At 43.8% G+C, this 547439-nt stretch overlaps 12 protein-coding genes across 24 annotated transcripts in view; 8 read left to right on the top strand and 4 right to left on the bottom strand.

The window, feature by feature from the left end:
* The window catches only part of cog5 (component of oligomeric golgi complex 5), a 128470-nt gene extending 128206 nt beyond the window's left edge, over positions 1 to 264 (top strand). Inside the window, exon 22 of the mRNA XM_064342813.1 lies at positions 1 to 264. This exon is cut by the window's left edge and continues 287 nt beyond it. The gene's annotated coding sequence lies outside the window, so the exon portion shown is untranslated.
* Positions 265 to 687: 423 nt separating this feature from the next.
* Positions 688 to 10427, bottom strand: hbp1 (HMG-box transcription factor 1). Of its 2 annotated transcripts, none has more exons than XM_064342817.1 (11): positions 10297 to 10427; positions 8543 to 8735; positions 8080 to 8290; positions 7483 to 7606; positions 7287 to 7398; positions 5308 to 5423; positions 4078 to 4234; positions 3712 to 3856; positions 2943 to 3242; positions 1963 to 2104; positions 688 to 1762 (listed from the first exon to the last, which is right to left on the bottom strand). In XM_064342817.1, exons 1-11 carry the CDS (start codon positions 10309 to 10311, stop codon positions 1745 to 1747), a joined length of 1533 nt encoding a protein of 510 aa, XP_064198887.1. In that variant the 5' UTR covers positions 10312 to 10427; the 3' UTR covers positions 688 to 1744. The 2 variants fall into 2 exon arrangements, with proteins under 2 accessions (XP_064198887.1, XP_064198888.1); XM_064342818.1 differs by having other exon boundaries at positions 8564 to 8735.
* A 676-nt stretch (positions 10428 to 11103) lies between these two features.
* On the bottom strand, positions 11104 to 26823 carry LOC135259012 (cAMP-dependent protein kinase type II-beta regulatory subunit). Its single transcript, XM_064342819.1, has 11 exons — positions 26341 to 26823; positions 23145 to 23180; positions 18611 to 18663; positions 18056 to 18139; positions 16363 to 16469; positions 15256 to 15409; positions 14862 to 14963; positions 14694 to 14768; positions 14339 to 14407; positions 14000 to 14135; positions 11104 to 13658 (listed from the first exon to the last, which is right to left on the bottom strand). Exons 1-11 carry the CDS (start codon positions 26603 to 26605, stop codon positions 13525 to 13527), a joined length of 1215 nt encoding a protein of 404 aa, XP_064198889.1. The 5' UTR covers positions 26606 to 26823; the 3' UTR covers positions 11104 to 13524.
* Positions 26824 to 29953: 3130 nt separating this feature from the next.
* Positions 29954 to 39436, bottom strand: pik3cg (phosphatidylinositol-4,5-bisphosphate 3-kinase, catalytic subunit gamma). The gene is made up of 11 exons (XM_064342811.1): positions 39221 to 39436; positions 35302 to 37313; positions 34682 to 34747; positions 34058 to 34283; positions 33534 to 33637; positions 33055 to 33201; positions 32766 to 32856; positions 32309 to 32439; positions 31580 to 31691; positions 31309 to 31469; positions 29954 to 31042 (listed from the first exon to the last, which is right to left on the bottom strand). Exons 2-11 carry the CDS (start codon positions 37300 to 37302, stop codon positions 30761 to 30763), a joined length of 3321 nt encoding a protein of 1106 aa, XP_064198881.1. The 5' UTR covers positions 37303 to 37313; positions 39221 to 39436; the 3' UTR covers positions 29954 to 30760.
* A 2868-nt stretch (positions 39437 to 42304) lies between these two features.
* On the top strand, positions 42305 to 59488 carry nampt1 (nicotinamide phosphoribosyltransferase 1). Its single transcript, XM_064342810.1, has 11 exons — positions 42305 to 42462; positions 49238 to 49394; positions 50705 to 50808; positions 52108 to 52236; positions 54214 to 54372; positions 55032 to 55168; positions 55839 to 56064; positions 56394 to 56513; positions 56616 to 56756; positions 57448 to 57582; positions 57837 to 59488. The coding sequence occupies exons 1-11, from the start codon at positions 42409 to 42411 to the stop codon at positions 57948 to 57950; spliced, it is 1476 nt and encodes a 491-aa protein (XP_064198880.1). The 5' UTR covers positions 42305 to 42408; the 3' UTR covers positions 57951 to 59488.
* Positions 59489 to 59947: 459 nt separating this feature from the next.
* Positions 59948 to 64847, top strand: sypl1 (synaptophysin-like 1). The gene is made up of 5 exons (XM_064342809.1): positions 59948 to 60627; positions 62382 to 62500; positions 63174 to 63378; positions 63578 to 63769; positions 64036 to 64847. Exons 1-5 carry the CDS (start codon positions 60556 to 60558, stop codon positions 64165 to 64167), a joined length of 720 nt encoding a protein of 239 aa, XP_064198879.1. The 5' UTR covers positions 59948 to 60555; the 3' UTR covers positions 64168 to 64847.
* A 1146-nt stretch (positions 64848 to 65993) lies between these two features.
* Positions 65994 to 77288, bottom strand: LOC135259003 (cadherin-related family member 3-like). 2 transcript variants are annotated; one of them, XM_064342807.1, is made up of 19 exons: positions 76999 to 77288; positions 76322 to 76524; positions 75755 to 75911; positions 75337 to 75422; positions 74958 to 75052; positions 74157 to 74258; positions 73928 to 74073; positions 72960 to 73152; positions 72107 to 72266; positions 71301 to 71403; positions 71102 to 71200; positions 70189 to 70427; positions 69918 to 70086; positions 69195 to 69454; positions 68693 to 68886; positions 68209 to 68231; positions 68060 to 68085; positions 67897 to 67945; positions 65994 to 67780 (listed from the first exon to the last, which is right to left on the bottom strand). In XM_064342807.1, exons 1-19 carry the CDS (start codon positions 77099 to 77101, stop codon positions 67425 to 67427), a joined length of 2763 nt encoding a protein of 920 aa, XP_064198877.1. In that variant the 5' UTR covers positions 77102 to 77288; the 3' UTR covers positions 65994 to 67424. The 2 variants fall into 2 exon arrangements, with proteins under 2 accessions (XP_064198877.1, XP_064198878.1); XM_064342808.1 differs by having other exon boundaries at positions 68060 to 68082.
* Positions 77289 to 84018: 6730 nt separating this feature from the next.
* Positions 84019 to 100990, top strand: atxn7l1 (ataxin 7-like 1). 3 transcript variants are annotated; one of them, XM_064342806.1, is made up of 10 exons: positions 84019 to 84238; positions 86959 to 87032; positions 89983 to 90157; positions 90770 to 91140; positions 92826 to 92908; positions 93244 to 93497; positions 93766 to 93952; positions 94099 to 94220; positions 94967 to 95711; positions 96222 to 100990. In XM_064342806.1, the coding sequence occupies exons 2-10, from the start codon at positions 87017 to 87019 to the stop codon at positions 96237 to 96239; spliced, it is 1971 nt and encodes a 656-aa protein (XP_064198876.1). In that variant the 5' UTR covers positions 84019 to 84238; positions 86959 to 87016; the 3' UTR covers positions 96240 to 100990. The 3 variants fall into 3 exon arrangements, with proteins under 3 accessions (XP_064198876.1, XP_064198875.1, XP_064198874.1); XM_064342805.1 differs by adding an exon at positions 86378 to 86435 and having other exon boundaries at positions 84023 to 84238; positions 94967 to 100990; XM_064342804.1 differs by having other exon boundaries at positions 84024 to 84238; positions 94967 to 100990.
* Positions 100991 to 110913: 9923 nt separating this feature from the next.
* Positions 110914 to 147278, top strand: LOC135259001 (zinc finger protein 800-like). 3 transcript variants are annotated; one of them, XM_064342800.1, is made up of 7 exons: positions 110914 to 111424; positions 125781 to 125862; positions 126887 to 127061; positions 137152 to 137247; positions 137359 to 137502; positions 138527 to 140198; positions 144995 to 147278. In XM_064342800.1, coding segments are annotated over exons 2-7 (2136 nt in total). In that variant the 5' UTR covers positions 110914 to 111424; positions 125781 to 125814; the 3' UTR covers positions 144996 to 147278. The 3 variants fall into 3 exon arrangements, with proteins under 3 accessions (XP_064198870.1, XP_064198873.1, XP_064198872.1); XM_064342803.1 differs by lacking the exon at positions 110914 to 111424 and adding an exon at positions 112166 to 112625; XM_064342802.1 differs by lacking the exon at positions 110914 to 111424 and adding an exon at positions 112654 to 113373.
* A 3838-nt stretch (positions 147279 to 151116) lies between these two features.
* LOC135259000 (metabotropic glutamate receptor 8) lies at positions 151117 to 312254 on the top strand. The gene is made up of 11 exons (XM_064342799.1): positions 151117 to 151377; positions 155013 to 155851; positions 212614 to 212830; positions 255706 to 255841; positions 257038 to 257192; positions 258684 to 258821; positions 272509 to 272709; positions 288245 to 288384; positions 292059 to 292994; positions 310253 to 310499; positions 311615 to 312254. Exons 2-11 carry the CDS (start codon positions 155339 to 155341, stop codon positions 311662 to 311664), a joined length of 2733 nt encoding a protein of 910 aa, XP_064198869.1. The 5' UTR covers positions 151117 to 151377; positions 155013 to 155338; the 3' UTR covers positions 311665 to 312254.
* Positions 312255 to 439702: 127448 nt separating this feature from the next.
* pot1 (protection of telomeres 1 homolog) lies at positions 439703 to 507442 on the top strand. Of its 6 annotated transcripts, none has more exons than XM_064342796.1 (20): positions 439703 to 439733; positions 462670 to 462785; positions 463635 to 463704; positions 465866 to 465966; positions 470883 to 470990; positions 471549 to 471614; positions 472069 to 472183; positions 481475 to 481605; positions 483265 to 483558; positions 484385 to 484540; positions 500098 to 500330; positions 500889 to 500962; positions 501204 to 501230; positions 501887 to 502043; positions 503186 to 503370; positions 503731 to 503866; positions 504748 to 504827; positions 505811 to 505905; positions 506332 to 506437; positions 507074 to 507442. In XM_064342796.1, exons 1-20 carry the CDS (start codon positions 439718 to 439720, stop codon positions 507181 to 507183), a joined length of 2376 nt encoding a protein of 791 aa, XP_064198866.1. In that variant the 5' UTR covers positions 439703 to 439717; the 3' UTR covers positions 507184 to 507442. The 6 variants fall into 6 exon arrangements, with proteins under 6 accessions (XP_064198866.1, XP_064198865.1, XP_064198864.1 ...); XM_064342795.1 differs by having other exon boundaries at positions 507071 to 507442; XM_064342794.1 differs by having other exon boundaries at positions 505811 to 505917.
* Positions 507443 to 515719: 8277 nt separating this feature from the next.
* Positions 515720 to 526115, top strand: gpr37b (G protein-coupled receptor 37b). Of its 2 annotated transcripts, none has more exons than XM_064342791.1 (3): positions 515720 to 516092; positions 516325 to 517475; positions 524478 to 526115. In XM_064342791.1, exons 2-3 carry the CDS (start codon positions 516405 to 516407, stop codon positions 525321 to 525323), a joined length of 1917 nt encoding a protein of 638 aa, XP_064198861.1. In that variant the 5' UTR covers positions 515720 to 516092; positions 516325 to 516404; the 3' UTR covers positions 525324 to 526115. The 2 variants fall into 2 exon arrangements, with proteins under 2 accessions (XP_064198861.1, XP_064198860.1); XM_064342790.1 differs by having other exon boundaries at positions 515720 to 516096.
* Positions 526116 to 547439: the final 21324 nt, after the last annotated feature.

Raw genomic sequence — 547439 nt, 5'->3', positions numbered from 1 at the left:
AAAAATATCTCAATTAATCTGTACATTGCTATCCACATTGTGAAATGATTTGTTACAAGTGGTTATTGGTTTTTTTTTTTTTTCAATTTTAGAAGGTTGGGTAAAAGTATTCTTTGAAACTCTTCAAAGAATTATCCTTTATTTGATTATTTTGAGTACATCTATATGCTATTGTATATTTACTGTAGATTACACTGCAGATCCTGTAAAAGTGCAATATGGGATGGGCCTTGTGGTTTTAAGATTAAAGGGCAAATATGTAAACTGGTTTCTTCCATGTCCTTTTATTCCATTTTTATTTTTTGCATTTCTTTCCGTTTGTTTTTTTTTCGGGGCGGGGGGGGGGTGGGGTGGATGGTGCAATCATGCCGATGTAATGAAAGACCTTCAAAGCGGCGTCTTCCTTTATTGCCAGTGTCTTTTATTATCCTGGGACAGAAGAGCCTGGACACAGGCTTCCAAGGCCTGGTCACATTTGTGTAGCTGCTACCTCAATCTGCGTTGTCATAGCAACCCATGCCCCAGAGGAAGACGCCACAGGTTAATACATGGAAATGAGGTGCGTGCGTACGGTAACAGAGCCAAAATGAAAGTCTTTCATCAGAAGGTTGTTTAAGAAAAACTCCACCGTCACAAGACCCAAAAAAGGAAGCCAAACACACAGTAACCACAACCAGGCAGAGAGGATCGATTACAAGTTTAAACTTTTAATATTTATAATATCATACAAGGACGTTCTGTGCAAGAGTTTGATGGAGCCGAGCACCTGTACATTATGGACATCAGAGATTATAAGAATTCAATGGAGAACCAGGAGAGCAGACAGGAGCTGTACAGTTTGGCCACGATCGTGTCAAAAATTAATCAAATTCTCTGCTCGTGAACATGGGTTGCTTGTACAAGATTATATACGTGAATAATATATTTATATATTTATATATATATGTATACATGTATATAAAGTGCAAAAACACTTAGGGTGTAGTCATAGCCCTAGAAGTGCTGTGTTTGTGTGTGTGTGTGGGTGTGTGTGTGTTCCACTCCAGCTATATGTCGTCATGTGATTTCTCTGTGTCAGACGCACGGGATGTGTGTGACAGAAGGTCCTCACAAGCGGGTGTCACACTACGCTTTAACCCCCCCCCCCTTCCCCACACTCCCCCCTTCCCCACACTCCCCCCCCCCAGCCCTTACGGAAATACAAAGTTAAATGGATTACCATGTCTGTGCAATATATTGAGTTATACAAATATAATTGTATGAACAAGCTGAAGTAAAGCATTTTAAATTTCCCCTTTTTCTTTTTTCTTTTTTTTTTTCTCTTTACATTTAAAAATAGACATTTGTTTGCAGCTCCTCCTCCTCCCCTGCACTGTAGCACCACAGGATCTCACCTTTCAAGCCAAGAATATGAAAATTACCTGAAAAATAGAACTGAGCGGTTTCTGAGTTTTGTTTTTTTTAAACTTTGGAAGAATAAGGCAATTTCGGTCAATAGAAACATAAGAAAATATCTTAAGCACTGTTAGTTACTAGATTATACGCTTTTTTTTATATATATAATTTGTCTTTCATTTGCTCTTTTTTTTTGTATAATGTCTCTATTAAGTTAAAAAAAAGCAAGTATATTGGTAATCACAGTAAAGTCTTATCCATCTGGCAGAATACGGGAAGCCGTGCTCATTCCACCTCCGGTTCTCTGACTCCAGTTCACGTTTCCTCGGCAACCTCCTGCGTCTGCCAGTTAATTCTGCTGTGAACCCTGTGAGAGAGAGACTGGAGGTTAATCACACAGTGCTAAAGTCTGGCACTCGGACTGAACTTTAGCCTATGGTGTAAGTCACTCTGGATAAGAGTGTTTGCTGGATTAACGCAGTGTTATATAATGTACCCAAGTACAGACAGCGGGCCGTTGATGTCAGCATCAGTGCCCTGACTGGGATTTGAACCCGCAACCCTCACCGAGTTGGTTCTCTTGCGTTTCCAGCAGTCGGGGTTGAGGCGCTTCTGCTCCTCGGCCAGGGCCTTGGCCTCCATGGTGTACATCCTCCTCTCCTCGTTCTTCATCTTCTTCCACTTGTCTCCCAGGATCACGCTGATGGCTCTGCGGAGATAGCGCGTGCGTTAGCACTCGTTCGCTCCCATAGAAACTCAGTGTACGACGCGTGGCTGCGGAGAATCGACTCAGTGTGTTATATGTGGCTGTACAGAATGTTATCTTAAAAGCTGGAACTACGACTGTGGAAGATGCGTAAAGCTTGTGGCTCCTCCCCCTCTGGCGGTCCTGCAGGGCAGCAGGCTGTTGCTGGTGTGTCAGTTCTGGAAGATTCTTTCCCCTCCCTTCTGTCCATTGCTGATGTCAGGGTGCTATATTCCCCCCGTGACCATGTATGATGTAACACACCCTGTAGCACTGAGACCCCCATGACCCCATGTCAGCTGACCCTGTTAAAGGAGTTGAACTGGGACTGGAGGTGAGGGTCTGCCAGGGGATCCTGGGATAGTCTGGGGGGGTTCTGTTCCTTCTGTTCCTACAGCTACAAGTGCAGTACAGCCAACTGACGCTGTGGGGCTACCACTCAAGCCTGACTACAGCTGAGGGTAATTATGCAATCTTCTGTGCAACCCACAGCTTTCCAGGAGGTCCCTCTGTTTGGTCTTTTAACCCTTTAATGTGTAAGATCACAAATATGCGATTAGAATGTTCTTAACTGAACATTCTAATGCTGATGTCGCAATCACATCTGGTAACTGAATGCATGGATCTCTAGAACACTGACTTGGAACTTTGGGGGGAAAAAAACTCATCAAAGGGTTATGGGGTCGGGGTACTTTTTTCAGTTTTTCAACACACCCTCACCCTTTTTTAAGAAAATGTGCACTGTAAAACACTGCGACAATGTGATTGTAAATGGTAATGTAGAAATTAGTCTCCAACACACCTGTTGTCCTTCCCAGGGTACATCTGTGTGTACTCCACCCGGTACTTCTTGGCAAAGAGCATGAAGGCGTTCATTGGCCGCTTGCACTTGGTGGGCGTGGCACTGCTGGCTGTCCCTGAGGTGTGGCTCCTGCTGGCCTTGCCGTGGGGGGACTGGGAGGGGCCGGGGGGCTCGGCGTCCCGGCCCAGCTTCTCGCAGTCGGGGCTGACGGCGCCCCCGCTGGACTGGGAGGCCCGGCGCTGTCGGGCCATGCTGCTCAGAACGTACACGGCCGAGGAGTCCAGAGGGGTGAAGTCATAGCTGCGAGAGAGCGGCGTTAGAGTCACGCCTAGTATACGTAGCCGAACCGCTCATGCAGACACTAGACTACAGCATACATCTACATTATACACAGCCAGGCCCCTCATGAAGGCACTACACTACAGCATACACCTACATTATACACAGCCAGGCTGACACTACAGCGTACACCCACATTATACACAGCCAGGCTGACACTACAGCACACATCTACATTATACACAGCCAGGCTGACACTATAGCGTACATCTACATTATACACAGCCAGGCTGACACTACAGCATACACCCACATTATACACAGCCAGGCTGACACTACAGCACACATCTACATTATACACAGCCAGGCCACTCCGTGCACATACACACAGGCCTCTGTTACACAGTCAGACAGCCAAGGTCGAGGACCCCAAACACAGGCGCACACAAGCCTAACGTCCTGTGTCGAAGGCCCGGGTCGAGGGCCGTACCTCCTGAAGGTGTCGAACACCACCGAATCGTCACAGTTGATGGCGTCCCTGTGCCCTGGGGGCAGGAACACGTCTCCCAGCTGAACCTCGTAGCAGGGGATCCCGTGCTGGACCACCGTCAGGCTCGGGTAGAAGGAGGCCCAGCCTGTGGGAGGAAGAGGAGCGGGGAGAAGAAGAAGAGATGACTGAGCGACCACAGCCACAGCGCAGCCTGTCCTCTGGGGCTCTCCGGAACATTCTGTGCGCCCGGGTTGTCTGGGTTACAGGTACCGTACACAAGACTCTGGCTGGTGCACTACGTGGTGTCTTTCATGGTGTTGTTTGTTTGTTTGTTTGCTTCCGTGCATCATACGATTTTTTTATTACCTTTATTTTTCACAAAAAAGGGATGATCCAATCTGCATTCTGCTGTTAAGAGGCCATCTTCTGGCGAACCAGGGTCAAAGGTCAATTTGAGAACTGACTGGCCGAAAGACACGGTCTCCTCATGGGCCACTAACTTTAGCCCTTCAGAACCATAGCTCTGCAACAACACCCAGAGAGAGAGGCGTTACAGACGCAGTCCAGGTCTGAGCGGCACGCACCAGCACACAAAGCATATGCACACGCGCCAGCACACAAAGCATATGCACGCACACACAAACACACGCATGCACACACACATACACACGTGTATGTGCGCGCACACACAAGAGGAACACTGTTGCCCACAGGACCAGAGAACAGTTCTATATCTTCTATATAGAACAATGGTTGAGAAGCTGGAAGCCCCCTGTCCCACTATGGTTTTTAGTTTTAAACTGTTACAGACCTCAAAACCTTATTTAAACACTTAACACTGTCAAATGTCCTCGTTTTCGTATCCACAGTAGCTCCTGAGACCAGATTAATGGGCCGTAGTACAATTTAGTGTCATCGTTCAGAGTCTTCTGAATGGCTGATTGGCTGCTGCAGTGTTCTAAATGGGCGGAGCTACAGCTGCCTGCCTGACAGTCCTGTGTCCTCTTACTCAACCATGACGCCACACAAACTGCAAACATTTCAACTCACCTGTGACCTCCCGGCTGCTTAGAAAAGCAAGCATTGCTCAAAAAGATCTTTCAAAGGCTTCTAACTAAACAAATGGATTCAAACACTTCAGATCAATGAGCAAAACTATGAAATCCAAAACCGCACCCTATTATTTCCTGAAAAATAACATTTGCAAACCAAGACACCTTTGAAAATGCATTTAAGAATAAAATGATCAATAAAAAGTCCTGATGTGCCTTTCTATTACCGGTCTGTCCAACTAGCCATGGATCAAAATTTAATTAATAATTTGTTTTCCAGGAGAGTGCAAGTTTTGTTTTCATTAAATGGGGAGGAAAAAGCACTTAGGGATATGGGTGTAACCGAGGGTTTGTGTGTGTGTGTGCGCACATATTTGTGTGTGCATGTGTGTTCGTGCATGCACATGTCTGTGTGTGTGCGTGCATGCATGCACATGTCTGTGTGTCTGCGCGTGCGTGCACATATGTGCATTAAGTGTGTGTGTGTGTGTGTGTGTGCGCGCGTGTGTGTGTGCACATACGCGTACTGAGCGGTTCACATTACCTTCAGGGAGGGGGAAAGTGCCTCTCTCTCGTCGTCAGACTCATCGTCAGAGTCGCCCAGCTCCTCCACGTCCTGCCACTCCACGTTGGGGCCCCTGTGGAAGCGCAGGCGTGTGCCTGTGGGGCGGGGCCACATATTCATTCAGGTTACGGGGCCCTGCACTCGCTCCGTACCTGCTACCCTCACCCGGAACACCCTTCTGGCAAATCTACCTGCTAGCTTAATGCCCTTTGTTATCAACTTAAACAGCAAACACATGTAAGCAAGCATTATATTTTCAACCTTTGCACAAAATGTCTCCTGGTCATTGAAATGAATGAAAAATTGGGTACAGGATGTAACTCTAGCTTAAAGCATTTTCTCAAAGTCGAGAAAGTATAGCTAATGTATAGGCCTTTTCCAGACCCTATACCCTCTTCCTGTATGTATTTAAGCAGTATCTGGTTGAGAAAGCTGATTAAAAAATACGTCATACTGTTTGACATACTGCTTTCACAATGTTAGTGCTATAACCTTTGCAACTTTAGACTGCCAATCTCAAAACAACCTAAACCCTTCAATGGAATGTAATTCTGAATGGAAGATCTTTCAGAATGGAGGATCAAGATCTGTAATAGCCAGGTGTGTCCAGCAGAGGGAGCACAATCTGCTTTACATACACTCTTTCATAAAATGGCTGAATAACAGCGAGAGACCCTACCAAGCAAAAGCTTTAAAGGATATGCATAACCCCATTTACAACATAGATATCATTATTTTTATTTTTATTTTTTTAAAGTAAAACCATTTTAACAATTCATCAACCTAATGTGAATTACACAGCCCATAAATCACAAAGTCGCCAATCGAGAATTCATTCATAACAGTTGCAAATGCCACGCAGTGCCTCCATGCTAGAATTATGCGGGTCAGTAATCTGTGGGTGGACCTGCTGACTTACGAACCGCCGCGGAGCAAAACAGAAACCAGCCTGAGCCGGGTGACTGCATGGCAAGGGATTACCTGCCAACGGCTGGGTGAGTGCAGAACGCAGCGCGTTCTTTAAACCCTGTGACACGGGCCCGCTGCTGTGGAAGGCAAGCGAACCACAGTGCGGTCATGTGACCGGTCGCCACGGCGCTCACGTCAGCCCGTAATTCAGAGAGGCAATTAGGCAAAGCCGACGAGGTGGTTCACCTTGTGGAGTGTCAGAACCGGTTACATCACACCGGCTAAATCTCCCGGTCTCCCGGTCGCCTCTCTGACTAATGAGGAGCTGTGCTGCTTACACAGCAGCCAGAGTCGCTCGAGTGCGTCAGGGCCAGCTCTGAGCCATGATGGAGTCAAATCTGTACCGCCAGTGCTCCCCTCCCAAGAGAGTTCAGTCAGTGTGAAGGCCAGGAAGGCTAAGCCTGCTGCTACATTTCTGCTCGCTGTTTCACTTTCTTTTTCTCTTTTGGTACTTTCCACATTCAGTCATTGTGTGCATTACGTGTCCAACTTACAGGGACAAGGTGCAAACTTCCTAGAAACTGCTGAAAAAACATTTAATCTATATCAGAACGCTGTGTTCTTAAATATCTTGCAACACTGACGCATACATATGATTGTAAAGTTTATTTTCAGGCTCAGTGTATTTGATGATACCAGTATTTATGATACAAAAAGCTGGTGAATAAAAATGTGTCTTAACACCTGCTGTGTGACACAATCTGATATGCAATGAAAAAGTTATACTATAAAGCTGATCTGATATGAAATTATGAACCAAAATAATCTTGAACTTACATAATAGTTCATCTGGTATGACATAACAGACAGACAGCTACACTTTCTTTAGAACAACCTTTTTCCCCCTTTTGGTTTCTCTTCACGCCTAGTTTGGAAGGCAAATCGCATTCCATTGTGATGTCATCACAGATGCAAGTCTGTCCATTGGCTGCACTAAAGTTCCAGCTGGTGAGCCCCTGAGCGTGTGCTTAACCCTGCGCTGCGCGTACCTTTCAGAAAGCAGTGCCAGGCCGTGGAGGGCCACGAATGGGACCAGCCCATGTCATCGTCGTCCGAGAGCGAGGAGGTGCAGAAGACGCCCGACTCCGATTCGCTGCTGGCCTGGGAAACGGGCAGGGAAACGCAGTCAGTGCACTGCAGCTGTGCGGTGCGGTGCGGTGTGAGGTCAGAGGGGGCGGGGCGTACCCTGACCCGTCTGCGCTCTCTCAGGTGACCGTGGGCAGGACTGGGCGCGCTGCTGGAGGCTAGCGGGGGGCGGGCGTAGGAATGTAAACTGTTGCTGTTGGCAAAGATGTGGACAGGAGAGGACCTGAGGGGGCAGACAGAGGGGAAGCAGCCTTCATTAATGCTCATAAGGATGGGTACAGGTTTGCATGACAATGATCTGCTTTAGGAATAGTTTAGGGGTATTAGTGTGTGTGCACTTAATTACCAGCTGTAGTGTGAACAGGGGTGTGTATGCGTGTGATGCCGTGCTGTAAGATGAACGTGAGTGTGTGTGTGTGTTGGTGTGCTTGTGTGTGTGTGTGTGTGTGTGTGTTGGTGTGCTGGTGTGTGTGTGTGTGTGTGTGTATGCGTGTGTATACGTGTGATGCCATGCTGTAAGATGAACAGGAGTGTGTGTGAGTGTGTGTGTGTTGGTGTGCTGGTGTGCTGGTGTGTGTGTGTGTGTGTGTGTGTGTGTGTGTGTGTGTGTGTGTGTGTGTGTGTTGGTGTGTTGGTGTGTGTGTGTGTGTGTGTGTGCGCGCGTAATGACATGCAGCAGGATGTGCAGGCACTGACCTGTTGCAGGGGGAGCTCTGTAAGAGAGGACTCTGAGGGCTCGTGGCAATGTTGGCCAGCTCTGTCAGCCAGCTGGTGTTGGGGGAGCCGCTGTCGGGGGCGGGGCTCCAGCTCTCCCAGGGTCGCTCCTGATGGGACACTCCCGCTGCCACCTGGAACGCCGCTGGCGACGCCCGGCTCTCCTGCACCTCCTGCAGCTCAGGGAGGTCATCTGGAGGAGAGGAGGAGAAGGGAGGAGGCCAACCAGGAGTAATGAGCCAACCAGGAACTCGGCACTACCGGGACAAGTGCAGCAAAATGTACTCTGTCTGTCAGGGTGAGTGCACGTGAATGTGCTTCTGTATGCTAATCCATGTGAACCATTCAATGAATGCATCTCCTGGTGTCCATGTATGTGCATCTTTCGGTGTCTGCATGCAGCATGGCTGCATTCGTGCTTGTGTGTCTGTGTGAATAAGATTACCATACTCCATGCGACTCTCACTGGTAGGGCATCCTGGAGAGGACGGCAGATCCTCGTTGCACTTTAGCATGTCGAAAGCTTCATCCATTCCTGAGACGCTCTGCAGCTCCACCTGCTGGCCTTTCTCTATACTGCGTGGCACCACTTTAGTCTTCACTTCCCACACCATATTATGCCATGTCAGCTCCCCGGACTGCAGACACACATAGCAATGAAAGAGATTCTTCGCATACCCAATAAAGAAACGGCACAAACCCGGTCTCTACCGCCCGTGTAAATGCAGACAATATAGAAAGGCAGGACGCTATCTGGGGGTAAATGCTGTTTCAAAACATTGGCTAATTTACATAGATTAGGATTATGCAATTACAACGCAAAGTTCACATATATGCTTGAATGTGCAATTAGGCATCTCGAGTCTGATAATACCTAGCTGTCTAGTTTGCTACATATTAGGAAAATATTATTATTGCAATATTATCGATACTTTTAAGGGAGCATTCAGAGAAACACAGCTTTTTAAACACGTTTAACAAGATAAGTAATGATCGTTTAACCCCACTCCTTTAAAAGATAGTGTTATTAATCAGTATAAGCACACACATGTCGTTAAATATAAATTATATATATATGCATAAATATTTCGTCAACGTCATCACATTATTTTCATTCGCCTACGTGAGCGTCTAAGGATTGTGAGCGTCACACGGAACAATAGAGCTGGCTCAAAATTATCCTTTGTACTGTATTCATATTCAAGCTAATGAATAAACGAATATATAACCTCAAGGTAGACTAAAATGTTCAAAAAGGACGACTGAATGAATTAAGCTCTTTGTCCTGAAACTTTCTGTCCGTTTTGTTAAATGCTATCATGTGACCCTTTGCATGCAAGCCTTGTTTATAAACTTTATGGACTGGGCGCATGCGCAACAGAGCTCATTCATTCAGAACTGCGTAACAAAAAGTGATCAATAACACAACAGGACAAGAATGCATTGATTAGTTAATAATTGTTTGATCGTATGCAAATGCGTGTGACAACGTAGCATTTTCATGAATCCACTTTTGGATGTAATAAAAAATCTTAGCAAACTATTAAATGTATGAGTTAGCTACCCCGATGAAGAAATCCACACTCCAGCTAGCCAGCGTGAAAATAAAACACCATAAAACCTTATGCCGTCCTTTGGCAAAACAATACCGTGTTTAAAACCCCAACAGCTTCCTCCGGAAGACAATACATTTTATGGACATAAATGGTTTTAGCTGACGAGCAACCGACATGGTCTGATGAAAAGTTAATTTGACAGCTGGCTGTTGCTTGCAATATGTGGACGGAACTCTTTTGTTTGCTAGTTCATGTCAAAATAAAGGAAGCCATGGTATTTTAGCCAGCTAGATGAAGAAAAAGAATGTCAACAAGTTCAGACATTGTGCTCTGTTGACATGTCATTCAAGATGGTGAAAATGAATGAAGCGAAAACGTCACGGAAGGACAGCGACCCGAAGTAAAACAAAACAAACTAGCTAGCCCGCTAGCTTGCTAGCTATCGTGAGTGCCAAAACAACAAGCGTCACAATGAAAAAAAATCACTCTAACAAGAGATGTCACTCGAAGTCAACGCAATTATTGACAATCTGTCATTTCATTGAATTCACAGAAAATGTTAAATGAAAAGTTATTTCCTTATTCCGCTGTATGTATTCAATCTTTTGTTTCTGAGCTATCTGTAGCTAACTTTCTTACTTACCAAACCCGTCGCCATTACCAAGTATCTCTGGCGTTCTCTAGGGGGGAGGGAATGATTACTTTTAGATACGAAAGTCTATTGGTTGCTTCCAATGTCAATATGTGACAATCCTCTTCATAATTGGCTGAATTTTATGATATACGAGAATGTTTGAAGCCTTTGTTATTGCTACATTTATTGGCTATGCTTTACGCCCGTTACTTGTGTCTTGCTGTTAATTGGACAAACTGGCTTACCCCTCCTCCATAGTTTTTTAATCGCTGTATTCAAATGCAACAAGGTTCATTTAACTACAGTTCCCACACTACACTCGGAACAACAATAATTGTCAACAATTTGTCATACTATCCACCAGGCGTACGTTTTGTAATTCCTTTAAACCCAATTACCCGATGATAATAATCAAACATATAACATGTTAGTATCAATGTGAGACAGCCCAGTTTGCATATCATGCAACATTAATACTGCAGTTTTCTCTATGCATAATTCGATCTACCTGATGATTACAAGTAATGATAATGACAAGTGATGACGAGAACATAACTGAAGGTATTGTGTACTTTGCAGGGTGAAGTTGTACAACAAATACATTGCATGCATTTTACAGTGTTGAAGGGCTGTCAATTCCTTTTCAAATGGAAACTACACTTATCAGTCTCAGATGTGGCGGTTTATTCAAACTCAATTTCAGTTTACATAAATTATTTAAAGTATCTTCAATGAGATATGTTGATACAAGATGTAATTAAGAAAGAGCATATCAGACAAGCATTTAAATGGATGAAATCATCAATTGCACACTCATTTTTTAATAAAACTGTACTTTATTGTAATGAAAATTCAAATATAACCAACAATATAATACTGAAAATACTCTGGCATTGAGATTCTGTCGACCTTTGAACTGCATTACAAGAAATGGACAGCACAGCCAACACTAAGCTAGTGCCAGAGGGTTATAACAGGATTTAATACAGACCAGTTGATGTACCTTTTGTTGTTTTGTTTACTTTCTGTTAAACATATAAAGCCAAGTTAAACTCTATGACAGATTCAGACACAGAACTGATGGGGGGGGGAGTATGCCATCATGTAAATACTATGAAAACTACTGTTGCTTGTTGCTTAAAGAGGAAGGAAGGCGTGGTCTTCCTGAAGGAACACGTAACCATGCCGGTATTGTTGTGCAGAGGTAGACGATAATTTACCCAAAACCAATAAGCTGTCATTGGAAGTAATGGCTGACCTCAAAAGTTTAATTAAATGCTGCTACGCTTCTTTTTAGAGGTTTACTGAGACTAGGAAAGCTCAATTACATCAATAACCCGATGAAAGGTAGAAGCTCAAACAAATTGAAAGAGCAAGCACAGAAGGCAAACAACAACAAACAAAAAAAATACGATGGACTGGTGCTTTGTGATTCAAAAGCAAGAAAAACATTTGCCATCTATACTGTTGACAAAATAACTTGTCTTCAAATACTGGCCAAATTCCAGTTTTTCATAGAATAAATAAGTGTCCCGGTTTGCGAGTGCCAGAATATAATTACCTGTCACTCTGAACCCCTCTTGCAGTATTCAATTATTATTATTATTTTTTTTTTTGCCAACACATTATTCCAAAACCAAAAGACAATCCCCATTTCAAACAAAACCACAGTGAAATATTAATCATTAGTCATGAGACAAAATTAGAAAATGTGACCGATTCCAACATCAGTGACACAGATCCATACTGATCCGTATTTTGAGTGGTTAAAAAATTTAATCAGTCCAAAAAAGAAAAAAAAAGGAATAAAATAGACTCACACAATCTGCTGCTGTAGCAATTAAATCGGCATCATAATTTCTGGTAGCAAGTAACTTCCAGCTGCTTAATTTCAGAGGTGCTGTATTTTTAATTTCAGAAAGCAAATCATTTTGTTCTTCTATCTTCTCTGTTTGATTTCTAGGGTATAAAAGTCAACACGTTGTAAGCTACATATGTACAACCTTAACAGATAATCTAGTCAAGATCAGCACTTTAGATAAAACAAAATTCAAGTATACATAAGACATACATTTGTGCATTGGGCCAAACATCTTACACAAAAACAAGAAGCAGCCACTATAAGCTATAAAGTGTTACAATAAAACAATAAATGTACACTTCCCATTTGAAATAACAATTTTGAAAGATTGTGTTTCTCGCAACATTAACCTACAATTGGCAAGTCTTTAAAATAACAAAGTCAGTAACACTGTCATAGAGTCAATGAGAACGAGCATCTTTTGGTAAGTCTGACTTGGCACAAGTCTTAAATTGTATGCATGTGTGCCACCAACAAGAGGGGGGTTGTTTTTTGTCTTTTTTATTGTCCGAGAATAAAATTTTGAAGTGCAGAAAAACACCCCATTCTTTCTACCCCATTGCTGTGCACACAAAATTGGATATAATATGCAGGCCATGGAACTAAGGTCAAGATTCAACCTGCCTGCAATGCACATTTGTGCCTTCAACTTTTCACTGTACAATTTCAGAATCTGTTCTGATTTTTCCAATCCGACACAGTTTTTGTCCATTTTAGCAACTACCAAGACAAATGCGCAAGTATCCCAAACATGAAACGGAATAAAAAAATGTAGAACTGAAAAAAAAATGTTTCACATCCTGCAATTCTGTACTCAGTGCTTAAGATACAGTGCACTGTGGGTAGACTGGACCGAAAGCACAAAAAGTCAAGGAGCGGTTTTGACAAAGTGAGATATAAAGGGAAATTGGGAGGAGATATCAACTGAAGCCATCTTAAATAATGCCATAATATTAAGTATGTGTGCAGTACGTGTGATTATTGACTTTGCTGAAAGATTATGGACTGGGTGCATAAAAAAGCTGTTAAAATGAATAAGAAATAAGTAGACATAAACATTTACCAAATAGATTAACACCTTGCCTAGCTTCATAGAATATACTAAGCAAAGGTACACACAAGATGTAATCTATGCCCCAGAAAACTCATTAAGCATTCCATGAAATCTGGAAGTATACCAACATATTTTGTCTAAAATATCTAAACTGCTATCGTTAATGTGGAGCTACACATTTCAGAAAGCAGAATAAATAAATACGTGTAAAAAAATACAAGTGGTCATGGCAACACTTGGCATCTAGAAGTTGACGGCTTCCCCCAAAACACCTTCCTTTTCTTTCCTTACGTGCTGCAAGTCAGTTTTTGCTGTTGGGCTCTCATGCACTTTGATCCTCAATGTCAGTGTTACTTCCAAACAGGGCGACTAGCTGCTCTTCGTAGTTTTCAATGTTTCTCTTCATGATGTCCATGCAGGGGCCCAACAATCTCTCAAAGGCCTGGATGTCCATTTCTGTGAGGTTAGAGAGAACTCAAATGAATGCAAGGCAGAACAACAAAAGGACACAAGGTGTTTGACGCCTATAACAAAATTATATGGCCCAATTTTTAAAAGGAATTTATATGTTCAAATGAACAAAGCTGTTTAAATCATGTACTTCAATATATAACTAAAGAGACATTACCATATTAAATGACTCAATTTTTAAACTATCCCAGCAATAACACATATGCATATCTTTTTTAAATCCCTAAAGTACAAAGTTATATATTTAGTTTACAGAGTTAATTTCAGTGTCACACTACAGCAATATCCCAGTATGATCCAGGACAGGAAATGGAAGAGGGCGGTACCTAAACATTTGACTTCTCCCACGGCGTACGCTGAAGCAGCTCTAGGCTTGTTAGTGACCAGAGCGAGTTCTCCAAAATACTGCCCTCTGGTGCACAAGGCAATATCCACCTCCCCATTCTCCACATCTTTCTTTGACTGCAGGGGAGAACACACAATATGCGGTATCACTGCATTCGCCCCGCCTAGCAGGAAATAAAAATCCATTCCCTGGAATTCAGGTTTGAATTGGATATTGCTAACACCTGTGGCCAATTAGACAGTGAACTGCATTACAACTGTCAGCTGCACCCAAACCCTATACTTTGACCTCAAGTCCAGTGCTGGCAGCAGAGACTTACTTTGCTCCTCTTCATCGTGATTCTAACTTGTCCAGATTCCACAATGTAGAAACAATCAGCCAAATCTCCCTGAAACACATATCACGATACATTATGGACAACAATCAAGTTGAGTTGATGCACCATATTCCATACCAGAGGTGTAAGATCCTAGAATATTCTACATTTTTGTTACAGTTATGGACCATCGGAATCCACAGATGAAAACACTTTGATAATGGACACATTATAGTGTGGAAGAGCAAAGAACAGCAGATCTGGGCCTGCAGCATCTAATAGAGCACTTTGCTCCAGAGCAAATGTAAAAAAGAGAACCCAATAGAAAAACAGAATCAGTAAAAAGTGAAGAGGTCACCTGAGCAATGATCTGTTCCCCGTCGTTGTAAACTCTTGAGGATAACACGTCCACCACCTTCATTCTCTCAGAGAGCTGCAGTGGAAAGAGTCAAGGTACCAGGCTTTGTTAAATCTCTCTCAATCCCTCTCAACCGTTTAAAAATGTAAGAAAGAAGACGAGACTAACTTCGAGCGATGTGAGCAACGGAAGGGTCTCAATGAAGGCCTCGTACATCCTCCGCTTCTTGGCATTATTCTTCACAATGATTCTTCTGAAAGTCAGTCGGTCCTACAACGCACAGCACAGCGAGTTTTCCTCAGGTTGGAAATGCTTACACTGAGGGATTGCTACATGCTAATTTCAGTATAATGAGCACTAAGTCCTTCAAAAAGAGAAAAGTATATTTGTAACTCATCAGATGATTTTCAACTTATGTCAAGCGGAGGGAGCTATACTCTGGTCATGTCGATAATAGAAGTTAGCGCAGATTCAACACCGTCCCCTCATGTACTCCAGCAAAAAACCTTAGTTTAGGACTTTTAAACATCGCAGATTATTGAAGGGTTGTGCGAGAGCTCACCAGGCACCAAAGAGCACCAGGTGAGGTAGCAATGATGGTGGCCGCCCTTGGAGTGTTGTACATCAAAGCCAGCTCCCCAAAACTCCCACGGTTGTCATACGAGCCCACGGAGCGCTCTGTGCTGTCAACCTTCACGAAGATGTCAAAAGTACCTCTATAACACGGACAGGGATTGGAGGAAGACAATACATTTAGAAGAGGAAAGCTGCAAACAGAAACTTCTTTCATCTGTCCCACTGTCTGACTCAGTCAAAGACTTTCATAATTTCCTAGAAAGACAACTCCGGGCCATGAATTAGGAAATCAGCCACAACTATGACTCATTAAAACGCATTACTAACAGCAAAGAACAATGGTAATCTGTCAAGAAAAGTTCCATACATGGAGGAAAAAAGATTTAACTGAGACAATTTTACTTTACAAATACGTGCAATTATTCAAACCTGATCGGCTTAATGCAGTGTCATGCACACTAATGTTCTTCTAATTTTTCCTATTATTAATATTACAGTGTGAATGTGGAATGTGGTAAATGTCGCCAGAATTACAGATGGGATTTCATGGCAAGTGTTGATGATACACACACAGTAATGAGATCTGAGAGGCCGTAGTAATGCTCCCACTGAACACCTGATATGTTTGCCTTTTCACTTTCTAAAAGTGCTATAAAAGCAGCTAAAATCCTGTCTGTGCCCTCTTTATCCTATAATGTGACCTACGTGCTGATGGGGACAAGGCTCTGGCAGTGCCTGCGCAAGATGCTGAACTACTGAAAAAGATGCATGCATTCTACAGCTCAGTCCTGAATGTACCACCTCTAAATATCAGAAATGAAGAATCGCTTGCCACCTGCCAACAGGGACCGTTTCAAATTTCACCTGCCACTAGAATTTGGACCTAGCATCCATCCAGTGAATTCTATTCAGTACAGTTCCCAAGGCTGGGTGGGAACTTTTCAGAATGTGCATATAAGTCTGGTGGAAGTGAACCTGAACCTGTAGCATTCAGCGCTAATGCAGTTACTCCTGTACGTGGTCATGGCCAGTGACAGCAGTGGTGACATCACATCAAGACCAATGAGAATGAAACTAAAAGGGGCGGTCCAACCTTTCGATGACGTAGAAGTTGTCGCCATCGTCATCTTGGTCAATGATGTGCTCGCTGGCCTCCACCAGCTTCTCAAACATGGCGTCCAGCACCTGAGACATCTGCTCCTGTGAAGGTGGGAGGACGAGAATGGTTGACAGGTGACAAACAAAAATTCAGAGGCCACTGGGAACTCAAATACGGGCGAACTGATAACCAAGAGTCAGAGTAGAGTCTCAATACAGTGACAATGTAAAGGCATTGAAGTTAATTCAATTTCAAGGCAGGGATAACAGAAAATGATGTGTTTTTAATGCCACCCACTTTTCAGACATATTGCACTCCGCAGTCCTCCAGGCACAGCGCACACAAAATAAAATGAGTTATCTGTTTATTTCTATTTTTGTCTTTGGAGAGCTGGCTGCTGCTGCAGTATTCACAGAGGCAAGATAAGGGGTGTAAGCAGAAGTTGAAATTCACTTTAACCCTAACTGCCCACTAAGACGCAGGACTGGACTGATTGTGTTGACTCGGTACATTTACTTCACCGAGCTCTCTGAGTTAAATGCAAGCTACAGCCATTTCCATTTGGCACACTGCACTGGTATTTTGCATTGCTAGTCAGATGTTCTGCAGTCTAGGGAGGTAATCAAAGCAAAGCAACAAGCTCAATGATTACAGACATAGTTTATATTTATCTGTCTGGAGTTTCAAGGATTGACAGACTGAGCGTCGACCTTTCATGTGCCTTTTTGAAAATAATATAATTTAGCGCATGCCTCTATCGGACAGAACTGTAGTCCAGTAGGTGGCAACAGACACCCGACAGGAAAAATCTGTGCTGCGTGAAGCAATGTTCTCCATTTTATGTTTACGCCACTGAAACTGCAGTTGAACTCATATGACCTCTCACATCCATTTTTATGAATGTTCTTACTCCACGTCATTCGTGAAGCATTTAACCTAAACGCAGCCATAACTCATGAACTATAGTTTCAAAATAAGTCACAAACAGTCAGGGGTATCACCAGGGATTTCAGGCCCCATAAAGAGATTGGGCACCACCCCAGAATATCCTGTGTTCTGTGTTCTGATGTTTTTTGAGAACCCCTCAGTCAGAAGCCTTGGAATTACCCCCCCCCCCCCCACCCCTGCAAATGGCATTACCTCTCACCGAACAGAACCCTGAAAATGTTTACATTGCATTTGCCGTTTTGCAAGATGGACACACTTTAATCTGAATTTGTGCAGTAAACATCCAGTGGTTTGAACAGGTAGTATTTAAAGTATAAGCTATACATGTCTAGCCCTCAGATAATCTGTTGAGCAATTAATTAGTGTAATGAATTGGAACTGCACTTTACTAATGACAAGCAAAAACGGAACCTGGACAGAGACTACAGCAATGCGCACTATCATACAGAAACAGCACATTAGCCTGTACTGTAACCCGATTCACCAGCACACCGTGCCTCTCCTCCAGTCAATGAAGTGACCTTTTGTCCTCCTTTGCAATTCATATCAAATTTGCCTGGCTGCACTTTAGAATCACAGCGCTTTCCCTTTCTTACAATTAGAAAAACAAAGGAGGAAGAACAAAAAATGAATAAATCAGTAAATAATAATCCCAAAAACACAGTTTTTGTAGACAAGGAACCACTGGCCAACAGCAGAGAACAGAAGAAACCTGCCAGCACACATCAGTCACTCTTACCGCGTCTAAGTTTTTGAACAGAAGGATGTCTTTGCAGGCCTCCTGCAATCTCTGCCGCTGCTCATCTGTTTTGGGATGTGTAATCTAAAAAGAAAAGTGAAACGTTATGAGGGCAACCGCACTGGCCTTTGTATTACTGGCATCTGGGCTCGTAACAGCCGTTAAATTCACATTCAGCTGCTGTGGAACTGGCTTCAGCTCTGAAGAACATTGCAGGCATGCTTTTCCCTGCCGCTAAGCCTTAATTGCAACACAGCACGCATGCAGATACTAACATACATGCACCCCAAAAAACCCCAAAAAGTGAACGCCAAATATGATCACTGGGGATAAAAACGGAAGCCCTGCTGTATCATTTATCAGCGTGCATTATGAGTACATTATGCGATACAGTACGTGCGCTGCCACTTTTCAGCACAGTACAGCAGCAGTACAGTTGGTACACCGCTAATCCCATTACGACATCCGCGGTTACACAGGGGCGCTGTGCTAGCATAGCGTCAGTGCGGTAGCACTGCAGCAGAAGCAGCAGCAGCAGCAGCAGCAGCAGCTTACCCTGGGCTCCTTGTCTTCCTCGTCGTCATCTGGGTTGAACGCTTCAGCGCACACTGCAAAAGCAGACACAAAGTAAAGCACCCCATTTTCACAGCCAGGTACACAGTCATCCAACACAGCTCACTGGACATGAATTTGGCACGGGAACTTTCAGGGGGCCGGTCTTGAGAATGTTAGCGTACTAAGCAGATACAGAAACAGAACAGGAGATACGGACCTAGCTGAGTAAACAGACAGCATTCTGTAAACATGTTCCAGTACAGTGAATGAAGATTACTATGATATGCAAGCTAATCTTACTGTGCTATTGGTTCACATTGGTTAACAAATAGTATAGTAAGCTAGGCAGAATCGTACTCCACAGGGAGGTTGGACACACTATCCTCTTTGTATCCACTTCTGTACTGTTGGAGTTTTTTTTAAATATATATATACAACACAAAGGGCAGGGCTGTGTACATACACCTTCAATTCCACAACAACTCTATCACTATAGGGTTATTTCATTTCCGATTAAATTTCAGATAATTCAGAATCTCAATTCTGGATATCTGTTACTTGCACTCACTTATTTATTAAGTTATTTGTTTATTTATTTAGGCAAAATGGCTATCTAGATTAGCATCTATTTTACATAGTCAAGACAGCAGCAAGACAAAAAAATAACAATTCAAAACTTAGCACTGTATGAAGTAACATCCACAGTATTCAAAGCTTACAGACTGTAGTACATCAATGCAAAAGAAGTGCTTGCATGAGATTTTCATCAATAATATTCAACAAGAAATTCAAGATTTTGGCTTGGCCCAAAGGGACAATAAAAAACCACCACGGGTGGTGAAGCTATAAAATGGACACTCACATACTTAGGCGTATCCCTTGATACGGCCACTAAATGGATTTCAGCGCCTTCCTGTTTCACTGAACAAAGCTAGATGCTAGGTGACATCACCAAGAGCTTTTTCAAACATATTAATCTGAATATTTAATGAAATCGTAGTGTACACTGACATCAAAAAGAAAAGTTTTTCTGTTCCGTTTGTTGACGACACTCCAAGAGGTTCTTGGAGCAAGCCTGCATTTGTGACGGTATAATAATAGTAATAAATAGTGTATTTAAAAAACTAGCAAAACTATTAATCATAGTAAAATAGTCCTAACTAATGTCAGGAAGGACTTTAGAAATGTATTTATTTTTATTCTCTATTCTGATGTATAAGGAAATTCAGTTTAGCAACAGCCTATGTTATGTTATGCGTCTTGCACAATGATATACTTCCATTAGAGGCACTTTCATCATCATGAACCGAAATATTCTCGAAAAAAGAAAATGCACCAAAAACCCGAAACATTTTAAAGAAGGAAATGGGAGTGCAGTTGACAGAAAGCAGACATAATAGAGAAGACATGGGCCATTCCAAACATCGTCAGGATGATGAAGAGAAATTCCAAACGCGAGCGGTCCGTCTAGACTGAAGCACCCCCTTCCGTTTTAGGGAAGCCCCTCCCCCGTTTTAACGTTTTAAAAAGTATTTTATCCATTTTCTCAGCAACTGCTCGTAAACAGGATCTCTTTTTACTGGATATCCACTGAGGCTGTTCACGTTGTAGTAAGTGTTCAAGCATACAAGAGCAGATCCTCACCTGGAATTTCAAATTTTATAATCAAAATTTGGCCAATCACTACACCACACTGCCATGCATTTACTGCCATTAGACCAGCCATAATACAATGCTTAGTCACATGTCTAGCCAATCACCATGACCAAAAGTGCTGGCTATTTTAGCGTACTGGTCTGCTGTGGGACTTGAAACCTGGATACAGATAAAACTCAGAGCTCTCTTTTCCTCTGACTAATGACTGGGTCTTAATGAATCTCTAGCTTAATGAATGAAAGCTTAATGAATTGTGTTCACAGAAAACCCATTCTGCTTTCCCATTGATCCTAGGCCTCTCCACCTCAGTTATAACATTAGCTGTCTAACACCCATTGGTTAGCAGCTATACTTTCATGTTCCTCATAGTGCTTTTCTATTGGTATGCCACACACACCAGGTGATCCAATGTCACACATCTCAGAAGCAGTTTCCTCAATTTTCCTGCACACCCCCGAATGCTTTCGGTCTCCTCTCCTGTCCTGGATACTGGAAGGCCTGCTCGTTTTACAGCAGGTATGTGAGGTTATATGAGTATTCCAATGTGAGTGCGGATGTGTCAGTATTCTACAGTAGTTGAGAGGGATGGTGTCCGTATTCTACAGTAGGTGAGCAGGGAATTGTCAGTAGCCTGCATCGAGTTGAGTAGCACCAGTATTTTGCAGTATGTACATGCTACAGCAGGTGAATCAGATAGTGTCAGTGTTCTACAGTAAGGCAGTGTCACAGGTGGAAAGTCTAGGGGTCAGAAAGTAAAGGTCCTGCCATGTGTTTCTTCCACCCATGAACTCAGCCAGCTGATTTGACTAATTAGTTCTACCTCCTGGCTGAATAATTAGCAGGTCAAGGCAATTGGAACAAGATACTGTGGAGGACTTCTACTTTCTGAACCTGTATTGTCAGCCTTCTAGCGAGTTGGGTAATGTCAGTATTCTGCAGTGGGTGAATGTGCTTGTGACCTATCACACAGCCCCAGTTTGTGACTGGAGCTGTGTAAGTATTATATACAGATATCAACTTTATTCCAGTTATTAATATCCAGCCATGTGACAACCACAGTGGTAGCTTCACTGACTGGATCAATACCTCCTCCCACAATCTCCACATTTCCCGTAATAGGACACTTCCTTTGATGTCACTTCACATCACCTGGTATAAATTCACTTTCTGGCTTTTGCAAAAACTAAGCAGTTTTGTGGAGTTTATATATATATATATATATATTTAAATATATATAAAGGGATCAAAATGATGGCTATTATTTTATCATCACAGGGGAAATGGAATGGGGAACAGTAAAAGAAGTGAGGAGGTTTCTATAAAAGCCACAGAATGAAAAAAGACACGTAGCTCTTTGTGGGCCTATATTTTATTGCGACATGTTACTGGAAGAAAGACCAGCCAAAAGAAACAAGAAGTGATATTTTATGTCCGCAGACGGGAAAATATATGCACAACACCACATTCATACGTGAGAAGAGGATATACTCATTTTGTGCGAAGAGACTGTGAAAAGCTCCCCGTTACTGATCCGGTGCCCCTGAAAGAACAGCACGTTCCCGGTGACTGCTGTTCCATTATTAATGTGGGGCAAGTTTGGGCGCTGGGAGTCGTTTGAGTGTGACTGCCTGTCCCTGAGAATGGACACCTATCAAGTGCGAAGCTGACAACTGTGGCCCTTAAGACACAGACACGTGCGCGCACGCATACACACACATACACGCACGCATGCACGTGCACAACACGACGCACACATATCACACGCACGCATGCACGTGCACATACATGCACACAATCACACGCACGCCCACATACACGTGCACAAAAACACATGCACCCATGCACACGCATACACACACACACATACACACACACACACACAAGCGCACGCACCTAAACAAACACACACAAGCCCCTTCCTCCATCCGAGCAAACCATAAATTTTCATCTCCCCCTGAGGACCACTTTCACAGTCCATTTTCACCATCATCATTTCCTACAACTCTAGGTGCATTTACACTATATTTTCCTCTCTGCTCTAGAATTCCCAGCCTCAATGCACTACACCTCCCATACTGCTCTATACTAAACAATAAAACATACATGCTTGTATAGCCAAGTATGCACTAAAACAGGGGAAGGCAACCCTGGTCCTGATGTGTCAGAAATGTTTTTTTCTCCATTCAAGCATATAACTACATAATTGTATTAAAGACTAGTCATAATGTATGCAGGTGACTGTAGGTATTCAGCATTTCATCTTTCAGACTGTTAATAATCCATCAAACTCTTGCAATCAAGCTTAAATGGAACAAAAACCAGGAACATCACTGCCCCTCCAGGAGCCAGGGTTACATACCCCCGGTCTAATGCAACTGAATTTATGCATGATAAAACAATAACAAAATTACAAGATGTATGAGTGTGTCAGTGTCTGTGCGTGTGTGTGAGAGAGAGAGAGAGCGAGAATGCCTGCATGTGCTACCCATGTTTCTTATCTTATGAAACTGAAAGCGTCGTGGTAAATTTGTTATGCAAAAACTTTTGTTGTTCTTACTGTTTGAAAGAGGAAGTGAAAAGTAACTATGCATTTCTGGTCCTGTAGCTGGAGAGAAATTGGTTTTCCCCCAGTGAAACACCAAGCTTGTGTATTCCCTTGTAAAATGTCATAAAGTGTCACTTTAATTTCACAGGCTAAATTCATTCAATTGGTTTATTAGACTGAGAAATTTACCAACATACAACAAAAACAAATTGAATCATAGACAAACTAAGTTATGCAGCATTGCTAGCACAGTAACAGACACGGCTGCATTTCAAAAAACCCAAACCTGACAAAGAGTCACAACATATCAGCATGTAAAACTGACTGACTTACCTGAAGCTCTTCTTACAAATCTGTTGATCACTGGAGCTGGAAAAACAAAAGTAACCCTTATCATCACATCTTAAAATAACACACCGGATTAGAGCCAAAACTCCAAATACAGATGAAGTGTAAGTCCAGTTTAATAGCTCTAGAAACCTAAAAAATCCAGTTTTATAATATATCTTTGCTTTCTGGAGTTAAAGTTTCTCTCTAATTTAATGGTTTAGCTTTGCTTTCCAGATTTTACATCTAAACCAGCAGCAACCACCCCAGTTCCTTACGACACATGATCCTAATTATTTTTAGAGATGTGTTTAAAAAATGTAGAGGAGAAGAGCCTTGCATGGGGTAAACTACATTATTATAGCTGTTAGCTTCCTGAGGCTGTTCCTGCTGACATCAAGACATGTTGCACCATTCGATTTAAGTTAACAGTTCCATTTTAAGTTGGCCATCCTGTATTAGCATCACTCTGTCGGAGATCGTTTGCCAAAAACACAGGACGGTTCACTTGGTCACAGGCGAGTGCCGTGCTTTTTTTTTTATTTACGATGTTGCCTGCTGAAAAAAAAAAAAACGATCTGCTTGAACACAAGTGGCTGGACTGCTCAGGTATTTCAGCCCAAGCTGTGTAATTGGTTTTCCACCACAGGAGAGGATTCTGGTCTACCGGCAGTGGCGCTTGTTTTCTATACATAACCATCACTCGCTGCAGAATATTAATATAGTAATTTTTTAAAATTCAAAACCTGATTGGCTATGCATCAGTGGCAAAAGGGTCACTCAGAAGCCAGAGATGGCCTTTTTCAAACATGGGACATGTTAGAATTTTTGTGCGCACATATGAATAAAAAAACAGGCTACATGTTGAAACAATTTTAGCAATTCAATTAGTCTTCTATTCAAGGAATATTTGAACATTGAATCTAAATCTGACAGCCCCATCTCACACTGGCAAAACAAATACATAATAATAATAATAATAATAATAATAATAATAATAATAATAATAATAAATAAAAACAATTAATAACATGGCCACTTCCATAAGAATTAATTTTTCCCATTAATATCAATGTTGTTATACAGGGTAAAGTGAAGACTCCATGTCACCTCAACAAACTGTTATTGTCCGTGCTGCAGCGTGTTCATTGGACTAAACTGTGCTGTATCTAAACATGTGGTACATGCTCTTTAATCCTTTGAAGCTCGTGATTCTTTTCTGAATAAAATCTGAAACAAAAAATGAAAAGCGTCCGGCAATAAAAGCACTTAGCACTGAAACAAAAGCTCCTGATGAAAGATACATGAGCATGGGGGCCATTTCAAAACACCAGGCCAGTCAGCCACCACAGCTGCTAAAAGCTTCCTTGTTATCTGTCCTCTGTTGAATTGGCTCTACATGAAACATACTACAATGAAGATTAAATCATATGATATCCGATATATAGGCTATATCAGTCATACTGCTACTATTAGCCTACAACTGTCTAATTACAAGGTCAGTTGTTGGACTGCAACAGAACACATCAGTCCAGCTTTTCATACCACCTGATTTAAAAACACAATATAGACAGCCAGACTGAAGTGCATTGTGGGAACACTGACTTTCAGCCCGAGTCTTAAAAACAAAACCTGTGCACTGAGCATCTGCAGCACTTTTAACGCTCCCCACATGGCATTAATTTAATCAATACCATCACTGCAAAAACATTTCCCTTTCGCTTTCATCATCTTTTTTTTCCTCTTTTAAAAAAAAAACTCTTTTCATTGCACAGCGGATTGGAATGGGAAAATTTATGTAAGAGCTCTTATTTTAATTGAGACCTACAGATGCCCTCAACAAGCTTTTTGTCTCATATGGACCCCTTTTTCATCTATGGTGAGACAGCAAATTTTATTTCCCCTTCTGCTTCTCCCCTTTCACATTGTACTCAAAGATCCTCAAAGACGCTACTCAAATAACTAAAAAGTATTCACCAACTCTTTTGTTTGGGGGGGGGGGGTTATTATGAGCCATGAAATAAAATATGGAGCCATTCAGTGGTTTAGCAGGTGAAAAGCTGACCTTGATCTAAAGGTTGCAGGTTCACATCCTAAATCTTGTATCAGTGAATGCAATATTACCTCAGCAAACAGTGTGCTAAAAATGTAAGTGTGCTGGGTACAATAAGAATTATTATTATTATTATTATTATTATTATTATTATTATAAGAATAGTAACAATAATAATGCTTTGTTGTTGATGTTGTAGTAGATTATTATTATTGTTGTTGTTGTTGTTGTAACAGATTAGAATATTGAGTTTTTCTTTTTGAGTCCAGCAGAATAAACACAACCTTCACCACAAGGACTGATTGAGGAAGGCCCTACCACTCTGTTCTGCAGATACACGTTCTTCACCCATTGCAGGGTAAGTGCCATTCGGTTTTTTCTTTTAAACACCATGTGTGGAGGACAGTTTTGGACCTTGACTGGATAAGCCAAGGAAGAAAGCCAAAGCCAAACATTAAATTTCACTTGTTTCCCCAAGCCGGACTAAAGAAGCACGCCCAAAGCACTTGCTTGACAGACATTTCTACACACGGCTACCTAAGATGAGTCAGTTTCAAACGAACCGTAATCTACAATTCTCAAATACGAAATTACCTGGTTGTGGGCCTATTATAAAATTATACAAGGTCTTTTTGAATTGCGTTTTAAGTATTGTCGTATTTACAATGCTGGCATTCTTCTCAGAGGATCCACTTGGCCTTTCTAGCAGAAGATCACTGACTGTTGGGTTCTGTCTGTTTTGCAAACACAGCACTGAGGCCGCCTTGGCAGTAGCTAACAAGCTGGCTGGCCCATTCCAGCAATTATTGTACGATGCGTTAATCTGAGATAAATTCATGTACAATTGGGTGACCGTTCCTATTATAGGAGGATGTTGACAGTATTCATTCAGATTTATTTACCAATAAAACGTAATAGCATGTAGCCTATTCGGCTATCTTAGTGAGAGCATTTCCCATTGTCATTCACAAAAAAAAAAAAAAAAAATGCGAAATCATGGCAGAGGTAAACGTTATTAGCACTGCAAGACACGTTTAGACTGAACGCTCCCAGGCGTTTTGTGTTGTCACTCTAATGCAACAACTAACGGTAGCGAATACGGTTCTATATGCCACTACTGATTGATGAATATTAATGTTAATCTGTTACCTACGAATTCCTCGTCCTCCTCCTCTTCATCCTCCCCATTTTCCGAGTCGATCTGCATGGCTTCCTCGATAAAGTTGACTGCCTTCCCAGGTCTAATAGCCGAATTTTGGTCATTGCCAAAAGCGACCCCTTGGCTCTGACTTTCCTTCAATTGAGTGAAGTACTGCAGGGCAAACTCCAGCAGATCTCGGGGCTGATTCCTCAACACTTCCACGGTAAAGCTCTGCAATAGCTCCGTCAGTCCTTCGGGAATTTCTATACTCATTCCTATTGACAATCTCTGGAGGAATCAGAACAAAATTACTAGTTTCCTTTTTTTAAATCAGCGTAAAAAATCGCGTAAAAGCTATAATTTCGGGTCGTGCGTATTTTAACAGAAAACGTTGCATAAAGCTATGTTCCCATTCCCGTGCACCCCGAAATGAACGAAGCTTCCTGCTATCAAGCCTCTGAATGAATGAAAATGGCAGTAACAACTGTAGCTAGCTAGCATCTTTAGCTGCTGGCTACAGGAAACCCACGCATGTGACCCAAGAAACCATGGTAACCACCCATCCAGGCATTGCGTATGCGAACCGCTGCAAAACTGCAGTGGCAAAACCTACCTATGTATGGTCTGGCAAAATGTGTTATGTCTTGTTTGATGCAACATTTATCTCTTGTAGTTAGTGCTTCTTTGGTAGTACGAAGTCTGAAATGACCACGATTCCCACTGCGTAGCAGGTCTTTTTAATCGGAAACAATTGTAACATTGCTTATTGTCATTATCTTTTTGTTCTTTTTTGACAGTGCATGTTTTGCGCATGAATTTGGATTGTTGAATTACAGATTGAATTATGTACATACATAATGTATAATGGCAGCAAATAATATAGGTTCATAGATTGAATTTAAATGACTTAAAAATATAATTTGTAGTTCTATGAAACAAATACTAAATTATATTGGCTAAATTAGTCTTAGCATTATAGGAACTAAATGAAGTCCTCCGCCTCACCTCGAAAATCTGTTTTAATTGATATCTAAATACAGTCTTTGACGTCATTGAACTAATTTAAAACGAAATCTGGGTTAAAACACACTGGTTTAAAGTAATATAACTGAAGGGTGTTATATCCTATGTGGGTAGTAGGCAGCAAGCGTGTGTAGCTATATACGTCTTCAATTTTGCTAATTATTAATGTAGGCTATACAATTGACATTTTCCATTAGTTAAGTTCATTTTAATAAATAGCCTATGGTACGCAACGCATTTTAGAGGAAGGGTATTTTCTGTTTCTGTTTAATTCTAATAAATGCGGGGAGAATTCCGTTTTTATGTGGTTGCTGCAGTTGATTCTAAATCAGACTAAAAACTTGGTACTTGCTACAAACAGAACACTTTTAGTGACACCGTCACAGCCTGTTGTAAGTGAACTGCGCCTGATTTAGTACAGGACCGAAACAAAGACTGGGCTCATCTCCAGGGCGACTTATTGGCACTTTCCCACATCACTAGAGGCACGGGGATCTGGTGAATACTTATACATATTTCTGGTTTTATTTCTGGTAGAACATTGTCTTTCACAACCTTGGGCACATACTCTTCCATGAAAATGACTGAGCATATTTAAGGGTAAGGGTAATTTTGTACTATTCATTTGCTTAACTGACAATTTTAACAAGATTTACTTGCAGAGCTCACATTTAACATATCATTCAACATACCATCTATACAGCCTGGTATTTACTGAAGGGAATCTATGAAGAATATTGCATAAGGCTACAGCAGTGGTATTTTACCAATTTAAGTTTCTACTAATATGATAATGCAATGTTGTGCTCAGGTAAAAGCTATATCTGAACACATGATACCTGCTCATTGGACACCTAATTACCCTAGAGTCTACAGTGTAGCTTATAACTTGTCCCACATTCTACAGAATGGAAGCTAAAAGGCAGGAGTGGAAGTGAATGGCAGGTATCACAGCCGGGCTAGCAGGTGGCCCGTACAGGTGAGCAGGAACAGGTAGAGGTGGGGCTTACTGCCGGCCCCAGCCGAACAGTGCAGCTGCGTATGGCGCCTCCACATCAGCACTGAGGCGGCCACATCCTGTTCTTCTCCGCGGCGCTGCCTCCCCCACGCTGACCCACATCTGTCACTGTTCATCTTCTGGATGCGCGTATCGAGCATCCTGCCCGAGCAAGAAGCAGAAGGAAGTGTGTGTGAGTGTGTGTGTGTAACAGTCCAGCCTTTAATGCAGAAACCCTCATTCCCACAGGTCCTGTGCCGGAGGTGGAAGCGTGTCCAGTAAAACACGGTAGTGTCTAATTTAACATCCGCTGTCGGGACGGTTAGAAGGACTCGCTGTCTCTTCAGTTTGGTACTGGGCACTGCATTCAGTCAGGACCTTGGGAATCCAGACTGGAATCCCGGTGGGAGAGATCTAGTCCCCACTGCGCTTCACCCTGGGAAAACCGACCAACATGCAGTTGCTTCGCGTTCCTGTATTTCATTCACAGCAGAGAAGGTGTAAATAATTTGCCCTGTCCGTGGCTGTGGTTCCGTGGAGCCGGGTGAGAGACAGGACTCAGGCCAGCTCAGTGGGCATGAATCAGCTCTGACCCATCCACCATTTTCACTGGAGCCGACTTCCTCAGCACACTGAATCATTCTCTCTCATTCGTTCAGCTGACGTCCTTAAAGCGGAGATTTTTACCAAAAGTGGATTTAGCTAAAATGTCTGCCAGCCAGTAAAAACAGAGATGGGTAGAGGACAAATATTTCAGCTGCTGAATTCAAAATAGTTCTGCACTCGAACTGTTTTTTCCCAGTAAAGATGTGCCTAAGCTCACAGGCTAAAATAAACTGATTACGTTAAAAATGTCAAATGTTAAAAAATTATTTTATTTTTTTTTAAGTATGGTTTTTCAGAATTTCCTTAGTAACTCACCAATAACCTTGTAGAAACTCTTAATTGTTACTCCCTCAGAGAATAACATAATTTGTATAAAGTGCAGTATTCCAAAAGTCATGCTTTTGCTGATAGTGGGACTTTAATGAATTTTTTAGTAGCATAGTGAAACAAACATAAGCATCTTTTCCTTATTTTATTCAAAATAGTTCAAAGCAACATATAAAAAAGTCAATTTTAAAAGGTCAATTTTCATTAAGACATGGTTCATAAAAAAAGCTGAAGGAGAGGAAGCATACATCCAAACTTCCTGTTCCTCCAGTCCCAGACAGCAGTACAGTATTTTGCATTACAGTAGCATCTTCAACCATGCCAGCAATTAACAGTGGACGCCAAGAAGCACCACATCTCCAAGTCTACAACCAGGACCACAGCCTCACTTTCCAGCCCACAGTCAGGTCTGATAACACATCTGGGCACAAATCTGAATTAAACTGAGATAACTGACAATAAAACCATGGGGTCTGTCACCCATTCAACCGGCAGGAAGTTGGTTTTTCTCAATTCCCAGAGGGAAAGTGAGGAGAGGAGGCCATTCACCTCCATGCCATTAGGTGGCGTGTGTGCATATTTATCTCAGTTCACAGCAGCTTTCACACCAGATGTATAAGGTAGGCCAGGCAAATGGTGGGTAAGCAAGGCTAACTGACCCCAGCTTAAATTCCCTGAGAAGTCTTCAAACTACCCAACCATCAACCATGTCAATCATTAGCATATAAAAGATCATGACACTACTATACAGTATCACCAATAATGAAAACACAAATGTTGATTTATACATATAAAATTGATATTGAACACCTACACCATTTATCAAGTGCAAAAAATGTATCAAATTGTAATATTACTTTAAAAATCTAGGCAGCATTCAAATTTGCTGATAAGCACATGTACAACAGGTTTCTTGATTCAGAATTTGTTATTTTATATATGGAACATCTGTTTGAATATATCAGTGCAAACAGAAGACAGTGCCAGCCAGACCAGCCACAGTTAGCACCAATGTTTCTAATGTTTTTTGTCTGTGAACTGATGGACTGACTTGCTGAGATATAATCTGTCCAGCAGAGGGTACTGTTTCATTTTTGTACATATAATTTGTTTCTCAAATAATATGGCCTATTCATTAAAATGTCGCACTTTCAGTTCATGCATCAGTTAACAACGCATACTTGGGGCACATTTTATCGACAGTTAAACTTTCTAAAGCCAGGAGGGCAAACAGACAGAGATCCAGTATTACTGTTAGAAAACAAGTGAATCTAGTAAAGTTTAGGTGAAAGGAATTTAAGTTTACTGTTGTGCAAGATATACCTTAAAAACGGGTTAAAGACTGGGAATTTTTTAAGTTTAACTGACGACCACGTCTTTCAGTTAGATTGCTTTCAGGTCAGACGTGGTCTACAATGTGGGCGAGCAGACCCTTAAAAACCCGCTGTCCGTACAAGCACAGGGAAAAGGTGGCCCTAGGCCGAGCGCTTCTCCACCCCCTGTTTTATTCCCAGCACCAGGTGTAGGAACCAGTTGAACTGCACCGTCCAGCCCTTGTCCCTGCAGATCTCGATCTGGTCCAGGAAGTGGCGCTGGGCCTCCTCCTCCACGCGGCCCACGGTCAGCGCCTCGCGGATGTACTCGATGTCCTCCTTGCTGGTCAGCTGGGGCATGCCGGTCATCAGCATCATGGAGAAGAGGATGATCAGCAGGTTGGTGTGGTGTCGCAGAGCCAGGTACGCCTTCACGCACACGTCCTGCCAGGGAGGAACATGTACACACACGTAAACACACCATCTGTCAAGGAATGAGATGACACATATATGTGTGTACACACACCCACACAAACAGTATATCCAAATACACATGAATTAATTGTTAATTCATAATAATTAGTATAATCCAGTATACATGTATTAATTCATATCACATGTTTTTCTCATGATACACCATGTTATAAAAGAAAGACAGAAAGAAAGAAGGAAAGAGGAGAGGACAGGACTGCAAAGGGATATTTCTGCACCTGGAACTTCTGAAAATGAGGGCTGCTGCTTTTCTTCCCAGTTGTTGCCATAACATACAGGAAGTCTGGCGTCAACACGAACGGGACCCGCTCCTTGCTGATCCCCAGGAAGCTCTTGTAGTTTCCCAGTATGTGTCCAAAATCAATGTGGAACAGGTTACCTAAAAGCAGGGACATTGTTTTAATGTTACCATTAAACCAACCATTCCTGTCCCTGCCCACTGCCCACAAAGTGCGTATCCCCAAATGAGCGCAGAGACACACTGAGTACCTGATTCTGTGATCATGATGTTGTCGTTGTGGCGGTCTCCGATCCCCAGAACGTAGGTGGCCACACAGTAACCCGCGCAGGAGTACACAAACCGCTCCACAGCCTGCTGGAACTAGAAGACAGGCACAGAGTACCCATCAACTGCCTTTCAAAGGGTGAGTACTTCATCAAAGTCCTGCAACCTCTGAGCATCCTCTTTACATGCACCTTGCCTTTATAGACAATGGTTTATAGGCCTCAAACTGCTGACAGGGTTCCCCAGTCCACAAAATGGGAAAGGTTGCCTGACTATGTTGATACATGAAACTCAAAAGTCTTTAATTACTAAATAACTGCATGTACTGTATACTGTAATGAATATACTGAAAGTAACAGGAACACTGTTTAGTTTGACTGATGTGCATCTCATCTGAAATTGTATTATATACACCAACTCTTTTTTTTTCTCACATATTACCCTTATTCGACTCCTATCGCAAACCAGCAGTGTGTCAGCTTGGGAACCAGGGTCATTAATTACTCATGTGGCTCATCTCAAGTACCACTGCATCCAGATAATTTGCAAGGTTTAGAGATCACAGTAGATCACAGCACAGTGCCTTCTGAACAAGCACACCGAATATGGAGCCTTCAGGAAGTGTTCTGGTGGGGTGCTTCCTTCCTCTCTCACGCACAGCGACACACTCCAGGCTCAGAAACAAAAGCGTTACGAGGGCGGAAATGGCCGACCTTGTCTTCAGTCAGACACTTGTCTCGCAGCCACTGGTTGAGGATTTCGTCTTTGAAGGCGCCCGTGTTTCCCACAGTGCTTTGCTGGATGTTGGCGATGGTGGTGGCATCCTTCACTATCTCAATCATTCCTGTGTAAGGAGGAGGGGGCGTCATTCACTCTGCTATGTACAGCGTTCAAACTTGTACACAATGTTTTGAGATTTTCTTTTTTTCCAATTTGGAATCTCCAGTTCTGCCCCTTCAGCTGCTGCCATGCCACTGGTTCTCCTCTAAAGAATTATGGCAACTGAAATACATTCACTCTACCGATGTCTCTGACTTCATGTCTGTGAGTATTTTCCACAAAAATGTCACCCAGCCAATATTTATATAACACTGCACCATAATCATATTCATATTCACTTGTTTTAGCAAGGGTTTTATTAACGTACACTTATGGAAAAGGAAAACCTACCTATTTTATTTCCAGTCGAAATACAACCATATGGCAACAGGGACAAATCAAGTGACTCGGCTTCCCATATAGATTCCATTATCAGCAGAATCTAGAAGACAGAACAACACAGTCAGGTCAGCTGTAAAATCAGCAATTCCCCACAGAATTTCATTGACAGATCACACTCTTTATTCTTTCTTTGAAAATATTAAAAAGTTTCCACAGTAAGAAGGAAGTGAAAAGCTTGTTCAAAGACACAAAGCTGTATTGGTCTGTGCTGTGCTGCACACCAGATGACTGTGCCCACCTGTAAGATGAGCATGTCCTGGCGAAGGTCATCGCCATCCTTGAAGATGATCCCAATGGTGTCGCTGCAGCGTGTGGTTGGGTCAGCTCTCTTGAACTGGAGCCAGAGTGGCTTCTTCTTAGACGCCATCACTTTGCACTGCTCAATCTGCAAACAGACAGCAAGCTGTAGTGCCTCTCAAATCACGTCTGCATTTAACAAAGGATGTCAGGACACGGATAAAGGACCTTAAATTTTCAAGGATTATCTTTTGTTGAAGAAGTCAAATACAAATAAAAAACTGGGGCTACTTTGAGAAAGGAATTTCATGGTGGGAGTGAGATTACACTAAAATAAATTTGGGGAAGTTTCAGTAAAATAAATTTTAGATTTGTTTGGTGGTAACACACTTGTAGCGGGTTCTGGCACTGAATACAGTTCACTCACTGTGGCTTATGAACAATAAACAAAATAATTTATAAACACTAAACAAATCTCACCACCAGAGCTCCAGCTCGCAGGCCTGGATCATAGGGAACCCTGAAGCTCTCCGGCAGGCCTGATGTTTGTAAATTCTCCAGTTTCTGCCGCAGTTGAAAAACAACTGAAATTTACAGGAAACCAGGAGTTAGAGACAACATTTCTCAGGTATAAATATGACATATAATTTAACTATCAAATCAAAGAGATTGTGCCTGTCAACTACCAACAGCATTCATATCCCTGATTGGATGCCACGTTAATTTTGGTAAACCCTTGAGCTCAGTCTTGTGCTATTAATTTATGCTAGTTGGTCAAATGATACTGCCTACAAACTTGATCAAATCAGGTGGGGCCACGTTTTGCACAAATTTTTGCATGCAACAATTAATTTATGATACAGAAATAGCATCATTGCATTGTGTTTCACTTTTTTTGTCTAACACAACTGACAGCATTAAGAAGCAACTGGACAGAAATCAAACCAAGCCAAACCCAAGGTGACTTGCAGTAATGAAATTTGGCTGAGATTTCCTGGGGTTACCTTGCATGGACACGTCATACTTGTCAGCGGACATGGCCTTGACCTCCCGCGTCACCTTCTGCAGGGCCTCGATCATCTCCACCTGTTTGTGAAAGTCCTGCAGCATGGCGTCGCCACAGCCGCGCAGGTACGCCTCCAGGATGACGGCGTATCGCTGCTGGTAGTGCATCGATTGGGCGATTTCACTTCGCAGGAACCAGAACAAGAAGTGGCCAATTCGCTTGCTCTGTTAAGAGAGACATGCCACAGGATGACAGTGGGACAATCAGATGCAGAACAGATTGGACAGAGTTCCGGCATGTTCTGTCATATGTGTGTAAAAACAGATATACACTGATGAGCCTACACTGACGTGTGGTGGTTAAGTTAACCCTGTTTGGAACAGTATTGTTGATAGCATAGCATTGTAATTCATGAGAGGGACAGTAAAACTGTCGGGTAAGCAAATACTATATAAATGCTGAAACTTACGATGACCTCTATATATACTTTTTCATTGCATCACTGGTACGCACTGCTAAACGTGGAAATGATGAAATGAAAAAGTACCCACCATATCTAATCTTAGAATCAGTCTGAGGTAGGGTGTTTCAGTGGTGAAGACAGAGGGTAGGCAGGACTTACCCTCAGAGCCCGTTTCAGTAAGAATCTGGCTAATGCACTGTCATGGTATGGTTCAAACTTCACAGCCTACACAGAACAGAACAGACAGCAAGTTTTAATTGTTGATAAGAAATTTGCAAAAGGCTTAATTGATAGTTAAGTTAAAAGTTGGTAATGTTAGAGCACTGCCAAAAATATCAAACTGCAATGCAAAACAAATCTATGTTCTAGTGTGTAAGTCCTTCAGCTTGCAAATTACTTCATACACTATTTTCCACCTAGAATTCAAAGAGTCTCCAATGATAGAGTGAGATGAGAGCTGATTTGAATGGTAGACTATGGGAGCATTGTTTTCAGGAGTGCAGAAGGCTTATTCAAATTTCTAGTAGTGTGCCACTGTCTCATGTGTATAGCATCTAGATACTGGGTTAGTGCACTGCTTGTAAAACTGTAGATCGATACTTGGATGTTGGGTCTCACAAGTAAACTGCACTTAGATACTGAGGTAGTGCCTTCCTGGTATACAGTAAAGTAATCCAAATTGTCATGTATATCCCCCCTCTTATATGTCTGTATGTGCATCCTTCCAAAACTAAACATTCTAATAAATAAATCTGCACGATTCTTAGCTTGAGCCTCACCTGTACGAGCTGCAGCAGGTACCTCAGGACATCGTCGTCAGCCAGTGTCTCCAGCTTACGAACTGCCATGGTGCGCACGTTAGCGTCCGAAAAGTGGCAGTCCAGCAGCTGCATGGCAAGGCCCACATCCAGCGGGCTGCGGTCCCAGGTGTCGCTCTTCTCCAGGAGTTGGTGCGTGGCTGCCACTGCCTCCTGCTTGCCCCACTTCACTGAACCTAAGAATTTGGGGTAGGCCTTAGGGAGCCTCATACACCCCTGTTTGAAATGCCAGAGCAGCTCCTTATCCTCCGGGCTGAGTGGGTACAGCGGGTCAGTGTCAACGATCTGGTCAAACTGCTTCCGCAAATGGTTGGGCATCTCCCTCTGCCCCCTCTCGTTCTCGGCCTCAGAAACGTCGCGGCTCTTGGGCAAGGCAATGGGGTAGCAGTACTTGTCCAGCATGATGGCGATGGCCATGGAGTTGGTCTTGTCCGGGTTGGTGGCGGAGGTGAGCTTGTCGGCGTTGACGCTGCCATGGTCCTCGCTCTTCTCTGGCATCTTCCACATGTGCAGGATGTACTCGCCCTGTCTGAGCAAACAGCGGTGGTCCACCACCAGCAGGTTGACATAGTACAGCAAGCGAGTCTTAGCCTTTCCCTCTTGGCTACTGCTATCTGGGTAGGCCCCCTTGGAGGTCTGTGTCTGGGCCTTGCCACAGTTCACCTGCAGGTTCAGTCGGGCCCCCTTGGGCAGGTCTTTCATTTTGATGCCAAACTCTAGCCAGGTGTTCCAAAGCACCTCTTCAGTGAAGGGCTTGGAGGATGTCCGTTCCTGGGCCAGCAGTTGCTGCCCATGGAAGATGCTGGCCTCCACAAAAACTATCAGTTCTGAGTTGCGCGGCAAGGTAGGGATGTCGATCCCCAGGACCTTGACACGGAACTTTCGATTGCAGTCCCAGAGGGAGATGGTGAAGACCTTCTCATGGTCTTTCTCATCGATAGTCAGCTGCTCATGGGATCCGGCCACACCCGTGCAGTCATCCACCAGTGACCAGTCCTCTTTGTGGACCACATCCAGCTCTGGGTCCGGTGGGGACTCCAGCACCAGGTGGATCTCCTCACTGTTCTTCAGAGACTGCCTGACCCAGTGGAAGTCTTTCATGGCATGGTTTCCAAAAATGTAGTCCTCCCTGCCGCAAACCCGCAGGATGAAATCGGCCTCACCAACCTCCTCGGGAATACCTAGCAGCGTCTTCTTCTTTGCAATCTTACTGAAGAAGCATTGAAGAACCTGCACAGGGGTATCGTCAATGGACACCTTGATAGTCTGGCTGGAGGTGCTAGTGTGTATCACCAGGAGAATGTGGTTGTTGGTAATCTTGCTGATGAGGTACTCTGGGAGTGGCTTTGTGCTTACAAAAGGATCCATAGAGTAAAGCTTTGCATCTCTGTCCGTGAGCTCAAATTTCCGGGGGGTCAGCAGCTTCCTCCGAGTGAACTCCAGCTCATCGTCGTGTACGTTGCTCACGTCAGTGACATCATACCCAATTAGGTAGTTCAGGTACTTCTGATATTGAATCGATTCCTCCGTGGGCTGTGGCCTGGTGGCCAGGTGAATCCTACCCAGGTCTCTTTTCAGCGCCTTCCAGTAGCGAATGCAGTCCAGAGTCTGAAACACCTGGTGCTTATCATAAATCTCACACCAGTTTCCCTTCTTCTGGTAAAGCAAGATGCAGTGGTCAGGCGTGTACTTCTGGTAGAATTCGGGGCACAGGTTGGCGGCAACGGCTTTCAGCCACACTTGGGCCTTGACCTGCTCGACCGTGCAGTTACCAGTCACGTCTAGCTGCAGCGTGTCTGGGCTCTTCCGAGGCTTGCTGGTGGTGGGGAGGACAAACTCAATGGCTATCTGATCCATCTCTTTTGTGGAGCTGGAGGTGAAAGCTTTCATCTTCCTTCTCCTCCTCTTGTTTTCGTCTCTAAAAACTACAGGTTGCTCATCATCGCTTACGTGCTGTTCCATACTCAGAGTGTCTGGAAACAATATAGAAACAGGACAATTTAAAAGACCTAACTGATTAGCCTGAGACAGTCCTGTTCTAAGAAAATAGTACATGGCGGTGCTAGAGCACTCAACTTTGTCAAGTGCCTTAAAAGACAACTGAACAAGACATTCTATAATATATTCTTATATCAGGTAGACCACTGAATTTAAATGGTAGAAATAATAGAGGTAATTAATATTGGTAATGCAGCTTGAACACTTGGAATAAATGCAATATATCCCTTTAGTCTGTAATAAATCATAAAAAGATAAAGTTCTTGAATGCTATGAATAATACAAACAACATAGCGTTTTCTTTGGTGTTTTATTACTACTTTTAAATAAATATTACTTTTATTTGGTATTTTATTTACTAATAAAAGGTAACAGTTAAATAATGGACAGGAAACTAAATCAAAAGAGAAGGCTGCGTTTTCATTAACTAAATAAAGAATTTAACGCAGAGAAGATCTTAGTTATATGCCTAGCTTTAACCCCAGGGATCTCTAATTCTCACCCTGCGATCTCAGGACACAGGCCTTTGTTTGGAAGGCAGTTAGAGTGCTAGATATGTTTTATAGCAACAGAAATATATGGACATATGGGCATTATATTATTATTCGATTATTTCTGCTCTACCTTACCCATCTGATAAAAACAATAAAAAGGGCCGTAACAAAAATGAAGGGAATCGTTCAAATTTATATGTAAATCTGTGCCTGCCCAATTCCCCAGTTCCCTTATATAACTATGGAAAGTACAACATAACAGATTATACCAAAACTTCTGCAGAAACCTGCATGTTTCAGCAAAAGAGAAATCAACACGTGCATAAAGATAATAGAAAACCTATGCAAAGTTAGTTGTGTTTGGTGTGCAAAGGGTGCTCTTGTTGCCAATGGCCATGCAATAAACCCGTTCTTTAAACAATGCATTTCGTGTTGGGTTTGTCATTGGTACGACACGTTCTTTAACTGTCTAAAGATAATCATTGTTCTCTCCAAGAAAGCAGCCCAGAGATTAAAAATTTCCACTGCAATTAACTGAGATAATCCCGCCAAGATCAGGTAACAGTCTAAGATTTTCAAATAAAAAGCACAATGCGTGAAAGACATGTCGCCTTTGCATCCAATAGTGGTGATGTCTGGTAAATATATAACTCCGTTAACAGATCTCGAGCTACCGTTTACATTCCGAAACGGAACAGGTGTTATTTCGCGTTATGTTGTAAACAAACCGACAGACAATACACGCACTGTTCTCATTGAACAGCAACGAATAAGACTAGCCTGTCTGCAAGTTTGGCTACTTCTTCTTTCGTGTCGTCTATGTAAAGGAAGTCTTGCAAGCCAGGAAGCACGCAAAGAACGATGAAGTCAGTTTTAAAAATAGTCTTAAGGGGTCTAAGGACTGAAGTCGTATGCTAAAATACGCAAATAATTACGAAAGAAAAGAAAATTAAAACAGACGTGATTTTAAAACAAGATATAAAAGAACTCTATCCGCTAAAGTCTTAAATAGTACCCTATATGCTTCATGTTGACAAGCCTATAGCCTAATTATAAATTTGGCCTGCAAAATTTTTATTTACGATAAATAGCAACATTTATACCGTGGACATTACGGCTCGCTTATAACCCTAAACTACAGGTAGCACTGACAAAAGACAGTCCCACATGAGTAAAACTAACAGGCGTACAACACTCAAGGCTACACTATAGAAGAATAAAGTATGTACTTGAAACAACCTGACAGTAATTACATTCAAACGTAGCACGCCTATTCGAGGTTCAGACAGAAGCCTCTAGAAAATAGTCTATAAGGCGCCGCAAAGTAACGGTATTGGCAGCAATAATCAGTGAGGCAGGTTCAGTCTTGTGGAAAAAGGAAAACTTACCACTCAGCAGCACATACAAGACGTATGCCACCAGAAGTGTTCGGATGGCTTTTCGGCATTTAGGCAGTTAAGTAAAACCTGACCCGCGGGAAAATTTTCTAAATTGTCTTGCTTGTGTTGCTAACTGTGTAAATCAGCCGCAGAAAGTATGGTGTACGTGTATTGCTTCTACTCAGCCTATTCCTGTTTCACCGACAGCTAGAACATGTTATACTCCTATTGGCTGCTTAGTATCCGCTTTTAAATGGCTACTATTGTAGTTCTTATGAATGTACGATGTAGCTAGACGAAAACTTATGTTGCATAAAAATATTGTTCCTGTTCGTCTTGGAAAATACTTGTATCCCACTCACTGTTACAGCCTTGGGTTCCCTGGGAAGTCTTTAAATGAGTAGACGTAGATATACTGTAATAGTAAACAAATCCGTAAGTATACATGAAATATAAAACTTATGCCAAGTTTTCTTTACCCGACTCTCAGTTCAGTTTTACCCGCCGACTCAGTCACTGAAGTTAACTGCAAATGTTATGTAAACGCATCAAGCTAAGATTTAATTAATTGAATTGCCTTGGTGAGCACGAGGCGGCACAGTTTTTTCCCCTGCGCTAGCTGAAAATATACGAGATCTCTTGATTTTTTAACTTAATTGTTAACTTTCATTTCAGTTTTAGTTCCAGTTTCAACTTTAATGTAAAATTGACTTTTATAATGGGCTGTTTCATGCAGTTATAATCTCACTTATTTTAGCCTGCCGCTGTTTTATGTATATATTTAATAATTTCATGTATGAATTCAATTTCACAGAATAGGCTACTTTAGTTACCAAATAGATTTCATAAGGGGAATACTGCCACCTTCTGATAAGGATTGACATTGCCTATCTGGGGAAAAATAACTCCGCTATTGGTAGTTCACTGATAAAATGCGGCCAAATCGTAGTCACACATAGGAGTCGATTGTTTAAAATTTTATTGAATTATTCTATTCTGATAGTAATATTTTTTTTTTATTTAAAAAAACCCACAATGACTCTCTCTACCACTAACGGGAATTATGTGTATCCCAATATTACAAGCTTAAATCATAATCGGTTATAAAGATGTTATCATAATGCGATTATATAATGATTTGTGATTGCTGGAACTGATTTAGATTTGTTGGTAATAATAATCACAACAATAATAATAATCATCAGCATCATCATGGGAATCGAGTGGCAGCAATACGCACTACAATGAGCTGATACATGTAAGAGGGATGGTAGCACGGTGGTGAAGTGGGTAGCACTGTCCTCTCACATTACATTACAATACGTTACAGGCATTTGGCAGACGCTCTTATCCAGAGCGACGTACAACAAAGTGTGTAACCAAAACCAGGAACAAGTGTGCTGAAAACCCTAGAGGGAAGTACAGTTCTAAGTGCAGGGAACGACCGCATAGTTTAACTTGGACCCTGTTGGTTAATCTGATTAATACAACAGCAAGAAGGGTTTCCTCTGGGTAATCCGGTTTCCTCCCACAGTCCAAAGACATGCAGGTGGGCTAATTGGAGATTCTAAATTGCCCATAGTTATGAGTGTGTGAGTGAATGGTGAATTAATGGTGTGTGTGCCCTGCGATAGATTGGCAACCTGTCCAGGGTGCATTCCTGCCTCTTGCTCAATGCTCACTGGGATAGGCTCCAGCATCCCGCATTACCTTGACCAGGATAAGCGGGTATAGATAATGGATGGATGTCATAGGGAGGGGCAAATATCCTAAGGGCCTAAGAAACCTTGTCTATGACACTGGATTGAAGGTTTTTGACTTTACTCTGAAAACAGTGGAAAGTAAGGTAGAGTGATCAATCATCTCAGAAACCTTTCACACTTGAAATAATTCCAGCTGTGCTCATTTACATATTTTTTTCTTATTATTACAGTTACTACTGTTGTGTTTCTCTGAAAACCAAATGGACTGTGAATCCATATTGTAGCAAATATTTTATGGTTCAAAAAGGGGTTTGGTCTAAGAGTTAGGTGTGGTTTTGATAGATTAGGAAATAGAAGTTAATGCAGACAAAGTAGTTTACACAAATAATACTAAAATTATGTTTTTTTCATCATAACCTGTATTATTACCATTCAAACAAACCAAGTATGCAAATACTTTCCTACTTCATACATCACAAAAGCCATGATACCTTCTAATCAAGTAGGCCTTGGAGGCCTGTTCCCAGCTCAGTATCTGCCAAGATGTGGGATTCACAGAAACCAATGGCTTCTCTTTAAAGCATTACCATGTTAAGCTTTCATCTTAGATATTTTAACCATAGGACCTTTTATAAGTCATTTGAAACTTTGAAAACCAGAAATTTATAACAGGCAAATAATGCAAATAAATAATTTACAATTTTCCAAGCAACTTGACCCTGCTGTGAATTGTAAACACGAGGCTTTATGTTTGCTAGAATCATTCTACTGAAATCATAGGCTATTTACTGTCACTGATACGTTTGGTAATGTCCTGAATTATTATTATTATTTTGCAATTACTAAACACAACGGGTTAATTTCAAAATAACGAATTATTGCTGCAACTGTGCTCAGCAGATTGCCATCATTCTGTATTATCACGTTGCTCAAGGCGTAACAGCTGGATAGCGATTGTCCTCTGATCTTTCATCAAGCGAACGGATCCTTCCTATGTGGTAGGCTATTGTTGAGAAAGTAATTACAACACCGTTCCACACGATCTGCGCAGACGCGAAACATATTTAACATTAATATTGGTTACGCCACCAGAATTCGTAAGCTTGCCAGTAAGATTTCCAGTTAATATTATGCAATGGCTTAACAATCTCTGCTTTCTGAATTCTTGCACAGCCCAGTGCTCACGAATACCAGCACCCGACAGTGACATCAAGACCATAACATTAGGTAGGCTACAATACCAACCCAGCTCGTGGTCGCGCCTTCGACAAGAACGGTTTCAGCACATGGAGGCGTGTGGGGCGGGCCGTGCTTACTCACCTCCAATGACTCGTCGCCAAACGCCCCCCGCCCGCTTTTACTGGGAACATGAGCTTTAGGCCCGCCTCCTTTTGGTTGGTACATCATCCCTGGTCAGCGACGGCGCTTGGTTGAGTCCCCGGCACAGAGCACTGAATAACAATACTGACAGACGCGACGCAAGACAAGGGGAAGATGGAGAAGAAAGACACAGACTTCAGTATTTTGTTAGCGACTGATTCCTACAAGGTGAGGACGTTTATGCCAGGTGTGGTGCTGGTATCGTGTGATCGTCTGGTGCGTTTCGGACTTAGCTGAGTGAAAGTGAAGGGAAAGCAAGGTGGCTTTATCCTCCCAAGGCCATCACGCTTGTCTAGGTCGCCAGTTCTCTAGGCCAAATGGGAGGCAGGATCGCAGGTAGCTAGCTTGCTAGCCAGTATGCACCGAATTCAGTGTACCTTGTCTTAATCGCGATGACTATCTCCTGTACTATATTGGTTCGTGTGGTGATGAAGTTATGCGGTCTGCAAGGATTTATTTTAGTTCAGCATGCAGGTGATGTGCTTTTATGGTGATCTTTCTAGCAAGCGAAATAGGCTGTGCGGGGGGATTGTAGATTGTAATAGCGAGTCAAAAGATGACCCTTTCATCATCCCACCCCCCGATTGTCATTACGAAATCATCTCTTCCTCGTGTAAACATTGGCTAGCAATTCATCTGCCTGGTGTGCTTGATCGCGTTAACAGAATGAATCGGCCAAAACCACCTTCATAACTGGAACAAAACTGAAAGTAACTGAGGCGCTCCAGTAAAAAACGAAACCGATGTATTCCAAGGCGACGCGCTTGGAAGCTATATGTGACTAGCTAGCTATATGTGACCTCTAGGAGTCAGCGTATGCTATGCATTGATAGGGCACTGTAGCCAGCCAAATTGATCTTAAAGTGTAACGGTAGCTACCTGCATAGTTCAACTGGACATTCGACAATTATATGTTTGTCTGTAGCCTAATTCATGCAGTGATATGTTGTCAAAAGTAAATGTGATGTTTTTTCTTAGACATTTTATCGAAATTACATCGCAGCGAAAGCAAAGGGCTGTTTCAATAAAAAATGTATTTAAAATAATTCAAACTGTGTTCAGACATGTAGAGGCTGCAACTGTGCAAGCAGCCCTGCCATACACTGGCTTGATAAGAGCGCGAGCCAAGATTTCGCTTCTACTCCAGATTTAAATTATGTGAAAACTGTTGCACAACGAAATCCGTTTGCCAGGACCCCAGATTTGATTCGATTTTGTCTCATTTTTGCAGGTGTCGGACGTAAATTCCACTACCTGCGAAAATGTCACTCCCTTCACTCACTGAGCACGCGCGCTCAGCCGTAAGGGATTTCCGACAAATCAATATGTCAGTTATTTTATGGGATGTATTCACATTTCTGTGTCATTGCCAAAAAGGTATGAACTCATAAAGTAGCTTACTCTGCGAGAACAATTATAGGTTATTTCTGTTCTGCTTTTTCACAATCGAAATTAGTAACGAAAGAAACAAAAAATAAATGTGGGGAAAGTATAACGTTATGAAAATACATAAAACTGGCAATTGGACAGCTGTAAGCACTCTGAACACAAATCATGATGGACTCCAGAGTATCACTATTCAAAATCGCCTATGTCTATGTCTTCTGAGATTGACCTAGTCTTTCATTTTGCACTGATCTAAGTGAATTTATGTGTAGGCAAATGCATGCAAAGGTATCGTATGCTCAGGATGACTAAAAACATAATTAAACCTATGATTAAGTATAAAACAAAGTTATCAATGAACATGATCAGAATCGCGGTGTGTGTAAAGGTTAGGTTTTGGTGCACTGAAGAAATTAGTGTTTATTATTCTCAGGTTCTGTTTTATTTTCTGATGCTGCAAACTAAGGTAATGACATCATGTAGATATGCTGAAAGGAAAAGCACGCAGGCAGATGTCTTTGTGGATAGTGAGTTCCACAGAAGACACATAAATTGGACCAAATGACAGCACGTTCGCTGAAGCAAAACCAAGAATACCCCTCTCTCTGACATGTGGACAAGATACCCAATTTCACTGTTTAGAATTGGATTCAAGAGAGTGAGTGTGCTTTTGTGTGCTTGTTTGCATGTATACAGTAGCCTAGAGGTGTGTGTGTGGGCCTGTGAGTTTTTACAAATACCTAATCTCATGATGATTGTGAGTATGTATTCCAGCATAACCTAGGGTATTCTTTACATTATTTAGAAATGGGGTGCTCAATTGTTGGGAAAACTGCATTAAGAAGTTTCTTCCAATAGATAAGGCTAAGTGATCAGATAGCATCGCCCGTGTCACTGCTGTTGTGCTAAAAATGGCAGATGCCCTTTAGCGTCTTCTTCATGATTACCTAATACATTTAGTGATTTGTCTTTTCCTCTTAGTCTCTAGAATTAAATACATTTTGAATTTTAAAAAAAAATCATTGTTGTTGAATGATGAATTGTTTTTGTTTCCTGTTATTGAGAGAAAAGGTATTGTCTTCAGTTGCATTGTGATGCTATCAAGAAGACCATACATTCTTCAGATTAGTCTATTTGGAAATAAAAAACAGAAAGAGAGAAAGGCAGATATTTGTATTGTGCATTCACCAGTGAGAGAAATGTGTGGATATTCAGAGCTCCATTGCAGATAAATATTTTGACATGTAAAGAGACATGTTTTGTCTTGTGCAGGAAGAAAGATTTTTAGATATCGAGAGATCTGTCTAAGAGATATTAGAATTTGAGAGCTGTATAACCGTGAGAGAGGAATTTAGATGTTGAGAGAGATTTGGATATTGAGTGTTTTATGAGTGAGGGAGAGAGTAATGGGATGATGAGAAGTCCAACTGGGATCCATGTCAGCATTTACTTTTGGATGAGCTAAATCTTCACAATTATTAATGAGGATGGAGTGGAGTGGAGAATATTCTAAAATGCCTTAACGTGTTGAACATTGCGCATCTTTAATACGTAATGACATTGAGATTCTGTTGCCCAGCTCACGTGTCTAATAAAGACATTTTTTTTCTTTTAAAGATCACATGCCCTGAAAGAAAAGCTCGTCTGTTCTCTAATTATGACTAAACTGAACAGGGCACGTGCTGCATTTACAGTAAGGCGGCTGCTCATGTGTGAAACGGTTTTTCCTGCAGTGCGCTGAAGAAACAGTCAGTGTTCTCCGAGACCTTCCTGTGAAGATGATGCCGCACGCTAGATTCAGCTTGCTACTTCGACAGATTTCCCCTACCTGGCTGCCTGGCTGTATGTGCAGTAATGTACGACAGCGCGACCACGGCGAGGTGGAACGCTCCCGTCTGAAATGTGATGTTGAGGGATTGATGAATAGAACTTTTTATTTTTTTATTTTTTTTTTTAAGGCTTTTCATGTGCTGCACATTTGTATGGAGGATCAGAGCGGTGTGGGAACGCCACCGTACCGCACCGACTTTGTGTTTGATCTTCCCACTAAAAGCGTAATGGCTTCCCCGTGCTCTGCGTTAGGGCTGTGGTTGGCTCTGTGGAGCAGTCGGTTAGACAGGCCTGCCTCAGAGGAGCTGCCTCAGAGGAGCTCAGGGGGTACCCCGGGTCAGGGAGGCGAGGGTTCGAAAACCGTTGGGAGATAATTCCCAGCGTGCTGCAGTCTTTTCCCCCCCATCCTTCTGTCTCCCAGAGTGATGGCGAGGGTTCGAGGCACAGCTCCCTTGTTTTGCATTTTTACAGTGAGCGCTGGACGAATGTAAATATTTGTTCAGTTTTTCCAGCCATTAAAGGGCAGTCTCGATTTTCTTGTTTTGTTAGTTCACTGAAAAGGGCTTAGAATCCACGTCACCAGGAGTATGGCATTGAGGAGGAAGAGATTTTCATTACAAACCTCTGAACCGTTCATTAAGTGCAATACTATCATTGGGAGGTCTCAACTGGAATTGACTACGTTGGAATCGGTTGTGTCTGTGCATTTGTGTGTGCACACGTATGTGTGTGCATGTCTGAGTGTGTGTGGTGAAGATTGCCTCGGCTCTTAATTTTGTACAAATTTGCTTGTGCAAGCTTGAGCATCCTTTGAGGTGTTTGAGCTGTAGTGCTTAATCATGGAGGAAAAAAGTTACATAAGTTTCTTTCCAGTGAATGGAGAAGTGACCGGATAGCTTCGCTCAAGTTCATCATAGCAAATGTCACCGCAGTGAGTACGGGTGATGAGTTTGGGTGTGATTGACCTCCTCTTTCATTTCACCAGAAAGAGGTCCACAGAGCCAGTGTCTGGTAGTGCTCTTCAGACTTCCTCCATCTCAACATTGTGTAACAGTTTCAGCTTGGGCATTGGTGCCCCTTATGGCTATGATGTGGTCCTGGTAGGGCTCAGGGAAGTTTTTTTATTAAATATATGACTATAAAGTGCATCTTTAAGCAAGAATTGTGTGTATTGCATTTACACAGAGTAGTGGAATAGTGCACTGGAAACTTTTTATACATGCAGTATGCTTTCCAAATCAAGGCTGCCTCTTAATTTGCCCATCCTGAAGTTTTCAGGCCTAATCCTGGATCTGCTCTTTCACTTACCTGATGAAAAAACAGGACTTCAGGGCAGATTCAAACTATTCAGCTTCTGCAAGTCTTGAAGTTTAAACCTGTATCTGCTGTGAATGTGGATGTGTGTCGCTTGTATACATGTATTTGTGTGTGTCTGTTCTGTGAGATTTACTCGGTGATAATTATGAATGCTACTTTGGCCGATATGTGCCTGAGTAATCAAGACAGTTACAGTGCTTAATCGTTGGAGATTGTCAGAGTAATTGTAAATGTAAATAAATTAATTTACAATAAATTCTGGTATTTGCATACCTGCGGATATCAACTGGGTTCCTCCCTTAGGGCATTGTTCTACCAGGTAGTGGAGGAGTAGAAAGGTTTCTTGGAACCACAGAACATAATGACATTTAAAATTTGCACTCCTAAATGGCAGTAGAGGGTGAGAGTCGGAGATGGTAAGCAATAAAATGTAGGCCAGAGAAGGGTGTGGAGTAGAGCGTGATGATCCACCGCACTTGTGCAAGCCACATGCTTTGGATGATCAGGTGTACAGATCCACCTTGTTTGTCCTGTTTCATGTGTTAGCGCGCACACGCCCACACACACACACACACACACACAAAGGGTAATTCTCTCTTGACATCAACACGCATTCTTGCGTTTCCTTGGTGAAGCTTTGCATGTGCACTGAAGGGTGCTGTGTAAGTATCGGTGTAATATAATTATCGCAGCTGTCCTGTCTCCTCGCGTTCCCTGTGTTTCCTGTGTGCAATTACATGATACACCTGTGACATGTATAAAGAGCAACTCGCTGTGGCGTGATTCCCACTGTGAAACCACCTCTGTGCAGCGCCCTCGATGTAGTGGCCCCTCAGTAGAGCGGTCCTCTCAGTGGACTGGTTTTGTCAATAGATTGGTTTTCTCAGAGGAGCGGTTCTGTGGTAGTGGTACCCAACCCAGCACCCCAGCTCTGAGAAAGACACAGGGTGATGAAGCAGTAAGAAACCCCTCAGATACACCAAATGGCGCATCGAGGTCACCAGCAGTAAGAAACCAAAACTTATCACGTCAAGGTCACCGACTGTAAGAAACCCCTCCGCAAACCAATCAGCGGAAGTATCTGAATGGCAAAGGAACGTGTGTAGTCCTACCCAGTGCTAGTACAACAGGATTCATTTAATGTTACCTTGATTATCTGACTCCAAAATAGTGTTTTAACCTTTCCTCTGTGCTAACAGTTAAAAATAGACATGAGACTGTTGTCCACTAGCAGAGTTTGTCTACATGGATCGCTATCTAACTCGGTAGATGCAGACGTGTCTTTGGCTTGTGTCGCCTGCATAAATACAATTGTGTATCCTGCTACACCACTAGTGTATAGTTGAGTGACTGCGGGGTGCCGATATCCTGAGTTCTGTGTATGTTAGGACCTTAAAACTGCTAGGAGTGCAGTGGTAAGATTCAAAGAGGAATGCCAGGTTAAAAGGAATGCAGTTCATTGTTCAGTGTGTTTATTAATAATGACAATATACAATGGTGCAAAGTGTGAGTGGTGAAATGGCTATGCGCATGTGATGTATAGGAGACCGTGTTGACGAGTCTCCCCGAACCATTGCACGCTTCCCTTTGTATACAAAAAGATCAAAGCAAAACACCATAGTCATGACAAAACAGTATAGATCAACGGTCGATCTCTGTAAGCATATCACACCAGGTTAGCCTTTGTAGCTGACACACCAACTTGTTCCCCTTGACGTCGGCTTTCCAACAATACAAAACATGATTACACTGTATTATGGAGAACCTGAGTTTTACATAATGCTGATGCAATCGGATGTTTTGTAACTAAGCACTGTTTCTCTGTCGCACTTGCTGACTCCCTGTCACACTTCTGTAAACCGCTTTACAAAGTGACACAGATGGGTATGGGGGTCCGACAGCAAGCACACAGCTGGTATTGAGATGGTTCTGCTCAAAGTTCCTGTGTTTCATCCATGTGTAAAAGTTGCTTTAGCACAATGGTGTCAGTGGGGTCATCATGGTGGGGCTCAGGATAGGTTTTTATAAAATACACTACATGGTCAAAAGTATATGGACACCTGACATCCAACATCTCATCCAAAAGTTGGTCCACCCTTTGCTGCTGTAACAACCTCTACTCTTCTGGGAAGGCTTTATACTAGATGTTGGAGCATTGCTGCAGCGATTTGCTTCCATTCAGCCAGAAGAGCATTAGTGTGGTCAGGCACTGATTGGGCGATTAGGCCTGGCTCACAGTTGGCTTTCCAATTGATCCCAAATGTGTTGGATGGGGTTGAGGTCAGGGCTCTGTGCAGGCCAGTCAAGTTCTTCCACACCGATCTTGACAAAACCATTTCTATTTGGACCTCGCTGTGTGGCTGGGGGCCATTGTCATTGTTCTTTAATTTTCTCTGTTTATCATTCACAGGTCACACATTACAAGCAGTACCCACCAAACACTAGTAAAGTGTACTCCTACTTTGAGTGTCGGGAGAAGAAGACTGACCCCACCAAGAACAGGAAGGTCAAATATGATAAAACGGTCTTTTATGGATTGCAGTATATTCTCAACAAATACTTAAAAGGTATGTGTGTTTAAAAATGAATAGTTACAATTTGTCTTTTTTTCCCGGTAAACTCTGTTTTACTGTCAGCTGAATAGTTACAATTCAAACGGGAATGCATATTAGGTCGACCCCTGTAAGAGAAAATTTTACATGGTCTGACTTGTGGATAAAAAAAATGTTTGTACCCAGACTGTACCCAACATAGGCTAGTTTTTTTGGCCTTGTGTTAGATCATTGAAGCCTTGAGAGGAGTTTTGTTTGTGATAATGTCGGTGTCGAGATGACTGTCATGTGACGAAGGCCTGTGTTAAGCAGTGATTAACCCTGAGGTGAAGCGACATGTGCGGATCAGTGGAGGGAGGAAACACTGCCGCTGTTATCGCCGTCCTGTGTACCGTTGGGAAGAGCAAACTGAAGACCTCATGTTAAGGTTTTTCGCCAGGGCCTCAGACCGCTGCCAGCCACATGAGAGTCAGTTATTCTTCTTTTTAAGCGCGAAACAGAAGTGGATTTCATGGTAGGAGTCGGGTGTATTAAGGTCTGCTGTGGGACACCGGCGGGCACAAAGGAACATCTGCTCATTTGTCCCGAGTGACGCGTAGAGCTGCTGCATCGCGCTTACAGTGCATGGCAACATCCAGTCAGGTCTTTTTTTTCACATTATAAGTACCTGTTTAGTCATTCTTTGGGGTGGTGAAATATTTAAAGGGAGCGTAACAGTGGGCTAGCTTTTGGGACGGTGACGTTAAGCAGATTTGTACAGTGGGCTTGTTTTTTTTTGGGTATGTTGTGCCTTTAATGAGGTGAGAACTGAGGGGGTTTATTTTGGGAAGTAGTTTAAAACTAGCACTGGGCTAGTTCCTAGAGCACTGACCTTAAGCAGGCTAAGAGTGGGCTAGATTTTTGATGTCTGTGGATAGCGGTGGACTGGTGTTTGGTACGGTGTGGCTTTAAGGGAGGCCAACAGTGGTGGACTTTGGGACCCCGTGGCTTTAAGAAGGAGCGCTTTAGTAGAGTGTAAGTACTTTGTCCTGGAGGGACAAAGGCTTTCCTGTCAGTTTGAGTGAAGCTACTAATGCAATAACAGAGGGATGGAGAGGAATGAGAGATTCCAGCAGAGTTTTCTCTCTCCCTCACACCCCCCCCCCCCCCACTTTTTTTTAGGTTAGTCTCTCACAAACTTGTTCTCTTTCTCACCCTGCTCTCTTTATCTCTCGCCCATAATTTTGCTCCCACCTGTCTCGCCCCGTCTCATATTGTCCCTCATTTACTCGCTTCTCTTTTTTTTTTTTGTCTCTCACCTCTTCCTGTCGCTTTTATTTTTCCAGGAAAGGTGGCCACTCGGGAGAAGATCCAGGAAGCAAAGGAGGTGTATCGCGAACACTTTCAGGACGACGTCTTTAATGAGAAAGGCTGGAACTACATTCTGGAGGTATGCAGGAACTGCCGACAGGGGTTGTGAGTGTACTGTTGCCAAATACACTCTCCTCTATCTTATATATTGTATGAATAAAATAATAGGATTGATCCTAAATTTGATAAAAGCAGGGAGCAGCTAATTATTTTGGCACGTCAAACTTTGCTGATGTTGTTTTAATTAATTTTAAGATCGATGTCACAGGACAATGTAAATTAAATGAAGACTATCCTGGAATTTTGATTTGTAAGAATGTTCAAAATAAGCTTACCACCATGAACCACAAACATGGTGCACCACATAAAGCAGGAGACAATATGTTACGATATATGATCAGGACAGTTTCTATGTGATAGTTCCATGCTAAATTAGTCTCTGTACTGAACTGCGCTTTGATGAAGTGAAATGGTCTGCATTGTGTTTGAGCTTAGAAGCTCCCTCAGGAGGGTCCTGTTACATGCACTCACCCTGGGAAACCGCATCTCAGATTCCAATTCAAACATTTTTGCTTATCTTTAACATTTATTCAGAACTGTAATTTGACTCTTTTATTAATAATGGGTGAAGGCTTGGTAAAAATATTCTTTGAGATGTCCATGTCTGCCAAGATGTCTGTTCCTGTTTGTTTGTTCATGTTTGTTTTTGTTTGAATAAGAGGCGCTTCTTCCATGGGTACTTGCGCCAATGGTTATTTTGCACATTGTCCATTTGCACAGTTGGCCTGTACAGCTGCTAAATTTTAGTACATTGCTCAAGGGTACAGCGCCTGTACCTCGGCCCGGAATTCGAACCTGCAACCTCGTGGTTACACAAGTCCACCTCCGTAACCGCCGTGGCATGTTGCCAACAGCTTAAGTGACCTGCTCAGACTGCTTAAATAGCGGTTTAATTCAGCGGCAGTGCCGTTATCTGATTGGGCACCAGTGATCCCTCTGGTTGCTGGCGCGCCTGCAGTCTGCCTGTGCCAACGGCGCCCCGGAGAGTGCTGCTCCAGTGCCAGGACTGTGCAGCTCAGCTGGTGGACTGCGGAGTGACAAGCAGCAGTTGGCAGCATGCGCTTCGGTGGAGGGCATGCGCTTGTCTGCGTGTGTCCAAATTGATATTGAATTGAGGATGTAGCAGCAATTAGATGGGCCTGTGAATTCAAGTAGGCATACCATATTTGGAGGGAAAAAGGTGATTAAAAATTGTGAGAAAGAAATAAAATCAATAGTGGATTGGTTAAAAAAAAAGTGTGTTAATCACTGATTTTTAATGAACTGCGGCTTCTGAAAGGTGATGGGTAACACCCTCTTTTTTTCCCCCCGGGTACAGAAGTACGATGGGCACCTGCCCATCGAGATCAAGGCGGTGCCGGAGGGCAGCGTGATCCCCCGCGGGAACGTCCTCTTCACCGTGGAGAGCACAGACCCGGAATGCTACTGGCTCACCAACTGGGTGGAGGTCAGTGAGACAGACAGCGGGCAGTTCCCCCTCCCTGATTGCTCCCACCAATGCCCCCCCAACCCCCCCCCCCCACTGCTCCAAAGCAAATCTGACTGTCCAGTTTGCTTAAAATCAGTTTTTTCAGGCCCTGATCACACGGGCTGGCTTTTTTTCCCCCAAACGATCTTTCGGTTAAGTCAGTTAACGTTTGGCTCTTAACTGAACGTCAGCCTGGGGATGCCATCACTTGACACCCGGCATCAGTCATTAGTCCTAAGTGGAGAAAACGTGTGGTTGGGTTGGGAATGTTGTGATGATGACACATGGTTCAAGCATTTCTTCATCTGGTTTTGGTTTGTTTGTGCTCCTTGGACAAATTATGAATACAAATAAGACTCAATTCAAGATTTGGAGCCTGCCTAACTGCTAAATGTAAAACCATTTTGAGATTGATTGACATAGTGGTCTCAAACTATTTTGATTGTGCAATACAGTATGAGTAAACAATGTAATGAATAAACCCCTGTGCTTACATCTTTTTATGCTGTCTTTCATGCAGGGATTGCAAGTTAAAAGTGAAGGGATTATAAGTACAGAGCAGTGCTCAGTTAGCGGCTAAATCGAACCTAATTCATTTATAGCGGCTGAAAGGAAGACCAGGGTACACAGTAGACCCACCGTACCAGAGATGCAAGAAACTGCCCCAAATGACAACTGTGACAGTCCATGCTTCTGTGTCCTCCAAACCTTTTCATCCTCTAAACTCTTATCTGGGCTCATTGGTCCCTGTGCTAGATTAATTATTCATAGTTTAGTTTATGTCCCCTTACAATATAGTCCTTATGCACTATGTCTTTGAATGACTTATCACTTTCTAAATTTATGATTAGATACATGTAAACTACGATTTGATAAATTTAGACTGTCTGCTTGACTGGGTTAGAAATTGAAACAAAGATAGCTGAATAATGTAAATTGTATATACGGTATATGTATTTTCTTCTTGTGAAGAGTGAAGATTCCAATAAATTGACAGTGTAATTTAGCAAATTATATATAATTACCTATCATTTATTTAATGTTATATTTATTTTCTGTGCATAAGCCCTATTCTGTGGTGACTCTCACAGCATGTAGTTCATCGTTTACGCTGAACAGATGGATATTTACTGAAGTTTCTTGCTCTCATCTGCCATGTGAACCTGAAACATTCTGGTTATGATAATGGATAATAACACTAATAATAATAATGGACTTTATGATCGTAGCGTTCCCGTGAAGGGGTAAGCTGACCTCAGCCGCCACCAATGATGCGAAATAACTATTACAACCCTGGTAGTGTTCTAATGTGTAAACGTAAAGCAAACATGAGCAGTGCTGGATGATTTCTGGCTGCGGGTGTCATGCGCCTGTCGGTTTTCAGGGGTCTTGGAATGGGGGACAGACAGGGCGTGAAAGCGTTCGCTGGTTGACCAAAAACAAAAGAAAGGTTTATCATTCCACCATGCGGGCATTGTGTTTCCATCGACCTGACCTCCGAGGGGTCCTGGAAATGGCCAGGCCGTCCCTTTGTGTTGACTTTACTTGCACTGACAGTTTTCCCAGGAATGTGTACGTGCATCGACCGTCGCCGCAGCTGGCGACACCATCGGGGGCTGGAGCCGCGTTGTTGTTGGGTTTAGTTACATTCCGGCTGGCTGCGCCCAGTCTGCTGAGGTCTTTATGGTGATGGCGCATATTTTCATTTGGGTAAACATGTTGTTGGAGGTGATGTCACGCTATCGCTAAGATGTAAGCACAGGCGTTCATTTGTGGTATTTTTATGAGCATCTCCCGGTTACAGCAATGGTGTGTGCTGCCCTAAATATTTAGTTCTCCAGTGTAGCAGATACAGTGGACCAAAATGGAGACACAGAAAAGGGTATGGTCACTTACCAGGCAGCTGTCTGCTGAAATGATGTTACAACTCCCATCCCCCTCTGGCTCACCCTGCAGACGATCCTGGTCCAGGTCTGGTACCCCATCACCGTGGCAACCAACTCCAGGGAACAGAAGAAGATCTTGGCGAAGTACCTGATGGAGACATCAGGAAACCTGGAGGGCCTGGAATATAAGCTGCACGACTTTGGCTACAGAGGGGTCTCATCACAGGAGGTAATGGGCTCTGTGCCCCTGCCGCCTCATTTCAAACCCTCATTTCAAAAGCATAGACCTTGGTGTCAATCCAGGCAACTGCCAGTCCACTGTCTTATCTGTTTATTTACTTCTTACATCGACAACTCAGCGACTTTTAATAAGATTTGAAAGTGCCTGCGCCCCTGTTGTTAATTGACAGCAATGCTTTAATTAGATCTTAGCCAGTGTTAACGAGATGTAGTTTACTCAGTCGTGCTATGAAGAGGACACTTACAAGGTTTCAGGAGGAACTGGGCTGAATATCTGTATTTTGAGCAATTGTGGTGATATGTAATTGTACAGAGGATGTTCACTTTTTTTGTTGTTGATAATAATAGTAATTATTATAATAATAATTAATATTATAAAGGCTTTGTTCAAAAAGCCAACTCTGATTGTGTTGAAAGCCATTAGTTTCCAAGCTTGATCCTAAAAGTGTTTAATAGTGCAGAGTTTGAAATCCAGTTGTAACTTCTGTTTTGAAAGACTTGTTGTAACCGTATTGGCCGAAGTTGTAAAACTTCGTCCTTATGGGTTTGCACTAAGTGACTCTGCATTATCTGAAAGACAGTGGGATTCACACAGACCCAGACACCACATCCCATTATAAACTGTAGAATGTGTGCCATTGGTTTCAGACTGCAGGAATCGGGGCATCTGCACATTTAGTGAACTTCAAGGGCACAGACACCGTGGCTGGAATTGGCGTCATCAAGAAATACTACGGCACCAAGGACCCTGTGCCCGGATTCTCTTTGCCTGCAGCAGAGCACAGGTAACCCATAAACACAGGCAGCTCAGGCGGAACAGGTTGTGCTGCACCCTCTGTCCCCCAGTGTATATTCACGTTATTCAGAATTATAAAGATTATTCACCTTGATATTTTCCCTCCTCATGCAGTAGAACTGAAGCAGTTTTGTGTTCAGATATATGTTTTGTAATTCCGGTATGTACATACCAGTTTGGCTTTCATTTTAAATCAGGGCCATGCTTCGGGTTGAAGTGCTGTGGTAAACTTTAAACACAAGGCTTGCTCACTGCAGCAAGGCCATTTACTGCTGCCTGACTTCACCTTTCAGCTGTCCCAGTGCATTCTGGGAAAGCTGGCAACTGTGGCTATGATTCCCTGTTATGTAATGTTCCATTACTCAGATTTTTACTTTCCCAAGGGTCAGTGAATACCTCTTACATACACAGCACAAAGATCTGTACCCGTTATTCAGTTCGGTTTTTAGAAATCACCACATCATTTCTATTATAACTGGCTTGTCTCCCTGTCCTTAATCCTCTCACAGTGATTTAGGTGCCCTCTGTTGGTCTCAATGTCTTACTGCATTTCTGAGTTCATAAGCAGTGTGTTTGAGATCCATTAAATCATTAATTTTTTTTAGTGAGATTTAGTGTCACTGTTGTCCCTTGCTCATCATTCCTTATTCTTCTTACAGCACGATCACTGCCTGGGGGAAGGACCATGAAAAAGACGCCTTTGAGCACATTGTGAAGCAGTTCCCCTCCGTTCCTGTCTCCATCGTCAGCGACAGCTACGACATCTACAACGCCTGCGAGAAGATCTGGGGCGAAGACCTGAGGAGTCTCATCGAGTCTCGGAGTGCCGAGGCCCCCCTCGTGGTTCGACCGGATTCAGGAAATCCCCTGGACACAGTACTGAAGGCAGGCCTCTGTTTCTGCTTTGAGTCCGGTTTCAGTGTAGAAATTTGGGCCCACCCTTAGGCCAAGATTCAGTCAACATTTGACACTAACGTATTATTCAAAATAAACAATGGTCTTTTTGCAGTTTCTTTCACCATGACAATCGCTTTGGTTGGCACAAAAAATGTACTCGCCAAATCTGTGCCTTAGTCTAATAAAGCCTTTCTGAACAGTCAATATATCACACTAAAGTAGCCATACTCAAGCACTGACATTGTGGAAATGTCTATGTGTTTGACACTTTCGAAAACATGACACATATCCAGGACCTCGTTGCGCTCCTGTTTTAGGTCCTGGATATTTTGGGGAGGAAGTTCCCCCCTACAGAGAACAGCAAGGGTTACAAAGTGCTGCCCCCCTACATCCGAGTGATCCAGGGGGACGGAGTAGACATCAACACCCTTCAGGAGGTGAGTGCACATTATCTGGGCATTTTGCATGTCCCGTAGGAAGCCAGTATGTGTCCGTATGAGCGGGTGCTGAACTTCTGCTCCTGTCCCTTTGCTGCGCAGATTGTGGAGGGCATGAAGCAGCACAGGTGGAGCATCGAGAACATTGCCTTTGGATCGGGCGGGGCACTACTGCAAAAGCTGACCAGGGATCTCCTCAACTGCTCCTTCAAGTGCAGCTACGTGGTGACCAATGGCCTGGGGGTGAGTACGGACTAGGCATGCAACAGTGCCAGATTTTGATGGTACGATTATAGCCTGAGGAAAATTACGGTTCCAAGGTTTTAAGATTATTACGGGGTAGTTTATTATGCGACAGTATGGAGGGAAGAAATAAAACACTTAAGAATTTCATAAATGTTTTATTGCTTTACTCCACTGAATAAATTTTAAACAATGTTTTGGTTTATAAATGTTTTATTGTATTTTTCCTCACCATTCTTTTGGACCTGCGAATAAACCATGTAAGCTTACTTTATACTGAAAACGTACACAGGTGAAAAGTAGGTGCATTTTAGCGATGCCGCATCCCTGCAAAATCAGCTTGAGGGAAAACGAAAGTAAACTTGCATAGAGGACTACTCTGCCGTGAACTGCCCCAGCCCTAAACTTAGCGAACATTAGCTAGTTAAAATTATTATTATTTTTCTACCTTGCTTGGGCATGCTGGGAGGGATGGTGATCTCTAAGATGCAATTCTGAAATTAAAAAGTACCAGTGCATGGATATAGCTGTCACTAGCTGTCCTAACCCTGATTTATGAATGCTGCCGTGTGCCCTACTCATGTGGCCTTGTTCTGATGGTGTGTTTCCCTCAAATACCCTGGACATCCTGCAGTGCATTGAAAACGGTCCAAGGTGCTGTGATGAATGGATTCCATTTTGTTTGTCGCAGGTAAATGTGTTTAAAGACCCTGTGGCAGACCCCAATAAAAGGTCAAAGAAAGGTCGCCTCTCCTTGCACAAAACGCCAAGTGGAGAATTTGTTACCCTGGAAGAAGGGAAAGGGGATTTGGAAGAGTATGGTGCGGTATGTATTTATAGATTTGTTTGTTTGTTTGGCTTCTTCTGTTCTTACTCTTCATTTTGTCCTGTCATATTTTGATCCAACAGCCAGTCATTTCACATCTTTTTACCTGGAAGGGCCTGCTTTTATTCAGCTGCAAGAAACTAAGATCTGAGCGACAAATTAACAATGCAAAAGAATCACATATAATCTGTACCAGATAATCTTATAGCATGGCTCTCTCTCTTTCTCTTTCTCTCTCTCTTTCACACGCACAGGACCTCCTGCACACGGTGTTTCTGAACGGAAAGATTGTGAAGACGTACACCTTTGATGATGTCAGAGACAATGCTAAGCTGAAGGATGGTGAACTGGTCGAGCTGCTCCAGTAAACCTCAGCAGCTCCACCACACCCTGGGTACCCTCCCCTTCCCACTCCACACCTGGGTATCCCCACTTCCCAAAATACTGGTTCTCTAAAGGACTGAAGATGTTAACCCCACTGCACGTCACAACCTGGGCACATTTGCCCAAAGACTTTGTAAAAGTACATATACACTTACCTGTGCAGTGTACAGAGTGGTTTATGTTTGAAATTCCAGAATCTACTCGGCTTTGTTGTACTGTTAGTGATGGGAACATGTTAAATCATGAGATATTACCACAGTTAGATGATTTGTATTCTTGTACATAAGAACAAGCTCTCTGCTGACCACACACCTTTGAACAAAATTAAATAAATGTGTACATTTACAAATGTTTCTAAAAAATGAAATAAGCTGTTCAGCTCTAGATCGTAAAAAAAAATTGTTAAATGTTGCTGAATATGATCTCTGTGTATGCTGACAGTTGTTACTTGTTAATGAGGATTATTGTATTTCTTTATGCAAATTATGTTGTTGATTGGGGGAAAAGCACTTTTAATTTTGCAAACAGTTTGCCTTTTATTTCGGAACTAGACCTTTTCCCTGTCACAGATGCCAAATACTAATCTTAATATGGCCAATTCTGTAGAAATCTAACCTGTGATGTAGCAGTAAGACTGTCTTAAGTTAATAGCAAATCCACAGCATTAGTATAGAAATGACAGAGTCAGTTGATTTTTGTACAAGTACAAATATACTGTATTTGTTTATACATCTATGTTTTTTATCATTTTAAAAACAAATACTTAAGAGCATGCCACAGTTTTATTAAATTATTATGAACATGAATCATTTTACTTGTTTGATTTTACAATTTTGATACTTAGCATTGTTTCAGACTTCAGAGAATTTCTTTTTTTTAATGAAAGGTAAATATTACTTGGAACTTATCGGTCAGATTCTTTTTACATTGAGGTGGCCAAACTTCTCTCTTGTACAATGGTTTATTACTAGAGGGAGCTAGCTGAGTGTGGAAAAACAGATTATTATTATTATGATTATTATGATTATTAATTATTAATTACATAATGATAATATTAAAACATTTTATACCAAAAGAAAATCATCTAAAGCACTCAGTTGTGGTGTGATTGACATGCTTTTAGCTCCCGTATGTGTAGTAAACTGTATGAATGCCATATTGACTGACTATATGATGAAGATGGGTTTTTATGTACTTGTGTTGTTTTTCCAGTATGTCCTTCCTTCCTATTCTGGTGAAATTTTGAATAACATTACTGTGGCATTCTTGTCAAAATATTAAATTGACCACCCTATTTGCTGAAATATATTTTCTTTTATATTGTAAACTGGAAAGAAATGCAAATGCATTCCCTTTTCTAGCTGCTGTAAGATAATAAAAAAAGAACTCTGAGATGTATTTCACCAGTCTTAATGCACTAGCTTTTAATCAGATAGTGAAAAAATATCACATTTTGCAGAAAAAAGAATCTGTGCTAGAAACATGTGTGAAGGTTGAAATAAAAAAAGCAATATCAGGTTGATTCTGTCTGCCTGTGTTTTCTTTTCTCTGGCCATTTAGTTTTTCCAAATTCATGAAATGACAGCAATTTGTGACTTGTTAACTTCACAGTGCTTTTGGGCGTATGCATTGGGCCTAATATGTTTTGGTGATCCCTTGGTAGATTTTTATAGTTTAGAATAAATGGCTAACATTGACTTGCAACTTTAATGCATCTCACTATTTTGGCTACTTGAATAAGTTTTGAAGAACAAGACAGAGCAATTACATTAAATCGCGTTAAATAGAGTTTAGGATTGTCGGGTTCTGTAAGACGTTTTTGCAAATAATAAAACATAGGCCTAATAAAGAGTTGGTTGTGGAAGGTTTCAGGACTGCGAGTTCAAATCCGGATCATTAACATCCAAAGGAATTTCCAGAACTGCTTCAGTAAATAAGCTCATACTATAGATTGCCAACGTTAAAATGTAACGGTAGCTTAGTTTTGCATTCACCCTACGTCGGTTAAAGAAACGTAGGCTAATAGCGCAATAACCTACCCTTGGTCTGCACAGACGGGGAAAATTCGGCAGCTGTAGTTGTTGCATCGCACTTCGCAGCATTTTGAGTATTCGTAGCTTTTCTGAGTTGGAAGTCAGATGACTTGCTTTGAATACGGGACCCTAGGGGAATTTCTGAATGCTTGAACAACGGAGGAGCAGTGGAGGAAAAAGAATCAAGAACGCATAGGCTACTTGCTCTGCTGGCACAAGGAATGCTGCTCCATCCCGAACAGCAAACCAGCTACCGAGGAAGTTTGCTCTGGACCATTTGCTGCTAATTCTAAGTTCTTGAAGAGCCCTTATTTGCAGAAGAGATGAAAAAAGTGGAGCAGTAAAACTGAGCATTTAACGTTGCATTAACCGTGAGATAACTAGCTAGCTAACAAGAAACTAGTTATCGCACTGCAGCTTGAATCTCAAGATTTTGTCAACTTTGGTTGGCTGACGTTACTTCTCGGGTTTCTTCTCCTTCCATTTTTTGTAACTTTTGAAAATCAGTGCATATTTGTTATAGCTATCGACAAGTTAACGTTAGTTCATTTACCAAATGATGACAGCACTGCGCTTAAACTTGTCTCCTTTGAGGGAACCGCTTGGTTTTATCAAAGTTTTGGAGTGGGTAAGTGCCCATCAGCATTCCTTAGCTTTGGCACAATTTGGCTGTTGTAAAATATAGCTTGGTTAGCTAACAGTTTAGCTGGCTTAAGAAGTTTTATCCGACGTCATCAGGCCTCTCTGGGAACAGCTATATTTACGATTTTAAGTGAAGTTAATAACTTTTCCCTGATTTTCAGCAAAGCTTACTACCTTGATAACTGTAGTAGTTTATAATTTAGATTAGCTAAATTAGCTCATTTACATGTAGCTACCAGCCAGCTAACGTTCGTTAGCGTAATCGACGACAGAATCGCAACCTGTTGGCTAACCTGGACTAATCTAAGTAGAATGGCACATATTTCAGGGACCGACTAGTTAAATATGTCAGTATTTAGTTAGCATGCTCTACTAGCTAGCTAACAGTTAAAAATGACCTGCTCATTTACGGACCTTTGACAGATTATTGTGTTAGCTATACATTCATGATTTTCTGTAATAAGTCAACAGTTAACTTAATACTTTGCTTGACACATAACCATTCCTGAACTGGTTACACATTTGATTCGCACTTGTTTATGGTAACTTGACATTGGCTACCTGAACTAAATCCACTGCGCCAATCTAACTGGCAGTTTTTTTTTTTTTTTTTAATTCATTCATTTTAATTCTGTATTGTTAGCTACGTTAACTGTTATTCAGTTCTAAAGGGGTGTCAATGCTGGCATAGCTGCTAGCTGACAATACTGTTATCAGTTTTAAAGCTGATTTACAACAGTATTTGGCAAGAAAGTGATGACGCGGTGTAGGGAATTTGATCAGCTCAGATTTTTTTTTGTTTGTTTGCAAAACAACATGTTGCACATAGATCTGACTAGTAGGGGTGCGACCCGTCAATCGCAATTTTTTGACAGTTCATTTTGTTTGTTCAACACGGTAGCTAATTATGTTTTGACACGCTTGTCACAATTTCTGATAAAGCTTCTAGGCTTCTCCTTTGACAAATCTGGGACAGTAATTTGTCCACAGAAGTTAAGGCTGAGTTTTAAAAAGTAACTTTAACGTTATTATTAGGATCTTCACTGTTACATGCTCACATGTATTGCTTGCAGTCCAGTTTCATTCTCCTCGAGGAGCAGCCATTAATGTAATATCCAGCTCTACGCTTGTGCAAAGAATTTGTTCACGGTGGCCCAGGCAGCTGTTGCTTAAGGCGTGTCATTGCGTGTTCTTTGTGTATGCTTTGTGTTTTCTGGTTTGCTATATAACTGGGTATGCGTTTTACAAATCGGCCTGTGTGAGAAGCCAGTTTTTATTTAAATGCAGCGTTTGGTTTAAGTACTATCAGTGTACTTTTCACTATGGTAATGATTTAATTTCCCTGTCACAAGACTGAAAGTACCGGGAATTCCAGTCTAAACTAAAATTTCAATAAGTGATCAAAAGTGGAACCTCTTAAATCTATAAATCATGGTGGTGTAAATCACACAAATTAAGTGTTTCACGTAATAACGGAATGTGTTGGCTACCCTGCAGCTGGTTAGGCTACTGCGTACTCGCAGCTTAGATTTAGCATTTCTCAAATTCCCAGATCACCTCTTGTAAACCACGGCCCAATGAATAAGTGTGCTTCAGTGTTGCATACACAGATTAGAACAGCATGGACAAACTTAAGAAAACAAACCTAGCATAACCAATAAAATATTAGTTAAACATTTGTAGATTTAGCTGATGGCTCAATGCTTATTCATTTTTATTTTAAATGTTATTTTCTTGTAGCTTGCAGCCATTTTCGCATTTGGAAGCTGTGGAGCATACGTTGGGAGGACTGTTGTGTCTGTGCTCTGCAGTGAAGGCAAGAATGAAACATTGAGTGCCACTTTCTCCTACCCCTTTAGGTGAGTGATGCATAGACTAAGATACAGTTAGTAATACCAAATAATATTACTGATCAAGGTGTCAGTAAGTAACTGAGATGTCCACTGAGGGGTCCCCAAACTTTACATCAGACGGCCGATAAAACCCTTAATTAAAATGATTAATATTTTGACTATTTAGCCGACACACTACAGGCTATGGTCCTGTTGGAAATATTGTAAAGGGTTAATAACATGGATCATAAGTTAGGAAGCCACTGTCCATGGGGTTGTCCAAGTCAGTGTCTGTGAGTGTCACAGTGTCTTTGACCTTGAAGTGTGCTTATCCTAACTATCCTACCTAGGAGTGGTATCATTTCAGCAGGTTTCCCTTGTCTTAGAGCTGTCAGTGCAGTGGGAAAAGTTCTCACCAAAGATTCAGTACAGTTTCCAGATGATCAACTCCTGTACTATTTCAATTTTTTCTATTTCCTAACAGCAGGAGTTTCCAGTGTAACACACTCATTACCACACTAGTAATAACCGTATCATTGTATTTGGACATGATACATAATCATAAGACACGTTGTAACATGTTGGCTTAAAACAGTAGGCAGCCAGAACCTTCAGTATTAATGGAGTAGAGTATCTAGTGAGTATAGAGTACCTGTGATGTCACTCCCAGAAGCCCTCAGCATACGTGTAATGCCCACAGGTTAAGCCAGGTGCCGCTGGTGAGCAGCAACACCACGCTGTGTAACCGCACTGTGGCAGAGACTCATCTCGTGGGAGACTCGTCGTCCTCGGTGGAGTTCTTCGTGGCCATCGGCGTCCTGGCCTTTCTCTACTGCATGGCCGCGCTGCTGATATACCTGGGGTACATGCATGTCTACAGGGACTCGGACTTTGGGCCCATCCTGGTGAGAACAGGGCTGGCGTTCCACAGTGGACTATTAGCATTATTATCAGCAATAGAATTGTCATTATTTATTTGTATTATTCTTATTATTATGATATTATTATAATGAATCATTAGAACGATGTCGTATAGAGGTCTTCTTGCACACAGAGAGATGAGAGGGAGCGTTTGGTCCCGATGCGTTTGCGTTCTCCCCGCAGGACTTCCTGATGACGATTGTGTTCGCCTTTTTCTGGCTGGTGTGCTCGTCGGCGTGGGCGAGGGGGCTGCAGAGCGTGAAGGACGCCACGGGCACGGAGGGCATCCGGAGCACCCTGGCGCTGTGCCAGGAGGAGGGCGTGGTCTGCGAGGTCACGGAGTTCGCCCCCACGCGCAGCCTCAACGTGTCGGTGGTGAGCGCTGCACCATTAACACCTCTCAGGGGTGGGAGCCGCCACTGTGGGGGCTCCTGAGTCTCACAGATGCGCATGCAGAGGAAGCATACAGAAATCTAGGGTACAGCATTCATGGATGATTCCAAGAATGTATTATACAAGTAGCCTTTAGAAAATGCTGCTGTTCGTCCATGCTGGTTCATGTGAGTTTTATTCTGATACACCAGACTGTGTGTGCCTTAACCGCTAGCAGACTGATCTCTGCCTCTCTGTCACTTGTCCAGGTATTTGGCTATCTAAACGTGATTATATGGGCCGGCAATGCCTGGTTTGCTTACAAGGAGACTCGCTGGCACGCTCAGAAGAATTCCGCCCAGCATGGGGCGGGGCGTGGGCCGGTCCCCGCCCCCATCTGACCTCCAGGTAGCTTCCATCGTCCTGACAGTTGACCCCCAAAGGCAGCCAGTGTCTCCGGGCGTCGCCCCAGTAGCGCGGAGCGCTCGCTGAAGCTGTGGTACCCCAGCTGCCTGCACCCGCCTTGTGAGCCCGATTCCTTATATCAATCATCGTCTCCCTTCTAGGTTAACCGCTGTTCTTGTGAAGAAAATGGCCTCTTAATTTCAGCTTTCGTCTTTTTTTACAAATTATTTTTACTCCTGTAGAAGTATATTACTCCATTTTGTGATTACACCACTGCTATCGTTTGATTTTTCACTACTTTCTTTTTTTTACGATTTGCATGCTTTTATTTGCACAAATAATCTTTTTACGATTCCAAAAATGTATCCATTTATCACTGTTGAACTGTAACTTGAGGTTTGCATTAATAACTGGTCTAGTATAAGCATAAGACAACCATCCAAAGTGCCAAAGCATGACATGTGTTGTGCTGCATCTCCTATGTGTCATTCTCCTGATGGTGTGCGGCCCACCCTGAGGACTGTAGCCTCTCCAGCCTCCTCCATGCAGTACACCTAGCTTTAATTTGTTGCGGTCCTACTGGGTTGGAAATCACCTGTCAGTCTGTATTCACCAAAAGCTGCGTGCATACCAAATAAGGGTTTTTTTCCCCAAATAAAAGCCCTATAAAATGCAATCGGTGTCTTCACAAATGTTTTTTTATATAGCTGATCCAGGAAGTTGTTGGGGACTATTTCCGAATTCTCTTCCTTTTTAGCTTTTACTCTGAACACTTTAGCCCTTCCACTGCATAATCAGGAAGAAGGTTGTGTACACTGTACATTCCACAAGGACATTTGTGTATGAAACTTTATCATTCCACTCCCGGGTTCTCTTTAAACATATACTAAGCCCAATACTACTGAAAATGAATCGGTGACTTTACTATGTACAGTAGGTCTAGCATTGTCATTTTGCTCTGGGATATTTGTCCGAATCCAACAGCAAAAATTCAACCCAAGTTATGTCAACCCACTGTGAAATCCCCGTCTGACTGTGTGCCCTCCTGACCACACCAAATAAAAGCCAGTTTTGGCTCCTGCGCCTGGAATTTGCTCCAGCTATAATACTGCTCTTGTTTGCTGGTCTATCTTGTGACTTCTGATTGCCGTTTGTCTTCGCTATTGGTGTCCGGAAAACAAACACAACATTATTTGAGCGGTGGGAATACCGCAGTGTGGCCAAGGCCCACAGTAGAAGGAACCGGTTTGCTGCTAGAGGCATTGCCTCATCTACTGATGCTGTCTTTTGGCTTGGGCTTGACGTGTTTCACCAGTTCCCCAACTGGGAAAAGGACCCTCTAAGCCTTCATTTCATTTCCAAAATATTAAGTCCAATATTCATGATTCTTGGATCAGCTCCTTACAGCGACCTGGAAACCCCGTTAAATTGACATTGATGTGCAACGTATGTTAATTATACCGCACATCCATATTGCAAGCAGGTGACAAGTTGAACGCTTTCTCAAAAGGCGCAGACTTCACTTGTTTAATTTTAAAACCAAAAGTAGAATAATTCTACTTTGCTTCAAGTCTTTAACCAGTTATCCAACTCCCAGTTAAAGTCATTATCTCAGTCACTGTGAAAATATTACTGTACTTAAAGGGATTGGCTGAAACTGTCCTGTATGCTCAATATGCTGAGCTCATTTGACAGAACTAATGCTCTATTGTAAGCATGACAAACATTGTAAGGATAGAGAGCAGTAGGCTAATGAGTAAGCATCTGCCTGCTCATCAGAAAACACTAACATTTTCCAGCCACAAGGGGGCACTGATGTTGCAAAAGTGCGTATTCCATAATGGAACACAACTCTGCTCTGTCAAACTCTCCCTGCCACTTAAAACACCATGTCATACCCTGAGACAAGAATAATAGCTGGGATAACACCTCCAGACAGTATCAGCAGTGTGCAAGAAACAATCCCTGGTGTACAGATATTCAGTTGAACTGTGATGATTGATTTATACACACTTGCCTGTTAATGAAGTGAAAAATTGAAAGTTTACAGTTAACAAGAGCAGTTTCCAGCTGAAAGGGAGGGAAAATGATGTCTCAAGTGCTGTTTTCATTTGCAGGAATTTATGCCACTTTAGAACTTGACTAACTTTTCTTGCAACTTGCCCAATAGAAAAAGAATGATGTACAAAAATGTATAAAATGTAAAACTAAAATGTATTTGCTTTTACAAAATAGTTCAGAAAGCAACGAATCAACTCCATAAATTCATGTTAAATCAAAGGGAAAAGGGTTCCAACTCAGACAGAACGTATGCTGCACCATGACAATGATAAGGCAGTCAGCCATTCTCAGGTGTGAATTAATTAATGAACCCAGTACCGAATGCATAATTAGACTTAGTCCCAGATCTGTTTTCTCAATCAGTTTGTTGTGGCCTAGTCTGATCTGTGACTGTTGAAATGCATGACAGGACTTTTCCTGGCAAAGCATTATGTAAAATTGTGTAGCAAATTTCCTTGCAACATTGTAGTGGAAATGTACGTATATATTGATACCTTTATTAGCCGGTGGACCCGGTTTCTGTGGGCAGCTGCTTGGCATGGTGGGGTTACATCAGTGTTTTTACGTAGTGTGAAATTATGTTATCTGGCGCACGATTTCCTCATACTGGAAGGGCACGGATGGTTAAAGCAATCTCTCACTTGTGACGAGACTCTCAGTTTGCGAAGTCAACAGTGCATAGCTCCCGGCAACACTTCAAACAAGAGCCATGGGGTGTGAAGGCTGTTGATGCGTCGGTTTGCTATCTCAGCATGGGATGGTACTACCAAAGTACACTGAGGTGTGGCTCACAAGAAAAGCAATGTATCACAGTCTGCCGCTGCTGGATTTCCATACAACCACTGGCTTTTGATTTTTACTTATTTAATTTACTAAACCCACAGATCTGAAAGAATATGATTGAATATCAGTAACTAGCTGTTCAAATCAAATTATACTAATTACATTAATGACATTAATACATTAGATAAAGTCTAACATTTATATGCTAGAAAAATATGCTTGTTATCGAGCTAGAATTCCACTGGTAGTTATCACTGATCAGCCTTCTCAAATATAAAACTTTTTCTAGCCTCTATTTTACTTAAAACTACTTTGCTCTATTGGCATGTTTTTCAAGGCACATATGAAAGGTTGGTTAAATTAATCCTCTATTTATCTTACTATGAATATGATGGTGGGTGATACAGCCCTAAACTTCTGATAGGTCTACTGCTTCCAGTGTTGCCATGGGGATATCCCTTGACCTGGGTCTTGTTGTTGATTGTGAAGACTGCTGTCTACTTTGGGATCTTGGATTGGGCTGTGGTGAGCCATGGTTGGACTGATTCGTGTCGCTCCTCTGCTGTGACTGGCCAGTGCCTGACCTCACTGTCCCACGTGTGGTCTGTAATTGGGCGGTATCTGATGTTGAGTCTGGATTGGCTCTCTCCTCGGGGCTGACCACCGTGCTGCTCTTCAGCTGTATCTCTGGCTTGGACTCGGTGGTGTCGTCCTTCCACCTCCTGGCTCCAGACTTAGTGTTGTACTCGTAGATCCTCCCTGTTACTGCAATTAACCAATCAAGTGACAGTAATGCAATTCTAGATAGTCCTGCATTAAGGCTTTATGTCTCACTGTACTTGTATTTCTGCTGCCTTTGACTGAATTGAAAGCAAATTTACCTGGATCTGCTGCTTCCCCATCAAACACAGTGCAGATCTTTGTAATCTCCTATCAATAAAAAAGAAGGGTAATTGGAAAAATTATGGAAAAATATACATTTCAGAGCCCGTACTGGGTCGCAAAGCATTGTGGCTCACACTCAAAGTGTACTGAACACCTTACCGTTATGATTTCTCTCTGGATTGCTGCTGGGAATAGAAGCATAGACATCATTTAAAAAAAAACAGTTTTCAAAAACATTAATGAACATGTATATGTACAAGAGATCCATTTTTATGTAATTTTAATGTATAGTGAATATAGTTAAGTACCTTTCTCTGGGACACTTGGGACACTGCAAATAAAAAGAAAACAAAATTTAGAACTGCAATATTGCAACAAAAACGCTAATTATTTTTTTCTCTGTCTGAACTCATGCAGTATTCATTCTTTGGGGGAAAAGATGCGTAGGGCCATCTCAGATCCATGTTAATAACTGAGATATATGCATACATATGCAGATGACTTGTACACTATGGTCAGACATTTTGCATGCAAAACAACAGAGTTGAAGTTTTCAAGATGATTCCTAATCTTTCAATTTTTTTCTAATGAACTTTTCTCCCGATTTGGAATTCCAAATCATATTTATATCATATTATATCATTGCTGCAATCTCCACTATGATTCAGGGGAGCGCAGACAAGCCTGTGTAGACATAGTATATCAGTGCAGACAAGGTGCAGTGTGAGAGAGCTAGGTAACATGCTGAAGGTGTGAGAGAGATGTTGAAGGCAGAGAAGAAGAAACACTCACAGGGTCTCCTTATCCTCCACGGGCTGGGGCTCACAGCAGCTGCAGTCTACGGTGGAGAGATACTTCCAGCACAGGTAGAGCAGGTATCCCAGAATGCCCAGCAGCAGCAAGGCAGCCAGGACGCAGATGAAGGTCACGTACCAGTCATCCACGTCAAACGTGTTCTCCCTTACGGCGATGTACGTGATCCGAGGCTGGAGGACATGTTTCAGTTCAGGTAATTCTCTGATCACCGTAATCCTGCCTACTCCTGGCTTGCTGATCTTGAACAGTTTTAATGTGAAACAATGAAAAAGTATCTAACATGAACCCTGTGAATACTCTGGGTTGATATAAGACACTGTGTCAGGGTGCTTGTTTAATGGACGTGACTGGTATTAGCCATTTCTGGCCGGTTACACAGGGTTAAAACCAGGTTCTTGATAAATTCTGTGACATTTCTTCCAAAATTCTGTGTTACACACGAAGGGTGCGGAGAAGTCTGGCGGACGTGCGTGCTCACAGTTGTCGTGGTGGTGATGGTGGTGGTGAGGTCAGGGTCGAACACCTGGACGTTGATGACGACCGTGCCGGTTTGGGGCTGGTCCCTGGGCGGGGGCTCCCCGGCCATCAGGTTTGCGTCCGAGACGAGGACAATCAGCCGGTACTTCCACACCGTGTCCCGGCCACCACTGAAGTCAAAGGGCTCCTTCAGGATGAGCCGGGTCACGTTGGTTCCCGCCGCAGGGGAGAACACAAAGTGGCCGTTGAGATTGCTGGCTCCTGCGGAGCCAAACACAAGAGACAAGAAGCAGATAGCGATGCTGTTGAGTGTTCTGACCTGTGCCGAGGAGACTGAACTATAGCATTTGTGTCCACAGTGGGGAAAAAAGTAGCAAGACCTTGTTAAAGATTGTCTATCTGCATGTGTATGAATTTTGGAAGCTGTGCTTTTTACAAATGTACCAGCTGGAAGAGGAGTGTGGCATAGCCAAGTGAGTTTAAAACAGACATCCTTAACTAGGGCAGTATACATAATTTACAGTTTAAGATGCAATATTACATAATCCGTTAATGCACAGATTTTCACGGGAAATTTGGCTTACTAAAGGGTTGCTAAAGGGTACCACAGCTGTGTCCTGCCTAGGACCTAAAGCTAGTACCCTCGGAGTTAAAATCAAGTGCCTTAGCCAGTGCCAAGCTACACTGAGCTACAGTGGTGATGAAGATGAGAAAGAGGATGCACCTGAGATGGTGTAGATGAAGGAGGTTGGAGGGGAATCCTTGTCCGTACAGGTGAGGATGAAGCTCTGCACATTGGACCCTGGGCGGAGGTCCACAGGGACTATGAGGTTGGTGTTATTGGGTCCACATACAGGAGGCTCGTCATTGGCCTCAGTGATGTTGACAATGACCTGAAGATGGAAAAAAAATGCTTCAGGATACGGGGGAAAACTGAGGTGGTGAGCTCAAGTGCTTGTGATATGTGATGGGTTAGGTTGGGTGTACGTGGTCACCGTGGCTGTTGCTGAGAGGGGCTTAACGGGATCTCCGTCCACCACTCGGATGACAAGCTGGTAGGTCTGGGTGGCCTCGTAGTCCGGTCGCGTGAGCAGGCTGATGGTCCCATGCTCGGGGTCCAGGTGGAAAATGTTGCTCAGGTCGCTGGTGCCCCCGCCAGAGATGAAGGAGTAAGTTATGCCCGTAGCGGGGAAGTCCCTGTCGGTAGCGTTCACCTGACCAATCACTGCACCTCCTGGAGCAAGGACAGGAGCCATGAAAATGAACAGTGTGCAATGGGCTGGGGAGAGACCAGGCACATCAATAGGACATTACAACCAAACCAAGACAGAGACTACCAATGCTTAAGCAAATATACTATCAGCCACCTCAGCAGGAACAGAACAGTGCTGTATGGGAGTTAAGGGACCTGTAACCAGGAAGTTGCAGGTTTGAAATTTAGACGTGACACTGCTATTTGTCCATCCATCCATTTTCTGAACTGCTTACTCCTGGTAAGGGTCATGGGCGGACTGGAGCCTATCCCAGCATACACTGGGTGAAATGTATGCTGGGATAGGCTCCAGCCAGCCCCAATGCATCCCAGGGCCTACACATCTTTCACTCTTACATTCATACCCCAATGATAAGTTAGACTCTCCTGTTAACCTAACCGATATGTTTTGGATTGTGTAAGGAAACCCAGGCTGACACGGGGAGAACATGCAAACCGCACAGTAAGGCCCTCAGCTGAGAATAAAACTCGGTACCTTCTTGCAGTGGGGTGGCAGCACAACTCCCTGCACCACCGTGCTGTACCACTGCTTTTGTACTTAGCTGAAATAACTTCAGGTTCACTCCCTTGAGTTTTTTTAAAAAGGGTGTTTAGATATTCTGGTTCATTGTGTTGAAAAAAAAACACTGACTTACTTCCCAGAAGCTCTGAGATCTTGTAGAAGTAGGATGAAGGAGTGAACACAGGGGGGTATTCATTCACTGGGGTCACCGTCACATCAATGTAGGCATTACCTGCACAGGTACGGGCATGTGTGGATTATAGCTCAGTTCATTCAGGCAAAACATGTTCTCAAAACCAGATTTACCTTTTAAGGCATGTGGCATCACGTACCTGTCAGGAAAGTGTCATTCACGTCAGCAGCCTCCACTAAAAGGCTGTATTGATTTCCAGCGTAAAGATTATTAGGATCCTCAAAGTCCAGGCTCCCATTCAACTGTGGAAGATTTCAAGTTTTTTTCAGTTACACTTGTAGCCGTTAATTAGGAGCTCAGGCCAGCTGGAACAAGTTCAATCACAGAGGAGCTTGATGATTATAGATCTTTCGCTTGCTCAAGGTAACAGTTTGTTTACAGTAGATCATGGCATTCTCTACATGAGTCATCAGGCAGCACTTATAGATCATGCAGGCAGAGTCTGATTTTGCTGTTACATTTAGCAAGCTTTACAAGCGTTACTGTACATGTTGGCTGAGGCAGTAGAGGAGTGAATGGATGTGTAACTTCAGTAAGGTCATGGAGATTGTACTCTCTTGGTGCTTCCAGTAGCTAAACACTACTTACTGCCAGGTAAATAGCATTAAGAGCATCACATACATATTGCCATGTAAATAGTATCAAATTCTAGCGCGCTTTATGGTTTTTGGTAATGGTTTTACAGCGCACATATAATTTGTCCACACAACACAGTAATAATTTATAAACCTATGTATTATAGGATATTCACTGGCAATGAATATGGGGCTATAAATTCACTATTTGGTGTAAAACAGACCTAGCCAAGGCATTGACTATCAAAAGGAAGTGGATGCCCTCTAAATAAAAGAACACTGCTGGAAGCACAGGTCGGTGTGTGGTGATTCAGTCTCATAGGAAGAGCTGAAGTGATCCCTCTGCGTTGGAGTCAATCAGTCCACTCACCGTGATGGACCCCGCGGGGCTCAGGGTGAAGAGCTGGTTGCATCCGAGGCAGGAAAGCCTAGTGAAACTGTACTTCCTGAACACGGGGTCCACATCGTTATCCTGGCATGTCACCATGGTGATTAGGGCCCCCAAGGCCTCCGTCTCTGTCACTGCCCGCCTAAAAACATTTGACACAGAGAACATCTCAAGGAGGAGGCCAGGTTGGCTTCAAGGATCACCACAAAAAAGAATACATGATATTGATTGGAACCTTGTGGAATTTGTTTGCCTGACAAACTTAACCTTTCTTGAAATATATGAAAAAAAATTTGGCTTAAAAATGTAGCTTTAAGGGAGTTTAATGCAGTTATTAGTGCTTTACGGAAGATTAGTGTCAAATAACAATTTATCTGTTATTCGAAAAACAAATTCATGGAGAGACAAGCACAACACAATACCCAGGGGGAATACCCACAATAGAAGGCAAACATGCCCCAGGGGGAGAGACGCAAGACACTGGGAAGTCTAGGCAGAAAGGATACACCTACAACATCAGTCTCAGGCCTAAAACGCAGATCCTGATCAATGGACGCAGAGACGTATCAATGCAGTATTTACTATTTATATCGGACTTATCATTTGGATTTGGAGAGAGCCTGCAATCTGATTAAGAAGTTCAAAGTTGTACTATGTACTGTTTACTGTGTATCTAGGTTCCCACAGGGCAATTAAAAGGTTAGTAAAGTGCTAAAATTATTGCAAAAACAAGTCTAAACATGACACCAATGCCGTTTATGATAGTCTTCATGTGTTCGTGATTGAACTGATGTTATGGTACTGGGGTGGGGGGGGGGGGATTGTTTAGGCATACCTCTGGACGTCAGGAGAACAGATGGGAGGGTTGTCATTGATGTCTGTGACGGTGACGGTGAGCTCGATGGAGTGGGAAAGGGGGGGTCCGGGGGGGCTGTACGTGGCCGTCACAGTCACAGTTACGGTGGGATCGTCCCGCAGGGAATTGCTGTCACGGTCCATTCTGTTGGCGATGGTGACAACACCTGAGTCTGAAAGACAGGGGGGAAAAAAACGCTCACAGCTCACAAACACTCCTGACAGCCTTCATGGAAATACGATTGAATAGACTTCCTTTGGGGGCAGTGGAAGTGGTGGAGTATTTGTTCAGAGAGCTTTGTTATAATGTATTATATGTTTTCCAGTGGTGTCTCGTAACTTACAGCTACAGGCCATATCATCAACCAGGGAAGTAGGTTTAGCTGGCACGTTATACACCTCGTAGCACAATAAGGTCTGATTTGGTACCTGAACTGGAAACTCAAAAACTTCACAGGTCAGCAGATTGATTGCAGAGTGAAAAGACTACGCACAGGTATGAACCGTGCAAGAGCTGAGCAACCCATGCTAGGTGAAACAGGTATGCCGTCTGTTCATCATTAGGCTCCACAAGACATGACAAACAAATGTGCAATTAACGCCTTGTGCAGGTGGTCAGTGATCACTGAACAATGGCTGTAACTACTTGCACTTCTGATATACAGCAACACATTCTACACGCAGAGCTTGCTATGTGGGTGTGGGTGAAATATTGGTGAGAGAATAATTTAATAATAATTTCCAGTTCTAAGAGGAAGGGAAAGGAAGTGAGAACAGCTATCAAAATGGGAAAATCTTGTTTTACACAATATTCACAATGACCACTATTGATACAAAAGTCAAAAAACGAGTAACATCTCATCATTTTAAACAAAGGTTGAAATCAGCTGACAATATTAATCAATCTTGATGCAGCGCCCATAAGGCGAAGGTGACTTACGGACTCACATGTATGGATGACGAGGTAACTGTTGGTGCTGATCGTGTAGAGGATATACCCAATGTAAAACGTGTCACTGGGGACCACTGCAGTAATGTTGGTGAGGATGTGCCCCGGATTCAGCTCCTCTGGAATGGTAAACGCTGTGATTTTGCTGTAAAGGAATCCCACGACACACACTTCAGTAAAATAAATATTTTCCATCGTTTAAATTCCAGATGAAGATAAGGAACTCACTTTAAGAACTGTGGCTTGTCATCGTTTGCATTGATGATAAGGACTGTCAGTGTTCTGACTGCAGTATGTGTTCCATCGCTCACAGTAAGGTTGAAGCTATAACTGCAGAAGCAAACAGATCATGTGATTACAGACACTTTAATTCAAGTGAAAATCATCCCTTCCTAACCTGGAATGACCAAGTGCTTGTCCCATCATTACAATGTCCTCCATAAAACTGGGAGGGCACACACTCTGTAACATGCAGCTTGATTATTAGGACACCCTGTTGTAAGTCCCCCAACCTGGGTGACGCTACACCTAACCATGCCCAAAAGAGGAGACTACGGCCTGAGTTTTTTAAATGTTAATTGCTCATATAGTTTATATTAGGGAAGGAGGGAGATGCCACTATTTGTATTTGTATCTGTATTTCTTCAACCACTGCTTGTTAGCAGTGCCAGCAAATACATTTTCACAGACACCAAGTCCTTTCACTGATACACAGGTATCAGCAAATTGTATATATATATATATATATAAATAAATATATATATATATATATACACATATATATATAATTCCCACAAGATTAGGATGTAATTCTATGAAATTGATAAGTAGGCCACACAAAATATTATTCCATTATTCCAAATTCTCAATTGTTTGAGATATTAAATTGTCCCTTTGGGATTTCGTATCAGTATTTCCCTTGAGATAAACAATTTCCTCCTTAATTTTCTCTTTGAGGCTATAGTACCTGCACTACTTTTACCATTTTATTTGTAGAACCCCTGAAAGTGAAGGGGGCTCCAGTCTTACCTCCTGGGGTCAGTTTCATAATCTATGGGCTTTGTAATGAGGGATCCTTTGTCTCTGTCAACACTGAATGCTGGATTTGAAGGAGTCAGAGCATACTGGATAAATAGATAAAACACATTCAGACAGTGCCAACCCCCTCATACAGATTCCCATTGCAACACAGACAGAGAGAGATACAGACAGAGAGAGAAATAGGCTCCCTTCCACTATGAGTAATATTTGAAACAAAGAGATTAAAAATTAAATCAATTTGAATTATCCTCCCCCAAATCCCTGAAAAAAAAAAGACAAGACTAAAACAAATTGTCAGTACTACTGGAGGGGGAGGGCATAGCACTATTGGCTGATTGGAGAGACAGAGATTACACAAAAGCTTTACGGTAAGGGGTTTGTTCTCAGGGTCAGACACGCTTGGCTGATATATCACTCCTGGTGGAGACTTCTCCAGCGTATAGATGACTGAGTCTGGGAACATAAAACATATTACATTCAGGTGAATTGGCAGCATGAGACCAGATGGAAGATGACATTTAGCTTATGATGTTCTCTAAAAGTTCTTAGTTTAATTCTTTTCAGATTTCAGGTGACATAACGTATTGAGTGAAATAAAGCACGTCTGTGCTTGTACACACATGCATGGCCATTCTGCTCTCTCGTTAAAACTAGGCTTTAACGTTGGCCCAAGGATGTGATGTGATCTGTTTTTTTCCCCTTAACCCCCCTTAAATTTTTGTAAGCACTTAATGTTTTTCCAAAAATATTCTCAAACAACCTTTTCTCCATCCATCCACTCTCACCTTCATCTAGAAAGACGGGGGCTTCATCCACGTCTATGAGGAGGACAGTCAGTGTCCCAAGGACAGCGTCTCCTGCACTGTCCACCACGAGGATCTGTAAAACAAAGCTGTTGGGGGCCATCTCGAAATCCAGCCTCGGGGTTCCTGTGACAGTTACCTGTGGAAAACAAAAAATTCCTTGCATGATGGATAAATATTGGGTCAATGAGAATTGGAGTAAACAGCACCAGGATCCATTCAAATGCTCAATGTGAGGTCTAAAATGTGGTTTAAATATGATGGTGAGGGGTTTAATCGGGGAGATATTTATGGTGGATGTAATATCTATATAATTTGTGTGGATGCATCTGTCTTTCAAGTTTGTACCTGAAACTGTGCTGCTTTTTAAATTAAATTGACACGTTTTTCTCCCAGATAATATATTTGCTCAGTGGCGTCAACATATCACTTCAAAGTGCCTTGTTGTTCCAGGCAGATGACATTCCTCTCCCTTGGGTTAAGGAAATAACAGCAATTACGATCGTAATCTCTGGTCAAACAATGTGAAGCGTACCAACCAGGTCTCACCTGAGCTGTGCTTGCGCTGACCATGGACACAATGAAAGCCCTGGTGAGGGGGTTTGTGTTCAGGATTTGGGGGTACCCAGATGCCACTGAGGCTCCGGGTGAGAAGGACACTTCGAAGGTGAAGACTTTCGTGCTGGCGGGACTGTTCTCTTCCAGCTCAACTGTTCCAGGCAGGCCAGTGAGACTAACGACAGCAGCTGTATCTGAGTAATCAAAATCAAAAACTCTAAATGACTTTATTTTACATTGTATGTGCAGTTATTGTGTACTAGTAACAGGAACTTAAATTCAGATCAAATACAGAAAGCATATAACAAGTCTAGTACAGGTATTAATGTACCAGCACAGCACAGCTCAGCCAGTCAAAACCTGACAAAAATACACAGTATATTATAAAGAAATAATGTTGTTGTAAACAAAAGTAGGTTGGTAGAACAGAACTGCTACTGGTCTGCTGGCTATAAAAAAAAACACAGTATTCATATGCATATCATTCAACTTCACAGAATGAAATGAGAGGAGCAGCACAGCCCATATCTTGGTCCCATATCTCATTCAGATGTCCCCATGGGAAGGATATGTTCTCTCACGAGGAATTTTAAATAAGGGGAGAGTGATAGAACCAAAGATACCCCCACCCACATATTCACATGCACATACAATGACTAAAATCTTACCTTGTAGCAATCCCATACCCAAAACAAGGGACATAACCCATTTGAGTTTCTTGCAGTCCATTTTTTTTTTAGGTGTACATCGCACGTCCTGTCTCAAAGCCATACAAGTTCTTTGTCTTCCTTGTCCTGTAGGACGTACCAATAACGTGGCCAGAGCACGGCCTTGGAACGGCCGTTAAAATGACGTTGCTAGGAGGCCTGTTGGTGGTTACAGAGCGTCGTGGCTATGATTTCCCACTGACACTTTACTCTGTTCTAATATTTGAGCCATATCTAGCTTGTCGGGCATGTAGTTCTGTAGTTCGGTTTGTGGGCCTCAGCACATCCTGAAAAAACCAATGCACAGGTTTGATGAGCTTGATGAGCAGGCATCAGTAATGCTCACTGTTTCTTCATTCCTGCCATTCCGACATAATCAGAAAAAGCCCATTTCGGACAGCTGTTTTCTTAAACTGTAGGCACCATAAGAAAAAGTTACACCCATGTCTGTCTGTTATCAAATTATGTTATTTCTGTTGATTTGTTCATTTTTCACTCGTACTTTTATTTCCTCTTATTGTGTTACACATATGGAGGTTGCACATATTTTTAAATTGCAGCCATAATTAATATCACATATATACTATTAGGAAAGACATTTTCGTTAAAATACAAATGTGCAGGTATGCAAGGAGATACAGGTAAATGATGACTTAACAACTGGAAAAATTATGTTCGAGCGCCACCTAATGATTACTCCTGGAAGAACATGTAGGATTCTAAGAAAAGCAGCTTGGGGAGTTTTCCAGCAGACGTTTATTGTACCAGGTAAAGGTACAATTAATAATAATAATAATAATAATAATAATAATAATAATAATAATAATAATACTTTCTCAGGTCTTCAGGCAATGTCCTTGAAAGAAATGTAAATAACAGCAATACACTATCTCACTAGAGCAATCAATTAAATAAAGCGAGCCATTCGATTGTACAAAATTTAGCAAGTATTAGCATAACTGGAAAGTATTTTAGGTGTGTATTTTAGACGTTGAAATAATTAATTTGAATTAATTTCAGTGTGTATGGTTTTCCATGTGTATTTTACCAACAACACGGTGCTTCCCAGATGGAAAAGCTTGACTTCTTGAACTCTACACTGCCTGAGCACCCTCGTAGGAACTCCCACTCGTCAGACGCCGGAACGAAAACGGAATTTGCCGAAAATGATGTCAGACGCTTTGCAAGTGTGTGTCACTTAGCTGGTTGTTTTTCTCTCCGAGGTAAAGTTATAATCTTCTATAATTGGTTGCACGTGCTACATGTGATACATCTGCATCGTTGACGAATTATAATTCGATGTGTGCGAAGAGAAAAGCAACGCGTGCTGGCTGCGAAGGAAAGGAAAAAATCAACAAGAAGGAAGAGCAATGGCGACATTGGATCGTAAAATACCCAGTGCGGATACGTTCCAGTGCAAACCGTGGTCTGCTTACACCGATACAGCTGTATCACACTGTTCTGACAGTAAGGATACGACATGCTAAATATCGTTTTTCATTTCGATTTTTCACTAACTGGTACTAGAGTTGTTAAACTGAGATTGACTAGCTAGGTAGCACTTGCTAACTTGCTCGCCTGTGTCCTCCATGCATCTCTGTGCTTAACTAGCTTGGTAATACCACTTTTCGGAAACTACCTAGCCAGCCACGCACAGCAGCTTGGCATCTAGCTTATTAATTAGACAGGCAGCTGGCTGCATTAACTGAAAATGCATCAACTGTCTATCATGATATCATATTGCCTAAAGTTATGTATTAATAAACACGCTCCGCAAGTTACTGTATCGTAGCTTGATATCTGAGTCTCAGCGTGTTTGCGTATAGCACTCGCTTGAATCAATGTGTATCAACTGTCAGTGTGAGAGTTCGTAAATTAACTTAGCTCGGAGCCACTTCAACAGGGAGTTGAACTGATTTCTGGCAAATCACTACTAGGACTACCATGCACAGCTGAATATATGGTTCGCTTTATAATTTAGCCATGGTACCGGATCAGACGAAGCACCTGACGTTTATTTTTTTTAAATCTGACTCAGTCCCAATATTAGAACATACGGAAAGATTTCGATAAGTAGTGAAGCAATTAAAGTAGGAAAGAGGGTAAGTGGTAGTTCACCGCCTTTAAATAAATGCTCTTAATGAAATACCTGTATTTTATAAGTTGCTAATGTTAGCTATGCTGATCGATACTCAAACAGCTACACGCATGACATGCATCCACTTTCCCAGAAGTGAACCGTGCGCTGTCACTTGGGACATAGCAGGTTGCACGCTTTAGTGCCTGTCAGAGTTGGCAATGCGAGTCTATTTCTACGATAATTAATGGCGTTGTACTTTTTTGCTTATCTTCATAGATTAAGAAACGCGCCACAGATACGGTTTTGTAACATTGCTTGCTACGTCACGTTTTCCTGATGAACACATTTTATTTCTTATCGTCCCATACTGTATAAATATGAGATGCAAGAGACAATTTGTTTGCAAGTTCAGTTTATAGAACTGAATAAAGGACCTCTGAGCATCCCAAACTCATCTTGTGTTTTTTACGAGAAACCCGAGAATGTGTTTCTATGAAATGGTGTACTTAGAGCTTAAGTGTGTGATCTCAGCGTCCCTGCCCCCTATTGTGCTTACACATCGGGGGTGCATTTGTAGGGTATAGTGTTGAGTCCCGTAATACACTTCTTGCATGTTTGTCACTTTCTGCTTTTCTTTACATGGCGCTCGAAGAATTAGTGGGGGGGTTGCCCGCGGAGTGCACGTGCTTGGCGATTGAAAACACCGTTTGTTCGGGCGCTCGGTATTCGCTGGATAGCTGTCGCACGTCACGTTTAATGCGCAAGGGTGTGTCCGCGCGCTGATAGATTTATATTGGGAAACGTTGCGCTATTAGTTCTGATGTGCCTGTACAATATCAGTGGCCGATCGTTCTCGACTGCATGGACTTCTGACTCCTTTGGTAATTTGCATGGCTTCATGCTGATAATTTAGATCTGCCATCATTGTGGGCGTACTGAGTGGGAGGAGCACACCAAATCGTTTTAAATAAGAGCGTAACTCTGGTTAAAACCTGAGCCGCATGATGAACCAAAACACTAACTTAGTTTCACAGCAGTATCCCGGCCCAACAGCCCCACAGAATCCGAGGCACAGGTGGCCAAGTCAGGAGCTCTTCTGTGGTTTGTCTCATCAAAGGTCATTTATAATGTGTGTAAGCAGCACATCTCTTTATTCCTGTCAGTGCTGGCCATTTAAAATCTCTGGAGGGCCGCTCTTCCCCAAAAGTGCAGAGACGGTGGGACAGTGGTGCAGATGGTCGGAGTCGGCTCAGTGCAATGAGGTCATTCCCTATACAAAGACTGAAATGTCCGTGGTCTTTGCAGGAACCTGACACAGCTCGTGGTTTCTCCGGTGTCCTTAACCACACTTGTGTAATCATGTCAGATTTCATTAAGGGTCCCGTTCCACTCACTCACACAAGCGACATGAAAGTCTGTGTGAAATGTGAGTTGATATTGCAGTTGGCGCCTAGGTTGGATTTATGTCAGAGGATTTACAATTTTATCAAGTTACACTGTATGACCAAAAGTATCTGGACAACCCTTGGTCTAGTGCTGTTTTTCACGATTTGGGCTTGGCCCCTTCGTTCCAGTGAAGGCAAATCCTAATGCTAAGACATGCAACCACAGTCTAGATGAATCTGTGCTTTCCTGGTTCAGCATGACAATGTCCCCAGGCACACAGCGAGGCCCATATAGAAATGGTTTTATCGAGAATGGTGTGGAAGAACTTGACTCAGAGCCCTGTCCTCAATCCTATCTGACACCTTTGGGATCAATTGGAAAGCCAACTGCAAGCCGACCTCACTAATGCTCTTCTGACTGAATGGAAGCAAATCTCTGCAGCAGTGTTCCAGCATCTTGTATGAAGCCTTCCAGAAGAGAGGAGGTTGTTATATAACAGCAAAAGGTGGACCTACTCCATGTTAATGCCCATAATTTTGGATGAGATGTTGGATGTCAGGTGTCCACATACGTTTGGCCATTTAGTGTACCTTCAGGAAACATAATTTGCTGGAGTGAAAGTAGTTATGTCATATTTCTCTTCGGTTGTTTAAATGTCAGCTGAGCTGTGTTTTGGCCCAGCGTTTCGGAAATACTTACCCTGAAAGTGAATGTGCATTTCCGTTAACACTGTGGAGACACCACTCCTTCATCCATCCAGCTTCACCAGCATGGTCAATATTGCAATATTGTTTAATGCTGTCAGGGCCAAGAAACAGGGGAAAACTAAAAACATGGTGAAAATTCTCTTGCCATCAGTGCTCACTATGACAAGTGGCCCAGGTGTTCACACTGGGAATCTTCCCATTATATAGCGATTATTACATTGGCTGTGGCATAGCATTTCAGCATATGACACTCAATGCTGGTAAAAATGGAAATGCTAAGACTAAACACCATATTCATTAAGCATAATCATTTAATTAGTTCAGTAAAAAATGTCAACTTCTCTCAGTCTTCCTCTCTAAAAATAGAAATTTTGCGCTCTGATTCGTTGTATTCGGTAAAATGCTTTTTATCTGGATTCATAAATGCAATAAAGGATTTTTTTAAAAATATGGCACTGCAAGTAGAGACAACTCTGGTTGACATCTGGCTTTTTTACAACATGGTTTGAGATCAGGCACTTCTTTTACGATGCCGGTGGAGATCTGGCACATTTGCCACTACACAGTGAGAGCAACCTTGGTTATCAGCACAGAGATCAGATCCTAATTCTCACACAGTCTTCAAGGGGCAGTCAGGAGGCACGTTGCTTTCAGATCTGAATGCCAAGTCTGCTGCTCTGTTTGGTGCGAGAGCAGCTTCAGCCCCAGGAGGTTTCAGTGCTGCCTGTATCCGTATCACTATTGTCACGGTAACATATACTTTGCCGTGACGACAGTGATGTGCCAGTAGATGCCTACAGAGCTGTTATTTTGCCACCAGCCAGTAAGGCAGGAAATGGCAAATGGTTGCATGTCGATAAGGGGAATTCCTATGATTTTTAAAATATTAGTAAGAGTTCAACTTAGTTAATGTGGTGGAAAGAAAGTAGCAGTATAAATTAAATTTAAATTAAACATTAAATTGTGACGCCTATTAAAAGTGACCTGTAAAACCGTAAATGCTATTGGGTGCCACTATTTTCTCCTGCTAATTTGTGAGCATAATTGTCAACATTTTTTTTTTGATTATGACTGGCTGTGTTCAAAACCCAATTGGTATGAGTTCACAAGAAGGGGTTGTTATAGTTGTTTAACGTTGGCAGAATCCTTGTTTGGCAAACAGTTGCAGCAGAAAACTACACACGCCGCTTATTTTCTTTGGCAGACACCTAGGAAATGGCATTCATGCTTTTATACGTTCAGTGCTCTGTGCTTTTATGTGTTTTTGCAGATTATACATTACTATTTGAGTGTAATTCAAGTGAAACCGCGTTCTCTTGAACTAGCCTGAACTGGTTCTCTCTTTTTAATTTTATTGGATGATTTCTGCTGCAAATTGTTACCTGATCGGGCCTGTATCTTAGGTCGGATGTTACAGGCCTGTGAGCCAAAATGGAGTACGACTGTAAGTCAGCTGGGTTCTGCATGTGTTTGGAATTAACGCAAACGCAAAGGGTGATCCACACTTCCTCAATAATCTCACAAGTCGGCAGCTCGCAGCCAAACCAAAAACAAACACCGCTACACTTTCTCGCAGATCCATTTAGCTTATGTATTTAAAATAAGGAATCCCTTGCAGTTACTTTACAAGATTGTGTTAGCTGAAACTTTGTCCTGCGGGTGTGGATATCTGAATGTCTGAATGTGATGCTTCGATTGGCTGCAGGAAATGCATGACCCGATCGAAGTGAGAGTTGTTGCTGATCTGTTTCCCTTTGCTGCTGCACATGAATCTTGTTTGTTTTTGTGTTATTTGTGGTGCCTGCTCACCATATGCTGTTCTTGCAACTGTCTTGCAGATATGCACTTGTTTGGACAGTATACGGCACATGATGATTCCTGTCTTGTTTCATGCAATCAAGTTGTCAAACCCCATGGCTTCCAGACACATTGTGGTAAGTGTTATGGCTTAATTTTTTAAAAATGCAAGTGCATATTATTAGGGAGTGACTGACATATTGTGAGAATAGGTATAGATTGCTAATCTAGATTACCAAACCGCAGCCTGGCCCATTTATGTTTAGAACATTACTCTTTCACGTTTTTCAGTCAGTTTTTGGAATGTCATTTTTTGTACCTAGAAAAGATGGTGAAAAGGCTGCTGGGACGATAAGAGTGCATGAACATTCCTGCTCATTATTAGTTACATTTGTTATAAAAGTAGAATAATTGACAGACTTTCTAGGAACACCTTCTCTGATGCGCCTTTTAACAATGAGTCATTGATATTTTGTACAGTAGTGTATCAGGATCCAGCAGGGATTCTGTTCTCTGCACTCTGAGGGGCGTTAGGGGAGCTTGCCATTGGAGAGTTATGGGACAGGTCAGCATGCACAACTGTTGTGGTGAGAAATGTTTGTGGCAGGGTACAGTATCCTGAATCAGCTGATCCACAGCTGAGCATGCTGTCACATCCAGCGCAGATTAACGGTATCGCTTGGTGTTAGCGCTTTAAAAGATGTGTTCATTTTGTAGGAAACTAACCAGCCCCGCGTTTCTTTCACCGTTCAGGATGTGCGTTCGGGCCTAGTATCGTTGTCTACTGGTTTCGAGGCTGCGCTCTGTCCTTAGCTGGGTGCGAAGCACACTTTGTCGAATCACGTTGCATGTGAGGGAACTCGCTCGACTGGCTCGCTGTGCAGTCGCTGAGCCGAGCGCGGCGGTGCAGAGATCTGTTTACTTTCGCTTCTCGCTCGGCTGAGCTCCGAGCGGCTCGCGGCTCTCTGTGCGATGGCTGGTCGGGCGGGCGGGCACGCGGGCAGGCAGGCGGGCAGGCGGGCACGTGCCCGTGCGCGTGAGGGACCGAGGTGTCCGCGCAGCCCCGAGACCTGGCAGCCTCCGCCGTGCCGCTCCTGGCCGCGGGCCAGCGCCCCAGCAGGAAAGACCCGCCCCGCTGCGAAGGCGTCCGTTAGCGCCGAGCCCCTTTCTGCGCGGCTGAGCTGTCCCGCGCCGCGCAGGAGCTGACGGGAGCACGACGCTCGAGGCCCAGGTAACCAGCGCGGGGTTTGGAATAACATCACAGGCTTGGGTTCGGCTCCAGGGCCAGAGGCTCAGGGACGCGCGATTCCGTCTCTGTGCCACCGAATGTGCGAAGCTTTTTTTTTTCTTTCTCCTGCGTTGTGTAGTTTGCATTGAAGTGTGAGCGAGCGAGCGAGGCAGGGGGCGGGACTGCGTGTGCCTCTCAGCAGGGTGTTTTGATCCCTTGTTTTCGAGGGCTCCGGGGTCCCCTTGCCCTGTGTTTCCTCTCCGTGTTCGTCCCCGTGCGGCCGCGCTACTTGTGGCTGCAGCCGACGGCAGCGACGCGCACCTGCTCTGTTTCGCCTCCCGCCGCTGTCCGGATGTAAACAAAAGACAGTTGACATTTTTAGTGCCGCGTCGCGCGACTCTTTCCTGTGACAAAAGTGAAACTAGCTGTCAGGACCGTGCCTCTTATCAACAGGACGCTGCACTAATCTGAGTGACGAAGTTCAGGTCATTCAAGCTTTTACGTGTGTGTTACTGTAAAGATAGATGGCTACGCATTTTATTTGTGCATTTGCATTTAGTCATTTGAAACACCTGTTTCCAAAGTGAATACTTTGGTGTGCATGAACAGTTTTACATTCTTTCTTATTGTGGTGCAGTTTCTATGACCTGTTTTTTTTTTATCTAGAGGGGTGCCTACAAATATATTCAGAGCATTGGACAGTTCTCATATTTTGCTGGATTAAAAATGGCACGTTCACATTTTTATCCATTCAATATTTTTAGTTCAAAACTCTCTTGCTTAACCTGAATATTTTAACGGCAGAATTAATTTTATGGCAGCACCCCTCAAGACCCCTCAAATTAATATTTGGTTGATATATTCTGGTGGTAATATTTGGCACCTTTTTCCACAATAAGTATTTTTTTTTTTTGTGAAAGTCTCTACCAGCTTTGCACACTTTGCACGCTTTGCACAGGATGAATTCTTTTTTGGTAGATTTGCCCCAGCCCTCTTGTTTTAAAATTGTGCCCTAGATTTTTATTTACAGGATTGAGGTCAGGATTTTGAGTGGGCCGCTCAAGGACATTCACATTTTTTATTCTGGGGAACTCCACCAGTGTGGAATCGCCCCTGTGTTTTGTATCAATGTTCTGTTGAAACGTGACTCCTCCATCTTCAGGCCTTCAGTGGCCTGAAATCAGTTTTGTGCTGGTATTTGCCTGTACTTTGCCGTGTTCATTTTTCCTTCGATTCTGACAAGTTTCCCAGTCACTGCTAAAGAGGAGACTCTCCATAGCATGATACCGCCACCACCACCATGCTTCACTGTAGGGACAGTGTTAGCTTGCATTTGCAGCGATACATTTGTTCCAGGCCTGATGCTGTGCACTTTGTACCAAAATGTACGGTTTTTAGTCTGCACCGTAAAGCCTTTTCACACATTTTAGCTGGATCACCCCTGTGCTTTCTTGCAATCTCCTGTCAGGCTTTGAGTTATTTATTTTTTTTTGGGGGTTGTTTGTGCCACCCTGTGCTCATGAAATTGTTGAAGATGTGCATCCATAAACATTTGCAGCCATTGAAGTCCGTAGTCCTTTTAAAATATTCATTCCCTTCCCTCTCCAGTGTTCTTCTTTTTAGTCACTGCAGTGGAGGGATGACTTTTCCAGGACGGGGTCTGAGTAGTGTAAGGCACTTTCTGCTCCCTGCTTATTGAGCCAACAGTGCTCACTGGGAGATCCAAACTTATTTGGTTTATTTTTTTAAATCATTCGTCAATCTGTTTTTTGATGACTTGAGTAATCTGCATTATTCATTATTCTGCCGTGGTGTAATCTTCAGGATGTGGTATTTGTACAGGTTGCAGGCTTATACCAGGACAGGGATAAATTGTGGTTTTGTTGTTTAGGATGTAGGATAATATTTTTCACCAGTGGTTTTTCTGTGGTTAAAAAATTAAATATTCCTTTGTTATTGACATAGTTGCCAAAGCTGACATGGGTGAATGTGGTGGATGGCTTGGTTACAGGCGATAGGCTGTAGTAGTTGCCGGCTTGCTGACCGCCCCTCTCTGAGCTGAGTGGACTTTGCCCTTAGAGTACTACAGCCGCTGGTGCGCTGCCCACCAGACCCTGTTTACTCACCTGTCTCCCTCCTCAGGCTGATTAGTCGGAAGCCCGCATTACCAAGGGTTCCGGTTTGGATCTGCTGTTCAAAGGTGACGTTTGGTTGTTGTGATTTTTGCAATGATGCGTGTTGGGGTTAATTTTTTAATTTTTTAAAAAGGTGTTCTCGGTCTTTGTGTTTCTTCTCCCTTCCGCCCTCTCTTATTAGTATGCGCATGTTCCGCACGGTGGTTTCCACACAAAAATAAAGACAAATAAAGCTGAATGGCTTTTGGATGTATTGTAAACCAAACGGGAGAATTGGCAGGAAAACTGCTGGACCGAGCAGAGCAACGATCAAGCCGTCGCTCCTTTGGCCGCCTGCGAGTGGATCTAAATATTTATCGAAAGGGCTGACAGGACAACCTGCATCAGCTGGCAGTCGTATTACCTCATAACGCCCGTCGATGCTGTGGAAAATAATTCTAAGGTGCTCCAGTGGCAGGTCCCTCCCAGTGCCTTTTTATAGTGCGGCTGCTCCCAGTTTGTTTGCCTGATGCTTGTGTTTGCGTGCGTGCGTTCGCGTGCGTTCGCGTGCGTGTGTGTGATATTATGATTTCCCTGTTGGATCCACAGGCTGGGGAGTACTTGCGCACTGAGTAGAGAGGACAGCTCCATCTCTGCCCCCAGAGCCATGCACAGCAAGAACCGTAAGTGGAGGAGCCATTTTACTCTACTGATGAACTTTTATCTGAACTTTTATTATGCTGATGAATAATGTTAATAAATGTTAAACATTTACTAGTTGGAAATTAATAGAAATGCAGTTGGTTTTACTAACAGAGCAGCACTGCTGTATTAGGAGTACAGTAATGTTGCTCTACGCACACAACATCTTTATCACTGCTGAAATAAAATGAAAAAGATCACCTATTTATCTCTGTTTGGTAAGACTCCTGAACCTGCCTTTTTTTTCCTTTGGTTTATGGTTGTACTTGCCCAACTATTGTGTGTTGTACTCAGCATCAGGGAATGGATGTGCTTTATCACTTTGCTAGATTGTGAAAGCAGATTTTGATCTCAGTCTCCTAGTAGAGATTTGCACTTGCTCAAAGCACCGTTGGTGCTGCAAGGAAGAAGTCGGGCTTGTCTCCCTGGTATTACCTTGACTCCGCCCCCTCCGCCCCCTGTGCTTCAGGGGAATTTCTCAATGTAAACTGTCATTCTTATTATTGTGGTCATCACCATTGGATGCATTGCATCACCATCTCGGTGCTGACTTCGACAGTTCAGTCTCACTGGGATGGTCACGTTGCCATGGGAACAGCCTGGGTGTTCCCAGCTGACCCGCAGCTCTGATGTCACTCTCTCGTGGAGGAGCAGGGCTGTCGTGGGAGGCTTCATTATTTTTTTATTTTTTTTCTAGGCCAACTGTTCACCATCAGAATGACAGATGAGCCTGTACCTCATAGACAAGATGGCTGTATCATACAGCCTGTATTTCAGCACAGAAGAGACATCCAATTCAAACTTTATACTGCGTATTTTTGTGCTAGTCAAAGAGTGGTTATTGTTTTTATGTTCTTTTGCTGAAACAAAATCCCTTTTGTTCATTTGAGTGCACTATAAAATGATGACCTTAAGAGGTGAAAGGAATTATGGGCCATTGGTGCTACAGCTATTCACTCAGGAGCTCTGGAAGTGGGTCTACCCTCCCACACTGGCTCATGTTTGTGAACAGCTGCTCTATGCCCTATGAGAGGTAAAGGCAGGCCCGGGATGTCATCTGGGTACTGAGGCACCAGCGCTGTGTGTGCTGACTTTCATTCCAACTGATCCACTTTGTTTAATTAACCTTTATTGAGTTGCTAATAACAGTACTGCTTTTTGGCATCAGTGTTGGCCACCGGTCTTTTCTGAGAGAACGTGTTCCCGGTGGTGTGATTGTACTGGTACAGAGTTAAAGATGCAGGATAAAGCCATCTCTTAGGCTACGTTTTCTACACTGGTCTTGATGCCCGGTTCCAATTTTCTGCCTATATCCTATTTTTTTTTGACCACCTGTTTATATCTACTTTTAAAAGTGACCCATATCCGATACCTGTGTTAACACAGCTTACACTTGAAATCAAACCGCATGTGTACATGAGGGTTTGGTTACCAATCCACATCTAAGGTCCCCAACGAACATTTCGCTCTTTTGGATTATATTGATTCTTCGCCCCACTGCCTTAAAAGGCACGTAACCTCAGTATTCATCCACTGGCCTGAGCCTTTGTCATCCATTTAATTTCTTTTAATATTTAACGTTACCAGCGGAGAGTGGGCGTGCATGTAATTACTTTTCACAAATGCGGGGGGGGAAAAAGCAGATTTTGAATGGCGAGAGAATCGGAATTACCCAGAAATTATGGTCTGTGTGTTTAAACGACATTGGGTTCATTGGGAGATATCGGAATCCTGTCAGATTTATTTCCACATATGAATGTGGCCCAAAACTGATCTGAAAATCTCAGAGTCCGTGGGCTTTTTCCTGTTTGCACGTTCATACGTTTCTGATCTGTGCCTCATGTGAGCAAAAAATCGGATATTGGGTCACTGTTACCAGGCAGTGTAAACGTAGCCTTATACTTGTTTTTACTGGGATCATCCTAGAGGAGTAATTAAGTTTAATTCCAAGTAACATGTGGGAAATAAAAGCACTGTAAAGTCAAGTCATGAGATAAAATCTTAACCTTTATCTAATTCACACAAAATCAGCATTTCTGCCACAATACATGCACATCAGGCAGCTTGTATTTCAGTTCCTGATCTGTATCGAGCGGCTGCTGAATAAGAGGCAGCCAATGAGGAGGTCAGCTGAATGAATGCTGGGTTTGGATTGGTTGGGAAGCACTGCTTTAAGTGCATTGTGATATTGAAGGGGGTGGACTTTGCTGCCTGTTCTGTAATCAATGATGCTACTTACGAGGCTCCAAACTCCACTATCGATCGGTAAATCGGGTTTAGAAACAGAGAGACGTCTGGTTGAGAAACAGGCTCCTTGTGCCAGATTAGATTAGTCTCAGGACTGATAGGGCAGGTGAGTGGACTGGTCTACAGTCGACCCCCCAACAGGACCCCCCCCTCCCCCCACCTTCATTCTGTTCAGCCTTTCAGCCGCTGTGAATGAAAGAAATGCAGTGACCGCTGTTTCCACTTTTCTAGCAGTTGAGTTTTATTCTGTTACAGCCTTTTTTTGCTCCTTTCTTGTTGTTTATGTACATGGGTTTTAATCAGACAAGCTCCTGCTGATTTTATGACCATGTTAATTTTATGACTGTGTTAATTATAGAAAGAGTTTAGTCATCTTATTTTAAGAGGTTTCTAATCACTGCTCTGTTTTTGTCGTTGATTAAGCACTCATGATAGACTGGGTACTTCATCCAGTTCAGTCAAAATAAAATGCATGCGCGGATATTGCCAAGCTCTGTTAAAATTCTCTAACGGCATCCACATTAACAACAGAATGCATGCCAGTTCAGCACACGCTCGCTCAGAGTCTTGGAATTGACTTGCAGTACATTAAGTTGTTTGTGTGTGTGTGCGTGCATTTTTGTGTGTGTGTGTGTGTGTGTGTGTGTGTGTGTGTGTGCGTGTGTGTGTGTGTGTGCACTCCAGAGAGGAGGCATGGGTCCCCCGTGGTCCCGATGAGGGACAGAGCCCCGCTGGCTCACGGGTCCGGCAGCCCGTCCCAGCCGAAGCCCTTCAGAGCGCCCAGAGACGGCGCCCACAGCCCCTTCGGCAGGGCGCCGCACGCGGTCTACCCACCGAAAGGGGCCCGAGGCCGGCCGTGGTGAGCGCACTCCCCCCCCCCCCCCCCAATCGCTCTCCACAGGGCTGCTCCACATCAGTCCTGTTTAAACTGAAGAGATTTTCATTAAGCCTGGGCATTAAACCGTAAGGGTCATCATTGATTATTTTTAAGCACAAGAAGTATCCGCTTTCTTTCCCTCTCTTTTTGTGTAATCATACCTGATGTTCCAAACTTCAGAGGCCACCTGAAATGCTTCTGCGGAAAAAGGCATCAGTTCTCGTATCTGTTGGGTGCTGATAAGGCTTTTATCTCTACGGAAGCTTGTCACATGGTCTCTGAGGTTTGGGGCTTCGCTGCCACATCACATGGCAGCAGTGATTGCTATTGTCCTCAAAAAGTGTTCTGTAATTATCCGCACAGTTTAGTGCCCGGCCCTGATAACCGGGTTTGTCCTCATGTAATGACTCACACTTCCTCCACACTTCCCATCTGTCTTTCTGCTCTTCCTTCATTTTCATTCTCTTGCCCTTGCTTACCCCCTCCCACTTTTGTACTCATTCTCTCAATGACTCTCTCCCTTTATTTCATTCTCTCTCTTCTTTCTCTCTCACTCACTCACTCACACGTGCTCTGTCTCTCTCTGGCTCTTAGTGTGTCTGTTCCTGTGGTCAGTCTGGAGAAGATGCCCTGTCTGGGGAGGAACGACGGGGCCCACGTCCGACTCAACTGCACGTCCACCACGTCATCTTCCTCATCCTCGTCCTCATCCTCTTCTGCCGCCGTGCTCAAGCCCTCCCGCAAGCCCCCGGACCGGGTTCCTAACGGCAGAATACCCAGCGGGCCCCCCTCCGCCCCCGACAGACGACCCAGCGCCTCTCCTTCCGCGCTGGACCGGCGGCCGGCCTCCTCCCCTGGCCCCTCCCCCTCCTCTCTAGACAGACGGCCCAGTGCCCCGCCCACTCCACTGGACAAGAAGCACCAAAATGGCACCAAGGGCAGCAAGCCGTGTAAGAGGACGTCAGGTGAGCACTGGCCCCGCCTCCTTACCGTCATCACAGCTGTGCCTGAACGGCTGCTTTTGTGCTTTTTTTTATCGAACATTCTCCCTTATGGTCGCCCCGTTATATTTCAGTATATATATTTCAGTTATTGATTGGGACAAAATAACTGTTGAAAGCAGCAGTGGCAAAAACTTGTTCTAGTTCTTCAGTGTCTGTATTGGCTGATTCTTGGCTGAGTTTTGACCCACTTTTTCTTCCACTTCCTGCAGAGGACTTGTGGTGGTCTGTATGCCGACGTGGTAGAGATGCGTATGTAATTGTACAGACTGTTCTCACTCTGACGCATTTCCCATTTCTTGCATCAGACCGCAGATCACTAAAGATATTGGCCACCAGAAGTTGCTTATGGTGTAGATGTACTAGTTATTGCAATAAAGCCCATGAATACTCCCAGGCTAACTCCTCCTACAGCCATAAAACCCAGATGAATGAGTTTTATATCTTTATTCAAGCATGAACAATACATGGATAAACCCAATGCGAGTTGTATATCTTCAGCTCTTTATTCCAGCGTGCATGAGCTGCATTGTGTATTGTGTGAAGGCCTAAGGCATTCCCTGGAAAGCTATGTCGCAAAGCTGTGGAGATGAAAGGGGAGGGGTTACCTGTGTGACTGGCAGTACCTGTGTATTTCCCTTTTTCCCTTCGGAGGCACGCGCTGACTCCGCCCTTTCAGTGCGTCTGTGGAAGTGCTCCAGTGCGCCAGCGGTGGTTCCCTGCTTTTGAAGTTTGGGCCGATAAGCGTTAAGCCTATTTGTTGCTGCGCAGGTGGTGGTGTTGAGCGAAGTCGGTCAGCGCTGAAGACGGCCTCTCATGTTTCCGGATCATTCTGAAGGGGGGTGGGGGTGGGGGGGTGGGGGGGGTATTCCTCCACACGAGCGGCCTGTTGGTAGCCGGCGGCCAATGCGCAGGGTGGATTTCCACTGCTTCAGCCGCCAAATCTTCCTCTCGTTTTTTTTCTTTTCATTTCTTCCGTCTACAGCGGTCCTTTGCTGTAATGCAGCTCCGGGAGCATGTTGTTGTAGGTTGTCTGGAGTGGAGAACAGTGTGGAAATGACTGTCATGGTGATAAGTGGAATGGGGGCGGGGGGTGGGGGGGTAACAGGATCCCCCCCCCAGGACCCCCAGTGGGGGTCCTCTGAACTGGCCCTCAGGGTAGAAAGTGGTTTTGGTTTTTTGGGCGGGTCCGTCCCGCTGGCAGTGGGACTGCTGAATGGAGTTCAGCTGGTAATGGTATGCACACAGTGTGGGTTGTGGGATACTGAGCAGCGCACTGGTGCGTGCTCGCAGCCACGCTCTGTCTCACTGACTGACGTGTGACCGTCATACCCCCCCCCACACCCCCCAAACAACAACATCCAATCCCAGCGCTGTCCTGCCCGTGTTGACATTGGAATCAGAACGCCGGTAGCCAAGGTAACGGGATTCCGAAGCCATTGAGCGAGAACAGCGGAGACATTCAAATGATCGTTTGAGCCGGCGTGGTCACCACAACAAACATAGCAGCGGAGGCTAAAAGCACCTGCCTGCTACTCCCAATACTGGGAGTTCAGGCAAGGGGCATATTGGTGTGGCATGCATATCTGTGCCTGAAGTGACCTGCCTGAAATGTCTTGATGTATGTCTTATTTTTATTTTTTTTTAAGCCAGGGTATTCGATCCCAACAAGCACTGCGGAGTCCTGGACCCTGAGAGCAAGAGGCCCTGCACGCGCTCTCTGACCTGCAAGGTGGGCACCGTCCTGTGCTCTCATTGGCTCGGAAGACTCTTTGGTCTGTGTCTCATTGGGTGTTTGTCTACAACAAGTGTGAAACTTTGCATATGGTAATAGATTGTTTGTCACGTATAGATTTTATTTCCCCCTTACGCGCCGCTTTTAAAAGGCCAGCCCTTTTACTGGTGTGCCGTATGAAAGTTGTGAAATTATTTTTATGGAACGCTATAAATCTTTAGATAGTAAATCATACTGTCATACGGTCTGTCATTCACCTGGTCTGTCTTTTGTCAGGGGCTGCATATGTTTCTGATTTTAATCCCGTGTGTGCGTGTGCGTTTCATCCTCAGACTCACTCTCTCACCCATCGGCGGGCGGTGCCAGGGCGGAAGAAGCTGTTTGATTCGCTGCTGGCGGAGCACAAGGGGCGAGTAAAGGAGAAGGAGAAGGAGAAGGAGGCGCAGTCCGCCCGCGAGCAGCAGCGGGGCCGAGATCCCGGTCACGGCCTCCCTGCCCAGTCACATGACCCCCCGAGCGGCCCACCCACAAACGGCAAGACTCCGTCTCCATCGAAGGCCAGGCCTGTCTGCGCATACGTGCCCAGGTGAGTCTGCGGCCCTGCTGTGCACATTCTCAGCTGACACACTGAAAACAACACCAAAATGGGTTCCCAATTTATATCACTTACATTTTTCATTTACTGAAACCAAAACAGGAAACCAAAACTTCACAAGTTCAGTTTTTATCTACAAGGGGGGGGGGGATCTGTGCTGGTTGAGATTTTGATTGCTGGTTCTGACATGTAGGATGTTTTTTCAGTGCTGGACACTCCTTGGCACAAATGTGAGTGTGTGTGTGTGGTCTGTGTTCAGGACTCCTGGCAGCAGGGGCGGGGTCAGTCAGAACTGCTGCCCCGGCCCGGCCCCCGACGCGGGGCCCCTCTGCCTCGGAGCGGAGGGGGGCGGCCGGCCGTCCAGCGAGGAGGACGAGGGCGCGGTCCCGGACGAATCGGAGAGGCCGGACTGCCACTGCTCGCCGCGCCACCCTCGGCCCGTGGGGGTGCGTTCCGAAATCTCACAGAGCCCGCGACGTGATGCTCATACCGCTCTGTTTCAGTAGCGCTTCCTTTGACATGGATAACATCTCGCTCTCTCTGTCTCTCTCTCTCTGTTTGTCTGTCTCGCTCGCTCTCTCTCTCGTGACAGTGCTGCTCTTTTGGCAGTCGGCTGATGGGGCGGGGCCACTACGTCTTCGACAGGCGGTGGGACCGAACGCGTCTAGCGCTGCACCGCATGGTGGAGAGGCACGTCAACTCTCTGATGTGGCGGTGAGCGCACCCCTCCCACACCCCGCCGCCACCGCCGCAGAAACCGCCGCAAAACCTGGCTCTCCGCCAGGTCCCGGAGATCCTCTCCATTTGTCGGATATGATCAGAATTCATGTTCGCTGCTGAGGGACAAGACAGGCCACTCGCTTGTATCTGAAATCTCATATCTCAGAGTGATGCTGTTTACTAATGGACTGTTTAATGCAGCAGTTATCAAATTCAGTGCCTGCGGGGTCCAGTGGATTCTGGTTCCTGGTCGCTGAACTGGCCCAGATATTTTATTTTTATTGAGCAGCTTCGGCGCATCTCTGCACAAGCGTGTAATTGTGCGTTCGTGCAGCGGTGATCCCTGTGGCGTGGATTGAGTCCATACTACGCTGTTCCACTATACGGCCAGGACCCCTGCAAGAAGGCTCTCATTGGCCAGAGCATCACCCAAGGAGGGAGGCTTTGGGTCAGAAGAGTGTGACCTGCTAATGTTGTGCCATATTGTTGCTTGGGACATGGGCAGCGTGTTGTTGCAGCTGGGAGCGCAGCCGTTTGAATCTTCAGAAAGCCGATGCCTGTGTGGAATCTGAGCCTCTGGGAAGTCCCTGACACTCCTGGTTTAAATGGCATTCAGAAATGGAGGATTTGAGGATGACACGGGCAGATTTGCTGGGTTAGAGGTCCTCTTTGCCCCGGTGCACCTGATTCTTGCTTCAAACGGCCCTAAATGTGTTGATGTCACTTCCTTTGTGTTGCAGGAAGATCCCGCAGGCCAATGAAAGCCCCACCCCCTCTCCGGGGGCGATTCCAGCTGCGCAGGCCTTCCTGAGCCCCTCCTCCAGCGGCCCCTACGGCATTGGCCTGCCCCTGCTGTCCCCGCCTGCGGCCTTCGTCAACCAATCAGAGGGCGTCTCCATGGTGTCCTACTCTGCCACGTTCCCCCCCGGTGGCGGGGGTGTGTTCAGCATCGTGGACTCCTCCTCCATCGTGGCTCCGTTCCCCGCCCTCTCTGCCATGTCGTCCCGGGGCGCCAGGCCCCGTGCCAAACCCAGCAGGCCCCCGAAGGCGCCCCCGCCCACCTCCGGGGCGCTGGGCGTGGCGGGAGGCGGGGCAGCGGGCGGGGCAGAAGGCGGAGCTGTCGGGGGGAAGAAGAAGAAGCCCCCGCTCTCCTACGTGGCCCCCCACAGGAGGAACAGTGTGGGCGCCGTGCCCCCCCTCAGCCCCCACCCCGCCCGCCCCGCCTTCTGCAGCAACGGGGTGCCCCCCCTCAGTGCCAAAACCGAGCCTTCCCCGCACGACACAGACTTCACCGTGCCACGCCCCCTCTCCGGGGACCACGCCCTGTCGGTCCACAGCCCCCTCCCCTTCTCCGCGGCCTACGGGAGGAAGCGGAAGAGCTGCGGTCCCGGCGCCAGCATCGGCAAGACCGCCAAAACATCAGGGCTGAGCAGCATCTTCAGGAAGGGCTTGTTGGAGCCCCCCCACGCCTCCCTCCCCCGGCAGGTAAACCCTAATCTCGCCTGGAGCTCCTGAGTCCCGGGGTCCCGTACTAGTCACCTTATCAGTACCCAGCGATCGCAGCACGGCCTGGCTCAGGGCTACGGCAGCGCTAGTGGATTTGCGCGGAGAGGGCGGCATAATAAACGCACACATTCGCCCACCAAGTATTTGCGCTTGCATCGGCATCTGGATGAATCTCCTTGGTAGCCCGTTGTAGTGAATCCGAACGTTCATCAGCTGTCATATTTCTCTCCGCGTAGTTGTAGTAGCTGATCTTTCCCCTGCTGGTCTCAGTTTGAAGTGGCTCGGCGAGTGCGAGCTGCAGCTTTTTGTGTTGTTTCGCTACACATGTTTTGGAGGAGGAAAAAAGGGATTCAGTTTGATCCAGCATTGTCTCTGGAGTTCAAAGCTGATTTGTTCCGGCGGGACATGAAAGGGGCTCATTGTTTCGGGGCCCCTGCATGTTTCTCTGGGTGGGCGGCGGCCCGCATCCACGGCTCTTTGTTGTTCCAGCCCGCGGTCCATCGCTGACGGCGCCTCGCGAGAGACGCGGAATGCCTGAGCGGCGCGGCGAGGGCGGGCCACGGGGCGTCACCGCGGCGACCGACGTCCCCGCCGCTTGCGGTGGGATCCAGCGCAGCCCAGCAATGACGTCGCTTCCGGGGGGCGGGCGGGGGGGGGGTCATCGCACTGTACTTATCCCGAGGCCTGGGTCTTTCGGCTGGGGCGGGCTGAATGCTCCTTTGGGGAGGTGGTCAGTGTCGCTCATTGGATCAAACCGCACCGGCCGCGCTCACAGCACCACTACTCACTCTGCTCCACTTCCCCTCCAGCTCACCGGTATAATCCAGCAGGGCGGAGCTGTCATGGGAACCGGCTCCCTCCGGAACGACACTAACATCCGCCCCCAGCCGAGCAGCTATACACAACTACAGCAAGCACTTAGCGTTATGCAAAAAAAACCCTGTGCTGAAGGGGAAAGAGTCCGCCGATCTTTAACTTCTACAGTGCAAAGTGCATTTCATTCACACTTGAGATGTAACCGGATTCCCTTGTGAAAATGAGTACTGGACTTATATGGAAGCTTGTTAAGCAGAGGGACGTGGCGGGTGTTTCTGTGGGGGGGGTTTGAACATGGGCCACCTGTGCACCCTCTGCTTCAGGCTTACGGATCAGACACGGCGAGGCTCCTGTAGGAGAGAGCGGCTCCTGCTGGTCAGTGTTAAAAGTGCACTTACTTCCAGGTCTCTTCACACCTGGACTGCAACTGGTTGCAGAACGCAACCGGGAAATTTGAAATTTGTACCAAGGGAATTTGTACTACTTGTCCTGTTCTGCAAGTAATGTCAGGTATTCAAGGAGACTTGGTTTTTACATTTCGCACAGCATGGAGTCAAGACCTGGCACCCCAAATTGTAATATTTTATAGCATTGGTTTTGTATAATATTTATGGTTCCTTTCGATACCTTTCTAACTGACCAGAATAGCGCTACAGATGTTGAGCAGAATTATATTTGTATTTTCTTTTTAAATATGAAAGTATTATAAGCGTTCCTATCATTGGAAAGAAATGTGTACATATCATTAGTATTTTTGTATTTATTATTTTCTCAGCGCTAAAGAGCATTTAGGAATTTTGTCCTGTTTGCCCCCCCCCCCCCCCCCCCCCCGCCACAGTCGCATGAAATGTGGGTTAGTGAGGGGCGTGGCATCACCTCGCTTGTGCTTTTCCTGCTTTTATCTCGCTCTTCCCAGAACGGCCTGGTGTTGGAAGGGCGTTTGCCTTGGCAGGGGGTCCGACCGGCTGAGCCTTTTTGTTTTTCTTGAGCTCTTTGCCGCGATGCTAAACCGTGAGCCCCACGCCCCGTTCTGAGGCACTTCCCCTTGCCCCAACGGGTCCGTGCCGACACCCGGCCCGGAGGTCCTCTTCTAGGCCCAAAATTAACATCTGCGTTTTCCGGCGTGCCTTGACTGAAGGAAAGTGACACCACAGCAGTAGTGTGGTGAGGTTGACCGCCTGTGTCCCTCAGGCCTGTTGCTCAGGAGCTGGTCTGAGCTAATTTAAGATATTGAAGTAAATGGGAAACAGAGCACTCAATTTGGGGACCGTCTTTAATTTACATGGCTCGGCACGCTCGGGCCTTGTCTTCCCTGTGCAAATGCAATACCCGAGTATTCGCCAGATTTCCAAGAAGGCTTCAGCAAAGCGGCTCCCCCGCCGCCTAATGAGACCTTGACAGATGCACTGGATGTCCGTGCAGTGATAGATGATGTCATTAATATCCACTTTCAAGAAAAAAAAAAAAAACAGAGGCTGCAGTGCGACACTGTCGGAGCCGTGAACAGTGGTCTTCATTATTGCCCCGATGCCAAGCGGCGAGCGCAAACCCGAGTTTTAGCGGCGGGCGCCGTCGCGCTGAACGACCCAGTCAGATTACTCGCTCGTATGCACTTTCTCCAACATCAGGAACTTTGTCTGCACTTAATTATGTATATTAGCTTTAAAATATGTAGGCCATTAAAAAAAGATTGCCTGCTGATGGTAATACCAGCTTTTCCCCCATAAATCTTGGAGCTGCACTTATGTTTCAGTGGCTGGGGATACGCAGTAGCACTCGCCCACATTGTTGCTACAGTGTGTCTTGCTGGTGACCATTTATTTTTGTTTGATTCCTTCCTTTACCATCATTGCTTCCTGCCCCTGTACTGGACACAGTTCTTCCTCAGTTCTTATCCCACCCACCCCCACCCCCACCCACCCCTCAGCATTGTGGAGCTCAGGTCATTGGGGATGTGTTCAGAGGGGTGTGGATTGCTGTTGTCTGGAGAGCTGAGCACTTCCACATCCTCTGTAATCCAAGCAGAGGTTGATTCAGGGTTTTTTCATATGGACTGCCTGGGAGGGTTCAGCTGTAGCCATGGAAGAGTAAAGCTTCATGAGCCCATTATGTGTAAATCGCTTGTCTGTACTCCGCAGAGTAATCCCATAGGAGCTGGCGGGAGACTTGTAGAAAGCCTTTTGATTGGTTCTTACTACAAAACCCTGTAATTGGTTCAAATCAGTGAGTCACCGAGAGCACATTGCAGCACTGGAATAATGTATCATTGATATCAGAGTCACTACATGTTGCCTTAGGGTGAGGATTCTGTCTGCAGTGCTCTTAAGGTGACGTCTGCCTTTTTACACTGTCGTGGAAGAGTCTTCATGACTCCTCAAAATGGATTACGGTTTCCACGTGCCGTCACTTGCTGAAATTAATTTGTTAATAAAGAGGGAAATTTGTCTTGCTGCCCCTCACAATCCAAATTGTTGGTTAACAAAATATGACAATAAATGCATGTATGAGCACACTGGTGATTAAGAGGTATTTGCAAATGGCTATCCCACTGGAATCAATTGTTCAAATTGGCTAAATGATGACTGCAAGGTTAAACATTATTAGAATGAATTATACTATTTACTTGTATTATTAGTTATTGATGATAGTTTCTGCAGTTGAGCAACAGACCTTTTTTTAAAACTGTGTCTCCTACTCTTGAGTAATGCGAACATCATCCTGGAGGAAGTTTAACATATCCTCTGCTGTGTGGCTTTCATCTAGCAGAGCGGTGTAAGGGCACCTAGTCTTGGAGGGCTTGCTTGCTTTGCAAGTTTCAGCGGCAGAAGTGATTCATTTCAGTCACTGGCTGATTGGCTAGAGTCTACACACCTTGTTTCCACAGTCTAAATTGGCTGCTGATTGAAAGGAAACTGAGGAAACCTGCAGAGACTGCAGACCTCCTGGACGTGAGTTTGACGCCCCTGATCAAGTTGTCTGCTTTGGGTTTTCTGAAGGCCATCTGTTTCTGTAGATCTGTCAAACGTCTGAGTGTCTGAGAATCTTTCTACCTGGCATTTGCAGTTTTACTAAGGTTTTTTGTATTTGCCTCAAATGTCCAAACTAGCAAATAATTCTAACCGTTGTATATGCTCTTCTAAAAATGTTTTAGTTTAAATGTTTCAACATTTAATTTTTATTGGTTTCCTTCACAAATGAGGAACACGCTGCCTTTTCCTATAGGATATTTCAGAGTTTTTTTCTGAGCAAACCTTGCTGTCCATAACTGCACCCCAGTGTTTGACCTGCTGCACAGAAGCTAATTTGTATTCATTGACATACTTTACTCTTCAGTAATATGAGTTGGACAGATCTCCAAGTTACTGCCCAAGTACAGTATCTCCATGCAGTTTGAGTTTTGTGAAGCATCACAAGTCTTCATTCTCCCATCTCTGGTTTTAGGAGATAAGCATTTCTGATTTGACCATGGGATGGCTTCTTATTTCCTGATTCAGTTGATTTGGAATAAATGTGTAAAGTTATTGCCGAACTGCTTGCAATAACCGCTGATGTCCTTGGAAACGGATGTCTGTGTGACTGCGATTTTGGGATTCCCATGCCAGATACCTGTGATATAGTGCCTCTGTCTCCCAAATTTCCCATATTGGTGAACCCTGAACTGTGGTTTTAGCCCCTGTGTTCGGCTCCATTGCTCTGCCTTGCTTCTCCACTTTTCTTTAGGATGGAGTGGAGGCAGCATTCAGACTTGGTTCCACCTGCACACTGAAAATGTAGCAGGTGAAATGCATTATTTTTGTATCTAAAGTCCCAGACTGAAATTGGAGCACGTCAGGTGTGGCAAGGAAAAAGTTCTACATTTCTGTTCTAAAGAATTCTGCATTACGAAAAAATGATACTTATTAAAATTATTGGTACTAATGTAAAATTAGTTTTTTCAAGTTTTTGAAAGGTTTTTTTAAACCACAAAGCTGTTACTCTGCTTTATTTTTTATTTTATTTTATTTTTTACTTGCAACTCTTTGACATGCCATTTTCTGCTTGGAGATATTGCCTCGTTGCAGTAATCTTTGCTTAAAATAAGGTTGTGTGTAGGAATACCAGAGGAAAAGCTGTCTCTCCCATGTACATTGACTTGTAGTCTACCAACCCACCCCCTTCACCTTGGAAGATGGTTAAAGGACCATTGGCTGGGGAGGAGGTTGTTCTGTAAGCTGTGAGGAGTCAATAATTTGGGGGGGGGGGGGGGCGTTGAGAAAACAAGGGAGGTAAGGAAGCGGGTAATGGATGGATATGCTATCACTTACCACCTACTCAAATGTCCCTGTGTTCTGAATGCATTTTATTGTTGACCTTTTTGTTGGGGGGGGGGGGGGTATTTTTGTAGTTGTTTGTTTTGTATCTGGCTTTGTAAATAAAAATTAATTTATATGTTTGTAAGAAAATCAGTGTCTAGCCTCTTCAATCAAAGTGTGTGGCGTTTGCTCCATTGAGCAAAAGCGGTGGTCAGCTGCAGTGGGTAGAGACTGAATCATGTGTGCAGTGACGGGCAGTGGGCGGTAGATGTTATTCTCTCCGGACAAAAGAGGAGGCTTTGCAAAAGCTGTGGGGTGTTTTTTTTTTTTTCTTAAGTTGGGCTTGCAGCAGCACAGTTACAACATCTTCTCCCAAGGTCCTGAACCATGGTACCTGCTGCTGTATCCTCGCCTGGTCGATTACCCGGACATAATGAGACGTTAAGAGGATTATCTTCAACTGCACATCAACCTAGCCTTGCGTCCAATGCGGGTAGAATCCAGCTCAAAATCCCAAAATGAAACATCCACTGAAATACCAGTGTTTGAACACTTCACACTCATGCGCTTTAAGTATGTAAACCCCCTGGCGGTGGCCGGTCCAGAACAACAGAGAATATGTGTTTCTGAATGCGAGGCTCTTCGATCTGGTATCAGTGTTCTGACCGTGGCTGTGTGCTGTTTATACACAAGATTGCTGGGGATAGAAAGTGCTTGCCACAATTTCTCCGTAGAGAAACTGCTCACCTATGGTAAATACCCACCCACATGCAATCTCGGGCTTGACCACTGGAGGCACTGCAATGTGAGTGGCGTCATACATTCATTTTTGTCCACCTTGTGTTAAAATAACCGAGCTTAAAATAACTGAGCTTTCAGTTCACCGATGAACTGAAAGAACTTGGCAGCTCAGCTTTATTCAGATTCCTCATGGCTGAATAGAGGTGAACTGTGGAGCTTTAATCCACCTTAAGTGAGGGCAAATTGCCAGCAATGATATAATAATAAAATGGCTCAATTGTCACACAGCACATCTTGTACACATCCTGCTCAGCCATTTGTAACTGCTGCATTTCGGGGGATAAATGGAGGTGGAATCATTCTTCAGATCATTTGGACAAACATCACTTTTCCCTTGAAATCCAAAACAAAGTGATGAGTTTCAGCTCTGGGGATGATGACATAAAAGTAAATGTCATGGAATAAAGCCGTCCGTAATTATCAAAATTATGTGAAGTGGGTCAGTTGTTCTGATTCAACCAAAGCATGAGCATTTTGTCATTCAGGAATTGTAGCATGCATTCACCTGCATTGTGTTTTTAATTGATGTCAGTAGTACTACTTGGTCGTGACACATTGTATTGCAATATTTTTCAAGACTTAGTATTATTTTTAGTTCCAGCCTTAGATCTAACTAACATCCTTTTACTTGACTGAGAATCAGAACAAAGCAAGTTACACTTTCTCTGTGGTCTTAAGAATTAACAAAAAGACTATGCCTGTTTGTTCACCTGACTTTGGACAAGAATACACTGTGGTGAGATGAAACATGAAATTTCCTGTTGTTAATCATGTGCAATCTCCTCTCGGCTATATTTTTGTGTAGGTGAAGTTTATTGTGAGCTTTGAGCTGTTCAGTGTGTTCAATTTTTATTGAGTCCCAAAAGGTATACCTAACCTTGGACCAGCTCTCACAAGGTCACAGGTGAATGGTCCATTATGCTGGCTATGGCATGTGTGTGACCAATGACCATTTTGGGCTACATTTTGAATCGTATTGTGGAGTGAGCTGAGAGTGGCCAGGCTTGACCTGTGCTGAAGTACATCTGGAGCATATTTAAATGCAACAGAAATCACTGCATGAAAATTTGAGTTTCTGGAAGATATTCAACCTGTTAAAATCAGTCATGAGCAGTAGTTGCCCTGAATCAACACATGTATTTCCAGAAACTTCTGCACACTTCTGGGCCCTGTCTGTGATCAGGGATCTCTGGACTCTGGATATTCCCAATTAATTCATGGACTCTGCACTGAAATTTCACTGCGTGTCCTGAGACATGGACAGCCATGTCTGGTAATGTATGCCGAGTGTCTGGACAACATTTCTGTGAACAAAATTATGCCTGTTTTTCCGACAAAAGTGGTTTTCGACATTCGCACTTGCCGGATATGGCAGAAATTTCTGTCCGTTTTCAGATTTGTGTCTGCCCCGCAAATGCCCCTTTTCATGCAGTGAATGGTGAGCTGTAAGTGAATCTATGTCCAAATTAAGACTAGTCTAAGGCTTAGTCTAAGCACCTCCCTACATTTGGTTTAGAACTGTTTGAGTAGCATCTCAATATCACTATAGAAGCTCTACTGGTCATTAAAGGTTCCTCAGATTTTCTTGGCACGTTAAAATAGAAGCCATGTTTGCCTGGGGCCATCGGCACGACTTACAAATGTATTGTAGAAACTGCAGATAATGTTCAACAATTCTTTGTTCAGACCAAGGATAACAGTGACATTGGTAACAGATGCTCTGATACACATTCACAGTCCATAAATTACATGGCATAGGACACCAAACCAACATCCCGGTTGTTAGCTGTGCTAATTAGCCAATGGGCAGGGAATCATGAGTGAATGGGACAATACAGAGCCAGTCTAGCAAAGATTCAACATGTAGGATCCGGGAGACTCATTAGGATCTGCTGAACGAATCACAGATGAAAGACATGTAGGATGGGAGTGAGGAGAACATTTCAGCACATAAAGAACACACACAACTGTTTCAGCAAGCCCTTAAGTTTGACTGTTTGTTTTGTGATAAAAAAGAGAAACATTTGGACCATTGATAAAAAAGTAGTTGGTGAACCTGATTACGGAGAAGCCTGTGTTCTACAACAAAACCCAAGTAGGTTATTCCAACATGATAGCAAAATCCAGTGCTTGGAGAAAGACTGAAGAACGGAATTAGTGGTAGATGATTACATTTGTGGGTTTCTGTGTGTGTGTGTGTGTGTGTGTGTGTGTGTGTGTGTACACCGCATGACCAAAAGTATCCCAACACCTGCCTGTCCAACATCTCACTCCAAAATTTTTCACTAGATGTTGGAATGTTGATTTGCTTCCATTCAGCCACAACAGAATTAGTGATGTTGGGTGTTTAGGCTTGGCCTGTAGTCAGCATTCCAATTCACCCCAGTGGTGTTCAATGTGGTTGAGTTCATATTTTTTTGTTGTGGTGGTGGGGGGTTGGGTAAACAAAAAGTACACTTTTCGCTAAATAATTTATGGTCACGAAGAGTCATGTTTGTCAGATTCAAACACACAGTCTTGGCTAAAATTAAATACATATGGACATAGGGTCATATCCAAGACTAGTCTTTGATATTCACAAGGTAACTTCAAGAATAGACATCCAAAAGGTTTTACATTTACATAAGTGCATGAATGTCCAACTTTTTTGTGTTTTTACAATTAGGTGACTAATGTGAGCTAACTCAGTGGAGCTGATTGTGTTAAATAAAATTTATGGATAAGTGTAAATCTTTAGCTTAATTAATGTTTAACGGGTAGTGCACTCTCAGACAAAAGGTCACTAATGCCAGTATACAAGTCCTTCTCTGAAAGAGTCTCAAAAATTAATAATCTAAACCAGTGTTTCCCAGCCTTCTTGCTGCGACAGCACACTTTTTATAATCAAAAAATGTCACGGCACACCACTATCCCATTAACCCAAAATGTCACACATGTTGTGGTGGTGTCTGAACATTTTCCACGGCACACCTGGTAAGCTCTGACGGCATACCAGTCGAAAAATGCTGATCTTAACTATACCACAGGAAAGTTTTTTTCCAGGTCATACAGTTAAAATCTGAATGACTTTTTATTGATAGAGGAACAAACAACAAAGGGATTTAACGTGTTGCATTTGTAGGACCTTGAAAAAGTCTGTCATAGGTATAATATATTTTATGCATATTTCAAGAACTGTTTTCTGAATTTTTGTTTCCTTATGAAAAGATCTCAAAATAGTCACAAGACTAATTTTAAGGTATATGCTAGACAAGCATTGGTAAATCCTGGTTAAGGACATGATTTTAGAGGTTTTTTTTAAACAGTGCTTCCATGCTAATATCTAGACAATCCAAAGAACAGACTGACAGGAAGACGGAATTGAGGGGAGGGGCCCCCTAGGGAATATGCCTTTCCTCTGCCCCCCATGACAGAAATGCCTGGGTTCAGACAGACTGACCTCATAAGCCAAAGTATCCTGATCTACTGCAGATCTGTCTTCCATCTGTTCTTGTGACAAAATTGACACATCTGCATCACTGCAGAAACTTGATGTACTGGGTTTTATTTTGCAGCAAGATGGTGTTGTATATTTGACATCTTTGATGCTGGTCTATCCATCTATCCATGTGCTGAATTAAAGGTCATCAACTGCCTTTTAGACAGACTTGACAAGTATCTTCGAGTACCAGAGAAACATTAAGTGACAAAGTCAATTTGCTTCAGGCTGTTTGGTGAAGAGCTTGGCTGAGGTGCTTTTATCAAAAGAGGAAGACAACAGATTTTAAGTGGCTTTGTCAAGGGAAAGTTTAATCTAGGAAGAATGAAGGCACTTAAGTTTGGGTCGATCATGCTTCCGAAAGCATGTGGGATGTTGCACTTTGACCAGAAAGAGAAATCGTTCCCTTCTGTGTGTGCAGCAGCAACTTCAACATGTCAGTGAAAGTGGAGGTATTCATTTCAAAAGCAGTTCCCTCTTCTTATGATAATGGTTTAATGCTGACCCTTTAGTTAATTGTCTGAGCAGCAGAAGTGGCTACCTTTTGTTGTGTTTTCTTAGGGGGGAAGGGCAGGAGGAGAGAGATTATAAATTCCCCCAGCGGAAAATTCCACAAACACTACTAAAGCCCCTACTTTGGAAAGGGTTGGTTTGTAATTCATATGTGAGACCATAGCACAAAAGAGAGGGTCTTGCTAGTGTTACCCTGCCCCCACTCCTTATTCCTAAATAATATAATCATCCAAGTAATAAACAATCAAAATTCATAAAATTATTTTATAACAGTAAATTCATATAGCATTACTATAACATGAAAAAATATTGTATTATTCTTTAGATGTTCATATAATTGTAATAAATTACATGTATTATTACATTGTTTAACCTACAGCTAAAACGCATGTTTTTCATTATTGCAATATTTAATAACCTCAGGTTAGTGTAGCGCAATCGAGTTACGTAATTTTCATATGTCCTCAGAAGGTGTAAAAATCCAGAATTCCACAGCATTTAGAAAGTAGTGAATATCGTTATTTCAATTAGAGTTGGAGTAAGCCGCAATTGTGGCCACTCATTTTAAAAAGTGACAGTATCTTCCAGGAACATCTATCTTTCTTTGCACATATCGGTTTTTCTAGTTATTTTTTGCGAAGTGCAAATTGCTCCTACAAAAATACTTTCCCAAGAGCGTAAGTTGTGGTATCATAGCAACCAAATTAAACAGTACCTGCCAGGAAACAACATGGCGATTCCACGTGAACAGGAGTTAGTGGTCTGCGCAGTTGGCAGGTTATTTTGCTCCTTAGGTTAACCAGTATTCTTATTCATATTTCATAGTCCGTTTGAGACACTTCTCACCCTTTTGCTTAAATAACTGCAGTAGCCCAAGCCAGTTTACTTAAATGAGTCTGAAACCCAGCCACCTGCAAGTAAGTTAACGTTAGCTAGACTAGCCAAATTTGTGTTCTTCTAAAAAACAATGATGCAAAGTTTAGACTAAAACATTAAGTAGCTAGTCTAGATAGCAATGCTAAACGCGCAGTGATGCAATGCTGACGAAGTCTGGACTATTATTAACATAGATCAACCGTTACGCATGTGAAATTGCAAAAATAAATAATACTCGCCGGATAACTAATCTCAGTTAACTAGTCTAACTTAATTAGGCTAGCTACATAAGGCCGCTAACTAGCTCTGTACATTGTGTAAGTTAATGCGTTACCTAGCTAGCTCGATATTTATTTGTTTTGTCTCTTAGTCTACAAGCATATCGATTCTTTGGACTTTATGGATGCTTACGGATGAAGTTCACCAGTCACTTTATAGTAAGGTTAGCTCGACGACTTAAACTTGCCTTATCGTGCAATTTCTCAAACCAAGGTGGGTTAGTTTATCGATGTCCTGCCTACTGTGTAGCATTGGATAGTTAGTTAACTGTTTGATTTAGGTCGGTGATCCGCAGGCAAGTAAATAGCAGGGCTGTGTATTCTTAGCTAGCTAGTTAACTTATCCTAGGCTTATTAAAGACTAGGTGAGAAATGTCGTCACCGTGGTATACAACTTGCTTTGAAGTAGCACCCCAATCTAAGCATGTTTTACATGACTCGCGTGGCCATATACGAGCGTAAAAACCAAATCAAAGAAAGGAGGTCACTAGAGGTATGTCCTTCCTTGGACGGTTGGGATTCTCGGAAAACTGAGGACAAGCAATCTGAGTGCCCCGAAACTGTCGACGATGATACAGGAAGATGTTTGAGCGAACTTCAGATGAGGGCTTGGAACAGATTCCGGTTTGTTTTGCTGGACACTGACCCAGAAAATAAGCTAGTGCAGCACTTTCAGTCGAACCTTATGGTTTAATTTTTTTTTTTTTTAAGATAAATGTCAAGTGATACATCTCACATTTTCAGCACTAGAGTGTAAGTAGGTGACATCAATGGATCTTTTACGTCAAATTGTCTATTTATACGCATGTTTACATTGTTAAATTTATCTTCATATTTGGCTTAACTAATTTGCAGCAGTCATTGCTGAATTTTTCTAAAATTAATTTAAAACTGTATATGCATCTTAAGTACTGAACCACATGTGTACAGAATTGTGCATTGGTGGTATCCTCACAATATGGTGAGCAGCATGGCACAGTGGGTAAAATAAACAGTTGCAATATTCTGTGTAAAATAATCTCTATGGCCTGCTAAAATGTCATGTTTACCATTCTGTACAGACAAGAATAGATCAGTTCGGTTGCCAACTACTGTTGTCACAAATTGGGTCTGTTAGAAAGCACAATGGCAAAAGCTAATTCAGACTATTAAACCATACTGTAGCTACCTGCCTCTAGTCAGCTTTTCACCACTTGATGAAACAGTTTGCACTGCTACATGGAGGACTGGACAACTGAGGCTAGTGTGATCTTGAATATTTATTGTATTTTATGTTTACTAATGTTGTCATAAATACTTAAAATGTAATTAAAATAAAGTACATTTGGAGTATTTAGAGTACAGGCCTGATGCACCCTAAAATTAGTAATTTGTGATTATTATTATTTTTGTTCGTAATGATTAATTACTATTGATTTGATTAGTACAACCACCTGCAACTTAAATTTCTGATGACCATTACGTTACATTACGTTCTGATGATCATTTATGTGTGATGGCCTTATTTAATTGTAGGGAAGAGTGATGACTCATCATCTTGCCTGGAGTTTTGTTGTTAAAAGTGGAGTCACTGCAATCATTATCATTTCACTTACTGGCGTTGCCATGATAATGCTGATGGATTGCAGTTTGCTGAGTTCTTTCCCTGGAAAGCAGACAAATGAGATCATGCCATTCCTTTTTTAGAAAAGAAGTAGTACTGTAAAAACTATTAATGATGACAATAACTGATTTATAAATAAAGAATAAGTTCTCAAGCAACATTAGAAGTAGAGGTCCTCATAATTTTGTTTTTGTCGTTGTTAGATGGCAAAACAGCAGTTACATAAACAAACAAAAAACATTTATCAAAATAAAAATCAAGAACAACCATGGTAATATTCCTGTGCTCTGTATTTTAATATTTAATGTGATTATGTTACTTTATTAGATTTTACGTTTGTTTAATTGACCTGTTATGTAAAAACACTTTTATTCAATCTATTTAAAAACTAAATAAATCTTTTAAAAATTCTGTGTGGGTCGTGATGTAATTTACCACAATGTGAAGCGAGTCCCTGTATACACAGAGTACAGATTTCCTAAATTTGAATGTGTAAAAAGAGTATATAACAGTTTTTTTCTATCTATTAAATAAGGCAGTGGAGCTAGATCACAGCAGGCAGCTAGCACACTGCTTCTGACACTGATACAGCCTGTTCTGTTTAGCTTTCACAGTCATCTCAAGGCTATGATATCTCTGTACCCGGAGAGGTCATTAATAGCAAAGGGGCTTTGTCCAGATAGGTTTAAATATACGTTTACCCAAAGTATTGCCATCAACCCTGGGCTCAGTTAATTTAATACCGTCCACATACTTCCACAGATGGTGCAGGGCCTGAGTTGGAGGAGCAGACTCATTCTGTGAGGGCTGGCGAGACTTAGTGGGAGGGACGGGAGCAAAATATAGCCAGTGGAAATGGTAGGCACACTCAATTGGGAGCACCTGAAGACAGTCAACCTGTAGCAGTGGGAATGGAGAGGAATAGTAATGTTTTAGTAAACTGAGGATGAAAAGCTGTGTGTGTGTGTACGCCCCCGTATGGGGGAATGGGGGTTTTGTGGTGTATGTCATTATTAGTCTGCAGTAGAGGAGATAATCAACTGAAGTGCAAACAGGTCCAGCCAGTGGGATGGAGGAGTGGAAGAAACGATAAATACGGTCATACAGTCACAGTACATAGTCATAGTATAATGACTAATAGCGATGAACATCAAATGACATGTGTATGTGCACACAATCTTACGGTGAACCTTAACTTAATAAAATAATTGTACTTCCCCGTTCTCTGTCACACATCCAGTTTAGGAGATTTGTCTGCCTCCACACATATTCCAGTGCTTGCCACATTTTTCCATAAACTAACTTTCTTTAAAAAAAAAATATATATATATATATATATATATATATATAATAATTTTTCTCAGAATAAGGTGTTTTAAATCAGGATATTGCAGTATTTTACATCACGTCTGTAACTAAACGGTACATATCAAGGGTAATGGAATTTGATGATAATGATAGCAGCATATCAGAAAATAAAATCAGTTTATTTTTAACAGAATCATTTTAAACAAACAGCCACATTGTTTACTACATGATTCACTAAACCCCCATCCGTATTTGCATATGATGTACGCTTTTTTAGAAGTTATAAGGAATTAAAAAATAATCCAGCCGAATTGTAAGTATTTCAAGTACGAGAGTTTAGTTTTATTTTTTTGTTTTATTTAATTTGATACATTCCATTGGCACATATAGTGATTGATTTTAAAGGCCACGTTTTTCAATGGATTATCTGATTCGGAAGAATAAAACCGAAGGAGGAGAGACGAATTGAGCAACTTGCTCGAGAATGATTGATAATGCTATAACTGGACAACACCCAGAATGCAATTATGTCGGGAACTCAACTGAGGATCAGGTCTATATTTGTAAGACTGTTCAGCCTTTGAAAGTAGTTTTACATCATGTAACCTACAGATTTTACTTACATTTTAATTTAGGTAATTAGGTTATGCCTTTGAGATAGGCTACGCACCGACGTTAAAGAGGAGCTTGAATCTTCGTAAATTAACATTTGGCTGTAGGCTGAGTTTGTATTTCAAACTTTAGTTAGGGTACTTGTAAAATCCGCATACATATAATAAGAGCACAAACTAACTTATCGTACGTTTTAAACAAATGTTTTTTATACACGACACTATTCATTGTTAGCTACGTAATTATGATACTGTTTGACGATGGATGAAGAACGGGTGGTGTAAATTCGTTAAACAGCAGATTGCCTACATCAGCCTACAGACAGCGGTACGTTATTTTTTATGCTTACATTAATAAGTAGTGCCGGTCCGATAGGGCATTTGTAGGCCTAAACAGTATGTTGTTGTTGCCCCCCAAGTTCTCCAACATAAATCACACAGAGCACTTAAACCTGAATTGTGTGGCCCGGGGATGATTGTGGCCCCAAATGACAGCGAGTGTTAATGACGGGCGGTCGGCCCTCTTAATAGGCTACACTACATTTAACACAATTAACGCTACCGATCATTGTTTGATTCGATATGCTCTTTCACTCCAAACTAATCCAGCAGCCAAGTAAATTAACACTAACCGATCATTACTTGAACGGTCATCTAGTCTACCTTAACAAGAACAGGGACAAAACATTTTTGTTTTTTACTTTAACTCCCGTTTCACGTCGGAGTTCATTTATTTGGAAGGAATGTGCGTGCGCTCCGTTAAAGTAGAAAAGAGAATGCTTTAAAGCTGGCAGCAGCTGCCCATATTCGCGGGGGGTCAGCTGCCCCTTGCCCAACCCTCCACAGTGGCAACGCCATTGGTATTCACATTGCTGTAGACTCGAACAAGTACTGCACCTTTGCGCAGCAGCCGCTCTTCAGCTGAGAGGTCTCCTTCTCAGTGCACAAAGGCAGCTGCCGAGGAAACTGTTTCAGTGCGAGAGCGAGCGCGAGCCGGTGCTGAGAGGCGTAATAAACAATCTCCAGCTCCAGACACCACTCGGGGAAGCCACTCGGTCGTAACCCGTGGTTTCACGCTGTTTAACTGGATTTCACTCCATTTTGAACCACACACAGGTAAGAACTTAACTAAACACATTCAGAACATATTTGGAAGTGAAAAACTGGGCCTAGAGTCGAGTTAAAAGCGATCCGATGCCTTGCTTCTGCTTCCCAAACGTGGTTGTTTTTTTGTGCAGAAAATGGCGTCATTGCTCTCTTGTTCTGGCTGTGCGAGGAGGGGAAACGCATTAGTTTCTAAAGCTCAAAGTGACCTCTGATGTTGTCTTTAAAGGCTGTCAGTTCGGACGAAGTTGTCGATCGACGCTGCCGTACACCTTTTAACGTTTTCGTGCAATTTCGGGGTAAAATCTAGACATTGGGAAGACGCGCAAAGCCGGAAGGGTCACCGGTCCTGTGCGCCAAGCTGCTTCTTGGAAAAGGTGGCACAGAGCCGCAAAGCGCAGCATTTTACAGTTCGAATAACGGTAGTTTCTGAGTGGGTTTATGTCGCCACATTGATTTTTGTCATTTATATATTTCGTTATGTTATAGTAGACAATACATATGCGCTCAGCAGTGTGTTTTTATGGAAATATATGACATGTTCTTTGTATATCTTTTCTTTGGTTGAGCCCGCTTTTACGCCGCACTCCCTGCCATGCTGCAATCTGTAAAAGGGGCCTCTCTTTTACGGTTTGAAAGGTGCGTTTTGTACTTGGCTTTTCCTTTGATCAAGTTAATCTGGTCTTTTGTGGTTCAAAATAGGGGCGTTTTGGGGCTGACAATATAACCGTGTAAAGGAGATTTCAGGGGATAATGGGGCGATGCAAATTGTGCCATGAGAACGATAAACTGCTATGCGCTCTGGATTGCAGATTGCCACCGAAGAAAGACTCCAAATAAATTTTTATTGGGGCAACCGGGATGGACACAAAACCGAGATATGTAGTCTGCGCAACGGTTGGTACTGCTTTGCGCATATCGGCAGCTGCTCAATTAACTATACTTAGCATCTGTATTTTTCCGTTGGTTAACCTACTTAAGTAGTTGGATACGCTTTGGAGAAAGGAGCATAATAGTATTCATTGGGTCCTTTATCCTGGTGTCTGTTGTTTTGGAATTCAGTTCGAAGTTTCAGGCGCCTTGGCTGCTGCATCTTTTCCCGTCATCAGCTATTACGTGCCTCTGTCCCAACGAAATGTAGCCAAGTATTTTCAGCGACCGTATCCGTGCGAGCGAGGTCACTAGTTCCGCACTGCCATTCAGTGGACAAAAAGTAGGCTTCTCTGGAAATGTCTTTTTGAAGTAGTCTGTGATTATCAGTTTACCCAATTCAGAAACTTTCAGAGCTAGCTAGCTAACCGTGCACACAGGAAGCCTTGGTCGTAACGTGTGCACAATTGAGTTTTGGAAATGGTGTTATGTTGGTGATCCTCACGAGAGATCAGATATCTAGCCCCTAGCTGTTGTATTTAAAAATATTTGTCCGGGTAATAACTAGCTAGCTAAGTAGAACTAGTGAAATATTTTGCTATTTAAAATTTGTTTGTGATGTTTGCGTCACTCGGTGTGGTTCCTGCACATCCATTGAAGAGAGTGGGCAAGTGGAAATGTGGTTTTTGCAACATTCCGAGCGCAGTTAAGCAGAAACTACAGACCGACATGTGGATCGCGCAAACGCCAGTGCCATTAATGTAAAGATGGACAACCTCTTGAAAACTAAAATCTTTACATATTAGCCAACTGGCTAGCTAGCTGCATAGCTAACAAGGATAGTTTTATCGCACGTTTGATGGAGTAATCGCAGCAGCGCTAGACGTGACCTGAGGAGACGGTTGATTTATTGCATGACGATTAATTTTACATTTGAAGGCGTCTCATTCACGCGCTCTGAATGTGGCACGGATCGGCACGCACACACTTTATTGAAAGCGAACGTGGTCATCATATCCTTTGTATGCAAAAGTACACGGACATAGTTCGACCACGTGCACCGCAGTCTGCGAATGCAGTTTAGCAAAATGGTAAGATTTACTTAGGAACTTTGTTTTTGTTTAATTATTGTGCCAGCAGCGTTACCTCTGTATTGCAACCAGTATAATTTTTGTTTTGATTTAATGAGACATCATTGTCTTTTGCAAATGTATAGGTATTAGAAACGGTTGTCGCCGAGATTCGCAATGCTGTGCATTGAGACCATAAGCGAAGTGATCAACGCCTGCTTGTATTGTGTAGCTAGCTCAATTTTTAACAGATAAATGTGTGGTCCTACTGAGACGACTGTTTAAAATCGTCGTATTAAAATATCGTAGATAAAATAACTTGGCAAAAAGTATGTACGCAGTTGTGGCCATCCGGGAGCCCTAGCTAGTTGAGATGTTTATTGATATTCACCAGGTGTTGGAGGAGAATATTGGCTGCGCAGTACTACTCTCCACTAAATGCAGAATAATAGTAGGCTACATCTAGCTAAAACTGAGTTATTATTGTATAATCTTGTTTCTCGGTTGCTGTTTTTCTGTGGCTTCGTATTTATTCTGTTTTACAATTCCAGAGTAAACTTTGCCTACAGTCTGTGGCTTGTTACATTGTGAAACTGTCATTTAAATGGTTGAATATTTGAGAGAATGCCTCCAGACTTATATCAGGCACTAGCTGCCACCTGTTTCTAAACCTGGATCTCATTATTGCACTTGCGCAAAATTGGGTAAAGTGCTTTCCGCAAATGTACTGGGAATTGAACTAATGACCTTCTGGTTGAGGTGTAAAGTATTTTAGACTAACCCCTCCTCCAGTTCTTATGGATATCTGCCAGTAGGGAGGAGGGTCACATGCTGTCCCACACGCTCTGTTGTGTACAGAAGAGACACACCCACCTTGGCCTGGATGAGCTGGTCTGGGGCTGTGTAGTGCAGGAAAGGCGTCACATGAGACGAACATGACCTGTGACCCCCTAGTGGAGACGGTGTGCACAGGGGGTCCTGGAGCGCTACATCACTGAAAGCAGCATGTGAGATAAGAGTGCCCTGGAGGACAATGTTTAACACCAGGAAACATTGCCTTGTCTGTTTGGAGAAGGGGTAGGCGAGTAAACAAGCAATGTACTGCTCCGGTTTTGCTTGGGTGCCGGTGGCTTTTGCCCACTGAGACTTAGCCCATGAATCCATCCGGAATTGTTTTTCTAAAAAAAGACAGGGGGGGTATGGTTGAGGGTGGTTCGGGGTTCGTTGCAAACATCCTGTGTGCATGACCAGAGTTCAGCACCCGCAACCCGTTTTCAGCCTGACAACCCTAATGGCATGTCAAGTTTCCAATGCATTGTATTATAATTTGTTTGTTTAGTTAACAGCCCTAAAGTACAAAGCATCGGTTTAGATACTTTTCATTTGCACAGCTGGATACTAACTGAATAATGTTGGGATAACTTGCATAACAAGTGTGGAACAGCCCTGTCCTATTTGAGAATTGATCCTACAACCTATGGGTAATGCTGCCAGCTCCTAAACAAATGAACAGTTTATTTTTGATTCATGAGTCACTTTGAACAGTATGACTTTTATTAGTATGACTTTTAAATATTTTTCTCTCCATGCATACATTAGCAGCCAGCCTTGTAAAGATGAAAAGTTTTCATTCTAGACTTACCATCGTAGCATTTCAAGATATTGCCCCCTCCCCTGAGTAAAAAAGAAAGAAGCTAACCAGAGTTCACAAATCTTGTTGTAACTGTAATCTTGTTGTCATTTACCTATGAGTGATATGTTGCATTGCCATCAATGTTATTTTCATATTGATTGAGGTTTGTTTTATTGCCACTGCACAATAAAAGGTATCCTGTAGTTGGCTACTTTAGGAGTGTAAATATACTGCCTTTCACTGATTATAAATGTAGCCATAGAAATATTGAATGTCAGCTATATTGAATAGCAAAACAAAGCGGTGTCTGCAGCTTGCATGTTCTTCGTCTTTCATTAGTCGTCCTCAGTATCAGCTGTAAACTTGGTCGAAAATGGAGTTTTTAAGTACCATGTAATAGTTCCATAACCCCCCCCTCCCCAAAATTTTTGTTGTAGTTGAAAAAACAGCAGTGAAGTGAATGGTGTCTGTTTCTCTTTGATGTCGGGCAAGTTGGGGGAGCATGTGCATTTTGAATCGTGATAGTTTTTTTCCTCACATCTATCTGTTTCCAGTAGGCTACTACATGGAATGTTCTGTGTGGGTTAGTTTCTGTCTGTGTGCATATTTTATTGGGAAGTTGTTACTGTTAGTTTGCTGTTGTCAGCTGAAGTGGCTTTTTGGGGTGTTCATTGCAGTGTGTCAGTGCTAAAAATTTTGCTTTCACATTGCTGTTGCCTGCCGACAGTTACTGTATTACGTGTATGTCCATTAAATGTAAAAGGTTATATTGTCCTGCGCATGAAATAAAAACAGGTAGAGAAATGCACAAGTAACAGCACAAAGTTGCAGTTTTGACATCCCAACTATGTCTTTGTTTTTTGATTATATCTATAATATTTATTTAGGTAAAGACAGACTTGCCATAAGTTTTTTTTTTGGTTGACATTTTTAGACTTTTATTATTTTCCCGTTCTTTGCAGAATTAGTTTTTTGAAAGGTGGAATCATCTCAGGTGGAAGTGGGTGTGCAGCCCGCGGTGGCTGTAGGACTCACCTGTTCATTAAGGCAGTGAAGTAGCTCAGTGATGAGCATGTGCATCTCAATTAGGGGAGATTTGTGTACTTCAACTAAATGAGCTACTGGGAGACTTCTGGAATGAAGGTCTCTTTATTTCTGAAGTCCCCCCCCCCCAACAAGTTCAGCACTTTGCATGGGACTAGTTCTACCTGAGGATATCTTGGTTTGTTGAGAACCAGTAGAGCAAAAACTATTGCCAACCGTGGCAAAAAAACACCAGCATGGCCGATTCACTTAGGTAGTGTTCAGTCAGTCTTGTTTAGGTAGGCTACTACTCGCATGAAAATTCACATTTTTGTTTTATCAGATCTGTTTCAGGAAATTGCTTAGTATTCATTAACATATTTTAATACGTTTGTATTTTATTTGTCATAGTATTGCTTCTGTGATTTTCAATTTACAAAATGTGGCAAAGATATATCTGTGTAGTAAGTCACTTGTTATTTTTTGCATTTACAAAGTATAGATGGAACGAGTGGATGGGTGCAAGAACTTAAGTGAGGTATTTTATGCTACCCACACACTAACCGCCATGAATATCATCATGTTTGTTGGAAAAACTGGTCAAATTTCATACACTGAGATTTTGCGCTCCTTTAAAGCGGTTGCTCTTGGGAGTGCTCATTATACAACTGTTACTGCCATGGATGAATGCTGGGAGTCCTCAACATTTATCAGAGTTACAAGCAGAACACACAAGTGTCCATTTTGTTTAGTGCCAACAACTGTCATGTAGTAACGGTGCAGATCTGCATATTTTACCATAATCAGTGCCGAAGCTGCCGAGACGGAACTGACTGAAATCTGTGGGCTAAGCACGAGAATGGTGCAAAATAGAATAGAGTGAATCTCTGTCATCAACTGTAACTTGCTAACTGGAATATGTACACCCATCATACAACTGACTGTGGCTTATCTTTTTTAAATCTGGGGAGAAAACAAGAGAACCTGTGAATGAAGCAATCCCTTGTCTTTTGTAGCTTGATGGTACGCTGGTACTGGTCTGATGGTTGCTTAATTATGAAAGATTTAGTGCTGTGTAATTAATATTATACAGACAGTGGCTTTTATTGGGCTATACCTTTTAATCTACCTAATGTTGGCTAACTAATGAAAATGCCTTACTCAAGGTCCTGTGATTGATTTTTTTGCTGGATTTATCTTCTTTACAAGTCGTAGCCTATTTTATAATTTTCCATTTAAAAAATATATTTGAGGCGTCAGCATACTTTGTTTACATTTAGGCTAAGCTATTTGTTCTTCTAGGGTTGTGTAATTTAGTTTTTATATGTACTATCTACAATTCTTTCTGTGTTCTTCTCATTCCTATAATTATTGGGCCTTACCGCTAATATGATAATTATATAATTATATTGACTTTTGGATATATAGAGGCCTCAGTTCTAATATGGAAAGGCCCCAGTGTGCTGTGCTATGGCAGCATATCTAAAAGATGTGAAGAAACAAGTCAGGGGGGTTTACACAACCATGAGAGTGATCCTGAACAGGCAGTACCCCCCAACAAGGCACTGGGCAGCTAACCTGAGCATGCACATGCAGTGGCAGGGTAGCAGCAGAGTCAGCTCAGCTCACAACAGCTCTGTGGTCTTGATTTACCCCTCCCAGACATCTTTAACAAAAGGATTATCTGAAGAGGTAAGTTTTGAGCTTACTCAGACAGTGTGTCTGAAGTCCGAACATGCAGAGAGGGATTAGTCCCTAAGACAGGAGCACTGTAAGAGAAGGCTGTGCCTCCCATTGTGATTTTAGATACACTTAGAATCAGCATCTTGTGAGTGAAGCAATCTTGGAGGATTTCTTTCTTGGTGGTTCTTTGGTTGAGTAACTTGTGGTAGCATCACTTTGCTCTGGTATAGTATATACTTTATCTTGAACATTATACATCATGAAAATCGGCGAGTTTCACAGGACAACATTTGTGAGTGGGACATTCTGTTTTAATGCAGAGGCCATGGAAAGATAATAATCATATTAATCATAACAATAATGCCTGTAGGGAGCAAACGTGGTATTCATTATATCAACAAATTGGATACCATACCAAAGGTCATGTTACTTTGAGGTAACTGGGTCATAATCTAGCATACATTGAAAAGTGCATCATAAAGGTCTGTATATATTTAAGAAATATTTTATGGTTACCAAGGCCTGTTGTTTCACTGCTCTGACAGCCTCTTGTGCTTTTAATACGATTCTGTGTAAATTCAGCATGGGGCCTTGATAACAGAGAATTAATTTGTTTTCCATTGTAAGTGGGCTCCACTTCTGTCCACTACGACCGACTAACCACATCCACCACATTCATGACATCATTTCACTGCACAGCTCTGTGGGCTTGGCTCCTTATTTTGAGTGCTCAGAATGCACCAGCGAGAGTGAGGCAGCAGTTTGGCTCCCAGGTTCCGAAAGGACTACTTGCAGGTTCACAGACAGTCAGTGTGCTGTGCTGCCTTCTACAGATGCTGCTCCCACACTGGGTGTCAACAGTCCTTCATGTTCATGGTCACATCTGTTCTTCTTTAAAAAACTTTCCAGCAACCAAACATTGAATGACGGTGGGATTTTGAACAGGGAAATTAAAGTGAAAATGGGATTTAGCTACGGTCCGTTTGCTTGTGGAAACAAACTTGTGAATCTAGCCCAAAGTTCAGTTCCCTACTTGAAGCGGTCTGGTGCCCTTTTACTTACTGACTCACTGTTCCTCTCTCTTTCCTTATAAGTCATCCAATCCTTCACTTCTCTTCCACCCACCCTCCTCCTCCCTCTCTCATTACGTCCAGCTCTGATTTCCACTGCAGCACTGATCCTCGACCAGCCATGTATGTACAGAAGGAAGCAGAGTGCGTTCTTTTGGCTGATCTCAGATCAGCGGCACTTCCGGTCCATTCCGTAGCCTTTCTGTGGCCCCCTCCCTCCTTCATCGCCCCTGCTTCTCTTCCTCTCATTTTTCTCCTCTGGCTGACTCCCTTCATTTAACTGGTGCTGCCAGTAGGGGGCAGTGCAGGACAGCGTTGTGCCGTTCTGTGGGACGGTGCTGTGGGAGGAGAGGCCCAGGCATGTGGTAACAGCAGCAGTGCAGGTGCTCAGCTGTCTCAACACCTGCAGCACTCTCACATTACACCGCGTGATTTATTGGCCTAGCGCACACTGGCGGCCCAAGCGATCTGGGCAGGTTACATTCTTTTAAAACGCATTGCCCCTTCTTATACTACTGGGTATGCACCGAAACTGTGGAATTATTCACTCGCTTGGGGGTACAACTGCTTTGCCTCAACTGGATTTGAACCTGAAATTTCAGTGCTGCAAACCGATGTGAACCTTACTGCTGTGTGATGGTGGAACAATTCTGAATAAAGGGGGGTGGTGGTGGAGTTTAGAATACTTAGATTACCTAGATTACTTTGAAGAGTGAGAAACTGGAGAGAATGGACCAAAGTGAGCTCTCTCTTGATCAGATTCGGTCTAGCTGCTGATACAGGCTGTGGTGCTTGTGGAGGGTGGAGGATGGAGGATGGGGGGTGGGGAGTTGTCACACCGCTGGATCGGACTGCTCGGCTCCGGCCCAGAACCAGACACAGCAGCTCATCTTCAGATGTGGGAGCATCACAGGAGCACACGAAAGCGTGTCTCCTGTGGCAGCCAAAGGTGCTTTGGCTCCCGCCGCTGTATACCTTTGCATCAGCCAAGAAGGAAACTGTGGTCTGAGCCATTTAGTACCACAGGGTGGCGGTGTACTGCTGTGGTCAGCCAGCAGTGTTTATGAACTGGCTCTGCTTTTTCAACACTTCTATGGTTGAATTCTTTGTCTTGTTTCTTGGATAAAATTCTGGTTACTCAAGGACACTGGTTTTAAACTTCAGAAATGTCACAACTGAGACAAATAATGGTAAATGATGTTAAACCTACACTCAGTGGCCACTTAATTAGGTACACCTGCTTGATAAAACAAATAGCTTGCTCCTATAAACAGTAAATCATGTGGCTGCAACTCAGTATATAATGCATGCAGACATGGTGAAGTTCAGTTGTTCAACCAAACATGTTGCAAGACCTTTGACCGTGGTTTGATTTTTGGTGCCAGATATTTTGGTTCCAGCATCTCAGAAACAGCTACCCTCCTGGAATTGTCATGCACTATGCTTTCTAATGTTTACAGAGAATGGTACGATAAGCAAGAAACACGCAGCAAGTGGCAGTTATGTGTCTGAAAACATCTTGTTAATAAGAGAGATCAGAGGAGAATGGGCAGACTTGCTCAAGCTAACAGAAAGGCCACAAATGTTCAAATAACACTTGTTTATAACAGTGTGCAGAACTGAACCCACAAACCTTGAAGCAGGTGGCCAACAGTAGCAATTAAAGATTGGAAAAACGTCGCCTGGTCTGACAAATCTCAAATTCTGCTGTGGCATGCAAATGGTTGAGTCAGAATTTGGTGTAAACAGCCTAAATCCATGGATCCCTTCTGCCTTGTGACCGTGCCTGTGGTTAGTGGTGTAATGGTGTGGGGATTGTTTTCTTTGCACCCATCAGGCCCCTCAATACCAACTGAGCATGATTTGAACTCCACGGCATGCCTAAGCATTGTTGCTGATGATGTACATCCCTTTATGACCAGTCAACCCTTTTTTGAACGTATACTTTATATCCAGCATTTCAAGCTGGTTCCATGAACATGATGATAATCCAGTGGAGCACCTTTGAGATGAGGTGGAATGGGGGAGTTCACTGCATGCAAGTGTTGGCCGAAAAATCTGTACGAACTGAATGGTGCTTTCGAGTCAGGATGGACCAAATTCACTAGGCAATGTTTCCAGCACGTGTTGAATCCATGCCGCAAAGAATTCAGGTTGTTCTGGAAGCAAAAGAGGGCCCTGCCCAATTCTAGATAGGTGTGCCTAATAGTGACCCATTCATGTACACTTATTAACCTTAATCCTTATCTGCAAATTGTTAGTAGTTTTGTTTATTTAAATGCCTGGAATAAATAGTAATTTAAAATACTTTTTTTAAAATTCAGGCAATAAGTGTACATTAAAATCAAATTAGTAAATAAGAGTGCATTTTAATCTGTGTTAATAAACTACAGCCCTCTTTGAAGTGGCTAATTGTTCGCAGAAGCACCTCTTGAGGGCAAATCCGCCAATTCTATCTTGCTGTAATGCTGCCTGAGGTCTGTTCTTTTGTATTTGGGTTTTTGAAACCGAATGGGTGAATAGAGTTGAAATCTTTATTGTCCATTCAGCGTACACTTGAAAATATACTTCCTTCAGTCCTGTGCAGCCATCCAGGTGTCCATTTGCCTTTGGTGTGAACTTAGTAAGTGCTTTTGTCTTTCTGTGTGGGTAGCAGCTGAAGTTATAATCTAATTGGTCATGGCAAAAGTGGGTAGGTGCCATCAGCCAATAATGTTCATGTACTCACATTAAAAGTTATCTGCCTAATTTCGTGTGACAGTTTGGTGTGTTGATTTTTTAAAATTTGAACTATACTGTAGTAAAAGATTTTTTAGTGAGGTTGAAGTGCCATTACCCTTGTCAAACCTCATTTGCCTCGACTAATTGTGGAGACGAGCTGTAACAATCTGACACTGGCTTGGGAGACAAGTAGGCTAATGCAAGAAAATGCACTTTTATCCATAATTTTTTTAACTTTCCTCCCAGTTTGGAATACCAAATAGCATTGGTATTTAACACATTCTTTGACAGGGGCACAGCATGTGTCCATCAAAGAGCATGCAGACACGCCTTCTTTTCAGGCTTCAGTCCACCAGCAGAACTCTGCAGTCAGCACGCTGGGGGATGTAGTTCTTCTGCAGCTGGTTCTGAACTAACAGACTTCAGATTCCCAATAGACCAGAGGAGTGAGTCACTACTAAACAGTTGACTCGAACCTTCACTACCCGTATGGTGCTGAATTTGAATATCCTTTAATCCAGATGACTACTGACCAACAGTGGCACTGGTTTGGTCAGGATGTAATTCTGAACCATGAGCTGTTCTGTCTTGATAATTTTCAGTCTGAATGAAAAGTATCCAGTCCTAAAAAAAAAAAAAAAAAATAGGTTTAGATCTGTCAAGGTCCCAGATTTCAAAATATAGGACTAAAATCCATATTCAAAACTTTCAAAATCATTGTAATCTAGTTTAAAAGTTTGACAAAGCTGAGCTCAGAAGGCTGTGGATTTGATTCTCTGACAGTCATACCATTAGATCTGCTTGCTAATGGAATTACTCAGCTGTGTAAATGGATCACGTACTGTATAAAATTAATCTGTCTGACAAGCATGTGTAAATGACAATTGCAAGAATTCATGCTCAACCAGAGGTTAGGATTTGCTGTGAGATTTGAAGTCAACAGTTGCACACTCAACTTTTTTAGCTTGAAAACTTTCAAGGAAGTGGCAGTCGGCAGAAAGAAGTAGCAGAGCTGGGCAGTGCGTCACCACTTCCTGAGCAGAATGCACGATGCGTATGTAAATGGAGAGGAAATCTGTTCAGATTCGAACTTTCCGTTGTTCTCAATATGTTGTGATATGACAACAATGGGACCGATCTGTGGATGTGGAGTGTTTCACTCAGTATAGCCTTGTAAGTGCAGCCATACGTCTGGAAGATTTGGCTCAAAATGTGCGGCTTTGGTTTTTCCTTGTGTACTTCATGTTCCCACTGACCCTTAAAAGTAAGCAGAGGCAGTAGGGTAAAATGGCTGGCCTGAAACTGCTTGTTAGGCTAAATAATTAGCCTCAGACCCTGTTAGGGGTGGGGATGTAAAAATGGGCATGGGCCTTGTGACCCAGGGAGAGCTGGTGTTCTCCTGCTATCAAGAGATGGGTCCATGGACTTGGAGTGGGGTAGATATTCATATGCAGTAAACCAGTTCAAGTTTACATGCAGTATTGTTTTTAGGATATTTATTGCTATTATTATTGTCATTGACTCTTATTTGTGATATTATTTACATATATATATGTATGTATTTATATATATTTATATATATTTTTCATCTCAGACCCATTTTGCTTTATTGTTTTTATTTAAACGCGCTTTGAATCCTTTTTCTCCTACCTGCATTAACTGGTTCCTCTTATTGCCCACTGGTTGCATCAATTTCTTGTGGGCATGTATGCACCAGTGTACACTGTACCATCAGAGAAAGTTTTACTTGGATAATAACATGACAAAAGAACATGGCAGCCGTTCGACTTGTAATTAAGCATCTGGGTACACAATTATGGATGCAAACATGGGCTGAAATCACCCTTTTGATATGGCTGTCCTTGTGAATCATTTAAATCATAAGCGTTTTAGTTTAGCATCCCTTATTTTCAATTTTGAAAGTTGGGGGACAAGTCTATATATGCTCAAACCTAATGTTCAGTTATGTACAATGCTGCCAGCCAGTGCCAGTCATATTCTATATGCAGTTGTCTTTGGTCAGGTGCTTCTAACATCTTTGGTAAGATGTATTTCCATTCTGTGTGCTGATGTGATGCTGGACAGCACTGTACTGCATCTCAGGAGCTGAGACACAGCTAATTGGAAGGCAATCACTGGCTGGATATTTAGCTGTGCTCATTGTTTTAGGCCCATCTTTAGCCCACGTGTCTCAAAGAAATCCAACTCCCAGTGTGCAACAGGTGCGGGAAGTGCTGGCGGGATTCTGAAGCACAGCTTTGCACAGCCTCCTTCAGTTCAGTCCTTTCGTCTGCTGAATGTGGCCTGTCCCTGCATTTACAGTTGTTCTGTTCCCACTTGAAGTGGGTATATATAGCCGCGTTTCCACCGCAGGAACTATACCCCGGAACTAGGAACCTTTTGAGGAACTCAGTGCGTTTCCACCGCAGGAACTAGGGTCTAAATTTAGTTCTGGGGGCTTTGTTTTACCCCCCAAAACGTTCCTGCTCGGGGGGTAGTACTTTCCGAAAGTACAGGAACCTTTTGGGTGGAGCTTGCAGCGCTGAACATTTCTGATTGGTCGAGTACTCGTAGCGTTTGTGTTGTATTTATTTTCCGCCATTACCCGCCATGTTTGAAAATATGCAGCGGCAAACCAATTTATTTTCATAATAACTTCAAATCAAACTTGTATGTTATGCGGCGCAGTAGCCTACTTTTGTTTATAGCCTATCAACGTCTTGGAATTATAACGTGTGCTCTTCTGTTCTTTTCTTGCTTTAGTATTCGTTTTATAAAATGCTAAGCATTCGTGCTGGGACAGCATATTACGTAGGCTACCAAAACATTCAAACGGATTCATTCGGTTGCTGAATATTTTCTTCCGGATTTTCTTTGTTAGCCCGTCGTAATTGACTCAAAACGTTTGATACAGTTATGTGAGGTATGCGGTAGTTCTGCATAATTAACATTGGTGATACAGTACAAGCAAACTGGAAATCATCTTCCGCACTTTTTATCCGGGTAAAATAACAGGTTAATTCTAGTAATCTTCCCTTTAGCTTTTTCAGACTGCCGTAATTTTACTCAATTTTACTGCCATTTTCAATTCCACGAAAAGACCAGGAAGACTATGGACTCATTTATGGTGCATGGTTCGCATCTGGAGGGCACACTTCGCTGCTCGGCTAGCAGTAACTTCGAAGGAAAGCAAACGGTGGCTGTACCACTACTAATTTACATTTTCACGCAAGTCCGAGTTTTCGTTCTATTCTTGTCATTTTGCGATTAGCCTATATGGAATTGACGACGAGAAAGTAATAAAACAGCTAATTGTTTACAACGTGTGCATGTTTTCTGCTGTTAATGAATGTGTTTGAGAGGATATATGAAAATTAATAAATACAAAAGTAACCATATATAGTCATTGTTGGTAACCCGTTGTATATAAGTGGAATAAACCCATCCGGGCTGTCCCGGTTATTAGAAAATAATGTAGGCTACTTCGGTGGTAGTATGGGGTTACAGAAGAAATCATATGACAGATGGACCGACGACAACGTCAGTGGGCTAATTTGCCTAATCTTCGCGGTACTTTAGACCCCGGTGGAAACGCAGACAACCATTGGCTGAAGGAACCTTTTAGTTCCTGGTAAAGTAGTTCCTGGGACTGAAAGTTCCGGGTAATTTCGGTGGAAACGCGGCTTATGCTGCCATTAAATGTCATTAATGCTATTCTTGCAAGAAAGGTAGGTGATGTTGATGCTTGTTACACTTTTGATGATATACTTTGATGCCCAGTTTGTCTCGCTTTTTGTTATGGAAGACGAGCACGGATATACGAAATATACGAAACATTTTGACGCTTAATTATTATTGTTCTAAGGGTCTAGGAACGCCATGATATCTTTACATTGATGATAGACATTGCACTCATCTTTATTACTCAGATTTGGAACTGCTGAAATCGGAAGTTTGTCTCCCTCTAGTGTTCAGTGCATGGAAAACAGAATTTGTGAGTTTCATACGTAGACTTTGTCACTTGATTTATCCCCCGGAGTACAGGGATGAAACGGTCAAATTGTCTGGCAGGGGGAGTGTGTAGGAATTCTGGGAAGATTGGTTCCCGTGGGGATATCTCGAAACGGTAGCAGAACTGTGTTTTTTGGCACGGTTCACTTGCAGTAAAGTCTCTCTCTTCACCGTGGGGATACTTGAGTGTGAAAATGGAACTCTCTTATCTGAGTTTTAAAAAAGTCTGATGTTTGTCTCACACACATGGCTTCTTTTAAAAAATTTTTTTTTTTTTTTTACTACAGGTGAGCTGATACTGGGAGCCCAGGAGAGAGCAGAATGGAGAAGCCACACTCCGGTCTGAGGAGTCGCTTGGTGCGCAAGCAGGTACGCAAACGGCCCCTCCTCCTTCTCGGCTACGTCACCAGCGCGTTAGGGCCCGAGAGTTAGTCTGAGTGTCATGCCAGCGCTCTCTCTCCCACAAGATGATGTCACCGAAGGCAGCTGGGCATTAGCCTTAGCAGTGTGTTTGGGTTGGGTGTGTTTGTATGTGTGTTTGCGGTGTGTTTGGGTTGGGTGTGTTTGTGTGTGTGTTTGCGGTGTGTTTGGGTTGGGTGTGTTTGTGTGTGTGTTTGCGGTGTGTTTGGGTTGGGTGTGTTTGTGTGTGTGTTTGCGGTGTGTTTGGGTTGGGTGTGTTTGTGTGTGTGTTTGCGGTGTGTTTGGGTTGGGTGTGTTTGTGTGGTGTTGAGGTGTTTGGTGGTGTGTTTGTTGTTTTGCGCGTGTGTTTGTTTTTTCACTCCTATGAGGTGGTGAAGGCAGGCAGTTATGCATGGAACGGGGTGGGGGTGGGGGTGGGGGGGCAGGAGAGAGCACTCTTAAGTCAGTGATGAGTGCCTTATCTCTGGGAAGGGTTAGCGTGTCACCGCACAGCCATGCCCAGTGCGTACAGGGCTGAATGAAGCAGGGGAGGAGAGAGGCTGCGCTGTTTCTGATAAGAGCAACAGCTGCTCCTCCGTTAAGGGTCCTCCTGCACAGAGGCCAAAGTGACACTCCTCCACAAAGCTTGTGGGGGGGGGGGCGGTGTCTGAGTGGTGGAGGTAATGGGTGTGCTGTACTGTCCTGTCTTATCCCCCAGGGCCTGCACTTCCTAAATTCACTACATTTTAAGCTACATGCATAAATTCATGACCAGTGTTGCTCTGAGTGCAAGTACCATCTTCTGTTTGAATATCTGTGGCACCAATTTCTAAAGACTCAAGGTCCAAACACCTTTTACTCCCATCGGTCGCGTTCCCCATCCCCCCCCTCTCGGCGTCCCTCCTCCTCTCCCTCACCAGATGTTTTTGAGCTGCACTGCAAGTTCCTGTTTTCAGACGGTGCGCTAACTCCCAGTTCACTGTCCCTGATTCAGTGCCCCAGTAAAGACACCGAGGAGGCGGACGAACCCAAAGCCAAAGTGCAGAAGACCGCCACCAAGGACAAGTCCTGCCAGACCGAGCAGCAGCACCACAGCTGCTGTGAGCCTGGCGCTGGCGTGAGCGTGGGCGTGGGCACCAGCAGCCTGGGCACGGACACCAAAACTGCAGGTGTGCCCCTTCCCCAGCGCACTGTTCCCTCTGCACTACAGTCTCAATACACTGCACCCCGCTCCCCCACCTGCACACTACGTACCCGGGCCCTTTGGTATTACTTGATTGCTAATTGCTAATCTTAAGGTACCTCAGTGCATAATATTGCTCAGGAAATTGACTTTATTTTAGTGTGTGATCAATGTGGTTTCTTTGAGGAAAATTTGTATTTCAAAACATTTTAATTTTAACTTTTGCTGCAAATATGTGAAAAGGCATTGAGCGTGCGTAACTGTGGATTCTGAAATTCTTTTGATCTTCCCATCTCTTCTTTGGCTTGCAGGCTATTTCTGTTAAAGGGTGCTGGCTATTTCTGTTAATTATTGACAATTTTTACCATCAGGAGCTAGCCTTATTAAAAGGGAATCATTAATTTGAAACTCTTGATGTACATTTTAACACTGGTCATATTATTTTTATAAATGTATAACAGAACGGTTGCCAACCCGACACTATTTCACTGATGAAGGTAGTATGCTAAAACATTTTGCTCTATTCGTTAAGGAGATGAGTGTCAGTCTTTTACTGGAATCCTTGAAGGTGTGGGCAGCTTACATTATTAACAATCTGAAATGTGTTCTAGTTTGATGCAAGAAACTTGTCTGGCTATGGATAGCGCTACTCCCTGTACTCATTTGTGTCGTTTGCATGACCTCATTGAGCACTTTTGAAAGCAGCCCACCAAAGTGACCCCAAAGGTCAGAGTTCAAAGGGGATTACAGGACATTCTGCTGCCAAGTCTGATTATCATGCATGTGGTGGGGAGGAGTGGATTCAGACCCCAGGTCACCACCGCCACCCCCCCACCACGTGCACACACATTCTCGCACTTAATGGACGAGCGGGAACCACCCTCTCTGTCCCCATTAACCTGACCTCTGTCCGGCATCAACACCCCTGTCATGTGACCTGTTGTCAGATTTGAACCGGGGGAATGCAACGGGCTGTGGTGTCACGCTCTCTTGTGTTCTAACTGGCCTGGCCTCTTGACTCGGCTTGAGGAAGAACATTCTAGTCACGATCGCTCCCCTGAATTCGCGAGCACAGATATAGGGTCTTTGTGACTTCTGCGTGGTGTTTGTACACAGGCTTTGGCCGCATGAAAGACAGAGCTTCCGCAAATGGGTTTCTCAACGTTCACTGGCTCTTTGTTTGTTGGGCCAAATAGTTCAGCGGGAAAAGGGCTCTAAAGTGCCTCTGACTGAAGACAGAATCCTCACTATACTGGGGACAGGATTCCCATAACCTCCCCGCTAAAAACAGGTATATGGTAATCAAATAAGAGCCATATTTTACCTTGCTGTCTGTATTTTACAGTCTTTTTTTATTATTTATTATTGGGAACTTTTTATTTGGCTTTATATAATTACACACATGCCGGGAATAACGATTCATAAATATCTGTGCTCTTGCATAAGATTACATTCAGCCTAAGTCTTTTCTGGATTGTGAAAACTATTCCGTTTTGCGCAAGTGCTCTGAATTTAGGGCCTTTTCACTTGGAGTGGAGATTTGGCTGTTATTTCTTTATGCTAGGTTTAATGCGTGGCTATTTCTTCTGTGATATCCGTGCGTTAGAGGTCATGGAGTATTGAATTGACTTCCATTTGGGTTAAATGAACTGGTGAAGTACAGTATAGGGGACTAGGATCACTGTATTTTTGCAGACAGGCAAAATGCAGCATTAAGCAGTCTGTTGGTCTTGGCTCGACTCACAAGGGGGAGGTTGATTAATTGAGCCTAATGTTGCTGTAGTGGATTCCCATCTATATTTAATTTAGTTTTGGTGTGTGTGTGTGTGTGTGTGTATTTGTGTAATGGGTGAGAAATAATGCTTTGTACGTGTGTGTCCATGCGTATCAGTTAAGCAGCACGCTGTATGTATATGTAATTGGTGTTAAGTATGACCTGTCTGATATTGCATGTCTGTGATCCTCGGGCCTGCAGTCATTTATAGAACCGATCCAAACCTTTGTGGATTATTCATGCGCTAGATCTCACAGCTTTCAACAGGGGACCTCCCTTTGATGCTTTGATGCTTTAGCTTCTTAAGCCTTGGGAAAAATGTTGTAAGCTTTTAAAACATATGAAAACGTGAAATTGGGGGAAAAAATGTGTTGTGCTTGCATTTTTGACATGTCCGGGGCAGGGGCAAAAGTAATGTTATGGTTTGAGGCAGGAAAGGGTTAAACTCCAAGTAGACTGACTGTGGCGGCTCCATTGATTGGTTGCACTCTGCCCTCTGGCCAGAAGGGGACCTGCTGAGACCTGCCCCCTCTCATTAGACACATCCTACTCTGAGGGGTGGGGGAGGGGCTGGGGGGCAGGGGGCAGGACTTCAGGGAGGCCTGAGCTGAACCTGCTGGTTCCTCAGGCTTCTCAGACTTGCGCGGAGATCTCTGAGAGATCTCTGTACTGCCACATAGGTTACACATATCCACTTTAGATGGACTGAGACGCAGTGACACACAAACTCTGAACACGAATGCAGGCCATCCCTATTATTACCACACGGGGCAGTATAAAACACAGGACATTTGGCCATTGGAGCTTTGCTGTATTCATTGATAAAAAAAAAGAGCCAATGTTTCGTTCAGTCATTTTGAATTTACAATGGTCACAGTTGTTGGTCACATTTTTCTTGGGGGAATTCAAAGTTGTAATTATGTTCGTTTATTCCGCAGCCCAAGAACACAAAGCGTTCATTGCAGTTCATTGCTGGTTGTGACCTGACTTCATTAGCACTGCCTGGCTTAGATTTCAACTTGAAAGTTGAAGAATTTTTTATCTAATTGTAAACTCACACACATGCGCGCACACACAGTTTTAACTCTTAACTATACAACATTTTGTCTTTTATTATTTCATTTTCATCTTGGATTTTTAGGTGCCTGAGTCCATTTGGTAATTTTGTCATTTGGCTATACGCCGAAGTGTGAGGGGGGGGGAGGGGGGCGGGGAGTATATTTTAATTTTAATTGGCCGTCCTCATACTGCAATGTGGTCCTGATGGTTCTGTATTTTGTTCTTTTTTTAAAACATTTTTTAATTATGTGACTAGTTCAAATGAATGTGTGAACCATGATGCACTAAGAACAACATTAGTGCAAATATCTTGTTCTTCATAAAAAAGCTTACTGATTGGCTCGTTACACAAACACATGTATTATGCCTAATATAAAGGAGGCTGTGATTAGGTGATTTGTGCATGATGCCCCTGAGAAGGGCCTATTTGCAGAGGGGAAGATTGTTACAAATTTAACATATTTGACAAAACACTCATGAGAAGGATTAGCCTGTTTGTTTGGTAAGACAGAAAAAAAAAAGTCTATTTGGATGACGTTTCTTTATTTCAATTTGTAGGAATAATGAAGCATCTAATTGGCCGTCGCATGCACAGAAGGTGTAAGGCAGAGATTTTTTTTTTCTACACTGGGTAACGGTTCTCATTGGACTACAGCAATATGCATTAACTGCGCTATCTCTACTTGATTAAATGTATAATCATCTGCTCTTGGCGGTTGGCTTGAGGTGCCATAGTTTCTTCCACGGCGACTGCTCCTCTTGCACAAGAACATCAGTTTCCTCTTGGGAGAAGCCTCTTCTGACGAGTATATCCTCATCTTCCATTTGCAGTGGTAGATCACGGAATTTGGCTCTATGCTGGGGCGCAAGGCGCTCGGCTCTCAAAGGGAATGAGAAGGGGTCACTTGATTGTCTATAATTGAATCCAGCTGCAACACATCCACTGATAATATAATCAGCCTAATCTAGCCCATTTTCCACCTGCGCCATGCACTTTGAGCTGTTCTCTTCTCACCTCTGGTCATGAAAGTGACAACATTCAGTGACAACATTCAGTAGCCACTCCCACGCACCCACGCGTTGCATCTGTGACTGCACCCATGTGCTGTACGCCATTGTTTCCCGGAAAATAGAGCCCCAAACTTTTAACATTTCTGACCCTTTTTCTCCTTTATGTCACCGAGCTAATGGAAAGTATTCATTTTCCCCCCTAATGTAGTTTGGTGCTGTTCTACCAGATTTTTAAAACTCACCATGAAACATTGTTTAGCACATTCGATGTACTCGACACATGTTCACCAGGGTGTTAGATACTTGCTCCAGGTGACTTCACCTGAGTCTGATGTGGTAGAGCCTGCAAAAAAAACGGCACATCAGGGTGCAAAAAGTCATTTCTCGCTTCGCGTGAAGGAAAACTCATCCTGCTTGTGTGTGACAAGCCCATCAGCGCGCATTCAGATCAGCCAGAAGGGGGACTGTTTTGGGTCGATAAACTGCACCTTTCGCCGCCTTTGAGGGGCGTTCCACTTGATCTTTAATTGCGCCTTTTAGCCGTGACTGTCACGGGCACCGGTCTGCGGTTTCGCTGGCGTGTTCTTTTAGGATTTGAGCGCGCTCTGTCAGAGTGGCTGACTTGGGCCTTTTCTGAACGCTGACTGAATGTTGGCGGGATTTGATGAGCGTGTCGCGGGCGAGGGAGAGGGAGAGGGTGAGGGTGAGGGTGAGGGAGAGGGAGAGGGAGAGCTGCCTGCGCGTCTTGTGCTGCATTCGAAAATGAACTCGCTGTGAGCCCCATTGTGCTACTGCAGCCTGTCAGGCTGTATTTGACTTTCATTTAACTCTTTCAGGGTTTTATGGGTTTAGTGGCATGCTCTCTCTCCCTCCCCCTCTCTCACTTACACACATGCACGCGCACACAATTATTGACTTTAGCAGTAAAGAATTCACCAAAACTGGAAAATATTTGTAAATACCAGGTTGAACGTGTCCTATATTTTTCATTTTTGATGGAAAGGCTGTTTTTGATACCAAACTGAAAAGCTGAAAAGTTTACCTGAACAAGTGACTGGCTTTGACTAAATTTAGTGGGAGTGTGGGGGGAAAAAGTCTGAAGAATCACTGGATTAGTCACTGCCAGTCATTCATTGTTACTTGTCCATCAATCACAGAGTCACATCTCCGTCGCACCTCACCGTTCCCGGCACTACCTAGACAGCAGTATTACTCAGACCATTGTAAAGTAAATCAAGTTATGTGCCAGTCAAAAGCACAGTATCGTTTCCCCTTTGGGCTTCAGGAAGTGTTTTATTGACGGTGCCAGGCTAGCTCAAACGCTCAGTGTTTTATGGGCGGTGCCAGGCTAGCTCAAACGCTCAGTGTTTTATGGATTGTTTGCTTTGGTTACGCACTGCACACAAACAGCTCAGTGTTAACCCAGTGACCTCCTGCCTGCGTGAAGTGACAGTAGGCTGTGCTGATGATGTAAGTGTGAAAGCATTATCATTGCTCCGGCGGAGCTGTCACACTCTGCATCATGTCCCACCGAACCTATTCTTAAGCTGAGGTGGTGGAGCTCAACACCTGCCCTGGGGGGTTTTCTGTAAGTCCTGGAGGCACTCTGGGGGGGGGGGGGGTGTGATGCAAGCCCTCCGGACTTACCACCTCAGGAAATCTCCCCAAGGCACAGGCAAGCTTCGCTGCCCCAGACCAGCTCTGAACGTACAGGTGCCGGCTGAGCCGGTCGGGTAGTGAGTGAAGCCTGCCTCCACGTGTTAGCCATTGTGCAGGTGTAGTGTAGTTCTCTGTAATCTGTGAAGTTTCCCTGCCTGACACACACCCCTGCCCTGGATCAAGGGTTTTAAGGAGATTAGGCAGTCTTAAAGGATGGAGTCACCACACCCTTTCTCTTTGTTCTGGGGAGCGGCGAAGGTGGTGAGAGGCTGGCCTTTCTGCGATTACTCGCTGGATTTCCCTCCTGTTGGCTCTCGTTTAGATTTTGTTTCAGTGGTGTTTTTTTAAAAAGCCGCGAGCTCCTGTGGAGAAAGTTAAAATGGATGCAATCGCTCGCCGGGTTTTCAAGATGCAGAATTACGATGCTCGGCTGGTGCAGAAAGAACCAGCCGCGGCGGCTGCGATATCCGCGGACCGGGCCGAATCCGGCGCACTACGCTCCAGTGTGCCGCCCAGCACGCTCCCAGCACCTGCACCGAGGGCGTTATCACGCCCACATCAACAGAAAGGCCTCGCCTCTCTGAACCTGAAACCCTCTTTATTCCCCAGTCACTGCCGGGGAGCTACGGTTGGCTGTTTAAGGAAAGCCCTTCGGCTATGAATTGGGGTCACTCGTCCAGAGACCGGGACCTAGAGAGTGGGGGGGTTTCTAGAAGGTTCCGCTGCGCTTTTGCATCGCGCGCTGAACGCTCGCACGCTGGCACACACGGGGTCGAGCTCCCTGGCCCGCAGAGCGCCGGGACAGCCGTCGCCCGCAGAGACTGAGGGATTGGGGTCACCGGCTGATTTCCCAGCATGCCCCACCGCACTCCAGGAAGCGGGCGGACGGATCTGTCGGATTATGGTAACTGACGGCGACGCGCCCGTCTTCGCGCACGGCCGCGCATTGCTCATAATGCACAGCGAGAGCCGCTACATCAAACGCGGTCGCGTCGCAAACGCGGGCTGACGCGTCCCTTCTCTGCCCCCTCTGACTTGTGGTTTCCTTCAGCTCTCCTCAGCGCTGTTATTAGTCATCACTAGTGTGACAGTTCAGTTTCACCCCCCCCCCCCCCAAGAAACCAAAATATTTTTGCGCGCTCGTGTGAGAGAAACTCACCGTGGTCACACAGTCAGCGCCTGCGCGTTTTAAATTATGGCTCTGATAATTATTAAAGTGCTGCCAGCGCACCCCTCTTAATAAAATATGAAATGTATGGCTGGCTGTATTTCTCAGAGCGTCACGCTCAGGTTTATCTGTCGGTGAGTGATTTTTATTATCTCTGTTTGTGGCTGCGGGACCCCTGGCAGCTTTATTGCGAGTCGCGGGAGATTTTCTGCGTCACAGACTTCCTTCTTGAAGTGCTCTTAGCGCCGCCCGTACAAGCTTCATGAGATTATTCATCATAGTTATGCTAATCTTGCTCTGCTCCCTGCGCACTGCAACCACAGCTCTCTCAGAGGTAGCAGCTGCTACTGTATGCAGGAGCTTTCATTAGAACACGCACGCACGCGCACGCACGCACACACCCACACACATGCACAGACACGCACATATACGAATACACGCGCACACGCCCACCCACACACACCCACATCCGCACGCACAAGCACGTATATAAATACACACGCACACACACAGACACGCACATATACGAATACACACGCACATGCACACACCCACCCACACACACCCACATGTGCACACACACACACGTGTTCACACACATGCACATATAAAAATACGCACGCACACACACACACACACACACACACAAATCGCATGAAAATTGTAGAGCAGACTTCTCATTTCTTCTGGCTTCAACCTTTACACACAGCCAAACATAGATTCTACATATGAAGGCTTCAAAGAGTTCATTAGTTCACCTTCACTGCAGGGAAATGTAAGCAACCGCAAAACTGACAGAACATAATGTTTCGGTAGTTCTTTATCCGCTCCTCTCTATATATACAGAAATATCTACCCAAACAGAATAAATTCTTCATTTTCAAATTTATTTATTTGGTGCAAAAGCCTGTTAAATAAATATTAAAACTCACCGAAATCTGCATTTTGTATATTTAAATAAATGTGAAAGGGAGGCAGGCTGTCCGTGGATGAATGTGCGAAATCATGAGGATTCGGCGTTCGGGATGAGAAGGGAGTAAAGCAGCAGCTCAAAGCTCTCTCCTCTTTTCCCTCCCGCTTCATTAGTGTGGATAAAATCAGAGGGAATCTTACAGAAAAAGAGACTGAGAAAGGGAAAGAGGGAGAGAGTGATGGATAAAGAAAGAGAGTGTAAATCCCCCTCAGATCTCTGAGCCTGGGCGGATGCCATCGCAAGCCCCCCCCCCTTCACGGGGAACGTGTGAAAAACAGCCTGAGCAAAGCACCTCGCCCCCCCTCCCCATCCCTCCCCGTCCCGTCCTCACGTGCCCCCGTCTCTTTGACGCAGCAGGCGGGTCCAGATGAATCCAGATGCACCTCGCCCTCCGCAGGGAGAGGGGGAGAGTCAGCGAAACGCACCTCAGGCGGAGCGTGGCCGTTTCCATGCAAATGTACAGCAGCTGATCTGAGATCAGCTTACTCCCCCCCTCGTCTCCCTGGGTAACTGCGTGGCGGCACGATCAGCTCCTGGCCTTAAAGCGCAGACACCATCGTGATCTGATCTAATCCAGGCTCTGTGATCTGATCTGATCCAGGCTCTGTGACCAGACAGGAGTACATGCTCATGAGAGGCAAATTGTAGCTGATATTGGCCAGCTTGGTTTTTCATGAACAGTTGACTAGTTTAGTAAATCATATTTTTCGGCGACTAATAATTTTCTGATTGATGTAGAAGTGTCATAACATGTTGGCTAGTTAGCTGGCTTGTTCAGGGCTTTTCCTGCATTGACATGTCATGGACTGGCCGCATAACTTTTTTTCCAGTGGCCTAGAAATCGTGCAGAAAAAATAAAAAACCTCTAAAACGATTAGAAATGACCTGTGAATTTATTGGTACAATTTCGTTGTGAACGATAAGGCATTTCAAGTTTATAGTTTTGTCTGCTTTCAAGTTTATGCGCAGCCCTCCACACTAAACGAATTGCAGTAGAATCCGTTAAATAGCGCAAAAGAATGAAACCGCGTGCTGACGACCGCGAGCGCCACTTAGGCGTCCGCTGTGGTCGTGATTTCCAACAGAAACTGCCTACCATAGTACATTTTTAGCGGTTGTGTGTCTGTATAGGGCGATTGTTGGTTTATTTGTGTCACATCTGCCAACTTTCAACCTTATATTTATAGATCGTTATGCGATGTAATTGGACATAATTCCCTGAAAATATCCGTAATGTGCGCTAATGGTTTATGCAAACGAGCAATCTCTGTACAACGGAATGAATGGGAAGAGGTTCGGGATTTGACAGTTCTATGCAAATATCCGAATTATGCGATAATCCGTTATGCAATTAAGTGGATTCTGCTGCATTAACATACACTTGTTTTTGCCTATCTGTGCAGATTGAAATTAAATAAAATTCTGAAAAGCCTTTTAAATATTGTACCATAATGTTTGAGTGACAAAAATGAAACTCATTTGAAGACATATGAAAATTCCAAATACCACTATTCCTGTTAAATGACCCCCATTACAATCCTTCGCTGTATTTCCCCCCAATTCTGGCTCTAACAATATGTAAACCTTTAATAAATATTTAAATAGTTTACATTTTTTATTTATTTTGGTCACACATTTCATTTTTTTGTAGCACACATCTCAATGCATTGTGGATGTCTCTTGAAGACCAGAACTTTCCATTTTAAATGTAGCCAAATATGGGGAGATGGCACGTCGAGTTGAGTGTGGCAGTAAAGCTGGATCGACTGTAGTCGCTGTCACACAAAGTCACCACCTGAGCCCTGTTTTGAGCCAGAAGAAATCCTCTTGTTCGTCCACTGCTAGCTGTTTTGTGGATGTCCATACTGCCCAGAAACTAGTGTCTACATTTAAGATGTAGTGCATTCTATCTGGGTATGCTTTGGACAGATTATGCTTATGGAATTTTCAGCAATGTACTGAATCATATCGTTCAGCCGGTTTACAAGTCCATTTCTGTCTGTTAGGCCTACCAGATTGTATGCAACATGTCACAGGTGATAATTTCTGATAATTCAGATTCAATTGGGATGAAATTCACAGCATTTGGTGAGACAGGTATGCTGTCTTCAGCTGTGCTTGCTTACCATTGTGAGCAAATTGCAAGTGTCATCTTGTGGATCTGGCTTCCTTCTTTCCGTGCTTGTTATGAACAAGTGTCTGGAGGCTGGAAACTGTGCTTTTCTGGACTGTTAAAAATGGGCCATATGGAAACCCTCAGTAAAGTGGGTAGAAAGAGCATATGTATATTTTCATCACACAGCAAGCAAATATTTGTTCCACAGGGAGTCCACGTGATGTGTAATTATGATTGTTCTTTTTTGGCTTGAAGCATAATTCATTTGCGTAGACTTGCAGATTTTAACAGTGGTGTGTGTGTGTGTGTGTTTCAGTGTTATTCGTGGAGCCAGGGGATCCCCCCCTGCTGCAGCAGCAGCTTCAGACCTCCAAATCGGGCATCCAGCAGATCATCGAGTGTTTCCGCTCAGGTAGGAGAGTCACGTCTTCGCCTTCGCTGCCACCTCCGCTTCTTTGGCTCGGGACGCTAACGTGCTCCACCCCCCTCCTCCACCCCTCCCCTCACCCGTTTGGTTCCGCAGGCACCACCCAGCTGAAGCACCTCCTGCTGAAGGAGGTGGACACCATCTTTGAGTGCAAGCTGTGCCGCAGCCTGTTCCGCGGCCTGCCCAACCTCATCACGCACAAGGAGTTCTACTGCTTCCGCCGCGAGCCCGACGCCGCCGGTCAGTGGCCGTGCCGTTTCTCCCTCCCTCACCTCCCTCCATTTACCGTTTCTCCCTCCCTCACCTCCCTCCGTTTACCGTTTCTCCCTCCCTCACCTCCCTCCATTTACCGTTACTCCCTCCCTCACTTCCCTCCATTTACCGTTTCTCCCTCCCTCACCTCCCTCCATTTACCGTTTCTCCCTCCCTCACTTCCCTCCATTTACCGTTACTCCCTCCCTCACTTCCCTCCGTATACCGGTACTCCCTCCTCATTCCCTCCATATACCGCTTTTCCCCTTACCGTCACTTCCTCCATTTCCTACTTCCTCCCTCACTTCCCTCCATTTACCGTTACTCCCTCCCTCACTTCCCTCCATTACCGTTACTCCCTCCCTCACCTCCCTCCATTTACCGTTACTCCCTCCCTCACTTCCCTCCATTTACCGTTACTCCCTCCCTCACTTCCCTCCATTTACCGTTACTCCCTCCCTCACTTCCCTCCATTTACCGTTTCTCCCTCCCTCACTTCCCTCCATTTACCGTTACTCCCTCCCTCACTTCCCTCCATTTACCGTTACTCCCTCCCTCACTTCCCTCCGTATACCGTTACTCCCTCCCTCACTTCCCTCCATTTACCGTTACTCCCTCCCTCACTTCCCTCCGTATACCGTTTCTCCCTCCCTCACTTCCCTCCATTTACCGTTTCTCCCTCCTCACTTCCCTCCATTACCGTTTCTCCCTCCCTCCATTTACCGTTACTCCCTCCCTCACTTCCCTCCATTTACCGTTTCTCCCTCCCTCTCTTCCCTCCATGTCAGTGTTCTTCTCCCGGTTCTCTGCCTCTGTCTCTCTTGTTCTTTTTGTGTGGCTGTTTGTTCCTCTGTTTCCATGTTCCCTTCCGGAGACCTTTGAGTTCAAAATGGAGTCCCCTGTGAGCGCTGACAGACGAGAAGGGGATGGGGGGGGGGGCGGGCAGGTCTCAGACTCGCATGCGAGCTGATGGCTTTTCGCTGTTGTTCTTTTCCCCCCCGTGTCTCCACAGACCCGCCTGCGGAGGACCGGCAGAGCCAGGCCATCAGGGACCTGCTGGAGGCCATCTACCCGCGGAAGGACAGGCCGGAGTACGTGGTGAAGCTGGACCCCATCGAGACCAACCAGAACGCCGTGTTCCAGCGGATAGCCGCGGAGGACGCCGCCTCCCTCCACGGGGAGCAGAGCCCCGCCCGTCCGCCGTCCCCGGAGGACCCGGACCCCGACGAGCAGCCGGCCGACGCCCCCGACGAAGAGGAGGAGAGCAAGCCGGCGGGGGAGGAGGCGCCCGAGGCGGCCTCCCAGCAGGAGGCGGACCCGGAGGCGGAGGAAGAGGAGGCGAAGGGGCTGACGGCGCCCGTGGAGGACGAGGCCGAGGCCAACGAGGAGGAGGACTACAAGGTCTCCTGCTGCCTCTGCGGGAAGGACTTCAACTCCCACCGCAGCGTGCGCCGGCACTGCCGCAAGATGCACAAGACCAAGATGGACGAGCTGTGCAAGTTCACCGAGACGCACACGGTGCCCATCAGCCTGTTCTCCACGGTGCGGGGCCGCCCCTCCCGCCCGCCCGCCTCCGCCGGCCGCGACTGCCCCATGTGCTGCAAGTCCTTCGCCACCAAGGCCAACGTGCGCCGGCACTTCGACGAGGTGCACCGCGGCCTGCGCCGCGACACCATCACCCCCGACATCGCCACCAAGCCGGGCCAGCCGCTGTCCCTGGAGCCCCCGCGCTCCCCCCGCAAGCAGAAGCCCCTCCCCCAGACCCAGTACAACCTGGTGGCCTGCAAGTGCCTGATGTGCCGGAGGCAGTACAGCTCCAAGGTCATGCTGGGGAGGCACCTGCGCATCGTCCACAAGATCAACATCCTGGAGAACGGCTCCGCCCCCGGCTCCGCCTCCACCCCCGCCAAAGACGAGAACTTGTCCGAAGCCGCCTCCTCCGGCGTCAGCCCCGCCTCTCAGAGCGAGCAGGACAGGAAGGGGGCGTCGGCGACCCCCAAGAGCAAGGTGAAGCAGGAGAACGAGGCGCCCCGGTCCCACAAGGTGGGGAAGCTGTCCGTGGGCTTCGACTTCAAGATGCTCTACTGCAAGCTGTGCAAGCGGCAGTTCTCCTCCAAGCAGAACCTGACCAAGCACATCGACATGCACACGGACGGCAACGACATCTACATCAAGTTCTACCGCTGCCCCATCTGCAACTACGACTCACGGCGCAAGCGCGACGTCATCCGCCACATCACCGTGGTGCACAAGAAGTCCTCGCGCTACCTGGCCAAGATCATCCCCAACCTGGAGAGCCGGGCCATCAAGAAGCCGGCGGAGATCGTCCTCAACCCGGCGGTCAAGAGGGGGCTGTCGAGGGAGGACGTCAACGGCCGGCACGAGCCGCCCGCGGGGTCCCCCGCCACACGCAAGCAGGAGCCCCCCGCGGGGTCCCCCGCCACCCGCAAGCAGGAGCCCAACACCGGCAGCCCCCTCACCCGCCGGCAGGAGGCCCTGGAGGCCAGCGCCGAGGTGAAGGTCACCAAAAACTTCTCCCTCCACGCTTGCGAGGTCTGCGGCAGAGCCTTCGCCAAGCAGTTCTTCCTGGAGAAGCACAGGAGGACCCACAAGAGGGCCGCCTTGGGCTCCGCGGACGGCGGCAGGACCAAAGGCCGGAGCACGCGGTCCAAGGCCTTCATATGGTATGTTTGTTCCTTAGCAACCGCGACCGGGTTCTGCTCAGTGGAGGTTCGTACTGCCTGCCAGATGCATTCTGATTAATGAGCCTGAGAGTCGTTCAGAGCCCTCACCCCAGTGAAAACCCGCAAATGTGTTTGTTGATCAGTGTTTTGTATACTCCGTTAAACTTTCTGAGTGGTGTGCGGCATTTAGTTTTTCAGATTTTTTAAATGCGGCACAGGTATACAGCGAGGGGTGAGTCTGATCCAGATGTCGCGCACATCGTCCACGGCGCTCGGTTGCCCTGACAAATGTTCACCCACAAAACCTTTGCTGATGTGCTCTGTCACACAGCATTCCTGGGAGGGAGATGCGGCACTTGTGGGTTTCCACTGCAGTTACCGAATTACCAAAGAGAGAGAGAGAGCGAGAGAGAGAGCGCTTCCCACCCACAAAAAAAACAAATAACAAAAAATCTTCCCCCTTCCCCCTAGCAGGTTCCAGGCTTAAATAATGAACTAAAACAACAGAGAAAACAGCAAACAGAGAAAGGTTCTGTGTTCACTCAAGCTCCTCAGCTCTTCAGCTCTGTTCCTTTCGCTTTGCTTCTTTCACAAACAGACTCGTGCTCTCTCCTAACGTCCGAGCTCCTGGTCTCAGCCCCGTACCGTGGAGAGGAGTACTCCTTTAAGCACCTGGGCTGGTTCGCTAACACAGCCCAGGTGCGTGTGCTCACTCCACCGGTAGGCATTGCGGAGACTACTCTGAGCTTTTTAAATTTGTGTGCGTGTTCTATTTAAACTGCTCTCATATGCTGCGTTTCTTGGTTTGACCGTTAACTGCATGAAGGAACCTTTTACTTAGTAACTGAATAACCATTTTTGTGTGTTCAGATTCAATGATTCAACAGTTGTGTGTGTGAATTTACGGAGCTTGAAGACCAAACTGGCTGCAGAATTCAGCACAATTGCCTGGTGGCCTGGTAAACCAGCCAGCGAGACATTGCAGTGGTACAAAAAATGAGATTCCAAGGGCTTCTACAAGGTGAATTGAATTGGGTGATGTCCCCGAAGAGGAGCCGTGGCGGAATGCAAGCTGGAACATCGCAACCGGAAAGTAACCCAGGAAAGAACTGCACCGAGCCTGACACGAGAGATATATTATTTATGTGCCACTGTCCATGCATTGGAGCAGTCTCTTAACAGGATGAGCCACATAGAAGCCCTACAGTGTCTGTAGCACATAGAAGCCCTACTGTGTCTGTAGCACATAGAAGCCCTACAGTGTCTGTAGCACATAGAAGCCCTACTGTGTCTGTTTGCAATGTCCCTGATGTGCAGATCTTTTTTATGGTAGTGTTCAGAAGTGCCAGATTTACTTCCTGCAAATTCCATCTATTTTCTCAATGACAGGGGCTTTTGGGCCCTAAGCATGCCATGCGTGGTAAGGTCATGATAAGCAGGAGAGGTCATGCTGCTATCTGATGTCTGCCACAGGATCTCCTCTGTTGTCTTTATGGGTGAGATCAAGAATTGGATTATTTGTGTGTTTATGAGATCGCAGTTACTCTGACCAGTGTTTCAGAATTTAAATTATTTAAGGCCTAGAATGTATAAAATCACAACTGTGTGATTAGACAACATTCTAATGCTGATGTCACCATGACTACTGCTGACTGAAAGCAGTGGAGTTCTAGAACACTCAACTTGGAATTTTGAAAAGAACATTCCAAAAACCCTACTCTTCAAAGGGTTCACGTAAGGAAAAGGGGAACTTAATCATTGTTCTTTTCGCGACAGTGTTCCCAGAGGAGAGCGCAGTGCCGCTGAAGTGCTTCCCTCCTCGCTCCCCGCGGGCGTGCCTGTGTGTGTGGGGCGCACCTTTCGGAAATGACACTCCGTTCAGCCGAAGTTACACGAGAAATGCCTTTTATTGGCAGGCTTAACTTCATCTAAAAAAATCAATCTTGGAGCGCTGGCAACACAGCCTTTCATTTAAAACCCGTTTGTTTATCTTATTTCACCGAGTTACCCCTATATTAGTTCCTCCCAGTGACATGCCAGACACCCACCAGTTGCCAGCAGTGAGAGATATGCTTCTTCTTAAATCGGTTTTAGCATCCTCCTGCTGTATTGTTTTGTGTAAAATAGCCACTGATGGGTAGGTGTGGGGACTCAAATCAAATCAGATTTTATTTATACGTTGCATTACACAAAGAATCTGTCTCATTGCCCTGCACAGTGTACTCTGGCGTAGCTTCCTTAGAGCAAGCCAGAGGCGACAGAGGCAAGGGAAGAACTGACTGAACGCCACACGGGAAGAACCAGGCTCCATAGTAGGAGCCCATCCTCTGCTGGCCGGCTCAGGGTGCGAGCTCATAGAAACAAGGTGCGGTCAGGTCAATTATCCGTCCATGTGATCGGTCCAGGACAGGTTGTGTGGAAGCATACGGAGGTGGGGTGGAGGGCTGGAGTGGGACAGGTGCCCCATAGGTGGGAGAGGGAACGAGCACAGGGAATTGGGGAGGAGCTATGGGCAACAGGCTGAGACACAGAGTGGAAGATGGCAACGTATGACCCTGCGAAGTGTTTCCCATGGAAACCTAACTACGAGGGCAGAGGCAGAACCCTTTGTTCTAGCTAAGCCTGGGTGCATAATGTAACTTGAAAGGCGCCATTTCCAATTCCATGTTCTGGTCGAAAATTACCATTTAAAAAAAAATGTGGAAGTAATGTATGATTCATTGAAACATTGAAGTTTTCTATCCCGGGAAGCTTTGTCATGTCGATCTCCAAGCAGCAGTTTATACAAAGGAGGGCAGTTCTGCACAGCTCCTGGGATTGGAAGAAGCAGGGCTTTGGTTTTGTTGAGTAATGGATTGTGGGAGCTGTAGAATATTCAAATGAATTAGTGAAGTATAAACGGAGGTGTCCCTTGTTTCACTGTCTCGCATGAATGTCCTGGGTGTGACCGAGTTACAATGTGTCTTTTTTCGGAAGACTGGTTTAATGATGGAGAGTATCTGGCTCGATGTGACTGAGTTTTACTGCTGCTGCTGTTTCTACAGCCAGGCAGTTATTGGGCTCGCTAATAAATATTCATTTGTCATTTGCAGAGTTCTTTAAAAATGCTCATGTTTCAAAGCATTTATAAAATCTCTGAGCTGCTAGGTCTTGGTATTATTTGTACTGCTTTGACGTTTTAAAGCGAAAAATCATCATTTTTAGGTCAAAAAGTTTTGAAATGTTTATTATTTTAACAAACTTTGCAATCCCCATTTGAGACAGCCTTAGTGTCTATTAAAACGCTGCATATCACGCCTGTGGCCCAAAAAGCATGAATATTTGTACGTTTTTTGTTGTCTCGTATGAAAGCTGCTCCTTGGTGTGACAGTCGGAGTGGAATTTGCAGCGGCTGTATAATAGATTGGCCTGACAGAGAAATCAGACACATCTTTACTCTTTTGTTTGCTTTCCCAGCGGCAGTTTCCCTGGAGTGACTGGAGCTGACGGCATGAAGCAAAGCGAATCAAAACGAGGGCCAAACAATGCGATTACGTGCGCCTTCCACGAGCCGACCGACGATTTCCCCCCGCTGTGACATCTCGGCCGGGGGTCGTCCGACGTATCGCGTCCGTTCGCCCGGCTCTCGCGCGTTCGCCCGGCTCCTCTCTCCCATCGCCCGCTCGACTAACCCAGACCATCGAGGGGGGGGGGGGAATAAAATCAATCTTTCACATGCCAAGAAACACGAAGACCTGTAACACGATCTGTCACTGCGCAGGAGGCTTGCGCTTGCGTTGCAGACGTGCACTTTTACGTGCGCGGGAAGAAGCGGAGGTTTGTACAGGACCGCTCCACGCCACGCAGACTTCGAGGTGAAGAGATGAGGCGTAGGAGGCACGGCGGCTGAGTGACATCATTAACGAAAGCAGCCGACGCCCCGCCGGACCGGTGTGTCGGGCGAAGATGCCGCGTCTCTCCGGTGGAGCTGAAACGCACGTGTTTGCCGCCCAGGAAAGGGGCCCGGTGCAGAGGGCGCCGGCGACACCGGGAGCTGAGGCCAGAGGCCGGATTTAATGAGAATCCTGGAGCCCCCCCCGGGCCTCCGTGTGGAGGATCTCTCCAGGCTGCCCCCCCGCCCCCCCTCTCTGTGTCTTAATGAAATATGGATCCTGTCCTGAGCCCTGGAAATGAGCCGCTGTCGCGCTAACCTCTGGCTTTAAATGACTCCCTCTAGGGGAAGCCCGACCCGCGCACGCTCTGTGGCCGGGGGGGGGGGGAGGCGGGTCTGCGGGGGCGGGGAGGTTTGCAAACAGGATATCTACTTCTAATAACAAGTAAATAACTCAGCCGTGTTCACGAGCTCCATCTATGTCAGGCGGGGGCCTCCCAGTCACTCTAATGACTAATGAGCCGATGGGGGGGATTGTGGGAAATTTGCCTTAATTCCAGATAAGGCTAAAACTAAAAGGCCTTGTTGACCTCTCTCTCTCTCTTTCTGTGGATGCATTGTATCACTCCGCTTCTCCCCTCCCTCCCTCCGCTCCTCGGAACACCGCAGTGGGTTTCCGCCACTCCTCCTACCCCCCGGGGACAGGGGCTCGTGCATTTCTGCAGCAAACGGAAACAGCTGGTCGCTCTTGCAGTGCGTTGGGGAGGGACCGGGTCCCCTGGGTCTTCGGCAGAACAAATGAGGATATGGTGCATTGAAAACCAGCCTTTAATCACTGTATTAATAGCCTCTCTCTCCGTCTCTCCCTCTGTCTGTCTGTCTCTCTCTCTCTCTCTCTCTCTCTGTCTGTCTCTCTCTTTCTCAGATCTCGGCTGGAGTGTGGAACACTTGCACTGGATTCTTAGTCGAGACCAGAAAACGTCACGGATGAGAAAACCACTAACGATGAGAAAGGAGAGCTGGGACGAGAACTTTCTGAGGGGGGAGGGGGGCAGGGGGGGCGGGGGGGGGCGAGGCGAGTGAGTGAATGTGGGAGTGAGAGAGAGGAGCTAGCCATGAACAGACTCAACATGTGCTTTCCGAATCCATCCTTGGAATCTGGTGTAGGATAAGGATATATATATATATATACTTATGTACTTATATGTGTGTATATATATATATATATATATATATATATATATACTTATATACATACATATATACACATGGCGTAGATCAGCGCGCAGATGTTCACAACCTCTCAGCCGCTTGTGTGGACTTGAGGCGGGTGCTTCGGCACTGCTGTCCGTAGGTTAGGAGCCATTTTGTTTCCCCACGTGTAGGCCCATGTACCAGCGCTCAGATCACAGTCACGACTTTTTCCCTCACAAATCGTTTTCAGGAAGGGGAGCTGGAGCACCGGAATCCCGCGGCTCTTGGTGTCAGTATTTGACGGGCTACGGGGCCGTCCAAAACCAATAAGCCACCCCCCCCGCCCCCACCGCTCTGGCATCTCTCAGTTCATCTCATTGCCCCCTTGTTTAGCTCCTCTGCGGCGCTCCTGAATGAAATGGCACTGAAGGTGTTCAAGCTCCTAGCCTTAGTTGAGTGCTGACCCTGCTCTACCAGCACCACAGTAGAAAGTCTGTATCCCTGGTCTTAAGTTTTTGGGAAACTGTTTTGAGGGAATTGCAATTTTTTTCATGTTAGGCTGTGAACAGTACTGACTTGGCTACTATTTTTCAGCAATTTCCCCCTGAGGGTCATTGGAATATAGTGCAGATGCATAAAACTGTTTGTAAAAATTCAATTTATGTTAATGGTGGTGTGAATTATAGAAGTTCAAAAACAGTTTAAAGGGATAGTTTCCACCCCATATTCACACACAAACAAGATGTGGAGAGTGAACACTGAGCAAAGAAGGATGTGTGTGTGGTCTCTGTCCGCACACACACACACAGCAACACAAGGAGAGAAAAGCTATTTAAAGAGTTTAAAGTGAAAGGATTATTTTTGTAACTGAGAAGAGTTATTTTGGAAGAGGTTTTATTTTGCGTGTCGTTCATTTGGTACAGTACCTTTTTCGGTGAAAGGAAGCGATGTTTCAGACAACTATTTTTTACCTTTTCATATTTTCTATTTGCGCTGGCTTGTAAATATGTTCGGAGTCACTGGAGAAAAGCAGCGTCTTTGTGAAGTGAAGCCAGTGCTTAAGTTTAAAACGTCCGACGTGTGCTCACATTTCTAGAAGTTTTATAGTGGGTCCAAGTTCCAACCCAAAGCTTTGAAGGGCCAAATGTTAGAATGAAGTTCAGAGCTGTTTGCTTGATTGGTTTCTGTTTCCTTTGATGTGGGAAATGTGTCTTGGAGCTCATCCTTCAGGAAAATATAGGGATTGGATTAATTTTTAGCTAATAGGATGTTCCATGACGGCTGTTGTTTTTTCATTGTTGGTTCAAATAACCATAAGTTATTTTTCACTTATGCTCAAGGCAGTTCTAGCCAGTCTACTCTGAATAAATAGTTTGCTTTATTTTTTATTTTTTTTCTCAAACTAACCAGAGAAAGCAACCTATTCAGCCCTACAAAATGTGACGGCACTGTGATCGCTTTGCAATGTTAATGGTAATCAGTGGTGATTGAGGTTAGGTCTCACCAGAAATATATACTTTTCTTTTCATTCACGAATTCCTCTTCTGAAACCTATTAGGTATTATAATATGTAAGTCCAATCTGTTAAAATAAATATATGCATTAGCAAGCACTGTATCTATAAGGCAGCCCAGCATACGCTCTTAAGAGTGTTTAGCTAAGAGTTCTGCACACATACTAACTATAGTACACTTGAATTACAGTGTACAGTGGTAATCTCTTGAACTCTAAGTCATGTGTTCAGTCATGTGACTGGACTCTTACCATCCCACTCAAAGGGGTGTACTTAAATGAATACTGTCCTCACATCCTTAGCATCAGCCCCTCCATCAACTAAAGCAACGTTAGATTGTCTACTTAATCCAGAAGTAAGTGTAGTCTTCCCAGTCCATTGCACTAAACCAATGAAACTAATAGGAAAAAAAAGAAAGTAGTAAGATAACTGTTGCTTGTTAATGTTCACTGAATGTATTTGATGCTGGATGAATGCATTGTATTTCAGTAATAAACCAAGAGAAAGGATCTATGTGCGTGTTTTTGTGTGTGTGCTGTGTGCATGTGCGATACGCGTGTACATGTTTGTGTGCGTATGTGAGTACCTATGCATGTGTGTTCGTATGTGTGTCACATGGGATCTGAAAATCGTAGGCATGGATCCTGCTTTGGGAAGGTAATTATTAGAGATTTGTACGAGTTGTTCATTGCTTATCAGTTTTTTTAAATTTATTTTTAATCCAGTGCAATTTGCATAGAATACAGCTTATTTATTACGATATATGCCTTACTAAGTGACTAAACATTTTACCTTATATTTTCTACTTGCATGGGAGAAAACTGACACTGTGAAGTCTCTCCGGGGTAAATTTAGCATGTCACCGTAAAGTCCTCCCAAAAGCTTTAAGCTGGGTTTTCGCTGCAGTATTTCAGCTTAATTGTTCAAGGGTGCGACAGCAGGAATCAGAGCCTGGTGATCAAGCCCCGGTTATATGCTCAGACTCCATTACCGCTAAAGCACACAATCGCGCTACGCGTCATTAACTTCTGCCGAATCACAAAACTGTCAGCGCAATGGCACAGACGCTGCCTGTCATTGGTCTGACAGTCAGAAAGGCTCACACAAGGGAAGTCTGCTCGCGCAAGGGAAGTCTTCCCGAGACTTCAGATCAAACTGAATACAAAAAATCGTATTCCCCGAGAGCTGGCACAGGAATGCAGGTTTTCAGTAGACGTTGCCATGACTGCTTTATTGATCATTTTGGCTTCCCAACCGCTCTGCTAATACTGTTTTAGTCATACAAGGGCATACACCATAAAAATCTGTTTTTGACTTTCTGTTGATCCATGTTGTCATGACCATTTATTTCAAATCAGTGTCTTGCTAGTGTCTTGAGTGCGCTTGTTACGGGGTTTCCGCAGATTTTGCCTTGTGGATCCAGTATACTGTTTCCATCCAATTTACAGTTAATTATGTGAAATAGGTGCAATGTACCAACAATGCAATGGAAGGTGTTGAATCAGTACAATCACACTGAGAACACGCAGGCAGTCTTTCTTGCATCTCTAACACTATATCATGTAAAAAGGTAAGTGAGTAAAAATGATAAAGCTTGTAAACAAATTGAAATATTGCTGTATGCAGTTTATGGGTTCAAGACATTGTACAAGTAATATTGGCTCATTTTGATCTGGTTGTGTCATACAATCTGAGCGACTCATCGGAAAAGGAATGACTTGGTCTTTTTCTTGGTAATCGTGTGTGTGTGTATGTGTGTCTGCATGCATGTATGTTTAGCTCAATTACACTTTATGCACTTTATGTAACCAACTGCCTAATAATGCAACTTGATAATGATATTTAGATATTCCAATTCATTTCAATTCAATTCACAAAGGTAGCAATGAAATTACTGGCTAAATTTGGCAAAGTAATGTGGATATGTTTTATTGAAGTATGGGTCCACAAGTGTATCTTATTTAAAGAAAGTTTTTAACAGCAAACTCCACATTAAAAACATGAATACAGGTAAGTATTGCAATATACAGTAAATTATATTCGGCCCCATCTTTCCATATATGTAGCTGTGCTGTCTATCATCTTTTATAATTAATCTATAAGCAATAAATGAGCTGTTACAAAATGCAGGTCTTTGGTTCCGATGACATGTGTACATGTAGGGCCTGCCCAAAGAAGAACAGATCATACCTACTGTACATGGCATTGCATTCCCAATGCAGTTAGGTCTGTGACTAGAATGGCTGAGTAATGTTAATTCAAATGTACCTTTTTATTTGAATTTTTTAATGTCTTTGTCATTGTAATATGACATTAATAACGCATCGAACGGTTTTGTATTACTGGCTGAGTAATGTTAATTGATTTGAAATATTTTAAGTCTTACATTGTAACACACCCAGTAATTACTCCTGCATTAATGTCCTCACAGGAACCCGTCACATTTAAATTCTGCTACACCCCCCTCAACCCGCCATGCTGTCCACCATCCGCCACTACTGAACTGAACAAATAGAGTCAAATGTATTACATGGAACCCCCTTACACAGCCAGCAAAAAAAGAAGACAAAGCGTGACTCGGAAACCCACACACCAGACTTCAGCCCAAAATAAATAGTCTAGGGAATACCATGACCTGTTAATAAGATGTTATATGTGTGAGACATATGTGGCTTAACTTTGACCGAAAGAAGCACTGCCTCCCACAGAATTCCAGTTTGGAGAAAGCCCCGTTCATGTGGTTCTCTGTTCACAAAAGGCTTGTCCAAGTTGGCTGTTAGGCTTAGAAAGGACAGGCTGATGAATTTGGCAGTTGGCTCATGAGTTGAGGAAAAGTGCTTTTATTCGAACAGGCTGTTAGTCTACTGTTAAAGCCCCCCCCATTCACCACTGCTGTTTTATTTTATAGCCCTTGGTTTTCTATAACATTGTATTTGCCTGTGCCTTTTAATCAAACTGCTGACAACAGGCCGCTACTTTTTAAATATATTTGTAGGTCATTTAAGTTGCTGCTTATTGTTCATTGTTATGTAATTTAAATTGCCCATTGTAGAAGAGCTGTCCAACATTAAACTCACCTGACAGAGGTGTTCTTATTTGAACTTTATGATCATTTAATGAAAAAAGGTTAATAATTCACAGTCCAAGCATACTGGCGCATGCCCTGTCTGACATCGCCATATAGTTATTTTTCTGAGAATCAAATCAGTGGACTGGAATCAGCCCGTTGGTGCTTTCTTCTAGCGTGCCATTATAAATCTCACAATTAGACAGACTGTGCCGGTGGAAACTTTTTAACCGATTCTATGGAGGACTGACCCTGTAAAATTTTAAAAGCATCATATAACAGAAGAAAATCAATACGCTGAAAAATAAAATCACCTGAGGCAGACCTGCTCACCTGTAGCTCAGTGCCAACACAGATGGAAATAAGACTCATGAATATTTGGGACCCTGTAAATACACAAGGATTCAATCTATTGAGGCTTCCTAATTTCAGTACACAGTTTAACTAAAGAATTATACGTCCTCGGAGAGTGGACCTATTGGCTTCCTGTGAACCTGCACGGTTGAAAAGCAAAGGAAAGTGCAAAACGCAGTTAAGGCACGAGGGTGAGATGCATTTGTGCGGACACTAGATGGCGCAAGTCTTCTGTCTTTTAAAGCTGCCATGGTCCGAGCACTGAAATGGCCTTTGAATGCCTCTCAGGAATCAAACACGGACACAAATGGACTACAACAGCCTTTCATTTTCCAAATACGAATTTTGAAACAGCGCCCGAAACAAATTGCTTGAATAGAAAATATCGATTTTCAACAGACATGGAAATATGCAAAACATCGAATTCAATACGCATCCTTGAAAACAAATTCCAAATTGTTTATTATATTTTATGTTGACCGATGCTGACAATAATGATGCATCTTCAATTGTACAATTCAGTTTCAAGCTGCAAAATCGATCGATGCTACGGCAAATCTTAATACTAGCCTATATTATAATTTCAAGTCACCATAAAGTAGGCCTGTGCACAATTTGTGTCTTTCAGTATTGGAAGAAATACGTAGATGTTGTCTCTAAAATGGTAACCAGGTACATTTTTGCCATATTGTCGTTTATGTTAGTTACGGATAATTGGTGCCTAAACGTAGTGTTCTCGTTGTTGTATGTTTTGCATTGTCCTGGCTGTAATGAGTAATTGCACTGGCCGGGTTTAAATGACTTCTCTGACGATAATCTGTTAACCCCCCCCCCCATGCCCCCCCACTAGCCCCAACCCCCCCACCCCACCCCACCCAATGTATTAATGTAGTCTGAAACGTCAGCTACGCGCTAAACAACCTGTATAATGTAAAGTAGCCAGATGAAGGAACCTTTCCTTCCCGCAGACCGATTGAGCGCCTGATAAGCTGCGGAGGTGCATTAGACAGAGTTGGGAGACCAATCACGGCCGGTGGGAGTATTTTGTGATTCACTTGGAGACGCGCTCGCGCTCTCTCGAAGCGCTGTCCCTTTCAGCACCGAGAACAGAGACGCGTGAAGCTTCCAGCGGGTTGTGAATGCATAGCTACGGAACCATACCCAAGCCTCCAAGCAGCAGGTAGATTCATAAGCAAGTGTTGCTATTACTTATGCTAATGGTTTTTTAAATGTGAGGTAAACTCAGCATTAGATTTCAGGTTTTTCCCCCATTGTGAGTCATCTGCGCGCACCGTTTCTTGATGTTCTACGGGTTCTTCTAGACCAAATTTCTGGTGGTTTCCGTTATTTAATTGAACCAATAACTAAATATAATATGTCTGCAAGCGAAGCATTTGTAAATATAAAATATTCAAGTGCTCGGATATTACCCCTAGGTTTGTATGCCGTTTTAAATTGTTTTTGTACCGTTCGGAAAAGTGCTGAGCTCTGCAAGGAAGTTCCATTACAGAAAAGCCAAGGAATGCGCTTTCATAACGCAATGTGATGTCTCTTTGCTTTTTCTTACACCACTGGATAAGCCCATTATAATTGTGCAAATTATATTCTATTTATGGGGAATGCTTCCCTCTACTTAAGGGAATTCGTCGGAAATGTGCATTTTAAGCTTTCGGTTGTTGTAAATATTCTCTCGCTATTCTTCGGGAAGGCTGATGTGAAGATGTGCCCTTTTGAGCGCTGATGAGGTTCATGCATTCTTCCCAAAGCCTTTTATGTAGATAGAAACTGACGATGCTCTTAACAGTATGCAATATCCTAAAACAATCATTTTGTGGGTCGGAATTATACGGAGATTTGAGATCACATGAATATTCAGCGCCAAATGCTAAACATATACAACAATACTGCAGCTGTGCTTCTTTTAATTAGGTAGTAGTATGTGTATGCTCAGACGGCTGATATACTAGCTTTGATTTGTCTGTACTAAGAATAACATGCATATTGCATTATAACGTCTGTTTGTATTAAACGAGATGTTAATATGAATTAATATGGATATTATTTTTAACAGCTCAATAATTCGACGGACGATTTAATATTCGATATATGTCGGTTGTCTGCGCTGTGTTTGTCTTTGTTTTGCAACATGTAATTGATTGTCAGATAACACTTGCAGTAGCTATGAAAGAGACAGAGACAGAGGGAGAGAGGGAAAATCGCGCCTTTTCCCTCAGTAACAGGATGAGAGAAAAAAGCTATCAGTTTCTGAAAAGAGCACAGAGATCCCCTGAGAGTTGTTAGGTTGAAGAAAATATAATAGAATCGCCAGAAGATGGTATAGCTTGACACATACCGATTCGTGTAAATTAAAAAGAGAAATGGGACTTACCTCGCCTGCCAGGGTAATAGACCGTTCTGCTTTCTGCCAGTGATAAAGATCGAAGTGTTGGAATTCCATCATTCTTCATTAAATCATTCTTATTAGCAAGTTGAACGTCAGCCTTTCCACGGAATTCGGAAAATATTTTAATTTAATTATGCAATTAAGTTTTGTGTTTAGATTCATTTTTACAAAGGAATCTTTATCATGGCTTCATACATTACATTCCCCATGGGGAAAAAATATGATTGATACTTTTGCATGCGCAGAAATCGCCCAGTAGCGCAGGATCATTACGGGCATGATACCATAATCTGTGGCAGCTCTGTTATAGTTTCAATTGTGAATGGCGCTATACAACAATGCATTTAATTGACCGAGTGACTCAGAATCCAACAATTGCACATTTTCTATGTAAAACAGGACTCTGAGATCAATCACGGTTGGTGAAATTGAAATGGAAATGGAAATGGAAATTCTGAACAAATTTGCATTCGACAATCACAAATAATAATGTACTATGCAAAATGTTATTTGTATGCACAGAAGCGTTAGATCTGCCCCTTTTTAACCAGGAAACGAGTTGGAAAGGTGGGTACTCGTATTGAAATTGCTAACGTATTTTGCAGGCAAAACGCACCCAAATTTCAGTTGCGCACTACACTAACTGTGCCTCGCGTTTGTTCGTGGTGGCACTGTTGCGCAGCAGAGGCATTTTGGAGCGCGAGGCATGGTTCGTTAGGGTATGCGGCGTGCGGCGAACTTCCGATTTAATGAGGCTGGTGATCGCCATTGCTCTGCAGGATTGGTTGTCAAATTTCATAGAATAAGTTCCCCAGCAGTTCTTTTTATTCTCCCTCTACCATACTTCAGGTAATTCTACACATTATTTAGTTCCCGTTTAACAGATTTTCTACACAGTGGTCTAAAATGTGCCTTATTTAAACATTAATGAGCTATTTTTGTGGTTTCATTGTAAATTGGAAAAAATTCTGAAATTATTTAGTCTTTAAAACAGGTCTTTTCAAACAGACTTCTAAACACAAAGTCAGTACATCCATCTATGGTAGCCATCCCCATCAAATATTTATTCTTTTTGAGATCATACCAGACATATAATGTATTATGGGATCTAAAATAACCCTTAATACCTACACAGTAATATGTCCAGTGTTAATTCATCTCTAGCAGTGTTAATTCAACTCTTACCAGATACCACTCTGGAATATGGGACCAAATGCTGTTTGTTAAGAGTTGAATGAACACTATTAGAGTTAAATCAACACTAGACATTTTACTGTGCAGTGGGCTGTTTTCTTTTCCATGCTGGATATACACCATTTAATTAAGGAGAAAGACAATTTCATTATTATCTCAAAATTGCAGGAGGTGTTCAGTGTATCTCAGTAAAGTATTAATTAGCACAATTTGTTTTAAGAAATGAGGTTGCCCGCAGGAATAATCCTAGCCTTCTGTTCAAACACAAGAGGAGTGTTTGTGCCTCAAGATGGAGGGCACTGTGGAAGAGTTAACTTGACAAGTCATGTCATTTCAAATGGAGAATGGCAGCAGAATTTGGGACATTTATATGAAGAAAAGTAGATGCAAGTGGTCAGGCCCAACTGTCAGGGACTGGTGAAACAAAAAGAAGGAAATGGCTTATAAAATGGGGGTGGGTCTATAGCTTGTGACACTGATATATGTTTTGAGAGGCCAGATTTATGGTGAATATAAAATTCTGTATATATTGTTTTCCTGCGAACGCACACACACACACACACACACACACACACAGTGTAATGGCAGCCCTGTCGGAATGGCCACAGAAGGATGTTTAATGTCATTAATAACAATGTTTAATGGATGCTAATGAATGACCTCACCACTCGATTCTGAATGCCAGACAGTAATTCTGCTGAATGCGTTTTAGAGGTGGTGTTACTTGGCCCAAGTGGGAATAGCCAAGCCACATCCATGTTATGAAATGCAATTTGTCACCCTGCTAATGAGAGATGTAGCTGGTAGTAATAAGGTCATATCATGGCCTTTATTGCTTTCACTCTGCACTGCTTGCAGTGTTTGTTGCTTGTGAATGTGTGCTTGTGTGTGCCTGCATCCATGTGTCCGTCTACCTGTATAAGTGCATGCGTGTGCGTATCTGTTTGCGTATGTGTGGGTACATGTTTGTGTGTGTTCATCTGCGGCTGTTTGTGTAAGTGTACATGTATGCCTGCTTGTTTGTGTGTGTGTTTGTGTACGTGTATGTGTGTGTGTGTGTGTGTGTGTGTATGCGTATGTGTGCATGCGTGTGTGCGTGTGTATGTGTGTGTGTGCATCTGTGTGTGTGTGTGTGTGTGTGTGTGTGCAAGGGTGTGTGTGAGCCTCAGTGTTGAGGGAGATGATGAGATGGCTGCTCTTCTCTAATTCTCCTGCAGGAACATGTGAGAGCACAGCAGCCTGATTCTGAGGCTCACCTCTCCGGTCTCCTCCACCTCCACCTGCTCCAGCACTCTCTCCATCTTCCCCCCTTTATTGCCATGCAAGCCCCACGCGGCCGGGATGTTATACAGATGGAAGGGTACCCCACCGCGGGCCCGGGACACCTGACTCAGCGCTGCTAGGAAGAGGAGGGGGGAGGGGGGGCACCGATGGTCCCGCCTGCGTCCTGCGCCCACCGCCACTCCGTCGTCCGCCGCTTCGATCTCCCGCCGCTCGCCCGCCCCGCTCCCCGACCGCCGCGCGCCCCTCGCCCCGCGTCGCCATGGCGAGGGACTCCAAACGCCGCTCCGTCTCCTGCCAGTGCTTCTTCCTGCTGACGGCCAACTGCTGCTGGCTGCTCACCTCCATGCAGAGGACCGAGGCGCAGGAGCACGCCCACTCCATCCGCCTGGAGGGCGACGTCATCCTGGGGGGGCTGTTCCCCGTGCACGCCCGCGGCGACCGGGGCGTGCCCTGCGGGGAGCTGAAGAAGGAGAAGGGCATCCACCGCCTGGAGGCCATGCTCTTCGCCATCGACCAGATCAACAAGGACCCCGAGCTGCTGCCCAACGTCACGCTGGGGGCGCGCGTCCTGGACACCTGCTCGCGGGACACCTACGCACTGGAGCAGTCGCTCACCTTCGTGCAGGCGCTCATCGAGAAGGACGCCTCCGACGTCCGCTGCGCCAACGGCGACCCGCCCATCTTCGCCAAGCCCGACAAGATCGTCGGCGTGATCGGCGCCGCCGCCAGCTCGGTGTCCATCATGGTGGCCAACATCCTGCGGCTCTTTAAGGTATGGACTCCTTCTCTGGCCGACTGAGGTTTCGGCTCTGAGGACTGGGGGGCCCGGGGTGGGGGGGGGGAGACAGTATGCCTCAGAGAGGGGGGGGGGGGGTTGTCTGTGCTGTGCCTTGCCCACTGAGAAAGATCCCTATTCGCATCCGTGGATCTTTCCGGAACCCAGCTCTGCTGTTTTGCTGTGCTTGTCACTGGGTGTTAAGTGGGTCCGGCAGCCGAGGCTCTGACACTTCGTTTACGGTATTAAAACATTTAAGCTGCCCGCCGCTTGCTATTGGAGCTGATAAAGTTCAATTATGACAACCAATTAAAGCGCTCCCAGTCCTGTTTCACCTCATCTAAGCCCTGCAAACTCAGTGATGTTGTGCTCTTCTGGGAATTGGCTACAGGCTCTGTATGGTAATTAGGCTGGGTTTGGACTGCCTGCTCAGACTTAGTGATGACCGAGCGTTAGACAAGGTGACGCAAAAGGTCGAGCGGCAAACAGCGCCTGCTGGCGATGAGAGCTGTCGGGTTCGGGCTGTGTTTACTGGGCACACTGCGCAACGTTTTGCGCCTGATGCTCGGAGCGAAGGAAGGACGCAATGCCTTCTCAATAACGCGCGAGTAACTGTAGCTGTGTCTGTTTTTCTCCTGTGTTCCATTTCAGCATGCAAACATACAGTACTGTTTACATTCCGAAGCTTTGAAGGACCGCGCGAAACATGATTTGCAAAGATTGCTGTTTAAAAAGAGAGTTGTGCAAATTTTAAAGATGGCTGGTTTTTCTTGGTGCACATGTCGATTTCTCCTCTTATTACAACCAAAGTCACAATGTAAATTTGCCCAATAGGTTTTAAAGAATGTGAGTGATTTTTCTGTGTCATATTGCGTTTGTATCACATTACAGTTGATGGTTTAGCTTCTGTTTCATGTCTCATGAAAAATTCAACATCTGTCAAGGGTTAAAAATAGCTAAATTTATCAGATTTTGAAATTTGATAGACATACTGGTGCAGTGATAATCTAATACCGCTTCTCAGTGATTTGCAAATGAGGATTGACAGTTAATTGAAAAGTGAATCATCGGAGAATTTAGGAAGAACCTAAAAAAGCACCTGACAACACTGCAGCAGGTGACACCCCTCAGTGTCGGGACGAGCGTACGATTATCTGCCTTTGCAAGGGAAATGGATCTTTGGCTCCGCAAGCCAATCATATCTCTTGCTGTGCCTTTCAGGAAGCAAAGGCTCCAGTTTGGCCTTCGGTAGACCTTTCTCCATTACAGCAGTGCATCATTATTGGAAAAAAGCCTTAGGAACGAATAGAAAGGCAGGAAGGCCGGCAATATCGTCTGCATTCTTCTCAAGCTGTGAATGTGGTGTGAAGGGTACTTGGTGGCACTGTGGTTTTTTTAGATACCCTTGCTGAATCACACTGTAAAATAATATGGTGTCTTGGCATCTTGACCATGGGCACTCACTTCCCCTTCTCTATTGAAGTAATATATACAGACCGTAATTTTCCTAATAAGGGGTTCCCTTCCATCATAGTTTTCTGCATAATGTTTGCCCTTCTCTTTGCCTCTCAGAATAAAAAATAAACATACAAGTTCTGTAATATATCTATGTTTTCATGTATGGACAACAGCCTGAATTCAATCAACATTTTCCTTTGATTTAAAAGCAAAAGTTTGCATGTTTTTCTTCATAAATACCATTGGATTGTTATTGTGATTTATTATGGTGATTATTGAACTTGCCAAATTAAAGTCTGAAGAAAAAAAGTCAAAATTAAGAGAATGTTAATTGAGTCCAGGCTATGGTTTTTTTAAAATTAGTTTTTTTGAAAAAAAAAATCTTTTTCTGGGCTTTTTGAAATCTTCAGCCGTTATGTAAGACATGCTAATAATGTTAAACTGAGGAGATATAGCTCCAGTAAGTTAAGACATGAAAGGAATGGATGAAATTAAAGCTAAGCAGCCTAGTGCAAATCGCTAATGAGCATCTCAATAGCTCTGTGGGTGGTGTCTGAGGAGAGTGTACATGTCAGATAAGGCATATGGACAGGCACTGTTAATGTCAAGGACTCTTCCAATGTCAGATGTCAGCAGGCTGCGGCTAAATTGTGTGTTTAAACCGTGTCTACTGTACTGTCTCATGGTGTCCTGAGGTAGAGCATGCAGTTTCCTCGGGTGAAGCTTACTGTGCTGCTATTGTTTAGGGTGTCAGAGCCTGTTGTTTCATGGGTTAAAAGTGAAATAGCATTTAAAGCACTCCTGAGTGTCCAGTGCTTCGAGCTAATGTTCTTTTGTTCTGCTGTTCTCCAGGTTCTGCACTCTGGTGTAGTGGTTGTGTTAGCCCTGTCAGAAACGTAATGATATAAGAAGTAGGCATATAAGAAGATGGAGTCAGCTGACTTCTCAAACCTTGTATATCTGACCACATATCCTCACCATTTATAGATAATGGTCAAGTGATGGGAGAGGTCAACAATGTTTTTTAGGAATTCTGATCTGGTGAAAAGAATGGAAGCAGGGATATTTGCTCAATATTGACACTTTCTTTTTGGGAGTTTTGAGTAAAAAAAAAAGTATTGGGGTAATGTCTATTATGCTTCTTTGTATTTCTCTGCGTGTTACAGTGAAACTCGCTGTTTCACATGGAGATGTTCGCTATGCTACTCTATATTGCTCTGGTTGTTTCTCCAGCTAGAACACTGCAGGGGAATTTCTGAGGGAACTCTTTAAGTAACACACAACAGTTGCTGGTCACTGTTTATTCAGAGTGGGTGAGGTGGTTTGTTCACCACAGAGGTACAACAGATCTGTTGTGTGCAGCACAATATTGATTATGAGGCTATTTACTCGGATGAAATCAGCGTCCCCCCTTGAACTGTGTCCCCTGGGGTAGACTGGCTACTTTTCGTTGGTTCCACAGGATATTGGAATTATGCTATTGAGATATTATTTGCTGATATTTGCTTTCAAAGGCAGCTCTAAGTTTTCATAGTATTCTAAGTGTTCAAATTTTCTAAGTTTCTAAGTATTCATCAAATTACACACAACAGAAAGATTGTTGAAATAAGATTATTTAAAATATAGCACCCCAACTACTTGGTATTCACTGCTGAGGTAGCCCTTTCCAAGAATCTCTTGTGATTTGAAACATTGTATGTGTACAGTACCGCTTTAATGTAACAGAAATAGGCGCAGATGTCAATGAATAGGTGTGAGGACATGCTTGAATGTGCTTTTGTTTAAACTTGAAAGTCCAACACAAACAGTACAATAAATATGTTTGTTCTAGTGTGGAGACACTTCCTGATTAAAGCCGATTACACGCTTCATTACACAAGGAAGACAACAATTAGATTAAAACATAATTACCAAACAGATGCACATTAATTCGTACAGAAAAGGAGGAACTGCCGGAGACGATTAAACCTCACCCTGCCCATTCGCTGAACAGCTTAAAGGTCACATTCAACGGTGTGACGAAAACAAAATCAGAACAGCTTCATATTGTTACCATAAATATATGATAACTACGTAGCACGTAGCGTGTGCATGCTCTGGTGTACTGCACACTGTAGTATGTCCTGTAGGGTGTTCTGAACCAAAGTGTACCGTGTTTGTGCTTTGCTGTGACTCACACCAAGCAAGAATGTGGAGGAGTGGGAAGGAAACCTTCTGAATCTTAATGATTCTGGTTCCTTTTTTCCCCCCCCTCTCCACGTAGGAATTAATTTAATAATAATGAACCGGAGGCAGATTAAAACAACAAACAGGAGTTCTCATTAGGAGGAAATACGCCACGCCATTAACATCTCCCGCCTGACGCTGGCAAGCCTTCTCTAGTGTTTGAGAAAACAAAAAATGTGACCTTTATGACAACAAGTGGAAATTTAATTGACTTCCTGAAATAATTTCATAACAAGACATGAAAATAATGAACCAGATGTAGTTTATCAGCACTGATTGAAACAGCATACACATGTACACACACACACACGCACACACCCACACACACGTGCACGCACGCAGACACGCACACGCACACACACACGCACACACACACATACATTCACAGGCACGCACGCAAACATGCACACACACACACACACACATACACACACACACCCTGAATTATATTAAGCTGTAAGCAGGATATGTGATATTCCTCTTTCATCCGTCAATCTCTGAGTCTAACATCCAACGTGAGGAGATGAGGAAGGGGGTCACCAAAGCAGATATTTTTAATTACCGTTCCTATAAACAGCGGGGAGTGTGGTGTCGGTTGACGCTCAGGCTGAACGCTCTCGCTCGCCCACTGACGCGCCGTTAGAGCTCATCCGCGCGGGTGCGAATTCTAGCGCCAGGCTGAGAATGACTAGCTATGTGAACACTTCGGCACGCTGATATAAATAAAGGAGCATTGAGGGACAGAGGAGTGGATGGATTCCTTCCTTGGGCGAGTTTGCTTTGGCCCTGTTTGTCTCTGCGCGTGTCCGAAAATCACACTCTTCGAGAGGGGGGTTCTCCCTGGGGGTGGGGGCATTGGGGAGGTGTGTGGGGATGTGGGGGGGGGGGGGAGGGGATGGGGTTGAGGTGGCCAGCGGTGGGCAGCCGTTGCCAGGAGGCACAGGTGACAGGATCAGGACCCTTCCGGTCCACGTGTTTATTAATTGTGATCACCCCTCACTGAGCCGAGGGTTCCACAGCTGCGATGGAGGGACGGGCTCGCGGTACACAGCCTGCTGGAACAGCTGCCGCATCATCACAGCCCTTTACCATCTTTCAGCATCACTTGGTGTGCTCCTATCCAGCCTGGGCAGACAGTGCCATCCGCAGGCAATGATAAGACTAGTTGTCATTTTTTAAAATTTGGTGAGCCCTGTGAATCTGTGCCAGGTGGGAGTCAGTTATGGATAATAGGAGCTCAGTATGCCTCTTTTGCTGCCCCCTCCCAACTGGGAATCTGTTGTTTATGAGTATTGTTTTATTGAATAATTAATTGGGGAGGTTTGATGGAAAATATATGAGAATAAACAGGGCGATGACACATTCCTGAAAAATACGGGCTTTCTCAGGTGTCTGGGAGAATTCGATTTGCTCCTCAAGGCGTCCTCTGTGGTTCCTCTCGCTCTGCACAAATCTTCGGTCTAATGAAAGAATGTGCGAATGACAGGAACAGGGGGTGAAAATGCATCTGAGCAATGTACGTGGAGTTAGTATCAATCACAGCCAGTGATATCTTAAACAGAATTTGCAAATGTACCGAATTTCCTCTTGCGCCTTTTCCTCTTGCCTAGTGAGACCGAAATTACGGTCTCACTAGGCATTGCGTTTAAAACTAGGTTTTGGACAGGATTCATTCAGTATGTAGATCTAGGGTGTAGATGCAGGAAGAAGGGGCATGAAGACTGTGAATGCGGGTACAGTAGCGAAAGTATAGGGGCAGAGTATCAGGCAGAATTATAGGGGGTGCTTTAGTACAGGACAGTAAGGCATATGTGCAGAATGAATGTGTTCAGCTATAGTATAGAGCAGAAAGTAATTGGCACAAAGTGAAAAGGTGAATGGAGTAAGATATCGGTATCCAGCCGAAGGGGTAGAGGTACAGAGTGAAAGGGTGTAGAGATACAGGGTGAAACGGTGTTGGTGTCAGGCCATGCGGGTGTAGGTACAATACCAGGTGAAAGAGTGCAAGCGCACAGTGAAAAGACGAGGGGTTATGAGGCTGAAGGGGTCTAGAGTCTGGTATATGGCGAAATTGTTTCCGGAACAGTCTGAGCGCAGGAAGAGCGTAAAAGGACATAAGGATGAAAGGATGATATCTTCCGATTTTCTGCTTTGTGCTTTGCAGGGACCTGACCTCATTTTCTACTGCTAGCGTTTAAAAAAAAAAATGGTAATGAGCTCTTTCCTCCAGAGGAATGCTGTGTCTCAGATGGTATTTACTTTTGCTGAATACATTTCTCTTCTGCTTTTGGGGGGTGGGGGGGCGGGTGGGTTGGGGTGGGGGGAATCCCAGAACGGGCATATTTCCAGATCTGGGGGGGCAGTGCTCTGCCAGCACCTGCATCATCACACTGCAGGTAATAAGCGAACGATAAGAATATTTTAAACTGTGTGGAGGCATCCCCCATGTATTTTTAATGGCTCATCCCTTTGAATAATCCTCCTGAATAATTCATGGCGAGCGGGAGTAGGCGGAGAAGATGATGACGACGGGGAGAAATTGCGGCGTAGAGTGGCGCGGTCGTGAGTTTGCCGTGAGGTCAGCACGACGGCAGGAGGCCCCCGGGGCAGGGCCGCTCCCACCACCCCTCCATTAGTCCTCCTCCTCTTCCTCGAGGCTGACGAGGGGGCCGTTGCCGGGGGCAATGAGGGGCTGCAGCCAGGCTCGGCTCGGTAATGGAGTCCATGGTAGCTTGGCGGGAAGAAGGCAGGGTCCGCTGGAAGTGCTTTGTCTTGTACTGGCTCACCCCACCCCTCTCCTCCCTCCGCGGGTTGCCATGATGGTGAGCTGCGTTGTGCTGATCAATGCACACCTGCTGCGATCCCTCCGTAGGGGGGGAGGGCATGGATTCCCTGTTTGCTCTGGTAAATTGATCCTGGGATGGCCAGCCCCTCGGCCCCCTGAAGGAGAGGCTGTTAATTTCGATTTAATCACAGGGGTCTTCCCAAAGGGGTGTGGATTACATGAAGAAATGGAAGGACTCTCATATATGCAGCTACACTCTCCCTCCACCTCTATCTCCCTCTGTTGCTGGGCTCCTTACTGGAGGACAGAGTATCATTGGTTGTGACTGGACACTCAGGGATTGACATCATTGACCTTTCTCTGCGTGTGCATGTGCTACGAGGCGTGGCACATTTAAGGACAGGGCTGAGGCTAGTGATTGGCGACAGAAGCTATACATTCCCATTCAGATTGAAACAACTGCAGGCTCTGCTTCACTGACTTGTGACCAATCTCAACCAATCAAATGCTGTTTATCTTTGTGGCAAAAAGCCCATTTTGGAGGTCTATGCAAAAGTAACCATACCATACCATATGGGCCAAAATCCCTAAAGGAATGTTTCCAGTGTCTTGTTGAATTTGTGCTGTGAAGAATTTGAGCTGATTTGAAGGCAAAAGGGGGTGTCCTACCTGGCCCTAGGTAGGTGTACCTAATAAAGTAGCCACTAAGTGTAGTTTACTGAAAACTTTACTGCAAAAACATTGAATGTGCATCCTACAAATAAATGAATGATAACCAGTGGGAACAGATGCTCAAAAGCACAATGCAAACATATGCACTACTCGTTTGGTAATCGATGTGACAGTATCTCGGTTTACCAAAAATGGCCGATTTTGGCCGAGTAGACGAACCCAAGCTACCGGCTGCCCGGTGAGACTTGAGGTAGCCAACTGCTTTCTGAATTTCCAGATTTTCACATAATTTCTGTTTTCTACCTCCGTCTCCACCTCAGTTCATTTGTCTCTCTCTCCTGTTGTTCTGTCTGTCGGGGGGTGAAAACGTGATACAAAACCCAGATAACGCTGTCACATCATTTCCTGCTTTTGGGATTATTTGTGTAGTCTGCTTCCTTTGTTTTGCCAACAAACAGCGTTAACACCATCTCCTGAACTCAACTAATAACAGAAACACTGCAAAAAAATAAAATAAATAGAAGCAACTTTACCGACAGGGTGAGATATGGAGTCTCGTCCTTAGAAATGTGAGTAGATTTATGATTGGAGAAAAGCACAGAATAAGCAGAGCCCTCACACAAGGCTGTTATGGACTAAATCTTAAGCGTAATTAGTCCACGGACATTTTGTTGGTTTGACAGCCATCATGGAAACCTCCTTCTCCATTTCCATTTATTTTATTTATTTATTTGTTTGTTTGTTTGTTTGTTTGTCTATAGAAACAGGTTAAATTCAATATGCCGAAAGACCACTCTCCACTGGCACCCGTGTTCTACACGGCATTCAAACACAGATAACAAGAGGCGACGGCTGCCACACAAAGTTAGCTCCTGAATAGATGGTCACTGATATAAGTGCACATCTCCTGTTAAATTTCTTGTCAGCGCTGGGAAGCTGCTGCAAGGTGTAGGTCAACAGAGCCTTCCCTCCCCCCTCACCAGAAAAAAAGCAAAGCAAAACAAAACAAAACAAAAAAAACCAACAGCCCTTGGGGATAGCTGCTGGTGTAGCCCTGGTCATCATGTCACAAAACATAGGCCGCTCTAAAACAGATTAAATTTAGTTAGCTGATGACTTGTTTGGGTAATAGAAGGTGGAAAGTTTTACTGAAGGGTTTTGACATACATAGTATATGATATATTTTCATTGCTCTTTGGAGTCAGGAGAACCACCCTTCCTTTCTCCGCCCCAACTCCCCACAGAGAAAATGATCAGCATCACAATCACCTCTGGGTCCATTCCACGATTGAAGGGCTGATGAGAAATTGAACCGGAATAACATGGAACCTAAAGACCACTTAGCTCTTCCTACGAGCTGTTAATTAAATTAGTTACCTGTCTCATCTTATTTGCGGCAAACACGCTGTCAGGGTGAAACAGGGGAGGGCACCCTCGTCCCACAAGCTCTCATTTACATTTTGCTGCCCGTACCTGCCGGTGTCCTGCCCTCTGGAATCAGCCATCTCGAAAGCAGCGGTTTCCACATTACATATATCTCATCTACTGCCAAAGACAAGTGCCACTTTATGCCTGTATTATTTTTAATAAGCGATTTTAGTGTTATACCGGCTGTAAGTGGAATTAATGTTTCAGCCCTTGTGATTAATTTAATTTCTGAGCGAGGGCCAGTCGTAAGCAGGACTAACTGCCGTTTACACCGTACAGTAAATGTATACAGCCCACACATTTCTGTAAGCCATTAATCAAATTCAGTCTTTCTCAATACGCAAAACAAATATGGTCTGATGAACCCAGCTGATTGCCAGGTATATTATTCTAATAAGAGCCGGGATCTACATTTCATTCCAAGTCAAGATGGTGCCAAGGCTCAAACGTTTCCACTGTTGAATGTGTTTGCAAAGTGTTCACAGCAAAAGTTTTTGTTACTAATACTGACTCACAAATTCAGAATTCTAAGACTCATAAGCGCACAGATATGTCAAAACATGTGCATTTAAATGCTTAAAGGATAACTATAATATTTCTAATTAGTTATGAACATATAAACCTTGTGCAAACATCATTAGCAGCGCTCCTGTGGTATTGTGACTAGTGACTGCTAAATAATCCCTGTTCCTGAGAAAATAATGTTGCACATAAAGAGAAAGAAATTATGTAGTCTGACAAATTTTTGCAGTCACTCACACACAACAATATCAAGCCTTGATCAATTTTCAAAAACCTTTTTAAAAATGCAAATATAAACAGCAACACATGACCCTGCCCCAGTGCAAAAAAAATGTACCTGTAAAATGTAACAAAAACATTGGAACATTAATAATGAAAAGCCCCCCCCCCCCCAAACTTTATTTAAAAATTGTAAATCTTAAAGTTATAACTATGCAATGCACTGAATACCGTATCTCAATCTGGTCTGCTGGTTGAAAATAGGATAATTTAGATAGAGATCCAAGACAGAACCAAAATCAGTTGCTCTATGAGGATAATGAAATTAATCATCCCTATTTACACTGAGAATTTTGAGAATCTTGCTCTTTGAAAGTTTGTGCAATTATTATTGTAACTGGCTTGCTATTTGCTGCGGTGTGTATATTGTATGTGCACTGTGGCTATTCGACCTTTGAGCTGGGTTAGATTAGATCTACTTGTGATTACCTAGACTAATGCTAGTGGCAGTCAAACATGCCTTAAAATGCATCAAAAATGCATAGATATGTTCAAATAATTTACTCTTGTGAGTTTGATTGTATTAGCTTGCATGGTCTGGTTTTCTAATTATTTGTACAGGTCTGGTTTGTGGTCCCGACTGGACAATGTAATGTCTAATGTCCCCCCAGGACCCATGTTGGTTCTGAGGGGAATCCCTCCCAATCTGACCCCAGGTTCCATCTTGCTTCCAGCTGTGCATGTTGTCTGGTTCTGATAAATTGCAAATCTGGCAACCCCACAGACAAAATATAATAATTGAACCTCTTTGTTGATTCAGTACACTGTATGTCTGCTGAAACTCTCGTGATTGTCTCTCATCAGTCATATTTCTGCCGATGACTCCACTGCCTTGTTCCAGTATTAGTATTTGCTCTGTGTGAAGGTTACATGGAAGAGGCTTGCCAAATGAAATTAAATTTCCCCCCATACTCTATTTCTCAGTGAAAACAATATCAAGCTGCTTCACTTCCAGTGGTTAGGACCTGTTGGTTAGCAGAGACGTACAGTGGCAAAGACTAAATATTTGTTAATGATTGGGCTTTTTGTGAATATATGTAGAGAGAGAAACGAATGGACGCAGGACTCCTAACGTATCAGTTTGACTCCCCTAGCATAACTTGTGTGATATGTACTGTAACAAACTGTTTCAGCCGCTAGGCTTTTCTGCGTACACACAGTCCTCGCGCTGATCGACTTGCACATCATTTTTAGTGCATTGCAATTACCTTAAGCACACTGTAATTGTATACACGCGGTGATCTTGGTGTGTGAATACGCTGTGACTAATGATAAGACTCGGAGGCAGAGTCTTTGCCTATTCCTGGGTGTTATACACTGCCGCCCTGCAATACTGTAAATCTCATTTCCATTTCTGTAATGACAACCCCTGCTGTGGAAATGTCCAGCTGCTGAAGGATCTGTTCACTTGCGACTGTAATATCCATTTTACCCCCAGACTGTGGACCAACAGCAGCCTAAATGTGCTAACATAGAAAATGTTTTTACAGTCTTTTACAGTAGTCACTGATGTAACATATTGTAGCTGGGCTAAAAATGCCCTTCTTCCTTTCTTCTGCTCTCCAGTTTGCATCCAGGTGTTTGTTTATGCGTTCGGCTGACGCGGTCCTGACTGCGTGACGCACTGTGTGACGTACCGCGGAGTCTGCTCGCTGCACGACTGGCGATGCTTCCCTGTCTCATCCTTAGTCTCACTCCCCCCTTCCTTTCTCAGCTAGATTCAATAAAAAACATGCTTTATTGGCACGACGTGTTTGAACATATTGGCAACGCTTTACAGAAACAAACATTCTCGGGTAATCTCTATCTCAGTTCAGCCGGCCTTAATAACAAGGTCAGTATTGAAAACCGTGGTGATAAAGATCTGAAAAACATTCCATCAGTTTGCTCAGGGATGTGGGACTGGAGGCTGGTTATCAGCAGAATTTGTTCACACATTGCTCCTCAGGCTATGGCAAGCTGTTGTGTATTGGATAGCCAGCGGTGTTGTCTGTTTATCCCCCCCCCCCAGTGACACTTATACATTTTTGTCCTGGGAGTTAACTCAAATGTTTTTACTTATTTTTTTTTTTTCTTCAAACGTTCAGTCAACAGAGGCATTTCCAAAAATATTAAAGAAGTACAGACAGTATAAGGTTTGACAATTCAGTCTGTACAGCTGCTGGTATTTACAGGATGTGGTTTAGACTAGCCTACTGACAATGTTTACAGTGTCTGGAATGTAGACTGCTGGTGTGTACAGTAGGAGTACTGCCTGCACTGGGTCCGCATGCAGACTCCTGACAGTAGATGGGCTCTGCAGACTGTCTGCAGCCCATCTGCTGTGGACTCCCTGTCGCTCAGCTCACTCCAGTGCTCCGGTATGGAGCCTGCGCCGCACAATTAGACACTTTTGGGAGCTGACAGGAGTCCAGGAGTGTAACGACTGGATAAGCATGCAAAATTAATTACCCCCCCAGACGAGCTATAACACACTCACCACCCACCCGCACCCCCCCTCCCCCGCCCCACGCACACACACACACACACACGCACGCATACACACACACACACACGCACGCATACACACAGGTACGCTAACAAGATTGGCTCGCTCCCGCCTTTAATCGATCAGGTGCGCTGAAACTTATTACCATGGATGAGAAACACTCTGACGATACGGAGCAGATAGCGAACGCGCTCCGTTTCTCTCCGCCGCGTCGATCAGTCAGAGGTATGAATATATGAGTGGGGTTCGTGTTCCCATCAGAACGCGGACGAGGCGCCGTCTCAGGCGCAGGAGAGAGCTGCCGTGGCCCGATAAGCCCGCGCCGGCGCCGTTAATATTCCCGCCGTTCTCCGGGCCCGTGGATGGAAATGACAGCGCGCGTGAAAAAACAAAATCAAAGATTACGCGTCTGCTCTTAGCTGTACTTCCACTCGTCCCCGCCAATCTCAACACGCAGGCGAATGTTGACAAATGACGAGACTGCCCCAGTCCCACTCCCCCCACCTCCCCTCCCCTACCCCCATCCCCTCCCCTTCCCCTACCCCCATCCCGCCCCCCCCCTCCCCACCACAGCAGGGACACGCCTGCTGGAAATTGAATTTGCAGGAGCGGGGCGTATCGGAATGTTCGCCTCCATATGGCGCCGGGCGTTTTATAATTTGCGGGGAGGCGGACCGTGCGCTGTCGGCGTGCGCGGTGTCGCCCAGGCGTCGGGAGCTGAGCGTCGGCGCTAAATAACTCGTCGCGCGCCGCGGCTCCTCTCCGAATGGGCGGGAGAGGACGTTTTTTTTTAACCCGGCCGGGACGTCAGATGTAAGAGCGGTGGAGGTGTGCGCGCGCGGAAAGGCACGCGCGCGACCGTACGCCCGAATTAAACGAAAAGGTAAAATGCGGCCTTCGCTGCGCTGCGTTCGGTCGGGCCGGCGGCAGACTGTCCGCGTCTCTGGGTTCCGTTTGTCTTTTTCGCTGAGCTGGGCTGGGCTGGGCTCCGTCAGGGGGAACGCGCACAGAAACGCAGGCCAGGAATCTAGCTCATCTAGCACAGCACAGCACAGCCCAAACAGAGTGACAAGTCTGCAAACAGGCATCGCGGCAACATATTTCCAATTAACACCGCGCACCGAGCACCGTGGGAGGCACTTCGCAGTATGGCACAGTTCTCACCTCCTCGCAAACAGTGCCTTTCTTCACATACATTACAGGCCTACCGTGCCTACCCCTCATTATGTGAAATGCATAGCGTTTTATGTATTTCCCCCCAGAGAAATCTGTGCTGTGCAAAAAAATACATACATATTTGAGGGTTAAGAATTATGCAGGTTAAAACAAGGAATGACTTCAGTGCTGTTTTCTCTACGTGGAGAGACCTAGTTATAATGAGACATTAATTGGCTGAGTGTGTTCTGGCATGGGGGAGGGGTGTTAGAGGCAGAGTGTTAAAGTATATCACTAAATCATTTCCTCTCTGCAGCAAATGTCTAAAAATAAGGAAAGTGTACAGGGTGAGCTAATTTACCCCTATATTGCATGCTTTTTGAGCATACATTATAGCTCATTACCCTTATTATTTATCATATACAGTCTTTTATCACGGGCGGCAATCATTTTGTAGGTCATTGTGAGTATCAAAATAAAAACTACCTCTGCCCAAATATGCCAAAGGAAGCCATTTTACAGCATTTACAGAGGGCCCGGGGCATGAGCCAGTGCTGAAAATGGTGTGATTGCTGGATTAAAAAAACAAAAAAAAAACTTGCTATCTGCTCTTTAAAAGGAGAGGCCAAGATAGCATCAAATATTTATTGATATAATAAGGCAAACGTGAAAACGATGCTCCCAGCGTTTTATCAACTTAAAAATGAATAACTTATCCCGATTCCCCTGAATAGCTTATCCCGATTCCCCTGAATAGCTTATCCCGATTCCCCTGAATAGCTTATCCCGATTCCCATACCCCGCACTCCACGCACTACCCTACCTGGGCTCACTTGTGCAGGAATAGGTCACTGTACTGGTAAGGAACCTGTTTTGGGCAAGTGGGAAATGGGACAGGACTAGGGCTGTGATTGGTCATTCCAAATTGTGATGAAGAATTAACAAGATTAAAAAAATTATTCAAATGGACTACAAAATACTTATACTGAAATTTTTAATGAAGAAATTCCAAACCCAGAATGTTAATTTCAAGGTAGTAACGTCCACAATGTCCTCTCTGCTACTCCACTGTTAAATTGAATAAAATTAATATTAAAAACTTCAGCTCACTTAAATTAGGACCTCATCATTCCAGGGCACAAGGCTCCAGAGACAATCAGAGTTAACAGGGCATTGATTTTTTTTTTTTAACCAACGTCTTACTCGGGGCACCACAGATTACTTAAAGCTTAACCCAAAGTCTCATTTTTAAAAATTCTTTATCTTTTTGTGACAACAAAGCAAGAAATTGATCTTTTCAAGGTCCAAAGGAGACCAGAAAAGAAGAGACTCAAAACTTAGTGCCCTTTTGGAGAAAAAAAAGGCAGTACAGGTGAAAATGTCAGCTGGTTGGTGAATGGTCAAACGATGATATCAAAACCGCTGGAGTGTGAGACTATTTTCTGGGCTGCCCCCCACCCCCTCCCCCCTCCTCCCTCCTCCCGCCTTCATTTAAAAGCAATGCACACTGGTATCTTAGAGGATCACAGACAAACGCTCAAATGTATTTCCTTGAAAAGATTTGATGCCTGCGCACACACATGCCTGCACACGAACATTGTTTTTTAACAGTTAGTTACAAAAATTATGTTCTCTGCACAAGAGCATCTGATAAATTAATGTAATGTAAGGCCATGTAATTATAGTCAATGGGAAAAGCGTAGTCATTCTCATTTTGCAGGCCCGCTGTGATTTTCAAGTTTATTGAGGTTTAGTTTATGAAGCGAAATAAATGCGATTTGAAAAGGAGAGAGATTAGTATGCAGGGAAAAGACTGTGAGTGTGTGTGTTTGTGTGTGTGTGTGTGTGTGTGTGTGTGTGTGTGTGGGGGGGTGTCAGTTGGTCAAAATGAGGGATCTTTAGGTGTTGAGAAGATGTCTCTCACTAAACACAGAGAAGCATGAAGGCCTTCCAATCACGGGGGGAGACGGGGGAAGGGGGGCATTCTCAAAGAAATGGTGACTTTAATACATCTCTCCTTCTGGACGGAATTGTTTAAGTGTTTGCAGAGGGGCAACAGGGTGTGAAAGGGGAATTCAGGAATCACAAATGAACCTTGAAATTCGTTTTTCGGAGAACACGGAAAGTTTTTTTTTTTCCCCCCTCCTTCTTCCTAAATGACACTTTTGTTCCCGCAACCATAACATTTTGTGATAGCGGCAATTTTTGCTTGAGCTCCCCGTTTTATACAGCCAATAAATCACCCCCCTCCGGAATGGGCAAAGGGGAGGAATTTCACCCGTGCCGAATGTATTTCTGAACTGTTGTTGTCAGCCGGTGTTAGCCCGGTGACCCGTCATGCGGAATTACAGCAGGTACGCACGGGCTCTCCGCTTCCAGGTGTGTCACCTGATGAATTGTCACATCGGAGCTCAGGTGGCGCGCCGCTGGAGCTCTCTGCTCCGCCGAGCTTTGTTTTGTTACCTCTTTTTTTTTTTTTAGCCGTACAGAACAAAAAAAGCAAATTTAGACCCGACCTCGCGCTCTTGTCAGGCACAGCCGAAGAGATAAGGAGAAATTGAAATGTGTCTCACTCTGTTGTAAGGGGCAGCAGTGCACAACTCTTGGGGAAAAGGAAAAAAAAAAACCATGCAGGAAAAAATATATGAATAACCTTAGCTGAATTGTAACTTTTCAATTGCTGAGGTCGATGATTATGCACTTGTTTATCCTAGCTCTGGTACGGAGTCAGGGATGTGACAGGGCGATGTTCTGAATACCTTGTGATTGTGCGGGAAAATCTGTCCCTCCCAATCAATCAAATGATAGCAGAGAAAGAGCAGAGAATGGGGAATGGGGGACGAGGCGTTTTTCCGGAAAAATGATTTCTGACAATGTTTCAGGGCATCATTAAAAGTGTATAATTGAGAGGGTGTGGCATGAAATTTGATTTGATGATGAACTTGCTCAGCAGATGCCAGCACCTTGATGTGGGATTGAAATTATGTCTATTATAAAGATGTGGGCAGAGAATTTGTTTTTTTTTCCCCCTCATCAGCAGAGAAGGAACCATTGGTGGTCATTTGGTCATGGGCCTGTTGAGTAGATCCTGTGAAATGAACTGAAGTGACCTGACTCCAGATCTGCTGACAGATGCCTTCCCTCCTGGACCATTCTTACAAACCCACTGTGGCCTTTGCTTCGGATGTGTGGGAGTGTGCACCTGTGTACATACATACGCGTGTGTGTGTGTGTGTGCGGATATATGGTGGTGTAGATGTGTGTGTGTGTGTGTTTGTATGGATACATGGTGGTGTAGATGTGTGTGTGGATACATGGTGGTGTAGATGTGTGCGTGGGTGGGGTGGGTTTGGAGGTTGTGGGTGATATCATCTTGAGTGCAGCCAAGGGTCTGAAATACTGCTGGCTGGATCTACTTGCCATTGATGCAGAGTTCATCTCATCCCAGAGCAGCTCCACTCACCTCTCAGGGCGGGGTCTTGGAAGAGCTTCAGAGATATTTCCAGCACTTAGGACTGAGTCTCTCAGCTGACCTTGGAGGGGGAACGTCTGCTGATTCTACAGATTTTAAAACCGTATTATCTAACACAGGCCAGGGTTGATGTTGCCTCTGGCCATTATCCATAACAGCTATGTCAATTTAAATATTTGGAATTAATCAGTAGCCCAGTATGATATGTGAGGAGTGGTTCCCGCAAGGGAAGTTTGGTATGCCGGCACAAACAGTCTATATGCGCTAGGTTAGGGCCACGTTCATCCGTGGGCCACACGTTTCAGGTTGACATTTTAATTGTGCAGTATTCCCAGGGTGGGAATGCTATTGTTTTTGTGCCGGCTCCCCGGTTTGCGATCGCTGCCGACGCCCCCCTCCAGTTCATTCTCATTTCAGGGCCACCAAAATTCTAGAGCCAGCTCTGGAGCGAGGGGGAGTCACAGGAATTTCAGGGGTGTCCAGCCCGGTCCATCTCTCATAAACTCCGGCTAGTGGCACCGCGGTTAGCCACCGCAGCGATAGATAGGGCTTCTTAACCAGGTGCTTGCGTGTTCAAAGCCAAGGCGTGGGCAGCGCCGCAGCGTAGCCGCGGTTGCTCCAGTAAACACCCGGCGGCTTTAGGGGGATAATGTGTAAAAATGAAAGCCGTGTAAGTCCCCCCCCCCCCCGGATAAGGTCTCTGTCAAGGCAAATAAATTACGGGCCGGTTGCCACGGTTCCCCGCGGCTGTCTGGCCTCCCCGCCGTCGCACCTCTTCATTTGCCGCGCGCTCTTATTTTGGGTCGGGGGGGAGACCTGTCCCCGGAGCGGCGCGGTGAAGCGCCGGCGTGACGGATGCCTGTGTCGTGGCTGCTGCGGAGTCCCTGGGCGCGCGGCGCTCTCCGTTATTAAAAGACAGCCGGCAGCGTGAAACGTACGGGGGGACAGGCCGAGGCTGCCTGAAGTAGAGGAGGGTGACGCTCAGATGGAAAAAGGTCACTGCCAACACCGGATGATAGCAGACTGTTGAGATGGTGCATAAAATTTCGGTGTATAAATAACACACGCTCGAGACACTGCTACAAACAGTAGCATAAATAAAACAAACGAGTCGGAAATAGTGATGCTAACGCTGTGGAATGTGGCCAGTTTGCTATCTTTCGTCTGGAAGGAGGTCTCGTTGTTGTGTGCAGCCGTGTGCCTGATTATGCGTATATTACCAATGTTTATGTGATGGTATTCATTACTGGAGCCTTAGTGTGTTTATGTGTGTGTGTGTAAGTGGTGATTGGCAGCTGATTTGTATGTTTGTATGTCTGTGTGAATGTGAGGGGGTTGATTTCTGTGACATGTCTGTGCGTCTCTTGGCTTGTGCATGTTTGTGTGCGCGTGTAAGTGAGAGACCCTGCTGCAAATTGTGTTGTTGACTGTTGGACGGATGCATGCCCCTGTAACTCTGTGATGTTTCTCTACAGCAGTCCCTAATTACGGATAATCACACAGGGACCCATTGGCACCGGTTTGTTTTTCATGAACAATTATGGCCGAAAAGGTTGAGAACATTTAAGGACACGTGTGCAATTAAACAGACCCGGTTACAGTAACGTGACATTTTTACCGTTTTTGCTGTGGCAATGCCGCCCTCTACGGCGGCTCGAGCGATCGGGTCTGCCGCATTGCTTTTTGCTCATTAAAGATTAAACCCTGTCACCAGCCTGTCTCTCTCCCTGCCAGGGTACGCTCTCTGGCCCTGGAATTTCAAACAGGGCCAGACTGAGCCCGATCCTTTATTAAAAACACGGCACACATGGCGAGCGCATTGGGAGAGCCGCAACTGAGTCATCCCTCACAGGGGCCTGGTCGAATGGGGAGCTTCGTAAAACATGGACTGGAATGTGCACAGGACGGTCAGGACTAACGTAAGAAGAAGGAAGGACTCCTATTGGGCGGGACATTGTGGCGGTGGTTAGCACCGTCACTTCACAGCTAGGTTCGAACACCTCACACTGGGCTCGAATCCGGCCTGGGCCTTTCTGTGTGGAGTTTGCATGTCCTCCCAGTGTCCGCGTGGCATGCAGGTAGGCTAATTGGAGACTCACAGCTGTGTTCAAACACCTCACACTGGGCTTGAATCCGGCCTGGGCCTCTCTGTGTGGAGTTTGAATGTCCTCCCAGTGTCTGTGTGGGATGCAGGTAGGCTAATTGGAGACCCTAAATTGCCCATAAATGTGAGTGAATGGTGAATTAATGGTGTGTGCGCCCTGCGATAGATTGGAGTCCTGTCCTCAGTGTATTACTGCCTCTCGCCCAATGCATGCTGGGATAGGCTGCAGCACCCCCCCACATGACCCTGTCCAAGATAAGCGAGTATTGATAATGGATAGATGGATGAACTCATATCACTGTTGTATGAAGCTAGGGAAGAAGGAAGCTGATTTGGCTGTGTTCCTTCAGTAAAAAAACCCTGCTCTGTACAACGCTGTAAAATGTTCTGGAAGATATAATAGCTAAACACCAGAGACTTGACCTTTTAAGAGGCGTCTACTAAGCAAACAAGTAACAACACAGCACATTTAAAGAGAACAGGATACATTGTATTGAACAGTTCACATTTTCAATATGACACATATACACTAGAGGGTGTATGTGCAGTTTTTTATATTTTTATTTTTTAAAACAAAGCACTTTTCCTTGTGATTCATTCCTGAGAAAAAGCAAAGTGTTCTACCTTATTGTCATGAGTCATTCCATTCCAGGAGGTCATACAGTTTGACCTTTCCAGCTAATCATCTTCTCTGAAAGCAACAGAAGGTGCAGAAGACTGTCAGTGAAGGGGAGGGGGAATGGAAGAAAATGGAAAACGAAGGAGGGAAATAGGTATGGGAGGTATGAGAGGAATAGAAAGAGTGAGATGAGAGTCAGGGAAAGCGAAAGAGATGAAAGAGTAAAGCCAGACAAAACCAAGAACGCTAGATGGGATCAGATGGGGGAGGAAATAGGGGAGGGATATATGAGAGAAAGGAAAGGGAACAAAGAGTGAGGTAAACAGGAGAAAGATGAGAGGTGACAGCAGAGAGAGAAAATGAAGAGAGGGAAAGAGACGGAGGTAAAAAAAGAAGGAAAAGGAGAGAGGTTAGCAGGATAATAGAGAGAGGAAGAGGTGACGGAGAGGGAAAGGAGAGGGCTAAAGATTCAGATTGGAACCGTATCAAAACAGTGTCCACTCCACCATCCCAGAGGGAGGTCACGGACACAGGATCCTGCCAGATTTGGCACACTAACGGGGCCCCTGGAGAAGCTAAAGGGTGTAATATTTATGTGTGTGCTGGAGAATAAAAATGGCTACTCTGATATTCATGGAACTGGCAGAATATGTGTGACAGTTTGCGCATGAGGGTGCCACAGCGAGGTCTGCTGGGTTTAGGTCCTCCACTGCTAGAGACTGTTCTTTTCTCTCTCTCTCTCTCATGTCCCTCTTTCCCTCTCATACCACCCTCTCTCTCTCTCTCTCCCGCTTTCTCTCACTTCTGTTCTTGCTTAGTTATCAGTAGGGCTATAGATTCTTCTATTAAGGCTGTCCAGCTGGTAAAAGCAGTTTACTGTGGGATGAGTGGAAGCTGTACCATTAAAATGACTTGAAGCAAAGACCCTGAGAAACACTGAGCGTTTGCAAAGGTCAGAGAGTGTTTGTGTGTCATGTTATATTCATAAGCATGGATTTTTTTTTTCCGCTTGACCTCAGCAGTTTTTAAGAAATTTTAATACCTCAGATCATACAGTATAACAATGCTGAATGCTGGTGCAGTTTTGATTGCTTGCTGTTCACCGTGTGTGTGTGTGTGCATGTGTGCATGTCAATATGTGTACTGTATGTGTGTGCGTGTATTTGCACGTGTATTTGTGCTTGCTTGTATTAGCCTCACCAGGCTCTTTTTCCCTGACATTTCTTTTTGGGACTGAAAATATGTGTTGCTTGTTCCATAAACAAACGAAAAGCCTCGTATTATGTTCATACTGCCAGCCCACCCCTGAAATATGTGGTCACCCTGGCTTGCATGTGTGCGTGAGCCTGCGCGCGCGTCAGCGTCCGGGAGCCTGTTTCAAACGGAGGCGTACTCTCTGAGTGTAATCTCCGCAGCCCTCCGCGGTTCAGATTAAGATGATTATGGCAATTCCGCCGGACAGGCCGGTAATAACCGCTTTCACTGCTCTTTAAGGGCCATCGCAACCCAGCGGCTCTGAGTGAGGGCCAGGGTGGCGGTTTACTGCCGCTTAAAGGTCGACATTATCGCCGAGCAGCCCGGTTGACATCGAGCTCTCTCTCTCCCCCCCCCCCCTTCCCCGCTCCTCTCTCTTATCTCGAACCTGCGCCCGCTCGATTTTTAGAACTCCTTTTTAGGCCGGTTTGTTACGGGCGCGTCACGCTGGGAACCGTTTCTCTCGCTCGCTCACATCTGGGGACTGGTTCAATGAGCGCACGCGCTGTTCTCTTCCTTTTCATCCGATCGCTGCGTCAGCGTTCAGTCTGCAGGCGAGCGTCTGTGATCGAAGGCGAGGCTTTTGAAGTAAAAGTAACGCGTGGGCTTTGATAGGTGCAGTCTTTACCGCACTTTAATTGCTGTCTCATGCAGGACTCTAGGTGACTGTGATGTTCCAAAATCGTGCCATATTTTCTCAAACGCTGAATTTCATCAGCAGGTGAGAAATAATTTTGGTTATTTGGAGACTTCTTTGCTGGACCTAATTATTTAGTCTTTTTAAACATAATTTGAATGGTACCATTTTGTCTGTACAGGTAATTATGGTCATGAGCAATACTTTTAAATAGTAGTCTACAGTATTTTATATCATTAGATATATTATCACACAAAGGTCTTGTACAGGTATTGCTTTATTAATGCCTTTTCATCACACTGCTGGTATTTATATTTTTACTCTTCTGTTCACTTTTGGGAAGCCGGTTAGGGAAACAGTCGACACCTACAGTGTGTTAATGGGACTGCTTATCCCAACCTAGTAGGCCCACACAAGGTGCCCTGATTATATGCCCCATGTATCCCTGGCCCTGTCCCACCCTGCCCCTCTCCACCCCTGCTCCTAATTGCCCCTGCCCCTCCTTTGGCACAGCCGGCTGTAATTCAGGACGTCCCCTCTGGCCTGAAGAGATGGAGTCAGCACAAGGGGCGGGCGCTTTAGATGTGAGCTTCGTCTGCATTCCCTCCCCTCCTCCATGCCAGCTTCCGTGCTCTGTGGAAACTGAGCAGCCGCTGCCCGGACAGATGCCCGCCTGCCTGGCACCCCGCCATCGGGATGCCGCCGTCCCGCCGAGAATCTTGAAGGCATTATCCTAGAAGGGGAGGGGGCGCCTCTCGCCTATCCCAAAATCCTGGCCTCAGCACTCTCCTGCATGTAGTCCCCTTCGGGCTCTGCAGTCCGGGGTGGGACGGGGTTCTGCTCGTCCTCTGGCTGGAGACGGGAACGTCCTGCAGATGTGACTTCCCGTGACCTCTAGATGGCCAGAATAGCCTGCGTGTGCCGTGGCAAAGAGAGTCTACTATGGTCTGGAACTCTTCCACGAGGAAGCCGATCATCTTGTGCTTAATTGATGGAAGTGCAGTGGAGACGGTCTCAGGCGTTATTCCAGAATGTCCCATAACTGCTCAGTTTTGCGCAGATCTGGTGACTGAGAGGGGCATGACACACGGGCAACATCGGTGTCGTGCTCCTCGAACCACTTTCTGGAAACTCCTGTTCTGTGGATGAGGGCGCTATCATCTTGAAAGACACCCCACGCTGCAGGAAAGAAAATGATCTCTAAGTGCCATTAAGCGCTGACATCGCCCTGGCCTCCTGAAGGTAAGAGTGCACCCTAACCGTGCCAGGAAAATGCACACGGATTATGGACCCACAAGAAGCCTTCACTGCTGGAACACAGCCTTTCCCTTTTTTATTCCCTACCCGTTACTGCCCTTGATTGACGAGAAAGTAATGTAATCATAACCTTGTATATCTAGTGCTTTTCTTGCACGAAGTGCCTTACAGACAAGTCAAACAATAAGCTAAAGTGTTAATACATTCTGGAGAAGGTGCAAATGTAGAAAAACAGTGATAACAAGATGATTCAGTTAGGCTGCGCCCAGGTACATTTGCATTTTCCCCCATCCTGAGTAGATTACTGGAGGCTCTGTGCTGTACGTGTGCTCCCCAGAGTCCCAGCATCCTGTGCCTCAATGGAAAGCTTCCAAAATACACCACAATTATCGCTGCTTCTTTTTGTTCCCATTCGGCTGTTCCACGTCCCTTCTCCCCACTTCCTTCAGGGCTTCAGACCCCTGCTAACCGGGTTCCTTCAGAACCCTTCCGGCCCAGGAGTCGCACTTTCATTGAAGTTTATGAGGGGGGGGGGGGGGAGGGGTCGGGGTGAGATCTGGGTCTGTTGTCTTCCGGGTGGGACGAAATGAAAAGTCTGTGGGGAGCTTTCTTTCATTAAAGGAAACTTCCAGAATAAACTTCGTCCAGCTGTCGGTCAATATCGGGCATTCCCTGCTGCCCTTTGTTTGGAATCTCTCACGGAGCTCGGCTCTGACGAAGGAGATTTTTTTTGTGTAGTCGTCGTCGTCTTCTTTTTATTTATTTATCGTTTTTTTTGGGTTTTTTTTCCCCCCGTCACCGCAGGAACTGCCTTCGTTTCCTGCTGTGGAATTTTTAATAGCTGTTACAACAGACCCGGTCCCCAGTGTGATATTTACTTGATGTTGCGGGGCACAAACACATGAGTGAGACAGAGGAAGAAAGAAAGAAAGAAAAAAATAAAGAAAGGTAGGGAAGGATAAAGCAAAGGAACAGTCAGGTAGGCTTTTAAAGTAAAAACATTTTTTAAAAACGTTTTTGTCTGTGTGCTCAAGCAATTAAAGAAAAGCATTGATCTCCTTTTGCGTGCCTCCGACGTTCTTTTTGTTCTATTAACAAAAAGGGAAAGATCTTACGGCTGTGTAATTCGACAACAAAAGGAAACCTTGAAAAAAAAAGCATTGTTCCACACGAAGAGACAAACGATTTTGCTGCTTGGTGAGCTTCGGGGTGTCTGCGTCAAAATAATTTTCTGCCGCCGAGGTCACTGATAGCGATACGGCTCTCCCCGGCTCGTTTAATTGGCCCGGTGATGGTCAATGGCATGAGTCTGTCTGCTCGGCTCCCCGCGGCCAGGCAGCGTATGGATTTTTGCAGCTCTGTCTCAGATAACCGGCCAATCAATGCACCCGCTTCAATTAACGCTGATAGCGTACAGAGGGCCTCATCAGGGATTGGCATCTTAATTCCCCATTACACCGCACGCTCTCTTTTCAGTGACAAACCTTCGGCGCCAGAAAACCGTCGTGGCGATCCATAAAACAGTACCACCCGGGCGTGCCCCGCATTCACAGAAGTGTTCGAAATGAAACATTACACATTATGCCTGCACTTCCTTTGTTATGTCTCCGAAGGTAGGCTAATTTATTCTGTTTTTCATGTTGGTTTTTTTTTTTTTGTCACCGCTTAAAGTTAAGGTGTGGGAGGATTGTATCAGGAAAAAAATAGTGCTCTTACCAGAGCCAAGCCAATGAAATGTCTTTTCATAACTGGTTTCCCATTCACCCAATTACAGTGCTGTATTGTGCTGTATTCCCTCTAGGGTTTTCAACACACTTGTTCCTGGTTATGGTTATACACTTCGTTGTACGTCGCCCTGGATAAGAGTGTCTGCCAAATGCCTGTAATGTAATTTAATGTAATGTATTGGTTTGTCCCAAAGGTCTTGTTTGGTAGAAGTGGTCAATTCCTGTTTTATAGATTTCAATATGTAGGGCATCCTTGATCTTCCTATACTAATTAATGAAGTAATTTAAATAATTGTCAGTTCCTGACATGAAAAAGGAACAAATTAATGCAGTGAACTGCCCACAGCATTGATTTGAGTTCTAATGAGCTCTAAATATGTTAATGGAAATATATTTACAGTCCGCATATATATATATATATACTCAGTGCAGTCCATAAGTATTAGGACAGTGATACAATTTTTTGGTATTTTGGCTCTGTATAAAAAGGGCAGTAATTCTTACATGGATTACTGGATATAGATGTAAATACCCTCTAAAGCTGCATTTTAAAGTTACGGACGACACTGTACACACACACACACACACACACACCTCAGATAGTGACATAGCCCTCACACATAGCACATAGCAAGAAGGCAGCAGTCCTCCACATACATCTTTTCAGCTACAGATATTACAGACGGCTGATGATGACACAGTTAATTTTGACTTGCAAATGAAACACTTCTATACTGCCTGAAGACCAAAAGAGCTGTGAGTATATGTGGGGGTGTTAGTGAATGTGTGTGTGTGTGTGTGTGTGTGGCAGTACAGAAAGACCCTGATCTCATCATCTAGATTATGGAATAAGCCATACAAACTGGACATATTCTAGCCAGGAGAGCTTGTCGGCATGGGATGCCAAAATCAGAAGATGAAACACATCCAACAGGAGTAAGCTGTGAATCATTCACATCCCTGCAATCTCCTGAGACCTTCCAGGAGTCAGGAAAACAAACAAATAACCCCCCTTCCCTACCACCACCACCACCAGCCCACACAAATTCCTTCCAGAAAGTTCTTCAGAATGGAAGTGGTGTTTTCTCTCCTCCCAGCCTTTATTTTGTCCTGATGTATTGAAGCGAATTGGCCAAACAGATAAAAAACAACACACAGAAACAACAAATAAAGCAAGGCTAAACAAGCACTTTGTGCACAGTCAATGCAAATTTTATTCCAACTGCCAAAGGTAGCTGTCTACAAAGGGAGTGGAATTCAATCGCGAGGGAACCTGTGGAGATTGCAGAGTGTCGAATCCTATGTGCTTCACTGACAGGCCAGTGGGACAAAGAAATCTTCAAGATGTACTGACGTCAGCATTTGACAAATTTACGAACACATAAGAGCCTGCACTCTTCTCCTTGGCTTTTCTGTTGTGCTGTCTGGACGGATGGTGAGGAAGCGGGCCCTTCTCACACACCTGTGTGCGACATCTGTATCAGGAGCTCACTCATCACCACCCAGACAGCCTGGCATCGGTATCCCTACGCTCTCCCATCACCGCATTAATAAGCATGAAATATAGTGCCGTCGTGGCATCATTCACAAGCAGCCTTGAAGTAGATCACCCTTCACTTAATATAAATGGGAGAATGGAGGCTGCAGCATCCATTACCAGCCATATGACGAATAGCCGAAATTATAAGCCAAACAAAGTACCTGCTTATCAACCTTAGCTGAGAGTCCTTGCAGGAAAGATTGCCCCAGGGGACGGATGTCATGGCTGCTGGTGGGTGCTGCACTGTTTGCAGGAACATGGCAGGAACGCTGGCGTGTGCGATGAGGTCAGCGGTGGCGTGGCTTCCTTGTGACGGGGATAGGGAGAGGCTTTGCGTTAGCGCTGTGACCAGCTATCTGCGGGGCGATGAGTGCGACTCGCCTCCAGGGGGCGCCACCAAACCTGGGACCGCCTGGGTTTTTTTTTAATGAGCGCTTTGCGGCCCGGAATGTTCCGCCGAGCTCCCCGTCGACCGCACCAACGGCTCACTGCTCCCTCCCATCCCTACCGAATACCGCGCATGGGCGACTCCATAGCAACGGCAATGAAAGATGACCCTTGCGTGTGCCAGAAAGGGAACCCAAATATTGTGGTTTCAGTGAAATAAGCCCCAAACATTCTCAAAAAACACAGGTATGAGGTACACTACATGCTCCACTGCATGTTGTTTGTAAATTGATTCTCAGGAATGTGATATGAAACCAAAGGTCTCTCTAAGAAGCTATTTTAACTGAGCCTTGTGCAAACAGGGTATTTACTTACCTGCAAGTCTACACTGCAATGTCTGATGAAATGCAGGGACCGGCGGGGCAAGCCAGTGGCACAGTTTTGTGTATTTGGTACCCTAAAAGGTGTTTTACATTTCCTGGGAATACTTTGTTCGTCATCTTTTCTTCCCACATATTTGTGAGCTGCTTTTTTCAGTTTTTTTTTCTACATACTGGCTGAAGTAATGGCTTCTGACAGCATTCCCTTAGTACCGAATCTACATTTTAGCACTACTGCAGTCTCCCTGCTGCTCGGCGCTGAGCCTTGCGTTTCGAGGCTCTTTTCCACAGCGTAGACAGAGCCCTCACTGGGTCCACGGGCACCTCTCTCTCTTTGCATTTTGTGTTCAATGAAAGTATGGTTCAAGACAGAAAATGAACCCACAGTGCAGTTTGAAGCAACCATGGTTACTGTTAATATAGGGAAGGCTTTGCTGACTATGACCGTGGTTTGCTGCAATGCATTATGGTTGTTGTGACTAAAGACTTGGTTGACGTCTTTGATCTTGGATCTTGTTAAGTCTGTACCTCGGCACCATTGCAAACGAGTGTTCCCTCCCTCAACGTGCCACCGGAAATGTTTTTATTTGAAAACGTCAGACTGGCCCTCTTAATCGAGAATCCTCATAAACCCCACTCACCCCCACCCCTTCTGCCACCCCCTCCTCCACCCTGGGTGCTCGCGGCTGGCTACGCGCTGATCGGTGATGGCATTTTTCATCTTGTTCCGTTCCTCCGCCAATGCCCTTTGAGTGATGCTCATGCTTTCTGACACCTCTGCTGGGGGACGTGGACATGGCTGCAGACCCTGCAGCCTGCCCTAAACCAGGGGAAGAGGTCAGGACCCACCATTCTGCCCAGTCATCGGCACCGCCTACAGAGCCCCACCCAATCACTGAACACACCACATATCTTACTGCAGATAGAGATGTACACACACTACGCATTTAAACCTAAACAGAGGCATCAGCAAAGCAAACACACAAGCAGATGTGTGGTGAGCATTCTGCTGCTAATACCTGCCATCCACCACCTGGGGGAGTGCTGCATACGGGTAATGGTTGAGGCAAGCTCCCCCCTACCATTGCAAAGAGCTTTAAAATCTTAAGATGGAGGCTGCTGGATGGCTCATCTTGTTGAGCCACTGCACTAGTGCAAGGAATCTCAACTGGCAATTGTGGCTCGCAGGTTGATGCCTGATTGCTGGTACCGTCACCCAGGTTTAGGGCGGGTTCAGTCAGTCGGAATCTGATAATGGTGGTAAATCCAGGTTTAGAAAATAAAAGTCCTTTCCGGTGGTTTTTTTCCAATCTCCTGGATTTGCTAATTAGCACAGTTTCTTCAGCCAGAACCAATTAGTGAAATCAGTTGGCTGAGTTAATTGGTGGAAGAAACACATGGCAGGACTTTCACTTTCTGGCTCCTGGACTTTTCACCTCTGGAATCCAACAGAGCATTTCAATTTGGGGAGAAAAAAAGGGGGAGGCGTTAAAAAAAGAAATCGCTAGATGAAAAGCCACTATATAAATGCAATCCATAATAAATCACAAGTGATGACAGGTGAATCCATAACTTCAGCTTTCTTAGAATGATTTTTCAAGACAAGCCCCTTCTGGGTTTTTTTTTTTGGGGGGGGGGATATTCCTGCACATTGGTCACTTTTAACAGTGTTTTGAACCTGCCTTTTTCCCTCAAGTGTAAAATAAATAAATGTGACCCGTCCAATCCAATTACTACACTTGACAGGCGCAATCTGGCATGGTGCAGTGCTGGACTGGCTCCTGATCCCGCGGTTTGGGCCGTCTCGGACATTGCCTGTTTCGGATCGGGCCGACACGCTCTCCTGTTGAGTCCCAGCTGTCACACGGAGACACGCGAGCTCGATGGGCCTGCGTGTCATCGGCGGGGGTGAGCTGCCGCCCCACGGGGACCACCGCACGCGCTCAGAAATGCTCCGCTGATAAGTCACACACCCACCGATGTACCCTGGGCCAGTTCCACAGCCGCCCCCAAAGCCATCGTGCCCCTAATCTCGGTCCAGGGAGCCCACTGCGTATGCTCCGGTCTTCATTTCATCTGAGGCCTTGATCAATTCTGTTTGATCGAGCTGCTGACTTAACACTGATATAGACGCTCCGCCGACTGAATACTGATATGGATTTGCGGCCGACTGAATACAGATTCAGATTGGACGTCTTGATAGTTGCATACTGTGACCCAATTATAACTGACAACAAGCATTTTCAGTTGCGCTACCATATGGTTCATACGCCGGGTCACAACAGACAGCAAGCCCACACACCGGCATGCGATTGGCCATAGCGTGGCGCAGAAAGGGGGGGGGGGGTTGTCCCGGTCTCATCACAAAATGGCAGCACTGAGAACCTGCGGTATGCCTGCGTCGCCTGCACGTGAAGAAATGTCTTCCAGTGCCACGAGCTCAGCTGGTGGTCTGACTGCGGAGAGAAGCAAACTGAGGCTTGCGTCACGTAGCCCGGAGGAACACGCGTGCTCGTCTCAGCTCTCCCAAATTGGCACAACAGCAACGGGTGGGCTAATAAATAAGACCGGGCATTCCAAATGGGGAGAAACAAAAAAACAATCAGGATTTTAAAAAGTAATTTAAGCAAAAGCAAAAACAATTTGGTTGAAAGGTGGCTCAGAGCCCGTCCTTAAATAGGACAGGAGAGAAAGTGACTTGGGGGGTTGGGGGGCATCCTTGTAGTGAAACCCCTGGAGCCAATCAGATGGGATCCGTCTACCATGTGGTTAATTGATCTGTCAGCATGCTGTCATCAGAACCGCTGGACGTCTGGTGAACATTTTGTGTCGTCGCACCTTTCTGCAGTGTGAGGTGACTGTAATGGCGAAGGCTCATAATGAACGGTCAAAGAGCACTTCAATCGCTTGTCCAGCTCCATAACCGCTTCCCTCTCATGGGCACTTTTGAAATAGTTTCTCGGTGACATCACAGTGAAACAAAAGACTTAGTCACTGATGGCTGAAGGGAGAATTTTGGAGTGCAGGATGTACCTTTACAGATTATACCCAGGCCTAATCCTCAACCACGGGCCTATCTGTGCACTAGAACAGTAACTTGACAGGATAAGCCGTCCTGTAGCCCTACCTCATGATTTTAAAGCACTTTACAATGGTAGGGGGAACTTGTCGCAACCATCACCCGTATGCAGCACTCCCCCAGGTGGTGGATGGCAGGTATTAGCAGCAGAATGCTCACCACACGCTTGTGTGTTTGCTTTGCTGGTGCCTCTGTTTAGGTTTAAATGCGTGGCGTGTGTACATCTCTATATGCAGTAAGATGTTTGGGGTGTTCAGAGATTGGGTTGGGCTCTGTAGGCGGTGGCGATGACTGAGCAGAATGGCGGGTCCCGAACTCTTCCCCTGGTTTAGGGCAGGCTGCAGGGTCCGCAGCCGTGCCAGCAGAGGTGTCAGGAAGCGTGAGCATCACTCAGAGGGCAAACAGTCTGCCAAGTTGTCAGAGGGATGGAACAAGTTGACTAAGCATGGTCAATGCCGATAGAGTGTATTAGACATTGGACTCGTATAAACTCCATTAGAGTTGAATTAGTACTGAACATGTTCCATTTTTGCAACTTCACAAATGCTGACGGGCCTGGCGCCAGGATAGACGCAGTGGGTGGTGTAAGAATCGAACCTGCAACCCTCTAGTGAGAAGCCCATTTCCATCGCCCTTTCTTGCACAGTAGCCTGTGTTTTGTTGATTACGGCCGAGCAGGCCAGCAGGGCAGCTGCGGTAAAGCCCCACTCTGTCCCATTGGCTCTGCTGTCCCTGTGTCGTCAGTGCAAGGCTTGCCGAGGGGACTCCCCTGGCCGTGTCCCAACCCCCAGTAAAGCCCTGTCCTTCTTCACGCCGGCGTCGATTCAAGTACGTACTTTGCGTGATGTTTTACTGCCAGGGCTGAGGCTATTACTTGCTTAGGTGAGGGAGTAAAAGTGGCTTGAAGCACAACAGAAGACCGTGGGCTGTTTACAGAATTTGTGGAAATATGCCTGTAACGGTGGTTAGCATGTTGCCTGTGTTTTATGCCATGCACATGACAAATCTCAATGTAAAGCATTGTAATTTCATAAATACCAGTCTGTATTTGATATGAATGCATGATCCAGATGCTGATCTATTCTGCACACTCTTGTATGCATCCTTATGCTGTGAAGTAAAGCCCTTTGGAAAAATCCATTTAGCCATTAGCTGGTATGTAACATTTCGCTATAAACACTTATTACTGGGTAGTCAGCCCATAGCCCTCATAATTTAATGACCTTTCCAAACTCCAAACATTTCGATTTCTTTTTTTAGCTAAGTTTTATTTATTGGCCACATACATTGGGAGCTCTCATAATGACCTTTGTAAGTTGTGAGATATTTCTGGAGTTGGAACAGATTTTAAGACTTAATTAGCTAGAAGCTATTTATGTTGTATAAAGAAGCTGTAATACCCAACTGTTTGCCAGAGAAAACATTTGATGTATGCTTATCAAATAAGTTTTTGTATGTTCTGGACATATGTATGGACATATGTATATTTATATTTAGTCATTGATAGGAATAAAAACTCATAAAAAGGAATATGCATTAGAAACCCAAGCAATGAATGCCAATTTGTGCTATACAGAAATAATTGCATTTTTCCTTGAGGCAAGAAAGTAGTTAAAAGGATATGGAAATGACTGATCCAACCAGCAAAAAGTGTTTAATGATACATGTGCCCGTACTCCTCATTTAGCATGGGTACAAACCAGGATACATTAACAGCGTTTCAAACCGAGCGTTTTGCACAATGTAAAACTGTCACTGTAAAAGAAAAGTGTGCATTCATATAGCCTATTATAATTTGTTGCATAAGCTACCGATACCAATCTGTAATGGCTCACATGCTTTTCGGCTGGGTTTGATTCCCAGGGACTTGTGGGATATGAGAATCACGTGAGCCCCCTTCCTCTGCAGTGTGCTGACGTTCAATCCGGATTTGAGGGAAGAACAGAGAGGGCTGATGAAGCGCCGCTTCCCCCTCACGTTACAGTTGGGGGAAGGAAGGATTTGAATTTAAAAAGCTGGTCAGCTGCTTCCCGTGTTTCTACATTATTCCCGAAACAGAAACACGCAGAATGCTTTCTCTGTCAGACGCCTGTTCTCCTGTTCCTCTGTTCTCCGTGATGTTCATCGCAGATGAGAACGTTTCTCTGGTTTTTTGCGGAGTACGCTGTCGTGGTTCCGTGCCGTTCTGTCTTCGGGCCTTTACCCGTCTGGTTGACAGTAGGTAACAAGGCAGTTGGCTCGGGTTGCCAGGTGCACCACGCGAGTCAGCTGGGGGTAGATGCGGCCTGCAACCTCTGTCCGGTTCTACATGTACAGCCTTGTCCATTTGGCTCTTGTCAAAGACTCTTTCACTATCAGGCAGAGAGCAGGTGGCTGCTGCTTAAAACACATTATCGCTGTAGAAGAAAAGACGTGTAGCGCAGTAGTCATTATACGAAGGAATCAAATCGCCTTCAAATTGACATAAGCAGATGGCTTGGCTTGTTTAAAAAAAAAAAAAAAGATGTATTGTTAAACTATTTTCATCTGAGTGCCAAAAAGCACTAGTATCACTTTGACTTCTGTTGTGCCAACTGCATCTGCTGTCAGTAGAGAAAATGAAATAGCTTCGGTACGTCTGAATGACTTTCTAATGTGTAAACTTTGTTCTCCCTGCGTAGACTCAGAGCAGATCCAGGAAATGGCCGCTGGTCTGCGGGCAGTGCCATGGCTCCTTCTGTGCTGTAAGGAACAGTAATCACTTTCCCAGGAGCACCCATCCTTGCTCATCTGGGGTCACGGGCTCAGTGCGTAGAGTGCTTTTACACTCTAGTGTGGCCCGAGAGCACCTGGATGCTGGATTTTCCATTTGCCATTTTCCAGTGCTTGGTGTCAGGATGATTGCAGGCTTGAGGTCTGCAGTGGTTCAGTTATGATAAGTTCCCGTGTGCAAGTTTATCTTTCCTAGCAGTCTGCAAAGTGGACAAAGAGAAGGAGCCTGCTGGACTATACTGTCAGCACTGCAGCCTCTCTGCGGCCAACTCTTCTCAGAGTACATTCCCCCTCCTTTTTGCTCTCTCTTTTGCTCACACATGGACTCTTTGATTTTACTCCTGCTTCCTCCTCATCCTCCTGGTAGAGACCGTTCTCTCTCTCTCTCTCTCTCTCTCTATCTCTCTCTCTCTCTCCTGTAGGGTCTTGTGACTACTGCTTCCATTTACCTGCACTCATCTGTCACTCAGACATAAAACTCATTGTGTTCTCATTGTGTTCTGTGCAGTGTGCTTGCTCATTTGACACACAAAGATTTGCTCTTGTCGTTCTGTGACTACATCATTTCCCCTGGTTTATTTTAGTGTCACATTTGACACACTTTTATTGGGGTCAGCTGTATCACATCATGAAGTCTGAGACCGTCAAAACATTGCGTTTCTAGTTCTATAAAAGACAGAATTCCTCTTTCAGATCAAGCATTGTGTTGTCTCTGATTCTCTATGATGATACTTTTATCTGTTGTGTCAGCACAAACTTATGTTTGTTTCTCCTTTATATAACTCTGATCCAGAAAAGTCTGTTGTGGACCATTTGTAATTTAAACTGCAGTCCCAGACCACACCAGACCAGACTTGACCATAAAACCGTTCAATAAAACATATCAGCAAGGACATATAGCTAAGCCTCTGACATTATCAGCGAGCAACAGAGGGAGCCTTTGTGATTATGTGGTTAGTTTAAGTATCATCATCAGTTCAAATGATTCCTTTGTGATTCTTGTCACCACTCGATTGCTTCTGAGGCTTTTGCAAACAGTGGAGTGCGAACTGGGTTCTGCTCCTAAGTGTGCCAAATCAACGCCACCGTGCACGTGACTATTCGCTCCACACCACCGTGCACGTGAAAATTCGCTCCACACCACTGTGTGCGTGGCTATTCGCTCCACTTATCACACTGTATTTCCTGTGGACTGAATAGTCGCACAGTTGGTGGCCGTAGAAGGAATAGTCATGCACTTGGTGCTGTGGAGAGAATAGTCATGCACTTGGTGCTGTGGAGAGAATAGTCATGCACTTGGTGCTGTGGAGAGAATAGTCATGTACTTGGTGCTGTGGAGAGAATAGTCATGCACTTGGTGCTGTGGAGAGAATAGTCATGTACTTGGTGGCGTGGAGAGAATAGTCATGTACTTGGTGGCGTGGAGAGAATAGTCATGTACTTGGTGCTGTGGAGAGAATAGTCATGTACTTGGTGCTGTGGAGAGAATAGTCATGCACTTGGTGGCGTGGATTTGAGTGAGTCTGGGGCTGTCTCCCTCTTCAGAACACACTGCACAATTAGGAGCCCCAGACGCTCCACGCCACCAAGTGCATGACTATTTTCTCCACAGGAAGTACGGTGTGATAAGTGGCATCCAAATTCCACCGATATCAGTTCAAATATACCAGGCATACTGTTTGCTTGATTTACAGTGATTATGTGAGAGAGTCTCCTAGATTTCTCTCGCAGGACCTTTGGTATTTTCATTTGAGCAAAATTCTCATCTGTGTTGAGGAAGAAGCACCCGTGCCTGTGTATACGGGCTGACTGTAGGGCTGCGGTGCCTGTTGTTTGCACTGGAGCATCCGCCTCATCTGTGGGAAGAGGGACATTAGTTGTGGCTGCAATGCGGTCGAATGCAGAATGAAGCTATCTGAATGTGTGCGCAAATATTCCAGCCGTACTTCACTCAGATGTAGATCTCATGCATTTATTCAGCATTGTACGCGCAGACGGACAGCCGGCCTTTGAGAAAATGAAAGCGCTGATTCTCGTGGTGGGAAAAGGTGAATCCGTTTGACCGAGCGCCACCTTCGACCCTGCGCCCTCTGTTCCCTCTCTTCGCTCTGCAAACTCTCTTTTTGCGTCCGCTGTCTGTCTCAGGGGGTGCCGGATAGCCGTGTCACCGGCCGCGAGTGTCACGCCAATTATTGCACCCGCACGCACGCCGGTCGCCCCGGAGACGCGGGAGTCAGCGGGCAGGGTCAGAGGTCAGGGTCAGCCCTCCTCATCGACGGCCTGTGCCCGCTCACTGCCAGCCCGGATCGGTCCACGGCCCCTCCCACCTAGTAATGTCATGCCCCTTTATCTACATATGAGCACTTTCACATCCTCCTGCCGCCATGATGGAATACATCACAGGCCTTTCAGTAGGTCATGTATTACCCTTGGCTCCCATTTGGCGCCATATAGCTTTGTATGTATGCCTGCCTGCGTTCATATCCATCTCCCCTGTCAGTCCTGAAGAAAAGTTGCAGTAATGAAATTTTAACGCTAGAGGTCGAGTTCATGTCAAATGGTCCGTAGACTCTGGCTGCATTGGTTTGGCAAATGTCTGTCCCTCTCGTCTTTATTCCATCGCTGTTACCATGACTCCACATGCAATTGTAATTGAGGTGGAGGGGTGAGGGGCAAGGTTTTTACAAGCTGGGTGGCTGGATTCAAGAACCCTCATCTCCTCAGGAGCTGCTCCCTCAATCTGCCTAGCAACAGCAGCATTGGAAGGACAGTCTCTTTTCTCATTGGCCGCAGCATCGTGCTTGGGAACGCCGGCACGTGACCTGTTGGTTGCCGTGCGCCGCCGCCGCTCTGATAATTAGAAAGTGATTGAGGGAGGGGAGGGATCATATTTTCCCCTCTTGTGCCGTGGTGTAAATCTCCCCCCTGTAAAGGAAGCCAGGGTGAATGGGGAACCGTTGAGTCTGGGAAAAATATTAGTGCAGGGCGAGGACCTGCACATAAATTCACTTCCATTAGGAGATCCGAAGGTAGCACCGGTAGCTTTAGATCACTACACGCACAGTGCAGGAGAGGCGTGGAATTTCCCCTTTAATCCTTGTAACATCACTGTGGTAACCCATCTTATCCGCTGTGGGCCAGAGTGAAGTACCGTGAAAGCAGAGCCAACAGGACTGGGGGCTGTGGAGCGTACAAATTAAGACCGTGAGCTGCAGTGTGGAGCAATAGTTTGAAACCGTTCAAATCCCTGTCTGGTCAATGCCTTGAGAGAGATGTACAATGAATCCTTACCGATGGCTGTCATCTTGGAGAAGATGGCCTGCGAATGTGTTGGCCAATCAGCTGCCGTCTGGCGCTGCACAAGGCTATAGAGGAGGACTCAAATGAACCTGATTGGTGGGTGTGCCAAACACGCCTGCCACAGGCCACCGAAGTGGCTTTCCTTGGGGCCCTCCAGCACAGAGACACAGGGAGATGATGTTAAAACAGTCCACATTTATTCCACGAGGGTTTGGCAAGATGGTAACGCCAAATGAGCAGATGTAAAAACCCTGTCATGACAGAGAGCTCCCTGGTGTGGGTGGGGATGGCAGATTTAACCTGTGCGCAGTGATTACCTCACTACGCACAGGTGCAGCCACTCCTGTTCCTGGGTCCAATTAGCCTGGCCAATTATCTAATTCTTCACCAATTATCCAATTGGCCAGGTCTAATTAGCTTGACCCAGGGCAGGTGTGGCTGCTTAAACCAGCCATCCCCACACCACAGTGGGTTAGCTGGGTGAGGGGGTTGGAACACTGACAGTGGGGCCTGTGACATTCACGGCTCAATTAAAGTAGCCAGGCGTCTCCTGGCCCTGCTTTGCCGATCAGCTCTTTTAGCGCCGTAATGAGACACACTGTTGGTCAGTCATCGAAAAGGGCTTTGTTTCTCGACACAGCGGCTGTACAGCTGCAGTTCCAGTTCCTCGTCATTAAGAGGATATTTAGTAATTAGCAGAGTGAGTGATTGCTTAAGCTCTCAGAAGAGGCAGGGCGTTTCTTTGGAGACTGGTTATCTGCAACTCAAGGAACTGGAAGGGAGCGGGCCGGTTGCTTTTTAAGCACCCTCATGTCAAGAGCCGACACATGGCCACTCAGTGCTGTCCAAAACGACATGGACCGACTCCAAAGACGAGAGGGAGAGGGAGAGGGGGAGGGAGAGCGAAGTAAGAGGAGGGAGCAGAAGTAAGACTGAAGGTGTGAGCAAGAGAGAGAGAGCAAAATAGACCGGTGAACTCTGCGCAGAATGGCCTTCACTAAAAATGAGTGGGAAACATATGGAAAATATGGAAGTAAAATCCCTCCCGCAATGAGACAAAAATGCACAAACAGATTGTGTTACTGGGAGGGAGGGACAGATAGCACCACTGACTGCCTGAGAGGAAAAAATAGCCTTGAGCCTACCAGTAGATCCTTCTCCTCTCTCTTTTCGCGATCATGGCATGTTTTATTTCTCAGTGATGTCCAGCCGTACAGTGTGACTGCGTTCCTCCTCACTGGGCACGCCCACCACCCGCCGGCATCCCGCCGTTAACGATGACGGACGGGCGAGGAGGCGGTTTCCCTCGTCCGTGAACAATGTGGGCGGGGCCCGGAGGAACTCGCTCCTACCCCGGGGTCACGACGGGACAGGAAGCTGACAGTGACGCGCCCGGCTTTTCGAGAGGCGTGCCCCGCTGCTACGGAACAGATGGCAAGCCTGGGACAGCCGGAGAAACGTGGTTTTTTTTTTTGAAGCGCGCCGACGGTTTGAGGAGTTTCTGTTTGCGCGCAGATAAAGAGAGAGAGAGCGAGAGAGAGAGGGGGGAATCACAGAAAGCCGTACGTGCGGAGAGGGAGAACAGAGCGGTGCTGTAACGCGGCCTGCGGGCGCGCTGAGGGAAGGCGCTGGCGTGTTCTCTGCTGCTATCACATCGCATTATCGTGCCATTATAACAGGACAGCGAAAAGAAAAAAGAAAAAAAAAACCCACACACCATGTCACCATATTGAGGTGGGGGGGGGGGGGGGGGGAGGGTTTACGGTAGTAATGGTTTTAGAGTGATAGCTTCTTGAAACCCCCAGCGTAGGAGGAGCCATCACGTTTTTCGGCGATGTAGCCAAATGGTAATGTGAGGCAATCATAGTGTTTTTGTAACAGACAGGAATGTCTTTCGATTGGCTCATTCGCGTCGGGGGGACAAGCAGTATACAAGACGGCTCCAACTTTTTTTTTTTTTTGGAGTTCGTGAAGAATCCCTCTCATCCCAATAGACTGGAGGCAGCCACTGGCAAAGACATAGAAGGTTAAGGGCATACGAGGCGTGGAGGAAATGCAATCTGAAAACATGCGCAGACCCGAGACAGCACGAGGAACGGTATGCTGGCATACGCAGAGAGGGAGTCAGGCTAAGCCATGTCATTTGCAGCAGCTTAGGTTGACAAGTACAGAAATACACAGAGCTTAAAGGTGTGGGGACGTGATACACAAAGATGAGTCACATAGTGTTCTCACCTTCCCTTTAGAAAACACATAAGCTTACAAAATGGAAGCAAGGACATGTGAGGCTTGTTCTAGCGAGTTTTATCACTGCAGAAAAGTCTGTCTTAACAAGTGTTTTAGTCTTATAATGAGACTCAAGTACAAAATATTTGTTTGAAGTTACTGTTTGCGTGACAAGTAATTTTTTCTTACCTAATTGGCAAATCTGAGTCAAGCTGTCTCATTGGCAGTATCTTTTGTCTTATTAAGTAAATAAATATTAGAAATAAGATTTAAGTCCAAATATAAGACTAAAATACTTGAGCTTGACTTGAGATTATTTTTTTGGTTTTTGTAGCAATCAAACTTCATGGTGCAGAATGGCTTGCTGGAACTTTACTCATTCTACTGGAGTACATCATACGCATCATATTCATATCATTAATGACTAGCATTTATTCCACAGGCATGAAATCATTATCAGTCTTCTCATATGAATCTGAGTAAGATAGCTAAAAAGCTAATTAACCGAAAATTTGGAATATTCCATTAAACCGTGCTGTAGTTGTTGACTTTGGGAAGAATCTTCAGACTCCAATCCCTGCTCCTCCGGCTCAAACCTGAATAGCTGTATTGCGGTATCAGGATCAGCACTTATGCCTTCTACAGACTCATCAATCAGTGTCATCTGAGTCACTGACAATTTCCTTTGATTCAGAATCAAATATTTCAATGCACTCCATTTCTGTCATTTTTTCAACAAAATGCTGTTCATTTTTGTCCTCTTTTCAACCGAAAGGTATGATAGCAGAACTGTTTTTGTTCCACCTGTGACGTCATGCATCACAGAAGTAATTTTCTGGCGTGACTTTGGGTGTTTCTGTCAGCAGTTATCAAATTGTCAAATTTGAAGCCATACAAACAAAAAATTCAACTTAATTAAATGAAAAACCTCTAAAATAAAACTAATTGGTCAAATATCTTTGGGGGATTCTGTTATGTGCTGCTTACCCTTTAATAAAGTAGGCACTTCAAAATACAATTTTGCTTAAAATACGTATAATCATTTTTTTTAAAAATCTCCCTTAACACGACTGACTAACAGTCAAAAATCAGACGCACGCAGAAGAAAAGCCAGTCTCTCTATTGTGATCAAAGCCCAGAGTCTGACCCTCTCTCTCCAGGCAAATTCAGTTGCAAAGCCAGCTTTGAGGTCCTGTGTGACTTTGCCTAATGACTCACTCTTGTGATGAAGCCCTCGCAGGCTCCTCTTCCTCTTCCTCTTCCCATGCGCCACACCAAGGCTTCCTGTTCAACAGCATTTTATCCCCTATTTCCACCCCCCCCCCCCCGTTTCCCTCTTTGGAGTGACGTCATGTCCCATTATTTCTGTGCTGCGGGACTGCGAATTGTAATGTGACTCCCAGCCACTGTTGGCACTGGCGTGGGTGCCAGGGCTGAACTATGGGCGTCAGTGCAGCAGGTGTTTTAGATGTATGCGCCACCTGAGAGCCCCCTGGCGGTCTTCCTAAAAGAACGGAAAACCTCCTGGCACCCGTGAACTTGGCAGCAAATTCATAAGTTCAGAGTACCTGGCTGCTTTTGCCTGGCAGGAGTTCAAGGGAACGGTTGTGTTTTTTTTTGTACTCGTAGATCCAGTTGCAAAATGGCTGTCATAGCTGGTATCAAATTGCCACTATTTATAGATAATGCGGTGCATCCCTGAAATATCATGGAGCAAACTGGAGCTGCTGACTTTAGTGGGTTGATTGGCGGTCTCATAGGTATGGTGCGTTGAGACAGTCAGGTGGAGTGTGTGTGTGTTGGGGGGGGTGGCGGAGTGGGTTGGGGGGAGGTTGAGGTCAGCATGTCTCGGTCCACGCCCAAACGCGTTAGCTGTAGCGTGTGCTCAGAGAGCTCTCATTTCGTAATAATATATTTTATTTCTAGAGCACCATTCATTGCATAGCAATCTCCAGGTCCTTTTCAGGGGGGAAAGGCCTTTTTTTTATAGACATCTAATTTAAATCTTTCACCAGTCATTGTCCAGAAATGGTTTTTCTGGACCGTGTCTGCTCCATTAATACATCTGCTCGAAAACACGCTCCTTTTCTCCCTCTCAATCTCCATCACCCCTCCCTCTTTCTCTCCCTCTCTGTGAATTTCAAAAGAAAGAATTGCTTTCTTTGTGCTTTTTTTGTCCCCCTGGCCTTTTTCATCAGGCTGTGAATCAAGCATTTGACTAAACATCCCTGGATGGGATGATTATTTAGACCACAAATGCGTTTTAACACAGATGAGGCCCAGGAGCGGAGCTGAGCCTTGGCATGAGGGGAGGGGAAGGAGGGGGGGGGGCGCCGGTCGGAGCGAAGGGGGGGTTAAGCAGGGTTGGAACGGATGGGGTTGCAGGAGCCCCACCGCCCATCCCATCCCATCCCGGGGCCCGTGGCGTCTCCAGATGCTGTAAATTGCTTTGCCGCATCGATCGGAGCGGGGATCCATTGATTAAGTCTGGATCCGCGATGGCAGATGGGACTGGCTTACAAATGGGCCCTCGGATTAAGAGCGCACCTCCGGTGGCTGAGCGGCTTTCCGGATCGTATTTACACCTCCCTCCGAAGCGGTGTCACAGTGCTTAATGGGAACCCGCGCGGCGGGAGAGACGGGCCCAGCGCGGGCCGCGATGCGCCGTGCATTCAAAGAGAGGCCGCTGCCTTTCGCCACAGCCGTCTTAAAGGGATTACGCTTATTTTAAAGGGATTACATCAGGGAGGGAAAGAGAGGTAAATTAAACCTCTGTGAGAACACTTTTGGATACCTGTGCAAATTATGCTATGAATTCTTTTTTTCTTGCAGGAACTTCCTTTGAAATTATAATCCTATTCAAATCACACCCGTTAGCTAATCTCTTTTCAGATGGCACGTTGCTGTGCATCTCTCTCTCTCAGGAGCGCATTATCTCTGGACCCGGAGGGGGTATAAGTCATATACTGCCTAATCACAGAAACCCGCACATTTCCTGTCTCTGCGCACATGTTAAATAAAGTTTGACAACATCAGCAAAGCAGACAGCTCCCAACAGACCCACAGGGCGTCTTATGATAATCGCGTCTCTGAATTGTTAGCCGGGCCGTTGCTGGAGCACGTCCTGGTGGCTCCTCCTTTGGGGTGACCGGACGGAAGGACAGCCAAAACGTGTATACGTCTATATATATACCCCCCACCGGCAGTCTTACACCGGCCCAAGGTTTCACTGAAAGGGCACGCGATTCAGTCTCGTAGGTTTATTTCATTTGTTTGCAAGAATTAAAATGATTAAATGTTAATGAATTTATGGGCCTCCTGAGTGGCTCAGTCAGCCAGCGTGCAGGGCGGGGGGCCGATTACCATAGAGGTTATCCTCAGCTGCGTAATTAGCAGACTGTGGCCAGGAGTCTGCAGCGGCCTCGAATATTCAGCCTTGTGTGGCTAACTATTAGCTATCCCCAGGTTACTGCTGATTTAGTTCCTCTCAATTACATGCCAGTTGCCTGCGGGCTACCAGTTGCTCTCAGTGAGAAATAGCTCTCCAGTATTACTGTATGGCCTGTAAAGTGAAGAAAAACCACTGGCTCACAGCTGAGTGACTGGAAAAGTGTTCACATCCTTTAGCTACAGTGGTGCTTGGGACACCGTTTATCTGAGAGATACAGATCCGATGATTATCTGATGATTCAAATTGGGGAGAGAGATGTGTGTGTCTGTGTGTATTCAGTCTTATTTTCTGGCCTCCCTGAACCCAACGTGGCTGTGCAGTTCAGTACGTTCAGCGGGGCATGTAAATGATCCTGTCTGGTATCTCGCTCTCTCATCTTCCCACCAGAAAAAAAAATCATTTGGGATTTTCCAGCACTATTTCTGTGCTAAAGCTTGGGAATATTATGGATGAGGCGGAAGCAGTGAAGTCAGCCCTGAGACATCAAAGTGCACTGCCGCTTTGTTCAAAAGAAAAAATTTGTTTAATGCGATACAAAAAAAAAAAATCACGTGCGCTCAAGGAGCAAAATCATAAGGTTTGTCATCGTTTGCATACGTGAACTTATAAAGCCAACGGTTTAAATATCGAAGCCAATTTGTCTGCGACCCTGCAGTGCCGAACGTGTGCGGGGCGCTGTGCGGTAGATTCTTTCGCGTTACGCTTTCCTTAGCGCGAGCACAGGGAGCTACGGCCGCTCGGCCATTGGAGGTCTGCGGCAGTCGGGCAGAAGGGCGGGGGGGGGGGGCCGAGAGGTGGAAGACGTATGGAGGCGGGCGGGAGTTTTATCGCGTCCCGTCATCGCTCACGCCGCGTGATGGATCGCTGTTTGTCTTCGGTTTTTTTTTTGCGGAGTCCCTCTGCAGGCGCTCAGCGCGCTTTCATAACGTCGCGCAAAGTGGCCTCCCCAGATACTTCGCATTAGATACATCCAATTCTCCCGAGTATTAGTTTTTACGTCGTCTTGTTTTCCGATACAAATCCGATTCCGGCTTAAGAGGACCTCGGCGAGAATGTTGCAGAGTTACTGGAGAATTCAATCATCCCGGGGCCTGCTGGGAAAAAAGCCAGGGGAAGAGCTCATATGAGGAATATTACCCTTCGCACATTAACTGGGAAAATACAGGCCACAGACCACGATCAATTCAGGGCACGGGCTTCATTTGGAACGCGCAAAGATTATTTTCCTTTGAATGCGGCTCGTTCGGACGAGCCCTCGCATGATCGATGTCTCTCGCGTGCGTGCGTTTACGCGACGACGGGCGCGACGGCCTCGGAAACGCGCGTCCGTGTACGGTAACCTGATACCGCCGCCGTTGAGTCGTCTTTTTTTTAAAAACGCTGGCGATCGCCACGGCGGCAGGGTCTATAGGGGGCGCCGGGGTGCTTCGCAAAAAAAAAAAAACCTGGTGGCGAGGCGTCCGCGGACCGTTTGCATTCAGTCGAGCCTCTCGGGCCCGGTGCAGCGGCCGGTGTATCGACGAGAGGCCGTCATTTCGGAGTCCATAAAGCCGCCGAGTTTCCGCTCGTCGCGCGTTAAGTCCCCTTTCCCCGCGACTCCGCGGCCGACGCAGGCCGCCTCTCAGGCGCACGAATCGACATTAACGAATCGAGGAGGTGTGCCTTCTCCTCCTGACTTGAATTAAAGGGAGCGGAGGCAGCTGGGGGGGGGGGGGGGAATGGCAGTCCCGCTCTGGGGGGGGAGATGTGACATTTACCTGCCTGCGCAGGGAGGAGGAGGGGGGAGGGGGGCGTGAGGGCTGCCGCCCATCTCCCAGCCCCGGTGGGGGTTTCGCGTGGCTGGGAGGCCCGGGCAGTAAAGAGACTGAGAAGTGAGCAATAAAATCTCTGTAAATAGAAAGGCCGTGATGGGCACTGGGGCGAGGGCATTCAGGGCGGGCGTGACGATGGCGGAGGCGGGTGGGGGGGTTGTGTGGTGGGGGGTAATGTTGGCCCCCAGCAGCAGAAGGGGAAGCTGGCAATGATTGGGTTATGGTGCCACACGGATTATTGCTCTCGCCAAAGCCTTGGCTTTCCCTGCTGGACACACGCCATGATGGAGGGAGTGAATCTTGGCAGGGAGAGGTGGAGAAGGGGTGAAGGAGGAAGATGAGTGTGAACAGAACATAACCCAATAGGGGGAGGGCAGGGGGTTTAAAAGTCAGGGGCGGGGGGGGGGAGAGATTGGCAGGAGAGAGAGAGTGAGGTGGGAGAATCAGAATAGACAAAGAAAACAGTGAAAAGCATTGAAAGAGAGAGAAAATGGTGGTATGCCGTCTCTACCATCTGAAGTATATTGTAGCTCACTGAACCAGTGTTTGTAGTTGTCCATGACCATGAAATGCACTTTTGTACGTCACTTTGGATAAAAGCGTCTGCCAAATAAATGTAATGTAATGTAAGTGCTGCTCTCCATTTCAGTGGCAGTTTCCAAAGGGGGGGGGGGAGGGGGTGATGGTGGTGGTGGTGGGTTAGAGGAAGGGGGGGGGGTGGTCTTGGGTTAGAGGAAGGGGCTGTCTTTAGCTTTGTGCAGTTTGTTGCATAGACATGATGCCAGTTGTGACAGATTTGAATTGACAGAAGAAAGAATGGTACAGCAGTTCACCAAGAAAAAGATCACTGAGACTGATAGAAGTAGAAGAAACAAGCTGTGATCAAACTATGTTTGATCTAAGACAAGGGCTGTCCTGATAGGGTGTCTGGCATTAAGGCAAAGTAAGATGTCTTGTAAGCCATTTGGTGTTGAGAAGATGAAAAAAGATCCATTAGTGGTGAATAAAGTGGGAAAATTCGCCTCAGCAAAGATAAAGCAAAGATAAGCTTTAGAGCTATTTGTCTATTTTTATCGATAACAAAATTAAGGTTGAAATGAAACAGCTGCAGCTGGTGCACAGTCTGTTGAGAAGAAGAAGGCCTCTGTGCTGGTCAGTGGTTGAATAAAACATATTTTTTATTCAAGTAAACAGGGGATTTTGACATTCATGTTGTTCAGCGAGACATATTTCACTGGAGAGCCTGGATTAACAGCTCCGGTCCTGTGGTTGCACAGAATATGTACCTAAGTGCCTAATTTTGTTGATTGTCTGAATTCAAACCATATAATATTTTCTATTCAATTCTGAAATTGCTCTCAAGCGAAACTTTGCTTGTTGAAATGTAGAAATGCAGTAGCTGTGATTGCTATATTGGGTGTTCACAGTGTTCCAGTCTTTCCCGAAGGGTACATTTTTAGTTTTTAGACCCCTCCTCCCCCACCCAAGACATTGTGAGAACCAGACTCTTCCTGCTGCCTTCCGGACTGTTCTAGAATACTTGAGAATTTCCTCTCTGCAATGTTCTAGAATCCATTAAGAACTATGCCGTGTGTCACAGAGGAGGGTTATGACAGGGTTATATAATCTTTAACCACAGCTATTCTCTAGGAGCCACGTGTCACTGAACTGCCCAGTCTTGCTTTCTCCAGGGAGCCAGAGTGAGGGCATGGAGATAGGCTTAAAGCCATGACACGTCCCCGGAGAGCACTTTGATAGATGACAGGTAGTGACTAACGGCATATTTCATTGTGAATGGGATCATAAACCTGTGCTATGAAGTGCCAATTAAATTATTTACTACTCTTCTTTTTTTTCGGGGAGGAGGGGGGGAGTTGCTCAGGAAAGGATTTCTTTTACTACCGCTGCTGCGCATATAGTTTGTTGTCTTATTAATCTAAAGTTAAGTTGAATTAAGTTTCCCCCTCCCTCTTGTTTATACAAATATAATTTGGAGCTAATGGAACGGGGTACGTGAGTCAAGCTAATCAAGGCTTTGTGCTCCTGCAGTTTAAACAAGTAGCCCTCTTAGGGGAGTGGTTTGATTGAGGGAATATATTTGAGGGAATATAAATGCTCCTATTGCTGCATTTAAAAGGGGGGAGAAAGGGACTCCCCAGAGGAGAGCTCCAATTAGTCACTGCTGGCTGCCTGCTAATTACTGCAACTAACAACTTTTGTGGCTCCGCCCCCGTACTGAGCCGCGTGAAAAATGACCTGCTATTGTAGCGGGGTGCTCTCTGTTCTTTTTAAAAGCAGCGGAGGGAAGAGCAGGTGCAGCACATCCAGCCAACCAGGGAAAAAAAAGAAATAAACATCCCTGTTCGGCGCTGACCTCACCAACCTCCCAGCGTAGACGTCTGACATTATATATATATATATTTCTTTGGGTTAGTGGACATTCCTCACCCTGGCCAGGTTGCACACATCACATTTGGACACATTTATATGGCTGGATATTTTGCAAGCAGGTCAGGTTTAACTGCCTCGTTTAAAGATCACAGTGGCAGGGCCCCAGCGCGTAGACTACCTGCTACTTCCTGATTACGAGCCAGCTTCCTGGTCGCAGGCCAACTTCCTGAACGGCTCTGCCACTGGACTGCTAATCCTGCCTTCCTACATTAAAGCAAAAAAGGCATGTTTATCATTTCTATACTTGTATCGCAATGACAATTATACAAAAAACCATGGGAGTCATGGTGATGACATCACACTGTCCTCTCAAGGGGAGGGGGTGGGTTGGGGGGGTGTAATTGCATGGGTGCAGCTGTGGCAGAAATACGCTGGGCACTAATGCCTGGATTTGACCCGTGGATCAAACAATGGTGTTTTGTGATGGGGCAATGACGACTGCGGGCTTGCCACAGACCAAAGGCTGGGAGTGGCGGTTTTGTAAACGTGCCGTACGAGCACTGTAATCTGGCACGACCGAGCCAGCGGGGCTCGCATCTCAGGGCTTGGCTCTGAGCCGCCATTTTGTCTGTCAGGCTTACTCACTGATGACACTGTCCTTCTGTGCAGAGATGAATGTGGGTCTGCCCATGCCTCCGCAGCCCTCTTTGTGTCACGTGCCATTGGCCCGCATTGTTCCACAAGCACTGGAGGCGGTTCAGATTGGGCGTGGAGCTCTATGTTGTGCCGACACCAGAGTGGGTCACATGGGCATAGTCCACCGCAGGGCCAGCGGGCCGTTTGCCCTGGGCTGGATTTCAGCAGGGCTTGCCCATTGTGTTTTCATTTCATCCCCTACGAAAAAAAAAAATCAAGTGTGAAATTTGTCTTTTACACATGTTAAAATCGCTGTTTCACATGTGGATTTAAGAAAAAAGAATGTAAAAGAATGTGAACTGGACACACTGCATATCAGCTGTGATTAGTGTTTTTCACATGAAAATTTCCATTTGCGAAAACAAAACGTGACATGACATCACGTGAAATTCCCCTTTTTCGCATGTGATTGACTTTTTTCAAATGTGAACTACAATTTTCACATTAAAACTAAACATGTCACTTGAAATGCTAGCCTAGGTTATCTTTCCCGCTCTCTTTCCAATCTTATAATTGGAATAATTTTTATAGTTCACTTGCCTACTATACACTTGTGTACTCTTCAAATGTTGGATGTTCACATGTGGTTTTTGAACACATGATTTTTTTCACACCGGATCTGGATCAGCAGTTGAGCACTGGCTGGCCCCCGAACCCACACATACAGAGGAAGTGAGTCACGTTGCAGCGCAATCACATCCTGCAGTTCCCATGAGCTTAAATGCTCATCCCGGGTGACTTGTTTTAACCATGAGCAAATTACACCTGTACCGGAGTGATAACTGACGAGGAAAAAAAAAACTCATTACGATTTTTTTTTTTGCTGAAAAACCATGGAGCCCTGTGCTGCCAGGATTTTGCATAATTTTTGGAAATTCACTCTGGATGGATGCTGGCTGGTGTCCCATGACAGGGTATGAAGTGTTCCAATGATAAGTTTTCCGCTGATTTCTGGCCCCGTCTGTTGATGTCACCACAATTTATCCAAACCATTTGACAATACAAAATGTTCTGAACACAAATTGCATTTCAGTTATATGAAGACAACACACAGACACCCACACAAACAAACAAACACACACACACACACACGCACACAGACAGACAGACAGTCACAGACAGACATAGACAGACACAAACAAACACACACACACACACGCACACAAATAGCAGAATTCCATCCAGAAGTCATGCAAAAATCTTTAAAAATTCTGAAAATTGTTAAGTAATGGGAATCTGAATAAAAGGTGTCAGGGCAGTAAAATGCTTCAATACAATGTATCATAATGCACTGGAATAATCCAGCAGCTATTCGCTGTCTGAAGCCCTGAACTTCAGCCTAGGTGCCGTGGCAGTCTCCTGTGTACGCATCATGCTACGCCCACCACTCCCATCATGTTCATTTTACCTCATTGATATGAAAGCCCTCGGCCCCTACTCGAAAATGGAAAATGACTCAGTCGTCCGCAAGGCGTTTTGCCGGACCTGGCATGTCTGTTGTCGATGGCATTTGTCATCTATTTCAGTCCCCCGCGGGAGAACGGCTGCCCTGGAACGCGGTCTAAACGCTCGCGACGTGCCCGACAGACTCACTCTCCTTCTGTGCCGCTTGCTTTGTTCAGACAGGTAGACGGCAACAAGAGAGGGTAACGGGTGGAGAAGGAGCCGTGGCAGGGATCGAACCCTTACCTGTGCGGAGGCACACGAGTATGGCAGACCTGCGGACATGCCCTGTCACAATTCACCTGATTTCAATTTTTTTTTTTTCAAATTGCAGGAAGCGTCTTTTCAAGTATTTATGTATGTGCATGCCTACATACATGCCCACATGTTTGCGTGCGTGTATATATGGGATTTGATGGGATATTTGTCTGGGCTTTGTCTTGGCTGTTCTACAATGCCAACCTTGTTGTTTTTAAACCATTACTTTGCAGTTTTTGCTCTATGCTTGGGGGGTCATTGTTGTGTTGAAACATAAATCTTAACCCTAAATGCCAATCTCTTGTGAAACTGGAACTGAAATGGATTCTCCTCAAGGAATCGCCTGTATTTGGCTCCATCCATCTTACCCTTGATTGAAACAAGCCTCCCACTGCCTCCTGTTGAAAGAAAACCCCACAGCATGATGCTGCCTCCACCATGCTGACCTGGATGATGGTTGGTGGAAAAACATAGCGCTTTGTTTTCAGGCTACAGAGGTCAACTTTAATTTCATCAGACCACAAAATAACCTTCCAGATGAAGGTCACATTGTTTCTGGCAAACACACACACAAGCATACAGTGCCGTGAAAAGGTATTTGCCCCCTGATTTTTTCTATTTATTGCATTTTTGTCACACTGAATGGTTTCAGATTTTTTGACAAAATATAATATTTGACAACAGGAACCTGAGTAAATACAAAACAGTGATACATTTAAAATTAGTATTTCATTTATTTACTATGAAGAAACAACCCCAAACACCTGTCCAACAGATCATATCATTCTTCAGGAGGCAGGTATGGATGTGTCAGTGGCTGCTATCGGCAGAAGACTTCATGAACAGAACTACAGAGGCTACACTGCAAGATACAAGCCGTTAGTTAGCTGCAAAACAGGTTACACTTTGCTAAAGGTACCTGAAAGAGCCCGTCGAGTTCTAGAAACAGGTCTTGTGGACAGAGGAGACCGAGAATCATCACTTGCATCACTTGAGTGATGGCAAGAGCAAAGTGTGGAGGCCAAAAGGAACTGCTGCCCAAAGCACCCCGCTTCCTCATTTATGAAACATGGTGTTCTGGATTGAGCGTGCGCGGCTGCCACAGGTACTGGCTCACTAGTCTTCACTGATGATGTAACTGCTGATAGCCACACAGCAGAATGAATTCTGAAGTGTAGAGAAGCATCTTTATCTGCTGAACCAAATGCCTCCAAACTCATTGGACAGTGCTTCATCCAAGGCAATGATCCCAAACATACTGCTGTGTCTGTGGAGTACAGAGCCAAATCATAAAAAAATATGTCTTTGTCCCAAACATTATCGAGCTCACTGTATACATATATTATTATTCTAGACCAGCAGCAGTAGGCAGTTCAAATTATTCTGGCACCTTAAGCTTTGCTTGTGCGAAATTCATAATATCCTTATTGCGCAGCTGTGTGTGACCACAGTTATATTTTCTGGTTTTGGCTATGACACATCGGGGAGCTTTTAGCTTTAGCAATTCATACAGGTAAATTTAATCTGACAACACTCCATATTACTTTAAGACAAGGCCTTGGGCCAAAGAGGCAAACAAGCTCCCCTCCTTAGAGCCTTTGTCCTTTTTTGACAAACCAAAACCAAAACAAACTAAGTCACTCCTCTGCAGGACTTTATTCATATTTAATATGAACTCAGCTCTTTATGGGGATAGATGTACTGAAGAAGGTGTTCTTTTTCAAACTTGTGATATTAAACCTTTGGCAGTTCAATCCGAACATCATAGAAAGGGGCACATGGGGAACAGCAGTGGGGTGCGTCTGAGGCTCAGCCCCCTTTTGAAAGGACCTCAGGAGGGAGGGACAGTGATGGGAGTCACAGTAGATCAGAAAGGGCCTGGTGTTGCGGGATCATCACTATGGGTACGAAGCCGTAATCGCTGCTCTCTTCCCCGCTGTACTTACTTCCTTACTTAATCCTCTTCGTTCCCCGTGGAACATAAGGCTGCGACTATCTGCTTCCATCTGGTCCTATCCTGTGCAGCATGTTGTGCCTCGCCCCAAGTCCCCGCTGTAAGTGTCACCTTTTTGGCATGAGCATCAGACTTCATTTAATCTTTCTTGTCAATTGACATTAGCTCATTTCCAAAAATGGCCACTTTCACATTAACCGAAATAAACACACATCCCACAAAGGACCAGGCACAAGAGCAGTGGTCCAACGAATACCCGCCATGCTGTATGCTCAATGTTGTATTGACGTCCTGTTTGTTGACCTATGTATAATTGTTCTCATTATGGAAACCTTAGAACTCGAGGAAATGTTCCATGATATGTTTAATGGACAATAACGATCTATTCCAGTATATTCTAAATATGTTGTATTTTGCGTGTCATTGTGGTTAGGGACCTGGATTACTTGCCACAAGTTTTGAATTTCGCAGCTTTAAATTTCAGCCTGGGCACTGCTGTTTCTCTGGGTATTGTAGTTTGTCTGAAATGCTTCAGTAAATATTTTCTTTATTGATACTGAGCAAGTGCACTTTTCCAGGGCAACACAAGTGCAAAGCTCAGGGACTTATTGCCAGAAATGTATCTCCAGAAAAAAACATTGAACTATTGTATGTTTTACAAACAAGAACAACCCTAATGAGCATTGAACTACAAATAACCATAGTCTTTGAAAACAAAAACGTCATACCTAATCAAGTGTTAGGGTTAGTATTAGGTTAAATTGTTAGAGGGTGTCGGGGTGGAGGGGCATTGGTGCAGTTATCTGCTGTTCTGACAGCCATGGAAAGCTCATTCCACCACCAAGGGGCCAGCAATTGTATCCATTTTGATGGATAGATCATTTTTACTTTAAATATCACATAATTAATATCATATGACGATCATTACCAAGTCTGGGAGGCACCTTTTACATACATGATGATGTGCATGCTTTGCAATCAGTGGTGTCAAAGTTGATGGAAACTGGAGTTGATTGATTTGAAGTTAGCCCTGTTTCTGGCTCTACTGAGACCCGAAAAGTCATGTAATATGCATGGGAAAGATGATAAATTATGTAATATGATGAATGTTTATGTAATTTGAATTCTAAAAACTTATTAAAATTAATACAAAAAGATAAACAGGATTCTAATAAGAAGAAAGCAGTTCTTCCTCCTTTAATGATGCCCTTGTGCCCCCCCTAATGGTTAATTCCGGTGTTTTTGTTCTCAGAGTCATTGTATTATTCATTTACTGTCTTAGTGTTAATGACACGACTAGATGAAGACTGCTGATTGATCCAGTGCCCGATAGAGTGTGAAAGGCTAATCAGAGGTTACCTTACTCGCTAGTAGGTGTTAGCTGAGGTGGCTACTAGGTATTAGCTGAGGTGGAACCCATCCAAGTTTGATTAAACTAATATGAAAGCATTAGTTTTTGGCTCTCGTTTCAAGAGCTTCAAAGCAGGTTTTCCCTGGGTGGTTGAAAAGGTATTTGCTAGGAAAACGAAAGTGTTTTTCAGAGTCTGCAGATGATCTACAAAGAGATGAGAAAAGAGTTAACAATCAGAGGTACTTATTACATCCTCTGTGAGGCAGTTTAAAGACAAGCAGATAGTTTCTTCTGCCAAGTAGGATCTGCTGCACTCATCAAACTTCCCATGTCTCCATGCAAATGTTGGCACAGAACCCACTGGCCTTTGCCTCTGAACCATGCCAAGTGGACACATCATGGACACGTGGACTCTGACAGAAGCAATCATCAGTAGATTGCAGCTTCAAATCCACGTGGTATGGACACAGGCAGATACATGACCTCTCCTGGTCCTCCACATGTGGCAGTTGAGGCATACTCTATTCTGGGCACAACGTATACATAACAGATATCTCCTTTGAGGTGGGTATTCTCCATATGTGTATTGGCCATTTTTAGCCATTTATCCCCAGCCTGTGGGAGACGCTTTTTTCATCATACTGGTAACATCTCCACGCTCAGAGAGAAAAAAGAAAATCTCCCAGAACAAGATGCGGGCCAAGCTTAACAGGATGAATTTGCACAGCGCAGTCCTGACCCGTGCAAATATTCACCAAACAAAAAAAAAAAGAACAAGGGAAAAAATGCTGGTGGCAAATTGTTCTCCTCACACGGGGCTCTTGAGCTTTACTTCTTTACTTAGCACACAGTGTGCAGACAATGCAACCGTCCATTTATGACTGTGGGAGCTGTGGGAGACCATACTGCGTACAGTACATGGTTTCTTTAGGAATACAATGGCTGCAGACAGCCATCTGATGTCAGTTGCTATGTGCTGTGTCTGAGGGAGGCTGAGTGAATATTATTCATACATGAATTGGGCATGAGTGACAGCACGGTCAGGCTGAGTGTTCTTCTGTGGTGTCTGCAAGCCAGGGAAGATGGATGCACTGAATGGAGCACTCACACGGTCACACAAAGTGAAAAAAAAAAAACACAGACACACATGAAGAAAGACGTCACTATGGAGAATGGAGATGGCGTGATCAAAGAGAGCTTTTTAGAGAGGGGGGTGGGGAAGGAGACAGAGAGAGAGAAGGGATGAAATATATCCAGAAACTGTCCAGTGTGATTGAAACAAACCGTCAAAACTGGCTTATGATCTTTTCTAAACTGTCCTAATCTCTTGTCTGATAATCATCATCACTGACCGTGGGAACATGCATGGTTTAATTTGACACGGGCGATGTGCGCACGGGCCCCCGCCCCTTTGCACGGGGTCAGTGTTTTTGCGCCATTTACTGCGACGCCCATGTCCTCCCCTTTCCTGTCAAAAGTGTTTCACAACCAGGGCCTGCTACGGGGTTAATTAGCATCGTCAGCCTGCCATCAATCACCGTAACGCGGCATCTCGGCGGCCGACAGCTCCATTAGCACGCAGCCCCCGTCGCGGGATCCACTCTCGTGAGGTACGCGGGGAAAGGTACGGACAGGGAATTATTCATTTGCGGGGGTGACACTGATCGAGAGATTTAAATAAACTCCTGCGCTAAGGCTTTCCTCCGGGCTCCCGGGTTTGCGTGAAGAGTCGCTCTCCTGCGGCGTGCTAAATACTTTATGATTCCCGGCGGTTACTGGAGGGCGGGGCGGCGCGGCGCGCGTGCATCTGGCGCGTTCGAATGGCGTCGAAAGTCACATTTCAAACCTGCCCCAAAGTCCCGCCCCTCCCCTCTCCTTCTCTCCCCCTCTCCCTCGTCTCCTCTCCACCTCTCCGCCTCTCCCTCACCGCACTCCATCTCCCCATCTCTTGTTTTTCCAAAGTGGAGACATCTGGAACTTCACAGTAGCAGCAGCAGATTTAGTGCATGATTTATCACTTGAGGTCTAAAATAAATAAATTGTACTGCAGTTACACACTGTATCATACATGTATGTACACATTTACATATTATGTGTACAATATAATCCATGCATGGATATTGAGTGTACACACAAAAAAATGATTCATTCACAATCTGAGAGGAGTTTGTGATAGGAAGCTGTAAATACATTTACAAAACGACTATAAGACATGGTCTGGCCTAGATGAACCTAGGCTGCGCTGTCACAGTGATGTTTGGACACATTTAATTGGAACAACATTGTACTTATGGATGGCCAATATTTGACAAAGTGTTTTGGCTAGACATATATAATATGATGTGGTTACCCAGTAGTTATGAGATTATGAGATAATGTCTTTCTTGTGAAAAACTTATCACTTAATGAAATGATCATGTAATGACATAATTTTGCATAACTTAAAACATAGTCATTTAATAATGTGTAACTCTGCTATCATGTAGTAATATAACTTGTTTTTGTATGGGGCAGCCTACGTCATGAAGTTAATTCATGAAAGACCATTTTCAGTTTACGTCAAATCAGTCCTGCACTTAAATCATTTTGTCCCAAATGCAACCTGCCAATTATGTCCATAAAATAAAAATATTAAAAAGTGTTTGAGAATACAGTAATTATTCTTGTTTCAAGTTTAGAAAGATTAATATGTAAAATATGCATATGCAAAAGAGTGAGAGAATAATTGTGTGTATGATTAATTATGTGCTGTAGTTTAATGTGCAAGAACCTAGACTAGGCCACAAAAATGTAGAATATCTGTGATGAAGAAAACAGTAAGGAAACATGCAGTGGGAACATCTGGATGTGTGGGTGTGTATGTCTTGGGAATTGCTTACTGCATCATGAGATTAGGCTAGGCTAGTGTTCACTGGTCATCTTAATGGATGCCATAGAACCCCTCTCTCCTTTTCTACATTGATCCTCATGGTATTAAATGGGTCGTTATCCACCACAGGGAGGACATAAAACTACACCTTGGAACACAATTCCTCTTATTTCCATTAATTCTTATGGGAGAGAATTCCCCTCCATGCGTTGTTTCGTGCAACATCGTCGTTTTCTTGGAAAGTAACTGTGATGTATGGTGAGGATCCCCGTATACTTCAGCTGTATCTGCTGTTCACAGGAAATGACCAGTAAAAAAAAATAGGGTGGAATCAAATACATGCTGGGCCCTGGTTTGATTCTCGTGACATATTAATCAAGACCTGTGTAATTTTGAGTGTTCTTGGACTTTTGTAATTCCGCCAGGGAGGAATTGAAGAAATGTGTTTGAATGTAGAAATGAATCTGAAACAGGGGGTGATTAGATACATATGGATAGGAATGTAGTATACATAGTTCCATGGTGTTTGACAAAGCCCAGAGGCTTGCATTTGTTTCTTGTACTCATTAAGAGCTTTCTTTGTGAAAGCCCTCCACATATCCTGTTGTTGTAGAAGTAATTTATTATGGTTGATTTCGATACTTGGTGAACTCAAGATTCAAATAACTGCAGTTCTCGAACTGTGATTCTTTGATTCTTCTTTGCCTCCCTCGTGGTCTTCCCCAAGACAGTTCCTTGAGACTGAGATGAATGTAAATAACTTGAAACAAATCACTTTGCAAACATAGAAAACACAGGTAAACCTTCACCAGTAAACTCTGTATGATAAAAGAAAGATCCTCATGGAATCAATGTGGAATCAAAGCTACAGTCTGTTCATTCTTCTTCTTTCTTTAATATATTCCTTATACTTGCATTCTCTATTGTTTCATTCAGGCAGATGAATCTGGTATTCAATATTACAAAAGTGTGAAAAATTAATCTTTTAAACAGTTCCTGCTGTCCTGTTTATTAGTTCATCAAGCTTAGGGCTTATAGCTCTTCCATGCTTGGGAAGGATGGCAAAAAATTCACAGAGCTTATTCTCCATGCTCAAAAGTGATATTTTACAATCAGAATTTATTTGATAGTCTGCTGCAAAGATGTGGAAGTTCTCCCTGTTATTATTTATCCTGACCTGCGTCTATTTTTGGTTTCCCTACCTTGCACTTTCAGCCGGCTTCATCCCTCTTTTCAAGGAAGGAAACTTTATGAAAGTTTCCCTCGGCGTTATGGTAATACCTTTTCAGGAGGATGCGATTCCACGTTCCCGCAGAAGGCACGTTCGAAAATTGTACGTCTGAGAATGAAATAATGCAGTCCATCCCGCCGCTCGAAGCGGAATGTAATTTGGCTGTCGTATGCCGAGTGTCTGCGGCAGTTAACGTGCCCTACCTTCGTGTGACCCTCGCAAAAAAAAAACAAAAAACAGTTACAGTTCAGAGAGGTTCCCTCTGGAACCCCCCCCATGCCCCCCTCCCCCCCTCGTTTCACATACTGAGGAGAATTGAGTGCATAGTTATTTTCCTCTTCAGCAGATCTGTCGTGGTTTTAGCAGCGTTGGAAGGAAACAAACACGCAAAAAGAAAGGAAAAGAGCAACAAACGATTGTGTTGTGTTCCAGCCCGCAGGAGCATTTGTGTTTACAGGTGTGTAATTTATGGGCGGCCTCAGCCTCGCTGTGATCAGCCACGGTCGCCAGACCCACGAGTGACATTTGTATCCCTGGCAGGTCTCGTGTGCGTCTGGGTCAGAATACCAATACGGCGGCGGGGTTACCTCAGTGGAAATGCAGGCCCCTTGCTCCAATGAAATCAATCTGTCAGTCAGTTGTTCCCCCTCCCCCATTCCATCCTATCCTATCTGCCCCCCCCCCCGCCCCCTGCCAGCTGAATTTGTCCAGCTGCCATCCAGGCTCTCTTCATCCCTGTCTGCCAGTCCTATTTGTAACACTCCAAGAGCCCTAGCAGTGCTGTAAATAAGTTCTTACATCCAGCTGACTGGTCCCCAATGCGTCAGGACTTACGTCCTACGACAGTCAAAAGAGAATAGGAAACAATAGGCCCTGTAGAGATTGTACACCCAGCATGCAATCCCCAGAAATCCCCAGGCAATTAAAGATATACGTGGGGTATCAATGATGTTGTACCTCAAAAGCAGTACCCCTCAAAGACCTAAAAGCTGGATTTTTGGTACTGTTCCCACTTCTGTGCAGGACTGTGCGGTAGATTGAAGCGGAACACCCACCCACACTGCAGTACTGCAGACTGCCAGTCCATGAACCAAGTAAATATAATAGTAAACATGCGAACAGATGATAAAGAAGCATATTTTGTGGACCTGATTAAGGTGAACCCCTGTATGACCAAGCAAAATGCAAAGAATATTCAAACAGAACCACAAGTCTTACTGTTTGAGACTGATTTGGTAAGAGAATGACTTTAAATGATCAATAATCATATTTGTTTATTTCTACTATTCATAAATGAAGGGAAGCAACCATGAAACTTCAAAGAAATCAATCCTAATGTTCTGCAGTGTTTATTCAGTTAATTTCTCAGTGGGATGACCGGTCAGTTGTGTGGGAAGACATAAAATGGCGATCCTGAATGTTATTCAAATGCTAATTTCTCCTGACTGGAAACTGGAAATGTACCACGTATTCATTAGCCAGGATGTTGCGATGGAGCCTCAAAGCCTTAATATGACCCCTTTTTTCTGTTTCCTGTCTTGTTCCATTGTCTCCATAGATACCTCAGATTAGCTATGCCTCCACAGCGCCGGAACTGAGTGACAACACCCGCTACGACTTCTTCTCCCGCGTGGTGCCGCCGGACTCCTACCAGGCCCAGGCCATGCTGGACATCGTCACGGCGATGGGCTGGAACTACGTCTCCACACTGGCCTCGGAGGGGAACTACGGCGAGAGCGGCGTGGAGGCCTTCGTCCAGATCTCCCGGGAGATCGGTACGTACTGCATGCTGCAGTCCTACTGTCTCAGTGCTTTCCTTGGATGTTATAATTCTGTGTACCACTGCATTGTCCAGAGAGTAACAGGCTCACTGTGGACAGACAAGTGAAGCTGTTTTGGTAAATCCAGCAAGCCAATGAGGTCTTAATCAAGGGCAAAAGAAAACAGCACTCAAATCCCTTGAATCGTTTTGAAATGTCTTTTCGATACGCGTGCTGACACCGCTCTTTTAGGGAAAGGAGGACAGTTGTGTTTCGTCTTTTTTGACAGCTCAGTGTCAGCTGTCCGGTCAGTAGAGGTAGCGCAGTAAATGCCGTGATGTTATGTCTTGGCATGTCTCAAACCATGATGTCCGCGACGGTCTTTACACAGACAGGGCTCACAGCCTGTGGTCTGAGACAATAAGACAGGAGTCAAGAGTCAACAAACTCCCGCTCTTTTGTTGTATGTCTCCGGTCAGGATTATTTCCCCTGCTGAAATTTTCTGCCCTTAGTGTTGCTTTAGCACGTGTTAATGGTCATTAACATTTCATCAAAGGCATTCTTGAAGTTATATATCATTACTTGAATCAAACCAGAGATTTTATCTCCTAACTGTTAATCTTTAAAGTGTTGTTGGAATCATAGGTGGATGAGAAGGGGGAGGGGGTCTGTTGGGGGGGGGGGGGGGATTTGCAGAATGCAAAATGAAGACCATGATCAAATCACAGGATATCATAAGAGTGATCTGTCTCTTCTTCGCCACAAGTGCGGCTGCTTTTTCAAAGGGAGTCTCCAGATCAATCCCAGCACTAAATTGATTGAATCTTCATTGGGGCCTGTGGCACATTCACCGTGCTAATATGGAGCTACCGATTCAATTACGCTTTATAATTACAGAATTAAAATTCATAAGCTGTAACGTGTATACGCGGTGGAGATTAGCGCTGCTCCTGCCGCTGCCCCCGGGGGGCGATACATGCCGGATCATGTTAGACACCTCAACCCCCCCTCCCTCGTGTGTGTGGTCACATGATGCGGAGAGGGGATGAGGTATCTGTCTGTCTCTATCAGAATGGCGGCTGTTCTTGATGGACACGGTTTCGCTTTGCATAAATGAGAGAGTGAGGAAAACAGAGATAGAGACAGTGAGTATCAGAAAGTGTCAGTCAGAGTGAGACAGTAACACAGAAAGATGATCCGCGGTAAAAGGTAGAGACGGAGAAGCATTGTGCGTAATCTTGGGTGACCATATATTGCATTTCTTATATTGCAAGTGGACAGGGGTGGGCGGGCGTTATAAGCATAGTACTAGGCTTTTTGTTTGTGCAAGTATGTCTACGGGACAAGCAAATACTAATCAGACATTTTTAGAAAATAAAAATCCCACCTAGATGAATATTTTTGATCGCAAAAAGAAGAAATGTCTGGGAAAACGAGACACTGCACTGAACTTCATCAATGACACACTCTTCCCAAAATTCAATAAGTTCCATACACTACAAAACAGGAGACCTAGCGACGACTGGAAACGTTCATCTCTTCCTGATGAAAACCAGTGACTGGTTCCTTGTAGGTAGCAATGGGGTCTTTATGTGGTTGCAAACTGAGGAATTATGGTTGGACTATGGCCATTAGGTTATCATTATAGCCACTATGATAGTCAGCTAAGATGTATTCAGCCTCACTGTAATTATCTTAAAAGCCAAGATGATTAGAGTGTTTAGTCTGTGTGTACCGTATGATAATTGCTTTAAATGAAATACTTTAATGTTTTTATAATGCATTGCATGTCAACAAAGAAAGGGGGACAGAGAGAGTGAGGGCAATAGAGAGAGCAAATGGTAGGGAGAGAGAGAGAGAATCAGTGGGAACGAGAGAGAAATAGGCTGTTTGAAACCAGGGAGGCAGGAGGGGGGAAAAAAACTACAGATCTAGCTGGTCTGTGACCATCCCCTTGTCATCACAGAAACTGATTGGAGAGATTTTTCTCTGTTGAGCGTCCCTCTAGAGAAGGCTGACAGCTTGCATCTTGCAGCCCGTGGCGTAAGGAGGGGGGGGCAGGGGGGGGATAAAACGATGGTAACAAAGGATTTAAAAGACGTCCAATTAGTGACTAAACTAACACCGTATAACATGTAAATGAAAAAGTCAATAAGCGTGCAACAATGAGGCCTTTGTTTTGCTCTCTTCTAAATTGAAGCAACAATAACAATCTCATTTCACTCTTCGCTTCCCCCTGGAAGTAATTGATCAGCTTTCGCATGCAAATTGACCTTTGACTGACGGGCTGTAAACTGTAAAGCATTTAATTAATTTGATATCTATTTAACTTTTATCTCGGGTGCCGAAAAACAAAAGAGCTTTCGAACAATAAATAGCAGAAAGTTAATTATAAGCCTGAATAAACAAGGAGCAGGAGAGGTCCTCTAAGAAAATCCTTACAGCGCTGCGCGTGATTGGTGAGCGGGAATGCGTGGCGAGTTGTCGAGAGGTGACCCTCTCCGTGCCTCCGTCACAGCAACGCAGTGCTCACACGATGACCTCGTTCGAACGCCACAACCTGTAATTGCCACGCAAATGGGATCAGTGAGAGTAATTATGAAAAACATCCGCTGATGAGCGGCGACGAGAAGCGTGAGCGGGGGCCGCGGCTTCTCCGCCAACGCTGCGCGTTACCGCCACGGAGGAACGGGTGCTGCGTCTCGCGACGGACGGCCGCACCGTTTTTATTAAAATGGAGTCCCGAGTCTCTCCTCTCCCTAGCCCTGCGTTTCGTTAGCGAAGCCGATGGCGCGTCTTCGTTTCCCCGGCGGACGAAGCGGACGGACCCTGCTCTCTGATTTGTGGGTGGGGTCATTCCAGCCTCCATTCCTGCCGGTGAAACTTTTGAGCCGGTTGGTTTCTTTTGGTGGCGGAATAAAGGAAGATCAAGCTTGTTCCTTCAGAGATAGCCGACACCGCCGAGGGCCTCCCTCCCTTCTGTGTAACAGCGAGGAGGAGAAGAAGCAGAAAAAAAAATAGCAAGAATAAAGAGCTCCAGCTCTTTTCATCCGCACACAGAGCTGGCTGTGCGGGGGGAAAAGGCTGATGTTTTCTTAGCAGCGGGGCCTCCACAATGCTGTACACTGTGTTCCCCGGTCATGGAGAAGCCAATAGCTGGTGTTACAACCCCCAGCTGGAAGACCGGCAGAATTGTCACCTTAAAGAATTACCGTGACAACCTGCTGTCGAAAAAAAGGTGGCGGGGCAGGACACAGGGGCCATCATCATTGCAGAGACCTGCCGCGTGCTCTTTCTTCAGCATCCATCCTGCCTTGTGGTTATAATTGTGATGTTTCCGTTGTTTATTTTCAGGTCAGGTGACATTTGCAGTGAGTTATATTTATCATCCAGTTTTGCATTTAATCTGTTCGCATGCCGCTGGGTTTGTAGTAAAGCATTCAGGGAAGTACCTTGCTTTTGTGGCACAACAGCATGGCCACGTGGGCCTTGGAACAGAACCTGCAACCATCTGGTCACAGTCCAGCAACACAATGACTGTGATTGATGAATTTGAAATTCCCCTTTTAAATTTTTCCTTTTTGTGAAAAAAAAAAAAGTCTAGTTGTGATTGTAGGCATGTCCCAATAGTACAGCATCGGTTTTGAATGCGTGGGCGGACAGTGTTGTGTGCATTGCCAACCGCAGGAGCAGCTATTGGTAAATGGGGTGGGGAACACTCTCCTGATTGGTACCCTGCCTGGGTGATGAGGCAGCCAAATTCACATCACCCTGAGAGTAGAAGTACTGCCGCATGGTCAGGAATAAATTCTGGATTCAGAGCCACATCGCAATACTGAGAACTAGTGCCTGAGCTGGGCGCGCCAGTCTGAAGCCTGGAAGAGACTGTCATGGAACCTGGAGACCAATGCAGCCTGGCAGGGTCTGTTGCCATCATATGCTCTAATGGGGGTGGACTTAATAGCTGTAATTACTGTATGAAGTGGGGTGTGGTTAATGAGATGGTGGGTGGTGGGCGGGGGATGATGGGTGGCTTGGGCCCACAGTGGCTCTGACTTGCCTCAATTACTGCCGTGCAGTGCACTGAATCCCAGAGTCTCACAGCCTCTTGGCTTAGACTTTTGGCTCCAGGGCTGTGGTGGGGTCCCCCTCTTGGTACTGCGCCCCTCTCTTTCCTTCCCTCGGACCCACCCTTGCATTCTGTCAGTGCCTTTTTTGCCTCCCTCTTTCTTTCTGTCCACCTCCCTTCTTGTCTCACTCCATCCCTCTCTCTCTCTCTGACTCTCTCTGGGTGTCTCTCCTCTCTCCCTCGCTCCCTTTTTCCTTGGTGGCCGTACGCCTCTCTCCGCCTCAGCTGCACTGGTGCAGAGGTGTCGGGGCGCCACGGCCCTCCCCTGTTACTCCCATCACCCCCCTGTGGGTGCCGCTCCGCGCTCTGTTTCCCATTTAAAGCCGCGGGATCGGGCGGCCATGCTCGTCTGGGCTGGAAATATAACCACGGCACTCAATCAGTTATATACACCGGGGTTACATACACCTGCTGCTACTGGAGCCCATTGCTATTCAGCCCAGACCGAGCACCAAAAAGCCCCTGCTGTTTCCTCCTGTACTAAAGCACATGTGAATCACCCAAGTGGGAAATGCAGTTCAGATTAAATAAGTATTATTTTTTTTTATTGTTAATACTGTTATTATTTGAGTAAATGGTGTGTGCAAGGCCATTACCAACTTTTAAAGACAGGGAGTCATCGAGGATGAGCGGTCACAGACTTTAGAGTACATTTCCAGAAAATCCATTCTATACCGGTGTGGAATTTAGATACTGGCTCACAGCTATCTGCCTGAACTTCTTTTCACTTTTAACTGCAGCATACCTTATACCGATAAAAAATATATAAAAATGATTTAATGGTTTTTATAATTAAATATATTTGAAATGTATCTTCAAATAATCTTTAAATAGTCATTCAAGAAAGGCACAGTAATCCTATTAAGTTTCAGATGAAGTATTTCATACCTTTTTCCTTTTTTACTTATTTTCACTTTTGAAGTTTGGGATTTTTAATTGCCCCCTCAGCTGTTCCCTGCTCCACCTGGAGTTGGCCAGGAATCGGCAGCGTCTGCAGGAATCCTTTTAATCTCCGTGGCGACTGATCAGGTTAGCCACACGGCGCGCACTGTGCCGCCGCGGCCGACCCCCCCGGCGGTGCTGCAGAGCCGCCGTGGAGCCTGAGAGAGCAAACGAGAGCCAGGCAGCAGGAGCTGTGAGAAGCACTCTCACAGGTGCACAGAGAGGTCACTGACGGTCAGGACAGGACAGGTGTGTGTGTGTATGTGAGTGCCTGTGTGCATGTGTGTGTGTGTGTGTGTATGTGTGTGTTTATGTGTGTGTATGTGCGTGTGCGCATGTACATAGGTGTCTATGTATGTGTGTGTGTGTGCGTGTGTCTGGTTTAAATCCCTGGTAGGGTTCTGCTATTGTGCCCTTTAGCAAAATTACTTCAGCCCAGATAACTTCAGTCTCATATCAAGCTGTTTAATTGGATCATATCCAGCATTCTGCTATATTTCCCTGGATAAGGCCATCCATTATGCAGATAAGCATTGTGATGTATTGTAATTGTAGCCTGTGAACATATCCTGCATAAGGATCAGGCTTTTTTGTTTCCTGTGAAGAAGGCTCCAGAATTCTTCCCTGAGGATTTTAGTGGCAGCATTCAGCCCCCCCTCACCCCTCACTGCACCTGTGCACCTGATAGTGCCCACAATCCCCCCATCCACCCCCCACTACATCACTGCAACATCGATAAATTATTTCTGTCCAAAACTGTGCTGCAGTCTGTTACTGCTGTCAACACGTCTGCCTGCCAGCTTCAGTTGAGGTGGCATTGGCAAGGATTTCAGACTTGTGGTAAATGGCGATCCATGGGGAACAGATTGCACACTTTATCCCTTCGGTGTCCGAGGGATCTACTTCACTATCAGTTCTACCCTGCGAAGTGGGGGATTCATTCTTTGGAACAGAGGTTATTGTTATTCTTCATTCTCTTACAAAAGGCAAGAATGGTCAGACGCTGTCTGCTTTTGTCGCTGATTAACAGGAAGCTTTTTTTTGTCTCAAGGTGAAACTGGTTTTTGTTTTATCCTTTTGTAGTGAGGAGGAAGATTTTCTGTCAGGTCAGTGTCGGGGGGTAATATTTACACGTTGTGTATCATACATCTCCCACTTCCCCTCTATTTATAGCTATAATACATCTTTCATAATGCCTATCTATAGCAGTCTGTCTGTTCTCTCCAGAAGCACTGCATGTGTGAAAATGGCAGTTGTGGGAAAAATTCTGCGTATCCTATTTTAGTGGCTGGAATTGAAGAATTGTGTTTCAAGTGCTTGGTTCCACTTTGCATCAATTGGCCTTGTTGCCTGTTTTCAGCAAGATAGTACAGAATTGGATCAGATGAACCTGCAAACCAGTAACAGAGTCAACATTATTGCACAGTGAAAGCACAAATTGACAAGCAAATCTCTGCAAATATGCACAGTTTAAGAACAAGGAAGAGTATAAACAGATGCCCCCCATATGGTAGCCTCTCAGAGCTAGCTTTGCTCGACAGAATATGTGCTGGCTCTGTCTCAACAGACTTCATATTCTCAGCACCCTCCTCATCCCCAGTGTGGTGTGCTCCCTCCACCAAGATTACACATAATCATAGAACACAACAATGAATTTCATTTTATAGTGCCTTTCATCCATTCCAAGCATCTCAAAATGCTTTACAGCTCAGGGTTGAGGAGGGGGGGATGGGGGAAGGGAGTCCTCCTTACTACCACCACCATCCAATGCCGACCCCACCAGGAAGATGCATGGCTGCAATTTTGCACAGGGAACAATTACCATACATCAGTTGAGGTAGATAGGGAGGGATCTCTATGGGAAATTAATCTGGGGAATAAACTAGATGGCCAGACTGAGCCAGAGCCAGATTGGGAACTTGGCTTGGACATCGTGGACTCGTGTGTGCTCTGTGTGACAAAGGCCATTAGATCTTTTACGGCCGCTGTAATTCACTTGATCTTAGCTCTCTTTAATGCACCGGGTCCATCGGCTGGTTCTGTCCACACTGTAGCACAACAGGGCCCAGAACTGCTAAGATCAAAGAGCATTTCTTAGCGCCGAACGACTGCTCAAACAAAAAGGACGACTGAACCGAATAGCAGTGTGGTGTAAATTGGTCTGCATAACCTAAGAACACTTCACTGGCTGCATGGTTCTGCCTCAATGGCTTTAATTTCATTCTGAGCTTCTGGAGAGCATCTTCAAAGGAGGGGGTCAAAAGTGGCAGGGTTAAAGTAAATCACAAAACCAATCCTGATATTATCGTGTGATGACGAATGCCAAAGTTATGTAAGGAGCATGTATTTGGAAGATTTTTTTCCTCACAAATCTGCCTTTTGACTTGTTTTTCTTTAAGTTTCCCTTGAGAGCTGTAACCTTGTATTGTTAGATTAAGGGACTTTAACTCATCAAATATCTCCCACCGCCCCCAGTGAAGGGGCGCAAGTCTGAAGAAAGTCTTCCACCAATTGTTCTATTATATTTTCAAAAACCGGAAATTAAATTTGTGCTCAGGAAATATGTTGAACCCACAATACCAGCAATAGTTTTCATTTATTTGCAGTCCAATGAAAGGTGGTATGATAATCTCAGCCATTTTTTTTCTGACCAAATAATTATACAATTCCGTGAAATAAGACTGGTATCTGTAATAATTTTCAAGGCTTTTTTGAGCACTGCCCTTAACTTACAGTGTTTATTCCAGTGGCATCGTTGGAGCCTATCCCAGCATGCAGTGGGCGAGAGGCAGGAATACACCCTGGACAGGTCGCCAATCCATCACAGGGCCCACACACCATCCACTTGCACATTCATACCTACAGGCACTTTAGAGTCTCCGATTAGTCTACTACCTATCTTTGGACTGTGGGAGGAAGTACCAGACAGAAACCCACGCAGTCACTGTTAGAACATGCAGACTCCACACAGAAAGGTCCTTGGTCGGGCTTCGAGCTCGGTTCTTGATACTTGGTGTGAGGTGACAGTGCTGGTCATTGCACCACTGTGCCACCCTCCTTTACATTTCGTTGGACAGATTTATTTTACCTTTTTATTTTTCATTATTGTTTTCCATGGTTCATGCAATGAATAGCATTTTTCAGTGTGCTGTTTCAGAAAGGCCAGTCATGGGATATAATTATGTTTTCGCTGTTATATTATAAAATTAAAGTTTATAGGTGCATTGGTAATGCAGCAATCTAATAAATGTGTTGTACATCATATTCTCACATGGTTGTCGCTAAGTTTTCTTGAGTGAAGGCAATATAAATGAATTCATATTCAAAATGTAATTATGCATAATGACATGAGTGGGATGAATTATGCTAACTGCTCCTAGAAGAGGTAATTTAATGAACACATAAGTAATTACATTTATTTTCTGCAATGGATAAGTCTGTGACTAGGCCTCAAAATGTAGCATTGCTTACAATCAAACAACATTTTCCAATTGAGTGGAAAGATTTGTAAAACTTTCTTGCTCAATGTCATAACAAGCAATGCAGTGGAATAATGTGAATGCACATAGCTAAAGCTTTCAAAGTCAGGCTTCACTCCGCATACAAATGGCACTCTAACCATGAAGACATCTGGGCCCTGACTGTATGAAAACATGGATCCATGTTATAGTTATGGTTGCAGTACCTCAGTGTCACCCTAGCATGCTGTAGTTCTGGCTGTGTACTGGACTACACGAAGATTTCCTCCCATCCGCTAATAGGCGGGAAACAGCACCACTACGGCACAATATGCTACCCACAATTCCCGAATCCCCAATTTCTGCATGCTCAGCATAAAAAGGTTTTTGGGGGATCAAACCCATAATGCCCATTGTTCAGGCTGGTCATTTTTGATTGCTGTGAATTCAGATTAGCCGGGGATTAGCTGAACACAATCAATTATTGGTAATAATCTTCCCATGCAATGAAAGGTTGGATTGTGTTCAGAGAACATTTATGGCTTCATCAGTTCCTTCCCTTCCCCTCCTCAGCACTTTCATTGTCACAGATCTCTGTTCCTCTGACAAACGTGGGTGAGGTAAGTGTTTCCAGAAGCCAAGGCAGTGGAGTTTCCCCCCGCGTGCTGGGACAGCGAGCCGATTTCTGTACAAAAAATCCGTTAAAACGGGGAGGAGGCTCTGGGAGCGTCCGTCTTGTCTGTAATGATGAATGGGGGGCCTAGGCTGGAGCGATTAGCCGAGTCTGATTTCCTGAGAATTACAGCTCTGTCGGCATGGCGATTGCATTGTGTCCGCGCAACAACGGCCGCTCTCTGACTTCATCCCTGTCAAGATGGGGGACGTGATTTAACTCAGTTTGTTCCTCCCCCCCTTTTTTCTCTCGCACTGTTAAATGAAGACAAAGGGAGCAGCCCTGGTTGTATTGCATTGTTTGAAGCCAGCAGAACTAGAGCACGTTGCTGTAAGGTTCTTAAAGCGGAGCTTGTTAATGCTAATTTTACACGGTTTCCTTCTGATTTTTGAGTTTGGCAAATTCTCTGCCCTCGCTTTTTAAATGAGTGAAAACCCACAGATCCACGGTGCATTAATATACAAGATGCAGAGCGCAGCGGGCTGAGGAGACTGTGTCCTGATTACACCCACGAATCCCTATAAATCCAAAGCCTAAAAAATCGCAGCGAGTCATCCGTGCTTGTAATACCATTACGTTCCCGAAAGAAAACCGGCCTCGCCATGGATGTGCTGCGAAATCATCAAAGGGAGATTGACACCTAATTGAAAGCTATTTTCAATATTTTCACAGGAGATTTGAGGGCTCTGCAAGAGTTTCTGTAGCAGCGTTCTAATGACCAAGGCAGAGACCCATTAAATCCACGGGCCTCATAACTGTGTGTTACAGTGCGCATGGCTGGCTGATAGGGGAAATCAGTTCTGTTTCCCTTTAATGAGAGACACGTTCTCTTTCTTGATGTCCCCAGTAATGCTCAGAATTGGCTGTTGGGCTTTGGTGTTTAATGAACTCATGAGTGTTAGGGCCTTATGTTTTAGTAATCTTGACGGTATTTGTCTTGCTCCAGGCAAGGGGAATGCATTAAGATCGGAAAGGGTGGAGGGGCAGGTTTGGGGGAGGCGGACTCTTGAAGGAAAATATCCTCTAGAAAATCTTAAGTGTGCCTCCAGGCACTGATGTCCAGTTTGGGTCTGGACGGGAGTCCCAAGTCCCGCAGCTGGCCATATGGGTGTGGACTGTATACGAGATGATGAACATCTGCATGCCTGTTGCTGAAGCTCTGTTTTTTGCCCCTGTTCCAAGGGATTCTTCCTTGTTTTTCGATTCAAAGAATGATTTTACATTTTTGAATTTTTTCAGTTGTGGATTTTGTATGTTTTTCCTTGGCTTATGTCTGGACTTGGTCCAGGGCTTTGCGACGGTGCAGCGTATATTTGAACTTGAGTGGCGGATTGATGAGTTGAGAAAGAGCAGCGTGGATGGAAACACTGTGGCTCAATGATCAATATGTCAAGTGATCAATACCTGATCTTGACCCAAGATGCATTTTGAGTCTAGGGAGCCATCCATGGAAATGAATTGCAATGAAAAGAACAAATAGAAGGAATTACCCGCTCCCACCCCCCATTTAAACATGTAGATGAATGTGAACCTCCCATTTGTGTGTTACACCACCGGCAAAAGGAATTATGCTACAGTGGAATTAGTATTGAAGGGTCCAAAGACCGAATAAATAGTAATAAGCATATATGCGACCAGAGCAAATTTTTCAAACAGTACAGACCCCACTGGCACAGTTTTCTGCAGTGTTAAAAACTGGTGACTGGACAATGTCACACATTAGACAAAAATAATTAATACAGTCAATTTGTGCCCAGTGCTAAACTGAACGTAATACACAGTGCCAAATGACCATGCCTATGCATCAGTCTTTTCCAGGATTTTTTGGGAGGAATGAACTGTTGGATCTAGAGGGGCTTCGATTACTGGAATCAATCTCTAGTGGCAGTAGGCAAGCCTACCCCTTGAGCTTTAATGAAGGCTATAATTTTTACCAATTCATACAATAATGGAATTACAACCTTTAAATCTGCTTTACAGTGAGTGGCCATGGGTGGTAAAAGACTCGCCGCTGGGAGCACTTACAAGAAAGGTACATTGCTGTGGCTATAGGGACGTTTTTCAACCTGCCTCAAAATCAGATACTTGTTCGCAGAGTCCACAACAACCAAAACCAATCATGTAATTCTGTCTGTGGTGCCGGTTAACAAAAGAAAGATCATTGTGTTTGTCCTTCGCACATTTGGTGCATAATCTCTGAGGATTATCAGACAAACAGTGGGCAAAGTCCTCATGGAGATCACCACCAAATTACAATCATTCTCCTTTCCCTCCCTTTTTGATTTTTTAAAAAAGTCGAGCCATTTCCCTTCAGTCAGAGCCTGACATATAATTTATTTGCACGCTGAGAAAGTAGACAAAAACCACAAATTGAAAAGTTTCATTTCCCCGAGCCTTTTCACATTACCTCCGGCCCCCCTCTCTCCAGAAATGTGTATTATTCAAAAAAAGGCGTCTGAAGTTATGCATGACTTAAATATGGCCTCTCCTCTGAACACTTCTCCCCCCCCCCCCCCACTCCTTTTGTAAGAGCTTCTGTTCTGAAGCACTGAAATAAATGCCGCGGTTTTTTTATTCATGCCAAAAGTGCACAGTAGGGAGGATTGATTTACGACACGCGAAGAAGCGGATCTCTCCGTTCGGCCTGTGCCTCGCAAGGCAAAATGTGATTAATAAAAGAGGGAGCGAGAATTTATCAAGCCGTGGCAACATATTAAGGCTTTTACCGCTGCATTACGGGAACATTTGATATGAAACATAATGATTAGACGGAGATATTACTGAATTAGATTACTGTAGATCCTCTTTCTGGGTCAGTTTGTTCTTGGTTTAGATATTTTGCACGCCCTCATTAGCCCTGGCGTGAAATTAATGACACAATTCGGCCCGTCCCCCAGCTCACAAAGTGTGATTTATTCCGGCATTACTGCTAATCAGAGTGCGGTGTGCGGCGCCCCCGCGGAGTGCTGCGTGTGTGCGGAACTAGCGGAGTGCTGCGTGTGTGCGGAACTCGCGTTCCGGATTCAGCGCTGACAATGGAGCGGTGAACACTGGATGCGAGAAGGTTCTGCTGACATGTCTCGCCTTCTGTGGTCGGCAGGAGCGCTAACAGAAAATCCTCCGCGCCTCGGAGACTAAAACGGGCCCCGCAGCTGTGAGAGCAGGGGTCTCACGTCAGCGACGATCGCGCAGGGGGGGGGGGCGTGCGTGTCTTTGCAGTGCAACGTGAGAACTTTCCTTCTGATATCCCCGTGTGTGTGATATTATTTCTCCTTTTTTTAAATGTTTTGAGAACATTTATGAATTCACATGTAAATATTTTCTACATCGTGCGTGCCATTTGAAAAAAAAAAATAAAAAATGCAACCACCAGGGGCAAGCGGAGTGCGTGAGTTGAAGGAGGAATACAAAGTAACGGTATCTGCTTTTCATTTCCCCCTCTTTTCTCTTCGAGCTTTAATATTTAATCGAGTCTGAATGGTAGCATTCCCTGTTGATTCTGGAATGTGGAATGAGCTCTCTTTGGGGCAGAGGAGCAGAGCTTGGATGTACGATAAGCGTGTGAGGTGTTTAGGCCTGGCGTAGGCACATGTGGACAGATCAATTGAAAATGCAGTCAGGATTAAAAGACATATTAGCAGATATGAGAAGGCCTGCTATGAGAAGGCCTTCATACGCTTCTGTGTATTGCTGCTGAGTGAATTGAATCATATCTTCAACAATGAGATGCACCTGCTTGTTTGAAGAAAATGCACTGGCTATCATTAATTCAACAAAACAAATATTGAATTGCATTGATATGAATTTTCACCAGGGTAACGAATGTCCTGGTAAGCCTTGGTGAAAAATACATAATTGTGGTCAGGCAGTGAAGCTGTTTTAACCCGCAAATCAGAATGGAGACGGCCTGCATTAAGTATTAAAACATCAGAGGTGGCAGAGGGAGGAGAATGGATGGGAATGAATATTGCATGGACAGGGAAAGGCTTTTTCTCCTACCCCCCTGAATGTCAAAGTCTATTTATGCATTTAATTGTTCACTCTTTGACCCCAGAAAGGATGGAGTGCTTTGTAAATAAAACAAATGAACAAGGTGACACATGTGTAAATCCCCCGATGAACTGCTGACATCAAATCATTTCATCATTTAAACCTGATAAATTACGTCTTTGGGTCCAAGGGTAAGATGAGCATGCAATACATATGGTGAACTCCAAAAATCAACCCAGGCAGATCCAGTGTACTGCTTGCTTTGGCTTTTTGTTGATGATTTTATTTAAAAAAAATGTTGAGTCTATTGTTTAATGGTGTCTTTAGGATTGTGGATGATGGTTAAATCTGTGTACAACCCCCTCCCTTGTGTGACTGGAGGTTGGATTCCTGGTCACACTGTACTGTGATCCAATCTCTATCTGTTACCTTCTCTGCTTTCTCCATCAGAATAAACAGCCCAATCCTTAAAAAAAAAAAAAAAAAAAAAAAGATATATTGTGGATAATTCCATCCTTCCCAGAGGCCCCTTGTGATTGGCTGTTGACACGGGTGTTGACACTGGAATCACAGCCCTCAAACTGCACACCTCGTGCTCCTTCTTCATTTATTTAAGGCATTATAGATAATTTGCACTGGAGCAATCCTTTGATACTGTACACATCCACAAAAACATAACTGGATGCTGTTCATGCAAAATGAAGCAATCTTAAAAGCAAATTAACCAATTTCTGAACGCATTTGAGTGTAAGGAGTCCAGTATGTTTTGGCTGCATCTTGTGCTAGCTAGCCTGCTGAGGAAACATGGATGTTACATGACCTACTTTACATCAGGAACGAGACAAAGGTGAGTGGGCTCAGAAGATGCCTTCCTGTGGTTGCAGGTGAAGGCCATTTGCCTTTGCCATGGTAATGGAATCGGAGCTCTCCTACCGCAGTTTTAGAATCTGTTGTTTCCACCTCTCCATGGTAATAATTTCAGTCAATATCCGGTGCGTTTCGGATGACAGAGTGCTAGTCGGTCTCTCAAGTCAACAGTCGCATATGTGTTGCAATCTGTGCAGATTTTCTGGATGCTCTCCCACTCACAGTTTGGCATGAGAATGTGTCCTTTTTTCTTTCAGTGCCGTGGCTGTTTCCCTCCAAGGGAGAAATTAACATCTGACTCTGTGGTATTATTTTGGTGTTGGCACCAGATTAGATCTTGGAGGCGTTGATTGCTATATGCTTGGTGCTGCCGTGAACAGGCTAGGGAGCCAAGAGATGCAGTCGGGCCTAGAAAAGCTTTATGGGAGGAAGTGCTGTTTGCCCAGAGTTGTGGAAACAGCTTATCCTTTCCTGGTTAAAATCATTTTTGGGGCCCAGGCACTTGCAGAGGCATCTTATTTTATTTGTTTCTTCCCATTTCCATCTGTGAGTGCCCTAGACTCATCTGGAAGATAGGGGTCTGGACAAAACACCCAAACCCTCAATATCAACTTGGTGGTGCTATAGCTGTTGATTGAAGATCCAAATGTATTTCTTTTTCATTATAAAGTTATTGATAGGTGCATATGATTTTTTAAGCAAAAACAAAATTGATTCTGGTAATGCTATTTTCGAGTACCCTGCCAAAACCATTGGAAACTTAACTAGATAATCATTGGGCTATCATTAGACACAACTGAACTTTACTTAACATTTCATATACTGGGGAACTGCCAACATCTGCTTTAAAGATGGCCTTCTAAAGTTCTGTCACATACCGTATATTATTTTGGATTCACTGTAGCCTACTGCCTCTGTTACTGCAGGTACCATACAATGTAGTTTCAGATGTTTTTTTTTTTTTTTCATTTCCAGTATTAATTGCATTTCCATAGTAACACGCATCTTATCCCTGTTTTTACAGCTGCAGTCGAAATATTGCTTATTTTACTCAGCTGAAAGTAAGCAAACATTTATCTAATCAAATTAACTGCATAAATATTTAAAAGATACATTCATAAGCCATTATTAATCATCATGTATGCAGACCTGTCTGAGCATTCAGACAGTGAGAGAGAGAGATAAAGAGAGAGGAAAGGCCAATGACCGAACATGGTTTTAAGATATCACAAAATTTAATGTGTTTTCCCTCAGTAAATAATTTTTATTTGTTGTTTCTCTGTACAACGTGCTTATTAATGATGTTTGTATTTCGATTTATTTTTAATCTGACAAGTGTGTTTTCTTTTCCCAGGGCCTTGTCAGAGAGAGAGAGAGAGAGAGAGACAGAAAGAGAGAGAGAGAGAGTAGATGGAAGAGAGAGAGAAAGGAGTGAATAGAATGGAGGAAAAAGAGGGACACGGAGAGAAGGATAAAAACAGCGAGAGAGAGAGAACAAGCCAATTCAAATGCAGATCCATTGAAAATGGGTTCCTGATGATATAAAACAAGCGAGATGTTACTCAGAGTTAATAATGCATTCATACCGAACAAAATTGTCTCACTCTGCCCTGCCTGCCCACGCCACCGTTCTGCATGACAGATTTACTTACATTGATAAGAAAAAGGCTGCAGGATCTCAACCGGCTCCTCTGGAGGGTGAGATTTCTGAATACCGCGGAACAGAATATCACTAATGCTTTTAGGACGGGAACACATCTAGCTCAAAGAAAATCATGCCGCGGTGGGGCTGTGTGGGAAATGGCAAAAGAAAAACCCCATTTACCCAAATTCAGAGTTCTGGTCACAGAGCGGCACATCAAGCGAGCACACACTAACATGAGCACAAAACACACACATACACACAAACACAGACGTACATGTGTGTGTACACACACACACACACACACACACACACACACACACTCATTAGCAGCAGCTCCAACTGTGAGACACATTCTGTTCAATTATTCCTTCGCCATTTTCATCCTTATTCAGCTCAGTGCTCTGGAGAGTCTCGTAATGCAAGAAGACAGGTGTGCACCAGGGATCCGGGAGCCAGTGTTCCATAGTGGTTAAGATAGCGGAGGGTTTGAGTCGTATTCCCAGATGTGGAACTGATGGAAACATAGTGCTGTAAGAATCCAAACAGCAGGAGTATCTGAGTGGCAAAGGCGTGCGTGTAGTCTTACCTGGTGCTACTGGAATGGGATTTATTTAATGTTATCTGTTATCTTACTCCAAAATAATGTTTTAACCTTTACCCTGTGCTAGCAGTTATACATCAAAGGAAATTGTAAATGAGCGGCTAAAGCCTCTTTCCGCCTGTAGTGTGGCTATATAAGGATCGCTATCTATCTTGGTAGACACGGACATGCCTCTGGCTTGCATAGTCTGCCAAGATACAGTTGTGAATTTTGCAATGGCACTAGTGCCCAGGAGGTCTGTCCATGGTACACCATCCTCCTCAAGAATTTTAAGGAAAAAAAAATTGATGAAAATATTCTATACAAATAACAATGCCAAATATTCACTTTTATATCAATTTCTAAGCATCTAGGATATATAAAACCCCTATTGCCCAGGCTAAAATCTCAACAGTGGTCTCTAGTGCAGTGGAAAAAAATGTTTTAAATTGCTGCTTGCGTTATTTCTGTAAGCCTATCAAACCAGGTTAACCTTTGTGGCACAGCTGATTGCTGACTCATAGGTAACTTGCATCGCCTACTGTTCACTTTTGAATGGTGTACCAAGGTCTTTATTCAGCGTCCACGCAGCCACGCCATCTCGTAGACACCAGCTTGTTCCCCAGTGCATCGGCTTTCCAACAACACCAGACAATGATTACGCTTTATCTGGAAAACCAGAGGTGTACGTAAGGCTGAGCCAGCAGAATGGCTGCAACTGTGCAGTGCTGGGGCAACAGCACTGTCCCTTTATCAAACCTTGCTAACTCCCTGTCAGCACCACAGACACTGTGTGAGGGTCTCCTTTGAGGCTCTGATAAGGAGCACACTCCTGGACACCACCCTGCTGTGCTTAACCTGATTTTCTTCCAGAAATACTCAGCTGTACGAATGGATAATTCTTAAAATTTAATGTTCGTTTGGGATTAAAATGAGAGACAAGATTACGATCGTGATTATGACTATTATTACTACCACCAGCACCACTACTTCTGCTGCTACTATGTTAATAATAATCATAATTATAATAATATATATATATATTATTCTGTAGACATACTAATCTATCCTCTGTACCCTGACCTTCCCTTTGCTGATGCCTGTAATGTGCTCTCAGAAGCCTCCCACGCCTTCTGCCGGTATTGAGGAACGGCACGAGCCCTTCTGAGGCAGTGAAATTACACCTGCGGCACAAGCCTCGTAACCCTGCCAGAGGAGCGCATCCTCTGCACCCCTCCTGCGGTACGTCTGAATAAGCCGCCGCGTCTGAACTCGGGCCTCTTCTGCTACCGCTTTCCTCCAGCGACCGCGCGGCGCTCGACTGTGCGCCCGTCGCCACGCTGCTGCTGTTAAATATAATCTTGCTTCTGAGGCACGCTGGGACTCCTGCCTTCTGTAGAGAAAAAAAAAAACACAGACACGTTCGACTCTTTAATATTCCCTCATGTGGAAAAAGGAAAAAGTGAAAGTTGAGAGATCTGTCTGTGGAAGTCTCATTATAGGTGGAGACTACATCCATAATAATTAGACTGGCCTTTATTACCCTTCGCTTTCCCCCGTAGGATGAGTCCCCACTGACTCTCCTGGAGGTCTGCCGAAGACAGTTTGTCATGCGTTGAAACGGTCAAGCCTAGTCACCTGCACATTTTATTCTGTTTCATTTACAGGCTCAGTTCAATGGATATTTCCATCACAGAGCAGTGTGTTAACCCTTTAAAGAGTAGGTTATTTTGAATGTTTAAAAAAAAAAAAAAAAAAATTCTAAGTCAGTGTTCTTTAACTCCATTGCTTTAAGAACATTCTAATCACATGTTTGTGATCTTGCACCACAAAGGATTAATTATTTGTGTCTAGTCCAGGGGAGTGTGGTGTTTGTCACTGTTATAAAGAAGGCGATGGGTGGAGCCTCAGCAGATGGCAGGGATTGATTGGCAGAGTGGCTCGTGGCGAACCCAGTTCCCACAATGCAAAAGATGTACAGTGAACAAAAAATACTATAAAATAAAAACTGTACCTAACAAAATGTAAAAATAAAAGAATAAAAATAAATGCCGCAATCTGCGAAATTTGGCTATGCTACCCAAAATCTACTACGCAGATTGTATCATGACTGACTGGAAGAACTCTGAACTCATCAGTTTATACTAAGTAGCTCCTCCCTTGACATAAACCACCCTAAATTAAATCAATTAATTTAATAACAGCCAAACTACAATAAATGAACAATACAGGAAGCATGGTATCAATTGTAGAAATAATCTATAACATAAGGAAAAAAAATAAAGGCGCTCGAAATTAATTACATGCAAATTATAAATACATTAAAAATTCCCCCCTGTCAACCGAGACTACAGTGGTAGCTGCCATGTACCCCCGTCTACATTAACTTTGTTTGTCCCTCGCACTGTTTGGCAGTGCATGGAGCGGAGACGCGGAAGTGAGTAGGATTGAAGTTGTGTTTGCAAACAGTCAATGAAAAATAGCTGTGATATTTGTATTCTACTAAAAAATAATTTAATCAGAAACATTTACACGCTAAACATTTGACACATATAAACAGTAAAAATAACACATACAAACGCAACATTACAAACTTGCACCGGCAGCCCTTATCCGATACTGTAAAAAGAAATAATACTAATAACATCACATCACCAGACAGAGCAGACATTGCCACACGATTCTTTACCAGCATTTGGGAAAAACTGAGAGTTTGCGTGGTCTTTAATAAAATAACGAGAATTACGTAGCTTACAGGCTCGTCACGGAATCAGCCCGTGACAATCTGCAAGCCTCGTTTTACTGAATTTTGCCCATAAAGGATAGAAACTATGGGCCACCTTGTATGGCTGGAGGGCCACAGTTGAGGTGTGTGAATGTCATTGTGCCGATAGCCATTCCACATTGTGATGTTCCCTTCCCGGTGGCTCCATCAGATGGGGCTTATTGTGATGCTGTTGAAGATGCAGCCCCGTCTAGACAGAAAGCAGATCAGCGCATTCCTACTGTCTGTTATGTGCGGTGCATCTTCTTGTTTCTTCAATATGAAACCCATCACTGGAATCCAAGCACCGTGGCTATTCAGGCCCTTGAGATTAGAAAATAAAAAATAGAAGACCCTTAGCTGATTAGCCATGTTGCTCTCTATTTCTGTCTCTATGACTTGCTTTCATACTCAATATTTAAAATGGAAATTACAGGGTAGTAAGTCTGGAGCCTATTGTTCTCTGTTCTTATTCTATTTGCATTTTCATAAATAATCTTTCTTGAGAGTAGCTTTGTACAACTCATATGAGGAGCATGGCTTAAATAAATATATTGTGATTCAGGCATCACATGGCCTTCGGAAATGGTTTTGCTACACGCATAAATGGCAATGGACTTCAATACAGATCCAGCATATAAGTATGCCCTGTATTCGTTTGAATGGTTTGTTAAACACTTACCTGCATCCAGTACTGGAGCAGCCGCACCAGAAAAGGAAACATGCTGTGTTAAAAGCCAGCTAGCATTCAGTGATTCATGCTCTCAAAGCTATTTTATAACACTGTTGTCAACATTGCAGATGCCGATAGTTGCAAATGGAATCACTTGTATAAACCCCAGGGTATGTAGATGGTATTAGTTGTATTTGTCATAAGGAATTTGTGTGTAACATAAAGAAATCTCATCGTCTGGAGGATAGAGAAGGGAAGTGACTTATAGACTGAAATGGTGACATCTTTTTATGCAGGGAGAAGTGTCCCTGAGCAAGACACCTAACCCCTAATTGCTCTGGTGAATGCAAGGCATCAATTGTAAAGTGCTTTGGATAAAAGCGCTATATAAATGCAGTCCATTTTATGTTGCTACCAGTCTGGTTGATGATCTGTGCCTTGTAATTGCTTTAATTTTTATTCTTTGAGTAGTCTAAATAATGGAAAGTAAATGTATCTGCCCATTTGGATCTTGGTCCTTCTAAGAGTCTCATGAAAAGGTTGCCATATTGCTCTCTCTCTATTTCTGTCTGTATAACTTGCTCTCATACTCAGTATTTCAAATGGAAATGACTCTGTAGTATGACTGGAGCTTATTGTTCTCTGCTCTTTTAGTCTTTTTTTGCATTTTCATAAATAATCTTTCTTGAAATTAGCTTTGTACAATGTATGAGGAGCACGGTATAAATAAATATATTGTGAGATGGCTTTGTGTGATTCAGACAACACAAGACCTTTGGAAATAGTCTCGCTACACACACAGAGTCACAAATAAATGTCAGTGGACTTCAGTACACATCCAGCGTATAAGTATGGCCAGTATTTGTCTGAACGGTTTGTTCTCTGTTGCTATTCTGTTTGTGTGTTTTTAAAAAAAAAAAATCTTTCTTGGAAGTAGCTTTGTTTCAACATGAAGCATGGTATAAATAAATGTATATTGTGAGATGGCTTTGAGAGATAAATGATAAACCCAGATAAATGCATAAATAAATAAATGTGTAAAATTATTTAAAATATAATTAACATGGGTAACATTGCCATGGTGGTAACTCTATAACTCAATCCCTGCAGCCCAACAAAGGGGATGGCACTTGATCTATTTAGTTCTTTGGGAATATTTCTAGTTTTCCAATGGTGTGAAAATGGAAGATAGTGAAATAAATGGCTGCTAATGGCGATGAGTTTTATTTGAAATATTTTGTTGCAAAAGACTCGCGAGTAATGGGAAATTATCAGAGCAATGAAATTCTGTGCAAATTAATCTGTATCCTACGTCCACACGCAGTCTGTTTGAGAGTTTTAGCAGGGAAGATAAATTAACGTAACACAAAGACTAAACGTTGCTAAATTCTGGCCTCCTCACAAAGCTCATTGCGAGTCTTGACCGGGTTTTTCTTGTGACTTCAATGGCGTCGCACCGCGGTATTGTTCCTCTGCCTCTGTGCTGCTAAGGTGCTTGCATCATTGTCCTAGCTGGATGTAGATGCTCCCCTTCTTGAAGCCAAGAAAATGACCAAAGATGCCATTTTCTTTTTAGCCTCTGCAGGAATGTAGGAGAAGGAGCACTGTTGCCAGATAAAAATGTATTAAATCAAAGTGGTTATCGGGACACTGATTCATTTGACCATTAAGATGTCTTCATTGATTTGGTAGCCAGCAAGCTGATACAAGATACACAAAGTAGAGCTGGAGTTCTATTAAATTTGTGCTGTGAAATGAGTGCATAAAATTGACAACATGACTAAAAATGTGTTTGTCGCCATAAATATAGGTTTTGTCTGAAATCTTTACAAACGATTCACTTCCAAACAATTTTTTTCATTTTTAAACAGAAATATTATTTTCCTGGCTTCAAAATATGGCATAATATTATGATTAAGATGTGCAAGTGCCTGTAACCCAGGATGCCCAGTGTGCAGTTGATCTGAATTGTGTTCCTTAAGGCATTGAACATTATTCAACTTCACTATCAAAGCAAAAATGTATGTAGGCCTAAAGCCTTCAATTATGGAAAGACCTAAAACAAATTAGTGAGAATCATCGCAGTGTAAATGTTAAAAAGGATGAATGAGATAAACACATTTGGCTTTGATCCAAGGGAGGCATTGTTATGAAAATGTCACATCAATCATTTGGCTGGCTACAACTATATTTTTTAATGACATCCTCTCTATGGTTATACACACCAGATAACTCTGTACTCGTTTGATATTAAATAGTCGTATTAGGAGTACTCATTTACAAGTCTTTGTGATGTATTTTGTTGACCTTTCAAGCTTAAGCGGCTTTGTAATTTCTAAACATAAACTGCCTTTGTGGCAAAAGAATACAACATTCGCATGGTAACAAGGGCTCATAGGGTGGCAATGCCGTGATCGAGTGATTATTTGGTCTTAGCACCTGGGACATGGAGATTACTTATGTAAAACAACATAAAGTTAATCACATTTTATAATGGTGTTGTGGCAGGTTTGCTGTGGTTGTTTCAATGTACCTGAAATTTGTAAAAATACTTTAGATAGTAATGGATAGTAGTTGCTTTGTAGAAATAATGGTTTTAGCTGCTTTTACATTTAGCAAATTTGACACAAAGGGCTCAAAGATTTCCAAAAGGTAATGTTTTATATTTGACAAACAGAAATATGGAACACATAGGGCATATTTTACAGAACAAATTAGCATATCGTTAGCATACTGAATGCCAGAGTGTGACGGAACACCTTATATAAGGAGGTCCTGTGGTAGAAAGAAAGAGTTAATATGAATGATGAAAAAAAAGGCTCCATTAGTGAGCACTTTAGAATGAGGAATATTATTATTAAAATCACACAGAAAATGGCAGTAAGTTACTGAATGTGACTCTGTATTCAAGGAGCTTTTAGACGTCTCCCATGTTCTCGGCCTTCCCTGTCTGCTTTGCCCTTTGTGTCAGACAATCGAAGGAACTGCCTGGCATCGCCGGCACGGTCAGTGTGAGGCAGAATCCGGTGTTCCCGGACCTTCGTTTGGTTTAAAGTGTGGAAACCCCTTGCCTGGAGTGTAGGGAGTCTGAGGGGCGGTGGCTGGAGGTGGGGAGGGGCAGTAGTGGAGGAGGAGCACAGGGGTTAAGGGCAGCTATAGTACAAGTTGTACTGAGATATGCTTTGTGACAGCAGGATTCAAACAGGTGTTGTGCCACCAGTTGCCAGTGGAGGGAGCGCTGCGAGTCAGAGTGGAGCAGTCTGCTCAGGCAACTGTGACTAGTGAGTTGCAGTTGAATATCTTTGGCAGGGGGGCCAGCCGGGGGGCGGGGGGGGAGTTGGACAGTCCAGGTAAGATGGCCGCCATGTGGAATGTGTGGTGGCAGGTGGGCAGCGGGAGAGAGCGGCAAGGAGATCAAAGCTCCTGCAGCTCACCCAAGTGAAACCCTGCAGATGACTAATTCAGCTTCCAGGGCCAGCAGGCTGAATTGACTCGTACAATCAAAGTGTGCTTTGCGTATTGATTCTGGCTCCTTAATTTTCCCATTCTAATTTCTGTGCCTATTATCAGAGCCGATCTCAGTCACCCACACAGCGATGCTTTCGCCCTGTAGACTTTGGATGCAGCGCCTTGTTACTTCTCTTAATTAATTCAGAAGGTTTTTTTTTTTTTTCCCCCAAACAGCCGCTGAAAATGCATGGATGAGCCACCAGTATGAGATATTGCTTTGGCTTAAATGATCAGTCGTGCTTAGCCCCGGCGACTCAACAGACAAAAAAAAAAGTACAATGATCAGTGACTGCACTGCAGAATGCAGACACACTGACTAATGAGAAGATATATGTTCTGCTTCCAGCCAAGGTTCTGTAACAACAGCACAGAGGACCGGGAGACACATTCAGACGGCCCTGCTGTTTTTTGATTGTTGAGAGCTCTTGTAACCTTTTAGATTACATCTACAATGCGCTTTCATTTACCTTTTAATAAGGTACATTTTTATGTACCTTTTAATGAGGTAAATGGAAAAACATTCACTGTTTCCACGACGGACGCAAATGTTATCTTCAGGATTTCTTTTAAAATTTTGGGAATAGTGAAACTTTTATTTACTGCATTGTTGTCCATGTTGCCTTAAATGTTTTTCCACAAAACAAAAGGAGCCAGTCGTAGTGGATTTCAGTCAGTCTCTTGACAGTGGCACATAAAAAAGACTGACTGTGTTTGTAAAAAGCATGAAAGTGCATTTTAAAAACTGTAAAATGGCCATTTAATGTGAAACAACAGAAACCATTGTGGATGAATTATGCAGCGTCTCATTTCCTCACACTGGTGATTAATTATAGCTGTCCATTACTTAGATTTGAAGTCGTTATAATGACATATTTTTCCCCCTGTATATTTAGTAGCTTTAATCATGATAATAGTTCTGTTTTCTTGGTTTCTGTGAGATTTTTTGTAATGATTTCAGGTGTTAGTGCCAGTTAAAAACCTTACCGCTCATCAGGCAGCGATATTGAATTGCAGGCGGCCCATTGAAACATGAATATTTAAATGCGGAGGAGTGGGTTGAAGGCTCTTTCGCTGTGGAGGCTGCTGCTGTTGTGAGCCGAGGGGTGCATAGCGGCTTGTTTGTGAGGGATCTGGAGCTGCATCTGACCTCCGACACTTCACCAACCACAGCGCACGGGCTCGGGACTGACGCCGGCCTCTCTGACTATCAGAGGGCTGGGATGGGCTCTGCAGGATGGGTGCCGGGTTCTGGTGGAACACATGAACCATCAATGCTTTGGGGCTGCATGTAGCTCATGTTTTTATGTATTTTTTTTTTTTTTTTTTAGCAGGCAGACTTTCCTAATTCCCCCTGGAAACAATAATGCCAGGGAATCCACATTTACTTTGATCCGTATGATCTGATTGTAAGTTTCATCAAACAAGGTAAATGTTGATCGATTGATTGATTGATTCTTGAATGAGTCTAAAAGTTGGACTTTATATGGGGAAAGAATAACAGCACTGAACTTGAACATACGTAAGTCTGGTCCAGTATGTCACTTCATAAAACACGTCAATAAATGACTTTTTAAGATGTATTGTAACGGACCCTCAAAGAGAAGATAATAACCGATTTCTCTGGTACTACTGATTATTATTGACTGAATTTCGCTGGTATTATTGTTGATGCTTATTTTCTTGGCTGATGCTTTTGTCTAGGATAGATTACAAGGCTGTGGCAAGATAGTGGACCATTGATTCACCTGCCCTTTAAACTATACAGTATATCTTGACATCTGGATAACATAATTGCAGCATGAATTGGTATCGCAGAAAAAAAGTTGGACAAGTTATGAACAACATGTTTCATTTTATACTTATTCTTTTTTTTAACTATTATTGTGGTTTTAAAAAAGCTAGAATGTATTTTTCTAGCTGGAATGTATTTTTCAAATAATTTATTTTGAATTTATTCAGTGTCATGGGTCAAGTGAAGTTCCTGAACATTGGCATTTTGATTAAATTAAAAAATATTTCACAAATGAATGAAGCTCTCATGTGCCTTCCATCCAAAATTGAAGTGTTTTAAATTAGAATGCATTTTATTCATTAGACATTAGATGTTAATGTAAGTCAAAGGAACACATTGGCCCATGTACTGATTATTACCTGGCTTGGACTAAAAAAAATCGTCAACGTCCTAAAAAAAGGCAACATTCCCCAGTGAGAATGTCGAACTTGTCACAAGGAGAACATGCTGCACCTCACTGAGTAAATGCTTCGTATTTCAGTATGCGTCTGCCTAACTCTTGACATTTGAAATGATATTGAATGTGTCAGACCTTGTCTGGTGGATCAGGAGCCTGTTATTGTGGAAGTCCCGAGTGAATCAGACATTGTAGGTTGAGGGATCTATTGAATTTTATTTTGTACAAATAAAGTTTTTTTTTTTTTTTTTTGATACTTTTGTTTGTTTGTTGCCCTTTGGACTTTGTGGGACTAGATTGAGGCTGTGAGTTGAGTGCTCTGTAAGAAATGACAAACCGAAAAACTTCAGATGGAAGGCTCAGAACTGCAGCTACAATTCAGATTCAGGGTTCAAGGCAAAAGCCCTTCCAAAAAAGGAAAAGATCCCCTGCCAATACAAGCGCACAGTAAATTGCTAATTTTTATTCATAGAAAACTTGTCCACATTTTACAGTTTTTTTTCCCCCCACAATAAAGTCCCCCCACTCATGTTTTTTATGACTCCAGCTGCAGTGTGTATGCATTGTGATTTCCTCTGTGTGCCTTGATGTTGAAACGCTGGATGTCTGGCAGGCTGCGTGTCCAAGTAGCTCAGTGGATTTCAGAACGAGAGTTGGGTGCCCACTGTGAGATATTTGGGGTTTTTTTTTTGTGTGCTGGGAACTAATTGCGTCCCTCCTCGAGAGTTGTAAAGCAGGCTAATTCAATCAGAGCTCGGGCTACGCTTATGGGCCCGGGTGCTATTAAATTATATAGAATACATAAAACCGCAGGGCAGGAAGGGTCTAACGGCCTCACCTGTGAACATGTGCCTGTGAGGGATAGGCGGATGAGCTGAAGGATTTGTGAATCCATTAGCGAGTTGGGTGCAATTCGCCACTGGAGAAAGCGCAGAAACTTATTAAGATAAGAAGAAATTACGGGGAAATGGAACCCATTGGGAGAACGCTGATAAACTTGCGGTTGGGCGGTATTTCCTGCCGCCTGCCGCCGTGTCAGCGCTGGAGAGGGGGAGCGCAGAAAAGGAAGAGCTGGTGTCAGGTTTGGAGCTCAGCATCCATGTAAGTGATGGAGAACCGTGACAGTGCGGTTGTGGTAGTGCTATTCATAGCGCAACAGTGCTCGGGCTTTAGTGAAGGCTGCGCTTTTGATACAGCGATGGGGCTGCCATGTTAGTGATGCAGTGATAACACTGCTGACAGAGCTGCAGTATTACAGATGGAGAGACAGTACTGCTGTGTTAGTGAAGCAGTGGCTATACTTCCATTTTAGTGGTGCGGTAGGCCAGTGATGCGGTGACAATACTTCCATTCTAGTGGTGGAGTGAGCGAGTGATGCAGTGGCAATACTTCCATTTTAGTGGTGGAGTGAGCGAGTGATGCAGTGTCAATACTTCCATTTTAGTGGTGCAGTGAGCGAGTGATACAGTGACAATACTTCCTTTTTAGAGCTGCAGTGACCTTGTGATGTCATGACAATACAGCTAAGCTAGTGAAACATTGACAATAATGCCATGTTAGTGATGCAGTTGCAGTACAACTATATTAGTAATGGCTACACAACGTACGTACAGAGGGTAGACTTTATGGGGAAACGGCGTGAAGATGGCCTCTGAACACTGACCTTTTACAAGTGGATGATTAAATTCCCTTAGTCTACCCAACGGATTTATGGAACCGTGATCATGGGAGCAACGTCATGAAAGATGTTCCTGCAATTTGGGGCAGAGTAATGTATGGGCCTGTTGTGATGGTGGGTTCTGTACGTGCGTGTGCGTGCTTGTGGTGGATTGGGGGGGGGTTGATGCAGGTTCAGCAGGGGACTGCTGTCTCTAGTTAAAAGGAGTCGGAGGGGAATGTGCAGTGATAGACGTGCCTGCTGCTCCTTTTATGGCCCTCTGTGGAGGCTGCTGTGGGTTTGGAGAATACCTAATGAAGCAGAGCATTTTACTGTCCCGCTGAGAAGATAACAAGGCCGGCCTTGGCTGTGTAAACGTGCGGTGATTGAAGCCGTTTCTGTTTTATACCGCAGGACACGGCAGAGCACGGTTTTTCACGAGCGTTTCCACTGATAGCCTGGCCAAAATGGCTGACCCAGAGCCCATTCTGGAGCTGCTACTTGATTAATGCGTGCTGTTTATTATATAAGCCCCACTGGGATTTGGGTTAAACCAATAAAACCTGACAAGCACTCCCAGACAGAAAATAAAATTTAATCGGGTTAGACCGGAAAAGCCCAATTTCTGCCTCTCAGTCTAGGTTAGCTTCCATGGTAATGAGAAAAAGCCCATTTCAATAGGGATACACATTTTTATTTTCTTATCAATGATCAAGTGGCCTGGTATAATTTCTCAAGCCAATTAATGTGTCATGACAAAAAAAGTTCAATGTCAATTTCATGGTCCAGGAATCCGGTTTCATTTTACTTTAACCTTAAGTTCTGTGCTTATGTAATTTACTATATTCACTGGGGCTTTGACGGGTCTTAATCTGACTAGAATGCATTTGTTTGAATAAAAGGTAAAAGCTTATCAATGGTCTGTTTAACCACACATTTCCATGTACATTTAAAGAAACTTGTTGAAAATTATCCAGTGTTGACTGCTTCATTGTCCACGAATACGATAAGACTTTGTTCTGTTGTTTTTACTGTTGGAGATCTTTGTATATTTCTCCCTCAATGCAGAAATATCTTTCGTGAGGTAAAAGTGGCCTTTTTTGATGTACTTTACTACATCTGTATAGAAAACGTTGGAAGGGTAGCACCTACAGGCATAAACTGCGGTCATAAAATAGGGGAAAATAACTGCGCAAAACTCTTGCCTCCTTTCTAAAACTTAGCAATAACAATTTATGCATGTTTTTCTTTGTTTCACTGTAATGCGATGTCAGAAATCATAATCATGACCGTCTTAGCACCTGCTCTGTGGTAAAATCCGGGTGAAGACCCATGACTTGTGCTCCACTGTTTAAGAAGTCCACGATGATTTGTGTCTCTTTATCAGATCATTCAGTGCGCAGTCGAAGCTAATTACATTTATAACCATAGTGACTATGGAGGCACAGAGCAGATTTCAGCTGCACTGTAAAGCTGGTTGTCAAAAACAGAGCACCCACCGCGCTTGCGCGTTAGTGTTTTACTCAAGTAGCGTGTTACTTTAGCGCTGCCTAGGAGTTCCCCTGTCAATCGCTACTGTGGCATGGGTCACTGCAAAATGACCTCTGGCAGCCCAGACTCTCTTCCCTTCACAGGCACCAGAAAATAAATTGCTCATTGATTATTTAACCAGAGAAAATACTGCTTTTACCCCCTCATGCTGCCAAAAAATGTGCTGTTAAATCTCGATGTCAGTTACTGTTTTTTTTTTTTGTGACGGTCCTCAATATTTCAAACTGAGCTGGAGTACAGCCACTTCTAATCAAATCCAGGGCACATTTGTTAAATGAATACTGTTCGTGTCAGGCTAACAGAAGGTGTAATATACATAGCAGACATAGTAGCCATTACTGACAGAAGCCAAAAATGTGTTCTTGATTGATCTACTTTGGGTAAATGCTTGGATTTTATGTTAGGGAACTGGGTAGGCTACATGATTGTACGCTGCGATATTAGATGTTCTGCCATTGCCTTTGTACCCTGTGCAAAATACTTCATTTGAATGGCTTTAGTACATTTGCCCCTGTGTACATTGATTTCTAAAATGATTTGACATGCTCTAACCCTATAAAATGAAAGATTCCTGAAGAATAAGAGCAGCCAATTTTCAAGGAACGTCTCTTTTTTTTAAACAATATTAATGACAAAATTATTGCATGTGATATTATTGTACATTTGGATATTCTCAGGGATCTGCACGCGCATTTGAAAAATTTACCATCATCCAAACAGTTTAAATATTTCAAGTAGGCCTACTCAAATCACCAAGGTCTGATTGAAATACAAGATGCAACTGTAATAAGCAAAGCCATTAAATCACACCATAAATTTTTTTCCATTCTCAATGAGATGTACGGTCATTGGGAATAATTATGAAAAGTAGAGCCGGCGCTGTAGGATTGCGAGATTGCCTTTATGGTATACGGGCTGTGCGCAAACAAGGTGACAGCCCCAGTAAAGATGATGAGAGGTGCTGCTTTCTTCATTTGTCCGGCTGCCTTCCTAGCTTCCGCTGTGTGCAGTCGCTCTCTAAATCTTCCCGTGCAAATAAAACGTTATTGTGAGCAGCTCGCGGGCTTCGGAACAGAAGCAGCTATGCAGCTATCTCCGCTCTGCCCCCCCCCCCCCCCCCAAAACGATTCGGCGAGATGGAAAGGTATGAGGATATCCGTATCGTGCATTAATGGGTGGGAGTCGGGGAAGATATTGCGATGCAGAAATGGGGAATTGAGTGGCGGAAATGAGGCGTTGCCACCGCCACGCGTTCCTTGTTCCCTCGGTGAAAATGGGGCATGCACGCCGTTGCCACTGTGCCAATAAAGTTTCATTTGAAAGTTCATTTGGCAGATAACTTACCCCCAACCTCCTCCATAATGGTGAGGCTCAGGTAAGCCATACAGTACAGTTATGATATTTTGTCCTAATAATTGAAAAACAGACAGGAAACGAGAAGTTTTAACATGTCTTAATGGCATCTAGTTTGTACTAAGTACATGAAATTGTAGACAAAACAATTGATGTTATAAATGATTCTAGCCGCACAGAAACAGAAAGTTTTTTACCCATATTTTAGAACCGAATTAAAAATGCCAGATTCAGTGCTGCTATTTTGTGATATCAATAATCTATGTGTATTGTTCGAACACTAACCAGTGTCTTGCCCGCTATGATAGTTTGTATGTTTCTTAAGGTGTTTCTGCAGCACTGATAATCTGGCAGCCTTCACACTGTCACAAACTAAATCAGCTCCAAGTCCTGAGATTTAGGTCCAGGCCTTGCAGAATTAAATTAGTCCAGGTTAATCATATTTCCCTGGAACATTGCAGTGGTGGCCGTAGAGTCCCAATTACTCTCAAGCAGCTCTGATAATGTAATGTAGAGCCACCCCTCCCCCCCCCACCCCCCAAACCAAAACTCCCAGTAGTGTGGGCTTTTCTTTCCCAACAGTTTTAATCAGATTGACAAGGCTGTGTGAGATTTCATTAGTATCTGACTGCACTGGTCTCTGGAAAGGGTGTGTGCCAGGGCACTGGAGGTGGGGATACTTAATGCACTAGTACTGTACAGTAACACGTCACTTCATGGCGGAGAAAAAAAGACTCATTTAATGGAGAAATGCACGATTATGTATATTGGAGTTCTTGGTCATTCTTTGTCTCCACAAATAAGCATGCCTACCATGTTAAGTGCATGTAAGGTGCATAATAACTGTCAGAAATAAAATTATGGTTGCTAGGATTTCATCAGAATGAACTGAGTTTACTGGGCTGGGTGAAGCTACAGTGATGGTTGGAAACTGGATGATTTGCTCACAGCTATACTATTGTATTGAGATTTTCCCCCTCCTGATATATATCTTTCTATTAAGATGAAAATGCAAGTCAAATAATAATGTGCTTTCAGCCTAAATCCATTAAAATTAGTTGAATAGCTGCTTGACATTGACTGGAATTGTATGAGACAAATCCTATTTGTCTGTGTTTGCAATTGTCAGTTTAGCTGAACATTGCAGACTTGACATAGAAAAATGAAGATCCAAAACAATACTTGCATTCGCTCCATATAGTGGTCAGAAGAAACACGGCTCACTAATTTGTTGCAATAGTAAAAATCCAGTGAAAATGCACTTGCCATTCTAAATCCTTTATTTACATCACCAATATGCTCACAAGTCGACAAAACACCATCATGCCTGAAATGGTTAAATAGGACCTGTGTGTTCTGTATTTCAGCTTAAAAGCAGGACATTAAAGGTCCTCTGAAGAAAGTGATTTATTGTGATTGATGTTCAGGGCTGCAGGGACTCTAAGCCTATGACAGCCCTTGACATTTTATCTTATTTAACTGAAGCAACTGTCAATAGCAGACCTGTAGGTCACCTTTTGGTATATGGGGTACTTTCTCATTGCCTTTTTTTCCCCAGTTGGAACCTGGAAGGTACTCCCAGCTACAGAATGCTGGAGCTGGACTGGACGTCTGTGTTTCTTGGCAAGTGTCCATCGCTGGGAGAAGCAGTCTCTGTTTCAGGTTTAGAAATAGGAACGAGAGAGCAATGAATGAGCCTCCGCCATCAGGTTTGGGCTTGGGTGGCAGCCAGCTGCTGGGAAATTGATATTGGTGGTTAGGTTGGTGGGAGGAGGGGGGGGGGGGGTGGTGGTGTTTGGTGTAGGTATTGGTTGGGGAGTTTGCAGATGGGAATAGAATATCTAGACCTCGCATTTCTTCAGACAAAGTGGGGCAAGGACATACAGTGAGAAAAATAATGAATGGAAGAAAAAAGAAATTGGCTGACGCTGCATCTGTGGGAAATAATGCCGTAACAATATTTTCATACACAACACAGCTAGTTCTGATTCCACAGAAACTGCAGAAATGCATGTATGAATGCAGAAGCAGCTGTACCTCCTTTAAGGAAGCCCACAGACATGTGATGATCTTTAGATTTACTTTACGCATTTATCACACAGATGAAGTTTCAATCTCAACTAGCCAAGGAGCTAAGATTAGTGATTATTTATAGCTAAATTGATCACGGTGCTAATGTTTCTTTGAATAAATGGCTGTTTTTCAGCAGCACCACATATAGCTATGTAACTGGCTAATTAAAAAGGTTCAATAGCAGTGATTTCACGACAGGATTTGGGAAGGATTTCTTCCTCAAGGTTTTCTTTCCTGGGCTCTCTCCTGTTAGATCGATGTAGCTGTGAACAGTAGCCATATTGATGTAGCTATAAACAGGAGCCATATGTCTGACATGAATGTTTGAGAGCATGATGCAAAGGAATGTGGAAGCACACATGTTAATAAGAGTGGAAGGCTGGCATCTGGGCGATGGAAACACCAGGGGAAAATGCTACTGGACAGTAGCACCTTGGCATGCAGTGGAAAACACTATAGAATTATTTCCATGAGCGGAGATGGCCCCTTTTTTTATTTACTCCTCCAGAGGGTACCATGGCCGTATTTATTACAAGGCTTGGCACAATAGTGTACAGGTACTTATTTACTTGTTTATCTATAAACGCTGTTTTTCTCCCCTGTTTGGAATGCCCAATCTTATTTATCAGCCCTTATTACTGGAACCCCCGCTATCGATTCGGGAGAATGTGGACGAGCGTATGCTCGCCTGTAAAGCGCATGGTGCCAGGTGCTTCGTGCACAGAGATTAGCCAGAGGAAGACACGTCAACAGCTTAATCAGTTGCGTCGCAGACGCCTGAAAGACCAGTAGGGGTTGCTACACGGCCCTGAGCCTTTATAAAAAAGGACATTAAGGTCAAAACGCAGGGCATCCCATGTCAATGGGCTTATGGGTGCCATGTAATTTGTGCCCTGTTCATGTGTTCTGGAGTACACTGAAATGACTGGGGCTTATCTGTGTCCATAGACATAAAAATGCATCTCTGATTGGATCTATGGTCACACCTGTGGAGATCCGATGCTATCGGGCCCATTTAAATGCACAAAGGATCATGGTCCGATTGAGCGGACGAGGATGCATCACAGCCATGTGACAGCCAAGTGTAAATGCACAGAGCAGCAGAATCCGATCACCGCGAGCTGCATCATTAGAAGGAATGGTCAGCCTCCTTTGCCGAAAAAGCGAAAAACAAGACAATTAACTTCTTGACCGAAACTGCTTCATTGACATTATACTGTCCAGCTGTTATTGCTAAAGGATGAAGAATTTCCTGTGGAGCCCATTTGCATCGTGCCCAGGAATGTGAAATCTGATCACGTCCAGACGGCAGAGGCACATCTGGGACGCATATAATATCAGGTGTAAACGGCATGTGATTGGATTTCTGTCAGATCACATGTGGATCTCTTTTTTAATGCAAGATGTAAATGGAGTTCTAGACTACTCTCAAGGTCAGCATGGACTCCCCTGGGGTTGAATCCTAAACACAACCCCATCTCCACACCCCCCCTCCCCCACACACACACACACACATACACACATATTACATTTCCCCTGGGCTTGAGTCCCTAACAGCCCCCCCCCCCTATCCCCTCCACCCCTTGGCTCGTTCATTTTTATTTGACTGCACCCGCATTTTTTAATCACAGTGTGCTGCTGGATATGTTTTCAAATAAAATCTCAGGCTATTGCCTGATTCAGTGATCTAAATAAGTGGTCCAGAGTTTGTTGTGCTATGTGGAAAATTTGTGGGGAATTGCTGATATTTCAATCAGTGTGGTCGCTGGCTCTTGACCTTGTCATGGCGGAGGATTGCTTCTCAATGCCCACTGTGTTCCCTCACAGTAAAACAAAAGTGTCTCTCCTCAGATAAGTGCTTTGCAATTGGAGTTTCAAACCGAAAATATTTCAGCATTGTGACACAACACGTTGCCCCCTCCCTGTGCACAATAAACACACACACACACAAGCACGCACACAGCTACCATGATGCAGACATCAACCAAAGTATAGCAGTGATCTAATTTATGTGCAAATGGGAAAATGAAAAAAAGAAAAAGATCAGAATGCTGGAACTGTTTACAGTGCCCATCTAGCCAGTGGCAGAAATAACAATTAAATTGTAAAATTTAAAGGCATAAAATCACAAAGGAAGCACAGAGGAGAAACTACCACAGTCTTAAGCGTCAGCTTTAGAATTAACCTCAACCCTCAGCCTCAACAACAAACCTCAGCCCTCTGCCTCTGTGTGAACTCAACCCTAAAGCCTCAACCTCAGCCTAACTCTCAGCCTCAAACCCTCAGCCACACCCACCCCCCAAGCTCAGCTCTTAGCCCTTACGCCTCAACCCTCAATGTCACCTTCCAGGATCAGCCGCCAGGCACGTAGTCTCACCCTCAGTCAGGCATTTATGGACGAGCAAATGGTTTATGAACATTTGCAGCCGTTTACTGCATCTCAAGTGCATGATTGCATGACACAAAGGAATTTCCATCCCGCTCTCCATGCCACGCACGCAGCATCTTCATGAGAAAGCCTCTTTGAACACGTTCCCATATTGTCTTTTGGGATATTTAATGGAGGTAAATTATGTTTCATGGCTGGCGGGTTTCGCGGGAAAGGGCTTGATTACGGCATGATTGTGTTACCCCGAGCGCCGCGGTGCATTTTTTTTCGGGGGGCTCGTCTCCTGTGAAGGAGATGCTGCCTGAGTGGGCGGAGCTTGGTCTCCCTCACAGACCCCGTTTCGCCGGGGCGGGGGAACGTTTGCGTCGAGCGGTGGGCCGCTGCCGTCGAGGTGCGGGCGGCATCGGTGGCTGAGCGGCGTCTCGTCGCAGGCTCCTCCGAACGTTAGTCTGGGATGTCTGCGGTGAGACTGCGTGCAGCGCTTCAGTTAATAATGCTGAAGCAGGACAAATGGACAAAAAATGTTGGGAAAGAAACTTAAAACTGGCTTTGGATGCTTAACATACTCAAGGTTACAGTGAGACTCATGCACTACGTGTATCGTAGTTTGTTTGAAATTTAGCCCAAAATCTCCCTTTTGCACATACATGCACATCTTGGTGATTAATAGCAGCTGGTGATATCGAGCTTATTAATAAGTAATGAAGATGTTCACACATCTTGACATTCGCATGGAATTAAACCAGTGGATTTCTACCGTAGCAGTGGCTACTGCACACCGCAGTAGTGTCCACGCATCCAAGCCTGCGGTCAGTGTGGGATAACATTAATCCAGACTGATTCTACCTTCAGCCACTTTCTATGGTGTGGAGCGGACATGCGACATTGCAGCAGTATTGCCATTGCAACGTAGTCATTTCTGCTGCAAGGCTGTGAGAGGTGGAGCTTTCAGGTCAAACGCTCACTGCTGACCCCTGGGGCTTCATTTGCATGCACAAGATATATTTGCCTGTGAGTGATATTAAGACACATGGGCGTGCGTAATTCTCTGGGAGGGGAGGAAAATTCATGGAAGCTTGACTCTCCTTTACAGGACGATCCATCACTTAGGCAAAGGTCAGCAACAATGGGAAATGAGTGAAAACCGTTCTCTCTCTGTCTCTCTTTCCTTCTCACTTCCCCCAAAACTAGCAGCTCACCTTCAGCGTTGCTGGCATGTCCTGGCTTCTCTATATCGGCCCTAATCCGATACCCTTATTTAGTTTCCCTAAGAGTGACGGCAGTCAAAAGGGATTGATCACAAACTATTGATGTCCCTAGATCGAACAGATGTCAGACCCTCCCCTCCCCCCCCTCCCGGACACAATGTCTCTGTTTGGAAAACCATCCCAAAAATCTGTCCCATTGCGATTCGTCAACCACTTCTAAAGCAGCGGTGGACACAAAAAAAAAAAAAAAAAACTTCTGACATCAGTTTGAATTCCTGGGTACACTTTTAACGGAAAGGTAAAGTCTATGTTTATTCTGCAGCGCAACCGAGGCCAGGTTCAAAAAGATGTTTTGTAATGGGAGGTCCCAGCTGTCCGGGGGCTGGCTGCGCTTTTCGTTTATTTTACTGTTTTGCAAAGCACTGATTAAGCGGGCCGGAGCACGCGAGCACGAGCGCGCCCTTTTCTTTCAGGCACGGACTCAGCGCCGCACGCCTCTTTAAAAGAACCACGAGCGGCTCGGCCCGGGCATAGTGTCGGTCGCATTGCGCGCATAACCTTGTTTTTTAAAATTAGTTCAGGTATTCTTCAGCACCTGGAAAATGGTGCTTGGCTAGAAGGTGAGAGCGGTGTTCTTCTGCTGAACTGTTCGTGAGACTCTTCAAACCACTATCGCCCGTTGCATAATGTGTCTGGTGCACTGTCCCAGACCGCACGCTTCTGACTGCAGTCGGCATACAGTGTTGGACAGACAGACCGTGAGGAGATCAGCTCCAGACACACACACACACACACACGCATGTGTGGACACATACACACACACCCACAGACATACAGTACATTTTTATGGCACCACAGCACGTGTGTGGGTTGACTAGCAATGTGTATGTAGACATTACATTTGTAGTATTTCATGCTTCATTTTTCATGTGCTGGCAGATGTGTTTTGTGTTGGTGTTTGCATGGTGGATATGCAGTGAGGTTCTCTGTTGGTGGGTGTGAGCTTTTGTGTTGGACATAAGCTGGTGCATTGGCATTTACATAAAGGTACGCATGCATCTGTGTCAGTGGATGTGATGGAGCTCGGTGAAAACAATGGCACGAAGAGGTGTGTAGCTAATTAAAGTGAAGACAGTAACATTTCCAGCACAATTCATGAACAGCAAGAGTAAAATGGAATGGAGAAACTGGAGATGATGTGAATTTGTATGCCAAGCCTTTCATTGTTGCCAGGTTTTTTTATACAGCCTTATGTTATTGTCTGCAGAAGTCATAATAACTGTCACACCAAACACTAGTTTTGTCACTCATTGTTTATTCATTTTGATACCAAGTATTTCTGAGCTTGCTGGAACTCCCACCACCTCAGAAAAAAAAACATATTTAAAGCACACCATATAATCATATTTAAGTGTGAAAATATAATTTAAGTGATGGGGAGGTTTGTTACTGTTTTTTAGTCATCATAGACTTGAAGTGATGGGTGAAGGTTAAAAGCCCTGGGAAGGAATTTTGGTTAATTCTGATCTGTTTTTTTCAGCGATGCCTTGAACTTTGATATTATTTTCGCCAATATGTTGGCTTGGCCGTATGATGTAATGTCCACAACTAGAAAAGTCAGATTGTGTAAATGTATGCATGATTGTTTTTCCTATTTTTGCCTGTCCAGCTTTTGCATTTCCTGCCTCATCAAGCAGTGTTGCATCTGGGTCTCCTTGGTCCACCATGCTCTCTGCATCTTGCACAGCTAGCCTAGATCTCAGAGGAAAACACAGTTGACCACCAACATGATTGCTAGGAAAACAAATATCCTATGGGAAAATGTTAGCCTCTCTAAAATGCTCTTTTAAGCACAGAGAAGTGGGAGAAGGCAATTCTTCTAGACTTAAAGAGGATAGGCAAGTGGCCTTCTAGTAAGTGGCCTCTAGTTACCTTTCTACTGTTGGCAGTTAGAGAGGCATCTCTGACTCTATGCTGGTGCACATATGCTTTTGGCTTGTGTGCTGGATGTATAATGATATTTTGCCTTTGTATACATATTGTATATGTATGTTATTAGAGGTGTTTAAGAAGGAGGAACACCGTGTCTGTTAGGTGTTAGGAGTGCCGCACGGATACTACTCCCTTTGAGTGTGGAGATGTCTCAGGTTCAGGGAAACAAAATGTTCTAAAGTGTGAGGACTCTGTGAAACGCAATGTCAGCCCCCCTACCCTCTCACAATGATGTTTGTCTCGCTCTTAGCAGATTAGCTCTCCCCGGGTTTTAAGTACTGTAAAAATAATGCATCAGGTGCTTGAGCTTGGGCTGGCTGACGTGCTTCTCTGCAGGTGAGAGGAGATGTGAAGTGCCGACGAAGCTTAGCACTCCCACGCACCTCTGCTCACGCCCAGATAAGAAATACTTTCTCACAAGTGCTTCAAGTGGAAGATAATGAGTGGTTCCTTATGCATCGTCACATGACTGATGGAGACAGAACAACACAGGGAACAGTGGGCACTCACTACAAATGGTTAAATATAAATGATTGTGCGTCGCTTATTTTGTGTATTGTTTTAAATCATTTCTTTTTTAATTGAAATTAAAGTTTGCAAATTAAAAATGTGTAATTACCAAGTGAGTACAATGCACAACCATGCAAGGAGTACGTCATATTGTTTTTAAAATGTTTTTGAATTTGTGGAAAAAGTGTCTTCACATGTTTTTTGTTCTGTAAAGCGTTCAATTATATTGTAATGATTTTGTAATGATTGTTATTATGGTCAAACTTAAAAGAGCCCATTTATACTGAGAAAATATTTTAAAGACATCAGTATTTCAGTTGAATTGCATATTTAAATTAAATGTGAATTTAAAAAAGGGAAAACAGATAGAAAGCAGGCAGTAAACATGTAATGAACTGTGAAATTAGTAGCTTGGAATAATTTTAAAATTCCTGGTTTAAAAATCTACCACTCATTTTTCAGATTTGTTCATGGAAAAAAGTCTCACATGTGAATAACCTATGTAATGGGTTAGATAACCCAAATTGCTTCAGTAAATATTCAGCGATGTAAAAAGGTTGAATGTAAACAATCTAAACTGTGTAAACCCCTCTGGATTATAATGTCTCCTAAATGTAAATATAGAATATTATACATGATAATTAGCTGATATTATAATCATATTTAGCTGATAACCAATGCAGCTGAAAACAGTGAATCTGGCATGGTAGAGACAAATCTTTCTAAGTCAATTGCTGGGTTTGATAAAAGTTGAAAACGTCAACAACAGCAACAGAACTGTATCAGCTTTATAGCTGCAAACGGCAACAAGCACGGAATGTTTTTTTTTCTTCAAAAGGTTAAACATGGCTTTAGATATAATTGCATCCACATTTTAGAAACATGGAATTTAATCTGAAATTATCTGACAGAATGGAAAGACTGTGGGCTCCAGTGTCCCCACATTTTTACCTCAGATGTCATAACCCTGAGGTTAATACTCCAAGTGGAGTGTCTCTGCTTGCTCTCTCTAACTCGCATTAATATTTCAACCGTGGAAAGTGAAATGGAATGGAAAAAACTTAATTAGATGATGACAGGAGCCTGAAGCAGAGTAGATTTACTCTATATAGTTAAATGCAAAAGTATTGGGACAGTGACACCATTTCGGTTGTTATAACTCTCTACTCCAGCACATTGGATTTGGATTTAAATGGAACAATGAATATAAGGTTGCAGTGCAGTATGTAATATATATAAATATATACATATATATAAATGTAAATATATATTTCTGCACTCCCACTGTCTCCTTATGCTTTTTCTCAATGGGCTCAGCAGTTCACTTCAGATAAATCATGTTTATTAAAATACGGATCATTAAATAATAAAGAATTTAACGGACTAATCAAGGTAAGAGCACTCCAGTCGACACTGCTGAGTTAGACTGTATCATTTAATTACAGTGTATGAGAAAATTTGGAATCTGTGACTTAATAACATTTAATTCAACTTGTAATTAAATTGGCTTGTCAAACTGCTATGCGCATACCACATTTGTCGACTGTACCGTGCAGGAAAGAGACAGAGACTGTGAAGTCTTTGGTGAACCCAATCCAATAGCCTGTAGGCAAGAGGACATCCAATTGATCTGGAATGTTTGCCGATACTAGAAAGGAATGCTACAGAATTTAGCAGACAACACTTATCTATCCAATGCAGTTAGTTTAGTTCATATTTCCTTAAATCATATTACGAAAAAATATATAATATAAAATCAAGACAACATTTGAGAAATTGTAGCATACCTCCTGATTTAGCTGGTGCTTGTGTCCTGTCTCTGCCTGTGTATTTCCCCCATTTTTCCTGGACTACAGTACCGTGACTGAGTCCCAAAGGTGGCTCAGAGGTGTGCGGTTTTCCCAATAATTCTCCATCAGTTGGCCCAGTCCTCGCAAAATGTGTCACTTCCTGCAAGGCAGAGTGTTCCGACCGCAGGCTCAGGGAGTCTCCTTGCGTGGCAGCTGTTCCAGCTGAGCTCTCGATTAACTCAGTAATTCAGTGGATTTGACAGCACTTCTGTCACAAGAGTCATTGTTCGGTTCATTGTCACATCAATGCGCTATTGTACGCCTGCCTCTTTTTACTGGACGGATACAATTACATAGTTTTGTGCCATTTGTTGGTATTCATTTGAAGCACTTTAACAAGTCAGTAATTCCGGCAGGTATTCAACTTTATTGATTAAGGGCAATTAGTTGTTCAATGGGGCCTGGAATGGGTAATTGAACAACTAATTGAGGTGGCGGCCCCCTACTTCTTCAAGGGGCAGATGCTAACAAAAAGTTTTTGAATAAACAGCTTTACTTTACCTTTGACAGCTACAGAAACACACCTCCACCAGCACATCTATTCAAAGCCGAATAGATTTATAGATAACAAATAAAGATCCTTATGAAATGTAACTAAGCTCAGGTGGCCTGGTTTCCTAGCACTAGGGTTGGGGGAAAAAAAAACCCTCATGTTATGGAGACCCGTTTAAAAATGGGAACTGTAGTTTATATCCATACAGCGAGCTTTCTGGGTCACACTGTTTCTGGTGACCTTTTCCGTGACCCATTTAAAAGGTTACTCAACCATGCCTTCTGCCATTTCGCTAATCTCAGTGTCCCCTTCCCCCAGTCTCCTGCCATCCCTGATCCCACCTCCAGGGGGAGCATTGCTCTTCGTTCTGTGCTGCTGCTTGGCAGATGGGCAGCTCAGGCAAACTCTGCTGCCTGAGATTCCTGAAGGCAAGATCCATGCCAGTCGTGTTCCTTGCAACCACGCCTGCCTTGCTAATCCAATAAAATTGTTCATTTTTGCAGAAATCTGTCCGGTTGAATTATGCTTAAAAAATGTTAATAAGTGTGTTCTTATTAAACCAAAAATAGCTATAAAGAGCCTTCGTAATGAAAATGAATACATGCATATTCATTTACATTTGCTTTGATTTATTTTTGTCTCATTTCTTAGAATATTAACATTTGTTTCATCATTAAAAATTTGGAGCAGGATGGTGAATTAGTACTTGTATCTTGAGATAAGCAGTGCTACGTAGCTGCTGATAATACCGCAGAATTATTATGAAAATAAATCTGAAGGTGTATTCGTTAAAGAATTAGAGTTAAAAGTACACATTCAACTACAATATGTAGGAAACCGGGTTAATCTCATTATACTCATTGTTTTACTTGTCTTCTTCAGGACATGAAAGCAATGTTGGCCAATTGAGTTCATATCAAAATAAGCAGGCTATATACTCCAATATAAATCTGTAGCAAATACTATTTGTTTGGATCACATTTTATTTATTTTTTCTGGTTTTAGATCATATACCCAAAAAATAACCTGGAAATTCAGGGTTACAATTTAATCCAATGTACAGCTGTAAAGTTACTCTGGATTTAGTTTGCCACTCATGAACAAGTAATATTTCAGCCTCAACAATGACATTAAGCTTTTCCATGGGGATGAGTTTGTATTTATTTTGGAGCATTCATTGCTGATACCAGCTGCATCATGGTTATTGATGCTGGTGCTTCAAGAAAGCCCAAATCACAATGTAAGGTGTAATATTATTTCAACAATGACAAATGTGACAATAATGAAGAAGTACAGCTTGAATAAAAGTGTGGAGCAGCTGATAAGAATGGCGATTATCCTTGAAAGGATATTAATTTGGGATAATTACTAGTTGGCTTTGGGACAGTGGTGTTTAAAGATTGCTTGGCTGATAAAATGCAGTAACAGATAGAGAGAGAGCTGAGGAAAGTGCAGATGTTCATTAAATGGTCTGTAACAAAGAGAGATTGGATTCAAGAGGAAGATCATAATTTATGTCAGAACGCGGTCTTAATAATCTAATGCAGAGCTTTGAAAATGATGGAGCTATTATGTCTGGTATTAAATATGTAAGATCACTCTGTTTGCCCAGCATGGCTTATGCAATCATGTTTATTTTAATTCGCCTTGTAATGCCGTTCTTCTACAACAAGGATACAGGAGGCGGAGCATACTTACTCACAAATCATATATTGCACACTATCCCATGGGTAATTGTGGCTGAGCAGTGAAGTCGTTTTTAAGGAATTAGACTTTAGAGGAAAGTCCTTGTTTCAAATCCCACGAGACTAATGTCTGATGTACCTTTAGTCAAGATACTTAGTATGTATTGTTTTATAAATAACCTCTGATGACATCTAAATTGCCCTACATTTGGGGCATCTGCTGAGCATAATAATGATGCTAAAAAGATGAATTATGCAGTAGTGATGAATTAAAGCAAATAAGCTAATACACGTGCTGGAGGTCACAACGTGGCCCCACACACCTTTGGTAGAGCAATGCTGTGCTATCAGATGTAATTTAAATCCAAATCCTTTCAGGAGACGGCAGGCTCTGTCTGAGCCATTTCTTGGCTCTTCATCTCTATTCCCCGAGTGTGATGATGAAAGAAGCAGTCAGATTGTAACTCACTTTCTCTCTCTGTCTCTCTCTCTCTCTGTCTCTCTCTCCCTCTCTCTTTCTCTCTCCCTCCCTCCCCGTCTACCTCTCTCCCTTACTCTCTCTGTTTCCCTCCCTCTCTCTCTCTCTCTCTCTCTCTCTCTCCCTCCCTCTCTCCTCCTCTCTCTCTCCCTCTCTCTCTCTCCCTCCCTCCTCCCTCTCTCTCTCATCCCTCCCTCCTCCCTCCCCCCCTCACTCTCTCTCTGCTGCAGGTGGGGTGTGTATTGCACAGTCCCTGAAAATCCCCCGGGAGCCGAAACCAGGAGAGTTTGACAAGATAATCCTGCGGCTGCTGGAGACCTCCAACGCCCGCGCCGTGATCATGTTTGCAAATGAAGACGACATCAGGTGTGTGTCTGCGTGGGTGTCTCAGTCAGAGCTGTGTGTGTGTGTGTGTGTGCGTGTGCGTGCGAGCAAAGAAGTCTCTGCTTCATTGCTTCCTCGTGCTATTAAATCAAGAGCAGATTTTTAATTCCCTATCAGTTAATCAACAACCGCTCACAGTGGATACAGATAACGCTCACATTGACTCTGGGGTGATTTGGTGAGCGTCTTATGTTATGCCATTCTTTCACTGCATATTATTTAGTTATTTATTATTGCTTTACTTAGAGGTACTTGCCAACATCCAATTAACACAATTCCCAAATCTCAGATGAAACATGTTGCGAGCAGAATTTGTGTAAAGAATAATATCTTAGAGTTGAAAGAGAGCAAAAAAATACATGAGCGTTGGGGAAAAAAATGAATACTGTAGCTGTAGCTGAGGTTAAATTTCTTGAGCTGACGGACCACTAAAATTTCTGTTAAATGTACAATGTAATTTAGATACAAATGGAGACATGTAGCTCACCTTGTAAAAAAACGCTTTTCCACTCCAGAACTGGAACCAATCTAGTTTGAACTGGAGACAAAGCAAGCCTCCAATGTTGGACAATTACATTTTCTTGGTACCATCCAATCAGAACTGTTGCGGAGGACTTCTCATTGAATTCAGACCAATCTGCTTAGATAGGCATTTTTTCTTGGACTTTCCCTGCAGTCTGAGGCAAAGGGTTTCTTGCAGAACAAAAATTGATTCCACCTAATCTCCTCTTTTCAAGCGTTGATTGTTTGCCGTGATCAGCAGTGGCAGAGCTCTGCTTTCTCTCCTCAGTGTTAATGTCCTCCTCTTTTTGTGGAGATACTGAGAGATACAGTGTGGTGTAATCATGCAGAACTTGCTCACCTGCAAAATCACCAACCTCGGTAGTGATGTTGGGCTGGAAGGAAATACCTTGGAAAATGAGCATGGAACCAGACTTAAGACAGCCAGGCTTTACAGTTGGAAAGGTGTATAAGAAAATGTGATTGTGCACTGTCTCTTCGTGCTGTGAATGCTAGGGTGGTTATGTATCTTTATTTCTGTAGGATGGCAATTCTCTTTCTCTCTCCCTGCCTTCCTCCCTGTGTGTGTGTGTATGTGTGTGTGTGTGTGGGTGGACTGGTGGTTGAATGCTTCTCTCCTAAACTAACCAGTAAAATGTTGTGTCTCTCCACTGCAGGCGAATCCTTGACGCTGCCAAGCGAAACAATCAGACGGGTCACTTCCTGTGGGTGGCCTCAGACAGCTGGGGTTCCAAGATCTCCCCAGTGATCCAGCAGGAGAGGGTGGCAGAGGGTGCAGTCACTATCCTGCCCAAACGGGCCTCTGTGGACGGTATGAGACTTGAGGATCAGGGTTTAATGGTTCCGATATTGAGCACTGGCACTTATTTGGCTGTGGGTCGGTCATTAAGATTGTAGGGCTTTACACTAGCCTGGTTTTCACCAGTCTCTTAGATAGAAAGCTAAGGCTGGAATCCGTCCTTTTCAGGAGTGGCCAGAATACATCACTCACAAAGAAGCTGTATTTTACGTTGATTGGAATCCTCCCTTTTCATATTCGACAAATCATGTTTTTAACAAGAGCCATCCAATATTTTTTTTTGTTCTGATTTACTTACCCTAGTTGCTAACTAACTAATAAATACTACTAGAACAAGTTATCTAGGTAAAGGAACAAGTCAGTGAAGTAAAGCTATTTATCTGCGTTTAATAAGCTACATTGTTATTTCATTGTGATCCACAATGAAATAACTTCAAAGGTGGTCTTTAAACCATTAACTTGCTAGCTTGGAAACTTTAGCTAAATGAGCTTCATTAATGACGGCTAATTAGTCTGTGCTATGTGTACAAACATCTTGGTGTCTTAGTTGTATTCAGTAAGATTGGCTGTTTAACATTAAGAAACTAAGTGGCTTGCTGCCAATATTCAGCAAGCTCAGCTGGCCACAGCATGCTTAATGTTAACGAGAGAGCTACAGGATTTAGGTCTCTCTCAGCATATTTCCAATAAACGTGGAGGTAATGTCTCAAGCTCGCTAAATGAAGTCCTATTTCTGAGACTGTGGAGGCGGAACCAGTTTGTTTGTGAATCCTCCCTTATCGCAATTTTCCTCCCTTATTTTTCTGCTAGCTAGGAAGTATATGGAGGGTCAAAGGCCTCATCACATGGTATGTTTAAATTATGTGTTAGCCAATCAGCACATTCATTCAAATTCTTAGTGAATGTTTCCGGTGACAGTGGGTTATAATGAGAAAATAAATAAAAGACCAGCCTCCCCAGCCAATGTAACATACCTCTCAAGATGTGGCATGTACCACATGGACTGGTAAGCCAGTCCATCTTTACCCAGGCTAGCAGAACAACTAGGAAACCCATCCCTTGGCCTAAGATCAAGGCTTCAGCTTTAAAGGGGACTGGTCATAAATCCATGTCTTGATGTACTCTGAAGAGCCTCCAGCGCTGAGTTTAGAAAGGTGGTTCTGCTGTGGACAGAGCAGTGTGAGTCAGCGCTATGTTCCACGATCCCTTCCTCCCCTCCTACGCCATTGGTTCCAAACATAAGAATGTAGGCAAACAAGCAAGATCTTACTTTGGCAAGACCTGCAAGGGATCAGGCTCTTATGATAACTGTGTGATTAAAGTAGGAATAGATCAATGTTTTTTGTGGGAGGTGGGGGGTTGATTTTGAGTTAAAACATTTGTTCTTGCTGTAAATGCGTCAGTTCTGGTGGCAGCGTGAGAGTTTAGCCAATGTGTGTCTGCTTCGTCAGCAAACACCGCCTCCTCCCCAACACCCCCGTCTTCTTTTTGCCTCCCCCCCAGCCTTCGACAGATACTTCCGGAGCCGGTCCCTTTCCAACAACAGGAGAAATGTTTGGTTCGCCGAGTTTTGGGAGGAGAATTTCGTCTGCAAGCTGGGCTCTCACGGAAAACGCCCAGGAAGCCCCAAGAAATGCACAGGTAACGTAGCGGGGATGTCACAAGGGGCCTTAGAGAAAGAGAGAGAGAGAGAGACGCGTTACGTACTCTTATGTGGCGTATCCAGAGCTGAAGAACAATTTCAGTTCCGTCAATGTAAAAAAAAAAAAAAAAATGCCTTTACACTGGGAGTGCCTGCCACATTTGGAACCTTTCCAGTGTCTGAATTCATTGCACCTCGTTACTTCATCTCTGTAAAAGTAAAACAAAACAAGCAGAGGGGAATGATATTGTCACAAGGGGACTTTGAATTATGTGAAATGAGAACACACTGTGGAATTTTTGGCTTCGTCTCTCCCCGCAAGCTGAAGGAAAGATCCACGCTAGTCTGTCTTTTTACAGTCAGCTGTGAGGGCATATGCCCCCTGGGGACTCCCAAACACAGGCTGGCACGAGTAACTGAGCCAGTTTGGGATTCATGTGGTTTGTAAATAAAGTCCAACAGATGCATTGGCGTGAAGGAGGGGAAGATTTTTATCTTTGTTTGCAGCAGGATTTAATCAGATTGGAAGTGGTCGGAAAGGAGGTATCTGTGTCATGCCAGCTGAGAGAGAGAAAGAGACAGACAGAGAGAGACAGAGCTTCAGGATTATTACTAATTAGCAAAGGCTTTTTTTTTAGCTGGCTTACAGTCTGTTTTTTATTATTATGGGAAAGCCGGGACATATGTCAGGCAAACAGTATTTTCGGTGATCACCAGTTGTTAGGTACATTGCTGCTTGGTACATAGTGAGCTTTTTCTGGATTTGGCTCTGTATTCCACAATTTTAGATTTGTAATCAAACAATTAATGTGTGGTTACAGTGCGGATTCTCAGCTTTTATTAAAGGGTATTTTTTAAAATGCATTTTGGTTTCACCATTTGGAAATGACAGCACTTTGTACACAGTCCCCGCATTTCAGTGTACAGAAGCATCTTCTCAAAATACATGCATTTTATATGCTGAAGAGAAAACCTAAGACAACTTACCCCAGAGCTGAAGATGGCTGCAGTTCAGGCCTGGCAGAGCATCAGCAGTGAAGATACTGACCACACTGTGATGTCTATGGGTCACAGACTTCATGCAGTGAATGCATTGCAAAGATATGTGACAAAGTACCGAACATGACTACTTTCATTTACATAACATTAATATGTCCCAAACATTATGGCATCCTGAATGAACATGGTGTAGCCAAGGCGTTTAAACCTTAAATAAAACTTGCGAATGTACACTTGAACCACCTGTGAATTGCCCGATTACAAATATAAAATTGTGGAGCACAGCGCCTAATCAATGAAAATTATTTTTCTTTGTCTAAAAAATGATAGCTCTCACTATATATATATATGTGTGTGTGTGTGTGTGTGCGCGCATGCCTGTGTGTGTGTGTGCGTGCGCGTGTGTGTGTACGCAAGAGGGATAAAAAGACACTTCTCAGCATCTTTATAGATAGGTGGGCGTGTGTCTCAGCGTGCTTCCGGGCAATAAGGAGAGCATGGATGCTGCGGTGGGATTGTCCCTTGCTTTTATCCAAAGTGACTGTTATTGTTCCGATATGGAAACTTGACGTAATGATAATAATTATGGCTCCATCGTTTCACAGCGCCGTGCCCCCCCCCCCCCCCCCCCCCAGCACTTTATCTGCCCCCCCAAACGCACGGGCGCAACGCTCCGCTGCCGATGGACGCCTCTGTCAGCAGCCTCGGCGCTGCGAGACGTCGTACGGTGATTTTTTCCTGAGGAAAGCGTCAAATTGTGACAGCGTGACACCGAAGCGGCGCTTTCCTGTCACAAACAAAAAAAAGGAAGCGCCGTGATCCGGCAAGAGGGGAACTTTGTGTTCCCCCCCCCGCCCCCCCCGCCACCCCCCCTAGGAACGGAGAAAGTAAATCATCACACTTATGACTCTTAATGCTGAGAGCCGACCTCGTCCTGGGGGCCCTCCAATGAGTTCCGCGTCATTTAGCTTAGCGCATCCAATACTTCTCTAATGAGGGTTCCTTCCGCCCGTTATAAGGGCCCGCCGTTGGCGTAAGTGCAGCCCTCGAAAGCTTTCGGGGACTTTAATTGGGGAAAAAACGTAGACAATTCTTCACAATGGGGAGATAAAACAAGATTTATTGTTCCTCTGAGAAAGGCCCGGAAGCTATGGGGGTATAAATCGGTGTGGCTCTTCAGAAATGGCACGCGTCACCCTCCTCCCATTACGAACCTCCCACTGCGAGACACGCGCTCTGAAAGCGGCAAGCACCCGTGGTCATCCCAGGTGCTTGCTGCCTATGGTTCTCTACAGGAGCGGTGCCAGGTGACCACGTGAATGGATTTTATTATGAGCCTGAGGCTGAGCCTCAGAGTTTTAGTAGTGGCACAACAACAAAGGAGAGGAGCTGGATGAGCATTTTTTCTGGCCCGGTTGATGCTTGCAGAATCATCATGCAACGAAGGCAATCAGCAGAACCTCTGTCCATCTTGCACGTGTGTGTTCTGAGTGCGTGTGCGCGCACGTGTGTGTACAGTGTGTGCCCGCGAGCATTGATTCCGCGCCGAGGGTCACGTTCTCCAAAAACAAGCATTAAGCTGACAGGCAGCGCTCAGCGGGTAAATCGACTAAATCTGCACTGTAGACATATGGGGAGTGCTCATGTAAGGGGAGCTCTGGTGCCTGGTCAGAGGATTAATGGTGTTTGACTCTGCATAGATTTTTGCATAGCATTACATTTTGGTCACCTCTCCCATCACTGCAGGTGGGGCAGACTGAGGGCTAGTCAAGATGCTGATGCACACACATGAACCACAATGTTGGGAAATGATTTGTGTTTTTTTTTTCACCCCCCCCCCCCACTTTTAAAAATTATTCCCCAGGGTATTCATAATGGCGGTTCTGTCTCAGATGGGTTTTTGGGTCAAGAAGGGCAGCCCTCCACATAGCCTCAGGCTCTGAAACTCCTTGCAGCCCCCCCCCCCCCCCGTTCTGTGACACATGCGGTTTCTGGAATAAACTCACTAAATTCACTGAATAAACAGCCTGAGGCATTGTTTAAAGGGGCGGGACAAGAAGTTGGGGGTCTGTGCCTTATAACCCCCCGAGGAGTCTGTGCTCCGTGAAGCTTGATGCTTTCCTGACTCTTCACTGAACGTCAGTTTTCAGCGCTGCCCAGGGGCTTGCCTCCCTGCCCTGATTGGCTGACTGGCGCCTGGCGGTTTCTGTAGCGCACGTGATATTTGATGCGGCGACATATGTCTCCCGCTGGCCAAGTCTGGCTGTGCAGTGGTGCTAACCGCGCATCGCTAATATCTGCCCGGGGGCCACGCTGTCACAAACGCCACAGGAGAGCCTCGAATATCGCTGCCCTGGCTGCTGTGGGCTGGTCTGTGAATCCGTGGAGACGGACGGATCCGGACATACGGTGCACACGTAGTGGCTCCATTTTGTGTACATATGTGTGAGGGATTTTGTGTACATTTGTGAGGAATTTTGTTCTGGGAACTTGCCTAGTAACCACAAGGTGGAAGGTTTGATTTCTAGGTGGGGTGCTGCAATTAGTGCCCTTTAGCCAGGTATTGACCTTTGTTTCAGTGAAATAAGTATTTTCACTGAAATAGACATTTACACAATAGAAAAGGTTAAAATGCAAATTGTATATTGTGTAGTTGCCCATGATAAAGCCCTCTGCCAAGCAGATAAATTATGCAGTTTTAGCTTTGTATGCTATGAAGAATTCATAATGTGAGCTTTACTCATGGGCTGTAAAAGGTTTGGGTGCTAAAACTGTGCACGCGTATGGCAACCCTGTTATGTACATCAAGTGCAAGTAGCTGTTACACATGAAAGACTGCAAGTTACCACATCATGTAAAGTGTTAAGCAGTGTTTATTTGCGTTGCATATCCAGGTACTCTGCTCTGATTATTTTTCATGATGAAATTAAACAGAGGACAGATGAGTGTACTGGTTTCAAAAACGAATCAACAGAAAATGATCTGGGGCAACCGGGTGGCTCATCTGGATAAAAATATAGTTGGCTTTCTGCGGTTTAAAAAAAAAATTATTTCGGTTTTATTGTATGTCTTCGCTTGAACCTAGACAGCTTTTGTGCGCGATGAAGGGTATTTTAGATACTTGCAGAAGCTTCTGAAGACTTCCCAGCTTTATAATACTGCTATAGGGGCTTTGTTGTTTTTGTAAGACATTAAGTTTAATCTTATTCTCACTTGAAACTATTTCATATGGCACATGCAACCTGAGAACACTGTGCTTAAGGACAGAAGAAACAGCAGGAGATAAAGACAGATGTTTATGTTTATAATTGCAAAAACACTATAAAGTAATATATTCATAAATACAGGTGCTGGAAACGTAATGCCGCTGGACAAGCCTCTATGGAGTTACATGAATTTTATTTTTTTTGCTTTAAACCACAAATCTGTGAAAGCCCCTTTGCCAGCCATTATAAAGCTGGCAGGTTGTCAGACACATCCAAAATAAAGCTTATAAACATTCCACACAAAAACATTCTGGCCCCCAAAAATACATTAAAACAGAAATAATATTAAAAGCTCCTGAAATGGTACCATCCCTTCAAGGAACTGTTTTGGTGCATGGATGAGCCCCAGGGTATCTGGTATCGATTGTGGACCATACCAGTGGTAGGCAGCCCTGTAGGGAAAGGGTTTCAGTTGGCTGGGGTTACAGTGTCTTACTGCTAATTAGTGGCCCCTGTTGGTCGATAGGATGCCTGCAAGGCCGTCTGTTGAGCTGCCCATGAAATGTCTTTGTCTGGCTCTGGGGCCCGTCTAGGGACCCGAACCGCTAACTGTGGAGTCATAAGATGCAGTGCTGACGTCATGCGCTTCCAAGAAAATCCCATGCCGGTCTGCACTCGATGGCAGAGGTTGCAGAAATTTCAAAAACTGAATCCATTTGAATTCTATTGGGTGGAGAGTCCATGGTCGAGGTTGGGAGAGAGAATTGCACCTTGTTGACTAGAAATGTATGGCAAATATGTGAATTTATGCAGATGTGAAGAAACGTACAATTTCTGTATATACGAATACACCTTTCAGGTCAACAATAGACTCTACGCCCAAGTTCAAGTGGATTAAGTTTTTGAAATTACTCCAATGTACAGTAACTCTCAACAAAACTCATTCAATTGAGTTATATTGAAAACATTTAGCAGTCACACAGAACATTATTGTTTGCATAGTATCCATTCAGCTGGATTTATACTGAAGCAATTCAGGTTAAGTACCTTGCTCAAGGGTACAATGGCGGTCCTAAGCTGGGAATCAAACCTGCAGCCTTTACTGTGTGTTACAAGCCCAGTTCCCTATCCATTATACTGCCCACCAGAGTTTCACTGAAGTTATAATATGATTTCCATTAAATCCCAGGGGAATCCACAGTACTGTGGCCTCACTCGCTCTATCGCTCGGAGGGTAGAAACAAAACAAAATAGAACAGGGGCTTCGGGTCTATCAATTTCCTTCCTCTTCACCAAGCAAGGAAGAATCAGCCTTCAATCATCAATAGCAATTAATTCCGATAATTACATTTCTAAAAGAGAGAAAGAAGGAGTGGGTGAGGAGAACCACTGTCTCTTTCATCATGCCAATCGCAGCATGGCTGTAATGAGGGCGCTTCGCTGAAAGTGTTTGTGGTCTGTCCTCTCTCGGTGCGGCCATTTTAAGAGCGGCCTGGGAGTTTGATTACACCCCCCTGCTTCAGCAATGGGACCCAAATGAGGAAATCGATGGAAAGGCTGCAGTTAGTTTGTCCTCCTTGATACTGACAATGTCATAATCTGCCCCACTCAGTATTAATTGATTTCAACAGGATGAAGCACAAATGAGCACTTAGCACGTATAAACAATTGCTGTGTCTGGCTTGCACCAGGTTGTATAGACCCATTTTCAGTTGATGACCTACTCATACAGCAAAAAGTAAAAAACCCACGGAAAGCAGATTTGGCACTCCTTATGCATATTCTTTGGCTCTGATGAACAAGGTATGTAGACGATGGCCTAGCACAGGGAAACAACTTTTGTCTGGGAGAATGAGACTGTAAATATTTAATGACATTTGCCTATTGTCTGCATCAATATCATGCAAATGCTAATTTGACCCCCCCCGTAGTCCAAAGGTGTGAGTCGGTGCGAAACTAGCTCTGCACCCCAACACTATCAAGCCCAGCAGTGCCCAAATGCCAAAAACAATCAGAGCATGTCTGCAAAGGGAACTGGACAAACATTAGAGACATTATTTGGCAGTGGAGAAAATTGTGTCCATTTAATAGATTTCATCTCCACTCTTATTGGTTTATTCAGAACATTTCCATATCAGAAAGAATCTAAGAAGAACCAATTTATTTTACCTGTTTTTTTAAGCTTTCCTTGACATCAAGGCTAATCTCATTTGCTGCTGTACTTATGTCACAGAAACAGCCATACATGCAGTATTTCCCACAAAGAAATAAACATTAAATCGTTAGATCCCAAGGTAGACTGTACTCAGCCACAGAAGAACGCGATCAAACAAAGGAACACTGGCAACATAAAGAGAGCCCATCTAATTTAAAATAAATCAACATGTATATAACATGTAAGGATAACATTTTATGCCACAGGAGTGAGAATCCTCAGCTGTCTGTATTGAATAATTGTTGGGAATAGTACATTTACTACATTTAATACAAGGCAAATACAGACATTCATGAAGTATTGGCACTGGGAACCATATATGCAAGACTACCAAAACAATTACATGTCTGTAATTAAGTACTGAATATATCAGGGGGCCCACTTAACATGATAGATTGAGGCTGTTGAGCCAAAACGTTGCCCCCTGTTTGCCCTCGTTGCCCTGGGGCTGTGAAGGTTTAATGATCCCCCATGAAGGAGGACTCCATTTGTAGATGTGCGCAGGCTGGACTGAGTGAAGCAAACTAAGATAAGCGTGTATAAAATCTAACCAGGATCCAAACAGTGTAAATTCCCCGAATAATAATTACAAACTGATTCCGGTTCTCCTTACAAATGCAAGTTAGCATTGTAAAAAAAAAAAAAAAAAAAAATGCTCAGCAAAAAAAAAAAGGAAAGAAAGAAAGTTTTAGCTGCCCTGTTAGCTGCCAGAAGCTTAACCGCAGGTCTTGATTACGAATGTGCAAGGAATGATGATGCCCTGACTTTAGGTGTGAAGGACTCACAGCGTTTAAAGGCTTTGCTCTTCCCTTCGGCAGATCGTGGCACAGAGGAGGAATTGTGGTTATGTGGAGGAGAAGTGTGAAAGCACAGACAGATAATGCAGGCGCTAAACGCTTTGCTCTGAGTGATATAGGGCTGTAAAGCTGCGGAATGGGCTTGATAATGGAGCCGCGCCGATGTTTCTAGTCTCTGATTGTAGATCACGGGAAGGGCGGGGCCCTGTGCCCCAACCCCCACCCGCCCCCCCCTCCCAAACCGCGAGGTCCCTGGCTGCTCGTGGCTGCGGTCCGCCTCGAAAGAGTCGGATGGATGGAGACGTCAGTGAACCCGCCCAAAAGATTCCGTCAGTTTGTCATTGCCTCGTTCTCACTTGGAACTATTTATAAGCACGTGTTAACGATACGGTAACGGGGATGCTGACTTCTGAGTGGTATGTCTTTTCTGGCGTGAAAAGGGAGGGAGTGCTTCAAAAATATATAATAACGTGATTATAAGGGAGAAGCAGTGCTGTACAGTATGCAGGGAGATGATGGCTGAAAATATGGAAAAGTTAAAGCCAGTCATGTGATTTGTTGACGTATCCTTCCGACCGGCTGCATTTATGTGGTGCATATGGTGACTGGGTCATATCTCCAGTGAGTTTTATGGGCAGGCACAAGGTTATTAATGTGTTCCCCCTATGCCTTATAGCCATTATTCCCCTCCAAGAAACAGGTGATATTACTGTCTCATGCAAATGCACATCCTGATTTGCATTTCTCTTTAACTGGAAAAAGAAGAATTGCATATGCAGAGAAAACATAGACGCATTGCATGCACTTACATCCACAAGCACGCACGCATGCACGCACGCACACACACGGGCACGAACGCACGCACACGTGCACACACACACACTCTTCCATGCTCATCTGTAAAGAGATACAGCAGAGTGTAATTATGCGTTAATTTGTTTAAAGGCTGCCTAAATATTGAATTACTTAATGAGTGAAAACAGAAAGTCATCAGCAGAATGTGCTGCTTAAAAATGGTCCATCAGTGCTTCCCCCTGTCGCTCAGCTCTACCATCTGCCTCATATCTAATCAGGACCAGACCTAGCGCTACCAGTCAGGATTACAGAAATGTAGCATTATCCAATCCAGTCAAGTACAGGCTGTTTCTCTACCTCATTCCAGTACTGTAAATGGACAACAGTACATGCCTGGCAGTACTGTAAATGAACACCGGTATATCATGTACAGCACTGTAAATGGACAACTGCATATAACTGTATATAACAGATTCTATGTGGATAGAATTTAGTGATTGATTGTTGAACCAATGAAGATAAACATGTTTGTTTTCAAAGTAAATGGGCCTTCATACATTAGGATACCTGCTGAAATGGAGACTAATAGGATTTTCTTGGCTGGCATAATTTGGTTGTCTTGCCCGGGTCACCTGTTCCCTGGTTCATGTTTAGGGGTTGTCTGAGGGACTGTAAAAGACTTAGCTATCCCAGCCCCAGCTGCATGGGCCGGCCATGGATGATCGGGGACAAATAAAAGAGGCGGAGAACAGCTGCTTTTGAGCTGGAAACTGTTCTCAGCTCACCTTGATATCATTGGAAAGATGCTCACAGAGGTAATGCAGCAGGTCACACGCAGGTCTCCCACGGGCAGCTCGCAGGCTGCCATCACAATCGCATGTCTGCTGCATTCCGAAGCCCTTTCACGGGAAAGCAGCGGTTTCTCTTTCATTAAAATCATTTACACTCATCTGTTTCTGTATCAAGCCCACGGCGAAATGACCCAGGCATAATTGCGCATTTTGATAAACGCGGGGCGGGTTTATCTGCGGATCCCGTCAGGAGCGCGGTCTGAACTTGCTGTTAGGCTGAGCAGTGAGGCTTTGCCCCAGAGCGCCTGCCATTTTGCAGTCTGTTCAGGACGCAGACTCTTAATTAACAGCCCTGTTCTTCGCCACAATGAGAGCCAGAACCGCCACAGAAGGCCTTCACCTGTGAGTGTTCAACGAGGCGGCGCCTACAAAATAAAGCGTTTAAAAATAAGCCTTTTTAAAAAGTCAGTTAATCTGCGCACAGCTGTTCTGTGTGTTCGGTGCCTTTTCCCTGACTAGTTGCCAGCTGTGCACATTTGTGCAGTGCACCTCCACCGGTTGGATCGATGACACAGGTGTTACAGTCCATGGAGGTGTCATGCTATGATGGCCTGCTTTCACAGGTAGGGGTGGGGCTTGCTGTATTGTTGATGTAACTTCACACTTGAGGGCTGTTCAAATTCTCACAAACCCTTGTGGGCGGTAATGAAGCTATAAAGAGAATGTTTTCAATAAAATTGAATCACATACTTTTTAAAATCCAAGTGCTATTTGTTGTGCTATAGTGTATTGGAGGTGTTGCTCATCACATCCCCTTGCCCCCACCCTAGTCTACCCACTATCTATCTCCTTCAATTATGTTTCTAATATCCTCATTTTCTCAATTATTTATCCAGTGTCACTTGTCAGGGCCAGCACAGGGCCGACTTGTCATTGCAGTGTCAACCGTAATGACGGGGTCAAAAAAGTGCGATAAAAATCTGGATTGATAATATGTTGTCATTGGTGTAAATATTATTGAGGACTGTCTGAATAGGCTGTCTTCTTTGGTGAGCTTTTCCTTAAATTTTTTATCACAAAATACTATCTCCTATAATTATTCCGTAATTTATCTAATTTACATTTCGAAATGGAATGGTGCCCCTTTGCTCCACTGAAAGAAAAATATGAAGCAGTTCTGGCTGGCAATGGGGGAATTAAATTTGCGTCTGTAAGTGAGGTTTAATTGAGATGCTTGTTCCCGTGATTAAGCTGTCGATCATCCTTGTCACCATCCATCACTCAAGGTGATGAAATATGTATTTTCTTCATAGCTTAGCTGAAACAGCCAGCCACTGTTAGCTCAGGGCATGCAAATATTTTCCTATTAATGTGGTCTTTATTTTGTCAAGCAATCATTTACACTGAGACAGGTTTCACATCTTCTTCTGGGGTTGAGGGCACTAAATTGTAGACAATCACTGTTTCTCCTTGGTGGTGCCTGGTTAATAAGGCCTGGATTTAAAAAAATTCAGCTTGCAAATATATCCAAATGTTCATTTCTTTTCTCCACAAACAGTTTGGTGGGTACAATTTGACGATTTCTAATCTTACCAGCCATGTTTGGGACAAAAAAAAATAAACACATAAAACATGACTCCACTTGTTTTATGAGGTTCAATCACAAAATAAACCAATTATGAAAAAGACGATCATCCTGTTTGATGCTGTTCTGGTGCATGAATGGGACTCACGGTCTGGTATTGAATCCGGAATTTTCCAGTGCATACCGTGGCCCGCACTCCCATAAGACAACACATAATTGGCCCTAGCATCACCCAGGGAGGGAGGATTTCAGACATCTGGGATGACAATGTCTCATCACGCACCATTGACCCCTGCTGGTGGATTGGTTGCTCCCGCTTCGCCTGTTGAGCTGTAGAGACAACTCGTGTCTGTGTGAGCTCAGCTTGTCAACTGTAGTGCGAAAAGACGCAGCAGTGACATCATGTGCTTTAGAGGAGAGCACAGACTTGTCTTTACTTCGCCTGCACCAACGATGGAGGTTGCATTCAAAACTCAGAGACAAAGGGGGAAAACCATTAAAAAAAAAATCTCATTTAAGATATTGTCATTTAGCTTACAGACCACAACACTATCTTGGCCTGTTATTTTCTGGCTTGCTTGAGTAATTTATGCAACATAAAACAAACAAACAAACAATCAAAAAAAATACTGTGACTGGAGATTGAACAATGCAGATGCATACTCCCAGAGCTTATTCAACATTCCAAATGGACTCGGCTGCAGATTTAATATAGAAGTCTATTAGCTTGTAGCATCTATTTGGAAGATTGATGGGGGACTGTCAACATACAAAAAAAATATTGTCACAACCTTACCAGTCAATAAGGAATCTTATTTAAATGTGTTAAGTCCGAGAGCGTCTTCTATGAGAGAAACCGAGATGGAGAAGGGTGAAAATATGAGCATGACAGACTGAGTTTGAACAAGATATTGGCCAAATGAAATGTATCGTATGATGCAATTGGGGGGAAACATTTTTTTTTTTATTGCTAGTTCTTCCCTTGAGATAATTATTGTCAAGCCAATATCCAATTTCACTGGTGAGACTCATCAAAAGTTATGCTTCACCTTATCTCTTTTTCAAGCAGCATTGCTTTTCAAAATTGAATGGATTTGAAAAGATGACTCTGTCCAGTCTGTTTGATTTCTTACCACCCGGGCAAAACATTAAAAGGGCCCGGTTTTAAACATGAATGCAATTCAGCATGGAAAGGATTTTAAAAAATGGCACCCAATATGAACATGCAGCAGTGTACTTTATATGTAAAAAATTATGTTTTTTTAGTCTAGTAAAATAAATATATTTTATTTTTTCTTCCCAGCCATTTTACCACATTGTAAGTAGTCGGCAGTTTATTTTATGTAGAATCAAATTATTATGGTTTTCATCAATTCAACTTTTCAGTTTCGTATCATTTACCATTACAAAAGGATAGTTCACTTTAGTGCTTTATTTCAGTTTTAGTGTTTACTTTCGATTGCCCCAGACAATTTCTCCCAAGATAGATATTTCAGATGTTTACAAAAAGTTTCTGGCAATCTACCAGCTTTACTACGACAGTTATAGTGGCATTAAGGGGTTTGTGGTCCAAAACAAGTAAAGACACTTCAAGTAGGCATAACATTAAAGCAGCTTATTCAGTAACGTTACTGTATGCCTGCAGAGGCTGTACCTGTGTATATTACCAGATTATTCTTAAAAATATTGTATTTCATCTTATTTCACAAGTCAGGTCTGCTGTATAAATGTATCTATGAATTATAAATTAAATCTATAAATCTATATGTTATAACATTCTTTATTTATTTTGCTTTAATGCATAATTCAAATAGAGAATTTGTACAGCATTGTGTAGTTGATTGTTCAGCCTGTAACCTACCTGTGGTGTATTGGATATAATATATGTCTGTCTGCTTATAACCAATTCAGCAACTGTTTTAGTGCAAGTCAAGTTTCTGCTAAAAGATGACAGTAGGGGAAAGAGAAATGAGTTTGACATGACAGTCTGTACAGATGTACTGCCGTGATTTTATCAGAAAGCAATACCTGTCCTGCCTTCTCCCAAACTCCGTCTCTGAGGCCGGGCTGTTTTCTGCACAGCTGAGCCTGATATTATTAGCGCACCAACAGAACAAGTCGTGTCCCTTGGATAGGAGCATTTTTTTTTCCTCCTCTTGGTCAGGCACGATTGTTGTTTCCTTCCTATCAAACTCCAGCTCTCGGGTTATTTCCCCTCTCAGCCACCCCATCTCTCGGGGTGTCAGGCTGCGGTTCGACGATGAGGGAATCCACAAATAAGGTTGCCCCGCCATTTCCCGCTCTGCTATTTTGTAACTGACATGAATTCTCTGTTGCTGTACAAGCCTAATTCATTATGGAGCTATAGCCAAGTAATCAGTCTTGTTTCTTTTCTTTTTTTTTTCCCCCTCTTTGGAGGAGCTCTCCGACAAGTCCCCCGGACCTGCAGCTGCTATAAAATTAAATTGAATTTTGTTTACAAGATTCTATTAATTCCTCTCTGACACATTCATTGATTGAAGGCTTGCAGGACTTGTTCATTCACCTTGCTGCACCTTGTTTTTATTTTCCCTTTCTGTTGCCTGAAGCGAACACAGTATGGCGGCGGAGCTGAGAAAATCGCATAAAAATATTTTTCATGAGTCATAAAATCGTGCGGATAAGCATGCTGCTAACTGTCAAAATAATGATCACTGAGGCGTGACCAAAAATGAACCATTGTAAATAAATCACTTGACTGTGAAAAGGTATTTGATATTAATGCAAGCTATACAACCTCAGTTGAAAGGTATATGAATTATTTAACCTTTGTGTTTACATTTGAGTCTGCACAATAGCTGTAAATTATTTATTGTTTCTTAAACATGCCATTGTTTTATAAACAATAAAACAATCAAATATGCCATTCTGGTCTCCTCCAATACTTCCATCATAATAGTTTTTAACAAACATATAGCTCATAACGAACATGTAACAAAAATATATTTAATTAATATTTAAGGTAATCCTGTGGACTATTTTATAGCTTCTATAACTTATATCTCATTATTGAATCTATGAGCATATGGGTACGCTTGTGTGTTTGTTCATGTGTGCGTGTGTGTGTGTAGGTGTTCAGTCTCCACAAAGCCTGCTATTTGCCAGAGATGACAGAAAATGTTTTAGATGATTTTTTTAAATGATCAATTTATGTATTTAAAAGTAAATCGTACTCAGGCGTTTAAAGGGATGGGGATTTTTGCGTGTAATAAAGTTGAAACGGTGATGGAGCGCAGATATTACCTCCTGTTCCGCGCAGGCCTGGAGAAGGTGGGCAGGGACTCCAGCTACGAGCAGGAGGGGAAGGTGCAGTTCGTGATGGACGCGGTGTACGCCATGGCTCACGCCCTGCACCGCATGCACCGGGAGCTGTGCTTCGGCGTGCCGGGCCTGTGCTCCCGCATGAGCAACATCGACGGCAAGGAGCTGCTCACCCACATCCGGGCCGTCAACTTCAACGGTGAGTCCTCGCCCCGCCCCTTCTGAAGGCACCTCACTGTTTTTGGGTCAGTGATTCCCCTGCTGCTGCTTGGGCTTCTTTTTCCTTTCATCCTCTCTTTCTGCCTGTCTTTATCAGTTCATATTTTTGTCTTTATTCCGTCTTTGCCGTCTTTGTGATCTTTGCCCTTTTTTCATGCTCTGTGATCCTCCTCCTCCTTTTTTGTTTTGATGCTTTCACTCCAGGTAAGCATGTGCTCTCCTGCAAAAAAAACATGATGTCAGCTGCTGCTTCTCATGACTTAGCAGTTTGCAATTTGGGCTTGAGTTGGAGACACTCCATGTGCAGCTTACTTGTGGGCTTGCAGGCACCGGATTGGCCATCCTACCATCCCCGAGCGATACTAGAGCCAATTGTATGTCACCCTCTGTCATTATATGTCTCCACTGGCACTGTTTGGATTTGATACCACACTCTGGGGCTTGCATTACAATACCTTAACAGGATGAGTGACCTAGAAGTCCAATTCCCCACATCCTGTTTATCACAGCTCCACTTCCTGTTTCGCATACCCTCTCTTCCTATATATTACATCTTCCCTGCATTGCCTGATGTGAACTTCCTTTTAATAATGCCCTATTTTTGAAGCTCTGCTTCTTTGCTTCTTCTTTGCATTTCTTCCTCTATCATACCTTCATTTCATTTTTACCAACACAACTCTCTATATCTCTTTAATTAAACTTTTCCTTTTTTAATCATAGCTCAAATTCCTGTTTATCACTTCCCTTTTATGACTTCTACTCTCCACTCCTGGATCATACTCGCTGTATAACCAGCCTCCCTGTCAACACTTTATTGGGATGTACTCTTCATTGCAAGAGTCACGCACTTGCTGAATAAAATTTCCTGCTCATAAATCATCTTTTGATTTGAATACAGCTTTGAATTTGTTTTATGCTCACTTTGCTCTTTCTTTTAAATCTCATAGGACCTTAAGTAAGCAAAAAAATTGTAATTTTCTTCAAAATGTTGCCCAACAATGTGTTTATATGGTTATTTGTGTATAGTTATTTAATGTAAACACCATGTTAATTTTTTATACAGCTTTTGGTTATGTTTTTACCTGATTTTGCATATTTACTGAAAATGATACATCCCCTTGTTGGTTTATATTGTTTGGTCAAGAGTCAAGACAGTGCTTACTCTGGAAAAAGCTTTCCCCATTAATTATTTTCCAGATGCTTTCCCCATTAATTCTTGTGTAAGGTGGCCATTGTATAAATGTCATGGCAGGGCTACATACAAGATTTTCCAATTGCCACACCTTTTTCAATCATTCTACTGATTTAGTTTTTTTTATCATATGAAAGTATGTCTTGTTATGCAAAACTGAAGTTCACCCCAATCACCTCAACATTCAGTTCTTTGAAATGGATGCTGCAGAGATAGGATTTATAAAATGGTGATGTGGCCACTAAATTCAAGCAGTAATCAGAGGACCTTCACTGTCACTGTCTCTCTCTATCTCAGGTGCATTTGCAATGTGCAGGTTGCATAACTGTCTCCCCATTCAAGGACATTAAAAGCTGGACCTTGAAAGTGATTTAACACTTAATTTCAGAAAACCACTGCTTTTGTGTCAGATAGACAGGATGATGCGCATAACAGGATATGATCTGTATACTCTTTAACTTCTTGTTGCCATCCTGACATTTTTTATTGTACCTCGCTTTGTCTGCCAAATAAATGCAATGTTATGTAATCCTCTAAAGGCATACAGCACTGACCAGGGTTTGCGTTGTTGCCCTGCTCTCCAATATTACACAAGTTAATGGCCAATTTACAAGGCTTGAATGTGGTCATCTCTAAAATAACCCATGTAGTTTTTGTATCTTTTTGCCCACAGTGAAATTGCTTGCTTTGCTTATTTTCATTCATTCTAAGTCACTGACTGTAATGGTTAATGGTCCTTATCCAAGCTACCATAATATTCCAAATAAGCTATTTACATGCACTATTAATTACAATAGCCACTAACATTCCTGTACACATGGTACATGGTATTAGAAATATACACTCGAAAATGACACGGCTGAACTTCCAAACTATCTTCATTGCTTGGGAGAGATGCTAACATTTTCTCACATTTACAGAATTGGCAATTGCAAACTCTTGTTCCTGTCATGCTTTAGAATCTCATTAGAGACAAAAGTGTGCTTCTCAGTTGCTTGAAACATGCAAGCTTATTTGGGCTGGAGGGTGAATTATATCCCAAAATCCAGTGGAAAAATTGATTCATATCTGGGTAGGTGGCATATTCCAAATAAGGTTGTTACTTGACTTAATATATCATGTGTTCAATAGTATGCCATTACTTTATGGTTATGCTTTATGATTTGGTATTCAACTTGTCAGCAGTGGTCAGGATAGCTTTAGATGGGTTTTCTGAATGTCCTCAACATCACAGAAGGGGTGCCAAGAATCAATCAAGAACAACTTAACGACGTTTCTGAAAGCCAATAGCCCTGGTCTTGCCGCTCACTGATAGCCTTACAAAATCGATGTAAAGTCTCATTGTCTAGAACGAGGAAGGTTTCTCCCATTGGATCAGCACGAGATGCCTGGGACAGGCAAAGATTGGGTCACCTCTGTGGGGCCCTCACTGATGCTGGCACCTCTCCCAACAGCTTTGGGGGGTTACAGAAATAGGGCCACCAATCTCTGGCAATCGACTAAATTTTCATTTGAACTTAACAAAAGAATCAACACAAAATGTACAGTACTCTTAAGAGAGTACTGTACATTCCATATGCAGATTGTGATTAATAATGCATGCAGTAACCAAAAGAAATGAGAGCTGTCCTAAGGGTAGCATTAAAGTTTCAGTTTCATCCAGCATAGGGAAATAGCACGGGGAAAAGTGAGGAGAATTCCTCACTTGGATGGGACGGGGTCAGACTTCACACGAACTTTCACCGTATATATATTCCTAGACAAGACATGGAAGTACAGATGATGTAGTCTTCCATGTGTAATGAGAACGGCTTAAACAAATGCTGTCAAAAACTGCAGTAGATCAGGAATTAACCCAGAGAGAAGCAGACGCGAGCTAAGTTATGGCAAATCTCTTAGAATCCTATTCGCTTGGAGTTTTTGTGCCCTTTTCTGTTACAACATTGGCCATGAGATCTCAGTCATGACGACAATTGACATTGCATTGAGAAGTTTCTCAAGAACAAAGCTGGCTTTCTTCCTTGCTCAATATTTCCTCCTTGGTTTTTCCTGGAGTGGTGGCTCATAAGGAAAGTGGTCTCGAGAGCCCAAAATGTCTTAATTACTCTGGGGAAAAATTCAGAATGCTTACAGTATCTGACAACGGGGAAAAAAAAGTATGAGATCACTGTCAGGAAGACTTATCAGTGAATTGATGTTGGTCTGGGAATAGCATTAGCTATCGATCTTATAGCCATTATGAATAGCTTTCATTCAGCGATAGCCAGTTAGAGCCAATATTTCCTGGCTTACATCAGAATAATCATTCAGAATCCTCCATGTCAGTTATGTGCTGTCTGCCGCTGTCTTGATAGAACGTGCACACATTTGCAGTTTTATTTGCGTTTGAAAACTTGGACTCGGGAATGCTACGTCAGGCACGCGGGAATGGAGCTAGAATGGTTGACATGCCAGCTTCATCACATGAAAGCACCTGAATAAAAGATACACTATAGTTTCTTATTAGGTCAGGCGCATATTGAATAGCAGCTGTCCCGATTCCTGGAGCAATGGTGTGGCACTATTGTTTAATGGTATGTAAAACTCTGATGCATATATCATTTTTTACAAAGGTGTAACTCATACTGTATTTAATGCATTTTGACAATGTAATGCACAGCCCATATAATCAATATGCTGGAAGACCTCATTAGGTTCAGCCATAGGAGTGTGAATCTATACCGGTGAAAGCCTGTCATCGCTGCAGTGTATGACCGCCTTCACATTAGCAGTGTAGGACATACAGAGCGCATGCTGTGATGTGCCCTTTTTCTCTTTTCATTTTAATGCCACCTGTCCTCATTCATATCCATTTGCTGTTAAGTGATGAGATTACCATTGACTCAGATTGCATGATAAAACAGCTCTTCAGCATTCTTAGAGTGCGTCCATTTTAAACAAAATCAAAGCCTAAAAATCATCTTTGATAGTGAATGATAAAATGTTCTATAATTTTTCTTTGTTTTTTAAATGTGTGGATCAGCCAGCAGTTTCCTTCCAAAAATGCTGCTGACGGGACGGATTTCACATCAGAGAAAGCAGTCCCCATGTTGTCCAGCACTGTAGACAGGATCTCACACAGAGAAACTGATGTGCTGGAAGGAATTTCTTTACTTCTCTCCTTCCTTTCGAACTGTAATTGATTGGAAATAGCTTCACAGGGCCTTTAGAAATTCATAAATTAAATTTGTGCAGACATTTGTGCAGACATTTAATTAATTCCCTTTCAGGTAAAACAGACAGTTAAACAACAAGAATGGGATTTTGCACATTTTCTTTAAAGTGTTGATTTATTTATTTATTTATTTATCTATATTTCAGGGTAATTAGGCAGTACCCTTTCTTCCCCCCCCCCCCCCCAGATATTTGTTTGGGGAAATGGTAGGTTGGTCTCTTTCAAACTGGCAAAGTTTATTTAAATATCAAGATGGGAGTCATGCAGTGCATGAGTGAAAGATCTGAGTGAATTTGATTTTCTTTTTCCATGGCTGCTCAAAGCTCTAGAGCAACAATTGGCCACTCAAAAATACACATTTCACATGTTTGTTCAGGAATGCAGAACTTCAAGGCTCTTACTGTTTATTCCATGAAACTAGCATTCTTTCATTCAAGCCAAAGCTTTCATCTTTGTTTCTGCTCTTTCCTGTATCTTTCCAAATACTCCACATGAATATATTCATCTAATACAAATTGTCTGTGTCTTGTTGCACAGACGTAATCATGCCTCTGGTTCTTCAAAACTTAATGTAAATTGGAGAAAAGAGAAGAGTTTGTACAGCTAAACGTAATTATGTACTTAAAAATTTGGGGAAAAAATGGTTAAACTATTATAAACTTATTAATAGCACATGGAATACTGTAGTGTACGAACGTCGTGTTCCATCCAGTCATCCACTTAATACTGTTTTTGTTCATGCTGGGCAAGGCCTAGCCTTTTTACTCATTTGTGCAGTCTGGTCTGTAATATTTTAAGAACGCATGCTCCTGCCAGTAAAATGGGACGTCACCATGAGGGCCAGTGATGGAGGTGAGCTCCATTCTCTTGCTTCGTTCACATTCACTGTGAATGTGACCACCTGACTGTCCACGTACAGTAGGCTCAGGAGGCTCAGGCCTATGCCATGTTCTCTGCGCAGGTCCCTCGTTCATCAGCTCTGCTGCCTGACTTCAGTCTGCTGACTGATTATTTTATTTTTATTATTTTATCTGGACAGGGAACGTGCCACATGCGCATGTGATCACGTGTTCTTCCTTCACATTTTCCCCACACCTGGTGGTAGAGCTAATTTAAGAAAACGTTTTCCCAGCCTCCTGTCTGGGTGCAGTGAGCAAGCTGTGAAGGAGCTGTGGAACTCACTGTATTAGCGCTAGCAAAACTGCTGTGATAGCGTCTTTGCGGTGACATCACGGAGAAGTGGAAAGAACTGAAAACATTCACTTCTAGAGCTGTTATATCTCAGATTTTTGTGAACCCTGAGCACTGCCTTTGCTGTTACTGTATGCATCCTTTTCATAGAGAGCTTTGCCGATCACTTTGTATTAAACATTTCTTACTAAATGAAGTAAGCACTCGAACAGATATAACAAACGAGCGATTGTCTATTCGTTTTTGCAGAGACAGCAGCCTTGCTGAGATCCCGTATGGTATTGACCCAGAAAGGAAGCGGATCTGCCTGCGCGCATCGTAACTGCTCCTCACAGAGGGGGATGCGTGCGTAATTAGCTGCTAGCTTAGGATTCCAGGAAAGCGAGTTATGTCATTAGCGTTGACCTGGCCCTCCTCACCATCGCTGTGCTTCCTTAAAGCGCTGCCGCGGTAACTGACATCCCAGGTGCCTTCATTAGGAGTCCCTCACCTGTCTTGAGACGGCCGCGGCGCTCGCAGTGTTAAAAGTCCTCTCGCTGCCCCAGCTGGAGAGGAGACATGGCTGTGCGCAGGGGAAGCGCTCATTACTGCTAATCAGACCTGAATCATATCTGCTGCAGCACAAAACTCTAAATTAGAAATAACCACCCACCTGCAAACCCACACGCACACACACACACACACACACATGCGCAGAGACACACACACACTCACGCACTCGCACTCACACACACACATGCGCAGAGAGACACACACACAAACACACACACACCCGCCCACCCACACACACATGCGCAGAGACACACACACACACACACACACTCTCACACACACACACACACACACACACACATACACACACTTAGTGACTGCACAAAGTAACTTAGTGTAACAATTGAACAGACAATATAAGTTGAAGACAAAGGAATGAAATAATAACTGCTTAAAGCCTTCCATCATTCTGGATCGTGTGAATGTGTGCGTTTGTATGTCTCTGCGCTGGCGTGTGAGGTGAGGCACTGTGGGGCATGTACAGTTTTCCAGTGGGCATGCGTGTGCCTATGCCTACGCTTATTTGTTTATTCGCTGCCATGTCTTGTGTATACATGTGTGCGTGTGACCCCATGCCTCATGTGTGTGTGTTTGTGTGCGCGTGAACGCGTGTCTTATGCTTGCGTGTGTACAGTATGTGTGGCGTTCTGCTCAGAGGGGATCATAAGGCTCCCGTGTGATTGGACGTGGAAATGCTGGAAATGCCGCCCTCGCCCATCTGACGTCCCGGGCTGAGCAGCAGCCCCCGTGGCCGGGGGGCAATCGCCAACTCGACCGCAGCGGACCCGGCGATTGCGCCCCGCTTCAGCGGATCCGTGCGCACAGCGCACCGCACCGCTCCAATTTCAGAGCGCCATCAAGGGGCCAAAGAGGAAAGGAATACGGTTTCTTGCTAAAGAAGTGGTGATTTCATTTTACAACATTTCTGCTGCTTCTGTAGCACAATTAGAACATTTTATAGAAATGGCCTGCCGCGGGTTTTTTAAAAGACTCGTCGATAAAAAGTAACTGTTAACTTACTTTTATTTTATTTTTATTGGCCACTTAGTGAATCAAAATGGTTCAATAGTAAATAGTTTGTTAAGAGCGGTGAGTGATTTGAGCGCTGGAATCCAGAGTTGTCGGTCACTACATCTGCCTTCAGTTATCATGAATGCATGTCAGTGTGAGTCTGAGCACTCAGTAGAAGACCAGCTGATTCTGAATGAAGCAGCATTCCAAATCCATTTTTCACACACAAAAAAAAAAAGCCACCAGCATCACTTGACGCGACGTACAGCAATCTGCGACCATTGTTCAGAAAAACAACAAACTTGACGTACAGTCGCAAAGAAAAGAAGAAAGGCTGAAACAGGCGGTGTTCAATACCATGATGAATGAACGGCTGGGTGTAAATCTGCGAGGGGAGTTTGCCTTCCCCGGTAATGGAGCGTCATGTTGATGCAAATGAGGGCCTGAGGACCTGGCACGGCCTCTTCAGCCGGCAGCTTTATCGCTCTCTCAAGACCGCCCGCTCCGCGTGCCAGGCACCTGCCAGACCTTTCCGTTTGTGTGATCGCGGCCCCTTGATTGGCCCCCAGGAAACGCACGGGGCGACGGTCAGACCCTGCAATTTTCCCAAAGCAACAAAACTGATGGGCCAGTTCTGTGATTAGGTGATCTGCGGCAACCTGAAATCACACTGTAGTGGACGGGAGAATTGCTCTACACAATCAATGTGTGTGTGTGTGGGGGGGGAACGGGGGGCGGGGGGGGGGGGGGGGTGTCCTGTCTGTAATGTCTTGATTGTCAGTTTTAAGGCAGAGTACTTCAACTCTGATGATTTACAAATGAAAATCTCAGTCTGCCGTTGCTCGGATCAACTGATTATTCATATTTTTCCTCTTCCGCCCTTGCGAATGCGTGGCTTGGGAATAGGTAGGTGGCTGGAAGTCAGCGCTAGATTGTGGCTGCGTCGCAGTCTGATTACCAATCAACTGTCATCAGCCCGCCGCCATGCCACTCTTTTCCCTGGTTCTCTTGCCAGGCCAGAGAAGCCGAACAGGCCCGAGCCTGACGTGATGCTTGGATAGGAGACCAGCAGCTGCAGGAGACAGTGCTGGTGTGCCAGTAGGTGCCAATCTACCCTCAGGACAAATTAGAAGAGTCAGTTTTGTGTCCTGCGCTGTAGGACATGCAGGTCTTTCGAAGATGTTAAGGTCTGGTCTGGATTCACTGTGGCCATTAAAGATGTCTTGGCACTTATTGCAGAAAATATGGGTGTTCCTGGAAAAATGCCCAGAATGGATGTCAGCTTGGCCCATGAAACGTCCCCCAGCCTAATTGGCAAAAAAAAAAAAAATCCTTCTCGTTTCTTGGCTGATGTGCAGTTCAATCCCGGGGGTAAATGGATTCTGTGTTTCATTCTGGTTGGTGGTGACACAGTGTGGTTGTGATTGAGGTGAGGCATCCCCCATCTCTTTCAAACTAAATCATTCGGAGATGTTTCGAATAGATTAAATGAAAGCCCTTTTCTTTCCTTCATCGTGCAGGTCGATCATTTCCTCCTCCATCTTGGTGAGTCACAGACTGCTAAACCAGGCCTTCATTTATCAAACTGTACACAGACCTACTTTTAAGTTTGTCCTTTTGCATACGATATTGAATTTATCAATCTTGTGTGTGACACACATGCTTGGATTTGGTATCATCTTTGGAAGGTCATTTTCTGCTGCCCTGTGCATATGAAGGAGGTTTGACATTTAGCGTAAGTAAAAAAGCCTTTTTCACTTAAATGTATAAGGAAAATATCACGAAAGGCTTCAAGCCTGTGCCGACTCAGAAGAGAATGAGCAATCAGGGAAGAAAAAAAAGACGATGAGAGAGATAAGCCTCGCATGATTAATAAAAAATTTGATTTTGCAGCCTCAACCTGTGCTCAACAGCTGCTGTGTAAAACATAAACAGCATGGTTTATACACTTCAGAATCTCAAACCCTCGAGAATGATAGTTATATTTTTAATTATTTACAGTGTGCCTAATCACATTTTATAAGCCGTTGAGCACACATGCCTATAATAACTTTAAACATAGTGCAACATCCGTTATAGAAACTGCACTATGGAATGAAAAACATGCTGATGCAGCACAGGGAGAGAGTAATACACTAAACCTGCACGCACCACAGTTCTGAGGGGTGAGACAGAGGAAAGGAGACAGAGGAAGAACAGAAGCTAAAATGAGGGAACTGTGCAGAAAAGACCTTGTTCTGCATGCCAGCACCTCTTTTCGCTTGGCAGCCCACCAGATGAGTTGTGTGGTCATAACGTCAGGGAACAGCGCTTGGGCAGCAGATACGGGTCGATTGTAGGTGCCAGAACAACCAGAGGAGGTTGCTATAGCAGCAATAGGACGGCAGGGTAGTATGATGGTTGGGGACCTGGAGTTTCAGGTTCGTTTGCCAGGTAGGACACTGCCATTGTACCGTTGAGCAAGGTGCTTAATATAAATTGCTTCAGTAAATATCCAGATGTGCATGTGTACTGCATAAATATGCAAAAGACTATGTGAGTCGCTCTGAATAACAGTGCCTGTTAAATATCTGTAATGTAATGTAATGTCTATTACATGATAAGTTGCAGACTATCCTGCTGACTGTAAGACTCACATCCTGGGGAATAATACAGCCAATAATTTACCATCCTGTGGGGCTGCTGGCCACAGCCAACACTTGGGTGGTCTTGAGCCACAAAGAAGGCCAAGATTTGTTTTACAGAATACATAATACCCATAAACATAATACATATGCTCAAGGTAGGATGGAATCTGGGTGTCGTCAAGATGATAAAAAGGTCTTCTGGGTAACCTTCCTCTTCCTGCATAACCACACAAATAAGAACTCTTTTAATTGAAATGTGTAATTTCAAGATCTGAATCTTTTAACAGTCTGCCTATTTGTGTTTCAGAGAAATCAAATACAGTATTTTCACACGCCTGTGCAGCAAAACGTACAGTGTTAATTCAACCCTAACAGAGTATATATGAGTTCAGTTGGGGCCATAATGTACTCTGTGAGAGTTGCTTTGACGCTGAACATTTCACTCTGTACAATGAGCAGTCAGCAGCACACACAAAGCAGAGTGACAATCGAAAGGGCAGAGCACTGGGCTCAGTGAAAAGGCTTAAACGAACATTCAGGAAGGCTCCTGCTATCCAGCAGCTCATTAGCGGCAATGCATTCTCACTCTCTATTTGTGTACTTTGAACAGTCCCCTCACAGAGCGCTGCTGGATCATAGTCTCAGTAATTTTACCCACAAATTCCTCCCAGCTCTGCTCCTCTCTGCACGTTGCCCATGAGTCTACACTGGCCCACTTACAGTAAAAGGTTATTCATTTCAAATCTGCTGCAAAGCCTTTCTTAGACACAGACGAGTACAAAAATACATCGCGGTAAATGCGCCTCTTATTTCTTTGTCTGACATTACCACTGTCATTAAGATGCAAAGTCTGCAGGAGTGAAAGGCTGGATGGGCTGTAATGGAAAAATTTGTGAATAAAAGATGCGCCTAAAAGATAATGTCTCTCTTTTTTTAAAAATGCGACTTGTTTCAAATATCTCCTCTCTCCTAATGCCACTACCCATTGTGAAGGAAAAGGGCAATCGATACATTGAGTTGTAGTCAATAAGCCGGAAATTTCTGACTGCAGTTTCCCTTGCTTAATGCGTGCTGCCTGTCTGTGTCTAAGTGAATGTTGCTTCAACCCCCGGAGCTGTTAAATTGTTATTGGCGAATTAATAGAACATTAAGCTCCTCAGCTGTGATTGTACATAGCTCATCTGCTTTCAGTAATGCTCACATTAGTAACTTGAACCGTGAAGCGTATGAACCGGGGAGGAACCTACCATGATTGCTGTCTGGGACTGAAAGTCACATCTGAGCATACAAATTCGCCCATGTTTATGCTCCTTAGACAAGACGATTACACGTGCGTGTGTGACCCCTTGCTGTGTTGTTCATCGACACAAATAGTTGCTCCATTTTAACAGTTATTATATAGTTATGTTATTATTATTCAGAATAATAACATTTATTATAATCATTAGAGTGTATACAATAATTAAAATCACTGCCACCTTTATCATTTTAGTCATCGCCTTCTTCATCATCATCATCATCATTGTCGTCATAATTAATTGGATTTATATAGCGCCTTCCATGGATCTTATAACACTTCATAGTGAGGCACTGTATTGAAGGAGGAATATATGGTATATATAGGAGGAGTACATTGTATATATTGAGGGATGGCAAGATGAGTGAATGACCTGGTTGGCATTGGAGCACCACAGTCTCTGCTCTGTTTATTTCCCTACACTTTCCCCAGCTGATTTGCTCCGGCTACCTCGTGGCCTATGCCCTCAGCCGCTGCTAGGCACGTATCCCAGTCAGACGTGCGTTCTGATTGGCAGGGCCCTCCAAAGGGCAGACTCGACATCCCAGTGCCGTGTAACGACCAGTATTATCCAGGTCTTCCTCCCCCGAAACGGTGTTTGTGTTTTGCCTGACATGACACTTCCCTAATTAACAGGAGAAAAGGCGAAAGGAGAGAGGAGTATGACTATGCACATGAAAGGCAGGGAGGCTTACCCCCTCCAGGTTACATGCTGTAACCCTCTGCAGCTCATTACGCACACTGACAGCACAGCTTTGGGGGCCCCTCTGCTCCTAAACTCAGTTTTTCACATAATCAAAGGGAAGAAGATGGGGAAAATGCCGACAGGGACCAGGCCTGATTTCTGGGTCCTGCGTGAGACAGAATTTTATTTTCCAAAAAAAAAAAAAAAGCCTTGACGCATTTGTAAGTTTCACTTGCTCCCCTCTCTCCAGACAGGGCCTCGTGAAAACTGTGAGCCCGCTCGCCCGGCTGGGGTTGGCCTCGTGCGGGCGAAAGAGCACCACTAATGAGCGGCTAGGGGGTTTGGAAAAAACCCAAATGAAGAAAGTATTCCAATCAAAAGTTAAGCCCACCCTGGAATCACGTAGACTTAAACTCTGTTTATTGTTTATTGGTTATTTTGGATCCCCATTAGCTGTCGCCGGAACGAATGCTGGTCTTCCTGGGGTCCACATAAAATGGACTCTGTGTGCCCGTGAGAGAGCTGTTGCCCCCAAAACATGCTCTTCATCTTGATTTTTATGTTGAACCCTCCTTTTACAAAAGAAAATCTGTAATGTATGCACTATATATTAGATATAATGACACATGGTACATAGATACTGTAGAAAACAATCATTCTTATAGTCTTCATAAAGCAAAATAATATCATTATAAATATGGTTATTGCCATGTATATTATGGCTAACATAAAATAATATTTTTATGACAATTTATTTATTTATTTGCCACTGTTAACCACCATGATGCACTACCATTGTTCATGAATGCTTTTTAAGACCTTATACCATGCTAAAGATGGAGCTATGTAGCCTTATGAATGTGTATTTGCATCTGACAGCTATAGTATGAATGTACCTTTGCACCTGACAGCTATATGTGTAAAGAATGGAAAATAGTAAATTCATGACAAAAACTGAGAGGAATCTGATGGTTATGGCTGCACATCTCAGTGCACACACACACACACAAGACAAAAGGCTAAGGCTACAGAAGTGCTGTATCACTTGGACTTCTGGATGTATTTGTGTTTCGCTTTTCTGCACCATCAACCGATCTAGAAACACAGAGACAAATTTGAACTATTTAACTCCGGTTTGGTAGAATGGGAACATTTCCCACGGCTAGAGTCTGATTCATTTTCATTCCAATGAGATGAGTCCTGATTTGCAATTCATGTTTTCATATTTTGTAAGTTTCAAATTAATTCTAAACTTGTGCCCACTCACTAATCATAAATTAATGATGGTTGCTTCTTTTTAAATGTTTTTTTTTTTGTTGTTGTCTGAGGACTGTGCCTTATTACCCTGACAGGTGGAATAATCACATCTCTGCTCCTCCCCTAGTCTGGTAAACACTGGGCGTTTTTTTCAGGGAAGCCACAACAATGGACGAGGCAGACAGAGAGGGAAGACATTCAAACGTTCAGAGCAGCGGACTGGTGGTTAGGACAGGCAGAGGCACACCAAAGCTAATGTGTTGCTAGCAGCACGGTCCATCCATCTGTCCATCAATCCATCCATCCATCCATCCATTTTCTTATTCCTTAAACTGCTTATTCATGGGGGGGGGGGGGGGACACCCTGGACAGGTCACCAATCCATCGCAGAGCCCACGCATCATTCACTCACACATTCGAACCTACGCGAAATGTAGTTTCTCCAGTTAGTCCGCTGCATGTTTTGGGACGGTGGGCGGTAACCGGAATCCCTGCTGGAGACCGACATGGACCGAGGGGGGAGAACATGCAAACGTCTCATTGAGACATGAGAGAGAGAGACCTGGCAAGACAGCAGCAGGTGCTTCACTGCCATCATCAATCATCACGGGAATTATTCACAGCATTTACAGTTACAGATTTAGAAGCAATAGCATTTAACCCAAGACTTGTATCATTTTCTTATAAAGTCTGTTCTGCTCTTAAAATAGGGCAAAACACCTGGATGATGTTCACTCCCGTATACTGCATTTTTAACCTTGAACACTTAACAATATCTCTTTATGCCATATGCATTGTTTAACATGCATGTGCAAATGTTTTGTTTATAATAAAACTAAAAGGCTTTCTTGTATTGACTTATAATTCTTGTATTGTCTTATAATATATATGTGTGTTTCTGCATTTACAGTTCTGTTCAGAGGTTCCAGATGTTATAGAAATAATGGCAACAGGACTTTTTTTTCTGTGCCTAATTAACAGCAGTGCGGCGGTACGGAGATGGAGGTGTATGCAAAACAAAAAAAAAAAATCTTTGAATTCTTCTTTTTAATTCACAGCTCATTGTTTTTCTGCAGCTGGGTGGTATGTAGATTAAAGGGGATGTGTATAATGGGTTTGCCCAGAGTCCCACATGAATGCATTAATGTGTTGCTGACAATAGCGAAGAAAGCTCTCCTGATGACAAGTCTTTCGGGTTCCGTGAGGGCGAGGGGTGGGGTGGGGTGGGGTGGGGTGGGGTGGGGTGGGGTGGGGTGTGAGGGGTGGGTTTATGAGAACGGCCCTGACACTTTTGTCAGGCGCCTCAAACCCAGCTCCCCGGTGAAAAACGTGTTTCTGCAGGAATTTTAATAATGCATAGCTTCTTTAAGATGTATATTTGTAATTATATTCCATGGCTTTGATGTGCCAGATTCCCTCTGTGCCTCCTGAAATATATTTGATTCGGAAGATTTAAATCGGTGAGAAATAACGGGGAAAGCCGCGGTACGTTTTTTGCATAATCGGGACGAGGGAGGGAGTCAGAGAGCTGGCGGAAGGAAAGTGCGCGTCGCCGCGGAGGGACGAGCTGCGGAGATTGCGCCGCGGCGTCGCGCCGATGCTTCCAGAACGCGCGCGACACGCTGTTTATATCCGTGACACCTGCGCTGACTGACACCCGGGCCGACAGACCCAGGAGCGGGGAGTCGAGAGTGAACGCGTCAGTTTCCCCGAACCTGAACCGGCTCTCTCTCCCTCTCTCTCTGAGGGCACGAGGGCCTGGTTTACTCTATGTGACAAATGGCCGTGTTGTTTCTTTTACGCTTATTCTTTAAAATCGTCTTTTTGTCTGAGCTGAAATGTCATCTGCCGCTGAACTAAAGCTCTTTGCGCCTGCGAGAGAATGTTATGAAACCATTGAGGAGCATTTAGGATGGATTATCATTGCAGTCAGTGTTCTCACAGCCACTGTCAGACTCACAGCACATCGGTGGAAAGGCTGTTGTGTTGTCAGCTAAAGTTTTAGTGTTGGGAAAGAGGGGGTGGGGGGCTTTTTTGAAGCCTGCATTTAAGTAGGCTTAAAAATGCTTTGGCACAAACAGAAGCCAAAACTGTGAGTGTGGTTATGGAGCCCAAGAGAGTAGAGGTTTGAGGTTTGACACAGTTGTTATACCCTTGAGGACTGTTTGTTTCAACTGCTTTCCTAAAATAAAGCTCAATCTCAAATATGCAAGGCAAGTCAGTAAGTGCGGCAGTGTAGTAGTTTAGTGGTTATGGAACTGGGCTTGTAATCAAAAAATGGTTGCACGTTTGATTCCATTGTACCCTTGAGCAAGGTACTGCTTCAGTATATATCAAGCTGTGTAAATTAATTCTATGTATGAAATGCTAACATTGTGTAAGTCGTGTCGGCTAATATGCCGGTGATGTCGGTTAAAATGCCAGTAATATCAAAATTATTTTGCTAATAACTATGGCAGCAAACACTCACTCTATTTCCTGTTTTACAGGAAGTGCCGGGACTCCAGTGGTATTCAATGAAAATGGCGATGCCCCTGGACGCTATGATATTTTCCAGTACCAAATCACCAACAGGTCGACAGCTGAGTACAAGGTCATCGGTCACTGGACCAATCAGCTGCACTTAAACGTGAGTCAACCGTCAACCACTACTATCGCATGACTATAGCTCAGGTTGTTTTTTGTTGGTAACTCTGAACTTTTTTTTGCCATTTCCCTGTGGTGAAGATAACTGCTGAATGTCCACAGGTACTATTAAAAACATGCTATCAGAAGGAATCAACTCTCAGTTTATACAGACATCCACAGCGGACCTCATTAGCCAATGGGATAAGAATGTTTCCAATAATAGTAGCTAATGTCTTGTGACAAAACGAAAAACACTGCTAATGGTTGAATTAAATGAGCAGTCTTTTCATCACAAGCCAAAACATTCATGAACAAAGAACACAGTATTTCTGTATAGTGTTTCTCAGAAGCAAACAAATGACTGTTTGTCAGTTTACCCAGAAATTAAGTTCCAAGTACGTATTGTCATGCACCTCCTGACCCAGTCTTAGACTTAGTCTTCTCACCCACAGAACCTCAACAGAGACATGCCAATAATACATGCCAATAACAAGAAAAAATATTTCAAATTCTAATTTTAGTTTCTTGATCGGTTAATTAAAAATGTTCAGACACACTGATGATGCATAGCCAAGTTTGTGCTCTCAGAACTGGTTTGGATTCTGGCCAGGCTTCGTCTTACTCATAAGCTTATAATGCTTTCTGGAATAAGTCTAATTAAAATGCAATTAATTTGCAATATTTCTTATTTCAATGGATATAGCAAAAGGAAAGAAGATAAACTGTCTGCAGTTTCACACCACCTCCTGAGACCCAGCAGAAAAAAAGTTTAAAAAATAAATTATTGATTTATTTTTTAATTTGGCACCCAAAGTGGGGCTGTGTATATCCAATTCCCTCATTAATTTATAATATCGAATTATTAACTGCATTCTTGCGGGAGCCCCAATGCTGATTCAGGAGAGTGTAGATATCTGTGGCTTTTCGCTGAAACACATGGGATTGCCAGTCTGCTTCTTATCACTCCGGAAACCACAGCCAAGTTTGCGTAGAGTGGAGTCAGTGGAAGACCTCTCATATGCAGCCTTGGCGTACATTCCACTGGCGCCCGACTGACCAGCAGGGGACGCTAGTTAGCAATAAACACGGACCCCTCTGTTACCCTAGGCAACACAATGATCAATTGCACGTCACGAGCCACAGTCGCACTTGAATGGTCCAGATTTGATCCAAGGCCGTGAAGCTCAACCACGCACCACAGCCTGGTGCCTTAATCAAATGAGCCATCCAGCAGCCATTTCAATTTTTTGGACATAACGCAAGTCTCTTAGATGACAAAAGCAGTGAAAAGTGGTGCTGAAGTGAAACAGTGTTGAAGTGAAAATATTTTAAAAAATATTATTTAATATTTATTGAATGTCCCTTGTAATGTAAGTTTCAGCATGGTAGAATAAATCGTTCTTCAGATTAAGACCAGAGAGACGTATGTCCTCTACAGGAGACAAAAACAAATTGCTGGGTCTTTGGAGGATAATTGAAGGTTTAATTCCTGTGCACCCAAAAAGAAAACACAAAAGAGATTTAAAAAAAAAAAAAAAAAAATTGCGTGGTCTAATGGAAGGACATGTTTCTATTTCTGAGTTAAGTGTTGCACGCTCCGATTGCTTCCCCTTGTTTAATGTGGTCCGTGGAGTGTTTTCCTCTTGATATTACAATTGCTAGCTGTTACTGCAGATCTTACATAAAGTAGCTTGCAGAAGTTAAGAAGGACAAGCAGAGAGGCACAAAAAGAATGGTCAGTGATCTCTTCAACCCTCTCCCCAACAAGAACCCAAGCTTTCCGAGCACTGACAGCCTTGGGAGGAATCTCAAAAGTAATTTGTGGTGCATGATTTGATCTGACCAGAATTAGCACTGAAGCAGAGCGCAAGACTACTGTGTAATGGGAGAATTAGTGTACAGTACAAGTTCAGTTAAAACAACCAACAAGATGCAGTGGTTTAGAAGACTGCTGTGAGAGAGAAAGAGTACACAGTGAGCACATTGTTGTTGTAACAGTCATACTGGGGGGAGGGACCCCATTCTGCACAGACAAAACCTGAGACTCAACCTGCAGCCATCCTCCGAAATTCTGCATGCGGCAGGCAGCTGGATGGCTTTGCCGCAGTGAGAAGGAAACACAGGCCTACTCGGGTTGTGTTCCAGCGATTCTTATTCGCCAGGGCTTCGCGTGTCAGCGTTCTGACCTCGGCGATGCCTCCATCGACTGAATCGCTTGATTGTGCAGCGAGTGCTTTGCATCTGAATGTCTTCCCCAGGTTCATCACAGTGCGATGTCGCTCTGTGAATTAGTTCTTCAATAGCCTCACAAATACCCTTATTTGAAAAATGGTCCAATTTCATATTTTGGGATTGGTTATTGTATCAATCGTGTCTCATATGGTTTCTTCTGTGAGTTCAGGGGAGTCACGTGTCAGGTTGACAGGTTAGAGGATCTGGGCTGATGAGGTTTAAGGTGGTTCACTAATAAATAGCAGACATTGTCAATTCAAGCAGTGAAAGCAGTTCCACTTTAAAAAACGCAAGACTCCTCCTAGTTGTGTCTTTGGCAACTTGCCTTGCCATCATCATTTGAAAATTCCATTTCTTTTCTATGAACGAGAATGTTTTCATTGATATTGGCCTTGTATTCCGTCCCTGGACACATTACCATCTATTATTATGTGTTGTTTTTCTGTGTGCTGTAGTATCGTTTAAGTATTGGTATCATGTTCCCTTCGCTGGTGTTGGTGAAGTCAAAATTTTGATATTGTCACCCCTACTCCAGTATACGCTGCGACTTGGAGTTTCTGTCCCCTGCAACATATTCATAAACTCTTCTACTGACTCCTGTGTTAAAGTAAGACAAGTGAGAGAAACACATTTTTTTCTCAGTAAAGTTTTAACCAGACACAATAGAAAATGTCAGCTGATGTTGAGCCACTGAGCACAGGAAGTACGCTTCCTGCCCATGCTGAGAAGCGGCTCCGTGCTCAGTGGGAAAGTGCAGTTGTTCCTGCTCTCTCAGGCGGACTCCTTTGTCTTTCCCCGCTTATCAATTCAGCCCAGTCCACTTCACACAGATTCAGTGGCCCAGCAGACACGAGCTCTGCATTGAAAAATACACCTTGAACGTTGTGTACTCATGCAAGAATGGTTATTAAGGATGAATCATGCAAGGTGCAATAAGGCCCTGATTCACCTGATCATCCCAACGGTAGCTCTGTGTTGCGTTTGAGTTTGAGCCAATGTCTTACTAGTGCTATCCTGATTCTTCTGCTGCGGGAACTTATTTTCCCTCATGTATTGCCTTGAATTGGTGATATAAAACCTTATATACAGGTGGTATAGGTTATAAAATTTGGCTGTTCCCCCATCATGCACCCCATATTTCTGAGCAGTTGTTTGAATTACAAGTCTAAAGACTCTGAGAAGATTTATGTTTGCATCTTAGTGCAGGTTTATGTTATTTTGAGTAGAAAAACACCTTGCCTGAATATGTGTGGAGGGGTGTGCATGGTCCATAAAGGTAGGGCAGGGTGGTACAGGGTGGGGCAGGGTGAAGAAGGGTTGGGCAGAGTGGTACAGGGTGGGACAGGGTGGGGCAGGGTGAAAAAGGGTGGAGCAGGGTGGTGAAGGGTAAGGTACTGGGGTCAATAACAGCTTGTTTCTCTTCTTCTCGGTCCGGACGGGCAGATGGAGTCCATGCGCTGGGCGAGCGGCGACCCCACGGTGCCCTCCTCCGTCTGCAGCATGCCCTGCAAGGCGGGCGAGCGGAAGAAGGTGGTGAAGGGCGTGCCCTGCTGCTGGCACTGCGAGCGCTGCGAGGGCTACCACTTCCAGGCGGGCGAGTTCACCTGCGAGCTGTGCCCGTACGAGCAGCGGCCCGACCAGAACCGCACGGGCTGCCAGCCCATCCCCATCATCAAGCTGGAGTGGCACTCGCCCTGGGCCGTGGTGCCCGTCTTCATCTCCATGCTGGGCATCGTGGCCACCACCTTCGTCATCGTCACCTTTGTGCGCTACAACGACACGCCCATCGTGCGGGCCTCCGGGCGGGAGATGAGCTACGTGCTGCTGACGGGCATCTTCCTCTGCTACGCCATCACCTTCCTGATGATCGCCACGCCCGACGTCTGCGTCTGCTCCTTCCGCCGCATCTTCCTGGGCCTGGGCATGTGCTTCAGCTACGCCGCCCTGCTCACCAAGACCAACCGCATCCACCGCATCTTCGAGCAGGGCAAGAAGTCGGTGACCGCGCCCCGCTTCATCAGCCCCACCTCCCAGCTGGCCATCACCTTCAGCCTGATCTCCGTGCAGCTGCTGGGCGTGTTCGTCTGGTTCGCCGTCGACCCGCCCCACACCCTGGTGGACTTCGGCGAGCAGCGCACGCAGGACCCCGAGAACGCCCGGGGGGTCCTCAAGTGCGACATTTCTGACCTGTCCCTCATCTGTTCCCTTGGATACAGTATTCTCCTGATGGTCACATGCACTGTTTACGCCATCAAGACCCGGGGGGTCCCCGAGACCTTCAACGAGGCCAAACCCATTGGATTTACTATGTACACAACCTGCATCATTTGGTTAGCTTTTATACCGATCTTCTTCGGGACCGCGCAGTCAGCAGAGAGGGTGAGTGTCTATTAAAGTCATGTTCAGCTCATTAAAGCATAATGTAGTGGTGTACAATGTTTATCTTTGCACTTGCAAGATAAAATGGGATTACCTCCAGACAGCACACCGGCTGCTTAGCAGCACATATAGAGATGTCAGAAATGGGTGCAGGTGTAGCTTTGGTCCTGTAAATAGAATGGTGGGCTCTTTTTCCGAGAAAGGCATTTCCTGTCTGGAGCAGGGGATGAGTTTCAGTCGAGGCCGGGGATCAGGGTAGTCATGCGTGAGGTGAGCGTCGTCCTGGGACTGTCGTCCAGGTAATCTCACCTGCGGGCTGGCGCCTGAGGGACCGCGCATAATGCCGACAGGCCCCGGCAAAGCAATCTCGCTTTCATCCCACTGTGAGATTACTCCGAGCGCCGGACGCTCGCTCTCTTCACACTCTGATGGGCAGGTATCTGCAGTGATGTGGAGGTGCGATGTGGGAAACATCCCCAAGGTCCTCGGGTTGAATGAAGGAGACTGCTCAAGTTAGTCGGAAAGGCCCTCACTTTTCGTCCAAACCAGGGAGACACGGACAAACGTATGAGAGCGCAGCTTCAAACAGCCTGTTTTTTAAGAATGATAGAATTAGAGGGCCATCCTTATCCCTCAGTATCTGAGTATGGAAACTCTTTGTTTGATTGTCCTGTAGTTGATGCTACTGTATATGATGACAGATAATTATCGGCGGAATTATGGCTCAGGAACCGATCAGGTGGCTGGTAAAGTTAGACAAGTGAAGGAAACACCGGTCATTTTTCCCAGTGAAGTGCTAACCAGGCACAATAGGAAATGTCAGCTGATGTTGAGCCACTGAGCACAGGAAGTACGCTTCTTGCCCATTGGCTGTGTGACGCTGAGAAGCGGCTCTGTGCTCAGTGGGAAGGTACGGTTGCTCCCGGAACTGATCAGGTGGCTGGGCTGCAGGTTCAATTCTTCTGCTTTTGTTCCCTTGAATACTTTTTTTTTTTTTTTGCTTTGAGAAACTAAAATGAAAAATTTACCATATAGCCTAAGTGGTCCAAGTGCTCAGTTCAAGTCGCATAAAATGGCCTGGAACAAGACGTCGAGTTGACTGAGCAGCTCTATTCGCAGCCATCCCCTATCCTCCACCTTGGATAGGGTGTCTGCATGATAAGTGACTTCGTTGTTGCTTGGAGACATATTGCCAATAAAAACCAATGCGAGCCGGGTCAACTCCAAAAAACAATCCCATCAGGCCACTGGGAAAGAGTGCATTACTCTGTATTCGATTAGCTTGTGCGGCACAAAGTTTTAGACAGAGCCCCAGGAGGAGGAGGAGAGAGACACACGCAAGTAAACCGCAGAATGCCTTCAGCTGGGTCTGTAGTGTAGATGAGGAGAGAAGAGAGCCTCTTTAAAGAGACACTTTATTTCTGACCACACCTCATTAGCCCAGTCTTCCCGAGGCTTCAGTCACATCATTACCACTCCCCAAACTTCTGCCCTCTGTCATTGTGGCAACTGGCTCAGCACCCATATTTATTTATCGTATTTAAGAACAATGACGAATGTCAATTTATTTTATTTTGTTGAACTGTTTCATTTTTTGCTTGTTATCTCAAAAATTTGTTTACAAAAAAACATTGCTTCATTAGCTCTCCCATTACCGAGTATTGCGGTCACACATAACTGTAAAATCATGACACAAATTTCTCTGCTAAACCAAGAATTATTTGCTCTGTGATTGAACGTGTGATGCAATTTCAACAACTATATGTACGCCTAACTCAAACTCGTGACAGCGTGACAGATGAAATGATGTTGGACCTCTGGTTTACAATTATTATAGAATCACTGACTAAATTGTGAAATATATTAATGTCAGATGTCAAAATTGAGGCAATTTTAAATTGGAACCAAGTTGTCTACAAAGCCATCTAAATTAATGAGTGGCAATTGGACCTATATTTGAAATACTGTCATAATATTGCATTCACTGTCCCATCAATTCCCAAACTGTTTACATTATAATGAGGGGGGGGGGGGGTTAAATATTAATATTGAAAGCAGATTTTGTGACTGCCATGTCCTGTGCAGTCTGTGCTTGGTACATGTTGCCTCCACGATGCTCAGTGGCCATGGGTCACACTGCTGTTTTGTGGAAATTAAATGCAAACACTTAGCCTATCTTCTGATTGGCTGATTTATAACAGAGAGGAAGAGGGCAGGCAGAAAAGACACATAAAACCTCTGTTAAGTTTACATTCACTGAAAGTTCATTATGAAATAATTAACTACTGTTCAATATTATTATAATAATAATACAATACAATAATATTATACAGAAATTCATTGTAATAATAGTGACATTTTAACGAAATTGTAGAATGTGCAATAACTTTTTTTAGGTTTGGAACATTTGTTTCGTTACCTTGTAGCTGCAGTATTTGACTTATAAGGGCACAGTTGAGGCGGTAGTGATGGCAAAGTGAGATTCTGTGAACTCAAAATGGGCAGAAGTATATAGGCCCTATGTACTGTTAATGACTCACTCTTTTGAACTTCTGCGAATCACCGTTCTGTTAAATTTTTTACTGTGGTGAATCACACATTTATATATTTTTTTTGTTGATTAATGTGACTGACAGCTAATTTTAGCCCCTCTCATTTCGGGGTTCAGGAAAACACATTCTCCCACCGCTAAACGGGAGAGTTAAAAGCCGTTGCCTCTTGAACTAACAAATTAAATGACAGGAAATGGACTTTCAATCAAAAATAGTTGTGTACCCACAGATGTACAGTGGCTGACAGCCACGGAGAGCTGAGATAAAGCCATCAGACAGAAAGCATGACTCAAAAAACAGTCACCGTTGGGTCCCCACTCTCGCCTATGCCTGTTGTCCTGAAAGCCGAGTATTTTCTCATACCTGGGTAGGATAGAGCCCAGAATCTACCCACTCCCACACATATGACTTTATTCACCCAAACTGGGGTTATTTCATTTTAAACTAGGAGAGTGCGCACATACAGTTCACATTCAGAATTACAAAACAAATTCAAGTGTCGATACAGCAGTCACATTTCATATAGGGCCTACTATTAAATTGTGTGTATTAAATAAGTATACTGTAGGTACAGGTAGAGAAGGCCAGTCTGCCATTGAAAGTCACAGAGGACAAAAACAAACAAACAAAAAAAAAAAATACAATATTGCAGCAGTGTCCCTCTGTACCCAGGGAAGGGACAGAGAATAAATATATAAATAAATATATTAAGTTTACTTAATGCAAATAAAAAGTATGTCAGCAAGAACTAAAAGGATGCTTTTTGTTTTTTTTTTCAGTTTAGTGTTGTTGAGTGTATTAGTGATGAAGTAGTGATAATAATTACTGACAAAACAATTGCACTTGCAACTGGCTAGCTTTATTGAAATCTTAATGAAGTGCTCATAAATTGTTGACATTCAGGTACCTTACAAATAATTTTAATGTAAAAAGGTACAACGAATTTCTGAGAATTCATGCATGCCTAGATTTTGTATCTGGTTCTGAAAATAGCAATTTCCAAGAATCTTGAACCAGGCAAACATTTGCTGGTAAAGACGCACATCAAATCACATGGTTGCTTTTTTTTAAAACTTTGAAATACTGATTAATAGTGATTTCTTCTGACTCACCTCCTTGGAAATTTACAGACTTACAGATTTGCTGCATTTTAAAGTTTTTGTTAAGGCTTAAAAACCTGCTGGGGATATTAATGCTTCACAAAAACTTTAGTTATAATTTCATATAACTGAAGATTTTGCCTTATATGAATTCTGCACAGGTTAAAAAGGGTTACTGCGTATTACTTATCAATGTAAAATGCCAGGGCTTTTTATTTTATATGTTTTTATCATGAAATATGATCTGTCAAATATGAAGTGTTTTTTCACGTGTAGAACAAAGGCAAGGCCACAGTCCACAGGAAATGTAGTTTATGGTATGTACTGTGGGTTCTTTGGCGTCCTGCGCACTTTCTGCATGATGGGATCACATGAAATATCAATTTAATATGCACTGCAGTATAATCCAGAAAATGCTAATGAATGTCTTGACACATACATGTTCCCACTTTACATGACTGGGAAATGTCACTTGAAAGGACAGGCTCCTGACTGCAGGCAAAGGTGAATAAGAGAGTGAATTTACTAGGACAAAATTCTTCTGAAAGGAAGGTATGAAGGAGTTGGGTGTGTGTAGGAAGGTGCGTGAAGTTGTGAGGTTATCATTCTGTCCCTCTGGTACAGTTACTAAATACTGTAGGTTTAAAAATAACACGTGTAAATTGCTCAGTTTCTGGTGATCACACTGAAGATTGAAAATGACACGTTATGAATATTTTCTTCGTTTTGTGTTTCACTGATGAAAAACGCAGTCGACCTGCTCAGAGAGATTTTAATGATGACAGAGGGTGGCTAAACGAAAGGGACTGATTGACAAGTTTGTTGAAAGAATGAGAATAGGTTTTGTCCAGCGGGAAGGCTAGCACGCAGTAGATTGTAATCTCCTGGGTCTGAAGTTATCCTCCTCAGCGTGATTTGTGCTCTTATCCTGGCCAGCCCTGGCACCCCGCCTGACTCCGACTCTCCGCTCCGTCTTGTGCCTTCCAAAACCGTTAAACCAAGATGGCACGTCTGATAATATCAATTCGCTCGGTCTTTGACTTCTAGTGTAGACGGCTATTGCATAGGTTGTAGAGTGGCTCATTCGGGAAAGGTGCTTGCCACAAAGGCAGGTGTTTAAGTGGGCCTGGTACCCTTAGGTTACCGCTGTATTGGCTCGATCCCAATGACAGGGCCGGTGCCCAAAGGCTGCCAGATGCCTGAGAAGACTAGGATGAGGGCCGTTTTGTATTATGAATGCCACAGAGTCATCATGACGGCAATCTGGATCTGCTGTAATGTTAGTTGTGCAACGACAAAATTCATCTAAGCAATTATTGATACCTTTTTGTGAAATCATTGGTATCTTTTCCCAGCGTGACTACTAAGCAGGTGGTCGATTATTATTTTTATGATTTGTAGATATCATTCCTGTATGACTGGGCCTTAATCTTAGCAGAGATCAAGTTGACACTTAGCGTCACCCAACGCCTCAGCGAACCCACTCTTCCTAGTACCCTTCATCTACTCACATAATGACTGTTGCCAAGCACTGCTTTCCATTGCTCAGGAATAAAATGGTTCCATGACTACGCTGCTCAGCTGGGGTTAAAGGTTTTGCATTTGCACATACATTATAGAAACCATTCTCAAATGCACATATATTGGTTTTGTATGATTGACATCTAATATTATTAGGTTTTCATCATGGGTGAGTGCCAAATCACAGTCAAAGCGCAATTTTTTACTTGTAGAGTGTTACTGGGATAGCTTGATGAGAAAATGCCAGACTGCATTCACATGAAAAGATGTGTTATGGATTGAACCTAGGCAACTACAAATGGAGCAATAATGTTCAGTAGGGTCCTTATGCCTGATAGTTCCTTCCTTATTTAAACTAGTTTCTTCATCTTTCACCCAGTTTCATCAAAATCCTTAGCTGTTACCTGTTCAGTATAGACGGACGAACAGACGGACACAAAACAGCAATCAAATGACCTTTGCTTCACCTGCTGGTGGCAAAGGTAATCACATGAGTTTGTGTGGTCATGCTTTATACTTTTTGTAGATTTCAGTGAATGATTGTATTCCCGTTATTGGTTGCTGTTGGGAATGGTTGGTGCAGATCTTCTTATGGGTAAGGAATGAGTCCTTTTCATGCCAAAATGCCAGACTGCATTCACATGAAAAGATGTGTTATGGATTGAACCTAGGCAACTACAAATGGAGCAATAATGTTCAGTAGGGTCCTTATGCCTGATAGTTCCTTCCTTATTTAAACTAGTTTCTTCATCTTTCACCCAGTTTCATAAAAATCCTTAGCTGTTACCTGTTCAGTATAGACGCACGAACAGACGGACACAAAACAGCAATCAAATGACCTTTGCTTCACCTGCTGGTGGCAAAGGTAATCACATGAGTTTGTGTGGTCATGCTTTATACTTTTTGTAGATTTCAGTGAATGATTGTATTCCCGTTATTGGTTGCTGTTGGGAATGGTTGGTGCAGATCTTCTTATGGGTAAGGAATGAGTCCTTTTCATGCCAAGCCTTATGGAAATGGGATGTACTGCAGCATATTATACATTTTTAAATACCAATTTCTGTTTGATAAGGTGTATGCTGGGTTTGTCTCAGTTGGCTCAGCTATTCATTAGTCTTCAAGAAAAGGTCACTGAAACACTGCATACTGGGTTCCGTCACAGCCAGTGACTCCAGACTCTGTTTCTGAAATACTGAGGTCCTCCGCTGACTGGGAGATGCAATGCTGCAGTACCCTCAGATCCTGCAGATTACTGAGTTGACCTTGAAGGTCATAGGTTCTAATCGTGGATGAGACTTTACTTTGAGAGTGGGTCCATGAATGAAGACAATATCGATGAAGGCCATTTTTGATTGCTTTTATTATTTTTCTTGATTATTTTTTTCTCATGAGAGTGGGGATTTATTCAGATATTGGCTGGTGTACAGCAAATACCTAACGACTGAATAAAACTATGATGGCACATAGATCAATTTATTGTGGGATGAATTAAAATCAGGCTGTGCTAACCTAAGTCAAGCTGGTCTATGCTAAACTATTATAATCAACTGCCAGCTCTATTGGATTTAGCACTTTTGCTCATCTTTAATCTATCCCCCATCATCGAGAATTACTTTTAATTCTCCTTCCATTGTCGACTGAGTGTTGAAACCTCCATTCCAGATGTCAAAATTCCTCCAAGAACGTGGTAACAGAGCTCCAAAAACAGTTCCTCATAGACGTATTCAACACTCACAAAGATCGGCCACGTATTTCTGCTGAAATTGCTTTGTCAGGAAAAAAAAATAAAGATCAGAGTGAGCCGCACACCTGGCTCTTAACAATGAGCTGAATTAATCATTCGTCCGAGGGAACGGTGGATTTTTAATGCAGTCAAGGGGCCAGGCAAATTTTGTGTGAATTTCAACTACGGTATTTCCATTTGCAGGTTATATTAGAATTTCCTTGAACAGTCAACACAGTCAAAGCTCAAAGATTCAACCAAGAACTTTTTTATTTTTTTTTATTTTTTATGTACATAATGTCCGCTTCCATTTAGGCACATCACGCAAAATTGCAAATTGAGCTTGCTGAAATCACAGACTCCTGCTAATGGAAAAAATAGCACCGAGAGTGCTGTTGGTGTTCTCTCTCCTTTAGACAGCCGATGATTCTGCCTGCGTGGGAAACGATCGCCTGGGTCTTTACGCAGAATTGCACGAGCTTCTGCTTTTCATCTGGGCAGAACGGCTGGCAGGGGACACTTGCTCCAAAAAAACCGTCTCGCTGCCGTGAATGTGCGAGAGAGCACCCACAATTCAAATCCTTTCCCGAGATAAAGTGGGGACACTATCCTGATATCTCTAAAGACAGACTCGGATTTATTCACACATCAGAGAGACCCATAAATGGCTACAGGCAACACTATCATGTTGAATCTGACAAGTTTTGTGCACTGTGTTTGTGTAAAATATTGTTGTGGCATCCACAGCAGTAATTTTTTTTTGTTGCATAGTCACCTTTGAAGTCGCTTTGGAAAGTGCTTGTGAAATCATTCTTTTGAACACTGTATGTTTTTTGATGGTACAGTACAGTATATGAAGCTCTTCATAATTGTGCATGCACACACATGCACACAGGCACACACACACACACACACACACACACACACAACGTGTATGTGCATATTCTTTTCATTAAAAAAAAAAACAAAATGGCAGTTTCACATGAATGGGATACAGTGGAATTCACCTTAATAGGAAATCCTGCTTCATTATTCCGCTGTTCTGCTATTTTTGCTATTCGTAATCAAACAATTCCCATGCGGTTAAAGCACAGTTTTTTTTCTCAGTCAGGGACATAGGCTAAACCTTAGGCTTACACGATCAAATATTTGGAACATCTTTAAGAAGAAAGAGAACACTGGTGAGCTCAGTAAGGGCCTGTTAGACCTAGGATGACCTCTGCTGTTGATGGCCGTAGAATTCTCATCATAATGTATAAAAACTGCCAAACACCTGTTCGACAGATCATGAACCTTCTTCAGGAGGCAGGCGTGGAAAGGTCAGTAACTACTGTCCACAGAAGACTGCGCAAACAGAACTACAGAGACTACACTGCGAGATGCAAACCACTAGTTAGAAACTGTTTGATCATTACTCACAAGTAGTGATTCCTACAGAACTCTTGCATACTCTGTTTTAGAAGCAGCTTTGTTCTCACCATTCAGCAGATCTGGTGGTCAGTCCCACTGTATGCGATCCTCTTTTAAAGCCGCACATGCATTTTTGATAATCACTATTTATCCTGTCTGTAAGGTTTGAATTGAAGCAGTGCACTTGGAAATATATGATTTTCTGTCCATTGTAGGGGCACTTTCCTTGGATTGTAACTGCTGGGAGAAAAAAAATTCTGATAGTGTCTTTGCACTATGTGATAATATGTAGGGTATGTTGGTTCATTCTCTGTGGGGGAAGGTTTGCCTTTTGAGAAGCTGCTGGCTACAACTTAATGGAAGCAGAAAAATGAGCCTTTGCGTAGGGCTGCATTTTGCCATTTGCAGTTCCCGTCACTGGTAGAAAAGAAATAACAAAATTGAAAAGCTTTTTGCTGGGCTGGAAGTTGTTGTTATTCTTTCATCTTTCTTTGACTGGTGATCTTACACCCAAGGTGGCTGCCATGTCCCTGTTCCAGAAGCTCTTTGTCCTCTGGGGGGGGTTTTAGCGAATTGACGTTGACGGCAGTGGCCGATCGTATCCAGTGGACCTGACCTTGACACTTTTGCCCAACCTGTGCAGACAGACAGACATTCACTCTAAATGATCTCTCTCTCTCTCTCTCTCTCTCTCTCTCTCTCTCTCTCTCTCTCTTTCTCCCTCTCTCGCTCTCTCTCTCTGTCTCTTCCTCTCTCTTTCACACACACACTCACACACACAGACATGCATACACACTGTGCTCCCATTCCTAGTTGCTTTGTCATTTGTCAAGCCATCTTAGCTTCTTTCATCGGTTTCTCGTATTGAAATCTCACTTACCTGACATATTTACCGTAGACCAGATGAGTGGCGTTGGTCATGTACTCCAACCAGAAAAGTGCACATATTGTACCTAGAGAGACATATTTACTCATTCCTTATTAGTTTGGCAGGGGATGCGTAGTAACACTGAACTTCTCCTCCCACTTTTGGGAGTATGCAAGGCCCACAATATCATAATCAGGAGTCTGGTTCTGCACGGGCCTGAAACAGGTTGTTCACTCACAGCCATCACTCCACAGGTGTGTGCCTCTCCATCATGATCAAACTCAAAGTCGCTTTGCTGCCGTGTACATGCACAAACCGAGTAAACTGGAGAACAGATGGCCATCATCTTCATTTTCAACAGCCTGATAATGTGCTAGCAATCATTCAAGCTTTTAATCATTTTCACATGGTATGAAAAGAGCTTTGTCTTTTCACGAGAGCCCGCAACCATACCAAAGAGAGGAAACCAACCAAATGTCATCCAGAACAAAAGCAAAGAAACCCAAAAAAAACCGTCGCAAGGCTAGGAGAACATGGAGACCATAGAAAGAAAGATGCACTAGACCGGAACTGAACCACCACAGAGCACGACTGCATTTGTGCACTTCTGGGCCACTCTGAGAGATGTGTCAGCTGTCAGACCTAATCTGCAAACACACCCCTCACCACGAACAGCCCCTTTATTCCCCGTGATATTGCAACACATGTGTAACGCCAAGTACGAAAATTCAATTACACGCCACTTTACTCAAACACAATATTGCATGACATGGGCATCGGGCGATATCAAATAAAGAGACCGTAGAGTTCACTGATTATTTCCTAGAGAGCCGTCATTGTGGCGCATGGCACATTACTTTTACACGAATGGCCAAAATAAAGAGATCCATTCCGCATGAGGAATTCATTTTAATGCATTATGTGTCATAGTGGTTTACCCTGCAAGGTGCTTCTGAACTGCCGTAATAAAGAATATTTGTGCACACCGAACGAAGTCTGATATTGCAGTAATTGCTTAGAATGTGAACCGCATGATAATGCATCAGCTCGGCCAAAAAAAAAAAGAGCGCGATGGGTTCTAAGAACACAATCTTCTCGTCATCCCTTCTGCCTTTATTAATAAGTGATGTCATGAGCAAATGTCATACTCGCAGATGCACCCCTATGTCCTCTTCAGTTCCTGTTTATCCGAATCAAACATTGCTAATCGAAGCCTCTGGGCAATGACTCCCAAAGAATATATAAAATAAAATAAGAATAAATGCCTCAGTGGATACCAACACTGCATTCAAAACAACGCATTTTAAGATTCAAACTTAAAGATCAATTCAAAATCGTAAAAGTACAAAATGCTCCACGTAGCGTTACAAATCAAATTATACTTAATTCCACATCATTTCACATTTCCCTTAAATAAAGATGATTTAATTATGAGAGGCTATTTTTGCACAGTTGCCTATTGACTAAATGTGGACTGCAGGGGATTGGACTGATTCATGGCTGGCTCAAATGTCAGAGAACCTTCGCCGTGCTGTGGCAAAAAAAATTATAACTGAAAGTACATAACATTCTTCAGTGACATATTCCCTGTGAGTTCAGAAACTTTTCAAAAATCCATATTGCGTGCTCTGTGTTAATCAACTCAAAATCATGTTATATGAGTTGCCTGCCTTTTAAAGCTTTTGGGAGTATATTTAGGCTACCTGTTAGTCTTGACAAAATGGGCCCAGCTGTTGCTAGCTCGTCAGTGGCGCTGAGCGTAGCTCACAGCTGCGCACATGCAAAAATCTAAAGATACCTTTTCCATTCTCACCCCAGAGGGAGGTAGAAAATGATCACAGATAATAGCGGCTGGCAGAGCCGTCCCTTAGACAGTGGAGCAATAATCTCTGCAATAACTTGGGCCCGGGCGATATTTGAGTAATGCTTTTTTCGCGGAGCCGAAAGAAGGCCATGAATCAGATTTGCTCCCCGAGTCCGTTCTCTCAGTCAGCGAGCGACTCCAAGGCTCTGATTCATACAGCTTTTTATTACAGGCCTTTTTTAGGGCAGCTTTTCAAAAGAAAGGAAAAGAGCTCAGGGGAGCCTCTCCAGACGCCAGATTCAACTGACAGGGTGCAAAATTACGAGTTAGGGAAGCATCATGGCGGAGGAGCCGAGAGGGTTTTTTTGGCTCCCGTGGTTTTCGAGCGGAGTGAATTGGTTATGAGATGTGGGGGAGACGCGAGGCTTTTTCGTACCTGTCCCCTGTCAAGGAGACTCGGCCCTTTTTAAATTCCCAATCACGTTCGACGCATCAGACGCTGCGATGTAGCGGTGCAATATTTCGGGTGGGAGATGAGGATTAAATTAAAGGCTTGTCACGGGCCCCTCTTCTCCTTCTGCCCGTGGTTACCGGATATGGGCTGCTGTTTCGCCATGGATCGAGCGCATGCATAATTCAGTGAGTGTGTAAGCAGTGTTGAGTTCCCCTGCCATATCAGCCGGGAGTGCAGTGAAGTCTGCTCTCTTGTTTACCCACAGAAAGAGGGCTGTCCTAATGTTTCTGTGCATGCAGGCCTTCATGGTTTTAGCGGGTGCTGTTCATTTGTGTTTTTAAATGCTGTTTTTTGCTTGAACCCTTCAGGTGCGACAGCACTGATAAACTTGGTCATATTGGCCATATGGTGTCTTGCTTTCATAATTTATAGTGGGAAAAATAGGTTATGGGTTGCAAGCCCAGATGGACTACTACTGCTGTAACATTGAGTGCAGTGCCAATCTGAGTTTCAGTAATATAACGGAGACCTGCAAAGTAATAGATATTGATGCAGCTACTCTCTTAAACCTGTAGCGCCTCCATTGATAAAAATGACTCTTTCAAACCATATCTAATTGGAAAGGTAACAGTTGACCTGTAAATCAAAACTGCAATCAGTAACACATTATCTAATATTTACAAACTTCCAAGTGGGTCACTGAAGTTTTTATAAAATAATAAGAAATAGATCAAATAGAAGAAACGAACGGCACGCACTGAATGCGCCAAGCACGTTCTGTCAGGAAACTCAAAATTGCAGCCGACCAATTGGTCAGCCCCAGTAACCACTTACTCGCGCGTATCCATAATCAACCAATTGCGTACACACAGCACTTTTCGTTTCTCTTACCCATCCAATCACAGGCACACGTCACCAGTGGACTGCCTTTTCAAGCCAACAATCAGACCTATCAGTGCTGGTGCTCGCCTGTGCTGCTTTGCATGCTTCACTGCTACTGCTCAGAACTGCGCTCACCCTCCACCACCCCAGCACCACCTGCTGTTTGGATCTGCTTCTAGATGCTGGGGGGTTTTCTGGTATTCCTCCTGTGTATAGTATAGGGGAGATGTATAGTACTCCCTGTTAGATAGGGTAGTGCACGCTGGTACGTGCACTAATACCTGACGCAGATCCATTCAGCGTCAGACCAAAAAAATGTATTTACAAATTCATGCATACTGTATATTTTAATACGTGAGTTGTTCTGGCTGAAATAGGGTAAAATACACCGTAAAATGTTCAGTGTTAATACAACTCAAGCAAAGTACACATGAGTCAAACAGGGACAATATATACTCTTTAAGACCTGATTTCATCTGTAGAAGAAAATATGTACCATTATAGTAGCATGAAAATAACATTAGATTGATTGAATCTTGAATTGATTGACCTGGTTAACAAAGATTCTCTCTCTTTGCCTCTCTGTCTCTGTCTCTCTCTCATGTGGCTGAAGCCTGATGCGCAGTCCTCCACTGCAGATCATTTGATCTTTTATCAATAGGGACCCTGTGCAAGACCCGACAGCTGCCTTTCATAAAAAGTCTGGTCCTAAAAATTCTTTCCACTTAGAATGTTTAATGCCCAGGAGAGGGTGAAGTTTTAGCACCTTCACACGGATGTTGTAAAGGGCCTTTATTTAAATGCCACTGAACATGCCCAGCTAAAATATTCTGAAGGAGAGATTCATCCCCCCTCCCCTTCCTGCCACTCCCTAAGCTCAGCTGCCTCTACCACTTCAGGGAAGGCACACCTGCATCCAGCAGTGCTGGAGTGGTGTTCATTTTGTGGGGTATCAGAAACAGAGTTTCACATTTTTGTTGAGTGTCTGTGGCTGGCGGGAGTCTTGCGTTTAGTAAGGCACTGGTGTATGGAGTCGGATGGTGGGCATTGTCATGCACTATTTATTTATGGCCAAAGCGCAGCATCTCAAAAAAGAGACAAGTGGTGTTACTAAATGTCTCGCTGGGAAAGGCAGAAAGCCATTTGGCTGGCTTGGAACAGAATGGCTGATATGGGTTCATTGGAGCCTGTGCTTGTTTTAAGAAGGCTTAATCCACAAGCGATTGCTCACCGAGTTGATGTTTTTTACACTGGTAAACAATGATCATGGCTTCTGGGGGATTTGGATAGTGGTGGAATGTCTGCTGTATGTATGCTGAATGAGAATGTTTTTTTTGTTTTGTTTTTTTTTTTAGCTCTGTGCAATAAAGGAGATCAAAAAAGTACAAAAAACTCTCTCTCTCTCTTTCTCTCTCTCTCTCTGTCTCTATCCCTCTCTCTCCCACTCCCTCTCCCTCCCCCTCCCTCCCTCTCTCCCTCCCTCCTAAAACAATACTGGAATGGGGTGACCCCTAATCGTGGACAATATTAAACTGGGACCTAAAAATGATCATAATTTATTGCGTTAATATCCTGTGTTCTGCACGTACATTTTTAAAAAGACATACCGTACTGCATCAGAATGTTGTGCAGTGGCACCGAGCTATTCAGCTATTTTCTGTGACTGCAGGAGAATGTACTGGAAAGAGGTTCTAACAAAAATAACTGCGTATTTGCCACATCACATGACACCAGTACAAGAGAGCACTGAATTCCCAAACATCTGTTGTTCTGTGACAGGCAGAGCAACCTGGGACTTGGTTCTATTATTCAAACAGGGCCGCCATGATATGTGCTGTAGAGCTTATTCTCTCTGGTGCTTTAGTTTTATTTCATTTTTTATAGTCCTTCCAACACCTATTTATGATCTGTGGCTTCTCATTGGGGGGTGCCTTATTCAGTGAAAGTTAGAAAACCTGTCACTGGATCAAAGATGTGTGTAAAAGCTTATTTAATGCCATTTGGAAATCCTCTTTTGCAAAAAAAAAAATGGTTAGAATCTAGAAATCCATGCAAGAAAAGCAACACATGCTACAAACTTGAAAGACGGACCCTGTACCATACACACTGTACATTATGCAATGGCAATAAAAGCATACAATTTATGTGTTTTTGCTATTTTAATACAACCTCATGAACACAAAACTAGCCCTCTTTTCCCGCTGTCTCTCACCCCTCAGTCTTCCTGTGTGCGGTACCACGTCCTGACAAAATGCTTTCTGATAGCCATTGTTACATGTTTAGCCTGCCATTCGCTGCTAATGCCATTGTGGTCTCAAAGCAACCTGTGCCAGTGGCAGGAAGATCATCTGTACATTTTTGTCAGAAGAGCACATTTAGCATATGTCAGGATATGTAAGATATGGACATCTAGTATATGTAACGTATGCGATCATAAGTTGATATAGATGAAGGTGCTGTAGACTACAACATGAAAATACGAGAGGACATTTGAGATAACGAAATTGAACTTTTATCTGAAGAGACAGATCCAAGTTCAAGTTTCGCTGTTATCATCTCCCTCAAAGGCAGTTTATGCGAAAGTGTGGATAAAATCAGTTGAGCAATGATTAGACTTATTTCATTATTTATTTACACAGGCACTCTTATCTAGAAACTCAAAAAGGCCATTGTGGTAAGACTTGCTATGCGCATATCAGAGCAGCGACATCACTGAACAAGGCAAGGCTGGTTACAAAACGGCCTAAGAGAATAAAATAATTAAACAATAAATGAACAGCAAACTGAAAAACAAACGTATTCCAAAAAACACACTTTCAAAAAATAATGCTACCTAAGAGTGATCTACCAACAATAACAGCTCAGGTTTCATTTGCGGTTTGAAGGGATCAGGTACTGTGTGCCTGGTGCAGATGGCATCCATAATGTTGACTGTGGCACTGTGGCAGGGAGGATGCCCAAAAGACTGGCATTTATTTGAGGCACATATCAAATGGCTTCACCCACTGCCAGGGCGATGTCAGACTGAAAACCCCAGAGATGGAATCTGCTCATCGAATGAATAGGCAATGCGCAAGATGGCGGATTGTAGTTTGAAGTCTGGAGCCATGCAGTATGAGCCACTGCGGTTGTCAGGAAGCGGCTACTTGGAGCAGGAAGATGGCCGCTCCTCCCCTCGCGGTGCCGAGACATAAACGCTCCACCAGGGACACTCTACCTGCACCTGGATCCGTGCCGGGTTTTTTTTTCTCGTTTCTCTCTCAACATTTTTTTAAGATTTTTTTTTAATGGTTTCCTTCCTTGGCTGTGTCTTCAGTTAGAGTTATCGGCTTGGCTTCTATTTTTTGCTGTCAGAGATGCACTCTAACTCCAGCTGCAAATGCCACCGTGCTGCATTGGCCCAGTTTTCACATTGACATAAGAGAGAGAGTGGCCGCACCCCCAAATTAGCCGCAAAAGAATTGTTCCTGGGCCCATTACTCATAGTATATAGGTGTGATATAGTGCAGAGGGAACTGAGCTTGTAATAAGAAAAGCATAGTTTTGAGTCCTAAGAGCAGAAGAAATGTACCATGTATCATTTAACCCATGAGAGAGGCTCTTAATCTGTCTAAAGTAATCACACAGTCCTAAAAATTAATATGTAGGTCGTCCTACTGATATGCCAAAAAAGCCGAAATGATGTACTGCAGGCAAAAAATGTTACATCGTCATCACACGTTTTTATGTTAAGCTTTCTACTTCAAACACAAATTAGTCAAACGACCTTGTTATGGTGATTCACCAATCATTCCCCGATCCTGATGGTGTGCACTTCCATGCTTTACTCCTGCGAAGGCTCTCCGCTGGCGCGCGTTCTCGGCTGTTCACTGACTGCGGCGTGTTTTGACTGGAGCGTGACTAACCATCTGTTGCGCAGTTACTCTCCTCGCTTTGCTGTGTTTCGGAGACACGGGCGCAGATGAGTGGCTCCCCTCTGTGGTTTCCTGCTGTCAGTGTGCAGTTTAAATCGGGGGGAGGCTGGAAGAGGCACCCATCTTTCTGTGGCTGCCATTTTGATGTCTGAAGGGAGCCCTTGTTCTGTGGTGTTCTGAGCATTCTGTACTTTTTGTGACAGTTTTATGACAGTGTTGCTGAAGAGATCCCTCCCCCCCTTTTAATCAAGTCAGCAGGTTAGATGAAGGCTTGTTATTATTCACGCCTGATTGGGTTGATTCCCTTGAGGGAGTGACTTTCTATTGGGTGGTGTAAGGATGGGCGGGTCAGTCTTACTCAAGGCTGAGGATTGGTAAACACACTGGATTTTAATGCTGCAGAGACCAGGGAATAGGATGCATCTTAGCAATTCTTCAGCTTTTTAAAATGAGATGGAAAGTAATTCGAATGCTTCACCCCCTGGGTCATAAGCTGCCTGCTTGTTTTTGACAGTCATGTCAGTTATATTTAGTTTCTGTAAATGTTAGCAATGTTTTATTTAGCAACCCAAATGAGGAAACATGAACATTTCACTCATTTCCTTTTTAGCGGCGAATGCATATCTTCCATTCAGTAAATATATTATGTGCTTTGCGTGTTTGGAATACCATGCCATGATTGCTGAGAATTTAACATAAACAACAAAGCAAGTTTAAATGAGAAAAAAAATTGTGAATAATAATACATGATCTCCAGCATCTCAGTGGCAGGTAATCAGTGAAGAGTGGTAATGAAAGCCAAAAAAACACATGCTTACTCAGAGTTTATTTATTAAAATCAGTATGAAATGTGTGTCTTTCATTTACACCCCGCAATTGAGACTTGCCACTTCACTATATGTTTCTGTCAATATATTTAACACGTTTAAACTTGTGGATGAAGCAAATTACAGGCCTTTGACTGACTTTCTTTGCCTCTCTCTCTCTCTCCCTCTCTCTCTCTCATCCTCCCTCCCTCCCTCCCTTGCAGATGTACATCCAGACCACCACCCTGACGATCTCTCTGAGCCTCAGCGCGTCCGTGTCCCTGGGGATGCTCTACATGCCGAAGGTGTACATCATCATCTTCCACCCGGAGCAGAACGTGCCCAAGCGCAAGCGCAGCTTCAAGGCCATCGTCACCGCCGCCACCATGTCCAGCAAGCTGACGCAGAAGGGCACCGACCGCCCCAACGGGGAGGTGAAGACCGAGCTCTGCGAGAGCATGGAGACCAACAGTGAGTGCAGTGCGCTCGATCGCTCGGTCCCACCCGCTCTCCGGACCCCGCCCCCCAGAACCCCGCTCCTGTAGTGGCTAACAGTACGGCCATTTTGAAAGTGGTCTGTGATCAATCACAATTTGCTGGGGTCACCGAGGGAGCTGCCTGAAAAAGCTAAAATCAAGCTGTGTGTATTTTTTTTGCCAATAGGTTCACTCCCATTACTTATTTTTGATGGTTTTTTAATGGAAATTCATTGTTTATCTGAAAATGGTTGGCGCGCTTGTACCGACCCTCATAAATGTGTGATTCTTTCTAACGCTCTTATCTCTTTGATGACTTGATTGTATTGTCTCCAGGCTGGCTTCTCCCCTCTACTCCCCCCCACCCCAACTACATCAGAAGATAAAAGTCACAAGATCAAATTTTGTCACTTTAATTGCACATCTGAAGGAATCATTCATTTCAGTCGTGTAATAACTCGATAATTCCAAACTGATTTAGTAGTACCTATTATAGTCTCTATTTTTTTTTTTTTTTTTTTTAATGCCCTCTCCTTGACTCTCGAGAGCTCGTTTCAGTGTGTGTACTGGAAACCTGGCTATGTATTAAACAGCAGGCAAAGGGCCACAGGGAATAGGAAATGTGCTCAGAATTAGCATCTTATTAATGAATAAAGCAACAAGAGCATTGCAAGGAACAGGTGACTCACAGGTGTGGGAAATGTTGTAAAAACTTTTTTACATCACGCAATGATAACTGAGACCATACAGATGTGGCCAATGTTAATACACAATAAGTATTTCATTATAGAATACACTAGGAAGGATAAATGAAAAAGAAATTAAGAGGTGAAAAGATAATCTTATGATGATTTTATTCTATTTATAGGGAAATGAACACAATCTCAAAATTTGATAGATCACATACTGTGTGTGAAGATATAGAATTTTCCATTTAAAATAATAACAGATAAGACAAAGGACCAATGCTGATGGACATGCATGAGGAACAGGATAACATTGTATGCAATAAACAAAACGGCCTTTGAGCGGAACTAAACGCAGACAGATTGTCGTGAACTTCATGAAAACAAAAAAAAACCATGCAACCTTATGCTTTTCTCTTTGCAGCTTCATCAACTAAGACGACGTATGTCAGCTATAGCAATCATGCAAACTGAAGAGACGCGCTGGAAAAGACTGCTGAGGTGCTCCTGTCCACGGACGCTAATCCGTCACATTCAGAGAACCATGGGGACCTCCCGCGGGCGCCCAAGCATGAGACATTTGTATCGTTCCGCTTCGAGCCGGCCACGGGGAACCAGCAGAGGGGAAACTTGATTCGACGAGTGCACCTGCATTTTTTTTGCATTCTGAGCAAACCCCCTCGCTGCAAGTAAACACAAATACAAAACGAGAACTGCCGGTGGAGAGATGCAAATGGGGGAGGGAGGGGGGGGGGGGATGGGGGGATGGGGGGGAGAGAGAAAAAGATCTATGAAGAAAAAAAATAATTTATGGAAGAAAAGAGAAAAAAAATAAAAAACAGTCAACCATGTTTGTTGTTATTCTACTTGTAAGTATTTTTGTGGTTGTGAAGATTTTTCATTCTTGTCCAACTTTGTCCGACCTGCATACCGAGATGAGTTTGTCTCTTGTATCGGCTAACTGGATTGTAGCCTTGGGTTGTGAATCTGTAAATGCAATGGTTGAAGCATGCCAATTTTATACAAATAATTTATTTATAATAAAGGAATGTTTTGCAAATGTTTAGCATTGTTGGCTGTGCATTTAAAAACAAATAAAGAGCAGGATTACCAAAAGAGAATGAACTGAGGTCTTATACAAAAAGTTCCGTTTTATAATAATTTTATGTCTTCATTTATTTCATAAAAATTGAGGGTCTTGTTTGGCCAGTTATTGGCCATACAGTAAATGACCTTTTTCTTTTCTTTCATTTTTTTCTTCCAGGTTTACATGATGGATTTTTTCATTAAACATACTAAAGAGATCCATGTGCAAAACTCTTGAATCGTAACAATGGGGAAAAACTTTGTACAGTGTTTCATTAACCCCATGAAGCCACAAAATTTGAGCATGACATTGGTCCCTCATTTGGGTCTTATTCAAAAGCATTCCTTGTGCAGAAGACCTATCGGGAAGATGGAAATATAAATTTCCCTTTAAAGGCTGCTGACTTGTTTCAAGTTTTTATTAAATAATTGTTCTCTTGATTTGTCCAATGTGTCCCAATTAAGCAGGCAAAATATGAAATCAGTAAAACATGACATTTAACCGGAAGTGCTCCCAGAAAAAATCACTGGACGAACCAAGCAAGTTAGATTTGGCTTCATATTTTATGTAGTTCTTGATTTCAATCAAAGCAACCAATCATCTTTGATTTACTATTTGCATAAACACTCACAGCAGGTGCACCCATTGAGATTCACAGATGAATTGATAAGTCACATAATCATAACAAAAGCATGTTTGATTTAGAGAGCTTGGACATAAGCCCTCAATGCATTTTACAGCTCTCTAGCTAAGCAGCCAAGTATACTATAGGTCAGTGTTTCTCAACCCTGGTTCTGGGGATCCACTGTGTATGCTGGTTTTTGTTCCAAATATAGTACCAGCCTCTATATTGTAATGAGCTGCTAATTGTTCTTAATTAGACGCCAGTTGTTCTTAATTAGGCTTTTTATGTCTACTGAAGGATGCTTTACCCTCATAAAGCCACTTTATGCCAGAAATAGCTATGAATGCCCTATGAAATAAATGTCCCGTATTCACACCCCAGCAGTTTAGAATGGTCATAGCAACATATGTTTTCATTTACTGAGCTGCACTGTTTGTATTAATGGAAATAATTCCAACTGAAAGCGGTTCCGATTTTAATAGGATTCAATTACAAACTGACAGGTGAAACCCGGTGGGTTCCATTTGCTGAGAGTGTGGAAAACTGAAACCATCTGTGTAAAATGAAATTAGTTTACGGACAGCAAATGGCAACAGGCCAAACCTGCACTGTGTTAAAATAAGTTAAACCACACAATTATGGTAAAACATTGTGTGAGCAGGAGATGGGAGCTGCTGTCATTTCTGGTCAAATAGCCAATAAATGCAGAGCATGTGTAAAATAATAATAATAATAATAATAATGGCCAGTGAGAGATATTGGATATTTGTATTTTAAAAAATCTTATCAACACGTTGAAAGACCTTGTGGAATAATGTACAATTTCTGAAAGCAGAATGATTGAGGTCCTTTAGCAAGTCACACATCACCCGACCAAAATTATACAAAAATATAAATAGATGCTTACAATTTGAAAAGCAGTGAACTGGCCATTGTGAATAGAAAGGGCCTGATCGATAGAGCTGCAAGTGGAAGTCTGTCAACCATGTAATGAACATGGAAATAAAAAATGTGTACATGCAACGGAAGCATTTGAGCGATGTGCATTCTGAGCAGTTAACACATACTTACTGCCCTCCCACTAAAAAAAATAAAGAACTACAAATTGCAATGGCACAAAAGCTGGAGAGTATTGCAGCTGACATGTTTCAAAATATAATAAATCACTCAGTTTACGTAATATAGTGCCATTAGAAATGAGTGCATTTCACAGAGGCAGAGGAATTTTGAATTGCTATAGCATGAAATGAAATGGAAGACCAACGGCAATGGTTCAGGGCAGCTAACAACCTGCAGAATGATAGGTTTAAATTTAGTGACATTTTTCAGCTATGCTGCTTTGCATTGCATCTGCCATTCTCATATGTACAAAAAAATAAAAACACTTTTTTGATTATGTACCATAAGGACTAGTGCCTGCAGTGATAAATGAATTTGGTTGCCTGTTGAGATGTTTTTCAATTAAGTTTTCCATTTCTGTTGAAAAGTTACCACAGAGGCCTTGTAGGATCCATCACTTTCTCTTCACACAAATCTCACATAATATTTCATTTGAATAACAATACAATGCACTGGGCAGACAGCTTGAGGTGTTTGCATGTGATAATCACTGACAGCCAGGGCTGATTTAGACATCAGAAAATGCCTTTCCTTCTCTCTTGATGGAACATTGCGTGTGCACAACCTAAACTTCCTGTGTATTGAATTGAATTGAATTGAATAGATTTTATTTTGAACATGTAACAAATAATAAGTAAGAAAACAAACACACACAAAAAAAAAGAATGACCAAAAAACAAATGAACAGTAAACATGTAAAGCAAATTATCCATAAATATTAAATGTAATTATTACATGCCCTAAAAGGAGCAGGAAGAAGTATACACTTCTATGGTCCTACCCCTTTTCTATAACTTAAATGGTGAACTTCATGTTTATCACATATACACATAAATAATTACATTACATTATATTTAATTACCTTCAGGTTCAACATATACAACTTAAATATTTACCTTAGTTTTATCAAATATAACTTAAATAATTACCTTAATGTTTATCAAATTTACACATGCATAATCACCGTGCAGGCGGGTTGCGAATTGGCAGGTTGCGAAAGGAGAAGTGTCATGCTAATCCCTGTTCAGGCTAATTAAATCATTCAAAAGCTGTCAGAGTGAGAGCGTCTATTTTGATGTTAAGGACATCGCTATTGAAATTTAAAATACAAGTGTGTCAGAACACAAGTGGTGAGCAGGTGGCCCTTATTTGCGGACTGGCTTTGAAGGATGCAGTTGCCATGACAGCTGGTCAGATGTTATAACCACTGGACCTTGGCGTATAAACATTGTTCTAATGGATATTATGGCCGCCATGCCACTAATGAAACGCAATACCACTCAAACCACTTACTCCCATTAAATAAAACAGTTGTCTTGTATCTGTGGCCATATGTCCAGAATAGTCATTTTTACACAATATTCTTTTTTCCTGTAATATTTTGTTCGCCAATTGTTGAGGAAACTATGATAGAAGATAATTTTTTAAAATGAATTTAGTATTATTTAAATGAGCACTTGGTTGGAACCTTGATTAAATATGGTATCGTTCACTGTGAGCTCTTGCCTGTTAAAGTTAATTTAGTCCACTGAACACATCTATTTTAGGGATTAGCTGAGAATTGAATGACTTATGCGAAATCAGGCTTTACCTCGATTCCTTAAAAGAATCACAAAGAATAATGAATACTTAAAACAACAGGGATATGTGGTGTGTGAAACATATGGGATATTGTGTTAAGGAACATATTGGAGGATGATCCTTAACACTTGTTTACTGAGCAAACAGTTCAATTCCACATTTTGCACAATTGTACATATTTGTATAACCATTCAATGAACCCTCAACGGAATGTGTATAAAATTTCCTTTATGTAATGGACAATTATATAGTACACAACAATACTAACTTAAGTTTAGTATTTTTTGCAAAGAGTACATCAAGAAAGTCTCACTCATGTTTTGAACATCCAACCTTCTGTCTATTAGTCCAACTACACAGCCACCTTACAGTCAAACCTTACACTCCACAGGTGAAATAATATGTCTAGTCTAGGTGTGTGATGAAAATGAGAAAAAGGAGGAGTCGTTTCTTCAAGGTAATGTGATTCTGTGAGAAATTTTATAAGCCCACACCAATCTTTGCTTCATTCATATTTAATGAGCTACAGAAAATGAGTGTCATTCATTTTTTTTTTTTGATAGTCCGTATTAAATCACCAACATAGAACTCATTCCAACCTGGTTATTGATGCTAAGCAGGGCTAGGTTTGGGCAGTGCAGTACATGGATGGGACAACTTCCTACAAAAGTGTTTTTCTGGAATGGTGGGCCATCATGCGTCATCTTTGACCAACCAGAGTTTCTCAATGTGGCTACCTAATCAGGCCCCTGTTTAACTGCCTTCATAATCCATTTTCTTTACCTCAGTTGATGTGTGGTGAGTGTCTGGGTATAAAATGGCTGCTGTGCATCGCCCAGGTGGGCAATAACGCCATACAGGTGGTGGTTGAGATAGTGGTGGTGGGTGGTTGAGGTTCCATTGATTGTTAAGTGCACTATAATCATGTGAAAGGAGGAAAATAAAATTTGCTTTAAAATTTATTTTAGTTAAAATATTCTTCTTTTTCTAATTATTATTATTATTATTATTATTATTATTATTATTATTATTATTAGTAGTAGTATATTTTTTGTTGTAGTACTAAAATAAAAGCATTGGTAGTGTTCCATTGCTCAAAGAAGCCCTGAAATTCTAAAGACTTACCATTCATGAAGTACCCCAAGCATAGCAAAGTACAGTATAGAGGATATTTTAAAACTCAAGTTTGTTTCATTGTACATTTTTCACGGATAGGCCATTGTGCCCGCCATTTTTCAGTATCTGATGGTTTTGAGATAGTCACACTAAAGCCCAGAGAGAGATTCGTTTTGATTTGTTTTGTTTGGTATCTTTAACCAAGACTGAAAATGTGAAAAATTGTAGAGAGCATCTCTGTGGTCTCAGCAGTGAATTGTATTGTTGTTTTGACCATCATAGAGGATAGCACTCCCCAGTGGATCTGGGGGTGGGGAGCTGGGGGCATTGTCTTTAGGACTGGGATTATAAAACATAAAAATGAAACTACACTACCACAAATGCTTTTCACTCCACTGCCTCACAGTGGAATGAACACAAAACATAAACTTGAATAATTAAAATCTCTTAAGTACACATACATATTATAATACTGCATTCAGTTATGCTATTTTGATTATGCATATTCATTCATTATATATACATGATGTTCCATCACAAATGCTTCACTTTTAAAGCCATACTTTCATCTACTTTTAATGAAGCAGCAAATAATATATCTGGTCTCCAAAGCACAACATAACACATGGGATATGCGTGCTGTCAAAGATGTCACACTTGTCATTCTTTTCTCCTCGGTGCACCTCTCTAGCAGTAGAGGAACACCTGTAGTTTTTATTTTATAATGATCGGCTTTCCTCATGGGACCGCCATCATGGTTATACTGCGGAACTGGCTTATTGCTTAGACACACAATCCTCTGGGTCTGTTTCTGTTTCAATTTGTTTTTCTAACAGAAGAGGGAATGCAGAAATTTCGGCAGATTCCCTCACATTGTTTCTGAGTGATTTATTCATGTCCAGCAACCTGCAAAAGGCACATAATTGTTCACCCCATTGTTACACGTCCTGCCCCGTTAAACCCCGCTGTACTTGATCTGACTAAAAGTAAAATCCTTCTGTCCATGAAGTCTCAGTACAGACTCATTTTGCTTAAGTAAAACTATGAGAGTAAAAATGTAGGCAAAGATCAATAAAGGACATTTACTGAGCCTAAGGGACAAATTGAAAAGTTTTGGAAACACACATACCACTATCTTTACCAATTAAATTAATATGAATTTGTTTGATTACACTATATTACACTATATAATTAAATCAAGGGAACGTTTAACAATGAATTCAATTAACAAATATGGTATTAATAAAAAAGAATATTTAAAACATTTAATAAAGACTAAATAAAGAATAGACATCTGGGGCTATATTCACAAAACATTTTATCTTACCACTAAGAGTTCTTATAAGTAGCACTAAAAGTTCCTAGCTACATTCTTTTTCTCCTTAAAACCTATTCACAAAGCTGTTGAGTTTAACATTTACTAAGTAATGGGGAGAACTCTTAAGCTAAGAGAAAGGGTGGGGTTGACCTTGCTAAGGAGGACATGTTTCACGAACAAGCTTGCTTATATAGTAAATTGTGCAGTGTTAATTCAACTCTAACAGAGTTAATTCAGTGTTGAATGAACACAGTTAGCGCTTAATTGACAGTGGACATTTTACTGTGTACTGTGCTCAATGTGAGTGGTTGATAGGTTTCTGTCATAGAAATACTGTAGCGAGAGGCAGAAATCATGCTGCCATATTCAAACAAGGAAATAGTGAACATGTTTCCTTCCACCAATTATGCAGTGTCCTCTACACCGATTTCATCAGGTGGGGGACAGTTACTTGACGCCTAACCATGGTGATGTGAATTCAGTTACGTAACATTGTGGTGAGTGAAGTAAGAACCATGACTCATGAATTAAATATTGCATATCCTGTCTATCTCTAATTGTAGATTTCTGTTTCTTTTATTTCTTAATATGGTACCAGCTGAGCTTAGAACCTTTTACAGTAATACTGTAGTATGTTTTAATGCACTGAGATGAAAATAAGATAAAATACAAATACAAACATCTAATACTGGCTATAAAGAGCATTCTGTTTTTTCTATCTAGCCTGAAAAACCCTTGGAAAAACCTTGAGGGGGATCTCATATTTCTGTATCTGTATTGTTTACAACTTTAGGCTACTGTTAGGAAAATGGCACAAAACAGAGCAACGATAGACAAAATGTTGACATTTTCAACGGTGTTTAAATGTCAAATGGCAGTAACAGTGGGGACATAGATACACCCCCAATCTTGTGCCTGGTGGGGAAAATCTATTGAAATTTACATGCTGTCATGGGTGGCTGGCTGGCTGTAATACTAAGCCTTACCAACAGTCTGTGCCGGGCTGCCTGTCCAACAGGGGGAACGTGCAGACTGGTGCAGTCTAGCATGACTGGCCCTCGCTGGTGCCGTGCGTCGACGAATGCTCTGGTGTAAACAAGCTTTCAGAAAAACACTGAACCGCTGCATTGGCTCCGGATTGTCCGCCTTTGTCAGAGACCAAAAAACAATGTGCAGGGGAGATAAACGGCCAAGGTAACCGGGTCACTTTTGTCATCGTCTTTTGGTTGTGCCTTTCGGAAACCGGATCAGTGTAAAGCACATGGTAGTTTCTGCCACGTGGGTGTCCTTGCTCATAGATCGGTCGTTTTTAGGATGAGGGTTTTGAGTTTGAATGATCTTACCCATGGAACTTCTGCTGGGTTATCATTAGATTTGGTTGAAGGCTTGCTGTACGGTGGTCATACAAGGGTTTGGCCCCATAGTTTGGCCAGTTCAGCTGTCATCAACCAACTGTGAATATGGAAAAAAAAAAAAAAAAACAGGTACCTTTATTTCATGCCCTCATGGCCACTGTCTCCATCCACCTCACTTCTTAAGTCAGAAATTTAGAAAAAGGCAATAGGTCTGTACAATTTCCAAAACCGGAAATCTCTTGGTTTCTAGATTCCTCATACTTTACTTTGTGTCTAAAGGAGCTACTTTTTAGCTTTTAAATCCTCACTGCCACTGACATGCACTTAGGGTGAGCATGATAAGTGAGGCTAGATAAAGCACTGTACCTCTTGGGATGAATGTTTTGTTCATAATTTCACAGAACCTGAACCAAAAGTACTTTTCTCCCCACAGAAAATGACTTTTGATTGGTTCTAAAAAGGCAGTCCCTCTATTGAAGCTATTGGGTGAAAGCTCTGCTTAGCGTTCTGCAGGCAGCCATATTTTAAAGTTTTTTTTAATCTTTTTTTTTACCGGTTCTCAAAATGGTGGGAGGACTCCAGGGGCCAAGTGCAACATTTTAGCAGGAGTTTTAAGTCTCCAGCGAGGGCCTCTACACTTTACAAGATGAGGAAGAGATATTCCAGTTCTAATGGGAGTTCTGTGGTCCAGTGGCCTAAATTTGGATAAATCCCCTGCTACGTTCCCCTCAGAGGGTACTGCACGGTCTGCAGACATGGTAATGCTGCTACTAAGCAGCTCTCGAACGGCAAATCCGCCAATTACCCACCTGGGGCTGGTCTCACTAATGAGAATCCTTTTAACTTTTTTCCACTCAGGCAGTTAAAGATAATAAATAGAAAGTGGAAAAAATATACCAGACTGAAGGCCTTGCACACCAAAGCTGTTTTTTTGTTTGTTTGTTTGTTTGTTTTATTGGAGGTTATGGTAATATTTCAAATTTGTCTGTTCTCTATTTGTGTATCCTCTCTGACTATTGGCACACAAATGTAAAATTTTGTGCTGCAATAATTTGTCCTTGTTCTATTCAGACCTGGGTTGTTTTTTTTTTTTTTGCGATATGCGTATGTTCTTGAACAACGATGGCTTGGCTTTTGTGTCTCAGCACAAGGAGCTTTATGACGAGCGAAATAATTATAAAGACATTACGTTGTATTACATTACGTTTAGGCATTTAGCAGATGCTCTTACCCAGAGTGACTTACACAAGTGCACACATACAGTTTTAGGCAACAAACAGTGCTGACACAAGTCATCAGGGTAAAGGCAAGGAGCGGAGTTAAAACATCTGGCAGGGAATTACTCTGCAGCTGAGGTACGAGGATGGTGCGCAAATGGCTTGCTCTAGTTTTACTAAAGTACAGTGTATAATGTCTCACCATTCTATGCACTGGTGATACGGCTCTGAAAATGGATTTGACGTGTTTAATGCTATTTTCGTGTATGTATATATCCCCAAGGCGTATACACTTATAATGTGTATGCAGTGCAAAATAAACATAGAAAATACATCAATGTAAATTGTTTCAATACATCAATGTAAAGATGATAGCAGTGCATGAGATCAGTTCAATTAATACTTAATGAATAGTTATTGTAAATGAATAATGAGGAAGCCTAATACATGTTGTAGCTGAGTCAATGGCATGACATTTTATGGCATCTATTTCCAAAAGATGATTTTAAGTGATAATGTCATTGGCATTTTCTCTTCTTATCATTCAAGTAAATGGTAAAAATTGTGAATACTGTGAATCAATAGTTTGTATATTTCTTAAGTCACAATCACAAAATCTAAAATATAATTGAAGGGCTGGACTGAGTGGTAGCCTCTGCCATTTTTATGAATCCAGTCTCAACAAGGTGAACTCTCAGGACATCTTTGTTTTGGATGGGTTCTATTCAATTGTTCCTAAGTTGACGACTAACATATTAAGTAATTGTTTTTGGCTGGAGTTCCCCTTTAGCAGGATGTGGCTGCTGGGAGCTTGCCAATATATATTATCTCTTAGTGTGATGCAGTTCCAGTCTAGATTTATCAATGACACCCACAGGTGCCCAGATGTGTGATTGCCTGTATGTGTACAGTCAGAACAATGGTCCAGATGGATCGAAGCAGCAATGATTTGCATAACTATGATGAATTTAATTTACCTTGGAGTACAAAAGTTGAATTGCCTCGTATGCACAGGATCCAAGACAGGCCTTCCTAAAATTCTCTGTCAGGGAAATGTGCAACACATAATTTCAACCAGCTTTCTATTTGATTACCTGAATGAATCAATTGTATGAAAGCACTGTGGATTTTTTGGACACGTTTTATAAGAATTGCAGAGATTTAAATTTGCCTGATTCAAATTTTCACCATTTTAAAATAATTTTCTTGACACCGTAGACTGAACAATACTGTCATCTGGCAGATCTCCTGCAAAGATCGGTGAGAAGAAAAAAACTCAACCTAAAACAATAGCCTATTATGAACATGTTTTTGAAGGCTTTGTGTGATTAAAATGTACAATTACAAGGGGACAGACATCCAGAAGATTCAGATTTCCAATTTCTTTTAACTGATTGCATCTAATGTGGTTGTATGACCTTTATAGTTCGTTCTGTTAAATCATTCAAATTACAGCTAACAGGACTGGATTATATTGCTGATATATAATTTTGACTCAAGGAAAGCGGCGGGAGAACGAGCTTCGATTTAATCCAGTGCCTTTTGTTACAATCTGAATTTACTTTCATTTGCATTAAGGTTTCAATGATAATTGGCACACATTAGATGCAATTATTTAAACATGAATCAGCTGCTGATGGGTGACTATTTAAACCTGCATAATTCTTAATCTAATTTGAGAGAGAGAGACAGAGAGAGAGAGAGAGAGAGAGGGAGGGGCGTGGGTTGTTACAGCTGAGAGTGGGTAGGATTTGAATAAAGAAATGGGTAACTACTTAAGGAAGAATGAGGTAAGATTAGATGGGCGGGTAAAGAGGGGAGACAAAAGAAACATTCTCAAAAAATCCCTTTGTGCACTTAAAGACAAGTGTGAAAGACGCTCAAAAATCAGAACACAAATCCTGAGATCCAGGTCAACCGTATAATTCAACGGGAAATTCAGAATTGGTAGGCACGGATTAAAATCAGCGATGTGATGTATTTGTTTCATTGTCCCCCCACTTCCCTGTCTTTCCAACATGGTCAGTGATGTCATCTAGATGGAAACTAGAACATGCACACCTTCCTCAGGACACAATGGATGTGATTATACGCTTAGTATATACATAGCATATATCATCACATTATTGCTTCTCATTTTTCCTATTCATATTTTTAATAGCGCTACTCCAGTTACCACTCTCTCCATCACTGCCTGAACAAGAAACCCGGAGGCAACTGGCAAGCTGTGGGTGCATTTTCATCCCGCAGACAATCTTGTCAAGATTGACTCACACAGTTTACATTCTTTACATGCAAACCATTTATACAGCTGGATATTTTACTGAAGCAATTCAGGTTAAGTACCTTGCCCAAGGGTACAACGGCAGTGCCCCTTCTAGGAATCAAACGTACAACCTTGGCATTACAAGCCCAGTTTCCTAACATTTATGCTACAGGCAAGTGCCTCATTGCTGAGGGGAAGCAATAACACAGCACCCAAAGGACTTCCAGCCAACTTATGCCTACCCTATCCCTGGGGAAAGGAGACTGTTTATAAATGATGAAAAATACAGTGTTTATGGGGGTGCATGGTAAGAGAAAATATGAAGTTCAAGGCCCAATGGGATACATTGTTGCTAAGACACGCATGGGGAAAAAAAGGTAAATTCAGATCAAACCTGCTTAAGAGGAGTTTCCCTTATAAATATGTCAGATCAGTGAACAGCATTTTTTCGATGAGGGTTAGTCTTGAATGTATACTGCACAGTTAAATGTTTACCGTTAAATCAATGGATGGATGACAAGGATAGAATACCTTTGATCCTATTTCGACTTATATAATCATTATTAACATTTAATTAGCAGCAAAAATGTGCTGCGTGCCCAATCGCTCTGTGAAATTATTTGAAAGTTTAATATTTTTGAACATGGCTGTGTGCTGACAGAAAAGCTAGTTAACAATCCCTGTGGCAGTTGCTAAGAGCTAAACTCTTGTTCCGCAAGTTCTTTAATTAAAAACTTCCTCCCGTCATCAGTATTCAAGGAGAGGCTCTCAGCACTTGCTTTAATTTCCAGTGACAATGGCGTATAACTACCCCATTAGCCAGTTTTTCAGATGAAAAATTACACATCAAGTCTGACTATGGTAGCCTGTTGACAGCAAGGTTTAGTGTTGCTTCGTATTCAGGGACAGGGTGGCTCAGACTACAGGTGTCAATAGGTTTTAAACCAGAAAATGTTTTTTTTTGCAAAATGTGGAGGGTTGCGGAAAACAAGCGGTTAATATTTGAACTGCCAAAAGTAACTGTGAGATTTATTCAGCTGGGAAAAGGGTTTGGCTGGGTTTTCATTATCTGTAGGCAGTCAATTTAATTCCTCCTGAACTTAGAGTGTAAACTTAGTTAGATATCAAGTCTCCACATGCCAAGTCCCTCCACAGCATGATAATCAATACTGCTTTCCTCTCAAATGACTAAGCTTATAGTTTTTTCAGTGTCTTCCGTTTTCATTTCAGTTCAAATTAAATTATTTAATGGTATGTTCCAACTATGACTGCAATGAATATCAATGATCCCCTGCCCTGTTCTCACGCAGTGGCGCACTGGTTTTTGAACAAAGGATCAACTGAAGTTGCTGAAAAATTGCATTTTGTACTTCAGATTTGTTGAAAAGAAAAAAAAACCTGGACTGACTTTCTGATGGGAAGCCAATTATGAGCTGTGGAACATATGGAGGAAGCTATTATGTGGATGCCTTGAGATCAGGGGAGCTGTGATAAAGCTGATACTCGGCACTCTTCGCTGAGACCATGGCTGCTGCAAACAGGACTGTGGGATTGAGACATCTGCTTATGGAATCAAACGCTTCCGCCTGGACGCTGGCTGTGAGTTCATGAGTTCAGAGCACGGATAAACCGAAACTTTCCGGCTTTTACACTTTGCACTGAATCAACAAAAAATTCACTCATTAGCAAGTCATTGACAGGAAACTCCCTGAGGACTGACATTCGTTTGAGGAGGTAGAAATGTAAGGGAGCCAAACCTCCTGGAGATATTTTCCTTGATTTGTAGAACGGTAAACGAGAGAAGCCCTGGAGAATTAGAGCTACAAGCCCCCCTTGGGTTCACATTTGCTTCCTTTCACGCAAGTCTATTGAAGAATTGGTGTCTTTTTACTTTCCCCCGTGAGCTTATGTGTGTGCGTGCGTATGTGTGTGTGTGTGTTTGAGTGAGTGTGTGTGTATGTGTGTGTGTCTGTTTTGGAAGCTGAAGCCCTAGACTGGATAATTGGTTCACTGAACACAGCTGTGTGATTATTTGTAAAGGCAGATAAATCATTGCATCATGACAGCGTTCAATCACTGGCGTGTACTTACACAGACTTGGGGTTGTAACAAAAGAGTCTACAATTTGCGACATTAACATTTCAGCTGTGTTTGGGTTTAGCGGGTTTAAGCTCCATTCTCTGAAGCCACTTGACAGTGTGTCAAATTGAATTAAGCAATGCAATTAAATGGAGAAAAGTGTCAGCCCAGCACAATCGTTGTTAATTTCACATCGCGTGTGTCTTTTTATCGCCAAACATTCCCCAACACACTCACCTGTCTTATCAATGGGATCAGACTTCTGGTTACTGTCGCTACAAGCTGCCTGGTTTTTCCCACTTGTCAGGCCAGATTGATTTTTAGCACAACCCAAGTTTATTTTTTGACCTTCTGGCGATATTCAGAGCTATTGATCCCGCACAGGCTCTCACTGTCATCCTGAGGAAAGCCATCCTTTCAAGCCTGAAAAAAAAGAGCGAGAATGGGATTGTGGGTAATGGGTGGGGAGCTGCCGCACGCAGCCCCACCGCTCAAAGCGGCGATGGATCAATCAATGGGCCGACCAGCAGGCAAATATATCATAATGTTTCAGCTGCCCTTTCTGCTGCAGCAGCCCAAAGACTGGGGCTGTTTGTTGAAAAGGTTGCTCATTTCATATTTAATACTTCAAAAAAACCCCCCCAAAAAAACAAGAGCCTCGAACTCACCTGTTCACACACACACACATGCTGCACAGGCTGCACTTTCAGATGCCATGTGTAGTCATGGTTTACAGTTCTTGAATCTCAAACCTCACAGCAGCCTGTTCATGTTTATGGTGTGGTGGTCTGTTTCTTAGCTGGCCGACATTGAGATGGATGGATGGATGATTCCTAAAAGTGTGTCTCTGTGCATGTCCATAGCTGTGTGGTGTGGGACACATTGGAACTTTTAGGTGTGGAGGTTGAAGTCCGTTATGGGAAGAATTTCAGAAAATGAATGGTTAATGTTTCAAAGCCCAGTCTCCATTACTTTAAGGACTTCTGATACAGAAAAATGAAAGCCCTACTGAATCATGTGGTGCAATTTTACACACATAAAAACCTCCCTGCAGTGGCAGGATATTTCATCTAATGGCAGGAATAGGAGAGAGTGCAGATTTTCGCAACCATTTACAAGAAGACCGTAATGCATTTCACTTGGCATTAACTGGTGGCCATGTCATGTTCAACCTTGTAGCACAGTTTGTGTCACATCAAGGACTGAGCAACAGCCTCGCGCTTTCAAAGAAGTTTTAATGAAGAAATCGCTTGGAGGCACTGAATCTGTGTAGCTGCGAGTGGAGATTCGCCCCCAGACAAATCAAACGATGCTGTGAAACGTGAATCGGGACCATTTGCTTGTCACCTGTTTGTTCTGTTAATTTAGTCTTTTTCCCCCATCTGTCCATCTCTGTGATTGTATTCCACTTCATCCCTTGGCGTTTCGGTTGGATGGAGAGGTGCATTGTGGGGGATTAGAGAGAGAAGAACCAGGACAGCTGAGGGATATTGGCCTGTGGGCGGTGTTTTATTTACAATGGTAAAAATAAAAAAGTATGCTTAACAGTGCAATCAGAGGACCTGACCTCTGTTATTAAAGCAGAGAAGGGGTTCTTGCTGCCACCTTTGGCCCTGACACTGTTTCTGTCCTCCAGCTGTTCACTGATGTGATGTGATTAAAATGTGGCCATCGTCATGACGCTGTGGTCATGGTGACTGGAAGCTGAGAGAAAGACAGTGAGATGCTCAGACACTATGCTGGATATGATTTCTTAACAAAGGGGTGGATTTAAAGCTCAGTGTTTAAACCGAATCCTTATTAAAGGATTTATAAATATATTACTCCAGGTTTTCTTTCCTTCCCCAAAGTAGAATCTAAAATGACATCAGTAAGTCCAGCCCAGCTCAATAAGAATATCCTCATCTCACAGGTCAGTTCAGGAGGGTGTAGAGTAAGAAAAGCTTCCTCAGAAGTCCGTGAAGCCATTATCTGCTCAAGCATTTCTCCTGTTCTCCCCAATACAACTGCACACTTTTCACTGTCGGCACAGGCCGTTCATAGCTGCCTGATAGATCAGAGTAGGAGGGAACACCCTGCTGCCCGAAAACCTCCATCCCTGCCTGAAAGCCTCCATCTCTGGGCTGACATCTGGCCAATTAGCACTGCCCTGTGAGCTTCCTGGATGTAGCTCAAACTCTGGAATCTGTTCTACAATATCTATTATTTCGTACAATTCCTGTCATGTGTACGGTATGTCCATGTTGATTGTAGAAAGAGGTACTAGTAAAAGCCACTTGCAGGTATAACAATTTCAGGTTGAGAAATCTGAGGCCATTTTGTTGTCTTCTTCATCTCCTCATGCTACCTGGCTAACGTCTGGGCTAATAGTCAGCTGTCATTCCTCATAAGGTAAAACTCTGTAATCACCACTTGGATGCCTGAAGGAGGCAAACTATCTTTTTGGGTTTTTTTCTGTGCACATTGCGGACCTCCTGAAGTATTCCTTTATACCTTTTCTATCACATTGGTTGGCATGGAGTCTGCTTGTTTCACATGTTGTTTATGCATCCTTCAAACAGACCATGACATCCAAATGCATTTTTGGTTTTCGTTAAAATATTACAAGCATGTCTTTGATACGTACATCCCCTTTTGTTAATTTTGTTAAATTGTTAATTTTACCCATTAGACACGAACTCCATTTTAGGAAAATAAATGTTTACAATGATTGATGGCATTTCAAATGGTCTAAGAGGACAGACCACGTTAAGGTCTCAGTTTGGAAAAAAAGAAAAGGAAAAAAAATATAGTCCAGATTAAACGATGACCCTAAAGTGCACCATAATCTTAAAATTGAGTGTATACTGGAAAAGATTTAGTGGAGTAGTGTGTGCACGAGAAGCCGAGATGCGTCTGTCGTTGCCCTGAACGTAACCGCAGCTGCCTTGACAAGGGGTGGGGATCCCATTAGCAAGGCGCACGCTGAGCACACACAAGCAGCACTGGAATAGCACTGGGGCATTCTGGGACAGAAAAAAAAACAAACAAAAAACCCTTTTCAAATGCTGCACAGATAGCAAAAATATATTTGTCCATTCCAACCAACTTTGTCCATGCAGAAAGATTAATCTTTGTCATGTGGACGAGTTTACACCAGGCATCGACAGGGGATACTATTAAAAAATTTACCCCAATTAAATTCAGTCGAACAGTTTAACCCATACACTTTCACTTAATTTCAGTTAATCTCTTTTAATCAACAGTATTCCATTTATTAGCCTACTGCTACTGCAAACCATTTCGTTATTACGAATAGCCTTTGATTTGTCATCCCTTATGCAGGTGATATAACTGCACTTTTATGCGTGCGGAGTACTTCCCACCGATTAAAAAACAGCGATGTAGCACAACACTGTGAAAATATACTATTGCCGCATCAGTGGTTCTAATAACCACACTGAATGCAGCAAGTGACAGAACAGGGACATCGGTGTCAGTCAACCTTAACTGCCAACTGACTTATCAATCTGTCCTAATGTACTGCCGATGACTGATGAGGCAAAATGTGATAATTGTCTAGCATGTGAATCAAAGATGGCTCTACTGGCCTCTTGTTGAGGAATGACTGAAATGCAAGCCATAAAAATGGCTTTGGAAAATGGTGAATCTAGTGATGAGATATATACAGCATCTCATTTTCGTGAGTAAGTGTTGTGATCTCTCCAGCTGATAAACACTTCCCGGCTTTTATTTTTTTATTTCTTTGAAACCTGAAGTCACAGCTCCTGAAGCATCACATTAACACCCATTAAAAAAAGGCTTTTTTTATATGCAGAGAGGATTTGTTTTCTGCAACTAAAATTAACACTTCCACATAATGTATAAATTTTCCATCACATCTTTGAGATTTGGTGTCTTTCAGGACAAGAAGGAGACACCATGTAATAACTTAAAACGGTAAAAATGTAATTGCTCAAGCACAAATTTTTACCTAGTTTTTGTGCTGAGCCACTTAAATGCTGCATTATAAACAGTTCAGATTAAAACTTTTTTCCATTTGCAGTTTCCTTGCAAGTACAGGAAAGGCGTTATATAAGGGAAAAAATACAGAAACATTTGACACCTTAGTGCATGCGTGACCTGATGATATAGCCTGAAAGGCAGCTACGAGGAACCTATAATTAGGTTAATGTTAATATCCCCATTGCCAATACAATTACTTGACAAGTATAAATGCTCCTTCAATGCATCCCCTTCTTTTTTGTGTCCCCCCTTGTCCCCTCCGGGTTTGTATGTTTGTGATTGTGAGATGTAAGAATGCGTGAGGCAGAAACGTGTTTGGGAGATCACTGCTATGAAGCTTTGAAAAATGCTGTTTAAAGGTGTGCTTTAAACTCGTATGCAAAGCCACAATGTATCTGCATCACTGACGACAGCCCTGATCTCACAACCAACAATAACCAATCAGTGCATTGGCCTGCACATTTCAAGACAAGCATCTCATTGTTATGTGTTTTTAGCACACGCTGGACATTGTTGTAGAAGGAACTAAATGCGCTGCAAACAATTTAATAAAGACGATAGTACCACAGTGGATATGCTATTCATGTGGTATTGCTGACAGATTGAATATTAAGCCGCTTTCACAAGACAAGGAGGAAACTCTGCGTTCAATGTCAAGTAAAGCGGTGACTGCACATGGGAAGAATTGAGTGCTGCCAGCTGTTGAAACTTGACATAATCCTTCCTGTAAAACCGTTGGTTTGGAAAACTGCAAAAAGTGGTGATAGGAAGGTGTCGCCATAAGGCTAACTTGAACTCGCTGAACTGAATCCTGGTTTATCCAGGAGAGATGACCTCACTGTGGACATGCACTGCATTCAGGAACTTAGGAGTACATGTGTTTTTAGCACCTGTGTGTGATTGGGATTCAGCTGGAACACAAAGTTGAGTTCTTCTAATCCAAATCCTTTTGGTGTCCTTTTCACAATGGAAACAGTCAAGAGAAATCAAAAGAGTGAAGCTCTTTTGTTTTTTTTTTTATAAGATAATAGATATGCAAATGAAAAAAAAAAACTTCATTAAAATGTCTCAAATGAGAAAGATGTAGACTATTTTTCATTATAGCGAGAGATTCCTAAGTTGCTTAATGTCATCCAGCGGGAGGGAGACAAAAGACAAGAACAATGGTCACAATTTGTCAGATCACTCAACGGCAGCTTCGTAAACCGCCTCATCCATATTACATCGGCGGCAGGTAATTACTTCTGACAAATGGCACGTCTCCAATGTTGATATGTTTTTATGAAGAATACTTCCCAGCGTAAAGTGAGAGAAGACAATTAGACAAGCTTTCAAGGGCACATTGGAAAGCAATTGAGGATGGAGTGAAAAATCGTCCCACTTTCGAGCAGCAAATTCCTGCATTGTTTACACATGTAATGGCGCCTAAGATTGATCGCTGCGTATCAATATTATTTTTTCCTTCAGTGACACCGGTCTATTGGAGTCTTAATGTGTCGCCTCAGCATTCGAGCAGATGTTCTCCATAAGGATAAGAGATCCTCTCTCTGTGGCATCTGCTGCTGTACCACAGTTTGGGCAAGCCAACAGTGAAATGGATGAAGCTGAGAGTGAAAATTCGGTCTCGTCACTGAAAAAAACATAAGGCCTAAAACAAAGCGAATGGGGCTGCAGGGTGTACTTGTCACTAGTTTGCTTCTTTGGAGCAGTTTTTTTTTTGTGATGGGAGAGTGAAGTTAATCAAGCTTTGTTAATCACCTGCTAGCGCATGAAAACAAAGAGAGGTTGAAGATTGCTTCCACAGAAAAATCACTGTGATTACTTCAAAACAGTGAGCTATTAATTAACGAGCACATGCTGGCTCCATCCAATTACAGGTCTTCAAGTCTTGACCACCTCTAGTTTCATACCAGTTTGACTTCATATTCAGCATGTTTTTTTCCAGCATATTTTTTCAAATATATTTTTGCAGGAATATCTGAAGTACAATATGGACTTTTATCTTTACATCTCTCTCTCTATGTCTGTCTGACCACCACCAGTTTTACTATAATGTGTTCATGCAGGGCTAACATTCTGTATGGAAGTTGGTGATTGATTAAAAATGCATACTATGTTTTTTGTAGCTTTGTGTTACACATTTAAGTGTGGTTTTTTGGTATTTAGACATCATATGCAATTCAATCAAGCTGGGATAGGCTCCAGCACCCCCTGTGACCCTGCCCAGGATAAGTGGGTATAGTGGGTATAATGGAAGGATGGATGGATATACAATGGATGGATATACAATTCAGCAATAATCAAAATGAATACAATTGTGCAAGAATAAAAAAGGGTCAAAGCAGCTACCTTGATTCTGGGTTCATGTAAGTTCTCTCCTCGAAAATTGCAATTCTCACAAACCTACAAATCTACAAACCTACAAAAAGGTGCTGTCTATGCTAGAGACAACCTACAGAAAACTAAGCTGATGGGTTTTTTATGTGTACAAATGGACTGACTCTCCAGTTATATTAAATATGTAATATATAAAAAAACCCATTGAATGTTGCCTACTAAATTCCTTGGTCATGGAATTCTGCAGTCTACGGAAAAGGTGAGATGATAGGATGAAAACTTTCCGTAGAAAAACAATTGGTTTAAGTACAGGGGCCATTTATAAAATGTTCTTACAATCAAACTGTATCTTAAATAGTGACTAAAACCACAACTAAATAGTTATTTATAAAATGTATATGATTGTATCTACACATAACGTTTCTGCTAGACATGAGGCAACCCCTTATGTATCACCCCCTTTTTAACACAAGCCTAAAAATGACATATCAAAGATACAATGATTACTATTCTTGAACCCTTTTGACTACAAGAATAATCCTGGTCAGAGTAATTCCAGAGTCAGAATTACTCTGAATATAATTGAAACAGAAGTAACAGAAGTTATAATACAGTGCAAGTTAATATTTCTTTCTAAACTAAACTATTTTTTTGAGTGGATAAACATGCTTGAGGCTGTGCCTGGTGAGCTTAGAAACACAATGCAGACACAGCCACAATGCTGGACAAATCCTGGTTCAAATTTGATGACAGTACCACCAAAATGAACATGCTCTGTTGTTTCTGTCTTAGCTATGCCTAGGCATGTTTCCAAAAAAGCCATTTGGAGACTCCAGAAGGACGCTTGGTAACCAAATGACTTTATTAGAGGTGTAAAATTCCATATACTTTATGCTATATGCTCATGGAAGTAGCGGCTTGCTTTCCCGCCTTCCCTTGCATTCGTGAACCAAAACACTTTTTTTTGGAAGTATAAATAGATTTGACCATTGAATCACGCGGCTTACTCATTATGGCTGGGAGGTGAGCAAAATGAACATGCGTATCCTACAGGGAAAGGCAGGCCTGATGAAGAATGTCAAGTTCCAGGAGTCATCTCTGAGTTGGACAGACTCTAATTTGTTTGGCATAGCCTGTCTCTATGGTTTCCCCCTCTAGCTGTTTAAGTGACAGATAAATCTGGCTGGAATTTAAGTGATGGAATGATGGCACTTTACACCGCTCAGGAAATATTGCACGGACAAACAATCCTATGGATTTTCTGGCAGGAAGAAATCACAACAAAACACAGAGGCCCCCATCTAATTAACTACGTCGGGTGATTTTAATGCAAAGAGAAATGTCGCTGCCTTGTTTCTGCCTGGATTCGACCGTGTACCTGTCATCGCTGTTTTTCTCGGAGCAATTCAGTACCAGAACCGTTTTAATTAACATCTAAGAGAGACGGAACCTGGCCACAGGTCATATACGGGGAGACAGCCACCCGAGGGGGGAGACACCAACGCTCCTTCTTCACTGGCCAGCATAAATCAAGTAGGGAGGGTGGCCATAGCCTGCCGAGGGAATTCACACCTGAGTCAGAGGTCACCGTGTGTGACAGGATGTGGAGTTGGACAGGTGCTGTGGCGTATTTGCGTCCGCTCCGACTGCGGCAGTGCCCTGCGGAGCGACGCTGGCTCTTTAACAAAGCAAATGGTGAGCTTTTTTTTTTTTTTTTTTCGTTTTGTTTGAAGACTCTCCAGAGCTGTCACTTTTTGTTGTGCGAATTGTGAAATCAGCAGTTAATGGGAAAAAACACATTGCTGGAGGGCTGAACAGACACTGACTGGAATACTAATCAGGGGGAAGGTTCCTTTATTTTTAGGCTATGCGGTTGACAATTACAGCACAATGAGTAAATGTTATTTCAAAGGGCTAACAGAAAAAGTCTTTCCAACTTCAATCCGCCAAGTTTAGCACATTAATCTATTAAATATTTGCATTCAAGATGCTACCTGCCTTCTCGAATAACAGAAGATGTTAGTCATGTTCTTGGGTAATAATCTTGCGTACTTAAACTATGTGGCTAGACGGAAAATGGCTTATGGGAGATAAAAGCATGATGAAATGCACTTGAACCCAATAAATCACATAAATTACCGCAATCAAGATTTTTGATATATAATCTGGTATTTAGTAAAAACCAATACGCTGTAAATTTTTACGTTTAAATTCTATTTTCATGCACATATTGCATAATATTTAGAATCCCAGATTTAATAGAATGTACAACTAAAAAAGAGCATATGACATGAAAGATAGCTAACTATATATTATAACTTCACACGATAATACCGTTTTAAAAGTGGTTATAAACCCATGACATTAATTTTGTCCAAGACTTAATACATTTGACCACTGCATAAAAGTTCCCCAACCCAAAATGTGTGGACTGGGGATATGTTAACTTCCATCAGCCCAGCCATGGAAGATCTTTGAATTTTTAAATTATATGAACTAGTCCCTTCAAAGTAAAGGACAGTCATCTGATACTGATGTCCGCAGGTCCATACATGAGCAGTCATGTTCATCAAAGCCATCACATTTGCTTTGATAATAACTGTGATTAACAGCTGTCGGCATTGGCCTCTTCTTATGATCCCTGCTCCCCTTCAAAAGTGAGGAAAATTTGAAGTGATCTTTTTCAGGTGGTAGAGATGAGTAGTTCTCAGCTCTACAAAGGCTCGATTCCTTTGTGAGTCAAAGAAAAGGCTGGCTGTATGGTCAATATGAAAATTGATTTCTCAGGCCAGATCAGAAGAGTATTAATAAGAGCCACTTACCAAATATTACAAAGACTTGTTTCAAATTACAACGATATTGTTTCAAAGAACGCACGCAGAACACTGTGGCACAGACATTAAGCAAAATGCCCAAACAAAATTCCTGTTACCTCCTCCCCATAATATATTCATAGGGCAGTTCTGTGTTCTCGTTTTTTTTTTTTTTTTTTTGGAGAAACTACATTCTGTCCCTGTTATACTGCCATTACGTGTGATAAGGGTGCCTCTGCTGTTTCCATGGCCACCAGCAGAAATCCCTCTGCGCACGACATCGGCAGGCAGGCAGGCAGGCAGGCAAGCAGACTCTCCTGCACACGCCCGCGTGGTTGAGGGGGTCCGCTCGACATATTGCCGCCCATTTTGGGGGCCGCGTGGCCAGCCGAGCCGCGGGCCGCGCGCCTCGCCATCCGTGCTAAAGCAGTCTGCCGCTCCGGAGCGGGCTAGCGGGACGCGCTGCGCGCCGCGTATGGCGCGTCCCGCTCGCCCCAAAGTGCCGAGGGCCCGCCTCGCTCTCCGCGACGATAATTGTCTGACAAGCTTGACTGGCTTGGCGCTCCTCTCTTGGCTGTAAGTGCCCGTTTTCAGACCAGGGAGATGGAGTGAAATGGACACAATGAGAACTGAGCACTCCCGTTGTGCCTCTCGATTGAAATCTGATGATTCACGGGGGACTTGCTTTTTTCTTTAAAACCCTTTTTTCGCTTCATTTCAGTTCTGCGACCAAATTCAAGGAGATTCATTCATCTGGCCATTGCAGTAGCTGAAGACCTGACGTGTATGCCACGGTGATGACCCAAAGCCTGCTTAAAATTTGTGTTGGCCCTGCAGATAGTTGTCATGGTACCTCACACCTGTCACTAAAAAGAAAGCCATGTTCCGTGATCTTTTGCTTTATACCACCCTTCTACTCCTCCACGGTCATCCCCTTTCTTCTCGAAGCTGAGCACCTTTCCACATTTTCTCCCTAGTCTCCCTCCCCCCCCACTCTGCCGAATCCCCCACGTTTTGCCACCTCGTTTGAGCCTAACTGCAGTGCACCTTCTTCTGCTCTCCCTCCCTCCTCCTCCGCAGACTCCCCACATCTCTCCGTTCCTCCTGGGCTGTGCTCCTTTCCACCTTCTCACAGCCCCCTGGAGCTTGATGAGACGCGCTGCGACAGAACGGGTTCGACCTCCAGCTCGTCAGTGCTATAATTAGCCCCGAATACCCCCGGAGGATTCCCGGCTGGATGGCCAGCTATTGAATTAATGATCCGCAGCATGTTGTCATGCATTCATATTTATTTTTATCGTGCCTGCTATCTGTTCTGCTGCGCCATTAAAAAAGAAAACTTTTTTTTTTTTTGTGTGTAGCGGGACATTGAAGTTCTGGCCTCCTGGGAACAGCAGCAGCGTAGCACGCTATTTATTTGCTTGGCATATTACCCTTATCCAGGCAGACTTATGTGGCTTACATTTGTACACATGATTTATTTCTACGGTGGGTGTAGATATTTATTGAAGCAATCCAGGTTAAGCACCTTGCCCAAAGGTGCACAGGTATTGTCCCCGCCTGGGAATCAATCCTGCAACCACTGGGTTTACAATCACAGCTCTTTTGCCACCACAACCTTTCTGTGCTACTGCGTTCAAAGAACATACTACCTGTGTTTACCTCAGTTTAAAAAAGCTGCTTCTTCTCCTTTACATAACAACTGAAAGTAAGACAAAAGCCGAGGCCTTGATCGACCGTCACAGAGCTGCGGAACGGTTGAGCGTAATGGGAGGGATTTTGCTCATTTCTCCCGGGACTTTATTCGCTGCATAAGTTTACAAATTCTGGACACTTGTGCGCTTCGCTTGTACGCACACATAAACAGATGCATGTAAATCAATGACACATTTAATAAGCCACCATAAAGGACAATACCCTCTTCTTAATTTCTTTCTAAACAGACAATCATCCATGAATAATTTAAGAGTTGTTTTTTTTTTTTTTTCTTGGTGCAACTCATTAGCATGTTGAAGACAGAATTTGAAAGGCACAAAAGCCTAAAAGCTGAAATTCAGAATATCCAGCTTAGCACAGACATTAAATTAAAGCATCTACCTTACCATAAACTGCATCTGGGGCCAGGGAAGTCGCTGAGTGTTCCAGTGGTAGATTACTTATCTGTGGAGCCTGCAATGAAGACGCAATATTAAAACTACATATTGCTGATTCTTGTAGTTTCATATATTGGACATTGCCTAACTTCACCTGAAATAAATAAATAAGAACTTTAATGTACATGCCTATCTTTCTTGAAATAAAAATTAACTGCTCCATTTAAACTGAGTAGTAACTCAGATGGATTCTGCAGTCAACCCTTTATAGAGTATGTTTACTTTGCCCAACCTCTTCTTAGACGGTCTTTATTAGGTTATACAGTTTGTAGCTATGCCGACTGAATGATGAAATATTGAAAATGAATGTGATTTGAATGCCATTTCATTCCTGTACTCTAGGACAGAACAAATTCACAGGCAGTCTTCAGAGATGCAGAAAATATTCAGCTGTTCAGTTTAATTGTCTGAATCTATCAGATCTTTGGTTTCAGCAAATACAATAACAGTCAATACAGTCTGTGCAGTTGTATTGAGAACTGCAGTAGGACATGAAAAAGAAGATTAGCACATATGCATATATTATACACAAAATATACTCATGTTTTCACTGCAGGTAATTTGGAATATAGGAAGTCTGAATACTTCATTTTGGGCTACGTTCAATAATGACTCATAACTTGCTTAACTTAACTTGTTTATCCATCAGGTTACCTTGCTGTACATTGGCAGACAGGGTCTATAATGTTTGATTGACTTATAAGTATATTCATGAAATACTTGTTGTTGTAGCTGCCCTGCATTACCTGTCTTGGAGTAACTTGGATAACTTGGAGTACAATAAAATGAAATAAATAAAAAAAATTTGAAAAAAATTGGTAGCAAAGTGCCCATGTAGGTGAGTGTTTCCAAATAGCATTTAGAAAAGGAAGGCTTGATATTAGCAAGGTACATGGAAGTTGCAAGGTGTCTTTTAATAATTGACACACTAAAGTAGAATTCACAATGATGGAAATCATACCATAGCTAGTCTATATTATGCTTTATGACACTGACTTGCATAAATCCATGACTACTCTGTCTGTGTGTGTGCGAGAGAGAGAGAGAGAGAGAGAGAGAGTAGTGCTGGAAGGTAAAGACATGTGACACAGCAAATTGCTTCAGAAATAACGTGTACTCCTGAACATGGGCATTATAACATGTAGCTGCCATCTTGAACTCTGTGTTCTCTCTCTGACCTCATTACCTCGACACTGATTATCTGACAGTGCCTCCTAGAGGCATCATGCAGGTAATGCATTGTAAAGGATAGGACACAAGAGAGAGAGAATGGGGCTATTGTGCGTGAACTCGTAAACACCATCTGCATCGGCACCATCCGAAAATCGCTCAGCCGTGTTCTTATCTTATTTACTGGGTATTGCTCTACCGAAATATGCTTTATTGTGTTCATCTTTCGAAGACTATACTAGGAGATTGCAATATTCAAAACATCATTCAAAGGAAGAAATAGCTCCTCTTAGAGAGCGCAAGCAAATTGCTTTTTTCACAAAGATACTATACAGCATTCAACTCTTTACCTGTTACTATGCTTTTTTAGACTGTCTTCGTATCTGCATGTTACGACCAAAACCTTAACCAAACAGTATGAAAAGGTACCAGCTGCAATTGGGATCAGAGTCTGTTGCCAGTTAAACAAATTGTGTCCAGTAAGACAAAAAAGACAAGGCAAAGTGAACACACAGGTCATACAAAACAGACAAGAAATGGAGAAAAGGTGCCAGCCGACCAGAGCAGCACCAGCTCCCAACCTGCCACTATGAACTAGATCTGCCCTGACTTGTTTACACATCAGGTGAGTCTTCCAGGGAATTAGCTCTCCTTCTCTTGCATGGGCTCATTTTTAAAAAGCACTGAAAATGATGAAGCGCTGCCAAAAAAACATAATTGCATTAGAAAATCAAAACAAAACCCAAAACAAAACTGGCATGAGAGCGTGGCTGGTAGCATGCAGGAATTAGAGATTAGAAAAAAAAGACCCAGCAACCAGAGGCTTGTTGATCCTGGTCTTTTAAAGGGCCCGCCACAGGTGTACAAAGTCAGAAATTAACCAGCAAGATGGACTGCAGGGAGAGAGAGAGAGAGTGACACACACAAAGTCATGTAATGTAATGTAACAGTAAAGAAACCATGTCTGCACATAACACTGGGCATGCATGTTTCTCCTTTCTGTTACTGTGTGTGTGTGTGTGTGTGTGTGTGTGTGTGTGTGTGCCTGTGTGCATATATTTGTGCAGTTCTGGTTGCTGGTTGAAGCGTTGAGGCCAGTTTAATTTCTCCCTCCCATCCCTCCGCCCACTTCTCAAACTCAGAGTGCTGAGTCACTGTGCCTTGTGGACCCAAATGTAAAACAGAGCCATTTTTTTACCCCCATCATCCTCCCCAGGCCTGTATCCCTGACCCGAGTCAGTCCCCCACCCATGCACACACCCTGCAGTGGTCCCCACTCTGCCCCAGGACCCCCTTCGCCCCCTCCTCCTAAGGGCTGATCACATTGCCTAGCCACCAGGGCACTGAGCCCCCTGTTCACAGGACGTTAAAACAAGAAGCCTCTGTAAAAAGGTGCACAGTATAATGTCCAGTGTAAATTTAACTCTAACAGCATTAATTCAACTCTTAACAGATAACATTTGGTCCCACTGTCTGTTGAATTAACACTGTTAAGAGTTGAATTTACACTGGACATTTTACTGTGTGCCAGTGCCCAATGCGTGGGCCACAGTGCTTTACGATGTCAGCCTCAGCTACCAACGTCCCCAGTTTCTCATTTCAAATGTCCGAGTAGGAGCATTTAGCTTGCACAACATCAAGCGTCAGTTCCTCTGCACAACATGGCGCAAAGATAACTGGGGTCTACCAGACTGTGTGGTGCTTATTTTGACCATGTAAAACACAAACAACAATATGTGCGCTCGATGGACAAACATATTAAATCCAGTTCCTCCTCTTACTTTACACTTTTTTTACACTTTTGTGACAAGTAAGGTTATATACCATTCACACAGTAATCAAAATAACCTCAACAGTGAGCCTGTTTTCCTGCATTTCTATTATTTTCTACCTGAACTGCAAGTCACTTGGGATATTTAAAAAAAAAAGAAAACATTGCTTTGTTTGTTTTAGAATATTTCTCTGCTGTTCTAATGAACCCAGTTCAAGGGAATTTGTGATTTATTGGAGCTTCCAAGAATCGTTATTTCGCTTCCAAGAACTGCATGCAGTCACATAGCTTAAATAAAAAAATAAAAAAACTCTTTAATTTTATTTAATCATGAATTCATAAATACATCATTGTCCAAAAATATCCACATTGATCTATTCTTTGGAGTATCTGTGTTTCCTGTGTAGAAAGATTACATGTGGGTAGGTATGTCTGTGGGGAGGGAGGGAGAGAGAGAGAAAGTGAGACAGAGAGAGAGAGAGGAGAGGAGAAGAGTTGCTCATTCAGAAAGACCTGGGCAAGGGGCAAGTAGTGTGGGTGTTCAGCTTCCTGTACCCCCCTTGCCCTCGGACAAAGCAACGATTGAACAGGGTTTTCACCTGGGCACAGGAAATGCAGGAGCGCGCAGGAGTGTTTTGTCACTTGCCCTGGGATAGTATCAAATTTAATTTCTCTGAGAGGGAGGGCTGACCTTCAGCCATGCAAGACCAGGGTGGACGTAGCCTCGGGGGAGAGCTGGTAATGTATACAGGAGGGAAATGAATTAGCCTTCCCCCATTTGGATGACAGTCGGGGTCGACAAAGAATAAATCAGCGTCTGGCCAAATCTGAAAGCCACATAAGCCATTTATTTTGGATTCTAAAAACAGAACACGAAAGTCGTGTGAAAATGAACCAGACCCGCCGGCATGCTAACCTTGCATCTTGCATTAGGTAAGATACTTAAAAAAAACCTCTACAAGTGCTAAAGACCACCTAGGCCAGTGTAGCTAAGAAATAGACACTTACAGTAGGCTGGGTCTGAATGGAATTCTGGAATGCCTGAGCAGGTTAGGGGAACTGCATTTCATGCTCTGCACTCATCAGAGAATGCTGAATGGTTGTTCTGTCAGGAACTTCCGTCTGCCAATGTTATCAAGGAGAACCAACTGAAGATCACCCTACTCGATTAATCACTTTTCTTTCTTAAGCATCATGTATTCATCCATGAGAAAGCCAGAATATGGTCCATCCCGACAATGGGTTTGTCGAGAAAAAAAATGTTGAGCTATCATGTGCAATATGAGAAAATATACCATATCAAATACAGTATTATGAAACACTCAATTTAAATAGTAATCTGCAATTAACACTAGAGGAAGAGTCAAGTGCTGTTGAGTAAAAAGCCTGCAATTAGTCAAAAGCACTACAAATATGAAGATACTACAAGAAAGACAATGAAAATTAACTTTAGGCTAATACAAATGTATATGATTGCAGAATTGAAGAACTGAAGACATATATGAATATATACCATCAAATAACATATCTTTCAGAAACAATCAACAAGGAGTAACTTAATCAGGATTCAGTTTTGGATGGAGCTAAATATCAAAGTTTTGTGGAGGGGTCTGGCTTCTAAAAGCTTTGTTTTTAGCCAGTAAAAATCCCAGCGGTCTCTGCTCTGGTACTGCAGGCTAATATATTGCAGGGTCCAGGCAGTGATGGTCATTTTCAGTGTGTGTAAAAAGCTATAAATGCTGAAATTGCACATTGCTAAAAAGGAGCCACAAAACAAACTGAAACAATGGACAAATTCCGCTATATACCCTAGCCCTGTGATTTAAAAGGTTGTTGTGATACTGTTTAAATACTGAACCCAATGCTATCTCAGCACAGTCTCACAGATCATATCTCTCTCTCTTTTTTTTTTTTTGGCCCTTCGAGATTGCAGGCTGTACAGAAATTGATAGGTCAGTGCAGGAATTCTGGGTTCAGCGGCATCACGTCAGAAACGCGCTTCGGGGATTCTGCTTCCTGAGCGCTCGGCGAGTCCGACGGGAAAAGGCCGACTGAGGAGCGAGGCGGGACGGCTGTTTGATTGGAGACAGGAGGTCTGTTTGAGGAGCGGGGGGGGGGGGATTGAGCTGAGTCAGGCGCCGTGGCGACCGAAGGCCGGGCTGCTCTCTGAGCCGAGACGCCCACGTGACTCCGTCTCAACGCCTTAAAGACGGATTCCCGCGCGGCACGGAGTTTGTCTTCACAAGGAAAAAAAAAAATCTTCCCAAGAAAGCCCAGATTTGTTGAGGTACGACAAACAATGTTCCTCTTTTCGACTTTGTATACGGCGGGAGCGATGTCCATGGATTTACCCTCCTGGAACAAGACCCTTTAATCCAACAGTGAATGGTACTGTTTTTAAAAAAAAAAAAATTTTAATCAAGCATATATATTTTTTCCCCCTCAGCTGTTTTCATTAAACTGTCAATAAGGTTTGTGTTGACTCAGCTTTCTTGATTTATTGGTACTTCTGCCCTGCCCCAGACCAGACTAGGCACTCTGTAGGTGTTTTCAGAGAAAAAAAGGTTGTTTGTATTGCACTTTTAATGCAGTGATGCGCAGACCGAAGGCATATTTTTTTTGCAGTCCTTTGTGTTTACTTTGCTCTCATCCCTCAAAATACAGCTGCTGCATTTTCAGTGTTGGGACCACTTCATTATAAAATCTTAGACTGAACATCTGTCTAGCAACAGCACACTGCTAAACAGATAAATGTCATTATTCTTCTGATTTGTAACATTATAAAGAATGAACCAGTGTCATTGGAGTACATATCCTTGATTTGCTCCCTCTGTGCTGTGTATCATTCTTGACTCACTCAAAGGCAACTTCAGTGATATGCCAGTTAGCTGATCATCTTACCGTCTCTTAGTCCTGTCATCAAGTGAAGGAACAGTCCTTTTTTGCACATAATCAAATAAAACAGATTTTTTTTTCTTCTGTATAACGTTCTGTATCACATCAACCTTATTAGAAGATTAGTACCCCGGCAGGGGTTACCTTGTCATCTACCCAGGGGAGCAAGGGAGTGGCAGCAGGTAAATAGCTAAATGTAGTCATCACGTAGGCAAGATGTACCTTAGATTCACACCTCTTTTGGACCTGTACCCAGGACACATGACCAGCACCCCTACAGGCATGGTGATCTGCCAATAAAACGAATGGGAGATTTACAAATCTGAAGAGGCCAGGCACAGTCCCTGTAAAACACCAACCGTGACTTTCAGCAACACCAGGCTTGCAGTTGCAGCTCATGGATTAATCAAAATATCATTGCAACCCGTAGAGGACCCTTTCATCACCCTCAGTCTGGCTGTTAGCCTCCTTGCTTCGTTTTGATTTTTTTTTTCCGTTTTGATACAGCTTGAGTTCCAGACTGTGTGCATTTGCAGGCATCCGTGCTGTGCTCGGGGACGACGCGTCGAACACCGCGTTCTTCTGGAGCCGTACTTGAAAGAGGAATCTCAGTCAATTTAATCACCAGAATCACAAAAAAATGGTCATATGTCTTTGCTGTTGGTTCCTAGGCTGAACAGATGCCGGCTCTTTCCGACATGATTCATCATGTGATGGTCGCTCAGCTGGCTGGAGGGTATGATAACTTAGCCAAATGTTTGCCTTCTTTTAGAATTTAATTGGATTGTCATCCAGGTGTGTATTCAGAGGTATGCAAACTGCAGGGTTTTTTAATGTCTGGTGCAGAGGGTTACAATGTAATTGGTTTTCAGCACCTTGAGAGATAATGCGTGAACAGAGTACTCTATTTATTTATTTATCTTTTTTTTTTGAATGGAAGATATCTATATATTTTTTCTGAGCTCTCTGATAAAATGGTATGATACCTATCTATGTTTCGTTTGTGTCGGTCTGTGGTAGACCCCAACATGACTGGGATACAAGAAATTGTGTACGGTGAAATAGGATATACACTGTTGGTTTGCACTGTTGTGGCAGTTTTGTATTTGTGTAGTAACATGGGAGGTTTTGCGGGCTAGTGCCTCAGCAGATAATAGATGATATTCATAATGCACTGGATAGTTTGTAATCCCATGGGACGTTACATAAACAACATTTTGTTACCCTGCTTGTCAGACAGCCTTTACTATCCATGCAAGTAACAACTGCTGGAATACAGACGCACGTAAACTCTCCAGTCAGCTTCCGACCTAGGATAAGTACAGTCAAGAAACACAACAAGTTCCTGTTGAGACAACTGCCACACTCAGGAAACATAGAGATTCCCATCTTTGGCCCTGGAAACCCGAGGATCTGCTATTTGCCATTGTTACTCATGTTGCTAATCACATAAACTTTGCACATGTACTTCAGGCTCAATCTTATGCTCGTTTTCACACCAACGCGGTTGTCATTTTCCTGTCCAGCACCCACACTATTTAAAGAGCAGATGACCTTCCACCCATGTGGGTGAGTTGGTCTTAAAATACAGTGCGGTCATGGCAATGGTTGGCATATTGCTATTTTGATGCAGCTGAAAGCGCTTGCATTTTAACCAACAAAAACCTGGTCTTTCACAGTTTCCCTGTTGTTTATAGGGCACAATATTATAAACAATATTAGAAATATGAACCTGCACAGGCAGGTGTGCAAGGCCTGAACAGTTTCAGGCTGTTACACACACAGGCACTGAGAATTTTAGATTTTATTTGATTTTATTAAAATTTTAGAACTTTTTTGTCAGAGGTAAATCTGTCTTTTAAAAGTCATGCTACAGTGTAAATCCGTCTTTATTTTAGCCATCTGCCAAGGTGCAAATGCAAGCAGCTTTAATGGCAATGGAAAATGACACTCTGATTGGTTAATCACGTAACACATCTATTAATTATTTAAGCCATTTAAATAATATTCAGCCATTTTGAACCTAGTGCCTTACTTTGCATTCATACTGTCCACTGTTAAACTAGCAGCAGTGGATCTGGTCACGCCCAATATGCACTTGCACATTGTGTCTCAGACCATGCGCTAAGATCATTAAAAGAGAGCTTCATTATGAAAAGCCATGTACTTAAAAGCCATTAGGGTTTCAAAGAGCAGATAAACAGATATTACAATTTATTTGTTATAGTCAGGCCTCTCCCCAGACAACCCTTCCCCTCTCCCCACTAACTCAATATCCCTAACTTCTCTCTCTGCCTTCCCTCATCTGTCTCTCTCTCTGTCTCTCTCACACACACACACGCACACGCACACACGCACACAAACAGTGCCGCCCAACAGTATGGGAAAGGTTATTTTTTTATACTTCAGGCATTTGGATTGTAGAAACAATCAGCTTTATTTCATGTTATTTCCATTCGTATATGTTTTGGGACTACAGTGCAATGTGACCACAAACAAAAGTGGAGGGGACTCTGAGGAATTAATACATAAAATGATTCATTTTTCACATTGATTGGTACATCAAAAAGTCTAAAGGCCTTCAAGGCATTATCTTGCACAATGAATTCCTTCCTCTGACTAGGCCTCTTAACAGCTCTTCAGAGGGGAACTAAAGCCTGGGCATACACTAAACCAATCAGGCAAGGATTAATCTCAGACAGCGTAATTGTTCGGATGAGGAAAATAAGAAAAGTGAAACACCTGTTCGGCATCAAAGGTTATCGCACAGATGCATTTATATGGGGCGAACATTACAAACTTTAAAGTACATAGGAATAAGTCCCTGATTCACGGTAAACTCCTGAGAGGACGTACATAAAAATGAGAGCACTCGTATAAACAGAGGAGTACCTCAGGGGCCTCCGCTTGGTTCCTGTATTATGTTTGGGTGGATTTAATATACTGGGTAGAAATTACACCTATACGAGTCCAGTACAAGGGTAGGATGGAGCTGTGTGCATTTTGTAGGTACGGTAACTGCTGAAAAGAGAAAGTAAATTGTACGGATGCTCATTCTTCTCTTCTCTTTTGGCTGTTGTATTGGAAAACAAATGGAGCTGCACTGCATTGGAGCTGTTCCAATAAATATCACCAGGCAGCAAGATCCTAGGGAAATGTGACCCCAAGCCACCTTAAGCTTTCTTCTCTGTTGTACTGAAAAACAAGCTGTTGGTCACTGCTTTCGACAACTCAGCGTGTGCTTCACAGCCTGCCTGGTCAATTCTAGGGCTTGTTTTATACCCCACTAGATAGAAGTGGAGCACAAAACTCTGCACCCTTACTGAAGAACAGCCATCCATAGGAACACTTAATTTAACTTAAGTGCCTTTTATATTATATTATATTATATTATCCATCCATCCATCGATTATCTATACCCACTTATTCTGGTTAGGGTCGCGGGGGGTGCTGGAGCCTATCCCACCGTGCATTGGGTTAGAGGCAGGAATACACCCTGGACAGGCCGGCAGTCTATGGCAGGGCACACACACCATTCACTCACACACTCATACCTATGGGCAATTTAGAGTCTCCAATTACCCACTACCCACTGCACCACCATGCTGCCCATTATATTATATTAAGAAGTAATGTAAAAATAAATGTATTTGTTAAGTCCCACTAAAGGAGGAAACAAACAAAAAAAATAAAAATACAGCAACACTGACTTGCATTTTGCATATTAAATTTAAACTTGTAAAATGCAGCCGAGTTATATCATCCCTTCGGAATGGAAGGCACATTTACTCTATTTATATAAATACATATAAATAGTACAGTCAGCGTTCAACACCATTCACCTTTTAATAGCGTGCCTTTATTACACTGCTCTGAATTTGATATTTAATTGTATGGCTGAATGAGGATTTTTATATATTTTCGTCAAGCTTTGCGTAATGTATGTTCTGTTCTCTTGGTGAGGCCAAAGACAAATTTCCATTATACTACTACTACTATAAGGTCTAACCTAATCTAATTCCATGTTTTTATAAATCTGTTCATTTCTATGAATCACGTACAGCAAAAAATGATAAGCAAGCACATACCTTTATCAGATTTAACATCATACATTTTCACAGGCAGAATTCACTCAATATTGGGTCTAAAGGAAAGCTATGTTGAGGAAGCAAATTCGAAATCAAAAGGTTTAGATTTATATTTGAAAACTTTATTATCCCTTAGCAAAAGTGTACTCCATACACAAAAGGACCGATACCATTTCTCACTTGAGCAGACAACTCACAAAATTGGACTTTGCTGATACACTGAAAAAGGAGGAAAAGGCCTGCCATCATTTGGAATTATTGGCCATATACATGATTAACAACATGTGCATAGTAGTAAAATAGACGGCCAGTGTCACATGTCGAGTGCAGTAGGTACACATATACTACATTACAGATTTAATGTTTTTTTAAAAATGTATTACCTGAGATAGTATAGTAGTGAATGCCTCAGGGGATATTTCAGCAATTTAACAATCTTTCAAAGGGGCAGTTAACTTTTGATATTTGAGAAACTTATAGGAGTTTCTGATGATGTGCTGCCTTTGTAATGGCTGGCATAGCAGCTTTCACGGGTTTGTGGTTGCAAAAAAAAAAAAAAAAAACACTTTACTGTATGTAGCTCCAAAGCAGCCTGTACAGTGATGCTATGACTTCATATTTATTTATTTATTTATCATTGTAATACTGGTTGTCCTCAGTGGTGCTGTTAGGTTTCTATAAGTATCTAAAATTTCCTTCATCACACACAATAGCTGTCTAGGCCATTCAATAGCATACACAAAACTGAAGAAATTTTTTAAAAATTGCATTAAGTGAACTATGCCCTATGGTATTATATGTGCAGAATTGCATGACAACTATCACAGTATCTCTGAATACTCACAAATAACATTTTTTCTGTTGAATCGAACTGTGAAATAAAATGTTGAATGACTCAAATCACCCCTGCTTCATGGTTATTTTTTTATTTTTAAAAGAAAAGGAGCTTTTCAGGCAATTACTGCTACTTCCACAAACAATGCAGACTGTATGTATCTCAGAATGGCCTTGCTTTGGGAGCTTGAGACAGGCTTGCTTTATGCGTCAAGAGAAAAACATGTGCTACAATGAAATTACTTATTCATTATTTCAGGATACAGCAAATGACACCGAAATGCGTGTGAAATGTGAAAATGTGAAACTGAATGGACTGAATGAACCTCGGAGAAGGTTTCTGGCTTTCTGTTAACTAGCCCACATGATAAGCACTTTGCAGAAGTGGGACTTTTCTGACTTGAATATGAGTGAAAAATCTTTCAATTAGCCATCTGTGTCAACTTTTGTCTGTATAAGAAAGGCCGCAGGGGTACAGTAAGGCCTTGCGAATAAGGCATAAGTGAAATTTTTTTTTGGTGAAGTATGGATTTGTTAATCGAGTCTCTGATATCAATTATGCACATACTACGCCATCACGCTTATGCCTTTTGTCATAATAGATCAGCTCCACCTTCGCAACATGGAAGCAGGAGGTAATTATTAATTTCCCGAGTAGAATAACAGCTGCCATTGAAACAGAAAACTAGAAGCAGATTTGTGGCTGAAACCGTTAACCAGATGGATTATCTGTAGTTCAAAATGTATGGGACCGTGGTTTAGCTTATCTGGAACATTGCAATTTGTATTAACAGAAGTAAATGGAAATTGTTGAGGCAGTGTACAGCATGAGGAATAGGGGCTGTAAATCAGAAAGTATGTTCGAACCCCAGGGGGAGTGCTGCCATAGTAACCTTGAGCACGACAACACGCTTAAATTAGTGTCCTTAGTAAATATCCAACTGAGTAACATTTGGATAATATACTAAATTGTAACATATGCTTTCTGGGAAAGCCTGCTAGCACAGTGCTTTGTGCAGTCACAGGCTGTTCTCTTTCAGGACAGCTCCAGCAGTTCCACAGACACGCTACAGTACATCACAGTAATGTTTTAGGATCCTGCAATCTACCAATAGGTGCTCGAAATCCTATGGGGGCGGTGTGTGTCTCTGAACACTGCTTCGGAATGCTCATATAACTGGGGGGTGGAGTTCAGCGGAGAACTTTTGGGATTCGCTTTTGAACACTGACAGAAATTGTGCACTGTCATTGTGTACAGTGAGCTGGTTAAACGCTGGGATGCTAACAGCTGCGTGTTTCCTCGTTAAATAGGTTATGCCCTTGGCTTGCTGCAGCTGTGAGGTGCAGGTTAAATGAGCTTTTAATGGGAAGTTTGATCATGATGCATTGAACTTTAGAACATAACGAAAGCCTCTCAGACAGGAGAGCATTCACTGAAAATGAAAAATAAAAAAACTGTAAAAGACATGGCACACTGTGGTCTTGAGAAGGGGGTCAGTGCATTTTCAGACAGTGTGAGAACGGTTGAACCGCAGTGTTTTGTGTTCCCTCTGTTTGTCGTTTTGGTTCTTCTCGTTAAAAGTGTCCCGTTCGTTTATCCCCCATCTCGCGTGATTCTCTGCGTTTGGGTCCACCTTGCTACACGAACCGACAGCGACATAAGCAAGCCGATTGAGCCATAATTCAAACTGAGTATATGTTATATATACTGCTGTTTCACCTTCTATTTCAGTCACAGTAAAACATAGCAAAATCTACAATTCCTTCCTTAAAATTCCACTAAAGATTTTTTTGTTTTTCTGGTTCGGGTGCCAAAATAGACTGGGATGGCTGCTTGGCATTTTAATAAAAAGTTTTTGTGCATAGGTTTTCATAGTATACAGTAAAACGCAAATGTATTTCATTTTATACCTCAATAAAATCTTGCAAAGCGTGTATATGTATATACAATACTGTGCAAAAGTTTCAGGTACCTGTAAAAAAAAAAATGCTGTACAGCCAAGATGCTTTCAAAAATAATGAAATGAAATGTTATAAATATCGAAAAAATAATATAAAGAGCAGTAAATAGTTAAAAACTAAATAAAATCAATGTTTGGTGTGACCACCCTTTGCCTTTAAAACTACATCAATTCTCTTAGGTACACTGTCCTGCAGTTTTATAAGAAAATCAGCTGGCAGGTTGTTCCAAGCATTTTGGAGAACTTGCCACAGTTCTTCTGCAGATTTTGGCTGTTTCACTTGCTTCTGGCTCTCTAGGTAATCCCAGAAACCCTTGATCAAGTTTTTATCTGAAAAATAGTCTATTGCCTAAAATATTACTTTTATTTACGGAGTGTGGACGGAGTGACGGAGTGTGGCACAGTGGGTAAGGAACTGCGCTTGTAACCGAAAGGTCGCAGGTTCGAATCCCGGGTAAGGACACTGCCGTTGTACCCTTGAGCAAGGTACTTAACCTGCATTGCTTCAGTATATATCCAGCTGTATAAATGGATACAATGTAAAGTGCTAAGTAAAAAAGTTGTGTAAGTCGCTCTGGATAAGAGCGTCTGCTAAATGCCTGTAATGTAATGTAATGTAATTTAACAAAATACAATAATGTACCTGTAAATTTTAACTTTCCTACTGACACACTAATGCAGAAAACAAAAAATAAACATCTAAGACCAAATATATACTATATATTATATTTAAAAATCTAGGGTGCCTAAGGCTTTTGCACAGTGTGTGTGTGTGTATAAATATATTTCCTCCGGTGTAGCATTGTACTGAAGCAATTCCAACACACAAAGGCACTATCCTAGCTCTCATCCTGTGCATGTAATGTAGTTCTGCTGCTCCCGGGAAACCAAAGTGAAAGACCTTCAGCTTCCGTCTTTATGGATTCTGCACCAGAATGCTTTCCTTGTCAGGGAGGCTTGCATGCGAGAGGACGCTTGCCGCCGTGTCTCGCGACGTCCGTTCGGCACGGCAGGTGCTTCAGCGTTCCACGGACAGCGTGTCACGGTTCCACTCGCGGCCACGGCGGCAGCTGCAGCTCTTTACAAACCTCAGCTCCTGTACTGCAGCTCAGATGAATGTTACCTCTCAGATTTTCTCCAGCACAAAGAAGTGGATGAGGTGTCCCACCCAGAAGCCATATCCACTCTTTCAAGCTAGGGGTAGCTTTAATGCATTGAATTCGTTTGAGATTTTCTTTTTTTTTCTTCTTCACATATTTGTTTCCCTTGTTGTGTGTGTAAAGTGTGCACGCACATGCTGCCTGACATCAAAAGATTGGGCCTGCAAGTTCAAAGCTTTGCTGCCAAACTCTACTTGGTCTTGTTCCTCCTCTAAGCTGCTCTCAGAGTGAGTACATCTGGCACGGAGATGGATGACATAGATTATCTTTGATGCACATCCTGCAGCAATTTTGAAATGCAAACTGTCATTTGAATGGAAGCGGGTAACAAAGTGAAGCAATGTTCTGAATATGTTTCCATTAGTTCACATTTTATTTGGACTATCAATATCAGTTATGTAGAAATGTCCAATAAAAGTCTTAACATTGAGACCTGCCCTGCTCATTACAATCCATATTTTCACACTAAATTACCAAAATTGTAATGTGATGTTGTGCTGTGAATCATCAGACAAATTTTATACATTGTTTTCACTAAGATTTGATTAATTCAAATCTTGAATGTAAAAATATGACCACAGCAGAACCAGAATGCTCCTTCTTCTCTGTACAGGAGAAGTACACACTGCATATCACAAAATATTTTGGGACAGCTATGTTGTGTGCACTGTAACCTCACTGAGTAAAATTGTGTAAAATCGGAATGTTCTTTCTGTCTCATATTTTCATAACTCAAGTGGGGAGCACTTGACATACGGTTCTGTGGACATTTTGGCAGGCAATATAAAAGCAATGTCACCTCAGTCACTGTGTGACAGGTTGGCACTGTCAAGGGATTACTTTGGTTCTGCACTCATTCACTTATCAGGAATTGTACCACTGGCACTTGTGTCCTTTCTGTCTGGGTGGCCTGTGTACTGCCTGACAGAAAGATGTCCCTTTAAGGTGTAATGCTATTGTTATTGATTTCCCAGCACCTACAGTACAGAAGTGACTTTCTGATTTTTTATTTCCACAGATGGGAAAATCGATGTCCCAGTTTCAAACATTGGGAACTAATTTTGTGATTATGTGCATGTGCATTTGTGTGTGTGTGTATGTGTATGTTTGTGTGTATATGTATTATATACAACTCTGGTCCTCATGTTGACAAACACCAATAACAGTCTCCAAAGACAATAAAAAGTCTAGAATCAAGACTAGAAACTGTGTGGCCTCTTGTACCTGCACTAAAAGAAGCAATTGGACACACCTGAATAATCAGAGACACTTGTGAAGCCATTTTTCCCATTGTGGTACCATTAATAAAAGCTAAGAATATGCACATTAACCGCATGTGAGCCAAATGTTTGTCCCAAACATTATGGAGCTCACTGTATATATATGACAACGTGATAAATTGCATGCAGGAAAACTATTTCCACAAAAAGGCAATAGAGAAATATTTCATCCAATTTCTTTGAACCTGAACATACTTTTCCAACTTATTGGCACTAATTTAGGTAACCTTTTAACATGGATAGGACAGTGACATTTAGTTTCCAAGACCGACTAGGACTTTATTGATTTTGCTGACCTTGATGAAGCATTTGTATCTTGCAATCTTGGCTCCTGAAGATAGTTAGGTTTTTATTGATTAAGATGACCTTGGGTACAACATAGTAAGGAATGCATTTGTTTTACAAAACTGGCCACATCAGTATCGATTTACCTGGAAGAAGGAGGGAGTCTTCATCTGAAGATTATGAAAAGATAAAGGGCTAAATAAAGGAACTGCCATTGCACTATGAAAGTTAATTAGTTTTTTCGAAAGTAATCAGCAGGACTACTCTAACTGAAAAACACCTGCTGTAATATACCACATATAGTTCACATGTGCTTGTCTGTGACCACGATTCTCCTTTAAAAACAGCTGTGTGCAACTGTGTGTGTACATGTTTATTCAAATAAATGCCATCTTTTTTTAGGCAAAACAAGCTGAGCCTTTTGCCTTAAGAAATGTAAAGGGGAAGGTAGCTTGTTTTTGCTCAGTTTTGCTCAGGGCAGACTATTAAAGCTTTAGCTAAGTAAATCCATTAGATATTAGAAATCTGTTTGAAATGACTGAACCACCCATAACAGATGGTAAATCCATTCTAAACCCGCCACCCTGACAACAGAATGTATGTATGAATGCAAGACAGTATGTATGAAAGCGTGACCTCATGAGTCCTCCCCAGCTAACACCAAAGCCAACAAAAATACTAATTGCTATGTTTTTTTAATGTGGCCCTTTCTTGTCTCTCTTGTTTTTTTAAAAAAAGAATGTTTTTAAATGCCAGAGTGAAAATGTCGCAGACAGCACCATTGCTCAGGCGCTAGTGTCGATGCATATTCAGCGCACATGAATTCTTAATGCAGAACGAAATGCACAAAGGCTGCTTTGCCTTCGCTTTTCGCACCGAGCCGGGATTTTACTGCGTTTCCCTTTCCCCCTTCCGAACCCGTCTGAGGCGTTTGCGTTCTCTGGTCTCACCTTTCAATGCAGCGGCGTGACTCCCACTGCGGGCTGTCCCCTGCTTCTCCTGTATACAGACTCCTTTTATCGCTGGCTCCCCCTGGTCTTTTGTTTTGGCAACTGCTGTAGTATGGAAAGTGAGGTTTTACCGAGGGGGGGTGCGGGGGTTTGCGCCAGGGATTTGAACTCACCTAAGTTTCCTTAAAAAGGCCCGGCGCTCGGATACGGCTCCACGCCGCGGCCGAACAAGGAGAGGTATCAGCTCCAATTTGTCACATTGCGCAGCAAACCGAGGGAAATGGAGGCGTGCGCTTGTTCCCGCTAATGCAGGATGTTTAAAAGCGACTCGGTCAAATGGCAGAGACCTCCGGCATGTACGGCGCGCACAGCGGCTCTGATCATTGCGAAAACCTCCCCGCTTTTAGGAATGCTCAGCGGAGCGATGGTTTTTGAAAGGTTTTTAACAACGTGACCTTGTTGGTGAAAATGGTCAGCCCCCCTTCAGCCATTCTCCCGCCTGAGCTGTTTCTGAGAACAAATGGGCCTGAGGAGTGCCATGCCCCGAACCTTAATTTGTTTCCAGAACGTAGTGACCCCGTTTGACTCCAGCCAACAGCGCTGGGCTCAAAGTGGGTGTCTCCAGTGGATCCAGCATTAGAGATCTGTAGATCCAGAGGAGATGTTAATTTGGTGAGGCTGACCCTCCAACAGTGGGGCAGGGATAATATCACAGAAACTTTAATTCTCCTGGGAGCAGAAATCAGGGTTATAAAAGTAAAAAATACTTTTTTAAAAGCAAGGAAAAGATGTTTATTTAGCTTTGATGAAACAAAAGTAGAGGAAGAGTCTTACAGATGTTTGATACCTCTGTTCTGCCAGTTATTTTCAAAATTTTATTTAATCATTTTAGACTCTGAGTCCTGAGTCATGCTAACAAATATGTACCCTATAATTTAGCAAGTTCTAGATACAGTACAGCATGAGAATATTACTCAATTATATACCAATGTAGGGTTGGAAACAACACACTACTGTAAGTAAGAGGTAAAACACAAATACACACACACAGAGACACACACACACACACAAAGTACACACCCACAAAAAGTACACACACAAAGTGCACACACATTTTTGTAGTTGCCATTTCATTTGGTCTGCCTCATGCCCTTGATATGTCCCGTTAAGAAGAATGAAAAAATATTTTAGGCTTTTGCAAAGGTCTAAAGAGCCAAACAAATGTCCCCTTGCACGATTCTTTGATGGATTAAATCCAGGGAAATGGCCCTGCTTTGTATCAGAACTTTACAAATGCCAACAGCTTTTGCCAAAGGTTTTCAGCGTAATCTGAAGGTGTTTTCCACCAACGATGCTCTCTGAGAAGACATTCTGTTCTGCATTCTTTACTGCCACAATTAGCTCTTTTATGTTTTTCCAGCCATCTAAATCCGCAATTAAAGATGCGAACTAAAAATCAATTGCAAATGATGCTTTAACTTTGTAGTCGTTTTATTCTCACTTTTTTTGTGCCGAACAGCCTGTTTCAGACTCCTGCCTTCAGGGATTAAAGTCACGGTTGAGCCTGATCCAGCGCTTTTAAGGGTCCGGTTCAGTTGTTCCCTTATCCGTAGCCGGGCTTTCTTTATGTGACTTTAATCCTTTTTTATGTGGTAAGGATTTCCCCTGGTGACTTTTCCTTCGGGGCACAGTCCTTACTTTTTTTTTTTGTCACCTGTTTCATACCCAATTGTGGTACGCGGTATTTTGTTGATGCATTTGGAAGGAGACGAGGTCACGCCTTCTCGTGGACCGCGGTGCATTTTCAATTTTTATTAACTTTCCGAATCGTTCAGCGGACGCCAGTGAAGCGGGTGACCTTTCGATTCCTGGACATGACAGGCATATGTGCGTTCTTGGAGAAAGGCGGCAGCCCCGGCACTGAGTAGCTGTCCGCCTCCCATCTTGAACAGGATGGCAGGACAGTCCCAGTTCCCCTGACTGAACTTTCCTTTTTACGCCCACAATGTGCAAAAAGTGAGAATAAAAACAGAGCTACAAGTGGTGTTTATGTACGGCACGTTCTCCATCCTTGAAGTACCCTTTTACACACCTGGCGCGAGGTTCGAATGCGAATCGGAAGCGGCCGCAGCGACGGGGCAACCGCAGCTGGAGGCTGGCCACATCTGCGTTATATAGCAGCCGACTGCATTAGCGATCAAATGCATCCAAATGCATCTGTGGCCACTGTATATGGTAATGGCGCCAGGAGTCGCGCTCATCAAAAAGCGATTAATAAAAGGAATGCCTTCATTGTCTTCTGGGGGGAAAATGCTGATCATTTCAACCACACATGTTTAAAATACAGATGAACACCGGTGATAAAACATCCTTTCACAGCCAGGGAGTTATTAAAGCCATTCTGTATGAACATTAGCTGCTTTCTGTTCAGGTTTGCACTGGCAGGCTTTTCTGAATCACACACACACACACACACACACACAGACACACAAAGCACATAGAAAAACACATAAAGCACATACAGAAACACATACATGTGTATTTATGTAAGCTTTATTACATAAAGGATGAGTGCATATGCAGTGTTTGCAGACTCTAAAACACAGCCAGATGTAATGGTAGGCTGGTTGCCATGGTGATTTTGCTCCACTAGTGTTGAGGTGTGGTCAAAGACTGTCTTAGTAAGTTGTAGTTGATGGCACAGCGTATGTTCAGTATACTGGGTAATACTAGGAATAAGTGACTTCATGCATGGGCACTTGGTGGGACTTATCAGTTTAAAGGTAATTTCAGCCATGGCCTTATCATAATCTTAAGCATATGTTCCATAGAGGAAAATGTGCTGTTTGGACGCTGCTATCTAAATTGACCAACAGTCAGATACTTGCAGCCGGTTTTACAACTGATCGCCCCTCCACTGGCAGCCCCCCAGATGTGTGAATAATTTACATGCAAATGAATTAAACACCGCCATGCAAGAGTGAAACGTGAATTTCTATACTCTCTTCACTCATCCCTCCCGCGACACACGCAGATGATTTCAGGTTTCTCCGGCAAGCTGATGGGTCTGTTTTCCTCCTGCACTAAAATGTGTTTTCTCCACCATCACACCAGCTGAATTCATTTGATGGCATTCACATGTATTAAAGCCATTTCTTAACTGTCACCGCTCACCTGACGTGCTTTCTGCGACTCCCTCGAGTTTATTCTTAAAAGACTATTTATAATTTTGAAGGCATATAAATGCCTTAAGAGACAACAATGGCCCCAGACAATGCTGCAGAAACATTCTAAGCCATTTTATGCATTGCCTTTGGCTGGTTTGTAATAAAGGGAACTCTGATCTTAAAACCTGCTGTTAACCCTGGACCCAGACCTTTTGTGTTTTATTTTATGTCCTAAGTGCAGTTCGTGCAGTTCAGATAACCTCCAGTGAGATGTTTACCCCAATTAATTATTCACCAAAGGTCTGTGAGTGATGCTAAGTTTAGTAAATAATTGTTTTGGTCTGGTTAGGATAGCTCTGACAGTCTCAATACTCCAAGAACTAATGTAGTTCTGTCAGATTTTGCTGGATGGCACAGAGCTGAAAATTCTGGCCAATCCACTGTCAATGTTGCCCTGCTCTGTTCAATTTTACACACCTCTCTATCCCTGCACTGGCAATGAACACATCGCCTGCTGTCACACAAGTGAATATTCCCAGAGTAAGTGAAGAGTGAAAAAGGCAACTAGTTTTATATGGCATGACATAACCCCTATCTGAACTTGTGCAGTGGGTGCAGCTCACTTTATCACCTCACTGTGCTTGCTAGCTAAGTAGCCAAGCCACACTTGCACAGCCACATTAATTTTGATTGAATAAGGAGACTTGCTCTCTATAAGCCTAATTTCAAGAAGTAGAGTTGGGCTCATGCCTGCAGAGGTACATTACTTCAGCCAAATGCCAAAAATCAGGATGTGAGGCTGCGTCCTGTGCAATTACCATGTATGACATCCCTTTGCAATGATCAAAGGATTCAGGGCTTTCAGTTAGCTAGCTAATCAGCATTGCTTGCCCACAGACCTAGCTAACATATCTTAGCCAGTGAACTGTGTGAATATATATTTTTATCCATACAGTTATTTATATATTTTTTCATTTTTACTAAGCAAAGGAGCTCACTAAATGGATTGTGTAAAATGTACACATATATTTGTCGATAGCCATCAAACTGTAAGCCCTGTGTGGAAATGTGCATGATATGCAAATATGTAGCAACATAGGCATCGTATTAATAGGCTGTTCATTTTTCACCAGCGGAATGCAGTAAAATTTCATTCAAATATACACAGTAATTTTTTTTTTATAGTTTAGTTTACAGAAATTGACAGGGCACATAACTGAATTCAGCCTCATCATTCCCAAGCCAGGGAGCTTCCATTGGCTGCACACCCTTCGTTTCCTGTTGACTTTACCACAGACTTTTAGATTCTAAACTGTGCATGGCTTTATGAAGGCAAATAAAGAGGCAATGCAGCATCCTAGGACCACAGAATAGTTTCTGGAAGCTTACAGCATTGCCTAGGGCAATAAACATCAATATCGGTAAGGCTTGTATTGTGTCTTTTGCACCATTAGATCCTTGAGTCAGCACTTTCTAATGGAGCATTATGGCAAGATACAATGGAGAGGTAGTATAAACTGGCAATGAAATGGAAATTGCATATACAGTATTTATATACTGTATTTGTTATGTAAATGATGGGTGGAGGTGGGGGTAATTATATCCCATCGGAATAAACATTGCTGCACTGCAAATAATAGCGGTATCAGTATAAACTCATTTAAAGCAGCAATTTGTTGCAGATTGAATATTGATTTGACCAAATAAGCCATAAATATAATCTTTTGTAATTTATAGAATAAGTATATAAAATGAGTATTATATTATAGGCTGTCCGATTGGGATTGGCCTCTGGAGTCTATTCTGGTGATATGTATTTATTTTTATTTTTTATTTATTTGCAGTGAATTCACTCTAGGCGAAGCAGCTCAATGTTCAGATCAAAAACTCACAATTTAAATGCGTGTTTGTGATTGGTGCAAAACGTTGACCCAAGTGGGCTCTGAGATCAACTGCTGCCTAAAAAGATGAACCTTTATATAAAGAATGGCAAAACTGAACACATTCTCTTCATCTCTCCTTAATAAACTGGGCACATTGCGAACCTCATCCTCAAAAGGCATTCACCACACGGACCCCGGAAGGATGTGTGTGAATGTAAGCGTATTTAAAAAATCTAGACATAAAAATGCACACGCTTCTGTGCAGTGTCCTTCCGAGAGAGAGAAAACTGTTCAAAATTCTGCTTTGTTGTGACTGGAATATGACTGAGGAAACAGAATTTCCCCAGACTGCATCATGCTGCAATCCTGAGCTTTTATACACCCAATAACCAGAGAGCCTGGGGAGCCTTCAGATCTCCTGGGACACATTTTCCGCACCTCAAGTCATATTTCATCCGGGCTGCTCTGCCTGCTGTTGAATTCCACGTCCTGCACAATGATGTTCCGTTTCACAGCATGTCATATTAAATTCAAATGCAATTTCAAATTTTGTGTTTTTATGCGCTAGTTTTAATCATTAGCTGTTAATATTAACACGGCCAAATTATTATGGATAAAAGGAAATTGTCTGTGCATTGCCAAAAAAGTGCTGCAAAACCAAGTTTTTAAATGCCTTAAGATTGGCAGGAAACAATGTTTCTTGTAACCTGGCCTGATTTTGATATCAATACTTGTAATGGCAGGCTTAGATTTAGCAAGTTTGAATTAATGACTTATTGACAATGCTTTGTATGTATAACTTTGCATTTTGAGTTAAAACCGAGTTTTCCTTCATAGCGTTTTTACTGTGACAAGACAACTTTGAAAACAGTTTTTCAGATGAAAGCCAATATTTATTTTCTGGGTAATCTGACACGATGTACAGATACCAAAACATTATTTATTTTCTTAAGTTGTTATTTAATACAACTTATTTTCTTATTAGAAACCTGCAGTTTCCTAAAACTGTAATCTACTGAGGGTCCCCTTGTTTGCACAACATTCAAAATATGATTATCTTTGACTAAAAAACTGACATGGATAATAGATTAGATTGTTCCTCTCAATTCAAATCCAAAAATGGAAAAGGGCTTAACAGGTACTCTTGGAAATATTTTTGTTTTACATTTCCACTCAGCTTCTCCCTTAGTCTGAAAAACTGGCTAATATAAAGGAAACCACCTTTATTTCTCTTGGACTGAGCACACTGGCCAAGCTTTGCTGTCCAGAATTGACACCTTAATACGTTATTGTTGGCCATTGTATTTGCTTAAGTGTGGTATAAATATGTAATTCTGAAGAATGACTGCTAAGGTCTATGTTTCTGCTACTGTGATTTTTTTCTGTATGTTTATCAGAAAAACTAAAAATATTATCTTCTCCAAATTAGATACATCATGGGCGTCATATCAGCATGAAACATCAAGGTGCTGCAGAAGGTGACATTGCATTGCATATATCACAAAACGGAAAAGAAAAATCACACGGATGTTTACTTAAAGGTAAGTTTCATTAACATATTCTTAAAAAATCATTACTTAAAATGATAATGCCTGTTTCATATTACAGATTAGAATAACAATGGTATAAGGAACCGATTCCCAGAGTGGGTGCAATCATTGCACTCTCAAATTGAATAGATTGACAGATGCAAAGTATATCCCGCTATATGAAAGGACTAGAAAATTGATATTGAATAATTTGTAGATCAACTTTAGCTTCCAGTGGAAATAAAACCGTCTATTCTTTTACTCTTCTATATGCAAGGTTTCGTTACAACACAACCGGTTAAAAATACCGTTTGCCATTGTTTTTCGCGACCGGGCCGAACAGTTCATTCCATCCCTCAGCTTTGAACGTTTTTGCTGCGTTTCCTCAGGTCTTCCCTGGTCTGGCCCACGCTGCACTTCCCTTCGGTGTAGCCAGTCCTTCCAGACCCTGCCCTGAGCACTGAGTATGCCTGTGGCAGACCTGGGTCAAGTACGTATTTGTTTAGGATTCAAATACTTTTCTACGCTTTACTGATCTTGTCTGGTGTATTGGAACCAATGACGATACTCTCAAAAAGAGCAAACCTCACCTTCTGGTCATATTGGCAGGCTCAATTACACCAGTCAAGAGATCAACAGAGCACAGAAAAGTATTTGAATCCAAAACAAATACGCATTTGACCCAGGTCTGGCCTGTAGCATTGCTAAGAGTTTGTTAGCTGCCCTACGGCTACAGTCGGTTACCAGGTCAGCATAGTTTTCTGTAGTTTTAGCAAGTGTCTGCTCACATTACCTACCCTGCCATCGTATGCTTTCCGAGTCCTGAATTAGCCCAATTACGCTATAGTGCAGAGAACCCAGAGTGCTAATTATCTCAGTAACAGACAACTCAGCAAGCAAGCCAACATATTTTATCATTCCTTTTTTAAAAATCAGGTTCTGTTGTAATGTGGAAATAGGAAGGGGCACCATAATTTCCTGGAGTGCAGCAGTCTTAGGCATAGGAAATAATTCCAACCAAAAAGAAGATTAAATGCTATTTTGAACAGTAATCAGATGAAACACACACACACACACACACACATACAAGCTCTGGAGCTATAATGCTGCTGTACAAGCTGCTTCGGAGGTATATTGTCTTGCTTTTGACCACAAACCCCAAATGCCCCCATCCCCCCCCCCCCCTCCATCCCAACCCAACCATTATAAAGCAGGGAGGTCCCCAGAAAAGTCTGTACAAATCTAAAATGTCCTTCAGTGGACATAAAACTGTCTGGGACATTCAAAACATACACTAAACCTTGAGTAATATATATACAAAAAAAAAAAAAAAAAAAACAGGAAGTGAACTATTAATTAAAGAAGGGTAATTTGCCACCTCTCTCATTAAACAGAAAGGTATGCAATCAGCATGTCAGTTTTGTTCTGGCTAATGGATCAGAAAGCTGGTAGTCTACAAAAGCCACTGAAAGTAAACTAAGAAGTACTCAGAGGAGAAAAAGGAGAGGGTAATGATGGGCGTAACTTGAAAAGAAAAACAGAAATAGCTTCTTGCTTTAAGAGGACAAAGAAAAGCTGAGGGTAAATTAACTGTAATTAAAAAGAGACAGCTAGCTAATGTCACTAGGTATGTTCACCACTAAGCTAGTGGACAGACTGCTGTGCCCCTTCATATTTTTTGGAGACATATTCTAGCAATTGTTGCATTTACGAATGCATTTATGAATTTATTTGTCATTCTTATTTTATTGCGCATAGCTATTTTATTGTTTTATTCATGGGACAGCATGATATTATACAAGTAATAACAGTAAAAAAAAACAACTGATCAATGCTAAGGAAAAGGCACATTCAAAATAGATTGTATCGAGAGCTTGGAGAAAAATAAACCTAATTTGTAGTATTGTTGTATCTCTTTTGCACAGCCGTTCCAATAATATTTCCTGTTTTTCTGTAAAGTACCTTTATGACAGTGTGTCTGCAAAAATTGCTATACAAATAAAATTTAAGTGAATATGTTGCAGAACAATGAATAGATGTAGGCAACAACCTCCCCTCCTCTACAATGTCTATTTCCATGGAGATGGAACCTGCGGGAGAAATACTGATGGCAATCAAACACAAATATACATCCTGAGGGGCATCTCAGTCTTGACCTAAAAGCAGCCCTATTTGTGGTACCCCACACAGAAGGAAATGTACTGTTCTCTTACTAAACCAGCCTGAGTACATGATACAATCAAGGCAGAATCAAGGCAATGGAATGTGAACACCTGGGAGAAAGAAGCAGAAACGGTTTGGATGTAGGACGAAGGTCCAAAAAGCCAGGTAACAAAAAAATAAAGTACTAAATATAAGTCAAACCCGTCTGTTAGAGTACGCCCCATGTTCATTGGCAAGGAGGGAGGAATGACATCATTTAAGGGGACTGCTTCCCGAGGACTTTGATTTAGATGGGCAGATTTGGTTGCCAAGGCGATGCAGAATTTCCCATCGTGTTGAGATGCATCCAGCGTGGCCTGATATGGGTGTAAACCCACTGTCCCCACGGCCATGCCACATTACGCACAGCTCCTTGCAGAGGACACAATTAAAACATCAAGCTGAAGTTCCAGGAGCCATAACCCGCCAAGCGGGCCTAATGCGCGCCCTGGCAACTTAATATCTTCTTTGCACTCTTTACGCCTTAGTTGCAGACACCAACTTTAGCCTGACCCAAGGGGGTAAAAGCCCACGTTGAGCGCTTCAAAGCCAAGTCCTCCCTGGCACAGTATTGTACTGCATAGATACGAATGAGGTGCTGGTGCTGTAACCACCTTCTGGGTATGTACACCATGCCTAGTTATAGGAAGGAGCAATGGAAAAAGACAGTGTACCATAAATGAATGGAGATGACACAAGATGTAATTCCATAGAAAACATTCACATTAGTGCAATATGAAAAGGTTAACATTGACATATTTCATTAGAAAAATACATTTAGGAGCCTATTAGCATCCCATTGGATTGCAATGTGTTGGGTTTCTCCTGCAACATACTGCTACACATATTGGGCCTCAGTCTATCGGCCATTTACTCAACCAATTGGGCGTGTCATTACTCTGTCAATAATTAAATCAATGAATAAGCCTGTAAATGCTTTGTTTAGCTCCGTTTGCTATGGAATGGCTGCAGATGTGACTTGCAGCTTGGCAGAATGCAGACTTAATACTTAATGCTCTACACCAGGCCAGGTCTGCTTATGTGTGAGAGCTGGGCCCAGTTACGAAAGAGAAGAAGGATTTCTTCTTTCATTTTAAAGTGGTGCACTTGGACAACCGAATGGGGCTAGCAAGCGGTGTCAACCCCGGCGTCTCAGTCATGACCTAGAAAGTGCACTCACCAAACAGTTACGTGAAGTAGGAAGACATTAAGCACATGAGGTTCGCTGTTCTTCACAATCTTGTACACCAATGACCCTCGCATTCAATGTTTGGGGGGTGGTTTTCAAGATTGTTGACCTTCCTCTGCAGGGCCTTGTTTTCAGATGTTAGATAGAGATAAAAAATGTTCAACTTCTGAAAGCCTGCCATCTAAGTCTGTAAGCATTGTTCCTCCTCCATCTCACGAGACTGGGTTGCAGTGCTGTGGTTAAGCAATCAGAACTGCAACAGAAATTCTGTTCTCAGATGTCAAAATGGTTGTAGTAAGTACTTATTTTATCATGGCCAGAGTTAATTCAGAGGCAGAGACTGCTGTTTAATCGACAGTGCATTCCTTGGTGGATTCTTTTAAAATGCTGCCATAGATGTGTAGTATTTGACAAAGTAAATGCATTTATTTAAAAAAAAAGAATTGAATGTATTTATTTTTTAAAGTGGATCTCCTGTTCCTCTCACTGTAAGTGTACACGTCCTCACATGGATGATTTAACACCTCCTCTCTTTTAACAAATGACAAGTTACTGAAACAACTTTGGATAAGTGCCAACATCAGTGCCATACTTAAGATTTCAAACTAAGAGTTCAGTTCCGGAGACAATATACGTATGCAGGAAGAGAGCCTGACCATGAAAATGTGTTATCATGTGTTATCAATGGCTTGCTGATATGGGGCATTCTCTGTGTTTGGTGTGCCTTTTGATTGGTTCAGCAAAGCCAGGAAGTGGTGATGTAGGGTAGCTTTCAAGTTCAAGTGCGCAAAGGTTAATTCTCCTATCACTGTGTTAAGCTACACTGCAGATATTGAAGTGTAGCTCTGTATTGCAAAATTCCTTATACTGTAGGACCTGGATGTATTCATGCCCCACAGAAAGCCCAGATTTCTAACACAGGAAAAACAAAATTGTATATCTGTTGGCTGCCGTCCATGGGCTTTATACCATTTGAATTTCCAATTGATCCCAAAGGTGTTGGACGGGGTTGAGGTTGCTGTTGCTGCCAACAAAGCCAAGGTGGAGCATTGGCAAAAAATTGCTGTTTTTGTAAATTGGTTACTTAACTCCTTATTTACCTTACCACTATTAACAAATAAACATACTGTATGCTCTCACTAGTTCTCCTACAGTTTATTTATAATGTGACAGAGAAAAGCAGGAGGGAGGATGTGGCAAGAGGAAGTGATAATTCTTGTGAGATGGAAGCGATCAGCTGTCAAGATGTCCAGGAAGTGTTTGTGCTGTACATGTGCTGCAAATATTCATTGGTCATTATTGCGAGTGGATAGGTGTGCACAACTGTCTCCGTGGAGATGATCAGGAAGTGTCATATTTTAAAGAGCAGCACATTTGCGCTGCATTAGTACAAAAATATCTGTCTTCTAGATGAAGAACCTGATTTTATTATGTATTTGTGATTTGGGGGTGGGGGAGGGGGAGCAGGTGGGGGGGTTGTGGTCTGAGTTGGGGTCATTGAAGTGTCCATGCTCGCCTGAGGGAGTGCAGAACTGAAGTTCCCCAAACAAATAAATTGAAAATACTTGTCCCCTTATGAGCCAGAACTTGATTCAATGTTGGAAGAGCTGCCCCAGGGCATGAGGTGTTAAAAACAAACCTTCTCAAAACTCTGTTCCAGGCTAATGCAAGAAAGTTTTTGTGCCACCTAGAGAGTGTTGCCACATGTAATAGCTTTCTAGAATTGAAGTCAGAGACTTTACACAGTGATCATATCACTTGAAGGGGTCCTGTCATTTTAATTTATTTTTATAGCTGTATTAAATATCGGAGTATTTATTTTATGACTTCACTACTGGCTTATTTATCATTGTGACTATTTTCATTATTTTACTGCCAGAGACCAGAGGAATGGTGTACAAATCAAGTTTACAGTCACTATTTTAGGTATGAGCACAATGAAAAACAAAGAAGACCTGAAAGAATATCTCACCATATTGCTCTTAACCTTTTGTAGAACTCTTGGAGGTACGTATGGACAAAATTTCAACCCAGTTTTTAAAAGTGACCTTGGTTAACTTCCTCATTATTTTTGTCTGGTTTTCCCCATCATAACTTTCACTGTTTTGTGGAGGGAAGGTGAAACTGGTTTCTTTTGCTTGACATTCCTCTCTGGGTTCTCCTTTTGCTTCTCACAGGAGTGGCCTAGTTCCACAGCCCACGCATCCCGCTAAATCTCTGCCTCTGTCTCCACCAGTTCAGTGTGTTTTTTTTCCTCGTGGTTTTTCTAATTACATCCCCCCACAAGCTGTTTGCAAGATAGGATTTCTTTTGTGTTTTTAAAAAAAAATTATTTTTATCTATTTCTCTCTCTCCAATTCCAGTGATTGCTGGGCATTTAGCATGTCTGTTTTAATCTCTTCTGGGCCCGAGGGTAGTTTTTCTGTGTTGTATGGTGATCAGTAGAATGTGTTCTGTTTCTGTCATGAGGGGGTTTATCTGGCTCTGATTTGCTGGGCTCTGTGCAGATTATTCTAATTTTCTCAGTTATCACGGCTGCTTTCATTAGCAGGTTGTGCCTACACCACACCATTTCCATCAGAAGTAAAGCTGTGATCTCAACCATCAAAATACATAAATGTTTGTGTATGTGTGTGTATGATATATATATATATATATATATATATATATATATATACAGAGGGGTGACAAATTAAAAACATGAATAAATGAGTGGAGAAACATAAAGAATGCAGATGCTTCCTTACAGGTGTTCTTCATGTAAACCATTTAAATCCTATCATGCTCTGTGGCATGGCTGCAAGTTGTTTTTTTTTTTTCTCTCAGTAGATGTACAGTGAGCGTGAAGTATTTACACTGATCTATATCTGCTGGATTGTTAAAACATCTGAAGGGGTGTCTTGACTTTTCTCACAGAAAAGCTTGACACAACATGTGTGTGAGATTTTGTATATAACAACACAGTAGAGGAAAATAGAACAATATTCACTTTCTCAGGGTCCAAGACAGTCATTAAATGAAGCAAAAGAAATGCCTGCAGCTGCATTTTCAAACGCAGTGCCTCGCACCCACAAAGGATCCTTACAGTGTTAAATTCTGAAGAGGAATGCATTTTAGACCTCCACAGTTCCTCCAAGAATTTCCTATTCATGAACATGTTAAAAGGAATGATTTACCTACAGTTTACAAAAAGAATGTGTTGTATAGATGGAAGAATTTCTAGCTTTATACAAAACAAACATCAAAAAATACAGCCTTACTTGAGGCTAGAGGCACACTCACATTATGTATCATACACACAATATAATTCAAGCACGCTTCTACGCTATAATGCACGCATGCACGCATGCACGTACGCATCCACCTGCAGCCTTGTATTTTTAGCACGCTGTACCATTCTTCCACTGTTGCCATTAGAACTGAATTATTTGCATTATATTGCCAGAGAGCCCCATTGGAATAGCTTGAAACAACTGCTTATTTCTGACTCCCTGAACGCCTGAATGCTCCTAATTATTTAGAGCTCTTTAGCAGCACTATTATTATTCCCTTAGAGCTTCAGAAAATGTATGCTTCCACAGAAAGGAAAATGGAAGAAGCTGGAGGAACACGTTTTTAAGCCCCATATAATTAGGAATGGTTTACATGGTCAGTTAAAATCTATTAGAAATTGTTGTTTTGTATGTCTTGTATCTGACTTCCTCATTGGGATTCAATGTAATGACTCCGCTGGTAATTTGGGTGTCTGACTGCAAATGAAGTATACCTTTGACTGCACAGCTTGGCTGGTGGACTGTAGAGGGAAAAGAAGGGAGGGCTGACAGAACACGTTCTGGAGGTGATTGTCTGCAGTATTGACGGTGGATATTGTAGCAGTGACAGCCTTAAATGAAATTTTTCACAGCATAGTAAGATTTTCTTCTGTTACACACCCACATTCAGCTTGACTTGGCATTTGGTAAAGTGCCAACTCAGCCTCCTTGAATTTACCCACATAAAAGAGACTTGCAAGACCAATTGGGTGTGGACACCATTCTTGGAAATTAATGGGTGACAAATTTCAGTCATGCGATATATTATATACTACATTCTTGCTATTTACAAATAACTAATGGCTAACTATCAAAACCACTAAAATTTGCCCAAAGAAATTGAAAGGGAGAGCAAAAAGATCAGAGTCCAAAACTTTGGAAATGGTGGCAGACAAAATTTAAGTATAAAAAAGAGACACTTAGACATCTCATAGACACTTTTTTATTTGTTGGCTGTGGCTAATGCGTTTTGACAAGAATCCTTTGTCAGAGCACCATAGCATCTGCAATCTTAAAAGGATATTGCCTATGCACTGTGTGGTTATTTTCACATAATAAACCCCTGCTGTGAGTTATTCATCCACAAAGCACTCCACGTCATTAAAACAGACTCAACAGAACACAAAATTAACTCACAATACCCACCTTTATTCATAACAGGCAACATACAGCTTGTATAGAGATTCTCAAACTCACTAATAGTCTGTTTATAAAACTAATTAGTACTGTTCAGAAATTTTGCCTCAAAGGATGTTGTGGCTCAAGACCTCCCCATTGGGTATATCCATACGAGGAGAAAATACTGTACTACAGGATTCACATTGACCTAATCAGAATAAGGTACCCAAACATAGTTTCATGCATTTTTAGGTCACTGCTGACATATGGAAGGGTCTTTCTTTCTCACTTACATGTAATGTGGTAGATGTTAGAATGATCACCTGACCAAAAAACAATTAGTTCTTAGTAGCGGTCCCAATTCTGTGCTATGCAATTTTTTTTCCCTTCACATCTCTCAAATCAATAAACCAGTCATACTGGAAAAATCTGTCATAACGTTCAGAGTGGCCTTGGTTCTTCTGACCTCTGTGACTCCAGCCTTTTTTCCTTTCAATCCTAATTTCTGACAGAAGGAAGCACAAAGAGCTCGACAGCATGTTTACCAGGAAGGCTGCTGAGGGAAAGCCATGCTCTAGCACGTTCTATACAATTGCCCTTTATGCACCCAAAGAAGAAAAAAGAAGAAAAAAAGAGAGAAAAAGCAACTTCTAAGCTACAATAACCTGTGTGATTCAGCCAGTATTGCAACTCAATGCATAATAAATAACCTTATATAGAGCACAACGTCCATCGATGCATTATGTTCCCCAGGTGCAGTTCTCAAATCGAAGGTATTCTCAGACCTACGGTTACAGAAATGATGCACATCTGCTGCATATTTGAGGGAGTCATTTTCCCAAACTGTTGCATAATTCTTCTATAAAACCTAAGGTATATGACTCCCTCCCCTAAATGGTCAAGAGATAGAAATAAAAGATTGGGAGCATTATGACCAGAACAATCAGTCAAAATGTGAATTTTTATAACATATTAGGAACATATTGACATATTTGCAAAAAACCTTAAATTATGGTCATGTAAGCAACCAAAATATATTTTTGTCCAACATTGACCTAATCAGCTTGTCTAGGACGGCTGTGATGATATCTCAGTGAGTCATCAGTTTTTTCGTCTGTAGATCTTCTCCCCTGATTGATCCAATCAGCATGCATTTTCTGACTTTGGCACCACAACTTCGTCCAATCACACCTCACATCTGAGACCATTACGCTGCACTTCAACAAATCAGGTTGCATCCACTACATGAGACAGAGGAGCTGTATGAAAGTGTGCACGCATACAGTGTAGCCCGAGTTTGATCTGTGTTTTTGAACTAATGCGGACGGCTTATTGCATGTTGAACAGAAGAGCAGGGATAATGAGCCATTTTGACAACGGGTAATCCGGAAGACACCTGAGTGACAGATAACGATCGCAAGCAGAGCTCTTGCGAACAGACTTGGACATTTTTTCCTATTAAGCAGGGATAAGCCAGTGCTTTTCAAGGCAATTCATGCTCAGAATACGTTGCCTGGAATTATAGTTTTCCTTGCCAAGCGTCTTTAGTTTTGTGATTAGTCATCTTTTGTGGATGTTCCACATGTCAGGATAAATATTCACCTCAGGCTTTGTTGAAACTGGAATGAAGGTGTCAGGTGGATTTACTGTCAGTAAATCAGAACATTAGTCTCTAGTTTAGGTAAGGCATATGAGACAACAGCAATCCATGGAGCCACTAAATAATGCACATCATACACTGACACCAAACATATAAAAATGAAGAATATCTAAAATGTTGTAGAAATACGAACCCTTGTTTACTGCATCAGACACATCGGTGCCTGTGCATCTGCGAAGAGAGATAAACTGTAAACATACAGAACAGTACACGCTCAGCTGCGAGAGCCATTGTACTCAGACGGCTCCCTGAGGTTATTTACCCACTGTCTGCAGGTGATTCTTTCTAAGGAAGACGCTGCTGCCATTAATGGGTGTCTGATTAGCTGCATTTCCGGTTCTGTCATAACATCTGTCACAACATTTACCGAAAAGAATGTGACAGTTTTGTGTCATTTAACGTAAAATTGACATAATCTGTTATGCCGTCTTGTGACAACTGTCAGGTCATGCATATGACAGTGTTCTGTCAGCCATATGGCGAAGAGTTAAAGTAAAATATTCCTGAAACTTCTTAGAGAGATACAAGAGCACACTGGAAAAGCAGTGGACTCCACCCCTGACTAGAGAACTGTCTGTCACAGATGGACCCCACCCCTTGTGATGGTTAAAGCATTGTTTGTTTGTTTGTTTGAGACAGTATCTAGAATATATTTTTCTGTAAATATATAGAAGAAAATTAATTAATTAAAGGTAAGCTTAAAAAAAATCAAATAGTGCTTAACCAAGGTCACTGTAAAATAAATGTTTTTTTTTTTTTTTTTACTAGCTCCCCTTTGCAGTTTTGTTGTATTTCAGTTCAATTATAACAAAGAAAAAAAGTATTTCATTTTTCATGCCTCTTTAGTCAGAAGAAGTATTATTCCAGGTGTGTATTCTTCCAACAAAAGTAAATTAATTTCAAAAATCTAATTTACCATGTGTGCATTCCACAGCACTGCATGAAAGCAAATATTTCAGAACTTTATAAAATGACTATTAATGTGTGCTGATGATGGTATGCTGTCAACAGAATTTGAAGTTCATACTCCACCGCTTCACTGACTCATGAGTGTGATTTCTGTCATTGCTTTGTCTTGAAGATGGTCTCTGGTTTTTCTGAGTGACTAGGTTCTCAGCCTATACTTAAATAGTTACACATGCAGCAGCACTGGGAACATCTAGAGAAGACTGTGTTTGTCCTTCTCAAGCAGTAGCCAATGAAGCAAAAGGGGAAAGACATTGGTCAGTCATGGCAAAAAGTCAGCCATGCTTTAATGTAAGGGAGTAAAAAGCATATCCTATTGGACCAAGCAACTGCATGTTTTCCCCCAGTCTGTTAATCATTTAACAATAGTCCAATCATAAATCAAATATCTGACATTTTGGAAATGTAGGTACAGGTATGGTATACATGGGTATTCTGAAATGTTTTTCTTCTAGCAGTATATGTCACAAAATTGTTTTAATGTAGTCTGTGGAGTTATTTATGTTATTGGACCTAAAAAGTACATCTGAATTGAGGAAAAAAAGCAATCAGACAAACAAATCTAGCTGATGCATAAGCTTCTGGCAATCTGACATGCACCAGATGACTAGCGATAGATATTTGGAAGATGGGTGAGCACTGAGCATTGAAGTGAGGTGATGTGAGCAATAAGACAGGAAATAAAACAACTATAACTTGTTGCGCCAAACTGACAGATGCAGTCGTTAAATAGCAATGCAAGTCCAACTAAGCAGTTGTGAGAATTTTTTCCAGTTGAAGTTCCAGTGCTGAGCTTGGTGTTGAAACTGGATCTGACAAAACCAAAACTGAGCCTGCTGAACCTGAACTTTTTACCAGGTATACTAGTGGGGGATTTGACATTTGAAGCAGTATGTTTAGATTTAAAAGGATGAATTACCTATGATGAAGTAAGTGGTGGATACGTGATGTTATGTTTTTCTTTTTCTTCTACAGGCCCTGGGGCTCTAGTTATGGTCAAACAATTTATGCCCTGCAATAATCAAGAATTCACTGCATGTGAGTATGCGTGCACTCATGAGAGCGTTTATGTACATGCATGTCTCTGATCAACAATTTAAAGAGTCAGAAACCAGCTTAATACTTACAGTAACAACAAAAATCAAGAATCAATCCTTTGCAAAGGCCATTCTGCCAACACTGCTTTATTTTTAGAGCAGTCTTTTGGTAGTTGCAGTTGATCACAACACAGCAAATAATCTTAAGTGGATTCTTTTTCCAATGCAGTGTCCAATATTCAGTTTGCTACAAAACAAATGTGTTAGAGGCCGAAGCCAAAACTGTGAGATCAATTCAACATTCAAAAGTGGTAATCGAATCAAAGACCCTGAAATTGTCAGACAGCTGCAAGGAAGCCATGCCTTTATCAGCCGGCCCCATAAGCGGACTAATTAAGTATCTCTAACTTTGCATTAATTATGTTTACTTAGATTTTTGACAAGGTGGGCTTCTCTCCACCAGACGATTGTACTGTCTTGCAAAAACACTGCGCATTAGTTCTGCACTAGCAGGCGTCCAGCTGGACACGGCCGTCTGCGGTTTGTGTGGAGGCCACTGGCAGAGTGGCAGCTGGAACACGTGCAAGTTGAAATTAGTTGGGTCCCTGAAGGGGCCGGCAGCATTCTCCACACCTGCACGACTCTGAGCCTCTGCACACCCCTTAAGCTCCAACGAGGACCAAAATATCAATTAAATATAAATACGCAGACCCAATTTAGTGGCCAAGGCTGCCGGCCGTTCCCTGCCAATCTGCACATTCGCAAATCCTTTTGATGACGGACGTGATGGAAATGAAAATATTAAGGTGGAATGTATTTTTTTTAAATTTAATTTACGTTTTAGGTTTCACATTGCTGATTTCAGAATCCTTGCCAAAGCAATCATTTGTAGGGGAGGAAAAAAAAGTCATTATTCTACTTGAAAGAAGAAATGGAACTCACAGACCAATTAAATTGTATATGAGAAAGGGATTCAGAACAAATGTGCAAGGACGCAAACAGACTACAGCACCACTCTGGACCTCATGGTTAATGATAATTTCGATTCCATCTCGGCATTGTAAAGTGTAACTGTCACATCATGCAAGCCTTACCTGAAACTGGTCTTGAAGACCAGTGTAAGAATGACTCTAAGTCTATTATAACATGTCTTGTTTTTTGCTAACCAACACTATTTTCCTGAATTCCGTATTTAGAAAATATTTTTACCAATGTTTTTGTAGCAAACAAATGTGCTTTGTTAGTCAGGACATGTCAGTCTGGAAGGAGTCAAATTTTCAGAGAGAAATATCTTTAGTATTGAGATGTGGTGAAACTCATGCTACTCTCCTTTCTCCTTCCTGGACAGCGTGTAATTTTCTCTACATGCAAAGGTGATTTCAAAGGCTTCCTAGGGCCATGATCATTATTGTAGGATTATTTCCTTGCCTTCCTTTTTTTAGCTGTAAACATGTTTGTATGGTCACTTTATAATGAAACTGTTTAATCCATACCATTAATTAATGGGTAAAAAATGTCTAACATTTGAAAAATGCTTTCTGCATTCCACTCTTGCCACGCCCCAATGAATACCTCTTCAGAGATACTACTTTGTCATGTACTTGTCAATCAAGATATCCATTTGAAAAATGGTTGCCGCCCACAGATTTGTCCACTTTTTAATACAACAGAACACTGCCAGCACCTGATTGGCTACATTGGTTTCGGCCCAAAGCTTTTCAAACCGGAGGAACACGGCGTTCTGTTCATAAACTCTCTCACCTAAAAAGGTCCACTAAAATATGTTTCTGAAAACATTTGAGACAAGAAAGGACCATCTAATTGCTGATTTTGGTTCATATTTGATCGGCAACACCTTGCTTGACAGTTTGATCTGAGTTTCATGAGCCTACGCTGTACAAACAATTTGCATATAGAATACTTTATGCAAATGAGTTGGACACACCTACTCCACCCACCCCAGGAAGCATTTTTCTGAACTGTGTAGTAGACGGAGCCCGGCTGAAACAGTTAGTGCAATTGCTCTTGGCTGGAAATAACTTGACACATTAAAAAAAAAACAAAAAAACAAAATGGTTGTATATTTTGACATTTAAGGGCGATTACGGTATTAATGATGAAATTCCTTACAAGAGCTGTAGGGGAGGCTCTTCTGAGGAGAGTTCTGTTTTTGAAGTCAATAGACATGTTAGCAGTTAAAAAGGTCACTAACCCATGCCTGCTGTTTCGGTGATTTGTGTTGCCCTACCAGGTCTGGACCTAACTTCGGGGGGGGCATCAATGTCCCGGCCAGCCCAGCCCTGGGATTAGACCAAAATGTTGGATTTTCTAATTATTAGTAAAACATAAACATCCGGTCTGAATAACTTATGGGAGAAAGTTACCAGTAGTTTCTAATGAATTTGGTTGTCAGGGACCCCACCTGCTGTCTGATAGCTCCTGGCTTTCTTTGCGATTAACTTCAATATTTAACAATGTAACATCATCCAGCTCAATTTACTGTTACTTTAAAATGATTTCTTGCTTAATGATTTCTTTCTTCATTTTCATTTTATGAGGTGGGTTTTACTTGAACTGACTATGCTGTTCACAAAATCCACAAAATTAACAGTCCTTAGCTTGATTCAGCATTAATATGTTGTTTCCTTCTGTGAAAGAAATATAGCTTGTGGGTTATTCAGGATAAGGTGGCTGAGCGTTAAGCTTGTAAAACTTAATATGGATGATGTTCACCATTAAAAATATGAATTTATGACCTGATTAATGCTTCTCTTTTGGCTTGATGTTGAGGTTTTGAATTAGGTCACACTTAAGAACTTCATAAAATGGCACTGATGGGAGAGATCATCATAATACTTGAAGCAAAAACAGTCTATGAAATTTCAACCTCTGATGCAAATGATAACGAGTGTATTTGTTATAACTTTCCTGTAATAGCGGATTTCATTATCACAAGTGCTTTGAAACAGCTCAACATTTTCAAAACATCAACTATGTCTGCAAATTGATTGTAAAACTTATTGCCTTTACAGAGATATCAGTGAGAGGTTCTAACATTCTGGTGGTTAGTGCACCAGTTTTACAATTATTATTCAAGGATTGAAATGGAACTCGAACTTGAAATTGATATTTTTGCTGATAATTTTAATTAATTGAGGAGCAAGAATGCCGGAGACTAGAGCTTCTATGTGTGCCGTTTGCCTGTTCTCTCTCTGGCAACATGGGTTTCCATGGTGTACTTGGGTTTCCTTTCACAGTCCAAAGACATACAGGTTAGGTTAACTGGAGAGTCTAAACCTGGAGTATGAATGTAGGATTGAATAGTGTGTGGGCCCTGCAGTGGATTGGAGACCTGTCCAGGGTGTATTCCTGCCTTTCACTCAATGTATGCTGGGATTGGCTCCAGCTCCTGACCAGGAATAAGCAGTTTAGAAAATGGATGGATGGATGGATACACATTGACCTTCATTGAGTGTGTGCCATTTCACACAGATGTGTATCTATTCAAGAAAATATATTATATAGAGTAATATATATTGTGTTACCAAACATTACCAAACCTTGAGGAAATTTAGAACGTGTACAGTGTTTGTAATGGAATGTGTATAGACTACCAGCCATCTCGGTGAATCTTTAGGTTGACAGTGAATTTCCAGGCTTAAGCCTAAAATTACACAGAGAAGTTTTATGAATACTGACCTCCTGACCACTCACCACAAACCGACCAGCAAGCCATCCAATTAGTGGCAGCCTGCCGAACTGAGGGAATGATTCTCTCTCGAGCCCCCACTTAAAAAGCCCCCCAGTTGACGCTGATTAACAGACCTCACTACGGAGGCCAGGTCCAGTGGCCCTAGCTCCACCGTACACCAGAGAGGATGAACAAATCAAACTGAGTGAAGTCAGATTTCACAATTATTTTCATCGCAATCAGCCTGGCTGCTACTCTTCTTTCTTAACAAATACATCACTCTCGTAGTACTGTAGTGTAAAAACAACAATCAATCTGACATTTTTTTTGCAAATAGAAGATGTATTTATAGTGAGCTCCATGATGTTGAGACAAAGACGTTTTTTTATTAAAGGGTATTTAAACAAAAAAATACATTTGAAATATATATTTTGGTTTCACCATGTACAGAACTTTTTATACACAAGTCCCCCATTTCAGGGCACCATAACGTTTGGGACCAATGGCTTCAAATGAATTTCTGATTAGTCAGGTGTGTTCAATTGCTTGTGTGAAAATTAAGTGTGAGAATAAGCGAGATTTCAGTATCTAGTCTTCATTTTGGGCTTCATTTGACCACCCTTGGAGTCTGTTATTGGCATTTGTTGACATGAGGACCAGAGTTGTGCCATTGAAAGTCAAGGAAGCCATTATGAGACTGAGAAATAAGAAAGAAACAGTCAGAGAAGTAGGTCAAACCTTAGGAAAACTAAAATCAACTGTTTAGAACATAATTTAGAAGAAAGAGCCCACTGGTGAGCTCAGTAATCGCAAAGGGCCTTGTAAGCCAAAGAATATTTCTACAGCAGAAGAAGAAAAAGAAGAAGAATTATCACCATGAGGAAGATAAACCAAAAAACACCTGTCTGACAGATGAGAAACACGCTTCTGGACGCAGGAGTGGATGTGCCATTGACTACTGTCCACAGAAGACTTCATGAACAGTACTACAGTCCTAGAGTGCCCATGCCCATCCCTATTAAAAAAAGCATAAAAGCACAGAAGGTGCACTTTAACCACACGTGAATTGTTTGAATACAAATATAAAATTGTGGAGTACAGAACCAAAGAAATATGCCTTTGTCTCAAACACTGAGGAGCTCACTGTATATTCAAGAGGGTGCTTGCTAGCTAAATATGTTAATTACAAGTGGAATGCATTACCAGAAGATTACTGGTTTGATTCTACTGAGATATGCTGCTGTTGTGCCTGTGAAAAAAACCCTGAACACACTCCTATATTCTAAATATAGCTGTATGCACTGCATGGATTATGGGAAAATGACTAAAAATGCGTCAGCTGCTAAAGTTGCCCTGAATAAAGGTTCTCTCCCACGCAAATGTTAAAAAATGATAAAACTGTTTATACCTTTTATTGATTTTTTACATTTCACTTACCATAGTGCATTTCCTCTGAACCTTGTGCCGGTTTTCTTTGAGGTAGAGTGACTCAAGCCGTCAGTCATCACCTGTGGGAGTGCATTATGCATTTCAGACACGGCATTTATGTATAAATGCTTGCATCACACGCCATCGCGGTCTGGTATCGGGGTACTGGAGGAACAGCGTCTGTATCCGTGCGACTGATTTCTGTCAGCCAACACGCTTCCTCGCTGCGGGAGCGGGGACAGGCTGGGGTACGTGAAGTGTGACCCCTTTATTATCCGTTTCTGTGGACGAGCCGCGACTGGCGTCGCTGTGGAATGCAAGTCAGCACGGTTGCCACGGCGCCACAGCAACACCGAGAGGCGCGGCGCGGCTCGGCTCGGGCAGTTGGCAGGAAGGCCCCTTCATGACGGTTGTCTCGCCGCGGCGTTTGCCCGCACGGTCAACAGCAGGCACCTTTTTTTTTCCTTCCTTGAGCACCTCTGCGTCCAAATGTGCTGTTTCCCATCATGCTCAGCAGTGTAAATACTGGTGAGGACAGACCTGGGAACCGGAGCCACGTGCGACGGCTAATAAAACAAGTGAGGCATGATTTCAGAACAAACGCTACCATCTGTTGTTTATCTTAGTGAGGGAACAGTTTGTGAGGAAGCCCCAGCTACAATGTCAAATGCATTTTTTATTTATTTTTTTTGCCGCATGGATTTGTTGGTGCGTACAAAAGACGTAAATTCCTTATAATGTGATGTTTATCAGTTCCTGCATCTCTGGGGGGTTCAAACCTGTCCGCAAAAGTTTTCAATGACTTTCTGAGTCCATCTTGAAAAGAATAAATAATAACATTTATTCTGATGCATTAAGAGTTACACTGGGTGCATTAGCTGTAACTTCAAATTCATATGGACCATTCATATGGAGTGACTTACAGAACTTACATACAAGTTGAACAGTTGAACAGCTGAGCAGCTTGCTATTCAATGAAGCCTTTTAGATTAAAGGATAACTGATTTTATTTTTCGACTTGGTCAAATTTTTCCGAAATAATTCCACTATGCTCATTGGTATTGAAAATGGAAAAATTCTGCCACATCTTCAGTCACCTCGAGAACCACTTCTTTGCTTTTTTTGCTGTCTAATGGGGCCTTGAAATTCCTTCTAAATGTGATTTTCCACTAAATAAAAGATTTACATATACAAACGTATTTAAAAGATAACTGTGAGCAGTTATTTCTCTAAACTTTAAGAATAAAGTAAAATTTGTATACTTTTTTTACACTGTAGAAACTCCTTACTTGTACTGAGGCAGGCTGTGTTTATGCACACAGGGGGGTGTGTTGGTAGAGATATTCACTACAGTAACTACCAAACTATTGTTGACCCCTTAAGAGAAACTATTTAGATTTACCATATAATGTACAGCATGATATGAAATGTAATCTGGCACACATTACAAATGTGCTTTAGAATTACACACCCCAATAAGCTAATATGATGCGTGGACTGAAAATATCACACTAAAAAGGGAACTGTTCCCTTAAGCAATATCTTTCCACAAAACCACTTTATTACGCCATTTGAAGTCCATCTCTCAGGATGTTTCATTTATTCAGCTGTATTTTAACTTCATGTTTCAGTGAGTGTATTTATTTAGATGTAAAGAAATTCATCAGCTGTTACTAATCAGCTAAGCAAGCTAATATTGAAGACCTAACATGTTTATGTAATATCTATTTTTATACGGCACGGTTTTTACTTAAACAATTCTTATTAAGGAACACGCTTGAGGACAGAATAGCAGTGTTCCACCAAGGCTTCAATCGTGTGACTTTACACTGTGCCCCAGAATCAAATCAAATGCATTTGAACTTTGCCACTAGCTTCAGTAATAACCCGCCATTATCTTAATATTAATGTTTACAAAGTTCTTGCCAAAGTCATTCTTATGACAGTATTATTACTACATGTCAAATAAATGCAAGGAAGTAATTTCCGTTCGAGTTGTGGACAGAGTTTTCCCCACTGATTTGTCAGGCCTACACATGCAAAAGAATGGTTCTATATAATGTCTTGACTTGTGATGGAGGTGGTGGGGAATTGGAGGAAGAATGTGGTCTATATATCCATAGTGGACATACCAGAATCACAAAGTATTAAGTGAGGTGAAAGATGGCTTCAGTTTGGTAAGAACATGGGTGCAGCTATACAAACTTTATACCAAAAGTGTGGATATTTCAGTTGAGAATACCGATACAGAACACATTGCCTGAGTCCTTATGACTTAATCTGATTGCTTTTTAGATTGAAGTAATGAATGATGAATAGATGAATCGCTGAACCTGACTTGCATTAGTGATCATCCAGCTGCACAAATGAATATATTAGGTATAAGTGGTGTGAGTCATTAAATTGTATCCAGCCTAGTTCCTCTGAATCTATGATGCTGATGGATGTGTTAAGTTGCATGCCTTGGGGCAGGAAACAGGCAACCCCATATTATCATACTCTAAAACATTCACAGGGGTTTCAGTCGGCTATTATACAATACATTAGTCTTCTCGGATATTAAACTCATGTGTCCATATGTAATTAGAAGACTTACAAATGCTATGCATACATTACATATTCTAAACCTCTAAGCCAATGAATTATTTGTGGAAGTAAATTAATTTCATCACCGTCGGTCCCAAAAATGAATTTAGCTCTCGCTTTAACCAAGTTGAAAATAGATTTTGCACTTCTACAAAATAACACAGCCCTGCTGGGTTAGCTCAATGTGCAAGCCAGCATGGCAGCAAGCATCAACGGGTGGTCCCTTACAGACCATAAAACAAGATATAATATAACCACCTGTTGTGGGCTCAGTATCACTAGCACCTGTCCTGTTGCCATCAATGCAAATGTAGTAAGAAAGGTAGCCAGTTCAATATGTGGCATTCACTGAATATCACTGGCACTCTAGGGATTTTCAAGTCTAGGCTTGATACGGTGTTAGATACTATCTAGTCTCTAGGTAATCAGAGCACTAATTTAGTCAGGAAAATGGCGAGCATTCTTGGGCTGAATGGCCTGTTCTCGTCATTATGTTATTTTATGTTATGTTATTTATACATAATCCTATACATAAGTCTATTCTTTGGCACCAACCCATACAAAAGCCACATGCGTATTATAGAAAGATATATATATGCCAACAGAATCATTTCTCACTAAATATCCTAATCAATTATATTGAATTGACTGTCTTCATGTACTTGCTGTAGTTATGATCACAAACTCAAGCCGATTTCATTGGTTAGCCCATTCGCAGCAAGACTCTAATGAACAATGGAATACAGAAATAAGGTTTGGTGAATTTGGTTGTTGAAGAGATTTTTACAATGATATAGGTGAATCGTTTTTAATATTTAAAAATAAGTACAACACATTTATTATTTATAATATTTCATGAAGTAAATGTACTGTCTGTACTATATGTACTAAATGTAAATTTACTATATATATCTACTTTGTTTTTCTGTTGCTTTTGCTACCAATGTGATTAAAATATCTTGTACAACTCGTAAATACATACTCTCTTCTGAAACACTCCTTTTCTGCAGTCCATAATTAGGGGTAGAAATACAAATGAGGGCATTTTTGAAAGCAATGGTGTGATGGGCTCTGTAGTTAAGCTTGCACAGACATTGATTAGGATGGGACTTCAACTGTAGCTTACGCTAATGGACTGTGAAGGCCTGATTAACCAGAGGGGACCGGGGATTCATGGAGAACCAGGGGGGAGCCAGGATTAATGCAGGACCAGGAGGTAGGGGAATTCATGGATGACCGAGGGGGGAGGGACCGAGGGGTGGGGAGGGGGGATGGGGAGGCGTGGAGGACCAGCAGGGAGCAGGAATGCATGGAGGGGATGGGAGATAAGGCACAAACGTTTGGCCAATTGAGTTGCCTCCACCCCTGGGAGACCCTAACCCTAACCGTGGTCCATCCTGAGCTGCTTTGTCAAGCTGAATGACAGAACTTGGGCCCATCCACAAACTAGTAACAGTGCTTTAACAGGATGAGCCACCCTATAGCTCCAGCTTACAAACAATATGAGGTTCTGCATAAGTTAATGTTGTGTGTTTTAATTCTGTCCATTCCTTGAGCAATTTGATATCCTTTCTGTTACCGCAGATTGGAATTGTTTGTGGAGTCACCCCCACTAGTGCATGAAGGAGCACAGCTGAAGTACATAAGCTCCCCTAACACAATCACCCACGGTCCACTGACTTTTCTCATGTCATGCCCAAGTCAACAAGGACTGTTTAAAAGCATTGGGGAATCTGATTGGATTCCTATTTGGTTATGTGGTAAAGTTAGGATGTGAGTATTCCCCAAACTGTCTTACAACAGAAGAATGAAAAAAAAGTAGTGTGCATTCGTTTGGATTTGTGGAACATTACTGGCCGAACATTAGTAGGCAAATTTCAGATTCACTTTTGAATGGAAATAGCATTCCGCAATGCTTCCAGCAATGTTTGAGGTGACTTGAAGGACTACAAAGGGACAAATGCAAGCATTTACAGTAAATGTTTTGTGAATGTTCTGGGAACCAAAAATTGTTAATAGTGCAGTATGAGAGCATGTGCAGATCAACTTGTATCATGGGGATGGCAGTGAAGTTAAGTAGCTGGCCAAAATTTATTAGTTCAATTTCCAGATGGGGAGCTAATATTTTACACTCAAGCCAGGTACTTAACCTGAATTGCTTCAGAAAATATCCAGCTGTATAAATGCATAATATATATTAAAAAAAAAAAAAAAAAGGTGAGCAATGCAAGTTACCCCCCACAAAGCCTACTGCACACATAATATACAGTGAGCCAAATGTGATTATGAAAATCCATACATGGAGAAAGCACTTATTTTGAAATAAGATGCTGAGCTTGAGTCTTTGAGATGGAGAGCACATTTGAATGTCGAGACAGTGACAGTCCCCTTTAGGATGCTGCTCAATTTAATCCTGGGGAGCCTCTGGCAGGGTTGCGAAAAGGTAAAAGCTGGGAATTAAAAACTGACATATCATGAGAGGCGAGGAGTTCTACTACCTGGGGTTACAGAGTAAATTGGTAAATCTGCAGCAATGTGGACAGATATCCCCGTTTAAATGGGAAAGTTAAATGGATTTGAAATACGTCTTATGCCACTCAGTAGATTTGGCATGCTAACAAATACAGTGCCTTTTTTTAAATATAAGGGGCTTATATTTCATTTAACCTCTCACCATTAAGTCCCTCCCCTCTCACTCACATACACACTCAAAAACGCATTCTCCCTGTTCCTATCAAGCCCTTGCTTTAAAAAAAAGAAAATCCTCATTTGTATTTCTACCCCTAATTGTGGATACGAATAACCACGGTCTAATCACATTTACATTTACATTCGTACATTTGACATATGCCTTTGAGCAAAGAGGCTTGGAAGGCCGTTACCACATACTGTACAGCATGAGTGCAAATAGCAAGGATGATCCAAGCACCAGGGCTGAGTGGCACGGCATAGCAGTAGCACTGCAGACGTTCAGGGCCAACTGCATTTGAAAAGTTATCTGTGACAAGAATGTAGCAGGTCATGACATGACCAAGAGGAGAAGGGGCCTCAGAAATGAGGCTCACTCCAAGCACAGTGTAACCAGGCCTGGACAGAGGGAGTGGGGGCTGGTGCAGCATGGAAGAACATGCTTCACACTTCTCATAAAACATAGTTTACCCATAGCAGTTAATGCATGATTGGCACAATAATTACGCCATGTGCCCATGTTTCCAGAGTATACGGCAGGACTGTGGATTGGTCTGTTAGAGTGCAAAGCTGCACAGACATTGTGCCAAGGAAGCTGATCACGTAGAAGGCTAAAAATGCATGATGACTGTGGGGGATGGTGTAGAAAACACCACTGACTATAATAAAATGAGGCTATTTTTTTTTCTTTTCAAAAAATATAATCAGGCAAAAAATTGGCTCTTGATATGGAAAGCATACATCTGAAGTCCTGTGGTGAGGATAAATTCAGGTTGTTGAGCTGAATATGGTACATTTTGGCAGGACGTTTGCTGCCCTGCTGATGGGATAACGGTGGAAGCCATCAGAAGACAAGGAGATGCTCTCCCTGAGAATGTTGTGTGTGTGTGTGTGTGCGTGGTTGTGTGTGTACATGTGTGAGTGTGTGCGTGTGTGCATGTGTGTGTGTGTGTTTGTGTATATCTGTGTGCGCATGCATCTGTGTGTATGCTTCTGTGTGTGTGTTTGTGAGTGTGTGTGTGTGTGTGTTTGTGTCTGTATACGTGTGTGTTTGTGTGTGTGTCATTGTGTGTGTAAAAGAATGTGTACTGTGGTTGAAAATGAAGCTGCAATAGGTAACCACAGTCCCTCAGATAATGTGCTCAGCAGTGTGATGCATTGGTAACATAAGAGGGCAGAGAAACCAGTCAGCCTAAATCCCAAGTGAGCCACTATTGTTAGAACCTTCCACTAGACATTTCTCAGAATTGCTCCAGTAAATCTTAAACTTTGTAGAGGAGCCCTCAGATCAAAAGAAGGAAAGAGGAGGATAAGGGTCGACTGACATGAAGTTAGAAGAAAAAAAAACCTAGGGCTACAGGGCTTGTTTAGCTAAAGCACAGTGAAGTAATGCAGCCCATGGCCTGGAACCCATTCTGATCATGCCAAGTGTCAACCGTGACTAGCAGGCCCATGGATTGACGCATAATTTGCTATGATATAACAATGGCCAGGAGGGTTCCATTAGGGGATTTACAACATAGTTCAGTGACTCCTCTTGATTGATCCGGCACATATAGTCTTCTTGAGCCAGCTGTGTAAGAAATTCAGTCGGTCTTCTGGCAACAAAATGGCCATATAGCTCAGCTGGGGAACTGTATGAAATGGCAGCTGGCTACACACACTTATGGCTGGTCTGAGCTCTCAAAAACTGATACAGGATGTCTTAGCGATGTGGGAGGGTTTGAAAATCCAAATGGGTTATCCAAATTGGGAGAAAAGAAAAGGGAATGAAATGTAAATAGAAACACATTTTCGAGAGTTCAGCAATTATCAAAATTTACACAACAAAAACAAGAAACACTTTTGTCAAGGACAAATGTTGATAAACAACCTATCCCAGTTTTTTGAGTGAAGAAACTTTTTACTTCAGGAGCAGACAGCAATATTTGCACAAACAAAAACGCTGTAGCTGGAAGCAACAAAGTGGAATTGAGGGCAGAAAAAAAGACATTAAAGAATATTCTGGAGATGCTGAGTTAATGGAGTGTGGACCTTTCATCACAATGGCATACAACGCACAATTTCAGTGAAATGTGCAGTGCACTTTTAAAAGACAAACAGGTCCAACGTTGAAGACGACCAGGACATTAACCGCGAGAACGTCCAGACAGCTTACTATGGCATTATTTTTGTTGTTGTTGTTGTTGTTGTACGGAATTAAGTAAAATATAAATGAATATATCAACAAAATGACTTTTGTATTGTTTTAAAATGAATGAGCCCCTTGTAGTTCCCTCCCGCCCAACTGTGACCATAATGCAGTCCTGAAGGAAAAGCAAAAACAAGGCCCATCATGCATTCTCTGAAAGGCAATGCTTAAGAAACTGTCAGGGCAATCGGGCTGGTACACTTCATTCTGGATTTTGTTTTTCTTGTTCGGAGGGGAACGTGGAAGATAAAGCAACAAGTCCTTTAGAAAATGAAAGAGACACTGTGAGCCTGCACAGTCTGGCGAAAGCAGAGGATTCTGGGATAGATGTGTTTTGCGTGAGGGGTGGGGTGGTGTGTGACCTCCCAGCAGGAGTGAAAGTGAGAAATCTCAGCGAGGAAAGTAAGCTTGGTGTGAGCAAAGTGGCAACGGGAGGAAATTCTGGGCCTGTGCATTGCTGCTGTGCCAAACACAGGTCTCTTTTCCTGTGCTACACACCCCCCCCCCCCCCCACCACCCCCGACTCCCTAGCCCTGTTGTTACTCTCGAACAGCCGCAGAAAAAGGCTTTGTTGTGGGTAGCACTTATTTTGAATACCCGATGTCTGCGGAGGCAGCTGGAGGTCAGCAGAACCGGAGACAATCGGCGGCTTGCCGGTGGCTGAAAGGGGGAGGTTCACTGTGATCAATGAGGCACGGCGTTAAATGTGACGGAAGTGAAATATTGGATTCACGGGGGTCAGGGGTGTCTTCCTCCGGAGCGTTTCTGTGCCAGAGGGATCATTGATTCACGCACTGCAGTGTAAAATTCACTGACGGTTGGGTTCTTGAGCGACGTCGGCTCCTACGGAGTAGGAGCCAACAAGGCCGCGGCAGTCATTGATGGCGGCAGTTAAGCTCAGGGAAAATAAGTCCAAATCATTCAAGACGAGTGAGCACTTGAAGACTCTTAACAAGTTTACTTGTTTTCAAGTTTTCATTGAGCCGACAGCTTCGGGTCAAAGGTCAACGGACATAACTTCATCCCCTACTCTCTGATGAGCTCACAGAGGAGACTTGTTTCAAATGAAGGGCTGGCCTTAGTACCCACCTTGACTACAACAGGCATGCTATTACCATCTCGCCTAAATACAACAGAGAAAATGACAAAAAGGAGGTGACTGCCCTCCCCTCTCAGGTTAAAGCAATCGTAAAATGCTTCCTGGGTCCTCGCAGGATTCAAATTCAAAGACAGCAAACCATTAGCTGTGAGGAAGCGTGGGTGCATATGTTTGCGCGAGTCTGCGTTTCCACAGAAAATTAGCTTAGAAAAAGGAGAATAAGGGGATTTAAGGTTTTCGAACTCATGAAAGGGATTAACAAATTAAATGACAAAAGATATATCAGGTTGAGTACTGTCAGTAGACCAAGGGTGGAATTAATGAAAGGTAAATGATAAATCTCAGGAAACATCAGGAAGCATTGACATGAACTGCATGATAGCTCAGTGCATGGCAATGGCCTGCAAGGTCATTTCGTAGGCGTCCAAGTTATGTTCAGACCTGGCACAGTACTGGATACTCTCTAGTCTGTAGGTAAATGCGGAGCAGAGATGGACTGAATGGCTTATTCTCACCATTAGATATTCTTATCAAATATTAATTTGATAAAATAATTCTTATCATCCTTTACTTTTCAATTGAGCCAGAAGTTTCATAACTCTTAAGGGTGTTTTGTAATTAGCATTTGAAGGCTCAATAAGTGGTCTCCTCTAAAGGCCAAAAACAATGATGTGACTATCAGGTGGAGCATTAATATACTATCATGAAATTAAAGTAAACTGATAGTTTGATGAAGAAAGAGGAAAGGGATTATCTTTGAAGTGCACATGAACACAAAAAAGATTAAGGACAAGAAAGCAGATAATGGTTGGGGGGAGGGGGTCTTTGAACTGGCATCTCCTTTGAGAAAAAAAAAAAACCTTTCATCAATCTTAGTCATACAGAATTATCAGAAGCATAACTGATTCAAACTTGTTCAATCTGCATACATAATTAAGAGATTACCCTTAGTGTGAATATCAAATATAATTTCAGTTAAAATTGTAAGTCGGTTGGAAAGTTTAGTTCACTCCAAGTATTTTATGTAGATAATCTGGATTTATTCATGTACTGTAAAAACATCTGAAATAGGAATTTTTTATGATTTCCCACGTTTATCTTTCTTATGTTTATTCAAAATGTTTTCTTGCAAATGTATATTGCGGTTCTCATTGTAATTTATATGACACTTCTTGATTTGAATGGGACATGTCTCCCAGAAGGGGTCTATCAAATAATGCCAGAGGAAGAGGAGCATAGAGTGTCATTAAATATCGAGTATATGCTCTTTTATGAAAACCTTCAGGCTAAAGAAGACCTTATAGACTTCCAGCTTTATGCAGTATCTGTTCCAGTAAGCTCAAGGTGGCCGAATAAGTCAAAAACATTCTCAACAGCCTTTTACCTTTTTTTTGTTTGTTAAACAACTACTTTACTGGGAGTACACCTGGCCCCCTGCTTCTTTAAAATTGTAAACATGGCTAAAATGCTCATATAGTACAAAGGAAAATAGTAGCTAAAACATTTCCACAATGCATGTTTTAGTCCTTGAGGGCATGTCGGGATTCTGTCGGATTTCATGTCAGACTGTTGAATCTAACATTAGGATTACATTCTAAACTATTACTTCTTACTTAATTAAAAATGAAATATATCATGCACAGTCAGTTTTAGCCTGGGATAAAAACACTAGTCGTTCATAGTACACAGTAAAACACTCAATTAAAATGGAAAAGTTCTTTGATACCTACTTACGGTTTACAATATCCATGAAAATTAAAAGCCAAACACAAGTTTATTTTTAAGACACACGATAACAAACCCCAATTTAGGAAATTTGATACGACCTGATGCAATAGAAACAGATTACACACAAACCACAGTTGCGAATCTGATCCTGGATGCCATTGTTACTCAGCACTTAAATCAGCAATTAAAGCTTGTTTTACACAGCTATCTAACTTCAGCTGGTTTCTTGGGCCTGAACAGGGTGCTGATTTTTCAGATTTTCAGTTGGGGCGTAAGATGAGTAATGCTGTGTAACACGATAAAGGAAATCTGCAGTCATTAAAGAGTGTTTGGATTTCCTTGATTGTACATTTTTTCAGCAGAACACAAAAAAACAGCAGATGCCAAATCTCATCAGGACCAGGGTTAAGGATCAAGTTGAAAGTAAATAATTCCACTCGTGATGATTTTTCATCAGGCAGTCTTGTGACTGACTGGATAGAAAAGCAAAAATGAAATGTTTTCGTTCTTTCGCATTCTTTTATTGCTGTTGGCAAACTTCTAGGTGGTAGCGAGCGCTTTAATGTGTTCACGATTCTTAGTGACAAATTGAAATGGCTTGGATCCAAGTCTGGCTTCTGGCTTTCGCTCCTCACCGTGTTCTAGTATTGACCTTTTTCCTGCTGGTGGTGTCTAACTTTTCGCCCATCACATTTGAAACAAATTAAAGAGATTAAAGAAGACTTTTCGTTAAAAAAAATAAATAAAAAAAATCTATTCTTGGGGCCAGTTGTAAACAGCTCTAGAGAATTTCCTACCAATGATTTATGATGTTGATCAGTTTTTCAGTAACAATTAATTCAATAGTTTACAATCATCATCATCATCAATGATGGAATTGAGGAATTCCCACTGTGCTCTGAAGATTCTTTTACTTTACTGGCCCAAACTGTAAGTGAACTTTGTACTCTGCCCCCCCCCTCACACCCCCCCATCCTGCTACACATCCATGCCCTCCTTGACAGAACTAAAGTCTAAGTCAGGTTGGCTCTGTATGGGGGAATCTCCCACAGAGGCAAATCCGCTCATTAAAAGACAATGCACTCAAAAATGAGCCATAACTCAGCGCTGAGCTATCACACGGCAATGAGACATGATTCAATTAAGAGCTGTCACTCACCGGCTAGCCATCATTCATGCCTCCCTTATTCCAGGGCCTATTCACTGGCTGTGTCATGAATATAACACATACATTATGCACACACACAAACACACTCATACACACAAATGTACATAAACACAGACAAACACACACACACACACACACATGCACAAGCATGCAGGCTCGCCAGAAATCGAATTTAGCATACTATTGTGTCGCTACACACATCCTGCTTCATTTTGGCAAACTCTTTTATACAGTGTGCTGCCCTCCCCACTGAGGCGAAAAATTGATGCATTTATGTCCTCAACTGTGCTCAATGGCCCTGCCTTCTGCATTCTCACCACTATAACTCTCATTTCCATTCTGTCTGCAATGCTTTGTATGGTGTAGGGACTAGCTGGGGGCTGCAACACAAACAGTTCCTCTGTGTCCTGTCGCTCCTGGCATTGCTACATCTCTCTCTCTCTCTCTCTCTCTCTCTCACTCTCTCAGGTTTTGTCCAAAGATAGGTCCCCCCCTCCCTTTTAAACAGATGAGGACATGTGCCTTTTTTGTGAATGTTCAGTGGTACGTACAGTGTTTTCAAAAAATAAATAAAAATGTATGTGTTTAAGATGATCAAAGTTCATTGTATACTTCTCTCTTTTCTATTGACTGTTTGGGGGCAAAGAACAAAGAGCAAGCAGAAATAGTTGTCCATACAATTGAAAGAAAAAAAAACACACTACAATGAAGAAATGCTGATTGCTTGATTAACTGATTGATTGAAACTGTTCAAAGTAATTTGTGTAAAATGAATAAACGCCTGCCTCTGAAGTGGAGAGGTTCCCAAGACATTTTACCTTCCACTTGGAGTGATTCAGCTCCCTTGATCTCGAGACAAGAGCCTGAGCTGCCTTCTGTACATGGTCTGTGAGCTAGATGTTCTACTCAGGCTTTGCAAAGAAAGACCAATCAGGCCTTAAGCAAGACAAATGAAGTCTGTATGTCAAAGCCTTGGACTTTTTTAAACATTTGATTGCACTTTAATGAACTTAGATTCCTAGTGGTTTCTCATAACAGTACATCAGGAACGCTGCATGAATCTCTTGTATTCTCCCAGTGATTGCTCCATCCAACTCCACACTTGCATAGTCTCCTGTGAAATACATTTATTTATGAATTACTGCTATTGGCTTATGATTTTTTTTTGTGGGAACATGTGTTTTAATTAGTAAGGAACAGAAAATTGGCAATCCTTTTGAAATCGAATGGTCGAGCACATCTTGGTTTGCATTCTTCATTTTTGAACGCTCTTCAATTTCAGTTTACGCTCTCATCATCAAATTTGCAATTAAGCTGGCGCAACTGTGGCGAGGGCTTCTGTCGCTTTTATGGCGGCCCGCGGGCGATCCTACTCGAATCTTCATGCTCGTAAATGCCACCATCAAGGAACTTCTTTCAAAATTGAGAAAACCTATTACCAGTGACATTTCTCTGTAGCAATCTTTGACCACGAATCGCACACGAAAAGCCAGCGGATTAAGAAGGCTGAATTTCGGTTATTAATTCTTGGACTCACAACCACATATTACCATATTACTGTTTTCTACACGGTTCCCCGGCAACCATTATTCTTTGTATCCAGCTTATTTGTAGCCGTGATTCATGAATACCAATGGAGAGATCCAAAGTACGTACAGGGCATGTTGAGGGGGTAACTGATGTCACCTCTCAGATGCATATGCTAGGTTCAACATTTTATAGTAGAAATTTTTATTTGGCACCACACAATTAGGAGTGGCAGCAATGTAGACCCAACCCATGATTCATGAAGCCAAAGAAGTATCCCCTTCATTGCCTCTTTGTGGTTTATGTGTCTCTCTGCGTAAATTATTTCAAATACGCATAAATTCTCTAAGCAGATCAGTGCAGGAGACAAATCACCCTGTCATTTTGTCCACCTGGACACATTGGCCCTGATGTAGGAGCAATGGAGCGTTAAAACACGCAGGGAGCAAAGCTTCATCTTGGACTGAGCAGGGACTGAACCTGCTGCTCAACATCACATCACAGCCGGTGCTGGGGAGCCGGGTATAAGCATGATTTCTATGGTGGCGTTACCACTCACAAAAACCAAGAAAATAAGTCAATTTTAACAAGCATTTTAGTTGTATATTTACACTTAAGATATTAACTTATATTACTTGTATTTGCTAATTTAGAAGACTGCCAATGACTCACTTCAAGATTTGCCAATGGGGAAGGACAATTCCACATGACAAGCAAAAATTAACTGAAAACAAGCGAATATTTTCTGCTTGAGAGAAAAAAAAGTCTCATTACAAGACTAAAACACTTGTTAAAACAGACTCTTTTTTTTTTTTGCTGTGCTTGGAGGCAAGACAGGGGGACAAGTGCTTGTGGTCCCAGGTCCTTAACTGGAAAAGCTGTGCTGTGAGATTGCAAGAGCTACATGTTCAGTCTCTAATTTGATCGTGGTGGTAACTTTGGTGCCGTGACTGGGTAACCGGTGAGTCATGCCGGTTGGTTGTTTGAGGTTGCTCCGGGTGGCTGGAGGGGGATCGGTGCAACAGAGGCAATTTTTCACATCATTTCCACTTACGGTTCGCCCCCACACAGTCAAGGCAAACACACAGATGGTTCCCTTTGCTTCAGACCTGGATCTTGGCGGTTGTCATGGTGCTCTTTGTCGCAGAGACGTTGCCGTGTTTAACCCAGTCTCCGACAGAAATGATTCCATTTGGGCGGGAGATTTGTGAAGGTGAAGTCGTACGTAGTTTCTCCAGCCGAAGCCCTCATTTCGCAACGTGCGTATTTGACTGAAGGTTCTTCGTCAGGAGAACGACAGAATGAATGAATCAGACTCGCAAGGGTGGGGCGTTCAGCATCTCTAACCGCAACGCGAACGTGAGGGCGAGTCACGTGACAGTTCTGTGCAACTTGATGCAAGTCCTGTTGGGGGCGGGGGATTTTGTTGGAGAGCGTAATTTAATTTTCAAGTCCGGGGTAATGCAGACTCACATTTATGACTAGATGGAACTGCCCGGCGGCATTGTTCTGCGTTCATCATTTTGAAGCGCTTCAGACAAAGCCGTCGTTGCGTTATTTATAAACCAATTTGTACCGCGGTCGTTCCTTTTCAGCTGGCAGGCTTTTGTTCACGGGCAAGATTGCTGTTTACTTTCAACAGTAAAGAGGCAATTTGCCTCCGTTACATACTCATCAGGGCACTCTACTTTCATTTCTAAGTGAACTGATTATCCTATTGCTGCAGTGCTGATGGCATTGGGCTCACACACCGCTCGGCTGGAATGCAACTGCAACGGGTTAGACTCTTTGAACTCCTCGGGGTAATTATTGTTATCTTTAACGGCGGGCGGGCGAAGGATTGCAAAGTCTCCTAATTATTTCGGCTGACATTAAAATCCATTTGAACAATACATATATATTTTTTTTCAAATTATTATTTCAATGAAGTTCGCGGAAAATGGAATTATGACTGTGGCCCGGAGAATTCGGTGGGCCGAGCGGAGATCAGACACAGCTTGAATTAAAATGATAGGAGTAACAAAAACATAATTGGCAGCAAATTCCATACATGCCTGACAGATTGCAGGCTGAGGGTAAAAAGGCTGTGCCAGTCGCAGTCAAAGGCAGCCAGTAATTTCAATGAATCAGTGGAGGGGGCCTGAGAGTCTGTCTTTGACCTCCGGAACCGTGTAATTTCTAAATTCATCGCTAAAGTCTCAGAATTCCCCCGCGGCTGCTCTAGAACTCCCCAAGGTTCTTCTCTACATGACAAACCTTATCACAATGAGCAGGGGGACAATGCCGAGATGCACGCCCGCCTTATCTACGGGTCTGCTTCGCGCTCGTCTCCTTTTCTCATGCAAATGAGGGAGAATACAATTTGCATACGATTAATGAAATTCCGCGGATGGTTTAAGACATTAAATAATGGTTCTAAGTGGTACAAGATGGGTTTGTCACCCTGTATTTAAGATCACAATAGTGCAGTATCGCGCAATAAGTGTAGCACCCATTATTTTTCAGTTGATGGAATTAATAGATTTATCCATTGTTTTTTTTTGTTTTTTTCTCTTCAGCACAACAGCATGTTTCATCAGTCCCAGTTTGGGAATTATTCATTCGAGGCCCTTTTGTTCATTATGAATATGTTCTCTCTTCATGAAAGTTTGATATGGATACGATGTTCCATCTGAATGACAGAAAGTACAGACAGACCCTACTCCCCTATATACTGTAGATGTTGCCCAGTGTCTTCACCCTGAAGCCACTTGAGAGCATCACTGACAATGACATGTCTTCTAACGTATTCCTGTCCATCTATCAATAGCAGAAGTTTCCTATTTGGGAAAAGGGGGGACATTTTCAAGTTTTTGTCCACACAGATGTCAATGATAGAAGCATTTGGCTTCTAACAGGACCGTGAAGCAGACAATAGATAGGGGGTAATGGATGTGGTGGAGGACCCAGTGATTATTTTAATTTATCACTCTCTAGGCTTCGGACACTTTCCCCTCAACCGGTACGGGGACCAGGTAGAGGCTGTAGTATGGAACATTCTCCATGAGCTGCCTCCTTATGGCTCTACCTCTACTCACTCTCTCTCTCTCTCTCTCTCTCTCTCTTTCTGTCTTACTCATCTGCCTGCTTTCTCTCTCTTGCTCTCTCTCTCTGTCTCTGTCTGTCTTACTCATCTGCTTGCTTTCTCTGTTTCTTATTTAACTTCAAATTAAATAAGTTCATTGGTATGACAAGTACAAACACTTACATTGCCAAAGCATAGGTTATGAGATCTTGAGAGTACTGATTCTACAATGAGTTATTGTTACAATTAACATTCCCATTGTGTATTTTAAGACATTAAAATGAGAACACATTGTAAAAAAATAAAAATAATATATATATATTCTTCAATAACCAGTTCTGTATAAATACATATAAAGATAATATGCTTTCTTTTTCACCTCTGTGCGATGTTCTTTGTCAATAGGACCTCTGTCTACCACTCTCTTTCTCTCTCGCTCTCGCTCTCTCTCTCTCACTCTCTCTCGCTTTTTTGTGTTCTGTGTTCTTTTCTTTTATTGCCTCGTCCTTGTGCCATATCTCTCCTCTCTGCGTGTTGTTTCTCTCTTTGCTGTCTCTACATATGGCCTCTCTCTCTCTCTCTCCTCTGACTGCTGTTTCTCTAGATCTCTTTTCTCTCTCTAACTGCTGTGTTACTCTGGTCTCCTGTAGCTACTCACCTGCATGCCAGTTAAAACAAGGTGGTCAGAATTATCCACAGGTGTTCTTCTCAAAGCATTTCCTATCCAGATGACCACCATTGTGCATAGACATCACAGCAACCAGGTTGTGATATCTACATGCAAGTTGTAATGAAAAATATTGCATGCAGGATTCTTATACCATCCAGATACTATGGAAAAGTGGCAAACTTAAGTGGTCTTAGGTTACACCATACACCTTCTCTTTCCTAGATGGGTGTAACAAAAACAATTGTGTAATTTTTAGGTGCAACTAAAGCTTTGCTCTGCACAATATGTTGCTTTAAGTAAGGTGCACATACATAAATGTACAATAAACTATTCATTTACGGTCAATGCAGCTGTTGTTCAAATGGTTTAAGGCCTTAAACTGTTAAGATATTGATTATAGCTTTTGTCAGTCAGTCTGAGTTAGCCTAGTCATGGCCTTGTTCTGCTTGTCTAATGGTGGGAGAATTGCAGTAGCTACTCAGACATTTGTTTTGGCAATTTAATTACATGCTGTTGAGTGGCAAAACCAGTTGACCTCTTACACAATACTGAGGTGAAGTGCTTATAATAAATTAATTTTGTTGCCAGGTGACATAAACTGGTGAGGTATTTGCATAGAAAACTGACAAAAGGAGTCTTCATTCCAGTTTTAGCCTGCATGCATCACAATGCTGTCAATCATAAATTCAATCAACCTTGTTTCTGTATACATTGCCCTGTAGTATTGACAGTCAATATCTATTTTCTTTTTTGTACACTTCTTTTAAGATTTTGGCATCGAAACTTGGGGCTGTGCATGTTGAATTCCCACCATAATTTGCAAAGGCCACCTGTCTACAACCGCAGCCGTGTTCATGCGCGAACTCCACTGCCGATTTGGGAGGGAGCAGACTACTACAGTTCTCCTCCGCAACACTTGATATCGCTAGTATGCTTCTTTTCAGACCGTGGACTACAACTAAGCTGACACAGAGTGGAGTTAGAGGAAGACCTGTCATATGCAGCTTCAACAAAGTGTCCAAGGGCACCTGATCGATCATTGGGGGGGGGGGGTCGCTGAAGAGTGATGAAATGCGGACCCCTAATCGACTGAACCCCCCCCCCGTACTCTGGACGATGCAATAACAAATTGTGCGTCACCCTATGCAGCTACCAGTCTGAAACCGTGGGGCTCATCCTTGACAGTCAATTTGTTTGTTGTGTCATTATTTTTCCGTGTAGAAGTTATTTTTCTCTGTCATTAATTATTCATTAAACGGATGCTTGTGATGTAACGTTCAATAGTGCAAGCATGCTTGTCAACTAGGGAACGTGACATCACTCTGGTGGGACAGCACAGCGATGGACTATTCTAGAGGCAGAACTGGAGTAAGATAAGCTTCCCTAGACCAAATGTTTGGCCTTCAGCTCTGTGATCTAATCATATCTTGATGCATTATGCAGACAATGAAGGCCTGAGTAGATAATCGCACCTGTCTTTTTGTGGGTACATTTTTATTACATTTTCTTGCATTAATTATAAATGGGTTTGTTCATTCCTTTACACTTTTTGTTTTCTTGAAAAAGTAGACTACAACAAATGACAATCAAATGGAAAAGCCGGAATTATGGATGAGTGCCAAATTATATGAATGCTTTACAGAAAGATTAAGGACAAAATGGCACAACTGGCCCTGTGGAACTATGGTCTTTGTAGTTTATGCGTCATTTATTCACACGGGGGCCTTCAAGTGAGGTTCCGATCTGGGATTTGAACCTAAAGCCCTCAGTTTACCGGTACTTACAGCTTCACTTTCCTGTCACTGCATGAAAAATGGGTTTCTGGAAGATATCCGACTTGTTAAATTTCACTGGGATGAGGGATGTGTCAGTTGTGCCCGGTAGTTTCCCACAAACATGCATTTTCAGAAACTTTTGTTCCCAAGCCACGTCTGTGATCGGAGATTTCTGGACTCGGATATTCTCAATTAATTTGTGTACTCTGTCCGCACTGAAATTGCCATGTCTGGTAATTTATGCAAAGTGTCTGGACAAGAACACCTCAAAATTATGCACAAAATGATGTCTGTTTGAAAACACAGAACTGTGGTTTCCAACATTTCCACTGGCGCACATGGCAAGAAGTGTGTCCACCTATAAATTCAGTTTATCATTCAGTATCTCTAACCTGCGTAACTGCTCCAGGATTCAGTCAAGGGGGGGGTTTATGTTTGTCACCTTGTCCAAACCACCTGAACCCCCTCCCAAAACCTACATTTTGTTAATTGCAGACTGGGCTCAGGGGAGTAGCCAAAATTAATATAAAACTGAATGGTTCTCTTTGGTTCCACTTGGGTTGGAGAGGGAAAATTTCTGAATGTATTATTAACACGCTATAACCATGTACAATGATGAATGCACAATGTAATAAATGCTCTGCATGAAGGTTAGTGCAAGGATGTACTTTCTTCTTTCAGATTTTCATTAATATTTATATAAATACTACTCCCCAGCCATATATTACAAGTAAAATCATAGATATTATAATCTGATTATACGTGCAGCTAGCCATCCACATAGATTACAGCTGTGGAGTTGATCATTACCATGCCGGCTAAAAATTCAGTTCCATTCCTTTTCACAAAATGGTCCCCAAAGGGAGAGTGTGCGTGATGTACTGTATAGCATGTCAATGAATCCCTTTTTCCCTAAAGCATTTTTAAGTATCATTTCACTTCCACAAAATATACAACAAATTAAAATCATGGAGGAGGTGGATGGAGGGCCAGGATATTAACAGGCCATTAATCTTTGATTGCCGAACAATTTATGTATAACACGAAATCCAGGTAAACAGAGCTCAATCACGTAATCAAGGTGACACATGGTGTCAAATTCACAGCCACTGTCTTCAAAACTAAAATATCCTGAAAGCAATAGCACCAAACTGACTATAAATAGAGGGCCCTGCCAAGCTCTCCAGGATTGATTTCTTAGAATACGTCTATCCTGCCAATAGGCGTTTTTTTCTGGTGTGAATTTGATGTAACATGGGTCTCGTCGCCATTGAGGTACATTTCCAAGAAATAGCTCTCAAGGTCAGTCGTGATTTTTAAAGTACTATTTATATTGTTAGCATGCTTCTGATAAACGCGCACATTTACAAACTTTAATACAGATTTTTATAAGGTCCTTTTAGTGCTACATTTATTTAGAATAAAGTTATATCACATTGTTTTGAAAAGGCATCTCTTTTATGATGTGCGGATTTGTTTGACTGGATTTCACGTCCGTTTCCTATCGTCTATGTTCACAACTTAAATACAATCCAGTCACTTCCAGATGAAAGTTAAGTGCCAAACTTCAAAGAAACTTTTTTTTTTTTTTTTGGATCACTGTATAATACATATCCACATGTTTTATTTATAGCTGCTACTATTTATAAGCCATGCATACAAATCTCAAATTTACAGTATGTGAATCAATGATATTAAAGCAGGATCAGGGCCTTTGAGAGAAAGCGTGATCCTTCGCACAATGGAGCACTGTTCTGGAACATCTGTTTACCTGGACAGCTATAAAGAAAAGCTCTCTCTCTCTCTGATGAACGCTAGTGTTGTGACTTCCCCACCACCGAACGCACTGCGCCTGTAACGGGCCTCAAAGCAGACTCCAGCGCGGCCTTTGCTTTTTCCCCGCCCTTCATCTTTGCACCGAGCCGAGATCCGCTCCACCTGTCGACAGCCTCTCAGGTAATTACATCACGAGCCGTAGCCCGAAACACAACAAACAATGGCTGCTCAGTTGTGCGCGCTTCTGTGCGGTCTCTTGTTTACTGTTTTGTTTAGGTTTATTTTATATTGTCATTTTTTTCCGTTTGGTATGAGACGTTCGCTGGATGAGCAAGGAAAAAGGGGTTTCTACATTGGGGATATTTGCCCCTTTGCGGGAATCCTGTTTGGGATACCTAGCCTCACAGCCATTGACATCTGGTTGTCTCAGAGAGGTTTTACTGAATTAACCCAGTACAACATGGGCCTCTGTCATCTGTTCTCTATCTGTAATTATATTCTTTCTTTTGTGTTTAGTTTTCTTCCTTAACCCGCACACTTGTAAGTAGCCCTGTCTCCCCAAAGCATGTCTGCCAGGATCAGAAAGCCAATGTAAGACAAACTATGTTTATGTTTATCTTTGTCAAGAGTACAGCATGCTAACAATAATCAGCTGCTCCTATTCAATCTAACAGATTTTTTTTATTTTTGATTTGTATCAGTCTTGGTGCATGCACTTAATGCTTGAAGTTTCTCCTGTGAAATGGACCATGGGTAATAGGTGCATAAGCCAGGTCGGTATAGAGATGCATTGGAATAGCTCAAAGTACTCGGAATGGGGCACCATCAGCTTTAAGTTGTTTCCTCTTAATTCCAGCTATTTGACAGACATTTGGAATGCTCTGCTCATGCGTTCAAAACAGAGGAACCATCTCTCTTTCCTTCAACGTCTGAGATTCTTCCCTGAATCTATCTAGTGTGATATTTAAAAATGGCATCTTCCACAGAGTGCAAACAACTTCGCTAAATGTTAAATGTGGAAAATTTATGACTGAATTTCCCTCAGTGCCTCGCGGTGATTCATTGGCTTGGTCCCTCGACTTCACGTCACGAGCCGCAAAGTGCAACATCGTAAACTGATTTTCCCTGTGCAACCGTAAAATGTCAAAGGTTCGTTATACCTATGCACTCAATTGTTTAAGCGGGATATGTCTGGCTTGCTATCTTGAAGTTCGTAGTTAGACTTTCAAAATGAAACTGTGTGAATATGCCATTGTGTGCAGAGCTGTCAAACTTGCCTTGTGATATTAGTTTGAAAAATAAGTAATATTCTGGCTCAGGAAGAAAAGTCAAGCACCAGCTAGTTCATGCCCCCCATAGCACTGATGACAACTTGATAGTCTGCACAAAATAATGACAGAAAAATCATTATATTATTGTTTTTTTTTTTAATTAATAGCAACATTGACTTCAATCAGTAGTTCACATGATCATACCACCTAGACTTTCTTGAAGTTGGGAAAAACACTGTTTTATTGCAAGCCGTTTGCAGCAAGAAGAGAGAGTCAACAGCTGATCGAAACTGATTATTAGACGACTTTGAATTTCTCACCAAATACTTGCATAGATAGTTGAAACGAAGGATATAAATTATCTTTGGCCTCTTTTCAGTGGTGCATAAGACATCTACCCTTTATTTCTTTTGTTTTTTGTTCCAATCTTTTGTACTTTGTACTTGTGTTTCCTGGAACATATTTCAGTTCGCTTCAGTTGGATTGCTGTTTCAGGGCTGGAAAGAAATTAAATTTAATTTGTATGAGTGCGTGAGTGAATGGTGTGTGCCCTGTGATTGATTAGTGATCTGTCCAGGGTGTATCCCTGCCTCTCGCCCAATGCACGCTGGGATAGGCTCCAGCACCCCCTGCCACCGTGAGCAGGAACGAGCGGGTATAGATAACGGTTGGATGGAATATTTACAACTTAATGCACTTTTGCTTTGTTCACTTCCTGCTACACGAGAATCAGGATTGCAGCTCTTAAATAACGCCTGACTTGCCTTTCGCCTGCAGTTTTCTGGAGGTCGAGCAGTAACCCTATATTCTGTGTTCTTTCTTTTTCCTGTGTCATTTGGGTTTGGTCACGTACCTGCAGGAGAATCTGAATTTGATAAATAGGTGCCGCATCTACATCTGGAAGGTACTGTCCTTTCTAAAATGTTTCATTAAAGAAATCTGAATTACTTGAGGTAGATGATGTAGGTTATTTCCAAATGGACTTTTGTGTACTCCCTTTTCATATGACACGTGGGAGCACTGAGTTCATTTATATATGTCTGCTTTAAATTGACGTAGTTAGTGAACCCGAGTCACGTAGTTAAATACTGATGGTTTCAAAGTGACCTTCACCCACTTTGTTTATGACTGAGATTTTTTTTATTCATGATACAGAAACATTATGAGCAAAATTGCAATATGAGCTATTTAGTCACAAGCAATGAGAACACTGACAGGGCTGAACACTCATCTCTAATTATTCCACTGCCTAAGGAAGGCGAAAGTATTACCCAGGGAACTTCTCTCCTCACAAAAAAATAAAAATAGCATTTGTTTTGAAGCCATTTCTGAGCATGCATTCTATGAGCAGAGACTGCACAGGTCAGGCGCATGTGCTGCATTTAGTGGACAAGCTATCTCAACTGGAATTTAAGGTTCAGACGTTTTACAGTGATTGAGATTAAAGTCCCTGCCATCCAACCGTAGTCATTGTCTCAGTAATTAAAAAGGCACCATCTCGCATAGTTTAAAGAGAAGCAGATGGTGAGATTGAGAGAGTTAGCATTATCTTTTTTATTAAACAGCAGACAGAACTTTGGCAAGCGCTCTTTCAAGCATGAAGGAAAATAACTGGAAATTCTACAGCTTTGCGGTACTATCCACAATACAGAATTCAAGGGGATGTCTGTGTGTGTGTTTTGGTATGCACATATACTGTATGTACGTGTGTGCATCTGTATGTGTGTGTGTGTCCAAATGAACACATGTATATTTGTGTGTCCACAATACTCATTTTTTGGCTTATATGGGTAGGGGATGAGTTGAAGGTTGTAGGAGCAGCTTTTTTACCAAGCAGGAATGACAGTTGGCTAATCTTCAGATCAATACCAGTCACCTCCTGTGACCTGGCAGAAAAAAAGCTTTTTTGACATAACGCAAATGTCTTGGATGCCATGTTGTGTCTTCAACAATGTCAAAAACATTTTTCAGTGAAAATATATATTTTTAAATATTATATTCTTTCATTGCAAGCCTCTCGTAGTGTAGGTTTCAGCGTAGTAGAACATATGGCTCTACAGATTAAGACGAGAGACTCATGTCGCCTACAGGGGAGAAAAATGAATTGCCGGGTCTTAGGAGGTTAATGAAATGTTTATTAAATTCAGACTATTACCACATGAAACTTTAGCATATCTTTGGCAATTATATTGCAGACCCTCTCAGTAATTACCTCTGGACGCTGGGGATCACATCTCCTCCTCTGAACTAATGAGATGACTGCTGAGATCACAGTAGCTCTCTGTGTCTGTGTCGGCGATGGTAGGATGCTCTGCTCTCACATTATTATGCATGCTAGTGTGCATGTTTTTTGTTTGATAGCGTTGCTCATGCATATCTGCCTGTGTGCATGTATGTGCGTGTGTGTGCGTACCGTGCATCTGTGTATATATATGTATCACTCCACATTGGTTCAGACACCCAGCGTTACATAGCAGAGACTGTGTTAAGGACTGGGAGTTGGTGTGCCCATAGCAGTCTGCACTGTTCTGTATTCTCACCTCTCACAGAAACTCCTGACCCTGCCACCCTTAGGAAGGCTGCATTTTTAGAAAAGGAAGCGCAGTTAAAATGGCCACCCGTATTTCCTATTTGCATAAAGAAGCAGGTAATCATTAGGATGTGTGGAAAATCCTGGCTCCATTGCCATGGACACGCTCTCTGTCGCCCTCACAGACTGCGTTTCCCATGAGCCAGTGACACGGATAAGCTGAGAATGGCAGGGTCATGTGTTGCGCATAATCACAACACACAAGGGACATAGAGGGCCGAGGGCCAACAAGTCTGTGTAGTCACGCACAATAAGAATTATTCCTTGGTAATTATGGACGGTGGGGTTATCTAAGCATGATTTTCCCTAATGCAAGAGTAATATTTCCATGATAGGCCCTTGATTTTAAATTGAAATTAGATACAAGTTTGCTTGGTGCACTGGAGAAACATTACTGCTGGAGGATCATCTTGCTTTGCAGACATGAGTAGAGAAGCCCCAGGTGCCTTCCTGATGCAACTGCACATAAAGCAGCCATCTTTAATGTCTCTCAGGAACCTGCTTATCAAACGTTTGCAGAGGGTTTATTCCCAACAAAAACAATGCAGAGGGAAAAATAGCACGTAGAGGTTTTCACAAATTATGCACACAGGTATGAACTGTTTGTATTTACACATTGAATAAGAGTGGATATTTGCACATGAAATTGTGGATGTTCTGGATGTCCTAAAGAGTTTGAAAAATAAGACTGCACTATGAAAATCAAAACCCAATGAGACCCTGTGAGATTTTATCAATACTGGTGACAACTGTGAGAAGCATGACTGCAAGGCTTTTTAAGTTCTCAGATCTAGCCCAGTTTCTGCTTAAATTATGCACTGGAGTCTGATAATACTCATTTTAAACAGACTAAGGGGGGAAGGGGGTTAAAAGAGATTTTTTGGAACTTGTTTTTATCTTTATCTCTGCCCTTTGCTCTCGCAGCGAGAACAGTGATGAATGAAATCTTCCGTCCCTGACAGAAGCTGCAGCCAATTCTGCCCAGCCCTGCAGGGCATCCTGCCACAGGTGCAACTCGCGCAGTCAGAATTGAGCTCCAGGTCAGGGGGCATGCCTCTGCACTGATAAAGGCTTGGCTTTAGCAGGATGCATCAGCTGCCAACTCTCCTCAAAGATGTCTAAAAGAGAGAAAAATCTAAACTCACATCAAGTAAAATCGAATTATCCCAGCTTAATGGAGTGTGGAATGCACTGCGGTAGCATGCATTGCACCCAAGAAAAAAAAAAAGTATGACCTGAAAGGTATTTTGGACCAAAATCTCTTTTAGTTTTAAATGTCAGGAAAATAATTAAATGAACAAACAGGCTGGCAAGCCATAATAATTAATTCGCTGAACATAATAACAGAAGGCCTGGGACTACACAGCACAAATCACCGCTCGTGCTGTCATTTGCCTCCGGGTAATTCTGAAGAACCGTGTCGCAGGCCCACAACATCCCCTAATGAGCACGAAGCACTGTGAAAACACGCATTTTACACCGCCGCAACATAACTAGAGGTACTCTGCAAAAATGGCTGCACTCAATCGTCATCAATCGATAGCCCCCGTCCCTCTGTGAATACGTGTACGCAGACCAAAAGTCCCACAGCGTGAATGTGCAAGTCCTGTGCAGTTCTGAAAGTTGTGGTGACGCACCCAGGATCCTTAACAATAGTTTAATTAACAGAAACATCTTTTCAGCAGCAAAAATAAGAGACATATGCCAGGGACTATAAGCCTGGGTATTAGGTTAGCCCCTAAATGAGAAACATAATGAAGTCATGGTATTTATATGATATATGAACATAAATGTATATTTCGTTTTTCTTTTCCTTTGTTGACTTCTTTTAAATTGTTTTTATTAACTCACTTTTAGAACCCTGCTTTTAATTGTGTGTGGCAAACCAGTTTGTGTTTAGTTATATGTATCCTTTTATTGACAGATAAATCTTGATTTATTTATTATTCTAATAATTATATTGCATTTTTGTTCATTTTTATTGGCGTCCTGTTTATTTGCATTTTGCACTTCATCAATTTGCTGGAGAAGCACAGTATAAATAATGTTATTATTACTGCATTTATGGCAAACATTGTTTATATAACCTAGACTTCATTTTTCGTTCATTTTTAAAGGCAGTTATAAACATACCACCAGATTCTGACACCTACTCAGAGCCCAGCCTCACCCCAGAACAACATTTCAATAGGCACTTTCAAAGCTTAAACTGACAGTTTGCGGCTGTCTTCAGTTACTCCGTAACTTTGTTGTGAAACCTAACAATCATGGAACAAAAGAGTATTCACATTCCCCCAACGCTTGCAGTAATCCATATTCTAATTTCCCCTCTCAAAACAATCCTCTCACCACAATACGCATGAAAACATGCGCATGCTTTTAAAAGCCCTTCACACTTTTCCATGTGTTCACCATCAAACTGTTAATTATGATCCATCTGATACATAATGTCTTCTGGGAGCATTTAAAAAAAAATATATATCACATACAAATAACACCAACAACCACAAAAACACATCGCATTGCATATGGTGGTAGAATATCAAACAAATAATCCATAAACCCAGAAGTATTATTTGTTTTTGTAATGTGAGAGTAAATTAAGCTCTCGTCTGTTGATCTGATGTTGCTAATTTAAAGCAGTGGTGTTGAAAAAAAGACTGTAGGATCCATCCTGTGGAAGCCTACAGTAAAATTTAAGTTCCACCGTATAAAAATGTGCCCTCCCACTGTATTCTCTGGAAGAGACATTTTAACTTCATTTCATTTAATTTTATAGTCTATTACTCCTAGGTGCAATTAAACCATAAACAGAGTTAAAATGACCTAATCCATCAATATATTCAACATCATTCAATTTATATATTTCCAAAACATAAAACATATAATACGCAGTTTAATCTTAATTCAAGTATGCTCCATGACTGCCTAGGAAATAATGGCCATTCTAACCACCATACAACAGCATAAAAGCAAAAAGTTGCACTTTACTTTATTTGGTAAAAGTCTATTTTTCATTCAGTGGACCTGTATGCTTTCTTAAAATCGTTATTGTAATGTGTGGCATTGTCTACTGCCACAGAACCACACGCAGGAACTGTGGCTGGTCTATTCCACTTTACTTTCATTCATATAATTATTTCGGGTTTTCTAACAAACCCTTTTTTAAGACTGGAATTGAACACCAATTGAATCAGATTGGTAAAAATGAGTGACCAACTGACTATTATTATCTTGCTAGAAAAAGCGTCAAGCAGCAACAATAAAAAATAAATTCCATGTTTGTTGAATCACAGAATTATAGCGGTTCTTGTAAGAGACTGTAATAGAGGATTGAGGGGTATACAATATTTGATGAAGCATATTGTCATTCCATAGAGGGGTGATGTACTGTATTTTTGGTACCATTTGTCTTTTGTCAGTTGCACTAAAAATAAAAACAATGTTCGAAATGATTGGCCAATCACAGACAAGAAAGCCTATGCACTAATAATTGGTAAGATACTGATTTAATTGAATCAGTCAGTCACATTGTCAGCCAATTTAGAGACAATGAACTCTGAGTCTAATGGCTCAGCTTTTATCAAAGACATTGAATTGTGTTTCTGTCCAGCGTAATCACTCCTGAAGAAGGGACCAAGCAAGTTCACAAGGATACAAGTCTTCTAGAATGGGCCACTCAGACTCCAGCAGTACAAACTCAAAGTTCTTAAGCTATATAAAACTCATCCTCTTACCATACTCAACCTGTTTTCATCTCCTTTAGGTGCGGCTGTACACATGTCCATCCAGTGAAACCTGGAGTGTGTGTCCTTCATTTTTGTGAAAATGGGATTTATTAAAAAAATTCCAATTAAATGTTTATCTATGAAAAATGAAATAATAAAATAAAAAATTAAAATGTTGTAGATTATAGATATTTTTTCTGATGAACTGATTGTCTTATTATAATCAAAGAAGCCATGTAGGCAAAAATGCATAAATAACACAGATGATGGATGACGAATAGAAACACAAAATTACACTGGTTTAATCACCGGTTATGAAACGCATCTCTCAATAGTGTCATTCCTCTTTTACTAAAAGTTTAGAACGGGTCAGTTTGACCCAGACTAAACTCAAGGGTTAATAGTTAAAATCACTATTCAGGGGTTCACATAGGGTAATTCCCTGAAAAGCTAAACTAAAAACTTTATTTTTCCCTTTTCATCTTTCCCTTCCTCCTCGGGCATTGTTCCCACAACAGCTCTCGAGGCCTCGTAGATCAGGTTGAGCAAATTCTTCTTGCCAAGGCCCAAGTCCAAAGAGAAAACTTTCAAGGTAAAATAACTTCCACCAACGTTCATGCGCAGCAGGACATTACTCAGTTGTGTACCGCACCCTCCGAATACAGAAGAGCAGAGGCCACAGACTTTAAAAAACACACACGTGCCAGAGGGTGGATACAATGACCATGAGTGATGTGTGCAATGATAAACATGGCTGTTTTTCCGCAATTCCACACTTTTCTATTCTTTATGAGATTCCATAATTACATAAAATAATTTATCTTGGGGCACAGTATTCTTTAGAGCTTGCATACAACCATCACCAAGTATTTCCAGATCCTTGATTTTAACTGCTATCATGACAGCTATCATGTGTGTCATATGTATTGATTTTTAAAAAATTATTCTGGCCAAGTTAATTTAATTTTGTAAAATATTTTACATATCTCAATACAGTCAACTTATTAAATGTGCTTAAGTCTTGTGCTTTTATAAAGTCAACTTACTTTTACAATGACTGCGTCCATTAGGTCTATTAGTGGCAATCCAGAGAAGAGGGGCTTCTTAACGGGCTGCTGTTGCCGTGGAAACGTGGCGAGCCGCGATCCTTCCCCCTGGTTTCCGCGGAAGCGGAAAAGCGCTGCCTTCCGGGACCTCTCCGGAGCCAGCCGGGAGCCTTCAGCCTGCGTGAAGAAGAGAAATGTGAAACGCCGGCTGAGCTCCTCCCTCCTCCTCCTCCTCCTTCTTCTTCATCTACTCCATTTCTTCTTCCCTCACTCCAGGTGCACATGCAAATGCTGAGACCATCAAGATCCATATTTAGTGCCTCATTTTCTGTTGCAAGGGCACGGCTGTTGATTTCAAACTGCATGAGCCCTGCGATGGGCGAAGGTTCTGAGGCTGGTTCGTTTTTGTACTGTCGGTGGGGTTATCTACAGGTGTGAGGGATTGGTTCAAAGGACAGGTTCAAAGACGCCAATAGTGACAGTGGGGCTTTAACGGTCTCTGTGACCCAGTGGGAACAGGGCTGGGTGACTGATAGGAGAGGCTTTAATGTAAACATTCCCTTGGGTGGCACAGGGAGAGCGAGGCAAACTCACTCGTCACATTCACTGTCTGGCACCTGAATAACACTGGGATATTCTTAATGTCCCCCTCTCTCTCTCCCCCTCTCTCTCTCTCTCTCTCTCTCAGGCCAAGAAATATGTCTGTGAACAGCACACGTCTGACTACTAACTTACCATTTTTAGAGTTTTGCAAACGGTAGAGCTCTCATGAGTGCTGTATCATTATACACTGGGCAAGGTCACATAAAAGTTTTATCTTTCAAAGCTCTTAAGCATTGCTGGTAGATTCAATATTTTTACCTTTGCATTTGTTTTCAGTAAAAAAGATATACTCTTCAGAATCACCCCTCCTATTTTTATAGATCCATGCTCCACAATTTTAGATTTGTAATCAAACAATTTACATGTGGTAAAAGTAGTTTCACCATGTAGAACTTAAATAACTTAAAAAAAATTTTTTTTATAAGTAGCCGACCATTTCAGTGTGCCATAATGTTTGGGAAGAATGGCTTCACAAGTGTGTTCAGTTGCTTCCTTAGTGCAAATATCATTAAGCTATGTATCACAGCTTTCAGTGTCCAGTTTTGATTCTAGCCTTTTGATTGCCTTGGAGTCTGTTATTGGAATTTACCAGCATGAGGACCAGCGTTGCACCAGTCAAGGAAATCATTATGAGGCTGAGAAATAATAAAAAAAACTGCCTGAGACTTAGATGAACCAAAATCAACTGTTTGGAATATTATTAAGAAGAAAGAGAGCACTGGTGAGCTCAGAAATCACAGGCCTGCTAGCCTACTATTTACAAAAAGTGCTGTAATTAGTACTCGATGAAAATACCCTTAAATAAAAGCTATGTATATGTATGTGTGTGTATGTACTGTATGTATACATATATGCATGTATGTATCGTTTTGTTGATAATTTGAAAATTGTCCTACACTAATTTTACTCATCCCCATTGAAACATGTTTATAATAACGTGCCTTCCAGGAGGAAAGCACATTATTTTCGCTCTGCACAAATAATCTTACGAGTGCAGGAAATGTTCTGGGTGCTTTTTCCCGGGTTTGTTGTTGACGTGCGCATCCTTCAGACCCTGAGAGGAGTAAACAGATGCACTTCATTCCCGATCGAACTGCTGAGTCATTTCATCCTTCGGTCTTGGATGAGGCCCCCGGAATAAAAAGCTTGCCTGGCATTTGGCCCCTCAGCTTGGACCCTTTTATTGACACCCTTCACACCGGCGTGCGCTTATTTATCGGCTAACGAACCCCCGGAGAATTACAGGCGCTGCTTTTCCGCCGGCCGTCACCTGCTCCGCGAGGACATCGACCGCTCGGTCCCCGAAACGATTCGCTTATTCAATCGCCCGCCGTGTCAAACGGCCAGAGGCAGCGGAGCGGACTCGCAATGTCGCCCGCTTGGTATGCGCTGCGTTTTCTTCTCCGCTCTCTAAAGCGCGGCGCACTCAGCACTAATGACGGTCCTAACATCGCTGATCAAAAGCGGGCTCTCGGCGAAGGTGCCTCTTAATGGAATGTTCTGGTTAAATCCAACACGTGTTAAGTGCGACCTGCTATCAATGAAGGTCGTAGAACACGTTTCAGACCTTTTCATTTCGCACACAGTCGGAGATTTTTTGTTGTTGCAGATGACGCATTCCTCATAAATATAAAAAAATAAACATCCTGTGGCTGGGATTGCTGCTGAACACACTGGCGCTGAGGAAGTTTGTCAGGACCATGGATAGCGGCCATCAGACCTGAGAAGGCTGTAGGGCCATCAGGACCAGGGACAGAGACAGCTCACAACTCACAATACTAATCTTTCTCTAAAGAAGAATCACATCAAGGCATTTGCCCACGGTCAGCTCACTGAAATGCCCTGTCGCAGATAAAGAATTACCCCACAGCAATCACCTGTTCTTAAAGAGGAATCGGCTTACGGCATTAACCTGTCACAAATTAAGGACTGACTCATTGCAGTCACATGTTTCTAAAGAAGAACCTGCTCATTGAGCTGACCTGTCGCTAACAACATCTTAGCATGGGCACACTGCATTCCATCATTAATTTGGCCTAAAAAACACACTCCCACACCAAAACGGGATCATCTCTGAAGGAGATATTCTCAGCCCTCTGTTTCATCTACCCGCCAAAAAAAAAAAAAACAGGAAGTAATTAGGCTGCACATTTACAGGTCCTTATGGACCTTGCAGGACCTTGCTTATAATTCGATTTTTGCCTTGGTGTCTTTGATTCTTGCATGAAGGTTTCCTTTTTGCATCTGTGTGGTTTTTTTTTTTTTTTTTTCCTGTCAGGCTTTCAGACATTGCTGTAGGCTTGTGAGCTAACCAACCCTGCACTGTGTGACAGGAGCCTTGTATATGATGGCTTTTGCTCACAACTCTGCGAAGGTTTAAAGTGCGCTGAACATTTATATTTGAATCCCATCACACCATTCTAAAAATATTCTTTCAGGTAAAGCGTGAATACACAATGCTCGCAGGTGTCAAAGGGACGGGAAGATGTGCCTTTAAAGGAACGCAAACTTAGCAAGGAAAGGGGATTTTTGACCCGCTCTGTTTAAAATGTTTTCATATTACCAATTCCAATGTTTATGTCTGAAATGATAATGATCACATCTGAATAATTTAGTAAAATGGCATTCGGCCAGATGCTGCAATCGACCGGTCTCAGCAGCTCACGGAAACCCTGCTGCAAATGAAAGATTTATAGCCGATATCTGAACACAGACCTAAAATTGTAACATTAACACGCGATCATGTGTGTGGGTCATGCCTCTTTGGAATTTCGCCATTAATTATTCAAAGTTCTTCAACTGAAAGTTGAAGGCGTCTTTCAGTGCCATTGAAAGTTTTTAGCCGCGGTTAAATATTAATTTTGCTACCTTTGAAGATTTCACATATTAGGTGTGGAATGCTGCTCCCGTGGTCTCAGTAAAATAGAAATTCCCCCAGAAGGAAGTAGGGTAAAGTAACTCAAAGCGGTGTGACTCACTGTAGCCTTCATTTGCCTGCGACGAAATGTGTCAAAATTAAACTTGGAGATGTTGGCACAAAGCCGTTATGCGCGTGGTAAAAACAGCGTGATTTTGAAAGGGTGGAATATTAAAAACACGATCCAGTCTCAAGGTAATTTTACTCCCGTAATAATGGCCACAATCACTGCAATTCTAATGGGGCTAATTCCTTATTCCACCCACTGATTGACTGTGACTACCAAAGATTACAGTGATTATAATTACAGCTGAATGCCGGTGTCGTCTTTTAAATAAGCATGAGTGAAACCAGAATTCAGAAGCACTTGTAGCATTCTGTTGGCACTAGAGGACAGCCTGAATGTTCCGTCTGTCCTTACACAAGAGCAATTTACGGCAATTCTAATACGAGCCCTCATTCAAAATACAAAGACTTTTCATTTGCACTTGGGGATTATTCTCTATCGGCCTTCCAGGTCAGCTCCACTGATTGAGCAAAGAATGATCTGTTAAAACTGACTGGTTAATTAGAGCATTATGTAAGACCCAAGGCACAACACATGTGCACCTTGAAGCCCATCAAAAAGAGATGCCTTGATTGCTTGCAAGCCTCTACATCAGGTGGAGTAATCCTACACAGGTGGCTCAAATCTGATTTGCAATCATTTCTATTAATTCACGCATACGTCGCATTGCCATAACATATCCTATATGTAAATAAATTAGAAATGAATTCCCCTTTCTTTTATTTTGAAGGTTCATTGCAAAGCTACAGAAAGTGCCAGGGTCAAGAAGCTTTGAATGTGATTCCTCTGCTGCGATCTGGGACTTAGAAGCTCTGCTTGACCATGAACATGTTAAGACCAGCCACTGCGTGGATCCACTAATCGCCTGTCTGCAGCCAGCCATAAAGTGATGATATGAAGCCCAGCGATGTTAGCCTAATGTTTGAGAACCAGGTGGCTGTCTGTCTCAGTTTTAACTGACTATAAGCTACTCCCATAGAACTATGGGGATTAGAGACAGTCTCTCTCCTTCTATCTCAATCCCTCAATATCTGCCACTCTCACACAAACTAATACATATACACAGTGACAAATACACAAATGAAAGAACACACATAAACAAAATTAATGGCTGCGCAATTATAAAATCAATGACACATGCACTTATCTACAAGACTTCAGCCTGTCAAGAACTACGATGGAGTACACACATACACATACACACACACATACACGTGCGTGCAAAGCACACACATATGCACACACACACACACACACACACACACACACACGGTTCCTGGCAAAGCTTTGCAGGGTGCTGGTCTCTCCAGGGCAGAGTGTCCTCAAAAAGGTGACTTGCCTCTTGTTCACAGCAGGAACAGTGAAGCCAAGAAATACTTCCCTCTTTCCATAAACTGTGACCTCAGCCATCTAGGAACATTAAAAAAGGCAGTGATTCAGCAGCGAAAATCTATGCTATCAATTCACATCAATGTGTTATTGCTCACACATTTGGCTGTGAGTGAAGGAAGCAGCCACATAGTGTCCCTGACTAAGACTGCAGCTCTTATGAGTATATGTGAGTGCAGTATTTTAATATTTAATACATTTATATGGCGATGTGAAGTGGTGGCATTCACAATACTGACGTGTTTTGACCTGAAATGCATCAGCATTGTGATTTTCACTGTGCCCAATAAATTACTGTTATTATCTTCTGAGTAGTAGATCCTTTTTTGGGAGAGTTATTGGGACCATCACCCCAGCTCACTAATGGAGGGAGGGGTACTAGTGGCACCAGAAGCCACGTAAAGTGTCCCTGACCAAGTGTGCAGCCCCCTGCCAAAGTAGCACTGGTGGATTCACTGGCATCTCATGACCCCTCTTTAAATTCCAGTGACTCCAGTTAGGAGCATGTCAGACGGCAGATTTAGTAAGAACCAGGCAGATTTAGAAGTGTGCATATGCCAAATAAGGCAACCCCCCCAGTAACGCCCCCATATGCCAATTAAGGTAATCCCCCGCCCCCCCAGTTTGTCAACAGTTAACTCTGGAAGTTCACAACATCTGACGTTTCACAGTCTCTGTAATGGTGAAAACACTCTGCCCTTGTAATCCTGGATCTGCTTGTGAGTGCCAAATTCAGCGGCAGGTGAAAAGATCGACAAACCTTTTAAGCAGCCAGTTCCTGTTAAATTCCTTTTTTAAAAAAAATCACAAACATCACCCCAAAGAGTTAATGTTCCCTTCACCATGACAAAACTTTTCCCCAAAACAGATATAAATAAATAACGAAATAATACTAATACAAATACTAATACTAATAATGAACAAATTTAACTAAATAAAACTTTACCAATGTTTACCACTAAGCATTAATACTAATTAGCTGCTTCAGAACCCTCATTTGCACGTTACATTATTAATATGTATTCAGGCCAAATCATTCCATAAATAAATGTTTTGTTTACTTCTCACAGCTTTTTCTGTACTTGTATTTGACATCATGACAAAAAGAACAAGCTAATATGTGACTTCTTTTCAGTATTTGGATGTATGTGCCTATATAAATAGTAGTAAACATATATATTTGTTTATATAACTTAATATACCGTATATATAATATATATTAACATATACATTTATTAGTTTATATTTTATATTAGTAAACATAAATATTTCTTGTGCTTTACAGGGAAATCTGTGTGTTTCAGATATTTATGTGAGTCCAGTATTTATTTTTATATCTCATATATTTATATGATGATGTTATGAGGTGGTATTCACAATGCTGATGTGTTTTGACAGTGCTGAAACCAGTTAGAATTATGATTATCACTCTGTCCAATAGATGATTGTTATTATCATTTGAGTAGTAGATGCTTTTTTGGGAGTTGCAGACCACTTCCCATCATTTAAATATGACCTGAGACCAGCACCCCAGCTCCCAAATGGTGCCAGCAGTTCATTTCAAATTAAATTTGAATATTTATAATTAATTTATATTTGTTATATATTTCATTCTATTCATTTGTTCTTCTCCAAGTTCAGTGCATACCAGTAATAATTGACCGTTTTGATGTAATTTAGCACATTCAATCTACAAAGTACAAAGTCTTCAACAAATTATTTCGCTTTTGTTTTCCCTAAAAATCTCTAAATAACTTTTATCCCAGAAGTAAAGAGCTAATTGTATTTCTGAGAAATTAATTCTGTGAATTTGATCTGAACAATTGAAGAGCAGATGTATCAGTCTGTGGGAAGCAGGCTTCTTACAAATACATTCCAAATGGAAACATAAACAAGCCCCACTGTGCATACACTCAGATACGAATGCTAGGCTTTTAAATAACCGATAAAATGAACAGAGATCATAATTATTAGCAAAGTTATGCCAGTTGGAATCATTCAGGTTCAGGCTTACAAGACAACAAGAGAAATACTGGATTATTTCTAAGCAAACTTTTTGACTTAAATGCGCATATTTTATCGCTTGTGGTAACCCGCTAGGCATCTTTATTCATTTTATTTAAATATATGAGTCAGATTATAGATTCCCTGCTACATATAGATCATTGGGCATATGGATCACGGATTTTTATTTCAGGGTGTTCAGCTGTTTCTAATATTCGTAATTCAAAGTACCTGTGCAGGCATGCCAAATCAAACCCTTTGTTTAGGAAAATTATATTAGCTGGTATAAGCATTCATAATGGATAAAATATAAAACTATTAAAATGCATTTGAAATCTGACACTTTGTACTATTTTTTTTGAGGATGGTTATTGATAAAAAAAACTGTTAAGTGGATCAAATGCATCAATCAGCCTCCCATACTGATCCTACATGAAGCCAACACATAGGACCTCAACAGGAACCTCAATATTTACAGTATGTACACACAGGCATTGTACAGAGATCAATATACACAATCCATCAATTCAGCATAATTCATATAAGCCAAATAATGGAAAGGGAAATCATGTATTCTTTGGGAAAATTTACCCTTTTGCCCCCCTACATGTCTAATTTAGAACCTTTGGTTTATTTAGTATCAGACCGAATCATTCGATAATGTTGATAATGTCAATGACATTGCAAGGTTCCAAGAGAGTTTGATGGAACTGTTGGTCGAAGCAATCGTAATGGACACCAAAGACGCATAAATAACAATACTGTGCCATTAAAATTTGTTCCAAAAAAAAAAAAAAAAGGCTAAACTTGAACAGAGTGAGTCAGGGATGGCTGTGGCCTCAAACGACTGCATGACTGTGTTTATACCACCGGGCGACTGTATTCTGCTTAGTACCCGTTTAAATGAAACAAGGTTTTCATGTAGTAGATTATTGATATTTCTTGTTTTGAACTGACATTCTCAATTATTTTGAGAAAACTAAAACAGAAAACACAATGACCTTTCAGAAAACAAATCGACAACTTGGAAAACACAATGGCATTTCATGAAACAAATTTGCCGTTGTGTTTTGCGAAATGTCTTTTTGCCCCTGGTTTTGTCAGTTTGTTTAGCGGAACCTCGCACAAACCTCGCACAACCGCACGTCTTACCACAGAACCTCGCACAAACCGACAACCTCCTGAGTTGTCAGTTTGTGCAACACAGTTGTGTGTGTTTTGAACTTCCCAGCCACCGTAGTTTCCACATAAAGGACAAGAAAGTTTAATGAACTTAAAAACTGAAAAACTCATCTTAATATGATTTCAAACCCCAATCACTTCACAATGAAATGTAATATTGTCGAATATACTGGGATAAACTACAGCATCGGTATTCCAATACAACCAGAACTTGGAAGACATAAGTAAAGTGTGGAATGTATATGGAATATATATCTATATGCTGTGTGTGTGTGTGTGTGTGTGGTTGCGTGCGTGCGCGTGCGTGTGTGTGTTTCTGTGAGTGTGCTCGTGCATGTGTGTGTGCGTGTGTGTGCGTGTGTGCGTGTGCGTGTGTGCGTGCATGTGTGTGTGTGTGTGTATGTGCGTGTGAGTGTGCTCCTGCATGTGCATGTGTGTGTGTGTGTGTGTGTGTGTGTGTCGTGTGTATGTGTGTGTGTGAGTGTGCTCGTGCATGTGTGTGTATGTGTGTGTGTGTGTGTGTTTATGAGAGTATTTGTGTGGCTGGGTGGGAACAGCAGGGTCTCTACTTAAGTGGACGTGTGGGCGGGTACAAAGCATGACTGGCAGCCTTAAGAGCTGCAGGTCCCCTGTTACAGGGAATGAGCCTGTGGAGAGAAAGACAGGTTTTAGAGCACAACGCCACTCGATAATATGAACACTTCACTGCCAGAGATCCCTCTCTTCAGCTGAACGACTTTCATCCAGGAGCTCTCTCTAAATAGACACAATATTTGTTTCTGCATCCATTTTGACTGACCTATTTCCACGGACAATGTTGCCAGTCATTGTAAGTACATAAAATAATAATGATGATAACGCAGTCTAAAGGTGTTAAAAAATGTCAATATTGAAAAAAAGTAGAAGACCCTGATAGGTAATTACATGATGAGATTGTATATAATAAGGAACAGCGTAATGCCTACATAGCATACCCCATTCTTCAATAATACATTGCATGAAGTGAGTCATGAAGACGCTTATAGCTTTATAACTTAAGGATATGGCTAATGGACACTGTCAGAAGCATACATAAAGAATCTCATAAGAATTTACACATCAAACTCTAGACATGGAAAACACAGCGAGGAAACTTCACATGGTTTTATGATGTTTAGACCCTCGGGAGGCACTGTAGGTTTGACTACACTCCCTGATCTGTTTGAATGTCAATATGAACTTATGAATTGCTTTCTTCTACTTCATTTTTTTTTTCAGATTGATGTTTGGAGGTCATAGTGGTCAGTTCAGAACATTTATTTTGTCTTTCCCTGACATTTTACCAGTGAACATGAAAATATTTGAAATATTTTCTATGCTCGAGCTTCTGAACGAGATAGTTTCAGACAAAATGTTCTAGCATACATTTGAATCAGTTTTCTGAACACCATTCCTTAGAAATATATGCCCCTCTTTTAAAAATTTTTTGTTTAAAAATATGCCTATTTTCAATGTGTCTTACAAAAAAAGTATATGCTATTGGTTTAAAATATAGGGAAAAATGTGAAATGCACACTGTGCCATGCCTTCAAGTGAGCAAAAGCCAAAATATAGACATCCAGAGGGGAGGAAATCTATGTTTGTTTTGACATAAACAAACTAGGTTAACCCCAATATAACTCTATCCTGGCTACATCTTAGCTGGCTCGAGAACTTTCACAGTTGAAGAAAAACGTAGCTGGGTTTTCACCATGCGGATGGCATTTCACCCACTTTTCAGCAACTTTTCACCACAAAAATGTTCACTGTGCTAACAAATGCAATGCCAATCCAGGGATTTACACTGAAAACTCTCTATTTGCAAGAATGGGTTTACTAGCCCCTATGCTACATAACACTCTACAACCACATTAAATTATTACTGATTAGGACCACAGGACAGGCCCAGCTGGTTAAAAAGTATGATTAATGTACAGCATTACAAACATTTGAAGGCGCTTTTGAATGTCGAATGCGATGCAACTCTGTTAGCCCTCTCACAAAGGTAAATATTACCTTTAAAGCCATGCTTTACAGTATCTAAGCAGCTGCTCTTGCTCTTTCACTGTAAACATATAGAATAAATAGAACATAGAAATGCAACAGTAAAACGGAGGGAGGCTGAGACAGTGCACATGGGAGCCTTTCAAATCTGTGTCCTTCAGCAGCCATTTATTATATTATATATTTATCTGCACGTTACCAACAACTCAGCATATTAAAAAATGAAAACAAAGGTTGCCACAGTAACAGTGAAAGCCCTTGAGGTATTTAAGACATACAGTTTTTCTGATCATATGGTATATTTTTTCTTTCATTTGTTTCGTTGCGCATGCATGAGCATGGGTGTGTGTGCGTTGTGTATTTATATGGGTGAGAGGGTGCATAGGATTCAGATCTGTACAGGATACACAGACATTGGACACATTAATTTCGATACAAATTAATTTTCTGGCACTGTAGTGCATTTCAATGAACTGTTGAATGGCTTGGTCTCTTATCATCAAAAAAGAAAATTAAATTTGAGGGTCCCAATGTATTTATCTCAATGCAAAATTCACGGGGTATTGCAAATCCTGTGTCTTATAAAAATGCTGGTTGTGAAAAGGATTTCTGATATTGTTATGTTATTGTATGTCCTTTATTGTGTTTCACATCAGATAATGTTTCAGCGCTGTAAAAAAAAAAATCCAATATCAGCATACATAAAAACAGCAATGGTGATGATTATTTTTCCATGAAGCTTCTTTGCATTTCAAATACCCTTTTGTTGTTGTACTGAAGTAATTACTTTGTTTTTACTTATCCAAGCTCTCATAGTGTATTTGGCGTTAAAAGTTCCCACTGCACTTAACATGTGCAAATAATCTCCTTTATAAGAGAAACAGTGCATGAGGATTGTTTTTTCAGCTTTGAGGCCTGATGCATCATGGGAGAACAAATATGTCAATTAAAATATAGCTCTGCTCTCTGCAACCACCTGACCCCAAAGACTTATGTTGTGTTGCCCTCTGATGTTAATATAAATATGGGTAGGGGTGAAAGTAGTCCTCATCAGTATTGGTCATTATCCTCGATATGACCGCATTTCAAAAGTAACCCTAGTTAGCATCTGATTGTGCTGTGGGCTCACTGGGGCACTAGTTAACCCCTGATTGTGCTGTGGGCTCACTGGGGCACTAGTTAACCTCTAACTGTGCTGTGAACTAACCAGAACACAGGTTAACATCTGACTAGGCAGCGAGCTTGCAGGTACATTACCTATCCTCAGGCTGTTCTGTGAGCTCATCAGAACATGTTAATCGTTGACTGAGCGATGAGCTCACCTTTGGTCTCTGTATGTCTAACTTTTCTGCAATCTTCAGGCTATTTTACTTTGGTCTCCACTCTAAACTTGCCCTCTGTCTCCTCCAGGACTGCCGTCAGACCACTTTCAGCATAACTGCCACATCTGAGCAGGAGAAAGAAGTTGATTGATGGTCTAAACTGGAGGAAATGCATTAAAAACCAAACAGCATATACCTGTATCAGATCAATATCATTTATGCCTTCTGGAAGCACACCAAGAGACAATTAGCCAGTTTGCATATCGACAGTGATGTATTCCAGAACCCACAAAAGGGTCAAACATAATTACCAAAACAAATGTTATGACAGTTTTAAGGCAAATTACAGGGTTTGATCCTAAGGCAGGCATGGAATTGAGTTCAGAGAGCTGCTAGTCTCTGTGCTCTGGGCAGAGAAGGGAGAACAGAGAGATGAAGCCCTTGGCATCGTAGTTGAAAGAGCACTCATCCCCCGCAGTCCCCTCCACAGTACAAAACCTTGCTGGCCCCACAGTCATGGCACTTCCCTATGTCCATGGGAATGCTGAGTGTCAAAATCCCATGAAAACGGAGCCGTAAAAAAAACCCTATCGCCCCAAGCTGCCCATATGTCACACTTCAGGGGTGACACCTGCTACCTGGCAACATCCGCCTACTGACTGACAAGAGGGACATCATGAGCACAGGACATCGCCAATCTCCCACTGCCCAGTATTGATTTGGGTTCAGCTGGAAAGGAATGAAAATTGAGAGCGGTACTGAGAAGAAAAATATTCAATTCAGATGTTGAGAGGAACATATTCCAGCATAATAAGAAAATTATGCTGTCATAACAGTGAGTGCACGGAATGTGTGATTTAATTTGCCTGTGAAACAATATGTTACTTCACATCCTTTCTGTGTTTACATTGACTTTTTCTCATAAAAACTGGTAATTACTACCATATAGTGATTATAATATTTATCCTGGCACTAGCAAATCACAGCGCACAACAGTCAGTGCAGTCAATTAATTCCTGTCTCCAAAATAAATAAACAAATAAACAGAGTGAAATTATCTGAAGAGAGGCTGTATTTCATTTACAATTTAACTCTTAATTTCGAGCGATTGGATAGACGGCTCCTCAAACTCCAACCGGTATTTTCTGGCTTTTCAGCAAAGCGATTGGGAGGTGAAAGATGACGTCGTTCAGCGGTTCCTGCTCGGCCAGCGTTCTATGAATAGCACACATTGGGCAGAATTTACAGGCCTCACGAGGGCAGTAACAAGTGATGAAACCATGGTGAAAGCCTCATATCCACGTGCCCTCTTTAATACCCTTGCTTTTTAACAGGGGTCTTGAGTGATAGGGAATTGTGGGGGGGGGGGGGAGTGGGGGGGCACTCGTATGAACGTATAAAATGTGAGACAAATTTAACGATGACACTGGGGGTGAATTGATGGAGGAAGGAGACATCATGCAACACGTGCTCACGCATACGGATGTGCCTCAGGTTACCGAGACAGGCGTTATGTCGCGTTCAGCCACAGAACATCATTACCTCCTCTTTTAACTCTTTTAACATCACAAAACCAGGTGCGTGTTCATGTTATTCCACAAGCATGCAAGTAATTCTAGGAATACAAAACATCAATATCTAATATATACCCTTTCTTATAATTCTTGTTGTTATACCCTTAATTCTTTCATTCAATTCATAAACCATGACCTGGATATTGCCTGCAGTACCATGGTTATGGTTATGGTTATGGTTAGGGTTAGGGTTAGGGTTAGGGTTAGCCAATGAACAAATGATTCTACAAAGTCCAATGAGGCATCCCACAACCCTCTATGACAAGCATTGAACATGCTGTTAAATAATAAACGTTGGCAATTTAAATGTATTGTGGAATGTTCTCCCTTGTGATGTCACAATGCTCTGTCTTCAGCTTCTAGAGGGCACTGTGATGTCACGAGGGTCAACATTCATTCTCTATGGGGAAAAATTGCCCACAGAAAGTCAAATTTTTCAGAAACCATGCACCAAAACTTTCCACACAAAGTAATAGCACACCATTCCCAATGAAGCCGCTCGATTTGACATGTTGCACGTGTCTGTGGTACAAAAACTCTAGGAGGAGTAGAATAAATGTGTGGAATAAAGAAGAATAATATGTCAGATAATAGTAGTGTGATTGCCAAAGGCAACCACACAAATTAATACATAAATCAGCTACCAGTATCTACTACTAAATAACAACGCACCCTGCACCCTTCTGCCCGGGGTGTTGCCAGGAATTCGGATGGGCTTTGGTGGGCGAATGAATATTTTTTCAGTTTTCCGGAAAATTTGGATTCTATATAGATAGTAGTGTATTTGGATTTTGGATGTAGGGGGTTTTGGTTTTGCCATTGTGGGGAAGGTTCAAACCTGAAAGCCCTCTTCATCCCCCTTTGGTCAGGGAGAGGCAAGAAAGCCTGATTTTTTAAAAGTAGTGCCTCAAGTGCTGACGTCCAGAGGTAAATCATAATGTGCATGCTGTACGCAAAAAGATGTGATTGCGCGTCAGAGAACCCATCAACAAGATGGGGTAAGAGATCTCTGCCCCAAAAGGAAATCTACAGGCTTATATTTCACACCACAACCCAACACCTGTACCATGTCATGAAATTTGTCATGCCTTCTATGAGAAAACATCCCAGATCTCAAGAGCAGCTGAAGTTGCATGTTTAATTTATTATTATTGTTATTATTATTATTATTATTATTATATATTTTGTGTTTGAAGGACTGTAGACTTGGATTTGGATGATTTGGCAAACAGGTCAAAATAACAAAGGACATGAGGAAAAAAGGGAAAATGGCTTCTTAACTTGCACAGTTCATGATGAGCCAGTACAGAGGGATTTGATGCAGCATAACGGTGTGAAAGTACTGAGGGACCATGCAATTAAAGATGGATCGCTATTCTTGGAGAGCATCTGTTCAGTTGAATGAGAGTAAATGTCCTCTTTTGTTTCACTCCCCTGTGACAAATTGCAAACAGTGGAATTAATTAAATATGCAACCAGTAAATGTGTGTGTGTGTGTGAGTGTGTGTCTGTGCATGTGCGCATGCCCTTCACCCTGTATTAAGCTGGGGGAGTTGTGCAGAAAATGACTGTTAGCTGTCTGCTGGCACACAATGACAAGCATGATGATGTGCTAACTGCCTTCCGCCACTTTTAGCCTTCGACACATTGAACAAAAGGGCCTGACCACTCTCCATATTACATAACAGGTTAATTAGCAGGGGAAGAAAAAGTTATTCAAAAATTCATAAGTGGCTGCCTGACAGAGATGACATTAAGAGGCAGTGTCTTGCGGTGTAGTTCTGGGCTCATTCAAATGCATTATAGGCATGGATATAAATGCAACATGGTAGCAATTACTGACTCCAGTCCTGCTACAGAGTTCATTGGGAAACTGGATGGGTGAGGAGTTTTGTCAAAGGTTGTCCATGACCCAGTGGTTGTTTTTTTTTTTTTTTGGCAATTTATATGAGTAATACCAGGCATTGATTCTTACCTGAGACCTTATGTACAATTGTTGGAGAATAATGCCATATGAAACAACTAAAATAAGTCCAGCAAATATGTCATCTAGCAGTACTGAAAATCCCATTGTGGACAGGCTTAATTCTTTTGCAAATTAGGGTATACCTTAGCAAATACTCCTGTGCTGAAAAACAGCAGTCAACAAAACTATGATTTTTTGCTACGCTACGCTGATGTATTATTGAATTTCCTTATTTTCCTTTAAACAATTAAGCAAACATCAAAGAAAAACATTGGGGGTGTTTTTGTACTGCTGTGGTGGATTCTTTTGTTCAGCAATAGACAAAGCATTCAGCAGGCAAAGAGTTGTGCTGTGGGAAGAGCGGAAGGGGGTCCCGGTGGGGATACGACTGTAAGCAGCGGGAGGTGACAAGTTCAAGTCCCCCCTTCTCTCTGTAATCAGGCTCTTGGAAGCCTCTGCCCATTTCCCACGAGTCGTCTCGTTCCCCTCTGTAATTTCTCTTTTGAAATCCTCATAATGTGGCAAACCTGTCTGAGAAAAAAAAAAAAAATCGCTTGCAAGAGGGGACGAAAAGGCTGGGATCTGGAAAGAACCATTACGCACAGAGCAACAGAACAACAGGGAAATTACAGTCCCGGGCACCTGGAAAGAGGATGCGGAAGAGAACAACAAACAGCCTCATTTTCAGCCAGACATTGAAATGCAGCGAGCGTGCGACTCTTAAACAACCTCGGTGGTTAAACTCAGCGGTTAATCCATTTCAGTCCGCGAAAGAAAAGCGGTGAAAAACATACAAATGATGTTGTGCAGTTCAGGCCTAGGTTTTTATTTTTTTTTATTATTAAAATTTGAGTTGTCCTCAAGCCTCATGGACCAGTAAGCATGGTGAAAACAGTTCACCCCACCATACTCTATGAGCCTTCCAGGAACAGAATAACATTACATGGTCAATTCCATTCCACTGCAGTCAGTTCAGGAACTGCATTTCCTTTTATGAATCGAAAAATGGCCATAAAACATTATGGACATTTCTCAGTTCATTAAATTGTTTAATTTTATGAATCGACTGAACTGAAATACAATTTAGCCCTGCCTCGTATGGCAAGCTCCTCCACTGAAACACTAGCGTCAATAAATGTATTCCTTCCATTTTAACCCCTCCAGCTATTTCTCCTCAGGAATGATAGAACTTGGATGTTGAAAGAACAAAAACATATGATGGCAAGTCGTGGATTAATTCTTTATTCCAAAATACTTCAATATTGATCAGAGCTTTTTTTTTGAACACAGTAGTTTGTACCAAGTATTTCAGAGGTTTCATATCCGACAAGCTATTCCACAAACACAGTATGCTGTATGTTTAAAATTACCATGTATGCTGTTTTCATTTTCCATTGTACTGCACTCGTAATGTGACAATGTGGTTATTATTGAAGATGTGCAATAATTAGTGCCTTTGTTTGGTAGGTAGGAATGCTGAATTATTAGTCCCCTCAAGGGCAGATCTTTCATAACGGTTTGTCCACCAGGACAAAGAAAGTTCTGAAAATAGCTGAGTTCATCAACCATTAATATTATATTATAATTTCTTAGCAAGCACCCTTATTCAGATCTACTTGCGCAAAAGGAATACAAAAAAATGGCATTGCTCTTATTTCCAGGAGGTTTTTACATTTCATTTACTTTATCTTCAATAATGGGACTTCACTTCTCTGCAATGCTCTGGGCGGCAATTCATATAGCTAGAGCCATTAAATCGAATAACAATTGAGTATTTGCTTCAGAAATTATTTTATTGGTCAATTATTGATTGAGTTAAGTTCTGCTTGCTCGGTTCCCTTGACTGAGTTTCACTTCTGTCCATAATAGGCATGCTTCTTATACATACTTCAGAACCACTGGTTCTCTTAAGATGGCTCCACCTCCTTCTTTCTCCAGCATAGCCACAGAATAAATAGCTGTGTGCTTCCTAGATGATGAGTATACCTGTCCCGTTCACTGTCGGGCATCACAGTTACATTGCCACGCACCAGAATGACAAAAGGTGGGCCAGTGTCATTCAAGAAGGACTGAAGGAGCAATTACAGATGACTCCACTGCATATCTGATAAATATGTATAAGGAACTGGTAGCATTGCCTCTGGTAGCTGACATATAAAATAACTTTATTGCTCCTGTCTGGGAATGTCATGTGTGGCGACAGGCATATAAAAAAAACTGCAAACAAATAACATAAACAGAGGCAGTCCTCAAAAGAGGTATTCTAAAATGAACATGGACCGAATGTGAGAGCTAATAATATTAGAGCAATAATGATAAACAATGTTCACATTGTACTCATTGTGCTATATTGCAAACAATTATATAGAAAAAGGTACATTTTTAGCTGATCATATTAAAAACTCAGATGAATCAACAGGCTACTAATAACGTTGCCGAACACGTGCTTAAGTTGCTTCATAATTTTTTTCCCCATGAAGGCGTTAAAATAATGCAGCCTTACCTTTTAACCATTTATTTATCAAATGGTTCGTTTTTGCTGCAGTGTCCTGTGACTGTCACCAATTAGGGGAACCACTGGTCCAAACCTTTTTGGTCTACCCGGACCTTGGTCCTTCGGTCTACTCGGACCAGAGGCTACATCCCTGAGCGCTGTGTAGAGAAGGCTTAGCTACAGCATTCCTGCACCCACGCCATGCCTGGTAAGGTGTTTCCTGTCGCGGGGGCTCGCATACTCGTTACCGTTAACGGAACGGAGACGGCGGAGCGGCCTCTCCTGCAGCGCGCAGCTCTGCGTTCGCAGCATCCGAGGCGCTCCCGAGGCCGCTCCGGACCGCGGCCGAGCGACGTCGCGCGGCGCGTACCGCAGGAAGGCCGAGCCGCCCTAAATCGGGGAGAAGAGCGGCGCGTTAACGAGGCGCTGCTGTCGGGGGCGGAGGAAGGCAGCGTCGCCACGGCAGCGGCGCCATTGCCTCTCCCTCGCTGCGCGGCGGCGGCTCGGCGACGGAAACGCGCGGCTCTCTCGCTCGCCGCCACGCTCGAGCCGCGAAAGCCCTGGCGGACGCGGCCGTATATCAAACTGGCAGACCCGCACCAGGCACCCCAGATACAAGCTGTCCGGCGTGCCTCGCAGATATTATGTATTTATGCACGCTTGCAACTTTTGTATTTTTACAGTTTTGCTGACAGGTCTTTCAAAGCACTTCTTCAGCATGCAAAACTAACACATGAATACAAACAACTCAGTTTTGTGTACAGCCCCTAAACCAAGAGATTTGTTTCCTAAGACCAAAACATGAACGACCTGTCTGAAATATTACATTTGCCCACTGAAGCTTAGTTATATAAAATAGTATTTACCAAGTAATGGCAATGAATACAAAATAATATACAGTTGAGTGCAAAAGTTCTGGGGCAGTTTGTGCCAAACTGATTGCTTTTCCTCAGTACAAATCAAATTGGTATTTTCAAGCCAAACAATGACTATGGGAAAGATTTCACAACGTCTGCATTTATCTAGCGATTTTTTCCCCCATGTGATATTGCACTACATTCCAACAATGCCATTGTCTTTCATGTCAGTAACCATGACCAGAAACTTTTTCCAGCTCCTCAAAATTGACTCAAGCTACTGGAGTTTGTTCAGAATCGTACAGTGATGCGCTTATTGTTACTGACTGTAAGCGTCTAACACAGAGGAAGAGCGCATTGAGACAGCCTACTGTTCCAACAGTAATTCTGGACATCCTGACACTTGAGACTATCAGACGAAGCATTAATAAAACAATTCTGAACTCTTTTCTGTAGAAGACTTTACAAAAATAAAGCATTTGTGTGGCAGTTATACAAAGCACATATCCACTGTCCACTGGTAGTGTAATCCATTTAATCTTCGTTTTCTACAAATACATCGTGAAACAGCCCCTCCTCCTCCCAGCATGGTTAAAGATTTATAAATATGATTTACAAAGCACTTATCATGCAGGGCATTCAAAGTTCTCACCCACAGCTATTCATTGGAACCCTTTACCCAGAATGTTCTCCTTCTCAGCACTGCTAATAATTTATTGAGCTACAGCCAGCCCCGATTACTGGTGCACTATGTTACGTGATTGATGTATTGGCAGTTTTTAGTTGTTGATTTGATTTCGTCTCTTTCACTTTGGCAAATGAACGTAACATTTTTTTTTTCTTATTGGCAATGTTAGAAGTGATGACATTTGTTTTGATTGTTCAAGACAAGTTATTTATCTACATTACACTGTTTCTCCACTGCTGTTGCTTTGCTGCACTATTTTGTGAGTCACTGCGGATAAGAGCTTCTGCAAAATGAATTCACGCAGATGCAATATAGTAGTCATTAAAAAACAAGATCTGTAACAGTTTTACATGGGAATAAATCCTGTATTACCAACAATTTCTTGCAGTAAGATGACATTTGATTATGTTTTCCTTCTCCCTCAGCATAGTCTCACAAGTTTGTACGTTAATTTGCAGCAGTAAAATTTGTTTATATGGCTGACTTTTGATGTTATAAGCTGTTACCTATGGGATGGGCAAAGAAAGTGAGGACTGCTAAGGAACTAGCCTTTCACTGCACGTCACTGGAAGGAAAAACTCATCATCAGGATGGAACCCTGGGATGCATACAGGAATTTCTCGCTCCTCTTTATCTTCACAGAGGAGGTGGGGGAGGGGGAGCTACCAGCCTCTCTGCAACTGCTCTGCTTCAACAGGCCCATTTATACATTCTGCTCTTGCCTCAGGGGGGTTCTCTTACCCTGGGGCAGTTCTCTGGACTCTACGTGCCCTGCTCTTCCTGGATGTGTGGGCCCCTACAGAGCCCAGAACCAGGCAGGGCGATGAAGATGTGTCACACTGCTGAAAGTGGGTAATGGAGAACTGAATACTGGTGAATTTACTAACGAAGAATGTTTTTTGTTTCATGGCAGGTGTGTCAAATCAGGTTTCTATTCCCTATGCGAGTACACAAGAGAAGAAAATAAGATCCAGGTGACAGATAATCACTTTCAGAACCCCCCCCCACCCCCACCCCCCTCTATAATCATTTGAGTGCACTTGCGGTTTCATGGAGATGCTAAAAAGAATATCGAACCTACCAGCCTCCAATGTTTTACAGTAGGTAAGGTAAAAGGTAAAACCCCTTACATTAGAAAACATAACACAGAGCACGTCATTGAAAAACAGGACAGTGAAAATAAACGTGGGGAGTATCACTAGAAAGGGACTACTGTGCCACTGCTTGTAAGACTTTCGATTGAAAGCCAGAGCTGAATGATCCAGTTCCTTTTTGTGCTTGTAAATTGGTACGGGGAGACATTCTTTCCCTACTGCCCACAGACACCAGACCAAAGCAACACATGCTGCTGATGCGTTTGTGCAGTATGAGAAATAAGGGGAGGGGGGAGGGGGGAGGGGGAAGGGGGGGTATACCTGTAGGAACGTCCTCGTGATTCCGGGTAGGGGAGGGCCTCAGCATCACGTGGTGATGTTAGTCCATAGGAGTGATGTGCTTCTTTCTTCATCCATATCTTTTACTGCCAGGAGATATGGCGTAAACATTTACCGCTTTGCAGACTTCTGCATCAAAACTAGGCCACTATACATGTGGCTCACGGTCACATACGTTCCAAACACATCACTTTCCTCTCTCTGAAAAATGGTTATGCGTTTTGGCACTCTGCAGACAAGTGTCAGAATCTGCAGAAGGATTAATGTTTGAATATCCTCTTCTGTATGCTTCTCTTCTGTTAGAATCCCAATACTGAGAATGCCTCGGGATAATGAGCCCTCATATTAAGACTTGACCCATTTTTTGACTAACTCTTTGTCAGTTCGGATTTGTCTTGTCTTGGATTTTTTATGGCATGTTCGCCGTTTAAAGTGTAGAAATGACTATGGGCAGTCATGTGGCTCAATGCTACTGCTTTAAATAGTAACCGCTAACAATGCAAGCCAAGGATTTAGACCCTTTTTAGTTTTTGTGCCTTTTCAGCCAGAAGTTATAGAACAACATGCTTTCATGCTTTCACAAAACTGAAAAGATGAAAATGTAAAAATTACTGGCAAAAAAATGTGCTCAAAATGATGAGAAAGCGTGAGTGTCAAATCCCAGGAAATATGCACAAACTGAAAAACTGAACAATACCCACCAAAATACTTTTGGGGGGTGCTGTCCATTTTTTCCAAGGATGAAAGCATGACACATTTTCTCTTTTTGTTTTTTATTAAACGATTCCCTTGTTGCTCTGCTGGATCAGGGCAGACAGACACAGCAGTGACGCTACAGCTATTTCCACAGTGTTCAGGCGAAAGATAACCCCACAGTGCCCTTCAATCAACTGTTGCCAAAATTCTATGATGTAGTCAGATCAATTTCAAACCCATACCACAGAAAGCTTCTTATTTCTTCCATGGCTGTTGTCCTCATATATACACACGAAAGAGAAGGAACTGTTTGGTCCAGAGAAGGCTGAATTAGTCCCAACTGGGGTCTCTTCCACCACCTTCTGAATTATTCAGGGGGTAATAAAAGAATGACCTCTCCCGCATAAACCAATTACTGGGTGTCCTGGAGGCGTGAAGGAAGTCTGTCACTCCATCAAACCTCACAAGCGCGTGCGTATGCTTGTGTATGTGTGTTTGGTGTGCATGAGTACCCATCCATATGGGAACGGAAGAAGGAGGTACAGATGTCCCGGGCTACACAAAAACAGGGGTGCCATATGCTGTGCTCCTCCCCCTCCCCTCCCCCCCAATAATCGCCTTCCTCATCCTGCAGGAATCCACCACCACCCCTTTTCAACCCCTTTACCAACAACAGTACACCTGTATTGAAGTTGATGCAGCTGTTCAAGTAACAAGACAGACTGTTACTGCTCAGTGCCATCTTATTTTTTCCACCCAGCTGCACTATAACACTTTGGGACCTGACCCAGCACATAAGCTCACCTATCAAGAACTCCAGCCTCTTGTGGACTCCCTCCTGTCTATATCAAGAGAACTAGACTTTGAAAGTGAAGGTAGTGCTTGCTGCTGCTTTTTCTGCTTAATAAGGAGTCAGCCAATCTAGAATTGGTTAAACCTGCACAGAGGGCCTGCATACAAGCAGGTGTTCATTAAAGAGAACCCTGACTGGAAAAAAGAGACTCAAAATTCAGATAATAGTAGCCTGAATTAAAAATATCTCTTATTTGGTTCCCAGTTTAAAAAGCTAAGGACTTTGTCCACTAACGCAATAGAACAATCTACTTTGGATTGATATCCCTCAACCTCCAGGTTTTGAAGGGGGCATTGGCTGTTAGCTGAATCCAGGGCACACATGTATCAAGTAAGGGGTGTTTCTAGGTTGTTCCCTGCGCAACTACATTAAATAAATCTGCCAGAAGAGAGGACTAGATCTTCAAGATAGAATCAAATGCTTTGCTTAGGCATTGAAGGACTTAGCTGTACCTTTACAAGATGGAAGACACTAGGTGGTAAATACTGTTGAGGGTTTTTTTCCTACAATTCAATGACTCTTTCTACATCACATTTGGCAGAATGCTATGACTGCTGATGCGCAACCCAGTGGTAAACTTTAGAGGTCAGCAGTGTCAATGTTACTGTTGAAAGCTTTCATTTTTTCCAGTTTTCACTTTAAAATTTTTATGATTACTTAAAGATTTATTACGCAGTGTTTTCCACCAGAATGCCCTTGCACAATGGGACACACTTAACTCTTTTCTGCAGACTTAACGAAAGCCTTTCATATTACCATTCTACAAAGCACAGATCAACCGCCCAGACAGTGTTTTTTCCCCCACTTATTTTGATACTTACAGAGTCTCTTTGGTTTCTTTGGGGGGATTGTCCTGACTCAGATCTTTGCAGGTAGCTAGCTGCCAAATTAGCATAATCATTTTGGTACAAAGTTGTCTAGTTGCAGAGCTCTAGGCTCAGAACTGCTTTTGTGATTGGCTACTTGGTAAAGGGGAAACGTGATCCGGAAGCAACCTGTCACTTTTCCCTCAAAAACAAAATACAGTGTTTACATGTCACTAAGCAATGTGCATAATTTTCGTTTCCTTCATTTCAATTAAATTCCTGGCATTAAATAGATAGACTAAATAACTAAGCGGCCCATGCACATGCACTGAGTTAATGAAAAGTTCCCTCAGAGACAAGCACCACTGAGCTGAGGTTGATGCATGGCAAAAAAGCAGTTCACAGTGTTATGAAATTGGGTTTTGAATCTTCAGGACATGGGATAAACACTCGTGAATTAAGAGTCTCATGATTTAATATTTATCTCTGGTGTGAACCTGTTAAATGCCTTTCACAAGATCATCAGACCATACACACCAGCCAGACCTCTCCATTCTGCAACATTCTGGGTGCCTGATACTGGCAGCCCCTCCACCCCCCCTCCCCTCCACCCACTGAGCCAGCATTACCCAGTCTCTTATCTGTTCTGCCCCCCCCCCCCGGCGGTGGAATGAGCTTCCCATTGCAGTCAGGACAGCAGAAACCCTATTCATCTTCAGACATCGGCTGAAAACCCGCCTCTTCTTCACCATGGCCCAGACCTTCTTCAGTGATCGCCTTTCTTTTTTCTTTTTGTAGAAGTATTATAGGTTCAGCTGTGTAAGGATGCGTTTAGTTGTGCAGTGATATTTACTTTTTGTCTAAAGCGCTAATTGTTTGTTTAGTACACGCATTAATTATAAATGGGCCTTCTGTGCATTCTTGGAAGTATTACACTTCTGTGCTCCTGAGAATAACACTGATGTTTTCTCCACTTTTTGCTCTGAATAAGAACATCTGCTAAATTGCTAAGCAAATGTAATATAACCTCTCTAAAACCCATTTTAAAACACTACCAGTCTTTTCAAACTGAAACATATTCAGACTGTTAGCAACAGAATGCAATTCTACCAAATTCAATTCCAAAAAACTGCCATGCCACTAATTACATAGCCATTAGACTGACTGCATGCCTTTCAGATGAGTAATTTGTATTTCTACTTGCATTGTTTTTGATCTTGTTTATTGTTATCTATGTTCAGAAGTGAATATTTAAATTGTTTCACCAAACATTCAAGAATATTACCCATTGTTTACCGTTTGGATGAAAGAAAAAAAAATGCATTAAAATGACATAATGGCATAACATGAAAAGACATCCCTATTAATTTTACACTAGATCCTTGGGCACACACTCTACACCCACTCCATTTCAGGAGCAGAAGCCCACCATTACAGCATAAATTGCTGTTGAACAGATCAAAAATTATTCCGTGCTTACTTCTCCAAAATGTACATATGTTCAAGATTAATGATTTAAGAAATGCCCAGACTTCAGACCCTCCGGGGATAAGACTGGCAAAGCTCAACGTTGTTGGATGGCACCACCACTTTAGCCTCTTCGCAGGTGCGAGTAACCGACGCTAGAATTTCCCGCTAAATGCTACAACTACGAAGTCTTCTGTAAAGCACCTGGGCGAAAACAGAACAAGACAGCGGAAACGCGCCTCGCTGAAAGATTCATGAGAACAGCCAGGAGGGATTTGGCTTACCTTCACTCAGCCTATCATCTGAGTCTCACTTAGGGAAAGGTGTTTGGCAGGGGAGGGGGGTGGTCAGGTGAGTTTTGCTCCTGCCCCTCTTCATCCCCCCCCTTTGTCTCTATGGAGATGGGCACTTAGCGGCATCTCCCAGGAGCTTTGCGGTATAAAATGGGGGAGGAGGGCAGTGATGAATGGGTCACGGAATGAAGAGGGACGTGCAGGACTGCTGCGGCCTGTCCCTTCACTCCACTGCCAAAAAGTGCCTTCATGGAGAATAATCATGTGATTTAATCATAGTCATCCTCAGCAGGTGTGTTTTATTTATCTTTAGACACACTCCAAGATGCTCTGGGCATGGCCGTTAATGCCAGACCATTAAAAAAAAAATTGAATATGAGATGGGAGTGACATCAAATTCATTTTCAGATTTACAGGCGTGGGGGAAAAGTCCTGGCATACTGCTCCAGTAGACAGGCATTCACCTCTGAAAGATTTTAAATATGGCGTGGTAAATTATCATGGACAAACCAGAAGGTCTACGTCCCTGAAAGAAATACATTTTTGTACTGTATAAGTTTCAAAGCCTGTCTGCTGCCTGAATTGATTAGTTGTCAGGGACGGAGGAAAGATTTAATAGTTCATAACAATAAACAACTGAAATTACACCAAGACATAAATCCAACAAGTACAGGTGCCTGGGAGCCACATGCAAGATGCTTCAATTTGTTATTGTCATCTTCTTAAACAGCAAGTCTTTCAGCTGTTTCAAACCATTTAGGGTGTTTCATATATTTATTTGATTGCAAGTACTGATTATAGTGGCATGTATATAATAATAATACCATACCCCACGATTGTGACTTAGTAAATCAGTATTTCTATCACATTAATAAACCTTTCAAAAAACAATTAGGTCACAACAAACAGTTTATCCTGGATTATCTTTTAAATTTGTCAAACTGAATTGCAGAAAGGCTTTTGAAAATTGATTCTCTGCTGCTCTAAACACTCATACTTTAAATGCTGTCAAATAGGCAGGATACAGTAGATGCAAAATAACAAAAAAAAGATCAAATTTAAGACCAATAAAACCAAATACAGCTCATCATTTTGCCCCAAGGCACACTACTCAGCAACAATACATACACCAATACAAAGCTATACTTACAGATTCACATAGCCATCCTTAAATAAAAATCCAATTCCCTCATTTAAATGATTGCAATATGGCCCCATTACTTCAATGTACTTCATGTCACATCACATAAATTCTAATGAAGAAGTTGGGTTACATTAGATATGCCTGAACGTCTCAAACTCCCTCTCAAAGTAGGCCATGCCAGGAAAATGCAAGACTCTCAAATTAAATATCCCTTCCAGCATGTATAAACAAAATCAAATTCATGCAAATATCAGAAACCCTCCATCCATGCACTGTTTGGAGATGCTAATCCACTGGTGTTGATTATCTGACAATACTTTAAGTTTCTACATGCTACTGCATCTTTGTAAAGGTTTTTCATGGTAATTTAAGAGATTTAAGAACTGATACATTTTCCCGTAATTCAAAATTTTAAAAAGATTTTAGATTCTCAAAAGTCTTGCAACCATCCACTTTACACAGACATAGTTATAAGTCTCACTTCAGTTGACCGGTAATCATATTCTGTGCTAAATAATAGGGATGTGCTAATCTCTTCAGATCTAAATCTGTATTGTTTAATTGTAATGACTTTTTGTCAAAATATGTTAAATATTGTAATATCATTACCATCCATAGAAAACGCATCTGAAATAATTTTGTTAATATTGCAAATTGAATCTATAAATATCTCATCTGCCAAGAGCTACAGTATGATAGGTATTTAAATAGCTGCTGGTTGGTTTTTATTTACTGCATCATGGTCTTCTGGGGAATCGCTGCTGTATTACTGAGTTTGGATTGCTATAAGATAAAAGACAGAAATTCAATACTCTTAATCAACAGAATCTATTATAATTTCTCACAAATCTTAATGTTTTAGTTGTTCTTGGCTGTATAATTGGATGTATTTCTCAGTTGTATTTCATGTGAAATATTGCATTTTACTTCATAAGAGTGTGCTTTATGTTCAGGAGAAAAAACCTTGATTATCGGATTCATCCATTTACTTTATTTTCATTAATTAAATGTAATTAAATTCTGTGATGTAAAAAGCCAAATAAACATTGTGTGAATAAATATGACATATTGTTACCTTCTGACATGACAATATAATGTTTAGACATGCTTCTTTGTGTATTTTAAAATATTCCTGAAGGCAAACATATTGATGTTATCAATATAAATCCCCGGAATAAAAAAATGACACAAGAGGGTGTACAAACCTGCAAAAACTGCATTACATTGTGTGTGTGAGTGTTCCCAGAAAGTAAAGTTGTATAACAAGTAGGCCTACAAAAGTTTCGAGTTAAATTTTTTCTATTCAACTCATGAATGTTAAGGGATTAATTTTGCATGACTGTACTACTGCAGCAGTTCCTAAAATTTCCAAGGCCATTCCATGACCCATTTAATGGGCAGTTATATTTTCTTTGATCCACCATTCCAATATATTTCAACATATGTCTTTTATGATTATTTTATAATGAACCTTTATAATAACCAGGTCAGTCAACTAAGAAATGAGTTGTCTTTTGCGGTGATGCCCTGGGGAATCAAAGTAGATGGGCCTCAAAGGAGTGTGTGGCCAGGAAGATATAGGGGATGATTAGGTGGCCAGATGTAGAGCCAATCTTTTGTGGTGTGTGAAAATATGGAATTTATTTTACACATTTAAAGCCCCTGCATGTATACTTTAACTAAGGCACTGACTGCAACTTCAGTTCAGTTTTTAAATCTGTCTGATGTGAACCTCTCTGGAGAGTGTATAATATGCCATCCGCTACATTCGGGCGAGTCCCAGGGTCCACCTCAGCCCCCTCTCACTACCCACCAGAGGGTCCTGACCTCACATTTTTGGACGTGATGATGTATGCCACTGGAGCCCTCGCAGTTCAAACCGCCTGCCATCCAGAGACTTAGACTTACACATTCGACATTTGTCTTCTGCACACATATTTTCTAAGGAGAGCAATATCACTGGATAAAATAACAGAGCACACCACCTGCCGCCGGACAGACAGCAGTGGCCATTTCAGCCCGTGAAGCACTAAAGTCTTACAGGATAAATGCAGGCTGAGGGAAAGGGTTAAGGGATATCATTTTGTATTGTATGCTGTTGACAATTTGCCCTGGCTGTGTCTCTGGGAATAATGGCATCGTTACTGTGTGATGAAGTCATGGATCTTTAGAAGCGCAAAGGTCTGCCTCGCTTCCTGTCAGATCTGCCAGCTGCTTTTATCTTGAGGGACATATACATTCAGGAGCCCAATTATTCATCTCAGGATTTACCGGGTAACAGAAGGTACCGTGAGGGTAGACTTCAGGTTGAGAATATCACCAGCACCCAGTAATTGCCCCTTCTTCAGTGACCCAGTTTCCCAGCATTTTATTTCTGTTAAATATGACGAGTGCTTTTTCCACACTTGGGGGGAAAAAATAAGAAAAAAACTGAAAACAAACACTCTCATTGTGAATTGTAGATTCAACTAAATGCTCTGGGAATTTACAGATATTGTTTTAAGAGAAATCAATTTGTGATTATCCTACACAGTATATCACAGAGATGAGGGGAAAATATTAAATTGTTGTGCTTTTTGGGGGCACCCCCTCACCCCCCATCCCATAAATTTTCTCCCACCCTCCAGTCTGTAATTTTTGCTTCCATTCAGGCCGTTTGCGAGTAATGTTTAACGCACTGGTTCTCATACAACCCTCTGTAAACCAAGTTCCTCCCAAAATGATCAGATTTAATACAGGTAAGAGTTCCAGCCTCTCCACCCCTCTACCCCCCCCCCCCCTCTGCCCATCTCTTCTTTGGGCACAAGCGGAGCTCCCATCAGGTTATCAAACCCAAAGCTGATTGTGTGAGTCTACGTAGCGACGCAATAACGACGTGTGAGATTCTCATCACCAAGGTAGGGAGCGAGCGCCATCCTTTCCTCCCTCTTAATGGAATGTAAAATAGAAGGACGGCTGCTCTCTGCGGCTCGCAGCCGTACACACGGAGCGCGGACGCCGGCCCGGTGCCTGCTGCTATGCAGGTGAGGGGGTGGGATCCCTGTTCAGGCCGCTCCCTAAACGAATTCAAAGCCAGGAGCGTGATTAAGCAGGGCGGCGGCGGCGCCGACAGGATAACATATGGAACCCGGAGAGCGGGGGTAATGCGTATAGCGCTCCCCGCCGATGGCCCCAACCCCCTACCCACAGCAAAGGGGCTCCGAAATGGATGGGATAATTCACCGCTAAGCCTCCCCCCCCGCCCCCCGATGGTGTCGTCCTCACGCTCCCCGCTCAGCGGGATCTCAGGCGGAGATGATGGAGGACCTCCGGAACAGTCCGTGGCAGGAATAAACCGTCCCTGGGCTCCCTGCCCCGGCGCCGAGCGTGTCGGCTGCAGGGCGCACATCTCCGCGTTTTCAGCAGGAGGCGCCGCTCGGGTTGCTGTTAATATGCAGTCAGACAACTTTGCCAGTGCTTCTGTCCATATATCCAGTCATATCCATGTCATACAGTAGCCTAGAGGTTTCGCAGTGGTGCGTAGATTCAAAGCACCGAAAAAATTGTACCTGTATTTATAAGATGTATTTTTTAAATACTGCAGAAGAAACAAAATTTATGCAAATGAATAACCATCGTGCATTTCCCCGAGACTCTCAATCCACTTGGCGTACATATTCAGTTTGCTTTAATTGTTCAGCGGGCAGACTTAATCAGGAAACTTCCATTGCTTGCATTCTTTTTTTTGTCTAATTATTCTTTTTTTTTTTTTTTTACAGCTGGATTTTCATTGAAGCAATTTGCGCTTAAGTGCCTTGCTCAGGATTACAGCAGCAACACCTTTTCCGCATCGACCCCAGGTCCCCCAATCACCACGCTGCGCTGCCCCCCCACCAACCTGAAACATGCTAATCGGGTTTTTTTTTTCTTTCCGCGAATATCCACAGGAACGCGAGATGGCAGCTGCACTTTTCGAGCAGAATTCGGCGCTTAAACACCTAGCAGGCTCAGAAGGAAGGAAAACCGCAGGGATCACACCGCAGCAGAGAACCACCCCCCCCCCCCCTTTCCCCCCTCCCTTCCATGTCTCTCCTGGTTTTGTGTGCTGCAAATTACTGACGGATAAAAAGGAACGCCACCCTGAAACTCATTAGTATCGAATAATGAACATCGTTCTTATACAGGAATGAGCAGACAAGGACCAACAGTAAATAATCGGGGGCTCCTATAAGGGACTTCATTAATGTGATTTTTTAATTAAACCAGACAAAAATCAGTTGTGAAGATAACACACTTTTATAAATAGAACCAGCAGTTGTCTCGAGCAACCTCCGTGTGTGTTTGTGTGTGTGTGTGCCTGCACTGTATGGTGATATTAATGACAGAGCAAACAAACAAATGAATGATGATGATGTCTTTACTCCATTGGTGATTCGAGGACTGGCTTATTTGCTCTCGTTTTGCCCCCGAGTGTCTTGTGATGATAGCTCAATGATAGAAATGAGAGCACAAGACATAACCAAGAGAGCACAGCTGGACGTGGACTGAATGCAGCTGTAATCCCTGCTTGTGTGCTGGCGCTCTGATGCTGGAGGACAAACTTTTGACAGTATATGGGGCCTTTTCACCCGACAGACCAGGAGAGACTGGCCTCCGCCATAACAACAACAGTGTCTCTGCAGAATCATGAGCTATGCGGTCCTTACTAATCTACTCAGGCACTCCTACTCACATACACACGCACACATATACACACACACTCACACACAAACACACATGAACACACCGCACGCACGCACGCACGCACACACGCATGCACATGCATACACACACGCACATCCATATCGCACCACATTCATTCAAATCATAATGCACTTTTTGCCGTGTGTGTGACACCGCAGAATTAGCTGTTAGAAGAATGTGATCTCGCGTGCTGAATTATTGATCTGCCCGGTATTCCGCTGTATCTGTGCTGAAAGGCACCGTGGGTCTGGATGCCAGACGAAAGACGTCTTCGTGCCGTCTGAAACTATTCTGAATATAAACCTGCCACCATCCACTTTTCAACGACAGTTTAAAAAGGATGCTTTGTGACACAATTAAATATTCATATGAGATCAGGCCTAAACAGAGAGGATCTTCTGCTGTCAGGCTGGCACATAATGCACATTTTCCACATACAGAGCTTCACTTGCCATTCAGCCTTATCATAAATATTTCATATCATTTTGACATCTGTCATAACTACAGCATAGTATTGAAATTAACGAGAAAAAAGGTTCACACTTGGTAGATGTTTTCTTGACGAAATGATCATATCAGCAGACAAACAGACAAAATGTTTTTGGCCTATGTCCTTCATCAGTACCATCCATTTTTTCTGTTAATGTTAAACTTTTGGTCAACGCACCGATTAAGTCTGAGCATAGTGTAAATCTCTAACATAGTATTGAACTTAAAATAATGAATGCAATGAACGAGATAACGTTTTCTGCTGACAGAAATATAAAAGTACACGGAAATACAGAAAGCCTCAAAAGAACCCGCAGGCAAATTTAAAATTTTACTTTCACAGACCTTCTTCTCTCAGTGTGAAGTCTGTGAGCCTGTGCTGAATTCAGGAAAATCAACCAAAACCTCCTGTTGGAAAATAAAAAAACCTCTATTTCCCTGCACAGTGTGTTTAGGTGAGATCTGAGATCTGATAAGCGCTGGAAGTGTGGAGAAAACTAATGCATAGCAAGTGGAGGGAAGGTTTCGGGCACCTTGATCTTATTGGGAGTCTCCATGCAACCATATTCACAGATGAAAGCGAGACGGAGCCTCCATGAGGTAATAAATAGCAGCACCGCTATTCCCAGAAAAGCAAAAAAACTGAACATTTTTGCCCAGTGGTGTTTCCTCTGTTGAGGCTCAGTGGGAGTTTGAGTTTTTAGCATCCGGTCAAAAAAAAAAAAATTAACAAAAGACTGCATGGGTGGCCAGCTTTCTTTCCTTGCACTCTCCGCTTATGTGCTGTGGGAAGACGGCTCGTTGGTGAACCTCATAATTCTTTAATGGGAGGCGGTGTTAAACCTAAAATGTACTGTTAATATTTTATAGGAACCGAGCTCTTTTAATGCCTCCTTTTTTCAGGCAAGTTTTCCAGATAGATCGAGGCAAACAGAATTTCAGCACCACTGTGGCCAAACCTCCTGCAAGACCACAGAGGAAGATTTGTACAGGAGGTCTGGGAGTTAACCATAACTCTGAGAGAAACCTGAACCTAACCACCAGGCCATAATAGATAATTCCATGACAGTGAACAGAAGAAATATAATCTTTACCAGACGCACATAGGCATGGTTCCTCAAGTTAAAGCATTGCACATAATGGCCAAATATGTAGCCTACTTGTCAAGACAAGTGTAGCTTTCTGTATGTCTTAATTTACATACACAAATCATCATACTGCGACCTCAAACCTGAAATCATCCCGCTCAACTCCAGAAGACAAGATGGTGACACACATTTAGCAGAATTAAGCACAAGGAATTCTGCTGGAACCATAACTTGGGATCAGACAGCATCAGTTCATGACACATGACTCATGAAATCAGTTGGACAAGTAACATTTTGTTATATTTAGGGCCCTTTGCAAAACAAGATCCAAAGAATACGAAGATTCCAGCCCTAACTGAATGATTCTCACTGAGTAAAGATAAATACATAGGACTTCAATTTTCACTGAAGTTAAATTTGGTAAAAAATAAAATAAAATAAAAAACCCTAATATTTAAGGCTGGTATATACAGGAATTACCACCAGAGTAAAAGTGTTGACAAATTAACACCCTCACACTGTTGGGCTCCCAACACAGTAGGTGTTGGATAGTAATACTTTAAAAGTGATAGTTAATCAAATGATGACACTTCATAGTTGCTTCTAAACACTCTGGATGATAGATAATTACTCCATTTTAAGATAATTTACAACGGCATGGTGTAAGAACCCTGTGGTCCACTGTGCAGCAAGGATAGTCTGTAGATACTGGTATTAATTTCTCTTTAAAAATATGACTTAATTTCCTCCTGTATGAGAGGTGGGATGATTTGAAAACTTAATCATTATTTTATATATGGCAGTGCAGCACGATGCTTAGAAAACTAGGTTTACACCTCCAAGATTGTAGTGTCAGTTCGCAGGTAGGACATTGCTGTTGCATCCTTGAACAAGGTAGTTAATATGAATTGCTTCAGCAATACCTTGCTCAACTACTTAGCAGCTCAACAAGATCTCTAGCTATTGAGTGAGGTGTGCTTTGTTAGGGTTGGAGTGAAAAACCTTCCAGAACGGTAGGAATCACCAGGAATATGGTTGGTTACCACTGGTTTACCCGTTGGACCTTTAATCTGATTGGTTATCGCACCACATTCCTCATCTTCCCAGTAGCTGCGCCCACTTGCCTTGAATCACCAGCTATCCCAGCATGCCTTGCGGACTGGGCTCCCATTGAAATGAATGGAGGCGACTGCAAAGTCGCTTCTTGTCAGAGGCTTAAAAATGTTAGAAATGTATTATTGCATGTATAGCAGTGCAATCAAACGGTTCAGTGGAAAATGACATGGGAAGGTCACAACAACACTTTGTTGCAGTAACTCGCTGTAGACTGCAGCAGTGTTGCTGTGCGGGAGTGGGAGGAAGTGAAGTCTAACCCGCACTGACAGGCTTCAGCCTGTTGCTGCTCCACATAAACCACTTAAATGTCAATCTGTCTGCTTCCAACATGTTTGATTCATGAGACTGCCAGAAACTGAGACTCGTGGTTCCTAAGCTTTCCTTCACGTTAATAATACACATTACTTAAATGTATATAGCCAGGATATTTCACATTCATCATCAACGCTAAACGATTCTATCTGCACCACTGAGCATTTAGAACTGCAGTAACTGAATGTAGAAAGCACATGGTCAGTACGATCATACATAAAATTCTGTGGTGCCGCAATGTCAAAACACAGATTCTTAGTCGAGCCTATTGCATATACACATAATATCCAAAAATATTACAGTTCATGTCACTGCTCTTACAAAGGTCCAACTTGCACTTTGGCAACAGTTCTCGCAATGCAGCCAGCAAAACAGTTCTTCAGTGTTTTTCACTCCTAGTTTTTGTCTTACTAAGCAAAACGCCTTACCCAGGACAACTTTTGCACCATAAATATTACCCATTCATGTAACTGAAAATGTAAGTTGCTCAGTAAGATTTTGAGCACACAATGGCTGTGGCCCTTTTACGGTTTTTGAACCTGAAAATTCAATGCTATCGGTCGCCCTCCTTCTTCGCAAACCTGCTCACCATAGAATACATATTTCAGATGTGCTCAGCCTCAGATGAGATTTGATTCCTTAACAGTATGGAGCAGCACAAAGGACAGATTTTCCTGTTTTTATGTGTACAGATTATTGCTGACAGGGATGGGGAGGGGAGAGGGCCGTGTCAAGCTTGGTTTTGCTATTCCAATTCAGTGAAACCTGGGATGTTATATCTCTTCAGGCAGATTGCAAAGCATCGGGAAAATCCACTGTCAACTGACAGACAGGCAGTGAGGGACGGGGTGGCCAAAGTACATGCTGAATGAATACAGAATATCACCGGGGTTCTGAAAAGTACAGTATAAAATGTCTTTCACTCTGTTAGTGTCCTTCAGACACAGGATGAGGTCCTGATCCTGTGGATAATGAACCACGATCTTTCCTTTCAGCCAGAATCTCTATCCATTCAAATGAAAAAAAGCTATATTGTGTGAAAAATGAATGACTTCACATTCTTTTGAAATATGTAATTTAAAGTAACATGATGAACTGCTGATTGTCCATATATTATGGAATTTAAGGGACGCTCACTTCGCAATATTTAACATTTTTGGTATTCTTCTATTCTAAGGCACAAAGGACAATTATACTGACTTGATCGTGAAAAGAAAATATTTAATATAATAAATTAATACATATCTATATTAATTCAGTATACAAACCATGTCTTTTTCTTGTCTGTTGCTTATTTTTGAATTACAAGTGATTTGAGCAGCTGTAGCAGCTCTAAGGCGTCTAATCGCACACAACCAACCCCCATCTTATAAAGCACAAACAGTAGGCAAAACCATTCAGATACACCGAATGCACACTGGTGAGACTTACCACAGACTCGCACGTCCAGCTACTGAAAAAGCTGGTCCATGACATTCGTCACAAGTAAAGTAAAACTATTTCACAGAGGCAGAAAAAGTTCCTTGCTTTTTAGGATCGGTCTTGTGTAGAATCGCCACATATTGGCTAGCTTTCATTTTAGGTGTTGTGTGGTTTTATTATATGTAGACTGGCGAATTTAGCAAACTCAGACAAACTTTAGTAAACAACAGATCAGATACGAAAACTTCGCATGTGCTCACGTACGCATGCGCAGTACGATAATAACCTTTAACCTGGCAGTTCAAACCCAGCGAGGGAACCACAGGTGAGTTATTTAAGTTGAGGTGACTGGTTAGTTAACTAACATTGCACTTGTTAGAACGCAGAAAGATATTAATTTAACGGTAATGCGCTAGGCAGTAAGCTATTGCTACCGATAACAATCTGTCGATAGCCCGTAGAATTCAAACAAGGTAGCCAACTAACTGACTAGCTAAATTAGCTAACTCCTTGTTGTTGCGGTTGTTATCATAGTGTCACACTACTCTCATAGCTTAATTGCAACTCATGACTGTATTGTAAGTTGCTAGCTTGCTCGATAGTTGATTTTTCTGACATGATTAAATGTTGGTTCACATGTGCCCCTGTATGGACAAGAGTAGTCCAAGCTGACTGTCGCGGATGTTTTGTAGTGTTTAAATTTAGTTCTGACTAAGTTAGCTTGGCTAGTTTGTTATATTTGCGATATGTGTAACAGTGCCCTGTTGTTTTCCGACAAAGCATGGATCACTACCTACTGTAACGTTATTGATGTCATTATCTTGTTTAGCCTTACCGACTAATGAAACGCTCAGCCCGTGTCCGATACAGCTTAGCTTCCTACCACTGAATAACGTTTCAAGTTTGAATAACAGACTTGTTGCAATTAAGTTCGCATTCCCTCCTCGAAATGACAGGCTTTGAAGAAAGTTCTGGTAATTTGACGATAGTTTCTGACTCTTTTCATGCGTGCAGATTTGGAACTTTTCAGATTTATGAGTTCTAGTTTGAGTTTCTCTGACGGGTAATGTGCACATTCACAGCTTTTATTTAAGAGTATTTTTATACGTTTTGGTTTCACCATGTACAAATTACAGTACTTAAAAAAAATAAATAAAATAGTCCCCCCATTTCAGTGCGTCATAATTTTTGGGACAGATGGTGCCACAGGTGTTCTGATTAGTCGGGCACAAATTCCTGATGATACACGGGTTGTCCAATTTGCATAAAATCCGTACAGTGGCGTGTTGTCGGGATAATGGTTCACTTGAATAACTAGAGCCAACCAAACGGAAAATGCACCATATTAACTATGATTTTTTGTTGTCATTCATTTGTGTGGGCCAAGTCATGTCCTTTATGCGCGCCTAACCTGTGAGGAGGGCCACATGCTTGTTCAGAGGTCTGTGGCTTCATGCTTCAAATGGTTTTTGAAGACATTCTTCGGAAGGGAAATCACTTACCACAGTGCAAGGGTCACACCAGTCCCTGCACACTCATCCAGCTCATTTAATAAAGGCCACTATCAGAGTTAGGGTGTAGCTTAAGTTCACTTAGCTGAGGGTACAGCTGCTCAAAGGAGAAGAGGAACCCCCCCCCCCCCATATTCTTTGCTTTCATCCCTTCAAAAATAAAAATAAAACAAAAATGAACAGTATTGTGACAGCAGCATGGTATTCAATTTAGTAAGACTTTTTTCCAGGTCTTGAAACACCTTCATCGTGGCACTGATTGTAGTTTTGCCTAGTGCACACAAGTTGGGCTGGCTAAAAGCATCTGTCAAACAAATACGTTGTAAAATATCCTACTTTAAAGCTGGGTATTACACAGGGTGTTTGTAAGCTTTATCTTGGATTTTGCTAAGCAAACAGTGTAAAACAATGTGAAAAATAGAACTGAACAGGCTGTGTTTCATGGACGGGACTTGTGTCTCTGCTTAAATGAACTGCATGTGAATATATGATGGTTTAAGTCACCCAGTATAAAAAATGAATAAATAATAGAAAATACAAAATGACTACAAATTGTAATAATGTAATGCTAATCATAGAGGATTTCCTCTTCAGTTTTGACTTTCCATTGTAATACCTGGCGTCTTCAGGCACTATCAGTATGGAACATGTCTTCGTAATGTGCCGTTTCAGAAACCCTCTCGTTGAAGATATGTCAGCCTGTTAAAAGTGGATTAGACGGAGCTACACAGAAATAGCTTACAAAGTCACAGCAGCACCTGAATTACTACTATGTACTTTGGGCCCAATCTAGAGACATAATTAGCCTTATGAAGGCGCCGTAATTACACCAGTTAATTAACTTTTTCCTGGAGGCTTTGAGGGTATAAGGACTTAGAAAGGCACAAGAATATTAGCCAGCCGTATGTTTTTCCCGGTGTGCCGGCCTTGCACGGGCAGAATAGCCTAATCAGGCTGGAAATTGTTAGGTACTTTGGCTAATCAAAAATGAACATAGCAGTATGCTCTTTATGGATGTTTCTGTCCTGAATTTTAATGGCTAGCTGTTTTTTTAATTTGTTTTTTTTGGTCATGATTTTCTTCCCTTGAACGACCTGTTGCAACCAAGGACATGTTCTGAGCTGAAACGGCTGACGAGAGGACTTTACCTCTAATACGTACAGACTGTGCTCGTCTGCAACAGGAAGGCATGCCATACAAACAAATGCAATTTGAAACAGTTCTGCGAGCAAGGACTCCAACCCGTATTCACGCCGTGCTGTTTATTCCTAAACACCCTGTACTTTGCCTTTCAGAAAGCCTAATCGTGTCCCAATCTCTTGCCTCTTTCTATCTCTCTCTCCCAAGAAAAAAAAGAAAGAAGAAGAAAAAAAAGACAGGGATTTACTCATGCAAGAAGGGGAAATGGGCGTGAAGCGGCGCTCCGTTAGCGGCTGCGATGTCGGCGTGACGGGCCCGCCGGCGCTCGCTGTTCCCGCCGTCTTTTTTAGCCGCACGTAATCTGCTCGATTCGATCACGGGACGCTGAGCCCCGTCTGTGGGGGGGGGGGGGGGTGGCATCGGTAGCACAACAACAACTCCGGGGACAAATAAAGGAGGGCGAGCTGAATCCCCGCAGTGCGTCGTCTTCCTTTTAACCGCGGCGGGCTGAGAATTACCGCGGGAATCAAAACAGCGCACGTTCCGCCGCGGTTTCTCAAGTTTATCTGCCCCGTCTCTGAAATCGGAGCTCGGCTCTTCGTTAAATCGCCGCACGCTCAGTGCTTCGGTTTATTTTGCGGAACAAATAAAATTAAGGAAATGGCCATAGTTTTCAGGAACTATTTTTTCCAGTCAATTGCCCCAATTTGGACCAGGTCTCCTTTTAAAAAGAGACCTTTGTCGCTATCTATTTTATAAAAAAGAATTTAAAGACCTAACCTTGTAAAAAAGTGGGTGCTGTTTTGGTGTAGGGTGTCCTGGTATCACAGGTTGTCTTTTGGTTGCTATCAGGGCTTTCTTGTCATTCGACCTTCCTTTCATTTGTACCTCATTAAGCCTGAGCTCACCCCTCCTTATCAACTCCCAGTAGATAACAGTCCCTACATATTTTTTCTTCAGGGATGTTTAATGCGGCCTTTGAAGCATGGTTGCTTACCACCACATCCAAGCATAATTAAAGAGGAAAAGAACGATAATGCACCATATGGTGGCAACGTATATGGTGAGCGTTATTGCATTCAGTGATTATCTTTGTGGTATATTGGCCAGCCCTTGCAGTGACCATATCGCTGTTAAGGTGCCATCACAGACCTGCGGACAGAGGAAACGTAGCGGCCAGGCAGAACGGTGTCCCAGCTCCAGTCACACACCTGTTGATGGACGTGGTGCAGGCTGAAATCCAGTCAGGGGTAGCCTAGAATGTCACCTTGGTGAAAAACCACATTTTTTTTTTTCATCTGATAGGCCAGATCTCTCTCCTCGGTACTTAGGTGATGTAGATGCTGGACTTTTAATGAGGTGGGTCAAATCCCTGCTAGTGCTCGGCTTGAATCCCCGAGGAAGAGCAGCATTTAGCCTGAATGTCTTCAGTAAAAATCCAGATGTGTAAATGGAGAGGATAAAGATTATGAGCAAGGTTCATTTGTGCATAAGGCAATGCAATTCACTTTAAAAAGGAGAAGTGAAGCAGTACTGCCTGATGGCTGGGTCAGGCGTGGTGTAGTCTCGTTACTGCAGTAGCTGTTCACTCGACAGCACGGCTGCTTCTAGGACCGGTTGGTTTCAGTAAAAAAAATTAATTTATAAATAAATGAAACGGGCGTATGAGCATGGTGTGTATGTGTGTGTATGTGTGTGTGTGCGCGCGCGCGCGGTATGGCTGCTCGAGCTGGCCGCGGAGAGGCCGCGCTCGTCAATCAGGCGTCTCCCCCGTGGCCCGCTCTCCCCCGCGCTTTCACGCCGGATAAAAGGTTTTTACCGCCGCCTGAGAGAGGAGCCAACCGCCGCCGCCGCGGCTAAACCCCGCCGCAGCGGGCCGGGCAGCAGTCCAATCAATCGCCCTGTAAACACGGACTTTTAATAGGCCCGATCAATCGATCAATGCGGCTCGTACCTTTGTTTTTTTTTTTACGGCCCTCTTGCAGTGAATTACGAGGGCGACGGCGACGGGGGAGGTAACCGCTCCCGCTGAAGTCCAATTACACCGCCAGAGCGTTACGACCGGTCTGAGGGAAACGGTGCATTTGCATCCGACTCAATCCGGTACGGAGTACACACGTCCTCGCCACTCGATCAGCACGGGTGTTTTCCTATCCTTGATCGTGCAAATGTAAGATGAGCAACTGAAAGGTAAAAAAAAAAAGTCTAGGAAATTGCCATGGCAGGATTGCAAATCAACAAGGCCCATAAACCTGGATTTCCTGCAGATCTCCCTGTGCGCTCTCTTCCTGCAGTGTTTCCTACCTGCCGAACCCTGCACGCATATTAAAAGCTGTATGTCAGGCCTGCCTTGTTGCGGTAGGTTTGCTTGCCTTCGTCCAGCCGCGTGCTTGACTGGTGTGTGCATTCACAGGTGCCACTTATTACCAGCAGGTGTTTTGCTTACCTCCCTCTTCCATTATTAAACGAGAGACGCCTGCGTGCTCATTGGACAGGTGAGGCACTCGCACTGGCGATTGGTCGGCACTCGGGTTGGTGATTGGTGGGCACTCTTGCATACATTATCTCGCTTCAGGGCGCAGCTGTCACCCCAGGTGTCTTCACGCCTCACACCGGCTGGAGAGAGAGCTGAGGGTCAACTCAAGCCGTGACCCCGGGGAGCGAGCCCCCAACCCCCCCCCCCCGGGTCGGCTCAGACCATGACCCCTGCGGAGCCAGCGGTGGCATTCGGAGCGCGCACTCTGGTACCGGCTGTGCGGAAAGCTGCGGAGGTGTGAAGCGTTTCGTTCTCAGCCTGCGAAGTCCGCCCTGCGGGGATGCTGCGCCGAGGTCTGGCCTGATTGCGATTAGCTACGGACACGCGGGGCAGGTGTAGCGGAGGCTGCCCTTTGTGTCGAGTCCTTGCGCGTCCTGCAGCTGAACCTGCAGTGTTCCTGCATGCTTTACTCTGTGCGCATCCCTGTGGTTCCGCACCAGCGGCTGGAGAGGGTCACCTGGATGAAAGATGATTGCGTGATCATGGTAAACGTGATTGTGACGCCGTTTCCCTCTGGATAACTGGCTTTGCCTCTCCCTGGAATGGCAGTAAGCAGATTTAGTGAAGCACATCCATTCAGGCTTTACTGCAGGCCGAGAGTGTGGTGAATACAGAGGAGAGAACCGTAGTTCAGACCAACAGGAGAGTCACAAACCAACCTGCCCCCTGCCACTCACGCCTGTCAGGGCACACACATTACCATCAGCGAGCGACCGACCCCTGCTGCAGTCCGATGAGCTTCAGCGGTGCTGGCGCCTGGGCCGAGGATTCTGGGTAGTGGTGTTTTGGGAAAGGACACGTCTAGCGGCTGGGCGCGTTTCGCTGGAGCGCTCGCGTGCCGTGCCGGCAGGGGGGATTGTGCAGACGCTTTGCATAAGCTGAGAACTTCTGGGTTTGAGGCCCAAGCCACTCGTCCTCTCATAGTCCTGTAACGCTTCTGAGATAAACTGTTCATTCATTCCTGCGGGCTCTTCCACAAGCTCTTCCACTTTTGGTTAAGTAAAACTACTTGCTTATACAGGGCCTTCACACACTCTTCTTCTGTTTCTTCCCACTCTTCTTCGCTGCTGCTGTTATTATTTATTTTCAGGGTTTCACTGTTTTTATGATAATTAGCACGGAGTATTGGGAGACTATCCAAAATTTGTCTTGCCTAATGCATAAACAAATGTTTTCACTGTTTTTTGGGTATAAAAATAGTCGTTTGTCCTCATTTATCTTTGTGGATTAATTATCCCTAACCGCTGGTGGTGGTTGATTGGCAGGGCGGGGAGTGTCGCCGCGGGCGACCGCCCTGTCGTGGTGGAGAGCTCCATGAGGGCAGGGCGGGAGCTTTCCCTCCAGGTTGGGGGAGGGGGGGGGGTGTGCGCGGCGGTATCGGCGGCTCTCAAAACAACTCCGCGCGGCCGCTGCGCTGGGGTAATTGCGCTTTCCGCTTCCCTGCGCGCCAATCCCCCCCCCCCTAAAATCAGCACCCCCGTCCTCCTCCTCCCGTCCCCCGCCATCCCCGGGGGCGGGTGGCAGGTGGCGGCCCGCGCCGTGACGGAGGCGGCAGGGGACCGCACAGGAAGAGAGAACGCGGCTTTTGGGGACGGGGATGTTCACCCGAAGCGAACCGTGCAACAGATCCGTGGCTTTCGGGGAAGGGGATATTAACCTTGAGTAAGCCGCGCAGATTGTGGTTTTTGGGGAAGGGGATATAAACCCCCGAGAGACACGTGGCAGATCGCGGTTTCCGGGGAAGGGGATGCTAACCCCGGGCATGCCGCTCAGCAGATCATGGCTTTTGGGGAAGGGGATATTAACCCCGAGCAAGCCGCGTAGCAGATCGCGGTTTCCGGGGAAGGGGATGCTAACCCCGAGCGAGCGGCGCAGCGTTTCCTCCATGGCGGCCCGCCGCCCGAGTGGCGGCCGCGTAACGGCGCCCCCCGCGGCCGCACGGGACGGAACGCCGCGGGAGAGGAAGCGCCGCCCAGCATCGCCGTTACGGCAGGCCGGAACGATCTCGCCTTTATCGAAGAGCGGCATTTAAGTCTGGGGAAAAAAAAAACAACACTGCGAAGCCTCGAGCGGTTTTAGCGAGCCTCTGATTAGCGGTGCTAATAAATCACGCACATTAAAAAAAGAGAAATGTTTCAGCGATATCCCCTGGTACTTATAGCGTGATGTGTGGTTTTATATATGGCAAGAGCCCTGTAGGTTCACTTCGCTGGATTAAACTGCCATTTGTTTAACCCGTTAAATGCTGGTTTGTTGGGTCCGTGTCCCACGGGGGTTTGTGTAAACACGCTTTGGCGTCAACTGTTTTTTTTTTCTTCCTTTTGAATGCAGTTTTTTTTTTCAGTTGTTAAGCTGCAGCAGATTACTTGGGAATGATGAATCGTATTTATAAATCTGTATTGGCAATGATAAATCGTATTTATCTGTGCTAATGCTATATGAGATTTTGAATGGATTTGTGCAACTGCTGTTGGAGTTAAAATCTTGCAGTGATTCATTGCTACAGCACTGCCAGAAGACCTCTTTTTTCACCCTGTGTGACCACGCGCACCTCCTTCATCCCCTGCTAGGATTCTCTCAGCGTTTTCCACAAGAGAAAGGCCTTTTGGCGTGCCTGTGTTTCTGGGAGCATTAAATGGCTGTCTGGAAGCATCGTGTTGTATTTGATGCAGCTTCAGTAACTCTGTATTGGGCAGCAACCTCTGCACGGGAACTGAAGGACACAAGTGCGGATTAGATAGCAGGCTTACCAGATCTTACATGCAGCATCATGTTGTTCCCCTGGAGAAGGTGGTTTAAAGAGGTTGTGTGTGTGTGTGTCTGTGTGTGTGTGTGTGTGTGTCTGTGTGTGTGTGTCTGTGTGTGTGTGTGTGTGTGTGTGTGTGTGTGTGTGTGTGTGTGTCTGTGTCTGTGTGTGTGTGTGTGTGTGTGAGAGAGAGAGAAGAGGGAGAGAGAGAGACAGAGACAGACAGAGTACTTGATTCTGGGCTTTATCTAGTGAATGGAATTGAGTTTTATTGAGCTTTTCAAGCATTCTCAGCGTTTTAAAAAGGTGAAAACATATTTACGCCTCCGTTGTTCACTGCAATATGAGATGTCCTGTAGATGCTTGTATTGAACCTTTTGTTATTGCATATAGACTCCCCAATAAGCCACTGATAAAGACTGTTGGAACTGTTTGGCGAGTTAGTCTGGAAAGTTGGGAATGCTCCAGAACACACTCTACTCCTGGAGGGCTGCTGTGTCAAACTACAGTGCTGGAGGGACGCAGTGTCTGCTGTATTTCTGTGTGTTTCAGAAAGTCATTGATTGGCTAAAGATTCAGTATACCTTGTTCTCGCCGTCTTAAATAGCTGCTGATTGAAAAATAACCGCAAATACCAGGAGACACTGCAGCCCTCCAGGACTGGAGTTTGACGCCCCTGTTCTAGAACCACTGTAGTGTTCTTCCTTTTTGTGACATCACCAAAGAGCCTTTCCCACAGACTGTGCCTGCTTACAGGCTGTGCCTGCTGGATGCGGTCCCTTGTGACAGGCTCAGAACCCTGTACTGGTGGTTTTTACTGCCTGTGCTCTGCATTGAGTCGTGCGCAGGCATGGATCTCCAGAATGCAAACTAAATAAAAACTAGCCTAACTCACAGAAACCAAAGAAAGCTGGACATGAAATTCAAAAATAATATAGGAAGAAAAATGAATGGAAAAGACAAACTTATAATAACCTTAATTATGATTATACAAAACATTATTTTCTTTACTTGTTAGCGCTACTGCATGAGAATATGCCCATGACCCCCCCCCCCCCCCCCCAGTCACTCCCATATTCAGCCATTTTCCAAATGCCCGGATACGATGTATGGGAATCTAATGTAATGAGTTAAAATGACTAATGCCTCCATTTCCCCTATCACTCTTACTTTTCTCGAATGCGCACGTGTGAGTTTTTTTTTTTTTTAACCAAATCTGGTTTTTCTCCATTTGAAGTCGTAATTGGAGCGGAATGAACAATGGAAAGTGTCACGCCTTCATCTCCCGCTCTCAAATAAATGTCTTCATGACAGAGCCCTGGTAATTACGGTAGTAGAATCACAGCATGAATCTTTAAAAATGATTTTGGTCCAGAAAGAACGTGGCAGCTCTGTGAATTATGAGTGTGAGAACCCGGCCGATTTGGATTTAATTACACGCTTATTTTCTCCTGCCTCACATTCCGAATGTTTTTTTTTTGTTTATATATGTTTGTGTGCGCGTCCGTGTGTGTGTGTATACATATATATTCATCCATATCACAAGCTAATTAATTCACTGTGTGTTTTTTCCTTTTTTCCGCCATGGTCCAACGGCTGCAATTTAGAGCAGTAGTGCCTGGCAGAGGGGCTCAGGAATATTTATGTCGGGTCCCCAGTGCCATATTTTATCTTCCTTTGCCGGTAAAAGTTTGTTTAATGTGCTCTCTTGGGAAGGGATTGCACTTGTAGATCACACTCCGCGATGTCCTGACGTCTTTGGGAAGGGTGAGCTCGGCGGTTTTGGGTGAGGCTCTGGCGGTAATTTCTTCACAAAATTTCCCCCCGGAGAGAGTCCCGCTAACCAACTGGCGCAGGCCGTGTTCCGGGCGCTGGAATCTGTCCGTGTAACCCAATTTGCTGGTGCAGAGGAAGAAGGCGAAAATACTCCCCCATACCTCCCCCCCCCCCCCCGTCATCTTTTCAAAGCACAGAAGGAAGGAGGCGAGGGAGGACTAACCGTGGCGAAGCGCGGCCCAAAGACAAACGGCAGAGGCGGGAGAGCAGCGTTCCCGAGCCCCCCGGAGCCGCCGGGGCGGGACGGTACCCCGCGAGGCTCCCACCCGAAGCGGCAGCGGCGTCGGCGTCGGTGGAGCACAGTGGCCCCTCTCTCTCTCCCCCCGGCAAGGCCGCGTCGGAGGAGCCGTTTCTACACCTATTTCAGGGTCCCTTTGTGAGACCGGAACCCTGCAGTGGGGGGGGGGGGGACATACAACAACAACAACAAAAAAAAAAATGTTTTCGGAGCGTAAACAGGAAGGGAAGACGGTTTATGTTTCTGACAAGTCCCTCCGGGCGAGCCTCCTGAAAGGAAGGCCTTGTTCTGCGTCCGATGCCTTCATTGTCCCATCGCTTAGCATTCCTTAATGCTCACGTTTACGCTCTCCGACGCCGAAGGGAGATTTCGTACGGCTTATTGTTTGTGTGTCTTCTCGCGAAGTGCTTTTTAAAAAACCCCGCTAGCGTGTCAAATCCTGTACGGAATGGAAAAGGAGATCAAGGGGATTCTCTGGACAAGTTTCAAATGTTTGTGTTCTCAAAACAAACGTTCTCCGTCGCTACGAAGGATAAGCTGCCGTTCCCCCCAGCGGGAACCATTGTGGGAATGTTTCGGAAGATGTAAGAATGCTTTGATGTCTCTGTCTTCATGTTGTCATTAGCTGGACTTTTCCAGGATTTCTGTATCAATAATGATGATGATGACGGTGGTGGATAGGACCTCAATGCGCTTTGTTATGAAGAGGCTCAACTACTGACAAAGTGTATGGGGATGCACATCTACCATTTTGAGTCTGACCACACATCAGCTGTGTCAGAGCGACTGAGAGATGTCGAGAAAGAAAATCTCCTAAAAATTTGTTTGATTATCCAGTTTGAATATTCTAGAAACCAGCACTTTCAGACAAGGCTATTTTCAGCCCCTTAAATAATTTTGAGCTTGAAGGAAGCTGAAGTTTACCTTGCTTGCAGATTGTTTGTGTACTCACCTGTGTATCACAGTGGTATAATGTGGAGAGTTTTTTGGAAGGAAGTTTTGTGGGAAATGGCATCCAGCCAGCACTGCAGGTCTGTGCCCCTGGAACTCTGGGAAAGCCAGTGCTCAACGCGCCCAGCTCCCAGTCTCACATTTTTCAAAGGCGCACTCCTGACACGTCTTTGAAAATCCCCTTTCGAAGGCGAGAATATCTCCTCTTCCACCGCAGCGAGCGTCCTGAGAAAGACACGGAGGCGCGCGCGTACACCAGGCAGAGTGCGCTCGCGTCGCATTAACACACCGTGCGGCCTGCGCTGCGTCGAGTGTGTTCAGGGGCCGCCACTGTGCCGTACGGGTGAGCAGTGTTGAGCAGGCCGCCGCACCTTTCTCATGCTGCCATGGGCCTCGGCAAGGAGAGCCAGGACTCTGCCTTCGCCGCCGCGCGTCCGAAATCTCGCTGAGCGGCCGAGGGCTCTCCCGGTACGGTGTTCGTGGCGGCGAACGCCTGCCGGGCCTTACCTGCGTTAATAAGTGCCGCGCTGCGGTGCGAATTGGATTTTGGGACGAGAGACACCTTCTCCCCGGGGCGGCGTCGCGATGACACGTCCTTAAATTATTCGTATGTGTGAGTGCCTGTGCATCTTAAAACCCCCCCAAAAAAAGAACCAAAGTCCGTCTTGCTGGGGTCCCTATGAATTATTCCGCCAATTACGAAACTCCGTTTTGTTCCCAGAGGCTGTCTGGATCTCGTTATCTGTGGAAATTAGCGATGACTTGTTAATTACAAACAGGGTGATGCAGAGAACTCTCCTTCGTACCGATAAGGTTCTTGAACCTGTTATTTGTGATTAAAAATGCTTAACAACTTTGCTTGGGATCACATAGGCCTGTCAACAGCTCCCTTCCGTGTGCTTGTGGAAGGTGTCTGATGTGGCAGTATAACCTTATTTTGTTCACAGTAAATCCTTAAATATATCTAAGAGATCAGGCTACATTAGATGATTTTTCATAGAATGAAGATATCTGAGATTGATTTCACGTTTTTTGTCTGCTTTAGCTAAAATAATGAAAAACAAAACGAACAAAAGGCACACACTAGTTTACATCAAGTTAAGTACAAAGAATACTTTGTCAATGGAATATTAATGTTTAAGGTTATAAGGTTGCTAAGCTTCCACCATTATCAAAAATTCGGTTTTGGTTTTTGTTTCAGAAATCTTCTTTTCACCCTGCAGTCCATATTTCACGCTCAGTCAGTCCACATGTGTGCGTTTGACCAGAGGAGCTGATCTGGCACTGTGAAATAGGGCGAAGCCCTGTTGAATGATCCTCAATCTCTTTCAAAAGGCAGTGTTATCACTAACTGTGTCGCTGGGCACATTTTTCTGGCTACGCCTGTGCGTGGCGAGCTACTGTAGTGCCTAGCAGTGCTTTTCTACAGCCAGTTCCAGGCCTCAGCAATGCTTCAGTCTTACTTTCTTAGCGCCTTCTAACCCCCATCCCCCATCAGTAGAAAGGGATGTGGTCATGGTTACTAGCTGGGTTATCACAGGTGATTTGCTATCAAAGTACTGCGGTTGTATACGGAAGGGCTCTAGCGTGAAGTTGGCTCAACAGTAGACAAGTGGAGCCTTTTTACGTGACGCTTCACTCTCAAACTCGGCCTGGCAGGCCTGACCGTGGGGAATTGTGGGTATTGTGGGACTTTTTTGCGCGGTGTGGTCGGGGCTTCCATCCTGAATGGCGGCGCGTGTCATCGACCAACCCGTAGCCTAGCGCTTCGGCCGGACCCGCTGTACCCCTGCGAGCCTCTCTTATTTTCATAGCGTCTGAATCTGGTGTCAGCCGCATCAGACGTTTATTCATGGATATCTAAGGTTAATTTCTCCCGGAGGCGTCTGCCAGTAACCCATGAAAGTGGAAGACAAATTTAGATACCGCCGACCGTTGCTATCGGGGGCCGGGATAATGAAGAAGTTGAGAACGGCTCTGTGAGCCTGCCCGAGGGTGTGCACGCTCTGCTTCTCAGCGTCCCTTCCATCGCTCCGTGACTGCGGAATGGGTGTTTAATATTTGGCTCTTGCGAAAAATCTTCCAAATTGTCATTTTTTAATGCTACTGTGATAAATGTTACTCTACTACATTCTCTTGTCGTTTTATTTTGTATCTCCGTTGGTAGCGAAATTTCATAAAAAAAAAAAACTGCTTTAGAATCTGTGATTTTTGCAGACGTGCATTAACTCAGCTAACCTCTTAAGAGCCAAATCCACTGTGATTTAATGCTTAAGTGATTTAAAGTTGTGGATTTCTTCCTGCTAACTCCCACATTAGCAGTAGTGAACTTAGTTTTTTTCCCCCACTCTCTACCATCTGACTGTTGCTGTATAGCTAGATGAGCTTCTACTTTTCTTGTACTTCCTCCTTTGAGTTTTTTAAGTAGATGTGGCGGCATTTGTGTGGGATGGTGGTGCTGCTCTCGTCCCCTTGTTTTGTTATACTGCACACCAAATCCCCCTTGGCCTGGAACATAGACTTTTCTCTCATTCATTTAATTTGCAGTGGTTGCACTTCTGCCGAAATAGTAATGGAGGTCCTTCAAAATGGATTTAGGTGGGGCACTCACTGTTGCTTGGATTATGCCAGAAAATACAGTGCCCTAAAAAAGTATTTTAAATCTAAAAAAGAAAGTGCTTTGTGTTTACACAGTTTCTCTTTGCCCAATATTACATTTTGTCTACAGATCTGAAACGATTCAGTATGACAAGTATGCGATAACAGAGGAAATCAGGAAGTAGGCTACTTTTTCACGGCACTGTACACAGCCTTGTAAATGAATTGGTTTGTCCGTTTCCTTGGAGGTGATTGTCCGCTGAGTGGATATGATGAAGACGATGATGATGATGATTATGTTCACTGCAGCCTGAACAGGCGGATAAAATATTTTGGGTTTGTGGCCATTATCTACATTTTAATCGACCCAGTTTTATTTTTTTTTGTGTATTTCACTGTGCAAACTAATGAGAGTGGTTGGACTTGAGTTTTGAGTGTAACCTACTGCTTACAGTAAATGGCGTTGACCCGGGGATCTTATCAAGAAGCGGAATTTCTTGCAGCCAACTCAAGCGTAACATATTTTGAGGTGGTTCACTAAGTTTGATCTTTGGTTCTTAGCTTATAATGAAAAAATCTTTATTTATTTCTTTATTTAGTCATTTATGTATTTGCATGAATTGTCAGCGGTAATTTACTGAGATGCACTGCAGGGCTAGAAAGGGCTGGAGTGCAGTAAACAGACTTTCTTATGCTACTTTGCACCGAATGAATTTGGCCCCTGAGGGCCAGCCTGAAATTGGATGTGTGGAAGGAGCCCAGGCTGGGCTCCTTTCAGGTGTATCCAACCTGCACCAAGGCAGGAGAGATGGGTTGTGGCGGTAGAGTCATGTGATCCTGAAGGAAGCAAAGAGCCAGGGTGTTGCCGTAGTAATGGACTCAGTCCCTTATGTCTCCTGTCAGGCCAGATCGGGCCTTCTCAATGCTAATGCTTGATTTGATGGGCACAGGCTCCTATCTCAGCGATGAAGAGCTTCGGCGAATAAGATCGCTTCCCCCGCGTGGACTCGGCACTTCAGAGAAATTCCGCGATGCGGTGAAATCCCCGCTCCCCGGCTCCGCGATTGGCATTCCGCTCGCATCCGGCAGAATGTGATTTGCTCCGCCACCGGGGTCTTCTCATCCTTCACTGTCACGGTCTCCAGCCTCCCGCCAAAGATGAAGGGAGGAGGAGAAAAAAAAAAAAAGCAGGCAGAATATGTCTCTGCGCTCGCAAAGCATGAGCGGGCCTTTTGTTTCTGCTTGTTCGACCCGTGTTGAGACCTGTTTGCGCGTTGTGTACGTGTTCTGTGTTGCAGTGTGCTGCGGCGGTGACTCACCCAGAGCTCGGGGAACCCTGGGAAAGATCCTCGCGCGGTCTACGCGCAGTCGCACGCCAGTCTGCCAGCGGAGCCAAAATGGCTGCCTTTTCGCACCGGCGCGGCGGCGCACGACCCAGAAAGAAGAGAAACTGAAGCGCCGTGCATGCTACCGTCCTACCGTGCCTTCGCCTGTCGAAAAAACAACGTCCGGCAACGTGTTGACGGGACCGAAATTAGCATTAAAAGAAGGGAACGAGGGATCCGGGAGGGCCAGGAGATGGAGAAAGAGCGGGGGATGAAGGAGTTTCTCACGCGGATTGAATCCCCTGCCCCGCGGTGAGCTGGCTCTGGCGCTGTGTTTATTGGCGCTCTCCGTCTTACTGTCTGCCAGTTTGAACGGGGGCAGCTCGCCCTCGCTCATCAGCAGTCCTCCGACTGTTCGAGGATCCGTGCTTCTGCAGCCAGGAGATAGCCGGCCGCCGCGTGACGGGGGGAAGGACTCGCGTTTGTTTTTCAGAAACAACTCGTGAACAAAGAATGAGCTCCTCGGTGGTCTTTGAAGAGATCAAAGACACCGGAGATTTCGCGGATCTCTGTGCGTCACGCCCGCGGCGGCGCTCGCTTCTGGGTGACCCTGGAGTGGCGGTCCGGAGGAACGCAAAAGGCCGACCGCGGTCAGGGTGAACTCCTGAAAAATCGCCACTTCCTGTTCTGGTGCCAAAACCTCCCTGTTCCTACTTCTGGCCTTCCAGCTCGACTGAACCCAACTCATCAATGCCGTTGTATCGGCTCTGCCTTTTGGACTCCGCCCTTTTCTGCTCTTGCCACGCCCACTTTTTGTTTTCACTCCCCCCCCCCCACTCCCTTCACTGTGCAGTCCCAACACGGTGCAGCTCATGAATATTCAGTAGCAACCTGGCATTTTAATGCCACACAACACTGTGCTGCTGCGGGACATTGATCAGTCTGCAAATGGCAGACACAAACATGATTTCTTTATTTAATGTCTGGAGCGCAGATGTGCTTCATCTGTGCTGTGTTTGCTTTATTTCATGTCGAACGGTGGTGGTGGGGGGGGGGATTCTTCCATCATTTCCTTACAGCGCTATTTTTCTTTTCCGGAAAATTAGCTCAAGAAATTGGATGACTTTTTTTAACCAGCCATTAGTCTGTAAACTAATAGATGCGATGCTTTATGCTGTTATTGGGCCATCATTTCAAGCCATTCTTTTGTTAGACTAATGCTTTTCTAGCTGCCTTTATACTCATATTTATGAATGTTTCTCTTTCTAATGTTCTGTTTTCCCTCTTGCTAGATTAGGTCTATTCATTAGGCTGTTGTTTAGGTTCTTACTTCACGCCCTTCAGACGCAGGGTTTGTGAACCGTAGGGTGGCAGCCTCAGCAGCTGGTCACATGGCTGATTGCATTAATGAAACTAATTAACTAACCACAAAAGGTAAAAACGCTGTTCTTCCCAGGGCCATTGTTGCAAACAAAATAGAGTGGAATGCAATGTAAATTCAAACCCAAGGGCAATACAGAACAACTTCTTACATTGTTTTTGCATTTTTTGCGTGAGGCGGTTAAGGGGGGGGGGGGGTCATGGATTTGCTGACGTTACTCCATGACCCCCATGACGAACAGGAAGCAGGGCTCTGCTCTTCCCTCCTTATGACCCCTGCTGCTGGGACCGGGGAGGTCATGCATCCCTGAGGGGAGAATGTCTTTCTTTCATCTACGTTTTTCTTCCTCGAAAGAGTCCTGTGACCGTGACCTCAGCCCCCACGCCCCACAGTCACACTCTCAGCGGACATTTCCGAATGTCCGGATCACATTAAGGACCAAACTGACCTCTGACTCCAAGTTCAACGTCTTTGATCCATTTGATCCATGTTGTGTAAAGTTGGGCTAGGCCTTTTCATTCGCCGTTGGTTTCCACGCTCTCATTCGACGGGCTGTAGTCCTTCGTTTGCGTCAGAGAACCCTCCGTTCCTATGAGGCTATGAAGGATGAGGATGACAAACTCGCCAAACCGCAACCAAAGTGGGACACACCTTCACCTGTCCTCTGCTCTCTCTACCCCCTCTGTCCTACTGGACGAGCAAGTACCCAGGGATGTCTCGGACGCTAATTCTCTCATGCGCTCTCTCTGTCAGGCGCCATGTTTCTCAGACGATGCGCCTTGTCTCTACCTCGAAGCAAGAGCGGCACTCGTTGTAAATTTGGTTTAGGAATGCCCTCAGCCGTGTCCGTTTTTGGCTTCTGCACACGCACACACACACGCGCACACACACAAACTCACACTGTGCTCTCTGCGTGTGTTGAGAAATAGCGGACCAGGGGTTTGACGCGGTCGGAGGCTTGGCTCTCATGTCCGGGACGTCCTGCGGAGGCCGGCCCCGGCAGACCCGCGGGGTCCGGGTTTCACGGAGAGAGCTGGAGGCGCCTGCCGCTGCGAGCGTGCATCAGAAGGTTCCTCGCGGGCTCCCTCCTCACAGCGAGCAGCCGGGGCCAGGGTACTGCACGCAGCTCGCCGCTCGCACGCGTGTGAAGAGCCCTCGTTGAAAGGCCAATGCTAAAGCAACGCGGCGGCTTTTTTGCTGGGAGGGCGGGATGAGAAATCAGAGCGGGCACCTTGCTGTGGCTTCTCACTGTAGATCTGTGGATCTCACGCCTGTGGGCAGCCTGCGTTTTTATTCTCGGAGCTGAATCGGTGGTTTTGATCATTTGAGTAGCTATCAAGTCAACTTCGAAAAGGGTGTCATTCACTAGTGGCGTGCTTTCACACACACGCGTGCGCACTTGAGCAAATTTTTGCCTTGCTGTAAAACTCTGAAGCTATAAAAGAGCTGTCTTTGTTTTGTTTTTTTTCTGTCTGCAAAGCATCTGCTTAGAATGGTGGGTGGCTGCGGCCTGTCTTGGCTGGTCCGTTAGCATGGGTGTGAATTTACTGCGCAGGTGCTGGGTCTGTATACTGGTGATGTCATCTCCTGTTGAAGCGGGGCTCCAGAGGTGGGATCCACCTCCCTTTTCGGCTGCCCCTGAGCGTGGAGGTGGGGCTGAAGTAACTCCCTGCTCCGCCTCGGCCTCGGCCCTGCAGGTTCTCCACAGATGCATGGCTTCTTTTTTTGTGATCAAATTTTTATTGAAACTTAAGATATCGCAACATGCTAACAATCTCCTGGTGGTGACCGCCCACCCTCTCCTCCCCCACCCATAGATCTCCATACTGTATTCCTGCAGAATGTTTGTGTTTAAAAGAAAATACAAGGGGTAAGAAGGTCAAAAGCAGTTAAAAATAGTTGTTGTAATAATTGTTGGACTTTAACAGAGGCTGCATGGCCTCTAGCAGCCACAGGAGACCTAGATGAGGCTGCCTTTACACCAGACAGGTGTGTTTTCCCAGGCCAACCCTGCAGGCTGATCTCTGCGCTGGAAGTCCCCAGTATGCCATAGAGCCAAACACATCTCCCCCAAGCTCACCAAAATATAGCCCATTGCTGGCATGTTCCTGACAACATAACAGGATGTTACTGAATGAAAGGCAAATCATTAGCCACATGATCTATTCTTAATGAAATGTGCAACTGTTTTTTTTCACCATATCGGTGTCTGTCTGTCCCCCTGTATGTGAAATGGAGTATGGCTTGTGACGCTAGAGAGATTTCTGAGAAATGTGAGAAAAAGTATAATCGAATTTAAACATAATGGTAATGTATCTTATTAAAAGACACAAGGATCACAGAAATCCAGTTGTGTATACAGTGTCTACAAATTAGTTGTATTTGGGGGAAAAAGACGCACGGTGTTGCAGTTTTTCAGTTTCTTATTCACAGCTGTAAGGAAAATGTTGATTTTGCAGAGTAGCTTGGCTATTTTTGCTCGCAAATAAAGAATGGCTGTTAGGTTGACCTGGAAACGCTACCGTGTGAGTGTTTGTGTGCACGCTGTGTGAATATTCACGGGTTATTCATTGCTAAGGATGTTGTGGAGATGGTGACACTCACATGTAGTGCTTAATTCCAGCTGCCCAACAGTGCTCCTGAGTGCAATGATTAGAATGGAGCTGGTTCAGAATGGGAAGATTCTGCAAAGCATTTAGCAAAACAACTCCTTGTGAGTTATATTAAGTGTGTTTTTTACTTTCTTTTCCCTCTACATTGTACCTTCACAACTTATGTTGTTGGGATGTTTGTTGTGGTCTGCAGGAAAGGCCTGTTTTGTTGATGAAACTGTGGGTTTTAAGCTGTGGAAAACTTCCTCTCTCCTCTCAGTCTGAGTAGCTATATTTCCTCCTTGCAGTGAAACCCTTGTGATTAACACCTGGTTTCTTCCCCAGGATTAATTAGTTTAGTTTGAACTGTGTTTCCACCGCAGCATGAAGCCCCAGGAGGGTGGAAAAGCAGACTATGGAAGGCTAGTTTTGTGCGTGTGTGTGTGTGTGTGTGTGTGTGTGTGTGGTGCGTGCTTGTGTGTGTGTGTGTTTATATATGTTTATATGTATTTGTATGTGTGTCTGCATTTGTACATAATGGTATGCAGGATCCAAAGCCCACACGGCGCAAGATTAGAATTGCATAGATTCTGTAATCTTCTGAAGAATTAAATGACATGAATGTTTGTGTGTGTGTGATAGCACAGAGAGAGAGCGAGAGAGAAAGAGAGAGAGAGAGAGACCTGGAGAAAATGCAAAAATTCCCCCATCCCATTTTTAAAAAATGTGTCATAGGGTGTGTGCGCGGACTGCTACAGCCTGTTTGGGGTTTACACCTTCATAGCAGTCGGTGGTGCTGTGAGGCGGAATGCTGAGGGAAGGGCGGAGGCGGGGGGCTGGGGTGGGGGCGGGGCTGGGCCTGGGTTGAGTGATAGAAGCCAGCACGCCCGTGTTCTTATCGAGCCTCGGCCGGTTGGCAGCCGCTCTCTGCTGCTTAAGAAAGCCGACCCCCCTCATCGCTCGTAACAGAATCCCGCCACGCGCCGCGCGATCGCGGGTTCGCTCGGCCGCCAGCACGCTGGCCCGCGCGCCGAGGGGGCGGAGCACCCGGCGTTCTGCGTTCCGGTGAATTCCGCCCCGCCTCCGGGCCCTTCCCGGGGCCCTGCGTGCCGAGTTCAGATTAAAAAGTGGTGCTTAATGTTAAATTCCCTTGCGCCTACCCTCCCTCCCTGCCTGCTCTGGCTCGGTTCTGCTCGCAGTCCCGTGCTGTGCTTTTATGCCCCTGCACCCGAGAGTTTGGGAACCTTTACTGGACGCATTGTTGAGGTTGATTAGTCAAAATGGCTGCTCATTGGCTGTGTGTTTTATGTACCTGATGGTGATTTAAGGAGTGGCTCAGATAGCTGCGGCCCTCCAGGTTAAGAGCAGGGGCACATCTGTGCTGGAGGAGCCAGCGATCCACTTCTGAGGAGCAGAGATTTTCCTTTTCTGCGCAGGCAGTGAGTGGAATAGCAATGAGGCCAGGAAAGGGATTTCCACTCGCCGTTAAGTCACAGCGGGGTCTGCGTGCACCCCCCCCCCGCACCCACCCCCCCCCCCCTCCCGGCGGCACCCCTTTATGTGCCTACACGCTGGCGAGAAGATGGCGCAGCTGCAGGAAGGTTCACGGATCTCGATCCCTACCGGAGGGGCCGGGACCGGGACCTCCAGCGGAGCGTCCGCCCACACGCGCGTGTCATCATCGCATCTGCACCGGGTACACGCGCCCACGGCACCATGCAGCCCTGGGAGTGCGTTCTAGCGTGGCTGAGTGGTGTTTAGCCTGGCCACATGACTTTTGCCAAATGTCAGGGAACCTCTCTCAGGTATCGCAGTGAAAATACGGATCCACCTCGATAGGCACGCTGCAGCATCCCGTTTGTTGGTCATCACGGCTGTGAGGCAGAGCTAAGGTGCTTGGAAGAGCGTTGTAGCAGAGGCCAGGGCTTTTGGTGACGGGTTAATGCTCTTCGGCTGCTTGAGAAAGCCCTGCTTGCTGTTCTTCCTGATCATCGAGCCTCTAGCTCTCTCTCTCATTCTGCCATTATCAATCAAAGAACACGCGTATATTTGTGTCTGGAAAGTAAAACGGCTAAACAAACTAAAACCACTGAAAGGAATGAACAATCCGCGGATGACAGTTTTTTTTTGTTTGGTTTTCTTCTGTCTGTCGAAATCTCAGATGCCAATTAATTACGACTCTGCAGCTCGGGGCTTTGAGCCATTCGTCTTATAAATGTCGATTATGAAATCAACACGTTCGCGCGTTGGCCTGGAATATTTCTCTGTGAACACGGTGCTTTTTTCCTCTTCTTTCTGGCAGAGGTTATTTATTATTTCTCCACGGTAACGGGGTAGCATTAATCTTCGTTACGAACCGTGGAAAAAAAAACAAAAAAAACATAAAAACGACGGAAAGGGAAGCGCGGGACAGCTCTGGCGCTCGGCGTGCTCGTTAGGCGTCCCGAGGAAGCGGAACACCGCGAGCGGGCGCTGCCCGCCGCGCGCCGCCCCGTATCGCGCCGCGGCGAGGTCGCGCTTAATTAGAGGCCGCCGGGTAACGAGCGGGGCCGGGCGCTCGCGTCGCCGGGAGCGACGGGCGGCCTCCCGCCCCTCCGCGGGGCGCCGGGGCCCTGACATTTTTCGCGGGGGAAGTCGGGGCGCGTGCCGCGGGGCGGAGCGCGGCATTCAGGCGTGCGCCGTCACTCAGCCGAGCCGTCCCCGCCGCACGTCCCTCTGGGGGGACGCCGGGGCAGAGGCTGCCTCCTCCCGACAGGGCCCCGGAGAGAGAGAGAGCCGCGCGGCGTCCCCTCCTTAAAGGCCAACTTCTCTCCTCACTTTGCGCTTTTTTTACCCGTCCCGTTTTTATGCTTGGCAGATCCGCTGAATTTCCGAGAACCCCCCCTCGCGAATTACGGCGGCGGCTGCGTCTCGCTCGGCTGGTTCCTCCCCCTGGCTCTTACGGGGAACAGTGCCCCTGGAGGCCTGGCTGACTCACAGACTGAGTGAGCGAGTGTGTGCGCAGCTGTTGGGCGTGTGTGGCTCCGCGGTGCGTGTCTCCAACAGGTGGCACAGGGGAAAATGGCTCCCCAGCAGCCCGACGGGGGCCGTCATCCACGGCTGAGAGGAAGAGCCTGCCTCATTTTCTCCTTTTCCTCTGCTTTTCGTCTTCCCCGAGCATTTCCCACATTTCTTCTTTTTTTTTTTTCTTCCCTCTTATACTTAAATGCTATAATTTATAGAAACATGACCATCTGTGGGTAATGCATTTAATTAAACATTTGCTAATTGAATTTGTACATTTCCAATTCATCAGTTTCACAGCTGCACACCAGCAGTGTTATTGTTCTGTTTCAGTATGCTGTTGTTTATATTTCATGAATGTGATATTTTAAATATTTTACAGAATAGTTTTTTATCTAGGCTATGTACACCTGTTTTTTAAGCGAGTAAGTCACAGCACTTGTTTCAATTCTTAAGCGGTACATTGTGTTTGTTGTAGTAATATAACCAAATACAGCTTAATTTGATTTTGTAAGTTATACATTTCTGTCACGCTCACACTAACTTGTCTTCCGATTCGACTTTTTAATGCGATTCCCATCAAGGTTTTCACCAGCGTCTCATAGTCATCACAGCTAATTACTTTTCAATGAACTATGGGAGCTTGAGGCAAGGGAAATTTCTGTGTACACACTCTTTCGAGATAATGTTTAGAAGATTTGGAGCATTGTATTGACACCAACTTGCTTGATGGAAAGAGCCATGTATAGATGATCGATACTGATGAGTTCCACCCTTTGTAACTAGTTTGATTAGTATAAATATTTGGAGTGCTGTCGCGCCAAGCTGAGCACTATACTTATTGTGCTGTGGTGTTTGGATTGTCATCTGCCGATAGTATCAAAAAAGAAATAATAATAATAATTTGTGAAAGAAGTTTTCTTTTAACATGAAAGCTGAAGTGAGAAAACTCTCCAGATTTGCTGCCAGGAGTCCTTTTTTTAATGGAAAATGTTGAGTGTAGGTTTCGTATGAGTGCATTTACTTTTAAATATAAGCGGCTTTTCCATATCTCCACTGTGTCTTTCTTGCCTTAGGCATTGCTTCATGGGTATTGGAGTTCTTAAGCGGTAATGGAGTTCCTATCTCTGCTTCCTGTCCCAGGTATCATGCCTATCTGTGTGGTCATTGACCCTGGGACTCCGGTTCCCTCTCACCTCCAGAGGGTTCCCATTCCACACCTGAGCCTCTCCTCTTCTGGTTCAGACACGTTTGTGAAGGTCAGTGCTTGAGACTACAGGTACTTTTTCTCTCTCTCTCGCTCCCTCTCTCCTCTTTTATCCTTGTGATACTGTTAGCTACATGCCATTTACTCCTTTAAATGCCATTTGTTTTTATCTTTGAATAATAAAACCTATAAAATTTAGTTGGTTTTTTGCAGCTCTTTGCATAATGTGTAGCTACTTTTAAAAATGTGTCACCGTTCTATCTAGTTGTTTTCTTTTTCTGACCAAGAACAGCTACTTCAGCCAAAACCTTAGTGAAAAAGTTACTTTGTTTGAAACCGCAACGTAGTCATCACAGCCCTAATTCCCCTGTTCTGCTCCCATTTTGAGTTTTGTGGCCTTTCGTTTCTGTATAGCAGAAGCATACAGAAGCAAAAATATGCAAGATGGGTCTTAAATTGGATTCTCTATGTTTAGGCCAAAGTGTACCGCAGTTAGATGTAATAGATGCCTGCTGTTGACAGAATTAATCTGCCTGAGGTCTGTTTCCATAACAGGGATGCAGATCAACAATGTGCTTTCATTTATCAACCAGTTAAGCAGGCCCAAGAAAATTCAAAATATCAAAACAACCGAAAGAAAATAAAAAATACTGTGAATTTTGCGACATGGGTCTGTGGGAACCTTTTCTCTCTGCATGCGTGTTATTGCGTGTGCGTGTGTGTGTGTGTGTTCCAACATGGCGGCAGTTTATCCTGTTGGATTTGGTGTCATTGTCTACTGCTTATTTGTTAAGTCTGTATTAGATGCAAGTCATCAAAGCAAATGTAAATATAAGTACTTTATTGGAGATACCTAACTTTCTGTTTTGCCTCTTTGCTTGATATTTTTGCTTCATTTCAGGCAAAAGTTGTTAAGAAATTCCCTTTGGTGTCCACAGAGAGTGACTACATTCTGAAGACTGTGATTCAAGGTGCGTTTCCACAGCAGAGATATAGATGGTGAAAAGGATACATGGACTCATATTCGTCTAAATCGGCCAAATCACTTGACATTTTTATCTTTGAAAACTATTTTATTGAAATTTCAGAAGCCGTATTGTGTACCGCTGTTGTGTTTCCGACGCTTTGCTGGCTGGTTTTTTCGCAGCTTGGGAACGTGAGCTGTTTATCAGAATTTATTTTAGCCATTTAAATGTATTTTTTAGCGGAGAGGGGCGCTTTTTTTGTAACGTCCGTGTTTGTGCAGAGCTGTCCTTGGCGGCTCGCAGGCCGCTGCTCGCTGCTCGCTCCGATAAGCCTCCTCACTCACGGAGACCCTTATTTTCTCATGTTTTTTCCGCTGCAGACCCAAAGTGCTCATGAATTTTTAATAACAGAAAAAGGTCTTTTCTTAACACTGATGTAAGCTCGCTGTGTGGGGAGGGAACCCAGGACCGCTGCCTTCACAATAGCAGTAACCTTCCCATTCCTCTGCGCCACTTTCTTTCGTTTCTTTGCTTTCTATGCATATTCGCTCGTTAATTATCGCCTCACCTGCAGGCTGGCTGACATCATGTAACTGCATGTGAACACCGACGTTGTTGCCCCTGTGTGCGTTAATAGTCCCGGCATTGCCTGAACCCGGCAGTGCTGCTGAACCGTGTCTCACAAGGGCGTACATAGGCCCAAAATCAGGTCAGCTGCAGTCGTAGCTTGATTTAGCCAATGGTGTCCGTTTCTGACTTTCTTTGAAGCGTCAGTCAACGCGCTCGCTGCACTCCAATGCGGCGGTTGTTCATCTTTATTTTTTTTTAGACTAATAAGACCGTTGGCCAGATGGATGTTCACTCCGTTCGTTTGCTAAGCAGACGACTTTGTCAGCTGCACTTGTCACCAAGGACATTGCGTCTCTTCTTCATTTGTAAAACTGGATATTTACTGAAGCGGTTCAGGTTAAGCACCTTGCCCAGGGTTAAGCACGTCCTTTCCCGCACAGTGCAGCTTGATGTCAAGCTTCTTTAACCCTTCAGTGTCCACATGCGCTGAGTCAAGCTCTTTACGTTGTAAGGATGAGGAATGCTGGATTATCAGCTTGCGATTTCCATCGAGTGTGAGCTTTCAGAAGCCCTCACCACGTTGCCGCGGTTTAGCAGATGGTAATTACGGCCGGCCTTGCGATCCTGACGGTATTATCGGACCCGGTGCCTCGCTCCCGAGCCAGCCTCCAATGTCAGAGGAAGGTCCGTGATTAAATATCGAGCCAGAGAGTGAGACTTCAGAAAGTCAGAAATTCCACAGGCCTTGTGTAGTGCACCATTTCAGACGGTGCCTAATTGGAGACATGACTGATGGTGAGGAGCTCGGATAGCCTGAACTATGTATTCATAAAACATTTTTGAAGTATTTGACTTCATAAAATAATATATATTTTAATGCATGGAAATTTTAAGGTGTAACAGGACAAAATATTAAACAATTAAAGTCCCATATATAGGCCAGTCTCATTATTTAGTTTTAACTTACAATATAAATGAGGTCATTAGAACATGTGTTAGCCCACAGTTAATATGTCCATGTTGATACCACTGTAGATTAGTCATGGGTAGGTATAATAGGTGTAGCTGTATTCAGTTATTGTATTAAGGTAAAGTTTTGCTTGCAGAAACTTCTTCCGTAATAACCAGAGATGGCTGTGGTGAGCCAGAGATTTAAGCACAACATTGAACTTTCCTGGGCAAGATGCATGTACACACACACGCACACACACACACACACACACACACACACACACAAACAAAGACACTCACACAGACAAAGACACACACACACAGACACACATAGACAGAGAGACACACACACACACACACACACACACACACACAAACAAAGACACTCACACAGACAAAGACACACGCACAGAGACAGACACACACACACACACACACACACACACACACACACACACACACACACACACACAAACGCATGCTCACTCACAGACACACGGCGGACAGTTCTGACACCGCACGTAAAGCAGGACTGTGGCTGTTTCAAATTCTTACCGCAGCATGCTAGGTGTCCAGCCCCAGTCTCGCCCGCCCCTCTCTCCAGACCCGCACAGTCATCATTGCCGTTTCCTTCTCTCCGTCTCAGAGTATGAGGATCAGCAGAGCCTGCCTTCGGGATTCACGTCGATCAACGCCATCCTGTTTGGACCTCTGGCCAGAGACTTCTCGCAGACGGTCGCCGAAGGGGTAGGCTCCTCGTCCCCCCGTTTCGGCTGCCAGGGGCCTCAGACGGAGTCTGAATCCGGGTTTCAGTGGAGCCTTTCACTCTGGCCTTCGGCGACGCCCGCTTTCACATCTACACTCTAACGATGTTTGTGCTGAGCTCCGCCTCATTGCCTTTCAATTGCAGCGCATTTTACTGCTGCAGTAAATAATACGTCTAGACTATTACTAGGCTAGAAATGAATGTAATGTAGATTCAGGACTCTTTGAGTATAAAACCTGAAATGGGAGGTAGTTTGATGTAAGAGCTGAGCCTGAAATGAGGCAGTTTTGAAATAAGAGGTTGGATCAGATGTAGGCAGTTTTTGCTTGACTACAGCAAAACCTTTTTTTTAAAGGTAAAAACAAAAGCACTATTACGATGTCAATCTTTGAACTTATAATGGTCGCAGTGTGGATTTTCTTTTTTCTTTTTTGGTTTGTTTTGAATGTAATGCTTCTGATGTGGAATATTTCAGTTACGCAGACAGCTCGCTCTCTGCCGTGAAAACTCACGACCATGGCAGTTGGCGGTATGTTAGCCTTCCGTGCAAGTGGCGTACGATGTGCATCTCACTACGGTCCACCCTCCTCAGCCGAATCGTGCTCCATCTCCCTCCGTCTGTACATTGACCCCCCCCCGCCCCAGAGCCAGCCCTCCTCCCCCAGGCCGGACGCCCCTCCCCTCTGTCCGAGCCCGGGTAAACGGGCTCAAGCCGGATTCGAATTCTCTCTAATTCGTCTCGAAGCTTCCCTTTCATCGACGGCTGGAGAATCGAGTGTGTGCTTTGATAGGCACAAGGCCCGTCCTAATACCCATACAAATAAGCCTGCGTGTTAGTTGTTCTTTTCTGGAGGGGTTGGAGGGGTGGGTTGGAGATGTGTTTTCCACAAAAGCGTCTAATCCTCAGCAAGGCTGTAAGCGTTGGGTGAAAATTCCGCTCTCCTTTGTCAACATGCACGGCTGCATCCAAATTCTGGAAACTCGTGATTGGAAGGATTAAATCTTTGCATCAGTACTCCAATGAAACAGTTATTAAGAAAGGAAATCCCGAAAATAAAAACAACCAGTAAAATAAAATGGCGCATCACTGTGTTGGAACTTATCCTCTGTTCATTTGTGTGTGTGTGTGTGTTCCAACATGGAGGCTGGCTGCACCACACATCCACACATTTTACCTCTGCACCCATCGTACCTTGCCACCACTAGTGCTGATGATGTTTAAGGGTGTGTGTGTGTGCATGTGTGTGCGTGTGTTTGTGTTTGTGTGTGTGTGTGTGTTCCAACATGGAGGCTGGCTGCACCGCACATCCACACATTTTACTTCTGCACACATCTTACCTTGCCACCACTAGTACTGATGATGTTTAAGGGTGTGTGTGTGTGTGTGTTTGTGTTTGTGTGTGTGTGTGTGTGTGTGTGTGTGCGTGCACGCATATGAGATGGAATATCAGTGCGGCTTCCCATTGGCCAGGATTGCTGCAGTATGGAAACTTGCTGCCGGACGCATAAGTTAGTAAAATCTTCACATTTGCCGGTGCAGTCATACGCGCAGCCGGGGACAGACAGTGTAATTTACCGTGGGTCCCCGGGGCACCGTCGCGCGGCTAAGAAGTGACAGGAAGTGATGTCAGGACACAGACAGCCGAGATGGGCCCCTGGGGTGTTCTCTCCCGTCCTTCCTTCTCCGTTTCTCTCCTCTATCTTCGCCGCTCCGGGGGGATGAAGGGACATTATTCACCGCCGGTGCGGGGAATATGACAGCGTCGGCGGCGAAGGTTTCCCCAGCGCCGTCTGCGTGTGACGTGACTTCCATGCAGCCCTGATGCATGGGTTTGGGAGGCCTTTCGGCAGGGCGGCGGTTTACATAATCCCCTGTAAAATGATTAGTATGACTATCTCGCGCTCTTTTGTCTGCACTTGAAAGCAGTTTAGAGGAGCGCTGTCGGGCGAACCCCCGAATCCCCCCCCACCCCCCCCGCCCCCCCCGCACGCGCACCAGAAACGATTATCCTAATACGTCGCAGTCGTATTCTCGGGGGCTCCAGATATTCCACAGAGCCTTTGCTGGAACCCCTCCAGTTGAATTCCAGGCTCTTTCCTCTTCCTCTTGTCATTCTCTCTGTGTCTCTTTTTCCTTCCCCCACCCTTCTTTTGTTCTTTCTCTCTGTTTCTCTCTGTTTTCGTGCCATATTTTTTTTCTTTCTGATTAGTTTTTGTGAAACATTCTTGCGTTGCCAAGCCGATAAGCAACAAATGAGTCAATGCTAACTAATTAGCATGAGAATGGAGTCACCTCTGCCCTGAGGATTTTAAAAAAATGCTAAAAACAAATTTTTTAAAAATCTGAATGCAATTCTGATGAAGTAAATATTTAGTCATTAAAGCAAGAGGAGATAATGCCGCATTAGAAGGCCTCTGTAGAGCATTATCGCATCAATGCCTTTTTACATCAGCCGAACGCCCAGATTCCAAAGAAGTTATTTTAGCTATAAGTTCTCCCGCTTGCTTTGTGTACTCTGTCGAGAATCTCCCATGGGCCCACTCACCTGAAGATGTTTACTCATCTTTTGAGAATATCCCAGCGTTTCCGATACCCATTTATGCTTTCATCTCCACAAATAACTAAAAGCTTCTCCATTTCCCTTTCTTCCGTGGCGCACCACTGTTTGCTTGACGTTGAGTTTGGCTGGCAAAAATAGCATATTAAGAATAAGTAATAAATAAGAGGTTCAGGTGACTATGTATAGGCTACTTTTTGAAGATGATATTTTTCCTTCATGTACAGCATCAATGATGCCTCAAGCAATTCTCCTCTCTGGCACATATGTATGTTGTGTCATTATATCAGCTATAATCTTATTGGGGCGGTGTGGATAGTTAGTTATTATCAGCCAATAGCGATTCAGCCGATCTTATCGCGCGTCCCTAGCGCGCTAATACTTAACAGAATTGTTTTCCATTAAGTATTAGTGTAATCAGGCTAAAGTGCTGCCTGTGAATCACCTGATTTAGCAGACTGGAAAGCGATCCGAATCACTGTTGAGCCTCCGTCTTCTCTTCTCCACATCTGCCCCGCTGCACCTGAGAGGTGCTTATCGGATTCAACATCCCGCATCGGGCCACGTAGGTATCATCTCGGCCGAGTCCTGTGGGACGTGTCACTCCGCAATATGGTTTACTTCACGTGTGCCAGACACCGTGAAAAACACGACCGGCTCCTTTCCGATGCAAATTAAGAAAGCACATGTGAATCATTCATTGTCTCTCCCTCGCGCTCAAAGTCGAATAAATACAGACGTTTTAGCGGCTGGGCATATGTAAAAATACGTATTTTCTGTGATTATTACTATTAATGATAATGACAATAGAAATAGTTATTAAATATATACAAATAACAGTACTAAAAGCAATAACACTACTACTAATAATTATAATAGTGGAAATGCATAATATAATATAAATAATATAATATAAATGATTAAAAACGAATGTGTACTAACTGGTGTGGGTCGGAGGTCACTGCTGTCCTTCCACTGCCGCAGGTAGAATGCTTATTGTGTTGCCAGATTAGCTCAGTACTCCTCTCCAAGGGGGATTTGTAATAGTTGGGTCTTAGGTAGTCTGGCCCCCCCTTAGGCTGTGGCAGGCTGCCGCCGCAGGTCGAGCTGCCAGGCCGGCTCACCTCCGGCCCAGGTTTGGGATGGGGTGGGGGGAAACGCGTTTCCATGTCCCACCCGCAGGGTAAGGTTTCATGCGCAGATCTGTGTGCGTTTGTGGGATGTAAGTGCCTCACGCTTGTCAGCGCTTTTCGCGGCCTCTGCCTGACTGCAGTTCTGTCTCCTCCCCTTTCTGGGCGGGACCGTGAGCACCGCCTGTCTCTCTGGGCCGTCCGGCCTGCCTGTCCGTCAGGCATCGGTCTCTGAAGCCATTCTCACCTTGTCGCCTGCTTTCTCTGCCTCCCTTATTTCATTTTTCTCTTTCTTCCTCCCCATGTCTCTCTCTCTCTCTCTCTCTGCACTCGCTCTCTCTTCCCACACTTTTTTCTTTCCCACCATCTCTCTTATTTCTTTGTTGCAACACCATGGTCTTGAGGGAAGCTTGTGATACTTGTTTAATCATAGCTGAGATTATGCAAGGTTTCTGCTTTTTTTTTTTGTTCTGCAACACATTCGGTCAGTATCACCTTTTTAATATCTCCTGTACAGTTTTTTTTTGTGCCATATTGAATGTTACCTTCTTTTGTTCTTTTCCTGTAGCATAAGATGAAATTGGATCTTATGAGACTGCCTCAGTCGTGATTGCTGAATTAATAACATAGGAATCCTAATGGGAAATCTGTCTGCTCATTTAAAAAAAAAAGAAGTTTTTGAATATTATTGACACCTTCTAAAATAGCATATGACAGGAGTGTCTAAACAGAAGTTCTAGAACGTGCCTGCATACTCTTACCAGTTAGTGTACAGGATGTGTCTGGTAGATGGAAGGTCGTTTAAAACAAAATGGATCTTTGCATGAGTGTTTAGACCCCTTAGCTAAATACCAGTAATAATAATAATCTTGTTTCGATCAAGCATAGGATAGTTTGCTGTGTCTCTTTTTGAGCCCCCCCCCCCCAAAAAAATAAAATTACACGACCTATATTAAATATGTATGCATGTCTCGAGTGAACAGACCAACTGGAACCAATTTTATTGAGTTTACTTGTGTCGTGCTTCTCTGAGCCATCAGTGAGAAACATGAACGTTCACCACAGGAAGTGAGAAGCTCTTAAAATATAGTTTAAACAAATGTGAGGGGTGTTTATCATTTTTTTTGGTTGCAGCTGTAAACTTAGCCCCACTGTGATGTGCTGTGCTGTGCTCCATGGTTGTGATGTCACCGGCCTTTGTGTCCCCAGGACCTGCTGGTCATGACAGGGTTCACAGTGGACAGGTCTCCCACCGTTAAAAAAGACGGATTGCACCCTTGCAACCTGCAGCTGGCTGGCAGGGACGTCCACATTTATGTGAGTATAGCGCCCTTTGCCCTAACGAGGTCGTTATCTGCCTCGTTTACCTCCCTCTCTGCAGTCCTCTCTGGGTGGGGTGGCAGCGAGCTCTCTAAGTGCTTTCCACACCGTGTGACCCACTGTTACAATTAATTCGCCGTACCTTCTCTGGAGCTGACTATCGTTGACTTTTTTCAAATGCTTCAGTCTCATTTGTACCTAAAATGAAAACAATCAGTTTAAAGTCCTTGTTCAAAAATTACTTCCTGTTGTTCCAAAAAAGTTTATATTAAAACAAATAAAAAAATTAAATATGCTGAGATTGGATTATGATAACCATATTGTTGAGTACAGAATTGATTTGGTGGAAATTGTGAAAGTTACTTTTCAGCACGTCCAGCAATCTATGTGAAAATAATCACAATTGGGTTATTTACAATGGCTCATGCCATGCTAGCCATATTTGGTCTTGATTGGCCACTAGTATCAAGTATCATTAACAAATCGTTTGAAATAAATATAATCATTTTCTTGATGGAAGCAGACATGAGTGTGTTAAGTGTCTCTCTGTTTCAGGTTTACCCTGCCTCCACCCTGGGTCCCCACCCATCCGCCGTCTCAACCCCTCCACCCATCACAGAGGTCAGATTTTCATTTTGCCGTTATCCTTTCATTCATTTATAGACGGCTAGTACTTCCTGTCCTGTCCTGCATCCAGGAAGCAGTTCTGTCAGATCTGACAAGCCTGCCCTCTCTCGTGGCATAAGAGCAGATGCCACGTTTGGCTGCAGGGCTTCAGGCAGGGTTTCAGGGTGCTGTCACCTCTTGCGTGGTGACACGTCGCTCGCCGCGTGCGTTCATTGGCTGTTGGCCCGTGCGCTCGTCACTGCGGACCTGAGGCCCAGAGCGGGGCCTGCCCGGGCGGCGTGGCGCACGATCGGCAGCAGGTGGGGCCGCCCGCCCTAACGAGGCGTATCGAGCGTATTGTCGCGAAGACGATAAATAACCAAGAGCGCCATTGTCTTTCCTCTGAAGCATGTCCTGGTCCTCTGCGTAAAACTCAGAAGTGTTGTGTTCTTGCGATTTTTTTTTTCAGGCCGCGAAGCCCAAGTACACTTACGCGGCGCTGAAGGACCTGAAGGCCGGGATGGTCGTCAACCTCTACGGCGTGGTGACCTTCTTCAAGCAGCCGTTCCGCACCAAGGGAACCGGTAACAGCCGTCCTCCTTCCGATCCCGCGTCTCGCCCCCCCAACCGGGACCCCGGCCCCCCGCGAAGCGTTTATATCGTATCAAAGCCCGCATCACCGTAACCAAGAGGGCTGCTGGGAATCGGCTCGGCGAGCGCCGTCCCTCACGCGCACGCGCCTTTGCATTCGCGGCACGCGGTGTGCACGTGACTCGCTTTGCCGAAACGCGGCTTCTCCCTCTGAACTCTCAGATTTTCCCTCCGTTTTTTTTTGGATGCGTGGTGGCGGGAGGACGCTGGAGGAGACGCGCTTTAATCCGAGCAGAGCGCTGTCAGTCCTCCAGGAGGGGGCGCTCAGATGTGGGGCTGCCGGGGCGTTTGAAGTCGGCTTAGCGCGAGGCAACATGGCCGATCAGATCCGCGCGGCGTTCCCGGGTGTCGTGCTGCGCCCCCTCTCTGACCTGCGACAGGGGTGGAGGGGTGGGGGGGGTTGTTGGAGTTCCCGGGTGTCGTGCTGCGCCCCCTCTCTGACCTGCGACAGGGGTGGAGGGGTGGGGGGTTGTTGGAGTTCCCGGGTGTCGTGCTGCGCCCCTCTCTGACCTGCGACAGGGGTGGAGGGGTGGGGGGGGTTGTTGGAGTTCCGCGGGTGTGCTGCGCCCCTCTCTGACCTGCGACAGGGTGGGGGGGGGGGGGGTTGTTGGAGTTCCCGGTGTCGTGCTGCGCCCCTCTCTGACCTGCGACAGGGGTGGAGGGTGGTGGGGTTGTTGGGTTCCCGGTGTCGTGCTGCGCCCCTCTCCTGACCTGCGACGGGGTGGAGGGGTGGGGGGTGGGGGGTGGGGGGGTGTAGAGTTCCTGGGTGTCGTGCTGCGCCCCTCCCTGACCTGCGACGGGGGTGGAGGGGTGGGGGGGGTGGGTGTGGAGTTCCCGGGTGTCGTGCTGCGCCCCTCCCTGACCTGCACCAGGGGAGGAGTTTCGCAGCTGCCGCTTAGCGCAGCTGGACCCGCCGCGGGCTCGGCTGCAGACTGCGCTCTCCGGCACGACTGCGCTCGCGCTGTCACAGCGCAGGGCTCCACAGAGAACAGCGACCGCATGTCACTCAGAGATCTGTATCATGTGTGTGCGTGTGGGTGTGCGTGTGTGTGTGTGTGTGTGTGTGCATGTGTGAGTGTGTGTACGTGTGTGTGTGTGTATGAATTTTCCAGATGGGCGTGCTTGTGTGTTTGTGTGCGCTTTTGTGCGTGTACATGTGTGTGTGCGCGTGTGTATGCGCATGTGTTGAGAATTCTCCAGGGAATGTCTGTGTGCTTGTGTATATAGTGCTCTCTTTTTCTGCTTTGCTCAGTTGGTAAGCGGATACTGCAGAGGGCAGGGTGGTGACTGACAGTGGAAGTCTGTAGCCTGCACTGCATTTTCATCACGGTGACCTCCCATTAATCTCCACAGGAGAAACACTCTCTCCCCTTTGATCTCCTCTTCCACACTGCACAGGAGAAACACTCTCTCCCCTTTTATCTCCTCTTCCACACTGCACAGGAGAAACACTCTCTCCCCTTTGATCTCCTCTCCCACACTGCACAGGAGAAACACTCTCTCCCCTTTGATCTCCTCATCCTCCACACTGCACAGGAGAAACACTCTCTCCCCTTTGATCTCCTCTTCCACACTGCACAGGAGAAACACTCTCTCCCCTTTGATCTCCTCTTCCACACTGCACAGGAGAAACACTCTCCCCCTTTGATCTCCTCTTCCACACTGCACAGGAGAAACACTCTCTCCCTTTGATCTCCTCAGTACTCCACACTGCACAGGAGAAACACTCTCTCCCCTTTGATCTCCTCTTCCACACTGCACAGGAGAAACACCTCTCTCCCTTTGATCTCCTCTTCCACACTGCACAGGAGAAACACTCTCTCCCCTTTATCTCCTCTTCCACACTGCACAGGAGAAACACTCTCTCCCCTTTTATCTCCTCTTCCACACTGCACAGGAGAAACACTCTCTCCCCTTTGATCTCCTCTTCCACACTGCACAGGAGAAACACTCTCTCCCCTTTGATCTCCTCTTCCACACTGCACAGGAGAAACACTCTCTCCCCTTTGACTCCTCTTCCACACTGCACAGGAGAAACACTCTCTCCCCTTTGATCTCCTCTTCCACACTGCACAGGAGAAACACTCTCTCCCCTTTTATCTCCTCAGTACCTCCACACTGCACAGGAGAACTCTCTCCCTTGACCCTCTACCTCCACACTGCAGGAAACACTCTCCCCTTTGATCTCCTCTTCCACACTGCACAGGAGAAACACTCTCCCCTCCTTTGATCTCCTCTTCCACACTGCACAGGAGAAACACTCTCTCCCCTTTCATCTCCTCTTCCACACTGCACAGGAGAAACACTCTCCCCTTTGATCTCCTCTCCCACACTGCACAGGAGAAACACTCTCTCCCCTTTGATCTCCTCCCTCCACACTGCACAGGAGAAACACTCTCTCCCCTTTGACTCCTCTTCCACACTGCACAGGAGAAACACTCTCTCCCTTTGAGCTCCTCTTCCACACTGCACAGGAGAACACTCTCTCCCCTTTGATCTCCTCTTCCACACTGCACAGGAGAAACACTCTCCCCTTTTATCTCCTCAGTACCTCCACACTGCACAGGAGAAACACTCTCTCCCCTTTGATCTCCTCTTCCACACTGCACAGGAGAAACACTCTCTCCCCTTTGATCTCCTCTTCCACACTGCACAGGAGAAACACTCTCTCCCCTTTGATCTCCTCAGTACCTCCACACTGCACAGGAGAAACACTCTCTCCCCTTTGATCTCCTCTTCCACACTGCACAGGAGAAACACTCTCTCCCCTTTGATCTCCTCTTCCACACTGCACAGGAGAAACACTCTCTCCCCTTTGATCTCCTCTTCCACACTGCACAGGAGAAACACTCTCTCCCCTTTGATCTCCTCAGTACCTCCACACTGCACAGGAGAAACACTCTCTCCCCTTTGATCTCCTCTTCCACACTGCACAGGAGAAACACTCTCCCCTTTTATCTCCTCTTCCACACTGCACAGGAGAAACACTCTCTCCCTTTGTATCTCCTCTTCCCACTGCACAGGAGAACCTCTCCTTGATCCCCTTCACACTGCACAGGAGAAACACTCTCTCCTTTGTCTCCTCTCCACCTGCACAGGAAAACACTCTCTCCTTGATCTCCTCAGTACTCCACACTGCACAGGAGAAACACTCTCTCCCCTTTGATCTCCTCTTCCACACTGCACAGAGAAACACTCTTCCTTTGATCTCCTCAGTCCTCACACTGCCTAGAAAACCTCTCTCCCCTTTGATCTCCTCTTCCACACTGCACAGGAGAAACACTCTCTCCCCTTTGATCTCCTCTTCCACACTGCACAGGAGAAACACTCTCTCCCCTTTGATCTCCTCTCCCACACTGCACAGGAGAAACACTCTCTCCCCTTTGATCTCCTCTTCCACACTGCACAGGAGAAACACTCTCTCCCCTTTGATCTCCTCTCCCACACTGCACAGGAGAAACACTCTCTCCCCTTTGAGCTCCTCTTCCACACTGCACAGGAGAAACACTCTCTCCCCTTTGATCTCCTCTTCCACACTGCACAGGAGAAACACTCTCTCCCCTTTGATCTCCTCTTCCACACTGCACAGGAGAAACACTCTCTCCCCTTTGATCTCCTCTTCCACACTGCACAGGAGAAACACTCTCTCCCCTTTGATCTCCTCAGTATCTCCCACCCTGCAGGAGAAGAACACTGGCCAGAATAAATTTGTCTCCTCTCCACTCTGAGATTGGAATTTAAAAATGAGTCTGAAGTGTATGTGATGATAAAACGTCAGTGGATACCTCCGCCTCGTCCCTTCCCCAAAACCCAAACTACGGTTTTCTCCATATCACGTAAATGGCCTTGTTAATAAAGTCTGCTGTGGTTCCCTGTCAGTGTGCAATTAGCCTCATAAATAATTCAGCGGCGCGTTGGGAAAGAATGAAATCAGCACTTCGGTCCGCACGTGCCCGTGTTTAATGTGCCTTTAATGATTACCGGCCCGTCGGTAAAACGGTGCCTGTGGACGCCCCTCTTATATGGACTTTGAGGCAGAGGCACCGCGCCCGCCCGCCTGCCTGCCCCACCCCCTCACCCCGCCCTGCGGTGCTTTCCTCAGAAACAGCACGCCTTTAAATTAATGAAAGAGAAGGAAGTTAAAAAAGGGGTCTGGAGCAGGAAGGATGTGTGACGCTCTGTTGCCGCCGGAGACGCCGCGGTCTCCCACGCGGAGAGGGAACGAACGGTTTTTTTGGCGCCAGCGTTTGCCCATGCATCTCTGTTTCCTGGGGCGATCACGACCTCCTCCCGCCAAATCACCCCCACCCCACCCCACCCCATTCGAGGAAGTGCGTTAGGCCCCAGAGCCCCAGAGAGCCCAGACTGTCCCTACACCGAACCGAAGCCGCGTCCGGCTAAGGGCAGCCCCAGCTGACCGTAACGGGGGTACTCGACGGTTGCCACGGCTGAGGGTACGGTGCACGCTTCCGGGAGAGAGACACAGGGAACCATGACCACTTTTGGGTGACCTTTGAACCCAGGATGCAGTTGACGTGACTGTAATCAGTCCCGAGTCATTATTTTCTCGCACTCTCCGTTAACCGTTAATCCGTAGATCTTTTTCCTTGAGGGTCTGGGGTTGCAGTGTGAAAAGGCACGCTTTGTAACCGTTGCTGAATGATTTTTTCCTTCTGTTTTTTTTTTTCGAGTGATCACATGCTAGTGATGTACCGCATCACCACCTCCTCTGCATTCACTCCCTCTCTTCCTCTGCTTCCTCTGAGACAGAATTTGTACAGGTTTGACAGCGCCATCTACCAAATGAGGGCTGTAACTGCAGGCAGTCTCCACATAAAGCACCTCTTCAACAAGGATTATCACAAACATTGTTCCACAATAGCCAACATTTTTTTTGCAATTATGTATGATGCATGCTGGGTGTTCGTGTGAATGCTCGTGTGTGACTGTGTGTCTTTCTTTGTAAATGTGTGTGTGTATATGAACTTGTTCTGAATAGGACGCTATTGATTTACTCTCTCTCTGTTGTTCACAGCGTTCTGGCAGTGCTCGGTGCACATAATGGTACCCCAACAGATAATCTGCCTTCTGCAGCGGCTAATTGGGCTAAATCTCTGTATCCAACGTAACATAATGGCGAGGACAGGCCATTCAGCCCAACACGCTCGCCGTTTTCCTGCCGCCAGAGATCTGTACATTTCTGTTTGTTTGACTTGGGCCTCTCCTCACGCTAACGCCCGTTAGCGCTGCCTCCTGTCCTGAGCGCGCTGCCTCCACCTCTTCATCACGGCCCCCTGTCCTGAGCGCGCTGCCTCCACCTCTTCATCACGGCCCCCTGTCCTGAGCGCGCTGCCTCCACCTCTTCATCACGGCGCCCTGTCCTGAGCGCGTGCCTCCACCTCTTCATCACGCCCCCTGTCCTGAGCGCGCTGCCTCCACCTCTTCATCACGGCCCCCTGTCCTGAGCGCGCTGCCTCCACCTCTTCATCACGGCCCCCTGTCCTGAGCGCGCTGCCTCCACCTCTTCATCACGGCCCCCTGTCCTGAGCGCGCTGCCTCCACCTCTTCATCACGGGCCCCGTCCGGCCAAACGTCTGCGTCGCCGCCCCGCGGGTTCCACGCGCGGAATCTCATTTTTCCGCCGACAGCGTGAAGGAGCTGTTTGTTAGGCCGGGCAGTTAGTCTCCCGATCGACCCTTTCACAAAACCACTTGATGAATAACCATCGGGGCGGCCAGCGTGGATCACGATGAGGGATGTTAACCAGGCCCCCCCCGAACCAATTACGGGCTGCGCTCCCGGCTCCGAGTCCCGTCGGCGGGCGGAGACCCAGCGCGCGCAATTATCTCCATCTCAACGCGCTCAGACCATTGATCACATGCACGGTCCCGCCGCGCCAGGGCCGGCGAAAATCGATGTGCATCCTGCCGGATGGAAGCGGCGCGCGTCTGAGCCCCATTTTGATGCGTGGGGCTCGGAGGGGCACGGGGGGGCTCGGGGGGGCTCGGAGGGCACGGGGGGGCTCAGGGGGGCTCGGAGGGGCACAGGGGGGGGGGGCTTTGAGGGGCTCGGGGGGGGGCTTGGAGGGGCACAGAGGGGCACAGAGGGGCAAGGGGGGGCACGGGGCGGCTCTTCAGTCGATTTTGATCAGCGTGCCGAGCGGGCGGTCGCGCGCCTCGCCGCGTCCAGATGGCCGACGCCGCCGTTCGGCGGGGTCAGTCCGCGGCGCGAGAGCGAGCTCGAGCCGGAGAAACAACGGCCGAGCCGACCGAGCGGCAAGCGCTCTCTCGCTTCACAGGATCAGACGCAGGAGGCTCCAGGAGCGCCGGCGAGAATGAGTCCTTCATGTGAGGAAAGCAGGGAGGAAGTGAGAGAGGGAAAGAGAGAGAGAGCAAGGCAAGGAGAGAGAGAGAGAGGGAGGGAGTGAGAGGCAGGGAGAGAGAGAGGCAGGAAGAGATAGAGGGAGGTAGGGAGAGAGAGAGGCAGGGGGAGAGAGAGAGAGAGAGGGAGGTAGGGAGAGAGAGAGGCAGGAAGAGAGAGAGGGAGGTAGGCAGGGAGAGAGAGAGATGGAGGTAGGGAGTGAGAGGCAGGGAGAGAGAGAGGCAGAGAGAGAGAGGTAGGGAGAGAGAGAGGCAGGGAGAGAGCAAGACTGAGAGAGAGAGACAGAGAGAGAGAGAGAGAGAGTACTATACTGTACTTAACAGTGGATATATTTTCTAAAATGTCTTCTGGAGTATGAACCCCCTCAGGGAATAACCGGCAGGACTTAGGTTAGCAGAAAATGAATGGCAGTAATAATGTCCGTGCAGCACAGTGCACCCTGGGGACAGGCCGGGTGTCACGTTTTTGGATGAGTCGGGTTGAACTGCATGGGTTTATGACCGCGCTTCTGACCACGTTATGCAGTATTTTCACCAAAGAGGGCAGTCGCCTTCAATCACATAAAAAAATAAAAAAATAACTGTGGCTTTTGAGAACTGGCTGACTTCTTAGAGCTGGGCTGATTGCGTGTATGTGTTTTGGGGGTAGGGGGAGGGCGGGGGTTTGTTGCTACGTCTTAGCGGCGGGTGCAGGTGTAGGTTAGCGTTTGTGTTACCGCCAGCTGAGAGCCTGCCATCGCCGAGACAGCGCTGGGAATTGGCTAAGCGTGATGGGACCTCCTCACCGACGGATCAGGATGTGACACCTCTCTACGGGGCGGCCTATTTTTAGCACGACTGTCCCGAGACGAAAGAGGAGGTAAAGAAAGCGCAAGAGGGGAGGATGGAGGGTCGTCTCGTTCATTTGATCAGCACCACCCGTCCAGGCTCTGGGGGGAGGGGGGGGGGGAGGTATGTGGTATACGTAACAGCCAAAGCTTTGTGGATGGCCAAGATAGCTGGTCTTAGACAGCGCGCTTTGATCTGTGAGGGGTCACATGACTGGCCGTCCCTCCATCTCACATGTGCAAAGGCTCGGCCCACCTCTCAGGCCCTGACACCGTGTAGTAATTAGACACTTAATTGACAGATTTTTCCACAGGACACTGAAATGTAGAGCTCTAATGACAGTTGTGCTGTTCCGCAAATATTGCTGTTTTTTTTTTTCTTCAGAGAGGCCGATTACCCTCATCTTCGTTCCGCTGGCGCACGCCGGACCGTGAGCTTATCTAAATTTGTAATTTCACCCTGGCCCAGGGCTAATTGGTTGAAGGTCCCTCAGGAATCACACTCACATACACATTTGCCCAGTATCACCCACAGTCATTGGATGATATTCTTTTGTTCTTCACAACATTTCTGATTTAAGTGCATGCTGGCTTTGTGCTGACATATCAAAAAAAAAAAAAAGAGAGAGAGAAAACAATCAAAAAATGCGTTGCATTTTAGGATCCTTTGTTGTGTTTAGTGCAGGACAGTATGATGTGCTGGCTAGATTAAACGTCACACTTGCATGCTGGAAAGTGGCCTGTCGTTTTGGTCACTTCGGGGATGCTGTGGCGGCGGAGGTTCCCCATCTACACGCAGATTGTAGCAGAGACCTGGCCTTTCCCACAGGAGCAGGTGTCGCTGACGTTTATCATTTTCTCCTGAAGAAAGACGTGGCTGGAACCTCGAAGAGATTTTGGAATGTGCCACTTGAGAGAGAGTGTGTGTGTGTGGTGTGTGTGTGAGTGCTTGTGTATGTTCATGTGCGTGTGCGTGTGTATGTTCGTGTGTGTGTGTGTATTATACGCATGCATGTTTGTGTGCCGGTGTGACTGTTGCCATTTCTTTTGTGATTAAGTTTTATTTATATGCATTTGTATTGTGCATGTCGAGCGAATCGCTTCGCTTCGCAGTCCGTAGTCTAACCCATTCATACTTTTTTCTAAGTGTTTTTCTAAGTAAGAGATTGGTGGAGATCCAGGCTGTGGAAATTAATTATAGTTTGAATGTGGGTGCTTCAACCGACACTGAGTGGCTGCCTATTGAATCGGGTTTCCATCAGAATTGCTTCGTAATTGACAACAGGTTGCCAAAACCACGGCTTTTATCTCAAGATTCCACTTTTCTTTTACTATTAAATTCTGATTAAAATTCCAATCGGAAAGATAATTCTAATGCATAAAACATCGACTTGAACTCTGACGACTTTGGGATTTACTTTTGAGGTTGCAGTGAAAGGTTGCCATGGCAAGGAATTATGTTTAATGTTTTATTTTCATTTGAACATATTTACCTGTCCATTTGGTTTAAAATGAATGAATGAATTAGTTCATCTTTTAGTGTGTTGTTGGCAGATGCTTAAAAGGTACTGCTGGTTTGTATTAAACATGAATTCAAAGGTTACATTTCCTGAGGTGAGGTTTAATTGAGGGTCCTGATTGGTCACTGTTCAGACCTGTTCAAATAGCACAGGAAGAGCCTGTTGACAAGCAATGCAACCAAAGCTGCTTGTAGTGGATTTGTAATCACTATACAGATCTAAGTCCATGCCAGATTGCCCTCGAGCAAGGTCCCTAATTGGAAATGCTTTGGTACATAGCACCGGCGTAATATGTATGTACAATTAAAAACCCTGGATACAGCCGTTCATTAAGAAAATCAATAATGAGAATGAGAAGAACACTGATCTCCCAATGAATTCTGAAAGCTTATTTTTTACCAAGACATGTTCTTTGCTGCTCCTGTTTTTTTTCTTTTTCTTTTCAGGTGGTGGAATTAGCCTTGACTGTACTGACACTCGTACGCTGTCTCCTTTAGACTACTGCTTCACGCTGAAGATAACGGACCAATCGGACGCAAAGCTGGGCTGTTCCATATTCTGCGAGAAGCTGGAAGACCTCCCCCAGATCTACAAGATTGGCGACATCATCCGCCTCCACAGAGTCAAGGTACGGCGTTCCTCGCTGGCCGCGCCGCGCACAGCGAACGCGATTATGATGGACACTGGGGCGCGATCGCGGTGTTCTTACAGTGCAGAGCTGGGAGATCTCATTAACCTTTTATAACCCAGCAGAAGCTTTCATCTCATCCACAGTGACCTACGGGTTAATGCATATTGTATGGCTTTGTGAAAGGAAGGCAACTGCAGCAATAAACATCCTGAGACAGGGCATTGACCCGGACCAGGCCAAGTGTAAAGGTGTTATGTTACACGCACAATCACAGAGGTAAAGGCAAAGCAGCTAACAACACCTGGCTAAAGCTGAGTAGATGAACAGTGCCCTTTCAGTCAGCTTCAGTCTGTGCTGGTGGACCCTTCTGACTAATGGTTCAGTTCTGGTAAGATCCTGCTGGAATACTGCTAATGTTATTGCTCTAGTATTTTGTATGATTTTTAATATAAAAGTGTGGATGTGGGTAATACCCTGGAGAAGGGAATGTCAGTTTGAATGAGGAATGAGGGATTTGGAGTTGGAGATTGTTTTATGGTGACAGCCTTTCTCCGCAAGCTTTGCATTGGAACGTTGGGCCATTTAGTGCGGTGAGGTTGCCTGGAGGCCGGGCTCACTTTCGGCAGCGCTCTGGGTTCGCTTCTCTTTGGCTACGGTGGTTTTTGGGTTTGATTTTTTTTTCCAGCGAACAAAGCCGACCGTTAAACTTTGTAACATTAAAAATTTCGAGCCATCTGTTATAAGCGCGTACGCTGTGTTATGCTAAGGTGAACGACGCCGCGCCGCCGCACAGGAAGTTCATCAGCAGAGCCGCGATTTAGCGCTTCCTTTATACTTCAGCGGCGTCAGGTTTTATTTGACAAATGTGTCATTTTTATTCCCCCTGATTTGGAGCCCCCGATTGCGTTTCGTTTGGGCTGTTAATTCCGGGGAGCGCGGAACGGTGCCGCGTGCAAGCGGCAGGGCGTACGCTAGCCAGCTGCTTCTCCCTAGGCTCCCCCGTCCACCAGGAGGACCCGCGCGTCCTGCCCGTCAGGCGCTGGTGGAGCACGGGCACGAGGGGGGAAATTCCCTGCCAGCCGGAATCTCCCCCTCCCTCCTCTCCATGGGGGACGCCATGGCTAAATATACACCGCCCCGTTAGACTTCCTGTTAGACATCCAGCGGTAGAGACGCCATTTTATTGGGGACGTTGGTGCCCACCATCCGCACCAAGAACCAGTTTTCAAACTGGACATGTGGTCCTTGAGAGATGTTTTATGGTGGAGCTTGAGTAACGATAGACTCGTGATATTCCTCAGTCAAAGGCTTGGGCTGCTGGGACTTTAAGCTCAAATTCACAGAACTCTGAGGTCCAAAATACGGTGGCTAATTTGAGCCACCGAGGCCGCAGTACCGCTGCTCAGACCACAGGTCCTGGCTGGCGGTCCGGCCTGCTCTGTCTGGTCCTCCTGCCCTTTCTGCTGAACGAGGTTGACAGAAGCAGCGTGGCATTTCCTCCCGCCCTTTTCCCGGCCTTAATGATGTACGTTCACGCAGGGACAAACAAAAAAAACCGCCTTTGATATTTGGGGAGTGAAAAATCTCAGGCAGCCGAACTCAAAAATCCTTCTCCCTGCGGACCGAACCTCTCGCCCTTCCCCCCCCCCTCGGCAGATGCAGCCCTTCAACGGGGCGGTGAACGCCATCAACACGCTGGGCTTCTCCGTCCTGGCCTTCGACGGCTCCGTGGGCAGCCCCGTCGCCCCGCGCACGTCCAGCAGGTCCTTCCACTTCGGCGACGAGGACCGGCGGACGGTGGAGAGGCTGCGGGCCTGGGCCGCCCGCCGGTCGGCCCTCCCGCCCAAGTCCGCCGCCCCGCTGTCCTCGGTCCGTCCCAAGATGTTCTTCGACTTCACCTGCCAGCTGCTGGCCAAGGCCCAGATCGACTCCTGCTGCACCCTCCTGAAGGTAGGAGCTAACGGAGCTTTTCCTGCAGGCCTCGAGGCCCTGCTGTCTGCCAAGGCCAGAACCCCCCCCCTTCCCCCAGACAGACTGTGAAAGCCCTTACTGACCCCCCCGTTGAGGGAGGGATATCACTGCCCTGAAAGCCAGCTCTCATTATGGCTCTAAACAAGAGCCTCTGTCTGGTGCACCATCATAGGCCAGGTTCTGCAGTGCGAGTATTTCACTCGCATATGCAAGTGATATTTTCTGTGTGTGAACGTGAAAAAAGATATTGCTGCACCTGTGCGAGTGACTTGCAGTGCCCTTCTTTTTGATGGGGAAGTTGTAGTTCGGTAAAGAATTCCCCTCCACCCAGGCTACGATAAAAAAGAATAAAAAATCTCCCAGGTGCGCTAACCTTTGTTTGTGCCATTGAGGTTGGCGCACACTTGGCAAGCGCGTGAGCGAGAGGAGACGCGTGAGAGCTAGCTGGCACAGCATTGGCTGCTCGGGTTCAATTCAATGCAGGGTTTCCAGCTCTGGCTCTTGGCATGAGACACGCGCTCTCAGTCTCTGTGTCACGCTCTCACGGTTCCAAAATAACAACTCTCGCCAAATAAAAAGACTGCAGCTAAACCAAGGCCGCTCCCTGATTAAACAAATTATATATCTGCTCGCGGGACAAAGTGAGATTGGTGCACACCCTATCTTTGATAGCACACCCCCCCCCCCCAGTTCACAATCTCAGTGCCTCTACACCCCTCCCCAAAGGGTTATTTGGTACAGTATAGTGTGGTATGGGTTAAATGGTATAGCAGTGTTAAACAGCATGGTGGCGTATTTTCTGCAGGTTTGGGATGGGACCGTATGTGCTGACCCGTTGCTGAGCGTGCCTGTGGACTCAGGCGCCCTGGAGGGAAGCTTAGCCGTCACCCGGGGGAGGCGCAACCTGGTGGCCGACGTGCTCGTTTTCGACGATCACGTGGAGGTGGCCCGGGGGTTAAAGGTGAGAGGTCGCTGAGAGATTTGTCACAAAGAGAAGCAAGATTCGAACCACGATTCGTGTCATCTCTACCAAGTAGAGTTCCAGTAGGCAATGTTTCCATGTACAGTATGAACGGATGAAAATCTCCAAGGTAGCCCATGTGCGTCTGCCATTGGTCATACCCCTTTCATGAATATTCATGTGGTGCATCACATTTGAATGTTTCTGCTTTAGTACTAGAGGGAGAATTTTCGACACCAAGAGTATGGAGCTTTAGTATGTGCTGGTTCTATAGAATCTGTGATGACACTGACCCACAGCAGTGGTGCTGATGAAGGGTGGAGTTATGAGGCTCAAGCCTTTTGCATGGCCAAAGAGGAGGTTTGTAAATATTGGGATATTTTGTTGTCTTACAGAAAAGAGTATCTGAAGGTGGGGTGGCAGTGAGATGTTTTTTGTCTGGTAATGGTTGTGTGTGTGTGTGTGTGTGTGTGCATGCGTGCGTGCGTGTGTGTGTGTGCGTGTTTCTAGGGGTGGTGAGGAGACCTTTTTGGTGATTAGTGCAGTAATCTTCGGCGTCTCCTTGTAGCCTCCGCATTTTATTTTATTTTATTTTTATCTCCGCCACCGTTTACCCCCAGCTATTGACTGCATGCCTTGCTTCAAATAAAGAACAGAGTGCTGACCTTTTCTCTCTCCTTTTAAACGCTGAATGTTGATGTTGCGAGCGCTCTCCTTGAGAACGCGTGCGTTCAGGGCTCCCGCTCTCAGAGAACGCCCGCGGCAAATCACAGCTCGCTTTTTTCCCACCCCTGACAGTAATAGCTGGAAATGTTTTAAAAGCGCAAATTTGCATTGTTGCCTTTGGGGGAAAAAATGAAAGAAAAGGAACACACGCACACACACACACACTCACGCACACACACATACACACACACATACACACACACACACACGCACACACACACACACACACACACACTACATTACATTCGTATTCGACCTATCAGAGCGACTTACAACAGTACCAATCGGACAGTCCGCTTAGTCCATTGACATGTAATAAAGCTTACTGATGCATACATAGGAACAATAGTCTGAGAAAATTTTTTTTTTTTTTTTAGTTAGGAGGGTTTAGGAAGAGGTACACAAGAAGTGCTCTGATTCGTTGAGTCTCGACCTCTGCTGTTTGCTCCCTAGACGTCCACCATGTGGCAGACTGCAATGAGACCTTGTTGCTGTCGTGTAGGAGATCAGCCCCTGAGTACGATCGTGCACGACTGTGCGCTGTAGGTCTGATCATCTGCGATAACCGGCGACCTACGCTGAAAGCAGCCAGTTCTCCGGTCGAAGCTGCCTGGTAGCAGGGGAGATGAGGAGGGTGCGTGGAGTCACAGAGGTTGTAACCAGACCTGCTGCTTCTGATGCTAGTCTGGTGGCTGATGCTGAGCCCAGGAGTTGCGTGTCCGACTACTATCTGCCTGACCAGAGCTGTGAAGGGGCTTATCTCGATTGTACAGATACTGCACGACCGTGGTGCCGTATTCAGAGTCAGCCTTGTCGCACACTCCAATTCGCACTACCACACACCACACCACATCCATACCCCACACACACACCCACACACACCACACACACACCACCCACCGCCTATCGTCTGTTTACGTATATGCTCGCGTTTTGTCCTGATCTATTTTAGTATATAACCTGCAATCTGCCCCTTTCCGTGCTCCGCGCCTGCCGTCTCGCCTACCCCGCGCTGGCTACGCTTCCTCCCTCCCTTCTGCCTCCCCCCCTCCTCCCACTCTCCTCTCTCCCTCTCCCTTCCTCTCTCTTCCTTCCCTCCCACCCCCTTCCCTCTCCTTCCTCTCTCCCTTCCTCCCTCCCCTCCCTCTCCTCCTTCCCTCCCTTTCTCCCTCCTCCTCCCTCCTCTTCCTCCTCCCTCCCTCCTCCACCCCTCTCTCCTTCTCTCTCCTCCCTCCTCCCTCTCTGCCCCCCTCTCCCTCCTTCCTTCCCTGCCGCCCTGTCCTCCCTCCTTCCTCCCCCCGCCTTCCTCTCTCGCCTTCTCCTCCGCTCCTCCTCCTTCCTTTCTCTCTCCTCCTCCATCCCCTCCTTCCCTCCCTCCGCCCTTCTCTCTCCTTCATTTCTCTCCTCCCCATCCCACCATGCCTTCCACCCCCTCTGCACCTTCCTCTCTCCTTCCTTTTCTCCGTCACCCCCACTCCTCCCTCCCCGCTCTCTCCTCCTTCCCTCCTCCTCTCCCCTCCTCCCTCCCCTCCCTCCTCCCTCTCCTTCCTCCTCCTCCCCCTCCTCTCCTCTCCGCCTTCTCCCTCCTCACGCACATTTTTTTCCCTTTGTGGCCGGAGCTGAGTGGCGCGCCGCGCCTCTCCCTCCTCCTACTCTCTAATGCCCGATCTCCCTCTTCTTCTTCTTCTTCTCCTACTGTGTTCGATTTCTCTCCGAGACGCTCCCCCTTGTTGAATTCTTACTGCATTTCCGTTTGTTTTGCTAGATGTTTTTCTTTTCTTTTTTCTTGGTCTAAATCCTCTAAAGGTGACTTCGGGTAATAAATAGCAGCAAACATCAGCGGTGAGGCGGGAGAGCCTTTAATGCTCTTGCTCACTTAACTGCTGATCTAAAGACACGGAGGCAACAGGGAGGAAAATTAGAAACGGTGGTCACAGGCGTTTGAGGTGTGTCTGGCTGAAAGGGGTGGAGTTGGTTCACTGTGTCTGTCCACCCTGGGTTAACCGGCGGTCGGAGGGACAGTATACCCAGGCTCGGTACACAAATTACATTCCCATCTTCACCCCAGATCTGTCCAAAGTTGTATTATACATATTCATAGTGGGCTGCCTCAGTCAGTGGCACTTGATATTGACTTCTCTGAAAGAAATTAAAGATGGCAAAGTACCGTCAAATGGGATTTGAACTTGTGGCATCCCACCATCCCATCCTGCTACCACCCTTTTTGAATAGATAGGACACAGACCACTTACTTGATTGAGAGCTCCCTGTAAGGGTAGCAATGTAGAAATGAATTATATGAATGTGGCTCTAATTCTCTAATATCAAAGGAACCCAGCAGAGATTTCTGTTACTTGTCAGTAGCATTAAATTTGCTATGCGCGTTTAACGGATGTTATGATCGTAGCTGCCGTACATTAAACAATGGCAGAGTCTGGACTGCTGGGAGGCAGCGATCCCGAAGAGATGGTCGTCCGATGGATTTTCGATTCCCCCCATGAGCTCTTAACTGCATAACTGGGTCAGTTATTACAGTAAATGAGTGGAGGTGACTGTGAGCTTGGGGCCATCAGATTTGGTCACATGCTATATATTAGCATAATAGTTATCCCCTTTAATGTAGGCAGGTGCCTGGGTGAAACGTGCATGTCTTTAGAAAGGACTTAAATGCGACTTTCATTTGGTTAAGTAACTTGAGCTCTTTGTTTAATGGAGCAGTGCTTCCCCATACTGGGAACTCCTTTACGCTTTGAAACTCTTGAGACCACTGCAGCCTGTAACCCAGAGAGCACGTGTGTGTGTGTGTGTGTGTGTGTACATGTGTGCGGGTGCGTGTGTGTGCTTGTGTGTCTGTCTGTGTCTGCCTATTTGTGTGTGTGTGTGTGTGTCTGTCTATCTGTCTGTGTGTGCTTACTCATGTATCTGCGTGTGAGTTTGTGTGTGTGTGTGTGTGTGTGTGTGTGTGTGTCTGCGTAGTCGTGTCTCTCTGTGTGTCAGCGCATCCATGCGTGTCTGTGTCTACATGTCTGTGTGTTTACCTCGGCAGAATGACAGCGTTTTTACTGATGGATGATTCGCCACCGTTCCATCCATCACTCTGCCACGGCTTCGCTCTACCTCTACACTCACAAACCATCGCCATGGTGACGAGACGTGCTGCGGTCTGACGCTGCGGGCCGCAGTGCGCGGGGAGGGGCGGAGCCACCGCCTGCGAGCGCACGGCCAGAGACGAGGATCTCTCCTCGAATTCTCCACGCGTTTGCGTAAGACGGCGTTCATCAAAAAAAATACGTCGCAGGAAAACGGGCCCTGTGGTGGAGAAAAGTCAGTATAGGTGCTGATAATTAAATCATTTTCTTTTGTGTCCTTTTTTATTTACGCCAGGGTCTAAAGCCCTTCGGCTGGGTTGCATGGCTCAGGGATTAAGGACTGGTCAAGGTCTTAGGTTGCAGTTACGTGTCTGGCAGTGCACTTGTACACTCGAGTAGGGCACTTAAGCTGAAGTACCCAAGTAAATGTCCGGGTGTGTATCATGAGAGGATAATGCATTGGATGAAGAGACCATGCCATTCAGCCCAACAAAAAAAAAAGCTAATCTTTTAGCCGTATATTCTGCTCAAGCCCGGTCTGCCTGGTGCTTGGTCTGTTTTGTTAGGAAGCTATAAACGTTCCCCGGAATAAGGATGTTTCTTACACACGGGAGTTTAATCATTTAGAAATGTCAAGCAAAAACTGTTTGTTGAAGGATGCAGCTTTTTGTTTCCCCTCTAGTTCTCCCCAGCAATTAGAATGCGACGATACAATGCACTTTCCTGGGCGAGAAGCAGCCCACGTGTTGATTATTATTGATTCGGCGTGCATACTGCGCGCTTATGTTAAACGGAGGAATATTTCACCTTTTTCAATTTTGTTCAGCGCCATTTTTCAGCCCCCTTTAAATGAAACGAAGAGCGGCTTTTTCAGGCCAATCAATTGATTCCCTCCCGTAAGGAAAGCTTCTCTTTCCCAAGGATGAGGGAATGAATAGAAATATCCGAGCAGTATCAGTTTCTTATACTTGTATCTCCAATTATTGTGTGTGAAATGGATGGGGGCCAGTGACGCAGCGCTGAGCGGCTGAATAATGTGTGGTGAGGGCGGCCCATTAGGATAAGGAAGCAAGGTGGAGGCTAGATTAATGTGCGGAGGGGAAAGAGTGTGAATCGATCTGTCACAGCTCCCTGCTGCAGCAGGCATGGGGCTCCGCACGGCCTAGTGTCTGTAATACTGTCGCTGCAGACGTCCACGCGCACACAGGCATACACAGACCACTCACACACACATACACAGACCACACCCACTCACACTCACATACATGTACGCAGACCACACCCACTCACACTCACATACATGTACACAGACCACACCCACTCACACTCACATACATGTACACAGACCACACCCACTCACACTCACATACATGTACACAGGCCACACCCACTCACACTCACATACTTCTACACAGACCACACCCACTCACACTCACATACATGTACACAGGCCACACCCACTCACACTCACATACATGTACACAGGCCACACCCACTCACACTCACATACTTCTACACAGACCACACCCACTCACACACATGTACCCAGACCACACCCACTCACGCTCACATACATGTACACAGACCACACCCACTCACACTCACATACATCTACACAGACTACACCCACTCACACTTTTCACACTTGCGTAGATCCACATATGCTCATGCAGACACACAAACACGCTTACAAAGGCACACACAAACGCACGTCATGTCCACCCACATGTACCTCGCACTCGCGCACACAATCGAATGCCCATGAGTACACACAAACACACATGCATTGGACTTGCATACAAAGAAACGACAATTTTCCTTATGATACCTAATACCATCTCGTGTGCAGAGACTTTGAGAGTAGATCTCCAGCCTGTATATATTAGATCTTTATCATGGGGAGATGAGGAGTCGATCTTTACCCTGAGAATGTGCCGTAGAGAATACGCAGATATGAGATGAAATGTGCTTATCCTCTTGTAGATAACCACATGATAAAGATCTACCCTCAGTGGTGAGGGAAGTGACAGACAGGGGGAGATAATGTTCTAATCGGTATGCTAAACAAGCAGAGCTAGCTGAAGATTCTGTCACTTGTCATCGATTCCACTCCACAAAGGAATCAGCTTGAACAAGTCCTTCCTAATTTGTGTGCTTTACAGGAACCAATGAACCAATGAAAACAAAGTCCTTCCTCAGTTGTGCGTTCCACAGGAGCCAATGGAAACTAGTCCTTCCTCAGTTGTGTGTTCCACAGGAACCAATGAGAACAGGCCCTTCCTCCTTAGTAGGTTTCGCAGGAAACTGAGACTACTCCCTGCTCCAAACAGCAGGGATGCTTTCAGATAGCACAGCTATTGCAGCAGAAGTAACGGAATATGTAGCAGGCAGTAGTTGGTCTTCATAAGTCATGTTTTTATAGTGATAATGGTACTGCAGCGCTCTGTGCTGGTTGTGATATGATTCCAGTAACAGCCTGACTGTAATGCAGCCTGCAATGTACTAGTACAATAATTCATTCTATTCTGCATTCTGCTGTGTGTTTGGGTTGTGTTTATGCACAGGTCTCTCTCTCTCTCTCTCTCTCTCTACTTCTCACCTTATCTCTCCTTCTTCTTCTCTTCTCTCTCTCTCACCTCTCCACCTCCCCTCTCTCTCTCTCTCTCTCTCTCTCTCTCTTCACCTCTCTCACCCTCCCTCTCTCTCTCTCTCTCTACCTTGCTCACCCTCTCTCTCCTCCTCTCATACCTTCTCTCTCTCTCTCTTTCTTTCTTTCTCTCTCTCCCCCTCCCTCCCTCTCGGCACACCCGCTCTCAGGGCTCAGACATTTTGGCTCGCAGTTTTACTCCACTTTGTGCTGAGGCTGCAGAAGCCGGTCCCACTTTTCCCCACCTGCTTGGTTCCAGGGCCCTGGTGTGTGCAGTCTGGAGGTGGCTAATTTGTCATTGTACATGTGTACCTTATCTAAATGCGTGCATTAATTACCCCCAAGATCCGATCCGCAGATGTTTCGGCTTTACGTGCTTTGCACAGACCTCATTTTCAATTTGCTCTTATTGTTTGCAGTCTGCTTTAGAGATTAGTAATGCCTGTTTACTCGCGTTTAGTTCGCAGGTTTTTGGCACTTTGCTCGTTCCCTCTGTCTCTGCCCAACTAGGGAACTGTGAGTGTTATCTCCTGCTCTCTGCAGTTAGTCTCTCTCTCTCTCTCTCTCTCTCTCTCTCTATCTCACTCTCTCTGTCTCTCTCTCTCTCTCTCTCTCTCTCAGAAGCCTTCAGGTTCTGTTCCCAGTTGATACATTTGAGGTACCTTACCCAGTGAGGCCATTTAAGGATTTTGGTGGCCTGTAGCGGAATGTCATAGCGAAGTGATGCCGTTAGTGTCGCCTTTATAACTGTCAGTAAAAAAGGTAGAAGTGTACCTGGAGAACAGCACAGCCGAAAACAGTAACGTGACCGTAATAACTGCGCATTATTGAATACATAATTATGAAATTGATTTGCTGTCCTTACCTTCAGTTGTGAGTTAAAAGGGCATTATTTACAGCTGAAAATGCAAAAAATAAGTTTATTGCTGCACGCCGGTGTTCATTTTGGGTGGATAGAAATAATGGATTGGATGTAATGCACCGGACATGCCTGGCTGGATGTCTAAGTACTGGCTCACCTGGCTGGATGTCTAAGTACTGGCTCAGGTTAGAAAGGCTATCTGTCTATCCAGCCTTCCACCTCTGCATGTGCCCCTGTAGTGGGTCAAGTGCTGTGCAATTTCATTTGTATTAGTCTAGAACCCCACAGCTCCATACATCTTGTGTCATTGGTCACGTATTCGCATATCTTATTGGTCACTGCTCCCCTCATTTCCTATTTCCTGCCAAAACAGCGTGTTGGGGATCAGCACGGCAGCTTTTCTTATAATGCATTAGAACTAGACTGCAGAAGCTGAAGAGGCATCGAAGAGACCTCAATTTTACGACTGTCCCGGTAGAAATGATTCCAAAGCACACTATAAAGTGCATACCCCAGTGAATCTCCTCAGTGATTAAATTGGCATAAGCCAGCTCACCGAGTCTTTTTCTGAATATGTGCACCTATATTTTCTTATAGGCTATATTCTTACAGTCTTTTTTGGCCAAAAAACAGCAAAACACCATATGCTGTCTATGCTGCTCCACTGTTGCGTTTTAATAGCAAACTGACATTGTTAACGGTACTGGAACTCATCCGTCCCCTTAACCGTTCAGTGTTTGGCTCCCCCCCCCTCCCAGCTCATCGTCCCTTGTTCTGTTGAGCGAACCGCAGTGAGCAGATGGATTAGCCAATGTGGGGGCGGTGCAAGGCTTTTGGAGGTCTGGACACTGATAGATCATTGTGTAACACTTTTGAGTTCAAATTTGTTACACCTTTGTAAAATACACAGTTTTTATTTGTAGACAAACATGAAAGGTGCGAAGGCCCGTTTACACAGTTGGAAATCTTACCTTTTATCACTGGCTGAAATATTTCATCTGGAACACAGAGCAGTGTTTATACGAACGGTCGGTAGTTCCAGCTGACACTTCATTAGACTTGAGCATCGCTTAGTTTGATGAACCGAGGGTCAGGTGACCAAGAGTCATGCGAAGCAGTTTGTGGAGTGGACGATTAGCCCTGTGACGGAGTGGCAGTTTGTACAAATTTGTGTCGCCACTCTCTTCGTAATAACTCTCTTGCTTGTCTTTACGCAGTGTGAAAGGATCGCATCCAGAGCCTAATCTAATCGCACTTGACATCGATTAAAATCCATTCATCTTCCAGTGTGTGGCTTTACGTGTTGCGCTGGCCAGCAGAGGGAAGTGCCCGGTGAACCCACAGTGTTGAACTTTTGTGTCCAGTCGTGTGAAGATTACCTTGCTGGGATTCAGGATGGACATGTAGGAACGTTACCTGCCATTGTGGATGAATGCGGGGTCTTGCTTGGGATTCAGGATGGAGGTTCAGGAAACTCATTGGGGATTCTGGATGATCATATGACCTTTGACCTTTGCAGTTCGTTGCGTTTGGCCAGGTAGCAGTGCTGCTGGTAGGATGATGTACGATCATCTGTCTGTGACCTCATCAGCCCTCAGACATGTCCTGTGTGTGTGTGTGTGTGTGTGTGTGTGTGTGTGTGTTTTTGTGTGCGTTCATGTACACATGTATGTGCATGCTTATACGCACGTATTGTGCATGATTGACTGTATGAGTGAGGATGCTTTTGTCAATGTGAGCTTGTGTAAGAGTGCTCTTATGAAATCGGACAGTGTTACACTGCATAGTCAAATTGTGGCGAGAACACAGCACAGAAATATATGCTAATGAGTGTAATGTGATTTCATTGCCATGGCATTCATTTCCTACAAATGAAATGCTGTAGCTGACCCAACAGTTTACTTTATCTGAATTATTAACGGAATGCTTATTACCATTCCAGCAGGGAGCACACATCCTCCCCCACACATCCACTGGGTGACTGGGTGGTCTGCTGCTTTCCATGAATATGCAAATATGTACAGTACAGTGAGCTCCATAATGTTTGGGACAAAGACTTTTTTTTCCTTGATTTGGTAATATTTCAATGTAATAAATGTTACCGATTTCCTAACAAAAATGGAAACTGAATGTAGTTTGTAAATGTAGTGTATGTATGTGCATTTGCGTATGTGTGTCTGTATGTATGCACACTTGTGTGTGTGTGTATGCGTGTTTTTATGTGGGCTTGTGCGTGCGTGTGTATGAGCTGGCAGAGTAATGAGCATTTCTGTTCACCATTAGTCAGTGGAATACGAGCTAATGAATGCTTCTGCTGCACCCTGGGAGTCGGGAATTGGTGTCACAGGGCTAATCTGAGTGTGTGATTGGTCCCTTGAATCACAGCGCACGACAGCGATCACACAATCAGCAGTGAGAGGAGCAGCGCGCGCCACGCAAGATCAGCCCAAAGCCATCCCGGCCGCGGCATGCTGCGTGATTCATGGAAGGCATTAGCGGCATCCCCGCGTATCGCGCGTGATGGAGGCAATCGCAGATTGGCACGGAAAGGCGGCGTCTGAGTGATTATCGCGACCATACCACGCCATTGCCTTATTTTCCACAGTACATTAACGTTTAGGTAAAAATAACCAGTGAAACCGTGCATGCAAATTGGATTGTTGCGTTACAGCAGAATGGGCGCGACTCAGTAACCGCGTTTTAGCCCGGCTTTATAAAAAAAAGTATCATTTTTGAAATTTATTCGCGTAATGGTGACAAACGATGTCCCACCTGCTTTGCATCTTGTGGGAATACACGGGTCGTTTGTTTACGAATCGTCTTGAGGAACGGCGAACAGAAAATCCGGGGCTGCTCAGAATAATTCCGTCGTAATGGCAGCACTTTAAAATCTCCAGTAACTAATGTTGGTGAATGGAAAACGCTCTGACGGGATGGTTTCAGCCCCTGTCGCCGTAGAAGCTCTGGCGGGGACTTTTATGAATCGCCCCTGCTGTGTTTTATTCACATGGCTAACATAATGGGTTTTTGTGGCACAGAGCAGGGCCTGATGTTGTATAGAGAGGTCTTCTGGGGGAGAAAAAAAAGTGTGTTCTTGTCTTAAAGGGAACATGAAACGAGGGTAGGATTGCTCTCTTGGCTTGAAGCAGACGTGGGGAGACTGGGTTCGACTGTGGACCGCAATCATTAAAACGGTTGTAAACGTTTGGGACGACATCATTTGCATTTATTTTTGAGTCTGTAGCGTTATGTAGCTGAAAATAGAAGGGAAAAAATTTGCAGCCTTTTATTTTAATGGAAAATAGATCTTTGGCTTTGAACATGTGCGGTACACGCAGAATCTGAAATATCCAATTAGATGGTAATTATTATGTTTTTTAATGAGTAAGCAAGCATTTGACTAATAAATACTGTGGTTTTATTTCCTATCATTTGAAGAAATGTCTACAGCTCTCCAGTAAGAATTCACTTTAAACAGATTCAAGTGAATTAAAATGGCTGCAAGCAGGAATGGAACATTGGTCCTTTTCACTGAACACTGAAGTGGGCAGATGTTCATCCAGGTAGTTTGAATTATGAATAGCAGGAAAGGTGCAGAGACAAAATAACAAAGCGCTGTAATTACAGAAGCAGCTGTACTGTAACTTGTTTGGCTGAACGGCTGAAGTGAACTGCCAAATGCACATTTATGAGAAAGTGCTCAATGTAAACTATGGGTAAGCAGCAAAGCAGAGCTAAAATGAAGAAATTATGTGGCCATTATGGGTCCCTGAGGAACTAGTGACTTAAAGGATTGCTAAGTCTTCCAAAGCCAATTTAATTAGTGAAACTCTAACTCCTTTGCCTTAATGATTATGTTTGTGTTTGTGTAGTACATGAAAAATATAGCCCATATTAAAGTTGAAAAAAATAATACTTTCCATCACTGTTGTGGAATTTGTTTAAGTAGATAAGTATTTTTGAAGAGATTTAATTTCAGATAAGAAGTCTTATGATATACGGAATATCCACTTCCCCTAAACAGGCTGAATCCTGGCGCTTTCTCTCTCTTCTACTGATTGCCGAACAGGCCATAATAAACAGCCTTATATAAGACAGCGGTAACCGTCGGTTTTAATGGTATTGTGGGTTGCCATTAGAGTTGTTTCTCTCCCAGATTCCTTTTTTTTTTTTCCAGTTCTTTTTTTCGGCGCGCACTCTCTGCTCTTGAATTATTTTTTTTTGCCATTTATAAAAGGAAAGTCTGGCCAGGCAGGTATTTTTCCTTTGTCAAAAGAAACTGTTTTGGGGGGCTGTTTATCCACTACGCGGTCAGTGAGAATGCAAAGCGTTCTCATCCCCCAGACAGAAGGGCTTCTGCTTCAGGGTTAGTACTTCACTTAACGTGCCATTATGCATTCGCCTGACAGGCTCTCCTAGCCGAGCTGACCCACATTGGTGATGGGCTGCCCACTAGAGCAGCTCGTGCTGAGGGTGCTTATTTGAAACAATTCAGGTCGAGCACCTTGCTCATGGCAAATGGCAGCAGTGCAGCAGTGATGTGCCTGGGATTTGAACTTACAATATACTGGTTTTTGCCTGCATAGCCTGTACTCCAAATCCCCCAATCCCCGACCTCCCCACTCCACCCAACCCCAAGCCCCCCCCCCCCCCCCCCCCCCCCCCCTTCCCCCCAGTGGGCTAGTAGTGAGAAGACATCTGGTGCTGAGGAGAATAATAGCAGAGGCTGGTCTCGCCTCTCTCCCTGTTGTTGTCTAACAGGACCAAGATGAGAGTCTGAGCCACAAATCTCATGGTTAATGGAACCTACAGAGAGGACAGTAATACCGCGGCAGACAGGAGTGGCTCGTGATTTAGATGGGGGGGCTGGGAGGGTGGGGTGGGGTGGGTGCCGGCGCTGTCGGTAAGAGATTTGGGGCCGGATTTAGCGCCCCTGGCTGTGTGCGGGGCGGGTGTTTACAGGAGCCCGGGTGTGGCCGGGCCCGACGCCGCAGCTGAGCAGCCTGTGCTTTTCGCAGCTCCTCCTCTGGGGAATCGATTTTCCGCGGAATTAAAATAAAAAATAAAAAATGTGACAAAAAAAAAGCGGCAGCGCTCGGGCTGAGGTTGTTGAAAGGAGCCGGTGACTGTGTGCCTCTTAAATACCACGCGGCGGAAAATGCGGCCCGTATCGATCCCCCCCATCGCGTATTCACAGAGGACGCCGCCGCGCATTGTGGAGAGCCCCGGAAAATATCGGAAAAGGGGCGACGCGGCTGTTCTGAATTCCTCTCCGAGGCGCGTGGGGCGGGGAGCTCTTTCTCCGGCGCGCTGCTGATTGGCCGGACGGAGCGGGCGGGCGGGCGAGCAAGCGGGCGCGTGCGGCGGAGAGCCACGCGCAGGCCGTGCCGCGCTCCTGCGGATTCCCGCTAATTCCGCGCCGCTCGCTTCGTCGCAGAACGCCTCCGACACCTGGCCTGGGAACCGTGCCGCAAAGCCGTCCTGTGCTCTGGTGAAGTGGAGGAGCCTCTTCCTGGCGTGCGACAGATAGCACAGCGCTGCTGCGTGCTGTAGCAGTTACGTAATTAAATTTGTTACTGAAAGTCTCCAGGTGCAAACCCCGGCCATGTACTCATGAAGCCTGAAGTGCTTCTGTGATTAACCAACTGTGTACGAACTTGGAATAGTTGAGATGTAAAACTTGACTATTAAAAGGTTGGAAGTTACCTACTTTGTCCAGCTCCAAAGAAAAAACTATGGGTTACCAATGACAATAAAAATACTAGGTAACGTTAAAAACTTAAAATACTTGCATGGCACAGCTGCAGGGAGGAAAATAAGAGTATTATAAACCGGAGCAGGCTGGCCTGCTGCTGCTGTAAGAGCTCAGTTTGACGCGTGCTGCTATTCAGTCTGACAGGGCCAGCTGGACGCGGAGGTGCAGGGTTATGGATCGGACCCTGGGCTCCTGAGCAGAGGCAGTCAGCGCTGCAGGTGCGAGCTGACGGGAGAGACCGGTGATGGCGGGGCCGGAGAGTAAAACCAGTGAGCGCGGTGCACCGGCAGGGGGGCGGGGGAGGGACGCTCGCCTACCGTAACGCCGCGAGCGCCGTCCGCACGCTTTCCCCCCCACCGCCCGGGAGGGGAATCGGGGAGAGCGCCCCGATGGCCGCCAGCCCGCGGAGCTCAGCCGCGAGAAAGCCCAAAAACACCACGGCGGTGCCGCCACTCGGGTCCCGGCAGGGCCGGCCGCGGCGCGGTGGGGGGGGACCCAGGTGCAGCTGTCACGCCCCGGCGCTTTGCCTCAGTCTGGCGGGCGGGGGTGTCGTCCCCGCGCTGGAGTGGCAGCCTGTGGAGTCAGCAGTTGGGGATGGGAATTAATGATGCAGCAAATCAGTGTCTCTGCTCGCACGGTGCTCAGACAACACAGTGGCAACACATTCAACCCTGCATTCCCCAGAAGGGTATTACTGGTGCCTGGAGCAGCTCCAGAGGGGAGTGGCATAGCTCCAAAGGGGAGTGGCCTCACTCCAAAGTTTAGCATAACCCTAACCCGCCCCTTTGGAGCTAGGCCATTCCCCTTTGGAGCTAGGCCCCTCCCATTTGTAGTGGCTTCATGTGCCAATAACACATGCTTGGCAGTGACTTAGCATTCAGACTGCTTTCATACAGCACATTCCAATCTGCACTGCCTTTGCATTTGTCCCGCGATAGGACTCCTTTCACAAATAACCCATTTTAAAATGAATTCATGTTTCCATTCACTCCACATCAATGCTCCCCATTTGTACTGTTTTAAAAATGTCTTGTTCGCACTGAATTCGCACTGTTCAGGCCTATTCACAGTGTTCACATATTTGTTTAACAATGCATTCACTTCAGACCTCATGCGTTCTATGCTCACCTCAAAAACCAGAACTACTGAGAGCGGAATCACGAGCAGTGTCAACAACACCTCACCACAACGTCAGCATGCCGCACCGTAATAGTCAGCAAGGCCACGGACATGTTAGCCGTTTTCACCCACCGAACGTCGCAGAAGCACTGAAGTCATGCGTAACGTGTGTTACCCAAGACCGGCTGTACGGTTAATGCTCAGACTGGGAACGGACACTCTGACGAGAGCCATGGCTGCGTGTTAGAGCTGCATTCGGATGTAAAACGCGTAATGTATCGCAGGTAAAACCTCGGGCGATCAGTGACGGAATAGCAGGGTCTGGTCTTCGGCAGGCTGTAGCAGCAGACCCTGCTACTCCAGTGGGGGTCTCGGCTTTAGTTAATCGCTTCCTCCCGCGGTTGTAATTGTGCCGTATTTCACCGGGTGACCAGCGTGAGTTTGCCTCGATATCACAGCGCCCTCTGCTGCCCGCCAATTCAAATGTCAAATTTTAATAATGCATTAATATATCGACAAGTCATGAAAACAGTTTCCCCAAGGGCAAAAGCAAAAATAGTTAAATCTTTAATTTCATCATGTCAAAGCTTTTCGACCAAACATGTACATAGGCAGATCATTCACATGTACTTTTTCGTTCGTAAGTATTGGACAGTGACATAATTTTTGTCGTTTTGCGTGTGTGTGTGTGTGTGTGTGTGTGTAAAAAAATCCCCCCCCAGCAATAGCATTTCATCTGTATTACAAACAGTGTTTTCTTGAATGTTATTTAAAAAATGCACAAACTCAGTCTGTCAGGAGGATATTAAATTAGCATGTGGGTTCAGCTCATCATCCCTCTGGGTTATTTTCCAACTTAAACGGGATGAAAATCACAGCCCGTTTTGGAAAATGAAAGCACAAGTCTGTCTGGGACCACATACTGCATCTACATAGGAAAGCTAATCTGAAGGCCTGCTTAAATGATCAGAATGCATTGCGTTTCTGTTTAACCTGTTGCTAATTACCGTAGGGTTTTAGGTTTTGAATCCTTGGTTTGGATATTCTGATGGTAGCATCTTAAATTTGAGTTAAAAAGCTTGTATAATGAGTGGATATACACAAGGTTAATTGCCATGTGTCAACATTTTAATGTTGTTAGCATTTGTGGGATTGCAGAAATGCAATCTCTTGGTATAATGTCAATTGAGACAAGCTTCAATGTACAATTTAGATTATTAAAAGTAATCTTTCCTGTGTGTGTGTGTATATGTATATGTATGTTTGTTTGTGTGTGTGTGTGTGTGTGTGCACGTGCGTGTGCGTGTGTGTATGTGCACGTGTGTGTGTGCTTGGGTGCGCGTGTGCGTATCTCCACAGCCTGGCTCCTACCTTCGCATCTACAACCTTCACGCTGTACCACAGAGTGCAGAGATGCCACCTGGGGACGGGGAGGGTGGAGCGAGCGAGGCAGGTGGGGCGAGCGAGGAGGGCGGGGCGGGCGGGGCGGGCGGGGGAGCCCCCCTGGCGTTCCACCTGCACTGTGGCACGGCGTACGGCCGGGGGATCCGGGTCCTGCCCGAGGACAGTCCCGACCTGCAGGAGCTCAAGAGGTGGGTTCGTTTTTTTTAATTTTTTTTAAATCACCAGCCAATCAGAAGGCCGGATTCCAGCACTTCAGTCTGCTAGAGACCACAGTCTGCTTCCCTTGGGGATGGGTGGTGGGCGGAGTTAGTCTCACAACAGATCTCATTGGCTCAGCCTGGTAAACTGTAACCTGGGCCCTTGTACTAGAGCAGTGTTTGGACTGCAGGGGCAGAGATATGCTGGTGAATTAGCCGGGGTGGGAAAAGAGCTCTCGGGCAGGTAGCACTGTGGGAGCCAAATTTAACACCCCTACTTCCTTACAGGACAGTCTGTCCTGACGTTTTTGACGGGGACATTGAGAGCCGTGTGAACATATGTTAATGGAATGGGGTTGGGAATATTATTTTGACAAGGTACTTTCTCTCTCTCTCGAGCTCACATTTAAGTTGAGTGTTGTTGACACGCGCTTACTGTTGGCAAATTGCTACAGTGGGAATGTGGGAAATCTCCACTTCCCTTCCGACATCTCTCTCTCTCTCTCTCTCTCGCTCTCCGTTTCTCTCTCTCTCTCCAACTTTTCTCAGGAGACTGGAGTCAATGGAAAATGATGTGAGTGATTCCTCATTAATTGAGTGGTGCACCCCTCCAGAGTCCCTGGGTAAGAGTCCTGCATTTGCGGGTCATCCCGTCCCCCTTCTGTGAACGTACCCCTATTGGCCATTTTAATATAACACCTGTCAGACATTTTGATGTTGCGTGGTGATCATGTGTTTTGTGTGCATTTTTTAAAAAATTTTTAAAGGCGACAAGAAGCAGTACCGAAAATATTTTTAGAGCGACCACAAATAGCAAGCGCAGATGTTTTTATTTTGCATGTTTTTTTTTCTCTCTTATTTCAGATGCTGAACCAGAGAACTGTCTAACAGGTGAGAATTGCTACTGAAGGGTTGTTGGCACCTTATCCTTGTCAGAGCCACTGCTTTGTGCAGTATGGAGCCTCCGAAATCGAGTTCTTGGCCTTTTTACCTTTTTTCTGTTGCGGGCTTTATTGGATTGCTGGAATCTCAGCTAAATATGTTGTATTGCTGATTTTTTTGTTTATACGGTTTATGTGGTTTCGTTTATTTGTACAACATTTTTGTTGATTTATACAAATATGGAGGCAATGTTAATTAGCGTCTTGGTCAAGGCTATAACAGCAGCACCCGACCTTGGAATCAAACCTGCAACCATGGTTACAGCTTCTGCCCTTTAGCCTGCACGTGCGTGTGTGTGTCTGCATCTGTGTGCGCTTGTGCACATTCTTGTTGTGACCAACCCTCTGTCTTCGTCTTTCTCTTTTCTGTTCGTTTCCTTCATGACCTGTTTACTTGTTTGCTTTATTTCCCTTCTTCCCTCTCCCCTTCCCTCCAGATTTCCTCCCCTCTCTCCCTCTCCCTTTTACCCATCTCTCTCTCTCTCTCTCTCTCTCTCTCTCTCTCCCTCCCTCCCTCCCTCCCTCCCTCCCTCTCCCCTCAATGCTGGGAGTGCAGCCTTGCAGTATGTGTTCCTGACATGTGCGTGTGTGTGTGTGTGTGTGCAGTGCGGACATGTGACCACGAGCTGGAGTGTGTGACACTGGCCTGTGTGAAGAACAGCCCGCCTCCTCGAGTGTTCCATGTGCGGGCGAGGCTGCGGTCCTACCAGCCTGAGAGGCTCTGCCAGGCCCTGAAGCTCCACTGCCCCAAGTGCAGAGCGCTGTGAGTCTCACGCACACATACACGCACATACATGCACATAAACCCATACATACATGCACATAAACCCATACGCACACGCATATATACCCATACACACACAGACACTCACACGCACAAACACCCGTGCATACACACACATACACCCATACACACACATACACCCATACACACACAGACACTCACACGCACAAACACCCATACACACATGCACATACACCCATACACACACATACTCACGCAAACATGCACATAAACCCATGCACACACGCATGTACGCCAACGCACGGGTAAATGCACACATCCACAAACACGAATGCGCATACACGCCGGAACACGCACACAAAAACACACATGCACGCGTGTGCACACGTGAGTGCAGACACACTCAGTGTTCCTGTTGCAGAGCGTGTGACTCACACTGGCCTTGTTCTGTGCACCTTTTCCGGTCGGGGGATGTGGAATATTGTCAGTCTGGTCACGTCCCTTCATTTATTTTCCCCCTGTATATAGTACTTCCCTTTCTTTTTCTGAATAGGTCTAATCTCTCCGTCAACACAACTGGCAAGCCTCATTAGTACACTGTGGGCTGCCCCGACTGAAATGAATGGACATCATGTCATTTCAGTTCTGCAATGCGAAAATTGCCAAATCATTGCTCTGTTTTCCCCCCTTTGATCAGATGGGCCGTGTAAGTGATGCCATCGTTCAGTCACCTTTCTATCTGTGGGTGATTGGCCTTGACTGATATTTAGTTGAAGCTGTGTCTTTGGACCACTGTGTAAAGACAGGTGATGTTTCCGCACATATCTGTGACTCCCAGCTGAAAGGGATACGGAAGAGGGTGTTAGGTCAGTGAGGTCACGTCAACACCTCTCTCTCTCTCTCTCTCTCTCTGGATGTCCCTGAAGTAGACTTCAGCTAGAAAGCCCCTTCTTTCTTTTGTTGGTCAATTCCTGAATGTTGTTCTAGATAAGCAGCAGTTAGAGTTTCCCGTGCTTGAACAAGCATGCCGACGGCACAAAAAACACCCAAGCAAGATGGCACCTTGTAGCGGCACCTTGTCTCCATCGCTTGGTTTTCCGTGTTGGATTTGTTGGATGTTCTCACATTGTCAGCTCTGTCTCTGCGCCTGGTCCCTTCAGACAGGACGTCCCAGATGAGGAGACCATAGCGAGCGTGTTTCAGGAGGCTTTGAGCGAGGCGGGGTGCTGCAGTGAGCCCTGGGCCTTCACGGGGCACCTGGACACCTCCGACCCGGGACGAAGGATCAGCGTGCGCTGGTGCAGGGGCATGGAGAGGGGGCCCAATCGGCTGGTCTTCGTGGAGGGTGAGAGTGGCGGAGTATTTCTGGGCCCCATCGACTTAACGTTACAGAGCAGGCCTGGCCTGGATGGGTATGCTGGGTGTGTGGCGCTGGTCTGTCACTGTGCTCTGAGCTCACAGACATCTTAGCTCACAGACCACTGAAGTACACCAGGCCCTCAGTTTTCTTAGTTCACAGACCACTGAAGTGCACCAGGCCCTGAGGTTTTCTTAGCTCACAGATGTCTGAAGTGCACCAGGCCCTGAGGTTTTCTTAGCTCACAGATGTCTGAAGTGCACCATCCCTTAAGGTTTCTTAGCTCACGGTTGCCTGAAGTGAACCATGCCCTGAGTTTTCTTAGAGCCATTCAGTGCCTTTTCACAGGGGCCACCTTCCAGGAGATGTGTCAGATGTTGGAGGAGCAGACGAGCATGGTGCCTGTGAGGTCATCGGACGGGAGAATGACACTGCTGGACCTCTCCGCCCCCTTCCTTTTCCAAGGCCCAAAGCGAAACTATGGGTTTGTCCTCAAACTCTTTTTTTCCCCCAACTCGTTTTTGCACGGCTGATTTATTTCACTCTTCTTCACTGTACTTCTGGGAGTTCAGAGATTCACTTGGGCTAAGATTAAAGAATTTCTCACCTATACATTTCCTACTTCTGTGGCACTTTTATCTTTTCGTTCCTAAAAATGTAAGAGAACATTATCCACCGAACTTTATGCATGGAGAACTGCACATCGGTTTTCTTTTACATCAGGCGAAATGTATTTGATGTCATTTGCTTTCCCTCATGGCCTGGCAGCGTAATCCCGCTGATATTATTGTTAAATTGCCCGGGTAAGCTCTGCCAAAAAGTCCTTGATGACTGTTATTCGCCGCCAAGAGTGGCGGTGTGTCCGTGATGATGCAGCGTTTTATAAAAGTCATTCAGAATTTATTTTCACTGCATTTTCACATAAAACGTAATCCAGTGTCCACTGTTGTAGAGGGAAAAATAATCATTTAACATCATTCATTTCCCCTTAAAGCGATTTTTCCTTGCCTTCTACCAGAGCACCATTAAGTGTGATAATGTTGCTACCGCTGACCAATGTTAAATGTGCCGTGGTGATTGATTCGCAAAACTATTTGTGTTTAATTTTGAAGCATTTAGAGGGAGCAGCCTGTCAATAACAATTAGCAAAGCCAACTGTATATCATATTTTGACGTTTACAAATTTCTGCACATATATACTGTACATATATACATACAGTGTACAGTATCCCATGAAAGACCAAGGAGTGTCCAGAGATACATATAGTAGACTCATATGGTGTATGTATGTATTTATTGAGGAGCATTATGCTCCATTTGGTGCCTTGTTCAGTGGTAGATGGCGCTGTGGTGTCTGTGTTCCAGCTGCAGGCGGTGCTCCCAGCTGAAGCACGTGGAGCTGAACCCGCAAGAAAAGACGGAGGAGATCGAGGGAATCGCGGAGGGTAGGGCACACCCCCCCCCCCCCCCCCGGACCCCGCCTGCGTCACACCGCACCCCTGTGAGCCGGGCCCTGCCACTTCCTGTCCCCGCATATTAGCCACGGTCACCTCTTACACGCAGGGCGCCGAACCCCCCCCCCCCCCCGTCTGGCAGGTCGGCGGTGGCAGAAGAGGATTTGGCAGCACCGGGTCGTGACGTCCCCTCAGAGCTGGTCTTAATGTGTGACCGGTGCTGGAGTGCAGGAGCGTGCTCTCCTTCCAGCGCTCACTTAGCACATTCAGGCTGCTCTGTTACTGTTAGCGCTACAGAAATCTCCCATTACCCAATCACAGATACATTTACAGAAACGATATACAGGAGAAAAGCAATTGATTAAATCCGTTTACAGTTAATTAATAGTGCAACGGAGAGAAAAAACTCTGCTGGATTGTTCAGCCTCGTCTCACTCTCCATCTCTCCATTGTCCCTTTTGCTGTCATTCTCTTAATTTTTCTTTCTCTTAATTTCCTGTGCAACCTTATTTTTACATCTTTCCTCATTCCCTATCTCTCCCAATCACCCCTCCCCCTCCCATTTTTCTCTTTATGGTCTTCTCTTTATTTTTATTTATTTGTTTTTTCCGTTTTTTGGTTGGACTTCTATCGGTTTTTCTCATGTTTGTGTTTGAAATACTTGAATAACAAGAATTGTATGTCTCCTTTCACTGTCAAATAAAGGGAATCAAACATCGCTCTATCTCTCCCCCCTCTGTCTCGCTCTCTCTCTCTCCCCCTCTCTCTCTCCCACCCTCCCTCTCTTTCTCTTTCTCTCTCTCCACCCTCTCTCTCCCCCCTCTGTCTCTTTCTCTCTCTAACTCTCCCCGTCTCTTCTCCTCTGTCTCCTTCTCTCTCCTCTCCTCCCCTCTCTCTCTCTCCCCTCTCTCTCTCCTACCACCTCCCTCCCTCTCTTTCTCTCCCCCCCCCCCCCCGTCTCTCGCCCCCATCAGTGCTGGGTGTGCAGCCCTTGCAGTACGTGTTCCTGTTGAAGCTGGCTCTGGAGGATGACAGCGGCCGCCTGGACGCTCTGCTCTGGAATGGCTCTGTGAGGACAGAGGTGGTCTGCCTTCATTCTCATTATGATACATTAAGATGGCCGCCTGTAAGCGTTTCCTCACTGAGCTAGCCAAACGTGTTTAGCGCCTGAGTCAGCCTGACTTCTCCCTGCGCATCCACTCACACTGGCACACCTGCGCAGCAAGCAGCGCGCACACTGAGAGAGACTGCATATATTTCACACACACACATCCCAAGATGCCGCACTGTATACAATCCCAGCTTTTCAGAACCTGACAGTCACTCAGGTATCGCTAACATCTCAGCTGTGCAGCCAGTGCATTGTGAAGGCTTGTTGTGGAAGAGAAAGGGCCCGTCGTGTCTGTCCATCAAGGTTGTGTGTGTTTGTGTTTATGCTCGTCTGTCTGTCAGACCTGTCTGTCTGAGTGGCGGCTGTTTTTTTGTCCTGTTCCAGGAGAGCTTCTTCTGCGTTCCTGCCAGCGACGCTGAAGCCAGCCAGGAGCTCCAGGACTGGATACGGAAGACGCTGGACAAATTGTGCCCACCAGGGGGCCGTCTGGGTAAAAAAAAAAAAAAATGGCAATCGCATTCCCCGGCCTCCTAACGCCGCGAGATGCCGGGGCGGTGAAGAAGAACGATCTCCATCTCGCGTCGTCCTCGCGTCAAACGTGCTCACGGTCACAATATCAATATCAGCTAACAAGGCGTTCCGTCAATATCCGAGGCAGAATACCTTTAACAGGACACGAGCGGGCCGCTGCAGCGAGCAGCCAGCGCTGGGGGGGGGTGGGGGCGGGGACGAGGGGGGGGGGTGAGGGTCTGCTGATGAGCCGTGGCGTGCCAGCCTAGCCTTTTCCTCTCCAGCCGTTTCCCATGAACACGTACAGGGCGGAGTCGACCTCGGGCCCTGCTAGCCTGCGCCACTGCTATTCATTTTCAACACACACGAAGCGGGAACGGCATTAGCAAACAACAGGAAACACTGTCGCGTGCATTTAATCGTATCCTGTACATTTACGTTTGTAGTTTTGCAGTTTTAGCTCTGTCTGGTATCCGGGCAACTTCAACCTGCAATGATAATGTAATAATCTATGGGGGGGGGGGTATTTTCTGTGGGTATTTTTATAAATTGTGTAATATTGTTGAAATCAGCGCACGGAGATGATCGTCCCTCCTGTCTCCCTCTACCCCAAAAGAGCACCCTTGGCTGGACCTGTGCCTGAGGTCGTACACCGTGGAGGAGGACGGTCATCACACGGTCTGTTACCAGATATGCGACACGGTGGTCAAGAGGGCTGACGTCTGACCGCGGTCACCGGTCATAAATCTCCCGCTGTTGCCTGTCAGGTATTTACCTGACCCCTACTCTCCCTTCTGTGGGAGAATTCGGGACGGCGTGTGAATGTGAAGTGGAGAGGACTTGTTAGACCGACAGTGCGTCTTAATGCTTTCTGTACCAGGCCAGCTATACAAACAGACATGTCGATTCATCACGACTGTGTGTGCATGTGGAGGTGTAATGGATAGAACTGACAATAAAATATTATTTTTTCGTATCAACTTTACTGTATCCCAGTGTTATTAATTTCATGCTTTGGAATGCCCAATCGCATTTTTTAATAAACCTGTCACTCATCACTGCAGAACTTTCTGCCAGTTTGGTTGTTAAACTGTGTGATAAGTGTGATGTGTTTTAATATATAAATAATTCATGATTAAATATGCTAAGATAAAAGGTGTTAGGTGAGGCTGTTTTGCTACTTTAGAACAATTCAGAGCATGTTTTTTTGATGAAAAATATTGTGTATTGCCATAGAAGACTTTTGAATTATTGTCCAACCCAATTGAACTCCATCAGTACAAGGATTTCCATTTTGGTCACTGTCTACAGATGTGCATCTGTGCAACCAATCAGATGTGAGGTTCCTATGCCCTCCTGTGTCCCATTTACTGTCTGGCACCTGAAACTTTGGACTGAATTCAAAGGCACTTACATTGTAACTCTGTGACAGAGATGATTTAGGGAATGATTGATTTCGATGACAGGCATGTTGCCAGGTAGTTTTGTGGCGATACACACTGGCTCTGGTGCATAGTGGCATTCCCACACTTGTAACAAGCCCAGTCCTGCCCTATTGCACCACCTAGTGGTGTGTGTGAAACAAGGCTTTATCTGTCGCGGTTCACAATTTGATGTATGCTAAAGGTCCTGTTCTTAAATTACTTAAATTACCAGGTCTAATCTGGTTTCTAACATGATGTTTTTTAAAAAAAATCTTTCCGCAGTTGAAGCCTCTTGGCCAAGACATAATTTCAAATAAGTAGTTGCTCTCAATTGACCCTCTTGGTTATATAAAGTAAAAATAATCCATCACAGGAATTCTTTGGAAAAATACAAGAATAGATTTTTTTTTCTCTATGTGTGTTTTCATCCTTAAACAGAGAAGGCCTTTATTGACGTGTTCATCTTTCCCGAGCTGCCGCTGGTTCTGTCTGTCATCCCATCCTCCCGGTCTCCCCCTGGGCGATGCCCGCCCTGGCTGGCGCGCTGCCAGGCCGGCTGAAGTCGGGCGGGCGCTGTGCCGCCCGCGGGCAGGGTGGGCCGGCCGCGGCGGGGCGGCGGAACGGGCGGGGCAGTCAGCGGGGCGGGTCACGGCGGGGAGCTTTTCAGATTTACCGTGCAGGAGAACTTTCCTCTGCTCTCTGTCTCCTGGCAGACTCCCTCAGATCCCTTCATCTTTCTCTCTTCTGCGCCTGCCTGTTCTGCGGTGTTTTTAACATTTTTATATATCCTGCTTCACAGACCATCGTTCAAAATGAATCAATGAGTCGTTAAGCCATTTGAAGATTTGTGCGTTCTGCCCGTTGAACCGAATCCTTTTCTCCCTTCTAAAACATGCATGCGTTGTTGCCTCTCTGGAATCATGAATCGTTATAACGATGATAACTGAATAGCATTTAAATAAATATGCAGCGTTCTTTATGAGCCGCATGCGGCCGAACACCTCCAGTGGAAGCCAGTCTGAAATTATGTATTCACAAAGGCGGAGCCTGTGTCTCTAATCCAATCGATATGTGCTGCGATTCACATTCTAATGCATATCTTGGGAAATTAGGAGTCCAACAGGTGGCAAGAAAATGCAGCCTACCTGAACTAAGAAGCAGTCTGTTAATGCAGCAGCTGTCTCAGCTAAACCCATGGTTGTCATCGGCCATATGTAAGGCTGGGTTAAAAAGATGGGTGAACGCACGGCGCAGTAATGATGTGCCAGTTTCTGTAGGACGAGATAATGACGTGCGAGGTGCCGTCGGCTGATGGCGGATGACTGACGCCGTGCGCCCGGCCACGTTTTTCCACTTTATAATGGCGCCGCGCGGCAGGCAGGGCCCCATCACCGGTGCAGTCATAAAAGTCCCCTCCGCATTAGCATAGCGCTGCCGGAGCAGCCTCTGCCAGGAGGGAAATCTCTCCCTGTCAGAACCTCTGCCCCGGCTTCGCTGCGTCGGGCTGGGCTTGTAATGAACAGAAGGCGCTGGAGCGAGACCTCGGGAGGCCTATGTCTTGTCAAAGACAGATCTTATAGAGGGTTCCGGAAGTTTTAGACTGCAGGCCTTTTTTTGGTCAACCGGCTGAGCTGTGTCCCTGACTATCAACTGACTCGTGGGGGTTTGAAAAACGATCTGCTGTTTTTGAAGCTTTAGCTCTAATTTTTTTCTTTTTCTTTAACAATGTAAGTTACAGCAGTTTAATTCTGAAAACAGCCTAGCAATCTGTTTTATAGCCCTGGACATGAGTCTTAGAGTCAGGTAATTGGAGAATCGACACAACCTTAAAGGCTTAAAGGCTAAGCTCAAGACAGGGTGATGTAGTATGCTGGTCAAAGGAGTGAAAACCACAATGGTACACAGCCAACAACAAAAAAAAAAGCTTCTTATGAAAGAAGTGTTTTTTTTTTGTTTTTTTTTTAAAAGGATAATGGCTTCTACATGATGGCTTTAACGTTTCAGACAAGGAGAAGGTTGGGTTTATCTACATGTTTATGTATTATTGATCGTGGTGACACAGTACAGGCACTCTCCTTCCACTTCTTTAGAGGTCTTGGATAGAGTGTATCGTGGTGCTAAATTCCATTTTATCACAAATGGCAAATCACTGACTCATCGCTGTCTTCTCTATGAATAGTCTGGTTTAACTTGACTAAATTTACGTAGTTTACTGTTCGCTCATATCTCAATTTATGAAGCCAATTTATAAAGCCAGTCTTCTGAAAGCTTCCTGGAATATGATCTATTAGCTTTCCAGTAATTTCTTTTTAAAATTTCTCAAACCTTTTACAGAACTTGGGAGATGGGCTTTTAAATACCATGCACCCAAAAGCTGGATTATTGTCCACTTTATCTAGCCATGTTAACACCGTATGATGATTTTAAATGTTCAATTGTAAATATCACGACTGCAGAGTGGAATACAGTCTCTCTTGTGACCTGTTTATATGTCCTGCCATTGTGTTTTTATAACCGTTTCAGTATGTCATGTCCCTCGTGAAATGAGCTGTCAGTCTGAATAGTGTTGTCTGTTTGTTTGTAATTAAATTATGTTCAGAACGGTGGTGCAGTTTCTCTGTGGTGCTCTCTCAGTGTCCACGTTTCCCCCGGGTACAAGCCTATATGCTGGAAGCTCTCTTATACCTGCCACTGAGGAAGCAATTTAACACACTTGACTAATCAGAAACACCTGTAGAGCCATTTATCCCCAAAACTTAATGGTGCCCTGAAATTGGGTATAAGAGGTACTGCAATCTCTGCACAACCAAAATGTATAAAAATACCCTTAAATAATAGCTTTAACCACATGTGAATTACAAAATCGTGGAGTACAGAGTCAAATCAAGAAAAAGGTCTGTTCCATTCATTATGGAGCTCACTATATGTCCTGTTTTTTATTTTTTTATTCTGGGTTATCTTTTTTTATTGCACTCCTGCAAAGTATGCTGTCTTGCAGCCATGTATTAAGGGTGCTGCGCAAGGGTGCTCTTTAAGAAAGTACTTATTTTTACTAGAACTTCGCCAATTAGTGTTTTTGAGCAATAGGCAAATCCCTCTCTTCTCTTCTGAGTAACTGTAGAGGAGTGGTGTGAGCAGCCTCTCTGGGCTGGAGAGATTGAAGGAGCACAGGGGCTATTTGGGTAGCGGGGGGTCCACTTTGCGCTTTCAGGCTCTTCGCCTTGGGGAGGTGGGGGGGGGGAGGGGGGCACAGCTTTCTCAGCTTTTTGGCAGATTGTTCTTGGTGTGCACGCAGAGGCCATCGATTAGGGCTTCACGCCGCAGTGCCTCCCAATAAACAGAACGCTCGCCGCGGCGCCGTGGTTACGGAAATGCGCTCAGAGCCACAGGGCTGCGGGTTTGCGTCCCGGGTGCAGCCCGCGCTGTCGAATCCTTACGACGGGCGCTTCTGTAATGCTTTACTGTGCATCCAGCCGCACTGATTTTAGCTTAAAGTGCGCAGTCTGTGGGACAGTGCGTCAGTTGTTGTGTACAAGCCCTGCGCTCATGCAGATGAGGTATTTCAAAGGCAAATGCGCTGCACAAGGTAGTGGAACATTGCTGAGTCTTTCTTGTCATTCTGCAGCTATTCCACTCTTCCTTCTACCAACGCCATGTTCGCACGCAAACCCTTCCCTCTGTGATGTAGCAAACTGTAGAGTAGTTTTGGAAAGACCTAAAGAATGAGTGTAACAGAGAAGTACTGCATAAATCAGCTTGAGCACGGCTGGATTTTTTTTTTTTACAGCAATGAGTCTCAGCTGTAAACTGGAAACAGCACAGAAGGGAACTTGGAGCTTTAATGCAAGAAATGACCTATAAGGCGCCTGTTAATTAGCTGTTGGTAAAAGGTGGCTTGTTCAGGTCATTTTGGGTTGCACAACTGGAAAAATTGAAGGAAATACGCAGAGCACAGAGAAGCTGGCTCTCTGGCGCACCCTCTGGTCAGAAGGTGCGTTTCAGACACTTTTCATTGAGGCTCAGGGGAGAATAATGGGCCTAATGGCTGCCAGGAACAGAGCAGCGATCCTGCGGAGTCGAGGGTCCGTGCAGGCCCCAGAATTTCGGCAGGGCCCAGCCGGAGCGGAAGCTTCCGGTCCGAGGGAGCGTGGAGAGGCGTCTGCCCTCAGCGTGGAGGCCCGGCGGAGAGGCAGAGAAAAACATCCGCCTGAACGATCCGCCCTCCATGCTTCTCTGCACACCCCAGGAAGACGGCATCCAATAATACAGCCCCCAGAGAGAGGTGTCAGTCAAACTGAAGGGGGTTGTGGGATGTCGGCATTTGGGTGTCCTACGTTGTCTTGGAGATACTGGTATTGTGGGCCAGTTTTGTACTGCTGCACAGTTGAAACTAAAAAAACACTGAAATACAATGAACATGCAATGCTAACTAGCCCTGCGATAGATTGGCGGCCTGTCCAGGGTGTAATCCTGCCTCTCGCCCAATGCACACTGGGGTAGGCTCTAGCACCCCCCGCGACCCTGTCCAGGATAAGCAAGGATAGAAAACGGATGGATGGATGCAATGCTAACTGCCCACATTTAAGGACGGGGTTATATTGGCTCTCCTGATGAATGGTGGGAGTGCAGTCATGCAAAATCAGCTCAAAAAAATGAGCTCATTCAGAATCACTCAAAAAATTTACTTTGTCTGTAAAGTGCTCACCACAGGCACAGACCGGGCCCAATAACGTCATGTTCATTGCAACATGTGGATCATTGGCTGACAATGACCAGGTACTGTACACACAGCAGGAGGACAGAAATTGCTTTCTCCTGCCAAGATAATGGGGGGGTTTCTTGTGGTCAGGAATATTCCTTGTATTATGACTACATTAAGAACTCATAAAGAGAGACAGATTGTCTGCAAAACACCAGTTATCAGTGACATACGCTGCTCCTTCAGTAGATGCAAACGATGCAATATATTATACTTTTCAGCCCGATAGTTGCTGCTACACAAGCAAGTGCATCACAGGAGTGCACACACTCGGACAGTAACACGCTGTCCATATGTGATGGCGGTAGCGTTGAACTGAGGGACACAACTGGTACTTAAAAAAAGAAATAAACACGGTTTTGGTAATTTGGTGGACTTGAGTAAATCTCACACATGCCAATTTCAGCACCCTTTCTGTTTGCTTTCTCTTTACTTAAATAGACCTGCTGTTCAAGGGTGTGAAAAATAACCAACAGCGTGATTGATGTTGAAAGGCTATGGGTCTTTCGGTGTTGGATAACTTCCACATCAGATTTATAGCACCCTGGCATTCTCTGCAGGATTGCCTAGTAATGAGCTTTTCAAACAGAGAAGGAAATTGATAAGGCAAAATCCTGCCCTGCTTTGTGCCTAATAGACTGATAAATGAGCTTCTGGAAGAATGAATGGTTGAGCTGAGAATGCACACAAAGGATATTGGGTAATGACGTTTTTGTAGGGACTGCAATTATTCTACCGCCTGCCCTCAACGCGAGTTTTTCTCATTATTCTCTGACCCGTTGGTTTAAATGAATTTGAACAGGTGCTCCGGGGTACTTTGAAATTTAAGAGGAGCGGCGATGATGTGTTTGTCGACAGCGATAGCACATAAAAACAAACAAACAAACAAACAGCAAAGTGGGGGCACTTGCGGGGAGAGATGTGTCTGTCACAGTCTCAGAGACGCTGTCTGTGCTCGTCTGCTGATGTATAACCTCATCTACATCCTCTGGCTCTCGCAGCAGTCGAGCGAGATGATTGATGGAGGCGTGTGTCAGAGAGAGACAGCTGCCCAGTGAGCCGCGCGCGCTTGCCCAGTTAGCGATGCAAACGCTCAGGTTGTCTACAAAGCTCTTAGCATCCGAGCTTGTGGATTTAACGGCCTGTTTTAGTTGCTGTGTGTGTCTTCAATTATCCCTCTAAACGTTTGACTGACTTAAAAAATACACGTCTGCACAATGGTAGCAATCACGTTCTGGGGCAATTTATCAAACAGAATCTGTTTTCTCTATTTTATGATGCATTATCATCCATTTTGTCTTATTTTTTTTGGTTTGCCATTTTTAGACACTGTTTTTCATAGATTTTTTTTGTTTCATGCTATTTGTTTCATGTTGCTATATATATTTGGAATATTGTCTTTCTATGAACAATTAAGGATGTTCTCCTTGATACAACTGCACTACTTTCCCTTTCCTTGCTGTTCCATTCACTGCTGCCAGAGGGCGCTTATGGGTTAAGAGAAGCTTTAACTTTCCCTATGTACTATGTAGCTGCATGGGTGGAAAATTACATTTTTTTTTATTTTAAGAAAAGCACGCATTAATTATTCATGTCCTCCCATGTATGTTACAGGGCTGTAAGTTCTGCAGGGGATTTTCCTGGTCGTTGGGGCATGCATATTACATGTACTTCATGTTTGCTTCTTGGTCATAAAACTTTGGCTTGCTGGGTACAAGGCTCACCAAGGACTGCCGATGTTGTGCTTGTGAATTAATTCCTATCGGACTGAAGACCCGCCTCTTCATTACACACCATGACACCCATGGCCCTCTTTAGCTATCCTCTTCCTTCTTGACTTTCCTTCTGCAATTGTAATGTTGTAGGCATATACGTTAGCTGTGTAATTGTATTTACTTTGTTAGTTTAAACTTTTGTGCTGCTGAGAGTGAGATCCACTCCTGAGCTTTTGGTGGCTCTATACTCTCTACGAAATTTCATATTTAGTATTTTAGTTTAGTCACTCTTGGTTTTACTTTAGTTATTGCCCCTCTCCTTTTTTTTCTTCTTCTTCCTCTTCTTTTTTCTCCCTCCGCAATGCAATCGCACAACGGGCCAGCACATTCGGTGCCCTCTCTTGGGCCCTATCCAATGCCAAGGCCCCTAAAAACTTTCCCCATCAAGTAAGCCATGACAGACTCTTTAACACTATGAAACCAAGCCAATATACTGTATTACACCTTATTTCCTACCAGAGATTTCACTAAATAAAAAAATAAAATGAATTCACAGGTGAATGGGGTCTAAGACTGTGAATTGAAAAAAATGGTATGGTAACTTAACAGTCTGAAAGTTTTTTAGTTTAGTCTAATAGAAGCATAACTTAGCTAAAAGATGGATTTACACATTAATGATAGATCCGAGTTCTGTGTGCAAAACATGAGGGGAAAAGTTTAGTCAACATTACCAATGAAGAGAGCCAAACTTCAGCTTTTCTCATGGCACTGACTTTGGGGCCCTGCCCCTGACCTCCTTGAACTCACAGTCTCATGATAACTTTGAGGAGACCTGACCACATATTGTACATCATGCCTGGCTGTCTATTGAGCAAAGATGTAAGTTGCCTGTCAGCACTGGCTTGAAGTCAGTTATGCATTTTTGTTCAAAGTGTTCTTATCTGTTGTATAGAGTGTTTCGGGCCAATTTCTGCCCAAAATGTTTTGGCCCCTTTGGTCCCAATCGCACTACAATTAAAAAGCTGCTGCAATTAATCGTTTTTTTTTTTTTTTTTTTTGGTAAGAGATTGTCGTTCACCTGTCAAATAATGCGAATTAATTTGTCAAGTGCATCCACGATAACATTCTTATAATAATTATTTCTAGCTTTTTATAAATAGGCTTAAAGATTATCTTAATATTGTCTTATAGCGTGCTTGTTCAAAATTTTCCAAACGTGGTTTGTTATTTATTTGTAATATATAGACTATGCATTTATTTTTATTTTGGGCGAAATCGATTCCGATCTGGCGCGCTTCTTTCGTTGTGGCAGCGTTATTTACGAAAAAATAATATATTTGTGGTGCGGTGGGCGGGTGTGGTAGGCAGCCAGCTACGGTGGTCTGTAGAGCTCGTCCTGACGGATTTGCTTTGACAGATCCGGGTTAGCCGCTAGGAGAACCCATTTTCTTGCTCAATCCTCACCGAGGCGCGCATATCGCAGGCACATACAGACCGGAGACCGCAGAGCGTGCGGCACCTCCCTGGCCATCTCTCTTACCATCTCCAGGCTCCAAACACCCGAGGACCCGATAACTGACACGGCGCTGTTCCGGCACTTTCCTGCCAGACAACACTGCGGAAACTTCCTGCCTGCACGCCAAGGAGTTTGAAATGCGACTATCTTGTCATCGGTCAACCTGTTTACAGCCACTGACATTGTTTTCCTGGCACGGAAACGTCTACGAGAACACTTCAGTCAGTAAGAAACCCGAACTCTAAGCAAGTTTAATGACACAATCCAAGGTTGTATGAATAAGAAAAAAATTGTAGTGCGTTTGCTATTTATATGAATTGTACGTGGATTAAAATATATAGCCCGCGACAGTCATGGTTACGGAGCAACATCAGTGGCTGTTGGGGAATGGTCTTTGTTGCACGTGAATGATGACTTGAGCTTTGACATTGTTTCTTTTCTTGGGCTACATAGATGCGGTCTCAATGGGCAAGTACCTTTGGAGAACAGCATCCACTTAATCCGAGATACCCAAACATTACGAGAGTTGAACAATGCAGGTGTTAATTTTGAGAGTGATATTTTTCCTAGCATTTAATGTAGCGGTGCAAACGCACAGACATGATGATAAATTAAGGACTAATGTCGTTCCGAAAAACTACAACTACAATGTCACGCATAGAAATTTGCACAAAACCATCTCAGAAAATGGTCGGAGATGGCACCGAGCGTACAGGAGAGTAATCACTGAGAAGGACACTACAAGGGGACACGCTACAGGTGTGTCCTCGTGGGACGCCATCAAGACTTTGGTGCAAGACATAAACGCAACTTCTTTTAAGATGAAAATGATCGCAGAAGATAAAACCAAACCCCATGGATACAAACACGAAGTGCATTTAAACAGATCTGAAACGGAGACGACGAAAAACCATAGAGAGTCTCGGAGGCGAAGGAAAGAAAAGTTTAATTCTCAGACGGCCGCTGCCATGGAAACAATAGGTGATGGATACAGTTCCTCTAAGACTCCTTCAGGGAACAAGCTGGGAGGACGCGAGAGGAACCACAGACGCAAAAGAGGCACAATAGACGACCAGAATAAATCCGTTAAGAATGAAATAAAAAAGCATAATAAAAAGAACCTCCTCAGCTCACAGATAGAAACTTCACCTGATGCCTCTCTCGCCATGTGGGAACCGATTCCCCTACCTCTGGCCCTTAACCAGTCCACTGATTTTCCATTCAATACTGGAAATTACGAATTATTTACTTTACCGGACGGTGACCTTGGGGAAATAACCCCACTGATCCCCCTTAACACGCGGGGGAAGAGAAACTGGATCAGAAACCCTTTTTACCCCGTAACCAATGAATCATATGGAGCGTACGCCATAGTGTGTGTTTCTGTGATTATTTTCGCTGTGGGGATCATCGGAAACATTGCAATCATGTGCATCGTATGTCACAATTACTACATGAGGAGCATCTCCAATTCGCTTTTAGCCAATCTGGCCTTGTGGGATTTTGTCATCATTTTCTTTTGCTTGCCCCTGGTGATTTACCACGAGGTGACGAAAAACTGGTTGCTGGGGGAGTTCTCCTGTAGGATCATACCATACATCGAGGTAATTCCTTTAAGTATACATTTTGTTTGGTTGTTGTGAGTCGGTTGTGTTTGGTTTAAAAGCTGAAACAAAATAAACAGGAAACTGCTCTAATATCCCATATTACGCAGTTTCCTTTTACCCACTAAGTGATGAAAATGCAGATGTGTTAGAAGTGAAGGGCATCACCTGTTAGAATGGTAGCTGCTTCATGGGTGTGGCTAAAAAGGTGATATTTAAATAGAACAGACAAGCAAACAAACATACTGTACTGTATTTAAGGATATATGGTATAAATATTTAATAAAGCATATGAAGCATGTGCTTTCAGTCATCCACACATCCATAGCAAATACATGTGCTCTCTCTCTCTCACGCACACACACACACTCTACAATTAGGCAAATTGAACACACACTCCACAAATACATGTATAGCCTACATCGTCAGAGGAAAGCAGCCAGACTTAAACTAAAGCATGTAGGGCAATGCTTCTCTGGGGAGAAAAAAAAAAAAAACTGGTCAAGGGAAAATGACCCTGCAGATGATGATCACATTGTTACAATTTAGCAATGATGCTTGTGCAATGCTGCAGTATACATTACAGTGCAAGTCTGACAAACAAGGAGAGAAGTGACAGTTTGGAAACATGGACAAATCGCAGGTCTGGTGTTGATAGCAGCTTTTCGGTACCTTAAAGGGCTAGCACACAGACAAAAGCACAAGGTCTGTCCATTAGGCCTTTGGCAAGGCTGATTACAGCAGGGGCTGAGAAAAGCACCAGATTTTATTCAGCTCCGATAGTCAATTGGCTGACCACAGGATTTGTGGCAGCTTTTGATGTTGAATGAGTGTTTAACAATGATGGCAAAGTCCAATTAGGTAAAACAATTCTGAGGGTGAAAAAAGTTTGCTCAGTTTACCAGAAACTAATTAAGCGGGAGCTTTGTGTGCTGTACAAAAGGCTGGAGGAGTCGGGTCTGCCCAAAGGAAGATAATTGCTTTCATGCATCGCAGTTTCGTGTTTGTATTGTTTTTTTTTAGCTTTGTTATTGTAATCTTGCTGGCTAAGTTAAAACAAGGCTTATCAATGCAAGAGAGGGATTACCGCAAGTAGTGTGTTCTAATTAGAATAGCATGCCCGTACATTTGCTGAAATCTAAAGCAGGCCTACTGCAGACCTCGGCTTCTGAGATTGTGTAAATCTTCTTAGAGAGGATATTTAAAAAGCGTCCTTCTGTCTGATTCCCATGTTACAGCATGGAGGTTCTCATGCTCGGTGGCAAGGAAATGCCTATTAGAAAATCCGTCCTGAACCTTTCAGTGAACTGTGCGGTCCAAGGGTGAGGTAGTGAAGGGCGACCATGAGACTCAGTTAGTGTGTTGGTGTCAGGCTGATAGTTATCTGGACCTCTGATTTTCTGAGAAGGCTAATAAGATGGAAATGACACTCAAAAATTGTTGTCATTCTGAGTAATAGATGCTTATACATAACATTGTTTTTCATTTGAAAGCCAACGGCTGGTAATGAGGATTTGTATTGGAGCCATTTAACTGTGAGATTTGTGTTTTATTTAGAAATGGTGGCTCTATTGCTTCTTAGATAGCTGTGTGCAATTTAATTTGCATATTTGCTATTTTCATTCCACTGTTGTCTATAGTACCCCATGAATATATACATAAATACAAAGTAATAATAATAATTATAATTGGGCACAGGAAAGATGTGTGTGTGGAGATCACACACTGACTGAACTTTAGGGTCTCCAGTGTCACTGTTGCCGGTTCTGCCACTTTGTGTGACAAAGTGTGGCCTCCCTCTCAAGAGTAGTAAACAGACCCTTGACTCCGACACCCACTCCCCTCCAGGGCAACTTCATTCAGACCTAAACCTGCTCTCAAGTTGCTTTCCTAGATAGTTTTACCATTTGTATGTATTGATGATCCTTTCAAAACCACAAGATCCCAGCTGGAATTTTGGGCCTCAACTGCTTCAGGCTGTGAGACCACACCCACTATATGTGTTATCTCAAGTAACAAACCCCCTTATTTCCTCCTTCCTCCTTCCCAAACCCCCACTTCAGCGTATTATTAAATTACGGCATCACACGGCCTAAGATGGTAACTACAGATTATAAATTTAAAAAATGAGATTCAATTTGATATGTAGAAACTGCATCGCCGCATGACTCGAGACCAAGCCAAGGTGTTGTCTCACTTGCTAATCTGAAAGAGACGCTACACACCGCTGCGAGCAGCCGCTAGTTTACACACTGCAGCTTCCCCCGTGTTTTCCACGCCGGAGTGAGAGTCGAAGTGAATGTGTGTGGGGCTGCCCGAGAGGAGATGTGCATTAAGGGCTGGAGCGTTGAGTTAATGTGACTGAGGAGCGCGCAGGGCCGATCTGGCCCTCGGGGCTGACGTTAGCGCGCCCGCTCCTCAGGGAGACGCTGAAGGCAGCCCCCGGGCAGCATTACTCCCCCTGTGATGTAACAGGGAGTGAAAACACTGCCTGACCCCAGAAGCAGAAGCAGCAGCAGCAGCAGCGGCGGCGGTGTCAGCGACGCTGTCATCAGAGACCAGAGGCTGGTGACGACAGCGCAGCCAAGACGGCGGGCGTCTCCTGAGAGGCAGGGGCCGCGCCGTAACGGGGTCAGAGTCTGGCTGCCTCCAAAACAGAGGGAAGGGATTGGCTATCGCTTAAATGGAGGTTGAATATTGACACTTCTTAAACAGGGGCTGACTCTCACTGTCTGTAAATGAAGGAGAGAGTTCTATGGTTTTTAAAACGGGTACAGAGCCTCGCTGGCCTTATATTACAAGTATGGTGGATCTGCAGGCTTCACACGTCTGTGTGCAGGAGTGTATCACATGTCCTGCTATTTTTTTAAAAAAATGTGTCCTAAGTTTTGCATCTTCAGTTTCGTTTAGATCCATTATGGCTGCAGTGTACGGTTGCGTAGTCAGGGTCTGAGCATGTAACTCAGAGACTGAAAGATCAAGTCCTAGGTGGGGCACTGCCGTTGTACCCTTGAGCAAGGCAATTAACCTCAGTAGCTCCAGTGAATGTATACCTGGGCAAATAAGCAGCCTCTGGATAAGGGTGCCTGCTAAGCAGATGGATTATATAATTAAATAAAGAGCCTGCATGTCACTGAATGAGCTGGCACAGGGAGCCCATATTCACATAAGCAGAAGTTCTTCCTTTGAGTCCCGAAATCTGTCAGTACATTATGAGCATGTCAGTCCACATTTTACACAGGTGCACACATATACAGACAGGCAGCCATTTAGGCAGGCATGCTCATATTCATATTCATACACGCAGATACAAAACAAACACACACACACACACACACAGGCAAGCAGGAATGCATTCTCAGCCATATCAAGGTACATGTACATACACACAGTCAATCAGGCAGGCCAACATTTCCTCATGCACCGTTGTGGAGAGGCATACACACACACACACACACACACAAACACACACACAAACGCAAACACACATGACTTGACTTGCCCGCATTCCAGATGGGGTGCCAGACTGGCCCTCTCTCACTCGTCACCTGCAGTGCCTCTCCGCACGTGCTCACTTTGATTCACGCAGACACGCGGCGAGGAGACTGACAAAGTACGCTCCGAGAGGGAGGCGGAGCCGTTGACCTGATTATTTCTGCCACGTTGTTGCCAGTGAATAACACATCATTTGCAGGCTTCTGAATAATTCAGTGGAGAATTAGTGCCGGTTAATTATTCATTGGATCTTAATCATTATTTTCCATTTCTGTGTGAAATGGCAATTTGTTATAGTGCAAACTGTACTTCCATGAAAACTTAAGCAAGCGTTTAGAAAATCCACATTTAGAAGGCTTAGACTTTCAATTTAGTGTTTGAGTCCTTCATAGCCTGCATAGCACTTCTGCACCCTACATTTGTTAAACAAATTGAATTTGTAAATGATGGATGAATGCAATGCTTTTTAAAACATACTGTTTTCTGCAGTTTTGTCAATGTAATTATAACATTCAAGTTTGAAATTAACCCCAACAGACCTTGGGGTTAATAATCCAGGTGATTCTGCCATTTTTTTAAACTATTCTTTTTTTTGGTTGCCATTATCAGAATCTGATTATAAGGTATTGAAGCATGTGATGCACTGCTTACAGAAGTGACATGAATCCCACTGTAACAAACACAGTTTGGGAATAACTAGGCTCTGTTTTGCGTGTAGAAATATGTCATATTCCATTACATTACAGGCATTTTGCAAGCGCTCTTATCCAGCGTGACTTACACAACTTTTACATAGCATTTACATTGCCCTATATTCCAACAGTTATACTAGTAAATGTAGGAGAATATATGAATAGTAAAGTATGTATTTTATTAAACAAATAGTAGTTGTCCTCAATTGGGTCTATTGCAAGAAATAAAAAATCCCCAGCCCTAGAAAGTGCACTTTCATCCCCTGAACCATTATCTACGTCACCAGAATGAAGTATGGCTTGAAGTACCTGTTCTATCAATTATTGTTTTTTTTTTGGAGGCATGTTTCTGAGGTATTACACATCCAGTGAAATGTCTTCTAAGAGCTGTGTGTGTGTGTGTGTGTGTGTGTGTGTGTGTGTGTGTGTTCAGCTGGTACTATAGTTGGTGACGAAACAGGAAAAACAGAGCAAAATGTACTCATAGTGTTCAAACGCAACCCTGCAACGTATGGAAAACAAACACTCCTTAAGCTTGATTTATAAAGCTTAATTCATAAACACCAGAAATATCAACATGGGTTCATGTGTTTTCAGAGTGGTCCCTGTCTCTGGTTTGTTTTTTTTTATGCCTATATCTATTCAAACACAGACATGAGTTATTAGTCAGGGACTTCCATCAGGCCCAACATGGCTGCCCGGATTCACCCTGACGCAGGCCAGGTATTAAACTCACATTAATAACAAGTGCCTACATTATGTTGAGCAGCACTTAATCAAACAATTAATGGAGCGTAATTACAGCAAACATTAGGGAAATCGGCGTCGCTGCCTGCCGTACTTAAAGGCTGGAATGGATGAATTGCATTCATAATGCCGTAGTCTGTCATCCTGACCTCAGACGTTCAAGTGGCTGGTCACGTATAATATCCCCTGTGATTTTGGAGCACTATTCCAGGGTCAACCTTCAGCTGTCGCACAGTGTTGCTATACCACAAAAAATAATCTACTACTCTCAATTAGAGTAGAAAATAAGAATAAATGACTGCAGAGTAACGTTTAGCTGTAAGGAGAGTCAGAGCTATAATCACAGTTTTTTTTTTAGTTTGAAGTACATCTCTCTCCTGGAAGCCAGATGAAAGCATTCCCTGCTGTCTCTGACAGTGTTTCGCGCTGGTCCTGCCCAGCCTTCAGTTAATGAAATATTCAGTGTGTTTACACCTTTCCTCTGCCAGAGTGCATACGGAACAGGCGTCTGAATGCAGAGCCGGTCAGCCTGTAACACGTACAGCTCTGAATACTGTGAGGATTTGTGTACTCCGCATTGGGGGTGCCCATAGCCAAGGCAGTCGCACAGATTAGTTTCACATTTGGTCAAACATTCAGTGTGACCTCCCACAGCACATATAGTTTCTTCATGAACATAATGACTGCACAAAGACCTGCAGTTCTTTATGACAGTTCTTTGTAATATTTGACCAGACTGTACTGAAATGTGTTGTGTAACCAAAACATCTTGTGGAAACTTGATAATGCTTCAGCCATAGCGAAGCACATTTATGACCGCTTTGTGCAGCTGTATTGCCATGTTCATGAAGGGGCTGTGTGCACTTTATGAAGGTGTTATGATGTTTTACATCATGTAAAGGCGTACAGACAGTACCCCACCAGTGGAATACAAACTTAGTTAACCACAATTCCATGCTCAACTTCCTGGACTGAAATTTGGTGGAATGGTGCAATTTCTGCCTGTTCATAATCCCACGTGGCTCAACACAGCTGTAACACAGTTATTTAATTTGTAATTCTCTGTTGATATTCAATATCTCTTATTTTGTCTTGCACTATGTTCTGCGCTTGTCAGTTCTTTTCGACTTTTTTGACTGCACACTATTTGTGGCTCCTGTGAGCTTCAGTATAGCTCTAGTGCCCATTCATAATTTATGTTACTTTTGAAACTAGTCACCAGAAAGTGGGTATATAGTGCAGTTTACCAAAGGTTCAAAAAGAACGTCTGCATCCCATGCAAAGACAGCCTTCCTTTGCAGCACTGCTTTTATGGGAAGTATGCATGTCAAAGTATGACCTCTTTTCTGCCAAAAAGTTTGTTTCAGTTGAGGTCTTGCATACTGTACATAAGGGAAGTGCTTTCGACTGTAGCTGTTGGTCTTTCAAGTGCATTGCCTGAACAGAAACATAATAGAAACCACATCCTTAAGCTTGTTCTTGAATTCAAAATATGCGCTCAGATCTGACTTCAAAATCAGTGTCTTTCTTTTAGAATTAGCGTCTTTTGTGACACCATTCTTTTTGGTAACAAGCCTAGGCAGCAAATGGATTGAAATTCCCTATCACAAGCATTCTGTATATAGTCCAAGATGTCCTTGCAATGTCATGTAATGTTCTGTTGTATCCCAAAAAATAGAAAAGCTAAGTGCACATTGCAAAAAATATCAGTCTTCACTGAATCAACATCCATTTGTTTGAGCTCACATACTGACAAAACACTTGTCAGTCAATCAGACCTTCATCAGTGCTGGAAGGTACAAGTCACATACACAGATGTTAATTCAGTGTAGATTGATGTTTTTTGTAGTGCAGAGTTCCCTTGTGTATGTTTTTCTGACTCATTCATGGCTCTACACACCTGCAGCCTGTGTTGAATGGTTCTTTGACTGTGCGCAACAGCATTTAAAAAAAAATTGTCTGGTTGCGTTCCAGGTCGCTCCATTTTGTTTGTCTAGTTTTGTTGTTTCCTGTCATTAGCGTTCCCTGTGGTTAGTGTCAGGTTAATTTGGTGCTCGTGTCCCTCCAGGTGGCCTCCCTGGGCGTGACCACGTTCACGCTGTGCGCGCTCTGCATCGACCGTTTTCGGGCAGCGACCAACGTGCAGATGTACTATGAGATGATCGAGAACTGCGCCTCCACCACGGCCAAGCTGGCGGTCATCTGGGTGGGGGCACTCCTGCTGGCCCTGCCCGAGCTTATCATCCGCCAGCTGGCCACGGAGGACGGGGAGCCGGGCGACAACGGCGGCGGCGGCGGCGGCGGCGGGGGGGCCCGCGAGCGCTGCGTGGTGCGCATCTCCACCGAGCTCCCGGACACCGTCTACGTGCTGGGGCTGACGTACGACGGGGCGCGGCTCTGGTGGTACTTCGGCTGCTACTTCTGCCTGCCCACCCTCTTCACCATCGGCAGCTCGCTGGTGACGGCGCGCAAGATCCGCCGGGCCGAGAAGGCCAGCGTCCGCGGCAACAAGAAGCAGATCCAGCTGGAGAGCCAGATGAACTGCACGGTGGTGGCGCTGGCCATCCTGTACGGCTTCTGCGTCATCCCGGAGAACGTCTGCAACATCGTCTCGGCCTACATGGCGGCGGGCGTGCCGCGGCGCACCCTGGAGCTGCTGCAGCTGGTCAGCCAGGCGCTGCTCTTCTGCAAGTCGGCGGGGACGCCGGTGCTGCTCTTCTGCCTGTGCCGGCCCTTCAGCCGCGCCTTCCTGGACTGCTGCTGCTGCTGCTGCGAGGAGTGCGGCGCCGCCAAGTCCTCGGCCGCCACCAGCGACGACAACGACCACGAGTGCACCACCGAGCTGGAGCTGTCGCCCTTCAGCACCATCCGCCGCGAGATGTCCGCCTACGCGTCCGTGGGAACGCACTGCTGAGCGCCCGCCGACCCTCAAACCCCGTCCACCTGCCCCAGCCCACCAACGCCACATTCCCTCCCCCCGTCACGATGGCGCTTGCGTGTGGTGTCAATCATTGCCACGAGGTGAACTGATCAATGTGCTTGAAGCACTTTGATTGGCTCAGTCCGCCGAGTGGCGGAACGTGCATGGTAGCTCCGCCTACTGCTGTGGTCCGTGACATCACCGTGCCATGCACTGTACCCTGTACAGTACCTGCACACTGTTTACCGTAGAGTAGAGGTCTGTACACATCATACACTTTCTCTCATATATCTACTGCCATTATATATACACAGTACAGTACATATACATATCGTGTAGTAGTTTTTTAAAATTCCATAGTCATTAACATATCAGTTATTACATTTTTTTAATTACCGTTTTTTGCACTCCCCCATTTTTTTGCCCCTCCCCCATTTTTTTGTTGGGTATTACTTTGTTTTTATCGCAAGTGTCTTACGTCTCTGCATTGTATTGAAAGTAATATATTGAAAATGGCTGGTTGTAGTGTATTGTGGGTTTTTTTTTTCTTTCTGATAACAGTGATTCTTGTGAATCAGTTGAAAAGTATGTTTAGCTCCCTTGCTATGTGAGTATATTCTTCACTATAAACAAATTGATGTTTGTATTTGATAGCAGAAAATTGTACCAGTATGCTTTGGGCAGTCTGCACACTCACTTGAGTGTTTTTGTAATTATTATTATTATTATTTTAGTCAAGAAATGTCACTTTAATAAAAAAGGAAACTATGAATTTGAGTTTAAAAATGTGCTCATTCAGTTGATTTAACGTACCAGTCTAAGGTGTTTTATTTTCATGCTCAAGGTCACTGTCAGGGAGGACAACCAGGGGTACATTATCCCGGGCCCTGGAGGGGGGGTCAATGGTCTGTGAACTTGTCGTAAATATTATTGTCTTGGGCCCGAGAATAATATAGTAATATGATTTTGTCTTCCGGGCCAGGGAATGTAATCTGGAAGCCCTGTTCCTGTGCATTTACATGAACCTTTTTCGCCTTGTGGACCTCAATGAGGAATTAATGAATGGTTCATATTTTACATTTATCATAACTGAATTTCCAAAAAATTATGTTCACACAACACATGCCCCTGAGATGTGATGTCTTGCCATCAGAAATGGGTCCAGTCGTTAAAGACATGCTGTGATATTGTCAGATTGTCAGTCAGTGGTAAAAATAGAAAGACAACTGAAAAGAAATGGAAATAATAAATCTGTATTTGTTTGCTTGCCAACTTGTGTGCCATGGGACAACCATGAGCGCAAATGCATTACACAGCTCTGACAACTCCATTACCTCCTTTGATAGAGTCAAAGCACATATCCTCATGGAATATTGTTTATTTTTTCCCCCTCCCGTTCACGCAACTGTGCGCTGTGGAGAGATATTAACCATGCTGTGTACCCCGTTTCCATGGTTACGTCATGACTCATCTAATGATTTTTCTCCGGTGAGGTCCTTTATCAGATTGTCTGACTTGGACGTGATTTCACATTAATGTGCTTTTTTGACACCGGCACAACCGTCCCTGCTCTCATTTGCATCTCGAGCAAAATATCAGCCTTTGTCTCAAAGACATGTCTCCAGGCTTTTTTCCCTTGAATGTCAGTCTGGTTTCGTAAAGAGATATTGAAAACAAAGATACTGTCCCACATCCCAAAACAATGGAAATTATCTTATAATCTGATAATTCATCATATCAATTAATGCATAAACTCTGGAGAGATGTGATGCTGCTTCAAATTTTACATATTTTTTAAATATGTATATTTTGTATTTCAGACAAAGCACAGCTGCAGCATGTGTGTGTGTGTGTGTGTGTGTGCGCTTCATGAGTGAATGAAAAGGATGTGCCCTTAGTTCTGAGGTTTTCAGTCGCAGGGTCTGAGGTGCACTAAGACTGCTTGTTAACTGCCCTGCATGACATCATCGTGACAGGACTCCCACAGCACACAGAGGCCATTGTCTTAGGCCAATTACCATGGCAACCCTCAGGACCCAGCCGAGAAGATGCTTGTACGATGTCATGTTCCACTGTCATGTTCAGCTGTGAAGAGGCAGAGTTAAGTATGAAGAACGTTTGAGATTCACAGAGCTCCTCTGCTGGGATGTCCTTGCTTCATGTCTCACCTTCGCCTCCATCAGCACACACCAGCAACAACTCAACAGTATGCGCCATTTAACCTACGGTACTAAAATAAGTTTACTGCTTTTCCTCGAGCAAAACCTAGTCTAGTCTGGCTGTCCGAGATGACTGTTTCCCTGGCTGGACCATGGCTTTCTTACACATCCTAGCATGAATTCAGTGTTCATCTGAGAGTTCTACTGGTTAAAGAGTGTTTGTCCAAAATTATGAAATAACTATTGCTTACTGTAGGTGGTGTTAGTCAGTGCAATAGCAGTGCAAGTTTTAGGGATGATGCAGCCAAACATTCTGTGACAATCGTAGACTCGGTACAGCTATTAATAGCGAAATCTGTCTCTCCTTTATTCTGCGGCAAGAATGAACATTTGATCAGACGTGATACAGAGCATTCTGGAAGATATCTACGGTTATCTAAATCTAGCCATTTCGCAGAATGCGAGCGTATGTGTCCTCCCAACAGTCAACAGTTCCTTCTTCCTGACAGCCTTGAATGATGCGGTATCATTACATTGATTCCCTGACTCCGCCCTCGACCAGCTGAAGATTTCTGGGGTTTTTTTTGTACACAGCAGAGAAAGAGGGCGGACTCCAGGCAGTCAAGCCTGCCTTTGGCACGAAAGTGGTAATAGGGGTGTTTGAGAGCTCTGTGTAATCTCTGTGGGTAATTTCCTCTCTGTGTAACTGCCTTCTACAGATACGTCCTGTTTGATCCGAAGATATTGGCCCTCCTTCCCCCCTCAGGGCAGATATGGCTTCTGGGGGCTGTTGAGGCGTCGTGACCATGTTTCACAGAGATATTGCTTTGACGTATGTGTGCTTTTATTTTCAGCTCACACGGTGCTCCGCAGGGAGAACTGGGTATGCATGTTTTTTTTTTTTTTTTTCTGGCATCTGTGTTGTGGATTTGGTGCAATACGCAGAGATGGCTGTACAGCCGCGCAGCAGAGTAGGCTGTCAGGTGCGTTGAGTGTTCCATCTTATTCAGTCCATGAAAGAGTGTTCTCCCACTGCTTGCATCTGTTCCTTCATTTTTCAACAGACGATCTTGGGTTTTCATGATACTTCCCAGGATGGCGATCAGCTATTTTTGTCAGCAGGAAGGATCTTCGTAAGGCAGGTTGTCAGGCGCTTCTCTTCCATATCACTGATAATCTTTAAATATGCCAGAAATTGCTGGCAGGCATGTTTATTGGAGAACAAGTTATTTCATGCGGCAGCGTCCTCCAACTGTCGAATGTCCCATTCCAGAAAAATGAGGTATTATTGAAATCCCAGATATTTTTAGAAACACCTTTTTTTAAATGCAAAAACATAAAAAGGTATTTCCAAAGTTTTTTAAAAATTATTATTTATTGTTTGCTTGTGTTATTGTGTGCTGATGGTGCACTGGACAATGGCCCACTGTGTTTCTTTTTCTTTTTCTTTTTTTTTTTCAGGACTTACGTTGGAACTGCATGACTCCAGCATCCAGTGCAGTGCAGTCAGTTTAAATAAAAACCCACAAGCACTCCCATCCAGCAGCCCAGCACTGAGCCTTCCTATCCACCCATTAGATGCAATAACAATAAATATGCCTCCATTTTAGCTTAACTACTGTGCCCATATGACGTGCCCTCAGAAGCCACAGTTCTTGAGTTTTCTTCAGCATTTATCTATTATTATTACTATTATTATTATTATTATTATTATTATTATTATTATTATTATTATTGTAGTGGTCCTTGTTTCTTTCTCTACACTTCTCTACCAGCAAAGTTCTTTGTAGCAACCATTTTCGTATGCAGTGATCATCTTCAGAAGTAAGCAGACATAACGATCACCATTATCACTCCCAAGGGGATAGATGTCCAAAGCTGTATGTAATGTCATGTCATGCTGCTATGGCAACCCTCCACTCCCTGGAATGTCCTTGTAGTGAAGGAAAATGGGCTCCAGGGCACCGTAGTTGAACAACGGTTATTTTCTCTAGTTTTTGTTTTGTTTTTTGTTTTAATTTGTTTTTGTTAAGGGTGGGGTCATTTCATGAAATTAACACAGCTTTTAATTGCATGCTTTAGCTGGGTACTTAATTAAAATAGGAAAATATTTTGAATTCATATCTAAAGGTAAATAATTTCCCCCTATTTCATTTATCATATGTAACCGACATATGTAACCTGCCTGCAAATTTGTCAGCGCAGTGCAGTGAATTTCACAGGTGAACAGAAAGTTATATAATATTCTATCTCAACCCACGTGATGGTTTGCCCTCATTTTTTATTTATGAGACAAAAGCCTGAATTGTTTGGAATCATCAGCCAGTAGATCCATCAGCAATGCATATCTAGATGGATACACCGCGAAAATGTATTTATGAGAGCAGAGCTTGCACCAGCTACTCACCAACAATTAAATGAGAGCTTTCCCTGTTATCAAGGGAATTAGAGGCATGTGGGCATTCAGATTTTTAGACAAACACCTGCTCACATTCAATTTATTTCTTGACAAACACCTGATAACAGTTAATCTAATTTTTGACAAACAGCATTTATATTTTGCAAATGCCTGATAACATTTGCTCTGATTTCATTAAAGTGCCTGTCTGCTTTTTCAACAAGGCTGCACGCTGCTCTCATATGTTTATATTGTAAACAGCTTTTCATAAACATAATTTCATATATGAAAATGTATGCTGATCCTTAAGTAATAGCAATAGTTTGTATGGTTTCATTTTATTGGAAACATCAAATCTGGCTAAATAAGCACAAATCTTTGTACGTGCTTGCCAAAATGTATGAAACTGGCTGAGACAAGGTGTTAACTGTGCCTCACACTAGTTAGACTAGAGTGTTATGCTCATCAGTTTTTCCTAACATATCACTCCTGTTAAACAAAAAAAATATGAAGAAAGGCAATTTGCATCAGAGATATCTCTCGCAAATGTGAAAAAAACATGTTTTGTTTTCTTCTTCTCTGACTCTGTGGCGCTCCTTTGTTGAAGAAAAATGGAAAATAAATATCACTCCAGTTCTCAGTTGATACACTGCAGATACACTGCAGCTATTTTTACATCCGTCAAAATATTTTGCAAAAACGGCATTGCAGGTCCCGATTTTCTCAGCACCTGACGATTTCACTGTGACCCACTGTCTGGGAGCTTTCTCATGGTCTCGTGGAAGAGGGCGGGAAGGTCACAGTGAATTTGTGATCGGAATTCATGCTGCTACAATTTTCAATCACACCCACTGTCAGTGCAAATATGAATGACTGAAAATAGTGTAGTATGTCCCAGGGATTTACCTAAATGCTGAATGGGACATGGCCCACTGGTGCCAAAATAGAGCTTGGCATTTAATTTGGTCTGATTCTGTGGGTCTTCAACCCATTACCCTCAACAAGGGATTACATTCATAAACACGTTGGCTGGGTTTAACTTGAAAGGGCAACATTGATGCTGGCAGAACAGAAATGCTTGCATGGAGAATTTACAGTCATGCTTTGAGCTCTCTCTCTCCCCTCAAAAAACCTCACACATTATTAGGTTTAAGTCACACTCTGTGTCCCTCTGGAAATTGAAGACTTGTTTCTGAAAGACACTGTTTACCCTGCGTGAGGAATCTCTCATACATTTTAATGAGTGAGTTTGGTTCTCACTGAGTCCAAAAAAAAAAAAAAAAAAAAAGACAACAAAACATTCAAATGTGGCCAGTCCTACAGTCAGGGCGATAAATAATTCATGGGCGTAAATGAAGGGCCGTTCTGTTGCGTGGCACGTGCGGTATGAATATTTCATTGATGGAGTCCGGGGCTGGTTTTGATGTGAGCCGCATCGCTGCGGGGGGAAGAGCCGCCCTCGTCCGCAGCGGCGCAGGGGATGCGTATGCGCATCGGGTCCGAAAACGAGCTCTGACTCAACGAGCCGAGGCTTCTCTCGTCGTCGGGGGAACGGGCCCGACGCGTCCTGTCGGCTTCGGCGGGAGCGTTAACGCGCAGGAGTCGACCCCGCTATTAAAGGGCACGAGATTGATGGGCCCTCTTACCCAGGAGCGCGAGGACACACGCGGGCGGTGACTCCGCCATCGAAAACCCAACAACCCGACGGAGGTGCTCCTCCTATCCAGGGTAACCGTGGCGGTGGCCAATGGGGCGGAACTGCCCACATGTAATTTAAATGTTAATGACGAATCACAGGGGCGGTTGCTCTTCAGTTATTCTGCTCCCCGTGTGACCGGGTGTGTCTGTAATGAGCGGACTGTCAATCGGGAAGTCTTGACTACAGTAAGAGCTTAGCGACGTCGTAGCGGTTTAATCACGGGGATAATGTCAAAGTCGAGTACCGGACCACTCCTTGCGAAGCAGGCGTACTGCCCTGTCAGGTTCGTGGATCCTGAAACCTGTGTGTGGAGTGAGGCAAGCTGTAGTGACGGGGTCACATGTGGTGGCGGTGGTTTGGGTCTGTCAGCGGCCTTGTGCGATGTTGTATAATCTGATACATCGCATTTCGCTGAATGCAGCCCTGGGAGGAGAAGGGCTTTATTGTCTTGCCCCGGCCTTTTGTTTGGTTGTTATTCATTTCTAGGTCACCGCCTGTGATGAATGCTCGAATGCATAAATGAGTTTTGCACGCTGAGAATCTCTCTCTCCCCCCCCCCCGTTCTCTCTTTTGCTTCCATTAGAGGCACAAAGAGCGGCCGCTTTCTCCTCTCCCCTGAAACGAAGTGGCCGCTAACTGCATCTCTCAGCTGCCAAGTGACGGTTATCGTCGTTGTTTCACTTCTTTTGTCCGGGCCGTCGCGATAAAACACATTGTTAAACTCGGATTAAACTTTTTATCATCAAAGGCCATTTTCAGGGGCATGATTGACTGGACCCACCCCGGTGATTTGGCCGCCCTCCATAATGTCATCATGCGTGACCTTCAGCGGCGCTCAGTCTGGCGGTGGCACGATGCGGCACTGGCGCTTATCTCAAAGGCCAAACCGCCGCTCCTGCCCAGTCACGGTAAATGGGGGAAGATGGCCGAAGCTGTTGCACTTGAACGCCGAGCGAGAATGTCTCTCTCTTACGTGGACGTACGATCACGCATGTGTGTTCCTCTGGGCTGCTCCGTTCATTTGTCTGTGCGGAGAGAAAGAGCGTTACTTTAACCCAAGCTAGTGCCTGGAGGTGTCTGTACGAGTTAGCCAGTAGAGCATTCTCTTTTCATGTTGCTGACCAGACCAAGAACTCAGGAATATTTACAGTGCAGTTGGAAGCCCCTCGGTCAGAAATTATAGGGTCATTTAAAGTCACTCTGCGACTGTCACAACAGACAAAATACCTCTTAAACCAACTTAAGGGGGTGCTAAGTGCTAACCGCTAAGCATAAATCACTATAAGTAAGCTTTATTGCAGCAGATAGTTGAGAACACGTTTGTCGGTCTCTCTGTTGTCTTCATATGGCCGGAATGCCAATTAAGGGAGCATGTGAAAAAATGTATCTGCCCATTCAGTTCAAGTGCTTGAGAGGGGTAGTATTATTTTATCATGATTGTGTTTAATCACCTGCACAATTGAACCCGCATAGCTAGTGAACCCACACAGCAACTTTAATCATATATCATTTTATGCTTAAATGGGAATTACAGTACCTGGAAACTTTGCATTACTCACCCGGTTCAATTATCAACAATTATACTCCACCGTCACCTGACTACATAGCACTCTGCACATGAGATCCTCTCTCTAGAATATTCTGACTGAAATCATTAAATAATATTGCATCCAGGTTAAGCTCAGATTAACCTATGCAGGAATTACGTAAGCCAGGGTAAGTTGTAGTCGTCGTTCTACAACTAAAACAAACATGGGGAAAAGGGGCATCATTGGCATCTTTGTCTTTTGCTTGTTGCTGACTAATGAGGACACATTCTTTCGTTATGAAGCTCTGACAATGTGTTCACTGACACCATCAGTATCACCATCTTCCCCCCTCAGTCGCTCAAATTAGGATTCTCTTTCAGCATTTTTTAATCAGTTTGAGAAACATGCTGGGTTTGAAACACCCATCCCCACGAAAAAAAAGCACCCCACCTCCAAAACAGCAAAGCCTTTTGGCGGTTGTGATTTCTTTCCTTTTTGGGCCCTGTTTCCCGCCCCTGCCGTGAGCCTGTGGAAACGAAGTCTCCCGTGACGTCGCCCCCCACTGGTCGGATGTATCCTCGGGTTTCCCCGTGCACCCCCCCCCCCCCCCCAAGCTCCTTTGTAGTGTCTGGTAATGGGAAGCCCCAAATCATTTCCAGCGTGGAGAAACACCTGCCACTCGAGTGCCCCTAACGAGGCGGCGACAGTGCGCGCGGTAATGAAGAGAGAGAGAGGGAGAGAGAGAGAGAGAGAGAGAGAGAGAGAGAGAGAGAGAGAGAGAGAGAGAGAGAGAGAGAGAGAGAGAGAGAGAGAGAGAGAGAGAGAGAGAGAGAGAGAGAGAGAGAGAGAGAGAGAGAGAGAGAGAGAGAGAGAGAGAGAGAGAGAGACAGAGAGAGAGAGAGAGAGAGAGAGAGAGAGAGAGAGACAGCTCTGCAGGAATACTGAGGATCTGCCTGCTGCTCCTAGACCCACAGTGCTCAAGCTGAGTTGTTCTGCCTGGTTTCAGATTCTCTGTTTTCGCCTAATTAGACAGAATTTGCCATATTTCCGCAATGCTTTTAAAATGCATTTTTATTTATAACTATATGCTAAGTAGGTCAATCATTCAGTGTTTTTTTAAAAAATGGTAAAAACATAATTTTAAAAAAAGGTGAAACATTGTTTTAAGCTAAAGGGTTTTTAAGGTTTTTTGTCACTTAAATGACTGCAAGACAGTACTTTGCTTAATAGGTAACCAGGTAGAGAGAGAAAAAACAACTGGTGCCATAAGTAAAATATGCATTTATCTACAGGTTTCTGCACTGAAATTCCCCCCCATCATTCTGAGCATATTTCTTTGGTCATTAAATATGAAATGCTGTCAGATTGCTCTTCTAATTCCCAGTATAATTACCCCCATCTCTGAGCAATCAAGAACAGCAATTGCACACCAGTAACTGTGGCAATCATGGCCATGCCACCTCAGGTTTTTACTTTTTTTTCCTACTGCAGTTACCATAGCAATCGCAAGGAACCATTTCAGGCCTGGCTTGCACATTCAGCCTCCTCCTACAAAAGGCTGAAATTCCTGTTTTTAAACTACACAACCAGTTCCATATGAGTTGCTGCCTATCTTGCTTGCAACAGGCCCTATTCACATACGCAAATATGTGTAATTAGATGATGTCACACCTTTCAAACTGTACCTAACAAAGCTGTAATTAGCAACTGTAATCCTAGTGCACATGACATTCCACTGCAAACTGTAAATTCAGACTACGTCTTGGTTCCCAGATCCAGGACTTCACTTCCACCTGCCTGCAGGTACAAGCTGCTCAACTGTCTTGCATACTGCCTTAATAATAATAATAATAATAATAATAATAATAATAATAATAATAATAATAATAAAATTCAATTTGGTTTTTACTGATTTAAAATTTTAAAAAAACGTTTTACAGATATTTGAAGCCCCAGGTCGAACAAGCCAATTATTTAATCTCCATGTTCCGTGGTCAGACTTTCAGTCATCACTGGGTAAGTGGGTGGCCAATTAGTCCATGCTGACACAAACTGTAGATGTTATGGAACAGGTGGTATTTTTGATCATGAGCACTTTGGATCTCCTGGTCCATTATGTTGTAATATTGTAATTCCCTACACTTAGCTTATGATATCACAAAGCATCCTGCTTCCTAAGTCTTCACAGTCCCCCTCCCCAGCCGCATTTCAGACATTTTGTGATGCTGGCGATGGCACAGTCTATATGTTTCACAACGTGTTGCTGAGTGGATGATTACAATTGGATTTTAAATGCTTTATACGGCTAATTATGCAGAGCTAATTGTGTTGCGCACACAGCTGGAACCCAGTTTGTCTCCGTTACCCCCCCTTCCCCACAAGCAAGCAAAAATATAGAAAGCATTCTATCTTTGGAGCACGTTTAGAGTACTGTGTTTTAGCCACTACACTATAAGAACGTTAACGAGACTGGTTCTTGCTGTAAGGTCACAAGAGTAAAGACCTTTCGTCCTTCTAAAAAAAAAAAAAGGCTCAAAATTTTGAATTTTTCTTTTGAATTTTGAAATTATAATTATTAAATACAATTCAAATGCCATTAAAAGTGGGATATAGAAGTAATTTAATGCTTCAGACTTGACAAGTTCTGCCACTAAAACACAGGGACACACTCTGAGCCAGTGATGCAGTGGGTAATATTAAAGAGGCACACAGGCTAAATGAGAGCCAATGGGCAAAATGGCTTGTTCTCATAATCAAATATTCCCGTGTTCCTCTTGTGTGCTGTTACCATTCTGCTTTGTTATTAGACAGAGAGAAATGTAATTCCTTGAGTAACTCCCCTGTATTAGGTGAATAGGTTTTGGAAAACATGCATATTCCATCTAAAGGAAGCCAGAGTAAAGCAATAAAAGTCCAGGTATCAGCCACATTGCCGCTGTGGTGCTGTGGATTTCTGAGCTTTGTTGCTGGGGTAGTGACGTAGGCTTGTTTACAGTTTGTGATCGTGGGGGAGTCAGTTCCTGGTTTAGTAACCCTGACAACGTCCCGAGGCTCGGTGGCTGACCTAGGGAGTGTCGGTGGAGTAGTTATAATCACAGGGGCTGTTTGTTTGTTATATGAGGAGGATGAAATGTGAAAAGGTTTGGAAAAGCGAGCTTTCCCCTGGGAACAAATAGCAGTGGGGCACCTTTACACATGTCAGGTCACCTACGTGACGTGATGATGACTGCAGTCTATTAAAAACTCTGGCCCCAGGGAGAGCTGGGTAAAAGCTTTGTGAGTCACACCATGTCCAGAAAACACCACCCACAAATCAACAAAAAAAAATACCAATTTTCGTCCAGCGACTAATCGCGCAATGCAGCTACCATCGACGAGTAGCTCAGACGGACAATAATAACGTCTTTTAAATGATATGCTATCCGAGAATTGATTTTTCCAATACATGAAACCACTGAAAGTGAACTATTTAATGATCTCTTTTTTTTTTGGGATTACTCTCGCAAAAGAACACTCCCTGAAGATTTTTCTTTGCCGAGGCTCCATTTTGTAAATATCTTTCACAGAGCAGACCCATTTTTCAGAGCTGCAATGATCCCATGGGACAAGGTCCCCATGAATTTCTTCGCAGACACAATTTAGCAGAGTGGTGGGAAAATTAAAAAAAAAATCTTGGTGGCATTTCCTGGAACAGAAATGTCACTGAATACGTTCCAGACTTTCAAAATGTCACTGTCCTGAAAGGAACGGGCCATCAACTGGGGAATCTCACAGTACTAAAAATAAAAAAGCAAATATTTCAGAACACCATGCACATTTAACCAATTTGCTTATTTTGAGCAGGTGGTTTTGAAAACTGGACCGGTAATGGACAGTACCCTTCAGCTTGATTTTTATATATATAAATGAGTAAGAAGTAAAAAAATGTACTCTAGAAAAGTTTAAACATGTTGCTTGTCAAGCACAACCATTCATAATGTCATTGACCACCATGTATGCCCTGTAATTGGACCAGTCTGCAGAAATGTCCTGTGACCTCTCCAAGAACATTTTTCTTTTTTTTTTTTTAAATCGACAGTCACACATTTTCAAGTTAGCTTTCTTAGTGGAGTTTTTTTAAGTTTTTTTTTTTTTTGTGGACCAACGTATATTTTTATCTGATAGATTTGAACGCTTCTTTTGAATCCAGAAGGCCATACTGGAGTTAGTCTCAGGTCATTCCAAAATAAAAAGATGGTAGGAGTACAAGCATGACGTGACAACATCATGAAAGTGAACTGTTGTGCTTGTTGTTCATCTTTACTATTTGGCAGGCACAAGCAATATTAATGACACGAAAAAGCATTATGCTAAAGTACCTGCTTCGTTCTTGACCAGTGAGTTCAGGAGAAAAGAATTGTGAGATATAACGGAAACCAGAACTGTACACTCTAAAATTTTTCATATGAAAGTCTTGGGAAAGTGTTTCTCTCATGTGTTCAGAAATATCAGGGCTCGCATTTCTATTTTTAAAGGGCTGTCATCCACTTTATATGTGCCAAGTCAGTAAAGTAAAACCAGATTGTTTTTGATCATGCTGCTTTGTTTTTTTTTTTTTCAACAATGGCTACACATCAAAGAGTAAACTCCAAAAACAAATATTTCTAATTTTAGCAAACTCTGTGATGCACATTTCTCTGATTATCCTGACAGCCACCGCCCCCCATCCCCCCCCCCCCCCACACACACACACACAGCCCCAACCCCCCCTCCCCATAAACATGCACACCAAAAATAGACCTTTTTCAAGTTAGCAATAATGTGCACAGGTTCCAGGCTTTCTTCTCTGCCGGTGACAGGCAGAGAAAGAAGGCAGAGAAAGAGCCTGCTTTTTATATAATATTTCTTTTTTTTGTCTGATTTATATACTTTCTCTAAACACTGTAATATGAACGTGTCTACCTTTTATCAGAGCATTGGTTTTTATGAACCTTTATCATTTTCCATTTAGTTAAATCTTCACTCATGACTACTTAAAGCTGATGTCTGCTGAACAAAATCGCTATCCATTTTTAAAAGTGGATTTTGAAAAGTGTAATGTCGACATTTCCAACTGTAATCTCTCACTTTGCCGTAATTGCAGGAAATGCATCTTGGAACTGCTCCTGAGTGTGTTTCAGTCTGGATTCTGGAGACAGCCTGGTTTATGTTCAAACTGCTTCTAATTGATTAGTTTTGACAAAGAGCTGTTCGTTGCTCTGGCTTTGACATTGTGTGTCTGCTTCCAGTCTTTGAAGATAGAGCTGCAGTGTGTTAGTGCTGTGAGAATCACAGTTTACTTGACCTACGGTATGCTGCATTTTAGCATTCAATCTTTAACATCCAATCAGCCATGTAAATTAAGCTTTATTAGCTGTTCAGCTGTTCAACAGTTACACTTGAAACAGTTACATGTGATGGGATACCTGTCTAATCTTAAATAAATAGTTCAATTTTATTTAACATAAAAGTTGCTTTGTACATCTAATTTTAAGTTTCAAACTATTTAATCTCTTGTGAAAACAGATGACAAACACCTGTGTCTGTATCCATTTCAATGAACAGTCCACTCAAACACTTAGTAATTAAGACAACAGACTGTGTGTACTGGGTGCCCCTGACTCTGAGATCTCCTTATGGGAGATAGTCCACCTCCCACGCATTACGCGTGGGCGGCTGTGTCCTTCAAGAAACTTCTTGGAGGCGAACACCGGGCAGTGGCACTAGACACATGCTTCAGTGAACACAGTTTACTGCACACGCTCTCTTTGGAGCTGCGGCAGTCCCACAGTTCTGCGTTTACCATGGAAGTGTTGAGGAATGGTCTAGCAGTGGCACACATGCTGATTTCCCTCAACACCACTCAAGCATGAAAATATATGGGCATATGCAGGAATCTGGAAGATGGGAATTTTCCATGTCAGTACAATTCCTTTACTCTTTGGATTCGTTCATGTTTATGATGCCCTGTCTATTTTTGCTCTGTGAATCGTTGGCTTGATATTGAGTTTTTTTTTTTAGAAGAAGAAGAAGAAGAAAAAAACGCAAATTGTGGCCGCTGTATTTCTTGTACAGAGCTCCCAGCTCAGTGCAGTAAGTCCACGCGTTGCAGCTGGAGCGGTAAACTTGCCCCTGAATGGTGGCCATATCTGACAGGATTTGTTGACACAAATGTATCATTGTGAAAATAAACGATCGGTAAGATAAAAGAGATGGAAAAAAATAAATAAATGCTGGGATTGGGGGGGCTGCTTTGTCCTCCAATTTGGACTTGAACCAGGCAAGAGCTGAACGCGAAGAGAAATCCGTCTCACTCCCGTAGCAGGGCCCTGAATGGCTGATCAAGGGCAGCACACCAGTACAATGCCAGCCTGGACCGTAAACAAACTATGCATTGTTTCCGTCTGTGTAAGCGTTTGTGCTGGCCAAACAAAACCAGGGACAGAGGACATGTCACTCTGCAAAGGAGACCATAAATCTTGCTCCAGCCTGTCCCAGGAACACGTCTCTGGGTGAGCTGAAACGCTGCACTCAAAAAGGATTTTCTTATTCATATTATACATGCATATTTTTATTTTTCTAACCGTGTTAATTTCTACTTCCATTCATCTGTGGATGAGTGCCGTAACTGCTCAACCATAATTATTACGGAAAACTAATATCTGTCATTTCTACAGGCTACTGATATATTCCACAACTAAAAACCAGACTGAAGAAAATCAAACTTTACTACAATCACAACAAAGTAATGTGAGTTATTTTTGGCACAACAAATGCATGTGGACACAGTTATTATTTGAGTACATTTAGAAATGAGTAAACCCTGCTAAAACTGCCACCTTCCTCCAAATTACAGACCACTGCAAAGGTTTTGTATGTTTGGTCACAATAGGGTTTCATTTCATTGAAGTTTCAGACAATGGCAATCTCAGAATTAAGCTGCCTGAATATTTACAGTGGAATGTTTAATGCGTAGTGGAATGTAAGATCATATGCAAAAGTAAAGCAATTGAAAGCAACTTTCTAGACACCCATTAAGCAAGAGATTTTCTCACAGCTAATTTGGAAAAAGTTTTAGTGGCTTGAGGAAAAAAAGTTGTCTCATGAGAGGTTTATACTTGGAAAATACTGCAGCTTCAGCAGAAGAGATGGGGTGCATTTTGCGTCACTGTGGGGTCGACGTGTCACTGAAGGACAATGGCGACCCTGTGAGGTTTTCACAGAGCGTGGGTGATGGCCAAGCGGGCAGCATTGGCCAGTAACTCACCGCTCACAAAGAGCAGCACCAGAAGGAGAACCGGACACGCAGCGACTGGGCTTTCTGGAAGGTTCTGACGTTAAAAAAAAATAAGAACAAAAAAGCTGCTGGACCATTTCAATGGAACCGTGCTTTGCCTTTATTCTTGCCGAAAATGTTTTGAGGGCCAACTCACGAAGTTCACTTTCATTCAAAATAGTTAACGCTCTCCACCACCGCAGAGCTTGAGGGTCTTGTTTTAAACAAGACCAGGTCAAAACCTAGTATATGGCTGGACCGGCCGACCAATGGTGTAACTTCATCACTCAGTCACTCAGTCACAGACATTCGCTTTTATAGGGCTGGCCCCGCTGTTGCGGTCCAGCCAAAAATATAAATAATAAAAAATAAAAATAAATAAATAGCTTTTTTTGCCACTGAATAGTTTTACCATCTCTGCTAATTGCTGGTTTATACTGTATATGTTTCATCTGCAAAGGCCACATGAAGGTCATAAATGCTATGCTGTCTTGACGCAGGCTAAGCCAAATAATATATTTCATTTCTATGTTCTCTGTCTGTCCATATGTGTGTGTGTGTGTGTGTGTGTCTGAGTTTGTGCATCTGCCTTCTTTGAGATAATACTTTGCATAAACTATATGCATTTGCAAAGGGTATGTCAAAAGCGTCAGAACCATCCACTGTCTGCTGAATGATGTTTGAAGGGCAAAGCCATTCACATTTGAGCGTCCTGTGATGATAAAGTCTTTCAGCCAGACTGACAGGCAGGTCACTGAAAGTCTCTGAGGAGCAGAGGTGCTGGCATGTTCCTAGCATCAGAGAAATGTGTGTGCATGTGTGTGTGTCTGTGTCTGTGTGTCTGTGTGTGCGTGTGTGAGTGTCTGTGTGTGCGTGGGTGTTTGTATGTGCATATGTGTGTGTGTGTGTCCCTGTGTGTGCGTGGGTGAGTGTTTGTATGTGCATATGTGTGTGTGTGTGTGTGTGTGTGAGAGAGAGTGTGAGTGAATATGTCAGGCAACTGAAATTCAGTCCCCTGTCCAATTGTCCAGATGTCACTGAAGCAACCCGCTCTAGTGAAATGTCAAGATGAAGATGATGATGATAATGAGAAAGATGAGGTGGGAGCATAAAACATGCATTCACATAGCACCTTCACAGTAATCTAAAAGTGCTTTGCAGCTTCAGGTTGACCCACCTCAACCACAACTCATTTGTAGCACCCGTCTGGGTGATGCAGGGCATGAACTGTGATGCAAAGTTCGCCATAGATCTGTTAACGTGGAGATGTAGGGATTCATTTTGACCTGAGGTGATTAAATAGCTCAATTGAATATGGACACTGGGAATAAATACCTCGGATCTTGTGATATGTATAGGTCCTTTGAACACAAATCCACATTATAACATTGTCACACGCCGCAACACACCCCTTCGAACAGAAGAGTCAGAGAGATACGGGAATTGCAGAATATACCGGTCTTTATTTAAAATGAATAGAGAGAGCGTGATCCTGCAGAAATTAAATAAAACGTCTTCGCCTTTCATCCTCACAGGATCCAATAAATTAACACAACAAACTAAAATAACAAAGACAAAATAAACCAAACAGGCAAACAGCAGCTTTTAAGCTCCTTGCAGTCCTTGAAGCTCCAGCTGCCTCTCGATCTGGGAGTTCCCCGGGCACAGCCATCTCCTGGGAAGAGAGTACACTTTAAATACCTGGACTAATTGGTAATGCGCTCCAGGTTTGTGTGCCTACTTAATGAGTAGGTGTGGTCCTTCGATTGCCCTGAACCTCTCTCCACAAACCGAGCCTTGCCACAAACATCCTTTCTGAAACACGGTGCCTCCTACAGAACAGTGTCCCCATCACTGAACGGGGCCATTGTTGTTATGTTTGTTCTGTTTGGATGTTTACCTTCAAAGAATGAACCAGGGCCAACCACACTTAATCTCAGCCAGATGGATAAAATGATCCAGAAATGTTGACCGAATAATAGATTTCACTGCACTTCACACTCAACACTTCCTCATAGAGTTCTCTGTATGGAAATGGGTGATTATGCAAGTGACAAGAGGACCATAGGGCAATATTTACAGTCATCTTATCAGCGTAAAAAACATGATGACAGTAAATATGATTAATAAAAAGGTTTCAAAAAGAGGTCTGTGCGTGGTGGTTGAGAGGCACTTAAACTGTATAACCCAACTCATTTTCAGAATGGCCATTTTTAAAGGATTGATTATTTTTTCCTGATATTTCAAGGCTGTGTGTGGTGTCTGCAGCATCGTTAGCCTCGCCCATTGCCCCCGTGGGAAAGACCCGTCTTGCAGCCGGAGTGCAAAACCTCAGCGGTCCCTCTGAAGTGCACCAATCACACGGCCTCCTCGCTGACATTTAATATCTCCGTGTCTGCTTACACCGAGCTCTGTGGCACGCCAGTCCCTTCGCCGCGCACAATATGCTCGCTGTACCGTCTCAAACCGGCCAACCCCGGGCGCCCCAAACCCCTCCGCGCAAATTGGGGAGGACGGCGTGAGCTCACGGGCGCCACAATGGCCCGGTGTAACGGTGCGGACGGAGAGAGGACATCCTGGCCGCCGTTCAGCTTCGGGAAGACACGGCGATTACTTCCGCTCCCGTGGCTGGCCCACACGGCGGATAATTAACAAAGTGATCAGTCGTATCCCGGGGAAACGAGATGTCCTCGATCAGCGCCACAGCCAGCTCTTTCCTCATGCCTCACGACCTCTAATTATTCTAATGTTTAGCCCCATCTTTCTCGCGCTGAATGGAGACCGCAAAGAGAAAAGGAGCATTGTTGCCATGGCTAACACGCCCGCCCAAACACATTTATCAATTCCCTTAGTGCTCATTTCATCGTCTGTTAGCTGGACCCTATAACTGGCAGCCCAATTGAGTGACAGAGCATCTTTTCACATCAAAGTATAATTAATTTTCCCAAAAGCAAATATATAAAAGTGAAAACAGTATATGCACCAAAATATTTTTTTGAAACAACATTTGGATGCAAAAAGATGGTCAGCCGTCTTATTTGAGCTGCAAGTTAAAATTAGTGTCTGTATTACATGAATAAGTTCATAACATTTACCCATGATTATAAATAATAAATACACAAATTTGGGGTTTTGTTTTGCAATAAATGCTTTGATTATGAAGGCTGTATTTCGGGGTGTTTTCGGGGGGAATTACCACAGAATATTCTAGAACTCTCCCCATAGTCTCCTGGAGCACCACAATTCCATTGTTCTCAGCCTGACGGTAATTACTGGGGCATCTTTGCCAACGACAACCGCAGAAAAAGTAGCCACAGATTTCAGATATTAGCTACCGCCTCAAGGTAACCCCTACATCTACAGACCTTTACATTGCAGTATCTCTCTGCGGGATATGATGTCTGTGTCACACACGGCTTTCACAGCTTAGTGTTACATTCATGTCCATTGCAACGACGGATATATTCACAAAAGCTGTGATTAAATCCCCAAGATGTCGCCATGCCTTTCCTGAATTCAATCCCTCTGGCTACAAATATGGTTCTTGTTTACTGAGTCACTCTTTCTGTCCCTCCCAGAACACAACAACATGGCACAATAATGTGTCACATTGCAGGCTTGATAAACATTCATCTGCAGAAGATTGAAAAGCTTTTTTTCACTTTTTACCATTTAGTGAAATTTCACTTTGTCTTCTAGAGTGTTCCATCAAAGAGGTGACAAGGAAGTCTATGGTAGGGCAATACTTTCAAGGTGACCATGCTGTTACTGAAAAACAAGACTTCAAAGAAACACAAAAGTAAGCCTTATTCCAAACTCAGCAGGGGAAGTCTGGGATTTTGTTTGGTTTTGTGTTGGGTTTGAACAATGTCTCCGACTGTTGAAAATGAAAGTTTTGCATGTGTGTGTGTATGTGCATGTGTGTGTGTATGTGTATGTGTGTGTGTGTGTGGGCACAGTATGTGCTACTGTACTGTACTGGTGAGAGAGGAACGTCAGTTCCTTTTTTGGTGGAGGCTGATTTGCCTGCCAGGCCATGATTATCTTTTGACAGGTTTCCATATTCAAATTTTTTATGTCCTGCTGGCAAAAGACGCAAAGTTTTATAGCTTCAGATGCTACTCTCAATAACTTTTCACACATTTCCAGAGCCATAACATGAAGAAAAGTCAAATGAAGTAACTCACTATTCCACCCACATCTGTTACCTATCAGAGTGTTGTGTACAGTACTGTGGAGTAGCCTGCAAACTCACAGGTTTGTGATGTTTATTCAGTCAGAATCCCAGCATAAGCACATCTAGCCACATCACAAACTTGCATGGAAATTTCTGCAGTGTTTTTGAGCACTGTCTAAAATGGATTTCCTGGAAACACAGAGCGTGCTCTATTCATATTTATGCCATTGCCATAGTAACCAAAATGTTCTTTCTGAATTTCAATCAATGGAACTCACACTCTGCAATAAAAGAAAGAATCCATCCCCATGTCCTGAAATATCCACTATTTATTGTCTTTGTCAGTTATTGCTCTGTGCACTAGCAAAATTTATGCAGTTTCATTTTAGCTGTCTACAAATTGAATTTGAATACACATTACAACAGCAACAACAGGGATATTAATAACATATTGTGTGATTATTCCAAATATTACTGTTGCATATTAGCCTTATTATGAAACAATATGCAGCTATGCAAGATGTCATGCGTGTGTAAACAATTAATTTCTAGTGATAGTCCATAATACTGACATTCTGTACAGCCACAAATAATAGGCAAACCAGTGTGACATTAAAATCTAATGCCATTGAACACTGACAAGATGGTATGCCTGTGTGGCTGAAGTCTATTTGTTGTCTGTGATAAGTGAATCTGCAATCATGCTAGGAAATGTCAAAGACCCCAAATGACCTCTTGTAAACTTCCAGCCAAACATCACAGGTGCATATGCTAAACAGAACAGATGTGCAGAACAGAAGTTAATTCAATGTTCAGGCACAGATCTTTGGCCACAGTTGTCATTGTTCTGTTTTTAACGACCCCGTTTGGGTAGAGAAGATTGAGGGTGACAAATTGTGCGTTTCTCCGTCCTAGGAGACTTGAGTTGATGGCTTCAAAAAGCCATCAGAGCAGCCTGGAGGATTTAAAGAGCTGTCCGTCAGCCTTCCCAGCTATCCCTGGGGAGACCAGGCCCTTTTATCACCAGCAGGGTGGAAGGTGCTAAAGAAGGAGAGACTGTCAGAGGCCTACACACCGTGAAAGGGCAGAGAGCCCAGAAGTGCAGGGCGTGCTTTCACCACACCCTCAGGGGGGCACTGTCGAGGGCACTCAGCGCGACACTGCCACGGCCCGGTGGAAGTCATAGGGAGCAGAACGACAATCCGAAAACTGGGGACAGACAACAAGCATGGCAGGGGACCCTGCTGTTGCGCTTACGTTTCTTTTTAAGCTTTGAGGAATGTGGAGTGGAAGGGGACGCCATTACACTGAGAAATGCTCCTGTTGAAAAGAACGGTTCAGAAAAGAATGAGAACTTGTCACTTCACAACGGTCTACCATTCATCCCACGCTCATTCTGTGAGTACAAAGACTTTGGGGGTGGAGTTAGAAAGTACAAGGAGTTGCATCAAGTGCAGATAATTTCACTTGAACAGGAGAGGAATGTTGTGAACTGTAAAGAGATGGATAAAAGATCAAGCTTATTAGTTTCCAGTTTCTTCATTTATGGAGATGGCGGAGTCCTGTCTCCACACAGCATCTGATTAGACATGACAGACAGGAGTCAGATTGACGAACAAGTTTGCCTCCATTTCCCATCACTCCCTCTGACACGTTCTGTAGTCCTCACTGGAGCATTGTTGTCTGATGCTGTTTTGAGGGCTGGGTGAATGTTTTGCTGTTTGTCAATCCTGGCAGTGTGATTCTGCCAGAGGAAGAGCTAAGATGCTGGACAGTAGACAATGCCCTATAAGTACAGGGGTCTGTATCATGAAGCAGGGTCACTGAGTTAGCTGGAAAACTGCAGGGAGTAAAACCCGGAAGCCTTCCAAATCTGGAACATGGACTGAAGCAAAAAGAGCTGCTCCGGGTTTTACTCAGTGCGGTCATCCGGCTAACTCATCGATCCTGCTTCGTGATACGGGCCCCAGGTCTGCAGGAGAGGTCGTTAAACTGCACAGCCCTGCAGCTGCTCAAAAGGAGGTCAGGGGCTGCAGCTGCCTGGCCTATCGGTGACTCATCAGAGCGTGACTCTCAGCGACAGCCCAGTCTGTCCTTTCAGGGACAAAACAGAATCAACTAAAAACATGGTGAAAAATATAAATATAAATATAAATAAATAAACCATAAATATAAATGAACCAAAAATAAGCATAACAATAAGGCAATTACTTATGATACATATACATACAAATAAATAAATATATGATGTATTACATAATATATAAATCATATAGTGGGATGACTTAATGTTCTACAGTCCCACTATGGTAAAGCAGAGTGTAAGACTATCCTTACAGGTCCACATAAGGCCAGAAGAGATTATCAGGATTTCTCATGTACCCCCCCATAACTACCCCCCACCCAATCCGCTCCCACCCCATATCACACACACATTCAGCCCAGTATGACCCCCCTCAAGAATCTCTTCCTGGAAAAGAAAGGAAATCCATGACAAGCTTGTAGGGTAGGGTGCCCACCCCTATGCCAGCACTGTGATGTCATCAGTCTGTCTCACGCTGCCAACAAGCGTAAATGAAGATGTGATCATCGCGGGAGGCAGAGGAGATGGACGCATGCATTGAGACATCAGGCTGTCATAGGCTGAGACAGCCTGCTGTGTGGTACAGTCAGTACAAAAACAGTGGCATGGAGGACTGTTCAGCTGCATTGGGCTGTTTTTATTTTGGCTTTATGCGTCTGAGAAATATTTTCAACTCAGCTGTTCAGTTTTATTTAATTGGATTGGGTTTTTTTTTTCGTTTTTTTTTTTTTCCTGAGATGGCAAAATATTCTTAACAAGTAACAAGCTCTT

Source organism: Anguilla rostrata, chromosome 7, assembly GCF_018555375.3.
Source record: "Anguilla rostrata isolate EN2019 chromosome 7, ASM1855537v3, whole genome shotgun sequence".
In the NCBI taxonomy this organism is placed as follows: Eukaryota; Metazoa; Chordata; class Actinopteri; order Anguilliformes; family Anguillidae; genus Anguilla; species Anguilla rostrata.
Note: the sequence above shows the minus strand (reverse complement) of the source record. Positions and strands in the feature narration are given on the sequence as shown.

Coding starts and splice junctions, on each gene's coding strand:
- LOC135259000 (XM_064342799.1), top strand. CDS start 155,339: ATGGCGAGGGACTCCAAACGCCGCTCCGTCTCCTGCCAGTGCTTCTTC. Junction 272,710..288,244: donor CCGGGCCGTCAACTTCAACG/GTGAGTCCTCGC, acceptor CCTGTTTTACAG/GAAGTGCCGGGACTCCAGTG. Junction 310,500..311,614: donor CGAGAGCATGGAGACCAACA/GTGAGTGCAGTG, acceptor TTCTCTTTGCAG/CTTCATCAACTAAGACGACG.
- atxn7l1 (XM_064342805.1), top strand. Junction 93,498..93,765: donor GTCTGCGCATACGTGCCCAG/GTGAGTCTGCGG, acceptor GTCTGTGTTCAG/GACTCCTGGCAGCAGGGGCG. Junction 93,953..94,098: donor GCCACCCTCGGCCCGTGGGG/GTGCGTTCCGAA, acceptor CTCTCGTGACAG/TGCTGCTCTTTTGGCAGTCG.
- pot1 (XM_064342793.1), top strand. Junction 471,615..472,068: donor CCCCTCCACCCATCACAGAG/GTCAGATTTTCA, acceptor TTTTTTTTTCAG/GCCGCGAAGCCCAAGTACAC. Junction 472,184..481,474: donor GTTCCGCACCAAGGGAACCG/GTAACAGCCGTC, acceptor TGTCTCCTTTAG/ACTACTGCTTCACGCTGAAG.
- pik3cg (XM_064342811.1), bottom strand. CDS start 37,302: ATGGAACAGCACGTAAGCGATGATGAGCAACCTGTAGTTTTTAGAGAC. Junction 34,748..35,301: donor ACCTGCTGCAGCTCGTACAG/GTGAGGCTCAAG, acceptor TGTTCTGTGTAG/GCTGTGAAGTTTGAACCATA. Junction 31,043..31,308: donor CTCATTTTCAGAAGTTCCAG/GTGCAGAAATAT, acceptor CCTCCCTGGCAG/GACGTGTGCGTGAAGGCGTA.
- sypl1 (XM_064342809.1), top strand. CDS start 60,556: ATGATGACAGCACTGCGCTTAAACTTGTCTCCTTTGAGGGAACCGCTT. Junction 60,628..62,381: donor TTATCAAAGTTTTGGAGTGG/GTAAGTGCCCAT, acceptor ATTTTCTTGTAG/CTTGCAGCCATTTTCGCATT. Junction 62,501..63,173: donor ACTTTCTCCTACCCCTTTAG/GTGAGTGATGCA, acceptor TAATGCCCACAG/GTTAAGCCAGGTGCCGCTGG.
- nampt1 (XM_064342810.1), top strand. CDS start 42,409: ATGGAGAAGAAAGACACAGACTTCAGTATTTTGTTAGCGACTGATTCC. Junction 55,169..55,838: donor TTGCCTGCAGCAGAGCACAG/GTAACCCATAAA, acceptor TTCTTCTTACAG/CACGATCACTGCCTGGGGGA. Junction 56,065..56,393: donor CCCTGGACACAGTACTGAAG/GCAGGCCTCTGT, acceptor CTCCTGTTTTAG/GTCCTGGATATTTTGGGGAG.
- gpr37b (XM_064342791.1), top strand. CDS start 516,405: ATGCAGGTGTTAATTTTGAGAGTGATATTTTTCCTAGCATTTAATGTA. Junction 517,476..524,477: donor GGATCATACCATACATCGAG/GTAATTCCTTTA, acceptor GTGTCCCTCCAG/GTGGCCTCCCTGGGCGTGAC.
- hbp1 (XM_064342817.1), bottom strand. Junction 7,399..7,482: donor GAGAGCGCAGACGGGTCAGG/GTACGCCCCGCC, acceptor CCCGTTTCCCAG/GCCAGCAGCGAATCGGAGTC. Junction 4,235..5,307: donor CACTTTCCCCCTCCCTGAAG/GTAATGTGAACC, acceptor GTGTTGTTGCAG/AGCTATGGTTCTGAAGGGCT.
- LOC135259001 (XM_064342800.1), top strand. CDS start 125,815: ATGGAGAAGCCACACTCCGGTCTGAGGAGTCGCTTGGTGCGCAAGCAG. Junction 137,248..137,358: donor CATCGAGTGTTTCCGCTCAG/GTAGGAGAGTCA, acceptor TTGGTTCCGCAG/GCACCACCCAGCTGAAGCAC. Junction 137,503..138,526: donor CCGCGAGCCCGACGCCGCCG/GTCAGTGGCCGT, acceptor GTGTCTCCACAG/ACCCGCCTGCGGAGGACCGG.
- LOC135259012 (XM_064342819.1), bottom strand. CDS start 26,605: ATGAGTATAGAAATTCCCGAAGGACTGACGGAGCTATTGCAGAGCTTT. Junction 16,470..18,055: donor TGTTCAAAAACTTAGACGCG/GTAAGAGTGACT, acceptor CCACCTTCACAG/GAGCAGATGTCTCAGGTGCT. Junction 14,964..15,255: donor CTGGTGCTCTTTGGTGCCTG/GTGAGCTCTCGC, acceptor TGTGCGTTGTAG/GACCGACTGACTTTCAGAAG.
- LOC135259003 (XM_064342807.1), bottom strand. CDS start 77,101: ATGGCTTTGAGACAGGACGTGCGATGTACACCTAAAAAAAAAATGGAC. Junction 75,423..75,754: donor CCCCGTCTTTCTAGATGAAG/GTGAGAGTGGAT, acceptor TTATGTTCCCAG/ACTCAGTCATCTATACGCTG. Junction 71,404..72,106: donor GCCCCGCGGGGTCCATCACG/GTGAGTGGACTG, acceptor AATCTTCCACAG/TTGAATGGGAGCCTGGACTT.